This window comes from Macaca thibetana, chromosome 15 (assembly GCF_024542745.1).
Source record: "Macaca thibetana thibetana isolate TM-01 chromosome 15, ASM2454274v1, whole genome shotgun sequence".
Lineage (NCBI taxonomy): Eukaryota > Metazoa > Chordata > Mammalia > Primates > Cercopithecidae > Macaca > Macaca thibetana.
In genome coordinates, this window is record NC_065592.1 from 505,437 (window position 1) to 935,000 (window position 429,564).

At 54.8% G+C, this 429,564-nt stretch overlaps 4 protein-coding genes, 2 long non-coding RNA genes, 1 other non-coding gene and 1 pseudogene across 21 annotated transcripts; 3 read left to right on the top strand and 5 right to left on the bottom strand.

Annotated features, from left to right (window-relative positions):
* Positions 1–11,555: 11,555 nt before the first annotated feature.
* VAV2 (vav guanine nucleotide exchange factor 2) lies at positions 11,556–244,303 on the bottom strand. 4 transcript variants are annotated; one of them, XM_050759858.1, is made up of 29 exons: positions 244,006–244,303; positions 190,540–190,656; positions 113,000–113,058; positions 85,147–85,215; positions 62,679–62,781; positions 58,816–58,914; positions 56,967–57,035; positions 55,812–55,912; positions 46,991–47,090; positions 45,843–45,938; positions 44,749–44,817; positions 41,086–41,172; positions 38,347–38,432; positions 37,440–37,572; positions 36,344–36,358; positions 34,985–35,094; positions 33,584–33,685; positions 32,769–32,857; positions 29,849–29,865; positions 29,072–29,093; positions 27,910–28,037; positions 26,576–26,650; positions 25,208–25,260; positions 24,106–24,222; positions 21,066–21,153; positions 19,486–19,609; positions 18,540–18,626; positions 17,554–17,708; positions 11,556–13,787 (listed from the first exon to the last, which is right to left on the bottom strand). In XM_050759858.1, exons 1-29 carry the CDS (start codon positions 244,207–244,209, stop codon positions 13,740–13,742), a joined length of 2,622 nt encoding a protein of 873 aa, XP_050615815.1. In that variant the 5' UTR covers positions 244,210–244,303; the 3' UTR covers positions 11,556–13,739. The 4 variants fall into 4 exon arrangements, with proteins under 4 accessions (XP_050615815.1, XP_050615816.1, XP_050615817.1 ...); XM_050759859.1 differs by lacking the exon at positions 36,344–36,358 and having other exon boundaries at positions 244,006–244,263; XM_050759860.1 differs by lacking the exon at positions 18,540–18,626 and having other exon boundaries at positions 244,006–244,263.
* Positions 244,304–250,765: 6,462 nt separating this feature from the next.
* LOC126937148 (uncharacterized) lies at positions 250,766–270,429 on the bottom strand. 2 transcript variants are annotated; one of them, XR_007719645.1, is made up of 4 exons: positions 270,250–270,429; positions 259,537–259,941; positions 253,610–256,214; positions 250,766–252,744 (listed from the first exon to the last, which is right to left on the bottom strand). It is a non-coding gene; the product is annotated as an uncharacterized LOC126937148 (long non-coding RNA). The 2 variants fall into 2 exon arrangements; XR_007719646.1 differs by having other exon boundaries at positions 251,884–252,744; positions 253,610–253,707.
* Positions 270,430–271,083: 654 nt separating this feature from the next.
* Positions 271,084–273,853, top strand: BRD3OS (BRD3 opposite strand). 3 transcript variants are annotated; one of them, XM_050760497.1, is made up of 3 exons: positions 271,084–271,288; positions 271,588–271,833; positions 271,951–273,853. In XM_050760497.1, the coding sequence occupies exon 3, from the start codon at positions 272,512–272,514 to the stop codon at positions 272,764–272,766; it is 255 nt and encodes an 84-aa protein (XP_050616454.1). In that variant the 5' UTR covers positions 271,084–271,288; positions 271,588–271,833; positions 271,951–272,511; the 3' UTR covers positions 272,767–273,853. The 3 variants fall into 3 exon arrangements, with proteins under 3 accessions (XP_050616454.1, XP_050616456.1, XP_050616455.1); XM_050760499.1 differs by having other exon boundaries at positions 271,084–271,279; XM_050760498.1 differs by lacking the exon at positions 271,588–271,833.
* A 2,298-nt stretch (positions 273,854–276,151) lies between these two features.
* On the bottom strand, positions 276,152–299,126 carry BRD3 (bromodomain containing 3; the record flags this gene model as incomplete). The annotated part of the gene is made up of 11 exons (XM_050761606.1): positions 276,152–279,456; positions 280,436–280,564; positions 281,753–282,045; positions 285,792–286,027; positions 287,514–287,705; positions 290,981–291,109; positions 293,770–294,141; positions 296,053–296,267; positions 297,236–297,383; positions 297,984–298,121; positions 298,917–299,126. Coding segments are annotated over 11 exons (2,178 nt in total), but the record flags the coding sequence as incomplete, so codon positions are not given.
* A 24,232-nt stretch (positions 299,127–323,358) lies between these two features.
* Positions 323,359–324,823, top strand: LOC126937144 (ADP-ribosylation factor 4-like; annotated as a pseudogene).
* Positions 324,824–339,266: 14,443 nt separating this feature from the next.
* LOC126937153 (uncharacterized) lies at positions 339,267–383,222 on the bottom strand. Of its 6 annotated transcripts, XR_007719657.1 has the most exons (5): positions 372,748–374,155; positions 364,407–364,525; positions 363,440–363,558; positions 348,074–348,138; positions 339,267–339,624 (listed from the first exon to the last, which is right to left on the bottom strand). It is a non-coding gene; the product is annotated as an uncharacterized LOC126937153 (long non-coding RNA). The 6 variants fall into 6 exon arrangements; XR_007719654.1 differs by lacking the exon at positions 363,440–363,558; XR_007719656.1 differs by lacking the exons at positions 339,267–339,624; positions 348,074–348,138; positions 363,440–363,558 and adding exons at positions 354,924–357,395; positions 383,138–383,222 and having other exon boundaries at positions 372,748–372,864.
* Positions 383,159–411,197, top strand: WDR5 (WD repeat domain 5). Of its 4 annotated transcripts, none has more exons than XM_050760140.1 (14): positions 383,159–383,393; positions 387,654–387,775; positions 388,495–388,603; positions 389,553–389,626; positions 389,987–390,076; positions 390,372–390,461; positions 390,679–390,762; positions 397,659–397,714; positions 402,629–402,675; positions 405,775–405,850; positions 406,646–406,679; positions 406,997–407,071; positions 407,800–407,887; positions 409,178–411,197. In XM_050760140.1, the coding sequence occupies exons 1-14, from the start codon at positions 383,159–383,161 to the stop codon at positions 409,276–409,278; spliced, it is 1,281 nt and encodes a 426-aa protein (XP_050616097.1). In that variant the 3' UTR covers positions 409,279–411,197. The 4 variants fall into 4 exon arrangements, with proteins under 4 accessions (XP_050616097.1, XP_050616098.1, XP_050616100.1 ...); XM_050760141.1 differs by lacking the exon at positions 383,159–383,393 and adding an exon at positions 383,649–383,752; XM_050760143.1 differs by lacking the exon at positions 383,159–383,393 and adding an exon at positions 383,669–383,752 and having other exon boundaries at positions 387,634–387,775.
* Positions 411,198–416,241: 5,044 nt separating this feature from the next.
* LOC126938180 (U6atac minor spliceosomal RNA) lies at positions 416,242–416,367 on the bottom strand. The gene has a single exon (XR_007720004.1). It is a non-coding gene; the product is annotated as a U6atac minor spliceosomal RNA (small nuclear RNA).
* Positions 416,368–429,564: the final 13,197 nt, after the last annotated feature.

Consider the following 429,564-nt stretch of genomic DNA (forward strand, 5'->3'; position numbering starts at 1 on the left):
AGCACCCCTGTGACCACCACCACTATGACTGCACTGGGTCAGACCTGAAGCCAGTACAGCACTGGGTCTTGCCCAAGGCCTGCTATAAACTCCATGGCTATTGCCTATGTTCACTCAAGGCCCTGGAACTCTACAATCAGCAGGTGGCAAAGCCAGCTAGGCCTGTGTCTTTCCCTTCAGGGCGGCAAGGTCCCCTAGGCCTCAGGTGGGTCCAGAGGTACCATCTGGGAGTCAGGGACTAGCATTAAAAAAGTTTAGAAGTCTACTTGGTGTTCTATTGTGTTGTTGCTGAGCTTGCACTCAAACCACATGAAGTAGTCCTTCCCACTCTTCCCTCTCCTTTCCAAAGGCAGAGGAGCCTCACCCCATAGTCACCACCACCCCAGGCCGTGAGGACTACCAGCCAGTGTTCCCTTAAGACCCAAGGTCTCTTAAGTCAGCTCGTGGTGAATGCTAACTGGCCTGGGACTCACCATTCAGGGCAATGGGCTCTCCTCTGGCCCAGGGCACATCCAGAAATGCTGTCCAAGAGTCAAGTCCTGGAATTGAGCACTCCAATAGCCCACTTGGTGCTCTACCCCACTGTGGCCATGCTGGTACCAGAAGCCAGCAAGTCTCAGAGGCTTGCCCAAGGCCCTCAACATAGTACCTGGGTATTACTCCTGGTTATTCAGGGCCCAAGGGCTCTTCAGTTAGCAGGTGATTGAGAATGCTTCCAGGACTGGGTCCTTTACTTCAAAGTAGCAGGTTCCCTTCTGACCCAGGGTGTGTCTAGAAATGTCATCTGGGAACTTGGCCTGGAACAGGGGCCTCGTGACTCTGACCAGTGCCCTATCCTGCTGTGGCTGAGCTGGTATCTAAGATGCAAGACAAAGTCCTCCCCACTCTTCCTTGTCCTCTCCTCAAGTGGAAGAAAGGGGTCTCTTTTAGACCCACAAGCTGTGCAGCGTAGGGTTAGGGGAAGGCTGATGCCAGAACCCTCTTGGCTACCCCAGCTGGTGTCTCAGTATGTTGCATGCTCCTCTGCCCCTGCCCCACGAGTCCACCGTCTCTGGACCTAGTTCAGCACTGGGACTCACCTAAGAGTTGCAGTCCTTATGTTGAAGACCTAGATTACCTCTCAAGTGTACTTGCAGACACAAACCCCAGTGTGTCTTCAAATATTGCTTCTCATCCATTCTACTTTCTCATCCCTTTTACTTTCTTCTTCTGGAATTTGTCTACATTATATGTATGTTTGGAACGTCTCCTTCCATCTCCATCTTCATTAGTTTCATCTCTACATCGTCAGGGATGTCATGAGAACTATTTTCCAGTTCACTGATTCTTTCTTGTCTAATCTGAGGTTAAACCCATACATTGTGATATAAGTATCTATGGTACAAAAGGGCTGCTTGACCTGAGAGTTCACTGTGATGAACGGCGAGACACCAAGGGCCATTTTCCTTCTCTCAGAGAGACTGCTCCAAAATCCAGCTTCCCCCAGGATCAATAACTTCCTTCTTTTAGCAAAGGGAGGTACAAGTTCCCCTGCACTCCAAGGTCCTGGGGGGCTGGGCAGCACGCGTTTTTTGAAAACTCCCAGAAGCCACTGTAACTCAAGTCATTTCCGTGTTTCCTCCACCTGACAAGCCATTTTCTCATGCTTCCACTATAAGAAGGTAGTCACGGGGTGGGGGCAACAGCGTCTTTCTCTGGAATGCAAACCCACTGTGTGTCTAGCAGTGGCATTGGCCTTCCTGCGCGCCTTGTAAATGTCCCCCCAACTGCACCTCTTCCTTGGGTCACACCATATGATGTAGTGTCCATTCCAAATCCAATTTCCTGCCAGTTCCAACCCAGATTTTGCAGCACTTGAAGTTCTGCTTGATCTTTTCCCAACTGACTTGGTTATTTTCAGAGTTTCTTGCTCTTTACATGTATTTCCAGTCCCTTCTATTCTACGTTACACACAACTACTTTGTATTCTGCTTCTGTGGATCTGATTCTGCACCCCGTGGTTTTTGCTGCCTCTGTGCAATGCATCTTGTTTCCTTGTGTGATCTACGCTTTTTGACAGTTAATGTGTGTTTCTTAGAACATTACCCCTGGGGATTATTTGAGGCTGAAAGTGGATTTGCATTTCCTTTTTCCAGGCACCCAGGAGAGCCAAAATCCCTGTGTTCTACTTTAAACTCTTAGCTCCAGGTTTTTCAGAACCAAAGGAAGTGTAATTTCAGGCTGGAACCTTCTTAGGTGTCAAATCAGAGTTGCACATCGTATTACTGGTGTGTTGCAAAGTACCACACACTCCATAGCCGGAACAACAATTTGTTGTCTCATAGTTCTGGAGGCCAGAAGTCCAAGATACAAGCGTCGGCCGGGTTGGTTCCTTCCGGAGGCTCTAGGGGAGGATCTGTTCCATGCCGCTCCCCTAGTGCCTGGTGGTTGCTGGCAATCTTTGATGTTCCTTAGCTTGTAGATATGTCACCCCAACCTCTGTCCCCATCTTCACATGGTGTTCTCTCTGTGTGCAGGTCTTTGTGTCCAACTTTCCCCTTTCTACAAGGACCCCGGTCATACTGGATTGGAGTCCACCCTAATGACCTCATCTTAAATCGATTACATCGGTAAAGACCCTAGTCCCAAAGAAGGTCACATTCACAGGTATTGAGAGTTAAGAGTTTCAAGATGGCGGGGGCACAATGCAACCTGTAACACGTACTCTCAGGTTAGTTCTGTTTCCACCGTCAAGGTACAAGAGAGAGAATTTCCTCTGCAATCCCTTGGTGGTGGTGGTGGCAGCAGTGTGTGTATGCGGGTGGGTATGTTACTACTCTTCCTGACATTGGGGGTGAGGTCTGTTGGGGTCCCGGCTTTAAAGAGGGGCTTGCCTTGGGCAGGCCCTGGGTTTTGGCTCGCTCGCACGCTCAGCCAGGTGATAAAAGATTGGCCCTTAAGCTCTTTCAGTTGAGCAGACACCCATGAGGAGGGAGCCAGCCCGCCTGTCTGGATTCCTGCCTTTATGTCGGCATCTGTTTTTGTTTCTTTATCACCAGCTCATTGATGGAATTACAAATATGTTCCCAGTGTTTTTGTTGTCTTATCAGAAGGGTTGATCAGGATATGTACCCTACTGCAGAAGACAGAGTAATGATCCCCCCTCCCCACCAAAGATATCCATGTTCCAGACTATGTCACAGTCTAGAACCTGTCAATATGTTACCTTTCATGGCAAAAGAGACTTTGCAGGTGTGACTCAAGGAGACTGTCCTGGATAATCTGGGTGGGTGAATCTAATCATCTAAGTCCTGAAAAGTGGAGACCCCTTCCCAGCTGTAACCAGATGTGACTTTGGCAGAGGGGTCTGAGAGATGCCACTATGCTGCCTTTGAAGATGGAGCAGGGGGCCATGATTCAACAGATGCAGCAGTTTCTAGAAGCTGCAAAAGGGAAGAAAATGGTTTCCCCCTGGAGCCTCCAGGAAGGAACATAACTCTGCAGACACCTCCATTTTAGTCCAGTGACACCTAGGCTGGGCTTCTATGACCTACAGAACCATACAGCGATAGCAAGATAAAGGCACTCACACACTGTTGGAAGCAGAAGGCAAGCCTCTGGAGACAGCATGCATTGCTCCGTGTGTGGAAATTGTATCATCATTTATTTTTGTATCTTCCTCACCCTTCCTTTCGCTTGTCTTCATCCAACTTTCATTCATTATCTTTCTTGATGTTTGTATTTGTGCTGTGAAGTCTACTTACGCCTCCATCAGTTGATTTTCCAGGTAAAAGTCAAGAAATATCATTGAAGCCCGACAAACCGAGGAAAAGTGCCCCTGTCCTCCCTCACCCGCTCCTATGTCCCTTCCCCACTGTTTTTATCTCTTTTTGTCTCGTTTTCCTCTAATTTAGTCTTGAGGCCTCTCTCTGGAGAGGTCATATCCATGTCATCCACCTTCCAGGAGAGGCTGGACCCAGAGGAGAGTGAGGCTGGGGTGTGTGGCTCAGGTGGACACAGAGGAGGCAGCGGCACAGGACACATGCAATCAAAGCAGCGCGCTCCTTGCAGATCCAAAGAGAAAGGGCTGTGCCTCTCGGGGCTGATAATGGGGGATGGTCCAGGACACCCACGCTCCCACCAGTGAGGAGGGGAAGCAGAGAGGGAGAGAGGGAGAGAGGGAGGGGGAGAGAGAGAGAGAGACCATCCCATGACCAAAGCCTTTATTGGGGTCCAGGGTGTTACAGCTTTCCCACAAGGGTTCTAATTGGTGGGATAGGACAGGCAGCCTCAAGGTCTGTGGTCGCCGACTGTGACAGGCCATCACTGTGGCCTATTTGCACAGCCACACAGGGGGTGCCTCGGTCCGGCAGATTGTTCTGGCTGTCCCACAGCGAGGTGGTCACCAGGAGGCGGTGGCACAAGACAGATGTCTGGATTGAGACACTGAGGAACTGGGGGAGTGCTGCAGGTGCAGAACTATCAACTGTGTCCAGGCACAGTGGCTCACGCCTGTAACACCAACATTTTGGGAGGCCGAGGCGGGTGGATCACTTGAGGTCAGGAGTTCGGGACTAGCCTGGCCAACATGGCCAAACCCCATTATCTACTAAAAATACAAAAATTAGCTGGGTGTGGTGGCGGACGTCTGTAATCCCAGCCACTTGGGAGGCTGAGGCAGGAGAATCACTTAACCCACGAGGCGGAGGTTGCATTAAGCCAAGATTGTGCCACTGCACTCCAGCCTGGGCAACAGAGTGAGACTCTGTCTCAAAAACAGAAACAAAAACAACAATAAAAAAACTGTCAACTGTGTCGAGGGTGACCGAGCTCTGCTTCTGGTGTGAGAGAGTTAAACTTATATTCAAAATGGACATCAAAGCAACATACAGGTATAAGAACTCACTGTACTTCTTTACATTAGTGATTGCTTTCTGCAGGGCTTATCCTAGTTGCCTAGCAGCACCACCTCTTCCACCGTGTTTAAGACCTGTTTCTGTGCTTTCTCCAATTTCTTTCTTTCAAGTCTGGTATTGAAGACATGGGATGCTCAAATACACAGAGGAGGCTGCACAGGCTCATTCAAGAACCCTTAGAGCATCCAGAAGTAATTCACATGCTGTGAACCGGCTTTTCTTTTCCTCCTTTTCTTTTGACTTTTTTCTCCTTTTCTATTTGAAGTGTTTTATTTTCACAAGAGTCTTGCAGGGTAGAAGTAATCTAAATACCTATGTGTCTGGAAAACATAATCTTTTTTTATAAAAATAAATGTTCTGTATACTTTATTAAAGGCTAATTTCCAAAATTTTAAAATCTTCAGGTTATACTTCTTAAGCTATTCCAAGCTGTCTGTTTTTGAGGTTTTGGAGTGCTACTATAAGTTTGGAAAACTACTATGATGGCTGGGGGTGGTGGCTCATGCCTGTAATCCCAACACTTTTGGAGGCCAAGGCGTGCAGATCACGAGGTTAGGAGTTCAAGACCAGCCTGGCCAAGATGGTGAAACCCCGTCTCTACTAAAAATAAAAAAATTAGCTAGGTGTGGTGGCGGGTGCCTGTAATCCCAGCTACTTGGGAGGCTGAGGGAGGAGAATCACTTGAACCAGGGAGGCGGAAGCTGCAGTGAACTGAGATCGCACCACTGCACTCCGGCCTGGGTGACACAGCGAGACTCCATCTCAAAGAAAAAAAAGGAAACTATTATGACATATACTTTTCTAATCATTGTACATTTCCCAGACTAGATAAAAATGTCTGACAAAGTCCTCACTTTTAAGGAAATGCAAAAAACTTAGAAATCTCTTTTGTTTGATTAAAAAAAAAAAAAAAAAAAAAAAAGGACTTGTTTCCAGAGATTCCGATTCCACACTCTGCCCTAGTCCTTGGGCAGCTTCCCAGTCATCCAGCCGGAGTTTGCCCCTGGTCATTGTTCTAACAAGTTCTCCCCTGATCAACAGCCCGAGCCTTTTTTTTTGAGATGGAGTCTCACTCTGTCACCGAGGCTGGAGTACAGTGGCGTACTCTCAGTTCACTACAACCTCTGCCTCCTGGGTTCAAGCGTTTCTCCTGCCTCAGCCTTGGAGTAGCTGGGATTACAGGTGCCCACCACCACACCTAATTTTTGTATTTTTAATAGAGAAGGGGTTTCGCCATGTTGGTCAGGCTGGTCTCGAACTCCTGACCTCAAGTGCTGGGATTACAGGCGTGAGCCAACCCGCCAGGCAGCCCCTGAGTCTTTACATGCGGCAATGCCTTACTTGCTGCCTGACAAGTAACCAACTATTTGAGCATCAAATCCTTGGGTGTCTCTTGCCATGAAGACCTTGTGCGAATCGTTCATTGCCTTTTAGCGTTGAGTGTTAACTGGGGTAATGTCGAGTGTTACTGGGGTAATGTCTAAAGCAAACCTGATTGGTTTTTTGTGTTTTTTTTCTCTTAGGAGACTTGTCCTTTCTGCTTGGATGCCCAGCAGATTACTTTTTATCTTTGAACTCCAAGGTTAACCATTCTTGGTTCATTTGGCGTGGGGTATGGTGTGCCTTTTTATTCTGTTTCTGTCAACTTTAAAAAATGTTTTAAGCCGGGCGCGGTGGCTCAAGCCTGTAATCCCAGCACTTTGGGAGGCCGAGACGGGTGGATCACGAGGTCAGGAGATCGAGACCATCCTGGCTAACACTGTGAAACCCCGTCTCCACTAAAAAATACAAAAAACTTTGGCGGGCGCCTGTAGTCCCAGCTACTCGGGAGGCTGAATGGCGGGAACCCGGGAGGCGGAGCTTGCAGTGAGCCGAGATCTGGTCACTGCGCTCCAGCCTGGGCGACAGAGCAAGACTCCGTCTCAAAAAAAAAAATAAATAAATAAAAAATAAATAAATAAAAAATGTTTTAAAACATTTATCCTGCTCCATACTTTTGGCTTTGTTCTGCAAACACTCCCAGCTATCCACGTGTGTCAGTCGCCTCTGCACGACGGGGGTTCTCTGAGAGTTTACCTTTATGCAGGGGGTCCGGTGCTGGCGTCTGGCCTCGGGGGATCTGCAGCTGTGGCTCCCAATGCCAGGAGAGTGTTGGAAGCGGTTCCAGGCCCAGAGGGGCCAAGACCCTGGAGACTGCCCTGGGGTTAGCTCCCAGTATCTCCTCGGGCTTCGAGTTCTTTCTCTCTTGGAATAGGCCCTTCTTTCCAGCTCAGATACGCCTTATGCATGTTTTTTTTTCAAGGATTTCTGTGTTGGCAGTGGAGGGAGAGAGGCCTCCATGTCAGCTCAGCCTGATACGTCACTAGAAACTGGCTGAGACCTTGTTGGTCTTGTTCAATGTTGAATCTCAGGTAAGGAATCAATAAAAATTGACTGGATAAATGAGAGAATTTAGCACAAAATTCATTTTTTTGCAACACTTAATAGATAAAAGAAAACACTTAGGCTGGGTGTGATGGCTCACACCCATAATCTTGGCTTTTTGGGAGGCCGAGGTGAGAAAATCATTTGAGGCCAGGAGTTCAAGACCAGGCTGGGCAAAGCAGCAAGACCCCATCTCTACAAAAAATAAAAATTAGCTGGGCAGGGTGGCACGTGCCTGCAGTCTCAACTACTTGGGAGGCTGAGGCGGGAGGATTGCTTGAGTCCAGGACTGTGAGGCTGCAGTGAGCTAGGACTGGGCCACTGCACTCCAGCCTGGGTGACAGAGCGAGACTCCGTCTCCAAAAAAAAAAAAAAAAAAAAAAAGAAAAAGAAAGAAAAGAAAACAGCCAAAGTGGGTCAAGTAGGAATTGTATGAGTCCTGTAGAAAACTGCAACACATTCAGGGAAAGAGGGGGAGAGGGACAAGCACTGGGAGAGAGAAAAGGAGCAGAAAAAAAAAAACCAATCCAGAGCTTCCTCAATTCTGCCCCCACCCCTCCCCACTCCCCACATATCAGCTTCCCAGGGCCATGGCTTTTCCATTTGGTTTCCTCCCGGGCATCAAAAACGCACAGAGTGGGCCCTCGCTAGGACTGTGGAGTGAGTGGAAGTGAATCTTACTGCAAAGCCGTCATGGAGAACCTGCTGCAAACGTGACTCTGAGAAGGACTCTGAAGAGGTGAGGTGACACGAGGTCCTGAAGGTGGCCCCTAATCCAAGAGGACGGGGTCCCCAAGGAGAAGAGGGAGAGACCTCTGGGATGAGCGTGCAGAGGCCTCAGGAGGAACCAATGACCTCCCGCACCACATCTCCAACTTCCAGCCTCAGAACCGTGAGAGAGGAGATTTCAGTTGAGGCGGCCGGGTCTGGGGCCTGAGCCACACTGCTCACGGCAGCCTGAGCCAACCAGGACAGAGCGAGGGGAGGGACAGAACAAGGGGAGGAACAGAGCGAGGGGAGGGACAGAACAAGGGGAGGAACAGAGCGAGGGGAGGGACAGAACAAGGGGAGGAACAGAGCGAGGGGAGGGACAGAACAAGGGGAGGAATGGAGCGAGGGGAGGGGTGGAGCGAGGGGAGGGACGGAGGGAAGGCAGAGATGGAGGGAGGGCAGGGACGGAGGGAGGGGAGGGATGTGCTTGCCCAGAGCCCCCACGCCTGGTAGAAGAAAACACTCAGTAAACGGGAGCTATTTTATTTTCTCTCAGAATGCAAGGCCCCATCACTTCTCCCTCTCAGCCTTCTGATCACCAGCCTGGGACGCCCACTCCACGGTCAGCTGTCCAGGGGCCGCCCTGCACCCACACCTGCCTGCCACCCCCAGGGGGCCAGAAGCAGCAGGGAGGGCTGCGTGAGGAGGGTGGGGCCGGCTCAGGCAAGGGGTCCCTCCTGGGGACTCGGCTGTCATACCAGTGAATGGGGGCAAGGCCAGGACAGATGGGCATGGTCCAGCCTGCACGTCTGGGACAAGAAGGCTCAGCCCAAGGGAGAGGTTCCCGGTGTTGGAAGCTCCTGGAGAAGGGGGCATTTTCACCCCGCCCATCGGGTCTGCCTCCCAGCAGCCTCAGTGGGGGCGAAGGCTGGCCAGGGTCCAGTCTGCAGGAAGGATGGGAGACCCAGGGACCGGCCTGAGAAGCAGAAAGTCATTGCTTAGGAGCTGGGTGCTGCCCAAACAGAAACGTGCACTCTGGCATCAGACCGAGCTGCGCAGGGGTCACGTGTGGCCTTGGACGAGTCACTTCATGTATCGCAGCCTCAGTTTCCACCTCTAGAAAATGGGCTGTTTCCTGACCAGGCACTGGCCAGAGCTGTAAGGGGATTTCTGTTCTCTCTCATGGTCCTGTGGCAGGAGCTCCAGCAGCCACTGTGGACCATGAGGCGGCCACAAGGAGGGAAGGGCATGCTGAGGACGAGGGATCAGGGAGGAGGAGCCTCTGAGGATGGGGAATCAGGGAGGAGGAGCCTCTGAGGATGGGGGATCAGAAAGGAGGAGCCTCTGAGGACAGAGAATCAGGGAGGAGCCGCCTCTGAGCACGGGGGATCGGGGAGGAGGAGCCTCTGAGGATGGCGGATCAGGGAGGAGGAGCCTCTGAGGACGGGAGATAGAGAAGGAGGAGCCTCTGAGCACGGGGGATCGGGGAGGAGGAGCCTCTGAGGATGGGGGATCAGGAAAGAGGAGTCTCTGAGGACGGGGGATCAGGGAGGAGGAGCCTCTGAGGATGGGGGATCAGGGAGGAGGAGCCTCTGAGGACGGGGGATCAGGGAGGAGGAGCCTCTGAGCACGGGGGATCGGGGAGGAGGAGCCTCTGAGGATGGGGGATCAGGGAGGAGGAGCCTCTGAGGATGGGGGATCAGGGAGGAGGAGCCTCTGAGGATGGGGGATCAGGGAGGAGGAGCCTCTGAGGATGGGGGATCGGGAAGGAGGAGCCTCTGAGGATGGGGGATCGGGAAGGAGGAGCCTCTGAGGACGGGAGATAGAGAAGGAGGAGCCTCTGAGGATGGGGGATCAGGGAGGAGGAGCCTCTGAGGACGAGGGATCGGGAAGGAGGAGCCTCTGAGGACGAGGGATCGGGAAAGAGGAGTCTCTGAGGATGGGGGATCAGGGAGGAGGAGCCTCTGAGGACGGGGGATCAGGGAGGAGGAGCCTCTGAGGACGGGGGATCAGGAAGGAGCCTCTGAGGACGGGGAATCAGGAAAGAGGAGCCTCTGAGGACGGGGATCAGGGAGGAGGAGCCTCTGAGGACGAGGGATCGGGAAAGAGGAGCCTCTGAGGACGGGGAATCAGGGAGGAGGAGCCTCTGAGGATGGGGGATCAGGGAGGAGGAGCCTCTGAGGACGGGGAATCAGGGAGGAGGAGCCTCTGAGGATGGGGGATCAGGGAGGAGGAGCCTCTGAGGATGGGGGATCAGGGAGGAGGAGCCTCTGAGGATGAGGGATCAGGGAGGAGGAGCCTCTGAGGATGGGGGATCAGGGAGGAGGAGCCTCTGAGGATGGGGGATCAGGGAGGAGGAGCCTCTGAGGATGGGGGATCAGGAAGGAGGAGCCTCTGAGGACGGGAGATAGAGAAGGAGGAGCCTCTGAGGATGGGGGATCAGGGAGGAGGAGCCTCTGAGGACGAGGGATCGGGAAGGAGGAGCCTCTGAGGACGAGGGATCGGGAAGGAGGAGCCTCTGAGGACGAGGGATCGGGAAGGAGGAGCCTCTGAGGATGAGGGATCGGGAAAGAGGAGCCTCTGAGGATGGGGGATCAGGAAGGAGCCTCTGAGGACGGGGAATCAGGAAGGAGGAGCCTCTGAGGATGAGGGATCAGGGAGGAGCCTCTGAGGACGAGGAATCAGGAAGGAGGATCCCCCTGAGGCCGGGGGATCAGGGAGGGGGGAGCCAGGGTTCCTGCTGGCTCAGGGACCAGGGCAAGGCAAAGGAGCCTAGTGCTGCTGCCTCTGGACGGTCCTCCATGAGGGGAAGGAGAAATAAATCTCTCCTTTTCTATTTTGGTTTTCTCTATCATACACCACAGAACCCACCAAAATGGAGTTTTTTTGTTTTTTGTTTTTTTTTTACATTCAGGGTCTTGCTCTGTTGCCCAGGCTGGAGTGCAGTGGTGCAATCACAGCTCACTGCAGCTTCCACCTCCTGGGCTCAAGTGGTTCTCCCACCTCACCCTCCCGAGAATCTGGGACCAGAGATGTGCACCACCATGCCCAACTATTAAAAAAAAAAAGTGTCGTAGAGACAGTGTCTCGCTATGTTGCCCTGGCTGGTCTCAACTCCCTGGGCTCAAGCCATCTTCCCACCTCAGCTTCCCACCTCAGCCTCCCACCTAAGCCTACCAAGGTGCTAGAATGACAGATGTGTGCCACTGCACTGAGGCTATTTTTATCTTCAATATACGTGTAAAGAAACATGGGCTCAGGAGGTACCCAAGTGATGGGGCAGGAATTACAGTCCCGTTTGTATGCCCGATGCCACCTGGAGGATTCCAGGGCACCGCGTGGGAAACCCGTGGTGCTGTGCCAGCCGGGAGGTGGCCATGGCACCATTACCTCCTTCTCTCTCAGACCCTGCTGAGGTTGGGCCATGCTGAGATCCAAGCAACCCAGTCAGACAGACCCTGCTGGACTTAGGTGGAGGAATCCAGCCATTCCCTCCTCCCCTGGCATGAAAGGGCTGACCACTCCTGCAGAAAAGAACTCAGGTTTATTTGCAAGTAAAAACCATGGTCCGAAAAAAACCCATTGGCAAATGTACAGTTTTTGTCCATTTGGGGTTACCGCCAGCTCGGGGGGAGGGGGGCCCAGATCCCTGACCCACATGCATCGGGCTCCCACATGTTCACAGCTAATCTCAGGCCCCTGCAGTTTAGCCCCCCACAGAGGACACCCCATCTCCTGCTGAACACCAACAGACATCCCGGCTGCACCCAGCCCTCCAACCCTCCTGCCTTAGTGCAGTGCCAAAACCAAACCAAACCAAATACAAATCTCAAAACAAACACACACAAAACAAACAAATTCACAAAAAGTCAGGGCTCTAAATTATTTTTTCCCAGTGTCCTTTGTGATCATGATGACTTATTCATCAACAAACTAAAATATACATCATTTTCTTGCTATTATAAAATCTCTTATTATTCACAGATATATAACGGGAGATTTGGATGAAATAATTACAAACTTTTTTCCCCTTAAAAAACAAACAAGCCAAAAAAACACAACACAACAAAAACCCCAAAACCAAAAGACAAGACCTTTCTGACGACAGTAAACACAGGGGCTGCCGGCTTCCTCCCCTCCATCCTCGGCGCCTGCTGGGCCGTGGGGCGCCAAGTGCTGGGTGTACCCCGACACGCAGGCCCCAGGGTGCTCTCTCCCAGGCTGACTCTTCGCTTCCCCTGCCCTGCCTCCACCTCCCCTCATTTCCCAAGCCTTTGTGGAGGGCCACTCTCTCCTCCTGCCGCTCCCCATCCCCGTGACTCCTCCCACCTCTTCCCTACGCCCCAGAGGCATACGGCTCAGAGGCCACAAGGCCAAACTCAGAAGGAGCCCCCAGGTCCCCAGCGCCACCCACAGCAGAGATCAGCCTCCCCCACACCCAACCTGGGCCGGGCACCTCCCACAGGCTGTGCAGCTGGCCAGAGGGATAAGCGGCTATAGGAAGCCCAGGTCTCAACAGAGGCTTTGGCAAGGAGCTGGGAGGGAGACACGGCTGCCAGGTCCCATGCAACATCAGGGTAGAGAAACCAGGGTCTGGCTAACCCAGCCGGAGGTCAAAGGCCGGGAGTCGTGGCTGGGGGAGGTAATGGGGTAGAGCCACCCCCAAGAGCACTTACTTTGAGTTGCCCAAGGCCCAGTTTGAAGGCTGCAGGGACCCTTGGAAGGAAACCCTGCCAGGGGCTGGAACCAACCTCTCGTGCCAAGGCTGGGCAGACCCCTCAGGGACCACCCTGCAGGAGAGCAGAGGGGCCTCCTGGAGAAGGACCTGGCAGGGATCTAGAGAGGGGAAATCCCTGTTTTCTTCCCTGCCCCTTTCAGGGTTTTTACAAAAGATCTGCTGACCTGGCAGCAGGGCCATGGCCAGGCAGACACCATCCCAGGACTCCAGAAAGGGCCCCTCAGAGAGAGGGCAGGAAACAGTACCACTGACCAGGGAGCAGGGTTGGAATTTCACCATCCCAAAGGCCCCTCCCAAGAGAGGGGCCTGCCCTGTGGGGTCTGGGTGTGCCCCTGGCATGGAGGGGAGTGGGGGAGTCAGGGAAGTCTGGGGAGCCAGAGTGACTGCAGAGGGCCACTGCAGTGCTCTCTCCTCCTGCGCCCTAGCACAGTGGGGCAAGTGAGCCCACAGTGAACAGCCTGGCTCTGGTCCCATCTGCCTCCCGAGGCCTGACACCTCCCCCTGGGAGCAGCAGGAAAAGACAGGCAAGGCTGAGTCCAGGGGCTAAGCAGAGGGGCTGGGGGCAGGTCCCTTCTGCTGTCCCTAGCCCTTCCTGGGACAGCATCTGTTGTTCAAACCTAGGCTCCTGACCGCCATCTCAGTTGGACGGGGACAGGCAATGGGCTTCCGGCCTCGGCTGCTACCCAGAGCCTGGCTTGCAGTGCTGCTGGTGCCCCCTCCTCTGTGCTCTGGGTGGGGCGAGCCCAGGTTTCCTCTATGTACAATAGCATACCCAGTGATGGGTCGCCGAGGGCAGGCTGACAGTGACACGGTTCGAGTTTAGGATTCTCAACACCCTCCCCATCCCTGTGGGTGGTGGAAGACTGGGAGGTTGGTATTTCCCCTCTGAGTCACAGAGGAGCTAGAGACAGACTTCAGGGCTGGAGTGACTCTCCCAAGAAAATCTGTGCGTCTTCTCCACGTTCCTGCCGTCACTGGATGCCCTCCTCTTCTACGTACGTTGAAGGAAACCAGCCAATCTGAAAAAGATGGCAGGATCATGTCTGTGTGTGTGTGTGTGTGTGTGTGTAAGCAGGTGTGTGCATGTCTGTGTTGGGGTAGGGGCAAGTAGAGACTCAAGAAGATGGGGGGTCCTTTGGAAGTCCAGAGTTCTCAGCAAGGCCTGCAATTCAGAAGGACCTGGTGGAACCATTGCCCAGGAATAAAAGTAACCCAGAAAAGCACCACCCTTGGCCAATTTAAGATGTTCTGTCCACCCTCCACCTGCCAGTCAGAAAAAAAATAAATTCTCCAGAGGAAAAGAACATCACCCAGAACAGCGACAGTTTTTTTCTTAATACACAAGCTTGGCATTCAGTCAGGACCAAATGACAAAAACCAACAGAAAAAGCAGGCAGTAGAAATCAACCCACAGGTATTGAGGTCATCTGTCAGGGGAGATAAATAACTCTAATTTGTACATTTAAGAAAATGGATGAAAAGGCAGACAATTGTACCAGAGAACCTAAATCAGAAATCAAATAGAAGTCCTAGAACTGAAAAATATAATGAATGAAATGAAGAATCCAATAGAGGGATTTAGACAAAGCAGAAGAGAAGATGCATAAACTGTAAGATAGGTCACTAGAAAGTGACTAGATAGAAAACCAGAGAGAAAAAAGGACAAAAAAACATAAAATTGTGGGAATAATATGAGGCCATGGTAAAAAGTTCTAACATCCATGTGAATGAAGTCCAACAAGGAGAAAAGAGAGAAAATGGAGCAGACACGCTGTCTGCAGATACTATTCTGGCTGAGAAATTTCCAAAAGTGATGGACATCAAGCCACAGGTTCAAAAAAAAAAATCTCTGCAAATCCTAAGCAGAATAAATAAAGAGAAAATCACACCTAGGCATATTACAGTAAAACGAACTCAAAACTTCAAAATGAACTTCAAAAATGAACTCAAAACAACTCACAGAAAGGAACTAGGTCTCCTTGGAAAAATGACTGATTCCTGGGGGAGAATGAATAAGTACAAGAGAAAAGAAGTTCTCCTTACAGTAGAATGCCAACTAATATCTATAGATAGTAAAAAAAAAAAATCACTATTTCTTCAGCCATAATAGAAATAATAGAACAGATAAAATTCATCAAGGGAAGATAAAACTAGTACATGAAAGTTTGAAGAGGAACAGGATATTTACCTAACTTCAAAGTATTACCCTACAAATTTCTTGCTAATGACAGGCAACAGTTAACTTCACAGTAGAAGAACACAGCAAATATAATCTTAAACACATGATCAAAGTTAATGTCACAAATAATGAGACAAACTGGTATAATTCATCTCCTAACAGGACACTATGGCACTGAGAAAGTGCCAACGTCCCCATTGTGGTGTTCCCAGTGCAACCTCAATCTAATCATGAAGAAACATCAAACCCAAATTGAGAGATATACTATAAAAATAGTTGGCTGAAACTCTTCAAAAATGTACAAGTCATGTAAGGCAGAGAAAGGCTGAGGAATATTCTAGATTAAAGAGAGTTAAGGATCACAGCAGTTCATGATCCCGGATTGGATCCAGGACCAGGAGAAAGAGCTAGAGAAGACATGATTGGGATGACTGGTAAGATTTGAATAGGGACAGTGGATTAGATAATTGTATTATATCAAAGGGGAATGTCCTTGGTCTTAGGAAATACTTAGGGGTAAACGAATATGATTTCTGCAATTTACTCTCAAATGAGTTAGAGAGAAATAGACACACACACACACACACACACACACACACAGTGCAAATGATAAAGCAAACGGGGCAAAACATTCACAATTGGTAAATCTGGGCAGGTTACTCCCACTTTTAAGATGAAATTTTGAAATTTTATGTTTGAAATTTTGTTTCAAAATTATAAGTTACAAACATTTTACAATGTGAATATTTAAAAAGAAAGTGAAATAAGGATGTTTTTAGATTCAACAAAAACTGAGACTTCATTAATAGCAGATAAACTTTAAAAAATATGAAAGAGAGGGGATGTCAGCCAGCAGAGAAATGGTCTTGGGTGGAAATACAATAATGCAGGAGGAAATGGGGAGCCCTCGGCACGGTAAACACAGGGTAAATCTAAATGAGCACAACTGCCTAAAACAAAAACAATGTCTTCTAAGGTTTGAATATATATAGAATTAAGATACATGATAACACTTGCACAAAAGTTGGAAGGAAAATGGATACAATCAAAAGTTGCAAGGTCCTTCCTTGCATTGCCTGGGAAATAGTAAAAAAGTACTCATTTAAGGGAATCTCTGGTGTAAGGTTACCACTTAAGAAAAAAAGTGTGTAACTAACAAACCAATGTAGGGCAGGGGAAGTAGAATTAAAAATACATTAATTCAAAAGTAGGCAGGAGAGAAGAAAAGAGGAGTAGATGTGACAAATAGAAAATAAAGTTAGATTACTTATTTAAACCCAAATAGCTCAGTAATTACATTAAATGTAAATGGACTACATATGCCTATTAAAAGTCAAAGACTGTCAGATCAGACTGGCTTCCCCAACTATTTATAAGAGACCCATTTTAAATATAAGGAAAAAGACAAGTTTAAGTAGTATGAGAGAAAATAATGTGCCACACAAAGCACTAATCCCAAGAAAGCTGGTGTCACTACAACAGCAGATAAAGGAGATTACAGCAAGAATAAATGCCGGAGAAAAGAAGAGATGTTTCATAATGATAACAGGGTCAAATTGACAGGAATTATCCAGTAATACTCAAACTAGTTGTTCTAAACTTAATGCTGTATAGAAAATACCTGGATCTGGGAAAGGGCCCAGGTATGTGCTTATTATATTACAGCTCCAGACACTTTTAATGCCAATCACACAAGGACCACTTTGAAAACAAGTGGTCCCAGCCCTCTAGGTGGGCTACCTACGCCTCAGTAGCCTTGACACTTCTGCAAGGCAGTTGGGTAAAAACTGGATCAGACTTGAGGGCCTCCAAGGGGCAGACTGCCTGATAGGTGAAGGCAGAGCGGCTCCTGCCACTGGACAATGGAAGTGTCAGCACTGGGAGTCAAGGTTAACTGGCCCTCTGCAGCTCCATGCACTCGCCCTGTGCACCTGCAGCTCAAAGAGGAAGCTGGGCATTTTCTAATTGGTGGCACATGGAGCTCTGGTGCTTGGATGGATACGTACTGAGAGACATGGGCCAAAGCTAGAGGTAGAGATGGGGTGTTGGGATGAAGAGGCCATGGACTTATGCAGAATCTTAGGGTGCCCAGGGCACTCTTAAGCCCACCTGGCACTTGGGAAAGTGTGAAGGGATGGAGGTGGGTAGGGACACAGTGTGTCCCTACTGCCTCACCAGGGCATAGATGGGGCCTTAGAGAATGGCAGGAGGAGCCCAGAAAGGACACCGTGTCCTCCTCAGTCCTGTGACCTCCCTTCCTGCAAACAGAGCTTGGAGACTTATAAGTAATTTGAAGAGTGCAGCTGTGAGGGCAGCCCAGAATAAAAATGGAACAGGGTGGAGGGTCCTAGGAGCTTGGATCCAGATCAGACCTCTGTAGCCAATTCCTGGGCTATGAGACCTTGGGTTCGTGGTAAACATCTGGAGCCTCAGTTTCCCCTGTGAACGCCAGCCTTCTGGGCTGCTGTGAGGATGAAGGAGATTGCAGAGGGTGCCTGGGACAGGGCCAGGGGTGTGGACATAGCTGTGGTGCTAGTCTGCCTGAGTCTGACCAGGTGGGGGCTGCAGCGAGGCCAGCCCCGCACCCTCAGGGTAGGGCCACTCACCCGTCCGTTGGTCTCGCCCTTCCACCAGCCCTGGTCCCCGCCGATGCGGCTGTAGATCCTCACCACGTCACCCTCCCGCAGCGAAAGCTCTCTCATGTCTCGGGCAGCAAAGTTGTACCTGGCCACAGCCGTGCCGATGACGCGGGGCGTGAACACTGTTGAGGGAGACGGGCAGCATCACACAGCAGCAGTAGGGGCCCAACCAGGGATCGAGGAGGCCCTTGGGCCAAGCTGGGTCTCTCCCCTGGTGCCCAGAACCTTGCTCTGTACCCAGAGAGGAAGGATGTCAAGCATCCAGGCTCTGGAGGGACACACTGGCCTCCAATCCCAGGCCCTCTTGCCCCCTGGGTCTGGGGACACAGCACATCCAAGTTCCTGCAATGAGGATGCTCTTAGGGACACGAGCAGGTGCCCAGGCTTTGACCATCATCATTCCAGTGGTCCTCCAATTCCAGAGCCCAAATCCAACCAGCAACCCAGTGGAACCAGCTTGGCCCAGACACAGAATCCTGATAGACAGGTGTCAATGACCATGGCTGAGGGCGAAACACACACAGCTGCAGGGAAGGGACTTTGACTCTGGCAGCTGAAAGCCATGAGGTCAGGGCTGACTAAAACCCTCTCCTCCCTGCACCCAAGTCCCACAGCTCCTCCTCGTGGCCACCTGTTTTGTTACCAGAGGCAAAGCTCTTGATGAACAAGGAGGAATGACAGTGGCCGGGGCTGGGGAAGTGGCCATCAGGGTGGGCGTGTCCACAGGGGGTGAGTGGTGACAAGGGTGGGACCAAGCCTGACGTGTCCTCAGGTGCCTGCAGCAGCCTCTGCCCAGGCTCCCTAGCCCCTTCCTCCCCGCCACCCTGCGCCAGACTGCGGACAATTGTGGCCACGTCAGGCAGGGCTGTGGGGCCAGCGAGCAGCTCCATGCTGGGTCTCCCAAGGCAGCTGCCACAGGCCCGGTCCCCCCACGCCCTGGGGAGCAGCGGTACCTGACCAGAAGGGAGCGGAGGGGCCCTGAGAAGCAAAGCTGAGGCCCTGAGGACCGAGAAAAGAAAAGTTGTAGGAAGCACAGGAAGCTGCAAAGAGGCGAGAGAGAACGTGAGGCGGGCAGCAGGGCATCCATGCACAGTCACGGTGGGCACAGCTACAGGCTGGGGGGCATGGGGTGGGGCAGGCCCTTTGGCAGGAAAGGCCCTATAGGGGGCAAAGGAGGCAGCGTGGGTTGTCAAGCCCCACCCAGGCACAGGCACCGCTCGGCTACACCTGAGCTACCCTGGAGCCAATCTCTGCACCTGTGTCCTCGAGAGCAAATGGGGACCACCTCCTCGCATGCCCTCGTCTGGCACCCAGCAGGTGCTCATTAAGGCCAGCTGTTCCTTTCCTGTCCAGCTCGGCCTGTGTGGGACCCATGGCCCTGCAGGTCCCTGTGGGCTGGAGGATGTGGGATGACTCCGGACAGAGTCCTGAGCGGGAAGCCGCATGCTCTGGGCCTGCCTCTGCCCCTGATTCCATGTGGCCTTCCCTGTTCTGGGTTGAGGAGTCCAATCTGCAAACAGGCTGCCTCTCACAGAGGAGGCCTAGGAGCTGGGCACAGACAGGGATCTGGGAACGGGTGGGCCTGCCCTTTTCTCTCCCACCAGTGATAGCTCCATGCGCAGGGTCTCTGCCTTGACCTGGCCCCTCCAACCCCCGCTGGTCTCTGGATGAAGGAGCCAAGACAGAAGAGCAATTCTGGGCAGGTGCAGAGCCCCGCCTGTCACGTGGCCCAGGAGATGCCACACGATAGCATCTGTGACAGCTGGGGGCGCGGGCGGGGGGCTGGGGTGGGACTCCTAGCCTGGGTCTGTGAGGGCAGGATCTGGGTGCTGAGAAATGGGCTACGGCAGACCCCTCCAAGGAGTGCTGGTGTGCTGGCTGGGCTGGGGCGTTAGTTACCTGGGGACCGGCTGGAGGCCCTGGAGGCCGAGCGTTCCCGGGACTTGTAGGGGTACTTGAGTGTGGTGTCCAGCTGCTTGAAGCTCTCCTTGAGTGAGTGGCACTGGTAGTACTCCACCAACTCCTGCAGGGCATACACACTCACTGACAGCTGCTGCCACCTCCGGAAGTCCTCCCGCAGTGACCTGGCCTCCCTCTCCCACCTCCTGGTTCATGTGGGGGAGACGAGCTTCCTGGACTCCTCAGAACTCCCCACGTCCCCCCCAGCCCATGGTGGGTGGTCAGTACCTCGAAGGTACCAGCAACTCCCCCAAAAAATTTCTAGAGAAAATAATCTGCAAAAGATGCCAAAAGACAGACCAGCACGGGCGCTGACGGCCAACAGCTTTTATAATGGAAAAACGGAAACTCTGTATCCAGCACCTGGGGCAAGCTTCTAGAAATAACAGGATCTCCAAGTGACAGAGAGCCACGCGGCCATCCGTCAGGGAAAGATTCATTGATGGTCAATGTGTGTGGCCTTGAAAAGTCGACTAAAAATCAGCTGGGGTATTGCCAGCATTATTATGTATATAATGTAAAGCACACCTAAGCGGCGTGTAGAAAGGTCCTGAGGACTCACTGAGGTGAGAACACCGGTTTCCGCTTTTGTTTTTTCTGGAGGTGGGGATGGGATATTATGGAATTTTTTTTTTTTTTTTTGAGACGGAGTCTCACTCTGTCACCCAGGCTGAAGTGCGGTGGCGCGATCTCGGCTCACTGCAACCTCCGCCTCCCGGGTTCAAACAATTCTCGTGCCTCAGCTTCCCAAGTAGTGGGGACTACAGGCATGTGCCACCATGCCCGGCTAATTTTTGTATTTTTTGTAGACATGGGGTTTTGCCATGTTGGCCAGGTTGGTCTCGAACTCCTGACCTCAAATGATTCGCCCACCTCGGCCTCCCAAAGTGCTGGGATTACGGGCATGGGCCACTACGCCCAGACTGAGATTATGGATTTCTACTTGTCCTTGTGCTTTTCTGTGGCCATAGTGGGGAAGCTAAGAGCTTGGCGGCTCTAGTCAGGAGTTCTCAATATATACAACTTTTGCAATTAAGAAAAGAAAATGTAGGCATAACTTTAAAATCATTTCAAGAACTATGCCTCTAACTGCATTCCGGCTGGGACGGAGGGTGGGGGTGAGTCAGGGAAGGAGTTGTTTGAAGCCATACATGTATAATGGGGCTACCCAGCCAGGCCCCAGCTGGAAGCCCTACTGGGCGTCAGTTTCTGCTCTCGCAGGAGGATGGGCATGAGAGGAATCTGGGGATGCTGGTGGCCTGCCCTGCCCCCACCCCACCCCTGCACTGTCCACCAGGGTCAACCACCTTGCCCAGGCTTTGAGGGTCAGAAATCCCAATTCAGGAGGCTGTGACACAGCTCTAGCTGTCCTAGTGCCTTAAAAACCAGTTCCCTACATCTTTCCCACACTGGGAAGAATCAATCCTCATAGGAAACATGGCCACTTGCTCAGGGCCGGGAGGAAGTACCTGTCCCCTGTGGCTGGGGATAGGAGCCGGCTGGAGCCGCGAGTCACCTACCAGGAGGCTGTCGAATTTCTTGGCTTCTGTGATGTGGATCCAGTTGTCCTTCTCCACCACCTTGATGTGCTTCACTTCATCGTTGAACCTGGGCAAACACATGGCCCCGGTGGTCACTGCATGAGGGCCACATGTCCCCGGCCCCCTCGGCAGCCAGGCTTATTCTGTGTTTGCTGCAGCAAAGCCCCTCGTTCCCAGCTCCTAGGGCCACTCCCTGTCAGCCCTGTCCTACCCCAGCCCTTCGGGCCACCTGCCTGCCTGCCCTCCTTGCTCACTTGGGGCCCAGAATCCCTGGCTGCTCAACTCCCCGCCTCTCCTGGCCTCCAGCCCTACTGAGGCCTCCTATCCTGGGCTTCTGCTCATTTGCTTTTCGGCACCAGGAGCCTCTCCTCCTCCCTGTGGAGCAGCTGGGCCCAGCCCTGACATCTCCTGACATCCTTCCCTGCATGTCCACTTGGCCGGCCAGGCCTTGGGCCTGCTTCTCAAAGGTGCCAAGCACAAGCCTGTCTGGGCCTCGGCACCAGCTGCTGCCCCTGCCAGATGCTCACCTCCTTCCGTTCTCAAGGCCCCCTTACGTTCTCAGGCCTCAATTCAAACATGACCTTACAGAGCAGCCCCCAGACCCCTCCCCTGAATGCCACCCACCCCCTTGCCAGATACAGACATCACAAGAAAACTACAGCCCAATGTCCCTAATGACTGTGGAGGCAGAAATCCTTAGCAAGCAGTTGGCAAACCAAATTTCTCTCCCATACCGTCAGGCGGTGTTTAACCACAGAGACCTGTCCTGAGAGATGCAGGCAGGTGCTTCCATCACTGTACGAACGCCACGGAGTGCACTTATATAAGCCTGGACGGCAGAGCACTTATATAAGCCTGGACAGCCAGACCTAGGCTGGATGGCAGAGCCTACTGCATACCCCACATCTAGGCTGGATGGCAGAGCCTATTGCTCCCGGGCTACAGACCTACTGAATACCATAGGCAGTTGTAACATGAGGTCAGCATAGAAAAGGTATGGTTAAAACACAGTAGAAAAGATAAAAAACAGGATAGCCGTATGGGGTGCTTATCATGACTGGAGCTTGCAGGACTGGAAGTCGCTCTGGGTGAGTTGGAGAGTGGTGAGTGAATGTGAAGCCCTAGGACATTGCTGTGCACCACTGTAGACTTTATCAACGCTGGACACTGAGGCTACACTACATTTATTTTGAAAATGTTCTTTCTGGCCGGGCGCAGTGGCTCACGCCTGTAATCCCAGCACTTAGGGAGGCCGAGACAGGTGGATCACGAGGTCAGGAGATCGAGACCATCCTGGCTAACACGGTGAAACCCCATCTCTACTAAAAATACAAAAACTGCCGGGTGCAGTGGCGGGCGACTGTAGTCCCAGCTACATGGGAGGCTGAGGCAGGAGAATGGCGTGAACCCGGGAGGCGGAGCTTGCAGTGAGTGGAGATAGCGCCACTGCACTCCAGTCTGGGCGACAGAGTGAGACTCCGTCTCAATAAATAAATAAATAAATAAATAAATAAATAAATAAATGTTCTTTCTTCAATCATAAATTAACCTTAGCTTACTGTCACTCTTTTACTTTATAAACTTTCTAATTTTTGTTAACTTTTTGACTCTTGGGCAATAATACTTAGCTTAAAACACAAATATATTGTACAGCTGTACAAAAATATTTTATTTCTTTGTATCCTTATTCTATAAGCTTTCTTCTGTTTTTTTTCTTTGTTGTTGTTTTTACTCCTATGATAACAACGCCTTCTTCTGGAATGTCTACTGAAGGACTTGCCTGAGGCTGTTTTACAATTAAGTACTTTTTTAATGAGTAGAAGGAGTATGCTCTAAAATAAAACGTATTGTACAGTGAATCCATAAACCAGTAACAGAGTCAGGTATTACAATGATCACATACTATGTATGTGCAGAATTGTTTGTGCTATGCTTCTATATGACTGGCAGCACTGTAGGTTTGTTGACACCAGCATAACCACACTCACATGAGTAATGGGCTGAGCTGTGATGTTACCAGGCCATGGGAACTTTTCAGTTCCATTATAATCTTATGGGACCACTACTACATATGGGGTCCCTCACAGACTGGAATGTCATTATGTGGCCCATGACTGTATTTATCTACATAAACCAGACGCATAGCAAGGACTCCACACCACAACCAAGTGGGACATTCCAGGAATGCAAGGTTGGTTTAACATCTGGAAATCAGCTAATGTAATAAACAGTTGTTAAACAAATGGTGACCTGGCTGCCTGGTCCTCTGTGAGGCCTACATACAGCACCCATCTTGTTTCTCCCTGGATTTAATGTGTACCATGAGTGTGTGTGACCCACCTCCAGCTCCCAGTCGGCAAGGCCCATCTTAGCCTCCTGCAGGCCAGGCATACAGAAGGCTTTCTGAGAATTTTCTTTCAGGTGAGTAATGTCCCACCAGCTCAGTGCTTGGTGGGCTCCAGCCCATTAGGGTCTGTCTCTTGGAGAGTTAACTACAGCCCCAGGGAGAGGGCATAGGGCATAGGGCAAGAGGAGGCAGCTCCCAGGGAGAGGGCACAGGGCAAGAGGATGCCCAGACTGTGCCAAAGCTGTAAGGCAGCAGTAGTCACAGGAGATACCCTCCTAGGCCCCTGGCTGTCTCAGAGCAGCGTGACAGGTCCACTATCTCAACCTGTGGGGCTGCTGGGAAATCCCTGAGCTCACACAGCATTTCACCCACCCACTTGTACCTGAGCTTATCTTGTTCCTATAACCCAGAAATGTCCAACCTAGCCCACAGGGCAGCCAGGAGTGATGTAAACTTGGACCATCTGTGCATGCCACACAGGGTTTCACGCCCTGCCCAGCACACCTGTAGAGACCCCCGGGTCCTCCACACCACTTTCATCTCAATAATGTCCTCACTTGGGCAACAGATGACATGTCCACCCCAACCCCACAAGCTCAGGATGTGACAGTGGTCTCCACTTCAGAACGGCACTGGGGGATGGGTCTCCTCGAGCCCAGAGCCACCACTTACTTGATGCTTATTGCAAAGCGCTCAGCCTCAGCAGGCCGCTCCCTGATTAGGTAGGTCCCGCTGGCGTGGGACTTGAGCAGGTTGTCCGTCTGCTGCCTCTCCATGTTACCTGCAAACCTACAGGAGGGGGCCAGGAGGAAATGAGAGACACAGTGAGGACAGTGTCTGAGGGGCGCCAGCCCTCCATGCGTGGCAGGCCACATGAAGTACTCTGCAGTCCTCATCTGAGAGCTCACTTCCTAATGAACCCAAGAGAACAGGCTGGGTCCCTATGAGTGGGGCACCACTGTGGGTGGGGTCTGACATCTGACCCTGCCTACGGTGGGATACAGTGAGGCTCAGGACAGATCTTGAGAGGGGTAAAAGAGAGGGGTGACTGTGGCCGCCAGCCAGTCCAATGCGCTGTCTTCTGCTCTACAGACCTCAAGGGCCTGCCAGAGGAGTACAGAGTATTCAGTAGATCTAATTTCTTTCCTAGAATATATTTTCACTATTTCAAAAGCAGTAAAGGCATAACTGCTTATGTGGATTTTTTTGCTAACACCTTGGAGATTGCCAACATCTATGTCAGTTGAATTTTGAACAGATTTTGAAACGAAGCTCTTCCTGCCACCTGTACGTCTGGTGGGTAATGAAGCCCACCCTGGGAGGACAAGGCGAGCGCCCTCCCAGAACCTGCTGCCACGCTGTCAGGAGAGCTGGGACTTCTGTGATTCCAAACAGCCTCACTGTTCCCACCAAGCAACTGTATTAAGTCAGTAAGTGGATTACACCTGTGACTTTAAATATACCACTTTTACATAGTGCACATAAAATTTTAAAAGGGTTTCATTCCCTGAAATATCTGAGCCAGCTGAGCCGTTTTAGAGAGGGTTAACAGCCGCCTACAGGAGGGGGACTCCCCCAGGCTCCTGGCAAGTTATAGGCCAGGAGGGAGAAGGCATTTGGGAGCCACTGGGCTCAGTGCCCTGGAGACAGCAAGAGGCAGCCTGGGGCCTCCACCCTGCCGGGCCACTCACAGGCACCACCCAGACCCGGCGGGCATGCCCCCATAACAAAGAGGCCACCAGATGCCCACATACGCAGCCCACGATCCACTCACCAGGGGTATGCAGTGTAGTCGATCTCCCGGGACGGCGGCCGGCTGATGGGCGGCTGGTGGCAAAGCACAAGGGTGTTAACGTCCCCCCAGGGCCATCCACAGAGCAGGGCTCAGAGGGGGTCGCTGTCGGTGACCTAACCCCCAGGCCCAGCATTGGCTGCCTTGGATGGGACCGTCTGTGGACTTAGCCCCAGCGCTCCTGGCCTGGGAGGTGCCCAAGGGCAGTGGCCAGGACAAGCTCATCTCTGAGTAGATGCCCCACAGGTCTGATGGAACAGATGCCGGCATAGCCACCAGCTAACACTGACACGGTCCCCTGGGAGGGCAAGGACCGAATGTGTGGGGAGTTCTCAGCCAGTGGACGTGAGCACACCCAGAGCCAAAGCTCCCTGCTCCAGAGGTCCTGAAGCCCTGGGGTGGGGGTCTCGTGGTGGCCACACTCAGGTGGGTGCTGCCGCTCCAGTGAGCAGGTAGGGCTCCCTCCCTAGCTACAGCCCCCGACCCTGGCCTCACTGGGTCACAGGCTGGGCACAGTCTCAGAGACTACCTCTTCCCTCGCACCTTATTCACCATGCAGATGGGGTAACTGAGGCCTGGGGAAGGGAAGGGACCTGCCCCAGGCCACCTAGTGAGTTCGTGACCCTTGTCCTCCCCTGGTGCCTGGCACCCCTGGTCATCCAAAGCACGCTAAGTGCTGAGCACTTGCCCTTTCAGCAGAGGTGGCACACAGGCTGACAGGACCGGGGCTGGGGTGGGAGGCACCGGGGCTGCCACAGTGGGGTTGGGCAGCCACCCCCTGCACCTTCAGAGGTTTCACACTTTCACTTTGACCTGTCCTTTTGGGGGTGGAGGTGGGGTAACTCATTGTACTCAAGGCTGACTGCTGCCTTTCGTCACAGAGCCGAGAATTTGCTCCGTACCCCTCAGATGAAAGCAACACCATATTGCCTCTGTTTTAAATAGCATAAAGTCTAGCTTTGAATCATATGGTTGAGGGGAACTTTTTTTTTCTTCTAAGGCTGCGTAATAGTCCAAGAGAACTTATAGAGTCCCCGAAATCTGGTGAAAGGCAGCTGGCTGGTCTTCACCCCATCACGGCGGCTGCCGAGATGCCCGTTTTGGTGTCTCTAAAACCACAACGAGATGCCACCCGACGGGCTGAGCCCTTGTAAACACAGGAGAGCGTGCTGCCCCGCGGCCCCCACCCGTCTTCTCTCTGGGCTCCAGCTCCAGGAAGCAGCTCACAGCAGCCTAAATTTAGCAAGGACGTCCCGAATAAGCCAAAAATGTCCACGTGAGGAGACAGCTCCCAGAATCCTCAGCACCCAGGCCACCGTGCTCCGGAAGCTTCTGTGGGAAAGGACTCACCCTTCCATCCACAGGGCAGGGCTTCACAGATGAGCTGGGGAAATACCCTGACTTCCTGGTTTGCACCAGACGACCCTGGCAGAGGAAAGAGATGGTTAGGACCAGGGGGCCGAGCCTGGCCTATGGGAGTGTGGGGCCATGTAGATGGACTCAATCCCGGTCCTGGAGGGTGGGAAAGCCAACGTCTTCCTTCCCAACCTCAGCTGACCTGGGAGCCAGTGAAGGCAGGGAGGTGCCGGGCGTCCCACCCCAGACACGAGAGCGCTAAGGCCTGGCAAATAGGCAAAGCACCTCTGCCAGGCCCTGCAAGAAGCTGGCAGTCCCGTTCATACCCAGGGAGGGACACAGCAGGACTGAGACTCTGCACAGCACACGTGGCCTTTTGCGCCCTCTGAACCTCCTGTTATATGAATGTAGGGTCTGGCACAAGAAATTCATCACCAACTATGGACTGATAATGACCATGACAAAATGACCACAGCATCATTGTAACCTGAACATTAATACACGTTCGGCTCTAACGTCAGCTCCCACGGGAGGCTGCTTTGCTGGGCTAAATGCCATCAAGGTCCTGTGGTGCTCTGCTGACCTGCGGGTCTTGGGGCTCCCTTGAGCACTGGGGCTTGGTAGAGGGGCCCAGGAGCAGGTGTCTGAGTCCTTGGCTCAGACGCCCCAGTGCCAGCATGCTCAAAGACGTGGGGTCTCAGTGTGTCAGGAGGAAAGCAAATGCTCCCAGCACTCTTTACAGCCCAGCCATCGGCCGAAGGTGGGGATGAACACCCACAAAGGTCTCCACTCTGTAGGCCTTGGAAACAGAGCAGCACATTCCTGGCTCAAAACCATAAACCACATCACGATGACGCCATCTGTGCCCACCTGGGGAAAGAGCGAACCTGCCCGCTCACCCCACGATCGCGCAAAGGTTGCTGACCTGAACTGAGGTAGGGGTGGGGAGGAGGGTGGGCATGGTGTGGCCGGGGCAGAAGTCTGAGGAGGGCCTATGGGACACAACAGAGGCAGGAAGGACAGGGGCCAATGGAGAAAGGCTTGGGTGCCAGGGCAGGAGGGCCTCTCCCGGGAAGGGATGCTGCATCCCCTACCATGTGAAAGCAAACACCCGGGGAAAGACCAGGCTAAGGTTCCCAAGAACGCATGCCACATCGCAGAACGTGAGGCAGGAGAGGCCTCGCTAGTCACCCTGTGCCGCCTCCTCCCTGGTGATCTCTCAGCCCTCTGCCTCTGCCTGGGATATGCAGGACTTTATGTTTCTGCCCCAGGGAGCAGGCAGGAGCCAGAGCCGGGGACTCTCAACCCTCCCGGGTCCCAGGACCCACCTCCCACCACGGAGACTCAGGGTCACCCCTCAGCAGCTCAAGCACGTCGCCCGTCTGGAAGGTCAGCACAGGCTTCCCGGGAGGGGCTGGGTTGCCATGGTAATTCTGCATGGCCACCATCTTGGGACCTGCAAAGGACAGGACAGCTCACTCGGTGACTCAGCAGCTCGCTCGGTGACTGACTTGGCCCCGGCCCGCAGCCCACCCCATCACCGAGCTCGGCCTCCCTCCCCCAGCACACACAGCCCTGCGCCTGCATCTCCCCGCCCTAAATCCTTCCCATAAGCCTCGTGTCTTTTTGATAAATATCATAAGTAAATTATTCATGCAATAAACAGATTCAGGGGTCATCACGGAACAGCAACTTATTTTCAGATGGCACTTTGTGCTTTCTTCCAACACCCTTCAGATCTGTGGCCCCCAGGCAGCTGTGCGGGGCAGAAGACGAGGGATCCCTCGTGTCAGAGACGGGTGATGGGTCAGCAGGCCCAGCAGCTTGCCCAAGGCCACAGAGCTCACAGAGGAGCTCTGGGCCTGAAATGGGGATCCTGGCTGTGCCCCCGGGGAATCTGGAGGCTGCTCTTAGACAAGCCTTGCTCCGACCCAGCCCTGCCTGTAGCTCTCAAAGAGCCCACGTCTCTCCCAGCCCAGCTCCCGCCTGGTCCCAGCAGCAGCGGTGTTTTCCATCTTTTGTCTTCTGCTCATGAGGGTGAGGTTGTACTGAGCACTGCCTGGACTGCACTCAAGTTTGCAGATAACACGATGCTTTCTACGCTGTGTCTAAAAGCACGTTTCCATTAAGCAACCCACAGCAAGGCAGGAAGGGGATGGAGGACGTGGTGGGAAGACGGCCGCGCCTTTTGGTCTCAGGTCTCTGGCTGCAGCTCCGTGCCCCTCCCCGGCTAGAAGGCCCTTGCCCCTCTGCAGGCTGGGTCCTGTCCCCACAGCCTGTTGCTGCCTTATCAGAAACAGAGCCAACTCCCAAGGAGGTGCCACAGAGGCCAGAGAGGCAGGAGGGAGGGGCCCCAGGCGGCGGCATCCAGGAGCCTGGAGCAGCTGGTGGCTGGGCAGACCCGGCCATCCCCACACCTAGGCCCTGGCTCAGCTCCCAGGTGACGGCTGACATGGGTGACAGCACAGGGTCCAAGTCCAGATGACTCACCTGGTCCCGCTCCGGAGGCGTCCTGTGAGGACAAGGACAGAACACAGTGATGAGAGAAAGCTGCTCCTTGACTGTGGCCAATGCACTGACCCACCTCCCCTTTCCCTGTCCCCACTTGTTCCCAGATAGAGGGATCAAGGCAGGAGCAGGGGAGGAGAGGGACACTGTTCTCTATGTGACTCCCACCCTGGCAATATACTCCACCTCTGTGCACCTCCACTCCTGGAAGGTCTGTGCCCTTCCCTCTCCCTCTCCTTACCACGAGCCCCCACCTCCTCCAGGAAGCCTGCCCTGACCACCTGCTCTGAGCCTGGGCTTTGTGGTCTCCATCTAGGACACACAGTGCCAAATACAACAAAGTTTCCCTCCTCTATGAAGGCTGGTTCATGTGGACCTCATAGCTCGAGGGGTACATGAAGCCCCCAAAGTGACTCCATCCCCACATCAGCTAAAGAGAGGGCTCTGAGCCAACTGGGGGACTTGGGGACAGGAGGGCTGGCACGCAGGACCCAGAGCTGTACCCACAGCCGCGAGCAGCCAGTGGGCAAGGGAATGGGGGGGGCAGCTGGGATAGGAAGACATCGCTGGGGCCCCTAGGAGGACTCTACTGACACCCACCAAGGAAAGCAGAGGCCTCTTGTGACTGAAAGTGGCTCATCCAAGCCGGTGTGGCTCCAGGAGCGGTGAGAGGCAGACAATTGGGTATTTCTGGCTCTGGGCACACAGGGCTGTGGCGGGGGCGGGAGCAGAGGGAGGGGAAACAGTTTGTGGACTTACCAGATCTGCAGGAGAAGCTGGAAAGGAAGCAGGTCTGGTGTTAGAGGGGAGGCCACCGATGCCAAGGCCCCGTGTGGCTCTCACTCACACCGACCCGAGCCTCTGGGACAAGCTTAAGATGGTAAGTGAACCAAGCTACAAAGTGGTCTGTTTTGGACATGGATCATGGACACGCAGGTCCAAGCTCGCGGCTGTGAAAGCCTCTCGGTTACTTCTGGCAGCAAATTCTGAGCTCTGGCTTTAGGGGGCCCATGGGAGAACTCGGACCGGATAAGAGACCTGAGCCGGCGAAAAGGTTGTCCCGCCTGGGCCACCTCTTTTGAATGACGGCAGCTGCCTGGATCACTGGGTGGTACGTGGCATGCAATGGGGAGATTTCCACAATCGCTTAGTGATGCCTGCTGGGGCAAGCGATGAGGAGGCATCGGTAGGCATGCTACCTGCCACAATCGCTTAGTGATGCCTGCTGGGGCAAGTGATGAGGAGGCATCATGCTACCTGCCACAATCGCTTAGTGATGTCTGCTGGGGCAAGTGATGAGGAGGCATCGGTATGCATGTTACCTGCCACAATTGCTTAGTGATGCCTGCTGGGGCAAGTGATGAGGAGGCACTGGTATGCATGCTACCTGCTTACCGTCCTCAGCTCAGACACCCGGGTGCCAACATGCTCAAGGACACAAGACCTCAGCGTGTCAGGAGGAGAGCCAATGTTCCCAAGACCCTTTAGGGCCCAGCCATCTGGCAAGCTGGCTGCCACCCACCACCAGAGGAGGCAAGGAGCCCAACAGCTTACACACACGGCTGACATGACCTCCACCCCACCCAGCACTCACAGTGCAGACGGCCCTGGACAGACAGGCATCCACAGACACCAAAGAACAGGTTCCAGCTCAGTGGGCAGGGGTCGGGGGGCCAGCTGGACAGCAGCTATGACTGTGCCTGATGAAGGCTTCCCACAGGAAAGGCTCTCAGGAGAGGCCAGTATCTCTCCGGGACATCTCAGCCCCCATGGGCAGCAAACAGCTAAACCAGCCTGGGCAGAGCCCAGAGGTGAAAGCTACAATGGTCAAATTGGAACACTGCCCAGAGCCAAACCACAGAGCAAAGGTAGAAGCCTGGACCAGAGGGAAGGCAGCTTGGACATTCTTAAAGGAAAAATAGCTACAAGTGGCAAGGACAGTGTCTCCCGGCAGAGGGATGAGGAGGGGGACAAGGACACAGGCACTGGGGGAGTCCCAGGTCCCTGAGGATGGAGCTGGTGCCAGCCAGGGCACTGCCAGGACATGGGAGAATGCGGACGGCAACGCTGGCTTCCAAAAGACCTGCAGTTGCCTCTGTAGTGGAAACCTAACTACACATACTAGGAAAAACCGAAAACCATAGAGAGGTGGGGCGGGCGGGCGCGCACGTCCGCAGAAAGCAGGACAGTGCCCGGGGCCTCGTGGCAGCTGGCTTTGCCTGGGGATAGCAGGAGTAGTTTTTCTCTCCTCCTTTACACTTCTCTACATTTTCCAAATTTTCTATGGAAAATCAGTAATTAATAATCGGGGGCAAAACAGAAAAATCACAGAAAAAAGAAAACTTGGCAGGAAATATACCAAAATACCGCCTTTCATTATTTCTAAGCAAGTTCACGGGTGATGCTTTCTTTAAAATTTCATTTCTTTTTTTCTTTTTCTCCAAATTTTTGGTAAGTAAATGTATTACTTTTAGAATCAGAAAAAGAAAAAAAAAGGTTCTGAGTGGCTGCAGCCAGTCGTCTGGGAGAGGGACATGCGGCCACAAGAGGGCAGTATGGATGGACACAGCTGAAAAGCCGCGTTCAGGCCACAGGCTGCCTGCAGAATCCTCCGGTACTAACTCCAGGGGCTGCGGGATCCTGCACACAGCTGGGGGGCTGCATTGGGCCTGTGGTGGGGACAAGGGGGTCCGGGCTGACCTTCTGGCCCTCTCCCCGGGGTAGGGTACTGGGCTGGCACTCACAGTAAATGATAAATTAACTATTGATCTGAAGTCACAGCTCAAAATGTATTCCGGGCGCTGGCGTCTCCGGGTGACAAGCTGGCCTGACTTGTTTTTCTGTCTTAAAACACTTGCAGGAGGCCCAAGGAGACAAGACCCAGAGACTCGGCCTTCGGCCACGGGGGGCTCTTTGTTGAATGGAAGCTCCGCTAAGAAGTGTAGACAAATTGCCGAAAGTTTCAAGCCTCAGTTTCTGGGGCTGATGATGGAGGTGACATCCTGATGTCTGAAACTGCTCTGGAGAGAACCATCTCAGGCTTTGCACCACTGTCCAGCTGCCCGGAGCTGGGCACAACCCCAAATGTATGCCCCCCAACCCAAGATGTTTCAGGGGAGCCTCCAGGGTGCATCTCTGCCTCTGCCCACTGCCAGCCTGGCTCAACCCTCTCCCCTCCCTGAGCCTCAAGCTACCCTAGAGGGGCATGAACAGAAGGGAACCACTGTAAGTGCCATGTGTGTACACGTGCATGTGCGTGTGTGCCTGAACCATTTACTAACATGGCTACAGCTACTGATGGCCAGGCCTCACCCACCGGGAGAAGCCAGGGTGACTGGTGTTTCTGTGATGAGAAACCTCCATGCACCCATCGAGAATGTTCTGTGCCGGGTTTGGGGATGGAGATTCCAGAAGCTTCCTCCCAGAGCGGGGCAGGGGATGTAGGAGATGGGGAGGGGTCCTCGAGTACCCATTAGGAGAGAGGGGCTTGGAATGGAATTCATCCCGGCTGTGTCTACTGATAAGTGTGTGACGTGTGGCAGATGTCTGCCCCAGGGCACATAAGCACCAGTGTCCTCATCTGGTCCCTGCCCCATGGGAGATGGTGCCTGAGGCCCAGTACCCGGGTGGCAGAGGGCAGAAGTGAGTGGGCACAGTCAGGGACTCGGGGGGTACTCACTAAACTTGCAGGGAGGTATCACTTCCAGGCACTCCTTGTGTGCCCCGACGCCACACTTGGTGCACATGTATCCCTGGTAGAAGGTGCCCCTGCACAGGGGAGGGCGGGAGGTGAGGTTGAGGCTGGGGCCGGCTCCTCACGCCTCTCTGCCAAGGTCAAGGCCCTTGTTCCCACCCAGGCTCACCTGGCTGGCTCCCTCCCAGCACACACATCCCTCACAGCCCTGAGTATCCAGGACCCTCCTTTACCAGGCAGCCTGACACCTGCTTTCCCCTACTTACCCCAGCCTGCCTCCCCGCCCCACACAGCATCCCGGGCACCCAGGGACAATCGCCCCCTGGCTAGATCTGAAACTCCAAGGGCTTGGCTGGGCCTCTTTTTTTTTTTTTTTTTTTTTTTGAGACAGGGTCTCACTCTGTCACCCAGGCTGGAGCACAGTGGTGACATCGCAGCTCACTGGAGGCTCAATCTCCAGGGCTGAATCAGTTCTCCCACATCAGCCTCCTGAGTAGCTGGGGCCACAGGTGCAGGCCAACACCCCTGGCTGACTTTTGTATTTTTTGTACAGAGAGAGTTTTGCCATGTTGCCAGGCTGGTATTAAACTCCCGGGCTCAAGCGATTCGCCTGCCTCAGTCTCCCAAAGTGCTGGGACTTGAGCCACCATGCCTGGCACGGGCCTGACTCTTGTGGGATATACCCCCTTAACCCCTCAGGGCCTCCCACAGGGAACACAGGACAGATAGAACACTAAGCTCCCTTGGGGACCTGGGGTGGGCGTGGATCGAGGTGAGGGCTGAAGGAGGAGGTTTCCTACCTGAGGAACATTTTGCAGGCTTTGCAGTTGGTGGTCTTGTCAAACGTGTACATCTGGAAACTGTGGTGGTTGGCATTGGCTTTGTCCGGCTTGATGTTTGACCTGGCAGGAGGGAAAGAGAGCAGACGCTACACCCACCAGCTTCCCCGAGCCCCGTCATGTGGCCATCCTGGGAACTAGCTGGGCTCCAGACCAAGGCTGTGCAGAATCCGGGAGGGCCTGGACTCCAAGCCTGGCTCTGCCCCCGACACGGGGCAGACTCGGGACCCAGACTCCCTGCTGGTAGAAGGCTTTAACACTGCTGCACTGGCCTGACAGAACCTTCCAGGTGGCGGTGGTGGTCTAAGGTCCTGACTGGGATTGGATGTGGGCAGGTGTGGCCATTTGTTAAAACTCAGAAAACATAAGCTTAAGATTTGTTTGCCACATTGGATATAAGCTTGAAATTTCAGAGGCTAAACAAATATTGGGCCCCTTGAGGTACGTGTGCAATTCACTTTGACACAGACCCGCTGTTGGATGGCCAGGGGTGGGGTGGGGTGATGCGGACGGCGGCGGCGTGGTGAGAAGATGGCTATTCACCATCATGTTGCTTCAGCTTCCATGAACACTTGAACTTCTCCACAATAGGATGTTGGGAAGAAAATTACAGGCCAGGCATAGCAAGTGGCCGAAGAGGAGATGCCCCAGGCCTCCCCCACAGAGCCTGGGTGCAAACGACGTGGCTGCATCTATTCCCACGAGCCAGGCCCCGGCCCCGCTGTGTCCAGTGGTTCCCTTTCGATCCTCCCAAGAAGTCCGGAACACAGGCCTTCCCCTCTCCATTTCACCAGCGGAAACCGTCAGAGAGGCGAGCGCACCTGCCCGCAGAGCTCAAGCACAGACGACCCTGCCTGGCCCCCCAGGGTCCGTGTTCCCGGAACCCACTCATCACCTTTCTCTGTTTCACGTATCTAGGGGTACCTCTTGGATTTCATGGAAAAATAGTTCTGTGGCTTCAAAAACAGGTGTCAAGCCACCAGCCCGTAAGACCCTGAAGACTGGTGTCACCAGGTATCCTCTGGCATCATGGCCACTCCCAGCCGGTCACTGCTCTGTGGGCCAGGCGTGCCAGGCTCAGCCTCAGGGGTGGGATGGCTCATTCCAGCAGGACAGCGGAGCCTGCCTGGGACAGGCTGTGGCAGACGGAGAGCCCTCTCACTCTGGATCGATTGTTAAAGAGGATGCCACCGACGGAGGCTGGCGTCCCAGGGGTGATGGAGGTTGCTGTGTCCCTGACATTCCAACTTTGCCTCCCTCCACCCCTGGTCTGACAGGAGTCACAGACACAATCCACCTGGGCTTCCGCCCCCCCATACAACTGATCTGCACGGGACCTGGGGGCTGCCACCTGGAACTCACATGGCCATCTCAAACTGCTCCATCCACTTCCTCTTCATATCTTCTGTTTTGCAGAAAAACTGGAAACCTTGCTTTCCTTGAAGGTGAATTAGGTAGAAGCCGTAGGACCACTGCGGGAGAGAGGGGCCATGCTTGCCACGGACACGGCTTCAGACATCCTGGCACGTGCCCATGTGTACTCTTGCCTGCGCAGTATGTGCACGTGTGGGTGCCCGTGCCTGTGTGAACACGTTCTCACGTGTGTACCTGCACTCTTGCCCACGCTGTATGTGCACACGTGTCTCTGTATGCATGCATGCATAGCTGTGTGCTCGCATCCTCCCATGAGAATACATATGCGCTTGTGCCTTCACATGTGCATGCATACGAGTGTGCTGTGTGCATGGGTGTGCATCTGTGCCCGCACGCGTCTATGTGTGTGCTCCTGTGAGCATGTGTGCACACACACTTGTGTCTGTCCCTGTAGGTACACACATGCTTTAACAGGTATGATGCATGTGCACCCATGCTGTGTGTGCTCTCCTGTGGGTGCACACACATGTGCATGGGCAGATCTGCACACCTGCCTGTGCCCGTGTGCGAGGATGCTCCACCGAGCGGATATGTAGATGCATGTTCAGTGCGGGCAGGACCCCAAGGAGGATGAGCTCGGGGCCCCACCCAGGGCCCCTCCACGAGGCCTGACCACCCACTTTCACTTCCTAAATGTGATGCTAAAAAAACCTCACTTCTCTGAAGTAGAACAATAACAACAAAAAGGCAGGGAACAGCCATGGGCCTGGGGCTCCTTCTGCGAAGCCATCCCCCACTGAGCAACCCACAGCTACCCCCTTCCCTGCCTCCCCTTCGGCCACCCCACAGGCCTCGCCATCTCTCCGAGCTCTTGGACAAAGTGGTTCAGAAAAAAGAGTTTGGCAAATAGGAGCCCACTGGGTTAGAAAAGATGGCGGGAAAGAGGAAGGAAGGGAGGGATGGAGAGAGGAAGGGCGGAGCGGGATGGGAGGAGGAAAGACACAAGGAAAGAGAGAGGAAAAGGGGAGGAAGAGGGAGGGAGGAGGGAGAGAACACAGAAAAACAAAAAGGATGATGGAGAGCTGGAGAGAGACCGAGAAACCCCAGCCTCTGGCCCGAGCTCCAGCGACTGAGGGTCACGGGGTTTTCCTTTCACACTGTCTTCGTGGGTCTTTCATCATGAATACAAATCATTTCATCATCGGGAGAGGGAGAGGAGGACGGAGGACCAAGAAAACCAGGAGCCCAGGCCATCAGGCCTCTGGGTCCCCTGGCTCCGGGCAGAAGTGCCAGCACCAGGCTGGGATGATTGAGGCAGGTGGGAGGACCTGGGCGCTAGGTGCTTACCATTTTCCCGTGAGACTAGGAAGCATGAGGAGAGGAGAGGAAGGGGGAGATGGTCAGTGAGAGGCTCAGCCCGGCCCCGTGGTGAGTGCCACGGTGTGGGGGCGCCAGGAGCCCTGGCAGGTGGGACACCCTCCAGTGCCCAGGTTGGGGGTGGGGCGATCAGTGGGACAAGGACTTTCTTCCCCGAGTGTTGGCTGCTGGAGGCAGGGACTCGTGGGCCCGTTATTTGTCTTGGGTATCAGGGCAGGGAGGGTCACCCTCAACGGCTCATCCAGCCTGCACTCGCTGGGTCTGGACCAGGGCTACACTGCCAGCCCTGGACGCCAGGGCCCGGACTTTCAGAACATGGGCTCCTGACCCCCCGCCCCCCGCCCCACCAGGGCTGAACACGGTAGGTGCTCAAGTGCCATGGGCAAAAGCCTCAGCTGAAGCAGGACTGAACCAGAGAGCCAGGCAGCAATAGCCCTGTAGCCATGGTCCTGCCCCACAGCAGGTTTGGCCCCACCCCATAGCCCTGGCCCCACCCCCTGGCAGCCACAGGCCCACCTCTGCAGTCCTGGCCCCGCCCTAGCAGCCACAGGCCCCACCCCTGCAGCCCTGGCCCCGCCCCAGCAGCCACAGGCCCCGGTCAGCTACATGTAGAGTCTTGGACAAGTCACAGCCAGACCTACCCACAGCCCTCCTCCAAGCACTGCAGGGTGGGACGGGAGAGGAAAGCCTGCTTGCTACAAGGGACAACATGGGCTAGAGTCAGGCTGGTCAGATGGAAAGCCGAGGTTGAAAGCCCCACCCTCGCTAGAGGCCTTGGGCAGGCCTCTCCCCTCTGCTCCAGTCGCCTCACTGAAGTGGGAGTGGGATTCTGGTCTCGCTCACCCATCTGGGGGGCGCTGGGCCCGGCGAGGAGCAGGGGTCATGATGGCGAGGCAGTGACTCAGAGGGGAGGCTTCCTGCAGGGTGAGGACGCTCACCCCAACCCGCCCGGCCAGCATCAGCGGCTGACTTCGAGTCCCCTTCCCTTGGGGTCTGGAACCCAGTGCCTCTCTCCAGGCCACCCCCACGTTCCTGGGTAGTGGGGGGCGGACCCGGAAGGCCCCACCTTCTTGACGTCCTTGTTGTTCATGGGGTCATCGGTCATCTTGTGGAAAAGCAGCTCGATGATCTCCTTGAGCTCGTAGCTGTAACCCTTCCGCTTGCAGACGATGACCACCTTGTCAAACAGGAACAAGTACCTGGGCCAGGCAGCGCAGCGGGGCGTCAGCACCCCGGCACTGTGTGCTCTGCTCTGAGGAGGCAGCAGGAGCTGAGCCTGGGGCTCTGGCACGCGGCTCCCTCTCCAGGGGAGCCCTGCCCTCACCTGGCTCACCAGGCTAAATGCTGAGCCTTGGTCAGGTCTCGGCTGTTCCCACACTGCTTCTCCAGGAAGCTTTCCTTGGCTCCCTACCCTCGTGACTGAGGCTGAGCCACGAGCCCTTCAAGGGGCTGCTGCACCTGCCCCACGCGGGCCTCCCGTGCAGCACTGAGCCCTGACGGCCACTCCCAGTTGGTTCCGCACTGGACTGGGAGCCTCAAGAGGGCGGGACCCAGATCTGCTGTGACCCCTGCCCCAGCGCACAGTAGGTGCACAAGGAGGGCCCTGGACAAGCCTGGGCCACCGTGGGACTGGACGCTCTCTGGCAGTCATTTGGCAAAGAGCTCATCCAGCCACTCTAGACCTGTCTTGGGTCCCCGGAGGCGGAGCATTGGCAGTGAGAGGCCTGGCCCTCACCGACGGCTGCCCCAGCCCAGCCTGGTGCCCGCCACAGGCACGAAAGCCCCACTGCCGTGGTGCCCGCTCGCTGACGAGAAGGAAGGAAGCAATTAAAACTGAACAACACCAAGCCACCACCAGGCAGCTCTTTCCACAGGAAGGCCTGGCTTCCAGAGCCACTTAGGAGCGGCTCCCTGGCAGGGAGAGCCAGGCCCTGGCGGAATGCCACCCAGCCCACAGCACGCGCCCCGCTCACCTGTCCTGCTTGGTGTGGTTGACTATGGACCGGACTTTCAGTTCCCCGTCAATCTTTGGTCTTCCAAATTCCTCCAGTTTCACTTGCTGGGAAGAAGGAGAGGGGCCGTCAGCCGGGGCTGGAACAGGCCCAGTTCTCCTGACCACACGGGCAGGGCAGACTGTCGCGCACCGAAGGGAGCTCCCCACAGGCAGCAGAGGCGGGACAAAGGGAAACAGCCCCCCGTGGCTCCCAGCTGGTGCTCAGGATGGACGAGGGAGGGTGCAGAAAACTGGGAAGGGACGGGGCCTGGCAGCTTCTGTCCTTTCCCTGGCCAGCCCCGCCAAGGGGCTCCCTTCAGCTCTGGGGACAAAGGGCGATTGACGGCGCCGGTTCTGTTCACAAGCCGCCACTGTGTGGAGCCCCAAGCGGGACCCGGTCGGAAAAGCCAGACGCCCAAGCCCGAGAACCCACGTTCGGGAGAAAACAAACAGTGCCTATCTACTGCAGGGCGGGTGGGGCCGGGGTCCTGCCGAGGGTGAGGCTTTGACTCAGACCCGTGTGGTTCGCTGAGGTTTCATTTTCGTTGTCTGTCTGGTTTTGTCTCTGACTCTTCTGGTTCAGAGAGAGTTTTTCTTGACATGTTCCCTGCATGGCTTTCAAAGTGTCCATGCAGACAGGAAAAGGTGGAGGAAAATGCTCTGAGACGTGAACAGGGCCCTGCCTGGGAGGTGCTCGAGACACGGGCTCAGCGTTTCCTTCCAAGGTCTCAGCCCGAGGCTGCAAGGACAGCTTTGGTGCCACGTAGCCTCAGTCAACTTACTCCAGGCCTCCGATCTCAGCTCTCACCACCTTCCCTGTGGTGATGGGATTCGAAGCCAGGACCGGGTACAGGGACTGGCTCATGAGGACGCTCGGCGCCTGCTGGCCATGCTGTTTGATTCTTGTTGTTGTCGATGTTTTTGAGACAGTCCCACTCGGTCACCCAGGCTGGAGTGCAGTGGTGCAATCATGGCTCACTGCAACCTCTGCCTCCTGGGTTTCAGAGATTCTCCTGCCTCAGCCTCCCGAGTAGCTGGGATTACAGGCACCCGCCACCACGCCTGGCTAATTTTTGTACTTTTAGTAGAGACAGGGTTTTACCACGTTGGCTAGGCTGGTCTCAAACTCCTGACCTCAAGTGATGCACCCACCTCAGCCTCCCAGAGTGCTGGGATTACAGGCATGAGCCACCATGCCCGACTTGTTCTTGTTGTTTAATGAACAAGTATTGCTCCTATGTAAAAACTTAAAAAGCAAAACAAAATGAACTTTTCTCCTCACGTCCTGCTCACTGTACGCATTTGCAAATGCCTCGCGCAGGAGCTCACGGCAGCATGGACCCACAAGGTGCTGATGGCATGGGGTGTGGCCGTCCTCAGCCTCCTCTGCACCCACACACTTTAATTTATTTATTTTTTCTTTATTTTTTTTCTCTTTCTTGAGACGGAGTCTCACTCTGTCTCCCAGGCTGGAGTGCAGTGGCCGGATCTCGGCTCACTGCAAGCTCTGCCTCCCAGGTTCAGGCCATTCTCCTGCCTCAGCCTCCCGAGTAGCTGGGACTACAGGCGCCCGCCACCTCTCCCGGCTAGTTTTTTTTTTGTAACTTTAATTTATTTCTAAAATGAAAGATGAAGGGGGCAGTATCATAATGCCCTTCAGAAGCTTCTTTTTTTCTCTTTCATTGCCAATGTATCGCAGGTGCTCTTTTGTGCCGCGCGTTTGCCGAGGGCATTCTCTTCGTGCTGCTGGCACCAGGTGGGTGTGGCCTGGGCATCAGGGACCTTCCCCTGCCAGCTTCATGCGAGTGAAATCACCAGGGTGAAATGTTTGTGATTCACAACCAGGGGGTAATCCTGCCACCCAAAGGACCTTCTGGCAATGTCCAGAGGCATATTTGGTTGGCATCAGTTGAGGGGGTGGGGGTGCTACTGGCATCTGGTGGGTGGCAGCCAGGGACACGACTCCACATCCCGTAATGCACGGGGCAGCTCCCACGACCAAGAATGATCCGGCCCCAAACGCCAGCAATGCTGAGGCGGAGAATCCTGGGTGAGAACCGGCAGATCCTCGGGAAGTCCACTCTGGTCAGCACAGACCAGGGAATGTGCTTCCTGGGGTGGTGCATCCCCTCTCCCCAGGCAGGACGAGGTGACTGACTCAGCAGCCCAAGCCTGGCCTCTGCAGGGCCAGGCTATGGGGAGAGTCCCGGGAAGAGGTACCCCTGCCTGATGGAGTCCAAGGAGCAGAGGCGACTGCTGGCCCCACCAAGCCTAGGCCCAAACCCTGTCCATTGCCCCTGGAGGGGAGAGTCAAGGTGAGGGTGGGCCAGGGGTCCAGGGACCAGGGGGCGTCTCCTGCCCCTGGGAGCCACAGTTCTCCTCTTGGACTTGAAGGGATCTTCTGTCTAGGCTGCGGGGGAGAAAGGGGGCTGGGCAATGAATACAGTCCCTCCCCCACCCCTTCCCCATCCCCTCCCCTGCCCCCTAAGCACGGGCCGTCTTCAGTGCACAGGGCACTTGGGTTGGCCGTGGTGGGCAAGGGAGCATGGATGCTTGGGGGGTCTGAGATTGAACTCAGAAGCTGCCGGGCGCCACCCTCGCAACAGGCAGCCGTGGTGTGGCTGCCTGTGGAGCTCACTCAATACTGCAGCTGTGAACGTGACTTTATAGGTACCGTCCTCATCAACCTTCCCTAGCCTGAAGAGTCAGACCCACTCACCAAGTTTTCTATAGAACTCTGAAATTCGCTGATTTTCCTCAAGGTCTCCTTGTCCCGTTTAACTTCATTGATGTACATCGCTAAGTCCTTGAAAACAAGAGGCAGAGGGTGAGCAGGCTGTGCTGGGTGGGGGGTGTGTGTGTGTGAGTGTGGTGTGTGTGTGTGCACGTGTGTGAGAGCAAGCTGTGCGGGGTGGGTGGGGTGTGTGTGACTGTGTGTGTGTGCGAGCAAGCTGTGCGGGGTGTGTGTGATTGCGTGTGTGTGTGACTGTGTGTGTGTAAGCAGGCTGTACTGGTTGGGGTGTGTGTGTGTGACAGCGAGCTGTACTGGGTGGGGTGTGTGTGTGTGATTGTATGTGTGAGTGAGCTGTGCTGGGTGGGGGGTGTGTGTGACTGTGTGTGAGGGTGTGTATGTGTGAGCAAGCTGTGATGGATGGGGTGTGTGTGTGTGAGCATATGTGAGTGTGTGTGAGCGGACTGTACTGGGTGGGGTGTGTGTGAGCAGGTTGTGCTGGGTGGTGTGTGATTGTGTGTGTATGTGAGCAGGTTGTGCTGGGTGAGGTGTGTCTGACTGTGTGTGTGAGCAAGCAGTGCTGTGCAGGGTGTGTGTGAGCGTGTGTGTGCACACATGCACACACAGGCAGGAGCTCAACCCCCAGGGACCTCCCCCCACCCTGCATCCAGGCGCTGGGCGTTTCTGGACCTCCTTCCTCCATCCTGCCGGGGAGGCTGCCCTCGAGACAGGACAGCTGAAAAGCATCACCTCCACATGACAGATGAGGAAACTGAGGCAGGGAGGGGAACACACTGACCGAGAGCCACACCTCGTCGGTGACAATACCAAGAGCCCCAAACTCCTGGCTGGTGCTGCTTCTTTCTACCCCATCGTGTGGTCCCTCTTAAACATCCTAACAGAGGGAAGCAGCCCTGTGTGTCGGAGCCACATCAGACCACAGAAGAGCCACCTAGGCTTGGGCTGACCTAGGTCCCCGTTCTTGGGAAGCTTCCCCCTCCCCAGCCTCTCCAAGCCACGGCCTTCCTTTGGAGCCTGGACAGAATGAGGGGTCAGGAAGTCCCTCTCTCCATGGGTCTGGCCATCCCCAATCCAGCGCCTGTCTGCCGTGCTGCAATCCTCGTGTTGGCCACCAGGGAGCAGTGCCCACTTCAGTCCAGACACAAAACACAGTATCTGGACCTGGCGCGCGCGTGGGAACCCAAGGGAGCCGGCCACGTGGGCGGTCCTGGCCCTGCCCACCCAGAGCAGCGGGTAGAATTCCCCAAAATGCAAGTGACCAGCCAGAGCCAGAGCTAGAGCCAGAGCCAGGTCGTCAGCAGGTTCCCATCCCTCCCGCCCTTCCTCGTTCCTAGAAGACTTCACAGTCGGCTCCCACCCACCCCACAGCGGGGAGCTTCCTGGGGAGGCTGCAGCATGCTGTCTGAAAGCGGTGTTTTGTTTTCTTGTCCACTTTAAAATGAGGAATAAATTCCCAGAGACAAGGACCCCAGTGGCGAGTCGAGAGCTTAGAACCCCCCCACCATGCACAGCCAACCCCAACAGCAGAAACATTATAACTCTGACTACCGTGGCCCCTGCGTGCACCTGGCCCAATGCCTGGCACGAAATAGGAACAGATGGAAGTTGCCCGAATGAATGAGCAGGTGAGGGAAATGTCTGTACTTTGATACAGAGGCAGGATTGCAGTCAGCTCATGGAGCTCAGACCTAAAACCGCAATTCCCCTGGAGACAAACCTCAGGGCCACAGAGGCACGGCGGCCGACTCTCAAAGACACTGCCTTACAAGGAGTGAGCTCTCAGTCCCGAGGGGAAATCAAGCCCAGGTACGGTGACGACTCCCAGAGTGGCTGCATGAATGACTTCCTATATAAACTGGGAATCGATCCAAAGACTTCTAAAATCCCCCCCAGCCCTGAAGTCTCATGATGAGGTTCGGTGGCTCTCAGAAAGGCAGACGCACACCTGCCAGTCACAGAGTACTTTGTGCAGCACCGTGAGCTACACTCCTGGGAAACTGTCCCGTCGAGGGGCTCAGAGCCACCCGCCAGCCAGACACCGAGTGCTGAGAGTGTGAAATGCAAGACCACACTCAGGGCCCGGGTGCACGGCCCACTGCACCTGCTGTCACTGTCTGAGGCCCCGAGGACACATCCGTGCTGGCTCACACACCGTGGCTCACAGCAGACAGGCCAGAGCAGGTGCTGGAGAGGGGCGGCTTGCGGGCAGCAGAGCTGACACCAAGAAAGTTTTGTCAGCCCGTCACGGCAGGAAGCTTTCCTGGAGCACTCCTCAGGGTGCTCGCTGCCGGTGGAGCCGAGCAGCACAGGAGCTGAAGGTCTCTGGGACCACCTCCCGTGCCCACACATGAGTAGCCCACAGGATTGGGAATCAATTTCTCCCAGAGCACAAGCCCTGCTCAGAGAACCTCCTAGCACCGGCGGCCAAGCACTGGTCTCCACTCCCATCCTGGCCCAACAGCAGCTATAAATGGAGACAGATTACAGACCCGCCCCCGCCCAGGGGGAGCTCCTTAAATGAGGTACCTTGGAAAGGAAACGGGGCCCACAGCCCCAGGGGCTGCCCAGAGGGCAGGCGCCAGGTATCAGAGGGCAGGACTGCAGCCCTGAGGGGGGTTGGCAGAGGTGTCCCGTGCTCCCCACGAGGGAGATGCTGGGGGAGCCATCATCCCTCCATCCAGATCCGGCTGGAGGGGACCTACCCCATGCCGGGTGCCATGCCTGGCCTGGGGACACAGGTGACCGTGGCTGACACAGGCCTGGCTGGGAAGGGGCTGGCATGAACAACTGTGTCCAGGAGTAAGAGTGCCACCCACGGGGAAGCCAGTTCCCTGAGGATGGAACCCAGTCAGGGGCGATCCTCCCTGGAAAACGTCCTGTCCATGGCGAAGGCAGGATGAGCAGGACGCAGCCAGGTGACGACGAGGAGGGTGCACCTGAGACAACATGCGGACCCGGGGAAATGCAGGGCACGTGCAGGAGCCTGGGAGAGATCAAATCTGCCTGGAACTGTGGTGAACACAGCTGCAACATTGGGGGCAAGTATCCTGCAGGCCTGGAGTGCCAGAGTGAGGAGCCTATGCCTGCTTCATGGGCAGAGGGAGCCATGGAAGGTTTCGGAGCAAGGGAGTGACATCAGCTAAGCTCACTCGGACAAGGGGAGAAAGGGAGGCATGGCTGGCTTGGTGGGGGGTAGGGGAGTCCTTGAAACAGCCAGGAGTGAAGGAGCTCCCCAGGCAGGTAGCAGAGAGATGGCCCTGGGGTAGCATTTTAGAAGCAGAAGGCTCAGAGCTGAGAGTGAGAAGCACTGGGCCAGAAAGCCCAGAACGGAGGCGAGTGCCTGGGGGAAAGCAGGCGGGGGGAGGTTCAAGGGAGGTCTTGTTGGACACGTGAGGTTAGGACCCGGGACACCTGAGGGGGCACCTGACCTGCAGCGCCCTCCACCCGTCACCTCCACCTCCTGTGGGTCTCACCCCCTGCCCTGCCCCGCCCCAACTCCTGCTGTCCCAGGAAAATGTCTATAGTCACAATCGCGGCTTGTTAATGAGCCCAGTTCCAGTCCAAGACCACGCGGGCACGGTGTGCTAAGCCACGCGATGGCTTCTCCCCTGCCTCAGTTTACCCACTCACCTGCATAGCTTCCAGTGCTTCTTTGAGCTGCTGCCTCTCAGGCCGTTCCGCAGAATGGCTCAGAAGCTCCTGGAGCGGGGAGAAGAGTGTCATGTGTTACCACTCGGGGGTCCTGGCCTCTGCCCTGACCCCTACCCAGTGCAGGGGGTGAGCACAGAACAAAGTCCTCAGAGGAAATCCATCCCCACCTGCCAGCCCAGGCTGGGTTTGGCTGCCCACCACCAAAGGACAGAGAGTGACCCCTCCACAGGGGGACACCCCACTTCTTGGCAGGGCGCTCCCAGATCTTGTGGATAAAGGAAGGGAGTGACCGTGAGAAGGGACATGAAGGCAGCAAAAAGCAAGGCACTGAGGCAGCAGTTCACGGGAAAAGGCCTCACAAGGTGGCTGGCAGGAACCACCGCCTTCCCTCCCAGGTCCTTCTTTCCTGAAGCCCTTCCATTTCCATTTCTGCTGTGGCCACCAGGAAGCTCAGAGATCAACCACAGTAGCATTCTCTTTTTTTTTTTTTTTTTTTTTTTTTTTTTTTTTTTTTGAGACGGAGTCTCGCTCTGTCGCCCAGGCTGGAGTGCAGTGGCCGGATCTCAGCTCACTGTAAGCTCCGCCTCCCGGGTTCACGCCATTCTCCTGCCTCAGCCTCCTGAGTAGCTGGGACTACAGGCGCCCGCCACCACGCCCGGCTAGTTTTTTGTATTTTTTTTAGTAGAGATGGGGTTTCACCGTGTCAGCCAGGATGGTCTCTATCTCCTGACCTCGTGATCCGCCCGCCTCGGCCTCCCAAAGTGCTGGGATTACAGGCTTGAGCCACCGCGCCCAGCCCACAGTAGCTTTCTTATTCCTGGTGTGAGGACACAGTTCTGTCTCCTTCAGTTTTCTGACCTCAATAGTGACTTGAATCGTCTTCCCATGTATATTTACTGTGATAATCGTTCATCGCACGCATTGAACAGTGAGAATGAGCTAAGCACGAACTGATTTGTTTATATTCAACTTAATCTGTCTGTGGGCTGCATCCCACACCCCCTGGAAGCTGCCGGCCCTCATCTGACTCCAGCAGTGATGACCCCACAGGCACCCGGGGCCCAGAGCCTCACCTTCAAGAGCAGGTGGTATTTGAGCACCCTCTGCATGGGGACCACCAGCAGGTCTTGTAGTTTAAATTTTCCATCCTGGACCTTCAGCGTGCACTCCTGGGAGGGCGACAGGGTGATGGGAGAGCCCTCCCTGAGGAAAGCCTGAATCCACCCATCTGTACCCCCGCCCACAGAAAGGGGAGACCTAAGCCCAGAACTCGGGCCCAGACGTTTGGTTCTTCTCTAGCCAGGCTCCCAGAACCAGTCCATGCACCCGGTGTGTGCAGACGGATGGGCTTCACAACACGTGGGTGGGGGCGCGCCACCTCTCCCACCCTGCTGTGTCTGCACTGGCCAGACCGGGTCGCAGTGAGACACGTGCGATGCTACAGGAACCCTCCCGGGGCGCCTGCTGAGCCGGCCTGGATGTGGCTTTGACTCTTCCGCCAGGCCAGGTCCTTTGGAGAAGGGCAGCAGGGCATCCCCCGTTGACCAGCCCCTCTCTGGTCTGGCCTCTGGGAGATGCAAGGTGGAGCACCAGCTTGCACTGAGCTGTGGGGGCCACTCCCAGGAACCAGGGTGTTCCCCCATTCATTGTCTGGACTTGGGGGGCATCGGGCATCTCCACTGGGGGGCCACGCTGCCTCCACCACTGCTACAGCCAGAGAGCTCTACACCAGGCTCCACGCAGAAAACAGGGTGTACTGACCAGATGGAGCCTGGAAACTCCAGCTGGGAACAGGAGGGGCTGGGAGGGGCTCACGTGAGAAACTAGATGTTGATAGAGACTCGCCCTGGGCCTGGGGTGAGGATGCATGAGGGGTGGGTGGCCCCACGGTTCCCAGCAAATGTTACCCGGGGCTCCCTGAGGTCAGCAGAGGCCAGGGTCAGGGTCAGCCAGAGCCCCCAGCTGAGTTAGATTCAGTCCCAAGGCCCTTTCTCCATGGGGAGTCTCGCTGTGTCCTGGCCTGGGATGGTGACCTCCACCCGACCCCATCCCCAACCCAACACAATGCAAAAAAGAAAAATCTACAAAAAACCATTACATCACCACCCCCGTCACCACCTTCCCAACAAACGGGCAAGAGAGAGGCTGGTACCTAATGAGCTCCGGCCTGCAAGCTGCAACCTCAGGGCCAGGGCCAGGGCCAACGCCTGGCAGGACTTACCTCGACTTTCTGCCTGAAGTCCTCCCGGCTGGCCAGGAGCTGGTTCAGAGTGTTCTGGGCGTGCTCCATGTGGCTGCAGTACTCCCCGTAGATCAGGAGCCTGGACAGTGCACACACACGCACACACACACGGGTTTAATGAGCGGCTCGGGGCTGCAGTGAGCCCGTCCATTTTTCCCAGCAGGCTGTAGGTGCGCAACCAACAGTCCCCTCCGCTGACAGCTCCCTGCGCGTGGACATATTCGACGGCCAGGAGGCTGCTTTACCCTTCCTGAAATGCTACCGGGCCACAGGACCGCTGCCGGCATGCTGGGAGAGGGGGTGCCCCGCTCTTCCTGAGTCCCAGGTGGTTCTAGGTCAGGTCCCGGCTGGGGATGCAGGGTGGAGCTCTCAACACCCCATCCCACCCCCGAAAAAGGCCAACACTGGAGGAAAGAGAAGCCCCTGGCATCCCCCCAGGAAGGAAGACCCCAGGAGGGCTCAGACTCTTGCCCCTAGGCCCTGACCACCGAGGCCTGTGCTGGCTCAGGGCTCACCCTGGTGCTGTGCCAGGTGGGGAACCCCCAAGTGTCACCCTTGGTGCTTCTACATGGTCCCTGAATTCCACAAGCAGGGGACAACAGCAGTCAGTGACGGCCCCCTCCTCACCAGGGATGCAGGCAGTCATGTGGCCCCCGGACCTGGGAGGACCAGCCAAGTCCCAGGAGGATGCCCAGGAGGCCGGCCCTCGTGTCCTGCCCACCGCCTCCTCCTGGCCCCGGCATCGCTCTCTCCCGGCCACTCTGATTCCCACTTCAGTGCCTTGTGCTGGTCTCTCCAGCCACAGTACCTTCTCCCTTGCCCTGCACTGGATCCGCATCTCTACAGACTGGAACCCAGGGTTCCCGGCCTCTGGAGCCTCAGGGTCTTAGGTTACCAGCCTGAAATTTCATCTTTAAAACCCTGTCACCCCACCAACAGGGCAGTCCCGAAGAAGAAGAACCACGCCAGGTGACCATGTTGGTGACAACAAGGATGACAAGAGCCACCACTCGCCGAGGCAGCTGCTGCCAGCTGCTTTGCCGACAAGCCTGACGACCTCTTCTGCCCATTTGTAAAGATGGGTGTGATCAGCTCCACCCTTCAGGCAGGGCGACTGAGGCCTCCATGAACTTGCTAGGAGCTGACAGTCTGGCCTGCAAGGCTAGGCCGGACCCAGCGTCCTGGTGATGTGCTCTCTGGCAGGGCTGCGTCTTAGTGTCTGGAGGCTTCCCTGGCTCAGGAAGCCCAGTGCAGGCTCTCGGGACCAGGTCACCATGGCCTCTGGGCCATTTCTCTTTCCATCATGAGAGCTGCTTTGCTGTAGGGCACCCGGCCTGGGGCTGGGGGCAGGCAGCGGGGCCTGTAGCTTGGCTTTTGTGGAGGGCGGCCCTCAGGAAGAAGCATCCTGATCGTGGCATCTAGATGCAGGGACAGGTTTCCATCCATGTGGCTCTGCCATGTGGGCCCTAGACAGGCCCCACTCCCCACACCTCTGGGGTTTTGGACCATGCAATGCTCACTTTCTTTCCAACTCTGGCGTTCTGGGCTCATACAAACACAACAGTGGCTGGGAACACATTTTCTGCCCAGGGAGCACATCCCTTTGTTGCTGGCTCAGGCACACGGACAAGCATCTTGACACACTTCCCACTCCCAACAAATGCTCAAGAGGCTGTCCTCACCGCAGCCAGGGGCGACAGAGGCCCTGACACCCTCCGAGCGCTGCACGTGGGGCCCAGTGGCTGGTACCTCCTCAGGCCGCCCGAGAATCCTCCCTCACAAGCCTGCAGGGACATTTCTGGCATGCGAGGCTGACGGTCCACCACTCTGATAAAGGACCTGAATCTGCTCGAAGCTCACCTGGCCCAGCCACAGTCAAGCAAAGCACCCGTGGCCGGTCCCACAGGGCCCACATGTGGAGTCCGTACGGGTGTGTCCCGTGTCCACAGATCTGGGAGGTCTGCACGGAAGCATCACCATCATTGCAAAGGGCCTGCCTCCTGACTGGTGCCGGGGCCGTGTGTTGACCGGGAGCCACTTTAAATGGGAACCTGCCCCCTGGTTTCCACCTAAATGAGTCTGTTATTACACTGATGATCATTTTCATATAAAAGTTGGTGAAAACCTATCATCTCCGGAAGCAATCAAGAAAAAGGTTTTTCCCCTTTAAAAAAAAATGAACAAAAGTTTCAGAAGCCCCCGGTAGAGTAGGAGAAGGGAGAAGGAACAGAGGGACATTTAAGAGACCACCGGACAGCCTGAAAAGTGAGCCTACAAGACACTGAGCCCTAGCGGCTGCCTGCACCTGCCCCGCTCCAGATTGGTGTTTTCTCCACTCTAAGAGAATGATCAGAGCCAGGCACAGAAGACACGCCACACACACTGGGCATCACTTGGTGCCAGGACCTGAGCTGGAAGCTCTGGGACTGTGACTGTCGCCGTTCTACTCATGGGGACACTGAGGCTCAGAGAGGCCCGTAGCTGAGAAGGGACTCACACCAGCAGTCACTGACCCCAAAGCCCAGGTCCTTGGGCTGCACTCCTGCCTCCTGGCCGTGCCTCCCATCTGATGATGACACCAGCCCACAAGCACGGCAGGAGGTCCAGGGAGACCCGGAACCCGAAGGCCCCCCAGCCCACCCCTGTGGCCCCTTTGAAAAGTGCCCCTGACCTGGCCTAAGGACTCCAGGTGGGGAAACCAGGGCAGGTGATGAACTTTGAGGCTTTCAGAGCTTCCCAAGATCACCTAGAGGTGGGAGGGGGAGTCTGGGCTGGGGAGGCAGAAAGCCAGAGCCCCCATCGAGGGGTCCTCCCCGCATGGAGCCGTGTCTGCTGCTGCTGCTGCTGGGGCTGGGGCCACGCTCGGGCAGGAGGGATCACGTGACACCACACTGCCTGACTTCCCACCAGGCATGGGCTCAACTGGAAGCTCTGGGACTCTGACTGTTGCCATTCTACCCATGGGGACACTGAGGCTCAGAGAGGCCTGTGCTGAGAAGGGAATCACACCAGCAGTCACCAACCCCAAAGCCCAGGTGCTTGGGCTGCAGTGCCCTGCCTGCTGGCTGTGCACCACCGCAGATTCGGCTTCAAGCATTTCAGGTGAGCTGGGCGCAGTGACGGCCCCAGCCCCTCTCCATCAAGGGAAGTCTTCATGTGGGTGGAAAAAGCACCCAACTGAAGCCCAGTGGATAACATGCCTGGTACCAGCAGCTCTAGCGTGGCCGAACCAGCCTTGTGAGCTCCCCGTTTCAATTTCACACCAGGTCACCTGAGGTTTAGGCGGACGAGGGGCCGGGGTGCGGATCCCAGCCTTACTCTCCTTACACCATGCCCCACTGGGAACGCCCCCACCAGCCACAGCACCGCTGAGCCGGCAGCCTTCTCCATCTGGCAAACTTCTACTCATCCGTCAAAACCCTCCCTATCATTGCCCCTTCTGTGCCACCTTCTTCACCTCAACCCCTGCCCCAGCAGGGCCAGAGGGAAAAGCAAAGAGATAGGTCAAAGGGCAGCAGGTAGAGGGCTGTCCAAACTCAGTGGGAGCCCAAAGAGGAGGCTGCCCTGGGTGATCCCCGCCCCCCAGCTCTGAGCTCCTGCAGTGGGTCTCACTCCTCCCCATGTCCCAGCACCCAGCCTGGAGCCTGCCTGCACCAGGCACTCACACACGGCTGTGAGTGGCCACAGCCACAAGCCTGGACACAGGTCCTTCTATCCATTTGATAAAAGGATACAGGGGGTGGGAGTAGGGGGAACGGCAGACACTTGCAGCAAACAGGAGAAGGAGAACTACTCCTGGGGAAAGACACACAGACCTCCATGAAGAACCCAAAAGGGCCCTGGCCATGGGAAGTGCTTCACACCTGGGCTCACTGCATCCTCATAGAACCACTTTCAGGACAGGGGCCCTGAGGCTCAGACAGGTGACATGACTTCTGAGGTCGCCCAGCAAGAACAGATTCCAAAGCGAATGCACGTGGCTCCCAACCCTGGCCCTTAGGGCCCCAGGGTGAGGCCTCTGCAGAGAGACACTCTCTCCGTTGAATCCAGAAGGGCACTCAAGGGACCCGCGCCCTCTCTCACCCGACCCAGGTGCAGAGCAGATGCCAGCACCTGCACACCCCCAGCCCCACTGACCACGGGCAGCTGGCAATGGAGAGGGCCTCGGACCAGAACTCGGCTGCAGTGGGTCCACCAGAGCCTCACACTGTGACCTTATTTGGTCACGATACAGATGCAATCAAAGTAAGGACGCATGAGGCCATGCTGAAGGAAGGTGGCCCTAAATCCAACGACAGTGGCCTCAGAGAACGGCACAGAGACGTGGGGAGGCCATGCGGAGACGGGGACAGAGAACGAAGCAGCCACAGCCAGGAACGCCCGGGCCCCCAGCAGCTGCAGGACATAGGAAGGATCCCCCTGGAGCCTCTGCAGGAAGTACGACCCGGGCATATCTGGACTTTGGCTCAGTGAGACTAATTTAGGATTCTGGCCTCCAGAATGGAGTCATCTCTGTTATTTCAAGCCACCATATTTGCGGTCATTGTTACAGCCAAACCAGGTCACTCACAAGGACGCCTTCACCCTCCGTCCACACCACCAGGTCACTCACAAGGACGCCTTCACCCTCCGTCCACACCACCAGGTCACTCACATGGACGCCTTCACCCTCCGTCCACACCACCAGGTCACTCACAAGGACGCCTTCACCCTCCGTCCACACCACCAGGTCACTCACATGGACGCCTTCACCCTCCGTCCACACCACAGGATTCTGAACACCTGCCACATGCCAGGCAGCATGGGCCACAGAGTCCCCAGGGGGCACAGTTTGACTTCTCCCCGAAAAATGGAGAGAAAATGACGGTGACTCCAAGCCTATTGGAGGAAGTCAGTTAAGGAGGCAAAAGTTTACAGGCCTTAATTCTAACCACTTTTACTACTATTAAGAAAAAGGAGCCAAAACTTGGAAATAAGGCAGCACACGGGGGCACACATGCACGCACACACACACGTGTACACGTACACACACACAAGCACACACACGCACACACATGACTTCATGCATTCCTGGTCTGGCTGGAGCACCTCTCGGGGGCAGCCTCCTCTGGCTCCGGCTGACTCCTCCCCTACAGAAAGTTGTTCAGGCACAAATGATTTCTGTCCTGCCAGAGGACATGGCCCCAAAGGTCCCAGTGTGGTCACCTTGCCAGGCACAGCCCACCGTGTCCAGGGTCTTGTCCTACCTCCCCTCTCTGCTGACAAGCTGTATGAGTTGACAGACGCGTGGCCTCGTTCGTGAGTTGACAGACCCGTGGCCACAGCTCCGTAGGTATTTGTGTGAGGGTCATGGTTTTTAACTTTCTGAGTACGTTAAGCTCTGACCCCACTACACAGCGCACAAATGCCTCCTCCAGAGACCCCTGTCCTCTGCCCATTTTCCTTACGGTGTCACCTCTGCCTCCAGTCCACAAAGCTCCAACCTCTCAAGATGCCCAGGGACAGGCCAGCACGGGTTGAGGGCCACAGGCCATGGGCTCGGGTACGGACCAAGCATGCAGGAACAAGCGGGTCCATGGCTGAGCTGCCAGCTCTGGCCTCCGTTTCCCCATCTGGGAAGTGGGGGTTAGACAGAGCGGGAGCTAAGGCTTCTTGACTTCAGAGGTTCCCAAAGGCAGCCCTGCCAGAGGAGGTGGCCAAGCCAACCCCTACCGGGGGTTTTGAGGTGGACCATGGCCAGGGACTCTCCCCGCAGGCAGTACCCCGGAACCACCCAGCCTTGGACTTCGGGTAGGAACCATCCACAGCGCAGCCTCACTCGTTCCAGGATTCCGAGCGAAGTCTCGGTACACCAAAGCGCTCGCCTGTCTTGGATCCTTCATCTCCAAACGCACAGGGAAATCCCACGCCACCCCAGGGGAGGAGGGCATGGCCTTCATCTTGTTCTGTTCCGCGTTCCTCCCAAAAGTGCTTGTGCAAAGCTCCACAGAGAGCGCCTCTTGAAAGCCAGTCCGTGGCCTTCCGGCGGGGCTGCCAGCTCCCTGAGGCCGTTCCCTTTGTAGCTCTCCTGCCTCCACGTCCCCGTATGCCCCCACTCCCCCAGCATGACTCACCGCCTCACTCAAAGAAGCCACCAGAGGCTGGACTCCAGGCCCAGCCTGGCCAGCCCCAGCCACAGAGAAAAAACCACATGGCTCTGTCTTACATCCAGAGCTGCAGAATGCAAGCTCCTTCCCAAGGCCCAGTGTCCCTCGGGGTGGGCGATGCCCCTTTTTAGGCCTACAGGGAAAGGCTAAGAGGAGCTCCTGCCTTGTCTGAGGACCAAGGCTACATTCATAAAGGTATAACATCAAAAAGAGGGAGGTGACTGTCCCCTGCCACTCAGTGCTGGTCACGCCACACCGGGACGCTACTCCACCCTTCACCCCTGACGAGCTGCCAGACCCTGTCACAAAGCCCCTCAGCAGCTTCCTCGTGCCCTCGCTTTAAAAAAGAAACATTCTAAATCCTTGCCTTGGCCTGGAAGCCCCTGCAGGACCCTCCAGTCCTTCCCTAGAGAGCTGCCCCTTTCCTACTGGGCTCCTGCCTCTCACCTTCCCCCAAGCTTCTGCTCCCCCACCCGCCTCGCCCCACCCCTGCAGGACTGTGTTCAAGGGGACCCGTCCTCGGCTGCACAGCCCTCACGGGTCTCCTGGGCTCTCCAGCAACGCCACAGCGCCCCCGAGCCCCTCTGTCTTGTCTTGGTTCTCATCCCTCCCAGCCAGTGAGAGGCCAGTAGCTCTGTTCACTGCGTATCCTCGGTCCAGAGCTCAGTAGCCATACACAGCAGGCACCCTATAAAAGCTTCAGGACTCATCCAGCAAGCGAGAACCAGGACCTTGGGGCCGACTCCACAGTGAGAGGAACGGGGCAGAAAAGCTGGATGCTGGGATGGAACCACGATGACTTGGTGATGAGCTTTGATGAAACGCTGTGCCAGCCCCCTTCCCCAAACAGACCCTGACTGACGGGTCCGGCCACGAGCCTCGCTCCCAGGAACGAAGCCGCCTGTCCACAGAGCTCTTGGGCCGGGCCTGTGACTGGATGCGCTGCCCACACTGCAGTGGCACTCCAAGGCAGAGATGCCCGCTGTTCCTGGGCGGGAACCACGCATGCAAGGTCCTGCTGGTGGGACGGGGCCAGGGGTGTCACAGGGCAGCCTGACTGCGAAGGGAGGCTCCTGGGAGATGGCAGGCTATCCCCCCTGTCACTCCACCTCACAACCAGCCATTCCTGCTCCAGCACTTCAGCCTTGAATGGGCCTCGAAGTAAACCCCGCTTCATCTGTGGCTCCCTCCCTTCCTGGCCGAGGGACAGCACGAACAAGGCACTGAGAAGGTCCGCTGTACCCCACACCTGGTACACTGGGCCGACGGCCAGTGCGACCCGCCAGCCGGGCTCTATCGGCTCACCGGCAGGTGAAGGGAACACCTTGCTGGGGCAGGTGAGGGAGCTGTCCTCCCCCGACCCCTGCCCACTCTTACCCCTCCGGGGCTGGCCAGTGTGCTCACACCTGCTGGGCCTCGTCAGCTCTCCTGGTCACCTCTGCCACCTGACCACAAGCACTGCCTGCTCCCTCGCGTCTCTGGGAACCCCCGAAGCCATGGCCCCTGGAGAGCAGGCTCCGGGACCCTCCTCACTGCGGAGGGGGGAGCGCCTTTCCCGGAGCTACGGAGCACACGGGGAAGCACCTGCAGGATTTCCCAGGCAACGCGCCTGAGAATCCAGCCCTGGGCCTGTCCCCGGCTGCCCGGACAGGGAGGGGTGCGAGCTGTGCTGACGACCACCTGGCGGACGACGCAGGGGACCCTCCTAGAGATGAGGGAGGGATGGACCTGGGCACCCAATGCCTGGCCCAGGGCCGTGTGGTCAGATGCGCCTGTGGGGTCTTCTACAACTCCCCAGGCTCCACAGCAGACCCTTCCAAGAGTGGACCCCGGACATGGTATTTGTAACAAGCTCTCCAGAGGCTCTAGTGAGCAGCCAAGTTCAGGACGCATTAGCATAGACCCCTTCGGACACCTCCAAAGGATCTCCAAGGGACAGAGAGCTTGGCACTGTCCCCTGATGGGGCTCTCTCGAGACTTCCATGGCTGGAAACGCCATCTCCCCAGCCTCCGACAGCCTGGGCATCGGCTAAGCCCCAGAAACGCCACCTCCCCAGCCTCCGACAGCCTGGGCATCGGCTAAGCCCCAGAAATGCCATCTCCCCGGCCTCCAACAGCCTGGGCATCGTCTAAGCTTCACGTGCCACCTCCTTTCATCCTTGTCCGCATCCTAACTTTAAAGAACCACCCACAAAGGCACAGAAGGGAGAAGCAGGGGCCCAAGATCTCCACTGGGACAGCCAAGCCACTCGGATGGTGACCCCTCACAGCTAGTTAGAAACGTCCAGAATCCTGATCCTGCCCCTGCCGAGCTCCCACAGTATAGTAGGCTCCACGTCCTCTCCATCAACCAGGCTGCGGCTCAGGGTGGGCGGTATCCTCAACAAGGGAGGACGGGGTCCAGAGCTCCCACAGGACAGGAGCCTGGCTCTGCATCCTCTCCATCAACCAGGCTACGGCTCAGGCTGGCTCTGTACCATCTCCATCAACCAGGCTGCAGCTCGGGGTGGGTGGCATTCTCAACAAGGGAGGACGGTGTCCAAAGGGGGCAGCCCCTGTCTCGGGACACCCCAAAACCTGAGAGTTCCACTTGCATAAACTCTCCCGCAGACAGGGAGGGGCCGAGGAGCCCCAGAGGGCCAGCAGCCACTTACCTTTCCTTGAAATCGAGAAAAACCTTGGCCAGCGTGCTGCCCCCCACCATCATGGACACGTCGATGGCCCTCAGGAAGCTGTGATGCACCTTGATCAGGTCCTGGGTTGAAAAAGAGCCGTGAGTGCCTGGCCAGGCCCACCCAAGGCTAGACAGGAGTGCCACCCTTAAGGCACCCTTGTGGTTCTGTGGTTCCTGTCAAGGGGCTGAGGGGCCCAGGTGCTGGGCCTGCACCCCACATATCTGTGCATGCCAGGGTGTGGTTCCGGTAGAAGATTCTATGGCAATGGCGCACAGAAGAGCCAGTGCGTGTGGGAGGGAAGCCGCCCTCGGCCCGCATCAGCCCATCTGATACACAGCGGCCGACTCAGGGCAGGCTCTGCAGACAGAGTGGGGCGTCACAGGGCAGTACCCTTGTGTCCAGGCCACACCGCAGGACCCCCATCCCCACCCCAGGCCTCTTTCTGTCTGTGGTCCTCCATCCGGACCACAGCTCAAGGCCAGATGAACTCTGGGTCAGATGCACAGACTACAGGAAGCTCTGGGGTCCAAGCCAGCCTCATCCAGGGCAGAGTGACCAGAGCCCACCCTTGCAGCTAATGAGACGCCCAGGGAGGCAGGACACAGCCACCGCATGGGCTGCTGGCACCTGTGGCCACCAGGCCAGGAGGAAGGGCCAGGAGCAGCGTGTCCCCGGAGGAAGCCCACCCACGCGTGGCCGCCGGAGCCTGGTGCCAGCGCCCTGCTCTGCTAACCACGTCAGGGTGACTCTGCATGGGGAACTGCCTTTCTATGACTGCGTTCAGACACCCGCAGGGCGGGCGAGGGGGTCTGCTCAAAGGGGTGGACGGACACATTTCTCTCTGGCCGCTGACAAAAACGTCATTTACATTCTCAGGGTCATCCGTGCCTCCAGCCATGCACGTCAGTGCCGCCCTCACCTGCAGACAAGGGGAGCTCAGAAATCTGCTACCCTGGCTCCTAAATCCAAAGACCGTGGAGAGAGGGGTGGGGGCTCCTCCTTCCGGCCAGCACAAGCCACAGCGGAGCTGCAGGGGTGCAGCTCTCCAAGGCCCTGGGGACAGCAGCACATGTGTGGCCAGTGCCGAGTTAGAGCCCAGAGCCCGGCATGAGCGAGGGGGGCCAGGACCCTTACCTCCAGGTTAATGAAGACAGCCGCCATGTCCGCCGGGCTCAGCACCAGCCGCAGAGGGCTCATGTAGTTCTGGAAGAGAGAAGTCCACCACTGCCACCCCACTGCCGTCGCCCACCCTCTCAAGGTCACAGCTGCCGGGGGAGGGTCCCTGGGGCAGCTCCGAGGCAGGCACACTGGGGTGCTCCATGCTTACTGGGGTACACCTGCGTACTGGCCACATCGGGCTCCATTCTCTGGGGGTGAGTTCAGGGCAGGGAGGTGTGTGGGGGTAAAGGTTCTAATGCTCCCAGCATGACGGGGGCAGAGTCCTGTGATGGCCACTCATACACAGGGTGGACGTGGGCGCTATGGCTGGGGTTTTGGCTTGCGGTGAGGGGCTGAGACCCAGGAGGCAGGGCCATCACCCGCAGGGACTCTCTGGATGGACAGGGCCATGGTCCCCACCCAGCACTCAAACACTGAGCTTGTGCTCCTGAGCACGACCCCAAAACTGTCATCAAAAGGGACGCTCTCCATCTGGAGAAGTGCCAGCGGGGGTGCAGGCTGGGACCAGAGTCCTCCAGTCCCAGCCTCAGGCAGGATGTGAAGTGAAAACGAGGACGTGTGAGGCTGCTGACCCTGCTCTGGAGGCCTGGGGAGGCCCTGCCACCCTCTCCCCTCCTGCTCCCCGAGTGGCTCCTGGTCAGGGTGGCCAAGCAGCTCTGCAGGCATCCTCTGGGCCCAGCTGCGGGACCACTCCTTAGCCACCCCGTGATGCAGAGAGCATCATCCAAGCAAACACACCCAGGTGGCAGCCCCAGGCAGGGTGGAGACAGACCCCAAGAGCCCTCCTGCTTTCTGAGGCAGCACTCAGCCGTGGAGGGACGCAGAGGCCGGCAGGACCCCAGCAGAGGCTGACCTCAGAGCCAGGATTCTCGGAAGGGGCGGGACTCTGCCAGGGCATGAGCAGGGCTTCAAGGGAGCTGGAAGGACCTGGGCCAGGATGTACAGATGTGTGTGCATAAAGGCCGCTGGCCAAGGACCAGAGGGTGGGGCAGCAGATGGAGGGGGCCCAGATGGAGCAAGGCCAGCCTGGGTCCAAGGGGGCAGACCAGGTCTCCTGGCTGGAGGCACCACGGCCACCCTGGACCCCACACCACAACCGGAGGATAGAAAAGAGACTCCAGCTTAAAAACAAGGTTGGTTTTTCTCCCCAGTGAACACTAGCAGTTGGCAATGAAGACTCAGAAGTGCCAGGGAAATGTCCCAGAGCCAGGCCGATCAGGTGCCTACAGGAGGCCCGAGTCGGGTAGGGCAGGTGAAGGCCCATCCTCAGCCCTCTAGGAGCTCAGCAGGCCAGCGGGAGAGGACTCAGATGCACCAGAATGGAACAGCTGGGCAAGAAGCTTGGAGTCTGCAGCTCTGGTCACTAGCCCCGACCATGCCTTGTGCAGGACACTCCCAGCTCCCCATGGGAGCTGTCTTCCATTTTACAGAGGGAGAGGCTGAGGGGGGAAGAGGCTGGGGAGCAGCTCTAGGTGGGGTCGGGGGGAATACATGAGGAGCTAGCTCAATGCCTGCCTTAGAGCAATGTTCAGGAGCTGAAGCCGTAGTCCCACCCTGATTAGGCTCGGAGGAGGGGCAGGGACAGGCGCAGGCTGGGGCTTCAGGGGTTGCAGAGGAAAGGAGAGGGCACCCTCCTTTTGGGCAGGGGATACCTGGAGGCAGAGATGGGAGGGCCACCAGATCTCCTTCGCCTGTCAGAGAGGCCCTGTGGCCCTGCCTCCGGAATGCACTCCCAGGGGATGGGTGGCCCTGCAGTGACCACAGTGGCCGCCGCCGTTTTCCGGCAGCCACCGCCCGCCCTCACCTTCTCTATGTCCTCCAGGGTGCGGTAGTACTTGGCCTCGGTCTCCTGGATCTCCAGCAGGCAGCAGTTCCTTTTATCATCCTCAGTCATGCTCATTTTCTAGAAGAGGGAAGGGGGTGTCAGCAGGACCCCACGGCCCAGCCAGCCGCCACCTGCACGTCTGCGCCGTGACACCCGGACACCTCCGCACACGAGGACACCTCCTCGGGTTTGTCCACGAGGTCACTGAGTGTGCAGTGCTGCAGCCGGATGGGTGACAGAGAGGGCCAACCCCTTCGCATCCATTTTGCAGATGAAGAAACTGAGGCACGGGGAGGGGACATGACATGGGGACAGTGCCAAGGAAGGTGTGGAGGCAGAGGCTTCTACAATCCCAGGCTCCTACTCCTCTGATTCTGAATCTCAGTTCTTCGCCAGACTGGGGTGAGGGCCGCAGAAGCTATCCCCTCCCACACAGGAGCAGGAGTGAGTGGCTAAAGCACCTACTGCGTGCATAAGTCCTCCCTATACAGCAGACTGTGTGCTCAACTCCATGCAGACCACATCCACTGAGACATTGCACGTCTCAGTACCAGCCACCTGCAGGCTGGACTCTTCCCCAAGTGTCCACCGGTTTCTAGCCAGGAGGCCTGAGATGACCCCACCTCCACCAGCAGGGTCCCTGGGGCCTCCTCCAGAGCAGGGCCTGCTCCTACCTCTGGTGGAATGTGGCCGGGGCCGGACTGTTCAGAGGTTGCCTGGCCAGTGGTCCAGGGTGAGGTGACAGGTGGGGTCACTGTGGGGCAGTGGGGGATTTTCCCAACACTATCTTGAAGGTTCTGTTAGGCTGGGTGAACCACATCTGTCAGAAGGCTCTGGAGAAATGGTGCTGAGACCCACAGCACTTGTGTCAGCCCTAAGACCATCATCATCATCCAAGAAATCCCCAAGGGTCCCCAGGCTGCAGATCTCTAAGGCAACATGCAAGATGGGGTACAGGACCACGGGGGTGCTAAGGGTCTGTGATGCCTGAGGTCACGTGTGCCTGACCATGTCTCCCTGGGGGCAGGGTCCCGAGTTTTCTAGAGAGGTCTGAGACCTCCCTGAAAGGTCAAGAAGACGGCGCAGGCAGGACGTCCCCAACCTCCCCTTCCAGGCCACTCACCTGCATGTATCTAATCTGCAAGCGTGGAGAAAGAAACCAGAAACAGCGCCAGTTAGCAGGGCCCACACTGTCCTTGCAGCCTGGGCCTGGGACATCAGGAACACCACCCCACAACCAGCCAACAGACCCGAAGCCACATCACAGCCCCTCGTGCTGCCCAGCTGGGCAGGGTGACAGCTCAGGGGCCAGAGCCTCCACAGCAGACCCCCTACCCAGGCTCTGGAAGTGGCACCTGCCATCCTCTGGCTTTATCTTCCTTTGGGGAAGTCACCAACTCTATTACCTTCTACTGGGGCTGTTCAGAGAGCTCCAGACATGACAGGGAAGGACATGGAAGCAGCTATTTTATCTCAGAGGACCCTAGTAGGAAGCAGGAACTTCCCCTTGCCCCCCGCTCCTGCCTGGATAGACTGGACAGCTCGAGACCAGCGGGACCAGCGCTGGGCACGAGGACACTATGCAGTGCCTGACAGCAGGGTGCATTCCACACCAGACACAGGCAACACTGTTACCCAGCCTGGCAGGTTCTGTGGACACTCCATGTCCCTTCACATGTTTTCTCAAAGAAGTCTGAGACCTCTTCAGACCTCTTCAGAACCAGGGACAGCAGCGGGCTCCAGGGAGCACCCACTCTCGCCAGGCATGGATGGGGGTCTTGAGAGAGAGGGCCTGCGTGATCCAGGGCCAGGATCCCCCACACAACCAATGCACCCACCTGCTGAAGTTTACCCGCAGGATGCCCAGCTTTCAAACGACTTGGGGAGGGAACCGGCCTTGACCAGTCAGAGCTTATTCCCAAGTCCAGACGGCTCGCCGGCCACCTTGGGACCTCTCAGGCCAGCTCTGGGGAGGTGAGGGGAGCCCCCAGCAGCAGGGCCATGGCTCAGGCTTCCAGCCCTAACAGCTGCCCAGCCAGGCTCCCCAGGAAGGCAAACTGGAGGCCCTGCTGCCTCCACAAAGGGCCATCATCCCTGGGGGGAGACCCCCCGGTAATGGCGGGGAACAAAACTCAGCTCAAGACCCTTCAGGGACAAGCAGAGAAACCTGCTCTTAAGAGTCAGTTTGGGGGCTGTGAGGCCCCCAGCCCTGCACCTGCCTGTCTCTCCCAGCAGCATGCCAGCAGAGCGGGCAAGGCCTCCGGGCAAGGCCTCTTTAGGGATCTGTTTCCCTGGCTTTCTGCCTCTCTGCCACCAGCTGGTTCCTCCCACACTAAAAGAAAACACTGAGATCAGCTTTTTGAGAAACTTCCCATTTCTTCAGGGAAAGCCAGTGGCATCAAAAGCCTCCACGGTTGGCAAGTGGCATCTTGCCCACTCTCGGGAGCCTGGGGGTCCGAGGGCCTGTGACCTACCCCACCAGGTCCCTGTCTCCCCATTCCAGCTCTGCTGGATCCCCACCTTCCACACAGCAGCTGCTGGCAATAAACCCACGCAGAGGAAACTGGCATCTGAGAGATTATTCGCCACTGCCTGCAGGGAAATAAACATCCTCCACACATAAAAGACGCACAGCTGGCTAATTGGGCCAATATTGGTCTCATCACTCTCCACACAAAGGGGGAACATGATGCGTGCTTTAGACTGTGAGCCAAGTTACTATCTTAAGGCTCCCTGGGCAGGAAGGACTGAGGGTCCTGCAAACCATCAGAAGAAGAATCCCATGCCAACATGGGCGGGGGTCACGACAGTGGTGGTGTCACCTCTGGGGCACCTGACAACATCTCCATAGAGAGGAAGGGCACAGAGCGGACCAGGAGTCAGTGAGGGTTTCCAAGGATGCTCCTTGGAAGAGCCCCGAGGGGACTGGGAAGGACCAAGGGGTGCACTCTCTGGACGTCCCCCTGCAACCAGAGGAGCTCCCCCTTGGTGGCTCAGACATGGGGATGGCTCAGTATTGTGTTAAGCAAGGGCCAGGCTGCTCTGCAAGGGAAGGGAGCAGAGAGGAGAGGAGGGGAGAGAGAGAGGAGGGGAGGGGAGAGGAGGGGGGGGGAGGGGAGGAGGAGGGGAGGGGAGGGGAGAGGAGAGGAGGGGAAGGGAGGGGAGGGGAGGGAAGGGGATGGGAGGGGAGAGGAGGGAAGGGGAGGGGAGGGAAAGGGAGGGGAGGGGAGGGGAGGGAAGGGGGAGAGGAGGGGAGGGGAGGGGAGAGCAGGAGAGGGGACAGGACCGAAGGAGAAGGAAGGGGAGAAGAGAGAGGGGGGGGAGGGGAGGTGAGGAGTGGAGGGGATGGGAGGGAAGAGGAGGGGAGGGGAGGGAAAGGAAGGGGAGAGGAGAGGAGAGGAGGAGGGGAGGGGAGAGGAGGAAAGGGGAGGGGGAGAGGAGGAAAGGGGAGGGGAGAGGAGGAAACGGGAGGGGAGAGGAGGAAAGGGGAGGGGAGAGGAGGAAAGGGGAGGGAGGGGGAGAAGAGGGAAGGAGAAGGAAGGGGAGAGGAGGGGGAGGGGAGGGGAGGGGAGGGAGAAGGGGAAGGGGAAGGAAGGGAAGAGGAGAGGAGGGGAGGGGAGAAGAGGGAAGGGGAAGGAAGGGAAGAGGAGGGGAGGGAAGGGAGGGGGGGAGGGGGAGAGGAGGGGAGGGGAGGGGGGGAGGAGGGGAGGGGAAGGGGAGGTGAGAGGAGGGGAAAGGAGAGGAGAGGAGGGGAGGGGAGAGGAGAGGAGGGGCGGGGAGGGGAGGGGAGGGGAGGGGCGGGGAGGGGAGGGGAGGGGGGGGAGGAGCGGGGCAGGGCTCACCATGGGCTGCTGCACCTCCACCTTGATGATGTCCTCGTAGATGTCGTCCCCTCCATCCTCACACGGGACGCAGTCGTAGATGTCCTCCCCCAGGTCATGCTCACTGTACAGGAGGAGGCAGGTTAGAGGGGAGGGGAGGCTCCCACCACCCTGACTGGGGAGCCGCAGAGCATGAGGGTCCATGAGGGACGCAGGCAGCTGGGGCCACAGTGAGGTCACCTGCCCAGGGCCTCAGTCTACAAAGTGGGGTGGGCCCCACCTGCAGGGCTTCTGTGGGCGTGAACCGGGCAGCATAGGGAGCATCCCCCAGGGTTCTGCCTGCTGCCTCCACAACGTGCATTTTAGAGGGATCTGCCAGGACAAAGCCCCCACTTCTCCAGCCCTTTGGTAAATGCTGGGGACATAGGCCAGAGGTCCAGGGGCGGGACCCCTGCCCTCACCAGAATCTTCCCAACCCTACCTGACGGGAGTACCCAGCTCCTGCCTCCAGACCAGAAACCTCTCTCCCCCAGCCCAAGGCTGACCTGGAGCCCGGAGTGCTTCCAGCTCAGCCCTGGCTCTTCCAGTCCTTGGAGCCAAGGTGCAAAGGTTCCAGGTACATGGAGGGTGACCCGGAGTTTGTCATTTGCCTTCTGAAACCAGAGCCAAAGAAATTCCCACCAAAGTCTAATACGATAAAGCTTTGTTTTAGCTCACGGTCCTACTCCAACAAGTCACCCATCTGCCTGCAGGACTCAGTTCACGGGCTGCCTCCTCCAAGACACCCACCAGGATCGCCACTTGGCCTGTGATCTGGACTCTTGCGGGCGCCCGTGTACTAGATGCAGCTCCTTGGCTACATTTCCAGTGACTCTGTGAGTGGCAGCAGATGAGCCGGGCCCCTCTCCACACTGGGCTTCCTCAGCCCTCCTGACGCTCCACGCCTGACCTGCTGGGGCTCAGCAAGTCTCTCATTGAATCAGCACCCGAGCCAATCCAACCACCCCGTTCCCACAGGCCCCGCTGGGGGCTCACTGCACCTGGGGGCGGAGGGGCAGGAGCTATCCCAGGCCCAGACCGGTGGTGTATTCAGCCCTGCAAGCCCTCACCCCTGCACAAGGACGCATCTCACAGCCTGGGCTCAAAGTGGGCAGCAAAGTTCACTGCGGGAAGGACGGAAATAAATGCAGAGCACCCCCTTCCACTGCCACCATGACCGGCACGCAGGGAGGCGAGGCAGGGATGGAAGCCGGGGCAGGAACCATCCCTGTGGCACTCAGGAACAGGCTCCCCAGCCACGCCGTGTGCCATGGCCTCATCCCGAACCTGGCCTTTGAATATCAGCTGTCGCCTTTTAAGGCTTGGGTTGGGGAGGACCATTCAAGGTCTACTTGAGAGAGGGAGGGCACGTGTGCATTCGAGGAAGGCCCTCAGCACCTTCCCTGGAGGACATGCTGCAATGCACCTGCCACACGGCGTCCGTCTGTGGGCGAAGCATCTGTGCCTCTCTAGAGGGGAAGCTGGGGGCGAGCCCAGCTCCTGCCTTGTGGAGCCTCCCGCAGGCAGGCGGGCAAAGGAGGCGGAGGAAGCTGTCACTCCGGGTCCTTCATTTTCTGCACCACTATAGGTGTGAGTGAGGCGGCTGAAAGCCGGCCAGAGGAGCAAAGCTGGCAGAGGGCAGACGGCCCTGGGACAGACCGGGCTGATGGAACCCTCCAACCAGCATTCAAAGAGCCACGTACCCATGGGCAAGCCGCTCTGTGTGCCAGCACCTGGAGAAAAAGTTATTCTTTTGGGCCTCACAGAATCCTTGGAGGTAGACAGCACTGTGGCCATTGTGCAAATTAAAACAAACACACTGAGGTTAAACGGTCAGCAAGGGGCAGGGCTGTGGCACTCGCTCACTGTCCTCTCCTCTCCCTGCCCGCCCTCCACCGTGAGAGGTCCGCCTGGGGGTTGCTCAGCCGTGCAGAAGAACTGAAGCCAGGGTGAAGGCAGCCGTCAGACGGGCTGGGCCCACAATCTGGTGACAGACGCTGCCCTGGGAACAGACATGAAGGTGGGAAGGGTGTTTGTGAGCTCACAGGTTTTCTTACTAACCCATCTCAAAGGTCCGTCCCTGGCCAGGTCCAGCAACTGCCTTAGAAACTGTCACCTGTGATGACACAAATCACCTCCCCTCCTTTCCAGATGCTGTCCCCAAGGAAACAGCCCCCACTGCTCTGCCTGCCAGGCTACCAAGGACGCAGGCAAAAGTGACGGCACGGGTTGTTCTCAGCGGCTGCCAGCCACCCCACGTTCCCGTCACACGGCAGAGTGAGGCTGGCGGCAAAGCCTCTGTCGAGAACTCTTTGGAGGCGAGGCGAGACGGGGAAGCTTCCAGGCTGCTGAACGAGACAACTCAAGGGCAGATGAGGCCACTCAGACTGTCTAGAGACAGACGTCGGCTTTTCTCCAACAAGCCAGGTGGAAGGAGGGGGGTTGGCTGTTAAATGCTGCAAGAGCTGATGACATGGATCAAAAAAGGCTGCAAGCCGGACCTGGACAGGGGCCTGGAGGACATCCCGTGCAGGGATGGCAAATGGTCACACGGTGGGGCGTCCCAACAGAGCCCAGGGCTCCCACCAACCACTCAGGAGCCTGTTCATAAAGGACCCTGTGCCGCCTCCATCACGGGTCGACCAGAACTGGCTGCTGATGACATGCAACGTGTTTCCTCTCCCGCAGGAGCCCCAAGCTTGTCACGGTGCAGACGGGAAACCCAGCCTAGGCTGCTGCAGGTCTCTCGGATGTCATGGACACACATCCTTCGCTCGTGCCTCCCACCGCACTGGCCTAGCACTGCCATTTACTGAGTTCTCGATGACGTGCCTGGCTCTGACAAGGCCTGAGTGTATTCCGGGAAATACAGGATACAATCCACGATCCCGGGATGCAGGAGGCATGAGCTCCATCCCGAGCCCAAACATATTAAGGAGGGAGAGGACGGGGAAGGCTGGGATGATCAGAATCTTCCTGAACAGATGAGACTCGAAAGATGCTGCTTTGAAGCCCAGGTGGACCTAGAAAAGGGGTGTGAAAGGCAGAGTCCCCCGCCCACCTCCCTCTTCCCTGGCCCAGTCAGAACTGTCACTCTGGGCTCTAGGTACCAGTCCACATCTATGTAGCACCTGCTGCATCTCAAGCTTGGTAAGAAATGGCAAGCATAGGGTTTTCACAGTATTTTTGCTAAGCTTTTTAAGGATCAAAATACACCCATAGTGGTAACTTTCTGACAAGTGAATACACCTGGGTCACTCATGCCCTCCCACATCAGAGCACTTTCTTTTCATTTCATTTTTTTTGACACGGAGTCTGGCTCTGTAGCCCAGGCTGGAGTGCAGTGGCCGGATCTCAGCTCACTGCAAGCTCCGCCTCCCGGGTTCCCGCCATTCTCCTGCCTCAGCCTCCCGAGTAGCTGGGACTACAGGTGCTTACCACCTCGCCCAGCTAGTTTTTTGTATTTTTTTTAGTAGAGACGGGGTTTCACCGTGTTAGCCAGGATGGTCTCGATCTCCTGACCTCGTGATCCTCCCATCTCGGCCTCCCAAAGTGCTGGGATTACAGGCTTGAGCCACCGCGCCCGGCCAGAGAGCACTTTCATCTCACCGGAGCTCCTGCCCTTGCCCATCAATCTCTTTCCTGCCCCCAGCAACCACCCTTCTGACTGTTCTTCACCACAGACGAGCCTTGTCTGCAGTAGAATGTCAATGGCGTCGTGCACTAGTTTTCGTGCCTGGCTTCTTTCCCTCAACATCGGGTCTTTGAGACATCCATTCCGACTTGCCCACATCTGCAGCTCATTCCTGTTTACTGCCGAGTAATAATCCACGGCATGAATAACAACAGGTTACCCATTCTCCTTCTTGACGGACATTTGGGTTGCCTCCAAGTTGTTGGTTATTGTGAATAAAATCTGTTATATGAGCATTCAAGTTGTGTGTGTGTGTGCGCCTGTGCACGCATGTGTGGTGGGTGGGGGGGTTACCCAGGCTTTCTTTTCCTTTGGAAACTAAATTCCACTAGGAGTGGAACTGCTGGTCAACGAGAAGGTCTAGACTCAACCTCATAAGCAGCTGACAAATGTTTTTCTAAAGTGGGTGCATTCCACACCCCCAGCCAGCAGCGCTCACCAGCCCCAGCTGCTCCACATCCTGGTCAGCCTCTGCTGTTGCCAGTCTTTTTTTTTTTTTTTTTTTTTTTTTTTTTTTTTTTTTGAGACGGAGTCTCGCTCTGTTGCCCAGGCTGGAGTGCAGTGGCCGGATCTCAGCTCACTGCAAGCTCCGCCTCCCGGGTTTACGCCATTCTCCTGCCTCAGCCTCCCGAGTAGCTGGGACTACAGGCGCCCGCCACCTCGCCCGGCTAGTTTTTTTTGTATTTTAGTAGAGACGGGGTTTCACCGTGTTAGCCAGGATGGTCTCGATCTCCTGACCTCGTGATCCACCCGTCTCGGCCTCCCAAAGTGCTGGGATTACAGGCTTGAGCCACCGCGCCCGGCCTGTTGCCAGTCTTTTTCCATCCAGCCCCTGGAGTGCCTGTGGAGTGAAACAGAACTGTGGTTCTATTTGGCACTTTCCTGATGGCTAACGCTGCCGAAGGATCTTCTGTGTCCTTACTGTCTACCTTCCTTTGTGAAGCGTCTGTTCAAGACTTTTGTCCATTTCTAAAATTTGGTTGTCTGTCTTCTTACTGAATTCAGTGAGTTCTTTACATATTCTGGATACAGATATGTTTTGTGATTCTTCCCCCAGTCTCTAGCTCGGCTTTTCATTTTCTTAATGATATTCGAGCATTCACCTTTAATTTAATAAAACCTAATGTATCACATCTTTCTTCAGTCGCATCCTGGCTCTGTCCTGTGTCCGAAGAAATCCTCGCGTCTTGTCTAAGAAATCTTTGCTGTCTTTCAATCACGGTATATTTTCTTACAGGAGCTGCATAGTTTTAGCCATTATGTTTAGGTCTCTGATTCATCTCCAGTTAATTTGTGTGCGTGGTATGAAGTAGGGTTCACTTTTTTCCCACAGGAATATCCACATGTTCCAGAACAATTTCTCAAAACTTCGCTTTTTCGAGCAGGGCATGGTGGCTCATCCCTGTTCTCCCAGCTACTAAGGAGGCTGAGGAAGGAGGATTGCTTGAGTCCAGGAGTTTGAGGCTGCAGTAAGTTATGATCGTGGCACTGCACTCCAACCTGGGCAACAGAGTGAGACCCTGACTCTCAGAAAACAAACAAACAGGTCGGGCACGGTGGCTCAAGCCTGTAATCCCAGCACTTTGGGAGGCTGAGACAGGCGGATCACGAGGTCAGGAGATCGAGACCATCCTGGCTAACATGGTGAAACCCCGTCTCTACTAAAAAATACAAAAAACTAGCCGGGCGAGGTGGCGGGCACCTGTAGTCCCAGCTACTCAGGAGGCTGAGGCAGGAGAATGGCGTAAACCCGGGAGGCAGAGCTTGCAGTGAGCCGAGATCCGGCCACTGCACTCCAGCCTGGGCGACAGAGCGAGACTCTGTCTCAAAAAAAATAAATAAATAAAATAAAAAAAGAAAACAAACAAAAACCTTGCTATTGGATTGCCTGGATCTCTGTCAAAAACCAATTAGCCAAATAAGGGTGAGTCTATTTTGGAAAATCTACTCTATTCCATCAGTCTATTTGTCTATCACTACGCTAACACCTCCTTCTCGATAGGTTTCATAGAAACTCTTGAAACCAGTAATGTCAATCTCCTGACTCTGTTCTTCTACAAGACTGATTAAGCTATTCCAAGGCCCTCTGCATTTCCACGTAAACTGTACAACCGTCTTGTCAATTTTTTAAAAATGTCTGCTGGGATCATGACAGACACTGTACTGAGTCTACACTTTAATTTGGGGAGAACTGACATCTTAACGATAACACCTTGCAATCCACAAACATAGTATATACTTTATTTAAGTCTTCCTTAATTTCTCTCAGAGACGTTTTGTAGTATTACGACAGAGGCTTTGGAATTTAGAAAGTAGTGGGCCTTTTCTTTTTCAGCATTTATTCTGCTTCCTTCATTCTTCCTCTTCTGAGACTGAGACCGTGTTAGATGTCCTGACATCGTCCCACATGTCTCAGGCTCTGTCCCTTCTCTCCAGGCTTCCTTCCTCCCCGTTATTCAAAGTGTGTAATTTCCAGCCTGGCTTGGTGGCGCACGCCCGTAATCCCAGCAGTTTGGGAGGCTGAGATGGGACGATCACCTGAGGTCAGGAGTTTGAGGCCAGCCTAGCCAACGTGGTGAAACCCCATCTCTACTAAGAATACAAAACTTAGCTGGGTGTAGTGGTGAGCTCCTGTAATCCCAGCTACTTGGGAGACTGAGACAGGATAATTGCTTGAGCCTGGGAGAAGGGGCTTGCAGTGAGCCGAGATTGCACTACTGCACTCCAGCCTGGGAGACAAGAGCAAAACTCTGTTTCAAAAAAATAAAAAAATAGGCCAGGTGCGGTGGCTCATGCCTGTAATCCCAGCACTTCGGGAGGCCGAGGCGGGCGGATCATGATGTCAGGAGATCGAGACCATGGTGAAACCCCGTCTTTACTAAAAATACAAAATAATTAGCCAGCAAGGTGGGGGGCACCTGTAGTCCCAGCTACTGGGGAGGCTGAAGCAGGAGAATGGCGTGAACCCGAGAGGCGGAGCTTGCAGTGAGCCGAGATCGCACCATTGCACTCCAGCCTGGGTGACAGAGCGAGACTCCGTCTCAAAAAAATAATAATAAAATGAAATTTAAAAAATAAAATAAATAAAAAATAAAATAATAAAGTGCGTAATTTCCACTGGAGTATCTTCAAGTTAAACAACTCTTCCCTGTGCCGTGTGCAGCGATTGTTCATTTCAGATATTGTGCTTTTCAGTTTGAGAATTTCCATTTGCCAGTTTTCGGTAGTTTCTATTTCCCTGCTGAGGCTCCTCATCTGTTCATTCATTCATTGCACATTTTCCTCTAAGTCCTTGACCCTATTTATACCAGCTGCTGTGATGGGTGATTTTGTATGTGAATTTGACTGGGCTAAGGACTCCCCAGAGAGCTGGTGAAGCGTTATTTCTAGGTGTGTCTGTGAAGGGGTTTCCTGAAGAGATTGACATTTGAATCAGAAGACCAAGTAAAGATTCACCCTCACCAATGCGGATGGGTGTCATCCACTCCATTGAGGGCACAAGTAGAACAAAAAAGGCAGAGGGCGGCTGGGCGCGGTGGCTCACGTCTGTAATCTTAGCACTTTGGGAGGCCGAGGTGGGCAGATCTCGAGGTCAGGAGATCGAGACCACCCTGGCTAACACGGTGAAACCCCGTCTCCACTAAAAAAAATACAAAAAAATTAGCCAGGCGTGGTGGCAGGCACCTGTAATCCCAGCTACTCGGGAGGCTGAGGCAGGAGAATGACATGAATCCAGGAGGCAGAGCTTGCAGTGAGCCGAGATTGCGCCACTGCACTCTAGCCTGGGCAACAAAGCGAGACTCTGTCTCAAAAAAAAAAAAAAAAAAAAAGGGTGGAAGGTGACAAACTTGTTCTCTTCTGAAGTTGAGACATCTATCATTTCCTGCCCTCTGACATGGAAACTCCTCCTGGTTGTCAGATCTTCAGACTCCAGAACACACACCAGCTCCTGCCCACCCCATACCAGGACTCAGGCCTTTGGCCCTGGGCTGACACATCACTGGCTCCCTGGTTCTCTGACCTTTGGACTCAGACTTAAGTTTTCCTGGGTCTCCAGCTTGCAGGCAGCATATGGCGGGACTTTCTGGCCTCCGTAATTGCGAAAGCCAATTCCCATAATAAATCCCCTCAGCCATCTACAGAGATCCCACTGGTTATGCTTCTTGGAAGCCGCCAATTGCAACATCTGGGTCATCTGAAGGTTGGCTTCCATTGACTTTTCTTTTCTGAGCATGACTGACTTTCTCCTGTTTCTTGTGTTTGGTGATTTCTTTCTTGGACCTGAGATGCTATGAGCGATACTCAGCCTCCTGAGTAGCTGGGATTACAGGCACTCACCACGATGCCCAGTTGATTGTTTTATTTTTCACAGAGGATGGGGTTTCACCATGTTGGTCAGGCTGGTCTCAAACTCCCGGCCTCAAGCAATGCGCCCGCCTTGGCCTCCAAAAGTGCTGCGATTACAGGCATGAGCCACCGCGCCCAGCCACACCTGTGTTGTTTTCCTTTCTTTAATCCATGACTACGAGGAACATTCCTTCATACAGGCTCATTCTTCATGTACCACTTCCCATTAACCTCTTGTCATTTGCCCGGGGTACCGAGGTTAAAAGTGAGCAACCTTGGCCGGGCGCGGTGGCTCAAGCCTGTAATCCCAGCACTTTGGGAGGCCGAGACGGGCGGATCATGAGGTCAGGAGATCGAGACCATCCTGGCTAACACAGTGAAACCCCGTCTCTACTAAAAAATACAAAAAACTAGCCGGGCGAGGTGGCGGGCGCCTGTAGTCCCAGCTACTCTGGAGGCTGAGGCAGGAGAATGGCGCAAACCCGGGAGGCAGAGCTTGCAGTGAGCTGAGATCCAGCCACTGCACTCCAGCCCGGGCAACAGCGCGAGACTCCGTCTCAAAAAAAAAAAAAGTGAGCAACCTCACGCCTGTAATCCCAGCACTTTGGGAGGCCGAGGCAGGCGGATCACAAGGTCAGGAGATCCAGACCATCCTGGCTAACACGGTGAAACCCCGTCTCTATTTAAAAAAATACCAAAAAATGAGCTGGGTGTGGTGGCGGGCGCCTGTAGTCCCAGCTACTCGGGAGGCTGAGGCAGGAGAATGGCATGAACCCAGGAGGCGGAGCTTGCAGGAAGCCAAGATAGCACCACTGCACTCCAGCTTGGGTGACAAAGCAAGACTCTATTTCAAAAAAAAAAAAAAAAAGAGTGAGCAACCAAAAACACTAGAGGAGAAGCTGTATTTGGGAATCTTTGTCTGGGACAGAATCATCTTAAACATGCACACAACATCCCTTCTTTCCCTTCCATCCAATGTCAGTTATCCAAAGCCTGTTGATACTGGGGGTGTGGAACCTGGGGTCACCCAGTTCTGCCTGTCACACCCTTAGGCTTCCTTCCTACCAGGCCCTCCTTGTGGAGCCCAGAGCACTGGCCGTCAGCCTGGCTACACGGACGGCACTTCTCATTCGTCAAAAGTACTCTCCCAACCATCTGTATTCTGGTCAGTGAACACTGGGAGAGAGAGATTCCTGCGTGTCATTTGAAATTCTAAAACAGTGAAACTGAAATTTCATGACACACATATTCTAAATTATGAGAGAGGGAGAAATAAAGGGAACAGTAAGGAAGTGGTTTTTTTAAAAATAAAATTAGGAAAATAAAATCAAACGTATTTGATAAAAAAAGTTAATAATATATAAACTTAGTAATTAAGATAAAAACCTACCAGATTTAATGGGTTTAACCCATATTTCTCCTACGACCAATTCTGCATCAGAAACATGTTGGGTCCCTGGGACAGAGGGGACAATGGCCATCTGTCCCAATGACCTCACAGTCTAAGTGGGGAGACTGACCAGGCAGCAGCTGCATCTGAATCCTGACACCAGGAAATCTCCCAGGTACGGAACAGATCCTAGCGGCAGATGCTACTGGGGGGTAACAAGCTCTGCCCCCCAATAGCTCCTTTCCTTTGGCCATCACTGACGTGGAAATGTCACTGCTACCTGGCTTCTTGGCAAAGGTGCCATCTCCATAAACAAGTTTCTGGCACAGGGAGGTGACACATGACCAGTCTTAGTCACCTGGAAGGCAGGTTCACTTACATCATGACCAGCAGGCCCAGTGTATCTGAGGGCCACAGCTGCCCACTGGGAGGAAGAGGGAACCCTCAGGGTCTGGGTTGGGAGAGGGGTACACCATGAATGGGCCCTTCACATCCACTGAGGGCTTTGAAGTCTCCTAGGAGTATGGGACAGTGACAGGGGAGGGGGTCCCATTGTGCAAGGACCCTCACCTCGGCGTTCTCACTAGACACGAGCTTGACGAAGACTCAGCTAAGGCCCAGCACACGGAACCAGAGCCGGCCCCCCATGACCCTCCACGCAATCCCAGAGGAGGGACCGGGCTGTCGTGGCTTCTCTCTGGACCCAGCCCACTCTCCCACAGTCCTTGAAAAGCGCCCCAAAGGCCCTGCCACGTCTGCAAGTGGCTCCGGAATCTCCGTGGCACAATCACGTCACCTCCCGTAGCTGTGTGGCAGGTGGCCGTGTCACACACTGATCCTTTTCACATCAGTGTCTCGGCTAGAAAGAAGTGTGTGTGGAGCCTCCGTGTCATCAGAGGCTACAATTCGTGGAAAAACTCCACACCCACGCCACACCAGAGTCTGGCCACAGAGCTGGCCCGTCCTCATCACTTCGGAACGGGCGGGCCGCAGTGGGTCTCTTGTTGGCAGGAACTTGACTCTCGCTCCTGAGCCCCTGGAGGGGAGGCGGTGAGGCAAACTGGGGTTGTCTTTGTAGACCTTCCTGTTTCTAGCTGTGTCACTGTGGGCAGGATAACCTAAGCTTCAGTTCCCCCATCTGCAACGGGAGGGGGACAGTTGCAAGGATCAGCCATCACGTATAAGACCAGTAGAGGCTGAGCATACAGTAGGTGCTCAGTAAGTGGGAGCGTGGCCCATCACCCCAGAGGGTGGAAGGCGGCGCTCATTCAATGAGACGGCATTTAGCACAGGGGCCGGGGCTCAACACACAGAGTGGCCAGCATTAAAAATGACAGATTTTTTTTAAAACCTAGGAGACTAGAGAAAGTTGGACGGGGGGGTTGGTGCTGCTTTAATTTCTGCTCAGCTGTGTCACTTTCATGGGTTTCAGGGGTCATTCTTCTCTGTCCGGTGGCCCATGAGGAGGCCCGACATGGCCAGGCAGGAATGTGGAAGCCCAGATGTGAATGGACCTTCAAGGTCAGACCCGAGCCCAAGCCCAGCTCCCTCCACCCCGGGCCAGTTACCACCCCTCCTTCCTTCCTGCCCTGTCTCATCCTCTCGCTACCGCTGTTTTCTGGGAGTCAGCTGCGCTGACAGATGCTAAATCCCGACCATTATTTTTGTCCTCACAATAGCCTGAAATCTTCCAGCAGGGGCCCTGCGCACGGCTGCGGTCCTCCAGGGACAGCAAAACCTGCCACCTTCACCTTCTGCCCGAGACCCCGAGGCCCCAGCCCAACAGCCTCGCCCGCCTGCCCCGATTCTGTTACAGAAAGGCAGCTGCTGAGGCCGTCGCCCCCGCCGCCCACAGAAAATCAAAGAAAACCAACAAACTCTGCTTTCTGCCCCTGGTGAGCCTGTGTGTTTACGACGGACATAAAATAGTGCTGCTGACAGGCTCGGATGCGCCGCACTGGCCCCGGGCTGTCTGATGCCGCCAAGCAGGGTACCAAGCTGCTATTAGTGTGTTACTAGGAAACCAAGTCGGACATTTCCTGACCTTGGTCCACACCACAGGTGCTTCATCCCCAGGGGGCTGGAGTGGGGACAGCAGAGAAAGGGCGCATCAAGCCTCTGAAGAAGCCGGCTGGGAACTGGATGGTGTGCATGTAGGGAAGGACAGATGGACAGATAGACAGGCAGGCAAGAACCACTTTACACATCAGGGAGCTCGTTCTCACACACCCTGGCAGACCCTCACCATGACCCGTGAGGGAGGGAGGCCTTGCTTTTTCTACAGGTGGGGAAACCAGGACTCAAAGAGGGCATGGGAGTCACCCAGCTCGCCAAGCCATGTATGCGCACACCTGCACAGGCCTCGGCTACTGGATTCCCGGAAGGAGACCCGTCCACCGGACTGTCCCTCCTGGCCGTAACTCCCTCTTTTGGGGGGATTCTTTCTAAGCAGTAAAAGAGCCTCCCACCATCTAAAAATATTCAGGAACCAAAAAAGAACAGCCCCTGGGGCCAGGTCACAAGGACTGGGCCCAGGGGAATGTCCCGGGCCACAACACACGGTTTCAATTCCTCCTTTGCCATGTGAAGCATGCTGTGTGACCTCCGGCAAGTCACCTACCCTCTCTGAGCCTTAAATTGTGCAACTGCAAAATGGGTTGCTGGAGCACCAACCCTGAAGTGTTGTGAGGGCTGAGATGAAGCGGCAAAGTCCAGGGCCTGGCTCTCAGGGGACAGGAGCGGGGACTGTCGAACAGCGTATGGACTTATGGCTCAGATCCTCCAGTACAGGAATCATGAATGCTCTCGGGGCCTCATTACCCCCAGCCCTTCCTCCTACCACAGTGCACCAGGCCCAGGCCTAATTAGGTGTCCTCTCTGTGCTTCGCTCCCTCACAAATGACCCTTCTGGAGCGTTTATCTCGGCAGTGAGAAACAAAAGCAGGAAGTCAAGGGAAAGTTGGTGGCAGAGACTGTCCTGCTGTCCTTTCTAACTAAGCATCTGGTGAAGGTAAACTTCAATTCAGCCTGGTAGGGGTGGGGGCTACTTCTTAGAGAAGGTGACCTGTGGGCTGGGTTTTGTAGAATGAATAGGAGTTGGGCAGTCAATATAGGAGATACTATGTATGTGATGGGACTTCTACAGTAAAACCCAGCATGGGACGCTTGTTCATGTTAGAGCAGTATTTGTTAAGTGCCACTGTGTGTCAGTCAGGTCGATGCTGAGCACAGGGAATTAATGTCAAAAGGGAGAAGTCTTCCTCTTCCAGAAGAGTACCAGGAATGTGATTTAGGCGGGGAGGGACCTTCATCAGACACAACGCAGCCCCCTCGTTCGGGCTGCAGCCCAGCTGTCTACTCGTTCCTGGAAAACAGCAAGATGAATGTGTGTGTCTTTAAAGCCACCTCTTCTGTGCCAGTCCCCTCCCTCTACAGAGACCGCATTAAATGAGACCGGAGAGTTGGTGTGACCGAATCGGTCCTGAAAGCACTCGAGTTTAACGAGGTATTAAACATGAAAACCCCTGGAAGTCCCAGGCCATACCTGCTCTCACACACACGGGAATGTGGAGCGGGTGGGGTGGTCACGCGTGCCTGCTCTGTGTGCGTCAGAGGGCTCCCCTGCCACCTCCCACTGAGGAGGAACAAATGGCCTCTTCCTCAGTGCTGGGGGTGGGGGAGCAGGGTTGCGAGGTCACTGAACCCCCCAGCCACATGGCAGCAGGGCCTCTGCAGACAGCTGGGGCCCACTGTGGTGCCAGAGTACCAAGGGGCCAACAAGACGTCCGAGGGGGGCGGGGAGAGCCCCTGAAAGCACGGCGCTCTCGTCCCAACCAGCTGCAGCCTCCACAGCCAGCCCCACAGGGAAGTGCTGATGGCTCCGTTAACAGGGAAGGTGAGGACAGGGAGCCCCCGCCCAGCAGTCCCGCAGCCACCTCCTGACAGGGACCGGGCTTGTCTAGACCACAGGAGCGAGAAAGGCTGAACTGCGTACACAGGATCACCTCCGAGCCAGGCCCATTGGCCCTCAGTTCCCGAGAACAGACACAGAAAAGACCCAGACACTCCTAAAACCCCAGCCCAAAACAAGGCAGTGACTGGCCTGGCATAGGGGGCAAGAGCAGGTTTCCTAAATCACACTTTGGCAAATCCTATGCACTCTTTAAAATGAACACCTCCTCCAGGAAGCCTTCCTGCCCTCCTGGCTTGTCAGGGTCTGCCCCAGAGGCTGCTGCCTGAATAGCACACGTAGGAGGTAGAGGAGTCTCAAGAATGAGAAGTGCAGGGGCTCACAAGAGTCCCAGGTCCCAGGTCTGTGGGACAGGGGTCTTTTAGCCACCCCTGGGGTTAGGGAGGGGTGGTCTGACAATGACCCTCGGAGACACAGAGCTGGGCTCAAATTGCAGCTCTGCCCCCTAGTTCCGTGTGACCCTGACCAGGCGCCTGCCTCTCTCAGAGCCCAGTCTGCTTCCTGTCCAGGCAGAGGGTTCAGGGCCCCGCCTGCAGGGCTCAGTGAGACGTAACTGGAAGTGTCTTGACAGAGGCACCCTCCGGGGATGCTGGCTTCATTTACTCCATTCAACCAATCCCCACAGCCAGGCCTGGCCTCACAGTCACACCGAGCAGCAAGAGCCCTCGGCAGTATTTGAGGGAGCCACACGCTGCCAAGGAGAAGCCCGGGTGGGGCCAAGCGTGCAGTCTTAAAGGGTCTGTTGTGCAAATGAGGCACCACGGCCATCGGGGAGGCAGCTCCAAGCAGATGATGCCACAGTCCAGCCACGGGTGTCCTTGTCGATGAAGGACCTGGCGGGGCAAAGGCCTTTCTGTCCCAGCCGTCACCCGCCTTAAGAAACCCCACCTGTCTTCCATCCCTCCAGCCACCCCTCCATCCCCGCACAAGCCTCGGGCCACCAGGGAGGGACAGCAGGACACCTGTCAACACCTCCGCTGGGGCAGGGGGCTTCATTCCGGCCTCCTTCAGACCAGGGCAGGGTTTACGTGTGCCTGGGGCCGGGGGCTGTCTAACAGGGCTGGATTCATTTGCTTGTTTCTCCTGGGGCCGTTTTCGTGGCGTCTGCTTTCTTTTGGTTTTTTTTTTTTTTTTTTTTGAGACGGAGTCTCGCTCTGTCACCCAGGAGACAGTGGAGTGCAGTGGCCGGATCTCAGCTCACTGCAAGCTCCGCCTCTCGGGTTCACGCCATTCTCCTGCCTCAGCCTCCCGAGTAGCTGGGACTACAGGCGCCCGCCACCTCGCCCGGCTAGTTTTTTGTATTTTTTTTTAGTAGAGACGGGGTTTCACCGGGTTAGCCAGGATGATCTCGATCTCCTGCCGCCCGTCTCGGCCTCCCAAAGTGCTGGGATTACAGGCTGGAGCCACCGCGCCCGGCCAAGCGTGTGCTTTCAAACTTGTCTCCTTTGGAAAAACAATCCTCTGGGGTGGACATAAGGCATCCCAGACCCAGTCTGTCCCAGCTGAACTCGGGCTCCACACGCAGGTGTCCTCCACAACGTGGACCTCCCAGCATGAAGATGAACGTACGTGAGCTCAGGAGATGGTATCTAAACAAACCTCCTTTGGGAGAAGTGGGCAGGGTGAGGACAACGGCGGGGAGGGCGGGCCACAGAAGACAGTGATTTGTTCCTCACTCCTTGTCCCCCTGCAGACAAACGGCACAGCACAGAGTGGCCAAGGCCCCAGGGCAGGATCCAGTGGGAGAAGCGCGGCCTCTCCCCTCCCAGGTCACCACCAGCAGGCAGCTCCCGCTCACTCCCCACGTAGAAAGAAGACGTCCAAACCTCCTCGACACCAGAAACTCCTTCTACATTTTATGCATCCTAAAAAATTATCCCAACGATGCTAACATGACACATTTAAAGCTGCACAGTCATTTTATGATGCAATAAAGCATGCAGCTCTACATTCGCGGATAAATTACATTCCCTGCCGTGTCACCATCACATTTGTTTAAGCCTGAAAATCACTTCAGCTCCCAGGAAAGTGAAACCAGTGTCATGCAAAGCAGGCTCCTAAATCATAAAATTGTAGATTCGTCAAGCTCAGAGGGATTCACAGACCCTCCGGACGGACGCTTTCATTTCAGAGACCGGGAAACTGAGGCCCTGAGTGGCATTTAACCCGCCCAGAGCAGCAGCCCCTCGAAAGGAAAGGAAAGGCCAGGTAGACCTCGGGCCCTGGCGACTCGCCACACTAAAGCAGCCAGCAGCCCCGGCCTCACAACCACGCCCTCGCCCAGAGCCCCGGCCCCAGGATCTCCCTCCCCGCTGGCACTCAGGGGCCGTTCTCCCCTCAAGGATGCTCCTGCTCAGAGGCTCTCTGGGGAGAGGCCAGGAGGGCAAGTGGTTCCTGACAGAGCCTGGCTGTGTCTGGGATCACTCCCTCCTCATGCAGCCACTGGAGTGGTGGGGTGCCTTCCCACAGCAGCCTGTGAGGTCACAGGACCCCGTTCTGCAGACAAGGATGCTCCTGGTGAGGCATATTTACCAGCTGGCTGTCAAACATCTAGCAGCACACCCCAGGAAGAGGATCCAGGTCCAACCACCCCTCCCCCAGCCACACAGGATCAAGCAGTTGGCTAAATAAAGCTCGGTCTCATGTCCACGTCCTTCCTTTGGCCTCTCATCTGCCCCGAGTGAGAGCTTTCAGATTTCTCCCGTGTCCCTTCAATTCCCCTGAGAATTCTCAGGGGCTTCTGACCTGCTGGCACCACAGGAGTGAGGGCAGAGGCAGGCGGCCTGGCCCTGCTGGGGACTGGGGTGTGCAGCCTACTTCATTCACAGACAGGCAAGGGCCGCCCTGCCACAGTGGCACCAGTGTCCTCGCAAGACACACTCATCATGGCACTCTGTGGCACCCAATCCGGGTGCCCTTTCCAGATCCTCCTCCATCGAGACCCGGAAGCATTCCCAGGGCCCCCCACAGACTGCAGCGGACCACGCTCAGCCTCAGTGAACAGAAAATAGGAACCAGGAACAGCTGGCTGCAGTGCCAGGAGGGGGACAGAGGACCCCGGAACTCCAGGCCAGAGCAATCAGAGGGATGTTTCTCGAAGCTGGATGGAAGAAGCCACTGTGCCAGCTACCGCTGTGCCCACTGAGGCTGACCACTGAGTAGGATCATCGCCACCTACCACTGTGCCCACTGGAGCTGACCACTGAGCACGGGCATCGCCGGCACGCAGCCACCTTCCTGGACCCCCTGCAGCCAGCACAGGCTGACCCAAGGTGTCCTTCTACCGCGCGGAGAAGCACTGTCACTGCAGTGCCACCAGGTTGGGGTCACAGCAGGCATTTTGATGTGGGCCCTGTGCCTTCCTGGGGGAAGGGTGGTCCTCCCTGTGAGTCCCCGGGGAAATTCCAGAATTCCCATACCTTGCAAACACCAAGCCTTGTCCCACAATAGCACAATATCCCGGACTTGCGCTGGAACAACCCTCAGCTACGCCTCCAGATGGGGAGCCTCACCTTGCCCTCCAGCCTCGCCTTCCACACCCTGCCCAGCTCCTCGTGCTGGAATACTGCCCCGGTCTTCAGCAAGCTCCTCCTTGGGTGCCGAGGTCCGGCTGTCCCCTCTTCTGAGGAGCCTTCCTTTCTTTCTGACCTAGCACTCCGCCAGCCCCACTCTGCTCCCACAGCCAACCGTCTTGTGCCTGTCACTCTTCTGTGTACAAACCTGCCTCTGGACCCCAGGCTGGGAGCCCCCCAGTGCAGGCATCTAGCCCAGGGCCCCCAAGAGTGGGGCAGGAACGAGAAGGGAAGCATGGTGCCTGCCAAGGAAAAGCCATTATGCAAATGCAAGGTACTGATTATTAGAGCAATTTAAAAATAGGCCGTCCATTTGGGCTTATTTTGCTTGATAAAGCATTTTTAAGTGGCAATATTTTGTGTTAATTTTTTCAACCAGCTGCTCTTATTATTTGACTATGCATTATTCAAAGCTCTCAAAAGCAAGCTTAGAGCACTTGAGAAAGTAACTTCAGTGTTATACGTGCCCACGGAGGTGACTGGTTCCAGCTCCCAGAAAGATGTTCTAGATCCAAGATCCGTGCGACCCAGCATACAGCCACTGGCCACGTGCCATGTGTGGCTGTCCGGCTCACAACATTACAAGCTGCAGTGATCTGCGCCCAAGTGCAAGCTCCATGCCAGATCAGAGGACTCAGTGCAACAACCACAAAACATATGCTGCCCAAGGATGATCTGTGATACTGATCACAAGGTGACCCAGATAATATTTTGAATATGCTGGGTTAAATATAACATACATTTTTCTTTTCTTTTTTTTGAGAGACAAGGTCTTGCTCTGTCGCCCAGGCTGGAGTGCAGTGACAGGATCTATGTTGCCCAGGCTGGTCTCGAACTTCTGGCCTCAAGCAATCCCAAAGTGAACTGCTGGGATTACAAGTGTAAGCCACTATGCCCAGCCTATAAAATACATTCTTAAGATTAGTTTCATTTGTCCCTTCTTATTTTTTGACGTGGCTCCGCTGTAATCCCACCACACTGCGCTGAAACTGTCCTTCGGTTTCCATACTCCCCATGGGGCCTGGGTCTTGGGAGGCAGGAAACGTGTCTTCATCTTAAATGTGTTTCCAGCTCCTCGTCCCAAGACTGACACACAGAGAGTGTTTAGGAACCAGAGTGTTTAGGAACCAGCTGACGATGGAATGAACGATGACTGTGTGAATGAATGAAAGCATACAGGCACTCACACGGTGCCCGTCGCTGGTCTCCTAAAACCACATTTCCAGATTCCTTGGGAGACAGCTGCATCTGTGAGCCAGTGTTTGACTTTCCCCCAAACAGCTGCAGAATGTCTGGGGTCTGGGTAGCCAGGGGAGTCCTTTAGACATTCAAGGTGACCCTCATGTTGGGCATCTGGCTATGGGCCCAAAGCAAAGAACAGGTGCGTTCTGCTCCAAACATCCCTTCCCTCTCCTCACTCCTGTGCCTGGTGATATGGTCTGGCTGTGTCCCCACCCAAATCTCATCTTGAATTGTAGTTCCCATAATCCCCGTGTGTTGTAGGAGGGACCTGGTGGGAGGTCATGGAATCATGGAGGCGGTGACCCTCATATCCCTCATACTGTTCTCGTGATAGTGAGTGAGTTCTCACGAGATCTGATGGTTTTATAAGGGGCTTTCCCCTTTTTGCTCTGCACTTCTCCTTGCTGCTGCCATGTGAAGAAGGGCATGTCTGCTTCCCCTTTTGCCATGACTGTAAGTTTCCTGGGGCCTCCCCAGCCCTGTGGAACTGTGAGTCAACTAAACCTCTTTCCTTTCTAATTCAAGGAATCTTTCAACTATAATACTAATGCACCTGGCTTCTGATTAGACCATTTCCCCAGCTCTAGCCTTGAAAATTAACAATTACATTCTCTCCCCAAGTAGGATCCAAGTAAGAAATGGCATGCGTTTGTGTCTTGTAAATTGCCATAATGGCTAAATATCCACACCAAGTCCACAGAGAAAGTACAGGATATCTTACCTTTCAGTGAAAGAAGGAGGGGGAAAAACAACATAAAAAATTTATTAAACTCGAGCCGCCAGGACCAAATCGCAAGTTAAAGATTCAGATGCATTCCCCTTCCTTAGAACTGATGATTTACGTTTGCAATAACTGCAGTCATGAAGAGCTCACTGGATTAAGGAGGCTCGGTCTTAATGTCAGGGAATAACATTACTGGGCGATGCAAAGCCACATGTTCCCGGAGTTGCTTTTCTGGGTGAGAGGAATTCCACCTTGCATTTTGGTTCAAGAGATCAGTCACAATCAGGATGGGCAGAGAAAGATGGAAAATGGGCAACCCAGCCAGGTGCGGTGGCTCACGCCTGTAATCCCAGCACTTTGGGAGGCCGAGCCGGGTGGATCAACTGAGGTCAGGAGCCCAAGACCAGCCTGGCCAACATGGTGAAACCTTGTCTCTACTAAAAATAAAAAAATTAGCCGGGCGTGGTGGCGCACGCCTGTAATCCCAGCTACTCGGGAGGCTGAGGCAGGAGAATCATTTGAACCCAGGAGGTGGAGGTTGCAGTGAGCTGAGATCATGCCACTGCACTCCAGCCTGGGTGACAAGAACAAAACTGCATCTCAAAAAAAAAAAATATGAAAAAGTAAATGAGCAACCTGGGATCTAGCCTGACTCCCCAGGCAAAAATCCTCAGAATTGAATGTGCACTATAAACCAGTAGGGGCAGGCCTGGTCAGGCTCCTATGGAGTGGGCCACACAAGGCCGATGTGGTCCCCATCGTCCCGGAGCCCTCCTGTGCTGACTGTCCAGAAACACTGAGGATGTTTCTGGAAAGCACAGAACCCCAACCTCAGGCTGGTAAATTAGAAGAAACGGCAGGTCAGGAACTTGCCCTCACACCGGCCAGGAGCTCCCCAGGCTCTGGGGGGCTCAGGCTCTGTGTGGTGGGGGGTTAGGGTCAAATTGTGGCTCTGCCACTTACTAGCTGGATGACATGGGCCAGTGGTGTCCCCTCTCTGGGCCTCAGTTTCCTTATCTGTAAAATGAGGACAACCACAGAACAGACCTCATAGAGCAACTGCGAGTGGGGGATGCGAGGAAATGAAGCCCAGCAGTGCCCAGCCCCAAAAAAGCTCATAAGCACCGTCCACTGTTGCTGTCATTGTCATGTGGGTACAGGCGCCCTACCACGTGCAAAAGGCTTGCCCTGCTAGGGCTGGACCAGGAGAGGACAGGAAGAAGACACAGCGTCTGACCCTCTGATAGGCAGGGGACAGGCATTTAACTCCCTAATCACGGTGCACCCCTTGGGCAGCCCAGAGGCCCAACAGAGGCATGGGTGCTGAGGGGGCGCTGGCCAGGATGGCACACAAGAGGCTTCACACAGTGGGAGACACCTTGGCCCGGACGTGGCAGAGAAGGATTTCCAAGGCACGGAATGCCGGGAGGGGTACGGGGGGTATGGTTCCAACTCTATGGTTCCAACTCTGGGGTATGGTTCCAAGTAGGGTGGCTGCAGACTCTGCTGGGGGCTGGGGGCTTATCCTTCAGGGACTTCCCTCTGGCCATGCCACCAGCCAGAAGCCTTGCCCCATCTGAGCCTCAGTTTCCTCCCCCCCTTACAGGGTTGAGATGGACAGTCCCTCAGTCAGTCTCAGGAGCCTGCATGCTGCAGTGAGCAGTTTTGGGAATTTATTTTCTTTCTTTCTTTTCTTTCCTTTCTTTCCTTTCTCTTTCCTTTCTTTCCTTCTTTCTTTCTTCCTTTCTTTTTTTCCCCAGACGGAGTTTCACTCTTGTCGCCCAGGCTGGAGTGTGGTGGTGCGATCTTGGCTCACTGTAACCTCTGCCTCCTGAGTTCAAGCGATTCTCCTGCCTCAGCCTCCCAAGTAGCTGGGATTACAGGTGTCCACCACTACACCCGGCTAATTTTTGTATTTTTAGTATAGACAGGGTTTCACCATGTTAGCCAGACTGGTCTCCGACTCCTGACCTCAGGTGATCCGCCCGCCTCAGCCTCCCAAAAAAGTGCTGGGATTCTAGGACTGAGCAGCTTTTTTTTTTTTTGGAATTTTCGAAGTCTCCCTCAGATTCCTGAGGCTGGTCAGGGTGGACAGTGGCCTCCAGGTGGGCGCCCCAGGCCTGGCTGTGACCTGCGTGGCCCCTGTGCCCACCTCTCCCCTTCAGGATGCTCTACAACCTTCAGACCCACGTGGGGCCGACCGGATGTCTGGAGGAGCTCTGGGAGTCCGACCAGTGGGATTTCCCCAGGACCCCGTGGCCAGCCCAGCATCAAAGGGAAGGGCTGATGGCAGCTACTGCAGCTGGTGGGTGAGGAATTTCTTTCACAGAAGTGCATGAGACTGGGCCGCCAGCGTGGCGCTGCGTGATTTGGGGATGACTTGAATTGTGTCTATAGACAGGGATCATGCAGGAAGTATTTTCCTGGGCCCTGCAACCTGAAGACAGCTCTGGATGTGGGCTGAGCAGTAAGACAGGCAAAGCTCCAGCCTACACAGCAGGTGCGCAGTACACGCGGCTCCCCGCTTACTCCTCTCTTGGTTGCCATTCTCAGTCTGTGCGCCAAGATGAAGGGAGAGAGAAACCCTAAGAGTCTTCCCAGGAGAAACTGTGGTTGAGCTAAGAACACAGAAGCCGCTGTCAAACAGCTCCAGAGGCCCCCAGGCAGCAAGGAAGCCCGAAGGCACCATCTCCCGGTGGCCTGGGAGGACGGTGGATGAGCCAGGCTGTGAGCCCCCAGCAAGGACGCTAGGTCTCAGCCTGGGTCCCTCACCTGCAGGTGAGGCCCCTTCCTCCTACCCTCCTACCTCCCTCCTCCCGGAGCGGGTCACATGATCGCACCCTGGTCACAGATTCCCACGGGTCCCGGTGGGGCTGCAGCCCTGGTGCAGTGGCCAGGCTTGGGCAGTGCCTGGGTGGAGCAGAGGCCTCTCAGAGGGAGGAATGAGGTGGACACAGAGAAGAGCAGAGGCGGGTCCACTGAGGCAGGGCAGTGCCTGCTGGGCCACGTGTCAACCCTGAGCCCACATACTCCTGTGCCCTGAGCCTGGGCTCCAGGGGCCTCTGCTTCTGGTAGCACCGCTCCCTCCTCACGACACGGCATCCCAAGACCCGGCTTGGGGAGCATGGCCGGGCCGCCTTTTGAGCAGGCCCCCTCTCTGCCCCACAGCTTCGCAGAGACAAGCCCTCATGGAGGACCCTGCTAGGGCAACAGGCCAACACCTGGGCCAGCCATTAGACTGGCTTGGCAGCCTTCTAGAATGTACAAGGGGTGTGAAGATCTGCTCATCTCTCTCAGGCCTCTCAGATGCATGCCTTCCCACTCAGCATGGCAGCCCACGCCATGATCCATCATGAGGAGACACCCCGGTGGGAAGAGCCAGGGCCAGCTCTGCCTGCACTGTGGCTGCCATGTTTCCTGTTGACTCTCTGGACACCACCAGGAACCTCCCCGCCCCTCCCTCCTTCCCTCCTCCCCTCTTCCCATCCCTCTTCCCACCCCCCTGCCTTACTCCGCCAGCTCCTCCAGGCTGCGGTAGACGTCATCGTCATTCTCTGTGGTCTCCTCTGAGGGAAAAGGCCTGCGAAAGAGAAGGCGAGAGGGAGGTGAGCAGGTCCCGGCATTGCCGGCCAGTGGGACCCCAGCTGGACCCCACGGCAGAGCCCAGTGTGGCCCGGCCAGGAGCAAAGGGGCTCTTGTCCACTCTCTAGAAGGATACCGGGTGCGCGGACACTGATCGGAGTCACAGAACGAGCCAACTGGGCCGTAGGGCAAGAGGAGACCCATGCCCAGCTCGCCAGGGGGCAAGGAAAGTGTCACGTACACTCCGGGCTCTGGGTGTCTAGTGGGCAGATGAGAGGCCCAGGTCAGGGCTGCAGAAGGCGTTCATCTGCCCGGCGACCTGCCTTCCCCTTTACCCGCACTCCCTCTTCCGGGGGGGTTCGCAGTGGAGAGGAGGCTCCTCGTACACCTCCTGGTGGGCAGGTGGGAGGGCTGCCAGCTCAGTCCCCGCAGGAGAGGAAGCAGGAGGGGACTCCAGAAGGGAGGGGTGAGTTCTGAGGCACGGAGGGTAGGGGCTCACCCACCCCACCCACCAGCCCCTGGCTTGAGGTCAGGAAGAGAGTCCCGAAAATGAAAAGCCCTCGGAACCTTCTGCATGGATCTGCAGCCTCCCCTCCTACAAAGGGAGCAGGAGCCCCATGGGGACGCCCCAGAAGGAACGTGGCGCTGCTCCCCCTTCCCCCTCCGCCCCCAAGACGCCCCAACCCTGCTGCTTTTCTTTAGTTCAGGATGGTATATAAATATATATATATATACATAAACTTTAATCATCTGGGCTCTTCTTGCGTCTCATTTTTGTGGAACTCTCATGCATATGTATATAATTATAATGGCTTTTCTCCTGTTCATCTGTCTTATGTCAATTCAATTCATAAACCCGCCCAAGAACCTGGAGGGATGGAAGGAAGCGGTTTTCCTCCCGCAGGACCCAAAGCATCGCTCTGTTCCGTCCTCTGCAGACAGACAGATGGGTGTAGCCCCGAGTCTACAGGCCTCCCTGCACAAGGCGAGCCTGGGCCAGCACAGGCCAACCACTCAGAGCTGAAATGCCGGGCCAGCCTCGGGGAGGGGGCAGAGGCGGAGGGGAGGGAGGGATGGGATGGAGGAGAGGCAGGAGAGGCAGATCAAACACCCAGAAGAGGGGGCTGCAGCTGGTTCAAGGCTATGGGCCAAATCCACTCATCTCTACAGGAGACCTGAAAGACCCCTTAATTAAACCAAACATCCCCGTGTAGCCCCCGGGTGCGTGTTCTGGTAGGAAACCTGTCACTAAGGATGGGACGGGAGATCCCAGCCGGGGGGCTGCCTGGGCCCAGATGCCAGCTGGGATTGCTTCCTTGCCTGGGGTCAGGCTGACATTTGCTCAGCCCGAGATCCAGCAGGGACGCAGTCCATCCTGGCAGCCCTGCCCCGCCTGGAGGCTGGGGGCCTGTGTTCCTGCGGAAGGGGCAGGGGGGAGTCCACTGAGCTGTGAGCTGGAGGCCTGGGTCCTACCTGGCTCTGTCACAGACCTGCAGGGACTAGGTCTCAGATCGGAGGCCCCCAAGCCAGACCCACCAGGCCATTGGTCAGCGTGCCCCTGTGGCTTCCTGGTAAAAGCCCGTGTCCAAGGGGGCAGCACGGCCAGGCCTGACCTCTGCATGGGTGAGCTCGGCTCTCTGCTCCAGCCACTCTCCCTCCTTTCACCCACCACCATACAGCCGCATCCCCCAGAGGAGGTGCGTGTCTCGGGTCACGGGCAGAGCTGAGGCTGCCACGAGATCCTCCCCACCAGGGCTCCGTTGCTGACACAGCACCATTCACGGCCAAGAAGCCCCTCAAGGAATCCATCTCCTCCCGTGATATGCAGAGCCCCAGGCTGACACAGACCCCGTGCAACTGATGGGGGTGGGGCTGAGAAGCCACAACCTGGAGGGACTGGCCCACACGCGGGTGACCCCGGAAAGCACAGGAGCACGTGGGGGCCAGGAGCCAGGGAGGCTCTGCCAGGCTGAGATGTGGCTTCAGGACCCAGAGGTGGAGCCTTCTTTTCCTTCAGCATGAAACCCCGCTGCCAGGACCGGCCCTGGGCCATCCCCGCTCTCACGCCAGCCCCTCGCTTACGTCCAGCCATGCCTGTCTCTGACCTCATCAGTCATTTCTGCTTTTTCTAAATTTTCAGCGATGATGGGTATGACTTCATAATAAAGAAAAACAGAATCAAAACTCTCATTATGAAAATGTGTCCTCATCGTAAGTAAATATTTTAAACCCCACTCATCTCCTATAAAAGCATGTTATGTAAAAAATGACATCGTGGCAAAGTATGAACGTGCTTTCTCACGCAGAATGTAGAGAGGGAAGAGAAAATACCAAACTCCTGAGGTTGTGTTCTTGTTCAAATCTGATCACAGAGTGTGGGCGACAGTTTAGGGAAACGGGGCATCCCATTGAATCCTGGATTATCAACAGGACGGCCATTCGGGGACTGTACTTCCAGAACCCGCCCTGCTAAGCCAACCGAGAGATGCATTCACACTTCGAAGGAGACCCACCCTAACAGTGAGTGAGCACACACACCTGCCTCTCACTCTTCCTGCGCCCAGGCAGACATCACTCATCAATCAAAGCTCTCCTATCCCTGAAGCACAGCGTTCTTAACACAGGGCTCTACTCCTCCATCAGTCCTGGGACTCAGACAGAACCCACCTGCCCTGCCAGGAGAGCTGAGCCCGGGGGCAGCGAAGGAGAGGAAAAGCTTTGGAGCTGGGCTAACCCAGGTGTGAACCCTAGGCCCATCCCCTGCTCCCTGGGACCTTGGACAAGCTACTAAACCTCTCTGAGTGTCCGCCTTCTCCCCCCGGAAAATGGAAGTAATAGTGTCTTCTCAGAGGGCTGCTGGGAAGGGCAGCTGTAGGACGGCAGAATGCTCTGGACTTAGTGAGGTCCAACAACGGCAGCTGCGATTTAGTGTTTCTAGTATCATCCTCACTCAGGGCACTTTCCGCTGTCCAAGAAAACTGCCTTCTGAAGCCTCGTGAGGAAGCCCAACTCGCCATGATGATTTCGGATTCTTGTTTCCTAACACAGAAAGTGAGAGCCCACTAAAATAAGGCACAACAGTCATTTCAAAACCTTTTGTCGGCCAGGTGCAGGGGCTCACACCTGTAATCCCAGGACTCTGGGAGGCCCGAGGCGGGTGGATCGCTTGAGGTCTGGAGTTCGAGACCAACCTGACCAATATGGTGAAACCCCGTATCTACTAAAAATACAAAAAAATGAGCTGGGCGTGGTGGTGCGCACCTGTAATCCCAGCTACTCAGGAGGCTGCGGCAAGAGAATCACTTGAACCCGGGAGGCGGAGGTTGCAGTGAGCCGAGATTGCGCCACTTCACTCCAGCCTGGGTGACAGAGCGAGACTCCATCTCAAAAAAATAAATTTAAAAAAAAAAAAAGCCTTTTGTCTTTTAAAAAACCTGACCTTGAGCTGTGGTTGTTGTAAATTTTCCTTCCCTGCATTTCATTCGGTGTCTTGTTCAACCCCTCCTGTCATCTCCTCTACCTGCCCGACCCAGAGGAGATAAAGCAGGAATGTTAAAGTCCAAAGAATTATACTGCTGCCCGTAAAATCTTTACCACTTTTATTCTAAGATCCCTATTTGAGGCCACAAATCCCCTTGAGAATGGAGCTGCAAATCCAATTAATTTCTGCCACAGCCCAACAAAGGCTCTGCCAGGAGGGGAAGAGCAGGAGAGGGAGGCAGCCTGTCAGGGACCATGTGGGGCCTCAGCGCCCGGCCGCTGGGGCAGGAATACGAAGGAGACTAGAGGAGGTTTCACCAGGTCCCGGTCCCCTATCACTCCACTCCCCCTACACCCCTCACGCCCATGCTGATTCTGGCCCTTGCACCTGCTCTGCTCTCTGCCTTCAGTCCCCTGCCCTCCCACCATTCACCCAAGTGCTAACATCCTTCAGAGCTGAATCCAAGCCCTACTGCAGGTGGGAAGACTTGATCAGTCTCTCAGCCTGGGTCAGCCTCTGCCTAGCACAGTGCCTGGAGCTAGAAAGGCATGGATGAGTACATGGATGGATGGGTGGATGGGTGGATAGATGGGGGGGATGGATGGTTGGCTGGCTGGCTGAGTGGGTGCCTGGGTGTGTGGGTGGATGGTTGAGTGGATGGATGGATGAATGGATTGGTGGGTAAGTGGGTGGGTGGGTGGACAGATGGATGGATGGGTGGGTGGGTAAGTGGGTGGATGGATGGACGGATGGGTGGGTTGGTGGGTGGGTGGGTGAGTAGATGGATGAATGGATAGGTGGGTGAGTGGGTGGGTGGATGGATGGATGGATGGATGAATGGATGGATGGATGGATGGGTGAGTAGATGGATGAATGGATGGGTGGGTGGATGGATGAACGGATGGATGAACAGATGCATGAATGGATGGATGGGCAGGTGGTTGGATGAACTGATACATGGATGCATGGATGGAAGGATGGATGAGTAGCTAGATGGGTAAATGGCTGGGTTGGTGGGATGGGTGGATGAGTGATAGATGGGTGGGTGGGTAAGTAAGTGGGTGGAAAGACAGATAAATGGGTTGTTGGGTGGCTGGATTCATTAGTGCATGGATGGATGTCTGGGAGGACAGGTGGATGAGAGAGTAGTTGGACTTTGTGGGTTGATAGACAGATGGATGAGGAGACGGATGAACAAATGAGAGGGTTGGTGGGTGGGATTAGTGGGTGATGGATAAGTAGACAGAAGGGTGGGTGTCAGATATTCTCAGGCTGCTCTTTACCCCCTTGAAACGGCAGCGTCAAATTAGATCCAAGGAAGCATTTTATTTTATTTATTTTTATTTATTTATTTTGTTTTTGAGACGGAGTCTCACTCTGTCACCCAGGCTGGAGTGCAATGGTGTGATCTCGGCTCACTGCAAGCTCTACCTCCCGGGTTCACCCCATTCTCCTTCCTCAGCCTCCCGAGTAGCTGGGACTACAAGCACCCGCCACCATGCCTGGCTAATTTTTTGTATTTTTAGTAGAGATGGGGTTTCACCGTGTTAGTCAGTATGGTCTCGATCTCCTGGCCTCATGATCTGCCCGCCTCGGCCTCCCAGAGTGCTGGGATTACAGGCGTGAGCCACTGTGCCCGGCCCCTCTTTTTTTTTTTTTGATCAAGACGGAGTCTTACATTGTTGCCCAGGCTGGAGTGCAATGGCGTGATCTCGGCTCACTGCAACCTCCGCCTCCCGGGTTCAAGCGATTCTCCTGCCTCAGCCTCCCAAGTAGCTGGGATTACAGGTGCCCACTAGCATGCCTAGCTAATTTTTTGTATTTTTAGTAGAGATGGGGTTTCACTATGTTGTCCAGGTTGGTCTCAAACTCCTGACCTCATGATCCGCCTGCCTCGGCCTCCACAAGTGCTGGGTTTACAAGTGTGAGCCACTGCGCCCGGCCTATATGAAGAGGTATTTTCATGGAGAGCTTGTAAGAGATCACAGAGGTATTCAAGTCCCCCCTCAGTAGGGACTTTGTAACAGTGACCTTGATTAAACAGTGGAACACACATTTGCACAGAGAATGTCTGAGCAGAGTTTCTGGGGCCACATCCCAGTTGCAACTTAAAGCCCAGTGGGGGTGGGTCGGGTGGAGACTGTGGTCATTTTGCAACAAGGCCTAGCTCCACCCCCCAACTCCCCTCCCCACCCCCGAGGCCATCTTCAGGCACCAGCTGATTTTCCTTCCCGCACTTCCCCAGTGTCCCTTACCCACACCTTGCCCTGTGGTGTTGCCTTGCTCATTAAGAGCAGGGCATGAGAAGCAGACAAGGCCAACCCGAGCCTATCCAGAAGTTGTCCTGAGAGCAGTCATCCTGGTTCCCCAGGAGTGGCTGCATCCCTCTCCTCCCACCAGAGCCTTCCTGAGCCTGCATTTCCTCGCGCCTGGCTTCGGGAAGCGGAGTTTCCCACTGCGCCTCGGAGAGGACGAACCGGATGTCCGCACAGGAAGCAGAGAAGCCACAGTGCAGAGAAATCCCCAGCAGAGCCTGCCGTTGGGCAGCAGCCGCTCCTCCCAAACAACCCGTCCAATCCCACTCCCCAAGCTTCCTCAGCACCCACTCCCCACTCCTGCCCCTGAGCCACTGCTTGCTCAAGGAGCTCCCCCAGCCCCCAATAGGCCTCCCCAGTTAGCTCAATTCTGGGCAGGACAATCACAGTCCCAGTGCCACGGCCAGATAAGTCACCAGCCAGAGGACACAGACCGGGAAATAGAACACCCCACGGGGTGCCCAAATCCAAACCCCGAAGAAAGAGCGGAGGAAACATAGCTCCTGCTTCCAAAGAGCTCCTTCACTCCCCTCCTGTCCTTCCCCCGGGATTTACGGTACACCCGCGTGGGGCTGGCCTGGGTGGCCATTTGTCACCGATTCAGGGAGAAGGAGCAGCTTGAATCTCGCTTTGGGATAATAAATCAGGCTCCTATTCTTGCCTTCGGGACTTCTGTGAAAAGATGGCCTTTGCAGAGCACCACCTGTACCACTGTGCCTACAGCTGCCTGGTGGCCCCACAGTCTGGAGGGAGGGGCACACTGGACGCTCAGGGGTCTCCAGGCTGAGGGTAGCAAGCACAGGTCTGTGTCAGCGCAGACCCTCAGGATCTCAGCTAGAGGGAGGACAGCTTGGGTTCGCTTTCTTGGAAGGCCCTGAGGAGCCGGCAGCCAGATTTGCTTTTTAAGAGAAAGACCAGAGTAGCCAAAGAGAGGAATCTAAACACAGCTGCCCTCCTTCCCAGGCAGGTGGCAGGTGCCTAAGTTCTAGGGGATGAGCCGGACAGCTCACATCTTACTGTGCTTCCATGAGGACTGTGGGGCCTCACATGTGGGGTTCAATGGGGAACACGTCCCCTTGTTGGCGCTGATCTAAGATTCCACAACAGCAGCGGCTACAGGGAGAGAAGGCTGGGCCCCCACAACACCACTGCCCCAGGTTCTACTCAAGCGCTTCAAAACCAGCTTGGATGCAGCACTGGGCCTGCTGACCTCATCTGGCAGCGGCCTCCTCTGCATATTGAGCGGACTCCGGGGCTCCATCATGCAGGGTTCGTGGCCACTCCTGTACCCCTGGAGTCCCGGCCCTGTTTCCCTAGGGGCTACTGCCACCTCAGAGCAGGGAAGCCCCTCTTGCCTCTTACAGAGCGAATCCACCCAGCAGGTGTGCATCTCATCCTGGAGTGAGTGTCCACAGACAGCCCTGCCTGGGGCCAAGATGCAGCTCCCAGGCTCCGTCCCCAAACACCCGGAGATAACATCAGGGAGAAGCCACAGCACGGACCCCAGCACCTCAACTGTGCTCACTCAAGGGGAGACCTTGTGGGGAAAGCTAAGAGCAAGGCCTCTGCAGGTAATGGGTCTGGGTCCAAGCCCTGGCTCTGCCCGTCTCTGAGCCTCAGTTTCCCCAACTTCAGAATGGGGGCGGGTAGCAGCGATTGCTAAGACCAAGGGAGATGGTGCATAAGCCTCCTAGCAAGCATCCTGCATGTACTAGCGCGGGTCTCTCCCCTTCCGCTTTCCACCAGCTCAGCCTCTGAACCCACTCTGCCTCCAGAGCCAGCCGCAGTGGGACCAATTCCTGGGTCACAGTTGGAAAAGCGCCCGCTCGCCACAGATGGTCCACCCGGCCCTGCCATGGCTCAGGCAGGGCACCCCACCGAGCACTTCCTCCCACAGTACATCCGAACAAGAACGCAGCTCTAAATGAACGTTTGGATCCTGGAAGGGACTGAAGATTCCAGGAGGTACAGAAATCAGTGTTTGGCTCATCCAGCCGTCATGCACAGGGTCTGGGACACGGTTTTTGTTTCCCACACTCTGCTGACATCTCGGGTGAAGGATCCAAGGCTTGAGACAGTCCCTAATGCCTCCACTTGGCCGGTACAGAAAGAAAGTAGGACCCGACTAACAGAAGAAAAGTCCCCCGCACAGTGACTGCCAAGGACCGTGTGCACCAGCAGTGCATCAGGGAGGCTGTTCCACCTGACCCACCCTGGTGCTCCTCGCCCAGCCGGAGCCCTCCGAAAGAACAGGCAGAGCCTTGAGTTTCATCCTGGAGGGCGAGACCCACTCATGGCCCCAAGGGAGCGCCCTCGGCCTCTGAGGCCAGGTGTGACCAGCACTGACATCTACTGTCCGGGTTTGCCCGGGACAGGGATTTCTTAGGATGCGGGACTTTTGGTGCTTAAACTGGGACAAGTTGGCCGCTTTAGTCCTGCAGATGGCCGACAACAGTGTTTGCATTTATGTGCTGACACTACACTGGGGTGGGGGGGACGGCTGGCTAACCCTCAGTTTCCAATTCTGAAACCAGCTTCAGAATCAGGCTTTGGGAGGGCCAGGCGCCGGCCTGGCACTGGAACACCACCAGGTGCAGGGGCATCTCACCCAGGCGGAGGCCATGGTGAGGAGAAAGAGAACAGCGCAGGTTGGGGGGCCATGGGACCCCCACGCCCAGGGCATGGGAGCCGGGCCATAGCCCTTTTGGCACTGTGTGCCAGGGAAACAGCAGCCAGGCAAACTTGAAAGGCACATCAGGCAGCGCAGCCCGGAGGACCCGCCAGGCCCGTTTAATTATTGAGGGAGTCACCTGGGTGCTGCCTTCTAATTGGCAGGGAGGCCTTGAAACACCAGGGCTTCGCTTATTAGAAACGGTTCCCCTGCTAAACAGCTCCAACTGTCAAAACAAGCCCACAGATCACGTTTCTTTCCTCAGGGCGCCATCCCACCCAGCCCAGAAGGGCTATCACAATGGGAGGAGGCCAGGTCGAACCCAGCATCCCACCCATGGCCACACCCGGCTCGGGGATGAGCCTGACACACCCAGCATGAAGGCAGCACAGGGCCGAGGGGTGCAGGGAGCATGCAGAGACACCTCAGGGTGGCAGGGAGTCTGAACCTGGGGAAACCAGGAAGGGTTTCTCGCAGGAGGTGGCAACGGAGCTGGCGTGAAGAGTAAAGTCTAATTTTGAGTTCAGAGTTCTGACTTTGTTTGGGTTTTTTTGGTATTTTTTTTGTAGATATGGGGTCTTGCTATATTGTCCAGGCTGGTCTCAAACTCTTGGCCTCAAGCGATCCTCCCACCTTGGCCTCCCAGTGTTGGGATTACAGGTGTGAGGCACTGTACCTGGCCCAGAGTTCCAGCTTTGTTTAAGACAGGCTGGGGTAGGAGCCCTGGCCACAAACCTCCTAGCTAGGAGCTTACTAAGGGCCCTACATCCCCTGGCCTCAGCTCACTCACTGTAATATTCAGACAAGCCACCTGCCTCAGACGTGATATGTGAAGGAAAGAGGGGGAAGGTGATGATGGACATGGGCACCGTTTAGGGGCTGGAGGAGGCAGCCTGGGCAGAGGGTAGATGAAGACTCAAGTGCCAGGTGGGGCAGGAGTCTCATGGGGCTGGAGTTGAGAGTGACCAATGGGCTGGCCCGGTGTGGTTACCAGGATCTGAAACCAAAGTCGGGATGGAAGTAGGAGGGTCTCTCCCCCATGGGGTGGCAGGTTGGAAGGTGGGGGCACTGAGGCACGGCCACTGCCATAGCCCCGGCAGTGACCTTGACGTCTGCCATGGCAGGTCCAGCAAGGCAGGGGTGTGGCCAGCTCCAAGCTCACCAGGGGAGATGGTGAATACACCAGAGCCCTAGAAGAGAGACCCCACATGACCCCCAAATCCAGCTAGGCTGCTTCTGCCCTTGTTTCCAGAACCCCGGCAAGGCAGAGGAAGACACGGATCTCCCAGGCGGAAAGAAATGCTTGGTTCCCTGCCCATGCTACTTTGTCTGGGAGAGGAAGGGGCCTGGCGTGGCTGCTGATGACAGAGGAATGTGACTTCTCAGCAGCTGCAAAGCATAATATATATTTTTATTTTCCAATACGCTTCTCGTAAGGGAATCTCTGCTGGCACCGGTTTGGAAGGAAACGGCCAGTGGCCCACAGGGCGTCCTTCTGCGGCGAGCGCGCAGAGCTTCCAAAGCCACTCTGCCTTTTGCTCCATGCCAGGCCTCTTCCCAGGGGACACCTGCCCAGGCTTGGCAGGAAGCCCCCGGGACAAACACTTAGGATTTGTCCATCAGGGAATGGGGCTGAGGGAGGAGGCTCTGGGACAGGGGCGTTGCAGCCCACAGGCCGGCAGGGGCTTTCCAGGGCTGAGGCCTGCACCCCCAGGCCCCGACACGGCTGCTCCACCCAGCTGTGGGTCAGGCCTCCGTGCGTCTCACTTCTGCCAACCGAAAGCTACGGTACCCTCCCTGCAGACGCAGGACGGGGATCAGGACGCTTCCAAACTGGGCACTGATGGGCCAGAGCCCCAGCTGTCCCCCTGGCCTTGGCCTGAGGACCCTCGACCGAGCTCAGTCATGCTGGGCAGAGAAAGGTGGACAGAGTGACTGATGAGGACTATGGCAGGGGAACCCAGACACGACAGGTCTGATTCACGAGGAGGAAACAGGCAAGGCTTGGGTCTGCCCACGCTTCCAGACTCCAGGCCTGCAGGTCAACACTCTGTGCCCAAAGGTGCCCATGAGGGCCCCAGACAGCTCCTTGATTCCTCAGCAGCCCCTGATCAGGACAGCTCTGAGCTCCTCCTGTGAACATGGAACGCTCCGTCAGCTACTGGAAACACCGTTCCTTTTCTTCCCTCTCCCTGAACACAGCGGTTTCCTTCCTTGGGCCAGTGGGGGTCTGTTGCGGGAGGGCAGCACACAAATGGCATCCTGAGCTTCCCCCACTCTCACGTCTGGTGCAGTCGTCAGATCACACAAGCCAGGCTGGGCAGTTTTGAGTGGGTGGACATGGGCCACGGTGGCTTGTCTGCACGTATGTCCCACCCTGGCCAGAGGCGGAAGCGTGGACACACTGGCCCAGGCTGGGGACTGAATCCACAGCTGGATGGCAGGGGCTCTGGTCCGAGACCCAGGAGGAGAAGCCCACACGGCACGCCCAAGGCAACAAGCTTAAAATACAGACCTTCCTCCAGCAAACACTCGGAAGTGGGAGCTGCACGCAGGACCCCTACTTGGAGAGCTGGGCTGGGAGGGCCGGAGTGGGCGGCCACACTGGGGTTCTCTGCAACCACCAATCTGCTGTGTCACCTCAGGAGAGACCCCTCTCCTCTCTAGACTGCCAAGGGGGACTGGGCGACACAGCAGCTGAAGGCCCTCTTCCTCCTCCCCGCACTTCCTGCCGACTTGTCTGCTGGGAAATGAAGGGTCAGCTGGTGGCCAAGGCCTTGGCAGTCTCCCTAGTGAGAGGGGGCCTCGCGTTGGAGGATCGGCTGTGACAGGGACAGCAACCCCAGGGCCTGTCAAGGAGCAGCCACTACCCTTCCAGCCCCTGCCCATGGCAGGCATCACTAATCAATCACAGTGTACTCTCTGAGCCCAGCTGGGAGGGACACTGTGATGGATACACTCCAGGTGGCCGATGGATTTATCAGCCCTGGTGAGACAGTTAGGGATACCAGTCCCAGCATAGGGCAAGTTTCCGGGAGAGCCCTGGACAACCCTCCATTATGGCAGCAACTGCCCGAGGTGGGGCCAGTCTCAGGAGTCCCAGGATAGCCCGGTCAAGCTGCTCCACAGACACCAGCCTCTGTCCACTGGTGGAGTCTTGGAGCAGGGGTGGGGGCACACCTACCTAGCTGAAAGGGCACAGTGGGGCCCCAATCTTTCCTCTGCATTCACAGAGCAGGGAAAGGGAAGTCCTCACAGGACGGAAGCTGTGCTGATGCTCCCGACAGCACCACAACATGGAGTTCTGTCTCCATCCCAAAGAGGACACTGAGGCCCAGAGAGATGAAGGAAGCTGCCCAAGGAGGCCAGCCAGAAAGTGGCAGAGCTGGGCTGGGAGCCAGGACCTCACACCACCTGGCCATGTCTCAGACAGCAGCCCCGGGTCATCACAAGGGACAGACCACCCCAGAGGGCCTGGGTGTCACCCCTGGCACCTCCTGTCAGCATCTCCTGTTGGCTACCAGCCCCGCTCACGCTCTTCCTGCTACCTTGCCCCACGACCCTCCACCACTCCCACCTGGGTGTCCACAGCAGCCCCTCAGTGGCCCTGGCCTCCACTCTGGAGCCCCTCGAGGCCAGGCAGGGCCAGAGGAAGGCTCCGGACAATATCTCAGAGGCCGCTGCCCTGCTGGAACCCCCAGGGCTCCCCTCACATGCTGCTCCCTCCCCTGTCCAGTCCTGTCCCTGGCTGCCCTGGTCCCGGCCCCTCTCTATCCAGGGCCACCAAGCACAGTTCCCCAGGGCTTCTGCCTGGGCCTCCCTGCCCCAGAACTCCCCATGGCCGTCAGGGCCCAGCCAGGGCATGGCCTCCTCAGTGAGGCGCACAGACCACTGCATCCGAGGGCTCCCACCTCGCCCCATCCCTCCGCTGCCACCCTGAGACCATGTCCCCGGGAACTCTGGGCCTTGGGGGGGCTGCACACAGTAGGTGAACATGACTGGCTGATGGGCGGCAGGCACGAGAGGGTGCGACTTGTCCACCCCAGTGATCAGGTCACCAGGCCGCTGGGCAGGGGCTCCCAGCAAGCATGAGGAGGAGGACAGAGCCCAGCTCTCCCACAGTAACGCCGAGGGGATGGGCTTGGCTGGGCTCCTTTGCAGCAGAGAACAGGGCTTTGACCCCTGTGGGTGGTGCCAGCCCTGGGCCTGAAGGCGGCCCTGGGTGGGGTGGGGCTGGGCGAGGGCCAGCTGTCCAGGTTCCAACTACCCACCTTGGAGCCTCAGGCCTACGGCCTTAAGTTTCAATCAGAACTGGTCAAGCCTCACCTCTGCCTTCCTGGGATACCTGTTCCATCCAAACCCTCCTTGCTCCCAGAATGCCAGATCCCCAATCTGGAGCGACATACAGGGCTCCCTGTAGCTGCCCCCTCCCACCAAGTGGGTGCTCAGGGAAGGGAGGATCCAAGAACAAAATTCTCCAAATAGCAGAAAACCCATGACTCGGCAGCCATCAACCCTAGCTGGGACCTCGGGCCAAAGCCAGCACCACACGTCAGCGTGAGCAGCCTGGGAGGTGCTCAGCCCTGTGCCGCCTGGTCGCTGCTGCTATGATGGCGGGTGGACGGGGCAGCTCCAGAAGGGCCACCGTGACAAACGGGACACAGAATGGCTTGCCACACCTGTGCTGATCGCTAACAGGGAGGAAGAGAAGCAGGTCCCAGGAGTCCACTTCAACAGAGGTGGGTCTCTTCATGTAAAGATCCAAAGCAATGAAGATGAAACAAAACTGTATTTGAATTTTGATAAAAGTAAAGGGTAATTTGATAAAAGTAAAGGGTAAACCCAAAAGTCAGGATGGTGGCTACTTCCTGACGGGCGCTGGAGTGGCCGCAGCTCCTTTGTGTCCTAAGAGCTAGAAACTTCAAGCTTCTTGTCCTTGGGCAGACTGGCCAGCTTGTGAGTGTTCAAAGTAATTACAAGTTAAATCAATGCATCAATAAAGATAAGAGGGAAAGAGCGGAACAAAAGGCTGGAGAAAGCGACAAGAAAGGGCACCAGATGGCCGATCCCAGGGTTCCTTCCTCTCTTGTTGAAACGCTGCTAAGTGCTGCCTTCAAAACCAGGCCATGTGCTGGCGGGCACGGGCCCCCTGGGAATGTGCCTCGCATGGGGCCGGGCATTTTTGGGGAAAGAAAGCCATGAGCCGGGGGTGAGGCAGACAGCTCTGGGCTCAGGCAGGCTCCTGCGTCATTCAGGCTCCCCTGAAATCCTGGCCCCATCCCATGGCAGCCTGGCACTGGCTCTGCAGTCACCCAGGCCCGTGTTTAGGTTTATTTCCACAACACCCTGAATGCACGACCACAGGCTTATCAGCCTCAGTTTCCTCAGCTGTAAAAAGGGGACAATCAGTCCCTACTCTCAGGGATGAGCAGTGTCAAGTGGTGTGTGCCAGGCTGAACTCCTACAGCCAAATATCCTGGTTTCACCCCTGCGGGAAGGTGATCATCCTGCCCTGCCCCTGCCTCCAGGTGAGGTCCAAGGACTCAGTTTGACCAAAGAGATGTGGACGGAAGTGATCCATGAGACTCCGAGCAGCAGCTACAGCAGCCAGCACGGGAGCTGCCCTGTTTACTCCGCCCTGCCAAGACAATTCGCCCTGTTCCCACTGGACACTATCTGTCAGTCTAGCTCCAGGACAAACGGCAGGGAGCAGAGCACAGCCCGACCCCTGACCGCTATTGGCTAGTGCTGCGAGCGAGACACATTTGCAGCCATAAGTCACCAAGACTCGGGAGTTATCTGCTCCCGCTGCAGAACCTTCTTTCCATCCTGACACAAGCAGCCAGTGCCTGGGACACGATACACAAGGGCCACAGTGAGGCCACTGCAGGAGACATTCGGGGGACTGTCCTGTTATTACTAAAGACCCTGCTCCAGTGGCGAGAGGAGCTGACACAGGAGCAGAACACTCGGGGCTGCAGGGAGCATGAGGCTGCGGGGAGCACGGGGCCGCTGGGAGCATGAGGCTGCGGGGAGCACGGGGCCGCTGGGAGCATGAGGCTGCGGGGAGCACGGGGCCGCTGGGAGCATGAGGCTGCGGGGAGCACGGGGCCGCTGGGAGCATGGGGCTGCAGGACGCACAGCGGGCGGGAAGGGGCTCGCTTCCGACCCACTTCCCGGACCACAGTCTCCCAAGACACCACCAAGATGCCAAGACGTCATCTTCTGTTCCGGGACATTTTTAATGACCGCACGTCTCATCTGCTTATGTATAAATCCCACCACAAAACATGACGCGTCTTTTCTTCTCTGTCTCTGAAAACGAGCCGATAATGTGACCCAGCTGCCCAGGTAAATTTTTAATGGTGACAGTTGCTGAGGAGGCGGCCTTGGTCTATTTTGCTTGTTACAGAGTAAAACCATCTTCGCTCCCTAAAGGGAAGGACAGGAGTTGGAAAGGGCTTCAGCTCATGCCGATGACCAGGCACAGGACATTCATTCCTCCTGCCCCAAACACACCGTGTTATTATACTTGGGACAGGACACCGGGAAGGAGGGGGACACTGTCCCCGAAGGCTCACCCCTCATCCCTGCTACCTGGAGGGGGGCCCTTGAACCCCAAACCTCTCTCCCAGCTGCAAGCCTCCTCCTGGCCCAGGAGGTCTTGTGGATGCCAGGGCCACATTAAGAAGCACTGGTTAGCAGCCGGGCGCGGTGGCTCAAGCCTGTAATCCCAGCACTTTGGGAGGCCGAGACAGCGGATCATGAGGTCAGGAGATCGAGACCATCCTGGCTAACACGGTGAAACCCCGTCTCTACTAAAAAATACAAAAAAAACTAGCCGGGCGAGGTGGCGGGCGCCTGTAGTCCCAGCTACTCAGGAGGCTGAGGCAGGAGAATGGCGTGAACCCGGGAGGCGGAGCTTGCAGTGAGCTGAGATCCGGCCACTGCACTCCAGCCTGGGCGACAGAGCAAGACTCCGCCTCAAAAAAAAAAAAAAAAAAAAAAGAAGCCCTGGTTAGGCTCGTGAGGGTGCTGGTCCAGCCTCCAGGGAGTGCAGGCCTCCGCCCTACAGGCAGGCTAGGCTGAGGAGGAGGCGTGGCTGAGGGACCTGCTCCTGGACCCTGCATCCCAGAGCGGGCCGTGCAGCAAAACCCATGTCCCTGCTCTGTTTGTGTCCCGGGGCTGCGTAACCAAGAACCATCAAATGGGGGACTTAAAACAACAGAAACTTCTTCTTTCCAGTTCTCCCAGTTCTGGAGGCCGGAAGCCTGAGATCCAGGTGCTGCAGAGCTGCGCTCCCTCTGGAGGCACTGGGGGAGGGTCCCTCCTGCCTCTTCCAGCTCAGGTGGGCTCCACGTGTTCCCTGGCCTATGGCTACATCGCTCTAACCTCTGCCTCCCTCTTCACACGACCCTCTCCTCCTCTCCCTGTGTCTCTCCTCTGGGTGGTTCTTTTTTTTTTTTTTTTTTTTTTGAGGCGGAGTCTCGCTCTGTCGCCCAGGCTGGAGTGCAGTGGCCGGATCTCAGCTCACTGCAAGCTCCGCCTCCCGGGTTCACGCCATTCTCCTGCCTCAGCCTCCCGAGTAGCTGGGACTACAGGCGCCCGCCACCGCGCCCGGCTAGTTTTTTTTGTATTTTTAGTAGAGACGGGGTTTCACCGTGTTAGCCAGGATGGTCTCGATCTCCTGACCTCGTGATCCACCCGTCTCGGCCTCCCAAAGTGCTGGGATTACAGGCTTGAGCCACCGCGCCCGGCCTTGGGTGGTTCTTATAAGGACACTTGTCATTGGATTTAGGGCCCAACCAGATAATTCAGGATGATCTCATCTAGAGGTCCCTAATTTAATTACATTTTTGAAGACTCCTTTATCCAATACAGTCCCATTCACAAGTTCTGGAGGATATAGCTTTTGGGGGGCCACCATTCACCCCATATACCCCCTTCCCCCAGGCTTATCTGGGATCTACATGGAAAGCCAGGGGGCCCAGACGCACGGTCCTCAGGCCTTACTTTGAGAACCACTGCTTGGGGCTGCGCCTCACGGGCTGGGTCCCTCAGCACCAGCTCTGCCCATCGGGCCCACGTGGGCCTCCATTTGCAGACGAGGGAACAAGCTCAGGGCTAAGGAACCTGCTGAGGGTCACACCAACAGCAAGGATCCCAGCTGGGCCTCGAACCCGAGTCTCTCAACCTCAGGCCAGGCCTTTAACCCTGAGCCTCCGGGTCTGGAACCCACCACGCCCTGCCCTGCTCTGCCCTGACCCAGGTACGGCTGCAGTGTGTTCACCTGCACATGACCAGTGGCCCGGTGTCCACTCCCCACAGGACCAGGCACATCCCAAGGCTGGCCAGCTCCTGCTATGTCCCAGCGCCTGGCCCTGGGCCCAGCAGAACAAGGCACCAATAGAATGAGGAATGAATGAGGGAATAAGGGAACAAACGAATAAAGAAACAAATGGATGGCTATGGACTCCCTGGGCTGATTATCAACATCATGAGACCTCAGGAAAGTGATGCTCCCTGAGCCTCAGTTTCCCCATCTGTAATGGGAGGGAATGAAAGATCCTTCCGATGTGAATGTGCCAGGCTCTAGGAGCTGGACACCGGCTCTGAAATGTGAGCCAGCAGGGCCCCGTGAGTCCACTGGCGTCACCTGGAGACACCTGCCAGGTCCCAGGACTTGCCCTGAATCCCTTTGTTTTCCCATCTCACTGCCCTGATGTGCCTCAGCCCAGGAGGAAGCTCACACCCTTGGGCTCTTCCTCAAACAGAGGGTTCTCTCATCTTGACACAAGGGACATTCGTCCACGAGGACCAGCCAGTGGTGGGCAAGGTACCACCCTGCTGTCGACTGGCACACCTAGGATGTCCTCCCCCACCATAGTGCCATGAAGAACAATCCCAAATTCCAGGCACCTGAGCTGCCTGAGTAGGCGTAGGGCAGGTGTGATGCTCGGGAGCTGAAAACTGGAGCAGACGCACAACTGCTCACGTACATTTTCCTCCAGCATCTTCTAAAACGACTTTCACGGACAGTCATGCCCCTGGGGCTCTGCGGGCTTTAGGGGATTCCTGAGTTCTGCTGCAGATGGAGAGCCACATGCCCTCCACCGTGCACTCAGGAGACAACTTTGCTGCCATGTGCCACATGGAGAGTCTGCTCACACGGCCTCCTTTAATTCTTGCAGCCTTCCAGGTGAGTGCTGGGAGATCCCCATTTGCAGATGAGGAACCTGAGGCACAGAGTGGCAGCTCCTCCTCCTCCTGACTCTCAGCTTTTGGACCCACTGTGTGCCAGGCACTATACTGAGAACTTTACAGACATCATCTTCTGAATCCTCATAACCCAGTAACTCCAACCAACTGGTGAGGACCCTGAGGTTCAGGGGCAAGAAACTGATCCAGCATCTCATCACCACCCAAGTGAACCTAGTCAGCTCATTCATCCACCCACATCGTATTATTTGGTGCCTACTATGTGCTGGGGAGCAGATGGGTCCTAACCTTATTACTCTCGGCCAACAAAGGTTGCGGCCTTAATGATTCTAGAGTACCACACTGAGACCAATTCATGTGAAATAGGGCAGAGAGAAATGGACAGAAGGGTGGAAGGGTGGAAGGGTGGATGGGTGGGTGGGTGGGTGGGTGGGTGGATGGATGGATGGATAAATGAATGGATGAATAGAAGGGTGAATGAATGGATGGATGAGTGTATGGGTGGATGGATGGATGGGTGGGTGAATAAATGGATGGATGGATGGATGGATGGATGGATGGATGGATAAATGAATGGATGAATAGAAGGGTGAATGAATGGGTGGACGAGTGTATGGGTAGATGGATGGATGGGTGGGTGAATAAATGGATGGATGGATGGATGGACGCATGAATGGGTGGACAGATGGATGCATGGATGGATGGATGGATGCATGAATGGGTGGATAGATGGATGCATGGATGCATGGATGGATGCATAAATGGGTGGACAGATGGATGCATGGACAGATGGATGGATGCATGAATGGGTGGATAGATGGATGCATGGATGGATGGATGGATGGACGAGTGAATGGATGGATGGATGGATGGATACATGGATGGGTACATGGATGGATGGATGGGGGGTGTAAGGATGTATGGAAGGAAGGAAGGAGGGATAAATGAGTGAACGGATGGACTGATGAGTGGACAGATGGACAAACTGAAGAAGGGATGAGTGGATGGGTGGCTTGATGGGTTGTAGGGTGCTTGAATGATGGATGGGTGGGTAGATGTACGGATGTGTGGACAGATGGACAGACTGATGAATGGACTGGGAGATGGGTGGCGTGGTCTGTGCGTGGATGGGTGGTAGGGTACCTGGATGGGTGGATGGATGAAAGAATGGACAGGCAGATGGGTAGATATATACACGGATAGATGATGAATGAGTGGTAGATGGGTAGATAAGTGGGTAGATAGAAGAATAAAAAGAAGGAAGGAAAGAAGGCAGAACAGAAGGCGGGGAGTGGGGGGTGGATGGGAAGGAGGGAGTGAGACAAGAAAAGAAGTAATAATAAAATCCATTAGATGAGCCGGAGAAGTATTCTCAGTGGGCAAACTGGCAGCTCAGCAAGTTCATCTGACAATAGCTGTGATGATCTGGGAGCTGAGCAAAGAGAGAAACTCAGCTGCATTTTGTCTTTTAAAGACAGACACAGGCATATCCCTGCCCCACTGCAGAAGCTCAGGCTGGCTGTTCACACCCCCCTGCCAGGCTGCCAGCCCTGCTTCTCCTGACCGTCTCCAGCATGAGGGAGCTCATCTACACCAGCCACGCACTAAACAGCCAGTTACTGTATTTCTGAACAAATGTATCTCCTTCACACCATCATCCTCACGGTGGCAACCGCAGAGAGGACACACCAGTGTTCCTTAGCCCTGCCGCTCGGCTAGGGGTGCAGGGTGGGGGCACAGCCCCCGTTGACCCATTGGGCACCCCTCGCCATTTCTGCGCTGCACCTACACTCACCCCAGGTCGCACCGGCCAATGTGTGCCATGCACTTCCCAGGTGCCAGGCCCAGAGAGTCACCTGATTCTCCCACTCAGTCCTTATGAAAACCCCACACACAAGATGCCACAGTCACCCTATTCACAGACGACATCCCAGGTCTTGTAGGTGGCAAGACTGGATTCCAGCCGCCAGCCACTCAGCTGTCAGGTAAAAGCCGCGGCAGGCCCTGGACAGCGGGAATGGGTTCAAAGCCTTCTCTGTGGGGCCAGGTGCACACTTCTGGTGGCCAGTGGGCCAGGCTGTGGCTTTAGTACAGCCAAGGTCAGTGTCTGCTGCCTCTGCAGATGTGGCCTCCCTCTACCCCAGGGCCACTCATTCCTTCCCAACTGTGGGTCTCCAGTCAGCAAGCATGGGGAGAGGGTCCTCGGCCAAGAGAGGGTGGAAGGCTTGGTGCAGAGCTGCCCCCATGCTGAGCAGAACTGGACACTAGGCCAGGTCTAGTGCATGGAAAGGGAATCCGTCAGGCACTGGGGAGGCCCTGCCCCAGCGGCCTCTGCTGACATCACCCCTTGCTTGTCCCCTCTCTGCACTCTGAGTACCACCCACTGGCTGCAGCTCCCACAGGTGTGGCAGGTTCCATCTGACAAGCACCTAAAAGGCTGGAGCGGGGCAGGGGGCGGCCGAGCACAGTCTGCATCACCCTGCACTATGGCCAACCCACACATGCCACGGCCCTTTGCTACGCCAAAGCGCTTGCCCACCGACGGCCAGCTCTGTCACTAGCCTTGGCTGCCACATCAGCATTGGCATCCCTAAACCAAAGAAACCAAGCCAGGCCTGAGTGCCCTGGGCTCTCCCTCCCCGTGCCAACACTGCCCAGACAGGACAGCCGAGCACCCTCCCTTCACCCGTCCTCACCATGAGGAGCACCAGCCCTTGAGAACCTGCAACCAAGCCCCAGGGAGGATCCAAAACACTCTGGGTGCCTGCTGCTCCTGCTGGCATGATCCCTACATTCAGACTCAACTGCTGGAGATACTGGGATACAGAATGAGCAAGATCCAGGCCTGCCGGGAACTTCCAGTGCAGAGATACGTGTGGGCACATGAGCATATATACACACACATGTGCACACACACATACACCCATCTGCACATACACACACACTCCATGAACCTGCACACACACCCCCATCTGCACATGCACACACACCCCCCCATACACCTGCACACACACACACTCCATGCACCTGTACACACACACACACATCTGCACAGGCACACACACACCCATGTGCACCTGCACACACACCCCCACGTGCACGTGTACATACACACATGCACACACCCATACACACGCACCATCTAACACAGTTTGTTCTGCCTAAACTTGGAGGCCCCAGCCATGGCTGGACGGATGCAGAGGAGGAGAGTGGTGCGAATGAGGCAGTGACCGCACCAGGCCGGAGTGCTGGGCCTGCCCGGTGCTATTCTTCACTGAGTCGCCGCTGGCTTGTGCTGCTGACCAGGGCAATAAGGGCCTGGGGTGTGGAACAGGTGCCAGATTGATGGAGCAAGACAGCTGGTGACTCGAGCCTACCCTTCAGAGAGCTGGCTGCTGTGACCAGAAGCAGGCTGGAGGGGGCCGGACCCCAGCCTCGAAGCCCAGCAATCCAAAGGTGGCCTCTTCTGACCTCGCCTCTCCAGGAAGGAGTTTAATATCTTCCAATTACTCCCCTCCCACTCCCTATGCAGAGGAGGTTGAATCCATTATTGTAATGAAAGGAAAGAAAAAGAAAAAAAAGACTCTCCAATGAGGCCGGCCCAGGGACTCACATGTCATCCTGTCCCCTCACAGCAGACCCACTGAGGACAGGTGGCCAGGACGTTTCATGTCACCAGGTGGGACAATTAAACCCATCTTGCTGGCGGGATGAGCTGCTAAGCATATAATGACTGCCACCTCCCGTCCCCATCTCCTCTCAGCCCGATTACCTGGAATTAAGCGGGCAGCACCAGATGGGAAAAGGAACACCAGCTCGGATGGAAGAAAGCGCTGAGAGCCGGGGATGCTGTGCCCAAGAGAGAAGGCTACAGGAGCCACAGCAATGTCTTCAAACACAGCAAAGACTCCGGGGAGAAGAGGCCGGGACTCTCGGGGCAGGACAAGGCGTTGGCGTGCTTATCCTTCACCTCGGAAAACAGTGTGCACAGAGGGTAGCACATTCGTTCACGGAGGTGTGGGAGCTGCAGCGTCTGCCAAGGCCCACTCATGGAGCCTCTGGCTGAGATGTCTCACTTGAGAAGTATTTGGTACCTAGTAGGTGATTCGGGAAGGCAAAACCAGGTTTGGGAGTGGAAGTCAAGGATGCAGCCCTCACCACTGCACTGACTTTCTCATTATCTGGGCCACCCAGCAAGGAACGGGGTTCCAGTGCCCTCCCGGCCACTGCAGGAGCGGAGGCTGAAAGGAAAGAACTCAGCAAGAGGCTATCTCTGCAAGCTGCCTCTATATCCCGGGAGGGCACCCAGCCTCTCCCTACACGAGCCACATCGTAGGTCTGGTTGCTCAGTGCTCCAGGATAAAGCTCGCCACCAGCTCCCCCGCACATGGGAAGACCAAAAGGCGGGTCCTCAAAGCCGTAACAAAATGCGAACAAAACCGCTTACAGTTCCTAAGGTTTTGTTGTGCTTAGATTCGATACGGGTATGTCTGATATTCTAAGAATTCACTTCATATTGAAGCAGGAAGTTCCAGCTTACGTCCATTTCTCTCACTCCAACCTCAGCCTGACCCCTGTCCCCCGCCTTGCAGCCATCACAGCAATGCTATTCACAGGAGCCAAAAGGTGGAAACAGGCCAAAGGTTCATCACGTGATCAATGGATATGCAAACTATGGCCCAGCCACACAATGGAATGTTACACGGCCATAAAGAGCAATGACGCACTGACCGGCTACGGCTGAGTGAACCTCGAAAACAAGATGCAGAGTGGGAGAAGCCACGTGTGAAAGGCGCGCACGGTATGATTCCACGGACACAAAACAGCCAGAACAGGCAGACGGAAAGCAGGCTGGGGGCTGCCTGAGGCTGGGGAGGGCGGTGACTACTCACGGTGACCGGTTTCTTTCTGGGGTGTGAAGATTTTTGAAAGCAGATAGAGGCGGTGGTTGCACAATACTGTGAACGTACTAAAGGCCACTGAATTGCATGCTTTAAAAGGGTTACATTTATGGGATATGAATGTATTTGAATTTTTAAAAGTCAGAAGCAGAAGAGAGGGTGGCAGGGCTGGGCCAGCATGAGACAATCAAAGCCAGGAGCCCAGCTCAGCAAGGAGCCAGGGCTGAGCCCTCCATCCGGACTCCATGCTGGTATGTGCCCCCCACCGGGACCCCATGCTGGTATGTGCTCCCGACCAAGACCGCATGCTGGTATATGCCCAGACTCGCCACACAGCTGGGCCTTCAGACAGCCTCCCAGCCAATCCAGGGGCCTTTGCTGCAGCTCTAACAGGTCACCAGAGAGTTGGAGAGTTGGTGGCTTCAAGCAACACAGACTCTCACAGTTCAGGGCGTCAGAAATCTGAAGTGGGTTCTAGGGCCTGGCATCAAGGTATTGAGGGTCTGGTCCCTTTCAGGGGGCACCAGGGACAATGTGTCCCTTACCTTTTCCAGCTTCCGAAGTCGCCTGCATTCCTTGGCCCACAGCCCCATCACGCTAACTCCGCCTCTGCCATCACATCTCCTTCTTCTGACTCTGACCTTCCTGCCTCCTTCTTAAAATTATGTGTATTTACATCTGCGAAAACCCTTTTCCTTGTCACACTCTCAGGGTTTGGGGGTTAGGACATCCACCTAGCAGCTGTGGGCCTTCACCAAGGACCAGGTGCTGTGCTGTACGGTGCACAGACACACAGCAGCCACACGAGGCAGGGCCATGCTCCCAGCCTACAGAAGAAGAGACAAAGGTTCCAAGAGAATCCCTGCCCAAGGTTATTTGGCTGATGAAAGTTTCCTTCATGGGTCCTGACCTCATAGGCTGAGGACACCTTTTGGCTTCCTTCTCAGGCAGTCCTACCCTTCACCATCTCCTCCCTTCCAGCTGTTCAGAGCTGTGATGACCCCAAATTAGGACACCCCCAATCTGGAGGGTTAGCTCTGATCACAGCAAGATCCACATCCCCACATGCCTCGCTGGGTGCCTTCCACAAACCCCTCTCCTACTCTACAACCACAATCCTCCCCCTCGCCCCCCTTCCCCAACACGTTTGATCCCCTAGCCGGCACCAGGGCGGGATTCTTAGATTAAGTCTCCAATTCATCAGCCTCTGAGAAGTATAATTGGGGCTTTTATGGAAAATCAGCTCATTATGCAAAGTGCAAGGGTTGTGAAAATGATTTTTTTTGAAGGAGCACGTTGGGCTCCTATCCAGCCATGAAACGAGGGAGAGATTCTTCAGGGCTGTGGGCTTGATTTGCGGGTTTTCAAGAAGGAAAGGGTTGTGCTAAACTAGAACCTTTTGCTAATCACTAACACTACAAAACACTCGAAACGAAACACTTAGTGTCTTGTGAAGTGCTGGTGGCTGACCCCAGAAGGTTCAATTCCCCACGGAAATCTCAGCCCATCCAGAGCAAGGTGGGACACTGCTCAGACTCAGCCACCAAGTAGGGCTGCCTGGGAGGGTTGCCTGTCACCTGTCTCCCGAACTCTCGGGTGGGCATGTGAACCAGTGGAGGTCTGCGCTCAACCCCAAGGGCTGCAGAGGGGAAGGACCCAGGAAAAGTCCCAGAGTGGGGCTCAGAGGAGGGAGGGTGGAGGAGAAGGGCAGGAAAGTCAGGCCCCGGGGAAAAGGGCCTGCAGAGGTCTTCCTGCAAAGCCTTGCTCTGCACTCAGGAGGCCCGTTCCTTTGGCCTGCAAACACCTCCCCTTCGTCTCTCGCATCTGCCTGTCCTGTGTGCAGAAAGGGGTAACTCAGCGGACGTGGGGTGCTCAACCCCTCCACATGCCAAAGTAAAGACTGGCTCTTGCCCAGCTCCTAGGAGACGACCTCTAACCTCTAAGTCCTGGAGTGTCTGCCGGATAAGCCCTCCGGATAAGAGCGTCTTTGTACACCTGAGGCCTTGGGCCACACAGTGTACGCTCACGATGTGGTTTATGGCAGGGCTGTGGGCAACGCAGGATCAGCGTGGCCTCCGGAGGGGCTGGGGATGGAGTAACTAAGGTCGGTCTCACAGGCATGCCCAACCCCACCGACCACCAGTGAGGACCCCCACTCGGCTTGGGTGGGTTTCCGTGGCTGGCAATGTTCTGCGGCTGTTGCCACACGTGCCTACTGTCACACACCGTTGCCAGGAGAACTAAGCACTATGCAGAAAGCTCCATGGGGAGGGGACAAATGCAAACCCACGCCCGATTGTATCCTGGCTCCATCCCGGGGCCTTTTCCGTTTGCTGATTTGAGTCTAGACCTTTCTCCGCAGCCATAATGGCTTCTCCTGGTGAATCCAAGAACCCGAGGATGGTCTTGGGGACCCCACACACACCCTGCTACTGTCACTAGAGCATTTAGTGAGCCCTTCTCTGGGCCAGGCCCTGCGCCCTGGGATTTACAGGTCTCATCTCAATCAATCCGAGACACCCCCAGTGTTCATCCTCATCTTGTAGATGTTAAAAGGGAGGCTCGGGGAGATTTCTCCAGCACGAGGCCCACAGCTAACCAGGACACAGGCTTCAGAGCTGGGTCCACCGACACGCAGCCCTGGCTCATCACGCCTCCACTCAGGTCTCCCATGGGGCGGCAGCCTTCAGGGCTGGGGTCTGTGTTCCCAGTCCCAGGGGCCAGTGTGCCCACACGCTGCCTAGGCAGTTCCCCGACCTGAAAGGGAAGAGGGCAGGTTTCCCTCTACATCTGCCAGCCCCAGGGCCAGGGCCAGCAAGCAGGGCCAACCGACTGCTCCGCCCGTCCTGGGAGGAGCGGCATGAAGCACCAGCAGTGTCCTCTGGGGTTGGCTGGGTGGAGGGGCCAGAGAGGTGGGGGAGGGAGGGGATGGCCCAGAGGGAGGGTCCCCACCCCAGGCCTCAAAGGGCCTCCCCATTCATCAGACAGCAGGACAGACATGCAGGATAGGTGCAGGTCCAGCCCTTTCCACTGTCCTCACCATCCCCGAAGCCACCAGTGGGCTCCCGTTGCCACCTGTAAACTCCAAGGGAAACAGGCCCTCAGAGCTTCAGACGGAGCACCTCAGCCTTAGGAGGGCAGGGACATCCAGAGCCTGACACGGACACAGCTGTGACCCAGGACTGTGACCACGGACTGTCTGCAGCAGGAGAGGGGATATGGCTGTGGGCACCTGCGGCAGGACCGCGCCAATGCCAAGCCGGGCCACCTGCCTTCCCAGGAGCAGAATCAGGTAACTTGTCTGACGTGCGGGCTGCAGCACCAGGCCTCCAGTTTGGGAGAATGGCTAATGGATTTGCAGAAGAGATAAAAAGTCTAGTATTTTGTGCAGGAGCAATGAAAATGACTGATTTTTTTGTTGCTTGAATCTCTTTCCTGCCTAATAATATGTTTAAAAAACAAAACAAGGGCCGGGCGCGATGGCTCAAGCCTGTAATCCCAGCACTTTGGAAGGCCGAGACGGGCGGATCACGAGGTCAGGAGATCGAGACCATCCTGGCGAACATGGTGAAACCCCGTCTCTACTAAAAAATACAAAAAACTAGCCGGGCAAGGTGGCGGGTGCCTGTAGTCCCAGCTACTCGGGAGGCTGAGGCAGGAGAATGGCGTGAACCCGGGAGGCGGAGCTTACAGTGAGCTGAGATCCGGCCACTGCACTCCAGCTCGGGAGACAGAGCCAGACTCCGTCTCAAAAAAAAAAAAAAAAAAAAACAAGAAGAAACAGGCTGGGGAGTACAACCACGCCACTGACAGTTCTGTACGTCATGGGCTGGTGGAAGGAAGAAGCAGCCATCATTTCTGGAAACAAAAACAAACAGCACATAGTCTTTGTATCCAGAAATGATACTTTAAAAAAAAATTAAACGTGTTTTAAACGGTGCCTATTACAGACTTTGCACCAGTTGGAAAACAGCCTACGCACCTGGTGGAGGGACTGGGGGGTCCCAGAGGTGTTAGTTATCCTCCCGAAAGTACTCAGGGCGCTGGGCACCAGGGTTTTGACTGGTATTCTTTATGCCCCAAATGTGTCCTAAATATTCTTTTGTATGTGATTAATATGGAATTTTAAGAGTCTATCCTATATTTCACATTTTTGAAAAAACCTCAATTCAAAGGAATTTCCGAGTCCTCTGAGAATCCAACATTGGAAGTCCCTATGGTTTTAGGAACATTTAGCGCCGCCCAGGGCCTCTGTGAACCTGAGCAAATGGCCCCCACCAAGGGGCAACTGTGCCACCCAAATGCTCCAGCACCATCGTTCTGGGACCCCCCCCAGCCTGCAGGCACACACAGCGTCCCCCACGGATCACATCAGGATGAGGCCCCTTCCCAAAATCAGGGCACCCTCATGATGTCACCTGTGCCCAGATGTGACCCCATCCTCTCTGCTGTCAGGCCAGGCGCTCTCTGCCATCCCAGCCTCTCCTTCTCACTCTGCTGGCCCCTGTCCTCCCAAGGGTCTCCCAGACACACGTCCCCACCCTGTCAGGAACCCGGTCTCCCTGACCTCAATCTGTGGGTCAGAATCCACACTGACCAGTTCTTATCTGGGGCCATTCCCTCCTCTCACAGACGCCCAAGTGCCATCCAAGCGTCAGAAGCAGGAGGCAAGATCACAGGGGTCAGGGGACCCTCTGAGGCTGAACTCTGCAGTCCAAGCAGAACAAACGGAGAGTGGAGAAATTCCTTGGCTTGACTAGTCCAGATGCCCTGCACAGAGACCTGCAGCCCCTAAGCTAGGCAAGTCCACCCTGCTTCGGCCCCATCCCTGCAAACAGACCCCAGCTACCTCATTCTCGGCAGAGCCCCCGGTTCTGATGTGTGGAGAGTGCATTTAGGTAGGCAATGATCTGTGAAAGGATTAATTTACTGATCTTATTACCTAAATCGAAAGAGATTTTGCAGCCGTCAGTAACACGCTTGCAAGATTTCCCCGGTGTGAGCTAAAGCCTCCCTCCCCCGGCACCCCTTACTGCAGCCGCCAACAAGTTACTCGACGACACGCTGCAAATGCATGATAAAGACACAGGCAGAACGAGGGCATCTGCTTCCCACCCCAGTATCTGTGACAAGGCACGCCGGTGTCAACGGAGATGAAAGGACCTGGCCTTGGCAGCGCACTCCGGAGAGCTCACCTGATTCCTTTGTTCTGCGCAATGCTGTGCAGTGAGAGCCTCGACACCGCGGAGATGACCTGGGAGAGACAAGAAAAGACGCTCCTGTAATTTCACAAGAAACCAGAAAAGGCATCGCAGAACTGGGGACGGTGTTTTGCAGGACATCGAGAACTGTCAACTAAGCACATCACATCTGGGTAAGAAACACGGCTACAGTTTCAGAGATGGGGAAACGGGAGCCCGGAGAGGTCAAGTGACCCGCCCAAAGTCACCCAGCAGCCAGGACACCACGCACATGCAAATGTCCCAGGGTACTGCTTGCTTCCCTTCAAGCCCTCCCCTGCATGACATTTAACCAGATGCCTGGCTCCATGGAGGGCTCAGGACACAGAAGGGCAAGAGCTCCAGGTGCACGGCGGCATGACGGGATCTCTCCTTGTCTCCCCTGACCAGCAGATTGGTCAAGAGGAAGGTTTGGTGAGGAGCAGTAGCCGCTCCTCTTCCCTCTGCTGCCCCTAACCAGCCTGCCCTGTGATGTGGGCCTCCTATGGATAGGCAGGACCCACCCGTCTCCTGGCGTTGAAAGCCCCAACACAGCTACTCCACAGATCTCCAAAGGGACGGGTGGCAAGCAGGCCGGAGAGAGGGCAAGAGGCTCTGCAGATGAATATGGGGAACCTGGGGCAGAGGACAGGAGATGGCTGGCCCAGGGGCACAGGCTGTCACACACATGAGATGGCCAGGAAGCTGTCACAATTCACAGTGAATGGAGCTCCTGTGCGCGCGCCAGACTTAGGCCCTGAGGAGGGAGGTGCGGCCTTGATGTTGAAACTGCACCGAGTACGTGTGTGAGTCCATGTGGGTGCGCAAGTTCGCCCACGACGGCCACGTGCTGAATTCATAAACACCCTCCACTGGGTGCTGGCGTCAGAGGAACGGAGCCCAGAGGGCGCTCTGTGTGCCGCACACCGCACCAGGGAACCCCACGAGGCCATCCTGCGGTGCACATTTGCCAGACAGGAAAACCGAGGCTCAGTCACTTGGCCAAAGCCCCCCAGCCGGATATACCCCCCAGCCTTCCTTTCAGGCTGTTCCGCTTCCAGCAGCAATTTTCAAAAGCGGGAGAGGAAAGAAAATGAACCATAGAGACGGCAGGTTTGACCAATGAGCCAGCGGCTGCGTGCTGCCTTCCTGTAGGTGCTGGTGGTTAGGGGCCGGGGCTCAGGGAAGCTGGGGTCGTGGAAGGACAGGGCTCTTCTGTGCTTCCTCAGACAAGACTCAATGGGCCGATTATGCAGCCGGCCCAGCCGCACTCCCATGCTGATGCTATAAGGGCCCTTTCATAAATAATGAGGAACTTGGCTCTGAGAGTGTTTTTGGCTTTTAAGAGCTCTAAGCATTTAGGGAAAACAAAAATTAAAGCAATATTGCTGTATGTCCTTACAGTTATTTGGAAGAATGTTAGATCTCAAAGGGTCTGGCAACTACGGGGCACCCGAGCCCCCTCACACACCTCCCACGGCAGACGTGGCTAATCAACTCCTCCGAGGAGCTGGGCGCAGGCCCAGAGCCCTCCTCCATGGAGTCTAAGGAGGCACCAGCATGCGATCAGCGCTGACACACAAGAACATGTTTGTCAACCTGGAGTCAGCGCAAAGGCCCCAGGTCGGGTTGTACAGATGGAACCAGAGACAGAAAGGAGGCGTGGTGGGTGAGCCAGCCAAGGCCAGAACATGGGTCTCCTGCGTCCATGCTTCTGTGGCTCCTGTGGACAATTTCTACAGCTGCTATGACCACAGCAGCCTCAGCCCCGAGCTTGGGGCGCTTTGCCCCAGGATGAACATGTCGTGAGTGGCGTGTGAAGGGCTCTGGAGGGCCTGCAGCATTGATGGGCAGCTCCTTCCATGGGTTCAGCATGACCAGCTATGCTGGAGGACCCCTGTTCCTCCATCTGCCTGAATTTCAGGCTTCCTGGCTGGCACTGGGGACAGGGGGAAGCTCAGGGGCCCACCATGGGGGACCATACTCCAGTGACCCAAAACCCAGGGCAGGCGCTGCTGGAGCAGACACCGGACTGCTGAGATAGCCATGGGGTCAGATGGGGCAGAGGCGGCCCCATGTGAAACCCACCGGCCTGAAAGTTTGGGAGCAGAAGTACCTCCCTGCAGGAGGAGGGATGCCCCACAGTAGCGCCCCAGGGCAACTCTGGCTATGCCCGCCCCACTCCCAGGACAGAAAGCTGGTGTCCCCAGGGTCTGGCTCTCAGGCAATGATCAAACACCTCTTAGCCCACAGCCCCAGCCAACTCTTCCGATATCGCAAATGTCAAAGGATGACATTTTCCCTACTTTTATTACCTCGTCTGTTCCGAGTGCCGGTTAACAAATGAATGAAGACACACAGCCGTACTTCCCTTCCTCCTTCCTTCCCTCTCCTACAGACAGCCGCCAGGGCAGGAGGAAAGGAGTGTGTGTGCTGAGGACAAGGAACAGGGAGGAAGGACAAGGGGAAAGATGTGCTACTCGAAAGGACCAGGCCTGCTGGGGAGTCCACCTGCACCGCCAGCTCCCAAAGCTTCAGGCCTCTGTGCCATTCACCAATGTCCAGGCCTCACCGGGCCGTGCTCGGTGAGACTCACTGAGGAACGAGGTGGGGACTGGAGAGCTCAGAGGACAGGCTGGGTGGTTGAGTCCAGATCCTGGATGGCAGCCCTGGCTCCATCCCCACCCAACCATGTCATGTCTCAGGTTCTCAGACATCGGCAGCCCGTCAGCCTCCACACAGCCACAGTACAACCTTTTCAAGATGGTGCTTTAAAGGACAGACCCTAGGTCCTATCCCCCACCCCAGAGGCTCTGGGGCCTGGGAATCTGCATTTACAATTCAGGGCCCACATGGCTGGATATGCAGCCCACTGGGGCCCTCTGTCCCCTAGGGACTGGCCAGATGGGTAATGCCACAGACTGGGTCAAAGGCTGCGGGAAGCCAGGAGCATGTCCCAATTGTCCACTTGTGGATGCCTCACAGAGGCAGGGTCCCTGAAGCCCCTCCACACTGGGCAGGGAAGCAGAGGGACCAGGAAGGACACAGGGAAGGGGATGTGGTCTGTGAGCTCTTCCAGGGTAGGAACTAAGTTGGCTTTGCTGAATGATTTATCTCCAACATCTTCACATTGTAGGCCCTTCAGCTACAACTCCACCTGAGAAATCTTTAGATCATAGTGACCGTAAATGCAAAGCTCTATGCTGCAGTTTCAGCAGAGGACAGGAAGCCTCAGTGACCCCAGAGCCCAGGCACCGAAAACTCCACTTGACGGTTCCTTCCACAAAAACACTTCAGCATCTTTACTTTACTGCATCGAGTTTCCAAACTGAGGACAGAGGTGCTGTGCTCACAGTACTTGCAACTTAAACATCCACAGTCAAAACTCAAGACAGGGCCATGAAGAAAAAGGAAACGTAGACTGTGGATTCACTGTTGGACAATCACCCAATTTTGCATGGCCTTCTGGAAAGAACCCAGATGTCTAGCTATTCACATGTGACCTCAACCCAGTCTCCACTGCACCTCTGCACTTTCTCACTGCATCGTCTGCCTCACTTCTTTTTCACACCTCCTGTAACTTCATCCTTCTGTGCTGTATTCTTAGTGACTTCCTTGGTTCTGTCTTCTAATTCATTAATTCTCCCTTCGGCTCCACCTAGACTACTATTTAAGACACATATTGAGTTTTTCGTTTCAACAACCTCAGCTTTCATTTTGAGAATTTCTATTTAGTTATTTTCTCAAAGTCCATCTGTTCTTTTTGTCCTGCTTGTTTGCTCATCATTTTCTCTTCTTTTCTTTTGCATTCTGTTCCTTTTTTCCGAGAATAGAAACTCTCTCTCATCAATTGCATCTGCTAGCCCCCTCCCCCATGCTGATCTGTTCTTTTTCAGCACCAGCTGCCTAGTCTGGTAAACATACATATATTCACAGATCACATGTATTGTGTATAAACACACATATATATCGTTCTATGATGTAACTGCATCCTCAAAGGGAATTGTTTTCAATGGGTGGAGGGAGCCTCCAAGCTCTGAGAGGCATAACTGTGAGGCTCTCCTGGTTTCCCCCTGGCTTTCAGGCCCTACCTCGGGCCTGGTGCCAATGCAGGATGGATCCTGCCAGAGACTGTTTCCCTGCCCAGTCTGGGATGGTCAGCTGCTTCTCTGTGCCAGGGTACAGCTCTCTGGTCCCCACTGCATGGCCCTCTCGGCCTTCCTGGCTCAGCTCTCTGCACTGCGTCCATTCCATCTCCCTCACCTCTACCATGACACAACCCCAGCTATTGGGGCCCAGGCCCTAGGGTGGCCCTGGTTCCAGGCCTCCCAGGGGGTGGGTGGGGAGCCAAGCTGGCCTGGCTCCTCTTTCTGTCTTTGACATTCCTCTTGGTTTCTGACAATTGAGGATTTCTCTTTCTAGTTCTAAGCCTAGTAATCATGTTTTAGTTTGCATTATTTCATTTAAAGAGGGATTCTATGTGTTGAGGGGAGGGGAGGAGCCCATGCTCACGGGACCACTGTGTTTCGTAGCAATCCCTACACCTTCCACAGAGCAGGAACTCACAAAAACCTCCAAGCAAAACAGCCGTCAAATCCCCGTGAGCCTGGGGCCCATTGGTGGGAGTGAGGACACGTCTACTCAACGTCAGTCAGTGCGGGGCAACTACACTGCGATGATTTTAAAGAGGAGTCTGGTCGGGCGTGGTGGTTCACGTCTGTAATCCCAGCACTTTGGGAGGCCGAGGTGGGTGGATCACTTGAGGTTAGGAGTTCGAGACCGGCCTGGCCAGCCTGGTGAAACCCCATCTCTACTAAAAATACAAAAAAATTAGCCAGGCGTGGTGGTACATGCCTGTAGTCCCAGTTACCTGGGAGGCTGAGGCAGGAGAATGGCTTGAACCCAGGAGGCGGAGGTTCCAGAGGTTCCAGAGGGCCGAGATTGCGCCACTGCACTCCAACCTGGCCAACAGAGCAAGACTCCGTCTCAAAAAAAAAAAAAAGAAGAGCCTGCCAATTTTGCCATTATGATGATAGATGATGGGGTGGTGTTTGTTTAGCACACATCACAGGGTGGCAGCGTGGGGAAGTGACATGGAAGCGGGAACTCCGGGCCACACAGGTTGAGGTTCGAATGTCAGCTTCCCCCTTGGAGCTGGGGCAACTCTCAGCCTCCCTGAGCCTGTTTCCTCAACTATAAAACATGGTCCTAACAGAGGTCTCGTCACAAGGCTGCTGGGTCCTACAGGAGGACACACCCCTGGAGGGGATGCAACGCTGCCGGTGAGTGCCAAGTGAGGACAAGGCCATGGGTCCGCTGGTGGTCCCAGGACTCCCTGCAGAGTCAGAGCAGGCGTCCACCCACACAGAGGACCACGGGGTCCTCAGAGCAGGTCTGCAGTTGGGCAAGCCAAGGCCAGCATCAAGGCTCAACACCCAGTGCCCATCAGGCCTCCCTCCAGGAAGCCCATCTACCCAGACGGTGCATGCGCAACTCTAGCTTTCTTTTTCTGGCGCCTCAGAGAGATGGAAGCCAAAAAAGTGACTCAGTCACCCTGCGCTTGAGCCAGTGAAGCCACTGAGGGCCCCCAGGGTGGGGCTGCCTGGGGCCCTAGGGAAGGGCGCCATGTGCTCTGACAAGGTTTACGAGCTCCCGGCACCCTGCAGGCCCCTCTCTGACCCTCGTCAAGCCTCCAGGAGTACTGGTTTTGCTTAGGGCCTCTGGAGGGAATTCCCCTTTCCACGACTCTCTGGCAGGGCCAGCCATACCCTCCTGGCCACCACCTACAGACCCCAGTGCACCAGGTGAAGACGAGAGTAGCAGTGGCCAACAGTTTCCAGTGCCCCCCACGCCCTGTGCAGTGCTAGACCCGAGATGTCCCACCCAACTCTCGCCACCTGCAGCTGGAAAACACATGCACCTTCTCCCAGGAGAAGCAAGGCTCTGTCACATCCAGCGACCCATCCATGGTCCTCTAGCTGGACAGCCGAGGATGCTGAGAGCTGCCAGGAGAAATGGTCCAGTGTGGGGCGGTCCACCTGGCCCCAACCCAGCTGAGTGCTGGGCTCAGAGCAGCCTTTAGCATCATTTCCTAAACCAATGGAACTGAGCCACTCCTCCCACACCGCCTACAGAAATTGCTCAGACAGGGACCTGAGGTCTCAGGAAGACCTCCCAGCTGTTCCCAATCCAAGGCCCCAAATGCACCTCAGACAGACAGACCAGGAGACTTGGAGTGAGGCAGCCACTGGCTTCTCCATACGATTGTTAACTGTCTTGTTCCACGTTTAAAAGTCCTTTCGTCTTGAGGAAACTTCCCAAGGTGGCCACGGGCATCCTCACTGCCCTCCGTGCTTCTCGATCTGAAGTGACAGGCGGGTCCTGACTCAACCCGACTGCAGTGAGCTGCCCGGGGCATAGGTCTGTGCGGCAACACGAGGCACAACCTGCCCACAGCACAGCAGGTGCCACATCCCTGTGAGGTGGTGGGGTGCGGCAGGGAGAAGGAAGAGAAATGAGTCATCTGGCTCTGGCCAGGAGATGCTCTGCAAAGAGGGAAGAGCCCAGACCGCCCTGGGTTCAAATCCGCCCTTCCCAGGCACCGTGCTGAGGCTCCCTGAGGCTAGATTGACTTATCTGTGAGATGGGGATAATAGTGTCTCCCCGTGTGGCTGTAGGTGAATGAGACGGAGCCTGGCCCAAAGCAGGGACTCGCTCGCTCTCAGCTTGTGGAAAGGGGACTGCGCCCGATCAGGAAGGCCCACGGAGGGACTCACGGCTGCACTCCATCCTCCACTTGCTTGAATGAAGAAACGAAAACAGAGCAAAGTACTAGGCTCAGGGCCAGAAGCACGCATGTTTGTTATGACTTTAGAAGACACCCAGAACCCCCGAAGTGTCCCGCCATCTCCTGAGAATGCCGCTCTGGCCCGTCCTATCCCTGCAGCCTCACAGCTTCCCCTGGTACTTGGGATGTGAACCTGAGCACATGGTTCCTCCAGCCAAACCTCAGTCAAGACACTCAAGCCAGGCAATGGTGACCCAGAACCACCACCCGGGTGGATGCACATGTGCCTTACAAAGGGAAATCGAGCTGGGTGCAGTGGCTCATGCCTGTAATCCCAGCTACAGCCTCACTTGAGATGAGGAGTTCAAGACCAGCCTCGGCAACACGGTGAGTCCCTATCTATTTTTTTTTTTTTTGAGACAGAGTTTCATTCTTGTCACCCAGGCTGGAGTGCAATGGCACCATCTCCGCCCGCTGCAACCTCTGCCTCCCGGGCTCAAGCAATTCTCCTGCCTTAGCCTCCTGAGTAGCTGGGGATTACAGACAAGTATTGCCACACCTGACTAATCTTGTATTTTTACTAGAGATGGGGTGTCAGCATGTTGGCCAGGCTGGTCTAACCTCAGGTGATCCACCCACCTCGGCCTCCCAAAGTGCTAGGATTGCAGGCATAAGCTACCACACCCAGCCTCCATCTCTTAAACAACAACAACAACAACAACAAAGTCTTTAGGGCCAGGTGCAGTGGCTCACACATGCAGTCTCAGCACTTTAGGAGGCTGAGACAGGAAGATTGCTGGAATCCAGAAGTCGGAGGCCAGCCTAAGCAATACAACGAGACTCCATCTCTACAAAAACTAAAAAAATAAAAATAGCCAGACGTGGTGGCATGCACCTGTGGTCCTGGCTATTTGGGAGGCTGAGCTGGGAGGATCACTTAAGCCCAGGTGGTCGAAGCTGCAGTAAGCCAGCAGATCATGCCACTGCACTCCAGGCTGGGTGACACAGTGAAACCCTATCTCAAAAAATAAATAAAAATTAAAAGGAAATTGGAGCCCTGAGCCGTGCTGGTGACCACGTGATGATGAGCCATCCGCTGACCCAGCCTGCTCTCAGAGGCTCTGCTGATCAGAAGAGCTGTCTGGCCCGGACCCTCCTGCTGTCATTAGCAATCAGTAAGCAGGAACTGCACAGACCTGGCCCCAGCCGCAGGCCTTCCTTATCAGCCATTACCACGCATCTGGAAACACACACACAGAGGCAGCCCAACGGAGCCAAATGGCAAGATTATCAAACTCATTTAAATATGTTGCTCCGGGAACTCACCTATCTGCCTTGGAAATCTACAGCTCCTATTGCTGCATATTCAGAAGCAAATCATTATAAATTACTTTCTCTAGCTCAGCCTGTGTTATCCTTCATTTTTTTTTCTTTTTTCACGTGGAAAGCAAGGTCAGAAAAACTTGGGGTTCTTGCCTTCAGAATGACAAGCAACCATCGCGCAGTGATAATTACAAAACACGTGCAATCACAGCTTCACACTCAGGTTTTGCCACCAGGAGGAGGCTGGAAAAACAAAAGCAAGCAGGAAAGGCACTTCTCAGCCACTGCATTGGGCAATGGCAGGGCTGTGGGGCCCGACATCAATATTGGAAGTTTCTTCTTGGGAGCCGGCAGAGTGCAGAAAGAGAGGTGGGAGCCGCCCCAAGGCCCTGAGCGACAAAATGAAAAATGCCACTCACTCAGCCAGGCGACTGGCAGCAACTCTGAAGGGGAATGCGTGAAAGGAGGGTCTGGTTGTCCTTACAAAGACGATCAGGGCTCGAAAGTCATTTAGAAGGGAAGAAAAAGGTGAGAACGTCTTCTCTGTAAATAAATAGCTCAGAATTGGCCCACTCCTCCTGGAGCTTTCAACAAAATGATACCCAAATATACGCTTCCTTACTCTCAGTGGGTCTGGATCAACACCCTCAAATGCAGGAGTCTGAGAGAGAACCTGAGCCTTGGGGACCAGCAGCCCAAATCTTTGTGCCTTACACTCTGTGGGTGCTCCTTGTCTACAACATAGATGGGTAAGTGGGTGGATGGATAAGTGGGTGGGTGTGTGAACAGATGGATGGATGAGCAGATGAGTGGACAGGTGGGTGGGTGGGTGGAAAGACGGATGGATGGACGGATGGATGGATAAGGGTGTGTGGGTGGATAAGTGGGTGGGTGGGTGGGTAAATGGATGGAAGGATGCATGGATGGGCAGATGGGTGGACAGATGGGTGGGTGGATGGATAGATAAGTGGGTAGGTGGGTAGGTGGATGGATAAGTGTATGGGTGGGTGAACAGATGGATGGATGGATGGGCAGATGGGTAAACAGATGGGTGGGTGGGTGGGTGGATGGATGGATGGATGGATAACTGGGTGGGTGGGTGAACAGATGGATGGATGGATGGGCAGATGGGTAAACAGATGGGTGCGTAGGTGGGTGGATGGATGGATGGATGGATGGATGGATGGATGGATGGATGGATGGATGGATGGATAACTGGGTGGGTGGGTAAATGGATGGATGGATGGGCAGATGGGTGGACAGATGAGTGGGTGGGTGGATGGGTGGATAAATGGGTGGGTGGGTGGGTGGATGGGCAGATGGATGGATAGATGGATGGATGGATGGATAAGTGGGTGGGTGAACAGATGGATGGATGGATGGGCAGATGGATGGATAGATGAGTCGGTGGAAGAATGGATGGCTGGAGGGATGGATAAGTGGGTGCGTAGGTGGGTGGGTAGGTGGATGGATGGATAAGTGGGTGGGTAGGTGAATAGGTAGATGGATGGTTGGATGGACAGACAGATAGATAAGTGGGTGGGTGGGTGGATGGATAAGTGGGTGGGTGGATGGATGAATGGAGGGGCAGGTGGACAGATGGTAAGTGGGTGGGTGGGTGGATGGATGGATGGATGGATGAATAGATGGATGGATGGGTAGGCAGATGGATGGATGGATGGATGGATGGATGGATGGATGGATGGATGGACGGATGAACAGATGGTGGGTAGATGGATGCTGACTCAGAGGGATCCCTTTGCCCCAGTCCCTTCTGATGAAGTAAGGAGAGAAGAGAGAGAAGATGAGCCCCTGACGGCCAGCCTCATACCTATCTCCCTGAGTCCCTAATACACCCTTGACAATTTCTGTACAAATGTCCTCCCTCATGGTGGGGGTCACAACTACCCACCATGGAGGCACCACTGACCCTATTTTGCAACTGAGAAAACCCAAGTTCAGAGAGGTAACATGACTCGACCAAGGTCTCATTGCTGTGGAAGGCTGAAGCCTGAGTCTGACTCAAAGTCCAGCTCCTAACAGTAAGGTACCTAGGAGCCACCCCCTGCCCAGGAGCGGGGCCCAGCCCTGCCCCTTCTGAGCCCCCAGCAGGTGGTTCGGGGACAGACCCTCCAGCTAGATCATGGCTCCATGGGGTCCTTGCTCCACCCTTCCTCTGAGTGTCTGCTCCACTGGGAATGAAAGGCTGGGATTCTAGTCTGGAAGGTTCTCCCAGCTGGAATCACATCCAGGAATCTCAGGCACTGGCACAGAGGGCAGACCTGAAGATTCTTGTGAGCTCCTCAAGGGGGTGGCCGAGCAGACGCCCCCAGGGATGGCCCAGCTGTGAACAGGACACTGGCCAGGGCCAGATATGTGGGGAGACTGATCGTAGGTGAACCAGGGCCTCAGTGGCCTGGCCAATTCCAAGAGGGAAGAGAAGAAAGGGGCAGGGGCCAGCCCCAAAGAAAACTGCAAGCTCTGGCTTCCTCCCTGCATGCTCGGCTCCCGGCACCCACGTCCTCCATGTTTCCATGGCTGTGCTGGGTGGGTGATTGCGAGTGTAACTTCCCCTCTTCTCTGACATGGTGTGGCCAGGCTAGAGGAAAAGGGCTGATGGTGCCCTCACTCCACGCACCGTCCTTTCCCCACTGCAGTCAGCTACACTGGCCCAGCTGCCCCAACCAGCATGTCTCTCCTTGGCTTGAAGGGGACGGGGTCCTAGGCCCAGTTCCTGACACCTCCAGAGGAAATTCAAGGCCTGGAGCAGAGGCAGGAAGGCTGGCAGGGAAGCCCTGGGGGTCAACGTCGCTTTGTGCACCTTGGGACCCGGGGAAAAAAGAGGCTGGAGGGGAGAAGTAGGCCCAGATGGCCTCCTAGAGCACTGGAGGAGGCGTGCGCTGGTGGAGTATCCAGAGCAGCACGTCCTCTCCAACCATGGGGCTCTGGAAGCTTCTTGACTAAGAGAGAGTCTACCGCTCATGAAGAGGGGCAGACGAGTAGACAGAAAAGCACACAAGGGGGTGGCTCATGCCTGTAATCCTAGCACTTTGGGAGGCAGAGGCGGGCAGATCACTTGAAGCTAGTTCTAGACCAGCCTGGGCAACATGGTGAAACCCCATCTCTACTAAAAATACAAAAATTAGCCAGGCGTGGTGGTGTGCACCTGTAATCTCAGCTACTCGGGGGGCTGGGGCAGAAGAATCGCTTGAACCCAGGAGGCAGAGGTTGCAGCGAGCCAAGCTTGCGCCATTGTACTCTAGCCTAGGCGACAGAGGGAGGGGGCTGGGGGGTGGAGGACAGAGGAAGGAAGACAGGAAAATACACAACGGCAACCGGACTCACATGTTAGCTGAGTGCCTGCTCTGTGCTGGGCATGTGAGGGAAGCTACAATTTAATATGAGATCCCGAGCAAAACAGTACAGAGGCTCAGACCAGGACATTATGCCACAGCTGGGATCAAGTCCTAAGCCTGCCACGGATGATCTCAGCCACTCCTCTCTGGGCCTCGGTTCCCCTGTGTGTGGAATAAGGAAACCACAAGACATACAGATGGCAAGGGGCGTCCTGCCACACTCCCACTCCCACTGTGCTCACGGTGGAGTCACTAACCGGTCACCGTGACCCTGCTGAAGACACTGGCCTCTGCGGCTATCTTTGCAGAGTGCTCCGGGCAGACGCTGCCTATGAAAGTGATCAGCACCCAATAAGGGAGTGGCACTGCCCTGGGAAACACCTGCACCAATAGCCTCGGGTCCCCTGAGCGCTGACTGCCCACTGTCCCCAGTTCCTAATGCCAGCATGGAAGTCCTGTGTCCCAGGGCAAGCACAGACGAGGCATCAGGCGGCAGCTGCTCCCCACCAGGAAACTCTACAGGAATCAGTCGGGGGTCGGGGCTGTTGGGGGGAATTCCCCGTCCTTCGTGGGAGCAGCTTAGCAACCATCTGGTCCAAATTCTCCAAGTGTGAGATGGGAAACCTAAAACCCAGCTGGGGAGGTGCAAGAGCTTCACAAACCCACCCAGCAACTTCCAGGCAGAGCCCAGGCGAGAAGCAGGGGTTCCCGTTTGGAGCCTGAGGCTCTTCTGTCCCAGACACGGTGTCCTCCACGACAGCTAACCACCGTCTAGCCCTCCTGCCTGCCAGATCTTTCCCAGGTTTATTTCATTTTATTCCCTCGAAACCCCCACGAGACGGTTCTGTGGCTCTCCCGTTTCTGAGGAGGAGTCACCCGGGCTGGGGCAGACGGCTGGTGCCTCTGGCAGCAGAGCCCAGCTCTCCACGCCACCCTGCCCCGGAGGGCCGGCTATCCATCCTGGATTTGAAGCTGAGGGACAAACCACAGCCTCCAGGCATGAAAGCAAGGTTTCTGAGTGGGGCCCTGCAGCCTGCGAGGCCAGTGAACCTGTCCCGGCACGACTGGCTGGGTAGGCCGGGCCACTCACTGTCTGCGAATGCTGCTCACTCATTCCCAGAGAAACTCCCTGGCCCCTCCTGGACATCACTCAGCGCTGCTGTGGCTGCAGGAGCCAGGCAGAGACGGCGCCTCCCTCCCCTGTCCACCAGGAAAAAGGGGGGATAAAGGTGGGTTCCAGTGTGGAAGGCATCCCAGACCCGGGCTACAGACAAGCCGCATCAGTCCCTCTTTAATCGGAGGCAAGACCAGAGACCATGACACAGATCTGCTGCCCAGCGCGTGAGTTACTGCCTCCAAGGTACAAGAATTCCACAGGAAGCTCAAGGTACCCACCCAGACCTGAGGCCAACGCGGGGTTACAGGAGCAGCACCGCAAGGGCAGGAGGGAGGGGTTCTGGTCTCCCCCACCCCACCCCCCTCTCTACACGGATGTCTCGCCCCCTCCAAGAGCCTCCCACACTGCTTCTTCCTTGGACCCTTCCCTCTTCCCAGAGGTGGAGACAGTGAACCGAGGGGCTGGAACACAGGCGTCTACACAGGCGGATTCCCATGTGGGACCCCAGGATCCATCTTCCTCCCCAGCCCACCCTGCAGAAGAGCTGTCCAGGCAGGGAGTGGGGTGTGGAGGCCTCAGGGAGTCAACCACTCTGCACCACGTCCCAGCTGCAAGAGGCCTTGAGGGAAACAGGCATCCAGAATCCTCAGCTTACACACAGAGAAGACGGGTCTAGAAATGGATGCTTCTCGTCTAAGGCCCCGTAGCCAGTCCGGGCAGAGCAGGCCCAGAAAGAACCAGGGTGGGAATGAGGACAGTCACCATAAAAACAGAATCACAGGCCCTCCCGCTGCAGATCCCCAGGCTGAGCGCTTCACGGGATCACCTGCATTTCTTTCACAGCCAGCAAGCTCTGAACTCTCACGGTGCCGGGGTCACGTGTGTGCAAGCCAGGGCTCAGGAGGTCACTCAGGGTGGGTTAGGAACCCGGGTTCACAGGGCCAGAGCCGAGTGCTGAACCCACTGTGCCAAGGCCAGACCCAGGCCCCAGCCACTGCCTGGCCTGGCTTCGCAGAGCCAACTGCCCCCACCACACAGCCCAGCGCCACAGCCCTGGGTTCTATCCATAGCTGATCAGAATGGGCCGCCCTTCTGCCCACTAAGGAACTCATCACGCAGAGAGCAGGCCCTGAGCAGGCAGAGGGGGCCCCACAGACATAAGGCAGGCTCTGGGCAACCCAGAGTCCTCGTCTGGGCAGCTCGAAGTGAGGGTCGCCTGGAGGAGGCCCAGGCCTATGATAAAGTAGCACAGAAACAGGCAATCCCCTTCAAGGCACAGACTGCCCGGCACTGCAGGGCACGGCCGGGCTGACCCTGCCAGTCCCTTCAAAAGCTCAGCTCCCAACCACCCTGCGCCAGGAGCGAAACATCACAGGAAGACACACGAGGTCCCAGCTCTAGTCCCCTCTAGTACAAGAGGCTATAAAATGAATTGACGTTTATGATGGCGAATGCCATGGCGCCATCTTGCCCGGGCTAAGGGGTGCCCAGAGGGCAGGTAGGATATTATCTCCAGAGTGGCTGGGCAGTGATTCTAGAAGAGACCAGCACCTGACTCAGTAGCCAAGTATAGCAGACGCCTCCCGAACCCTCGGGCCTCACCCGACTGCCGGGGCCCAAACAGGGCAAAATGGCAGAGGAAGGGCACATTCACTCACTGCCCAACGGATACAGCCATCACCTCCTGCCCTCAGACATCAGTGCTCCTGGTTCTCAGGCCTTTGGGCTCAGACTGGGACTCAGGCCAACGGGGCCCTCGGGTCTCGGGCCTTCGGATCAGGACTGGAGCTACACCACCAGCCTTCCTGACCTGCAGCTTCACAGCAGCTGATTTCAGGACTTCTCAGCCCTCCGGATCGTATGAGCCAGTCCCTGGTATTAAATCTTCCTATCTATCCATATGCTATTGGCTCTGCTGCTCTGGAGAACCCTGACTAATACAATATTGGAAAGGAGCACACGTCTCCCCTGGGATGGCCCTATTCAGGCACGCCCTGCTCCCACTCCTACCCCACACCCAGCACCACTGACCGCAGCCAGCAGAGGTGCTGTGCAGACAAGAGTGCTAGGGCGACAAGGGACAGGGTGGGTGTGGAGCAAAGACAGTTCCCCTAAGGAAGGCAGGCCCGCTGGGACTGAGGGAGAGCAGCCAGTCAGCCAAAGCAAGGAGAACATGCAGGGGGAGGGCCCACACACAGGCCCGGACAGCGGCTGTGGCACACACAGGGGACCGGAGAGCAGAGGCCTGTCGGATACAGGGGCAAGGAGCTGGCCTCACCTAGGGCAGTGGGAGTACAGGGTCAGGCTGGTGTTTGAGAGATGGTTCCAGCTGCAAAGAGGAGACCGGGTGGAGGGAGGGCAGAACTGTGGGAGGGGGGCAGCCCCAAGGAGTCTTCTGACCAGGCCAGATGCAAGACGATGGCGGGAGGGCCCGGGCAGGAGGCCACAGGGATGGCCACAGCCAGAGAGGACACAGCCAGAACTGTTTAAGAGGCTGATCAAAGCCGCCTGGGTGCAGGGATGACGCAGGGAAGAGAGAAACCACCTCTGTCCTTTCTGCCAGGAGACACAGAAAGAGCTGGCCTGAAGAAGGGGGACAATGGGGGAGGCTGGCCCCCTGGGTCTGGATGCACAGTGGCCAGCTATGGAGGGAGGGGCAGGAGATGCCAGGGCTGGCGTCTGGGCCAGGCTGAGCTTCAACCCTTGGTGCGGCCTTGAGCAAGTTGCTGCCTGCCCCGAGTCTCCCTCCCCACCCACCTGGGGAAAGGGGAGGCTGAGAGGTATGTGGTTATCTGAGCCACCGCCACCCCGTTTCTGCTTCCCACAGAACCCCTGCCCGGCCTGCTAGACCCCCTTCTGCCACCTTCCTCTGGCCCCGGGATGCCCTGGCTGTACGAGGAGAGGCTCCCTCTGCCCTCAAACGGTTGCCAGCAGCTTTTCTTCCCAGCAGGTAACTGGCACCCTCCACACTCTGCACAACGATGCCACGACACAGCCCACAAAGCTGGGACCCACACCCCAAACACAGCTATCCACAGGCCAGGCGGACAAGCCTAAAATCAGCCACTGCCCACAAGCAGGGTGGGGGCCTCACACTGCCAGGAACCTTCTTGGAACAGCCAACGCTCGTGTTCTGGGTGACGCATTCGGCTCTGGGCTCAGAAGTTACCCCACTGCCTCCATGAATCCTCAGCCACCCAGTGAAGTCAGTGTTACTATGCCCCTTGTCAGATGATGAAACTGAGGGTCAGAGTGGTCACCTGCACACATCAGCTTGATGGTCTGATGCTGCATAGGAGAAAGCAGTGCCTTGTGCTCTTAAAGGGAAAGCACCCAGAAGGAACGGCCTCAGCCTCCCGACTGAGCCTCGCCCCAGAACGCCTCTCTCATTGCCTGGTCATCCACTGCACGTTCCCAGTCTGCTAATGGGGACAGGTGACAGCAGCCATCACCTGGAGGGGTTGATGAGTTTCCAGTGGCTTCACCGGCCTCCTTAATTAATGGCCATTTTAATGGGAAGGGGATCAACAACTGTATCTCAAGACTACGGCAATAACTTTCCAATATCTACCCTTATCTCTGAAACGATGACTTAGTAACACGGTTATTAAGTGCAAGCGTAACACGGGACACAGAGGTGCGTGAATCTCCTCTGCGACGTCAACTCCACACCTGCTCCTGCTCTGAACTCCCGCAGGAGTGCCTGGGAGGGCCTGGGAAAGCACTTGGCCCCCCAGCACCCCCCAGTATTTCTTCCCTAGGCTGTCTGATGGCAAAGGAGGGTGTGGGGCCCACCCAGGCCCTTAGGCTCAGCAGACAAAGGCCTCTTTGACCAGTCTCTTAGCTTAGGGCTGAGCTCAGCACTCTCCACCGGCCTACGTCTCACGGATGCTCCAGGTGTACCACAGGGTGGGCACCTCCGCTGACATGTGGCAGCCAGAGGAGGCTCAGGGGCCAGGGACAGGTTGCTGGCACCACCACGGCCATAGGAGCCACACAAGGAAGGCCTCGGGCAAACCACACGCACTACAGAGCCAACTGCTATCCAAGCACGATCGAGGCTGGGTGGGTGCTTCTGAAAGGATCTGACCAAACTGAGCACTAAGATTGTTCAGAGTCGGCCGGGCGCGGTGGCTCACGCCTGTAATCCCAGCACTTTGGGAGGCTGAGACGGGCGGATCACGAGGTCAGGAGATCGAGACCATCCTGGCTAACATGGTGAAACCCCGTCTCTACTAAAAATACAAAAAAAAAAATTAGCGGGGTGTAGTGGTCGGCGCCTGTAGTCCCAGCTACTCGGGACGCTGAGGCAGGAGAATGGTGTGAACCCGGGAGGCAGAGCTGGCAGTGAGCCGAGATCGCGACACTGTACTCCAGCCTAGGCAACTGAGCAAGACTCCGTCTCAAAAAAGAAAAAAAAAAAGATTGTTCAGAGTCTGGCCGATGCAGCTCCCCATCCATCGCCAGCCAGGGGGCCCATGGTAAGCGAGGCAGACTCTTGGGAGACAACACACCGCCCACGGCTGCTCGGCTGCCGTCACCATCATCACTGCTACCCCTCCTGCAGATGCAAGCCCCCACCTCCGCCACTGCCAAGTCCTCTGTGCACGTCTGTCACAGGACAGAGCTCAACCTTAGAGAGGCCATCCCTGCTGACCTCACCTGCCGCCCGTCTCAGGAGGAGGATTCCCAGGAAGTCACCACCGCAGGGGGATCCCCCAAGCAGCGGCCACCTCCCCGCCACCCACACCAGGGGGTCCCCATCCAGCTAGCAGGTTTCCAATGGGTGTGCAGAGCTGTGGGCAGTGGGGGCAGAGGCCAGGGACAGTGGCTGAGCACTGGGTGTGGAAGCACCTTCGGCCCAGGCAGCCTGGCCTTCCTTGCACATATGCAGGGCTCCTCCATGAGGGCAGACACCCTTTCCCCAGGGGCAGGTTGCCCCATTCGAGAGATCCACAAATCCAGCCTTTGACTCCATGGAGGAGGAGCATGGCGGGGCAGGAGCAAGGAGGTGTCTACTCAGGGTTCCCCCATTCCCCAGGCATCATCTGCCCCCATCCCAGGCGTCCTGTGACACAGCCTTCCAGAGGGGACCGGGCCAGGCTTGTGCTGCTGAACCTGGCTCTGGACCCTGTCTCCGCTGCAGACTCGCAGCAGCGCCGGAGCTCTCTGCGTCCCAGGCCCTCCTCTGTAACGAGGACCCTTAGGGGCTCTTGCTTCCTCACTCAGGTGTGCAACCCACTTTGAGCAGCTGCTGCGTCCCAAGCACTGTGCTAGGGTGACCTCTGGAGCTCCAAGGAACCAGGAGGGTGTGATCAACGCCGCAGGGTAAAGAACAGAGCAGCTGGGAAGCACGGAGTCCAGCAGGGCCCCTAACCAAGCAGAGCAAGGGGCAGGAGCTGCCCAGGAATCAGAGAGGGCCCCCTGGAGGAGGTGCTGTCACCCTGAGGCCTGCGAATGAGCAGGGGTTAGCTGGGTGATGGACAAGTGTGTGTCAGAGGCTCACCATATACGCGGGCAAGCCTCCTGTAAGAACGCATCGATCAGTAGGTGGCCCCAGGGCACTGCCACGGCCTTGAGTACCTGACATTACAGACCCACAGGGCAACCAAGTGCACATCTGAGTCCTCTGCCAAATGCAAATCTAAGCAACAAGCCGCACACACCAGGACAAACAGCATTGCTGGCTCAGATGAACCGAGAACCTGCTCTCCTTTCCAAAGCAGAACCGATCCGAGAATCCCTGTCGCCTCGCGAGCTGCAAGTCCGATCTGTGCAATACGAGCCCCTGTAGGAAAAAGGTCTAAAGTGATTTTTCCTCCCCTATGCTTTGTGTTTATGGAAACAGATGGAAACCGGCCGCAGACGAAGCTCCGGCGTCCAGATTTGCTTCCAAGCGGTTTTACCTTGATGACTGCTTAATCCTGGCCCATCAAGGGACTTCCCAAAACAGCCACTTTGTGGATTTTTCTTTTCCTGTCTAAGGGTAGGATTCAAAAATGCACGTTTCCCAGAATAGATTATCTAAGACCACGAGGGTGAGGACACAGATAAGAACAAGGCCATCTGGAAGTGGAGGAGAAAAAAGAGACGCTGGGTGGGGAAGACAGGCCAAGGAAGGACCCACCTAGACCCATCTGCGCTGTCTGCAGGAAAAAGGGCCAGGCATCCTTCCACCAGCCCCTTGCCCACCTGGCACTCACGAGCAGCCCCGGACACCAGGGTACAAGGTGTGTCCCCAAGAAGCTCTGTGTGCCCCACTGGAGAAAGAAGCCAGCAGGCAGCATAGGGAGGGAGAGTGGGCAGGAAGCAGCTGAGCTGAGAGGGAGCCACTGAACCAGGCAGGCGGTGAGGGACCTGTCAGCCAGGCTCAGGGACTCATGAGATGATAAAGGAGGGCATGGAAGGACAATGGCCTTACGGGCAGCCATGGGGAACTCCCAGGTCAGATAAGGCTGGATCTGACCAATGGTTTTATAAAAGATGCCTTTTATACAAAGCGAAGGGACAGCTTCTCCAGCAGAAATCTTGTATATAAAGAAGGGGTGGGTGCGGGAGGGCAGTGCCAATGCCACCGCCCAGGAGACCAAGAGATGGCCAGGTGAATGTGATGTGCGGTCCCTGATGAGTCTTGGGACCGAGGACATAAGGGGGAAACTGAGGAAGCCAGAGTCACTTCAGTTAGCGACAACTGGTCCACACTGATTCATTCATTGGAACCAAAGCACTAACTACTGTAAGGTGTGGATGGGGACCCGGGTGTGGAATACAATCTTCTTCTGCACTAGCTCCTCAATTTTGCTGAGTCTCAAACTGCTCTCAAATATCTAGGTAAAGTGGGGGCTGCCCCTTTGGCGGGTCAGGTGGGCAGCAGGTCAGCTTCTGCGGTCGGCCCTCCAGGACACTGGCCGTGGCTCAGGATGGAGGCAGGTGAGGCGCACGAGGATCCCTGGGCACAAGCCTAGGTGTCGCCTTCGGTGCCTACAGCACACCCCGCCACTGTCAGGTGCTCCCAGGGGCAGCAACACCCCACTCTCCACAGGGGCAGGTCCCAGCGAGGGGCCAGCAGCCCAGGGCTGGGAGCCACGGCTCACCCATGTCCCAGAGTGGCTGGGCAGGGAGACAGGCCCTGCAGGCACAGGGTCTGGGGTGGCGGAGCTAGGACTATCGCTCAGGCTGCTGGGCTTCCCACCCCACAGCCCAGAGGACTTGTCCCCAGAAAAGCTTCCTTGGAGCCATGGGCTCTAGACACAGAGAGATGTGGCCTCCCCTCAGGCACGATGCTATCCGCAGAGAGCAGAGCGCAGACGTGGGACAAGGCCCTCTGGAATGTGTCTGGGGTTGCCCCGCAAGTTTCCTCCCCATGAGACGGGGCTTGTGAACAGGACTGAGAAGGAGGAGCTGCCCAGATCTCCTGCATCCCATCACAGGGCCTGGGTGACGGGAGGGGAGGCCCTGCACGAAGGCTGCAAAGGAGGCTCCAAGCCGAGCTCTGACGGATTCCTAGGCAGCTCCAGCCTCCAGCAGAGGCAGCAGGTGGACACAAGGAAAACGGACAAGGCCCCGGGCCCCTGAACAGCATCCTGCAGCCTCCCCAGCCCACAGCCGGGAATATGAGGAAGGGGGAAGGTGCAGAGAAAGGGCTGAGATCCAGGCTGGGCCTAGCAAGCCAGCCACTGGAAACCGCCGAGGTCCCAGACGTCCTCGAGGGTGGCCTACAAGTGGTCGGGAGCTCTGAGAGGCTCTCTCATGTGTCTGATACCAAATGTATAATTTAATATTCTGTATTTTCAGCCCAGACAGAAATTAATTATTTAATGTCCTATCAAAACCAATTCCGTCCTTCATACTACTCTGGAAGCATGTGGGGGCGGAAGAGTTCAGTGACCCCAGCTGGCATCACGGCAATACCGGGGAGGGCGCAGATCAGACACGCCGCAAGTATGTGCTGAGAACCTGCCAGGGCGCCTGGCACAGGATCCCAGCATGACACCTCCTGCTTGGCAGGTGCCCAGGGGGTGTGCGGGGCTACAAAGGAGGGCATCAAGGTTTCAACCTAGTCTCCACTGGCTCTCCAGAGGGCTCCTCCCCCAAAAGATACGGTGCCAAAAACAAGAGAGGCAAGAGGCAGCCGTCCCAGACAGCTGTGTGGCTGGCCCCAGGCTGTACGGGACACAGTGGACAGATAGGCCCAGCCATGCCCTGCAGAGCTCTTGGAGATTTCAGGGCAGGAAGCAGACTGTCAATAAACAGAAAGCAAGGCAAAGAACACGCTGGGTCCAGACTGAACCCTGCAATGAAGGAGGTGAAGCACGCAGGCCCCCACGGGCACAGACCCTGTCTGCTCAGCCTTCACAGCCCCAAAGGGGCGGCCCCGCTGTGCCTGGCCTGAACCTGCTGCCGTCACAGCCAACCGACATCTGTACGGGGCTGGATAGCATCCCCTATGGTTCATGTCCTTCCCGGAACCTCAGAATGCCAACTTCTTTGGAAATACGATCACTGCGGATGTAATGAGTGAAGATGAGGTCACCCTGGAGTAAGGGGGGCCCTCAATCCACTGTGACAGGGCCCTTGAAAGAAGAGAAAAGACATGGGGAGAAAGGGGAGGCCATGTGAAGTCAGATGCTGCCCCCGGGACCTCTGGAAGGAGCATGGCCCTGCCGACAACACCCTGAGGTTGGAATTCTGGCCTCCAGGAGAGGGCAGAATAAATCCCCCTTGTTTTGCGGCACCAGGCCTGTGATACTTTGATATGGCAGATCGTGGACGCCAGAACAAGGACAGATGTCGCAAATGCAGTGCTCAGCCCTTCAAAGCAGAGAGGCTTAGGGATACAGATGCCCTAAGGTGACTCCCGGGGCCCCTGAACCCCTGCGGCAGAGGCAGCCAGCCACTGAGACAGGACCCCTGGGGAGTGGGGGGTGACAGCTGAGAGGCCCAGGAGGACAAGAGGGACTCTGCCATGCCAAGAAGTCAGGGATGGTGTGCTGTGACTGCAGGGACAGCGGTTCCACCTTCCCCAGAGGGCCCTGGCACCCCGGGTTCGGGATGTGAGCCCCACACCCACCCCATACCAGGCTTGGCCCCCTAATGGCCCGCTTTCCCAGGGAACAACCTCCCCAGGCTCCATCCCTGTGCCCCCACCCCCCGCTGCTCTCTCTGGATCCTTCCCTCCTAATTGGCATGGAAAGTCAAGTCCCTGAGCCTGCAAAAGGCTCGGATTTCCCCACACACCACTCCTGGAGCAGATGAGCCCTTCATCATTTGCTCATTTTACGTTCCCCTAATCATGCGAAGAGCCCTGGTAATTGACAACGATTCTCTGCACAAATGGTGGACCCACAGAGGAGCGAAGGCGCGGAGACCCATCCGCTGAGACAGCCTCCCCGTCGGGGTGTGCCAGGTGAATGTGGGGCCACAGGGGGCAGTCGGGACCGGGGAGAGGAACAGAGCCGAGTCAGCTGCTGACCTGCTGCAGAAGCTCAGGCACTTCAAAATTCATCGGAACGTGTTGAAACAATGAGGGGATAGAACAACCACTCACCCTGCAGACTCCCAAGTCATCCCCAGCCACGGCAGGCAGGAGGCCCAGCAGCAGGCAGGTTTCGGCTCGGCCGGAGCAAGCCCCCAGGCACTGGACCTGGGGAGGCTTCCGGTCACCCGTGCAATGCCACCAGCAGCTTCCTGCACGCCTCCTGTGACAGGGAGCTCACTATCCAAAGCAGCAGATGAGAAGCCTCCCCAGGATCCAGTGCCACTGTGAGGCTCTAGTATACCCCAAAACTCTCACTTGAGGTCCACAGGTGACTAGCAACTTTGCTTAAATTGATTCCAGTAGGCCAGGTGTGGTGGCTCACACCTGTAATCCCAGCACTTTGGGAAGCTGAGGTGGGCAGATCATGAGGTCAGGAGATCAAGACCATCCTGACCAACATGGTGAAACCCCGTCTCTACTAAAATACAAAAAATCAGCCGGGCATGGCGGCGCGCACCTGTAGTCCCAGCTACTTGGGAGGCTGAGGCAGGGGAATCGCCTGAACCCAGGAGGCGGAGATTGCAGTGAAGCAGAGGCTGCAGTGAGCCGAGATTGCGCCACTGCATTCCAGCCTGACAAGAGAGCGAGACTGTCTCAACAACTACAACAAAAAAAATTGATTCTAGCAACTCATGAGCAAAGAGAGGGAATCCAGAATAAATGGTAACCAAACCCCACGCACACACATGCAATGAAGCCGCCTAGATAAGCAACACGGGAGCACACCAAATGAACACGTGATCATTAATTACCCACCACCACCACTCGCCCTGCCTCTCGTTCCTATGCTGGTGCCAGCGCTGCTCCCTCCACCGGGATGCCCTTGCCCTGCCTCCCAGCTGGACCCCAGTCTTCTCCAAAGTACAACTCAAAGGGCGCTCATCAAAGCAGTGCTTCCTTAGGCACTTGGGTGCACACTGCAGTGGGCCGGCTGCCCTTCTCAACTCCCACCACACTTTGTCCATTGATGAGGGAGGCGGGTGCCAGCCTGGGGGGCGTGGTGGGAACCCCGTAAGCACTCAACAGATGCTGGCCCACCCAGGCCAGCCTCTCCACCCAGGCTGGTTCCTGGGTTGTTACTTTATGGAACATCACCAAGCTGTCCGCGTAGCACAGCTGCCTTTTTCTATATGCGTAAGATGCTTCAATAAGAAGTTTGCAAAAGGCCGGGTGCGGTGGCTCAAGCCTGTAATCCCAGCACTTTGGGAGGCCGAGACAGGCTGATCACAAGGTCAGGAGATCAAGACCATCCTAGCTAACATGGTGAAACCCCGTCTCTACTAAAAAAAATACAAAAAACTAGCCGGGCGAGGTGGTGGGCGCCTGTAGTCCCAGCTACTCGGGAGGCTGAGGCAGGAGAATGGCGTAAACCCAGGAGGCAGAGCTTGCAGTGAGCCGAGATCCGGCCACTGCACTCCAGCCTGGGCGACAGAGTGAGACTCTGTCTCAAAAACAAAAAAACAAACAAACAAAAAACCCTCTGGCTTTAAACATGTTTTAACTCCAAAGACTTTTAATTAGCTTTATTCACTCAAAACACACGGATAAGCTTGATGGCTCCATGAGAATGCTGGTATGGAGCAGAACCACACACCCAGGGAAGGAAGGACCACTGGGCAGGCAGCGCTATCACGGACCGCAGGTGCACACCAGCATCCCCTCCCACTCAGCCAGAGGGGCGCAGCACTGTCCACAACTCACACCCTCAGCCCCACTTCTAGCCTGATGACCCCACCTGAGCCAGCCACAGTGACAGGCGCAGCCTAGATCATTCCAAAGACTCCAAAGATAATTCCACAGGCTCCACTTCCAGGCGGACGACCCCATCTGAGCCAGCCACAGTGACAGACAGAGCCTAGGTAAGTTGGGCCCTTCCGGAGGGTTCTCTCCAGCAGACTGGAAAGCACAGCCAATATTCATCAAAATGCACGAATCGTCTCTGAACCAGTGACTTCATCTGCTCCACAGTGTCCTGCAATTGATTCTTGTGAACCTCTGAGCCTACTCAACCAAGGGCGGCCCAGCGAGGGGCACGCATGCAGCCCCCGCGGCTGTCTACTTGGTCCACGTCCAGCTGCAGTGGGAGCTCCTGCCCTGCCCAGCCACACTGTCTGCCTCTGCTTCTTCCCCACAAGTTCAAGGTTGGTGTGCTCAGGCATCCCTGCCCCATCGATGAGCAAACACGACCCAGCGACTTGTGTTTCTCAGAGCCCTCTCATTCCAAAACAAGTCTTGCTCCAAGGGCACAGCGGCGGCCAGTACTTCCCGACGGCCTGCCGCTGTGGACTCCGCAAGTGCCGTATTTATTAATAATTGTGCACTGCCAGGAGCGTGCAGTTGTCATTCAGATTTTACACAAGCAACGTGCTCAGGCTGCAGGTGAGATGTGACCCCAGGGTGGACCCCTCCCAAGGCATGGTGTTCTGCGGGGCCCCCGCCTCGAATTTCCATCTAACAGCTCTGAAACGACTGGACTCTGCATCTGGCCTCACCTGGTGATGCTCAGCTGCCCCAAGGTGGAGGTGGGCACACGCTCCATGCCATGTCCCTGACCTCGCAAACCCACCACGGTGCCGGCACAAAGCCTTCACAAAGCACTCACCCACTTACCCTTGGGCTGGAAGGAACCACAGGCCCATTTGGTGACAACCAAACTCAGGTGTTCCTGAGAACCAAAGTTCTCAGCTACCTACACAGCCACGATTAAGGGGACTGTGCTAGACAACCAAGTTTAAACTTGTTACAAATCCCAGAGAGAGAAGCACGTGGAGGAGACTGATCTGGTCCCATCTCCGTACTGACAGGTGGGGGGGCGGGAAGGCCCAGCCGGGCCCAGAGACACCCTGGGAGGCTGGAATGCAGCTCAGAAACCAGGGGTGAAGGGGCTGACGCAGGCGGGAAGGGAAAGACAGGAAGGAGCACCCATGTGGGGCCTAGGGTCCCAGGCAACCCCAAAGCTTCCTGCAGGTGGGAAGCCTCCGTCACGTGCAAGAAACTCCGCGAGATCAGCACATGAGGGCTGGGCCTTGTCTGATGCTGGCCTCAGCCTAGAGGCATCTGAGCAGCGGTCACAAAGCCTCCATCCTGAAGGAGGAGTCTCAGAGCCTGCCCCGTGCCTAACCCTGCCACAGGGAGGTCCATTATAATTCAGAAAGGCTACGTAACCTGCTGAAGGTTGCCCAGCTCCAAGGACTCAAACCCACGTCTGTCAGACACCAGTCTGAGCTCTGGCCAGGGTCCATCTCTAACCTCGTCCCAGACATGGAGAAGCCCCAGACTTGAGGCCACCACACACCTGAGCTCAGGCCCCGTGTCGGAGTCGGTGAGGCCCGCGTGCTTGCTCCTGTGTCTGGGGGATGCAAATCCCCAATCTCCTACTGGAGACAAGAAAACAAGACAGGCCCAGAGACAGCACTGAGCCCACTCGGCCCCGCTCCACAGGGCACCTGCACACATTATTTACCCCGCCGAGACCTTCCTCTTCTGCTGGCAACACCCACGTCCAGAACCCCCGTGGCTGCACACCGAGGGCCAGAGCTCTGTGACCAGCAGAGCAGGCGAATTCTGCCAGCGCAAAAGCCTGTGTTCATATCCGTACTCCAGGGCTCTGCCGGGCTCACGGCGCGCAGCGACCCGGCCTGGGGCAGGTGGGCAGGAAAAGGTGTACTCCACTCTTCCAAGATGCCCGGGAGGCCCAGGGGCTGAGGCTGCCCTTCAGGCAGGACTTTCCCAATCACACAGGGGAGGGAAGCCAGACAAGGCAGGTGCCAAGCCCCCCTCCCCAGCCCCCGCCCTCCTGTTCTCCCTCCGCCTTGGTGGTTCCCAGAGGGGTTCCCTGGGGCTCAGCCCAACTCAGAGGAGGGCCCAGGCAGCAGGCCCCACGCAGAAGTCGCACTTCCTTTGGGGCAGGGTGGGGCAGGGGCCATCCGCAGCCCACTCAGCAGGAAGGGCCTGTTCACACCCACGGACCTCCTGACTCGCCATGGAAACTAATTGCCTTGAAGCATAAAACTACCCCAGGATGGGGGTGGGGGAAGGGGCAGTGAGGCCCCCAGACCCCCTTGGATGGGAAACAAGACTGAACACAGCTGCTCCAAGCCCACCCACCTGCCACTCCAGGGATGCCCCAGAAGCTGGATTTTCAGAGGCGTGGACATCTGGCCCCGGGGAATTCACAGGGCCTAAGATCCTGCCCTAACTCTAAAAACAGCAAGGGCAGCCCCAGGGCCATGTGGATCCCGCCCCACCCCCCTACCCCACCCCACAAAATGTAACTTCTTAACCATTTTCAAACCGCACAAGTCAGCAGCACCGAACAGCACTCATACTGCGCAGCCATCACCACAGTCACACACACATTCCCCACACGCCTCCCTGGAGACACCACGGACTCCACTTACCCCCAGGAGAGACCCTCCCCGACCCCAGCACCCCAGGGACATCAGAGGCTGAGGGATGAGATCACAGCAGCCAGGACACAGACCAGAGGGCTGATGGCCAGCCAGACACCGCGATCGGCGAGGCCAGGAGCCACCCCTGCCCCTGTCCCTGCCTCTGCCTCCCATCCCACGCTCCCCACCCAGGGTCTGCTTCTGCATTTTCAGGGCTTCTCATCTTCAGTGCCCATTACATCCCCAGGAGAACCGGGGGTGGGTGGGATGAGCCCCCATTGCAAGATGAGGGAACTATGGCCCGAGGAGGGAAATCACTGCCCAAGGCCACACTGCAGGTGGAGGTGACAGAGCTGGACCGGCCCAGGGCTCTCCTGTGGCCCCGGCTGCCTCCACTTCTCCCGGGGACTTCCAGCTCCCCACCTGCCCAGGACAGGCCTCCGGATGCAGAGAGATGGAAGGTAAGGATCCCGCATGGCCAGCCTCCTCACCACCAGCCCCGAAGGAAAGACGAGGTGCGTTCACAGCGACCGTCCTCCACGCAGAGCAACGCAGCGTCCACGGGAGGCAGCCACTCCTTGCTGCTTCCCACCGGGAACCCCCAGTTCCCAAGCCTGAGCTCAGGCTGAAGGGGCAGACCCTGCCCAGGAGCACCCCTTGGATGAGCCTTGAGGGCCTTGTGCGAAGGGAAATAAGTCAGTCACAAAGGACAAATACCACGGGATTCCCCAAAGGAGGTCCCTGCAGGACTCCCTTACACGAGGCCGCTGGAGCCGGCAGACTCATGCAGACAGCAAGGAGAAGTGGGGAGCCAGGGGCCAGGGGAGGCGGGCTGAGCGCTGAACGGGGGCAGAGTGTCCGCCTGGGCGGACGGAGCAGTTTTGGAGATGGACGGTGGTGACGGCTGCACGGCAACGTGACTGTGTTCAGAGCCACCGACCTGTGCCCTGGAAAATGGTTAAGAAGCTACATATTATGTTCTGTGTGTTTTACCACAGTCAATAAAACAAAACAAAGCAGCAACTGCGTGTGGGGGCCACGCACACCTGGACCTTCCGGGCCGCCGGTTCTTTCAAACCGGAGGCCAAACAGGGCCAGGCGGGCCCAGACATGTCCGTCCCTACACCACCGGCCCCGGGTCATGGGGCCGTTTCCATAGAAACCACTGTGTCCAGGAGCCACGTGACTCTCAAGGACAGACGGACAGACGGACAGACGGACGCAGCTCTGGGAAGGGCTTTTCCATTTTCCACACCTCCAAGTCTCAGCCTCACCGTGGACACGATGAGACCCACGTCCCCCAAACAGGGTCAGAGCTAGACAAACACCAGACTCCACCCCAATTAGTATCACGAGCCTGAGCCGACTGATCTGTTCCAAAGGGCGTCATCCCAGCGGCTGGCTTCAAGATACTTAACATTTAATTTCCAGATCCAGGGAGGCTGCCATTAGCAAGATTAATTGTATGCACACACAATTTCATTTCCCCCACCGCAGAAAACAAAAGTGACACTTACCCCAATTACAGGACGCCGGGCCCTGGCGGACGGCCCATCATTCACAAGGAGACGACACGAACAGCATTGAAATGAAGTGCCCCTGCCGGGGGGGGGCTGGGACACCACGTCCCAGGGAAGCCTCACCTCTGAGGAGCTCTTTGCTGAGATCAGGGCGGCCTGAAGCAGGCCCAGCAGGGATCTGGAGCTGCGCTGAAAGGGGTCTCAGTGACACCTGCTCTTCTGCCCTCCGGGTGGGAAACCGAGGCCCAACAAACCACAGGCTAGGGGGTCGGATGTCGGGGGACCCCAGACAAGCCTCCCCACTCCCATGTCTTGGCCTGGGTTCCTCGTCCAGGAAATTAGAGTCATCACAGAGTTTCTCTTACAGGGAGTGCTGAAGAGTGGGGCTCAGGGGCACGAGCCTAGAACGTGCCTGCGCCTGTGTGGGAGAGAGCACGCCCACTCTGGGTGCTAGCTGCCGGCTTTCTAGACTGGCGTGACACCTCCTAAGAGCCTAGGAGTCAAGGGGGTGGGTGAAGGTGGCTACGGGCACGGTGATCTGTGGCCCTTGGTTCCCTTCTCTCCCCAGGGCCACCCTGACACCACTGGAAAGACTGAGGGATGCTTGGGAGGGAAAGGCACTGGGTCCAGGGCCTGGGGGAGCACACAGCTTTCCTTGGGACAGGTGCGGGCAGCCCACAGTCCCACAGCCAGGACCACCCCAGTCCCACACTGCAACCGCACAAACGCATCAAGCTAGCCGGCCCATCGGCACCTGCTTCTGCGGCGACCGAGTGCGTCATGAAATCCGACGAAACTCCCCAGGGCACCCAACGAGGCTCAGCTGTTTGTTCGTTAGACATTTCATTTACAAAAAAAAAAAAAAAAAAATTTCTTTCTTCTCTGTCCCCTGTTAAACCTAATCAGACTTTCCCGACGTGACGGTGTTTTACTCATGTTTCAACTGTTAATATCGATACAAGGCTGACGACTCCACGGCTTCCACGAAGAAAGAACTCCAGGCTGGAATACTAGTGTTTCCCATGAATAATACATGACCCCGCAGGGCCACTCCTGGGATGACCCCACAAATTACTGTCCCTGCAGTGGAAGGACCCGTCATCCTGGCTGGGAAAATTAGCTAGAAACTAACAGGATTCGGGCACAATCTGGGAGGCTGTGGTGCCAGGGTGTGGGAGGGTGACCCGCAGGGGCTGAGGCAGATCCCCAGGCAGGAGTGGCAGCCAGGGCACGGGCGGCATGTATCACGCCAGCCTGGCATGTCCGCAGGGCACAGAGCCCTCCTGCTTCTTTCCTGCTGCATGGAACGTGGACAAGATGGCAGGAGCTCAGCAGCTACCTTGAAGCACGAGGTGGAAGCCGCACGCTGGTGACGGCAGAGTGAGATATTCAGCATGCCTGAGCTGCTTGTGGGGACGATGGCACTGCCTGGGACGTGGGCACTATGGAGGAGCATCTCTCTTGCTACCTCACTGCCAGCCACCCATCCCTGCAAACTGGCAAGGACCTGCACCTTTCACACCTGATGAACAAAAATACTTTAAGGTCTTCTAATATCTATCTGGGCATTTTCTGGTCTGAAATGAGGAAGTTAAATGAAATAAGGTAGAGGAGTGAAAAAAGTAAAAAAGGCAAAGAGGATTTTCTCTCCAAAGCTCTTGCAAGGAAGCACCGGAACCCTCCTCAAGGTGCTCAGTAAGCAGAGGCACGGGGGACAAGGGTGCAGGGGGCTAACAGGGCCCGGCACTCATGCCACCCTTGGGAACACAGTCTCCAGCTCCAGCTTCTCCTCCCTCCCTCCCCCACCAACTCCCAGCAGGAGGGATTGGGGGGAGGATGGGGGGAGGATGGTTGGGAGGGATGAAGGGAAGGGATGGAGGGTGAGGGATGGGGGGATAGAGGGGGAGAGAGAGAGGGGAGGAATAGAAGGGGAGGGATGGAGGCGGAGGGATGAAGGGGAGGGATGAAAGGGAGGGATGGAGGGGGGATGGAGGGGGAGGGATGAAGAGGAGGGATGGAGGGGAGGCATGGAGGAGAGGCATGGAGGCGGAGGGATGGAGAGGGATGGAAGGAGAGGCATGGAGGGAAGGGATGCAGGGGAGGGAGGGAGGGGAGGGAGGGGAGGGAGGGATAGGAATGGAGGGGAGGAATGGAGGGAGAAGGAGGGGGAGGGATGGAGGGGGATGAAGGGGGAGGGATGGAAGGGGATGGAGGGGAGGGATGGAGGGGAGGGGAGGGAGAGGGATAGAGGGCAGGGATGGAGGGGGATGAAGGGAGAGGGATGGAAGGGGATGGAGGGGAGGGATGGAGGGGGAGGCATGGGATGGGGTTGGGAGAGGTGGGGATAGAGGGCATGGAGTGAGAATGGAGGAGAGGGGTAGAGGAAGTGGGTGAGTAGACCAAGGCAGTCGGGGGAGAGATGGAGACAGAGGGAGAGAGGAAAGGGAGATGGGGAGGATGAAGGAGAGGGACAAAGGACGGTATGCCAGGGGCTGTGGGGAGAGGAAAGGGATGAAAGAGGTGGGGTGGGGAAGAGGGGGAAGGAGAGGGATGGGAGTATAGGGTAGGGGGTGGAGGGGACCCAAGGGCAGGGTGGGGGATGAGGGAACAGAGGCCAGTGGTGCCGGGGAGGGGCAGAGGGGGATAAAGGGGAGATGCAGGGGAGGGGTAGAGGGGGATTAAAGGGAGATGCAGGGAAGGGGTAGAGGGGGATAAAGGGAGATGCAGGGGAGGGGTAGAGGGGGATAAAGGGAGATGCAGGGGAGGGGTAGAGGGGGATAAAGGGAGATGCAGGGGAGGGGTGGGGATCAGCAGGGGGCTGCTCAGGTGCCAGGGGGAACAGGTGGCCCGGGTTGGCTCCATGGGGCTGTGCTGCTTGGAAGTGAGGCCTCCTGGTGCCTCCGCGGGGCTGCAGGGCTTTGTGAGCCAGGAGTGTCCTTTGAACACAAACAGGCCTCTGTTTATTTTGGAAATGTGGTGGTTGAGGAGGTGGGGAGTGAAAGCCAACACTCGACACTGGTTAGAGCACCCTTACTGGTACATACACCTCTGTCTATAAGCACACTGGGGAGGAGATGGAATTAAGCCACCTGGCCAAGGTCATCCCAGGGGTCAGCAAAAATCAATCTGCATTGATCCCTGGGCCCCACGCAGGGCTCGGCCAAAGGGCAGCCGAGCACCTAACCTGCCTGGCCATCCCTCGTGGGTGTCTGTGCCTGAATTGGGCATAGAGTCCAGCAGGGACAACTGTCCTTAGGCTCCAACAAGGGACATGGGGGCACAAGGAGCCCGGGAGGGCAGGGCAGGCTGAGCTGCAGGGCTGGAGGGAGGAGAAGATTCACAGGCCAGAGATGCAAGAGGAGGGGCGAATCTGAGCCAGTCTTCAGCTCAGAGGCCACTGTAGACGAGAAAAGTGGACGTGGCCCAGCCTGGACAATAAAAAGCATTCCAGCTTCTTATAAGGGGAACAGAAAGAGCCAAGCAGCTTCTATCCATGGAGCTTGCCCAAGCCCACCCCCAGAATTATCATCAGCCTGATGTCTCACAAAAAGACTTCAAAGTGAGCCCAGGAACACCTCCTTCCTGGTCATGAGGCGCAGGTTTTGCTGAGCAGTGAAGGGCCCTGGCCCTTGGGCACACAGTAAGGCGAACTCAGCTGCCCATTCTGTCAGAGGACAGCACGGTCCAAGACCTAAGGCTCTGAGTCCGACGTGGGCACTTACCAGACAGCCTGAGTCCCACCTCCCCCACAGACTCCTCTCGCCACCCTCCCAAATCCACAGGCCTCTAAAGGTGGGAGCCTGACAGCCATGTCCCTTCAGGTTGTGGAGGGGTCACACAAAGGCCCCACAGCTGCAGGGTGGAGGGTGGAGAGGGCTGAAGAGGAAGGGAAGAAGGAGAAAGGAAGGGAGGAAAGAAGGTAGGAGGCTCGGGTGGCAGGGGCAGAGGCAACAGCAGCTGGGCCCCAGCTGGTCTTCGGTCCCACAGTCAGGCAGCGCCGTGGAGGGGCAGCATGGAGGAGAAGGCCCTAGTGACAACTCTGGGGTCCTCAGGCGGCAAAGGACCTGCCCCGCACATCCTCCTACCAGCGGCGAGCCCTCCCTCCCCGGCCTTCATAAAAGCAAAATCTAGACAAAGGAGCCAAGAGGGCCGACACCCACTCCGGCCAGCTCCAAAGGTCACCTTCAAGAAACGGGGTTCGCAGAAAGTCAACGGCGCCTGCAGAACAGGGGCGAGCGCCCAGCCCAGCCAAGGACAGGAGGAGCCCAAGCCTTCCTCCGTCGCCACGCGGTAGCTTTCACTGCATGGTGATCCTCGGAGGGTGGCGGGACAGCGATTCCACCCACAGCTGCGGTGACCGAGGCCCAGCGTTGCTGCAAGTGGCAGAGAAGCCAGAGTCCAACCACTGCCCCTGAAACCCACCGCACCTGACCCACACGGCAGCCACGAGGGTCAGGTGTCCACACGTACCGCACACACAGCTGAATGCTTTACAGGACCTCACGGACCCTCATAGCCCTCTGGAAAGTTCTGTTGTAATCTCCACCTTACATCTGCAGAAACTGAGGCTCGCAGAGAAAGAAGAGAGTAACAGGCCCAAGGCCACCCTGCCAAGCAGCACGACATCCACCCCACAGCCCACGGCTGAGAATCCATTCCCGACCCTCCGCCTCCACTGCCGGTCAGAATTCAGGGATGCTGGGTGGGTGAGGCCCCAGAGGCCACCTCGCTGGATCGCCCACAGTACCCACTGCCACCACCACGCCCGCTCTGAAGTGCATTGTGAGGGCTCCAGGGACCGTGGACACACAGGGTCTCACCCTTTCCCAAGGATGGAGGAACCGGGGCCCAGCCTGGCCAGGCATGGTGCCGGCCATCAACACCGGCTGCGGTTGATCACTAGGTCAGGAGATCGAGACCATCCTGGCTAACACGGTGAAACCCCGTCTCTACTAAAAAATACAAAAAAACTAGCCGGGCGAGGTGGCGGGCGCCTGTAGTCCCAGCTACTCAGGAGGCTGAGACAGGAGAATGGCCCGAACCCGGGAGGCGGAGCTTGCAGTGAGCTGAGATCCGGCCACTGCACTCCAGCCTGGGCGACAGAGCGAGACTCCGTCTCAAAAAAAAAAAAAAAAAAAAAAAAAAACACCGGCTGCGGCAAGGCCCAGACCTGGTGCAACTGACCCAAGGAGACCTAAGCTCCTTCAACAAAGGCCAGCGACAGGCGAGGCGGCTGGGCGCATCCATCCACGAAACCAACAGGAACGCCATGGCCATAGGGGCCACAGGGACCACAGGGCCCAGCAAAGGCAGAAACTGCCTTTAAGCCCTCTGAGCCCAAAGGAGAGGCCCCTAGAAACCTCCAGAACCCCCCGGTGACCCTGCACAAGGCAGCTGTTGGGAAATTTTGCCACAGTTGCCCTCTGTCCAGGGAGGCCTGAGGGCCCAGCAGGGTTCACAGGCTCCCAGGAGGAGGAGGGGCCAGCACTCTCCCCACTGTCTCAGGCAGATCCTTAACCCCAAGGGGACCACAAACCCCTCCAGGCATCTAAGGAAGGCCGTGGGCCTCTCCTCAGAACACACGGCACCCCCGGAGGCTCTGGATCCTGGCACCCACCCTGGACCCCCAGGGAAAGAAGCCGAGACCTGGAGCCCCCAAGGAGAAACAGCAGCCTGTCCCCCAGCAGGGCCTGCCATGACCCCAGGCAGGGTCCAGAGCTGAGCACTCTGCTAGCCTTCACCTGCCCTAGACCCTGGGGTAAAGGATGGGAGACAGCACAGGCGGAACACAGAGCCCTTGCCATCGGTGTCACCGCTGTTGACGCGGGAGGAAAGAGGAAGGGCAGGGGTCGATGTTCTGAAGATCACGTGGGGGCGTCAGGAGATGGCGTGGGACAAGGCGGCAAGAAAGAGGGAATTAAGCTCCAAGCCAAAGTGCCAAGGGCTGCCCGCAGGAGAATGAACATCAGCACAAGGGGCAGGGGAGGGGGACAGGGGGTCATCTCCTACAGTAAAGAATCAACAGGTGTTGAAAGCAGGGAATCAAGTGCTGGGCTCTGTGGAGATCCCTGAGGGCTCCAAAGGTGACCGCAGGAGAATTAAAGACACAGTTGCAGGTGCAGCTCCTGGGGGAGGCCTGGTGGGGCCGGGGTCGCGGAGGCAGGAGGTCACCATTCATTTCAAGCCCGTCTGTAACGTGACTCTTTCTGCCTTGTGCATCTATAATTACCTTGGCAAAAAAATAAACATTTAAATGAACAACTCGAATGTCCATCAACAGATGAATGGATGAAGAAATTGCAGTGGAGCCGCTATGGACTATCATTCCGACGTGAAAAGGAGAGAAGCTCTGATTCTTGCCGCAACGTGCCAGGGGGTGCCAGCCATGCACAGGGACAATCTATTGTGACGTTCCATTGAGAGGAAGTTTCCAGACCAGGCGAATCCACAGAAATTTGAATTAGTGGCTGCCAGGGGCTGGGGAAAGTTGGGGGGATGAGGAGTTACTGCTAATGGGTTCGGAGTTTCTTTTGGGGGGTAATGAAAATGTTTAAAAATTAATGGCGGATACATGGCCTTGTGAATACACTGAAAACCCCTGAACTGCACACTTCACACGGGTGAACCCCATCGTGTGTGAACTGCATCTCAGCGATGCTACTACTTTAAAAAGAGCGAGATCAGCTTTCTACACATTGGCAAAAAACTGTCTTGTAAGGCCAGAGTTGTCTGGTTCTCGGCCTTCTTAATTGGTGGCCACATTAAAATCTTTATTAACGTTAGTAGGCCGGGCCCGGTGACTTACGCCTATAATCCCGGCACTTTGGGAGCGCAAGGCATGTGGATCACTTGAGGTCAGGAGTTCACACCAGCCTGGCCAACACAGTGAAACCTCGCCTCTACTAAAAGTACAAAACTTAGATGGGCATGGTGGCGGGCACCTGTAATCCCAGCTACTCGGGAGGCTGAGACAGGAGAATCGCTTGCACCCGGGAGGCAGAGGTAGAAATGAGCCGAGATCACGCCATTGCACTCCAGCCTGGGCAACAGAGTGAGACTCCGTCTCAAAAATAAATAAATAAAAATAAAAAAGAATAAAATCTTTATAAACGTGAGGGCCGGGCGCAGTGGCTCAAGCGTGTAATCCCAGCACTTTGGGAGGCTGAGATGGGCGGATCACGAGGTCAGGAGATGGAGACCATCCTGGCTAACGCGGTGAAACCCCGTCTCTAGTAAAAAAAAATACAAAAAAACTAGCCGGGCGAGGTGGCGGGCACCTGTAGTCCCAGCTACTCTGGAGGCTGAGGCAGGAGAATGGCGTGAACCTGGGAGGCGGAGCTTGCAGTGAGCCGAGATCCGGCCACTGCACTCCAGCCTGGGCGACAGAGCGAGACTCCGTCTCAAAAAAACAAAAACAAAAACAAAAACAAAAAAAAACGTGAGAGCAGGTCTAAACGTGGGGATGACAGCCTGACAGCCACTCTCGCGGTGTTAGTTCTAGGCACCTCTCATCGTCGGCTCCACTAGGCAAAACTTTCAAACTGGTGTTAAGGTCACTCTCAGAAGGTAGTTGCTCATTTAATTGAATCTGTGACCACTTTATTCACACAGCCACACTGTAATTCCACTCTGGTTTGATTTCACAACTTCTACCAGCTGTGTCTAGAATTGCGTTTAGGAGGAAATGTTGATATTAATATAAATGACATTTTCTTTTCTTTCCTTTTGCTTAGAAACTTAGAAACTTTAAAAAAAAAAAATCCAACCAGGCCGGGCGCGGTGGCTCACGCCTGTAACCCCAGCACTTTGGGAGGCTGAGATGGGTGGATCACGAGGTCAGGAGATCGAGATCATCCTGGCTAACACGGTGAAACCCCGTCTCTACTAAAAATACAAAAAAAATTAGCCGGGCGAGGTGGCAGGCGCCTGTAGTCCCAGCTACTCTGGAGGCTGAGGCAGGAGAATGGCGTGAACCCAGGAGGCGCAGCTTGCAGTGAGCCGAGATGGCGCCACTGCACTCCAGCCTGGGCGACAGGGCGAGACTCTGTCTCAACAACAACAACAAAAAAGTCCAACCAAAACAAATGTTGGGCTTGTGAGAACGCGGCACTAGGAAGCGACTCGGGAGCCTATCAGCACATGCTGGTTATCGCTGAAGGATGCAGGAAAATGAGCTGACACTCGGGAAGAAAGCCACTCCTTTGAGCAGTAGCGAGAGACTAAGTCCCCCTCCTTCCGCCCAAGTGGCAGAGGCGTCCAGGTGGGTGCCAGCCTCAGCCTCTCACTGGGTCAGGAGCCCAGCACAGGGCACACCCAGGTGGGGAACCGGACATCTGGGCTCACCCCCGCCGCCCTGCTCTGCCCCTCTGTAACCCACCGTCTCGTCCGTCCCTCAAGACATCTTCCACCCTTGCCTCCCATCCATCACCTGTTACCCAGGTAGCTGGGCTGTGTCTCCTTGAATAAAACTGGGTCCCAGGAGGGCGAGGTCCTTCCTGTCTCCCCCAGCCCAGAGCTGAGCCCAGCTTCATCCCCGGTGGTCAAGCCAGAGAGCTGTGCTCTCTCCCCACCTCCGCAGCAACACGGGCCCACCTCTGGGTGACCACAAGGTGTGGCTCTAAGCTCTCAATTTCCAGATCGTCCCTGATTGCTCTTCTAGGCCTCGTTGCGTGAAGGCCAAATATGGAATTTCAAAGTCGCCTAAGGTCAAGATAATGCCAGACCATGACCATGCAGATGCCTGAAATGTCTGTATTTAATTAACGCTGGAGGCAAAAAGGTCACTGCTATTAATGGAGTGAACAAAAAACAACCTGCCCCCAGGCCTCTAGAACGTCTCCCTGCCAGGGAGGCGGCAGCCTCTGCCAAGTAAAACTCCTCTTCAGAAGTGTCCAGCACCCACCACCTGTAGAAACCCCAGGAAGGCACAGATAGCCAGTGGGCTTGCTGGGGGTTGGCAGCGGCCTCACAGGGCTTAGGGACACTCTGCCCAGCCAGACCACGCACAGGCTCCTACCAGGGAAGTCCACGATCACTTCCCCCCTTTGAAAATCCCAAATTCTTCCAACGTACTGCATCCGGGTACCCTGAGGCTGGGAGGGACCAGGGAGATGGGCCTGCCCCACGTCCTTCTCACAGAGAAGGAAACTGAGGCCAGGCAGACAGACTGACCTAGTGTCACCCAGGAGCCGGCAGGGTGGCCAGAGGGGCTCCAAGGCTGAGTCCAGCGTTCTCTCCATAATGCCAGACCCTCAACAGAAAGAGCCTTTTTAGGGCGGGAGTGGTGGTTCACCCCCATAATCCCAGCACTTTGGGAGGCTGAGGCGGGTGGATCACCTGACATCAGGAGTTCAAGACCAGCCTGGCCAATATAGCAAAACCTTCTCTCTACTAAAAAAAAAAAAAATATATATATATATATATATACACACACACACATACACACACACACACACACACACACACACACACAAATGAGCCGGGCTTGGTGGCAGGTGCCTGTAATCCCAGCTACTCAGGAGCCTGAGGCAGGAGAATTACTTGAACCCAGAAGGCAGAGGTTGCAGTGAGCCAAGATCGTGCCACTGTACTCCAGCCTAGACGACAGAGCGAGACTCTGCCTCAAAAAAATAAAAAATAAATTAAAAGATCATTTTTAATCCCCTCAACTGGTATTTAAAACCATCAGTTGAGTGGCAAGGTAGTTGGACTTTTTATGTGGTGCCCAGGGAAGCTTCTAGGCCTCATGAAGCCAGGCCCGAGCTGGTGCCGTGGCTCTCCCAACAGGTTCCCCTGGTCAGAGCCACCACAGGTCGTCTCAGATCCAGGGAGGACACGGACCCTGCCTCTGGATGGGAGGAATCACAGAGAGTGCGCGGGTATTTTCAGTCTGCCTCAGGGTCCTCATGACAAACGGGGAATAACAGTGTCTCCTCCAAGGCCCAGGAGGAGATGACCTAAGGAGACCCACGGGCAGTTGGGACTCCTCAGGCCGGGTACAGTGGTTCACGCCTGTAATCCCAGCACTTTGAGAGGCCAAAGTGGGTGGATCACTCGAGCCCAGGAGTTTGAGACCAGTCTGGGCAACATAGTGAGACCCCATCTCTACCAAAAATTTAATGTATTTTATTTATTTGTGAGATGGAGTCTCGCTGTTGCCCAGGCTGGAGCGCAGTAGCACAATCTCAGCTCACCGCAACCTCCGCCTCCTGGGTTCAAGCGATTCTCATGCCTCAGCCTCCCAAGTAGCAAGTAGCTGGGATTATAGGCGCCCACCACCACACCCAGCTAATGTTTGTATTTTTAGTAGAGACGGCATTTCACCATGTTGACTAGGCTGGTCTCAAACTGCTGACCTCAGGTGATCCGCCCACCTCGGCCTCCCAAAATGCTGGGATTACAGGCATGAGCCACCATGCCTGGCCTCTACCAAAAATTTAAAAATTAGCTGGGCATAGTGGCACATGCCTGTGGTCCCAGCTACTCGGAAGGCTAAGGCAGGAGGATCACTGGAACCCAGAGATGGAGGCAGCAGTGGGCCATGATAACACCACTGTACTCCAGCCTGGGTGACAGAGTAAGACCCTGTCTCAACAAAAAAAAGAAGGGAAGGAGGGAGGGAGGGGAGGGGAGGGAGGGGAGGGGAGGGGAGGGGAGGAGAGGGAGGGGAGGGGAGGGGAGGGGAGGGGAGGGGAGGGGGAGGGGAGGGGGAGGGGAGGGGAGGGGAGGGGAGGGGAGGGGAGGGGAGGGGAGGGGAGGGGAGGGGAGGGGAGGGGAGGGGAGGGGAGGGGAGGGGAGGGGAGGGGGAGGAGGGGAGGGGAGGGGAGGGAGGGGAGGGGAGAGGAGGGGAAGGAAAAAGAAAAGAAAAGAAAAGAAAAAAGAAAAACCATGGGTCAATTTGAGGAACATTTCATGAAAAAAGCCACTGCTGAGGCCCCATGGTAATACTGGGGCTCCAAAAACACCCCAACATGAAGGGCCTCCTGTCACTAGTTCCATTCTCCCCCAGAGCCGGCCACAGAAACCAGAATGCCTCTTCCCTCAAGCAGGTCTTAGAAACCAGAACCCCTTTCCCCTAAAGCCAGCCATCAAACCTAAAAATAACACTCTAACTGTCCCTCCGCCCTATCTGTGTAAAAACTGGCCGTAAAGAAATTCCCTGACCTACCTTGTTTAACTGTAGATCGTAAGACCCACCATTCCAGAGAGGATCCTGCCCCGCACTCAGAAAGAAGGAGCGTGGCTCAGAGAAGCCAGGTAGAATCCAGGCTCGTCTGCCTGCCCATGCTTTGTGGAACCTACACACAAAAATGAGCAATTTCCCCTATCTTTGGGACTTTATTTAGAAGGTTCCCCTGTATAAATGTTCAATCTTCTTGCCTTTTCTCCAATGAATCAATCCACCTCCTGTCTGCTTTTATTTATTTACTTACTTATTTATTTATTTATTTATTTATTTATTTATTTCTGAGACAGGGTCTTGCTCCATCGCCCAGGCTGGAGTGCAGTGGCAGGATCTCAACTCACTGCAACCTCCGCCTCCCAGGTTCATGCAATTCTCCTGTCTCAGCCTCCCCAGAGGAGCTGGGACTACAGGTACATGTCATCACGTCCGGCTAATTTTTGTATTTTTAGTAGAGACGGGGTTTCACCATTTTGGCCAGGCTGGTCTCCAACTCCTGACCTCAGGTGATCTGCCCTCCTCGGCCTCCCAAAGTGCTGGCATTATAAGCATGAACCACCGTGCCCAGCCCCTCCTGTGGGATTTTTCAGTGAACCTTTGAAGGGGCCAAGAGCCTTACCCCCCAACACTCTCAACTGATATTTAAAACCACGGCCCAGTTTTAGGAACATTTCATGTAAAAGCACCACTCCAGGGGCCCCGTGGTCACAGTGGTGACTGTTTATTAGGCATGTGCCACTCGACAGGCTGGCTACCCAGTCCCCATGGGTCTCCTCAGCTCGTCTCCTCCCCGGCCTCAGAAGAGGCATGGTGATTCCCTGTCTGTGACAGGGACCCTGATGCAGAGTAAAGATGGCTGCACACTCTCTGAGACGCCCCCGGTCAAGAGGCAGGGTCTGTGTCCTCCCCGGATCCAGGATGGCCTGTGATGGCTCTGACCAGGGGAGCCCGTCAGGACAGCCATGGCACCAGCTCGGGCCTGGCCTCATGAAGCTTCCGTGGGCGCCACATAAAAAAGTCCAACTACCTCGCCAGAGAGCCCACAAAGGGGGGCCGGCCCTGAGCCGCTGGGACCTCTCCCGCCCTCCAGCAAAGGCCCAGAGCTGCCCTGAGGGGCTCCTGCCAGCCCGGCCTGGTGACTCTGCCTAGGTCTGTAGGCACTGGGCTGGGCCCAGCCCTCCTGGGGTATTTATTTCCCCACTGTTCTGACACCAGGCCCTCCCGAGAGCACAGAGAGCCCCGCTGTCCCTGACTCGGGAACCCCAGCGCCCACTGCCAGAGTCTACCTTTTCCCAGGAGACAGGCTGATGGGGTCGGTGGCAATGTGCCGCCACCATCGAAGGGGACTTGGGGTGGGGAGGACAGCTGTGCCCCCGAGGCCAAAGGAAATGGGCTGACGTCCCTACCATGCACCTCCCGCTACCACATATCTCTGCCCGCCTTAGCGGTCTGTGTGTCAGGAGACTCTGTGGATGCTCGAAGCCCCTGTGTCCCGCAAGTCAGACCAGAACCTCCCATCCCCACCTCTCTGGGCCAAAAGTGACACAATTTCATCAGAACCATGGAGATCACAGACTTGGACCCAGGGAGACCCAATTTAAGGCCAGGCCCATCAGCTCCCCCTGCCATTGGCCTCCCTGATTCCCAACTTCGTTGTCTACACACCGGGATAGAAACGGGCACCTGCTTCGGACGGGTGAGGACCACGCAGAGCAATCCACACAACACGCACGGGGCCTGGGACACGTCAGGAGCCTCTGCTGCAGGACACAGGACACCCGGCCCCGCAAAGACAGAGCCCTCTGAATTTGACCAAACCTCCTCCATGCAGACACAGCTGTGGCCCCGGGGCTACCACATCCCCAGGTTTGAGGAGCCTAAAATGCGTCAGTACTGGAAGCAGGGAGATGTCCCACACTGAGATGTTTCTGTTTTCCCAGAGCTCCAGCAGAGAAACTGTTCACCCACAAACCACCTCCCTCCGTGATATCCAGAGGCCAGGGGTGCTGGGGTGCAGGCTGCGGAGAGGTTCCCACATTTGGTGCAGGGGAAGACACACAGCTGCTCAAAAGAAAAATAAGGGAGTGTTTCGGGTTGAACTGTGTCCCCTCAAAAAAGATACAGAGGGGTGCTAACCCCCAGGACCTCAGAATTTAACTTCACTTGTACAGAGACTTCGAAGAGAAATCAAGTTAAAATGTTGTCACTGGGGTGGGCCCTAATAGAATTATGACCAGTGTCCTTATAAAAAGAGGAAGTTTGCCAGGCACAGTGGCTCACGCCTGTAATCCCAGCACTTTGGGAGGCCAAGACAGGTGGATCACTTGAGGTCAGGAGTTCAAGACCAGCCTGGCCAACATGGTGAAACCCCATCTCTAGTAAAAATACAAAATCAGCCAGGCGTGGTGACGCACACCTGTAATCCCAGCTACTGAGGAGGCTGAGGCACGAGAATTGCTTGAACCCGGGAGACAGAGCTTGCAGTGAGCCGAGATGATGCCATTGCACTCCAGCCTGGGCAACAAGAGTAAAAGAAACCCCATTTCAAAAAAAAAGAGGTAGCTTGGACACAGAGACAGGCACAGAGGAAAGATGACGAGAATACAAAAAGAGAAGACGCCGTCTGCAAGTCAAGGAGAGTGCCCCAGGTCACAGTCTCCCTGTGCCCCAGAAGGCACCAGTCCCGCCGCCACCCTGATCTCGGACTTGCAGCCACATTTCGGTTCCAGTACATTTCGGTTGTTTCACTGGGCTCCCTCCCTCCCCGCCGCACTGTCCCTCAGGCCCCTTCCTCTACCCCACGCTGGGCGGTGCTCCCGGCTCAGGGTCCCATGCCCACCTGCACCAGGATTCCCTCTGTGAGGGTGTGCCAGGTCCACCCTGTCTCCTGGAGCCCCACATCGGACTCAAAGGGAGAGGTTTTGTATCACTTAGAAAATACGGGGGTGGGGGTTGCATATAAGTCCTGTCTGGGGTTCTCAGGACACAAAGTCAGACACAGCCTCAGCCAGCCTCGGGTCTGGTGGCTCATTTGGTTTTGAACCATAAAGAAATTTAGCAGGCTGGGTGCGGTGGCTCAAGCCTGTAATCCCAGCACTTTGGGAGGCCGAGACGGGCGGATCACAACGTCAGGAGATCGAGACCATCCTGGCTAACACGGTGAAACCCCGTCTCTACTAAAAAATACAAAAAACTAGCCGGGCGAGGTGGCGGGCGCCTGTAGTCCCAGCTACTCGGGAGGCGGAGGCAGGAGAATGGCGGGAACCCAGGAGGCGGAGCTTGCAGTGAGCTGAGATCCAGCCACTGCACTCCAGCCTGGGCGACAGCGCGAGACTCCGTCTCAAAAAAAAAAAAAAAAAAAGGAAATTTACCAAAGGTCTACCCCCGCTTCCAGGGCTCTGATCTCACAAGCATGGGCATCACTGAAAAACTGCGTCAGGGAAAACTCTCAACAGGGGGATGCTGGCGAGGGAAAAGGGGTCCCTGGAGGGCACACAAATCCACTTCGTCAGGTCCACACCGAGACCTGGATAGGGCTTGGGGAGGCAGAGACCCTGAGCCTGAAAGCCAGGGGAAGAGTCTGAAGAAACCCATTTCACACACCATAAGTAAAAAAGGGCAACTCTACAATAACGTGTTATTTTTATGTTTTTAAAAATCTAAACAAATGAGCAAATCAAATATTTAAGTAAACGTTTAACTACTTCATCTGTTCCTAAAAGCTTATAAAACCACGTTGAGCAAGAAACTTAAAATCCTCTTACTGGGAAAGGGGTGGAATCAGCTTGTATTTTGAGCTGCTTCCTATCCAGCATATTCTGTGTCCCAAACCACAAATGAGCGAATGGGGCTCCAGCCCGTGCCCTGGTGGGCCGGCCCCAGCCCAAGCGCCAGGCTCTCCCGGAGAGCTCGCATTCTAAAGGGAACCACTCTGCCACACGCAGCTTTGTTCTTCTGGAAGACCCCTCTAGAGAACTGAAGAGCAAATGCTTTTTCTAGACGCTCTAAGACATTAAAAAGGCAGAGAAGAATCCCAAGTCCTCCCTTTCAAAACCTCAATGCATCTAATATACCAATAAAAGCGACGATCAATGCCTCATTTTCTGAGTTCCTGTCCTTGAGGGTCCTGTGAAATTCAAACCAGGAAGCACCTGCAATCGCTCCCAGATGACCACGTGGAATTCGATGAGCGCCCAGGCTCACGATGGCAAATGCACTTGCAGTAAAGCAGCCCCTGCAACAAAGCACGCGCCCAGCCCAGCCCAAATGTGGGTACCGGGCACATGGGTACAGGCATGCAGGAGTGCAGGCATGCAGCACACCCTCTTGCGGTGAAGTCGGACGACATGCCCGCTCCTCCCAGGCCACGGCAACCGGCCATGGGGCTGTCAGGTGCCAGGTGTGCAGCCAGGGCTCCGTCCTACCCACAAGCTTCTCAATGCACCCCTTACGGTCCAAGCTGCTGAGTCAGTGCTCAGGACCCCATGAAGCTCACCTCCCCAAGAAGGCCCCAGATTATCGGGGTGTGGAGAGAAGCCCTCTCTGGGCCTCTAAGCACAAAATACTCTTTCACCTGAGTAAATGATGGTGTTTTTGGCCCTTGTTCAGCATCTAGGGCCATAGCACCAGCACTGCTGCACTGGGCAGTCAGACTTGGGGCCCTGGCAGGGAAGGGATGTAGGAAGCACTCAGGGCACCAGTGAAGGGAGAGGGTGCATCTTGTGGCTTGGGCAGTGCCACGGGCAGCACCACACATGGAGGCTTCTCCAAGGGCGGGGGCTCTGAGCAGCTGCCCTGTGCAAAGTCACTCACCAAGCCCTGGCCCACACTTCACAGCACCACAGCAAGAGCAGTGGCTTGGCCGGACGCGATGGCTCACGCCTGTAATCCCAGCACTTCAGAGGGCCAAGGCGGGTGGATGACCTGAGGTCAGGAGTTCGAGACCAGCCTGGCCAACACAGTGAAACCCCATCTCTACTAAAAAAAAAATACAAAAAATTAGCTGGGCATGGTGGCGGGCGCCTGTAGTCCCAGTTACTCGGGAGGCTGAGGCAGCAGAATGGCCTGAACCTGGGAGGCGGAGCTTGCAGTGAGCCAAGGTTGCGCCACTGCACTCCAGCCTGGGTGACACAGCGAGACTCCGTCTCAAAAAAAAAGAAGAACAGCAGCTCTGAGTCAGGGAGGGGCCTACCAAGGACATGATGTCATCCTGAGCCCAACATGCCCATCCCTCCTCCCCAGGTCCAGCGGCCTGGGCCCTGCCGCCTGCCATGGCCGTTCCTGCCAGCCTGGAGACTGAAGCAGCACAGAGGTGACCAGCACAGAGCTCCCCGTGACGTCTGGGGAGCTGATGGACAATGGGGCCTGAAGACCAGCCCTGGGGGATAGCCACATCTGTAGCGGGTCAGTGGGGCTACAGCGCGGATGAGGCTCCGGTAGCTGGGCGAGGTGACTCACACACCTGTAATCCCAGCACTTTGGAAGGCTAAGACAGGAGGATCACTTGAGCCCAGTAGTTCAAGACCAGCCTGGATAACATGGTGAAACTCCAACTCTACAAAAAAAAATACAAAAATTAGCTGGGCGTGGTGGTGTTGGTGTAGGTGTAGGTGGTGTCAGAAGGGTGGCGGCCCTCTCTTCTGACATGCGGAGCCCCGTGGCTCTACACTGGGGGCCTATTCAAGTCACTGCAGCTGGGACACTTTGGGGACCCTCGCCTCGTCCCATCCCTTCACAACAGACAGACATAGAGACCTGCAGGAGCAGGGACCCCTGGCCTACTACTGGGCCAAGTGAGCCCCTCCGTGAGTGATGGCCACTGTGCTGCTCGGCCCCCTCAGGCCTGCCTCAGTCTGGCTGGCCGGTGGCAAGGGGAGGGGCAAGAACCTGGTGTGGCTCTCCGGTGTCCACACTCCCTTGTCCATACCTCCTTCAGCCAAGGCCCCAAACATGTTGCCAAGAGCAGTGACGACACGGAGATGGCTGCCGGTGCCAGCCCACGCTGGGCACACGGATACACGGGCCCCAGCACCTCAAATGCATCCTCGCTCCCTACAGAACATTGAACCCAGCAAGCTCTGCCCTGCCCAGGCCAACCAGCGCACCAGGCCAGCTCAGAGCCCACAGGCCACACCAGAGGAAGGCCACTGCTCCCCCAGGCAGCTCCCGGATGCCAGTCACTCCATCCCATCACGGTTCGAGCCCAGGCCGATCCTGGCTGGGCACTTGTCCCTCATACAGAAGACAGAAGGAACCTCATAGGCACGCCACAGCTGAGCTTGGTGGCCTGGAGACAGGATGGGGAGAAGGCTCTTTAACCCAGCTGGTTCAGCAAACCCAAGAGACTAGCTCCTTGGCTGCCTAAATTTAAGCTCCACAAAGTTGGGGAGACCCCTGACAGCTGATTTAGGGGATGGGAGAAGGCCTCGCCAGAATCCAAACTGATTTATAGACTCTGGAGGGAAGGCTGACATTTCCTAGATCCACCGCCATCCTCGTAAATCAATTCCTGCTCTCCGCTCGGCTCGGGCCATGCCAGCCTTTATAAATAAATGCCAAGCCTAATGAGTTCTGAAACAGCCAGGCTGAAAGTAACAAAGAGAATGCCAGTCACTGGCAGTCCCAACTGCAGTGGCACAGACGGCACAGTGGGGAGGGCCGGGGGCGCCCCTCCCACCCAGCCCCCTTCCTTCTCTGCCATCCCCCAGAGAGTGGAGGGCGGGTCTGGGGGCACCCCTCCCACTATGACCCCTTCCTTCACTGTCTTCCCCCAGAGAGTGGAGGGAGGGCCTGGGGGCACCCCTCTCACTATGCCCCCTTCCTTCACTGGCCCCCCAAAGAGTGGAAGTGGGTGGATGCTAAAGTGAGGGGCAGCCCTCCCCTTTGAACTGGCACCACAGTCCTTGTGGCCTCTTAAAGCATAAGCTCCAAGGGGCCAGGAGATGGGCGGAGAGGGGGTGAGCCTGGACCCACAGCAAGAAAAGACAAAGGGAAAATGCCGCCCTAAAAACCGAGACTTTGTCCCCCAGCATCACCACACCCAAAGCTGAAACCCCTCCTGCAAGGCCGGTGGGCACCCCGTCCTTCCCCAGTGGGGGCCCTCGGTCACTCGACCTCACACCCTCTTCCCTGGAAATCTCCCCTCACCTCTCAGACCCTTCCCTGATGCCCCCAAGCCAGACAAGGACCCGACCCCCAACTGCAGTGACCACCCCAACCCCATAGCACCACCTGGTACACAAGGGCACCCTGCACCAAGCCCAGAGCTTCCTTGGAAGTCTGGAATCTTTGAACCTAACAGCCCAGGAAGACTTGGGGAGGTGAAGGCAGCAGGCTGCGGTGGACGTGTGCCCCCACTAAGGGAACCGCTGGGAGAGCGTCCCCACGCCCTTGCCAGCGCTGCACCTCTCTGAGACAGACGCAGCTACAAACCAGGCGCCAGGAGCAGGCCCCCTCGGGAGCGGACTTCTAACCGCTTGCCTGGTTTGGTTTTGCAGGCCCTGCAGTTCTGAAAACAACGTGCGGGGACCCAGGCACCCACAATCTGGTGAGGGCAAGGCCATCGTGGGCCCAGCGGGCATGCAGGCAGCTGCGCTTCCAGAATCTCCACACAGAACTCACACCTTCCACTAAATTGGGCAGGGACCCAGGAGGAATGATTGGGAATGAACGTGATCTGGTAAGAATATCGAACTCTAAAAGAAATGAACTTTAAGTTACAAAACTGCAAAGTAGGAACCCAACTCCAGGCACCCCCAGCAATCGCAAGGAAGGATGGATTTGGCTGGCCCAGCCACGCAGAGGAAGCATTTGATGAAGATGGTTATTGACTCATTCCGAGAAACTGTCTCCCGGTGGAGACAAATCTGGACACGGGGAGGTTGGGTTGGGTGTTTTGGTCTCATTGCCTCCTCGGAATGGGGTGAAGATGTGAGCTGCCTCCCCCAAGTCCCTGGTCTGGAAGCCACTCACAGAGCCGAGTTTGAGTCCTGGAGCTCAGCAGCAGGTTCAAAACTCAGTTCTCACACTGCGAACTGTGGGATCGACTAACAATCTCTGTCTGCCTCTGTTTCTCCATCTGCAAAATGGGTCAGGGTAGGTCAACTGCTGTAGCACACAAAGCCTGGATCTAAACACCATCCAGCTATGGGGCCCACCTCAGTGAGCCACACAGAGTGCTCAGAACAGTGCCTAGCACAAATCCATGCTCACTGCAGGTTTGCGAGGGTGGAAGGCTGTGCCATCCACAAGCCCAGCCAGCGGCTCTCTCTTCCTCCTGGTCACTTACAACATGAAGCCAGAGCTTGCAGACCAGATGGTCTGACTGGGCAAGGAGGGGGAGACAGCCTTACAGAAGATGACAGACACACGGTGTGTGAGGCCGGAGGAAACACCCTGCCCTGAATCTCCTCTCCTCTATTTGGAAACTGTGCCTGAGGATTGTATTAATATTTCCATTGATTAACATGCCCTCTTACATCCCAAAACACATGTATCAACTTCAGATTCTTTGTGTGTGCCAAGAGGAATGAGCCTGCCACTCACTCTCTCCCTCCTTCACTCAGCTGCTCACGGGGCAAGGACAGGGCTGCTGGCCTCCCAGCCTCCATCCTCCCCTGCGTCCTTACCAGCTATGCTAGCACTCCATCAGACAGCCCCCCACGAGCCACACGAGCTACATGAGGCCATGTGACTAGAATCTGGCCAGTAAAGAGGAATTAACACAGTGACTGGAGCTTCTGAAAAGTCGGCTTCAATGAATCAGCTTCCCCCACCCCAGCCCTCTCTATTGCTTAGAATGAAGAAGTGATGGCTGGAGCTCTTGCAGCCATTGTGAACCATGACCCCGAGGACGGAAGCTGGTGCTGAAGAGGCAGAACAAGAAGCTGGGTGCACCTGGGTCCCTGAGACTATGGCACCGTCACCCCTACCCTACACTGCCTACCTGCAACTCTCCAAGAGAGAACAAACCCTTGTGAGTTTTGGCTCCTGATGTACTGGGGTCAAGCCTATTCTAACTGGCGCAGGCTGTGAGTTCAGACCTTCCGGGTAGAGACGCCAGACTCAAGGGGGCACCATGTGGTGGGCTCTCTCACATAACCAGCACTGAGCCCACTTGACAGAGGAGGGGCCAAGGTTTAGGGAGTCACTTCCTCAGAGTCACATGGCTAGAAAATTGGGGACAGAAGGCCGGGTACGGTGGCGCATGCCTGTAACCCCAGCACTTTGGGAGGCCGAGGTAGGTGCATCACGAGGTCAGGAGATCGAGACCATCCTGGCCAACATGGTGAAACCACGTCTCTACTGAAAAAAAAAAAAAAAAAATACAAAAAATTAGCCAGGCGTGGTGGAGGGTGCCTGTAGTCCCAGCTACTCAGGAGGCTGAGGCAGGAGAATGGCGTGAACCCGGAAGGTGGAGCCTGCAGTGAGCCGAGGTCGCACCACTGCACTCCAGCCTAGGTGACAGTACGAGAGTCCAACTCAAAAAAAAGAAAAAGAAAAAGAAAATCGGGGACCGAAGTGCAGCCACAGCTGTCTGCACCAGTACAGAGGCAGGCACGGGAGTGTAACACAGTCCTGCAGAGGGCAAGCCCATCCCAACACACCGTTTGTCTATGGGTCATGGCAGTGATGGGACAGAGCCACAGACGAAGCTACAGCTGGGAGTGCCATGGTCTCCTGAGCACCCCAGCTCCTGGCGGAGGCTACACGTGCTGGGCACGCCACTTCTTGGGAGCACAGGTCTGATCTCTCCCGTTTCATGTTTACCGAAAGGAATGTATTCACGCATGCGCTGGGGACCGGAAGCACATTTTTAATAAAAACTAAAAAGGAAAGAGCCTGCCTCACTCATTAAGCAGGTCCCACCGGGAACGTCCGTTCCCCAGCCCTTCGCCCTGGAGCGTGCCGCCCAGGAGAACTTTCCATGAAGAGAGAAACGCCGTGTCGGTGCCGCGGACGCCTGGGCCACCAGCCACACGCAGCCTGCACACGTGAAATATGGATGGTGACACTAAGACCTTGAGGTTCAACTGTATTGAATTTACCAGCTCTATGGAGGAAAGATCCACAGGGATAAGCTGCATACGCTCCAGAACGTGTCACGTCCTTATTTTTACATATGTACGCATCCGTGACACTGTCAACACAGTCAAGACAGTGAACATATTCACCGGCCCCAAAATGTTTTCCACTGCCCACTGGTGACCCCCCACTGTATGGCCAGCGTCACTCCTGAGGCCTAAGCCAGGGTGGCAGGCACTTTAGCTGAGCATCGGGTAACTCGTCTTTCCTGCTCCCCCATCAACCTCCTGACTTCTGCATCAGGCACACATTAAAGACGCCACGTGCAAAAGTAAGTGCATTAAACAAGGTCCACCCGGGCCGAGAGGGCTGCTCGTCAGCACAGGCCTCCAGCAAGAGCCTCAAGGGTGCTGGTTACCAATCACACACCGAACGTCCACCAAACCCACTCTCAGGTGGCCCAGAGTCCCAGAGGTCAGGACTGCCCAGGCCAAGAAAGTAAGTCGGATTTTCTTTCTTTATTTCCAACTTTTATTTTAAGTTCCAGGGCACATGTGCAGGATGTGCAGGTTGGCTCCATAGGTAAACATGTGCCATGGTGGTTTGCTGCACAGATCAACCCATCACCTAGCTATTAGGCCTGGCATCCATTAGCTTTCCTTCCTGATCCCCTCTCTGCCCTCCGAAGACGCCTGATTTTCTTTTTTTTTTTTTTTTTTTTTTGAGACGGAGTCTCACTCTGTCGCCCAGGCTGGAGTGCAGTGGCTGGATCTCAGCTCACTGCAAGCTCCGCCTCCCGGGTTTACGCCATTCTCCTGCCTCAGCCTCCCGAGTAGCTGGGACTACAGGCGCCCACCACCTCACCCGGCTAGATTTTTGTATTTTTTAGTAGAGACGGGGTTTCACCGTGTTAGCCAGGATGGTCTCGATCTCCTGACGTTGTGATCCGCCCGTCTCGGCCTCCCAAAGTGCTGGGATTACAGGCTTGAGCCACCGCGCCCGGCCAACGCCTGATTTTCAAAGATGGGGTGTCAGCCGAGCTCAGGACAGCCACCAGCTCCTGCTGGTCAACTTGGGTAAGCTACGGCTACAGTCCTAGCCTCCAGCACACATGGGAGAAGGGCTGGCAACCAGGAGTGTTTTAGTACAAAACAGACAAACCAGAGACCTACGGCATCAGGACACCGTCACAGAAGGACCATCCAAGAAGGTGGGAAGGGCTTCCAGGCCTGGGAACACGAGGCCCACGCTGAACACGAGGCTGTGTCCAAATCCCCACAGTCCTCCCACACAAATGAGCCGGAGGCTTCCGGAGGACGGTGTGCCTAGATGACGGAACTAAGAAAGGAGTGACGCTTTTCCATTTGTACCCCAGCACGTCAGGATATATCAACACCCATATGTCACTGGTGCTGGGTCCGCGCATGGGAGCTGCAGTCAAATTCTGGGGGTGGGGGCACATGGGGAGAGGCTCCTGTACCTTTAATGTGTTGCTTCTCTACCCATTTCAATCGCGGAACACAAATTACATGTGTGATGCTGTTCTCCACGCGTGCATAGCAGTCCCGAGGTGCTCCCAAGCTGCCAGGCAGCCGTCCTCAGGGGCTGCAGTCACCGGTGGTTGACTATTAGGGGGGATAGTTGTGTTCTTTTATTTCTGCATTAAGCTAATAAGTACTTGTTCAGTCCCCTCTAAACTCACAGTTGTCCTGTGAGCCAGTGACCACTCGTTCCAGACATAGCTTCCATTCATCAGAATCAGGGCTCCTGATCCTGGTGACTTTAAGTAGGAAAATCCAACTTCAGCCAGAACAAGCCACGGCATGCCATTTGGAACCGGCTTTGGGAGGCAGGCATTGTCTCCTCTGAAGACCCAGCCTAACCCCGCACACTCAGGGCTATTCGCAGACCATGCAAACCTCACCTCACTTCCAAGACAAATGTCACCTTTGGGTGGAGCCCTTTGCCCCTCTTCCTCTCCAGGGAGCTGGCACTCTGCGAGGGGTGCCCCCAACACCCACCTCTGGTGAGACAATGTCCCAGAGCCCAGTGTTTTGGTGACTGGGCTGGAACGCCCCCTGTGCTCTCAGCTCACAGCTGGCACTGAAGGACAATAAAAACACGTATTCCCACCACACAGAGCAGGAGACGCAAAAGGTAAGACAGGAAGGTGGGGATGATCGCAGGCACCAGCCACCTGGCAGTCAGCACAGAAGGGACCTCACTTCACCAGCAAGAAGAAGAAACCAAAGCCCTTGTCAGGGGTGGTGCGCACTTTGCCGGTGCCCCACTCCGGATGCTTCTATGCCAGGGACACCAATCAGAATCCTCATGGGCAGTTTCTCCAAAAAGTGCAGAAATGACTGATCCTTTGCTCCATCTGCCCTGGTAAAAAACCGAAGGTGGAGCCTGCACAGGTGGATCATGGGAGGCGGGGGACCAGACACCCACACAGTAGGTGCACAATCGACACTCATCACGGAACCTGCCAGTTTTCTGAAGACCTACATGGAGCAAAGTCAGGGCAAACAGCAGGGCCACGGCTGAGAACATCCAACCCCACGGAGATGCTCAGACGCCAGGTCTGGGGCACCGTGCCCGGGTCAGTGAGCCCGGGGCCGGCTGTATGCTTGTGGGAGCTGACACTACCCCCTAGAAAAACTGGTGCCAACCTCATAGACAAGGCACACACGCGCACACTCCCACACAATGCACACATAATGCACACATGCACATGCGAACGATGTACATGTGCACACGATGCACACATGCACACGCACACATACACACTTGCAATGATGCACATGATATACATGTGCACACGTGCATGGAATGCACAAGAGGCACACATGCACACACACGATGCACATGTGCACACACAATGCACACACATGCACACGATGTACATGTACACGACACGCACATGCACACTCATACTATGCACACGTGCACACACACGCACACGTACACACTCACACGATGCACACATGATATACATGTACACACATGCATGAAATGCACATGATGCACCCATACACATATAATGCATATGCATACCAGATACACACTGCACACATAATGCACACGTGCACACACACACGATGTACATGTACACATGATGTACACATGCACACGCACACGTACACACTCACAATGATGCACACATGATATATATGTGCACACATGCACGGAATGCACACGAGGCACACATGCACACTCACACACGATGCACATGTGCACACACATGCACACGATGTACATGTACACATGACACGCACATGCACACTCACACGATGCACACGTGCACACACACATGCACACGTACACACTCACATGATGCACACGATATACATGTACACACATGGACAAAATGCACACGATGCACCCATATACACACAATGCATATGCATACCAGATACACACTGCACACATAATGCACACGTGCACACACACACGATGTACATGTACACACACGCACACGTACACACTCCCATGATGCACACATGATATACATGTGCACACATGCACGGAATGCACATGTGAGGCACCCATGCACACTCACACACAACGCACATGCACATAAGATACACATGTGCACACACGCACCTTCCCTTCTGAAGGAAGCCTGGCAGGAAACGGACACAGGCCATGGCTGCTCCCCCAGGGAGAATTGAGGGAAGGAGGGGCTTTGCTCAAACACTGCCTCTCTGCTCCTAGCCAGTGGGGTTATCCAAGGCTCCATGGAGGAGGCGGACAGGCGACACCGAGCTGGGCTTGGTCCCGCTCGATAAGAAGGAAGAAAGGCGCAAGATGAATTGCCAGCCGAGCCTGTGACTTGCGCTGAATGCTAACTGACAGTGATTCATTTGGAAAGTTTCTCTCCGCGGGATAAAGCCCTCTTTGTAGAAAGGGAAGGTGGTGGGCGCTAACGAGGGCCCAGGCGCACAGGCCCAGGACTAACAAAAGTGTCCACGTCACCGTCCCAGAGCCTGGCTCTCTGCCACCCTGGGAAGTGCTGGGACTCTTGCTGGGGAGCCAGGCACTTTGAGGATGTGGGGCTGGGTGAGTGGGGGTCTCACTGGCGATATGGATCGAGCAGGGGAGAGGAGGGTGAACAGAGGAAGGGAGAGAGAAGAGCCGGGAGTGCCTGGGTGTTGATTCCAGAAGCTGCACTGGAAGAAAGCGTTAGCTCGAGGCTCACCGCTGGGCCTCCAGGACCAGCACAACTTTGTCGGTTCCCCTGCAAAGCACACCCTGGATGCCTCCAGCCACGCTAAAAGCATTAAGCATCTTCTGAATGCAGACGTTAGGACCATTAGGACCATTTAGGTCAAGGGGTGGGAAGGAAGATGCTGGCATGGCAGAGCTGAGGAGAATGTCCCAGCTCTGCCATTGGCTGCGTGACCCGGAGTCAGTCACCCAACCCTCGCTAAGCCTCAGTGCCCTCGTCCATCAAACGTGAGGATTAAATGAGACACACATACAAAGAAGCCCAGAGCTTTGTGAACACTCAGCATGGACTAATAAGGATGAGGTTGCCACTCTCACAGGGTCCTGTCCCCTGTACATCCCACCACGGGCTTTCCTCTTTGTCTACTGCAAATCTCTTTGCACAAAAAGCCCACCCAGGAGGCCCCAGACCCACTCCCCACCCAGGGGCCTATGGACGGTCCAGTCCTAGAGCTCACTAAATCATCCCCCTTCCCTGAGGGGCCCTATCCCCGCCCTCCTCTTCCGGGGCCAAGTTCTTTATCTGTTCCTGATCGGAACCCATTTTCAGGAGAGGAGGTTTTGAAAAACTCAGCACTCCAAAGGCAATGGTGGAGCCTAATGGATTACCTACGCCAACAGCGACGAACTCTTAAGTCAAAGGAATGATTCTCTAATGGTGGAATGTCAAGCTGAATTTTTTTTTTTTTTTTTTTTGAGACGGAGCCTCGCTCTGTCGCCCAGGCTGGAGTGCAGTGGTGCGATCTCAGCTCACTGCAAGCTCCGCCTCCCGGGTTCACGCCATTCTCCTGCCTCAGCCTCCTGAGTAGCTGGGACTACAGGCACCCGCCACCAAGCCTGGCTAATTTTTTGCATTTTTAGTAGAGACGGGGTTTCACTGTGTTAGCCACGATGGTCTCGATCTCCTGACCTTGTGATCCGCCCGCCTCGGCCTCCCAAAGTGCTGGGATTACAGGCGTGAGCCATCGCGCCCGGCCTGAATATTTTTTATGATTTAACAGAGAGCTGGGAACCCACCATGAGAAAAACAGAAAACTCTTTTTTTTTTTTTTTTTTTTTGGCTAGAAGGGTTTTATTTGTTTATCATTTCTAGTAAAGACGCATAACCTCCAAAGGGAATACTTATGCCACTGAAAATGTCAACACAGCACAGAGGAGCCCTGCCCATCCCACACAGTCCACGCAGCTGGGACTCTGCCTGCCCCCTCTGGGCCTCAATCCCTGCCCCAGCCTGCCTGAGCGAGTGCCATCCTCCCCTTTATTGACGGGGAAACCTAGGCTTAGGGAGGAAAGCAACTGACCCAGGCCGGACATCAGGTTGAAGGACTGAGCTGGTTCCATCTGACACTGACCTATGCTGGGCCCCCAAGGACAGGACCGAACAAATCCCAGAGAGAGAACCCTGGGGACAGAAAAGGCTGGCTGGACCCACACCCTCCAGACGGAGACCGGGACAGTGGGAGAGAGAACTGACACAGCCTCCTGGAGACCCTGGTCCCCAGCCCTGGTCCCACCAGCCCCACTCTCCCGGCTGAACCCCCAGCCCCCTAGCCCCGGCCCATCGCTACTTCCACGAGCACAACTCCCAGATTCTCCTTCACTGACCTCCTTCCAAAGGACGTCAGCAATTTCTCATTTCCCTGCTTCACCAACTCCATTCTCCAAAGTGATTGAGACTCTAACACCATTAAACATGATTTAATTTGCTTTTCCTAATGATATGCCCACAGTATGAGGACAGCTCTCCTTTTCCACTTGAAAGGTATCTTGGGGTGGTTTCCTCCAGTGACATTAATAGGGAAACCATCGGAAATGCTAAAGAGGACCGGGTGCCTCCAGCTCGGCTAGAAACTATTTTTAAACAAAGGAGCGCAGTCTCAGCTGCGGCAGAAAAGCAAACCAGTCAGCAGGAAGGCGGCGTTGGCTCTGAGCCTTGTGCCTGCATTTCCCGCACTTCTATCTTCTGGTCCAGACCCGGGCTCAGCTGCTAGCCCTGGCTATCACCACCACCAGGAAACACTCAGAAACCCAGGCCAGAGGCGCTGGAAAGGCGGCAGGCACCTTCTCAGTGGCACCCATTGTAAGAGTCAGCCTGGAATCTCTGAGCCCCCACCAGTGCTGGGACAGTGCCAAGTCCTTTACAGCAGCTCATTCGTTCCTGCCTCACAACTCCATGTGACTGATACTGTTATGTCCATTTCATGGGTAAGAAAACCAAGGCCCACAGAGTCCTGTAGCATGCCCGAGGTCGCGCCTTTAATAAACACACAGGCAGACCTCAAATCCAGGCCCGTCTGAGTCCAAAGTCCCGTTCTCAATCCCTGAGATCCTAAGCTTCCCAAGGAGCGGCCGTCGTGGTTTTTTGTTTGTTTGTTTGTTTTGAGACAGAGTCTTGCTCTGTTGCCAGGCTGAAGTGCAATGGCAGGATCTCAGCTCACTGCAACCTCTGCCTCCCGGGTTCAAGCGATTCTCCGACCTCAGCCTCCCAAGTAGCTGGGATTACAGGCGTGTGCCACCACACCAGGCTAATTTTGTATTTTTAGTAGAGATGGGGTTTCACCATGTTGGCCAGGCTGGTCTTGAACTCCTGACCTCGTGATCTGCTCACCTCGGTCTCCCAAAGTGCTGGGACTACAGGCGTGAGCTACCACCCCTAGCCACTGGGCTGTGTTTTTAAAGACCTCCCCACCTCCCATCCTCACACTATCTTCACTGACCTAGCTCCGCCCTCTCCATCAGGCCTGGCTCTGCCCACAGCCTCTCCATGCACCGCCCTCACGGCCATGCCCTGGCATCTCTGACACTCCCCACTGACCACTGAAAGGTAAAATCACAACTGCCTGCTGTCCTGGAACCTTCTCTGGGGCTGGCACCTGAGTTTCACAGCAATCCTGCTAAGCTGGCACTTACGGGAAAATAGAGGCTCAGAAACACTGGAGACTCTTAGAGCCCCACCGGGCTTTGAAACCAGATCCTAGGAGCCACAGGCCACAATCTGCTTCACTGGGTGGGGCCTCTTCACTGGACCTGCCCGGAGGCACAGCCCTGGGTGAGGGGTTCCAGGAGCCCAGGTGTCCCGGCTCCCAGTCTAGGGCCTCGCTGTCCCCCGGGGCCAGGTCGGCTGGCAATTTCCAGGCCACGGGTTAAGGGCTGCCCACTCAGTAAGGGAAGCTGCCAAGACACCAGGTTTTTCCTGAACATTCCTCCCATCTTGGGAGAGAGAAAAGATGCTCAGCCACTTTTGCCACCAGCTCAGATATTTCAGTCTCAGATCAGAGACGAACGCAAGCCGGAAACAGCGCGCGCAGAGCGCGGGGCCCGATGGACGTGGCCAGTCTCAGAGGAGCAGCACAAACAGCACATTCTTGGCATCTGTGGGGCAGAGACATGAAAGATGGAAGGTCCCCAACCTCCCGGCTGCCCCCGCCGCCCCCGCCACCCCTGCCTCACCCACTGCCCCACCGCATGTCCCCCACGGAGCCCAGAGGCAGTTCTGCTGCACGTACAGTGGCAGGCCCAAGGCCGCTTTCCACGTTGCCCAGTCCTGTTCTGCCGGGCCCCAGGCGTCAGTCAGCACCTGTTCTTTGTGCTGAGCCGCGTGCCAGGAGGCCAGACAGGCCCAGGCAAGGGTCCCAGTGTCGACCGCATCCTCCAGCTGCACGGGGAACTGACAGGTACTCCCTCCTACTACACACCTAGAACCAGGCCTCGCTCACTCCTGCACGTGCAGCCGGCAGACAGCTCAGCACGTAAAGGGATCTGCCATCAGAGGCAGAGCCAAGAGCCTCCTTCTAGTCGGCCCCAGAAAGGCCTAGACGGAGGCCAGAGGCCAGGAGAGGGTGAGCCTGGGTTCTGCCTCCAGTCTACAGAGGGCCACGAAGCAGCCCTGGCCCTCACCAGGCCTCAGTGTCCCCACTGCACAGCAGGGGCTCAGGCTGCAGGACGGCTGAGAGTTCTTTTCGCCAGCCATGGGATCACCTATGCCTCTCCCTGCAGGCTGGGGCAATCCAGGGTGGCTTCACAGAGGAGGCGGTGCTGGGCTGGCCCAGAACCACGCCACTAGGTCACTCATCAAAAGCCCATGGTCATTGGGCAGATGTGTCCAGTGCCCCCTCCAGCTGCCCAGCTGGCCTGGGAGGCCTGAGCACTGAGGTCCATGAGGCCACATGGGGAAGCGTCACTGATACCAGCAGGGGAGGTGCCCCCTCCCCAGGTATCCCACCCTCTGAGCACCCTGCAGACTCGTCGAGGACCAGGTCCTGCCCGCCCTAGGCCTCATTACACAGAGGAGCCTTGGCTCAGCTGCTTGACTCAAGGCAGGGGGCGCTGCCTGTCACCATCGGCATTCCCTCCGCTGTCTCCCCATAGCAGGCCAGCGCCAGACAACATACTGGCCACCTACTGCTGCGGCTGCCTGATGACACAGGGCCGCACCTCCACTAGTGAAAGAGGCCCCAACCGAGGTCCCTGAAGGTCATGTTCCAGGAGTCTGCAAGCACCCTGAACATCCCCAAAAGTCTAACTCATACCTGTCTGCCCACCCCCTTCCCGGCTGGTCCTGAGTGCCCTCCGTGGGGGGCCCTGCCATCGTGCGGGATCAGAAACTCTAATTGGGGATATAGCTCATAATTAGTCTTTGATTAATTAAAAAATGAGAAACCCAATTACTTAACAAATGTCGTTGGTTTAATACGCATAATCTCCGAAGCTGTGCGGCCCTGAGAGCGGAAGGGAGGCTATTCAGAGGGGTCCTTGGAGGGGAGATGGCGGGGGATGCAGAGTCAGCCCACTTCCCTCCTCCTGCTGTCTCTGACACCTGAGAGTTCCCACCAGACGACAGCTCTTTGCGTGCAGGGCTGTGGGCTCTGCTCCCTTACCACTCCACCCCTGCACGTGGCCATGGCAGGAGCACCATGTTTGCTGAATGAATGAATGAATGAACGAATGAACACATGAGTGAATGAATGAATGAATGAACGAATGAACACATGAATGAATGAATGAATGAACACATGAGTGAATGAATGAATGAATGAACGAATGAACACATGAATGAATGAATGAATGAATGAATGAATGAATGAACGAATGAACACATGAGTGAATGAATGGCTTCTTCTTCAGAACACTGAAAGTCCAAAGGGAAAGTTGTGTCTAGGCCAGGTATGGTGGCTCACATCTGTCATCTCAGCACTTCGGGAGGCAGAGATGAGATGGAAGGACCGATTGGGGCCAGGAGACCAGCCTGGGCAACACAGCAAGACCCCATCTCTATTTTTTTAAAAAACGATAATAAAAAAGGAAAGAAAGTTGTGTCTCACTTGAAGAAACCCAGCTTCCCAGTGCCTCTCCCTGCAGCCTCTCCCTGTGCCTCTCCCTGCAGGCTGGGGAAAGAAACTCTAACTGGGGATATAGCTCATAGTCTTTGATTAAATCATGTCTCTCATAAGGGGTTAATATCCACAATATATAAAGAACTCCTACAACAAGCCCATATACGGCCCAGGCCCTGCTCCCCTGACCAAATGCTCTCAGCAGCCTCTGCGGCGCTGAGGGGCTCGACCACGCACAAGGACCCCTGGCCTGAGCAAGAACAAGAAATCAACTGCGGATGAACTTGAGTTTCAGCAGAGCCCCATCCGTCATGGAAATGAACCGTCATGGTGGTTCTAATCGGGCTGGATGAGAGTGTGGTTCTCATCGTGATGGGACTGGAAGCGAGGGTGGTTCTAATCCTGTTGGCGGGCAGTAGTCAGCCTGCCTGCTTTCCGGCCCTGGCAGGGCGAGCGGGCCAGCTAATGGCACACAGGTGTGCTTGGCTGGTGCAGACGCCTGCATGCAGGCATGGAATGGGCCCCACCTGGTGGACCCCAAGCCCCGTGCTGCAGGGGGGACCTGGCTCCCTCTGCTTTGTTTGCCCGGTGGCAGTGGGAAGCTTCTCCAGCCTAGTCTTGGGAGGCGGTGGGGCAGCACCCACCTGCTATGCCTGGCTGGGCTAGAAGAAGGAACCCCGCCCTGCAGAAATCCTCCCTCTGGCTCTGTCATAGCTGTGACCCCAGAGTGTCTAACTGCCTGGGCTTCACACACCCAGGAAGGGGCCTGACACCCACAGGGAAGCAGATGTGCCCAGTAGACCAAGCAGCCTGGCAGTGACAATGCCGGGGTGGGGGAATTTAAATGTAGGGACACAGGGCAGACAAGAACTGGGCTTGGCAGGGCAGCCCCTTCATGGTGAGCAGCTGAACTGGTCATTTGTGAGCATTTACCTTCCTACCCATCAGGTGATGGCTTGTGGCTGCCAACCCGCAGGTTCTGTATTACGAACCAAACATCTGTCCTCAGGTACATGGCTGAGTGACTTCTAACAAGGATTCCAAGGCCATTCAATGGGAAAGAATCATCGTTCCGACACACGGAGCTGGGAAAACTGGATACCTATATGTAAAAGAACGCAGGTGGATCCCTACCTTACACCATATACAAAAATTAAATTAAGGCAAAATGGATCAAAGACCTAAACATAAGAGCTAAAACTATAAAACTCGTAGACAAAAACATAGGGGAAAAGTTTCATGACATTGGATCTGGCAATGATTTATGGATATAACCCCAAAGCCCAGGCCACAAAAGTGAAAATAGACAAATGAGACTATATCAGATTTTAAAACTTCTGCCCAGCAAAAGAACTCATCCAGAGGGTGAAAGGCAATCTACTGAAGAGAAGCAACTATTTGTAAACCATGTCTCTCATAAGGGGTTAATATCCACAATATGTAAAGAACTCCTACAACTCAACAACAACAAAATCTGATTTTAAAATGGGCAAAAGACTTGAATAGATATTTCTCCAAAGATGATGTAAACCTGGTCAACGAGCATATGAAAAGATGCTCAACATCACTAATCATTAGGGTATACAAAGCAAAACCACAATGAGCTTCAGACCTACGCAGTAGGATGGCTATTACCAAACAAACAAAAAGACACGTGTTGGTGAGGATGTGGAGAAACGGGAGCCCCACTCACAGTTGGTGGGCATGGAAAATGGTGATGCCACTGCACAGAACAGTACGGAGGTTCCTCAAAAAATTAAACATAGAACTACTATGTGATATGATCCACCAATTCCACTTCTGGGTATATAGCCAAAAGAATTCAAAGCAATGCAGCCAATAGACACATGAAAAAATGCTCATCATCACTGGTCATGAGAGAAATGCAAATCAAAACCACAATGAGATACCATCTCACAGCAGTGGTGATCAGGAAACAATAGATGCTGGAGAGGATGTGGAGAAATAGGAAGATTTTTACACTGTTGGTGGGAGTGTAAATTGGTTCAACCATTGTGGAAGACAGTGTGGCGATTCCTCAAGGATCTAGAACTAGAAATACCATTTGACCCAGCCATCCCATTACTGGGTATATACCCAAAGGATTATAAATCATGCTACTATAAAGACACATGCACACGTATATTATTGCGGCACTATTCACAATAGCAAGGACTTGGAACCAACCCAAATGTCCATCAATGATAGACTGGATTAAGAAAATATGGCACATAGCAGGGCACAGTGGCTCACGCCTGTAATCCCAGCACTTTGAGAGGCCAAGGCGGGCAGATCACGAGGTCAGGATACCGAGACCATCCTGGCTAACACGGTGAAACCCTATCTCTACTAAAAATACAAACAAAATTAGCCAGGCATGGTGGCAGGCGCCTGTAGTCCCAGCTACTCGGGAGGCTGAGGCAGGAGAATGGCTAAGTAAACCCAGGAGGTGGAGCTTGCAGTGAGCCTAGATCACACCACTGCACTCCAGCCTGGGCAACAGAGCAAGACTCCATCTCAAAAAAAAAAAGAAAGAAAGAAAGAAAGAAAATATGGCACATATATACCATGGAATACTATGCAGCCATAAAAAAGGATGAGTTCATGTCCTTTGCAGGGACATGGATGAAGCTGGAAACCATCATTCTCAGCAAACTATTACAAAGACAGAAAACCAAACACCGCATGTTCTCACTCATGGGTGGGAACTGAACAATGAGAATACTTGGACACAGGGTGGGGAACATGACACACTGCGGCCTGTTGGCGGGTGGGGGGCTGGGGGAGGGATAGCATTAGGAGAAATACCTAATGTAAATAACGAGTTAATGGGTGCACCAAACCAACATGGCACATGTATACCTATGTATCAAACCTGCACGTTGTGCACATGTACCCTAAAACTTAAAAGTATAATAATAATAATAAAGAATTCAAAGCAAGTCTTGAAGGCATTATTTATTTTTATTTTTATTTTTTTGAGACAGCCTCGCTCTGTCACCCAGGCTGGAAGTGCAGTGGTGCTTCTCTGCTGGCTGCAACCTCCAGTTTCCGGGTTCAAGCCATCCTCCTGCCTTAGCCTCCCGAGTAGCTGGGGTAGACTACAGTTATGCGCCACCATAGCCAGCTAATTTTTGTATTTTCAGTAGAGATAGGGTTTTGCCACGTTGGCCAGGCTGGTCTCGAACTCCTGGCCTCAAGTGATCCACTGGTCTCAGCTTCCCAAAGTGCCGCGATTACAGGCTTGAGCCACCACCGCGCCCAGCCCTTATTATTTGTGTTACGTTAACAACAGCGCTAATCACAACGGCCCCCAGCCTCGCCTTACCCACGGCTCCAATCTGTACACTAAGCCTCCCGCGCTGCAGCAGGCCTGCCCCTGAGCTCGGACAAGAACACGTCCACTAGGAGGTTGGTCATCACCAGCTCTTCCCTCAAGAACAACAGCCTTCAGGGTCCAAGGAGCAATGTCACCTCCTGGGCTCCTGGTGGGGATGGTCTCCTGAGCCCTGGAAGGGAGGGGGACTGTGGGCAGAGGGCTCAGGACTAAATGACCATGAATATTCACAGAAGCCGAAGGTGAAAAGAGCCCAGGGTCCACCGACAGGTGCATGGATGAACAAGCTGTGCTCGATCCAAACAGTAAAACATGATTCAGCCACAAAAAGGAAGGAGCCACTGGCGGCTCTACAGAGCAGGTGAAAGCTGAAACTTCACGCTCAGTGCAAGAAGCCGACGCTACAGACCACATATTGTAGGATTCCATTTATATGAAATGTCCAGAACAGGCAAATCCATAGAAACAGAACATGCATTAGTAGTTACCAGGAACTGGTTTATGGGGCAGGAGGAAATGGGATTTTGTTTCAGGGTGAGGGAAAAATTCCAGAACAAGACAGGGGATGGTTGTACAACACTGCGAGTCTGTTTGATGCTGCTGAACTGCACACTTTAAAATGGCCACTTTTATGTGATGTTATTTTATCACAATAATTTTATCTCTCCTCCACCGCCGCCCCCCCCCCCACCGCCCCGGAGACAGGGTCTCGCTCCATTGCCCCGGCTGGAGTGCAGCGGCACAATCTTGGGTCACTGCAACCTCTCCCTCCCGGGCCCAAGCAATTCTCCTGCCTCAGCCTCCCATGTAGCTGGGATTACAGGTGGGCGCCACTACATCCCGCTAATTTTTTGTATTTTTAGTACAGACAGGGTTTCACCATGTTGCGCAGTCTTGTCTCAAACCCCTGAGCTCAGGCAATCCACCTGCCTTGGCTTCCCAAAGTGCTGGAATTACAGGCGTGAGCCACCGCACCTGGCCGCAATAATTTTTTTTAAAGATTGAGAATCAAAAGGATCACCCAGGGCTCCAGCCCCGAAGTCCCCAGGGCAGAGTGGCCAAGGAATCTGCATGCTTCTCCATAGCCCTTGCTGCTGGGGATGTGGGAAGCCCAGCAAGTTCACAGCCACACACTTTGTCATTCCAGAGCCGCTGCCTTCCCCAACCCTAAAGGCCTGACCCCCCTGCTGATGCCTGAGTCCCAGGCTGGCCACCCGCTCCTATCTACCTTCAAAAAACCAGTACTCCTGGAGAAAGGTCTTCCAGGGTGCCAAGAAATGATACTTTGTTCTAATTAATTATTTACACTTTGCTATTTTTTTTTTCTCCTTCTTGGTCTCACTTGGCTTTTTTACTGCAAACATCAAATTGTCAGGCTCCAACAGACACAATTAATGTCTTGGGGGCACTGGGAGGAACAATTAGCCAATTAAAACTTAATTAACTGTGGACATGGACCAAAAAAAAAAAAAAAAAAAAAGAAAAAAAGGAAAGCATGCACCAGTTGCACCAGGACCAGCTAAGAAAATGCGAGCTCTCAGCCAACGGGGTGGGGACTCACAGGAAAGAGAAGTCACAAAGACCCACCCAAGAGGTCATCCAGCCAGTCCAACCAAATGGATTGATTCCCAGATGGGGAAACGGAGGCCCAGGGAGGAGAGCAGTGACCAGTCCACTTACAATGAGGAACAATGGTAAAGCCTGAGCACACCTCCTCTGCTCCTGGCACCTCCTCAGGCGTGGGCTGCTGCCACCACAGCCACCCAGAGGCCCCTCTTCCCAGAGCCAAGTCCTAAGAGGGAAGGGAGACAACAGGTGTGCATCACTCCCCAGGGCGCCGCACCTTGCAGCCCAGCAGGTGCTAAGTTACTATCACTAATTCTAACAACCCAGTTTGCAGCTTTGTAGAACGTGGGTCTCCCTTCTGAAAACCCCAGGATAGCACCCCAAATCTCTCTGGTAGGGCTCCCTGGCACTGCCCTAGCTCCTGCCCCTCCCAGTCTCCTACTCCAAGCAGACCTCCCTTTTAAACCTGAGCAGACCAGGCCACCGCCACCAGCCTCTGGACCTTTGCACATGCTGCCCCTAAGCCCTCCCACACCACCACCTTCACCTGGTGAACTGCAGCTCAGATCTCGAACCCCAGCACCTCCTCCAGGAAGCCCTCCTTGACCAGCTCAACTGTCTAACATGCCTCTGCCCACCACGGTCCCTGTCACTCTGCACAGTCGGCAGTGGCCCCTGGCTCCCTGTCTTCCCAGGCTCCAATAATCTGAGGCTGCATGTCCTGGCACCAGCTGAGCTGAGCAGAGGACACAGAAGCAGAGAGGGCCACCTCCTGGCAACATCCCCACTGCGGAGGGATGGGGAGGCCCAGCACCAGCCCTGGCCACAACTATAGCAATTCCCCAAACCTCAGCCGTCTCAGAAAAATCAATGTAATTCTGTAGACACTAGGCAGCCTGTCACAGACACCCGTGGCACCTCTGCATGTGCCCACCCAGCATCCAGCCCTCGCTTTACTCAGGCTGAGTCCCCCCGACACATGCTTTTATCAGGACCTACCTTATCAGTGGTGGCAAGAACAAGGCAGGCTTCTGGAAAGCACCCTTCAGCTATTGTGCTCTCTCCCCTCTCTGGGGACATAAAACCTGAGACCAGTTAGCCCAGGAGTGGGAAACCCCTGGCACATGTACCCATGCCATCACACCACATCCATGGCAGACAACGCTAATCAATGGCTGAGCCTCGGGACCCTTCTCAACTGAGCCCTCCAGTCAGCCACTACCAATCGATCAGGATTAACCAAGTCTTCAATTAGGCTCCTACCTCTACTGATGTAGTAGGCACAGGGAAGAGATGGGAGGCCACCCATAGTCACAGAACACAGCAGAGGCTCAGCCCAGAGGCTCTTGTCCTGATTCCATGGGACAGTCTTTTCAACAAATGGGGCGGGGAAAACTGGATATCCACGTGCTGGGTGGCCCGTGGGGCCTGGCATTCGCTGAAACACTGTTCCTGAGGTCTTGGCCACACACCCACACCCAGCACCCCAACTCACCCCCTGCACCTCTGCCTTTCTGTCTGGAGTCGGCCCCACTCCAACCAGCCCCCAAATCCTTCCCTCTGCATTTATCCCTCTGGTTTCTATTCCTTCACCCCCGCTCCCAGCCTTCTATAAAAAGCCAACAGTAATGACCCTCAAGCAGGTACAAGTTCCCAACCTGGCACCGTATTTCCTGGCACAGGAGCAAGAATCCCTACCTCACACCACTGGCATGGAGATCAAGGGATCCACTCCTTGGCCAAGGCCACTCCCAGAGCTTGAACTCAGGTCTGGAAATCACAGCCTCCTAGGACCCTATGAGCAGGGTCGATGCAAAGACCCATAGGCTTCCTGGCCTGGCGTGCCAGGCTCAGCCACCTCACATGAAGCACAGTGGGCTGAGCCTGATCTCCAGGCACGTAGCTCATCAGACCTGTAGGGACTCGGCTACCAAAACTGACCCACCCTCCACCCTTGTCCAGTGTGAAGGTAATGATGGGCACGGCTCCCGCCTGGAAAAGGAAGCAGAGAAAAACCTTTCCCATCACCAGTTATAAAATGGCGAGTCAGTATCCGATGGGCTTACCGACTCCGTGTGTGTGTGTGTGTGTGTGTGTGTGTGTGCGTGTGCGTGCATGTGTGTGTCTGTGCCCACATGCAGCATATCTGGTTGTCAAGTTCATCGGAAAGTGGGTGGGTGAATAATGTCCTGAAATGACAACAGCTAGCATATAAAAGAGGAAACGTTTCTTTTTTTTTTTTTTTTTTTTTTGAGACGGAGTCTTGCTCTGTCACCCAGGCTGGAGTGCAGTGGCCCGATCTCAGCTCACTGCAAGCTCCTCCTCTCGGGTTCACGCCATTCTCCTGCCTCAGCCTCCTGAGTAGCTGGGACTACAGGCACCCGCCACTTCGCCCGGCTAGTTTTTTGTATTTTTTAGTAGAGACGGGGTTTCACCGTATTAGCCAGGATGGTCTCGATCTCCTGACCTCATGATCCGCCCGTCTCGGCCTCCCAAAGTGCTGGGATTACAGGCTTGAGCCACCGCGCCCGGCCTAAAAGAGGAAACGTTTTCTTTTTTTTTTTTTTTTTTTTTTTTTTTTTTTTTTTTTTTTTTTTTTTTGAGACGGAGTCTCACGCTGTTGCCCAGGCTGGAGTGCAGTGGCGCGATCTCGGCTCACTGCAAGCTCCGCCTCCCGGGTTCCCGCCATTCTCCTGCCTCAGCCTCCTGAGTAGCTGGGACTACAGGCGCCCGCCACCGTGCCCGGCTAATTTTTTGTATTTTTAGTAGAGACGGGGTTTCACTGTGGTCTCGATCTCCTGACCTTGTGATCCGCCCGCCTCGGCCTCCCAAAGTGCTGGGATTACAGGCTTGAGCCACCGCGCCCGGCCATGAGGAAACGTTTTCAAGCAGAAACTCAGAAGGCCTTTGCCAACAGCCCCTGCGCTGGGCTCTGCTGGGAGCCCGAGGCGGCTCCCCTCCCCAGCAAGGAGCGACTGCATTTTAATAAGTAATTAGTGCGGAGTGGATGCTGCTAAAAAGACCAGCGCGTCTCCCCACCAGCATTAAGGCAGGGAGTGCAAATGAACTCACTGCCGCATCAGCATCTGAGAGTCATCAGACCGACTGGCAGAAAGGCCTCGGGTGAGCACAAAGTCTTCTACACTCAGCAAATTAATGAACAAATACGAAGAGGAAATGAACAAACAGGTGGAGCCTCGGGGCCTGGGTGTGGAGATAAGGGGTGCTGGATCAATACCCCAAGGTCACTGATGCATTCTCCCCTGGCCACACAGGGCCTGGGGGACACATTCATCAACGCAGATGTAAAACGGAGAAATCAATGACACGGCCGAGACGGCATCTGTATATACTTGTCCAGCCCCAGACACAGGGCAGGTGGATGGCAGGTGTGGGGCAGGACGCACTGGCCGGGTGAGGCTGGTACTCCAGGCCACTGGAATGGCCATCAGATGCACCCCTGCCCACTGCCAGAGCCATCACTCACATGCTCAAACGCGGCTGGTACAATCACAGCACCACTCCCGAGAGCTTCCATAGGAGACCCGCCCCAAGCAGACACGCAGCGGCCCCATCTGGAATCTCCCTCCCACAGCGCTCGGCATGGGGGAGGCAAATCTTTAGACCCATTTTACAGATGACGAAAAACAGTTGCGAGACCTGAAGCAACCTGTGGGACAAACTGGGTCCTGATGACGGCCTGATCCTCAGCATCACAATCTGTCCCAGCCCTCAGTGGTGTCTCCACGGGTCGACTCACCTGGCCCCAGAAGCACCAGCAGTCTCCAACCTGAACCCTCAAGGTCAAGTCCGGACAGTGGTGGGTGGGTGTTTGTGGGCGGGAAGGGGTAATGCCAGGGGTTGTGGCAACAACCGGGGAGCGGATGAGAAGTCTGGGGTGACAAACTGGGGTCCCCCCTCATGCCAGCTCCCAGTGACTGTTGGGTGCTGGGGTGCTGGGGTGCTATGCTGACAGGTGGGAGGTACCAGGATGGATTCGAGGTACCTGCCCTGGCTCAGGGGGAGAGAGTGGCAGCACATGCCAGGCGCTTCCATGGGGACATGGGGACCCAAGGCTGATGGAAGAGGGTCCCAGGCAGAAGAGGAGGGGAACAGAGGTGGTGAGGGAGGGGTCTTAATCCAGCAAGGAGGAAGGGCCCCTTTGCCTGCACGCAAAAGCCAAGAGGCCTGTCAGCTGCTGACAAACCCAGGGCCAGAGGGACCGGGATGACGGCTGCTGCCTGTCCCTCATCTGCAGCAGGTGTACAGCCGACTCCCATCATCCTGGATGTAGTGATGTGGTCTGTCCCCACCACCAGTGGCCCCACGCCCAACTCAAAGGAGGCAAGTTTCCTCAGCTGTGACGGATCGATCGTTTCCAACTATGATTTTAGCCTCTTCAGAACCCTTTCTGTAAGCAAAATGTCAGCAAAATGCCATATAAAAAACAGGTAAAAGTGGAGCTGTTCTGATTCAGCAGGGCCCTGCCCTCCCTGCCTCCTCCCAGCCTCCTGAGAAGGCCCAGAGTGGTCTGAGATTCTCAGCTGAAGGGAACGATTCTGGGTCTGAACGTCAGGGTCTGAACTGACGCCGTCAGCACAGACACCGGTGGTCACTGCACTGAGTCCTCTAAAGACTGCTGGTCAGCGCCCTCCCCTCCAGGGTCAGACCTTTTACTTCATCTCCCCAGACAGCCCCACCAGCCTCCACTCTGCCTCCTGGCCTCCTCTCTGCCTCCCGGCATCCTCACTGCCTCCTGGCCTCTTCACTACCCTCCCTGCCTCCCTGCTGCCTCCTGGCCTCCACCCTGCCTCCTGGCATCCACAGTGGCTCCTGGCATTCTCACTGCCCTCCAGCATCCTCACGGCCTCTTGGCCTCTTTACTGCCGCCCGGCCTCCTCTCTGCCTCCCGACATCCTGGCTGTCTTCGTGCGCCTTCCATACAACCAATTGCGCTGCGTGCAAACAGTTGCCTCGGTAGTCGAAGAGAAGAGGGCACAGCTGAGCAGATAAAAACGGGGCCTCTGCCATCAGCAGGACCTGAGGATGCCCCAGCTCCACTGTGCTGCAGAGATCCATCTTCTCTGTGCCTGTTTCCTTCCTCACTTCTTAAGGTCCCTGCAGGGTGCAGGTGCTCGTGGACGCAAAGGTCCAGCAGCCACAAGTGATTATGTCCATGGAGGAGGGAGGGAGGGACAGCAGGAGAGGCCGGCACTCAGGTGACCGGTGGTGTGTGTCCAGCATCGCCAGCTGGCACTTGAGAATCCGTAAGCAGCCATGGAGCCGCCTCCAGACGGTGCTGAGAGCCAGTTTTAACTGCTTCAGAAGTCTCTGAGCCTCCCAAAATGTTTTAATGAATAATAAATAGGAGAATTAAGCCCGTTTATTGGAAGGTGCACACTGCTCTTCAACTCAAGCGAGAGAAGCGGCCTAGCGATTTCCTCTGGGAAGGTTCGTTCTGCCCCGAGTGAAGCTGGAGTGAAGTGCACTGCCCAGCCAGCGCCGCGGGTTCCTGGGGCTGGGCAGGGTGGCCTGGGCTGGGACACCAGAGAAGCAGCATCAGACTTCACTCCGAAACCTGTCCCTGCACAGGACAAGGCGCCATCAGGGCAGGCCCCGCTGGGCCAGAGCTGAGCAAGCGTCTGCAGGAGGGTGGGAAGGCACCAGCAACTCTGGGGAGAACCTTCCAGGCAGGGGGCAGCCAGAGAGCCCAGCGGCAGGAGAGGCTGAAGTAGCTCTACAGCAGCGAGGAGAAGCAGGGGACAGGGAGAAGCAGGGGACAGGGAGAAGCAGGGGACAGGGACCAGGGAGGACAGAGCTTTCCCTCTAACAACCAGAAGGCGCTGCGCCCAGGGGGCCTCAGAGCACCCCTCCTGCAGGCAGGGAGCACCCTGTGCTGCTCAGGAGAAGCATGTCCTTCCCTCTTCCCTCCTCCCCTCCTTTCTTCCCTCTCTTCTCCCTCCCTCCCGCCCGCCTGCCTTCCCTGCCCTCACCTCCTGAAAGAGTCCGTCCCTTTGTCCCCTGACCTAGGGTGCAAGTGCACACTGTCAATGGCGACTGTCCCCACAAAGGGAGACAGCCACAGCATCCTCATCACTCTCTGCTCCCCCTGCTCCGGCCCTACACAAACAGCTGCCTGTGACCCGGCGCCCAGGAGCCTCCGATCAACAGGGGAAGCGGGACTACTGTCCTCACGTCACCGGCGAGGACATCAGGCTCAGAGAAAGCCACGTGCCCACGGCCCCGCGAAGGAGCTGGATGGATCCCAATGACAATGCCATGACCAGGCACCTGGGGGAGGGACAGCAGCGAGGGTTGGAGGACCCAAGATATACCCACAGCCACGTGACCGTGCACCAGTTGCTTAGGTAGGGATAAGAGAGGCAACGCCACGGCGCATGGTAAACAGTGAGTGTGCTGCCAGGGTGCCTTCCTGCCCACCCGCAGGCCTGTGCTCAGCCCCCGCTCGCAATAAGGAGATCAGGGTCCCTACGGTCAGAATTATGATGATCTGCAGGATCCAGGGACCAGAATCTCAGAAGCAAGGCACAGAAACCCTGCAGCCTCACCGGAATCCTCCCTCCAAATGCCCAACCGGATTCCAAGCTGAGGCAAAACCCGCCAGAGCTGGTGGCCCATGGACTTCTCCACACTCCTCCCCAGCCAGGCAACTGGACAAACCACCCAGACACAGGGCACAGAGGAAAACAGGAAAGGATCTACGGGCCGCGGAGCAGGGCCCACGGCTCCCATCAGCAAGGACTGCGGACTCACTCTTCACGCTCGGCCATAACCCGGCCCCGAGCACGCCCACCCCGGGCAGCACAGGAAGCCGGACACAACTCATTGGAGCCAAAACCTCATCGCTTTAATGCAACCCTTTGAAAAAAATACCAAGAGAGGCAGCCAGAAGAGAAACACTTCCGGAATAAACTTGCTGGATCCTTTAGTTCCTACTGGAACTTGTGGGGTGAGTGAAGAGGAAGAAAATGCTCATAAAAATGACTAGGACCTGCTGTTCATTTTTTTCAGAGTCCTTTACAGCAACACCTCCAAGGGGACAGTCTCGAGCTTCATTTGACCCCTACAGAAACAAAGGCTCAACGAGACCAAGTATCTGCAGAGTCCAACTTGCGTCCAGGTCTGACTGAAGGGAAGCTTTGCTCTCGCCCGCCTCCTCCAGGGCCCGCCTGGCTCCACGGAGCCTAGATGAGAGGAGGCACCAGAAGGCAGGTGCAGTGGACCACCTGGCGGGTTTCCCAGGGCTCCAAAATCAGGAAGGTTTCCAAGCGTCCATCTGGCTGCTGCCCAGGTCTCCCCAGATGCCAGGGGCCAAGAGCAGAGGGAACCTGGCTGACTCAGGGTGGGTCCCCTCCCTGGATGGATGGACAGATGGGTGGATGGGTAGATGGATGGACAGATGAATGATGGATAGATGGTGAGTGTGTGGATGGATGGACGGATGGGAGGATGGATGGATGGATGGATGAATGATGGATGAATGATGGATGGTGAGTGGATGGATGGATGGATGATGGATGGATGGTGGATGGATGGATGGATGAATGATGGATGAATGGATGGGTGGATGGATGGATGGATGGGTGGATGGATGGGTGAATTGGTGGGTGGACGGATGGGTGGATGGATGGGTGAATTGGTGGGTGGATGGATGGGTGGATGGATGGGTGAATGGTGGATGGATGGATGGATGGATGGATGAATGGATGGATGGGTGAATTGGTGGGTGGATGGATGGGTGAATTGGTGGATGGATGGATGGGTGGATGGATGGGTGAATTGGTGGGTGGATGGATGGGTGGATGGATGGGTGAATTGGTGGATGAATGGATGGGTGGATGGATGGATGGATGGGTGGATGGATGGGTGAATTGGTGGGTGGATGCATGGGTGAATTGGTGGGTGGATGCATGGGTGGATGGATGGATGGATGAATGATGGATGGATGGATGACGGATGGATGGATGGATGGATGGGTAGATGGATGGATAGATGAATGATTGATGGATGATGGATAGATGAATGATGAATGATGGATGGATGGATGATGGATGGATGAATGGGTAGATGGATGGATGGATGAATGATGGACGGATGGATGGATGGATGATGGATAGATGGATGGATGGGTAGATGGATGGATAGATGAATGGTGGATGGATGGATGGATGGATGATGGATAGATGGATGGATGGATGGATGATGGATAGAGGATGGATGATGGATAGATGGATGGATGGATGGATGATGGATAGAGGATGGATGATGGATAGATGAAGGATGGATGCATGAATGATGGATAGATGAATGATGGATGGATGGATGAATGATGGATAGATGAATGATGGATGGATGGATGAATGATGGATAGATGAATGATGGATGGATGGGTGGATGGATGATGGATGGATGGATGGATGGATGGATGGATGGATGATGGATAGATGGATGGATGGATACATGGATGGAGGAGTGAATGAATGAATAAATGAATGGCTTTTGTCTTCCCAAGGAATGACTCTCACAACATGAGAGACTTGGGGAGCCGGGAGGCAGCTGTTTAGAAAATGAATGACAACAAACCAGACCCTAGACAAGACCTGAAACACCACAAACCTCCTTAATAGGGGAAATGGCATTTCCTAAACCAACCAGAGACACCAGCCAGCTGTGATGGTGAATTTTAGGTGTCAGCTTGACTGGATGAAGGAATACCTGGAGAACCAGGGAAGCACTGTTTCTGGGTGTGGCTGTGTGGGTGTTTCCAGAGGAGACGGGCGTGTGAGCATGTGAGGAGATGCCCTTCCTGTGGGCGGCACCATCCAAGCGGCTAGGGGCTGAGACAGAACAAAAAGCCAGAGAAAATGCTTCCTCTCCTGAAGCTGGGACTCTTTGCCTCCTGCCCTTGGACATCAGAAATCCAGGCTCCCCAGCCTTTGGTCTCTAAGACTTGCCCCACAGGTTCTCAGGCCTTTGGCCTTAGACTGAAGATCACACCATTGCTTCCCCGGTTCTGAGGCTTTGGGACTGGGGCCAAGCCCTGTCACCCCCATTCCTGGGTCTCCAGCTCACAGAAAGCCTGCTGGGGGCCCCTGGGCCTCCACAGTCCCAAGAGCCGATGCTCCCAGTCGGCCCCTCTTGTCTGCCTCTACCCAGCTGCTTCTCTCTGGTCTCAGGAGGATCCTGATGAATGCGCCAGCCCGTCCGTCAGGCTCCTGTCAGCCCTGAATGCTATGAATATAACTAGGAGTCGATCAACAAGAAGTAAGAGAGTTAGCTCTGCCCCTGGTAGCCCTGGAGTCCCCAGCCCCACACCCCTCAGTTACCCCTGACCAGCCCCACCCATCCCAGACAATAGTCAGTTCTGACTGCAGAGCCTTGTGCTCTGGGGAGAAACAGTTGCCATCCTGCTCCTGGGCAGGCCACGGGTGGGAGGAACGGGGGTGGGCGCATAGCCACCTCTTCGTGGTCTGAGGTTGCCGGAGGCCGCCAAGCTCATTTGGAATGGCCAGGGTGTCCCTACTGGGCTGAGCTCATGAACAACAAAAGATGAATCTGGACGTGTGGGAAACGCTCAGTAAATGCCCCGAATAAATGAAAGGGGCATTCGCTCTTCACCTCTGTGGTGAGAGGGACACATCAGGCCCGCCCCTCCACACCCGTTCCTTGAGGTCAACAAGCTGGGAGTCCGGGAGGCCAGAGACCAGCAGCCTTGGCAAGCCCCCTGCCTGCTCGGACCCTTCCTCCCCTCTGTCCACAGCAGGGGCTGGAACGAAATGCCCCGGCCCAGCAAGAGGTCCCCAGGAGTCTGAGCACCTGGGCAGACCAGGCCGCAGGGAGAAGCTGGGCTTTTGCTTGTGTTTTGTTTTTCCAGAGCACCTGTCCCGGAGAAGCCAGGAGGCACTGGCAGAGCAGAACTGTCAGGCTCCGGACTGTAGTGAGCGTCCCAGCACCCCAGCCTCCGCTGGCCCCAGGCCAGCCTCCACTTGGAAGTGCTGACCACAGCTTGACCATGGTAGGAAAAACATCCAGGGAAGGAAGAAAGCACTGCCACGGAGAACAGGGCTGGCGGGGCCGAGGCCAGGCCCACTCTGGAGGGCAAGTGTGGGCTCTGGCTCCATTGCTCCCAAGGGCACCAGCACCCAGCACACGGTCCCAGGGGGTCCAGTCCCCAGCCAGCTGTCCCTGACACACCACAGGCCACATTCACGCGGCCTCCAGGAGGCAAAGGGCGTGGCTCAGATGGGGAGACCAGAAGCAGCAAGGCCGCAGAGTGGCAGGGCTCCGGGGCACATGCAGTGCTGAGACCCTGCACACATGGCTTGACCCTCTCAAGCGACCTTTGAGGGTGGTCGTGTCACCGCCATTTTACAAATGGGACTTAGAGAGGCTGAATCACTTGGCCGAGGCCGCACCCTGGAGATGGCAGGGCTGGGACTCAAAGCCAGCCTGCTGGGGTCCAAGTCCACGTGCTCAGCCACCTGCTCTGTCGCCAAAAGGTGCGGTCATTGCGTCTTTTTTTTTTTTTTTAAGACAGTCTCACTCTGTCACTCAGGCTAAAGTGCAGTGGTATGATCTCTGCTCACTCCAACCTTCGCCTCCTGGGCTCAAGCAACTCTCCTGCCTCAGTCTCCCGAGTAGCTGGGATTACACACGCCCACCACCACACCGGCAGATTTTTGTATTTTTATTAGAGACAGGGTTTCACCATGTTGACCAGACTGGTTTCAAACTCCTAACTTCAAACGATCCGCCCACCTCAGCCTTCCAAAGTGCTGAGATTATAGGCGTGAGCCACCACGCCCGGCCCAGCCATTGCATCTTTACAAATAAAATAATGGAGAGAAAAACAGTAGGTGCTGCCATCTCTGTGTGGAAGTCTGGACTTGTTTCAAGCGACCAGTGGGGGCAGCAGCAGCAGCGACCTGTGCTTCACGAACACCTCCTGTGGGCCTCACCCGGGCTCCTCAGCTCAGCCCGGGGGTCTGCACGGTGACATCACCTTCATTCCCAGCACCCCACACCATGACTCATGGTCCAAACCCGCCGTCTACTCCCAGCTCCTCACAAGAAATGCCACAGCTTGGCCAGCACCACCAGTGACCGCCACGGTGAGACGTGGGGAGACCAGAGGCCGGCGCGAGAAGCCCCCTCCTCTACAGCCCTCAGAGCTGCAGCCGCCTCACTGGAAACCACGGACGATGACAAGGGCTGCCCATTTGCAAACTGCTTGGCCACATAGCTGGCGAGTTGAATAATGAGAGTTTAATCCAAATTTATGTACGTCTTACATCACTGCGTTCCGCCATAGCAAATTAAAAGCAAAATGAAATTATATACTGAATACGCTACATTTTAACTGTTGGCCAAGAAGTAGGTTTGGCCAGGGTTTTCCTGTATTTTTCTCTTTACGGTTATTATAAAAACCAGTTGCATGTATAAGTATGTGTGTACATGTGAGACCGTGTGTGTGTGAATGTGTGTGATATGTCTGTGCTGGGGGGCTGTCCATGGATGTCTGTGTGAATGTGCATGGGTGACCATACGCCTGTGAATGTAAGTTGTGTGTGTCTGGGTGTGGGTGTGAATATGGAAGACGGGTTCAAGTGTGTGTATGTGCGTTTGTGTGTGGTGTGTCCATGGGTGTCTGTGTGAATGTGTGTGTGTGAGACTGTAAGTCTGTGAATGAGTGTATGTGTGTATGTGAGCTGTGTGTGTCTGAGCCTGAGTGTGAACATGTGTGGGGTGGGTGCAAGAGTGTGTGTGTGTGTGTGTGTGTGTGTGTGTCCCCGCATGTGTGTGTGTGTTCTGAAGGTCCTTCTCTAAGTCCAGAACCATCAGCCTCTCCATTACCCAGGGCCCTGCAGGCAAATTCATCTCTGCTGTTTGCAAGGAAGGAGTGGGAGAGAGTTCCAAACCATTTCAAAACAAATCTGTAGTAATTGAGAAGCCACTTACAGGAAAGGAAACCAGCCCAGGCCATTCAAGCCTCCCTGACTCTAGGCCAGCAGGCAAGCCCTGGACAGCAGGACCCACGGGCCTCAGCAAGGCATCAAACTCCCAGGCACGTGCGTTGCTGCAGGGGGGCCTCCGTGAGTCATTTAAGAGAGACAAACTTCTAAGAAATGGATGATTACACAGAGGTGTGCTCATGAAGAGGTCCCCGGATCTCAGGTCTGGAGAATTCCAGGAGCGAGAAAGGAGAGCGCCAGGTCCAGTGGCTCTGGGAACGCCCTTGTTCTAGGTCCTGACCTGAGGCCGAGCAGCACTTCCATATGCTCCTCTTGTAACTGACTTCTCAGCACGCGCCACTGCAAACCCGAATTCCCTCTGCACCTCACAAATCATGCATTCACAGAGCATTTCCTTAGACACCAAGTCCCTGATAATGATGTGCAAATAAACCAGGCAGTAAATATCTTGTTATTTCCCATCGGCAGGTGGAAATCCACTCTCCCGGTGGTCCAGGAAGCAGTGTCTCCTAGAGGCAGCCCAACAGCAGGTGGGGGCCTGGGGCCTCCTCGGTCACTGTCAGCACCTCCGGCGCCCAGCCCCCGATCCACCAGGAAGCGATCGCGGCCCTGATCCCATCCATTTAAAAAGAGTAACCGTGGAGCTGCTGGGTTCTGGAAGGCAGCTGGCCCCTGAGTCCCTCTGTGCCCAGGCTCACCGGCGTCAGGCCTCTGAGCCCAAGCCAAGCCATCGCATCCCCTGTGACTTGCACATATATGCCCAGATGGCCTGAAGTAACTGAGCAATCGCAAAAGAAGTGAAAATGCCCTGCCCCTGCCTTAACTGATGACATTCCACCACAAAAGAAGTGAAAATGGCCGGTCCTTGCCTTAAGTGATGACATTACCTTGTGGAAGTCCTTCTCCTGGCTCATCCTGGCTCAGAAAACTCCCCCACTGAGCACCTTGTGACCCCCACTCCTGCCCGCCAGAGAACAAGCCCCTTTGACTGTAATTTTCCTTTAGCTACCCAAATCCTATAAAACGGCCCCACCCCTATCTCCCTTCGCTGACTCTCTTTTCGGACTCAGCCCGCCTGCACCCAGGTGATTAAAAAGCTTTATTGCTCACACAAAGCCTGTTTGGTGGTCTCTTCACACGGACGCACATGACAACCAAGAAGCCACCAATGAACTACAGCCTCCCGGGGACTTCGCACCTGCCAGCCTCAGGGTCCCGTCATGTGCATCAGCTGGGCTCCTGCAGGACTGGTGCCATGTGAGGCTTCCTGAGAACACAGGACACTTCCCGGGGTCACCACTGGAGAATCACCCCCTCTTTGCCCAACACCTGCCCGGAGTCAGAAACAGCTCTGCTCGTCCCGGGATAACCGAGAGAATCCATTCACAGAGCACATAGTAGACGCTTTCCCCACCTCATCTCCCCAACCCCTTAAGAGGTGGTGCTGACTTTGGCCCATTCTCAGAGGAAGAGTAGAGATTCGGGGCAGGAGGTAAATGTTCAGGGTCCTCTGGCTAGAACTGCAGGGCCAGGGTTGTCTGCACTCTGCTCTTGCCCCACCCGCCTGAATTCACCACGCCTGGCCTCACCCTGACTGGAGAGAGAAACGGGCCATCCCCCTGTCCCAGCCCTGACACACACAGATCTGGCTTCCACACCTTCCTGTTTGTAACACAACCTGCCGGCACCTCCCGGACACGAGGGTGCAGAAATCCACTGGCTCCGTGCTGGAGCCAATCAGGCTGCTCCACGGATCTGCCCCACCTGCCACTGAGCTGGCAAATTGGCCACCACTGGGGCTGGAGAAAGTGACTGCTCACCTTTCCAAAGTCTCGCACATCGAAGAGGTCAAAGGGGTCAAACAGCTCACTGTTCCTTAATCCAAATTTATCGTGGCAGACTTTCAGGAAGGTCCGTATGTTCTTCAAACACAGGAACTAGAGAGAGAAAACAAAGGGTAAGGAAAAACTTATTAAAACTGTAAGCTCTGTAAAAACCATAACGGCAACAGCAGTAAGCTCTGGCTTCCGTGCGCCAGCACATCCAAGCTCATTCCTGTTTTCTCAAGCAGGAAATGGGCTCAGAGAGACGACGAAACCCCCCATCCCAAGGCTGGGGGGTGGGAAGCCAGGCCTGGACAGAGGCAGACAGCCCAGCCCCACGTCCGAGTGTGTAACCACCACTGCCCCTGGCCTCCTCATCACACAGCTGCAAAACCCCCAAGGCCTTTGCATTCAGAAGACACGCCACTCCCCATAACGGTTGGTCAGGGCGGCAAGGCAGCACCCTCCATGCCATCCAACCCAGCCCTCCCAAGCGCACCCAGCACATGTCAAGGCCGACAGTCACGGCCGGAGCAGAATATGGCAGCCTTGAGTCAACAAGAATGGCTGGCGCATGCTCACTGGGCACGTGCACAGGCGTGCGCACACACACGAGGCTTCTGACAACACCAATACATCCTTCCTACTCGGGTGACAAAGCCAACAGCCAGGGGCCACCCCCAGGAAGCCACGGAGGACCCAGAGAGTGGCAGGTGCCAACCACAGTGGAAGGGTGGAGGGAGCACAAAAGCCAGAAATCCCAAATCAACGCGTGGGCCGTCTCCTCTCTGCCCACTGCCAACCAGTGAACTCTCGGCCCTCACCGCGCCTGACGTGCCACGGGGACGGCAGGCTTGGCGGGGCGGAAAGGCCATTTGCCCAGTCCTCGTGGAGAAATAGCTGGTAAGGAAACTTATAAGGCAGCAGGTGAGGTGGCCCGGGGGGGCAGGCTCTAGAGTCACTCAGGCCCAGGTTGGAATCCTGTCTGCTGATTCCAGCAAGGAGACCAGGGAGAATGGTTAGACCAGGCCTGGTTTCCCACCGCCACCTGCCTCACGGGGTTAATCACGTGCCCTGATGACCAGAGTGGGCAGTGGGGTGTGGGAGCCGTCAGCCCCCCAGTCCAGCTCTGCACAGGGATTCACAAGGGGAGGCCGTGGCACACACGGCCCAAGAAGAGCCCGGCTTTGTCATCCTCATCAATAAATGAGGGTACGGACAAACTACCCAGCTCCAAGAGAAGTTCAGAGAGCCTGCCCCTGCTCACTGGAAATTGAGAGGAATGGACAGATTTAGATACAGTGCAGGTCAGAATCAGAGCCTAAGAGCGTGAAGCAAGCAGCACTGAGAATGCCCTGGGAGCGCAGGGTCCCCCAGCCAGGACACACGCCCCTGCCGGCCCCTTCCTCCGCCTCACAGCAGGTAGTGCTCACCCCAGCCCCCGCTGCCTCAGGCCACTCCTCCCATCCTGGCAGGGGTCCGCGGCTGTTCATAGACAACAGACTCATTTGTTTTATCCTATAGTCCCTCTCTGTCCCTGTGTGTGTGTGTGTGTGTGTGTGTGTGTGTGTGTATGTGTGTTTCTGAACACTCGAGATTAACTGCAGTAATGATACTCCTTCATCCCTAAATACCTGAGTGTGTATTTCCTAAGAACAAGGACAGCTGGGCGCGGTGGCTCAAGCCTGTAATCCCAGCACTTTGGGAGGCCGAGACGGGCGGATCACAAGGTCAGGAGATTGAGACCATCCTGGCTAACACGGTGAAACCCCGTCTCTACTAAGAAATACAAAAAACTAGCCGGGCGAGGTGGCGGGCGCCTGTAGTCCCAGCTACTCGGGAGGCTAAGGCAGGAGAATGGTGTGAACCCGGGAGGCGGAGCTTGCAGTGAGCCGAGATCCGGCCACTGCACTCCAGCCTGGGCGACAGAGCGAGACTCTGTCTCAAAAAAAAAAAAAAAAAAAAAAAGAACAAGGACATCCTCTTCCATAATCACAGTACCTATGGCAAAACCAGGAAACTAACATGGACCCCACATGGTTATCTTATCTATAGACCTTACTTGCATTTCCTTAATACATAAAGGACAACCAAAATGTCCTTTATAGTTAAAAGAAAAAAAGACTGGCCCACGCTCCAATCTGGGATCACACACAGTGTACGCCGCCATGCCTCTTCAGTCTCCATTAATCTGGTACAATCTTCTCCAACAGGATTTTCTGGAATGATAGGAATGTTCTATCCATGTGCCGTCCAGTGGGGCAGCCACTAGATGCCTGTGCCCACTGAAAACTTGAAATGTGGCCAGTAAAGCCGGGTGCAGTGGCTCACACCTGTAACCTCAGCACTTTGGGAGGCCGAGGCAGGAGGATCACCTGAGGTCAGGAGTTCAAGACTAGCCTTCCCAACATGGTGAAACGTTGTCTCTACTAAAGATACAAAAATTACCCAGGCACAGTGGCACATGCCTGTAGTCCCAGCTACTCGGGAGGCTGCAGCAAGAGAATCGCTTGAACCCAGGACGCGGAGGTTGCAGTAAGCCGAGATCGCACCACTACACTCCAGCCTGGGTGACAGAGCGAGACTCTGTCTCAAAAAAAAAAAAGGTGGCTACTGAAAAACTGGATTGCTAATTTTAAATTAAATTTTAAAGCCACATGTGGCTAGTAACTGCTAGTTTACACAACGTGGATCTAAAACACTCCAAGATCTTTGTTTTTCACAACCTGTTAATTCTGAAGAATATAGACACGAAAGGACAAATCCTGTGTGATTCTTTTTTTTTTTTTTTTTGAGACGGAATTTCGCCCTTGTTGCCCAGGCTCGAGTCTAATGGCACGATCTCAGCTCACCACAACCTCTGCCTCCTGGGTTCAAGCAATTCTCCTGCCTGAGCCTCCTGAGTAGCTGGGATTACAGTTGTGTGCCACCAAGCCTGGCTAATTTTTGTATTTTTAGTAGAGATGGGGTTTCTCCATGTTGGTCAGGCTGGTCTCCAACTCTCGACCTCAGGTGATCCGCCTGCCTCGGCCTCCCAAAGTGCTGGGATTACAGGCATGAGCCACCGTGCCCGGCCATGGTTCCACTTTCATGAGGCCCCCGGAGTCGTCAGATCCACAGAGAGAGAAAGCAGAATGGCGGGTGCCCTCGAAGGGCTGGGCGACAGGGTGTTGTGGTTTTGTGGTGAACAGAGCTCTCGTTTGGGAAGATGAGAGAGTCATGTGGATGGTGGTGGTGGCGCTTGCCAACAAAGTGAATGTGTTTGATGCTACTGGACAGTGGCCTAGAGAAAAACTGGAGAAGATGCCGAGTTTTATGTTATGTGTATTTTACAATAAAAAGATTAATTAGAAGAGAGACAGAGAGACATGGAGACACAGACCCACGAGGAGGGCATGTGACGATGGGCCCCTCTCCTTAGCAGCTGGGAGTGACACAGCTGTGGGCCAGCCACACCAAGGGTGGCCACTGCCGACAGAAGCGGGAGAGGGCGTGGGGCGGGTTCTCCCCGGAGGCCTCAGAAGGAACTGTTGCTGCCGCTAACAACTGATTCAGGCTTCTGGTCTGCAGACCTAGGAACAAGAAGGTTCTGCCGCTTAAAGCCACCACGTCCATGGCGTTTGGTGAGGGCAGCGCCAGACACTGGAGTGGGAGCGGGCCTGCGCTGGGGAAGGGGCTGCACCCTCTCGCTCGTCTGTACTGCCGCGTGCGCTGCGGCTTCCAGCCCGGCAAGACTATTTTTTGCATATGGCTCGTCTGTAATTTCCACGAAGCATTTATTTTCATTCTTCCTCAGCCTCCCAAGTTTAGAGTTAATTACACAGATCCCAACCATAATCACAGCCGGCTAGGCCAGGCTTCCTTTCGGGCGCAGGATGGGGCCAGAGCACCCCTTTCCCGTGGGCCCAGCAATTGCTGTGCCTGGCCCGGCCCCACCCGTGGCCACTCTGGTCACCCTAACCTTTAAGAAGTTCTCCTGGTGCAGCTCTGGGCCCAACCCAGGGTGGTCTCTGCAAAACTGAGCCACACAGGCTGATGCAGATGGCAGGAACAGGGACCATATGGACAGGGATGACAGAGACCAGGACGAAGCCTGGGCACCACATCAGCCTCTACCTCGAGGGAAGCCGCACAGGGCCCGGCCTCCCTTCAGTGAGCATTTCCGGTGCTTTCTACAGTTCATCCCATTTTCCATGAAGGGAAACTGAGGCACAGAGCGTTAAGGACATGGGCACCTGATCAGAGGGCAGCAGCGCCAAGAATGAAGCCATGTCGGCATCGGCCAGGGCAAAGGCCCTCTGAGAGGACAGGTGTGTGAGCAGGCACCGGGTCCCTCCTGCCATCCCTGAGCCCCTTTCCTCAGTGGCCCGGTTTGCAAGGTCTGTGGTCGCTCTGGAGCCAATCAGAGCCTCAAGGTCCAGGTTCTAGATAGAGACCCCGACGGTTGGCAGGGACTGGACCCAGGGCTGAGGTTGCCGCAAGTGCGTCTTGGCCACAGGGGCCCACTGAGGACACAGGCCGAGGGACAGTAGGCAAGGGAGGCCCAGATGGTGGTCAGCGCCAGGTGAAAAGTCCCCTGTCCATGCTCAAGCTGTGGGGGCTGGCTTCAGCTGTCACTTGTGGCTGCAGGAGCAAGTGGCATTCTCTCTCATTGATCCAACCTGGCCTTCGGGACCACCCCCACAAAGGCAACCACTGCTTGCCCCAGCATCCTGGACTGTAAGTCCAGCTGAGCGGCCATAGCAAGGGTCTGTCCCCAGAAAACAAGCCCTGTGACAAGGGTCCCAGGGTTGAGTGGCCTCTCCCCCAGGCTGGCGGCTATGGGGTCCCCACTGTGTTTGCTTAGGGCACTCTGAGGGGGCATGGGCGACCCCACCTTCCACTCTCCACAGCCCCAGACTGCAGGGAGGGCTCCTGCCCCTGGGCCCCAAGAATCCCTTGTCCAGGCTCTGCCGCTGCAATGAGAGGCGGCGTGTACTGTGCCCTGGAAACGTCAGCCCCTTTCTCTCCAGCCCATTCATCGGCAGCCGCGGATCTAATCAGGCTGAAATCGGATTAGTGTGGCGACACAGGCTCCATGCCCAACCGCCCACCTCCCCAGGCTCAGCTGCACGGTCCTTCAGCTCTTGCAAGGCGCCAGGGCGGGGCGTCACAGACAGGAGAGGCAGGGCAGGGCCAGAGAGCCAAGACCCCAGAGCCAGGACCCAGGGTCTGAGCCACAGATGAGGCCCGGGGGCACCCTGGAGGGCAAGTTTCACTGGCCACGCTCACATGCTCACAGGACGGTCATGTCTCTTTAGGGTCTCTGAAACAATCTACTGTGATGGGGACATAATGGCAGGGACAGGCCTGTCTGCCCTGCAGAACCCACAGCAGCCCACCAAGAGCAGGGGCACCCTTCAGCCTATGTGAGCCCTTCCACTGCCCCTTACTGGCAACGGGTCACTGGCAGTGCTGGAGTGGGACACAGGACAGGCCTGCTCCGCCCTCCAGAGCTGGCATCTAGCTGGCATGCCCTAAGAGGGGTACAAAAGGGGAAACTAAGCCAGGGGAGGCAAATCCACTTGCCTGAGTCACACAGCCAGCAGGCCTCAGCTGCGGAGTTGCAGTTTGGACACAGGTGGCTTGGGCATCGACCCCTGGGTGATGGGGATGGAGTAATGGCAGAGCTTGACGATGACCACAGGCAAGGTGGACACCAACGTGCACCAACAGCCAACTCACTCACCACCTGCAGAGCCTGCGAGGTGTGCACGGGCCCACTGCACAGACAGACAACCAAGGCTCCAAGCAGTGAGCTCGTGAGTAGGCCCAGGATTCTGGGGCAAAAGGAGTGGCCAGGATGCGAAAGGGCAGCAGGCCCCTGCCTAAGGAGATGCGAGAAAGTCCTGTCTCGCCAAGGATGGCGGCACAAGGCCTGCATCTTCAAGGCAGGTGCCACACAGTCTCAGGAGCTGACTCCCCGCCCCCAGCTGGACCATGCAGGAGGAGGGTGGGGCCGGGTTGACCTTTATGGGAGGTGACCCTCGCTGCTCCCTCCTCCTAGGAGAGCTCAGGCAAGTCTCCTCATCTGCACAGTGAGGCTCTGGCACAGAGTTCCAGGTCCTCCCAGCCACGACTGGCTGCGCATCTCAGTGCGCTGACTCACAGCGATTACAGGCGCTCCACGGTCGCCAGGTTTTCCAGAAGGCCAGGCGCTCATCTGAGAGCTCCCTTGCGTCACTGCAGCAATTCCTAGTTTACAGATGAGGAAACTGAGGTTTCAGGAGGTCACCTGGACTGCCCAAGGTCACTAGCAAGGATGTAACCGAGCTAACAACAGATCTGGGATGGTTTGACCCCCAAGGCCAGACTGCTGGCCTTTATCCCATCTGTGGGTTTCTGGGCAGGGAAATCCCATTATTTTTTTCCTTTTTTAAGATGACAATAGTACTTCGAGGAAAACCCGGTCTGTTCAGAAGAGATGGGGAGGTGCTGAGTGTAGGAGCCCAGCCTTTGGGCTTGAGGGGCAGGCCCCACCCACAGAAACCAAGGCTTGGGAACGGGGCCAGAGAGGAGGAGGCTGAACTGGTTGATCGGCATACAACAACTAACTAGCACGCATGCGCCATTTCACAGCCCGCTAGCACTTTCACATCCACATTTGCTCCGTCCCCACAAAAAACTTGTATTTTGAGCCCCCGTTTGCAGATGTGGAAAAGGAGGCATCAGAAGGCAGGCGACCCGCAATCTGAACCCAGGCCCGGTCCCTCTCAGGATGCCCCCAGCCTCTGGCAGGCCCATTCCCGGGAAAGTCCCTTTGGCTGCCCCACCAGGAAGGTCAGGGGCCCGGGTGTCCTTAGTCCCAGGAGTGACACTCAGCTGGGGGTGGGGTCCCACGGGGAAAGCCCCAAGCTGGGGTCTCCAGATCACCTGGCCCAATCTTCCCCATCCATGTAGACTGCCACCAACAGACAGGGCTCCTCCCAGGCCTCTGGCTGGCATCCCTGAACCACCCACTCCTGTCCCGCACAGTCCCACCTCCCCCACCCGGCCTCTTGCACACAGCCACATTCCAGTGCAGACCCCACAGCAGGTGCTCCAGGTGGGGACAACCCAGGCTTGCTCCTCCTCAACAGCCACAGAGCTTCTCTGTACCTCAGTTTCTCAATCTGTAAAATGGGCAAGGAGAACCCTGCCCTCTGATTTCCACGATGCTGGAACTCTCACTCAAAATAAAAGGAATCTGTACTGAGGCCATCTCACTGGGGAAGTCCAGAAATCCCGTGAGACATTGGTCACTGGAAGAGCCAGCAGGGGGGTTGGGGGGGCACAGTTGGCTGGAGCTGAGGAGCAGCCACACCGCACAAGAACCTGGGCCCTGCATCACCATGGTCCCACCCTGGAGCTGTTAGCTCACCACCCCGCTGGCCTTTAGTTTGCAGCAGAGCTCCTCAAGGCAGGTGCCAGGGACTAGGGGAGGGACACAGGCCGACAAGGGACTTCTAGGGACCGGCCTCAGGCTCTTTGCTCATGGCCAGAGCAGCCCAGCCACCGGGAGGTGAAGACCCCCGGCCCATGTGCCCCTTGCTGCAAAAGGGAACCTGAGCACTACACCCCCCAAAGAAACAGGGCACCACAGCTTCTGGGCCTCAGGAGAACAGGCACTCTCTTTTCAAGCCCCCGGCTCTTTCTGAGCAAGTTGGGGTCTCCATGTGTGGCCTCCACGCCCTGCAGCAAAGGCTCCAGGAAGTACCTACAGACACAGTGCGATTTCTTGAAATACTTCAACAAGGGTTACTAACACTGCACTTAGCAGAGACCGACTGCACGCCCGGCTGCTCTGCTTCCGGCTGGAGTGGCACTGACTCCCTGGGGCCACTCTGCAGCGCCGTGCTCATCAGAAGCTCTGACTGGCAGCTGAGGATGTCTTTGATCAATAAAAAATGGGGAAACAAATTAATTTCCTGTTTTATTTATGCCAAGCTCATTCCAAAAGCCACTTAAAATAGCTTGATTACTATTCAACAGATGCAGCTTGACAGAACAGATCAAATTTGAGGCCCATCAGGTAGATAAACAGGTGACCCTGGGGTGACAGGCTGGCCAGGGGCTCAGGGGGACAGGAGTTGAGGCCATTTGCTCCCTCTGGGTCCCAAATACCCTGGACAATGCCTAGCCCATCGCAGGGGCTCAGTATCTGGTAGACGAACAAATGAACCAATGAATTAATGAATGAACAAATGAATGAATGTCTAGGAAGCACCCTTAGGTGCCCTCTGACTGCTGACACCTCTCAAAGGGCCCTGCTTTCCCATCAAGCAGCAGGGAGTCCACGAAGCCTTCCAAGGTGTCCGGGGTCCCCAAGGACAGTCACTGCTGCTTACGTGGCAACCCTCACTTCCAGAAGCATCTCTTTCAGAAACAAGCAAGCAGGTGGAACTTAGCGTCTGGCCTCGACGCCTTATTCCTGCACACATCAATGTCACCTACACAACTCTACACACCAGCCCACCAACGACCCATTAGCTGGTCAGATCCAATAACCATTCTAGCGGGATGGTGGTCCTTTATCGCCCATTTTACAGATGAGGAGACTGAGACTCAGGGAGGTCTGCATCTGCATTAAAACTGGTCTGTCGTCGGGGGCGGTGGCTCACACCTATAATCCTGGCACTTTGCGAGGCTGAGGCGGGTGGATCACCTGAGGTCGGGGAGTTTGAGACTAGCCTGACCAACATGGTGAAACCCCATCTCTACTAAAAATACAAAATTAGCTAGGTGTGGTGGTGCAGGCCTGTAATCCCAGCTACTCGGGAGGCTGAGGCAGGAGAATCGCTCGAACTCGGGAGGTGGAGGTTGCAGTGAGCCGAGATCGTGCCATTGCACTCCAGCCTGGGCAACAAGAATGAAACTCCGTCTCAAAAAAAAAAAAAAAACTGGTCTAACTTGACGGTCATCATCAACACTGAGAGGCTTCCCAGGCCACCACCAGGGCCCCTGCGCCGAGGTCTTTGTGTGTGAGTGTGAGAGACAGTCTCACCGCATCGACCAGGCTGGAGTGCAGTGACGTGATCTCAGCTCACTGCAACCTTCGCTTCCCAGGTTCAAGCGATTCTCCTACCTCAGCCTCCCAAGCAGCTGGGACTACAGGCCTGTGCTACCATGACGAGCAAATTTTTCTATTTTTAGTAGAGATGGGGTTTCCCCACGTTGGCCAGGCTGGTCTCAAACTCCTGGCCTCAAATGATCCACCTGCCTTGGCCTCCCAAAGTGCTGGGATTACAGGCAAGAGCAACTATGCCCAGACCGCACTGAGCCCTTAAAGAGACACTGCAGTGCAGGGCTCCCAAGGCAGATGTCCGAGGCCACTCCAGCTCATTCGCTGCTCCAGGCAGGGAAAGCACAGCTCAGCCAGGGATTGATTGAGGAGTGTCGCGAGTCGATTTTGTCTGGACGATTGAACATGAACACTTCCTTCGCTCGGGCCCATTTCCTCAACTGCGCACGCACCAGGGCCAAGGCACCAGGCCAGCAGGCTGAGTAATGAACCCGACCCGCCTTTGCCCATGCCCCAAAGTCCTCCAAGGACCCACCTCTGCTGCTGACGGTGGGTTTAAGTCAAGGTGGGAGGTATAAAGAGTGGCCCACATAATCAGGACTTCAAGGTCAGGGTCAAACCACAGGTTTTCTGTAAAGCTAGCAGGAAATTGCTTTTCTAGTATTTCTCTTTATAACCTTGCGTGCATGTCCCCCTTCGGCCCGGCTGCGGTGCCGAGCTGCTCCTCCTGCTGTGATCTGGAGGAGTGGCGTGGTGTTTTCTTTGTGCATATCAAGGTCTTCCAGGGGCCAGTCTTGCCCCAGGTCAGGGGCAGGCGCCTGGCAGAGAGAGGGGCAGGCCAGATTAGCAGGGCAGGCAGCCCGCATGCCCTCAGGAGTGGAGCTACCACCATCAAAAGCAGGCAGGATGAGCCATGGCTGCTACATTTGTCCACAGGAATGACAGAAATGGCTGCATCAACAGTGTCTCATTTCACTATTCTGTAAAGGCTTCCAGCATTCTGAGTCTCACTAACACTCAATGTGCTAAAACAACGTCAGGTGGCACTTCCACTTTCTCCGATAACAAACAGCCTCCGCTGAGTCCGTGCCTGGCACGGCACTAAGCCCTTGACAGTCCTCTCTGGTTCATCCTGCTAACGTGTTCATGAGCTGTCAGCTGTCAGCGCAATTGTCCCTGGTCTACAGGTGGAGAAATGGCTCAGGGACCACCCTGCTCGTCGGGCTAGTAAGGGCACGGCCCAGGTCTAATCCAGGTGGTCTGGTCCTGCCCCCATGGGAGCCCCACGGCATAGGCAAGGGGCAGCCTACTCTGCGGACAACCTGGGAGGAGGGACGGTCTGGGCTGGCTCAGGTGAAGGCAGAGCTAGCTGCAAACAGGCTCTGTCGGTGGGTGCCTCTCCATCCCTCTAACACCAGCGCTCCTGGGGGGAAACAAGCTCCTCTCTTACGCTGGGCCCTCCTGCTTCCCAGGGCACCCCCCGGGATGACTACCAAAACTCACAACGTACTACACCACCTCAGCACTGGTAGAGGAAGCCCTCCAAGTCAGACCCACAGAGGAAGCAAGCTTCCGGACCCCTGTCCTTCCGGACCCCTGCACACTTCCCCTCCTTCCCCCAGCACGCCCTGACCCAATTCCGGTGCCTTCCGTCGCCTTCCACGAGGTCTCCTGGCCACTCCCACTCCCAGCTTTCTGGCTTTGGTTCATCCAAGGCGGGCTGGGGGCCCTGGATGCTGGAGACACGTGGCTGACACTTGGCACCTGCTAGGGCTCTGAGCCTTTGACTATGCTGTTCCCGTGGCCCCAACACTGTTCCCTATCCCCACTTCCCGACCTCGTCTCTTTCCACCCAAGCCTAGTTCATGAAAGGAAGAAATGGCCTTTCTCCTCCACTGTACCTGCCCCCTCGCATGGCGGGTCACCTGCTCACCACACTCCAGGCAATGGTGCTGTGAGATGGGGAGTGGGCTTCCCAGAGAAGATGTCAGAGGACTCCGAGGACCCAGCCAGCTATCTCCAAAACAGGGCCCTGGATACGTGGATTCGAAATGTCTGCTACCAGAGCCCAGACCCCAAACTCCAACCTGCAGCACGCGGGCAGCCCTGGGTCCAGAATCCCAGGATCTTCCCAAAAAAGGGATGGGGCAAGGCTGCATCGTGGCTTAAGGCCAGGAGGTCCCAGTGAGGCAAAACACCTGCCCCCACCGCGGGCGTCTCCTGCTGGTTAGGGGCTTCACGCTCAGCTTTTCTCACGGTCCGCTCCTGTGCAGCCTGATTTCCAGTCAAGCTCTGCTGCAAACCTCAAGCACCCAGCCGGTGAGAACCAGCAAGGACCAGCAGCCAAGAAGTCCAGGAACCCCGCTGCTGGGGCTCCCACCCGCTGCCAGGGTCTGTCTGTCTGCAGCCCCTAAGCCACGGGGAGTGGGTTCTCAAAGGCTGAAAAGTCAAGATCTCAAGAAAAGAGAGACACTCTGGCTGCCCAGCAGCCCCGGGCACATGCACGCAGGGCCATGCCAAGCTGCCGAATTGCCCCTCTCCATCCCGACGGTCAAGTCCTTCCTCAGCAGCACTCGAGGGGAAACCCAGCAAGAAAAATCCATTCTGGAAAAGCCCTCATTTGGAAGTCTCAGTGGAGCAGGTGGACAGCCGGGAGGCTCCTTTTCAACTCTGCGCCCTCCTCCAGTCCACAGTCAGACACTGAATAGGTGGCACCTACTGCGTGCTAGGCCACAGCCCAGCTGTGCCTGTTCAGAGCCAGCAGCTGAGAGAGGTCTCGGCTTTCCACGCCTGCTCCCCCGAAGCCCTCCAAGGACCCACTTCTGCTGCTGACGGTGGGTTTAAGCCAAGGCGGGAGGTATAAAGAGTGGCCCACATAATCAGGACTTCAAGGTCAGGGTCAAACCAAAGGTTTTCTATAAAGCTAGCAGGAAATTGCTTTTCTAGTGTTTCTCTTTATAACCATCTTCCCTGAGCCGGCTTCCGAGTGCCGGAGGGTTCAAATCCTACTCTCCTGCCGCCTGGCTCTGAGCGATTAGCCCAGACGCACGCCTGCGCCTCGGCCCTCTGGGTCGCTCTCACAGGACCTCAGCCCCTCCTCTGTGCCGCAGCTCACAAGCTGTCTGTGAAACAGGCTCTTGTCTCTGCCGCCTCATTTTCTCCATTTCTTCCCTCTTCCGGAGAGTGGCCTCCAAGGTCAACAGCAGGGCACTCGCACGCTCTCGGGGGCACCCTCTCTCCGGCGCAGTTGGGCAATCCAACTCCAGACGGACCCACGCAGAGCGCGCGATTCTTCCCGTTCCCCCACCGCCCACTAAAATGAAAGCCAAATGGATCCCTTCGCAGCCAGCAGACATCGGATTATCGCTCTCCAATCTGAAGGAACGATTCTCGCTATTATGCCTTCCTGCTGGGCTAAAAATATTGAAGGAAAAATGCAACCGCAGCACCAGAGAGCTTCCCAAGCCCGAGGGTGAACATGAGCCTCCCCCTATGATTGGAAACCAAAGGCAGGCACGGCCCTTGGCTATGGAGGCAGCAAGGCAGGAGGCAGCCTCTTCCCCTGCCGAAGGCCACAAGCCAGCCACGCAACAGCAAAGTGTCAAAAACTCTTCTTAGCCAATTGCCAAACGGGCAACTATGGGGCCTGGAAGACAAGCGCTGGCGCCCAGCAGGGTCAGAGCAGGAGTGGGACAGGTGCTGTGGGGCTTTCACCCTGAGAGTCCCTCACGCCCACCATGTCCCCATTTGGAGCTCCTGCAGGTGCCTACAAAGCCCCACCCACCGGGGAGTGGCTGTCACCCGCCAGGCAACCCCAGCTGGACCCAATGCGGCACCTCCTCCCCAGCAGTCCCTGTGCTTCGTGAGGCCCATATGTGGGCGCTGGGACCGCTAGACTAGAACCCCTCTCGGCCTGGACCCCTGGGACCTGCCCTTCACCTCTCGGAGCCTCAGCTTCCTCACCTGTCAAGCAGAGGTGGCAGTCATACGCACAGCAGCTGACACCAGACCACAGCTGGGTCACTCACCTTGTGCTGGGGACAGGGTTTTTAGGCTGCTGGGCTCTGCTACAGGAACACGATCCCCTTAGCAGAGGCATTTTCCCCATTTTACAGACAAGCAGAGTGCGGCTTCAGGGAGTGTAGTTATCTGCCCAGAGTGTTAGGCAGCAGCTCAGGATGCTATAGCAAAATCCCATAGCCCGGGAAGCTTATAAATCACAGGGAAGGTTGCTTTCTTGCAGTTCCAGAGCCTGGAAGCCTAGTGCCAGCCAGTGTGGTCAGGTTCCAGTGGCTTCTCCTATGTACCCTTACACAGCAGACAGTAGAGAGAAGCAGTCCCTTTTGGTACTCTTAAAAGAGACCATCCTGGGCCGGGCGCGGTGGCTCAAGCCTGTAATCCCAGCACTTTGGGAGGCCGAGACGGGCGGATCACAAGGTCAGGAGATCGAGACCATCCTGGCTAACACAGTGAAACCCCGTCTCTACTAAAAAATACAAAAAACTAGCCGGGCGAGGTGGCGGGCGCCTGTAGTCCCAGCTACTCGGGAGGCTGAGGCAGGAGAATGGCAGGAACCCGGGAGGCGGAGCTTGCAGTGAGCTAAGATCCGGCCACTGCACTCCAGCCTGGATGACAAAGCGAGACTCCGTCTCAAAAAAAAAAAAAAAAAAAAAAAAAAAAAAAAAGAGACCATCCTATTCACGAAGGGTCCCCTCTTAATGATCTCATTTAAACCCAATTACCTCAAAAGGCCCCAGCTCCTAATAACATCACATTTTGGGGTAGCGTTTCAGCACAGGAATTTTGGGGAGACACAAACATTCAGTCCATAACAGCAAGTGTAATAGGTTGAATGGGTGGGTTCCAAAGAGGCAGGCCTGCATCCAGACCCTGAGAAGCCTATTTGTGACCATATTTGGAAAAACAGTCTTTGCAGGTAAAATTAAATTGATGCTCTCAAGGCTGGGTGCAGTGGCTCATGCTTATAGTCCCATCACTTTAGGAGGCCGAGGCAAGCAGATCATGAGGTCAGGAGTTCGAGACCAGCCTGACCAACGTGGTGAAACCCTGTCTCTACTAAAGATACAAAAAATTAGCCGGGCGTGGTGGCACACACCTGTAATCCTAGCTACTCGGCAGGCTGAGGCAGGAGAATTGCTTGAACCCGGGAGGTGGAGGTTGCAGTGAGCCGAGATCTCACCACTGCACTCCAGCCTGGGCAACAGAGCAAGACTCCATATCAAAAAAACAAAAAAACAAAAAGACAAAATAAACCTGAGGCTCTTGAGATAAGATGATCCCACATTACCCAGTGGGCCCTAAATCCAAGTGTCCCTAGAAGAGAAGACAGAAGACAAGAGGTCGTGTGACAACAGAGGCATAGATTGGGATGATGCGGCCACAAGCCAAGGAGTGCCTGGGGCCACCAGAATCTTGAAGAGGCAGGATGGATCCTCCCCTAGAGCCTGTGGAAGGAGCACAGCCCCACTGACACCTAGAACCTGGAGGGAGCACGGCCCCCGCTGACACCTAGAACCTGCAGAAGGAGCACAGCCTGGCAACATCTAGAACCTCTGGAGGCAGCACAGCCCCACCAACACCTAGAGGTTCCAGAGGGAGCACAGCTCTGCTGACACCTTGGTTTCAGACTTGTGGCCTCCAGAGCTGCTGCCGGAAAGCAGTGGTCTCCGGTTCTTTGTTGGGCAACTCTGGTGGCCAGCTGGTGGCAGGCAGTCCTGTGCCCTTGGCGTTGTGCCCCCCAAGCCTACCACAACAGGCACTTGGAATGGCTGTGGGATGAATGGGCACACAATGGAATGAATAGGGCTTGGATGAGAAACTGAGGCAGATGTTCTCCTGGTTTCTTCCGCCCTTTGTCCTCGTTCGTGCCAGCATGGGTTCCGCAATGCCCTGCACCCCCGGCTCAGAGTTGGGAGACCCTGGACCCTGGGCCTGGGCCTGGCACACTGGGGCCCTCTGAAAATGTGGGTTTGACCCGCAGGCCCAATTCAGGGCTCTTTGGGAAGCAAAGTCCCCGGAGGGACTCTGGGAGTCAGGAAGCACCTGTGTGGGACCTCAGACCCAGCTCCCTCTAAGCACCATGGGGCCCAGCTTCAGACACCCTTGAGTGGGGACAGGGGGCTGAGGCACAGGGTGGGGCACCTTTCCAGCAGGGAGATGCAGGTTCAAATCTTGAAGGACCCCCACACCCACCCTGGGAAACCCAGCTCCCACGACCCTGGCTCCAGGCTAACCACACGTCTCACGTTCCTGGGCCTACCTGTCCAACAGCTGCCTCCCTGTCTCCGCAGAAGGCACCTAGCCCGAGTACCCCAAAACCAAGACCTACATGCCTCCATCCCTAGGTGTCCTCCCTCTGCAGAAGCACCCACTACTTGCCAGAGGCTGCAGCCAGCACCTGACAGGCAGCGCCTACCACCACCCCTTGTACAGGCAGGTGGCCCCCACAGGTGGGACAACACAAGCACACGTGTGACATTCTGAAGATCCCAGCACCATAAACGTCAAGGGATATAAAACACCCTTCTCAGCCTGCCACAAACACGGCTGATGCCACCACCGAGAGCACCGCGCCTCTCAGCTGCTGGAGAGTCACTCGTGGTGAGCACCCACCATTTCGAGAAGATAGAGTCAACTGTTATGTTCTGTTACCATCCCAGTCGTTTCCAGGGATTTCTAGAAGCGGCGTGTGCCTGGTGTTAAGAGGCCGTCCCCACGGGCACACACCATAGCTAATGTCCCTCCGTCCATCTGTCCATCTGCCCACCAGCACCTGCTGAGGGCCTGTGGCCCCGCACACATGGCCCAGGCTGCCAAATCAGTTCTGTCACCGTGGGGCGGCAAGGCACACAGAGGAGCAAGTGCATGCGAGACGCCCACCAGGAGAGGTGCCTGCACTTCAGGGAGTTTTCTCGCCTGGTGCTGGAAAGGACCCAAAGTGCCCAGGGCCGCAGCAGCACATCGCAGGTGCACAGTGAAACTGAGTGAAATCCACGCGCGCCTGAAGGCTTCCGGAGGAGACATCCCAGGTCCAGCCATGGAAGACTGGGGGAAGCAGGAGCCGTGGCACTGCAGCAAAGCACTTACATGTGCCGCACACCTGCGGGGGCAGCGGGCGATGCTGCTGACACTCGAGTAGGGCAGGGTCCGTGATGTGCCTGTCCTCATGTGCATGCATGTGGGGTGCCCATGCACATACATGCGGGGGTATGCAGGTGCTTAGGGGTGTACAGGCGTGCATGCGTTCATGTGTGTGCACATGAATGTGTGCATGCTCGTGATGTGTGTATGTACCACTGTATGTATGTGTGGTGTGTGTGTCTGCATTATGATAAATAAAGCTAAGCAAAAATACATCTGCAGGAGGGCAAGGACTGAGATAAACCATTCTGAACTCCAAACAGGTGGAGAGTAAGATGTAAACAGATTTTTCCTGTTGTTTAAACGTACTTCGTTTTCATTATACTGCTGTTTGCGTGCAACGAATGCAAGTGTAGTGAGGTGAGGAAAAAGGAAGGCAGACACTCCTTCCTCCGGCTACCCCACAGACACCCACACCATGAGAAACTAGGGCGCCCCTGCAGATGGGAGGCAGTGGTGAGGTCGCCTCCAGGCTTGGCCGAGGGTGCAGGCAGGGCAGAACCTCACCAGGCCATTTCCAGCCAGACTTTGCTTCCTGTGGGGTGCTCCTGCCCCTTCAGGTCCTAACCCTTCCATCACTCAGGTTCTGGGGACCCCACAGGGAGCAACACAGCCATGCCACCCTCCACAAGGCCAGCCAGGGAGTGTGGCCCCATGCCCGACGCCAAGGCGAGGCTCCTGGCTGCTGAAGCTGAGTCAGAAGCATGGCCCCCACACTCCTCCTCGCTCCCCCCACGCTCTTCCCCACTCCCCCCTCCTCCCCACCCCCGTTTCTCCCCACTCCCCCCACACTCCTCCTCGCTCCCCCCACGCTCTTCCCCACTTCCCCCCTCCTCCCCCCACCCCCGCTTCTCCCCACTCCCCCCACACTCCTCCTCGCTCCCCCCACGCTCTTCCCCACTTCCCCCCTCCTCCCCACCCCCCGCTTCTCCCCACACTCCCCCCCCCACTCCTCCTCGCTCCCCCCACGCTCTTCCCCACTCCCCCCTCCCCACCCCCGTTTCTCCCCACTCCCCCCACACTCCTCCTCACTCCCCCCACGCTCTTCCCCACTTCCCCCCTCCTCCCCACCCCCGTTTCTCCCCCCCCCCACACTCCCCTCGCTCCCCCCCGCTCTTCCCCACTCCCCCCCCTCCCCCCCCCGTTTACTCCCCCCCTCCTCCCCACTCCCCGTACCACGCTCCCACTCCCCCAACGCTCCTCCTCAGTCCCCCCGCACCCCCCACACTCCTCCCCATTCCCCCCATGCTCCTCCACACTCCCCACAGTCCTCCTCACCCCCACACTCCTTCCCACTCCCCCTACTCCTCTCCACTCCTCCTCACTCCCCATGGTACACCCCACCCCCTTGCTTCTCCCCCCTCCCCCCATGCTCCTCCCCACTCCTCCCCACTCCCCCCCCACCACGCTCCTCCCCACTACCCCCCACTGCCCCCGCGCTGCTTACCACTCCCCCCAACGGCCCCCCACGCTCCTCCCCACTCCCCTCCACTTCCACTCCACTCCCACCCCTACTCCTCCCCACTGCTCCCCACGGCTCTAGCCTCCCCCAGCCTGAGGGAGCCCTCTAAACCCTCCAGCTCAGGCTGCTCAGTGAAGCTCAGTTCCTGCCTTTTCTGCTCAGCACAAGGGCACGGCCCCAGCTGGAGGCCCCTGCTCCGGGGCATCTCACTGCCCATCTGCTCCTTTCCTGCTTACTCACAAAGTGAAGACCTGGAGCGCACAGCGCCAAGAGGCACAAAGCACAGCTTCCTGGGTGACCTCGGGCAAGTCACTGACCCTCCTGGAGCCTCAGTTTCCCCAACCCAGTGGCTCTGAATGAATTCCCTGGATTCCTGAGGAGGAGGGAGCTTCCTCACTAGTTCACAGGCAGGAACTCAATGATCTCCAGAGGTGCCGTGATCCCCTCGTCCACCCAGCCTCCCCCTGGGCCCCGCGGCCCCTCCCCACCCTGTGACCCTCAGCCCAAGCCCCTGGGGCGGGTCTTTGGTTCTCAGGCGTGGGGTTGGGCCCAGAGGGTCTGCGGGGCTAGGGGAGGACGCGAGTCTGGGGTACTGTGTCCTTCTACCTTTCTGAGTTGTTTCTTCTTTTGCTTGGTTTTGTTTTGTTTTGTTTTTTACCAATGAGTAGACATTACTTTTAGAATTTCCTAAAAACTTATCTCAGCTTTGGTTTGGGTTTGGGAGGAGGGAGTCCTGTGAATGTATAAAAAGAACGCAGCCAGCTAGTTTCTGAGAAGTCAGAAAATGCGAAGATCCACTGAGACGCTGTGCTTTCTGGAAATTCCAGGCAAACCAGCACCAGGCCCCTCGGCTGGCTGGCGGGCAGAGCACCAGGGGGCGAGGGAGCAGGAGGGGGATTCCCTGCTGCCAGGCCAACAGCTGGGCCGGCCGAGGTCAGGAATGCTGCAGCTGCAGCCTCGCCTTCCTCCCCCACCCAGGCGGGAGCCCAGTGGGAGGGAGGCTGCCCCTGCCAGGGCCTGGGACAGAGCCCTCTGCGGGGGACAGGCCAGGCAGGAAATCCGGCCGTCCTCAAGGAGGAAAGCAGGGAGCTGAACTCCAGTCCTGGGCGCACCTGCTCGCAGTCACAAAAAGGGCAGACTGCAGCGCCCATCCAGCTGCCTAGCTCCCCGCCCAGCTCCCCGCCCAGCTCCCCGCCTTCCCCCCCGCCCAGCTCCCCGCCTTCCCCCCTCGCCCACCCACCTGCCTGGGGTGCCCAGGACTCTCTCCAACACCACCGGTGTCTCTCTGGTTCCTCACTCTGTGCAGGCCTACCCTCTGGTGCTCTCCTGGTTGGGATAACCGTCCCTGCTTTACCAGGTGGGGAAACTGAGGCTCGGCCTGACAGTTAGGGGCCTCCCCTGTCCCAGCTGCTGCAGGTCCAGTCTCACTTCACCAGGGAAGGATGTGTGCCCAGGACACTTCTCCCTGGGGTGAAACGGGTTTGTTTTTTCTCCCAGTATAGAAATAACCCCGCCTGGATGAGGGCAGGGAAGTAGAAGAACATGAAACCGACAAGAACTCCCATCCTAAAACGCCACTAACCACTGAGGGCGTTTTTCTGTTGTCTCTTGACTCTGGGTTTTTAGGGGTTTTTTGTCGTGTGTGTGGTGTTTTCTACATATTTGACTACTGGGAATAATACGGCATATTGAGTTTTGACACCCCCTCGCTGACAGCACAGGGGTCCCAGCTCCCTGCCTCCCCAGCTGCAGGGCAGGGCGAGGAGGGGAGGTCAAGGACAGGCAGTCCCTGGCAGGCCTGGTACCTTCCAGGACAAGAGGGACATCATCTCCGTGGGCAGAGTGGGAAACGAAGGAGTGCTGAGTTCCCTGCACCCGCTGTCACTGTCACAGCTGGCCCCTCCTCAGCCAGGACACCCTGCCCAGGCCACTCCAAGTGACTGTCACAACCCCAGAGCCTACGGCCAAGATGAGCTCCACCAAGTAAAAATGGTGGAGCCAACAAGGATGCCGCACAGCACTGTTCCATCACCACCTGCATTCATCCATTCATCCTTCATTCATTTATTCCTCAATCTTGTGACTGGTCCTATTTTGTGCCAAGCTCCAGGTACCAGGAAGAAAGCCCTGGGCCCTGCCCACGGGAAGAGACAGTCACAACCCAAGATTCCCAGGCCAGGCCTGCGAGGTGCTCCCCGCCCTGCCCCAGGTGTTATTTTTGGAGGAGGGGGTGGGGGCCTCCCAGGGAAGTGAGAGGTGCTGAGAAACTGAGCACAGGCCACTGCACAGGCCACCGCACCGGCCACAGCCCCAGGGGCCCAGGACCAGGGCAGGGATTGCAGCAGAGACAGCCCCAGATGATGGGGTTCCTGACCGAGCTCTCCTCCGTGCTGACAGCTACTGAAAATGGCAAATCCATAGGCACTAGAGATGGTCCCACTGCCACCAACAGTCCTCACCCCCAGGCTGCAGGAGAGATGCTCAGAACTTGCTTGGCCAAGCCCCTGGCTGCCACCTGGGACAGCTGCTGCATGGAAGCCACAAGAGGGGCACAGCTGGGAGGCACAGACCCAGGCCCTGCACTCTGACCCGCCCCACTCAGGCCTCTGCTCCAGGCTTACCCGACGGTGACCTCCCCAAGCTCCTGCCCGCTCTCTGCACCAGACTGCTCGCTCCCAGGGTGCCCACCCCTCAAACTGTTCCTCTCACCACCCCCTTCACACCCCATTCTGCTGCAGGCCTGAGCTTTCAGGGCAGGCTCTGACCCCTGCCCCTCCCTACCAGGGAGCCCAGGGCACAGAGGCACCAAGCGCTCTGTAAGCATCTGGACGGAAGAAAGAGTAAGCAGTGTAGGGGCTGGACTGTGCACCACGCTCCCCACCTTGTCCTGATTCCCAGAACTTCCAACCGTGACCGATTTAGGAAAAGGGTCTTTGCAGATGTAACTGAGGTAAGGACCTCAAGAAGAAGCCATCCCAGGTTAAGGTGGGCCCCGAATCCAATGACCAGCATCCTCTTAAGAGACAGAAGAGCAGACAGACATAGAGACGAAGCCCTGAGAAGACGAAGGCAGAGGCTGGCCAGCCAAGGAAGGCCTAGAGCCGAGGGAGGTGGAGGAGGCAGGAGGACCCTCCCCTAGTGCCTCCGGAGGGAGGGGCTGCGGCCCTGGCGTCCCTGAGAATTCGGACCTCTGGCCTCCGGAACTGGAGGAGAATGCGCGTTTGTTGTCTGAACCTCCTAAGTTTGTGGTCATTTGCTGTGGCAGCCACAAAGCACACGGTGAGAGCCGGGAACACCGGTGCCCCGAAACCTTACAACCGCCGGGCCCTCGTCTCTGAGGCATCCTCTTTGCCGTCACCCCTGCCCCAGGGCTACTGCTCATTGCTCCACTCTCTACTGAGAGAAAGAACTGCGAAAAAGCAGCAAACGAACCAAGCTGGGTCCAACAGCCCAGCAGATCCCTGCAAGACGACGCATTCCAACAGGCATCGCTGCAGGTGCACTGTGAGGTCAGGGCGCCCTCCGGGACCAAGCGGGGCCAGAAAGCTCTTATCCATGGGGGTTTTCATCATCTCTCAGTTTAAATTCTCAGTCTTCCTGCCTGCCCCGGCCTCCTGCTCCTTGGTCTCTGGCAAGGTCTCCACACCGGACAGAGGCCCAAGGGAGCTGGTGGACCCCACTGGAGCCTCACACCCTGCAGGCTGACCCTGAGTGCCGGCCACGGGAGCCTCTGACTCCCACATGCATGAGAGGTGTCATGAAAGTGGCTCCTTGAAGCCTCTCCCTCAAATCGTATCTCCGCTTAATAGCAACCACCAATTATTTCCCAAGCCAGGGGATCAAGGACTTATCTGCGGAGAAAACGGGAAGTTAAGTGCATCCTTTTCCTGTTCACCAGGAGTCAGTGAATGCCCCGCTGACTGGCACAGAAAAGGGAGGTACCCAGCATCCGGGCCAGGCTCTTTCCTCCCCCAGCCCCGACATGTGGCGCTTTGTCTGCCTGACTCTGTAACACCCCCTGCGGAACACAGGGGTCCCGAACCCAGAGAGAAGCTGCAGCCTCCCTGAGGGAAGAAGGACTCTCATCAGTAAAGCTCAGGGGCCACCTACGCCGCGCTGGCTGGTGCCAGGCTCCCCAGGGACAGAGCCAACAGGGCAGGAGCCCGTCATGGGAAGGGTGCTCGAGCCGGCCTTGGAGAAGCCCAGGAGGATGGTGAGCACAGAGGCAGGACAGGGCGACAGGACGTGCTTGGAAAGGAACGGTGACCACAGGCCCGCCTTGCAATGCGACGCCTACCTGGAAGGGCAGGTGAGGAAGCAGGCGCCTCCCCTGGCCCATACCTGGCACACATCACGGGTGGCCCTGAGCTCTCCAGGCGGGAGCTGCTGAGCGCTTTTAACTGACCCAACATGGACCAAGGCCACCTTGGCTTCATTCACCAAGCGGTCCCCAAAAAACGATCACCGCAGTCCAACAGAATGGTCAACCTTTTGATCTTGGAGGAGTGTCCAGTAAGAGTAGGGTCCCTCACTCTCAGAGCAGGCCTCCCAGGGACCCAGGCCAGGACTCGAGCCAGCCAATGAGGGCCGAAGCTTCGGCCTGTGACCAAGACGCCATGGACAGTGGAATGAGTAATGTGTGGTTTTGCACCCAGAAACCGGTCAGGCTTCTTCTGATGGGAACCAGGGTCGGGGAACACCAGCATCTGGGGCTGCAGACCACAGAGGGCCCTGGAATCCCCTTCTCCAACCCAGTCGGGTTTCAGTGACCCAAGGTCAGAGGCTTGGAGGGAGCCCTTTCCCACCCCCTACTCAACAGGAGCACAGCTGCTTCACCTCTCCGGGGTCTGACCTCACATACACCCATGGGGCTGGCTTGGGAGGCCCAGCCCAGGTGCTCCTGAATGTCAGCTGCCCACAGCCCCCAGAGCACGCATAAGCCTCAGCTGGTTTTACTTCCTATTGCAAACCCCTCATTGGTTTGCCTGCAAACTCCTGAGCCAGCTGCAGAAAAGACACAGGACAAAACCACGTCCCAGTGTCTCAGGGAGAAGACCCGGGCTTGCATGGCATATACCAGGGAGCCCGCAGGAACAGAGCGGCCCCTTGTTCTGGTGGCCACCCAGGCCTATGCTGGGAACAGGGAGACCCTCACCATGAGCCTCATCCACCCAGAGGGTGCCCCCACCCTGACTCCTCACCCCACGGCGGCTCCTTCCAGAACCCAGTATCATCCCGCACGCCAGGTGCTGGGGACCCTCTTCTTGAATGGTCCTCAGCCACCACCATCCCCACCTGGATGGCCTCATGGAAGCCAGAGGCTTGGCACTGACACAGCAAAGCCAGCTGGCTCAGCACTGGAGGTGGAGGGAACGAGCAGACAGAATCCCACAGGAGTTCCAACCCCACCCTACCCACCAGCTCCTCTATGGGACCCTCCTGGGCACAGAGGGGGATGAAGAAGGGGCAACAGGTAAGGATCTCAAGACGAGGCCACCCAGGATCAGGGTGGACCCCAGATTCAATGACCAGTGTCTTTTGAAGGCAGGAGGGAGATGTAGGGAAGCCCCAGCTTCTAGGAGGGCCTGGACTTGAGCTCCACACTCAAGTCGGCCAGCAGAGTCCGGCCATGCCCACAGGCAGCTCTCAGAGTGGCAGTCCCTGTCAGCTGGGGTAACCAAGGTAGGCTTTCAACCCAGAGGCAGAGGGGCGCTGCTGTCCCTGCAGAGAGGAGCTGGTGGGAGGAGCTGGGTCCTCCCTGCTCCCCTGGGTCTCAAGGGGTTGCTCATCCCCCAACCCGGGGCACCTGGGCTGCTGCGGGGGTCCTGCAGATCAGGGTACCCTGGGACACCCGCCCAGGCCCGGCTCCAGCTCTCCAAGCACAGTTAGCAGAAGCCCCGCCCCTGCCCCGCCCCCCGCAAAGCTCAGGACTCAAGGCTGTGAACACCAACATTTTAGTGATAATTTCATCAACATTAAGGGAATTGAAAGCACCATTTGATTTGAGCTCTACTGAGTCCATTAATTCATTGAATGTTTTTCTAGATATCATTGTTTGATTTTGTAGGTTTCAGGTTTCCCTTTTATGTTATTAAGAGTATCTTTTCTGCTTCAAAACCACATCGAGGGCTTGGCTCCATCCCTGCGTTTTCCCCAGACCTCTTACCTTCCTCCCTCCTGAGGTTCTTTCATGGCTGCTAAAAGTCTTCTTTTTCCAGAGCAAATTTTGCAAATCTCAATTTCGCCAAGAGATTTGACTTTTCATCCACTTTAGTCAATAACGTGATTGGCTACAGCTTTATTAACAGTCACTTTTATTTTGGACTGATTATTTCTACCAATAAGCATTTTAGAACTTAATAAAGGCAGTAATTATGTCTTGAAGCAAAGGCCCTTTGCACGGAAACCAGGATGGTGCCTGGCAGAACTCGGGATCGAAGCTACAAGAGCTTCCCCAGGACCCAGCACCAGGAGGCTCTGTGAAGACAGCTTTCCTCCAGTAAGTATCAATTAATGATCAATCAATCAGGGATCCCAGCCCTCAGCAGAGTCAGCAGCCCAGGGTTACTAGCACAGCCAGGAAGACCCAGGAAACACCACTGACCAGAACCAAGGGAGAGAGGGCACAGAGGCCACCAAGCGGGGAGGGCTGGGGGCACCCAGGGTGGTCAGAGATGGCGCAGCCCATCCTCATGAGCCGGCTCGCTAAGGGTGTGTGTCAACAGAGAGCCCACATGTGAGCTCCACACTCCAAGTCAGCCAGCAGGGTCCAGTCATACCCACAGGCAGCTCTCAGGGTAGCTGTCCCTGTGTTGGGAGTAACCAAGGTAGGCTTTCTACACAGCAGGGCTGTGGGCGTCCAATCACAAGGGCTTGATCTGGTCAACTCCGGAACTTCCAAGCACCAGAAAGACATTAAAACAAGAATATAAAATGCCATGTTGTAGCACATCCAAGGACTGTCCCATGTGAAACACGGCATGATTTTATGTATTGCCAGGGGATAAAACGCCAGTGAAACTGTGATTATGCCTCTGATTACAAGGCTTCCATGACCCACTCTGGCTTCAGAGATGTCAGCACGTGCATGGAAAACTATGTCATCTTGGAATCAATGAAATAAAGTACACAGAAAACCATTTAGGATAAGCAAGGATATGAGAAAAGCTGAGTCCTAATGGAAAGTATAGCACAGCCCAGTTCTGTAAATCAAACAGGGGTGCCCACAATTAAATGTAAATAGCTCTCCTCTAGGTAAGAAGACTAGCAAACTTTAAAAAAAAATTCATATATATATGAATAGGCCAGGCCCGTTGGCTCACGCCTGTAGTCCCAGCACTTTGGGAGTCCAAAGTGCAGATTGCGTGAACCCAGGAGTTCAAGATCAGCATGGGCAACATGGCAAAACCCTGTCTCTACAAAACATACAAAACTTGGCCAGGCATGGCAGCACATGCCTGTAGTCCCAGCTACTCAGGAGGCTGAGGCAGGAAAATGGCTTGAGCCTGGGAGGTCAAGGCTGCAGTGAGCCGTGATATATATATATATATACATGTAAATATATGTATATATATACATACGCACAAATACATGTATTTACATTTGTACAAATATATATACACACAAATACATGTATTTACATTTGCATAAATATATATACCTACACATATTTATGTATATATTATATATGATTTTGCATGTGTATGCTTTTTATAATGAATGTCATATATGTATAATGAAAAATACATTTTAGCACAACATAAAAAGAAAATTATAGGCCAATACCCTAATGAACATAGATGCAAAAATCATCCACAAAATCCTAGCAAACCAAACCCAACAACACAATATAAAGATCCCTTACCATGATCAAATAGGATTTATCCCAGGAATGCAAGGATGGCTCAACATACAGAAATCAATAAACATGATATATCACAGCAACAGAATGAAGGACAAAAACCATATGATCATCTCAACAGATACAGAAAAAGCATTTGATAAAATTCAATATCCCTCTGTGATAAAAACCCTCAAAAATCTAGGTACAGAAGGAGCACTCCTCCACACAATAAAGGTCATATATGAGAAACCTGTAGCTAACATTATACTGAATGGGGAGAACCTGAAAGCTTTTTCTCTAAAAACTGGAATAAAATAAGGATGCCTACTCTCACCAGTCTTATTCAACATAGTACTGAAAGTGCCAGCCAGAGCAATTAAGCACAGGAAAGAAATAGAGGGCCTCCAAATTGGAAAGGAGGAAGTCAAACTGTCCCTGTATGCAGACATGATCTTAGATATAGAAAACCCTAAAAGCTCCACCAAAAAAAACCCAGAACTGATAACTAATTCAGTAACATTGCAGGATACAAAATTAACATATAGAAACCAGTAGCATTTCCATATGCCAACAATGGACTCGCAGAATTTTAAAAATCAGGCCGGGCGCGGTGGCTCACGCCTGTAATCCCAACACTTTGGGAGGCCAAGGTGGGCGGATCACAAGGTCAGGAGATCGAGACCATCCTGGCCAACACGGTGAAACCCCATCTCTACTAAAAATACAAAAAATTAGCCAGGCCTGGTGGCAAACACCTGTAGTCCCAGCTACTTGGGAGGCTGAGGCAGAAGAATGGCATGAACTCGGGAGGCAGAGCTTACAGTGAGCCGAGATTGTGCCACTGCACTCCAGCCTGGGTGACAGAGCGAGAATCTGTCTCAATAAGAAAAAAAAGAGACGGGCGGATCATGAGGTCAGGAGATCGAGACCATCCTGGCTAACACGGTGAAACCCCGTCTCTACTAAAAATACAAGAAAATTAGCCGGGCGAGGTGGCGGGCGCCTGTAGTCCCAGCTACTCGGGAGGCTGAGGCAGGAGAATGGCGTGAACCCGGGGAGGGCGGAGCTTGCAGTGAGCCGAGATCGCGCCACTGCAGTCCAGCCTGGGGCACAGAGCAAGACTCCGTCTCAAAAAAAAAAAAAAAAAAGAAAAAAGAAAAAAAAGAAAAGTCAAGAAAGCAATACCATTTATAACAACTACAAAATAACTGAAATTTCTAGGAATAAATTTAACCAAGGAGGTGAAAGATCCCTACAAGGGAAACTGTAAAACACTGATTTTAAAAAATTCAAGCAGTCACCAAAAAATGAAAGACATCCCATGTTCATGCACTGGAAGAATTAATAATTTGAAAATGACCATACTACCAAAATATCTACAGATTAAATGCAATTCCAATCAAAATAACCAGTGAGATCCTTCACAGAAACAGAAAAAACAATCCTAAAATACATATCGAAAACACAGAAGACCCTGAAAAGCCGAAGCAATCCTGAGCAAAAACAACAAAGCTGGAGGCATCACACTACCTGACTTTAAAACATATTACAAAGCTATAGCAACAAAAACAGCATGATACTGGCATAAAAACAAACGCATACTTAGACCAATGGAACAAATAAAGAACCCAGAAATGAATCCACGCATTTACAGTCAACTCATTTTCAACAGAGGCACCAAGAACATTCAGTGGGGAAAGAACAATCTCTAATAAATGGTGATAGGTAAACTGGATATCCATATGCAGAAAAATGAAACTAGACCCCCATGTCTCCCCATATGCAAGAAACAAATCAAAAGTGATTACGGACTTACACATAAGACCCAAAACCATAAAACTACTGAAAGAAAACATTAGGGAAATGCTTCCGGACATTGGTCTGGGCAAATAATTTTTGGGTAAGACCTCAAAAGCAGACAGAACAAAACCAAAAATAGACAAATGGGATTACATCAAGCTAAAAACTTCCACACAACAAAGCAAACAATCAACAAAGTAAAGAGAAAACCTACAGGATAGGGGAACATATCTGCAAACTATTCATCCGACAAAGGATTAATAACCAGAATACATAAAGAACTCAGCCCAGCGAAGTGGTTCACGCCTATAATCCCAACACTTTTGAGAGGGCGAGGCGGGAAGATTGCTTGAGGCCAGGAGTTCAAGACTGGCCTGGGCAATATGGCAAGACCCCGTCACTACAAAACATACAAAAATTAGCCAAAGCATGGTGGCACGCACCTATTATGCCAGCTACTTGGGAGCTAAGGTGGGAGGATCACTTGAGCCTAAGAGGTAGAGGCTGCAGTGAGCTGTGATCATACCACTGCACTCCAGCCAGGTGACAGAGCAAGACCCTGCCTCAAAAAACATAAAAAATCTAAAACATAAAAAAAAAAAAAAAAAAAAAAAAAAAAGTCAACTTAATAACAGGGCTGAGCATGGTGGCTCATGCCTGTAATCCAAGCACTTTGGGAGGCCGAGGCAGGTAGATCACTTGAGGTCAGAAGTTTGAGACCAGCCTGGTCAACATGGTAAAACCCCGTCTCTACTAAAAATATAAACAATTAGCTGGGTGTGGTGGTACGCACCTGTAATCCCAGCTACTTGGGAGGCTGAGGCAGGAGAATCACTTGAACCCAGGAGGCAGAGGTTGCAGTGAGCCAAGATCGCACCACTGCACTCCAGCCTGGGCAACCGAGCAAGACTCTATCTCAAAAAAAAAAAAAGAAAAAAAGCAAATAGTAATAATAATAATAATAATAATCTTTTTTTTTTTTTTTTTTTTTTTTGAGACGGAGTCTCTGTCGCCCAGGCTGGAGTGCAGTGGCCGGATCTCAGCTCACTGCAAGCTCCGCCTCCTGGGTTTACACCATTCTCCTGCCTCAGCCTCCCGAGTAGCTGGGACTACAGGCGCCCGCCACCTCGCCCGGCTAGTTTTTTGTATTTTTTAGTAGAGACGGGGTTTCACCGTGTTAGCCAGGATGGTCTCGATCTCCTGACCTCGTGATCCGCCCGTCTCGGCCTCCCAAAGTGCTGGGATTACAGGCTTGAGCCACCGCGCCCGGCCAATAATCTGATTTTTAAATGGGCAAATAATCTGTTATTAACAATAAGACATTTCTCAAAAGACATACAAATGGCCAACGGGCATGTGAAAAAATGCTCAACATCACTAATCATCACAGGAATGCAAGTCAAAACCACGACGAGATACCATCTCACCCCAGTTATAATAGCTTTATCAATAAGAAACCAACAGACGCTGGCAAGGATGTGGAGAAAGGGGAACGCTAGTACACTGCTGGTCAGAATGTAGATTAATACAGCCACTACAGGAAACAGTGCAGAGTGTCCCCAAAAAACTAAAAACAGATCTGCCTGATCCAGCAATCCTACCATCAGGCATATAACCAAAAGAAAGGAAATCAATATTGATACATCTGCACTCCCATTTTTACCGTAGCACTATTCACAATCAACCTCAATATCTATCAGTGAATGAATGGATAAAGAAAATGTGACATATGTACACAATGGAATACTATTCAGCCATGAAAACGAATACAATCCTGTCATTGCAGCAACGTGGATGGAACGAGAAGTCATGTTAAGTGAAAAAAGCCAGACACAGAAAGCTAAATGTCATATAGGCCAGGTGCAGTGGTTCACACCTATAATCCCAGCACTTTGGGAGGCCTAGGCTGGTGGATCACTTGAGGCCAGGAGTTTGAGACCAGCCTGCCCAACGTGGTGAAACCCCATCTCTACTAAAAATACAAAAATTAGCCGGTTGTGGTGGCGGGCACCTGTAGTCCCAGCTACTCAGGAGGCTGAGGCAGAAGAATGGCCTGAACCTATGAGGTGGAGGTTGCAGTGAGCCAAGATCACACCACTGCACTCCAGCCTGGGCAACAGAGTGAGACTCCATCCCACACACACACACACACACACACACACACACACACACACACACAAGCTAAATATCGTATGATCTCTCTCTCATATGTGGAAGCTAAAAAAATTGATCTCATGGAGGGAGAGAGTGGAATGATGGACATCAGAGGCCGGGTGGGGCAACGGGAAGGTGAAGAGAGGCTGGTTAATGGGGGCAAACATGCAATCAGATAGGTGTGAGTCCTAGTGCTGAGAAGCACAGGACGAGGATTATAGTTAACAATAACTTATTGTATATTTCAAAAGAACTAGAAGAGAGGACGTGAAACGTTCCCAACACAAAGAAATGCCACATGTGTGAGATCATGGTCATCCTAATGACCCTCATTTCAGCATTACACATGGTGTACATGGATTAAAGTGTCACACATACCCCATAAACAACGGTGTATGTGTAACCAAGTGTCACACACACCCTATAAACAACATACAATTATTATGTACCAATTAAATAAATAAATAATACATTTTAAAAGGTCATGGTGGCGGGGGTGGGGGGAACCACCAAAAGGCAAGAGAGGCTCAGAGATGTAGCTGGCAAAGCTCTGGTGTCACTCATGTGCCGGGCAACATGAAGAGGAAGAGAAACGTGCTCAGGGTCAGTCCCACGGTCCTCAGGGTCCCTACCCCTGGGGTCATCCTGAGGGGCCTGGATGAAGCTACTGGTCGTCTAGAGAGCAAAGCCTACGCCACCCAGGCTCTGGGGCCGCCCGGGGCACATCCTCCGGCCACACACTGTCCCATCACAGAGCCTGACAGCCGGGAGTGAGAGCCACCCTCGGCCTCTGCCTCTCGTGCAGCTTCAGACCATGGCACTGTCCTCTGTCAGCCTTGGGCTCACACTGAGAACCGCTGCAAGGCTATTTCTATCTCAACAGAACCATCACGAGGCTATTTCCTGATTAAAGCTTTAACGGATCAATAGCAATAAGTGAGTCCCCCAAAAATCAATCTAAGGCAGTGCCCTTTTTTAAGAAAAACCAACTCTTTCCACAGGCAAAAACCACTTTAAAATAAGAGACAACCGTTTTGGGTTTTGAGGCAGTTTGACCGGGCGTCGGCGAAAGCCGTCTTGTTGCCCGAGATGAATCCCACATGCCGGGATTCACGCTTCCCCAGAAAGCTGGATTCCGCCGTGCCCGCCGGGCCTGCGCGTACAAGCATCTGCACCTGCTTCCCTCCTGCCGGATGAACTGCGGCTTCTCACGGTTGTGCTGCTCGCATGGTAGAGAATTCAAGGAACCGGGAAGGAGGGAGAATCTGGAATTCAGTCTGTACCAAAGTCGTCTCTCTCCACGGATCTGGCTATACCAGAGGCTGCTAAGTTTGGTCACTCCCAGGCTGGGGCTAGATCCACCAGGACCACTGACCTCCCACCTTCAAGTCCAGCAAACCTGGGCACCAACCAGCATCAGCGCCACTGAGAGGAGAGGCCCGAGGCCAACCAGGGAACCTCAGGGGCGGAGCTGAAACACCCCTAACCCTGCTCAGGGCAGATCTCAGGTGGGCCGCTGGGAGAGCCCAGACATCCCTGCAACCCTGGCCAATGGGGGACTTGAACCCCTAGGGCCAACTCCAGATGGGCCCCACTGCCCACCGCCCTGCTCAAGCCTGACCCCAGAGCACCTTCTTCATCACCCAAGTCCAGTCCGTCCCAAGCCCACCCACTCCTCCTGCGCTCCAGCGGGGCCATCCGTCTCTCTCCATTCCCACTTCTCTCCCCACCCCCCAGCCTGGACACCCCCATCTGCCTCTGCCGCAGCCTCTGGGGCTCCAGGCCTCCCCCTCCAGCGGTCCCTGTAGTACGGACACCGTGGAGCTTTCCAAAGCTAAATCTGAGCACACCACACCTGCGCCAACCCTGCCCAGGGCTCCCTAGCACCCCCAGGATGAAGCCGGCCCTGCCTCCCTGCAGCCCTCAAGGCAGTGGCTCAGAGTTCCTGCCACCCCTGTAGACATGCAGGGTGGTCTGCACCCCTGGCCTCAGCACCCGCTGCTCCTGCTGTCCTGCCCCTCCACCCTCCCTGCCCACTCAACAGCTCCCACAATGACCACACCCCTTCCACTCCCCTCAGACTCTGCAGGACTCCTTGAAGGACGGACCGGGTCTCAACCATCTCCCCCTCGCCCCAAGGGCCAATCACTCACAAATGCCAGGTCCTCAGCTCCCTGGGCACAGGAAAGCCTGGGGAAGGGCCCCACCCGACGACCCCACACAGCCAGCGACACGATAAAAACCCCCGCCCGCCATGTCTCGAAAATACAGACTCTGGCCGGGCGCGGTGGCTCAAGCCTGTAATCCCAGCACTTTGGGAGGCCGAGACGGGCGGATCACGAGGTCAGGAGATCGAGACCATCCTGGCTAACACGGTGAAACCCCGTCTCTACTAAAAAATACAAAAAACTAGCCGGGCGAGGTGGCGGGCGCCTGTAGTCCCAGCTACTCGGGAGGCTGAGGCAGGAGAATGGCGTAAACCCGGGAGGCGGAGCTTGCAGTGAGCCGAGATCGCGCCACTGCACTCCAGCCTGGATGACAAAGCGAGACTCCGTCTCAAAAAAAAAAAAAAAAAAAAAAAAAAAAAAAAAAAACACAGACTCGTAAAAAGGCAGTTTCCCAAGCAGAGGCTGGGGGACGGCCCCACATTCGGTGCTCGCTGGGAGCCAGGGACCTTGGCCCACGCAAGGCCACCGAGGCTCACGGGACCTCACCAGACCTCACCTGACCACCCCCGCAGCCCATGCTACAGAGGAGCCCACAGAGGCATGGCGGTGGCGATCACGAGGCTGTCCACGGCACACACGGCCTGTGGTTGGTGCGCCTGGGCCCTTTGACAGACATGTGGGGCTGCAGAAATGGGGGCGGCTCCTTCCCTGAGCCCAGCCTTGCTGGTCCAGCACCTCCAACTTCAGAGCCCAGCCCCAGCCTCCGGCCCAGGCACCAAAAAAAAAGCTGCCTCTCCTCAGGCCCAAAGGGGCAGGCAGCAGAAAGCCTCGGGCCTGTCACCTGCCCCACGGCCTCTCGTGTCAAATGGTCTCGTCCGTCCGCAGGGCAGCCCCTGACCTAGCAGGCCACTGCTCAATCACGATAAATGCAAACAGCTTCTGTACTCCTGCTTCAATCTATAGCCTGGCTCTCCCTGCTTAACAGATGTTTCGTTTAAGCAGCTAAATTACCACAAAACACACCCAAAGAGATGACAGGCCAATTTCTCCCAAGGTTCATTTGCATGAGAAGGGAATGGTGTGTGAAAATTCTATCTTTTCCATTTTTGAAAAAAAAACAAATATATTACAGGTGCAAGTCACAGTATCTCAGGAGCCCGCGACGCCTCCTGCGGGGATGGGGGACACCGAGGTCTGGACCGGGAAGCCCTGGGTTCCACGACCACCATCGCTCCCCCCGGCGAATTCAGGCAGAGTCTGTGTGCCCTCTGAGCCTCAGTCTCCAAAGCTTGCAGATGAAACAGTCGTAACTGCTGCTGCGAGGGGCTGTCAGGGGGCAGGGAAAGCCCTCTGGGGGCCAGGCCCACTCGGCCCCTCAGTGTTTAACTGATCATCATCTGGGTCGCCGCAGCAGCCCAGGAGCAGCTGCAAGCAGGCACCGTGGGACCGGTGACTCCACTGTACCCCAGGAACCCGAGAGGCGGCCACATGTTCTAGGCCAATGACTCTCTAGCCTACAAACCGTCCTGGCCAGACCCACGGCCCACCCACACACAGAGGGGCAGCCCAGCAGCCGGCCCACCCCTCCCAGGCCACCAGACAGCAATGCCAGAGAAAGGCTGGGGGGCCCCCACCACTCCACGGGGGAGGCGAGTCGTGACTGTGACACTGGCCTCCTGCCCAGGCCACCCATTTCACGCTGCAAAGGACAACCATGGCCAGCGTGTGGAGGCTGCCGACATGCTGGGCCAAGGCCGGTGCGGGAAGGAGCAGGGCGGGACGGGGGCCCCAGGAGCCGGTCCAGGGTGTGGTCTGAGCCAGTCATGAGTCCTCAGCTGTCAACAAAATCCACAGCCTGGGGCCACCCACAGCACCCGGGTCCTGACTCACGATGGGGAGGCAGCCAGGGCTTCCCCCAACAGAAAGGGCAACTCCTGGTCCAACGGCATCCCTACAGAGTGCACAGACCTCTGCAGGCAAAAAAGCCTCCTGGGACTGTGGATCCCCTTGGTCACTTCAAAGGGCAGGAAACAACCTTGAGAAAGTGGACAGCACGGCCCGGATTCACCAGAGACGCAGACAGGTGTCTTCCGCCCCAGGTCACACAGCGCAGATGCAGACCGAGCCCCGGTTCCTGTCCCCAAAAGCCATTCTGAATCACCCATAGCCACACACACCCACACACACATCGAAGTCCCGAGAATTCATGCTGCCAAGAAGTCGCCGCACAGATCAGCCACCCCATAAAACACACACATGACTGCTTCGAAAGGTGAGGTTTATGGCCCGGATTTATTGACTCGGTTATTCACTCCCAGATAAGGCATCTGTCCTCACGGGCACCCCCCTCGGCTCCCGCTAACTAAACAGTCAGGAATTGCTGGGTACCCGTCCGTCCGAGGCTTCTCTAAGAACATCTCCAGGCTGGCAGCCCAGGCGCCCCGATGCTGGGGTGGGGCAGGGCAGGGGTCGGGGAGGTTCCAGGAACACACTGCATCATTAGCTAATGTAGAAAGATGGAGATTCACCCAAAGAAAACAGCAGAAAACCCAAGTCATTATTAAAAGCAGACATCGTCCCTGCCGCTGGCTCCTGCAGACACATGTAGCCAAGGGGCGGCCCGCCTCCTGCAAGCCTGAGCCGCCCTGAGAAACATCTCCTTAAGAAACAGCAGAAGAGGGAATGTATCACCCAGAGCACGGAGCACAGACAGCTGGAGTTGTCCGCAGGGCCTCCCTCAAGAGTCATCACACGTGCAGATCCGAAAGCAGCGGCGGCTTTTGCTAGTCACTCCAGCGAGGGGGACCTGACTGCAGACACCTGCCCAAACCCTCCTCCCACCCACTCCTGGAGGTATCAGGCAGAAATGACGGCCGCATTCTACAGATGAGGCAACCAAGGCCCAGGCATCATGCAAGTGGCCCAAGATCTCATGTGCCCACTGGACCCATCTTCCTTCTTCACTTCACCTGAGTTAGGCACTGGCTACTCGCACGATGAGGGGTCTCTCACAAGTCCGTGGAGAAGCTCCCCATCACCACCTTGAAGATGCCAAGGGAAGAGTGGGAGGCGGAGGAGGCGGGCACTGCGGAAGCCGTTGCCTGGCTCACCAACCAGCCTCCCTCCTGCAGAGAGAAGGCAACAGTGAGGAATCCCCAGGGCGCCCTGCCTTGGTACCCTGAGTCAGCGGGCAGTGAAGACCCAGTGCCACGGAGGGCCCAAGGAAGGCCCATGGGCACAGGGGATCTGGACAAGCTCCCCTGTCTGCACACAGATGCAGAAACCTCAATGCCACCATCTGTCCAGCATCCGCCCCGCCTGGGTGAGCGCTTAGCACGCCTGCATCCTCACACCCACTCCGCGCAGGAAAACTGGTGCTGTACCATGAAACTCAGAGTTCAGAAATTTGTCAAAGTCCCACGACCACGAAAGAACAGGCTTCTGGTGTATATGGTAACATCAGCCGCCCTCCCATGCCCCCCGGGCGGGACTGGAGAGTTCTCCTGTCACCCCGGCATCCTTATGCCGCTGGCCTCTGGCCCTGACCCTGGACGTGGGCCCTCCCCGGACGGCCATCTGCAAAGGGCAGCGGTACAGAAGACCACCCCCAGAGAGGAAGACGACCCAAAGAAGCCAGGGCGGACGAGCTGACAGCGCCCAACCCACGCAAGCCCTACAGAGAAGGACGATGAGCTCACAATAGCACAACGCGCTCCCTGCCAATTCCAGTGATCAAAGTGGTGGGTGAGGAACCCCAGACACCCCGCACAAGGGTGACGCCCTTGCCCTTTGTCCCTGGGACACTGCCAGTGTGCGGCTGGTGAGACGCCTACCCACCCATCAACAGAAAGGACGCCTGCGTGTCCCTAAAGAGGAAGACGAAATGCGGGGCCCCCCCCAGGCCTTGGGATAAGCATCGAATTCCCACTCAGCTGACTGCTGGGAAAGAACCACCGGGCAGAAAAACAACACGGCAATTCAGGAGGGAAATGAGGATGCGGAAGCAGGATCCAGCAGGTCAGAGTCCTGACCTCAGATCACCAGGCCAGGAAGGTGGAGGCTGGGGTGTTGTGAACCTGTTCCAGAACGTTCCCTTCACGCTCACCTGGTGCACTCCGATCGCCGTGCAGGGCTCAGCTAAAAGGCCACTTCCTCCAGGAAGCCCCAGACCCTGCCCCACCCAGGCAGAAATGATGGTCCCATTCTACAGATGAGGCAGCCAAGGCCCAGGCATCATGCAAGTGGCCCAAGATCTCATGTGCCCACTGGACCCATCTTCCTTCTTCACTTCACCTGAGTTAGGCACTGGCTACTCGCACGATGAGGGGTCTCTCACAAGTCCGTGGAGAAGCTCCCCATCACCACCTTGAAGATGCCAAGGGAAGAGTGGGAGGCACTGGGTAAGCCTGTGGAAGGATGACCCCGGATGACCTGGGCCCAGCACCTCCTCACACTCCCTCTGCACTGCCCCTGCGGTATCTGCCTGTGTCCTCCTGGGCCGTGAGCAGGGCTGCCTGTCTGCCCAGAGCCAGGCACAGGCTAGGGGTAAGTAAACGCTTGCTGGGTAGGTGAATACCCAGGCCCACTGCAACTCCGGCTCCCTTGCACAAGGGCCTAGACAGGGAGGTGGCCCCAGAATGGCCCACAGTGCCCCTCCAACCTCCAGCCTCCCCTTAAGGCAGCCACTCGCCAGATGGGAGTGAACGTCCGGGGAGGTGACCAGGGCACAGGGCAGCAGTGGTCACATCGGCAGCGGCCTCCATGTGCTGCCTGCTTTTGTGCTAGGCTAAGAACACACCTGCACCCCGTGTCGGGTATGACCACTCCACATCCACCTGGAGGACAGGGAGTGCACCACCTCCCTACTGTGTAAATGGGTAAACTGAGGCTCAGAAAGGTGGAGCAAGTTGCCCAAGGGCAAACATGAGCAAGCTACAGTTTCCGGGCTGGACTTGGAAACAGCTCCCTTAACATGGTCCTCTTCCTCACTGGGCTATTCACCCACTCAGAAAATCCACACACTCCCTGTACCTTGTGCCCTGCGCCCAGCACTGCGCTGTGGACAGACAGGTCACACCCTGCGCCCAGCACTGCGCTGTGGACAGATAGATCACACCCTGCGCCCAGCACTGCGCCACAGACAGACAGGTCACGCCCTGCGCCCACCACTGCGTCACAGACAGACAGGTCACGCCCTGCACCCAGCACTGTGCCATGGACAGACAGGTCATGCCCTGCACCCAGCACTGCGCCCAGCACTGCGCCATGGACAGACAGGTCACGCCCTGCGCACTGCACTGTGCTGTGGACAGACAGGTCACACCCTGCGCCCAGCACTGCGCCACAGACAGACAGGTCACGCCCTGCGCCCACCACTGCGTCACAGACAGACAGGTCACGCCCTGCACCCAGCACTGTGCCATGGACAGACAGGTCATGCCCTGCACCCAGCACTGCGCCCAGCACTGTGCCATGGACAGACAGGTCACGCCCTGCGCACTGCACTGTGCTGTGGACAGACAGGTCACACCTTGCGCCCAGCACTGCACCGTGGACAGACAGGTCACACCTTGCGCCCAGCACTGCACCATGGACAGACAGGTCACGCCCTGCACCCAGCACTGCGCCCAGCACTGCACCGTGGACAGACAGGTCACGCCCTGCACCCAGCACTGCGCCCAGCACTGCACCGTGGACAGACAGGTCACGCCCTGCACCCAGCACTGCACCGTGGACAGACAGGTCACGCCCTGCACCCAGCACTGCGCCCAGCACTGCACCGTGGACAGACAGGTCACACCTTGCGCCCAGCACTGCACCATGGACAGACAGGTCACGCCCTGCACCCAGCACTGCGCCCAGCACTGCACCGTGGACAGACAGGTCACGCCCTGCACCCAGCACTGCGCCCAGCACTGCACCGTGGACAGACAGGTCACGCCCTGCACCCAGCACTGCGCCCAGCACTGCACCGTGGACAGACAGGTCAGCACACAAGGCTTCTGCTTCCAGGACTTCCAGACAGGACACTCACTTTTCTGACTGGCCCCCGAAGTCTTCCAAGAACCTCCAGGCTCTCAGGCCAACAGTTTCCCTCAAGGTCTGTACCTTGTGGTACTGTGGGGAGCAGGCCTCACCCACCCTCCTGCAAGGCGTTCGTTGTGATTCATGCCCCTGACAGAACCCAGCGTCTGTCATGGCCCAGAGCGGGTGTGATCCACCTCAAGGCCCTTTTTCCAGCCTTTTCCTGCTGACGCCAACCAAGGCAGGTGAAAGCACCAACAGACCGTTCCATAGAATGAAGGTAATGAAGGTCTCGTTTCATCAACTCCTACCCCGAGGCAGAACCCATCCCCTTACTAGGAGCGGCGGGCACCCCAACCTGCCCCAGCACCCCTCCATGTCCCTGGCCTCCCTCACCAGAAGCCAGGAGGGCTGGATACAAACCCACATCCTCGCTCAGCGCTCAGTGGGCCAAGCCTGTCGCCCACAGCGGCAACCTGCTGGGTCAATGTTATCTGCCTCTCTCCTTCCCTACCCGGCCTCCCACACTTGGCTCACCTCCCACCTCAGGGTCTGTTTCTGGGGGACGCAGCCTCAGAGCCTTACAAAACAGGATTAAATAAAACCTGTCAACCCTGGGCAAAGACTGTCACTCACATGAACCCCTCAACTCTGTCGCCCAGGCTGGAGTGCAGCGGCGGGATCTCCGCTCACTACAAGCTCCGCCTCTCCTGGCCTCACCCTCGATGGGGGAGGAGACAGTGAGAGCCTAGACTGGAGCCCGAGTAAGGAGATGGGCTCTGCCTCCGGGTGGGAGTTGATGAAATGAGACCTTCATTCCCCACAAGGGAGAGGCTATGTTAATTGTGGTAAAGTACACATAACACAAACCTTACTGTTAGTGACATTTAGTGTAATACATTCACAATACCATGAACCCTCCACACTATGGAGTTGCAGAACTTTTTCACGCCCCCAAACAGACCCCCAGGCCCGTGGGCACTCTCCCCAGCGCCTTCTCCTGGCAGCCGCGCCATCTGCGTTCTGTTCTGCGACAGGAGCTGCTATTCTGGACATTTTAAAGGAATCACACAGGACTTGTCTTTCAGGCCTGGCTTCCTCCCCTTAGCATCACGTTTTCCAGGTTCATCCACATATATCCCACTGCATGGATGGACTCCGAGTGAATGCCCCACTCATCCACTGAGGAAGTCATTATTTTTATCCCCATCCTACAGAGAAGGAAACTGAGGCTCCAGGAAGGTCAAGCTCAAAACACACAGTGTCAGCAGCTCCAGGACTCCAGCCCTAGGTCCTAACCACACTGCGCTGTGCCTGGACGCCCCAGGGATGAAGGGTGTGCCTCTCCTACAGCCAGGGACTCCGGCCAGAGGGGAGCGACAGTGCAGCGAGACTGAGGTGCCGGGAGTCGCGGAGCCCAGCCGGCCCAGCTCCAGGCCCAGGCCACGCCCAGCTGCCCTGCCCCAAGCCTGTCTCCTTCCAGCTCTGGAATGAAAACAGATAAAACCAAGAGGGATTTCAGGCAGAGTGAGGCCCCCCCAGCATCCCACGAGCACCTCCGGCATCCAATGGGTGCCTGGTGTCCGTCTGAGGAGCAGCCCAGCCGTTGTACATGGAACAGCTCAGATCTGAAGGGGATCTTGGCTTTCACCAAAATGACTGTGGGATCGTTTCTCTCTCCTGTCCCAGCAGAAAGATGAGCTGGGGCCTGGGGGAAGGAGGCACAGATGGCCCAGTCACAGGGGGCAGGAGGGTCTCAGGATGTGGCGCTCATGAGCATGAGGGACCAGAACCTTCCGCCACCCCAGGGGTCCTGGGACACAGAATGTTGCTAGACAAGGATTGCCTAGGCATCTTGTGCACCGGGGACACGTGGCAACGGCCCTGGGGCCAGTCACCCTCCATGCATGACAGCTGTCACTCACCCAGGCAAATGACATGACAGGCGGTCCATCTCCATCCATGACAGCTGTCACTCACCCAGCACCTCTCGTTCCTGACAACAGTCGGAGGTGGGACACTGGAGCTGCAGGCAAGTGTCCAGAGCTCACCCCTCAACACGCAGCCTGCAGCCCCTGCCGGACGCCAACCACAGACACACCGGAGGACAGAATAAGGCAGAAAAACCAAAACATAGGCCTCAAACCTGGGGGAGTAGCCAAGGTCAAGGGGGCAGTGCCTGAGTCAGGAAGGCCACACCAAGTCCAGGTGGCTCAGTGCCTCGGGCCTCTGCCCCTCAGCTGGCAAAGGGGATGGATTGTCCACCTGCCCTGGGGCACGCAGCTCCCACGCCCCCTGCCTCTGGAGATGTCCTACGTGTATGAGACAAACGTGACAATCCAAGAAATGTAGCTGAAAACTGGACGTGTGTCCAAACCCAGGGGCGGGGAGGTACACGGCATTCGAAGGTGAGGCCAGGAGAGGCAGGGCTGGGTAGGGCTGGAGAAACTGCCCTCCCTGGACCGCCGGCCAGAGGATGCTGGTCCCAGGGTCCCCTAGGAGGATCTCACTGCCACCTCCTCCACTGGGGGGTTGGGGGACCCCCTCCTACTCGAGCCACGGCAGAAAGGATCCCCCTGTGGAAGGATGACCCTGGAGGCAGCCAACACAGCATTTTTTAAAGTCCCTGACAACAGATGACAGACAGGCACCCCCTCCCCACCCCATGCAGATTTCCAAGAACACAGGGCTCGGAGGCCTTGAGGAAACTTGGAGACAGGCTCCTTAATCCCGGGAAGGCCACGGCCGACAAGCACCTGGTGGGGAACGGAAAGATACCGTGTTTTCGCGCTGCCTTTGAAACCAAAAGTACAAAACAAATCAACAGAAATATTGATGACTTCAAGGCCAAGCTGGCCCAGGGGGACAAGGAGTGGGTCTGTTAAAATGATTTTTCTTCATCCTTATACAAACTCTTTAAAGACTGACAAATGAGCCGGGCACGGTGGCTCACGCCTGTAATCCCAGCACTGTGGGAGGCCGAGGCGGGCGGATCACAAGGTCAGGAGATCGAAACCATCCCGGCTAACACAGTGAAACCCCGTCTCTACTAAAAATACAAAAAATTAGCCGGGCGCGGTGGCTCACGCCTGTAATCCCAGCACTGTGGGAGGCCGAGGCGGGCGGATCACAAGGTCAGGAGATCGAGACCATCCTGGCTAACACTTCAACCCTGTCTCTACTAAAAATACAAAAAATTAGCCGGGCGTGGTGGTGGGCACCTGTAGTCCCAGCTACTCGGGAGGCTGAGGCAGGACAATGGCGTAAACCCAGGAGGCGGAGCTTGCAGTGAGCCGAGATCGTGCCACTGCACTCCAGCCCGGGCGACAGAGCAAGACTCCGTCTTAAAAAAGAAAAAAAGACTGACAAATGAACCCCACAAAACAGAAACACGTGTTTCTAGCAGCATCAGGATTGCAAAACCTGCAGCTGCCACGCGCCGGGAGACCTAACTCAGGGGCACGGCCGCTCAGTCTGGCCCGAAATTCAAGCTCCCACTGCCCAGACCATCCCCTCCGCGGCCCTGTATTTGTTATTCTTGTTTATCTTTTGGATTCAGAAGGCAAACAGTGTCCGCAGTGCCAGGCAAAGAGTCCTTCAGAGCACAAAGCTTCAGGGGACCAAAAACCGGGCACCTGAGCATGGGGCTTGCCCCGGTGAAGAACGGGGCTCATCAGAGCTGATGGGGGCAGGGTGGGGGAGTTTGCTGGGTTTAGGGTCTCCTCCAGCCAGCTCCTGACCCCAGTGTCTGCAGGTCTGCAGGTCCCGGAGCACCCACCCCAGAGGTGTTAAGTGAGCACGTGGGGAGGGGCACCAAGGCTTCAGAAGAGCTTCTGTGCCAGGGGTGGGGGCGTCGGAGAGGTGAGCTCATGGCTCCACCCTGCAGGGGTGGGGGGACACGTCAGCCGAGCACTTCCCACTTGCCAGGCACCAGGCTGAGGGCCGCGTCCTCAGCCAACCCCTGGGAGGGGCTCCTAAAATAGCCCCTTTGACAGAGGAGGATACAGGGCCCAGAGAGGCGCCATGGGACAGCCACAAGGTGCCGAGGTAGGATCTGAAAGCGGGTGTCAGAGGCTCAACGCTGTGCCGTCTCCACCCTGGGAATGTGTCGGCCGCCCAATGCCCAAGCACACACGAGGCCAGGCTCGGAGATGGGTCCCCAGGCAGGGGCTGCATGAGGACAGCTGGGCTCCCAGGGCAGCAGGAAGGAGCGGACGCCGCAGCCGTCCGGAACTCGGACAAAGGATGTTGACAGGGCAGGAGGATGAGCCAATGGAGACTTCCTGCAGCAGAGACGCAGAGCCCGGAGCCATGGCCACCGGCGGGACAGGCAGCAGCCTGGCACTGACCCGGGCCCAGGCACGCCTCCGGCCATGTTCCAGAGCCCCACCACTGACCTGTGGCCCACGAGAACCTCCTGCTGTCAGCCTGCTGACTTTGTCAGGGCCTCACGCTCCCCAGCAGGCCCCAGCTGAACTCACTCAGCTGAAACAGCATTCGGGGAGCACAGGTGCTAGTGGTAAGGGGAAGGCGGCGCCAGCTGCACACACCACCGCCTTGCCACCTCGTCAGGGAGCCTGCCGGAGTCACCTGAAGGCGGCCCTGCCTCCTGCCTGCCTTCTCTCTCATCTGAAAGTACCATCTTCCTCTCTCAGTTCATCCTTATTCTGCCCCTTCCAAAAAGCCAGCAACACAAGCACAGGGCTTCTGCCTCTGCTGCCCAATGCCACAAGCTGGTGCGCGGCAAGCAGAGTGCAGTGGAGGACAGCTGGGCCGCCGGCCACCCGGGAGCAGGAGGAGCAGGAGGCCGGGAGCCGTGTGGCCAGAGGGCAGAGCCAGTCAGCCCTGGGGCCGTCTCTGGACTCAGGCACCTGGTTTTCTGTCTCCCAACCTCCCACCAACCCAACGGGCCATTTTGCTGGTGGAGGGGGGTGCTCCAGAGGCAAATGGTGCTCCAGAGGCAAGAGACCTGCACGGCCTGGCACGAGGCCTCGGCCCCCACACAGCTGTGTGATCTCAGACTGGCCCATCACCTGTCCCCTCCTTCATCCATTAACCGGGGCAGAGCGGCCCCCACCTGGTGCTGCGCAGGGTCTTCCGAGGACCAGGGGAGGTGCCAGTGCTGGTCCTGAAACCCGTCCAGAATAGAGAAAGGGCGTGTGTCAGGGCAGAGGGGCCCTGGCAACAAGATCTTTCCCCAGGACACTAGGGTGCTGCCCCCAACTCTGACACCACAGAGGTTGATCACCACCCAGCTGCCCCGCCAGCCGTGGGGCACGGCCACCTCTCTGGAACCTTCTATCACGCATCTCCCTGGGTCTCAGACTCATCACTGCTGCAGGGAAACACCATCCCCTGCAAGGCGGAGGGAAGGACACCAAGCAGGTGGCCCGGTGCCAGCCAGGTCGAGCTCTGCAGTGAGCGGCGGCCGCTGCCTTATGTGTCTAATCATCAGAGCTGCTGACATGCAGCGTCCTCTGTCCCAACTGCTGCTGGAACATGGATTTCAGAAACTGCAACACCCCTTCCAGCAATGATCCAGGATGAAGCAGTGCGGCGGCACCTGCAGCCTGTGGCCACACAGAACCCTCTCTGCGGAACAACCACCTGTCTCCAACCCTTAGCTACCAAGAGCCATCTACTTTTCAGAGCATCTCAAGTACCACCTCCTCCAGGAAGCTTTCCACCATCACCCTGCCCCCAGGGATCTAAATACCGCATTTGCTATGGACTGGCACAGCCTGCTGTTGACCCTGCCAACGGCAAAGCCTGCACGTGCCCCGCCTTCTACCCAGTCCAACCCAGGAGGCCCTGCGGGGAAGCAGGAGATGGGGTGAGGCCCCTTCTTCAGCGTCCCACGTCGCCGGCAGGTTCCTCCTCACCCATGGTCCTCATGTGACTATTAACAGCTCCCTTCCCCATCTCAGACTTAGGTGTGGCAGGACCATCTGGCTCACCTGATTCTGCTTGCCCCAGAATGCCTCCTTCTGCAGACAGGCGCTAGTGACCACGACCGCACCCCACTACACCAGTGCGGTGTCCAGGTGCCCCCAGCAGCGTGCCCAGGGCTTCAGCTTCCACTTGGCAGCCAGAGGGGAGGGGAGGAGAGGTGGGTGGTAAGGCAGCAGCCCCAGGAGGAGAGCCGCTCCCTCAGGCCGCCCGCTGCACCCAGCTCTGATGCTGAGGGAGGGCAGGCAGCGGGCGAGGGCCGGTGCCCTTCACTGGGAGTGAGCCGCCAGGCTCGGGGTGAGGGTGCCATGTCCTGAGGCTCAGTGGGGCCTGCCGTGGGGTAGAAACTGTGCTGGGTGCCAGGCACACACTTTGTGCATCAAATCTTTCCAAGAGTCTGCAAGGTGGCCACGGTCATCCCATTTCAGACAACGAGGCTGAGCTCGAGGGACACGGCCACCATTAAGATGCTAAGTGTGGCCGGGCGCGGTGGCTCAAGCCTGTAATCCCAGCACTTTGGGAGGCCGAGACGGGCAGATCACGAGGTCAGGAGATCGAGACCATCCTGGCTAACCCGGTGAAACCCCGTCTCTACTAAAAAATACAAAAAACTAGCCGGGCGCGGTGGCGGGCGCCTGTAGTCCCAGCTACTCCGGAGGCTGAGGCCGGAGAATGGCGTAAACCCAGGAGGCGGAGCTTGCAATGAGCTGGGATCTGGCCACTGCACTCCAGCCCCGGCGACAGAGCGAGACTCCGTCTCAAAAAAAAAAAAAAAAAAAAATGCTAAGTGTGGCCGAGCAGGCCAGTGTGGTCCCCACTGCCGCCCCTTCGGGCCACTCATCGTGTCTCCAAGCATTTCCAGTGATCTCTTTCTGGCAGTGTCATTCCAGACATGAGGAGCCCGGCCTCCATCAGGAAAATGGGGCTGAGAGCTAAGTCCCCTCTAGACTGCCCAAGGGTGGGGGCTGGGGTCATGGCGGCGCTCAGTCCGCTTCCCGGCACAAGGGCCTGGGAGAAAGCTCCGCTCTTACTGATCGCTTCCTGTTTGACCAGCCCCTGCCAAAAGCTTTAGATACAAATGGAACAGTAAACACAACAAACGGTGCGACTTAGAAGGGGAAAGTCCAGGAGACCAAGAGCCCTTGTCAGGGGGCCCGAGCAGGCCTGGGGGCAGGAAAGGTTTCCCAGGACAGGCCTCTAAGCAGACGGCAGCAGCGAGCCAGGCAAGAGGGTTCCCCTTCAAGGAACTGCAGGGGAAAGGCCCTGAACTGGGAGGCACAGGAAGGCAGTCAGCGTGCCTGAAGCTGGGGCACGGAAGGCCAGGGAGACTCGGTGGGGGTGACACCAGGCAGGGGGGGTGCCTCCAGGGTAGCAGCGCCAAACCATGGGTGGCTGCAGCACACGTGGCCGCAGACGAGGCTGGTGGGGCAGGAGGCCGAAAGAGGGGCACGTGGGACTGGGCACAGCAGACTCTAGCTAGCGGGGCAGGAGGCTGCAAGAGGGACACCTGGGATAGGGTGCGGCAGACCAGGCTGGCAGGGCAGGAGACGGCAAGAGGGGACCTAGGACAGGGTGTGGCAGACTCTGGCTGGCGGGGCGGGAGGCCGAAAGAGGGGACCTAGGACTGGGCGCGGCAGACTCTGGCTGGCGGGGCGGGAGGCCGAAAGAGGGGACCTAGGACTGGGCGCGGCAGACTCTGGCTGCCGCTTGGTTTTAGAGGGCCCGCCGCCTGGTTTTGGAGGGCCCACTGCCTGATTTTGTACATCCTGCAAGCCAAGAAAGGTTTTTATGTTTTTGTTGTGTTTTTTGTTTGTTTGTTTTTGAGATGGAGTCTTGCTTTGTCCCCCAGGCTGGAATGCAGTGGCGCAATCTCCGCTCACTGCAAGCTCTGCCTCCCGGGTTCATGCCATTCTCCTGCCTCAGCCTCCCGAGTAGCTGGGACTACAGGTGCCCGCCACCACGCCCGGCTAATTTTTTGTATTTTTTTTAGTAGAGACGGGGTTTCACCGTGTTAGCCAGGATGGTCTCGATCTCCTGACCTCGTGATGCGCTCGCCTTGGCCTCCCAAAGTGCTGGGATTACAGGCTTGAGCCACCGCGCCCTGCCAAGGTTTTTATGTTTTTCAATGGTTGAGCAGGTTGGTGGGGGAAGCATAAGAATAATATTTCATGATATGTGAAAATGATATACATTTCAAATTTCATTCTACAAAAATAAATTTCATGGGAGCATCGCCACACTCCTCCGTTTACAGACCACCCAGGGCTGCTGTCGTGCTGCAAGGGCAGACCTGCATAGTCGTGACAGAGACCGTCTGGCTCACAAAACCTAAAATATTTACCATCCAGCCCTGCACCGAAACATCTGCCGCCGCCTGCTCTAGGAGAGGGACAGCAATGGCTGGGCTGGGACACTGGGAGAGAAGAAGGTGACTCCAGAGGCAGTCAGGAGGGAGGCCTGCTGGGGCCTCAGCTGGGGGCTCAGGTCTGGGCATCTGCGTAAAGCCAGGCTCTTCCACACTGGCCCCACCGGATTGCCAACGCTGTCCCTGTCCTGGGAATCCCACCCCTCAAACTGGGAAGCCACAGCCCACAGACGTGGCCTGGACACAGGGACGAACATGTGTCCTCACAAGTCACCTCAAAAGAGGGCACCACGCTGCCCACCACCCAGGCCAGAACCCAGTGTCCTTCCAGGAAGGCCAGAAAGATTTCCTCCAGGGGGGAGACATCCTCATGACCTGGGCCTCAGAGCAAGAAAAGGCTCCACAGAGGCACGGGGGTGGGCCGGACGCTCACCCACGCCAGACCCCCAACAAGGTCCTGCCTCCAGAAGTCCACCGCCCTGAAGCCAGGGCCCCGACCCATCTCCAAGGCCCGGCCCAAACCGCAGGCAGACGCAGATCACTCTCACAGCAGCCTCCACGCCTCACACCCAGCATTCCTCCCGGTCTCATCCTGCCCCACACCAAAGCCAGGGTTTTTGCAATCACAACACTCGGCAGAAATCTCTTATCTTCGCCAATGTCAGGTTATGCCCTCCTTGCGGCCTGGGGTCCTTCCTGCTGACCCCAGGCCTGAGCCTGGGATCCTGCTCAACATAGCCTTCAAGTCCCACTCCCGGTGAGTCCCTGTCACTAACAGCCAGGGCTCCCACCCCACCCCACCCCACCCCACCCCATGCTCCCGGGCTCCTGCCCAGCGGGAATGCCAATGCTTGCAAGATGAAAGTTTCTCACCCTCATTTTCATTATTATCCCTCCAAGGAGCCTTTTCAGATATTTTTCCTAATCTCCCTCCCTGCATGAAATTTTAATACTGCAGAAGCACTGTTTCTGTGGGTTTTTTGTTTTGTTTTGTTTTATTGAGACGGAGTCTCGCTCTGTAGCCCAGGCTGGAATGCAGTGGCGCGATCTCAGCTCACTGCAACCTCCGCCTCCCAGGTTCAAGCGATCCTCCTGCCTCAGCCTCCCAAGTAGCTGGAATTACAAGTGTGCACCACCACACCCGGCTAATTTTTTGTATTGTTAGTAGAGATGGGGTTTCACCATGTTGGCCAGGCTGGTCTCAAACTCCTGACCTCAGGTGATCTGCCTGCCTCGGCCTCCCAAACTGCTGCGATTAACAGAGTAATTTAAACACAACATCACCCGCAATGGGGCACATCCAAGCCTCGTGCCAACTGCTAGGAGGAAGCAGGAAGGATGCAGCACGGAGGCTGAGCTAGGCCCCTATAGGTGCATGGCCTGACCCTGCTGATGGGGGAACATTCTATAACCAAAGGAGGCTGTAACCTTCCAAAAAGTCAAGGTCATGAACATCAAAGAAAGGCTGAGGAACGGGCCCAGGTTGACAGAGGGGGACACAGCCACTGGCAGCCCAGGGCCCTAAAGCTGTTCTATGCCGTGAAGGGCATTTGCTGGGACAATTGTGGAGAAGCAGACGGGTCACGGATTGCTGTTGTTGGCTGGATGGGGATGGCGGTGCTGTGGTTACAGAGGAGCATGACCTTGTTTGTGGGAAACGCACTGATGCTTTTGGGTTGCGGGGCATTGAGCCCCATACTTCCCCTCAAATGGTTCAAGTTACCTGTGCTGTACTTGTAACTTTCCTACGACTGAGATATTTTCAAATTTTTTTAGAAAATACAATCTATCCCCTGAAAAAGAAAAGGCGTCCCTGTCTGCCTCACAGCCAGCATTCCCTCCCCTGCTCCTGGCAGCCCTGTGTTTTGGACCCCGGCTACACCAGCCAGGCCCCTTCTGCTGCCACCGGGAGCCCTTCGGGTATTTCCCTGTCGCTTTCCAGTTACCGAGCTCCTCATCAACATCCACTGGGGCCCTTGCGCGACGAGAAGCCTCACGAGAGCGGGGACAGCCCCAGCCTGTTGTCCTCCCTCCCCTCACAGGCACAAAGCCCGCGTGGCATGTGGCAGGGTTTTATTATTATTTATTTATTTATTTATTGTTTAATTATATATATTTTATTTATTTATTTATTTATTATTCCTCTAATGAACGCACAAGGTTCTGAAGGACCCAGAGAGGAGCAAGCCCAGCCATGGCCCTGCCTTGGAAGGGCTCAGACCCAGAAGGGGGGCAGTCACACAAAGGTGCTCCAGACACACTCGGTCCCTCGTTAGGATCGAGGTCCCTCGTTACACTCTCCAGCTGTCCAGCTGCTGAGTGTTGCAGAACGAGCAGCAAGGGTACTGTGTAATGAAACAAAAAGCGGAGAGGACGAGGCCAGAGAGACCCCAGAACAGTGAAGGAGCGAGACGGAGGTTCGAAGCGCGTGCAGGACAGGGTGGGAAGAGGGTGAAACCCAAGGAGGCTGCCAAGGGGAGGCAGCCCCGATACCAGCGCTCCTACAGGAAGAACCAGGCTAGAAGGAGAGGTGGTCTTCCAGCAAGCGCACAGCTCATGATGGCACACATCAAAAAGGCCCTGGAGGGGGGTGCCAAAAACATTGCCAGGCTGGCGTGTCTGGGAAGAGGCAGGGAGCACAGGGAGTTGAGGCGGAGGTTGGGGACAGACTCTGGCAGGCCCGGGGCCAAGCCTTTGCGTGGTGTCCCGGCAATGGCTGCCTGATCTGTTTTACGGGGAAGAGGCTACCAGGGCGATGTGGGCAAGTCAGAGACTGTGCGGGTGGTGCCCTCAGGGTGCAATCTGCAGATGCTGGCACAGGCAACCTCGGGACCTCCCAACCGAAGCTGCTCCAGACATACCCAGTCTCTTGTTAGGGTCAGCAGATTGTGGCCATACCCAATTAGTTTAATTAAACCCATGGGGCTTCCAGGCACTTTGGATAAAAAATAAAATAAAATAGGCCGGGCGCGGTGGCTCAAGCCTGTAATCCCAGCACTTTGGGAGGCCGAGACGGGCGGATCACGAGGTCGGGAGATCGAGACCATCCTGGTTAACACGGTGAAACCCCGTCTCTACTAAAAAATACAAAAAACTAGCCGGGCGAGGTGGCGGGCGCCTGTAGTCCCAGCTACTCGGGAAGCTGAGGCAGGAGAATGGCGTAAACCCGGGAGGCGGAGCTTGCAGTGAGCTGAGATCCGGCCACTGCACTCCAGCCTGGGTGACAGAGCGAGACTCCGTCTCAAAAAAAAAATAAAATAAAATAAAATAAAATAAAATAAAATAAAGCAGACCCTGCCAGCTTCAGAAGAAATGACCAGGTGGGCAACTGGGATCTCTGTGACCACCTCCTAGCACCCGGTTCTGCGCACAGCAGATGCTGTATAAATGCACATTGCTATGATGATCCATTAGGGCAAATAACCCAGCCTAGATTAAACTCAAAGTGGGAGGGGCGCTCCAAGTCCTCTGAAAATAGGATGTCACCATGAGAGGCCAGGGGCAATTCTGGAAGGAGGGAACATTATAGAGGCCTCCAGGCTAGACGGCCCCATATGCCATGACTAGCAGGGAGGTGGGAGACACCCCAGCACGTGCCCTCGAGGGACCCTGCAACTCACTAGCCAGGGATCACAGGCACCCACCCCCCATCCCAGCCACCCCTTGAAAACAGACACACACCATGACAACCCAAGAACGAGGCCAGGGACATCTCTCAGAAAGTCCGCAAGACAGCAAGCCAGCTTAGGAAGGTCTGCAGTCATCATTTATTTAAACAGTCTTGGGAGGGAGACTGCAATCCCTATGTTGGTTTTGCCACTTACCGACCTGGGCAGGAGGGGTGGCGTGGTGAGGCGTCACTCAAGCTCTCTGAACCTTGATGGCCTCACCTATTAAACACAGGCGGCAACCCCCACCTAAGGTTGTGCTTAGGCCACAGCAGGGCAGGTAAGAAAGGGCAGATGTGATTTTTCTATGACCCAACCACCAAGGGTGGAGATGACCTCTTCCCCCTCCCATCCCCACCCCTTAAGAAATATCAGTTTCAGCCAGGCGCGGGGGCTCACGTCTGTAATCCCAGCACTTTGGGAGGCTGCGGTGAGCAGATCACGAGGTCACGAGTTCGAGATCAGCCTGGCCAACACAGTGAAACCCCATCTCTACTAAAAATACAAAAAATAGCTGGGCATGGGTGGGGCGCTGTGGTTCACGCCTGTAATCCCAACACTTTGGGAGGCCGAGGCGGGCGGATCACGAGGTCAGGAGTTCGAGATCTGTCTGGCCAACATAGTGAAACATTGTCTCTACTAAAAATACAAAAAATAGCTGGGTGTGGGCCAGGCACGGTGGCTCACGTCTGTAATCCCAACACTTTGGGAGCTGAGGCAGGTGGATCACGAGGTCAGGAGTTCGAGACCAGCCTGGCCAACATGGTGAAACCCCATCTCTACCAAAAATACAAAATTAGCTGAGTGAGGTGGCACATGCCTGTAATCCCAACACTTTGGGAAGCCGACGTGGGTGGATCACCTGAGGTCAGAAGTTCGAGACCAGCCTGACCAACATAGAGAAACCCCATCTCTACCAAAAACACAAAATTAGCTGAGTGAGGTGGCACATGCCTGTAATCCCAGCTACTCAGGAGGCTGACACAGAAGAATCACTTGAACCTGGGAGGCGGAGATTGTGGTGAGCTGAGATAGCGCCATTGCATTCCAGCCTGGGCAACAAGAGTGAAACTCCATCTCAAAAAAATATATATATATACAAAAAATTAGCCAAGCATGGTGGCAAGCGCCTGTAATCCCAGCTACTCAGGAGGCTGAAGCAGGAGAATTGCTTGAATCCGAGGTGGAGGTTGCAGTGAGCTGAGACTGCGCCACTGCACGCCTGCCTGGTCAACAGAGCGAGACTCCATTTCAAATAATAATAATAATAATAATAATAATAGCTGGGCATGGTGGCACGTGCCTGCAGTCCCAGCTACTCAGGAGGCTGAGGCAAGAGAATCACTTGAACCCAGGAGGTGGAGGTTGTAGTGAGCCGACATTGCACCGCTGCACTCCAGCCTGGGCGACAGAGCAAGACTTCATCTCCAAAAAGAAAAAAAAAAAAGTGAGTTTCCCAGATAACAACCACCAGCCATACAGAGAAATGAAGTCCTTCTCCCAGCTCCTGTGGGAGCCAGATGCAGTAAAGGGGTTTCTCCACGTGTGAACATACAGATGGGGCCGTCATAGCCAACGTGAGGGTTAAGGGAGCGCCTGCAGCCATCCCTGTGCAGGCAACAGCCGTACAAAGGCGGCCCACCCTCCACGGGACAGAGGAGTGGAGGGCAAGGTCAGCCTCAGCTACACGGGACCATACATGCCAGTGTCCAGGTGATGGTCATTTCATGGGCACTGTGCTAAGGGTGTGCCTTCTGTGCCTGCCCTTAGCAAATCCTCACAGCATGGCTAAGAGGGGACTGCTATGACTGTTCTCATGACACAGATGGGGAAACTGAGGCTCTGGAGGTCATTGCCTACCTGGGAGGGGACAGTGCCAGGATTCAATCAGAGCAGAGAGCCACACAGATACACACCCATGTGGTCCTCCTACCGCCCAGGCCCCTACACATCCTCCACCTACCCAGCAGCAGGGCACTTACGACACCCCTCCACCAGTCTGGCAGCAGGGCCCCTACACACCCCTTCACCGGCTGGGCAGCGGGACCCCCAGATGCCCCTCCACCGGCCCAGCAGCAAGGCTCAAGAGGCCTGTATCGGGGTTCATATTGCTGCCTGGCCAATGGCTCCAGAGACCCCAGGAAGTCTCTGGCTTGAACTTCCAGTGCAAAGGCTGAGCCAAGCCACCTGCCACAGCCAGGGCCCCCTCTTCTTCCCATCTTCCCAAACCACAGCTGGGGAGGGGCAGCCCGGAGACCCAGCAAGTCCACAACGCAAGGTTGGGTTCCTCCCAAGCCTCCTCTGTGCTGACCCAGCTGCCCTGCCTCTGCCCTGAGCCCCAGCCTGCAAGCAGCCGGAAATCCTGCCCGAGCAAGTCAGCCTGGGCAGCCCCTGGAACTCACATCAAAGGCAGCCGCCTCGGTTCAAGGCCCAGCCCTGCTCCCCCACAGCTATCCTTCTCCTCAGTTTCTCCAGCCATAAAATGGAGTCCAGACTTCCCAGTCCCCGTGGGGCTCTGAGAACAGATCTGGGGAAGCCCGCTGCTGCGGTGACCGCCACCTGCACCTGACCACTGACACCCTGCGGGAAGAAGGGCTGACTCCCAGGGAGGCTCCTGAGGGCTCCTACTAAGCCGGTCCAGGCGGTGCTGGGTAATAATTACCCAGTGGGAAGGCGGCCCCTTCCCCTCAGGGCTTGCCTTTGTCAGCGCCCCCCCAACCCAGCAGAGAAGGGCCCGGTCTCCTAGGAAACGCAGTCACCACCAAAGGGCAGAAGCCTCGGCAGCCCAGCCTGGAATCGCTAGTGACTCACTCTCCCTCCTTCCCAGGAACCACGTCCTAAGTCCCACTGGTGAATGATCCCTCTCCACATGGAGTTGCCACTGCGCGCCGTGACGGGCTGCTGAGCTGGCTGAAAGGTGGCGCCTCGTTGGTGCTGGTTGGACCCGGCTGGCACCCCCTCTGCCTCCCCCGACCTCTTCTAAGCTGCTCCCAGTAAGGATTCCGCGACCCCCGGAGAAGAGGATGGAAGCCTCCATTCTGCTTAAGTCTTAGCCAAGTTCCCTTTAAGAGGCCAAGAAAAGCAGCTCCATTCGGCGGGGCAGGCATTTTACTGCCTGGCCCCGCGGCCGCACGCGTGTCTCCGCCGCGACAAAGGCCACACTCAGCGCCCGAAGGAGGGGTGGGGGTGTTAGGAAAGCGATGGGGGCCAGGACCGGCGCCAAGTGGCCCTGGGAATCCTCGAGGCGGATCAACCCGGGCCCGGGTCCTGGAAGAGGCGGAGGCCGGCGAGGGGGCGGTGCCCGGGGCGAACCCAGCTCCCTCCGGCCCCGAGGACTCCCGCCCCGCGCCCCTCCCGGGCCCTCCAGCCGCGCCCCGGGCCGGCACAGCGACCGCGCCCGCTCTTCCACGGGCGTCCGGCCAGCAGGCGCGAGGCCCGAGGATGCGACCCACGACGCTTACACCCGGCTCGGCAGGCTCCCTGGGGACTGAGGGGCCACTCGCAGGGCCCCGCAGAGCAAGCGCAGCGCGGGAGCCTCCCCCATCCCAGGCGGCGCAGACCGCGGAACCGCCGCACCGGAGCAGTGGCCGGGGACTGGGGGGACGGCAGCGCGACCCAGGCTGGAGGGACTTTGGCCAACTTCGCGCCTCCTGAGGTCGCAGCTCGGAGGGCCGGGGCGCGCCCTCCCGTCGCCCGCCCGCGTCCCAGAGCACGGCCGCCCCAGCCAGGGCGCCTGGGCCGCCGCCGCTGCGACCTCCGCGTTCCGTCCGCGCGTCGGGCAGCGCGAACGCCGGAGCCCTGAGGCCCTCCCGCCGCGCCGGGCGCTCACCTGGGACATCTGCGGCCGGAAGTTGATGTCCTTGAGGTCGATGGAGCCGGGGGAGAGGTTGTGCAGCAGCTGGCACAGGAGGACCCCGTCGCGCAGCGCCTGCGCCAGGTCGAAGACCACGGCCGAGGGCCACACCACCCGGTGGTTGGGCGGCAGGACCTTGCAGTCGATGAGCCAGCGGCCGCACTGCCGCCACTGCTCCATGGCGCCCGCGGGCCCGACCGGCTCAGGGCAGCGCTTGAGCCAAAGTGCAGCGGCCGCGGGGCATCCCGCCCGCGCGCGCGGGGCTCAGGACCGGGGCGGGGCTTCGCGCGGGCTGCCCCAGGTCCCCCGCTGCGCCGCCGCGCGTCCCCTCCTCTTCCTCCTCCTCTTCCTAGGGCTCCTCTCTGGCCGCCGCTCCCGCCCACGTGCGGCCGCGGGGCGGGCAATGGGCAGCGCGCCGGATCTCCCCGCTTCACACACGCAAGTGCCCGCGGGCCCCGGGCCGGGCTCCACGCAGCCAGTCGCCGCAGCGCTCCCCCATTCGCGCCGCCGGACGCCGCATTCTGCGCTCCGGGCGCCCCGCGGCCGCCGCCGCTCCTGCCCCGCCCGAGACAAAGGCCCGGTGGGGTCGCTCGCTCCGCGCGTCCCGGGCCTGGGCCGTCCGCGTCGCCGCCGCTTTGTTCGCCCCGCCCGCAGTCCTCACGCCCGGCGCTGCGACTCAACAACTCCGCGGCTCTGCGGCTCCGGGGCGCTGGGGGCGCAGGGGGCGCGGCCACGGCCGGGCGGGGCAGGGGCGGGGCCGAAGCGCTCGTCTGGCACCTCCCCGCGTCCCAAGCACCGCCCCCGCCCCCGCCCCCCCACTTCCTGCCCCGTACCGCCCGCGAAAGTTGCGGTGGGCGGGGGTTGAGGCGAAGGCCCGGGTCCCGGCGACTTTCTCCGAGGGCGCTCGGACTTTGGGGAACCCTTCTCCATGGGGGAGCGACCTCGCCCTTGGAGTGATGGCCGGGCGTCCCTCCTGGGTGTCTTTGGGCCTCCGTGGAGGGCAGGAGGTGGTCCCTGTCGCGCTGGGCGCCCTTGCATGGCCGTTCGGAAATCTCAGACTCGGGAGGGGGCACCGGGCTGGGCCGAAGCTTCCTGAGCCCCCTTGGCCCATCAAGCCGCCCCAGCGGGATACCCGAGGCTGAGGCCGAAGGCGCACGGACCAGGACTCCCAGAGCCCTCTTCCTGTCCTCCGCCCTGGCCGGGGGCCCACAGGAAGACCCCCCGACGCTGCATAAAGGCCAGGATTCCCCAGCTTTGGGCCCAGAGTCCTGGCCACTCGCAGCTGCCCAGCGGGCAGTTCCTGGCGTCCAGGACGGAATGCGTGACAGAAGTGAGGGCAGGAAGGTGCTCTCCGGCCCAGGGTCGCAGCCGGCCCCCATGCTGATCCGCCCTGATCTCCCTTCTGGGCCCCACCCTGGGTGGTGGGGGCGCGTTCTGTCCAGCTGGCAACGTGTGACGGTGGGAGGGGCTTCAAGGACAAACAGATTCTGCAATTGAAATTATATGGATCCTGGCTCAGCTGCCAGGAACCGCGGGTGTTCACTGCTGATTCACTGGGGGACCCCGGGCAAGTCCAAGCCCTTCTCTGAGACTAGCTCAGCCCCGGAGGCTGGGGTGCAGTTTCTGAGGGCTCCCACCCTGGACTCCGGTGGAATCCTGGGCCTGTACGAGCTGGGGCAGCACTGGGCAGCCCCCGGACCCCTTACCCCTTGGCTTCCTTGTGCAGGGGCCGGAACAGGGGGATGCGAGGAGGGAGCCCAGAGAGGGTCCCCTGGGCCCAGGGCCTCCGATGGGGCTTCTGTCCTGGAAATTAGCCTCTGCAGAGAGTCAGATTCGCCCCTTCTCCACTTGAAGTGGAAGCAGGGGGTCCCCGCTTAGGGTCTGGCCTGCAGCGGTAAACTCAGGCCAGGTGACAGGTGAGCCGGCGGCTCCCGTCTCTTGCCCTTCCCCGAGGAAGCAGCAGTGGGCACCTTTAGGGCAAGGGGGAGAGCCTTGCTCACCGGAGGAAGATGGGGCAGCAGATTGGACCCATCAGCATCTCCCTGAGAAATCAGAAAGCCAGGAGTGAAACCTAAGCCGGCCCCTCCGGCCCCATCTGAGAGCCTGCGCTGATGCCTCCTCCTGCAAAGCCTCGACCCCTCGGCTCTAGAGTGGGGAGATACCGCTCCCGCCGGACTTGCTTGTGAAGAATGGACGGATAAATTATCCAGAGGCTTCCCACCGTGGTGGGACAGAAAGGGCTGAGAGAGGAATAACTACCCACTCTCCCAAGCCCTCGCCTGGAGCACGGGGCATTGATGCACTAAATGTCTCTTTCCCCAGATGGCTCCCTCAGCAAGAAGGGGGCCTCTGTCCTCACTGTCATTGGCCTACCTGCTCTGGCCAAGAGGACCGGCCAGGTCTAGGACCCAAGCAGCTGCCCGCCAATAATGCCATGGGTACCTGCTGCCCCCTGGTGGTGCTGTCACCACCAGGCACCTGGCTGCACCCAGGAGGGGCTGCACAGAAAATCTGGGGTTGACCCTGGAGAAGACCCAAGTCAGGAGACACAGACCTCACCACAGTGGCCCTGAGCCACTCAGGCCTCCCTGGTTTCCAGGTCCTGATCTGCATTATGGGGACATTCACCGGCCCTGTGCACCTCCCAGAATCCTTGGAGGCTCTGAGGGCAGGATGGATGTGATTCAATGAATAAAAGCTTGGTGGGGCTTTTACAGCAGCTCATGCCTGTAATCCCAGCACTTTGGGAGGCTCAGGCAGGCAGATGGATTGAGTCTAGGAGTTCAAGACCAGCCTGGGCAACACAGTGGGGCCCTGTCTCAAAAATAAAACAGAAGGTAAAGAAAACAGGGCAGGAGCTCCCTTTGTAATCTTTAGTGTGGGTGTAATGAGCAGGTTGAGATTGTGTGGACCCAAGGCACATGCTGGGAAGACTAATAGAGAGGACACTGTTCCAGAAAATCCTACTACCATCCAGTCTGCTTGGACTCAGGGCTGTTCGCCAGGACTGCCTGCTGCACACCTCCAGGGGGCGAGAGTCCCATCACACCTTGGAGATGGGCTCCAGGGGAAGCTGCTTACACAGACTGCCAGTGAGCAGCTGCCAGTCCAGCCGAGTAGATGAAACCAGGAAGTGAGAAGTGCCAGCACGGGCCACATACCCCAAGTATGGGGGAGGGTCACAGGTGGTGGAGGAGGGCACGAGGCAGGGCACCCCCAGGGAGGGGACAGCAAAGCTTCCAGGAGAAACTGAGGTTTGAGTTGACAACCAGGGATTGATCACGGTTGCAGTGACTAGGAGAGGGTGACATGGATGGAGGGACAAGCACGGGAGAACTACGTCTGCCTGGAGTGGGGCTTGGGCAGGAGTTGATTTTTAAACCACAAAGGAATTGACCGTCACCATGATCTCAGGCATTGAACAATAAACCGCAGTGTCCTCCTGAGCACCTGTCTCATCGTCCCCGGCAGCTATGCAGGCAGCAAGTCCCAGCAGTTCACCTTTGTGTTCTGTCCAGCATCTGCCTCCTCCTGGTCCACCCCCACCAAGCCCCAGGCCCCCTCTCCTTGGACCTGCTTCCACCCTTCCACCTGTCATCCGTAGCCAGCAAGGACCCAGTCAGCCCTCAGTGACACCCTGTCTCTCTTCCGCACAGATGGGCACCCTCTGGGCTCCCACCTCACTGAAGGTAAAATCTAGCAAATCACTGTAACTGTGTGTTTTGTTTGTTTGTTTGCTTGTTTTGAGATGAAGTCTCGCTCAGTCGCCCAGGCTGGAGTGCAGTGGTGCCATCTCGGCTCACTGCAACCTCCGCCTCCCAGGCTCACGCCATTCTCCTGCCTCAGCCTCCCGAGTTGCTGGGACTACAGGTACCTGCCATCATGCCTGGCTAATTTTTTTTTTTTTTTTTTTTTTTTTAGTAGAGATGGGGTTTCACCATGTTAGCCAGGATGGTCTCGATCTCCTGACCTCGTGATCCACCCGCCTCGGCCTCCCAAAGTGCTGGGATTACAGGCGTGAGCCACCGTGCCCAGCCGTAACTGTGATTTTTAAATGCAATATATTCTTTCACGGAAGCCACAGATGCGTTAATCTGATCCAAAAGCAGCTTATAAAAGGCAATGTAATCGAAGGCTGGACATGGTGGCCCATGCCTGTAATCCCAGCACTTTGGGAGGCTGAGGTGGGCGGATTCCTTGAGTCCAGGAGCTCAAGACCAGCCTGGGCAACATGGTGAAACGCTGTCTCCACCAAAATGCAAAAATTAGCCTGGCATGGTGGTGCACGCCTATAGTCCCAGCTACTTGGGAGGCTGAGGTGAGAGGATCACTTGAGCCCAGGAGGCAGAGGTTGCATCGAGTCGAGATCGTACCACTGCACTCCAGCGTGGGTGAGAGAGTGACACCCCATCTCAAAAAAATTTAAAAAATAAAAATAAAAGGCAATATAATCTTATTTATTGACTTGTGGTATATTTTAACACTATCGCTATGTGAACTAACCTTATACTACATAAGATTGCACTTACATCGCACATTGTCACTTTCAAGTCGTTATATTTTAACAGCATTTATAGTTGCAGTAACCAATCCTGTGTCTTGAATCTGAGTGGCTGGCCTAGGTGATAGTCACCTCCTTTAAGCCCCAAGCCACTCCATCACTTCTAGTCACTGTTACTGTATTGAGTGGTCCAACATAAAAACCAACTCGCCAAGCACATTGGTGAGCTGCCCAAGGTCACCCAGCAACACAGGAAAAAGCCAAGTCCAAACGCCAGGCCTTATTGATGCCTGTGTGTACCCCCAAATAGATGCTGCTGCTTAAAAGGCTTTCCATGCCTAGAACTTTCTGCTGTCCCTTGATGCACTGATTTGGGTGTGGAGGTGATGAGGGAGGGAAAATGATCTGATGTCTAGAACACACGGATACTGAGTCAGCAACAGAGCGCAGTGCTTGGAACCCACATGCACACACCCCCCACCATGGTACCGAAATGAGCCCTTAGTACAGGCAGGAGTAGCAGGGCTGAGGAACGGGAGCCAAAGGGTCCGAGTCTGACTTAAAGGAGGGAAGGGCAGCTGGAAGTGTCTCCACACATCCTGGAGGTCCTGGAATCCTGGTGACTCTTGGATCCTCGGGGTCCCAGAGAGGAGACCTTTGGAGGAATGAGTGGGTAAACAGGTGGCCGCCCTTGTGTGGGCAGCGTGGCTGGGCTTCTCCTCTGGCTTCTCTGCCCAGACAGTCACTCACACCATGAGTGATGCTCCACCTACCACTCAGCACGTCCTCCCTGTACCCAGGCCCTGAGCCAGGACCAGCCACACCCTAGGAGGTGAGGACTGTCATCCTACTGTGCTACAGATGAGGTCGGCTCACATAGCTTGAGTGACTCGGCCAAGGTTATGCAACTGGCAGAGTTCACATTCGAACTCAGGTCCACCTTCTCCCATGCCTCTAGCTGAGGTTTGCTTTTGTTTTCTGCTGACAAATAATGATTTCAATGGCAGTGGCACAAGACAATCTGAGTCCACAACCGGCCCCGCGCCCCCCTCCGGGGTTTCTGCAGAGCTGCCCTCATCAAATTGGTGTCCTCATTCGCTGGGCAGCCCCAGGGTCTGGACTGAACAGGAATACGTGTCCCTTAGCGTGTTACATGCCACAGTGGAAGCGCTTGAGAGTTTACCTCTCACTCAAGACTGTTTCTTTCCATACCGGCCTCCCCAGAGAACCACCATGCAGCCAGACTGGGCACTTTCTCAGTCCAGTTTTCCCCAACAAAACACCAAACCTGCTGCAGTCTCAGTACTTTTCATCAAAAGGTCCAAGACTCAGGGGACCCTTGTTCCACAGCCAGCATCCCAGGGATAGATTGAAGCTTCTTCAAAGGAGCTCCACCCAAGGTTGGAGTCTGTCCATCACCCCTCCACCTGTCCCTCCATCCATCCCATATCTTGTTATCCACTCTTCCATTCATCCATCTCTCAACCCATCCTTCCATCCATGCCACATTCCCCCACTCATCCCTCCATCCATCTCTCCTTCCATCCATCCCTCCCACATTCTTCCACCCATTCCTCCATCCATCCCTCCCACATTCCTCCGCCCATCCCTCCATCCATCCTTCCATCCATCCCACATCCCTCCGCCCATCCCTCCCTCCATCCATCCCACATCCCTCCACCCATCCCTCCCTCTATCCATTCCTCCCTCCATCCATCCCTCCCTCCATCCATCTCTCCCTCCACCAATCCCTCCACCCATCTCTCCTACATCCTTCCATCCCTCCCCATCTATCCCTCAACCCATCCTTCCATCCATTCTTCCACCTATCCCTCCCTCCATCCATCCCTCCCTCCATCCATCCCTCTACTCATCCTTCCACCCATCCCTCCACCCTTCCACCAACCCATTCCTCCACTCTTCCCTCCATCTATCCCTCCCTCCATCCATCCCTCCACCCATCCTTCCATTAATTCTTCCACCCATCCCTCCTATATCCCTCTATCCTTCTCCCATCCCTCAACCCATCTCTCCATCCATTACTCTCCCATCCGTCCCTCAACCCACCCCTCCATTCATCCCTTCCTCCATCTATCCCTCCACCCATTCTTCCAGCCATCCATTCCTCCAGCCATCCCTCCATCCATTCACCCATCCATCTCTCTATTCATCCCTCCATCCATTAAATTCATCCCTCCACCCCTCCCCCATCCATCCCTCCACTCATCCCTGTGTTCGTGCCTCTGTGTGTCCCTCTCACATCCCTCCACCCATCCTTCCATCCTCCATATAGAGAATACTGACTGAGCACTGGCTTTGTTCATGAGGAAGGGCAAGTGAATGTTTTGACTCTTCCCAAGACCACGGGATAAAGGAATTATTCTCATGTCCAAACCACATGAATGCACACATTGTGCAAATTCCATTTGTAGCTACATCATGCAAATTCAGCTGTCACAATTTCCTGGGAAATTATAGGTGTAGAAAAAGACCATCTGGCCCACCATCGAGTCAGAGTATGCCTGACTGAATTATTGGGTGGGGGCTTTTAGATTTTGTTTGAAAGGGCAAAATATAGATTTTTTTTACTTCTTGTTCAACTTTCAAAATTAAGTCAAATACCATAATCCATGGAACGTACCCTAACCTGAAATCTCTGAAATCTTACTGCCAAATGGCCATTGTTTGGACACCTTCTAGTGACTATTTAGGAGACCAGGGGAAGTTTTCGGTGAGCACTGCCTTGAGTCTTTGAGCTCATGAGTTCAGGGTCACCTAATCAAGGCTTTAAGGAAGGGTAGAACAGTCTTCCCTCTGTGAACGTGAATGGACTTCATGCACGTGTAGGCTGGAGGCTGGGCAGCGTGTTGGGTGGACTTGGGATCTCTGCCGGAGCCCTCTCATCACAGCCCAGCCGGCCAACCCAATGCTAGAGAGGAAGGCGAGGCCCAGTCCAGCTAGGAGGATGAGCCAAGCCCCACATGACCGGCTGTGAGTTATGGGCATGGGTTATGAGTTATGTGATGCGAGGGGGAGGCTGGGGAGCCTCCCCAATGTGTTCCTTGGCAGGCTCAGCCTGCCGAACTCTGGAAGCTTTGGCTCTTATTGAAAGGGAGGCAGCACACCCTGGTGTTAGGAAGACACGCCCAAGGGACACCGGGCTTTGAGCCTGCCCATGCCCTTAATGGAGTTCAATGCCACCCTGTCCTGGGCCCCTCCAGCTGTCCTCTAGCCACAGCACCTCCTGAGGGGCAGTAAGGACACTGCCAAGGAGACATGGCCACCCCTACCCTGCTAGACAGCACCCCTGCCAGACCACAGTTCACGTAATCCAACTCTGGGCCATTTCTGCCACCCCCAAAAGAGACCCCGTATCCCTTAGCTGCCCTCCTCAACCCTGCCCACCCTCAGCCATGGCAACCACTAAGCTGCTTCCTGTCTCTATGGATTTGCCTATTCGGGACAATTCATCTCAGTGAAATCAGCCAACGTGTGGCCTTTTGTGCCTGGCTTCTTCCCTCCAGCTCGATGCCAACTTCCCCATTCACCACGAACGTGCACCAGGAAGGACTTCATTCCTATTCATGGCTGACAAATAATTCATTGTAAGTGGAATCAACTTTAGTAATACACTGTATTTGACCCAGTATATTTGAAATATTATCATTTCAATACGTAATCAATGTAGAAACTTATTAGAGAGACGTTTGACCTTCTTTTTTCTCACCAAGTTTCAAAATCCAGCATGTGGTTTGCTCTGATAGCATATTTCAGTTTGAACCCTAAATTTTCATCAGATCCATTTGATATGTATTTAGGTTTCACAGAATTCACAGCTGAAAAAGTAGATTTGCATACCCGAATTGTTTCAGATAAACTTAGAAGTTTGCCAAAAATGGAATTGAGTATCAATTTTTAAATTAATTAAAATTATAGGCCAGGCATAGTGGCTCACACCTGTAATCTCAGCACTTTGGGAGGCTGAGGCAGGATTGCTTGAGGCCAGGAGTTTGAGCCCAGCATGGGCAACACAGTGAGACCCCATTTCTACAATTTTTTTGTTTTAAATTAGCCAAGCATGGTGGCACACACCTGTGGTCCCAGCTACTCAGGAGGCTGAGGGGGGAGGATCGTTTGAGCCCAGGAGGTCGAGGCTGCAGCAAGCAATGTTTATATCACTGCACTTTCACCTGGGAGACAGAGCAAGACCCTGTCTGAAAAAACAAAAAACAAATTAGATAAAGGTTCAGTTCCTCAGTCAGACAAGCCTCATTACAAGAGCTCAGAAGCCACACATGCCTGGTGGCCACTGATGTCTTGAACTTGGGCTTAGGTCTGCCTGCCTGAAGCCTGGCTCTGCCCACACCAGCATGACCTTCTGTCTCCTCTCCCATGAGTGGCCATATTGCAATCTGCCCCACCCGTGGCCATGGGGGTTCTGGGAGAGCAGGGATGTAAACAGTTCTGCACTGAGGCTGACCCCTATATCAATACAAGAACTCAAGGATCTCTACTCAAGAGACTCTTCTCCTCCATCAGCTCAGACCTGGGCCAGCTTTGCCTGTCTCTGGGAGACTCAACAAAAGGAGGTCTTGGAGGCTGCTCAGATGTACACACATACATGTGCACGTGCACGTGTGTATGCTGGGAACTGGGGAGAAAGTGTGGGGTGATACTTCCCCAAGAATTGGCCAAGCCTTTCTGGGCTCTTTTCTCCATCTGACCCCCATCCCCACCTGCAGGAAGAATGACCCCTTTAAATCTGATCATGTCCCCTGCTGCTCAAAGCCCACCTTTGTGTCTACATAAAACCTTGCACACCTGTATTTATAGCAGCATTGTTCAAAACAGCCAAAATGCTGAAACAACCCAAAAGTCCAACAAAACAAAACAAGAGGCCGGGCGCAGTGGCTCACGCCTATAATCCCAGCACTTTGGGAGGCCGAAGCGGGTGGATCACCTGAGGTCAGGAGTTCAAGACCAGCCTGGCCAACATGGTGAAACCCCATCTGTACTAAAAATACACACACACACACACAAACAAAACAATAATCATTAGCCAGGCATGGTGGCAGTCACCTGTAATCCTAGCTACTTGGGAGGCTGAGGCAGGAGAATTGCTTGAACCTGGGAGGCAGAGGTTGCAGTAAGCCGAGATCGCACCACTGTACTCCAGCCTGGCAACAAGAGTGAAAAGAAAGCAAACAAAAAACAAAACATAGATAAACATATGATGGAATGTTACTCAGCCTTAAAAACGAATGAAGTTTTCTGATCCATGCTACAACATGGATGCATTCGAAATTTTGTGTTCAGTGAAAGAAGCCAGACACAAAGGCTACACGTTGTATGATTCCATTTCTATGAAATGTCCAGAACAGGCAAATCCAGAGAGACAGAAAGTAGATTGTGAGGGGCTAGGGGGTGGGAGGGGCTGCCAGGAGGTGGGGATGGGGAGTAACTGCTCATGGGTACAAGGGTTGGGGAGTGATGAAAATGTTATAAAATTGATGGTGGCGATGGCTGCACAACTCTATGAATATACAAAGAACCGCTGAATTGTACACTGAATTGTATAGGTGGATTGTACAGTATGCGAATTATATTTCAATAAAGCTGCTTGCTATATTTCAAAACAAAACAACAATCTTGGGCCCCCCTGCCCTCTGAGCACATCCAGCCTCCTGGTCATGATTCTCCAGGCCCTCTGCACCCCTCACAGCCCTCTCTAATTTATGCCACTCTCTAGACCCACCCCAAATTCTACACTCCTCTTGCTCTTGAAATTCTCTTCACACCCAGCTGTGTCTGGCTTTGCCCAGCAGTGGGCCCATGGGAGGCTGGTCCCCCAGGAAATGTATATGTCTCCTAAAACACAGCTCAGCCATCTTTTCCCTCAGGGACCATCTCCTGGCCTCCCCAGTGCTCTCTGTACCTTGCTTAGAGGTCCTGCAATGTCTACCTGGGTGTGGGGTGGTCTCCTGTGGGCTTGGCCTGTGGGTTTACCTCCTTTGTGTCTTCCCAGCACCCAGAACAGGGTCTAGCATGTCTCTGGGCCACAGAGGCTGCCACCGTGGCCTCTTGCCTCCTGGGGAGGTCTCAGAGGTCCCGGAGGGCGCTGTGTTGTTTCTGAGCACAACTGGTGGGAGTTCAACCAGAATGAGTTCATTCTCCCATCCATCCATCCATCCACCTACCCATCCATCTACCCATCCACCCATCCATCCACCCATCCATCCATCCCTCTACCCATCTGCCCATCCATCATTCCATCCTCCCACCCATCCATCCACCCAGCCCTCCATCTATCCATCCACCCCCTACCCATCCACTCATCCATCCATCATCCATCCATTCATCCACCCATTTATCCACCCATCTACCCATCCACCCATGTGTCTATCCATCTACCCATCTATCCATCCACCATCCATCTGTACATCCATCCATCCATCCATCCATCCATCTGTACATTTATCCATCCATCCACCCTGTGCAAGGCCTGGGGAGATGCAGAGTCAGTCTAGGATTGTCACAGTGTCAGGAGGGAGGTGTCAGATGTGTCTGAGAAACAGAGGCTGCCGCCCTGGCCTCTTGTCTGCTAGGGAGGTCCCAGGGGTCCTAGAGGGTGCTGTGTTGTTTCTGAGCAGAGTTAGACACCTGCAGATGCCCTGAGCCCCCTCCTATCCCACTGCACACCCCGAGCTTCATGCTGATGGTGTGTGGCAATTGTGCTGAACCTGGCAGAGGTCCCCAAGGCAAGTGTCCTCCCAGGGTCCCCAGGCTCAGCCTGGCTCCAAAGGAGTGAGTTTTGCTGCTGGGGCCATGGTGAATTTCTTGGCTGCATCCTGTGGAAGAATTTGAAGGTCCAATTGCAGCTTCTGTGAGGCCCGGGGTGGGCTCAGGCTGGAGATGTTGATCTCAGACCCCAGTGGTGGCTGTGGCACATCCAGGATGGGAGGGGCCGGTAAGAATTGCCTCCTGAGACTGGAAACCCCTTGAGAAGAACCCCAAGGTCTGGCCTCCCCAGCCTCTCACACATGCTCGGGGCTGACTGTAGGAGAGCTGGGGGCTTCCCCAAGTGGGGGCTCCACCCAGTCACTCTGAGGTCCTGGGCAGGCCAGTCAAACCTCTGGCCTCTGGGTGAAATGGGCACAGCAGGTACCCAGGGCCCTGAGATGGCTGCATGCCCAGCGCTGAGGACAGCTGACCCAATCCCGGCTCAGGGCCCATACAGTCGCCTCCAGGGTCCTAGTTCGGAGCTCCATGCTCGCCTGCCATGACGCTAGGAAGTCCCTCCCATAGCCATCTCCACTTCCCTGAATGGTCCAAGCTCCCACGGGCTTAGGCTTACTCGGCAGAGGGTGGACCCACTTCTCTCAAACACCGGTGGGGCCGCCCAGGGTCTCAGCGCCCCTGCCACGAAGAGGGCGGGCAATGGGGAGGTGGATGTTCAGCCCCTGCATGTCATCTGCAGCCTGGACAGTTTCCCTCTGTGTCTGTCGCCAGGAACCTTTGGCCCAGAGTGCGGCCCAGCTGGCCTGGCTCCTCCCAGGCCCGGCTGCCTCAGACGTGAGCTTGGAGGTGGCCACTCTGAGACCTCTGCTCACACCCTCTCCACTGCCACCTGGACATGGGGCCGTCCCACGGCGACAGGCACATGCACCAAGACAGGCGTGTCCTCCTGCGGAACATTTAACTTGAGTCGCACCAGGCACTGCGTTATTATTTTTCCTCCCCCCACCCACGGTTTCCCTTCTCTGTCCCTGCAGAGCCAAAACACAGGTCACGGTTGTCATGATCTGTCCGCCTCGGCATCCCAGAGCGTCATGAACCCGGCCAGCTTTCTACCCAGGTGCTGATCACTGATGCTGTTATTGTGCTTGGAACAGGCCTTTGTCAATGGCCGCCATCCCCACATACCCACGCCCAACTGTGTCCCCGCCCTCCTGCTACCGTGGCCCGAGAGGGTCAAGCCGCGCTGTCAGCCGCGCCCCAGGAGGCAACTGCTGGCTTCGTGGCCCCACCGCCTCTTCTCCAGGTGGAATGGACCCTGCTATGCCCCAAGAGCCAGTGGCGTCCTGCCCCCTCCCCTCTCCTCCCACCACTTGGTGCCTGGAGGAACCCAAGGACGCTGACCCCTGCATGCTATTACGGGCTGGATCACCTTAAGGAACCCCATTGCCGAGGGCAGGTGGGCACTGAGAGTCCCTAGCACAAGGGAGCAATCATTAAAACCTTCCCCAGTGGAGAGCTGGGATGAGATGCCCATGGGAGGGAACATACTGGCGGGTGCGACGCCTCAGACTTTCGAGCAGTGGGGGTTCATCCTTAGACGAGTGGCCGTGGATGGCTGTTGCAGGGAGCCCTGAATGCACTGAGGAAAGCCAGCGAGCAGCTGAGGGCCATTCATCAGCCTTTCAGGGGAGGCAGGAAAGCCAGAGGACCTCTTTGGCAGCTTCTGTAAAGAGGCTTTCAGGCCGGGCGCGGTGGCTCACGCCTGTAATCCCAGCACTTTGGGAGGCCGAGACGGGTGGATCACGAGGTCAGGAGATCGAGACCATCCTGGCTAACACGGTGAAACCCCGTCTCCACTAAAAAATACAAAAAACTAGCCAGGCGAAGTGGCGGGCGCCTGTAGTCCCAGCTACTCGGGAGGCTGAGGCGGGAGAATGGCGTGAACCTGGGAGGCGGAGCTTGCAGTGAGCTGAGATCCGGCCACGGCACTCCAGCCTGGGCCACAGAGCAAGACTCCGTCTCAAAAAAAAAAAAAAAAAAAAAAAAAAAAAAAGAAGCTTTCAGCTCTGGTGGCTGCCAGAGAGAAAAAGCTGAGATCCGGCCCAGCCCGAGCTGAGGAGCTCCAGAGAAGAGCAGATGCACAAGCTTAGCAAGTCTTCTTGGTCAACAGCAGGACCCTGACTGGGACCCAGTGTGGCCACAGACTCAGGTCAGGGACACCTAAGGCAACACACCTGAAAGTCATACTCCTTACGACCCCTCTGAAACCTCTGGGCCTGGCCCAGTGTAGGGGCTCACACCTGTAATCCCAACACTTTGGGAAGCCAGGCGGGCAGATCACCTGAGGTCAGGAGTTTGAGACCAGCCTGGCCAACATGGTGAAACCCCGTCTCTACTAAAACTACCAAAAAAAAAAAAAATACCTGGGCGTGGTGGTGCCCGCCTGTAGTCCCAGCTACCTGGGAGACTGAGGCAGGAGAATCGCTTGAACCTGGGAGGCAGAAGTTGCAGTGAGCCAAGATGGACCACTGCACTCTAGCCTAGGTGATAGAGGGAGACTCTGTCTCAAAAAAAAAAGAAAAGAGAAAAAAAAAGAAACCTCTGAGCCTGTTAGAGGCTGGCCTGGGCCCCTTGCTGGAAGCTGCCCGAGGCCCCTTCCTAGATGCAGTGCCACAGGTCAGCTTCAGGCAGACAGCACCTTGGGCTATTGGTCTGTTCTCTAAACTAAAATTTAGGAATCATAGCTTTTCTTTTCTTTCTTTTTCTTTTTCTTTCTTTCTTTTTTTTTTTTTTTTTTTTTGAGACAGAGTCTTGCTCTGTTGCCCAGGCTGGAGTGCAGTAGCAGGATCTCAGCTCACTGCAACTTCTGCCTCCTGGGTTCAAGTGATTCTCCTGCCTCAGCCTCCCAAAGTGCTGGGATTACAGGCGTGAGTCACTGCGCCCGGGCTTTTTTTTTTTTTTTTTTAAGACAGGGACTCACTCTGTTGCCCAGGCTGGAGTGCAGTGGCATGATCACAACTCACTGCAGCCTTGGCCTCCTGGGCTCAAGCAATCCTCCTACCTCAGCCTCCCTAGTAGTTGGGACTACCGGCACACTCAGCTATTTTTTTAGGTTTTGTTTTTGGTTTTGGTACTTGGATTTTGTAGAGACAGGGTTTTGCCATGTTCCCAGGCTGGTCTTGAACTTCTGGGCTCAAGCCATATGCTCACCATGGCTTCCCAAAATGCTGGGATTACAGGCATGAGCCATGGCATCTGGACTTATTCTCATTCTTGAAGAGCTGTTTCAAAAGTATCCCACACCATAGACATGGCCATTGAATTCTTTTTGGGGCGCCATCTGGAACCCCAGAGACTTTCACTGGGCTCCTCCTCCCAGGGGACCCCAGGAGACCACCCTTCGTCCCATTCCCTGAGACAAGCAGTATCTTCGTTGCTTTTTGCCACAGCCTGGCCAGATAGACAATCCCAGATTCTCCCCATTTTTTTCTGCACCAATTTCTGCATTAGGGTTTGCGGTGGGTTGAATGGTGGACTCCCAAAATATACGTCCACATCACATCCCTGAAACCTGTTCGTGTGACCTTGTTTAGATAAAGGGTCCTTGCAGATGTAACTAACTAAGTATATCATCCCTGATTATCTGAGTAGGCCCTAAATCCAATGATGTGTCCTTGTTAGAGATAAACAGAGGAGAGACAGACAGAAGAGAGGGATGCTCAGTGACCACAGAGGCAGAGACTGGAGTGATGCCAAGGAAGGCCAAACATTGCTGGCAGCCTCCTGAAGCCAAGAGAGAGGCACGGAACAAAATACCCCCAGAGCCTCTGGAGTCGGGGGAGCCCTGCCAACCCCTTAATTCCAAGCTTTTGACTGCCAGAATGGGAGAATAAATATGTCACTGGAAGTCACCAAGTTTGTGACATTTTTTTTTTTTTTTTTGAGACGGAGTCTGGCTCTGTCGCCCAGGCTGGGGTGCAGTGGCTGGATCTCAGCTCACTGCAAGCTCCGCCTCCTGGGTTTACGCCATTCTCCTGCCTCAGCCTCCCGAGTAGCTGGGATTACAGGCGCCCGCCACCTTGCCCAGCTAGTTTTTTGTATTTTTTAGTAGAGACGGGGTTTCACCGTGTTAGCCAGGATGGTCTCGATCTCTTGACCTCGTGATCCACCCGTCTCGGCCTCCCAAAGTGCTGGGATTACAGGCTTGAGCCACCGCGCCCGGCCGACATTTGTTACGTAGCCCCAGAAAGCCAACACGGAGCTCTTACCTGCGAGTCAAAGGATCCAACCCCCTACGAACAGATGAGGAAAGAATATCAGTAGCTCATGGTATCTCTAGGAAGCTCACAAGCCCAGGCTTGGAAATGGGCAGGAGCCATGGAGCCTGGAGAGCAACAGGGAACACAAGCCAGTCCAGAAGCCCCTGCAAGCGTCCCGAGGCCAAGACAGCCGGATGGAGGCCACCACCCAGCCACAGAAACCAGACGGTGCTGCTGTTGCCACATACTACTTCTTAGAAAGGACTCACGAAAGGGCCAGGCGCAGGGGTGCACACCTGTTACCCAAGCACTTTGGGAGGCTGAGGCTCACTTGAGCTGAGGAGGTTGAGACTGCAGTGAGCTGTGATTGCACCACTGCACTCCAGCTTGGGTGACAGAACGAGACCCTGTCCCCTAAAAAAGAAAAGAAAAAAAGAAAGGAGTCACTCCGAATAGCACACATTCAAGAGGAGAAGGCTTAGGCTGCAATTTTTTTTTTTTTTTTTTTTTTTGAGATAGAGTCTCGCTCTGTTGCCCAGGCTGGAGTGCAGTGGTGCGATCTCAGCTCACTGCAACCTCTGCCTCCCAGGTTCAAGCAATCCTCCTACCTCAGCCTCCTGAGTAGCTGGGATTACAGGCGCCCGCCACCACACCCGGCTAATTTTTGTAATTTTAGTAGAGACGGGGTTTCACCGTGTTGGCCAGGCTGGTCTCAAACTCCTGACCTCAGTGATCCACCCACCTCGACCTCCCAAGCCACCACACCCAGCCTGTTTTGTATTTGTTTGGAGATAGGGTCTCACTCTGTCCCCCAGGCTGGAGTACGGTGGTGTCATCATAGCTCCCTGAAAACTTGACTCCCAGGCCTTGACCTCCAGGTGGTCCTCCTGCCTCAGCCTCCTGAGTAGCCAGGACTACAGGTGTGCAATACCGCCCTTGGCTTAGGCTGCAGTTTTGACGAGAGAAGTGTCAAGGCATTTGGCGTGTTTAAATCCAAAGCAGTCCATCCTCTAGCCATGAATTGTTTATATTCCTTGCACATGCAGAGTACACTCACTGCTCCCCGCAAAGCCGCATCTATCACGGCCTCCTGCTCTGGTGACGTAATGAGGTCCAGGTGCAAATGAGAGGCCTCAGTGCAGTTTACCGGTTACAGTTCCTCTCCATTGCGGACCGAAGACTAAGAGGCCGACTGTCTGCCCCACACCCAGTGACTACACACCCAGTGGACACAGGACAGGCTGCTGTAGACCCTCCAGTTCGAAGAGTGGGAATACAGGCCCAGGGGAGTGCACAGCAGCCCCCCAAGTCCATCTTTTCTCAAAGCCAGCGGGGCACTTTGCCACTTCCTTCGTGCAGGCTCCAGGAATGATTCCTCATGGCTCTTGGCACGAATTATTTTTCCTTCCTGTAACTGTGACACGGTGTCCCGCACAACATGGCGTCGAGTGGTATCGGAGGGCTGTGTTGTGTTTGTTGTTGAGCCTAACCTCATCCCTGCCTTAGAAGCTTGGAGGGAAAAGGTCTCTTTTCATTCCGTGCCTTCTCTATCCCATTGGGGCCAACCTGGCTGTGTTGATCCTAGTCCAATTCTCTCAAAATCTTTGTAGGAAGTGGGGTAAGTGACTGGGATCAATGAAAAAGCCATCAAGTTCACTGTTCCTAATGACCATCAGCCATTCTTTCTGAATCACTGTTCCTCAGGTGGAACAGTCATTCCTGTGAATTTCCTGAGCTGCCAAAAAAATTTTACTCTGACGATTTTTGCGCATTTTTAAATGTGCCTTTATGAAGGGGCAGAATTGGGAGTTCCTTGCTCCACAATTTTTGCTGAGAGCCTTGAGCAAGTCACGATTAACTTTTTAAAAACTGCTTTATTGGCCGGGCGCGGTGGCTCACGCCTGTAATCCCAGCACTTTGGGAAGCCGAGGTGGGTGGGTCACCTGAGGTCAGGAGTTCAAGACCAGCCTGGCCAGCAAATTTGCTGGGCGTACTGGCACGTGCCTGTAATCCCAGATACTCAGGAGGCCGAAGCAGGAGAATTGCTTGAATCTGGCAGGTGGAGGCTGCAGTGAGCCGAGATTGTGCCATTGCACTCCAACCTGGGCAACATAAAGGAAACTCAAAAGCAAAAACAAAAACAAAACAACAAACCAAAAACTGCCTTATTGAGATATAATTCACATACCATAAGATTCACTTATTTAAACTGTATAATCCAAAGCTTCCTAGTATATTCACAGACCTGTGCAACCATCACCCAATCGAAGTTTAGCAGATTTTCATCTGTCTAAAAGAAACCCCGTTCCTATTAGCCATGACTCTCCATTCTCCCCCACCCCACCCAACCCCAGCCTCTGGCAACCGCAAATCCACTGCCTGTCTCTCCGAATGTGCCTGCTCCAGACAGTTCACGGAAACGGAGTCATACAATCTACGTACTTTGTGTACACTGTTCTCAGGTTCACTGGTGTGTTCCAGCCCTTCACTTCTTCCTAATCCCTGGATAGTATTGCCTGCATGCATCCACACTGACTCTTGAGCAGTTGCAAATGTCTGGCTGGATGGTTCAGGATTTGGAAAGGAATGGATTGGGATCAAGGTGTCTGGCAGTTCTGGGACCAAGTACCAGATGGATGGCTGTGGGGACTGCTGTGCTGGGCCAGTGTCTCTGAGGCCAGTTCGCTTCAGAGGGGCTCAGATTTCCATAGCTGCCCCCTCTGCAGATACCATCAGCCTCTTTTCCTCCACCAAGGAATTCAAGGATGGTTCCTCTGATTTGGAAAATGACACTACCACCTGGCAACTTGGTGTCCTCATTCCACTGCATCAAAACACCGATAAGCAGGGCCAGGCACGGTGGCTCACGCCTATAATCCCAACACTTTGGGAGGCCAGGGCAGGAAGATTGCTTGAGTCCAGGAGTTCGAGACCAACCTGGGCAACATGGACAAACCCTGTCACTACAAAAACAAAATTAAATAAAAAATTGCTGGGTATGGTGGTGCACGCCTGCAGTCCCAGCTACTAGGGAGGCTGAGGCAGGAGGATCATCTGAGCCCAGGAGGTGGAAGCAGCAGTGAGTTGTGATTGAACCACTGTACTCCAGCCTGGGCAACAAAGCAAGACCCTGTCTCAAAAACAAAACAAAACCAAGAAGTATGTGTCTTTACCAGCTGGGATGATTGATGCCTAATGCCAAGTTCAAAGGGAGTCGCGGCTCTACACTGAGGCTCAGGATATGCGGGAGCCCAGGGGATTTTCTGACGTGTGTTTTAGCATTTCTACCCAACAGTAGAGGCCAGTAGAAAGCTACAGCAACTGAACACAAACATATAAAGGGCAGGGTAATCGCGGGTTCATGCCCCTGGGGAACGAAGGCGTAAGTCAGCCTGCTGGCTAAAGAACCCTCAGCAGCCGAGATGCTGCTGGCTGGTGCAGGAACCCTGGCAATGCCCACTGCATAATACACTGTGGCCTCAGGACTGTGATATGCTATGGTCTCGGGACTGGTTGCAGGAACAAGGTTTTTAACAGCTCCGTAGATTCCCTTACCTGTTAAGTGCATGTATGTTTGGATCTAGCTATTCCTTTTTTTTTTTAAGATGGGGTCAGGCCTGGCGCAGTGGCTCAAGCCTGTAATCCCAGCACTTTGGGAGGCCGAGACGGGCGGATCACGAGGTCAGGAGATCGAGACCATCCTGGCTAACACAGTGAAACCCCGTCTCTATTAAGAAATACAAAAAACTAGCCGGGCGAGGTGGCGGGCGCCTGTAGTCCCAGCTACTCGGGAGGCTGAGGCCGGAGAATGGCGTGAACCTGGGAGGCGGAGCTTGCAGTGAGCTGAGATCCGGCCACTGCACTCCAGCCTGGGTGACAGAGCGAGACTCCATCTCAAAAAAAAAAAAAAAAAAAAAAAGATGGGGTCTTGCTCCCCTCCCCCAAGCTGGAGTGCACTGGCGTGATCATGGCTCACTGCAGCCTCAAACTCCCAGGCTCAATGATCCGCCCACCTCAGCCTCCTGAGTAGCTGGGACCACAGGTGTGTGCCACAACACCTGGCTAATTTTGGTTTTTGGTAGAGATGGCACCATGTTACCCAAGCTGGTCTCAACCTCCTGGATTCAGGTGATGCACACGCCTTGGCCTCCCAAAGTGCTGGGATTATAGGTCTGAGCCACCACACCCAGTCGAAACCTATTCTTAAATTAAGAAAGTTTTTGTTCTTAAGATATCGGGACCGGGCACAGTGGCTCAATTCTGTAATCCCAGCACTTTGGGAGGCCGAGACGGGCGGATCACGAGGTCAGGAGATCGAGACCATCCTGGCTAACACAGTGAAACCCCGTCTCTACTAAAAAATACAAAAAACTAGCCGGGTGAGGTGGCGGGCGCCTGTAGTCCCAGCTACTCGGGAGGCTGAGGCAGGAGACTGGTGTGAACCCGGGAGGCGGAGCTTGCAGTGAGCTGAGATCCGGCCACTGTACTCTAGCCTGGGCGACAGAGCCAGACTCTGTCTCAAAAAAAAAAAAAAAAAAAAAAAAAGAGATATCGGGACATCGGCGTTTCCTAAAGTACTGGGTCTGTTTAGTTAGTAAGCATCATTAACTTGTTCCCTCAGCCATAAGAGTGCTTCACCTCCTGGGAATGTGACCCAGCAGGTCTCACTGTATTTTCCTCTCATTCAAGATGGAGTCACTCTGGTTTGGACACTTCTGGCAGCTCCATGGGGTCCCTCCTCTAAGCATCTAGGTTCTCATCATTCCAACCTCTTCCCTTTGTTCCTTATCCCTAGGGGCAGTGGTAGTCGCTTCCTGCAGGTGCTACCTTTACCTTTAGGATATTTTAGAGTTATTTTTTTCTTCTGAACTTAACAACTTTGTACTTAGCGAACAATTCCTTATATTTATTTCTCCCTGTTCAAATGATTGGTGTGGTTTCTCTCTTCCAAATAGACTCTGACTAATGTAAGTTCCATATCAATCATATGTATTGCAAATTTCTTCTCACGTTCTGTGGCTTTCTTTTTCACTCTTAAAAGGTATATTTTTAATAAGCTTTAAAAATCTTAGAAGAGTTTGTTTTACAGAAAAATTGCAAACATGGTACAGTATCCATATAGCCCCCAAACCAATTTTCTCTATTGTTGACATCTTACTTTGGTGTGGTCTGTGACAATTAATGAACCAATATTGATACATTATTAACTCAAGTGCATACTTTACTCAGATTTCTGTAGTTCGTATCTATCTTTTTAATTTAAATAGTGAGATTTAAATAGTGAGGTTTTCAATTCATAAACTTTCTCCATTTAAAGTTCTTGTGAAGTCCTGAATATTCCTAGGTATTTTTTTAATTTTTAATTTGTGTGGGTACATGGTAGATACATATACTTATGGAGTACATGAGATGTTTTGACGCAGGCAGGCAATGTGGAATAACCACACCATGGAGAATGGGGCATCCCTCCCCATTTCTAGGTATTTGATCTATTTTGAAATTATTGTAAATGGAATCTTTTTTTTTTTTTTTTTTTTTTTTGAGACAGAATTTTGCTCTTGTTGCCCAGGCTGGAGTACAATGGTGCAATCTTGGCTCACTGCAACCTCCTCCTCCTGGGTTCAAGCGATTCTCCTGCCTCAGCCTCCCAAGTAGCTGCAATTACAGGCATGCACCACCATGCTCAGCTAACTTTTTATATTTAGTAGAGATGGGGTTTCACCATGTTGGTCAGGCTGGTCTCGAACTGCCGACCTCAGGTGATTTGTCTGCCTTGGCCTCCCAAAGTACTGGGATTACAGGCATGAGCCACCACGCCTGGCCTGTAAATGGTATCTTTTAAAAATTTGTTTTCTGGCCGGGCGCGGTGGCTCACGCCTGTAATCCCAGCACTTTGGGAGGCCAAGGCGGGCGGATCACAAGGTCAGGAGATCGAGACCATCCTGGCTAACACTGTGAAACCCCGTCTCTACTAAAAATGCAAAAAATTAGCCGGGCGAGGCGGCAGGCGCCTGTAGTCCCAGCTACTCGGGAGGCTGAGGCAGGAGAATGGCGTGAACCCAGGAGGCAGAGCTTGCAGTGAGCCGAGATCGCGCCACTGCATTCCAGCCTGGGCGACTAAGCGAGACTCTGTCTCAAAAAAAAAAAAAAAATTTGTTTTCTGCTTTTTGCTGTCATTTAGAACAGTAGTTGATTCTGTAGATTAATTTTCCATCAAGCAACCTTGTGTCAACCTTGTTGATAAAAAAAAAAAAAAAGCTGTAAAATATTTTAAAAAGTTTATTCTGAGCCAATGAGTGACCATGGTCCAGAAAACAGTAATCATGTGAGCCACCGCACCCAGCCGATAATTCTTCTTCCAATGTGGCCTAGGGATGCCATAAGATTGGACCCCCCTGGCTGGGCGTGGTGGCTCATGCCTGTAATCCCAGCACTTTGGGAGGCCGAGGAGGGCAGATCACAGTCAGGAAATCAAGACCATCCTGGCTAACATGGTGAAACCCTGTCTCTACTAAAAAATTTTAAAAATTAGCTGGGTGTGGTGGCAGGCACCTGCAGTCCCAGCTACTCCGGAGGCTGAGGGAGGAGAATGGGGTGAACCCAGGAGGCAGAGCTTGCAGTGAGCTGAGATCGCGCCACTGCACTCCAGCCTGGGTGACAGAGACTCTGTATCAAAAAAAAAAAAAAAAAAAAGATTGGACCCCCGTGTATTAGACTCTCATTTAATTTCTCCTAAATCCAGGAAAGGCCTAGAAAGGAAAGGCCAGGCTCCTAATGGAGATGCTTTAGAGATGTAAATTTCCCCCACAGAAGACGGCTTTGCAGGGACATTCCAAAATAAGTCAAAGAAATATATTTGGGGGCTGGGCATGGTGGCTCACGCCTGTAATCCCAGCACTTTGGGAGGCTGAGGCTGGTGGATCACCTGAAGTCAGGAGTTCAGGATCAGCCTGACCAACATGGTGAAACCCCGTCTCTACTAAAAATACAAACATTAGCTGGGTGTGGAGGCATGCACCTGTAATCCCAGCTACTCGGGAGGCTGAGGCAGGGGAATTGCTTGAACCTGGGAGGTGGAGATTGCAGTGAGCCGAGATCATGCCACTGCACTCCAGCCTGGGTGACACAGCGAGACTCCATCTCAAAAAAAAAAAAAAGAAATACATTTTGGGGTAAAATATTTTCCTTTCCTTCAGGGTCTGCTATCTGTCATGTGATGCTATACAAGGGTCTGGTTAGAATTTAGTATCTTGTTGCCATAAAGAGTCTGTTTTGGCTGGGCGTGGTGGCTCACGCCTGTAATCCCAGTGCTTTGGGAGGCTGAGAAAGGTGGATCACTAGGTCAAGAGATTGAAACTATCCTGGCCAACATGGTGAAACCTCGTCTCTAGTAAAAATACAAAAATTAGCTGGGCATGGTGGTGGGCGCCTGTATTCCCAGCTACTCGGGAGGCTGAGGCAGGAGAATTGCTTGAACCCAGGAGGCAGAGGTTGCAGTGAGCCGAGGTCATGCCACTGCACTCTAGCCTGGCAATAGAGCATGACTCTGTCTCAAAAAACAAAACAAAACAAAAACTCTGTTTTGTCAATGTCACGACCTCTATTTTAATGATGCTGGTCAGTGGTGCCTAAATTCCAAAAGGGAGAGGGAAGAATGAGGCATGTCCAGCCTCCCTTCTTGTCACAGCCAGGAATGCTGTTTTTCAGGTTTCTCTGGGGTCCCCTTAGCCAAGAGGACGTCTGTTCAATCCATTGGGGGGGGCTTAGGATTTTATTTATTTGTTTTTTTTAATTTTTAAAGCCTTTTTTTTTTTTTTTTTTTTTGAGACAGAGTTTCACTCTTGTCGCCCAGGCTGGAGTGCAATGGCGTGATCTCAGCTCATTGCAAACTCCACCTCCCGGGTTCAAGCAATTCTCCTGTTCCAGCCTCCCAAGTAGCTGGGATTATAGGTGCCCACCACCACGCAGGCGGATGGATCACAAGGTCGGGAGTTTGAGACCAGCCTGACCAGCATGGTGGCACATGCCTGTGACCCTAGCTACTTGGGAGGCTGAGGCAAGAGAATTGCTTGAACCCAGGAGGTGGAGGTCGCAGTGAGCCGAGTCCAGTCTGGGCCACAGAGCGAGACTCCATCTCAAAAAAATCAAAACAAAACAAAACAAACAAACAAAACAACAACACAAAAACCCCAACTTTTTGTGTAAGAGCCAAAAATCAAAATCCAAAAAGTGAGGTTAGAAAATTGACTTACGCCGGGCGCGGTGGCTCAAGCCTGTAATCCCAGCACTTTGGGAGGCCGAGGCGGGCGGATCACAAGGTCAGGAGATCGAGACCACAAGTGAAACCCCGTCTCTACTAAAAATACAAAAAATTAGCCGGGCGCGGTGGCGGGCGCCTGTAGTCCTAGCTACTCAGGAGGCTGAGGCAGGAGAATGGCGTGAACCCAGGAGGCGGAGCTTGCCGTGAGCCGAGATCGCGCCACTGCACTCCAGCCTGGGCAACAGCGTGAGACTCCGTCTCAAAAAAAAAAAAAAAAAAGGAAAATTGACTTACCTCTAAGTTTTATGTATTGAGCTGAGTCAAAAACCAAAATCCAGAAAGTGAGGTTACAGAATTGACTTATCCTAAGTTTTATGTATTGAGCTATCAGCTATTTAGGTATTTGTGAACCGTCTTTGATTCAGAGGGTCTGAACACATTTTATCCCTCGAAACCAGCCCTTACAATCTCATGAGTTACCTCTTCTGCAATCGTCCCTGGGCCTAGAGGGAGGGTGCTTGATATCAAATCAGATTGGGGCCAATGGGATTTTAAGTCATTTTCAGACTCTGGAGATATCAGGTAGAAAGAGGGGGTAATCTTCGTTTTTTACTTAATTGTTGTAGCTATAAAATAGCTCAAAAGGAAGAACGGTTTTTTGACTCGGGAAAACAAAACATAAGTAATGTTTCGAACAGAAATATGAGTTCTATATAGTTTTGACAACAACAGGAAAAGGAAGCTTACAGGTAACTATTCAAATTATTTAGTTCAAGGCATAGAACAAATCATATTAACTCAGAGGCAAATTTTTTGTTTATTTTTTGAGATGGGGTCTCACTCTGTCACCCAAGCTGGAGTGCAATGGCACAATCTCAGCTCACTGCAGCCTCCGTCGCCTGGGTTCAAGAGATTCTCCTGCCTCAGTAGTAGCTGGGATTATGGACGCTTGCTGGGATTATGAGCGCTTGCCACCAAACTGGAGTAATTTTTTATATTTTTGGTAGAGACAGGGTTTCATCACGTTGGCCAGGCTGGTCTCGAACTCCTGACCTCAAGTGATCTGCCCGCCTAGGCCTCCCAAAGTGCTGGGATTACAGGTGTGAAAAACCACACCCCGACAGATAGAGGCAAAAGTGTTCAATGGGTCTTTGTATACACGCTTGTTCTTGTGTCTCTTGAAAGCAGTTTATCTTCAGTTGCTGTCTTTTCCCAGGTCGAAAGACTGAGAAATCACGTAAGATTTAAACGCTTTCAAATTTGTTGAAACTTATTTATGGTCCAGCACGCGATCAGTTTTGCTAAACGACCTGTGTAGGTACTTGTAAAGAAAGTGCGAGGCAGACACATCACAAGGTCGGGAGTTCGAGACTAGCCTGGCCAATATGGTGAAACCCTGTCTCTACTAAAAATACAAAAGTTAGCTGGGCATGGTGGCGGGCACCTGTAGTCTGAGGCAGGAGAATCGCTTGAACCTGGGGGGCGGAGGTTGCAGTGAGCTGAGATCGCACTACTGCACTCCAGCCTGGGTGACAGAGCAAGATTCCCTCTTAAAAAAAAAAAAAAAAAAAAAAGAATGTGCGTTCCACAACTGTGGGCTTAGTGCTCACACTAAGCATCCTCCTTGGATGTCTGCTATGCTCATTTTCTTTCTTTTCTTTTTTTTAGTGATGGGGTCTTGGTCTTTGGTCTCAGTTGGAGTGCAGTGGCATGATTATGGCTCACAGCAGCCTCGAACTCCTGGCTCAAGGGATCCTCCTGCCTCAGCCTCCCAAGTAGGTGGGACTCAGAGGTAAGCCACCACACCAGGCTCCATTATGCTAGTTTTGTTCATTGGCATTGGAGAAAACCATAAAATTAGGGGAAAGGGGTAGATACTAAGAGTGTTATTGGAGTATGATTGGAGGTGGAGTGAAAAAGGAAGTAGATCTTGCGTTCATGGGGCTGCTGAGGAGCCCAAATGAGCACTACAGAGGCCTGGCTTGGTTGGGTGAGATGGAGAAATTCAAGACCTATTTTTTTTTTTTTTTTTTTTGAGACGGAGTCTCGCTCTGTCACCCGGGCTGGAGTGCAGTGGCCGGATCTCAGCTCACTACAAGCTCCGCCTCCCGGGTTTACGCCATTCTCCTGCCTCAGCCTCCCGAGTAGCTGGGACTACAGGCGCCCGCCAACTCACCCGGCTAGTTTTTTGTATTTTTTAGTAGAGACGGGGTTTCACTGTGTTAGCCAGGATGGTCTCGATCTCCTGACCTCGTGATCCACCCGTCTCGGCCTCCCAAAGTGAAGACCTATTTTTGAGACAGTATGCCCAGACATTTAATTAATTAAAAACAATCGTATCCATTATTGGGAGTAAGAATGCTAATAGAAACAGTAACAGCAGTGGCAAAAGTAACTACACAAGCAGAATTGGAAAACCACCAAGATGGTAAGGCCATACAGTACAGCAGTGTCTTACTAACAGGGTTGTGGGCGTCCCCACTCCTCCTCTTCCTCCTCCTCCAGCTCCTCTTCCACGTCTTCCTCCAGCTCCTGCTCCTCTTTCTCTTCCAGTACCTCCTCAGCCCCTTCTCCTCTTCCAAACCCTCCTCCCTCCTCCGCTCCCAGCCCCTCCTCCTCCTCCAGCCCCTCCTCCTCCTCGCGCAGACCCTCCTCCTCCAGCCCCTCCTCCTCCAACCCTTCCTCCTCCTCGCGCAGACCCTCCTCCTCCAGCCCCTCCTCCTCCAAACCTCCTCCTCCTCGCGCAGACCCTCACCATCCAGCCCCTCCTCCTCCAACCCCTCCTCAAGCCCCTCCACCTCCAGCCCCTCCTCCTCCAGCCCCTCCTCCTCCAGCCCCTCCTCCTCCAGCCCCTCCTCCTCCAAACCTCCTCCTCCTCGCGCAGACCCTCACCATCCAGCCCCTCCTCCTCCAACCCCTCCTCAAGCCCCTCCACCTCCAGCCCCTCCTCCTCCAGCCCCTCCTCCTCCAACCCCTCCTCAAGCTCCTCCACCTCCAGCCCCTCCTCCTCCAGCCCCTCCTCCTCCAGCCCCTCCTCCTCCAGCCCCTCCTCCTCCAGCCCCTTCTCCTCCAGCTCTTCCTCCAACCCCTCCTCCTCCAGCCCCTCCTCCTCCAGCCCCTCCTCCTCCAGCCCTTCCTCCTCCAGCCCCTCCTTCTTCAGCCCCTTCTCCTCCAGCCCCTCCTCCTCCAGCCCCTCCTCCTCCAGCCCCTCCTCCTCCAGCCCCTTCTCCTTGTCCAGACCCTCACCATCCAGCCCCTCCTCCTCCAGCCCCACCTCCTCCTCTTCCAGTTCCTACTTGGGGCGGGCCCGGCCCGGCCTCCCGGAGCGATCGATGGCTCGGGCTCGTCGCACCCGCCTGCCCAGCCTCTGCGCTCGGCTCGCCAGGCCTGCGGCGCTACCATGGAGACACGGCCCCGCGGCCCCAGGCCCCGCCCTGGAAGCCCTGCAGCGCCTCGCCCCGCTGCCCGCGTCTCCGAGGCCCACGACACGCGGTGACTGGGGTGGGCGACGTGGGGGACCCGGGGATGCGGGCGGACGATAGGGGACTGGAGGATGGGGCGACCCAGAGCGCGTGGGGTCTGGGGCACGGGGATGGGGGCCGCGGGCCATGCGACTGGGGCCCCAGGGTGCGCGCAGGCGGGGGGGACGCGCAATGGGGGCTCGGGACGCTGAGGCTGACCCAGCGCGGGTATCCCAGGACGGGAGGTCCCTGACGCTGCGCAGCTGGGAGGGCGTTCGGGAGTGGGTTGCGATGCTTCCCTGTTCGTTTTCTCCTGACATCGTTTTTGTTTGGGTCCAGGGGCCTCCCGGGAGCTGGATGCTCGGAGCAGAAAGGCGGCCCTGGGGGCCCCTTCCGGTCCCGGGGCTGACGCCTGGCGGCGTCGCCGAGAACCCGCGCCCTTTCAAGCGCCGCTGGCTCCTGTTTCACAGATGGAGACCCTGAAGCCCCAACAAGCAGCCTCCCCAGCACCGCCCAGTGACTGAAAAAGCTGGCACTGGGCGCCCGTCTCACTCCCCACCCAGCTCCCAGGCTGCCCCACCCGACGTAAGTAGCTCGATCTAGGCCGCTGACCCCCAGACAGTTGATGCTGCGCTGTAGACTGCCGCCGCTGCCGGGGCGCTTGACTTCCCCTCGCCTGACTGCATGTTCGTTCCTTTGCAGCAGCATCTTTGGGGAGAGACGAGACCTGAACAGACGCTGGGGCCGGATCCCCAGGGTGGGTCAGAACAGCCGCTGCCCTGAAAGCCGGCTCGGACAGATGCGTGCAGGGCGTGCCACCGGAGCTCCTTGCAGCTTGCGTCTGGGGCCACCATGTCCCTTCCTCAGGGCGCTGGATCCATCTCTTCAAACTCAGTGGTCCAGGCCATGGTGGCAGAATCACCCCCCAGGGTGTGACGCCACGTCCTTATCAATTCCACACAGCTGCACCCGGAAGAGCTGTGGCTGGGCGCCGCTCTGACCTGTGTGCGGTCCCCTGAATGGGTCTCAGGTGTCTTCAGAATGGCGAGGCCGCCTCATTTCCTCGCCACACAACCCTCCTGAGGACGCTGCCTGCAAATGGGCTGAATTCCTAATTTCTACCATTCAGTTAAACGAGGGATCCTTAAACCCCAAAGCTGGGAAAGCTGTCCGTTAATTTAGTGCGAAGCCTGTGGCAGCTGTCCATTGTGGGCCATCTCAGAACAGCAGGATTCCCAGGAGTCCAGCAGGACAGGGGAGGGGATGAGTGGCCGCGTCCCCCTGGCAGAGAAGGCCTTGTCTGAAGGCTACGCCCGCCTCCGGTACAGGGACACCTCCTTGCTCATCTGGCAGCAGCAACAGCAGAAGTTGGAGTCTGTGCCTCCCGGGACATACCTGAGCAGGAGCCGAAGCATGTGGTACTCACAGTATGGAAATGAGGCCATCTTGGTCCGAGACAAAAACAAGCTCGAGGTCTCCAGGGACACAGGGCAGTCCAAGTTTTGCGCAATCATGTAATTCCCATGTGAGCACCTGAGCCCAGGACCACTCTTCGAGGAAAACAGACATGGGTTTCATTCAGTTGTCTTGATTTCTAATCCTTGCTGGAAGATTTTGAATAATGAATGTGAAGATCAAACCGTGGCGTAAGAACCCAAGCAGCACAGAATCTGCCCCCGAGTCCCTTAGCACAGCCGCGGTGTGACTGGTGCACAGGACACTTCCCCTCTAGAGTCCCCTCAGTTACTAGTCAGCTGTTTCGACATTCAAATTCTCCAGGTGCTGCTAGGGACAGCATAGGCCTGGGCACTGCTAGATGCTTGGTTTAACCAAGCCAAGAGTAACCCTCCCATCCCTGTTATAAACCACCTTTTCAAGTTTGTATAGGTTTTAAGTTTTTTGTTTTTAGCATAAATGGCGGAGTAGCAGCAGCATCTCACTGGGAGCTTTGTCGCACTTACATTTTGTTGTTTGCTTTTTGAGACAGGGTCTCACTCTGTTGCCCAGGCTGGACTGCAGTGGTACGATCACAGCTCACTGTAGGTTCGATCTCATGGGCTCAGGTGATCTTCCCAAACTCAGCTTCCCAGGTAGCTGTGGCTCCAGGCGAACTACTGTGTATAGAGACAGGGTTTCCCTATGTTGCCCAGGCTGGTCTTACACTCCTGGGCTCAAGCCTCCCATGGTGCTGGGATTACAGGCGTGGGCCACCGCACCAAGCCCGCATTTATATTTTGAGTTACCAAAATGATCGTCCTGTGTGAAGCATCATGGTAGCTTCCAAGCATTTGCGGCCCACCGGCCAGTGCCTCCAAAACACATTCAGGAAACCTGAGAGTTGTAAGTTGCACATGTGTGGCGTACAGTGATTTCCATGTAGTAACAGGGCTGAGCAAGGCAGGCTCTCCGTCAGACTTAAAGCATTCAGCCTCTGCCCCCAGGCCGCCACTGACGTGTTCACTGTCGCTGCCACAGCTGGCCACCTGTGTGTTCAGTCTCCATGAAGGATTCACCCTCTGCTCTGACATCTCCTTGGCTACACAAATGTGCAGGTGTCTCTTGTCAAAGCTAATTTTTCTTTTCTAAATAAACATCCTTTAATACACTGCTCCCCTTCCTCACGTTATTTTTATCCTTGTTCGTAATATGCTACTTGGCTTCCCATTTTTTATAGCAGTAATATCTAATTGATTGCTAAAAACTGCAATACAGAAAGGCATAAAGCAAAGCAAAAGTGCTCTCCCTGGGGAGAAGCTGGCTGGCAGCTGGGGGCGTGTCCCGTAGCTCCTCAGTGTGCGTACACGGTCACGTGATTCTGACGGCGTCCTCCTGTACCATGCCTCTTGTGTCTGCCATTTTCTTTCTTGCCCAACTGTACAGACTGGGCATTCACTTCATGCTTTTTTGTTTGTTTTTTTGAGACAGAGTCACTGTGTTGCCCAGGCTGGAGTGCAATGGTGCAATCTCAGCTCACTGCAACCTCTGCCTCCTGGGTTCAGGTGATTCTCCTGCCTCAGCCTCCTGAGTAGCTGGAATTACAGGTGCCTGCCACCACGCCCAGCTAATTTTTGTATTTTTAGTAGAGACAGGGTTTCACCATGTTGGCCAGGCTGGTTTCAACCTCCCAATCTCAGGTGATATGCCTGCCTCGGCCTCCCAAAGTACTGGGATTACAGGTGTGAGCCACCGCACCCGGCCCACTTCATGCTTTTAACCTCTGACTCGCAGCTCTCCCGTGAGTCCACAGATGGGCAGTGACAGCGTCGAAGTTGTCATCTGTGCAAACAGCATGTTCTGAATGTGCCTGTACTCGGTTCGTGCTTCTCTTTGCAGCTGTGCAAGTTCATTCGCAAACATCCTAGAAGTGGAACTGCTGGGTCAAAGTGCATTCCCCAAACGTCCTGCCAGAGGCCTGGTCGGCAGCAGCCTCCTGCACTGCCTGGGTCCTTTCTGAGAGATTCCTGGCTTGTTTGCAGCCTGCGGCTAGGAGGTTTGAAGTCAGACTTCCAGGATTGCAGAATGGAGCTGCAGAGTAAGCAAGCATGGGGCTGGAGGACCTGCCCCGCTAGCTGACACACCCACAGCAAGGCGGGCCTGCCAAGGAAGCACTACACATCCACTAGGTAGGGTTTGTCTACATCTTTTTAGTTCTTCAGTTTAAGTCCTGCCTGGGAAGAAAGCAAACTCCAGAGGCAAATCTGGAATGCCTGTGGGCCACCTTCTCACCACACCACAGACTCCCCCGAGGATGGGTTGTGGCGGGGTTGATGCCAAGCATAGGAGGCAGCGCTGACACGCAGAATGGGATCTGAGGTCATGTGCAGCACTGGGAGGATGTGTGCTCAAGGGCCAGTCTCTGCAGGGGTCAGGGCATGTGGGCCATGCACAAGCCAGCTGGCACTAAGCTGCTTAGGCTGCAGGAAGACACCATCTGCCTGGGGCGGACAAGGCCCCATGTCCATCCTCAAGGAGGCTGGTCTGGATAAGGGTCACAATCTGGCCAAGAGTGACACCGTGCCCCCTGACTCCATCTGGGGTCGAGTTGGACAGGTCCTCAGGCCTAGACGTGGGCCCAGCCAGAATCTTCTCCCCTGGAATGTCTCCTCCAGGCCTAGTTCCAGAGCTGTCATTCTTCAGTGAGCCGTGCTGCACGCCAGCCTCTGCAGTCTGGCAGTTAAACCTATGAAAATCTGCTTTTGGGATTTTATTTGCATGTCCCTTAGGACTGAGCGCATCACAGGAAGCCACTTCAGGATGGACTGAGGTGCAGAGGGAGGGGACAAGTGGCCAGGTCGACTAGAAGAGCACAGAACCTGGCCGTCTCGAAGAGGGCAGCTTGTTCCAGGGAACCAATGAACTGTCAGTAAAGGGGATCGTAGCTTCCTAGTGAGGCCAGAAATGATGCTGCCTTCATCCTGCCAGGGCACAGGACAAGGGCTACTTAATGGTTTGGTTATTATTTTTTTGGGAGATGTGGTCCAGGCTGGAGTGCAGTGATGCAATCACGGCTTTACTGCAGCCTCAAACTCCTAGCCTCAGGCCATCCTCCTGCCTCGGCCTCCCAAAGTGCTGAGATCACAGGCACGAGCCACTGCATTCTGCCTTTAAATGGTTTTGGGGGGCCCCTTTTGGATGCTTTGGGTGTTTTTGCCAAGAGTTACAGGATGTCAAGTGTGGGGAGCTCAGCACCCTCACTGTGGACCAGTGAAGGCTGTTCCAGACCAGGTGCTTCCAGACATTTCTAGGCTCCAGGAGAGAGGCTGGGAGCCCCCACACAAAGCACAGGAAAATGCAAAATAACAGTCCTTTTTTTTTTTTTTTTTTTTTTTTTTTTGCTTTTTATTATGAAAACAAAACAAATGCCCCAGGAGAAGGGTCCATGATTACCAGAAACATCAAAGAGTACTTTCTACCATTTTTATTCTGTTGTGTTGAGGCCAGCATTGCAATAAACAAGCTAAACTACTTACATTGGACTCATTTTCAGTAACTGACATTTACAGGAATATACTAGAAACGGCACTAAAAAGTTTAAGAAAAGTTACGGTAAACTTGCATGCACATCATACAGAAAAGTAACACTTTAACTATAAAAAGGAAAACCCTCCCGGAGGCCTTATGCCAGTGTTAAGAAACGGCGCTACTCTGGATGTGACCAATTCTGTATGTAGGTGTTACTCTTTCCCAAAAGACTGTCAGAGGCGTGAGTGCTGCAAAACAACAACAACAAAAACAAACACCAAAGAAAATGTGTCTTACAGTTTGTAAGCAAGATGACACCGCCCAACACAAAGAGGGGTCTGGAGTTCAGTTCACGCCCGAAGCCTGCCCCCTTGGCCTCCAGGGGTCACTCAGAGCATTCTCAAATCCAATTCCGACACACGACTTGTCACTGCTCCTCTCCCCTTGAAAAAAGCATGTTAGAAGCTGCCCTACAGGTCTCAGCAGCGGGACAATCTAATTGAATCACCGCAGCCTTCTAATACAGAAGACGTGGACGTGACTGTCACCCTCAGCCTGCCGGCGAGGGCGCTGAGGAAGTCATCAATCCTTCGAAACTCTGAAAAGAAACCAGTGTTGAAGTCTGGACAGAAAGCCTTAAAAAAGTGACAGCACCAATGCGGCTGCTCAGTGTACCCTCGGGTGGGCTGTCAGGGTCAGTGGCTTCTTTCTAGATGAAAGGAGCAGAGGCGAGCCAACGCCACCATCACAGAGAACCAGCCGAGAAGGAATGGCCCCACGACGCTCCTGCTGCGCTGCCCCACAGCCGGCTGCTCCCGACAGCTCACACAGGCGGCACGTGCCTCACTGCCCTGTGGCTGGAGGGACATTTCAGGGAGCGCCCCCCATCCCCAGGCACCCCCAGCTTAAGGTGTGCGCATCACCCAGCCCTGTGCTGGCAGCACGTTACCAACCAGCCTGCATGAAGACCTGTCCACTGTCGTGTGTGAATTCCTTAAATTCGGTTTAAATAGTCCATTAACAATCTGTTGAGAAAATACCTTTGAAAAACAAGGGTAACTTTAAAAAATGGAAACTTTCAAATCCATTTATATTTTTATTATAAACAAAACTTAATTAAAAGTTTAACAAACTGGCTGAAAACTCACCAAATGTCAGACTTACCAGCAATTTAAAAAGTAGTAACTGACCAGCATTTCCTCATCAGAGCCCCCTCTCCAGTAAGGGTGTACCTACATCTGTAAGGGCCAGTGGACTCTGAATCAATTTTATGTTGTTGTTTTTTTTAAATCACCATGTATTAGGATATTAATGATAGTCCCTCTACCATCCAGAAGTGCTGGCAGAAAGCACTGGCCACCATACAGGACAGACGACACCACGGCTCCATAGCCAGCGTCTGCCTGGAGGCTCCCCCACGCCCAGGTCCGGGAGAATGCCTGGTTTCAGTCATTTCCGGGCTAACTGTGACAACGCGTGAGCAGGGAGCACCGTGCAAGTCTCTGGGAGGGAATCCTCCTGGGGCCCAGAGACTCCTCTACCCCTGAGGAGGGCAGACAGGCTGGGGAGGGCCTGGCCAGGCCTCTGTAGGCTGGCATGGGGCAGGCATGCCCACCCACGAGCCCGGGAAGCTAACCCTGGCATTCCTGGCCGAAGCCGCCATGCTCATTGGTGGGCCAGTGTGGGGCATCCCCGCACTCAAAGGCCATATGGCAGCCTCTGGGAAAACAAAACCAAAACATAACCTTCTATTAAACTCTGTATATTATTATTTTTTACAATAGAAAGTTAAAAATCAAGACTTAGATTTACTATACATTTTTTCTCTCAGATTACAAAGTTTATATTATATAACTGGGGTTCCCTAAATCGATTTCTTTTAAAACAGTCTTAAAGAGACCAGAAGTGAATACAAAAGAACTAAACAAAATAAAAAATTAGAATGTGCTGTAGCTGAAAGCTGTCTATACCTGTAAGCCTCCAAGTTTCATACAAAAAAAAAAAAAAAAAACACAAAGAAAAAACCCAAAAAACCCAGCGAACCCAGGGGCGAGCGCGCGAACACAGATGTGGGTGAGCACCGCGCGGTGGCAGGAGTTAGCACCTGGAGACGACAGGCCGCCGCCAGACAGGACCCGGGCCCGGCACACCACTGACAAGGCCTGCATCTCTGCGATTGTGTGAATGCATTTCTTCTGCGGTTTTTTCTTATTTTTTTTTTTTTTAAAAATGACCAATGATGTTAATAAATAACTATTTATATACACAAAAGCTTGGGAAGTGGTTCCCAAGGGCGCAGCAGCAGCAGCAGCAGGGGCGGCGCTAGCCAGGCGGGGACTCACAGCGGGCTGGACTTCCGTAGAAAATTGCCGAACCTTACAAAAAAAGTCTCCTTTTTTTTTTTTTTTTTTTTTTTAAATCTTTTCTTCTTTTTTTTTTTTTAAAGTTGAGGTAAAAGCTTCAGTGTATGGAAACCTGCAGGCTGCACACACAGCCGCTCTGTTCCCTCCGAGGAGCTCCTGACATCACCACGATCGGAGAACGCACATCCCACCCGACCCCCACAAGGGCTCCACGCTCCGGGCTGGGGCTGTGACAACCCTTCGCTTAGGCCCAGCCTGGTCCCCACAAACAGGCACATCTGTCCTCAGCCCCTCCAGAAAGAGGTGGCCGCGTCAGACACGAGGGTCAGAGCTCAGGGCCCACATGACAAGGACGAACCAGCTTTCAAATACAGTACCCATGGCCGAGACATTTCCTTGGAAAAAATGCTTTCTCGAGCTGTCGACCAGGTTGGGTCTAAGCAAAGGGATTCCACCAGGTTCTTCGGTACGAATCTCACACAGTTTTCTGGGGTCATCGGGTTAGCATGTGAAGTTGTCATCTCCAAGTGACTGAATTCAGTGATGAAGAAGAGACTTTGTGCAGAGTTCACACCTTCTCATCAAGTCTAACGCACACACAAGATAGACCTCTGACCTATGAAAGCAAAAACTGGAAGATATCATAACACTGAATTAAGAAGCAGACCTGCACACCATGGAACGAAAGTAGTCTATGAACCACAGAGGGGCACGGCAGAGTCTCGGCGTGTGCGACATCCATTTGTCCTGTTCTGTCCGAAGCCAGTTCACTCTGAGTCGCTGCTGTCGGAGCTGGACCCGCTGGAGCTGCTGCTCCCAGACTCGGAGGAGCTGCTGCTGCTGAGCCTGGACGGGCCCCCTGAGGGTGCTGAGCCGGGTTTCTCTGTGGAGACATGGACAGGGAGATGCGCTCTGCACACCCGCTCCTTGACCTGCTTGGCGGCACGTCGTCCATGCCAGTGTGACACCACCACACCGCATGCCACGATCCACCCATTTCCTGGCCCAGTCGTTTGATCAGTATTTACTGAAATTAATCAGGTCAACAAGACTATCTGAATATACTTGAGACAGAAAAACTGAATACAGACTACTAACAGGAAACGATGGATGCGAGAAAGGCTGCCCATCAAAAATATCCGCCAGTCACATGGCCACCAGCAGCAACGACAGGAACACCAGCTGCTGGCGTTTCTGGAGCGCTTAGTCTGCCTGGGGCGTCCCAAGAGTGACTACAGGAGACAGACCCCTTCAGTGGGCAGGGTCATGGGCCCTGTCTCGACACTGGGCAAACCATGTCGCAAGGCCACGGCCCCCAGCTAGAACATGCTCCAGTCCAGACAGGACCATACTGTCCCCCGTATGTGTCCTGGAAGCCAGGGAAAGAGATGCGTGCTCTAACAGGGTCCAAAAACGGAGGCAAGGGCTCAAATGCTGGCTCCCCTGAACACAAGACCTGGCAATGCGCAGGGCATGGGGCTGGGCCTCCACCTCTGCTACCTCAGCCTGCTGTGAACTGCTGCCACTGCCAGGGAACAGTCAGAAAGCTCACTGCCTAGGGGCTGGGCTGCCCGGTCGAGCCCCACAAGAGCCCTCTCCTGGGGGGTCCTCTGTCTATGGTGCCCTGGAATGGGGTGTATCCACACACCCCCCACATTGCACACCTCCCTGCAGGGTTGGGGTGTGACCCCCGAGTGACAGACAAGGAAATCGCGGTTTCAGGAGCTCAAGAGCTCATCTAAGAACATGGAGCTCATCAGGTGAGCCACACTCAGAGGTGGGCCTGCTTGATGCTCAAACCCCTATTGCTGACAGCCCCCAACCCCCACCAAAGAGAGGTGGCATGGTGGCGCAGGCGGTACCTTTCCGGGCGGGTTTCTTGCTGCTGCTCAGCTGCCCGCTGACGTCCTGCAGACGCTTTTCCAGCTCCTTCTTCTTTTCCTGAGCTAGCTCCTCTTTCGACTTGGCTGCCTGTTTCTTCCCGCTTGCTGCTGTCGGGGAACAAATGGGCACTCAGACTGCAGAGGGGACCGATGGGGCAGGAGCCAGGGCTGCATCCAGGTGGCCAAGGCCCCAGCCCTGCACACTGGCATCCACACCAGCTGCCCAGCTTTCATGGGTCTGGGAGCTGACAGAGACACAGCTGTCACCAGGGCTTTAAGTGGCAGAAATGACTGGGTTGAGACAGACCCACCACCACCCGCATCTGCTGAGCCCTCAGAGTGTGCAAAGCCTGGATCCTAAGGTGACAGAGGCCATTCCTATGGTGCCAGCAGGTGCACAGGCAGAATGTGGTTTGGCCAGTGTCCCTCATGTGCAGGGCCAGAGCCTCTGATTCATGGACCTGCCTTACCAGGGCCGCTGCTCTCCACTGCCTGACACTCCTGAGTCACTCCCCCCAAGTCGACCCGGTGACCTGCTGTGGGTCAGACGCACCATGACCACACAGATATTCCAGCCAGGAAAAGGAGACTTGCTCTGAGAGCGAGCGAGGCCCATGCACACCCAAGAGGCCACATGCAAGTTCAAGTGAGCCCTGCACTCACTTGACAGCCTGTGGGGGCTGCCACAAGGGCCACCTCAGGTCTGCCCTCCCTCCTACTCTGCCAGACCTGCAGACCCCAGCAGTGATTTGTTCCTGCCACTGACTTCAGGGAAGCCTGGGCCGGTGCCCCACGGTCCGTCCTGTGAGGCCTCTGGACTTGTGACTCCAGTCAAAGACAGGGTGTCCCTGTTATAAGAGAAGCCGGTCTGTCCTGCAAGGGACCATGAGAGGTCACCTGCAGCCAAGGCCCCAAATGGAGGGAACCTCAGGAAGGCATGCAGTGAGGACCCTAACTGGGCCCTGAATGAATGGGGTTTGGGGCCGAAGTCCAGCCCCAGGGTCGCGCGTTCCCTGCACAAGGTTAAGGCCAAGGCACGCAGTGCTGCCCATGTCCCCGACAACAGGGCAAGAGGGCTCTGGCTGGGTGGGGCTCAGGCCTGGGTTCAGCCCCAAGCCCACTGGCCCTGGCTGAGCACAGATATCCTCAGGGCATCTGTGGTGGGACCAAGGAGCCAAGACAGTGTGACAGCCCTGTGCCCACGCTCGCTGCACAGGGTCTGTGAGGAGTGACAGGAGGGGCAGGCCAAGGAGGGAAGAGGAGATTCGAGCACCATGCTCCACCCAGGCAACTTACAGAACGGTTTCCTTTGCTTTTTCTGTAAACAAGACTTGACGTATCTCTCCAGTTCCCGCAAAGTGGTGGGTTTCAGAGTCTCAAAGTCAATTTCTATCTCGTCGGGGTTGGAGTCCCTGAGCGAGGGCTCCCGAGACTGGATGATGTGTACCACCCGGCCCAGCTTCTCCCCGGGCAGCCGGTTGATGTCCAGGCTAAGCTGGCGCTTTTCATCGTAGCTCATGGGCAGGCCTTCCTCCTCTTCCTCCGAGTCGTAGGAGGCAGATGCCTGCTTGCTGCCTTTCTTCAGCTGTCTGGGGCAGAAGACAGAGCAACGTGGCGTTGAGTCTCTGTCTACCTGCCCTGGGAGCCCACTGCACACACCCCTTCCTCCCAACAGCAGGCTGTTCTCTGGGACTAAGCTTTCTTCCCAAAGTGGTGCCCCAAGGCAGAAAATCCAAGGTTAGAAAAGTTGCTCCCAGCTGCCGGGTTTCCAGACCTTGGCCAGAAAACAATTACAGAGGTTAGTTCCTCTCCACACCCCATAGGCATCTCAAACTCCACAGGTCAAGAAATGATCTCTGTATTCAGGTAATCCAAAAGAAGGCAAAAAAGGGGGAACAAAGGAACAAAAAACACAGAGGAAAAAGAAAATAATAAAATGATACACCAAAATCCAAGTATATCAATAATTACGTGAAATATAAACTGTCTAAGGCCCGGTATGGTGGCTCACGCCTGTAATCCCAGTCCTTTGGGAGGCTGAGGCGGGCGGATCACGAGGTCAGTAGATTGAGACCATCTTGGCTAACAGGGTGAAACCTGGTCTCTACTAAAAATACAAAAAATTAGCCAGGAGAGGTGGCGCACGCCTGTAATCCCAGCTACATGGGAGGCTGAGGCAGGAGAATTGCTTGAACCAGGGAGGCAGAGGCTGCAGTGAGCCAAGATCTTGCCACTGCACTCTAGCCTGGGCAACAGAGCAAGACTCTGTCTCAAAAAAAAAAAGAAAAGAAAAAGAAAAAAAAGAAAGAAATATAAATGGTCTAAACACACCAACTAAAAGGAAGAGATACTCAGGTTGGATTAAAAAACGAGACCCAACTTACTAGTGTCTACACAAATGCCACTTTAAATATAATGTTCTAGGTAGGTTAAAAAGAAAAAAGTGAGGAAAAATATATACCATGCAAACATTAGTCAAAAGAAAGCTGGGGTGGCTATATTAATTTCAGACAAAGTAGACTTCAGAAAAAGGAATATTTTCAGGAAAAAAGGACAATGCAGGGACAGGCATGGTGGCTCACGCCTGTAATCCCAGCACTTTGGGAGGCCGAGGCGGGTGGATCACCTGAGGTCAGGAGTTTGAGACCAGCCTGGCCAACATGGCAAAACCCTGTCCTTACTAAGAAAGCAAAAATGAGCCAGCCATGGTGGCGGGCACCTGTAATCCCAGCTACTTGGGATGCTGAGGCAGGAGAATCACTTGAACCCGGGAGGCAGAGGTTGCATGAGCTGAGATCGTGCCACTGCACTCCAGCCTGGGCAACAGAGTGAGACCCCTTCTCAAAAAAATTTTTTAAATAAAAAATAAAAAAAAGGTTTCAAGTCAGTAATCTAATCTTCTACCTTGTAAAAAGAAGCCAAGTCTAAGCAAAAGGAAACAGTGAAGATGAGAAATAAATAAAAGTAAAAACATTTTTTTAAAAAATCAGTGAAATCTAATTATGTTTCTTTGAAAGATCAATAAAATTGGTAAGTCTCTATCCAGATTCACCAAGAAAAAAGACACAAACTACCAATATCAGGAATGAAAAAGACACACCACTACAGGTCCTACAGACAATAAAAGGATAATAGAGAAATACTAACCAATAAACTTATGTCCGTAAGTTTGACAATCTGAGCGGAATGGATTAATGCCTTCAAAGGCATAAACCTCTAAAACTCACTCAAGAAGAAACTGATAATCTAATAAGTCTATACCTATTAAAATAATTGAATTCATGATTAAAAACTTTCCCACAATCAAAACTCCAGGCTCAGATGGTTTTGCTAGTGAATCCTACCAAACATTTAAGTATTAATATCAATTCTATAAATTTACTCCAGAGAACAGAACAGGGGCAACACTTTTCAAATCTTTTTTTTTTTTTTTTTCTGAGGCCAAGTCTCACTCTGTCGCCCAGGTTAGAGTGCAGTGGCATGATCTTAGCTCACTGCAACCTCTGCCTCCTGGGTTCAAGCGATTCTCCTATCTCAGCCTCCCGAGTAGCTGGGATTACAGGGGCCCACCACTGTGCCTGGCTAATTTTTTCTATTTTTAGTAGAGACAGGGTTTTACCATGTCGGCCATGCTAGCCTCGAACTCCTGACCTCAGCTGATCCGCCTGCCTCAGCCTCCCAAATTTCTGGGATTACAGGTGTGAGCCACTGCACTCGGCCTTAAATCATTTTTTAATTGCCTCTAATCACTCAAATATTATATCCCAAGACTTTTTTTTTTTTTTTTTTAAAGAGATAAGAGTCCCACTGTGTTGCTCATGGTGGTCTCAAACTCCTGAGCTCAAGTGATCCTCCTGCCTTGGCCTCCCAAAGTGCTGGGATTACAGGTGGGAGCCACCACACCTGGCCCCAACTCATTTTTCAGGCCAGCATTATAATGATACTAAGACCAGACAAAGATAGTACAGGCTAGGTATCCCAAAACCAAAAATCCAAAATGCTCCAAAATCTGAAACTGTCTGAATCTTAACGTGACGCTCAAAGGAAATGCTCACTGGAGCATTTCAGATTTTCAGATTTGAGATGCTTCAGATTTGAGATGCTCAATGGGGAGTATAATGCAAAAATTCCACAATCTGAAAAAATCCAAAATCTGAAGCACTTTTTATTCTAGAAACACCCTTATTTTAGATAAAGGATACTCAACCTGTATAAGAAAAATGGATTTTTGCATCCCCCTCCAAAAAGGAAAGAGGGAGGGAGGGAGAAAAGAAGGGAAGGAAAGACCTACCCCGACCATTCCACTCACTGTCTCCATCAATGGCTGACCCAGCCGTCCAAGCGCAAACCCAGGACCCCCAGGCTCCTCTCCTCTCCCCTCCAAGCACCAGGACCTGGCCATGCCGCCTCCCAAATTATTCTACCTCCAGAGCCACACCAATTTATCTTGCCTGCACAACCACGATAACCTCCAAAGGGGTAGGTATCCTGTCTTCCATTCCAGATTCCCACTAAGCTCTTCTCCATAGCGGCTAGGATCCGACCATGCTGAGCTTAAATCCTAACTCCCCTTCATCTGCTTGGAAAGGAAGCGTGAACACCTCAAACGAAGCCGGCCGATCTCAGCAGCCTCAACTCACCTCTTTTCCCAACTTGTTTTTTTTCAGTGGTGCCAAATTTGCCCTCATTCCCAAAAGGAACACGTCCTGCTGCCTCTGCGGCTTTGTACCCACTGTTCCCTGTTGTTGGAACTCCCTCCCCAGCCCTCGGCTGCCAAGCTTGCTCCCACACAGCTGTTGCCTCCCGCCCCGGGAAGCCTCCCTTCTACCTGGCTGGCAGAGGAATCCTGGGCCTGAGCTCCTTCCCTACTAGCTCATATTGCTTTGTGGCTCCTGCGTGTCCCCAGCAGACACTCTTCAGGGTGGTGTCCAGCCACAGCACGGGCTCAAGGAGGCTGAATGCAGCTGTGCACGATTCCACCACCCCTGCTCCCTGCCTATGGGCAAGCCCAAAATGGGGCATTCAACTCCCCCAAGTCAAGATCCTTGGCCCAGACCAGGAAAACATCCCAAAAGCTTCAAGATGTGGAGACCAGGCCGTGGCAGCACTTCCATGCCCAGAATCCAGGCCTGCCCTGCAGACAGCTGAGCAGCACCACCTGAGCCCCCGGACTTCCTAGCATAGGTCTCATCAGGTCCTCAGTCTCCACGCCCTCATCACCCTGGTTTCCAGGTGGCCAAGGCACAAAGCCCCCAATCCCAGCACTGCTGCTACGTGAGCCCCCATAGCACACTGAGCGCCGGGCTCTTGCAGCCTGAGCAGGTCTGGAGCCCACCTGCCGGCCACGGTCGTGCTGTTGGCCTTCTTGGCAGGAGCCTTCTTCTGCTGGGCCTGCTTGGCAGGCGGAGCCACCTTGGCCTTCTTCTCTTCCTCGGCCTTCACCTTGTGCTTCTCCTTCTCCTTCTCCTTATCCTTCTTCTTCTTCTCCTTCTCCTTCTTCTCCTTCTTCTTCTTTGGTTTGTTTACGGGGGCCTGAGACAGGGCGGCCAGCTGCTCGTGCACGGCCTTCAGCTGGAAAAGAGCGGGCAGCTGAGCAGGCGTCGGGCACAGCCCACACCACTGGGGCTGCCTGGGGCCCTGGATGGGAGGGGGCTTGGGGCGATGTCGGAGTTGCCTCCGCTGGGCACGGAGGTGAACCAGGAGCACCCGGGCCCTGCTCTGCCCCTCACTCCCGTGACCCCTAGTGAGTCATGAGCCCTCTCCGCCTTGGCTTCCTCACCTGCAGTGGGGAAGAGATGCCTGGCCACAGGTTCAGCACTGCACAGGCAGCACAACAGGGCAGCTAAGGGCAGCTAACTTTTTTAAAAAAACTATTATACTTTAAGTTCTGGGATACATGTGCAGAACGTGCAGGTCTGTTACACAGGTATACACGTGTCACAGTGGTTTGCTGCAGCCATGAACCCGTCATCTACATTAGGTGGGCAGCTAACATTTTTATCACCACTGTTTAGATGAGGAAGGACTCTCTAGAAGTTTAAATGCCTGCACAAAGGAGATTTTCATCAGTAACTTCTGGGAAGCCATTTGATAACACGCAGGTCTCCGGGGTTAAAACAAACCACTGCCAGCAGCCAGCATTCATCCGGGGCCGCCCTGCAGCTGGCAGTGTGCCAAGCACCTCGCCCTCTCCACTGGAGCCACACCATGGGAGAGGAGAGGCACTGCCCAGGTGAGGACACAGCCTGTCCCTGCCTTTGGGTGGTCTGTGCAAGGAAGACAGTGGGTGGGTGGAGGAGCTGCCACCTCACAGACGTCTGCCCCGCTGTGTGTCCTTGCCACTTCAAAATCAAATGTCCTACCCAACTCTGGGGTCTGCAGGGCCATCGCTGTCCTTGCAGCCCTGATTCATGCTGTTCCCCTCCTGACTCGACAGCCCTGCTCTATTTTCTCTCAATCTGGGGCCCCAGAAATCATGCACCTGGCTGGCTGCCGGAGGTTTGGGGAAACAATTCACATCTTTCTCAATTCGACCTCGAGACAGCTCAGAGGGGGCGACATCTGTCCCATACTGCAAACGAGGAAAGCGAGGCAGAGAAGGGGGAGGAAGCACAGCCTGGCAGCTGGGCTGGGGCTGGGCAGCTGCACGGCAGGGCCCTCAGGACCCTGGAGCCCGCACCCCACCCCACTGCAAGTGACTGCTTGGAGCCCAGGCACTACTGCGGCCTCTGCAAGTGCCTCACAGGCCTTTCTCAAGCAGAGCAAGGCACACATAACCACACATGACCACTGAGCTCCCACCTGAGGCCCGCCAGGTCTCCAGAAACATCCCAGCCAGGAGTCAGCGCAGCCACCCATGTGTGCTGTGGGTTAGGCTCGCGCCACGCCAGAACAGACCCGGGGAGGGCACTCTGAGTACCTTTACGAGGAAGCACTGCGGCGGCTGCTGTGGGACACAGGGCAGAGGAGGGAACCATGCAAAGGGACAGAACTTGGGTTGCCGTGCCAGCAATCCCGCCTCAGCCCCTGAACCCTACCCAGGTATGCCAGTGCCCACCTGCTCCTGCAGCTCTGCCAGCCTGGTGGCCCGCTCCTCCTCTGAGTCCGAGCTGCCTGAATCCGAAGAGCTCTCCTCGCTGCTACGGCTGCTCTCAGCACCCTTGCTCACCACGGGGGCTGCGGGGGCAGGCAGTGCCGGCGCCTCCACGGGCTCATCCGGCATCTTGGCAAACCTCATCTCAAACACATCCTGTGGGAGAACAGAGGTTGCCCTGAAGACATGGACCCCCATGGGGCTGCCCCTTGGTGTGGGCCCTCAGGGTTCCTGAAGTGCCCCTGGGGCAGCACACACAGCTGTTACAAAGGTCGGGGCAGGAGGAGACAGGGTCCCGCCTGCCTGGGGGCTGTGATCGCTTCCAACTCGCCCTCCCTCCCTCCCCAGGCAATTCCTGGGGACAGGCCTGGGAGCAGGGGACACAGGAGCTGGCCCACAGCTCCCTTCACCAACTCCATGAGCCCTCTCTAGAAGATGCACGCATCCTTCTAGCCTGCTGGCCCGAAGCTCTCCGGGCTGCCCCTGCTGTGAAATGGGAGTGTCTTCCTTTGAGCTTGGACAGGGTCCTCCACAGCCACAGGAGTCCGAGTGTTGACCCCTTCCCATCTCTTCACCCCGGAACTGACTGGAGCATCACATCTCATGAAGGGTTAACTCCAAAAGTTGGTCCAAAAGGCCAAAGTCTAGTCCTATCAATATTTTATTTACAAAAAAATATAAAAATTAGCCACTCATGGCAGCACACGCCTGTGATCCTAGCTGCTCGGAAGGCTGTGATGGGTGGATTGCTTGAACCCAGGAGGTCGAGGCTGTAGCAAGCTGAAATCATGCCATTGCACTCCAGCCTGGGTGACAGAGTGAGACCTGTCTCAAATATAAATATATATATAAATATTTCATTTTATATACATATATATTTTACTATTTTTTTTTCTCTCGAGACAGAGTCTTGCTCTTTTGCCTAGGCTGGAGTGCAATGGCATGATCTCAGCTCACTGCATCTTCCACACCCTGGTTTCCAGTGATTCTCCTGCCTCAGCTTCCCAAGTAGCTGGGATCACAGGTGTGTGCCACCACTCCCAGCTAATTTTTTGTATTTTTAGTAGAGCCGGAGTTTCATCATGTTGGCCAGGCTATTCTCGAACTCCTGACCTTGTGATCTGTCTGGGCCTCCTAAAGTGCTGGGATTACAGGTGTGAGCCACCACGCCCAGCCTACTTTATTTTCTGTAAGGACAGGGTCCTGCTCTGTTCCCCAGGCTGGTCTTGAACCCCTGAGCTCAAGTGATCCTCCCACCCTGGCCTCCCAAGGTGCTGAGATTACAGGTGTGAGCCATCACACCCGAACTTCCTATCAAAATTGACTTTGGAAAGCCTTTGGACCAGGACCTAGGCCCTCAGTAGCCCCTCTCAGCAAACGCCCCCCTCCCTGGGGCAGCCCGGGCTCAGTGAAGACAGGGATGCACAGTGACGCGGAAATGAGAGCTTTCTTTGCCCAGCCCAGAAACCTGAATCCACACCATCTGCACACATGATGTGCCTCCACTGTTCAGGCTGGACCCAGCTCTGCAAAAGCCCACCCCAGGCTCTCATATCCCGGGCTCTCCTCTCAGATGTCCCCAGAGGCAACCCAACCCACAGCGCAGCGATCCAGGCCCCCATTCGGTTGACAATCTTGAAGGTCATTCAGGTCAGGTCATTTTGCTGTTGGGCTCTAACCCCACAGCTCAATTGATAAAATGGTACAATTGCTAAATAGTATTCAGTCATGGAAATCCATCAGCCTCAGGGTCTCACTCTGTTGCCCAGGCTGGAGTGCAGTGCAATCACAGCTCGCTGCAGTCTTAAATGCCTGGGCTCAGGTGATCCACCCATCTCACTCTCCTGAGTAGCTGGTACTAGGGACACACCACCACACGTGGCTCGTTTTGAAAATCTGTTTTAGAGACAGCTCATCTCAAACTCCTGGCCTCAAGTGATCCTCCCACCTCCGCCTCCCAAAGTGCTGGGATTACAGGCGTGAGCACCATGTCTATCCAACAGCACCTGTTGCAGGAGTAGGGGGGGCAGAGCTGCCGGCGTCCCTGCTTGGTCTGCAAGCCTGGGTTTCCATCCTCTACGCTCAGCTCCCTCGTTAAACTCAACCCAGCATTTACCAGGCTCCAGAAGACTGGGCTTTGCGAGGTCTTTTGGGTTCAAGACACAGTGAGCAAGGTCTCGGTATAAAACCGGGGTTCTGATGGCTTCCTCTGGATGTAATGGGACCTCCAGGACCACTCTGCCATCATCCCCCGCAGGACCCAGTGCAGAGAGAGGGTGGCAATGGCAGCAGTGCCTGGGAGAGGACCTTGGGCAGGCCCTGTGCACGGGAGGGTGGGAAAGGCAGCAGGACCCGCAGGGCGGGAACGAGTTTCTCTCTCTGCCCCTTTTATGGGTCCTGTGTCATCCGCAATAATACCACGGGCTGCTCGGGGATTTCAAAACAGTCTGTGCAAGGACTGTGAACATCTTACACAACATTCTGGGTCCCGTGAAAAGGAAAAGCACGCTGGAAGAGAACACGTACCCATAATTCTCCCCTTTCCTCCCAAAATCAAGTCCTTTGATTAAATAACATTTATGATAGGGGTGCTGTTATTGATAAAAGCAAACCACCTGCGATCACAATTAGAAAAGGTAAGAATAGATTCTGGCGCATCCACCCACACCAAAATATGTGTGCGGGACCTGGACTTTGGCAGAAAAATGTACATGCAGGCAGGAGCACGCACACAGGTCCACACACGCACACACATGCACGCACACAGGTCCACACACGCACACACGTGCACGCACACAGGTCCACACACGCACACACGTGCACGCACACAGGTCCACACACGCACAGATGTCCACACACAAACACAAATATCTCTGTGAGGTCTGTGCATGTTCACAAAGTCCCTGTGCTGAGAGCCAGACCAAGACACTCCTGTTTTCCCTTAAGACATCCCACTGCTTCCTGCATCTTCTCCAATCCGCCTTTTACTTCTGTTGTCAGAAAAGCAAAATGCTACACAAGCCACTGTCATCTAATTCATCCACCGGCTGCACTGTCAGGCTAGTGTCCAAGCCTCTCCTTGCCACAGAGACTTGCTGGAAACTACAGTCGGTGAAGCCACAGGAGAAAGGGCATCTGCCCTCCCACCTGGTACGTGCGCCAGCCCCCGGTGGGAAAGGCTCACTGCTGCGACACCCCCACGGAGTCCCAGCGGTCCCGCCTGCTCACCGGCTGCCCTGCCCCAGCGGCAGCTCCTGGAACCCAGCTCAGAGCCTGGCAGGACCTGGTTGGCACTCGGGAAAAATGTGTTGAGGGAATGAGGCTGAGGCCTTCCTCAGCTGGACAATTACCTGGGCACCCACCCCACACCGAGGCCAGGATGCCCACAGCGCCGAGCTGAGCCGCCCCACCTGTGCCCAACCTCGGGTTACCTGGAGCTTCCGGGCCATGGCCACCACCTCGTGGTCTGGGGGATTGTATTTGTAGCAATTCGAGAACATCAGCCGGACATCAGCAGCAAAGCCCTGTGCGTCTGGGTACTCTCGGCCATCCATCTTCCTCTGCAACACACAGCGACAGGGGTCAGTGAGCGTGGCCTGTGGCCTCAGGACTCTCTGCCACACCCCACGAGATGAACACCGGAGCAGCAGCCACTGCCAGCTCCAGGACAGTGCCTACCGGCCTGGCCAGCAGGACACCCCAGCTCTCCGGCACCTCATACAAGGAAGCTCTAAGTGAGGACATGAGAGGGTGACTCGATGGCTTGGCAGGGAGGGTCTGGGACTCCAGAGACAGATCTCCCGGTTGGAAGAAAAAGGCGCTCAACGAGAAATCCCGGGTTCCCGCGGGTGTCCCTTAGCCCCTTCCTTGTCCAGAGCGTCCCTTCACACAAAGTGGGTAAATCTTCACACGCCGACATGCCATCGGCAGCCCCAGGGCGGCGTGAGGCTGCGGCAAAGTCAGATTCCACCAACGACAGGGGCCTGCTCAGTCTACACAAGGAAATGTTATTTCTCCCTTGAGGAAGCCAGTAGCTGTTAGCCAGCTTGCGTCTTACAGAAGCACCCCGGTATCCCAGGGGCCTAGCTGGACCTAAGGGACTCCATGTTGTGTCCAGCGGCAGTTACTGAACCCCACAGCAGTGGAGGCAATGGGGGCGTGTGGGCCGACACCCACCCACGTCTACTCGGCCACACAGAGACCCTAGAGCAAAACCCACCGCGGGTCCCACCTGGCTTTGGCAAGCGGAGAACTGAGGCCAAGGCCTGGGCAGACAGTCCCAGGTGGCAGGGGTGAGGAGGGGCACACAGTCAGTCCCCAGAGCTGGGAGGTGCAGGTGGCTTGGCCAGGGAGCGGCCAGAGGCAGGACCGTCGACGGATGTTTCCAAGGTGGCCACTAGGAACACACCAGTTGGGGCAAAAAGAGGTCACACTGTGCCGGAGGGAGTGGGTTTCCCATCCCGGGACAGCTTCAAGGAGAGGGACCTTGTCGGGGACCTCGAGGGAGGACACACGCAAGGGCAGGGCGAATCTACCCCGACCGCTCCATGGGGTCCAGGCTGCATTCACCCAGGTGCCAGTGAGATGGAGGGGCTGGGTCCTAACCCGCAGAGGGCGCCCGCCAATTCACGGCCTGTACCCTGTGCACTCGGACATGAGACCCATCCAGAAAGAAGGGCTGGCAGAAAGAACCCGGGAGCACAGAGGGACCTGAAAGCCTCTGATGTTGGGAGAAAAGCTTGTTTTTCTGTTTTAGCATGTGCCGGGGCAAACCATCCCCAAAAGCTCCATCGGTAAAATCTACAGGTCCTGAGGCCTCTCTTGCTGATTCATGCCCCTTCCCCGCGGCGTCTGGGCCACACTCGCAGGCAGCAGGTGCTGCCACGGCACCTGGCTTCTCCTCACGCCAGGACAGACAGAGGTGGGAAGCTCCGAACAAAGCAGATCACAACTTTAAAGTGAACTGGTTTTCTAGAGCTTCTTTATTATGGTTTCAAGGGCAAATCAGACCCTTCGACCAAAACGGAATTAAGCTGAGCTTCGGTCTGGCACAAACGCTGGAACCCCCAATGATGTTCCAGAAATTCCTGTTACTGTGCTGTGGTATAGGCACACAAACCCTGGCCCTGGAGGCTGGAGCCGACGCTCCTGGCAGCTTCTGAGCCACGTGGCTCCGGCCCTCAGCTTCCCCACCCACGGCAGTGAAGCCAGGCAGCCGCGCTCATCGCTTTCGCCTGACTGTGCACCCGGCACTGGGGCCTGAGCCAGCCAGGTCTGTCCCGGCCGAGATCCAGTCAACCAGGGAAGAAAAGGCTTTCATCAGGGGATCCTGGTTCAGGGGGTGGAGAATAACTGCAACTGGCTTTCCAGGATGAAAACAAAAAACTGCCCAACAGGGCTCCCAACAGCTCTTCCCAGGGCCACCAGCAGTTGGCGGAGGAGGCTGCCCACACCTCCACCGCCTGCATGTCCCTGGGAGCTGGCTCAGAGCTCTCCCAGAGGGAGACCAGGTGCCAGCCAGAAGTTTGGAAAGGCGCTCAGGGAAGACCTGGTGGAGCTCACCCTGCCTTGGGGCGGCGTAGCTCAAATGCCACTCCCCACCCGCCCCGCCACCCCCCACCGGGACAGACTCACTCTGACCTGCTGCGAGGCACACAAGAGCCCAGGCAGAGGCTGCCGCCTCGAGAAGACGGGCATGGGGGAGGTCAGGCTCTCAGTCTCAGCTCTGCCACCCGCCCAGGGCCCGCTTCCGTCTGGTGAGGGGGTGGGGCTTGGAGGCACTTAAGGGACAGAAGCCAGGCCATCCCCACCGGCCACCTCACTCCGGTCTGCTGTGAGGCGCCTGTATCCAGGGCTTGAGGGAGGCAAAGTATAGCTTTAAAACTTGAGCCAACTGTGAGAGTGGCCCAGATCTAGGAGCCCCCTGACCTGATGATACAGAATGGGAGTTGGGAAGGAAATCAATTAAATCACCAAATGGGGTTGATGGGAATAAACAACAACAGAGCCACAGACTCCGGGACCCACGGGCAGGGCACACCTTTCTCGCTGGGCCCTGCCAGCCACAGCCAGGGCCGCAGGGGCCAGCCCGGAGGGTGCACTTCTCCAGCAGGCGAGACCCTGCTCCCCGAGAGCCCCCACTCAGCCGGCACAAGACATTAGCACCCACGGCAGATCCGCAGGACGTGGGCAGAGCAGGGCCTGCCGCACAGCCACGTACTTTCACAGTGCTGAGGTCCATCGGGTGCTTGATGATGTCGTGGTAGTCGTGCAGCTCCAGGGCCTCGGCGTCCACCGGCTTGTAGAAGGGCCAGGCGTAGGCCGCGTGCTTCTTGGACAGCATCTCCCTGAGGATGCTGTCGCAGTAGCGCAGGTGCTCTGACAGCTTGCCCTTCTTGCCTGCGTGCTGGGGCACCTCGCCGTCCTCCAGGTCCTTCTTGGGAGGCTTGATGGGGCGGCCACCACTCTCCCGCCGGGCCACCACTTTGGCCTGCTTGGGGTCTGACAACGGCGGGGGTGACTCACTCCGGCTGGCAGTGATGGCCGACGTCGTGGGAGTGGTTGTGTCTGCTTTCCGCTTCACGCCCTTTTTCTGCGACAGTGAAATAACCAGTGAGCCCCGGAAACCAGGCCGCCGCCCCGAAGATGCATGTCGCTGCAACCGCGTTTCTGGGGCACTGTCTGTCTGCCTGCCTGGCGCCGGGCTAAGCGGCCACATGCACGGCCCCACAGGAGAGGACACCAAGGCTCAGGGGCCATGTCACTGGCCCAAGGTCACACAGCTGGCAGTGGTAAGGCTGGGACTCTCCCTCAGGCTCAACTCTGAAACCCGCCCTCACCTGGGCATGGGGAGACCCCTCTCTCCCTTAGCCCCGAGGGCTCAGGGGTCCCGGGTGGGCTCGCCCCTCACACCCCAAGCCGTGTGAGGTGCTGCATGCAATTCACCAGACACCTAACAAGCACCCAGGCCAGGACCCGGGGACCTCGGCGTTGCAGAGACCTGGGAACTCCCTGCTTTTAGAGACCAGCAGGAAAGTTCCAGACAAGGGCCTGACAGCGGGGGCTCCGCAGACAAACACAAGTTTTGCGGGACAAGGAGGAGGCAGGAGAGCATTCCGGACACAGGGCAGGGGCAGCCCAACCAGGAGGCATGAAGCAGCCACAGCAGCTCTGGGAACAAGGGACTTCAGGGGGTGAGTGGGCGAGTCTGGACTCCATCCCGGCGGCAATGGGAGCCACTGAAGGCTATTTCAAGCAAGGAGAGGAGGGAGACGACCCACAGAGCCTTCCACGGGTGTGTCCTGGGGGCGGAGCCAGGCACCAGGCAGACACTCATGTTTAATGTCCAGGCCCCCTGGGGGTGTGCAGGTCTCTCTGGGCAGCCTGCAAGGGCCTCAGCACCCAGCACCCATGGGCATCACCTCAGCGTTCCGGGGCCAGGGCTCAGTGTGCACCCTGAGACCAGCTCAGCCGGCTTCTAATCTTAGCCCAGCGGGAGAGGAGCCAGCCCACGGCACCTGCCGTCTAGAGAGCCACCCACAGTCACTGCCCAGCCAAGCCGCCACCCTCGGACTGGCAGGGGCCGGAGCCGGCTATCCACAACACTTGACAGGCGCCCACGGGCTGCCAAGCGCCAGGCGCGTGCCGCAGAGGGCGGGTGGGAGCAGGGATGGACTCATCTGGCCGTGGCAAATGGGACATGCTCCAGAAACAGCCCCCGCTGGCGGAGGCGGCTGGGCCGGGGGCCACCCATAAGTGCAGGCAGTGAAGGCCACGGGGAGGGGAAGCAACGGAGGTGGCGTTTTACCTTGGGCGAGCCATTTAACCCCTTTGAGCGCCCGCTTCCTCATCTGTAAGATGGGGGAAATACTGTCTGCCCAGAGGGTTGCTGTGAGGATCAAATCGAAGAAGATAATACACATAAGTGCCTGGCACGGGCCCTGCCCAAAGCAGGAGACTCACCAGGCCTCGCTAGCCCCAAATCTTGCAGGGAGCACCCACTCCCTGCCGAGACCAACACGGCCCACTGTGAAAAGCTCCCAGCCAAGTGGGGCGCAGGATAGGCGGGTCCCCATGCTCCCATGTGGAGCCCACAGGCGGGGCCGGCTTGGGTGCCGGCACCTCACAATGCACCCAGGTGGGTACAGCTGGCACCACACTCCTGGCTGTGAGCAGGGGAGGACTGGGACCCCCCGACCTTTGCTTCTCTCCCACACCTTCCCCACCTTGACCGAGCCCTTGGCTAGGGCTTCTGGCCAGAGAAGCTGGGGTTCAAGTTCAGCCAGGCCCTCCCTTACCAGCTGTGTGACCTTCAGCTCCCCAGGCCTAGGTCTCCTCATCTGCGTCAGGAACAACGGCCTGACCTCCCAGGGCGCGGAGAGAGCCACTCCCAGGAGCCGGCACTCAGGGAAAGACGGGAGCCCCCCGCCCGCCGCTCCTGCCCTGACCTCAGGAACCCTGGCTGGGCTCGGACGCCCCAGCCGTCCGGACTCAGGGTGCTCACCTTGACGACAGGCGGCGTAGGAGGGACCACAGGGACGATGGGTGTGGCAGGAGGAGGTGGGGCGGCAGCTGGGGGGACTGGGACCGACGTGACGTTTGCAGTGATGGTTGGTACAGGGGTGGCAGCGATGACAGGCGTCTGGGAGACAGTGGGGGGCACGCTCTGAAAGGGGGTCGCTGGGGAGACAGAGGACACGGCCGCCACTTGCTGCGTACCTTCAAGACAAGGAAGCGACATTTGGCATGCCGGGCTCTACTAGTATTTCCAGAAGCTTCCAGTGCCACCCCTCCAGCCAGAACATGGGGGCCAGCTCTGTGCTGCCAAAACCCCCAGCCAGAAGAGCCCTCCATGCTGAGATGCCCCCGACCCTGCATCTTGGGGGCAGGACTGCTCTGGCTCATCTTGGCTGAGGGCTCCCCGCATGAAGGGGAGACCCCCGCCACAGACCATAGGAGGCAGAACAAGGAAGCCAGGGCAGTCCCATGGCCTGGCAGTCAAGGGCCACCCTGGAGTCACAGAAAGCTGGTACCGAACTCGGTTCCCTCAGTAACTAGCTGAGTGACCAAGGCTGTGGCCGTACTTAAGCCCCCAGCTTCTCCCATCTGCAACACGGGACAGCACACGGCACTGACCATCCCGCTCGGTCAGCCTTTCCATCTGGACACGCCTGCGGGCCGGGTTTCCAGGCCAGGTGGGATCCCAGGGCTCACAGCACTAATCACCACCGTGCTCCCCAACAAGGAGAGGCGGTCTTACTTGACCAGGGAGCCAGGCAGGTGACAGTGACTCTCAGGTCACAGAGAATAAAATGAGTGCTGAAGAGACAAAGTCCTAGGAGGGGCACAGGCCCCAGGCGTCATGGAAGAAGTGACTTCAGGGCTGGAGCTGGAAGGGGGAGCAGGATTTGGAAGGTGAAGAGCAGGGACAGGCGATCCTCCCAGACCATGAGCTCCTCCCCAGAGTGGGCTCAAAAGCAGCTCCAGCATTAATATCTTCTGTATCCCTGGGCTAGCTGCCCCTCCAACATCACCCACAGGCCACACTCAGCCAAGACCCAGCACCCATGAGCTCTTCACGACAGACGGGAAACAGCTCAGATGGCTAAGGGACTCGCGTCCCAGTCCATCCATCGGTGGGCCGCTGCACAGAGGCCCCGCCCCTTGCCCACCCTGGCTCCCTGTACCTGCGCTCTGGACTCCCGCAGACGGCTTCCGGCCTTTGCCCTTTGGAGCAGGGGGTAATAATTCAACTTCCTCTTGGGGCATCTGGGCCACTTTTTGTAGAAAAATTTTCTCTAAGGCTTGGGCCATTAGCACAATGTCATCTGTGGGCTGAAGACACAGAGAGTCCAGATCAGGAAAGGAGCTGTGTGCTTGCAAAGGACATTATTAGTTGTAGCTAAAAAAAATACTTAAAATTTAACATTTGGCAGCACAGGAGAGAACTAAATGAATATATATAACATATACACACATACGTATACATATATACATATACATTTTTTTTTTTTTCCAGACGAAATCTTGCTCTGTCACCCAGGCTGGAGTGTAGTGGCACGATTTCGGCTCACTGCAACCTCCACCTCCCAGGTTTAACTGATTCTCCTGCCTTAGCCTTCCAAGTAGCTGGGATTACAGGTGCCACCACACCCGGCTAATTTTTTTGTATTTTTAGTAGAGATGGGGTTTCATCATGTTGCACAGGTTGATCTCAAACTCCTGAGCTCAAGAGATCCGCCCACCTCGGCCTCCCAAAGTGCTGGGATTACAGGTGTGAGCCATGGCACCCGGCCAGGTGATGTGCTTTGAACCTGCCCAAGAGCTGCTGCAAAGCGCCCAGGTCCACCTGGCACTGGCAAGAATGGCCAGGGGATCCGCGCCACACAGCACCCGAATCCTGACTGCAAGCGGCATTCTGGGCCGGCGTCTTACCTTGTTATAAATGTAACAATTTGTAAACATGGTGTTGAAGTCCTGCATACACTCGCTTGCACTCCAATAATAATTATTTTCTAGTCTCTTCTTAATAGTCCCCATATCCATTGGGTTTTTTATTATTTTATGATAATCCTAGGAAAGAGATTTTCAGAGGCATTACCGAAAGATTCTACATAATTATTTTCGCAATTCCCAAGAGGATACAGCCTGGCCTTCCCAAGTGGACTGAGGACTGGGGCTGGCCCAGAGGCACTTTCTGAGGTGGGCACTTGGCCAGCTCCAAACTCCTGCCTAACCTCTCTCCGGACCCCAAGCATGTGCAGAGGGGAGCCCACAGGGCTAGGGCAGACCCCAGGACAGGTCTACATACTGGAGATGGGGCCAAACCTTCCGGGGTCTAAACCTGCAGGTGACCAGGGCCTCGCAGAGCCTAGAGCCCAGGCCACCAAGCACCAGCCCAGGGCTTCCTCTGCAATGCTCAGGGTTTGTCTATTTGGGCCCAGGTCAAAAACGAGCATGCAGCTGAGGGCACCATCATCCGGAAGGCAGGCCTCAACATCTCTGCCTCTAACTCCAAGTGGGCTCGCCAAGCTGGCAGATGGGCCATCCTGCAGGAGCCAGTGAGGCAGAAGAAGGCCCCAGTGAACCTCGACTCCTAAGCCCCATCACCGTCCACCTGCTTTCCTCCCAGACGCGCGTGGCTTCTCCCTATTTCCTGCACCCGGGGCAGCCGCCCTCGACTCTCCCACGCCCACGTGACCGCTGTGTGCCTTCGTGCTGTGGGCTTCCTGAGGCACAGGCTGTCCCCAGCTTAGCAGCACCTTCCTAAGGCCAGAATGGCAGTCTTTCCAGGAGTGGGGGCAGCACGAGGGGGACAGAGGACAGCAGCAGCAGAACGTGGCTCTTGGGGAGGCAGCAGCTACGCACCGGCAGGTTCAGTTTGATTGCGTCCACGGGCTGGTAGAAGGGCCAGGCGAACTGGTGTTTCCAGAGCGTCTTCACCACCACATTCTGCATGTACTGCAGCTGGTTGGTCTTGCGGCCGGGCTTGCTGGGGTTGGAGACCTCCGGGGGCGGTGGGTTCACAGGCCCCGGGGCTGCCGGGATCCCCGCGGGGGCAACGGTCGTGGTGGTGGTTCACAGGCCCCGGGGCTGCCGGGATCCCCGCGGGGGCAACGGTCGTGGTGGTGGACATCCTCTGGCAGCTCGCTCACTTTCTGTCACAGCAGCGGCTTGGAGAGGCCCTGGCTGCTTCTACACTCCCCGAGGAGGCGCGACGTCCCATTTCCGGGCCCAACCAGGCGACAACTGCAGTGAGGACGCACAACAGAGAGGCAGGCCAGTCACCTTGGGGACCCCCACCTCTCCCAGCCACGGCAGGCTCTGGAGGGCACCTGTCAAGCCCCAGCAGGGCCTGCTCCACTCACTCACCCCCGTTGCCCAGCCACCCAGGTGAGTGGCTGTCGGGAAAGCTGCTCAAGCCAAGCGCCACCAGCTCAGGACGACTCTCCAACCACTGCTCTCAGGCCCGGGAGGGAAGGCCTGGGCGGTGGAGGGAGCTCAGGCACATGCCATTTGCTCCCAGGTGGGCGCTTGGGGCACACGCTGGGAGGCAGGTGTGCCAAGGGACTCAGCCACTGGCAGCCTTCTGCCCACCAACCAACCACTCGTGGGGGCCGACTAGTTGCTACTGGGCTCTGACAGCTTGGCCACGACAATGTTCTGAAGAGTGACCCATGCGTGGACAGCCACGATGTGGGCCCAATACAGCCACGGGAAGTGGGGCCGGCACAACACAGACGTTTGCAGACCCAAACACGGTGCGGGGAGGTGGCACCCCCGAGCGAGGCCAAGCAGTGAGGTTCTATCGTAACCAGGAGAACAAAAGCCCAGGTTTGTGATGGCAGCGTGGTTGTGACCCGGCCTGACTCTCGGCCAATCAGAGAGGTGGGAGCAGCGGCTCAGACCCTGCCGACCTCCACACCCCAGCTGACCACGGGGAGCTCTGTACATGCAAGATGCTGGGGCTTCCCTGGCCCCGACTGGCTGGCCACAGGCAGGGCTGGCAGGAAGAGGCCACCGCCACCCTGCGTGTCCCAGGTGGGCACAGACAGTCGAGAGCACCCACAGGAACGCTGCAGAGTGGAGAATGTATGCAGGCCTCCAACCATGGCCAGGGCCCTGCGGTGTAGCCCCAGGTCTACCTGTAAAGGTGTGGGGCAGACGTGAAGAGCTCTAACCCAGCGCCTGGGACTTCAACTTCAGCCTCGTCCCTTGCTGCCATTTGAGCCTTTCCTGCGCTCGTATAACTGACAGACAGGTCAGGGCTGCAGGCTCCCCTCGGAGCCCAGGCAGCAGCTCTGCCATGGGAGGAGCCGGCTCCGGCCCCAGAACCAGCCACTTGTAGATGCTCGGGGCAGACAGTCAAGACTAGGGGAAGTCTGTGAGCTGGCTGACATCTGGTTGATCTCCTGAAATCTGCCCCGGTTGGCAGTTACACCCCAGCAATGGGCAAATGCTGCAAACCGGGAGCCCCTCCCCAAGCTGGATGTTCAATGTTGTCAGCACCCTGCATGGCAACCTCACTTCCTCCCACCCCACCCCAGAGTGGAAAGGGCTTCAAAGCTACATGCAACACAGCTCACCCACCAAGCATGCCTGCACGAGAGAACGTGTCTCAACTCCAGGAGCATCCACCTGTGCCAAGGTCTCATCCAGGGAAGCCCCTCATACCCAACCTCTTCCACACCCTCCTGGGGTGAGCGGGTGCCTCCATGCCCCTCCATCTCACCAAGCCGCTGCTCACAGCCCCAGGCCGCAACCCTGGTGGGGAGGGCAGCTGCGCCGGTTTCTGTGTCTTCACCCCAGTCACAGAGCTGCTGTGCTGGGCACAAACCTGGGGTCCCCCAAACGCCTCTCTTCCTGCTGCCCCAGGCCAGAGGGTGGCGGCACTGCCCCTCACTACCACCACTTGCTAGGATTTCCATGAAGCCCTCCCAGCAGGGCTCCCTGCTCTGCCCCGCAAGGACCGCCTAGCCCGTACCGCAGGGCGATCCTGTTAAAACCAAGTCCGATCAGGTCACTGGTCTGCTCAAAACCTCCCAGGAGCTCCATGTGACTCAGAGTGAAAGTGAGTCCAGCCCCACCCTGGCTGGTGGGGCCCGGGGCGACCCAGAGTGACTGAGTCCTGAGACCCGCATCCTGTCTCCTGTGACTTGCAGCCCTCCCTCAATGCCTGGACAGCAGCAGGCTCTTGCCCTCCCAACGTCTCCAGGTACCTCCCAGAACACCCGTTCTGCTGGGCCCCAGGCAGCACAGACGCTGGGGCCAGCCACACGACCTGGTCCTTCCACTTCCCCACGAGGCTCCTGAGGGTGGAGGAGTCAGGCACAGAGAGAGCTCACGCCAGTGACGGGCACCAAGCACCACACGCAGCTCCGCTGAGACTGCCGGGCAGCACCGACAGAAGGCCCAGGCTGTGCTGCTGCCGCCTCCCAGGGCCCAGATGTCGGCTCCCAGGTGTCAGTCATGGGAGGAAATTCCCAGTAGCCACTACTGCTGCTGCACAGGCCCAGGGGCCAGGAAATGGGGCTGAAACTGACCTTTGGGGGTGTGGGAGTGGTCATGGGACAAACGAAGGCTCCCCGGCTGCAGGCCAGCTTCCTCCAAGCATGAGGATAGACGGTCACAGCTCAACGTGGGGGCCTGCTTCTGCTGCCATTGGGACACAACGCCTGGCCAGACGAGGCCCTTCCAGCCACCTACTTCCAGCCACCCGCCCACTGTTCCAAACCAGAGGCTGAGTAGGAGCCCAGCTCCGGCCATGGACACCGGAGTGCAGGGCTCGTCCTGGGTGGGGAAGGCAGCCCCGCCCAGCCATGGACTGTGAGCTTGAGCAAGGCAGAGGGAGGGGCGCCCTGGGCTCTGGTTGGCACAAGCCCACCAGCCACTGCAGAGCCGCCCGAGGCCCAGCCCAGGAGCCCTCCTGGTGCTGCCAGGGAAATCCCGGCCAATGTGGTTAAAGCTCTAGGGCTGCGCCTGGTGCCAGCATGTGCTCACTGAATGCCAGTGGTCACTACAGGCCCTGAGGGTGCAGCTCGCCTCCAGCTCTGCTACCTGGCAGAAACACACCGACCCCAACAAGACCTGGAAGCTGAGGGGTGCAGTGTAAAAAACCCCTGGCACACACTGGCAGGCGACTGCCCCACACCTGGTGGCGAGGTATGGTGACCTCACCTCACCTCTCCTGGAACACCAACCTGCCCTCTGAGACACCGACCCCACACACACTCAGATTTTTGCAAAAACTTGAGGACAACACGATGCCATGACAAGTGGCCCTGCCTCCCCAACAAGCCCTCAGCACAGAAGCAGAGCCCCCAGGCAGCCTGGCACCGGCCAGTGGGAGGGGCGGGGAGGGAGGGCAGCCAGAGGGCAAAGGAGTGGCATCCCCTTCAAGCCCTCTCCGCTACCAGGTACCGAGACCCACCACCTGGTAAGGACCACGCCGGGCAAGACGAGACCAGAAGACGAGTCAGGTGAGAGCCCAGGGTGACCCTCCCTGTGGGAGAGTGTTCGACTCCCAGAGTCCTGCGGGGAGGGACCGCTGAGACGGGCTCAGTGCCTCAGGTCCCCGTCCGCAGCACGTTCACACCACATCATCCCCTCTGGGGCTGAAGGCCAGTCCCGTCCACAGACGCCTTCCCTCCAAGTGCAGTGGGTGAACAGACAAAAACCTCAGCCAGCGCCTAGCTCTGCCACCCTCAGTGTCTCCACTGTCCAGACAGAGAAGATGAAGAAACCCGAAGGCATCTGTGTGAGGGAGCCCCACACGGACGCTGGAAAGAACCAGGGCGACCTGCAGACCGCCTTGAAAGACCTCCCCTGAGGCGGTGGAAAGGAGATGAGGCAAAGAGCTTCCCGACCAGAGCCCACGCACCTTCCACGTCTGTGCGGGGAGCTCGGGGCCCCATCCTGAGATGTGAAAGGCAACTGAGGCTTCCACAAAGAAATTACGATGAAACAGACACCGGCCAGGCCAGCTGAAAATCAGTGAGGGACTAAGGTACAAATCGACGTGGAGGTTCCAACAAGAGAAGGACGGTGGTGGGATCACCCTACCCCAGCTTCTGAGCACCCCAGAGGACGCACAAGCAGGACAGCCAGGTGCTTTCACACCACGCTCACCCCACCTCCGCCCTCTGGCCCAGATGTCGGCGGCTCCTCTGCAGGGTGAGGTGGGGTGGGAGCAGACAGCGGAGAAAACACCACAAACAGCACAGGTGGTCGGCCAGGGCCACAAACCCTTCAGCTCACTGATGCCGAGACCCCCGCAACCCCCACAACAAACCTGCAAGGTCAGAATGATTGCGCACATGTACAGACGACTAAGCTGAGGCCCCTTCCTCCTTCACCTCCAGAGTGTTACCTCCGGAGTGCCACCTGAGCGCCGAGGCTTTGGGACACGAAGCACTCAGCAGTGGGCAGTGGAGGCACAGCCTAGGATCAAGACCCTGGGCTTCCTACCCCAGGCTCCTCAGCCTGCAGGCGGCCACACAGCAAGAGGACACTGGGCAGTTACGGAACGAGGCGCTCCTGCTTCCCCCACCCCCAACAGCCAGCAAGGACACAAAGGCAGCCCAGGGCAGGACCAGCCGCCAGCCACAAGGCCCCTCCAGAACCCAAGGTTCAGTGGAGACTCCGAAAGGGCTGACTACAGGGCCCCCACGGGGTCCACACACCAGCCACAGAGGCCATGCAGAAAGGCGGTAGGGGGCCACTACGGGGTCCACACACCAGCCACAGAGGCCCTGCGAGGGAGGCATGGAGCACCTGGCTGTTGGCACACCAGGATCCACGGCCCGGCTCTCCAGCCCCGGCTGACCTCGCTGTGGAGTGAAGAGATGGTTTGTGTGGAGAGCTCAGTAAGGCCGTCATCTGCCGTGCTTCCCACCATAGCCCATGGGCAGGCATGAAAGTCATGCCCCCCACAGGCCACAGCTTCACTCACGCAAGGACATTCTGGGGGCTGGGACGTCCTAGCCAGCGGCTAGAACTGGGTGTGACCATGGACCCCCTTGGCTGGGGAGAAAAGGAGGTGCCCCTAGATCCCAAGTCACCTGGGGCCGCAGCAAAGGGAGGAGGACCTTGCATCACTCCAGGGTGCCACGTGGACGAACAGAGGTAACACTGGGAGCGTGGCCGGCAGTGTTGGACGTTCAGAACACATCTGCCCAAAACAAACATGGTCTTTACTTCTCCCAGCTCCCAGAAACAAAGTAAACAGAAGGATCATGTCTGGATGCCAGGGACCAGCCCCTCACTGTTACATCCCTATCCCCCCAGGCCGGAGTCTGACCACTCCGTGTCACCTGCCTCTACTCCTGTCGTGACTGTCAACTTTCTGGACTTCAGAAAGTCAAACCTGCTAGGGGAGCCTTTCCCGAAGGGCTGGAGGTGTCTCTCCTACACGCACCCCTACCCCAGGGTCTGAGATGACATCACAAATCAAACCCGGTCTTCTGCAGATACACAGGTTCAAACTACGGGCAGCCTTGCATCAGCTGTAAAGGGTTCAGTCCCTCGCTCAGCCCACTGTGTCACCAAGAGGGAGGGTGGGCGGGTGGCCAAAGAGGGCTCCGTTTTACAGTCCAGGAAGGAGTGGCCTGGGCCCCACGGCTGGTGTAGGCAGTGGCACCGGGTGTGAAGCAAAGCTGGGCACTGGAGGCTGTGTGCCTTGGGCTGGTGTGCTGGCAGAGCCTGCTGGAGGAGCCAAGGGGCACTGATTCAACACTGGCTGTATTTCTGGAACCAGAGTTAGTATCGAGGGTGCGGTGGCATTGTAGTTATAACCTTTCAAAAGTCCTCATCTTTCAGAGATTTGGACTGAAAGTTCTATGAATTACACGTGTCTGGAATTTGCTTCATGATAACATGAGGGGTGAAAATGAGTGGAGTCTGGAAGAAACGGGCCAGCCCAGAGCTGCCCCTGCCCGCGGAAGCTTGTCAGAGGGAAGAGGGCGCACCTCCCTTCTCCCCAGGCCCCCAGCACCCTGTTCCTCAACACACACACTGCATGCTGTGTCCTCACAGCAACTGTGGGGTCCAGGGTTCTGCCTTGCACCCACTCTCCACCTTCATGGGATGGGGAGGAAGCTGAGGAGACTCCCGTGAGGAAGTGGGGCAGGGGTGGGGCAGATGGACTCAGGTGGAGTGAGTTGGGCTGGAGGAAGGCAGCAGTGCCAGAGACCCCAGTGCCTTAAAGTCTAGACACATGAAACCTTTGTGTTGCTATCCCCCCTTCACCCCTCGTACCTGCCCTGCGGGAATGTGCAGCAGAAGAGGGTGTGGTCTCCTGGGGGTAAACTCTTGCTCCTCTTCTCGGGGAGCGGGGGCCCACGCCAGGGCTCACAGGGACCCTGGACACTGGCGGGGCTGGAAGCCAGTGTGCTAGAACGTGAACCTGAAGGGTCTGTGAGCATGTATAGGAGCTCAACCAGGCCTGCCAGCTAAAGGGTGGGAGACAGGGCAGGGGAACTAATTTTACCACTCAGTCCTCCTGTGGTGAGGGGCTCCCACACAGCCTGCTGGCAGCTGCTTCGCTCTGAGGGGCTCTTTGCCGTGTGGGCAAGGCCCCCTCAGGAAGGCAGCCCGGCCATTAGCTGCCTGTCACAGCAGCAGTCTCATCCTCAGCAAACACACTCCGTCCCTGGGACCTTGGCAGGGAAGCTGTGGGTCCTTTGGGGACAGGCCTGGGGAGCCAGATGTGCTACTGCTGCTCTCCCCCGGGCACCACAGGACAGGGATGGAGCTCCATCTCCCAAAGGAGGCGGCGGAGGCTCAGAGATCCTCCCTGGGGCCCACCTCCCTCCCCGGGTCTCCCACTCAGCTGCTCACGAAGCCCATGCTATAGAGCCCACAGGCGCTGCCTGCCCGGCCCAGCAGAGAGAGAGGCAGAGGCCACCCCTGCCAGTCGGGTGAAAGTCGGAGTGAGCAGACAGCCTGCCTTAGACACAAGAGGATCTGAAACTGCCCAGAGAGGAAACTCAGACAAACCACAAAAGTCCTCGAACGCCAAGCAAAAAACTCAGCAGTGAGCGGGTCTGGTGAGATCCTCAAGGACCCAGGCCATGCACAGTGGCTCAGGCCTGTGATCCAAGCACCTTGGGAGAGACAGGAGGATCCCCTGAAGCCAGGAGTTCAAAACCAGCCTGGGCAACATAGTCAGTCTCTGATTCTATGAAAATTTTAAAAAATTAGCCAGGCCTGGTGGTGCACCTAGAATCCCAGCTACTCAGGAGGCTGAGGTTGGGAGGATCACTTGAGCCTGGGAGCTTGAGGACACAGTCAGCTGTGATCGCACTGCTGCACTCCAGCCTGGATGTCAGAGCAAGCCCCTGACACACACACACACAGGCTCCCCGAACACCGACTAGCCCCCTCCCTGGGTCCCACTCATGCCCTATCCAGGAGGGGCTCTGTGCTGGACATGGAAGGGATGTTGGTGAGGTGGCCCGAGTCCTACCTATCCTCACCGTTGCTGTGTGGCCCCAGGCAGGCACACCTCTGGCCCAGAAGCTGTGGGTGCTCCCCCGAACCCCTCCCAAGGTCCCTGGATTCCGCCTTCCTCTCCATAGGGCACAGGAGGACCTGAATGAAAAGCAGAAATTCAGCCCCTTTTAGGCTGGCCCAGCTGAGAATTTATCAGAAAAGATGCTGAGTCCTGGACCGTTTCAGGGCTGTGGACAAGCGGGGAAGGAATGCAAATCTGTAAAGTTGCCACCAAAGAAAACACCCAGAAAAGCCGGCAGCAGCCTCCCTGACCCCTCCCGCCATTCCATGGCCCTCCTGGGGGGCAGGGACCTAGAGGGGCAGGAGCGGGCACACCACCTGGCCCGCACAGCAGCACAGCCTTCAGGCACTCCACAGAGGGAGGACAGAGGGGTGCCGTCCCCAACGCCACACCCTGGGGCAGACCAGCCAAGGGGCAGCGGCTGGACCATGGGGGCATCTCCAGCCTGGTTTGACCCCAGAACACAAAGCCCTTGTTTGGGGTCCAGGAAGGAGGAGTCCCAGCTTTCGGCAAACAGGCAGGGCTGGGAGGACGGCTTACCAAGGCCACTGCAGCTATAGCATGGGTCGGGAGGAGCGGTGGCAGGGAGGGACAGGCTACACAGCTCTGCAGAGGCTCAGCCAGGCCTGCCAGCTAAAGGGTGGAAGACAGGAGCACTGGAACCAGGGGTGGGGGTGCTGGAGGAAGCTAGGGGAGGCCTTTCCCAGGGGCTCCCATTCCCCAGGGGTCTCCAGCCCTGGGATTTCCATAGCCCTGGGCCTCTGTACCCTGAGGGTCCCCATGTCCCTGACTGGGTGGCCCCCACTGCGGCACTCCAGCCCGTCTCCTGGACTCTGTCCTGCATCAGTGGGGGTCAGATGAGCCCCATCTTCCATAGGTGGAGGGGACGCTCAGAGGTTAAGGGGCACAAGCTCACCCAGGCAGAGAAGGCCAGAGCCAGCTTGAACAAAGCTGGACATCCACGCCAGACTCACCGCCAGCACCCCACGGCCCCAGAATTCTCGGGATAATGCTGGGAGTGGTGCTGTGATTGGCTGTGGCAGGAGGGAGCTGAGACTGTGAGAAAGGACCCCAGCCTGCCACCCCCACACCCAAAACTAACCCGGCCAACAGAGCACCTGTCCCCAGGCGGCCAAAGGGGCCTCCCTGGCCCACGTGGTGACCAGCGGCCACCCTGGGGCCACCCTCCAGGACTCGGGAAACTGGATCTGTCCGGGCAGGGCTGCCTTCAGTGACAGACGGAGCCAACTGCTTCCTTCTGTGGAGCTAGGGGAGAAGTCGGGGGTTGGGGGCCCCCTGTCACCCTGGAGGAGCCCTGGGGATGGCAGCTGGGCATCATGGGCCCCACCCGAGCAGGCACAGCCAGCCCTGGCGCCTACTCCCCAGGGGACTCTGCCCAGTGCCGTGAGCCCCCCATGCACAGTGCACCTGCTCTCCCACAGCTGCCTGGCCGCCTGTCTACAGACCCAGCCCTGTCCCCGGGCGCTTCAGCAGACTGGTTGGGCTGTCCTGGGGCATGGCCCCAGACGTACTGCGCAGGTTGCAGCTGCCAGCAGCGCCTCTCCCGTGACTGTCCCCTGTACCCCACAGTTCTCCCCACTCTGCATCCCCCAAGTGCCTTCCAGACCTAAGACCTCATACGCCTCCTGCTTTCTGAACCAGGGCCTGTGCTTCTCCATAGCCTGACGGCCCTGGGAGAGTGGCTTCCCAGAAGGTTTCCCTTCCTGCCATGACGCCCCACAGCCTTCTGGCCACACCCTATCACCTCTTCCAAGCTCTGTCCCCACCCGCCTCTCTACCCCTGTGGGACCCTCATGAGGGATGTAAGGAGGCCTGACCCTCCTCTGCACACGGTGGGAACGAGGAAGCCAGCCCCACAGACACGGGTCAGGCCCTCCCAACCCCAGGCCACTGCCACGTAGTCAGGGTCTCCCACAGGGCTGGGAAGGGCAGGAGAGCCACGACTCAGGCAGGGGACTCTCTTCAGAGGGGCAGTGAGTGAGGACAGCACCTGGCCCTTTACAGGGAAGGGGACACCATGCTCTCAGAGGGACACAGCCTCAGGGTCAGGCCCTGGAACTCCGCCGACCGTGCACTTCTTAAAACAAAGCTGCGGCGGGCCCACCCAGCACCCATCTGTCTGCTTCATCTCCTCTTGGCCGGCCTGCTGAGAACCAAACGCACAAAACACCCCAGCCAGGGAGTCAGGCCTGGCCTTACCGCTCTCCCACCCAGCCATGCCAAGCCAGGACAAGGGGCCAGCAGGGCCGCAGCTCTCAGACCATCCCCTTGGTTATCTCATCCATGTTCTCTGCCCGCGCCCAACCACAAACGCGGAGGACTGCAGGGCGCCCCCAGGTCTGTTGCCGGGACAGAGTGGAAGCAGAGCTAAGAGCAGAGCGTGGGCGTGCAGCACATCTGTCCGTAAGTCCACAGCCCACAGAGCCACCGTGCTTGACCCTTGCCTCCTACCCCAGCAAGGGCCTGGTCAGTGCACCCAGGGCTCCGTCCTATGGTGTGGGCAGATGGGGGTGGGTGGCACCGTGGACCCGCAGGCTCACACAGGTGCCCCTTTGCACATTTTGCTCCCTGTAGGATTGTCAGGCCAGGGCTGCAGGGACGCATGGCACAGGGAGGGCATCCCCTCAGCCGCTTATGGTAGATTCGTCTTCCTTCTGCCACATGACAGGTTATAGCTACAACCCTCAACACTCCTGCAGGGGCCAGGCACCCCGCACAGATGTATCTCTGCCTCATCTCGGTCAGTGCTCACACAGAGGCTAAGGACGTCCCGCCCCCGAGCCCCACAGCTCCCAGGTACCGACTTGGAGCCCCAGGTCCTCACAGGTGCACCGAGGGCACTCCCTCTGCCCCAGACTCCAGGCCCAATCAGCAGCCGCCTCTGCAGATCACACCCGAGTCCACTGGGCGCTCTGGGAAATGCTGCAGCTGGTTAACAAGCCACACTCAGAAAGACCCAGCCGGCAACTTTTGAACATCACCGCACCCTCAGCAGGACACTTTTCCAAGTGGCTGGAGAAGTTGTCCCCACAACACCTTGTTAACTTCTGACGAACTCAGTACCTTGGGGGCCTGCAGCAAGGAGGGGGGCGGGGGCATGTTCCAAGCCCCATCTTCCCAACACAAGGCTCCGAAGGCCCCGCGAGGAGGCAGCCTGCGAACTGACTCTCAGGGAACAGCCACAGGCTGGTGCCAGACGCAGACAGCCAACAGCACAGACACAACAGGGTCCGAGCCTCCAGTCACACACACAGGTCCTGTCTCCACTGGGAGCTCAATCAGCCGTGGCCAGAAGACTCACAATTTAAACCATCAACAGGTGAATGGCCCAAAATGTGACACTTTCTCTTTAAAAGAGCTCTCGGGCACGGTGGCTCACACCTATAATCTCAGCACTTCGGGAGGCTCAGATGGGTGGATTACCTGAGGTCAGGAGTTCAAGACCGGCATGGCCAACATGGCGAAACTCCATCTTTACCAAAAAATAAAAATAAAAATAGCCAGGTGTGGTGGCGGGCACCTGCAATCCCAGCTACTTGGGAGGCTGAGGCAGGGAGAATTGCTTGAACCCAGGAGGTGGAGGTTGCAGTGAGGGGAAATCATGCCATTACACACCAGCCTGGGCAACAGAATGAGACTCTGTCTCAAAATAAATAAATAAATGAGCTCTTAAGGATCTTCGCCGAGCATGGTAGCTCATGCTTGTAATCCCAGCACTTCAGGAGGCTGAGGTGGGTGGGTCACTTACGGCCAGGAGTTTGAGACCAACCTGGCCAACATGGTGAAACTCCATTTCTACTAAAAATACAAACAAACAAATAAGCAAGCCCTCAAGCACCTCAGATGGCAGGAGTCCAGGAACCGGAGCAGGGAGGCCCGGGCACAGGGGCCCATGATTTCACAGAAAGGAGAGGACAGAAAGCCCTATGCTCCACCACCAGCTGGGCACCTCTACAAGGTGGCAGTACCAATAAAAACACAGGAGCAAGGCCATTCTTGGCAAATGCTGACCCAAATGTACCTGGCGCCCCATCATGCTTTGCCACCTGTACATCTCTTCTGCTCCAACAAGGGGGTGGAGCCACAGGGGTCAGGAAGGCCCCAGGCAGACCAACAAGTTCCAAAACCTTCTTATGGCAAGAAGCCTTGCATTCTGCCTTGATTCATCCAGTTACCTTTTAGCTTCAACCAGATACTGGCTTCGTGATATAAGGGACCTGCCAGCCAGGCGCGGTAGCGCATGCCTGTAATCCCAGCACTTTGGGAGGCCGAGGCAGGTGGATCACGAGGTAAGGAGCTTGAGACCAGCCTGACTAATGTAGTGAAACCCCGTCTCTACTAAAAATACAAAAAAAATAGCGGTGCATGGTGGCAGACGCCTGTAATTCCAGCTACTTGGGAGGCTGAAGCAGGAGAACCGCTAGAACCCGAGAGGTGGGGGTTGCAGTGAACTGAGATCGTGCCACTGCACTCCAGCCTGGGTGACAACACGAGACTCCATCTCAAGGCGGAAAAAAAAAAAAAAGGCACCTGCCTGGGACAGGAACCCCGTCAGGTCAGTTATACCTTGATGATTGGGTCAAGGAAGCAAGAGCAGGATCCTCTGACCAACTGCTTCAACTGCTTTGAAAACCAAGAGACCTGCAGCATGACTTCAGGCACACCCCCACCTCCCAGGCAGCAATGCCGGCAAAGGTAGGCTCCGGCTCCCCACACCCCGCCCCAGTACCCTGTGTATCCACCGTAAAACATGGCTCTTCCCATGGAGAACTGGGCCGACGAGCGGCTGGACAGACACAGCACAGCTGTTGGTTTTGTGCCAATCACCCTACTTGGGAAACCCGGAGCCACCATGCCTCAGAGAAAGTGGTGGCACTTCCTGGTGGCATCAGGAATGGGACGAGGCCATCACCGCCCACCTGGTGCACAGGGTTCCTGCTGCTGGCACCTCCAGAGCCTGGAGGAAGAGGGCAGAGGAAGGGACCGCAGGCTGCAGCAGGCCTGGCTGCTCCGCTTTGCACACCCCCACTTTCACTTTCTGGGTATGACTACTTCAGAGTGGAGGGCACGGAGTGTTTGCAAGTCCCGTCCTTCATTCAAAGCTCACTCACTTCCGACGCAGGCGCGAGTTATCAAAGGAAAGTAATTACTCTGCTTTCTAAAAACAAAACAAAAATAAAAACGCAGTGACTGCCCACCCGGAGAAAGCTTTTGAAATCCCTCCTCCCCGGATGTCCCAGCGGCAGGGCTCAGGCTGGAGCTGCTCCCACAGTCTTTCCAGGCACCCGGTGCCCTGCTGAGGCACCCGGCCTCCGAGGCTACCGGTAAGGTCAGAAAGAAACGTCCCGGCTCGCTGTCCCGTCACAGCGAGTGCCTTATCTTTCTTGATCAGTAACGACCAGCACACATCAAGGCCTCAACAGAGAAAACGGCAAACACAGACCTTTATTTGCAAATGAGAGGCTGCATCAGGGCTGCCAGGGAAGGACCCGGGAGGGAGGTGTCCCTAACCCCTAAGGCCAGCCCCTTGCAGGGATTTAGACCTTCCTTAGACCCCGTTGGAAGCCAGTAACAAACTACTTTCCGCAGAAAAATGCCACACAACTTTGCATAGATTTCAGAATCTCCCCGGGTCCACTGCATGGACCCAGGAAGAAACCCTCCATTTTAAAGTAAAGAGTAGGCCGGGCGCGGTGGCTCAAGCCTGTAATCCCAGCACTTTGGGAGGCCGAGATGGGCGGATCACGAGGTCAGGAGATCGAGACCATGCTGGCTAACACGGTGAAACCCCGTCTCTACTAAAAAATACAAAAAATTAGCCGGGCGAGGTGGCGGGCGCCTGTAGTCCCAGCTACTTGGGAGGCTGAGGCAGGAGAATGGCGTGAACCCAGCAGGCGGAGCTTGCAGTGAGCTGAGATCCGGCCACTGCACTCCAGCCTGGGTGACAGAGCGAGACTCCATCTCAAAAAAAAAAAAAAAAAGTAAAGTAAAGAGTAAGGGGAAAAGGCTACAAAAGAGCAGGGAAAGAGAAAATTCTTTTCCTCTTCTGTTTCTTCTCACAGGGGAGGGCGGGGGAGGACGGAACACACGAAGCTGTCTCTTGCAGTTCCAGTCCAATTACTCTGCCCACCAATGCACTACAGTCTCCCCTCCTGGTTAACTTTTGTAGACAATGGCCAAGTTTAATCTAAGGAGGAGAAACCCCAGCTATATATTTCTGAGCAGAAAGCTTTCAACCAAAATTAAGGATCGCAACCATTCAAGGACTGGGTCCAATGGAGGAACTCACACGATGGACGCCAGGTCCCTGCCCCCGGTGGGTCTCGGCGGGCCGAGTTCTGGGACGCCCGCCTTCGAGGGAAAGGAGGCCGCGCGAAGCCCCCATCCCGGCCCTGCCCCCATACGAGCAACCGGTGGAATGAGACTTGCCGCACGCCCCAGCTTTATTCACAGGGAGCCCACCAGGGCCATGTGGGTGTACAAGGTTCGGGGTGCGCATTTCTCCCCGGATGGGCTTGTATCACGCTGTCACTCCGGCGGCCCCCAAAAGTGGGAAGGAGGGGAAGCACCCCCGACCCTCCCGCTCCAACTCGCCCTCGCCCGGATTAAGCTATTTTCAGGCTGATTTCAAAACGGGAACTGGGTCTCCCCCTGGTTTGGGTGCAATAATCCGACAACTCAGGGGGGCTCAAAGTCAGCTCTGGGCCCGTAACTCTGGGAGGAGGCCGCGCAGAGCCCAGGCCCGAGCCCAGCCTTGCCCCCCGCCCCGGCAGCGGCGCGCGGCGACCGTCCCCAGGCGCGGGCCCCAGCAACGGCTCTGGAGAGAGGCCGGCGGGACAGGCGCGGGGAAAGTGGCGCCGCGGAGCGCACGGCCGCAGGCCGGGGCCGCCGCGCGCACCTTCCCCCTCCGCGTCCTCCCTGGGTTCCCCCCTTCGAAAGATGGCGGGCGGAGGAAAGGGGGAAAAAAATCCCTTCCGTGAGGGAGGGCGCGCGGAGGCCGGGCTGGCGCGGGGCGCGCGGGCCGCGCCAACTCCGGGCTGCGCGCCCCGGCCGCAGCGACGCCCCCGAGTCCGGGACGGAGGCGGCCAGGCGGGAGCGGGCGGAGGGGAGCGGAGTCCGCGCCGCCGCCGCCGCCGCCGCTACCGCCGCCGCGACCCCGGGCGGCCGCCGCGCTTTGTTGCATCGTGGCCGCGCACAAAGGCGGCGGCAGCGGCGGCCCCGGGCTCCCGGTTCCCCCGGACGCGCTGGCGGCCTGCGCGGGGCGCTCGGGCCGCGCTCCCCGGCCCGGCCCGACCCGCCGCCGCCCGCGCCGCCCGCCGCCCCGCGCGCGCAAGGAAGCAAGAGAAAGGCGTACTTGGCCTCGCGGCTCCAGCGGCCGTCCCCTCCCGGCCCGCGCGGCCGGCTCCTCTTTGGCTCGCCGGCCCCGGCAGCATAATAGACGCGCCGGAGCCGAGCAGGGCTCATGCGCTACGCCGCGGCGCCTGGCGGGAGTCGTAGTCCGCGGCCGGGCCCGCGCCGGGGCCGCCCAGGGGAGGCCGCAGAGCGCGGACTACATGTCCCGGCCCCGCCGGCGCCGCGCCCCGCCCCGCGCGCCCCCGCCCGCCCCGCCGACCCGGCCGAGAGCGGGCCTGGCCCGGGGGGCGCGCGGGGGCGGGGCCCGACCCCCGCCCGGCAGGGCAGCAACGGTGGGACCCCGTGGGCCGTTCCCCGCCCGGGCCCGCGCGGCTCTCCCCACCCCGTGTCGGGGACGGCGCCTGGCGGCGGATTTTCCGGTACCCCAGGACGGCGTGGAAGAAGCGGGAATGCAGCCAGCACCGCGGCCCCCGCCAGGGCACCCCGGGGCCCACGGGAGTCACCCTCGAACCCCGGCCGCGCACGGGCGGGGCGGCGCGCACCTGCCGGGAGCCCGTGTTTGTAAACAAACCGCGCGCCTAATTAGCCTGTCGGGAGCGCGCGCGCGGGGCGGGGCGTCGGCGCGCGCCGGCAGGTCGGCCCCGCCCGGGGAGGAGCCGCGCTCAGCCGCGCCCTCCGTGTCCCCATCTCCCCAACCCCTGACTTGCTGGGGCGCGGGCGCCCACGTTCGCTGTGGCTGGAGAGGGCGCCAAGTCCCCAGAGCTGGCGAAGAGTTAGGGGTGTTCCCAGCTCTGCCTGGGGACATTCTCGCCCCAAGCCCCAGTTTCCCCATCTGCCCAGTGAGGGGCAGCAACTAGATACCAGGTTCCCAGGCTGAGATTCTGGGAGAGGGCCACCCCGGCCCTTTTTCTGTATCTTGAAAGGTTCAGCCCGTGGACGCGTTTTGTATCTTGTTTTGGGTGATGACCACTTGCGTTTACACATAAATCAATTTCGTTTGTTTGTTTGAGAAGTAGTTTCGCTCTCGTCACCCAGGCTGGAGTGCTGTAGTGCAGTGGCTCGATCTCGGCTCACTGCAACGTCCACTTCCCGGGTCCAAGCGATTCTCTTGGCTCAGCCTCCCGAGTAGCTGAGATTACAGGCACCCGCCACCACGCCCGGCTAATTTTTATATTTTTTAAGTAGAAACGGGGTTTCACCATGTTGGCCAGGCTGGTCTCAAACTCCTGACCTCAGATGATCCACCCACCTCACCCTCCCAAAGTGCTGGGATTACAAGCGTGAGCCACTGCACCAGGCCACATAAATCAATTTTAATCCAGCTGTAACTTAAGGTGGTTACACGTTGTGTATATTGACCCCAATAAAAAAGTCAAAAACAAAACAAGATTCCTCAGTGCCTGCTGAACCTGCCAACTGCAAGGTCGAGTTTCTTTGTGTGGGCTGTACCCACCCCAAGCTCTTGGGGTCCCCAGGTGTATTCCAAGTTGAGCAGCAGCTCCACTGCCTGGAATGCACACATCTATGCAATATTCACAAAGTGAGTGCCAGCATAGAGACAATTCAACCCCATGCACACCCAGAAGGCAGGTGTTCTGTTCCAGGCTGACAGGCTCAGTGAGGCAAAGGGTCCTGCCCAAGGTCATGAAGCCAATTTGCAGGAAGGCTGAGACCCCAAAGCCCTGGGGTCTTAGGATGAGTTTGCAGGAGAAGCCAGCACCTTTCCTAGCCCTGCCCCTCTGTTTCTGCTGGGAGCCCAGGACCTTCTTACACCCCAGGACTCTAGGACAAGGTTCCAGCCATGACTTTCTGGTTGGCAAAATGGACAAAGTGCAGTCCTCAAGCACAGGAAGGTTGGCGAGGGGGAATGTGGGAGGTGAGGATCTGCAGGCAGGTCCCTTAGAACTACCATCTTGGGCCGGGCGCAGTGGCTCAAGCCTGTAATCCCAGAACTTCAGGAGGCCAAGACGGGTGGATCACGAGGTCAGGAGATCGAGACCATCCTGGCTAACACGGTGAAACCCCGTCTCTACTAAAAAATACAAAAAAAAAAAAAAAACTAGCCGGGCGAGGTGGCGGGCGCCTGTAGTCCCAGCTACTCGGGAAGCTGAGGCAGGAGAATGGCATGAACCCGGGAGGCGGAGCTTGCAGTGAGCTGAGATCCGGCCACTGCGTTCCAGCCTGGGCGACAGAGCAAGACTCCGTCTCAAAAAAAAAAAAAAAAAGAACTACCATCCTGGTTGTGTCCCCAAAGCCCCAGTGTAGTTCCTCAAACTACAGGCTTCTGTGTTAGCCACCTTGGAGGCTGCAGCCCATTCCTGCTGTCTGCATCTCATCTCCTTGGGTATCTTGAGCACTCTGGCCACCAGGATGGCCACTCACCACCTACACAGACCCCACTGCACTCCTTCCGAGGCCAGAAAAGCCTTTCCACCTGGTCTTGACCTCAAGGAGCCCAGATGCATGCGCACAGCAGGCTGCCCTGACCAGCCAGCATGTCTGAGGCTGCTGACCAAATGCCCCCAACCCTGATGGGCCTCCCACTGCCCTAAGATGACCCCCAGGAGTATGGCAGGAACCCAGGCCCTCCCTGGGCACTGGCTCAGATGGAAGAATCAAGGTCCCCCTTCTTTCCCTTCCCACTGCCCACCCACTCATGAGTGGCCTGGATGGTTCCATGGAGCCAGCGTTCCTGAGGCTGGAGAAGTCTCTAGGAAGCAGAATCTGTAAGGGAACAGGACAGAAACTCTCATGTGAGCATCTCAGCCCCTGTGCTACTATCTCTGAGGACTAGTTTAGGGGCCACAGTGGCAAACAGCTGAAAGTCAGCAAGGCTGCCATTGAGAAGGGATTTGGGGTGGCTCTGTGGTCCCCTCCAGCCCCCAACCAGCCCATCATCCTCTCCCTTCCTAGCCTCAGGCTCTTGGAGTTTCACCCTCTGGTACTGCTGAGTTTCCCAAGTGAAGCCACTTAATCTCCCCGACCCAGGTTTCCTCCCCTGTCACAGGAGGATAAAAATAGAACCTGATCTCGCAGCTCTGGGAAGGGAGCGGGGCATGTGCAAAGGCTGGGACTGTGATCGGGAGCAGGCCGCTGCCTTTGCCTCCTTGGCCATCACTCACCTCTCTACCTTGACGTTTTACTTCCTGAGCCTCCCTGTGGACCCTCTCACAGCTCCGTGACAGCAGAGCACCTTGTCCATGAGATATCCCTAAACATCCTTCAACGGTATCTGGTACCTAGTGGGTGCTCAATACATAGTTGTTGAATGAATAAATGTTCTCTTCCGCACCTCTGTCCTGCCCTCCAGCCTCTATTTGCAAACCTCAGTGTAGCCCAGGATCTACCAGTGAAACAGCCACGTGCTCACAACTAAAGGAGGCCCCAGAGCCAGGCTCCAGCCAATACAGGAGCCAGGGCCTCAGCTGCCTCCTCCTCCTTCACCCATAATGCCCCCTAAGGCAGCAGTCTCCAGCCTTTCTGGCACCAGGGACCATGGAAGACCATTTTTCCATGGATGACTGGGGACGGATAATGGTTTTGGAATCAAACTGTTCCATCTCAGATCATCAGGCATTAGATTCTCATAAACAGCACGCAACCTAGATTCCTCGCACGCGCAGTTCACAGTACAGTTTGTGCTCCTGTGAGAATCTAATGCCGTTGCTGATCTAACAGGAGCCAGAGCTCAGGTGGGAATGCTCGCTCGCAACTGCTCACCTCCTGCTGTGCGGCCCTGTTCCTAACAGGCCACGGACCAGTAACAGTCCAAGGCCCAGGGGTTGGGGATCCTGCCTTAAGGCACAGAGCAGTTACATTATGGCACTAAAATTTATACATCAGTTTCTTGAAAGTTTCATTATCATGTGTCTTTCCCCAGGATGGATCAGCTCTCAGCACAACTTTTTAAGAAAATGAATTTCTGGCCAGGCGCGGTGGCTCAAGCCTGTAATCCCAGCACTTTGGGAGGCCGAGACGGGCGGATCACTAGGTCAGGAGTTCGAGACCATCCTGGCTAACACAGTGAAACCCCATCTCTACTAAAAAATACAAAAAAAAATAGCTGGGCGAGGTGGCAGGCGCCTGTTGTCCCAGCTACCCGGGAGGCTGAGGCAGGAGAATGGCGTAAACCTGAGAGGCGGAGCTTGCAGTGAGCTGAGATCCGGCCACTGCACTCCAGCCTCGGCGACAGAGCTAGACTTAGTCTCAAAAAAAAAAAAAAAAGAAAATGAATTTCTGTCTCCACCAAGCAGAGGCTGGGCTACAGAGAACTCTGGAGGGTGGAGAAGCAGAGGTTTTTAATTATGCAATAATTAGTGCCTACTATGTGCCAGGCCCTGTGTCAACAGCCTTATGTACACCATTTTATTGAATCCCGGAACAGTTCGATGACGTAGGGATGATTATGTCTACTTTACAGGTGAAAATGGAGGCACAGTGAGGTTAAATTACTAGCCTGAGCCATGAACCCAAACGTGGCTTCGTATTTCATTTACAAAATATATTTCAGAAGACTGCACCTTGGTAGGGGAAGGTGAGGCATTAACTCAAGGAAGTAAATGCCCAGATCTAAGTTCATTAAACTTCTCTTAGAAAAGGGTGGGGTGGCTGGGCACAGTGTCTCATACCTGTAATCCCAGCACTTTGGGAGGCCAAGGCGGGCAGATCACCTGAGGTCGGGAGTTTGAGACCAGCCTGACCAACATGGAGAAACCCCGTCTCTCCTAAAAATACAAAATTAGCCGGGCGTGGTGGTGCACGCCTGTAATCCCAGCTACTCGGGAGGCTGAGGCAGGAGAATCACTTGAACCCGGGAGGCGGAGGTTATGGTGAGCCGAGATTGTGCCATTGCACTCCAGCCTGGGCAATAAGAGCGAAACTCTGTCTCAAAAAAATAAAAAGAAAAGAAAAGAAAAGAAAAAAAAGAAAGAAGGGAAGGGAAGGGAAGGGGAGGGGAGGGGAGGGAAGGAAAAGGGTGGGGAGCCCCACGGAAGGGAGGGAACTTGGAGTTGAGCCCTTCTCACTTTCCTGTTCTTCTCGTCCACAACATGGAAAATTGTTTGCACAAAAATAATAGTAAAGTCCTTAAAGACATGGAGTGCAAAGGTCTCTGGTATAACCTGGGAGCTCAGGTGAACAGGGAGAGAGACTTGTGCTGCACCTGCATAAATTGGTTGCAGAAAGACAGTCAAAAGGAGGCAGGCAGGACAAGAAGACAGGTGGGCCGGGCCCAGGGGCTTCCACCTGCAATCCCACACTTTGGGAGGCTGAGGTAGGGGATTGCTTGAGCCCCGTAGTTGGAGGCCAACCTGGGCAACAAAGTGAGTGCCAGTATCTATGAAAAATCAAAAATTTAGCCGGGTATGGTGGTGCACACCTGTGGTCCCAGCTACACCGGAGGCCGAGGCAGGAGGGTCGCTGGAGCCCGAGGAGCTTGAGGCTGCAGTGAACCGTGTTTGCGTCACTGCACTCCAGTGCATGGGCGGCACAGTGAGACCCCTGTCTGGAAAAAAAAAAGAAAAAAAAAAAGACAGGACAGGTGACCCCCACTGAGTCTTAGTCTTCACATCTGTAAGATGGGTACAACAAATACCTACCTCTGCTAGGCACAGTGGCTCATGCCTGTAATCCGAGGTGGGCAGATCATGAGGTCAGGAGTTTGAGACCAGCCTAGCCAACACGGTGAAACCCCATTACTACTAAAAATACAAAAATTAGCCAGGCATGGCGGTGCACACCTGTAATCCCAGTTACTCAGGAGGTTGAGTCAGGAGAATTGCTTGAACCTGGGAGGCAGAGGTTGCAGTGAGCTGAGATCACACCACTGCACTCTAACCTGGGTGACAGAGCATGACTCTATCTCGGAAAACAAGCTTAGACAAAACTGAAGAAAGAGTTAGTTCCTTGAAAGATAGATCTGAGGAAATCAGCTAGAATGCAGCTTAGAGAAACAGAGATGAAAAGCACAAAAATTGGAAAATTCAGTTGAGAAACAGGAAAGGGATGGTTATACAAAGTTAGTTCAGAAAAGTCACCAAATGAATGACAGCAATTACACTTAGATGGCAGCAACAATCCCTGGTGAGGGGGGAGGATCTGATTTCCAGAGTTGCTACATCATAATATTTGAAATGTCCAGTTTTCAACAGAAAAGCTACAAGGCATGCAAAGAAGCAAAGAAAGTGTGGCTCATACACAGGGACAAAAAAAAGGAATTAATAGGAAGTCATCCTTAGGAAGCCCAAGCATTGGACTTACTACACAAAGACTTTGAATCGGGCCGGGCGCGGTGGCTCAAGCCTGTAATCCCAGCACTTTGGGAGGCCGAGACGGGCGGATCACGAGGTCAGGAGATCGAGACCATTCTGGCTAACACGGTGAAACCCCGTCTCTACTAAAAATACAAAAAACTAGCCGGGTGAGGTGGCGGGCGCCTGTAGTCCCAGCTACTTGGGAGGCTGAGGCAGGAGAATGGCGTAAACCCGGGAGGCGGAGCTTGCAGTGAGCTGAGATCTGGCCACTGCACTCCAGCCTGGGCGACAGAGCGAGACTCCGTCTCAAAAAAAAAAAAAAAAAGACTTTGAATCGACTCTTAAATATGCTCAAGAGCTAAAGAAAACCATGTACGAAGAGCCAAAGGAAACTATGAGCATGATATCTCACCAAATAGAAAAGAGAAATAAAGAGAAATTATAAAAAGGAATCAAATAGGCCTGGCGCAGTGGCTCACGCCTGTAATCTCAGCACTTTGGGAAGCCGAGGCGGCCGGATCACGAGGTCAGGAGATCGAGGCCATCCTGGCTAACACGGTGAAACCCCGTCTCTACTAGAAATCCAAAAAAATTAGCCGGGCGTGGTGGCGGGCACCTGTAGTCCCAATTACTCAGGAGGCTAAGGCAGGAGAATGGCGTCAACCCAGGAGATGGAGCTTGCAGTGAGCAGAGATCGCGCCACTGCACTCCAGCCTGGGTGACAGAAGGAGACACTATCTCAAAAAAAAAAAAAAAAAAAAAAAGGAACCAAATAGAAAGATTAGAGTTGAAAAGAACAATAACTGAAATTAAAAATTCCATCGACAGCCGTAACACCCTGAATGAACCCAATCTCATCTGAAATTAAAAATTCACTAGAGAAATTTCATTGCATATTTGAGAAGACAGAAAAAATAATCAGCAAACATAAAGATAAGTCAATTGAAATTATGCCATTGGAGGAAAAGAAAGGAAAAAAGAATAAAGAAAAAAAAATTAACAAAGCCTTAAAGCTGTGGGACACTATCAAGCATACCACTATATGTACAATGGGAGTCAGAGAGGAATACGAGAGAAAGAGTAAGGAGGAAAGATCATTTCAGTAAATAATGGCCCAAAATTTCCCAAATTTTTGGTGAAAGATATGAATCTACATATCCGAGAAACTCAAAAAAGTTTTTTCAAGGTGAGATAAACTCAAACAGATCCATATCAAGCTACACTATCATCAAACAGTTAAAGACAAGAAGGTGGGGGCTTGGTGTCTCACACCTGTAATCCCAGGACTTTGGAAGGCTGAGGTGGGTGGATCACCTAAGATCAGGATTTTGAAAGCAGCCTGACCAACATGGTGAAACCCTGTCTCTACTAAAAATACAAAACTTAGCCGGGCATAGTTGTGGGTGCCTGTAGTCTCAGCTACTCAGGAGGCTGAGGCAGAAGAATTGCTTGAACCCAGGAGGCAGAGGTTGCAGTGAGCCAACATTGCACCACCACACTCCAGCAGCCTGGGCAACAGAATAAGACTGTGTCTCAAAAAAAAAAAAAAAAAAAGACAAGAAAATCCTGAAAGTAGGGAGAGAAGCAACTCATATACAAGGGATCCTCAATAAAGTTAACAGTGGACTTCTCATCAAAAACCACAAAGGCCAAAAGGTAGTGGGATGATATATGCAAAGTGCTAAAAGAAACAAAAAAACTTGTCAACCAAAAATTGTATAACTTGCAAAACAATTTCTCAAGAAAAAAGGAGAAATTAAGACGTTCCCAGATAAACAAAAACCAAGATAGCTTACTTCTAGTAGACTTGCCATTTAAGAAATGCTAAAGGGAGTCAGGCTGGAATAAATGAACACTAGACAGTAACTTGAATCCATGTAAAGAGATAAAGAATAGGCCAGGTGCAGTGGCTCATGCCTGTAATCCCAGCATTTTGGGAGGCCAAGGCGGGCAGATCCCAAGATCAGGAGTTCGAGACTAGCCTGGCCAACGTGGTGAAACTCTGTCTCTACTAAAAATACAAAAATTAGTCTGGCATAGTGGCGTACACCTGTAATCCCAGCTACTCAGGAGGCTGAGGCAGGAGAATCGCTTGAATGCGGAGGTTGCAGTGAACCAAGATCGCACCACTGTACTCCAGCCTGGGTGACAAAGTGAGACCCCGGTCTCAAAAAAAAAAAAAAAGACATAAAGAATACCAATAAAGGTAATTACATATGCAAATGTAAAAGTCACCATTAATAATACATTTTTGGTTTAGTAACTCTTCTTTCCCTTTCAAATGAACTGCATAATTCTAAATATATGTCAGTGCACACAATGTATATGTATGTAATTTTTAATTAGAACAAGATGAGGGATAAGCCAATATAAAAGCAAAGTTTTTGGATACTGTTAAAATTAATCGGAATTCTGTTATGAATTAAGATGTTAATTGTAATCCCTAGGGCAAATAATTTTTAAAAAACAAAATATATATTTAAAGAGAAGGAAATCAGAATGGTACACCGCCAAGTACCTAACACAAAAGCAGCAGTGGAGGGGGTGGGCATGGTGGCTCGTGCCTGTAATCCCAGCACTTTGGGAGGCCAAGGCGGGAGGATCACCTGAGGTCAGAAGTTCGAGACCAGCCTGGCCAACATAGTGAAACTTTGTCTCTACTAAAAATACAAAAATCAGCCAGGCGTGGTGGTGGGCACCTGTAATCCTACCTAACTCGGGAGGCTGAGGCAGGAGAATCTCTTGAACTAGGGAGGCAGAGGTTGCAGTGAGCGGAGATCATGCCACTGCACTCCTGCCTGGGCGACAGAGTGAGACCCTCTGTCTAGAAAAAAAAAAAAAAAAAAAAAAAAAAAAGGCAGTGGACGAACAGGGGTATAAAAAAAGTTAAGGTATTTGGGAGTCGCTGTGGTCACCGTGTGACGTGGTGCAGTCTTAGCCTAAAGGTTAGAGCTGGAGCTGCCTTGCCAGTCACCCAGAAGGTCCTCTCCCTGAGAATTCCTGTCCCGGAGCTTCATTGGCACAGCAGCCAGTGAGATGTTCCTGCCTCCCTCTTTCTTCCTTCACTCTTTCTCTTCTCTCTTGTCCAGTTTGCCTGCAAGTGCGTAAGGAGAAAGCAGGGGGCTGCCCCAAACTCCTTCCGCCTCTGCTCATTGCAAGTGGCACTACCACCATGGGCCTCACCATCTCCTCCCTCTTTTCCTGCTTCTTTGGCAAGAAGTAAATGCACATTTTGCTGTTTGGATTGGATGTTGCTGGTAAGATGACCATTCTGTATAAACTGAAGTTAGGAGAGATAGTCATCACCATTCCTACTACTGTTTTTTGTTTGTTTGTTTTTTGTTTTTGAGATGGAATCTCGCTTCATCAGTGGCCCAGGCTGGAGTGCAGTGGCGCAATCGTGGCTCATTGCAACCTCCGCTTCCCGGGTTCAAGTGATTGTCCTGCCTCAGCCTCCCCAGCAGCTGGGGATTACAGGCGTCTGCCACCACACTGGGCTAATTTTTATATATTTAGTAGAGACAGAGTTTCACCATGTTGGCCAGGATGGTCTCAAACTTCTTTTTTTTTTTTTTTTGAAACGGAGTCTCGCTCTGTCGCCCAGGCTGGAGTGCAGTGGCCGCATCTCAGCTCACTGCAAGCTCCGCCTCCCGGGTTCACGCCATTCTCCTGCCTCAGCCTCCCGAGTAGCTGGGACTACAGGCGCCCGCCACCTCGCCCGGCTAGTTTTTTGTATTTTTTAGTAGAGACGGGGTTTCAACGTGTTAGCCAGGATAGTCTCGATCTCCTGACCTCGTGATCCACCCGTCTCGGCCTCCCAAAGTGCTGGGATTACAGGCTTGAGCCACCGCGCCCGGCCGGTCTCAAACTTCTGACCTCAAGTGATTCCCCCGCCTCGGCCTCCCAAAGTGCTGGGATTACAGGCGTGAGCCACCACGCCCAGCCTCCTACCACTGGTTTTAATGTGGAAACAGTAGAGTATAAGAACATTTGTTCACAGTATGGGATGTTAGTGGTCAAGATAGAATTAGACCTCTCTCGAAGCATTACTTCCAGAATACTCAGGGTCTTGCTTTTGTAGGTAGATAGTAATGATCGTGGAAGAATTCAGAAAGTAGCAGATGAGCTGCAGAAAATGCTTCTGGTAGATGACTTGAGAGATGCAGTGCTGCTGCTTTTTGCAAATGAACAGGATTTGCCAAATGCTATGGCCATCAGCAAAATGATAGATAAACTAGGTCTTCAGTCTCTTCGTAACCGAACATGGTATGTTCAAGCCACTTGTGCAACACAAGGAACTGGTCTGTATGAGGGACTTGACGGACTGTCAAATGAACTTTCAAAACGTTAAATGAAACTGGATATCTAACCAAGGACATGTTTGATAAAATTGGTCTAGGCTTCTTACAACAAAATTAGTTTGTATCTTGGTTATTAAACAGTATCTGGGACTGGTTTGGGGAGAACTTATTTTGTTGCCAGTTACTGTTTACCAAGTATAATGTTGCTATTTAGCAATGTGTTTGGTTTTAAAGAAATTCTCCTTGGGAAAAAAAGTATCCTCTTTTAATTTTACTTCCCCTAAGTCTAAATGTCTGGACATAGCTATTGTGAAACCTTTAAATAAATCAATTTTGAATGTTAAAAAAGGGATATTTAGAAAACAAATAGAAAAATAACAGAAGTAAATACTTCTGCATAAATAATTATATTAAATCTAAATGAATTAAATTCTCCAAGTAAAAGGCAGAGACTGACAGAATGGATTTTTTTAAAAACCAGGATCTAACTATATGCTGTGTATATGTAAGATACTCACTTTACAGTCAAACAATAAAATAGGTTAAAAGTACAAAAAAAGATGATATTTTATGTGAACAGTAACTAAATGAGAGCTGACCTGGCTATACTCATATTAGACAGAATAGACTTTAAGACAAAAATTGTTATAAGAAACAAAGACATTATATAATACTAAAATGCTCAATGAATTAAAAATATATAACAATTATAAACATCCCTGCACATAACAACAAAGCTCCAACACATATGAGCAAAAAGTGACAGAATTGAAGTGAGAAACATTAGTCCAACAATAAGAGTTGGAGACTTTAACACTCCATTTTCTCTTTTTTTTTTTTTTTTTTTTTTTTTGGGACGGAGTCTCGCTCTGTCGCCCAGGCTGGAGTGTAGTGGCAGGATCTCGGCTCACTGCAAGCTCCACCTCCCGGGTTCACGCCATTCTCCTGCCTCAGCCTCCCGAGTAACTGGGACTACAGACGCCTGTCACCATGCCCTGATACATTTTTGTTTTGTATTTTTAGTAGAGATGGGTTTCACCATCTTAACCAGGATGGTCTCGATCTCCTGACCTTGTGATCTGCCCGCCTTGGCCTCCCAAAGTGCTTGGATTACAGGTGTGAGCCACCGCGCCTGGCCACCATTTTCTCTTCTTTTCCTTTCTCTACTTTTCTTTTCTTTTCTTTCCTGACAGAGTCACTGTTGCCCAGGCTGGAGGATCTTGGCTCACTGAAACCTCTGCCTTCTAGGCTCAAGTGATCCTCCCATCTCAGTCTCCCAAGTAGCTGGGACTACAGGTGCATACTACCACGCCTGACTAATTTTTGTGTGTATGTTTTTTGTAGAGATGGGTTTTGCCATGTTGCCGAGAATGGTCTCCAACTCTTAGGCTCAAGCAGTCCACCTGCCTTGGCCTCTGAAAGTACTGGGATTACAAGCATGAGCCAATGTGCATAGCCAACACCCTACTTTCTTTTGTTGTTGTTGTTGTTTTGAGATGCTTGCTTTGTCACCCAGGCTGGAGTGCAATGGCACATCTCGTCTCACTGCAACCTCCACCTCTTGGGTCCCAACAATTCTTCTGCCTCAGCCCCCTGAGTATCTGGGACGATACCCATGTGTCAACACACCTGATTAATTTTTGTATTTTTAGTAGAGACAGGGTTTCACCATGTTGGCCAGGCTGGTCTTGAACTCCTGACCTCAAGTGATCCACCTGCCTCAGCCTCCCAAAGTGCTGGGATTACAGGCATAAGCCACTGTGCCTGGCCAGCCTCCAAAATCTATATGTTGAAGTCTTAATAACCCTCAGTACCTCAGAATGTGACTGCATTTGGAGACAGTGCCTCTAAAGAAGTCATTAAGTTAAAATAAGATCATTAAGGTGGGCCATAATCTAATATGACATGTGTCCTTATAAGAAGAAAAATATCTAGACACAGACATGCACAGAAGTGAAGATATAGGAAGAAGATGGCTGTCTACAAGCCAAGGAGATAGGTCTCATAAGAAACCAATCCTAGGCTGAGCACAGTGGCTCATACATGTAATCCCAGTACTTTAGGAAGTTGAGGCAGGAGAAGTGCTAAGGCTAGGAGTTCATGATCAGCCTGGGCTATAAATTAGACCCTGTCTCTACAAAAAAAGTTTAAAAATTAACCAGTCATAGTAGGACACGTCCGTAGTCCCAACTACTTGGGATACTGAGGTGGGAGGATCACTTGAGCCCAGGAGTTCAAGGATGCAGTGAGCCTTGATTGCAGCATTGTGCTCCAGCCTGAGTGACAGAGAGAGATGGAAGGAAGGAAGGGAGGAAGGGAGGAAGAGAGTCCCTGCACACGCTCTCTTGCCTGCTGCCATGTAAGATGTGCTGTTGTTCTTCCTTTGCCTTCTGCCATGATTTTGAGGCCTCCCCAGCCACGTGGAATTGTGAGTGTATTAAACCTCTTTCCTTTATAAATTACCCAGTCACAGGTATGTCTTTATTACCAGCGTGAGAATAGACTAATACAATGTGGTACTGGCACAAGCATAGACATACAGATCAATGAAACAGAATTGACAGTCCAGAAATAAACCATATATCTTATCTGTGGTCAATTGATTTTTGACAAGGGCACCAAGACTATTCAATGGGGAAAAAATAGTCTTTTCAACAAACGGTGCTCTGGTAACTGTATATTCACGTGCAAAAGAATGAAATTGAAGCTGGGCGCAGTGGTGCATACCTGTAATCCCAGCACTTTGGGAGGCCGAGGCGGGTGGATCATTAGAGGTCAGGAGTTCTAGACAGTTCGGCCAACATGGTGAAACCCTGTTTCTACTAAAAATACAAAAATTAGCTGGGCATGGTGGTGTATGCCTGTAATCCCAGCTACTTGGGAGGCTGAGCCAGGAGAACTGCTTAGAGCCTGAGAGGCAGAGGTTGTGGTGAGCCAAGATCGTGCCACTGCACTCTAGTCTGGGTGACAGAGTGAGACCCTCTCTCAAAAAAAAAAAAAAAAAAAAAAAAAAAAAGAATGAAGTTGGGCCGGGTGAGGTGGCTCATGCCTGTAAGCTTAGCACTTTAGGAGGCTAAGATGGGAGGATTGCTTGAGTCCAGGAATTTGAGAACAACCTGGGCAACATGGTAAGACCCCCATCTCTATCAAAAAAAGTTTTTTCAAAAAGAATGAATGTGGACCCTTATCTCACCCCATATATAAAAATTAACTCAAAATGGATCAAAGACCTACATATAACAGTGAAAGCCAGGCCGGGCGTGGTGGCTCACACCTGTAATCCTAGCACTTTGGATGTCTGAGGCGGGTGTATCATGAGGTCAGGAGTTCAAGACCAGCTTGTCCAATATGGTGAAACCCCATCTCTACTAAAAATAAAAACATTAGCCGAGTGTGGTGGCGGCACCTGTAATCTCAGCTACTTGGGAGGCTGAGGCAGGAGAATCACTTGAACCTGGGAGGTGGAGGTTGCAGTGAGCCCAGATTGTGCCACTGCACTCCAGCCTGGGTGACAGAGCAAGACTCTATCTCAAAAAAAAAAAAAAAAAAAAAAAAAGTGAAAGCCATAAAACTCTTGGAAGAAAACATAGAGGTAAATCTATAAGACCTTGGATTTAGGCCGGGCGCGGTGGCTCAAGCCTGTAATCCCAGCACTTTGGGAGGCCGAGACGGGCGGATCACGAGGTCAGGAGATCAAGACCATACTGGCTAACACAGTGAAACCCCATCTCTACTAAAAAATATAAAAAAAAAACTAGCCGGGCGAGGTGGCGGGCGTCTGTAGTCCCAGCTACTCGGGAGGCTGAGGCAGGAGAATGGCATAGACCCGGGAGGCGGAGCTTGCAGTGAGCTGAGATCCGGCCACTGCACTCCAGCCTGGGCGACAGAGCGAGACTCCGTCTCCAAAAAAAAAAAAAAAAAAAAAAAAAAAAAGACCTTGGATTTGACAAAGGATTCCTTGGTAGTAAAGTAAAAGTTCAAGCAACAAATGAAAAAATTGACACATTTGACTTCATCAAAGTTAAAAACTTTTGTGCATCATATCAAGAAAGTGAAAAGACAACCCAAAGAATAGGAGAACACATCAACAAATCATATGTTTGATAATGACATAGTATCCATAATATATAAAGAACTTATACAACTCAACAGCAAAAAAATACATGAAAAGATGCTCAACACCATGAGTCATCAATGATGTGCAAAATCAAAGCCACAGTGAGATTCCACTTAACACCCAGTAGGATGGCTGTAATTTTTGCAAAAAGAAAAATAAATGTTGGCAAGGATGTGAAATAATTAGAGCCCTCATGTATTGCTGGGGAAATGTAAAATGGTACAGTCACTGTGGAAAACAGCTTGGCAGTTTCTGAAAAAGTTAAACATGGAATTATCATATGATCCAGCAATTCCATTCCTAGGTATATACCCAAAACAACCGAAAACACGTGCTCAAAAAAAAAAAAGAAAACTTGTACAGAAATGTTCATAGCAGCATTGTTCATAATAGTCAAAAGGCAGGAAAAAAACAAATGTCTATCAGCCAATGAATGGATAAACAAAATGTGGCATATTCTTTTTTTTTTTTTTTTTTTGAGACGGAGCCTCGCTCTGTCGCCCAGGCTGGAGTGCAGTGGCCGGATCTCACCTTACTGCAAGCTCCGCCTCCCGGGTTTACGCCATTCTCCTGCCTCAGCCTCCCGAGTAGCTGGGACTACAGGCACCCGCCACCTCGCCCGGCTAGTTTTTTGTATTTTTTTAGTAGAGACGGGGTTTCACTGTGTTAGCCAGGATGGTCTCGATCTCCTGACCTCATGATCCGCCCGTCTCGGCCTCCCAAAGTGCTGGGATTACAGGCCTGAGCCACCGCGCCCGGACATGTGGCATATTCTTATACAACAGAATATTAGTCATAAAAAGGAATGATACATGTTACAGCATGGATGAATCTTAAATATATTAGGGGCTACAGGAAAGAAGCCAAAAACAAAAGACCACATCTTGATCCCATTTATATGAAATGTCCACAAAAGGCAAATCCATAGAGAGAGAAGGTGGATTAATGATGGCTCACATCTGTAATCTCACGATTTTGGGAGGCCAAGGCAGGAGGATCAGTTGAGCCCAGGAGTTAGAGACCAGCCTGGACAACATAGTGAGATGCTATTTATCAAAAAAAAAAAAAAAAAAATCGGCCGGGCGCGGTGGCTCAAGCCTGTAATCCCAGCACTTTGGGAGGCCGAGACGGGCGGATCATGAGGTCAGGAGATCCAGACCATCTTGGCTAACACAGTGAAACCCCGTCTCTATTAAAAAATACAAAAAACTAGCCAGGCGAGGTGGCGGGCGCCTGTAGTCCCAGCTACTCAGGAGGCTGAGGCAGGAGAATGGCGCAAACCCGGGAGGAGGAGCTTGCAGTGAGCTGAGATCCGGCCACTGCACTCCAGCCCGGGCGGCAGAGCGAGACTCCGTCTCAAAAAAAAAAAAAAAAAAAAAAAATTAGCCAGGCATAGTGGTTCATGCCTGTGGTCCCAGCTACTGAGGAGTCTGAGGTGGGAGGATTGTTTGAGCCTGGGAGGTTGCCAGGGGCTGGGGAGGAGACAAATGGGAGTGAGTGTTAATGGGTATTGGGCTTCTGTTTAGGGTGAAGAAAATGTGCTGGAATTAGGCAGAGGTGATGATTGCACAACATTGCAAATATGCTGGAAGTCATTAAATTATACACTTTAAAATGGTTAAAATGGCAAATTTTATGTTATTTGAATTTTACATCCATAGTAAGATTTTTTTTTTTTTTTTTTTTTTTTTTTTTTTTTTTTTGAGACGGAGTCTTGCTCTGTCACCCAGGCTGGAGTGCAGTGGCCGGATCTCAGCTCACTGCAAGCTCCGCCTCCCAGGTTTACGCCATTCTCCTGCCTCAGCCTCCCGAGTAGCTGGGACTACAGGCGCCCGCCACCTCGCCCGGCTATTTTTTTGTATTTTTTAGTAGAGACGGGGTTTCACCGTGTTAGCCGGGATCGTCTCTCGATCTCCTGACCTCGTGATCCGCCCGTCTCGGCCTCCCAAAGTGCTGGGATTACAGGCTTGAGCCACCGCGCCCGGCCCATAGTAAGATTTTTTAAATTTATTTTATTTTTAGAGACAGGGTCTCACTCTGTCACCCAGGTTGAAGCACAGTGGTACTTCCATGGCTCACTACAGTCTCGACTTCCCAGACTCAAGCAATCTTCCAACATCACTCTCTTGAGTAGCTGGGACCACAGGAATCCACCACCATGCCTGATTTAACTTTTTTTTTTTTTTTTGAGAGACAGGGTCTCACTATGTTGCCCAGGCTGGTCTCTAACTCCTGGGCTTGAGTGATTCTCCTGCTTTGGCTCCCCAAAGTGCTGGGATCACAGATGTGAGCTGCTACACCCGGTCCAATAATAATAATTTTTAAAAGCCGTTGGCTCACCCTCATTCTCATGGCTGGTTGTCTAGAAGAATGCAGAAGAGAAGGAGATGGCTGCACCCTTGGGAGACGCCACCAATCCAAAGCTCTTCAGAAACAGTGGGGCCCTGGAAAGGTTAGCAGTGGGGAAGTGGAAAGAGGCTAAAACACAGAGAACAACCAGTGGAAAAGAATGCATCACCTACAAAAGAATGGCAATAGAGCCGGGCAAGGTGGCTCACGCCTGTAATCTCAGCACTTTGGGAGGCCGAGGCGGGCGGATCACAAGGTCAGGAGATCAAGACCATCCTGGCTAACATGGTGAAACCCCATCTCTACTAAAAGTACAAAAAATTAGCCTGGCGTGGTGGTGGGTGCCTGCAGTCCCAGCTACTCGGGAGGCTGAGGCAGGAGAATGGTGTGAACCTGGGAGGCGGAGCTTGCAGTGAGCCGAGATCGTGCCATTGCACTCCAGCCTGGGCAACAGAGTGAGACTCTGTCTCAAAAAAAAAAAAAAAAAAAAGGAGAGGGGATAGAATAGCAGCAAGGCTGTCCGTAGCAGAAAGGGAAGCCAGAGAGAAAATAACTATTCACCTAGAATCCTCTAAATAGTGACACTACTGTTCATGCAGAAGGGCAAAATTAAAGACTTTTTCTCAAACTGCCATGACAACCCTTGACAGAAACTGACCTCACTCTGAGGCCCACTCAAATGGACACTTCAATAAACAGATGTTGAACCCTGAGAAGGAATCATAAGCGAGGAAATCAGACCGTATGGGTAATTGCAGATGAGCTTGGAGTGCAGATACCACATATGGTAGGTGGAGACTTCAGGTTGACCCCAAATGCCCATGCACCCCCTTTCTCAGTCATCGAGTCCCTGATTTCTACTGGATGGAGGCCTGCCCAGATAAAGACCACCTTTTTCAGCTTCCCTGGCAGCTGGGAATGGCCAACAGGGTAGGAGTAGACTTGGTGCTTGTATCTCTGGGAATGATCCTTCATTCTCTCCTCCCCTAATACTGCTGTAATTGGGCCGGAGGACCATGCTATAGTTTGAAGGTGTCCCCTAGAAGTTCACATGTTGGAAACTTGCAACAGTATTTAGTGGTGGGGCCTCTAAGAGGCGAGTAAGTTCCGCCCTCTTGAATGGATTAATGCCAATATCACTGGAATGGGTTTGTTTTCACAAGAATGGGCTCCTGATAAAAGGATAAATTTGGCCCCCAATTTCTCTCTGTCTTGTGTACTTGGCTTGCCCTGCATGGTATAAATGCAGCAAGAAGGCCCTCACCAGGTGCCTGTGCCATGCTCTTGGACTTCACCACCTCCGGAACCATGAGCCAAATACATTTCTGTTCATTAAAATTATTCAGTTTGTGGCATTCTGTTATAGCAGCAGAAAACAGACTAATACAGGCCATTATCTTGGACATAATGCTATTGCTCCTCTATCTTTAGAAGAGGAGAAACCCCTGCCCAACTTGCCCTGGCTCCTTCCCCACGGGCTTGCTTTCTTTTCTTTTTTTCTTTTTTCTTTTTTCAGGGTCCTGCTCTGCCACTCAGCGTGGAGTGCAGTGGTGTGATTATGGCTCACTGCAGCCTCACCCTCCCAGGCTCAAGCAATCTTCCTGCTTCAGCCCCCCAAGTAGCTGGGACTACAGGTACATGCCACCACACCATCTCTTTAAAGCAAATCCCCATCTCTTTTTTTTTTTTTTTTTAATTCTTTTTTTTTGAGACGGAGTCTCGCTCTGTCACCAGGCTGGAGTGCAGTGGCCGGATCTCGGCTCACAGCAAGCTCCGCCTCCCGGGTTCACGCCATTCTCCTGCCTTAGCCTCCCGAGTAACTGGGACTACAGGCGCCCGCCACCTCGCCCGGCTAGTTTTTTGTATTTTTTAGTAGAGATGGGGTTTCACCATGTTAGCCAGGATGGTCTCGATCTCCTGACCTCGTGATCCACCCGTCTCGGCCTCCCAAAGTGCTGGGATTACAGGCTTGAGCCACCGCGCCCGGCCCCCATCTCTTAAAAAAAAAAAAAAATCCGCAAAGTTCCAAAAAACAAACCTCGAATTTGTGCACTGAATCCACACAAGTAAAGTGATGTTATAGGCATTGTACTAGGTATTTTAAGTAATCTAGAAATGATTTAAACTACATTTAAACCAGGTGGTGAGGAAAAGTGGCTCATGTCTGTAACCCCAGCACTTCGGGAGGCCCAGGCAGGAGGATCGCTTGAGTCCAGGAGTTTGAGGCCGCATAGAAAGGGCAACATAGAAAGACCCTGTCTCTACAAAAAAATGAACAAAATTAGCTGGGCATGGTGGCACTTGCCTGTGGTCCCAGCTACTTAGAAGGCTGAGAAGGGAGGATTGCTTGAGCCCAGGAGGTTGAGGCTGCAGTGAGCCAAGTTTTTGCCACTCCTCTCCAGCCTGGGCAATAGAGCAAGACCCCATCTCAAAATGTTTTTAAAAGTATCTGGCCGGGCACAGTGGCTCACACCTGTAATCCCAGCACTTTGGGAAGCCGAGGCAGGCAGATCAACTGTCGGGAGTTTGAGACCAGCCTGACGAACATGGAGAAACTCTGTCTCTACTAAAAATACAAAATTAACCAGGCATAGTGGCACATGCCTGTAATCCCAGCTACTCAGGAGGCTGAGGCAGGAGAATCGCTTGAACCCAGGAGGCGGAGGTTTTGGTGAGCTGAGATTGTGCCATTGCACTCCAGCCTGGGCAACAAGAGCGAAACTCCGACTCAAAAAAAAATAAAAATAAATAAAAATAAAAAGTATATGGAAGGATGTGTACAGGTTCTGTGCAAGTAGCATGCTACTTTTTTTTTTGAGATGGAGCCTCGCTGTGTCTCCCGAGCTGGAGTGCAGTGGCGCGATCTCGGCTCACTGCAAGCTCCGCCTCCCGGGTTCACACCATTCTCCTGCCTCAGCCTCCCGAGCAGCTGGGACTACAGGCGCCCGCTGCCACGCCCGGCTAGTTTTTTGCATTTTTTAGTAGAGACAGGGTTTCACCGTGTTAGCCAGGATGGTCTCGATCTCCTGACCTCGTGATCCTCCCGTCTCAGCCTCCCAAAGTGCTGGGATTACAGGTGTGAGCCACCGCGCCCGGCCTAGCATGCTACTTCACATCAGGGACTGGAGCCTCTGCAGATTTTGGTATCCATGGGGTCCTTGAACCAGTCCTCTGCAGGTGCTGAGGGCCAGCTACTCATGCAGCTGGGAAGGGCATGAGTCTTGGTGTTCGACAGATCGGGGCTTGAGTTCTAGCTTTGCCCCTTGTTGTGTGACCTTCAGTAAGTTATTTCACCTCTGTGAGCCTCAGTTTCCTCCTGCGTGAAGTGAAGATTATAATGGAACTCATGGTATAAGAGTTCCAGGGGATAAGGAGATGGTGTCTATGTGGCGAAGTGGAGCAGCACGGCCAGGGCCACCCAGGTCACAGTGCTGAGAGGCGAGCAGAGGCACAGGAGGACTGTGAGCATCAGGCCTGATGGCCCAGGGAGTCCCGGCAGTGGTGATGTGTGAAGGACAGACCTTTGGGGCTCCCTGCCTTGGGCATGAGCCCTCTGCCCTCAAAGGCCTCATTAGGAGCTAGTGTCACCCTTGACTTCCCCCAGCCCCACTCCCCACATCCAGTTGGCCACCCTGTCCTGTGGTTTGTACCTCCTAAATATCCCTCCAGTGTTTTCCTGTGTATCTGCAGTGGCCTCTGAGCTTCCACAGAGTAGCAGGAGGGGACGTGTCATTGCTGCTGACAGCGTACCACAGCTGCACAATGTCCCCAGCCTGGCCTGCAGTTCCCGCATGCTCCAGTCTGCCCACTGGCCTGCCCACCCTGTCTGGGCTGCTCTGACCCCTTCCAGATCCTCAGACGTGCCAAGCTTCGTCCTGCCACAGGGCCCTGGTGTAGCCTGTTCTCTCTGCTTGGAACACTCTCTTCTCTTCTGCCCTGCTCCTCCTGGCTTCTGCTGCTCACTCTCCCTGGCTCCCTTCAGGGAAGCCTGCCCTGGCCGCACCCCACCCTTTTGAGCTCTCATGTGCACAGCCGCACCCCGCCCATGGCAGGACTCACCCCGCTGCGTATCTGTGGTCACAGGCACGAGGTTTTGACCGCATCTCATTTGCCTTGGCTCCGGGGCTGCAGCTCTGCAGCTCTGCAGCTTTCTCAGCGCCGTGTGTCCCCAGTGCTTGTAACCGATGATGAGCTCAACACAAGAGGCTTCAGGCACAGCCCTTGCCAGGCAGCGAAGGGGAGCATGAGGAGCAGGTGAGGTCACTAGACTGGCACACGGGCTCATTTCAGGAGACTCTTGAAGCTCTTCGAATCGGCACTTTAAATCTAGGTCGAATAGTACATCAATACCTTCTCTTAAGAAGGGAAAGACAGCCGGGCGCAATGGTCACGCCTGTAATCCCAGCACTTTGGGAGGCCGAGACAGGCGGATTACAAGGTCAGGAATTTGAGACCAGCCTGGCTAACATGGTGAAACCCCACCTCTACTAAAAATAAAAAAATTAGCCGGGCGTGGTGGTGGGTGCCTGTAGTTCCAGCTACTTGGGAGGCTGAGGCAGGAGAATCGCTTGAACCGGGGAGGCAGAGGTTGCAGTGAGCCAAGATCGCGCCATTGCACTCTAGCCTGGGTGACAAGAGTGAGACTCCATCTCAAAATAAATAAATTTTTTTTTTTTTTTTTGAGACGGAGTCTGGCTCTGTCGCCCAGGCTGGAGTGCAGTGGCGCGATCTCGGCTCACTGCAAGCTCCGCCTCCCGGGTTCATGCCATTCTCCTGCCTCAGCCTCCCGAGTAGCTGGGACTACAGGCGCCCACCACCACGCCCGGCTAATTTTTTTGTATTTTTAGTAGAGACGGGGTTTCACCGTGGTCTCGATCTCCTGACCTTGTGATCCGCCCGCCTCGGCCTCCCAAAGTGCTGGGATTACAGGCGTGAGCCACCGCGCCCGGCCAATAAATTTATTTTAAGAAATAAAAGAAGGGAAAGACATTGTTGCTCATGTCCCGGCGCTCCCGTGGGGCGTGTCTGCACTTTTGGGGATGGGGAGAGTGATGCTGAATTGAAGTTTCTCTGAAATAAGTCAGGGAGTGGGAATGAGACTGTGTGTGTGTGTGTGTGAGAGAGAGAGAGAGAGAGAGAGAGAGAGATAGGATCCAAAGAGAGAGAGAGAGGCAGAAGATTCTGTCTTCCTAAGAGCCTTGGGACAGAACGGGAACTAGGTGTCAGGAGAGAGAAGGTGAAAGGGGAGGCGCAGTCCTGCCAGCCGCCTCTCGTCCCTGGGGCCTCTGTTCCTATTCCTCCCTGTATGCTCTCGCCTGCAAGTGAGGCACAGCACATCTAAGACCAGACAGCCCTTCCCTGCTCCAGCCCTGGACTACCTTGGATTCAACATGGTGGTTCCTGTCCCACCTTATGTGAGGAAAACACAGGTTAGAGGAGACATGTGTGGATAGGTGTCAGCCAGGAAACAGAGACACACACTGGTGCCAATGCCCGTGGGCATAACCACTCGGCTCCCTGGCCTTGTGCCCATAGGTACGAGGTTGTGCATACACCACCAGGGTGTCCACAGAGGCCAGGAAGTTGCAGGTTAAGACGGGGGTCAGAAAGTGGAGACTGTACACAATCATGGTGACCCCTAGAACTTTGCCAGGCTGAGGTGACACTGCAGAATGAGTTGCAGCCCTCCTGGTCTTCCTAGGTGCCCGGCCTTTTTGGGCCCCACTTGTGCCCAAGGCCGTTCAGGATAGTGACACCAGCTGTAGCCAATAAAGAATGGACGATGGATATCTGCCCAAGAGTGTCACTATGCCGTGATGAGCCAAGGCCCCAAAAGACACCCTCCTGGCCTAAGATCATGTTTCTACTCACTTTTAAAAACCTTTTATTTTAGAATGATTTGATATTTGTAGAAAAGTTACAAAGACAGTACAGAAAGTTCCTCTAGACGCCCCCCGACCCAGTTCCCCCACTGTTAACTTCTTACATCACCACGGCACACTTGTCATTACTGAGAAACCAATGCTGAAGCAGGCAGTGTGATGCTTCCAGCTTTATTTTTAATTTCTCCAGGTTGCTTTGGCTATTCAGAGATTTTTGTGGCTCCCTGTGAATTTGAGAACTTTTTTTCTATTTCTATGAAAACTGCCGTCGGAATTTTAATAGGGATTGCGTTGAATCTGTAGATCATTTTGGGTAGTATTGTCCATTTTAACAATATTAATTCATCCAATCCATGAACATAGGATATCTTTCCATTTATTCGTGTCTTCAACTTTTTCATCACTTTCTTTTTGTTTTGTTTTGTTTGATTTTGAGATGCAGTTTCACTCTTGTTGCCCAGGCTGGAATGCAGTGGTGTCATCTCAGCTCACTGCAACCTCTGCCTCCTGGGTTCAAATGATTCTCCTGACTCAGCCTCCCCAGTAGCTGGGATTACAGGTTTCCACCACCATACTCAGCTAATTTTTTGTATCTTTAGTAGAGATGGGGTTTCACCATGTTAGCCAGGCTGGTCTCAAACTCCTGACCTCAGGTGATCCACCCACCTCAGCCTTCCAAAGTGCCGGGATTACAGGCGTGAGGCATCAGGCCCGACTTCATCAATGTTTTATAGTTTCCAGTATACAGGTCTTTCATCTCTTTGGTTAAATTGATTCCTAAGTACTTTATTATTTTGGATGCCTTTATAAATGGTATTTTTTTTTTTTTTGCTTTCCTTTTCAGCTGTCTCATTATTAATATAAAGAAATAGAACTGATTTTTTTTTTTTTTTTTTTTTTTTTTTGAGACGGAGTCTCGCTCTGCTGCCCAGGCTGGAGTGCAGTGGCGCTATCTCGGCTCACTGCAAGCTCCACCTCCCGGGTTTACGCCATTCTCCTGCCTCAGCCTCCCGAGTAGCTGGGACTACAGGCGCCCGCCACCTCGCCCGGCTAATTTTTTTGTATTTTTAGTAGAGACGGGGTTTCATTGTGTCAGCCAGGATGGTCTCGATCTCCTGACCTCGTGATCCGCCCGTCTCGGCCTCCCAAAGTGCTGGGATTACAGGCTTGAGCCACCACGCCCGGCCAGATTTTTTTTTTTTTAAGAGAGAGAGACAGGGTCTTGCTGTGTGGCCCAACCTGGTCTCAAACTGGCCTTAAGCAATCCTCCTGCCTCAGCCTCCCAAAGTGCTGGGATTACAGGTGCAAGCCACTATGCCCAGCCAGAACTGATTTTTGTATGCTGATTTTGAATCCTGTGAATTTATTCTGAATTTGTTTGCTAGTTCAACTAACAATTGTTTTGTGGAGTCTTCAGGGTTTTCTACTAATAGACTCATGTCATAGCAAACAGAGATAATTTTACTTCTTCCTTTCTAATTGAGATTGCTTTTATTTATTTTTTCTTGTCTGATTCCTCTTGCTAGTACTTCCAGAGCTATGTTGAATAGAAGAGACAAGAGTGAGCATATTGTCTTGTTCCTGACTTTAAAGCAAAAGCTTTCAGTTTAGCTGAAAGTTAGCTGTTTTGGTTTAACTGTTGGCTTTTCATAAATGGCCTTTATTATATTGAGGGAATTTCCTTGTATATCTAAACTGTTGAAAGTTTTTATCAAGAAAGGATGTTGAGGCTGGGTGTGCTGGCTCATGCCTGTAATCCCAGCACTTTCGGGGGCCAAGGCGGCTGGATCCCTTGAGCCCAGGAGCTCAAGACCAGCCTGGGCAACATGGTGAAAACCCATCTCTACAAAAAATACAAAAATTAGCCAGGTGTGGGCCGGGCGCGGTGGCTCAAGCCTGTAATCCCAGCACTTTGGGAGGCCGAGGCGGGTGGATCACGAGGTCAGGAGATCGAGACTATCCTGGCTAACATGGTGAAACCCCGTCTCTACTAAAAATACAAAAAACTAGCCGGGCATGGTGGCGGGCGCCTGTAGTCTCAGCTACTTGGGAGGCTGAGGCGGGAGAATGGCGTGAACCCGGGAGGCGGAGCTTGCAGTGAGCCGAGATCGCGCCACTGCACTCCAGCCTGGGAGACACAGCGAGACTCCGTCTCAAAAAAAAAAAAAAAAAAAATTAGCCAGGTGTGGTGACACATGCCTGTAGTCTCTGCTACTTGAGAGGCTGAGGCGGGAGGATTGCTTTAGCATGGGAGGCAGAGGCTGCAGCGAGTCATAATTGTGCCATAGCCCTCCAGCCTGGGTAACAGAGTGGCCCTATCTAAAAAAAAAAATATATATATATATATATATATATATAGAGAGAGAGAGAGAGAGAGAGAATATATAGAGTATATATATACTATACTGTATAAACACTATAGTGTATTTACTATATACTATTATTTACTATATACCATACATACTACATACACTATAGTGTACTTACTATATATAGTATACTAAAGCTATAGTGATCAAAGTAGGATGGTCCAGACACATAGACCAGTGGAAAGTCAGCCCAGAAATAAACCCAAGCAGATACAGTCAACTAATTTTCAATAAGGGTGCCAAGAGAACTGTATTAGTCTGTTCACACACTGCTATCATGTGCAAGAACCTGAGACAGGGTAATTTCTAAACAGGCGTAATCGGCTCACGGTTCTGCGGGCTGTACAGGCTTCTGCTTCTGGGAATACCTCAGGAAACTTACAATCATGGCTGAGGTGAAGGAGAAGCAGTCACGTCTACCTGGCAGGAGGAGGAAGAGAGAGTGAAGGGAGAGGCACTACACACTTTCAAACAACCAGATCTCGTGAGAACTCTATCACAAGACAGCACTGGGGGGACGGTGCTAAACCATTAGAAACACTCCCCCATGATCTGATCACCTCCCGCCAGCCCCCACCTCCAACAATGGGGATTACCATTCAACATGGGATTTGGGTGAGGACCAGAGCCAAGCCATATGAAGGACACAATGGGGAAAATACAGTCTCTTCAATAAATGATGTTGAGAAAACTGGATATCCATGTGCAAGAGAATGCAATTAAGCCCTTATCTTACACCATACAAAACATCAACTCAAAGTGAATTAAAGACCTAAATGTAAGACCTGAAACCATAAAACTCCTAGAAGAAAACAGGGGGAAGGCTCCTTGTCATTGGCTTTGGCAATGACTTTTTAGATATCACACCAACATACCAAAAGCTCAGGCAACAAAAGCATAAAATAAACAAATAGGACTACATAAAACCAAAAAGCTTCTCACAGCAAAGGTAATAACTGACAAAATGAAAAGGCAAACCATGCATCTGATAAGGGATTAATTATCCAAAATACATAAGGAACTCATATAACTCAATAGCAAAAACATCCCACAAATAACCTAATTAAAAACGGGCAAAGAACCTGCATAGACATTTTTCAAAGAAGACAAAAATTGCCAATGGGTGTTTAATTGTGACATTTAACAGACATCCTTGCGGCTTAAGATGACGCTTTCAAAATGAATTCTCTCCTAATGATTACTTGAGCCCTGCCAATCAATGGGAGAATCAGCAGAAACTGTAAGATCTTATCTGGAATTGACATTTTCTATAGTAATTTTGTTCCGGTTTATTTAAAAATTTTCCTTCTGTTTCACTGGAAAGGACAAGTGATGCTCAGTTTTGTTTGTTTGTTTGTTTGTTTTGTTTTGTTTTGTTTTTTTTGAGACAGAGTCTCGCACTGTCACCCAGGCTGGAGTGCAGTGGCACAATCTTGGTTCATGGCAAGCTCCACCTTCTGGGTTCATGCCATTCTCCTGCCTCAGCCTCCCGAGTAGCTGGGACTACAGGTGCCCGCCACCATGCCTGGCTAAATTTTTTGTGTGTTTTTAGTAGAGACGGGGTTTCACCGTCTTGGCCAGGATGGTCTTGATCTCCTGATCTTGTGATCTGCCCACCTCGGCCTCCCCAAAGTGCTGGGATTACAGGCATGAGCCACCGCGCCCGGCTGATGCTCAGTTTTAAATGTGCAGTGGTGTACACATGTAATCCCAGTTACTTAGGAGGCTGAGGGGGCCAGGAATTCAAGATCGGTTTGGGCAATATAGCAAGGCCTTACCTCTAAAAACATTATTTTAAAGGCTGGGAGTGGTGGTTCACACCTGTTATCCCAGCACTTTGGGAATCCAAGGCAGGAAGATTGTTTGAGTCTAGGAGTTTAAGACCAGCCTGGGCAACATAGTGAGACCCCATCTCTGCAAAAAAATAAATGTAAAAAACTAACCAGGTATGATGGTATGAGCCTGTAGTCCCAGCTACTCAGGAGGCTGAGGTTGGGAGGATCGCTTGAGCCCAGGAGCTCAAGGCTGCAGCGAGCCATGATCATGCTGCTGCACTCCAGCCTTGGTGACAAAGTGAGACCCAATATCTAAATTAAAAAGGAAAAAGTGTACAAGTTGCTTTGTTACAATAAAACTAAAAGTGTACACGCACACACAATGGCCAACCAGTCTATGAAAAGGTGCCCAACATCACCAATGACGACAGAAATGCAAATGCCAGGGACTGAATATTTGTGTTTCCCCAGAATTCCTAGGTTGAAACCCAATCCCCAAGACAATGGCATTAAGAAGTAGGGCCAGCTGGGCACGGTGGCTCACGCCTGTAGTCCCAGCACTTTGGGAGGCCAAGGTGGGCGGATCTCGAGGTCAGGAGTTTGAGACCAGCCTGGCCAACATGGTGAAATCCCATCTTACCTAAAAATACAAAAATTAGCCAGGCGTGGTGGTGCGCACCTGTAATCCCAGCTGCTCGTGAGGCTGAGGCAGGGGAATTGTGGAAACCTGGGAAGTGGAGGTTGCAGTGAGCCAAGATAGCGCCATTGCACTCCAGCCTGGGTGACAAAGAGAGACTCCAAACCACTTGCCCCAAAAAAGTAGGGCCTTTGGGGGTGATCAGATCATAAGGACTCTGCCCTCTTAAAGGGGATTAATGCCCTTGTAAGAGAGGCCTGAGAGAGCTTGTTCACCCCTTTCACCACATGAGAGCACATAGAAGGTGCCATCTGAGGAATGGACCCTTTGCAGATCCTGAGTTAGCTGGTGCCTTGATCTTGGACTGCCCAGCCTCCAGAACTGTAAGCACTAACTTTCTGTTGCTTATAAAGTACCCAGTCTAAGATATTTTGTAATAGCAGTCCGAACTGACCATGGCAGCAAATTAAAACCACAATGAGATATCACTTCACACATGTTAGGATGGCTGTTATCAAAAGACAAGAGATAAATATGAGCAAGGGTGTGGTGAAAGGTACACTTGTACACTGTTGATGGGTATGTAAATTGGTACCGTCATTATGGAAAACAGTATGAAGGTCCTTCAAAAAACCAAAGGTAGAACCACCATATGATCCAGCAATCTCTCTTCTGGGAATATAGCCAAAGGAGATGAAATATAAGCACTTCATAGAGATACCTGCACTCCCATGTTCACTGCAGCACTATTCACAATAGCCAAGGCATGGAATCCACCTAAGTGTCCACTGACAAGAGGTCTAGATAAGGAAATTGTGGTCTATACATACAATGGAATATTTCCAGCTTTATAAAGGAGATTCTGGCTGGACACGGTGGCTCACACCTGTAATCCCAGCACTTTGGGAGGCCAAGGCAGGCAGATCACCTGAGGCCAGGAGTTCGAGACCAGCCTGGCCAACATGAGAAAACCCTGTCTCCACTAAATATACAAAAAATTAGCTGGGAGCAGTGTCGGGCATCTGTAATCTCAGCTATTCAGGAGGCTGAGGCAGAAGAATCGCTTGAATCCAGGAGGCAGAGGTTGCAGTGAGCTGAGATCACGCCATTGCACTCCAAACTGGGCAACAAGAGTGAAACTCTGACTCAAAAAAAAAAAAAAAGGAGATCCTGCCTGTTGTGACAACATAGATACGTAGGTGAACCTACCTGAAGACATTATGCTAAGTGAAGTGAGCCAAACCTATGTTTGGAAAAGTACTGCATGATCTCATGTATATATGAAATTTTTTGGCGGGAGGGGAGGGATGGAGTCTCACTCTGTTGCCCAGGTTGGAGTGCAGTGCAGTAGTGGTATCTCAGTTAACTGCAACCTCCACCTCCCCTCCCGGGTTCAAGTGATTCTCCTGCCTCAGCCTCCTGAGTAGCTGGGATTACAGGTGCTCGCCACCATGCCTGGGTAATTTTTGTATTTTACTAGAGATGGGTTTTTACTATGTTGACCAGCCTGGTCTCGAACTCCTGACCTCAAGTGATCCACCCGCCTCAGCCTCCCAAAGTGCTGGGATTACAGGAATGAGCCACGGCGCCTGCCCAAAATATTTTTTTAAAGTGTTAAATATGGCCGGGCGCAGTGGTTCATGCCTGTAATCCCAGCACTTTGGGAGGCCGAGGCGGGCGGATCACGAGGTCAGGAGATTGAGACCATCCTGGCTAACACGGTGAAACCCTGTCTCCACTAAAAATGCAAAAAAAAAAAATTAGCCGGGCGTGGTGGCGGGCGCCTGTAGTCCCAGTTACTCCGGAGGCTGAGGCAGGAGAATGGAGTGAACGCGGGAGGTGGAGCTTGCAGTGAGCCGAGGCTGCGCCACTGCACTCCAGGCTGGGTGACAGAACAAGACTCTGTCTCAAAAAAAAAAAAAAAAAAAAAGTGTCAAAACATAGAAACAGTAGAACAGTGGTTACAGGGGTTTGTGGGTGGGGGAGATTGAGATGGAGGCCAAAGGGTACAAAGTTAAAGTTACGTAGGATGAATAAGTCTAAAGATCTAAAGTCCAGCGTGAAGACTATAGGCATCAATAATACTGTATTTTAACTGCAAATTTACTGAGAGTAGATTTTAGGGGCTCTCAACACGCACACAGAGGGGCAACACTGCGAGATGATGGATGTGCTCATTTGTTTGACTGTCATAACCATTTCACGTTACATTCTGCACATTATTATTGTGATTACAAACAGGGTCGCACTTGTTACCCAGACTAGAGTGCAGTGGTGTGATTATAGCTCACTGCAGCCCCAAACTCCTGGGCTCAAGCAATCCTCCTGTCTCAGCTCCCCAAAGCTCTAGGATTACAAATGTAAGTCACTGTGCCCAGTCTGCCCTTTAAACAATCTATATTTAAGTATTAATTATGGCCGGGTGCGGTGGCTCATGCCTGTAATCCCAGCACTTTGGGAGGACATGTCAGGTGGATCACTTGAGGTCAAGAGTTTGAGACCATCCTGGTCAACATGGCAAAACCCCGTCTACTAAAAATACAAAATTAGTTGGGTATGGTGGCATACACCTATAATCCCAGCTACTTGGGAGGCTGAGGCAGGAGAATCACTTGAACGTGGGAGGCAGAGGTTACAGTGAGCTGAGATCATGCCATTGCGCTCCAGCCTGGGTGACAAGAGCAAAACTCTGTCTCAAAAAAACTCCCAAAGTATTCCTTAAAAAGTACATTAGGTATATATTAAATAGCATATATTTAATAATAAAAAAAGAAACTGACATGGATATATTGCTATTTTTTTTTCTAGACAGGGTCTTCCTCCGTCACCCAGGCTGGCGTGCAGTGGTGCAATCAAAGCTCACTGCAGCCTTGAACTCCTGGCCCCAAGCGATCCTCCTGCCTCAGCCTCTCAAAGTACTGGGATTACAGGAGTGCAGCACCACACCCGGCTGGTACATTGCTATTAATCAAACTCAGGTTACATTTGGATTTCACCAGTCTGCCTGCCACTGCCCTTTTTCTGTTCAGAATCCAACCTAGGGCACTGCTTTGCACTGAGGTATGAGTTCCTTCCCATCTCTGACAGTTTATCAGCCTTTTCTTGCTGTTTATGACCGAGACAGGTTTGAGAAGCGCTGGTGAGGTATTCTGCAGAATGCCCCCCGCCACCTGGGGCTGTCTGAGGTTTGCTCCTGATCAGTCTAGAGAGAAGACCGTGAAGCCAAATGCCCTCTGCTCACGTTCATCACAGCAGGGACCCATGCAGCCCACGAGACCTCATTGCCTGGGGTCACACCCGCCAGGCACCTGCACTGTGACTTGCTGTTCCCCACTCCATACTCTGTTATTTGGGAGAGAGAAGAGAGGCACTAAGTACATTGCACTCTCATGGGGCAAAGGTTTTAGCTCCACCTCCTGGAGGGGGACAGGACTACATGTCACTTGGGATTCTTCTGTTCTTCTCTAAGCAAGATCTGTCTCTCCACCATTTATTCAATCACTATGAATTGATGTATATTTATGTCATACTTTAGGTCATAATCCCATGCTACGCTATTTATTTTGTTGTTCTAATCATCCCAGCTTCGGCCACTGGGTGCTTTTTCCAGGTTGGCCCCGTGTCCCTCTGACCTAACCCGTCCTTTTGTTTCTTGAGCAATTCCCTACTTTCTGTCATTACTTAATGCTCCAGGCTTGCAACAAAAGATGTCACTCCAACCGGGCGCGATGGCTTACACCTATAATCCCAGCACTTTGGGAGGTAGAGGCGGACGGATCACTTGAGGCCAGGAGTTCGAGACCAGCCTGGCCAACATGGCAAAACCCTGTCTCCACTAAAAATACAAAGAACTAGCCAGGTGTTGGAGCACATGCTTGTAATCCCAGGTACTCAGAAGGCTGAGGCACAAGAATTGCTTGAACCCAGGAGATGGAGGTTCCAGTGAGCCAAGATTGTGCCACTGCGCTCCACACTCCAGCCCGGGAGGCAGAGCGACACTCTGTCTAAAAAAAAAAAAAAAAAAGATATCAGTCCAATTCCCCAGCTGATTCACTTAGTCTTCTGGCAAGTTTTTGTTAAGCACCTGCTGCATACCCACTGCTGTAAAAGCACTGGGAACATAGTCGGTGTTCATAAAGCCTTCCTCCAACCATATCTTCAAGCAACAGCTCAAGCCCGTGCTCTGTCCCCACCAGGCTTAGGGGATTCTGCAGAACATGGCAAATGAGACGCTTGCCCTTGTAGAACATGCACTCAAGTGGTGCAGAGAGACCTAAATTCATAATGACAGCAGCAGCTGTGTGCCGTGAACCCTGCTGAGGCTACCAAGGGGGCCAGTGGGGAGAGCTTGGAGCCCTTTGTGGCAGGCAGAAGTGGTAAACCTGGGCTCTACCCTAAATGTTTGGAGCGAGCTGCTTCTGCAATCCTCCCAGTGACTGCGTGGCGCTAGACAAGGCACCTTTCCAGAACCTTCTCTCATTTCACGGGGGCCAGAATGGGACCAGGCCATCTATCTCCACATCATGAGGATGGAGAAACAGAGGCTGTGTTCAGGACCCCAGAGCCCAGGGCCCTCGGCTAAGATGCTCTCCCCCTGGCAGGGTCCAGCACTCCAGACTGGAAATCAGAGAGGACAACATCCCAGATGCAGGGACCAGCACTGACCAGGAGTTCACAGCAAGGCCGTCCCTGCTCCTAGACGCACTGTTATATGTAAATGCTTGCTCCCCGGTGCCATGAAGAAATAGCCCTTGAACATAAATGTAATGCTCTCAGCAAGGCCTTTTGTACTTTCTGCCGAAAGGGTGCTCATCACAGGTGGAACAGTGGTGAGAGCACATCCGAACAAAGGAGGGAAGCAATTTTTATTCCTTAGGCAGTTTGTCCCTGCTACTATGTCCTGTCTCCATTGGCTGGAACCAGACCTTACAATCTAAACTAAAACCCGATTGGCTAACAGTTTAAAACTTTTCCAAACAGGTAAAAGTAATGGAAGGATAAAGGAAAAGAGGAAGTTGTTTATGAAAGGACCTAGAAAAGTAATAACATTTCCAAAAAGGAAGGGGTATAGGCTGTGAGCTGGGACATGCCTGTGAGCACGTCCAGCACTCATATTTTGGTTAAAGTACAAGGACATAGAATGTACTACGTGCCTGTGAGCACGTCTAGCATAAATCTAGTCTTTAAAAGAAACTATTATTTCTAACACTTATGATTTATTTTTAACAAGAAGGGAAGCTTTGAAGAGGAACTTTTACTTTCTACACACTTCATCCCAAATTTGACCCTGGCTCGTGTTTAGAGCAGGGCAGTCAGTAGAGCCTGCCTTGCGGTTTGACTTAAAGATGAAGCGGGAGTAGACCTGGTGTGGGGGCATCCCGGGCTCTGGTACACAGTAGGTACACAGTGGGTGTGCTCCGGCCTGGTGATGTCTCTGGACACTGAGGTGGAGGGACCCTGCACACCAGTCTGGCATAGGAAATTGCCCAGGTACAGGATGGCAAAGCTGGCAGACAGACGTACCAGCCTCCCTGCCTGCCCAGCAGCTGTCGGCCTGCAGGCACCACCAATCTCTAGTGCCTGAGCAGGCAGCAGGGACTGGTCAGCAAAGCCATGCGCAAGGGAAGCTGGTGATGTGTGCAAGGTGGGCAGGTGGCCAGGCCTCGGTGCCTGGGGAGGAAAGGCGCACAGGGAGCCTGGGATTGGTGTTGGGTAAGAAGCCGACACTCTGAATGGAGGATGGTGGAGCCTCAGGCATTAGGAGCGCTGCCTCCCTCTTCACTGAGCCAAGGAGATGGGGAAAGGAGGGGAAAGAGAGGAATGTATGCACTTCTTCATTGATCACTGGGGAAATGGAGGCAAAGAGGGCTGTGGGCGGGCCTCAGGACCTATGGGAACCCCAACAGTCTGGCTCAGTTGGTAGCTGCATGTGTGCAGACGGCGTTAGCGCATACCACAAACGCACAGAGGGACGGGCTGAGTTGAAGAGGGTGCATTTTCTTCCTCCTGTCCTGGAGTTGTAGCCAGGGCTCATATCCCTTGGTCCCTGGACTCCGTTCCCTCTAGGTTTCTTTTCTTCCCAGTTGCCTACCTCTGGTATTCGTTGTTACTTACAGAATCTTTAGGACCAAAGGGCTGAGCACGGGGCCAAGCATCTGGTAAGCAACAAGTCACTGGCTCTGCCCCTTCCGCTTTTGACAGGGTGTACCCGGGGTGGAGAGAGGGTGATCCTAGACCCGCTGTCACCTGTGGGGCTGTTCACTGCATGAGGGCAAAGAATGAGTTGGTCCCACTGCTCACAGTTTATCTCTGCCACTTGGCACAGGGCATGGTACAAAGCAAGCCCTTGACAAGTGCTTGTTGGATGCATGAATATACCACGGCCTAGATCTTCATCTTGGAGAGATTTTGGAATGTGCTAGAACCAACAATTCTCTGAGACAGGAAAACCCCTTACCATCAGCAGGATGTTCTGACGTTGGTCATCTTTTCACAGCTTCCTCCGGCCCCACTAGGCAGCAGCTGAGTGGAAGAGAGCAATGAAGACATTTTTTTTTTTTTTTTTTTTTTTTGAGATGGAGTCTCACTTTGTCGCCCAGGCTGGAGTGCACTGGCCCAATCTCAGCTTGCTGCAGGCTCCACCTCCCAGGTTCATGCCATTCTCCTGCCTCAGCCTCCCAAGTAGATGGGACTACAGGTGCCCACCACCATGCCTGGCTAATTTTTTTGTATTTTTAGTAGAGACGGGGTTTCACCATGTTAGCCATGGTGAACCAAGGATGGTCGCGATCTCCTGACCTCGTGATCTGCCTGCCTCAGCCTCCCAAAGTGCTGGGATTACAGGTGTGAGCTCCCGCACCCGGCCAATGGAGATATCTTGAGTCCACACCAGAGGGGTTGGACTTGGATCCCAGTTCAGCACCATATCTCTCTGTCCCTTAGTTTCCTCTTCTTTCAAATGGTGATGATACCTTGTTGGAAGATTAAACAAGGTCATGTGGGTAAAATATCACCTCAGTGTCTATGTATATTACAGTCAGCATTGAATCTGGGATCAGTCTCACCCAGACTGCATTTTGGCCACCTAATGTCCTGTTAATCCATCCATCCACCATCCATCCATCCATCCAGCATCCATTCATCTACCATCCATACAGCATCCATCCATCCATCCATCCATCTGTCCATTCATCCATCCATCTGTCCATTCATCCATCCATCCATCCATCCAGAATCCATCCACTACCATCCATCCATCCATCCAGCGTCCTTCCATCCAGCATCCATCCAGCCAGCCAGCATCCATCAACCATCCATCCACCACCATCCATCCATCCTTCCAGCATCCATCTATCCATCTATCCAGCATCCATCCATCCACCATCCATCCATCCATCCATCCATCCATCCATCCATCCATCATCCATCCATCCACCCACCACCATCCATCCATCCATCCATCCATCATCCATCCATCCATCCACCTACCACCATCCATCCATCCATCCATCCAGCATCCATCCATCCATCCAGCATCTATCCATCTATCCAGCATCCATCCATCCCGTCAGCCAGCCACCATCCACCATTCATCAGCCATCCATCCATCCAGCATCCATCCATCCATCCATCCATCACCATCCATCCATCCATCCATCCACCACCATCCATCCATCCATCCATCCATCCATCCATCCATCCACCCACCCACCCACCCACCACCATCCATCCACCATCCATCCATCCATCCATCACCATCCATCCATCCATCCAACCAGCATGGATGAATAGTGATTCATCCATTTATCTATCCATGCGTGTATCATCCATTCACCATCCATCCAACATTGATTGACACATGCAGGCATTTATTGGGATGTTCATTAAGTCTACAGCCCATTTTTACATGTATCTTTCTTAAGCCAACTTGAGGTATACTCCCCTCCCTTGTTCAACATGAACGAGCACCCACAGCTAACACCATACTGAAATTTAAAGCCTTTTCTCTAAGATCTGGAAAAAGACAAGGAGCCCACTTTCATCACTTTTTTTTTTTTTTTTTAGATGGAGTCTCACTCTGTCACCCAGGCTGGAGTACAATGGTGCAATCTTGGCTCACTGCAACCTCTACCTGCCGGGTTCAAGTGATTCTCCTGCCTCAGCCTCCTGAGTAGCTGGGACTACAGGTGCCCATCACCACGCCCAGCTAACTTTTTTGTATTTTTAGTAGAGACAGGAAATTCACCATGTTGGCCAGGATGGTCTTGATCTTTTGACCTCATGAACCACCCACCTCGGCCTCCCAAAGTGCATGGATTACAGGCGTGAGCCACCGCGCCCAGCATAATCTCATCACTATACAACATAAAACTGGAAGTCCTGGCCAAAGCAAGGAGGCAAGAGAAAGAAATAAAAGGCATCCGAATTGGAAAGGAAGAAATCAAATTAGCCTTATTTACAGATCACATGATCTTATACTTAGAAGAACCTAAAGACTCCACCAAAAAAACTGTTAGCACTGAGAAATCAATTCAGTAAAGTTGCAGGGTATAAAAATAACATACAAAACCCAGGTAGCATTTATGTATATATCAACAGCAACAATCTGAAAAAGAAATCAAGAAAGCAATCTCATTTATACCAGCTGCAAAGAACATATAATACCTTGAAGAAAATTAAACCAAAGAAGTGAAAGATCTCTACAAGGAAACTATAAAATGCTGATGAAATAAATTGACAAAGACACACACAAAAATGGGAAGATATCTCATGCTCATTGATTGGAAGAATTAATGTTGTTAAAATGACAATTCTACTCAAAGCAATGTACAGATTTAATGAAATCCTTCAAAATACCAATGACATTCTTCCCAGAATTAGAAAAAACAATCCTAAAATTCATATGAAACCATAGAAGACCTTGAATAGCCAAAGCAATCCTGAGCAAAGGGAGAACAAAGCTGGGCCGGGCATGGTGGCTCATACCTGTAATCCCAGCACTTTAGGAGACCGAGGCAGGTGGAATACCTGAGGTCAGGAGTTCGAGATCAGCCTGGCCAACAGTAGAAACCCCGTCTCTACTAAAAATACAAAAATTAGCTGGGTGTGGTGACGCGAGCCTGTAATCCCGGCTACTTAGGATGTTGAGGCATGAGAATTGCTTGAATCCAGGAGGCGGAGGTTGCAGTGAGCCAAGACGGTGCTATTGCACTCCAGCCTGCGTGACAGAGCGAGACTTCGTCTCAAAAAAAAATTTTGAGACGGAGTCTCGCTCTGTCACCCAGGCTGGAGTGCAGTGGCCGGATCTCAGTTCACTGCAAGCTCCGCCTCCCAGGTTCACGCCATTCTCCTGCCTCAGCCTCCTGAGTAGCTGGAACTACAGGCGCCCGCCACCACGCCCGGCTAGTTTTTTGTATTTTTTAGTAGAGACGGGGTTTCACCGTGTTAGCCAGGATGGTCTTGATCTTGTGACCTCGTGATCCGCCCGTCTCGGCCTCTCAAAGTGCTGGGATTACAGGCTTGAGCCACCACGCCCGGCCATCAAAAAAAAAAATTTTTAAAAAAGCATATACTACCTGGCTTCAAAACATACTACAAAGTGGCCAGGCACTGTGGCTCATGCCTGTAATCCCAGCAATTTGGGAGGCTGAGGTGTCTGGATCACCTGAGGTCAGGAGTTTGAGACCAACCTGGCCAACATGGTGAAAACCCGTCTGTAGTAAAAATACCAAAAAATTAGCCAGGCGTGTTGGTGTGCACCTGTAATCCCAGCTACTACTAGGGAGACTGAGGCAGGAGAATTGCTTGAACCTGGGAGGTGGAGGTTGCTGTGAGCTGAGATTGCACCACTGCGCTCCAGCCTCAGTGAGAGAACAAGACCCTGTCTCAAGAAAAACATTATAAAACATACTACAAAGCTATAGTAACCAAAATAACAGAGTATTGGCATAAAAACAGGTACATAGACCAATGGAACAAAACAGAGAACCCAGAAATAAATCCACACGTTTACAGCCAAATCATTTTCAACAAAGTTCTCAAGAACATACAATGGGGAAAGGACAATCTCTTCAATAAATGGAGCTGAGAAAACTGGATAACCACATGCAAAAGAATGAAACTAGATCCCATCTCTCACCATACACAAAAATCAACTCTAGTAGATTAAATAATTAAATGTGGCCAGGCGCAGTGACTCACACCTGTAATCCCAGCACTTTGGGAGGCTGAGGCAGGCGGATCATGAGGTCAGGAGATCAAGACCATCCTGGCGAACACAGTGAAACCCTGCTTCTGCTAAAAATACAAAAAAATTAGCCGGGCATGGTGGTGGGCGCCTGCAGTCCCAGGACTTTGGGAGGCCGAGGTGGGTGGATCACTTGAGGTCAAGAGTTCCACACCAGCCTGGCCAACATAGTGAAATCCCATCACTACTAAAAATACAAAAAAAATTAGCCAGGCGAGGTGGCGGGCGCCTGTAGTCCCAGCTACTGGGGAGGCTGAGGCAGGAGAATGGCGTGAACCCGGGAGGCAGAGCTTGCAGTGAGCTGAGATTGCACCACTGCACTCCAGCCTGGGCGACAGAGCGAGACTCCGTCTCAAAAAAAAAAAAAAAAAAAAAAAAAAAAAGACTTAAATGTAAGACCAGAAACTAGGAAACTACTTGAAGAAAACATTTGGAAAATGCTTCCAGATGTCAGTCTGGGCAAAGATTTTTTGGGTAAGACCTCAAAAGCATAGGCAACAAATGCTAAAATAGACAAATGGGATTACGACAAACTAGAAAGCTTGACACAGCAAAGGAAATAACAATAGTAAAGAGGCAACCTATGGATTAGGAGAAAACATTTGCAAACTATCCATCAGACAAGGGATTATTATCCAGAATATATGAATATATAAGGAGCTCAAACAACTCAATAGAAGAAAAACACAAATTATTCGATTTTAAAATGGGCAAAGATCTGAATAGACACTTCTCTAAAAAAGACAAACAAATGGCCAACAGGCACATAAAAAAAAAATGCTCAATATCACTAATCAAGGAAGAAATGCAAATAAAAACCACAATGAGATAGCATCTTACCCCAGTTAAAATGGATTTTACCAAAAAGGCAGGGAAGAACAAATGCTGGCAAGGATGCAGAGAATGGGGAACCCTCATACACTCTTGGGGGGTTTGTAAACCTGCACAGCCACCATAGAAAACTACATAAAGGTTCCTCAAAAAACTAAAAATGAACTACCATATGATCCTGCAATCCCACTGCTCGGTCTATATCCAAAAGAAAGGAAATCAATTTATCAAAGGGATATCTGTACTCTCATGTTTAGTGCAGCACTAGTCACAAGAGCCAAAATATGGAACCAACCTAAGTGCTGGTCAATGGATAAACGAATAAAGAAAAGGTGTATATGGGCCGGGCGTGGTGGCTCACGCCTGTAATCCCAGCACTTTGGGAGGCTGAGGTGGGCGGATCACCTGAGGTCAGGAGTTTGAGACCAGCCTGGCCAACATGGTGAAACCCCATCTCTACTAAAAATACAAAAATTAGGCCGGGCGCGGTGGCTCAAGCCTGTAATCCCAGCACTTTGGGAGGCCGAGACGGGCAGATCACGAGGTCAGGAGATCGAGACCATCCTGGGTAACACAGTGAAACCCCGTCTCTACTAAAAATACAAAAACTTAGCCGGGCGAGGTGGCAGGCGCCTGTAGTCCCAGCTACTCGGGAGGCTGAGGCAGGAGAATGGCGTGAACCCGGGAGGCAGAGCTTGCAGTGAGCTGAGATCCGGCCACTGCACTCCAGCCTGGGTGACAGAGCGAGACTCCGTCTCAAAAAAAAAAAAAAAAAAAAAAAAAAAAAAAATTAGCCAGGCGTGGTGGTGTGTGCCTGCAATCCCAGCTACTACTAGGAAGGCTGAGGCAGGAGAATTGCTTGAACCCGGGAAGAGGAGGTTGCTATGAGCCAAGATCTTGCCAGTGCCGTCCAGCCTGGGCAACAGAGCAAGACTTCATCTTAATTTAAACAAAAAAAAAGAAAGAAAAAGAAAAAGAAAATGTGTATATATTACACAATGGAATATTATTCAACCATAAAAACAATGCAGTCCTATCATTTGCAGCAATATGGATGAAACTGGAGTCCTTGTGTTAAGTGAAGTAAGCCAAGCACAGAAAGTCAAACATCCCGTGTTCTCCCTCCTATGTGGGAGCTACAAAGTGAGTTACATGAAGACAGACAGTAGATTGGTGGTTACCTGCAGCCAAGAAGGGTAGGGAGGAGGGGGATATGAAGAGAGGTTAATTAATGGGTACAAATATACAGTTTGATATGAAGAAATAGGACCTAGTGTTTGAGAGTTCAGCAGGGTGACTATCGTCTACAATAATCTATTATATATTTTGAAATAGGTAAAAGAGAATAATTCAAATATTTCTAGCATAAAATACAAATATTTAAGGTGACAGATATTTTAATTACACTGATATGATCAATGTGGTCATATCATGATATGCATCAATATATGAATATATCAAATTCATACACATTTATGTCAACATGTGAATGTGTTAAATTATCATATGTACCCTGAAAATATGTACATCTATTATGTATTAAGAATAATAGGCCAGGCACGGTGGCTCACACCTGTAATCCCTAGACTTTGGGAAGCCGAGACGGGCGGATCACCTGAGGTCAGGAGTTCGAGACCATCCTGGCCAACATGGTGAAACCCCGTCTCTACTAAAAATACAAAAAAGTTAGCTGGGCGTGGTGACAGGTGCCTGCAGTCCCAGCTACTTGGGAGGCTGAGGCAAGAGAATCCCTTGAACCCGGGAGGCAGTGGTTGTGGTAAGCTGAGATCACACCACTGCACTCCAACCTGGGTGACAGAGCTAGATGCAGTCTCAAATAAATAAATAAGAAAAATAAATTTTAAGGAAGATGAACCAGCAACATTTTTGGAAGACTACTTGGTGTTTATCAAATTTAAATGACTTCTGGGAAGCTGGACTACAGACACACTTCACCTTATTTCTCCTGCTAAATACAACTTTAAAAACTGACCACTGTATGTAAAACAAACATAAGAAGACTATGACAGGCAGAGAGAAGACAGCTAGCCTCACAGAATAATAACGAAAATGTCCAAGTTTCAGCTGAAAACTACCCAAGGAGTCCTCAAGGGCAGTGCACTCCCTGCAGTTGGTTTGTTTGTTTTTGCCTCCGGCCTGGGATGAAAAAGCCAGAAACTCAGACATGAACAATGGCCACAGACACAAAAGCTCCCCCAAGGCCGGGCGCCATGGCTCACGCCTGTAATCCCAGCACTTTGGGAGGCCGAGGCAGGCGGATCACGAGGTCAGGAGATCAAGACCATCCTGGCTAACACGGTGAAACCCCGTCTCTACTAAAAATTAGCCGGGCGTGGTGGCGGGCGCTTGTAGTCCCAGCTACTCGGGAGGCTGAGGCAGGAGAATGGTGTGAACCCGGGAGGCGGAGCTTGCAGTGAGCCGAGATCGCGCCACCGCACTCCAGCCTGGGTGACAGAGCGAGACTCCGTCTCAAAAAGAAAAAAAAAAAAAGCTCCCCCAAAGCCTGTCCTCTCTAGCCAAGGGACCAGAAAAGGGACAGCCTGGCAAGACTGAAAACTTCTAGACGACAGCCCCTCTGCCACCGCCAAACACCACACAAAGAACTGTGACCTCACCAGCCCAGACCAGCGAAGGCCGACTGGCAAGATAAGGCTTCCGCCTTCACCCCCACCCAGCAACACACAAACACTGTGGGGTGGGGTCGGAGAAGGACAGTTAGGGAGTCAGGACTTTCATCCCTGCTGGGCAGTAACCAGGCTGCTGTCCCACCGCAGCATCCTTGGAGGCCCTTCTAGCCAGGGAGGTATCCCTGGAGCCTACAAGGAAGCCAAGACTCCTACCCCTCAGCAGCAGCAGAGAGCATCCCGCTCAGCTGGGGGCTGGATTCTGCCTCCACTTGGCAGAATGCACCTGTGCCCCTCCTACCTCTCCCCTGCCAGAGAAGTATCAGGAAGCCAGATAAAACGGTTTAAATAAGAGCTATAGCCTCAGGCTAATCACTTGAGGTCAGGAGTTCGAGACTAGCCTGGCCAATATGGTGAAATCCCGGGTCTACTAAAAATACAAAAATTAGCTGAGTGTGGTGACGCGCGCCTGTAATCCCAGCTACTTGGGAGGCTGAGGCAGGAGAATCGCTTGAACCCAGGAGGCGGAGGTTGCCGTGAGCCAAGATTGCACCACTGCACTCCAGTCTGGGCGACACAGCAAGACTCCATCTCAAACAACAACAAAAAACAGTAAGAGCCACAGCCTCATAGCGTAATAACGAAAATGTCCAGGTTTCAGCTGAAAACAACTCATCATCCCTAGAGCCAGGGAGATCTCAAACTGAATGAAAAGAGACAACTGATAGATGCCAACATTGATATGACAGAGACTTTGGAATTATTTCACAGAGATTTGAAAGTAGCCATCGCAAAAAGGCTCCGATAGGCAACTATGGACAATTGAAACAAATGAAAAATAGTTTCAGCAAAGAAAGGGAATATATAAAGAAGAATCAAATGGAAATTTTAGGATTGAAAAACACAGTAACAGCCGGGCGCGGTGGCTCACCCCTGTCATCCCAGCACTTTGGGAGGCTGAAGCAGGCAGATCATGAGGTCAGGAGTTCGAGACCAGCCTGGCCAACATGGTGAAACCCTGACTCTACTAAAAATACAAAAATTAGCCCAGCATTGTGGTGTGTGCCTGTAATCCCAGCTACTGGGGAGGCTGAGGCAGGAGAATCATTTGAACCCGGGAGGTGGAGGTTGCAGTGAGCCGAGATTGCACAACTGCACTTCAGCCTGGGTGACAGAGCAAGACTCCATCAAAAAAAAAAAAAAGAAAGAAAGAAAGAAGGAAAGGAAGGAAGGAAAGAAGGAAGGAAGGAAGGAAAGAAGGAAGGAAGGAAGGAAAACACAATACCTAAATTTAAAACTCAGTGGGTGGAGACTCAACAGCAGAACGGAGGGGACAGAGGAAAGAATAGTAAACTGGAAGATAGAATAATAGAAATTACTCAATTTGGCTGGGCGCAGTGGCTCACGCCTGTAATCCCAGCACTTTGGGAGGCTGAGGTGTGCAAATCACCTGAGGTCAGAAGTTTGAGACCAGCCTGGACAACATGGCGAAACTTCATCTCTACTAAAACTACAAAAATTAGCTGGGTGTGGTGGCAAACACCTGTAATCCCAGCTAGTCAGGAGGCTGAGGCAGGAGAATTGCTTGAACCTGGGAGGTGGAGGTTGCAGTGAGCTGAGATCAAGTCATTGCACTCCAGCCTGGGCAACAAGAGCGAAACTCCGTCTCAAAAAAAAAAGAAAGAAAGAAAGACAGAAATTACCCGATTTGAACAACAGGGAGAAAATAGACCGGAAAAAGCAAAATAACAGCCTCGGGGACCTGTGGAACAATAACAAAAGCTCTATCATTCCTGACAGTATAGTCCCAGGAGAGGAGAGAGGGCAGGGCACAGATGCATACAAAGAAACCATGGTTGGAAACTCCCCAGATTGGGGAAAAGACATAAACTGACCTAGAAATTCAAGAAGCTGACTGTGATGGTGAATGTTAAGCCTCAACTTGATTGAAGGATGCAAAGTATTGTTCCTGGGAGCGTCTGTGAGGGGACTGCCAAAGGAGATTCACATTTGAGTCTTTGAGTCGGTGGACTGGGAGAGGCAGACCCTCCCTCAATCTGGGTGAGCAACAAACAATCCGCTGTCAGCATAAAAGCAGGCATGGGAAGAGCAGACTTGCTGAGACTTCCGGCCTCCATCTTTTTCTTGCACTGGATGCTTCCTGCCCTCGAACATTGGACTCCGAGTTCTTCAGCTTTTGGACTCTCGGACCTACACCAGTGGTTTGCCGGGGGCTCTTGGGCCTTTGGCCACAAACTGAAAGCTGCACTGTCGGCTTCCCTGCTTGTGAGGTTTTGAGACTCAAAACCTCAGCCAAGACTGGCTTCCTGGCTCCTCAGCTTGCAGATGGCCTATCGTGGGACTTCAACTTGTGATGGTGTGAGTCTGTTCTCCTAATCAACTCCCTTCATACATTCATCTATTACTTCTGTCCTTTTAGAGAACCCTGACTAATACATGGAGGGAAACTAAAATAGGTTAAACTTTAAAAAAACAAAAACAAAAAAACCCACACCAGCTGGGCGCGGTGGCTCATGCCTGTAATCCCAGCACTTTGAAAGGCTGAGGCGGGCGGATCAAGAGGTCAGGAGTTTGAGACCAGCCTGACCAAAATGGTGAAACCTCGTCTCCACTACAAATACAAAATTAGTCGGGTGTGGTGGTGCACACCTGTAGTCCGAGCTGCTCAGGAGGCCGAGGCAGGAGAATCACTTGAACCTGGGAGGCGGAGGTTGCAGTGAACCAACATTACACAACTGCACTCTAGTCTGGGCAACAGAGTGAGACTCTGTCTCAAAAAACCAAACCAACACAAAACAGAAAAACACACACCAAGAAATGACGTCATAATAAAACTACCAAAATCTGGCTGGGCTGAGCACAGGGGCTCACACCGGTAATCCTAGCACTTTGGGAGTCTGAGGGAGGCAGATCACCTGAAGTCAGTAGTTCGAGACCAGCCTGACCAACATGGAGAAACCCCATTTCTACCAAAAATACCAAAATTAGTCAGCCGTGGTGGCGCATGCCTGTCATCTCAGCTACTAGGGAGGCTGAGGCTGGAGAATTGCTTGAACCCAGGAGGTGGAGGTTGCAGTGAGCTAGATTGCACTACCGCTGTCCAGCCTGGGCAATAAGAGCATAACTCCTTCTCAAAAAACAAACAAAAACAACTGGCTGGGCACAGTGGCCCATGTTTGTAATCCTAGCACTTCGGGTTCCTAGCACTTCCTAGCACTTGGAGGACGGCTTGAGGTCAGAAGTTCAAGACCAGCCTGGGCAACATAGTGAGACTCAATGTCTACAAAAAAATTAAAAATTAACCTGGTATGTGGTGTGTGCCTATATTCCCAGCTGCCGGGAAGGCTGGGGAAGGAGGATTGCTTGGACCCAGGAGTTTGAGATTGCAGTGAGCTATGATCGCACCACTGCACTCCAGCCTGGGTGACAGAGTAAGACCTTGTCAATAAAAATTAAATTAAATGAAAAAAATTTTAAAAACTACCAAAAACTAAAGACAAAGAAAAAAAATTTTTTTGTTCTTTTAAAGACAGGGTCTTACTATGTTGACCAGGCTGGTCTCAAATTCCTGGCCTCCAGCAATCTCCCTGCCTCAGTCTCCCAAAATGCTGGGATTACAGGTGTGAGCCACTATGCTCAGCTACAGAAAAAAAAAAAATTTGAAAACAGTGACAAAGAAATAACCCTTATTAAAAAATATTGAGGCCGGGCGCGGTGCCTCAAGCCTGTAATCCCAGCACTTTGGGAGGCCGAGACGGGCGGATCACGAGGTCAGGAGATCGAGACCATCCTGGCTGACACAGTGAAACCCCGTCTCTACTAAAAAATACAAAAAAACTAGCCAGGCGAGGTGGCGGGCGCCTGTAGTCCCAGCTACTCGGGAGGCTGAGGCAGGAGAATGGCGTGAACCCGGGAGGCGGAGCTTGCAGTGAGCCAAGATCACGCCACTGCACTCCAGCCTGGGCGGCAGAGCGAGACTCTGTCTAAAAAAAAAAAAAAAAAAAAAAAAAATATTGAAAAAAACTGAATGATAACAGATACCTCATCAGAAACCATGGAGGCTGGAGGAAAGTGGAACAACATTTCAAATAACATTATTTTTATTTAATTTAATTTATTTATTTAGAGACAGAGTCTCATTTTGTTGCCCAGGCTGAGGTGCACTGGCACATTCTTGGCTCATTGTCACCTCCACCTTCCAAGTTCAAGTGATTATCATGCCTCAGCTACCTGAGTAGCTGGGACTACAGGTGTGCGCCACCATACCTGGCCAATTTTTGTATTTTTAGTAGAGACGGGGTTTCACCTTGTTGACCAGGCTGCCAGACTGGTCTCAAACTCCTGATCCTAGGTGATCTGCCCGCCTTAGCCTCCCGAAGTGCTGGGATTACAGGCAGGAGCCACCGTGCCTGGTTTTTGTTTTTGTTTTTTTTTTTTGGAGATGGAGTCTGGCTCTGTTGCCAGGCTGGAGTATAGCTGCTTGATCATAGGTCACTGTAACTTTGACCTTCCAGGCTCAAGTGATCTTCCCACTTCAGCCTCCCAAGTATCTTGGAAAACAGCTACTTAGCCATACCTTGTTAATTTTTATTTATTTATTTATTTATTTATTTTTTTTTTTTTTTTTTTTTTGAGACGGAGTCTCACTGTCGCCCAGGCTGGAGTGCAGTGGCACGATCTCGGCTCACTGCAAGCTCCGCCTCCTGGACTCATGCCATTCTCCCGCCTCAGCCTCCCGAGTAGCTGGGACCACAGGCGCCCGCCACCACGCCCGACTAATTTTTTGTATTTTTAGTAGAGACGGGGTTTCACCGTGTTAACCAGGATGGTCTCAATCTCCTGACCTTGTGATCCGCCTGCCCCGGCCTCCCAAAGTGCTGGGATTACAGGCGTGAGTCATCGCACCCGGCCAATTTTTATTTTTAATTCTGTTTGAAGAGATGAGGTTTTACTATGTTGCCCAGGCTTGTCTTGAACTCCTGGGCTCAAGTGATCCTCCTGCCTTGGTCTCTCAAAGTTCTGGGATTACAGGCATGAACTGCCATACCTGGCAGAGCAATATTTTTAAAGTCCTGAAAAAGAAAGGAACTCTCAACCCAGAAATGGTCAATCCAGCAAAAATATTTTTCAGGAAGGATGAAGGAAGAGCAAAGAAATTGTAAATATCTAGGTAAATAGATATTTCTGTCTAAATTCTTTAAAATGTGTATGATGGTTGAAAGAAAAATACTATTACATTGTGTAGTGGGATTTTTTTAAATGTATTTAGATCTAATACCTAGGACAATTACAATATAAAAGCAAGAGGGTAAAGAGACAATATGGTGGTGAGGTTTCTACATGCCACTGGAAGTGGTAAATATTAATTTGACATAGATTATGATACCAATTTAGGTATCCACCTATTTTAGGCTGGGTGCTGTGGCTCACACCTGTAATCCCAGTGCTTTGGGAGGTTGAGGCAGGTGGATCAGTGAGGCCAGGAGTTCGAGACTAGCCTGGCCAGTCTGGCCTATCTCTACTAAAAATATAAAAATTAGCTGGGAGTGGCTGGGCACAATGGCTCACGCCTGTAATCCCAGCACTTTGGGAGGCCGAGGCAGGCGGATCACAAGGTCAGGAGATCGAGACCATCCTGGCTAACACGGTGAAACCCCGTCTCTACTAAAAAAAATACAAAAAACTAGCCGGGCGAGGTGGCGGGCGCCTGTAGTCCCAGCTACTCAGGAGGCTGAGGCAGGAGGATGGCATAAACCCGGGAGGCGGAGCTTACAGTGAGCTGAGATCCGGCCACTGCAATCCAGCCTGGGTAACAGAGTGAGACTCCGTCTCAAAAAAAAAAAAAAAAAAAAAAAAAAAAAAGAAAATGAATAATATAATGGTAGACTGAAATCCAAACATACAATAATTACATTAAATGTAAATAGCCTACACATACCAAAAAAAACCCCAAAAGATAAATAGATTAAAATCTATGATCCAATTATAGCTGCCTCTAAGAAACTTATATCAAATATTATACACGTTGGTTAAAAACAAAAGGATAGAAAATAATATACTATAAATATAAATAGTATATTTATAGTATATCCTTCTGCTTCCTTTGGTTTTATCTTTCCTTTCCTTTTCTAGCTTCTTCAGGAGGAAGCTTATATTATGGATCTGAGACCATTCTTCTGTTCTCATATAAACACTTAATGCTATAAAATTCCCTCTAAACCACGCTTTAGCTGCACCTCACATATTTTGATATGTTGTATTTTCATTGTTGTTACATGTGTTCTGATTTTCTTTGAGACTTCTTTGATTTCTAGGTTATTTAGAAGTGTGTTGTTTAATGTCCAAGTATTTAGGGAGTTTATATAGTATATTATTTTTATATAGTATATTATTTATATAGTATATTATTTATACTATAAAAAAAAAGAAAATAATAAAGGAATACCATGAACAACTCTGTACACACAAATTCAACAATTTCAATGAAATGGATCAATTCCTGAAAAGCACATAATTTAACCCAAACTCACCCAAGAAGAAATAGATAATTGCAACAGTCCTGAATCTATTAAAAAGGATTGAAACTTTAGTTTACAATTTTATGTTTTTTTTTTTGTTTTTTTTTTGAGACAGTCTCTCGCTCAGTCACCCAGGCTGGAGTGCAGTGGCCGGATCTCAGCTCACTGCAAGCTCCGCCTCCCGGGTTCACACCATTCTCCTGCCTCAGCCTCCCAAGTAGCTGGTACAATTTTATGAAAGAGAGAACTGTAGGCCTAGTTCCATTAGAAATTATACTCAATATTTGGGCTGGGCGCAGTGGCTCATGCCTGTAATTCCTACACTTTGGGAGGCCGAGGCAGGTGGATCATCTGAGTTCGGGAGTTCGAGACCAGCCTGGCCAACATAGGGAAACCCTGTCTCTACTAAAAATTCAAAATTAGCTGGGTGTGGTGGCGCGCACCTGTAATCCCAGCTACTTGGGAGGCTGAGGCAGGGGAATTGCTTGAACCGGGAGGCGGAGGTTGCAGTGAGCCGAGATCACGCCACAGAACTACTACATAATCTCTTCCAGAAAATAGAAGAGGAGGAAATCCCAACTCATTTTATAAGATGAGCATTAACCTGATACAAAACTTGACAAAGACAGTACAAGAAAACTATAGACCCACATGTCTCATGAACATACATGCAAAAATCCTCAATATAATATTAGCTCATCAACTCTAGCAATACAAAAAAAGATTAATACATTACAACCAAGTGGGATTTTTTCCTTTGAATTCAAGGCTGGTTTAACATTTGAAAATCAATTAATAGGCCGGGCGTGGTGGCTCAAGCCTGTAATCCCAGCACTTTGGGAGGCCGAGACGGGCGGATCATGAGGTCAGGAGATCGAAACCATCCTGGCTAACACGGTGAAACCCCGTCTCTACTAAAAAATACAAAAAACTAGCCGGGCGTGGTGGCGGGCGCCTGTAGTCCCAGCTACTTGGGAGGCTGAGGCAGGAGAATGGCGTAAACCCGGGAGGCGGAGCTTGCAGTGAGCTGAGATCCGGCCACTGCACTCCAGCCTGGGTGACAGAGCAAGACTCCGTCTCAAAAAAAAAAAAAAAAAAAAAAAAAAGAAAATCAATTAATATAATCCAGCTTACTAACAGAATAAAAAAGAAAAGCCATGTAATCATAGCAATTGATGAAGAAAAAGCGTTTGACAAATTCAACACCTGTTAATGACAAAAACCATTTAAAACTGGGAATGTAAAGAAACTTCCTTACTGTAACCAAGTGCGTCGGCCAAAACCCTATAGCCAGCTTCCTATCAAATAGTCAAAACTGATGCTTTCCTCCCAAGACCTGGAATAAGGCAAGGTGGTCCACTCTTGCTGGAAGTTTCTTGCAATAAGGTAAGAAAAAGAATTACGTGGCCAGTCGCAGTGGCTCACTTCTGTAATCCCAGCACCTTGGGAGGCTGAGGTGGGCAGATCACTTGAGGTCAGGAGTTTGACACCAGCTTGGCCAACGTGGTGAAACCCTGTCTCTACTAAAAATACAAAAATTAGCCAGGTGTGGTGGTGCGTACCTGTAATCCCAGCTACTTGGGAGACTGAAGCAGGAGAGTTTCTTGAACCCAGGAGGCAGAGTTTGCAGTGAGCTGAGATCGTGCCACTGCACTCCAGCCTGGGTGACAAGAGCAAAACTCTATTAAAAAAAAAAAAAAAAAAGACAGTAAGAAAAAAAGAAAAAGAATTAAGCAGCATCTTTTAAAAGAACCAAGTTTTGGCTTGACTTGGTGGCTCATGCCCATAATGCCAGCAATTTGAGAGCCTGGGGTAGGTATATCACTTGAGACCAGGAGTTCAAGACCAGCCTGGGCAACACTGGGAAACCCCATGTCTACAAAACAATACAAAAACTTAGCCAGGTGTGGTGGCATTTGCCTGTAGCTCCAGCTACTCAGGAGGCTGAGCTGGGAGGATTACCTGAGCCAGGGAGGTCGAGGCTGCAGTGAGCCATGATCATATCACTACACTCCAGCCTGGGTGATAGAATGAGACCCTGTCTCAAAAAAAAAAAAAAAAAAAAGTGGCCGAGCGTGGTGGCTCACGCTTGTAATCCCAGCACTTTGGGAGGCCGAGGTGGGCGGATCACGAGGTCAGGAGATCGAGATCATCCTGGCTAACATGGTGAAGCCCCATCTCTACTAAAAATCACAAAAAATTAGCCAGGCGTGGTGGCGGGCGCCTGTACTCCCAGCTACTCAGGAGGCTGAGGCAGGAGAATGGCTTGAACCCGGGATGCGGAGCTTGCAGTGAGCCAAGATTGCGCCACTGCACTCCAGCCTGGGCAACAGAGCGAGACTCCGCCTCAAAAAAAAAAAAAAAAAAAAAAGAGGCCGGGCCTGGTGGCTCACACCTGTAACCTCAGCACTTTGGGAGGCTGAGGTGGGCGGATCACCTGAAGTTGGGAGTTCGAGACCAGCCTGACCAACATGGAGAAACCCCGTCTCCACTAAAAATACAAAATTAGCTGGGCGTGGTGGCACATACCTGTAATCCTGGCTGCTTGGGAGGCTGAGGCAGGAGAATTGCTTGAATCCAGGAGGTGGAGGTTGCGGTGAGCTGAGATCATGCCATTGAACTCCAGCCTGGGCAACAAGAGCAAAACTCTGTCTCAAAAACAAACAAAAAGAATATAAATAAAAAAAGAATCAACTTTTAGTTTCATCGATTTTCTTTATTGTTTTCCTATTTTCTATTTTATTTATCTCTGCTGTACTGTTTATTATTTTTTTCTTCTGCTTGTCATGGGTTTAGTTTGTTCTTCTTTTTCTGGTTCCTAAAGGTAGACTGTTGATTTGACATCTTTCTTCTTTCTAAATGTTAAGTGATTACAGCTATAAATTTCCCTCTTAGCGCTGTTTTTACTGTATCTGAGGTTTTGGTGTGTTGCGTTTTTGCATCCATTTCTCTGAAGGCTTTTTCTGATTTCTCATGTTATTTCTTCTTTGACCCATTGGTTAGTTAATTGTGTTGTGTTTATCACATACGTGTGAATTTTTCCATTTTCCTTCTGCTGTTGATTTCTGGTTTCATTTTATTGTGATTTCAATGTTTTTAAATTTTAGAATTGTTTTGTGGCCTTTCCTAGAGAATGTTCCATGCACATTTGAGAAAAATATGTATTTTTGCCTGAAGCTATCGTTGGATGGAGTGTTCTCTTTATGTCTTTTAGGTCCAACTGGCTGATAATGTTATTCACATTCTCTATTGCATTATTGATTTTCTGTCTTATTTTTCTTTTTTCTTCTTTTTTTGTTTTTTTTGTTTTGCTTTCGTTTTTATTTAAAAGTCTCATTTTGTCATCCAGGCTGGAGTGCAGTGGTGTGATCATGGCTCACTGCACCCTCGACCTCCCCAGGTTCAGATGATCCTCCCACCTCAACCCCTGAGTAGCTGGGACTACAGGGATGCACCAACATGCCCAGTTAATTTTTGTATTTTTTGTAGAGATAGGGTTTCTCCATATTACCCAGGCTGGTCTTGAACTGCTGGGCTCAAGCAATCTGCCCACCTCGGCCTCCCAAACTCCTGGGATTATAGGCATGAGCCACCATGCCTGGCCCTGTCTGATTTTTCTATTCATTATTTAAAGTGTGGTAATGAAGTCTCCTAGTGTTATTGTAGAGCTATTTCTCCCTTCAATTCTGTTGATATTTTGGAGCTCTGATTTTTGATGCATTTATATTTATAATTCTTTTTTTTTTTTTTTTTTTTTTTTTTTTTGAGACGGAGTCTGGCTCTGTCGCCCAGTCTGGAGTGCAGTGGCCGGATCTCAGCTCACTGCAAGCTCCACCTCCCGGGTTTACGACATTCTCCTGCCTCAGCCTCCCGAGTAGCTGGGACTACAGGCGCCCGCCACGTCGCCCGGCTAGTTTTTTGTATTTTTTTTTAGTAGAGACGGGGTTTCAATGTGTTAGCCAGGATGGTCTCGATCTCCTGACCTCGTGATCCGCCCATCTCGGCCTCCCAAAGTGCTGGGATTACAGGCTTGAGCCACCCTGCCCGGCCTATATTTATAATTCTTATATTTTCTTGGCGGAATTGACCTTTTTGTAATATGTCCTTCTTTGTCTCTTGCAATAATTAAAGTCTATTTTGTCTGATATTAGTATAGCCACGTCTGTTCTCTTCCAGTTACTACTTTGCAAGAAATATCTTTTGCCATACTTTAATTTCTTTTTTTTTTTTGGAGACGGAGTCTCGCTCTGTCGCCAGGCTGGATCGCCACTGCAGGCCGGATCTCAGCTCACTGCCAGCTCCGCCTCCCAGGTTTACGCCATTCTCCTGCCTCAGCCTCCCGAGTAGCTGGGACTATAGGCGCCCGCCACCTCGCCCGGCTGGTTTTTTTGTATTTTTTAGTAGAGACGGGGTTTCACCGTGTTGGCCAGGATGGTCTAGATCTCCTGACCTCGTGATCCGCCCGTCTCGGCCTCCCAAAGTGCTGGGATTACAGGCTTGAGCCACGGCGCCCGGCCATACTTTTATTTTCAACACATGTGTATGCTTAGATCTACAGTGAATCTCTTTCAATTGATTTTTGACAAAAGTATAAAGGCAATTCAATAGAAGATAGTCTTTTCAACAAATGGTGTCTGTATTAGTTTGTTCTCATGCTGCTAATAAAGACATACCTGGCTGGGCATGGTGGCTCATGCCTGTAATCCCAGCACTTTGGGAGGCCGAGACGGGCGGATCACGAGGTCAGGAGACCGAGACCATCCTGGCTAACACGGTAAAACCCCGTCTCTACTAAAAAATACAAAAAACTAGCCGGGCGAAGTGGCTTTTTAGTAGTAAAAATACAAAAAATTAGCCAGGCATGGTAGCGGGTGCCTGTGGTCCCCGCTACTCGGGAGGCTGAGGCAGCAGAATGGCGTGAACCCAGGAGGCGGAGCTTGCAGTGAGCTGAGATCGCCCCACTGCACTCCAGCCTGGGGAACAGAGTGAGACTCTGTCAAAAAAAAAAAAAAAAAAAAAAAAAAAAGACATACCTGAGATTAGGTAATTTATAAAGGAAACAGGTTTAATTGACTCATAGTTCCACATGGCTGGGGAGGCCTCACAATCATGGCGGAAGGCAAATGAGGAGCAATGTCAGGTCTTACACAGCGGCAGGCAAGAGAGCTTGTGCAGGGGAACTCCCATTTATAAAACCATCACATCTCACGAGACTTACTACCATGAGAACAGTATGGGGGAAACGACTCCATGGTTCAATGATCTCTGCCTGGTCCCACCTTTGACACGTGGGAATCATCACAAGTCAAGGTGACATTTGGGTGGGGACACCCATATCAGTGTTGTGACAACTGCATATTTATTATGCAAAAAATTAACCAACCTCTTTTTTTTTTTTTTTTTTTTTTTTTTTTTTTTTTTTGAGATGGAGTCTCGCTCTGTCGCCCAGGCTGGAGCGCAGTGACGCGATCCTGGCTCACTGCAAGTTCCCCCGCCTCCCGGGTTCACGCCATTCCCCTGCCTCAGCCTCCCCAGAAGCTGGGACTACAGGCGCCCGCCACCTCGCCTGGCTAATTTTGTTGTATTTTTAGTAGAGACGGGGTTTCACCGTGTTCGTCAGGATGGTCTTGATCTCCTGACCTCGTGATCCGCCCATCTCAGCCTCCCAAAGTGCTGGGATTACAGGCTTGAGCCACCGCGCCCGGCCAAAATTAACCAACTTTATGTCAGGACCTGTGAATGTAAAGAAAAAAAAAAAATCAGCCGGGCGCGGTGGCTCAAGTCTGTAATCCCAGCACTTTGGGAGGCTGAGATGGGCAGATCATGAGGTCAGGAGATTGAGACCATCAGGGTTAACACGGTGAAACTCCAGCTCTACTAAAAAAATACAAAAAAACTAGCCGGGCGAGGTAGCGGGCGCCTGTGGTCCCAGCTACTCGGGAGGCTGAGGCAGGAGAATGGCGGGAACCTGGGAGGCGGAGCTTACAGTGAGCCGAGATCGCGCCACTGCACTCCAGCCTGGGTGACAGAGCGAGACTCCATCTTAAAAAAAAAGAAAAATAAATAACCTTAACCTGTATCTCATACCTGATACAAAAATTAACTCAAATTGTATCATAGATCTAAATGTAACATGTAAAACTTAGAATTTTTATAAGAAAACACAAAAGAAAATTATTGTGACTATGGAATAGGCAGAGTTCTTTTTTTTTTTTTTTTTTTTTGAGACGGAGTCTTGCTCTGTAGCCCGGGCTGGAGTGCAGTGGCCCGATCTCAGCTCACTGCAAGCTCCGCCTCTCGGGTTCACGCCATTCTCCTGCCTCAGCCTCCGGAGTAGCTGGGACTACAGGCGCCCGCCACCTCGCCCGGCTAGTTTTTTTTTTTTTTGTATTTTTAGTAGAGACGGGGTTTCACGGTGTTAGCCAGGATGGTCTCGATCTCCTGACCTCGTGATCCGCCCGTCTCGGCCTCCCAAAGTGCTGGGATTACAGGCTTGAGCCACCGCGCCCGGCCCAGAGTTCTTTGATGTGATACCAAAATCACAATCCATAAAAGAAAAACAAATTGGCCGGGTGCAGTAGCTCAGCCTGTAATCTCAGCACTTTGGGAGGCCATGGCAGGCAGATCACCTGAAGTCGGGAGTTTGAGACCAGCCTGACCAACATGAAAAAACTCCATCTCTACTAAAAATACAAAATTAGCTGGGCGTGGTGGCGCATGCCTGTAATCCTGGCTACTTGGGAAGCTGAGGCAGAAAAATTGCTTGAACCTGGGAGGTGGAGGCTGTGGTGAGCAGAGATCGTGCTGTTGCACTCCAGCCTGGGCAACAAGAGCAAAACTCTGTCTCAAAAAAAAGAAAAAAGAAAAAAAATTGATAAATTGGACTTGATCAAAATGTAAAAATCTTTGCCCTATAAAAGATACTGTTGGCCGGGTGCAGTGGTTCATGCCTGTAAACCGAGCACTTTGGGAGGCTGAGGTGGGCAGTTCACTTGAGGTCAGGAGTTCAAAACCAGACTGGCCAATGTGGTAAAACCCCGTCTCTACTAAAAATACAAAAATTAGCTGGGTGTGATGGTGCATGCCTGTAATCTCAGCTACCTGGGAGGCTGAGGCAGGAGAATTGCTTGATCTGGGCGGCAGAGGTTGGAGTGAGTTGAGATGGAGCCACTGCACTCCAGCCTGGGCAACAGAGGGAGACTCCGTTTCAAAAAAAAAAAAAAGCAAAAAGTTTGAACATACACTTTACCAAGGAAGATACAGAGGTGGAAATAAGACAACATCATAAGTCAAGAGAGAAATGGAAATGAAAATCACAATGAGATACCCAAAAACACTGGAAGCAGGGGATCCAACAGATGCTGATTTTACCTATTGTCTTAGTCCGTCTGTGTAGCTAGAACAGAGTACCTGAGACTGGGCCACTTATAAAGAAAAAAGATTGATTTTGCTCATGCTTCTGGTGGCTGGAAAGTTCCACTTCCGGCATCTGCATCTAGTAAAGGCCTCAGCTGGCGTCCACTTATAGCGGAGATGAAGGGGCGCCAGCATGTGAAGAGATCACATGGGAAAGCAGAAGCAAGGTGGAGGGGTTCACTTAACACCCAGCTCTCCCAGCAACTAAGAGAGTAAGAACTCACTCACCCACCGAGGGAGGGCACTAGCCTCTTCATGGGGGACCTGCCCCCATGACCCAAACGCCCCTCGCCAGGTCCCCCTCTAACTCTGGGGATCGAATTTCAACGACAAACATCCAGACTATAGCACCTATGTCAGCAGCATGATGCACAACAGCCGGAAGGTGGAAACAACTCAATTGTCCATCAGCAGATTAATGGATGAAAAAATAAAGAAATGCTGAAGGCTGGGTGCAGTGGCTGTGCCCGTAATCCCAGCATTTGGGGAGGCTGAGGCAGGCGGGTCACCTGGGGTGAGTTTGAGACCAGCCTGGCCAACATGGTAAAATCCCATCTCAGGCACAAAATACAAAAATTAGCCAGGTGTGGTGGCACATGCCTGTAATCCCAGCTATTCAGGAGGCTGAGGCAGGAGAATCGCTTGAACCCAGGATAGGGAGGTTGCAGTGAGCCGAGATGGTGCCACTGCACTCCAGTCTGGGCCACAGAGTGACTCTGTCTCAAAACAAAACAAACAAAGATAAAAAATAAATAAATTAAAAATAGGCTGGGTGTGGTGGCTCACACCTGTAATTCCAGCACTTTGGAAGGCTGAGGCTGGTGGATCACTTGAGGTCAGGAGTTCGAGACCAGCCTGGCCAACATGGTGAAACCCCATCTCTACTAAAAATACAAAAATTAGCTGGGCATGGTGGCACGCGCCTGTAGTCCCAGCTCCTTGGGAGAGTGAGGCAGGAGAATCACTTGACCTGGGAGGTGGAGGTTGCAGTGAGCCAGGATGGCACCACTGCACTCCAGCCTGGGGGACAGAGCGAGACTCTGTCTCAAAAAAAATAAATAAATAAAAAATAAAAGTAATAAAAATAAAGTTTTATACACATACGTTGCAGCATTATTCAGTCATCAAAAGGAATGAAATTTTGAATCATGCTACGATTCTGAACCTTGGATGAACCTTGGAGACATGATACTAAGGGAAATAAGCCCGGTACAAAAAGTCAAATATTGTGTAGTTCCACTTATGTAAAGCATTTAGAACAGGCAAATTCATAGAGACTGAAAGTGTAATAGAGATGATCGGGGCTGGGGGAAGGGGAAAATAGGAAGTTAGTATTTAGTGTATACGGAGTTTCTGTTTGGGATGATGAAAGTGTCCTGGAAGGCCGGGCACAGTGGCTCATACCTGTAATCTCAGCACTTTGGGAGGCTGAGGCGGGCGGATCACCTGAGGTCAGGAGTTCAAGACCAGTCTGACCAACATGGAGAAACTCCGTCTCTACTAAAAATACAAAATTAGTCAGGCATGGTGGCACATGCCTGTAGTCCCAGCTACTCGGGAGACTGAGGCAGGAGAATCACTTGAACCTGGGAGGCGGAGGTTGCAGTGAGCTGAGATTGCACCACTGCACTCCAGCCTGGGCAACAGAGTAAGACTCTGTCTCAAAAAAAAAAAAAAAAAAAAAATTAGCCAGGCTTGGTGGCGGGCGCCTCTAATCCCAGCTACTCGGGAGGCTGAGGCAGGAGAATTGCTTGAACACGGAAGGCAGAGGTTGCAGTGAGCTGAGATCGCACCATTGCACTCCAACCTGGGCTACAGAAACAAACAAACAAACAAAAAACAAACAAAAAAACAAAACCAAAAAAAACTGAAACATGCAACATGAAAGATGAATGTCAAGGGCATTGTGCTGAATGAAGGAAGCCAGTCTCAAAAGATTACATATTGCATAACTCCATTTATGTCATTCTGGAGAAAACGACACTGGAGGGAGGTAGAGTAGATTAGTGATAGCCAGGGGTTGGGGACACAGGGTGGTCTGACTTCCAAGGGGCAGCAGGGTGGGGTTGGAGGTTTGAACTCTCCTATAGTCCTGATCATGGTGGTGGTCCACAAATCTACACATGTGTAAAACATAGAAATGTATAATTCCATCCAATTTAATGTTTACAATTTATTTATTTAAGAAAAAAATGTGGGCCGGGCGCGGTGGCTCAAGCCTGTAATCCCAGCACTTTGGGAGGCCGAGACGGGCGGATCACGAGGTCAGGAGATCGAGACCATCCTGGCTAACACGGTGAAACCCCGTCTCTACTAAAAAATACAAAAAAAACTAGCCGGGCGAGGTGGCGGGCGCCTGTGGTCCCAGCTACTCGGGAGGCTGAGGCAGGAGAATGGCGTGAACCCGGGAGGCGGAGCTTGCAGTGAGCCGAGATCGCGCCACTGCACTCCAGCCTGGGTGACAGAGCCAGACTCCGTCTCAAAAAAAAAAAAAAAAAAGAAAAAAATGTTTTGTCAAGAACTGTACCTGGCTGGGCACATTGGCTCACACCTGTAATTGTGACACCTTGGGATGCCGAGGTGGGAGGAATGTTTGAGTCCAAGAGTTCAAGACCAGATTGGGCAGCATAGGGAGAGCCCTGTCTCTACTAAAAATAAAAAAATTAGGCTGGGCGCGGTGGCTCAAGCCTGTAATCCCAGCACTTTGGGAGGCCGAGATGGGCTCGAGGTCAGGAGATGGAGACCATCCTGGCTAACACAGTGAAACCCTGTCTCTACTAAAAAATACAAAAAACTAGCCGGGCGAGGTGGCGGGCGCCTGTAGTCCCAGCTACTCGGGAGGCTGAGGCAGAAGAATGGCGTAAACCCGGGAGGCGGAGCTTGCAGTGAGCCGAGATCCGGCCACTGCACTCCAGCCTAGGCGACAGAGCGAGACTCCGTCTCAAAAAAAAAAAAAAAAAAAAAAAAAAAAAAAAATTAGCTGGGTGTGGTGACATGCACCTGTGGTCCCAGCTACTCAGGAGGCTGAGGCAGGGGAATTGCTCGAGCCTGGGGGGTTGAGGCTACAGCAAACTATGATCACACCACCACACTCTAGCTAGGATGAGACTTTGTCTCAAACAATAAAAAATAGGCTGGGCACAGTGGCTCGCGCCTGTAATCCCAGCACTTTGGGAGGCCGAGGTGGGTGGATCATGAGGTCATGGGTTTGAGACCAGCCTGAGCAACATGGTGAAACCCCGTCTCTACTAAACATACAAAAATTAGCCAGGTGTGGTGGCAGGCACCTGTAATCCCAGCTACTCAGGAGGCTGAGGCAGGAGAATTGCTTAAACCTGGGAAGCAGAGGTTGCAGTGAGCCAAGATCGCACCACTGCATTCCAGCCTGGGCAACAGAGCAAGACCCCGTCTCAAATAAATAAATAAATAAATAATAACAAAATAAAAACTGTACCTTTGGCTGGGCAATGGTGGCTCACACCTGTAATCCCAGCATTTTGGGAGGCCAACGTGGGTGGGTCACCTGGGGTGAGTTCGAGACCAGCCTGGCCAACATGATGAAATCCCATCTCTACTAAAAATACAAAAAATTAGCTGGGCGTCATGGTGGGCACCTGTAAAAAAATTAGCTGGGCGTCGTGTCAGGCACCCAGCTACTCAGGAGGCTGAGGCAGGAGAATTGCTTGAACCCGGGAGGCGGAGGTTGCGGCGAGCCAAGATCGTACCACTGCACTCCAACCTGGGCAACAAGAGGGAAACTCTGTGTTAAACGAAACAAAACAAAACAAAATTGTACCTTTGAGTGCTCGCCGGGGTCTAGTCCCCTTATTGCATAAGAATCCTTAAAACCCCAGACGGGTTGGACTTCCCATTTTACAGCAAAGGAAACTGAGGTGTAGGGAGGTGCCTAGGTGTGTCTGTCTCCAAGTTAAACACATGTTTAACCACTGCGCAGTTCAGAGCCTCGTAAACATCTGGCTCCATGAGGATGGACTTGCATCCAGGTCACATTGGGCTGGGCCCAGAGCAGTTTCTCCAAGTGTGGCCAGGAGCGCACAGGTGGCTGGTTAGAACTACTGATTCCGGTCGGGTGTGGTGGCTCCCACCTGTAATCCCAGCACTTTGGGAGGCCGAGGTGGGTGGATCACGAGGTCAAGAGATGGAGACCATCTTGGCTAACATGGTGAACTCCGCCTACAACTAAAAATACAAAAATTAGCTGGGTGTGGTGGTGTGTGCCTGTAGTCCCAGCTACTTGGGAGGCCGAGGCAGGAGAATCGCTTGAACCAGGGAGTCGGAGGTTGCAGTGAGTCCAGGTCATGCCACTGCACTCCAGAGGAAGTGACAGAGTGAGACTCCATCTCAAAAAAAAAAAAAAAAAAGAACCACAGATTTCTGGGCTCCTCCCCAGACCCACCAGGGGCTGGGCAGCCTGCATTCCACCAGCTCTCCAGGTCACTCTGTTGCATCCTGAAGACTGATAGGCACTTTGTCTAAGTGAGGAGCCTGGAAATGTGGCCCAGCCTGTCTGCAGTGACTTTCACAAGGGTTCCCTCTGCTGCTGTCCTTCACCACTTCCCGCCGGTCCTGCTCTCACCCGACTGGCCTAAAGCTCATGGCGTCTCTGCCCCTCACAAACAGCCCTGCGGGGCAGGACCCTGCCCACACCACCCGCCTCGTTCAGGGTGAAAGGCAGAACCTGCAGGACGTGCACCCAGGCCCCTCCGAGACCCAGCCAGCCTTTGGGCACCAGGGTCCAAGTTAGGGTCCATCCTTCTAGACTTCTACCCCAAAGGGATGTTTTTAAATTTTATTTTATCATTTTTTTTTTGAGACAGAGTCTCGCTCTGTTGCCCAGGCTGGAGTGCAGTGGCGCGATCTCGGCTCACTGCAAGCTCCGCCTCCCGGGTTCACACATTCTCCTGCCTCAGTCGACGGAGTACCTGGGACTTCAGGCGCCTGCCACCACTCCTGGCTAATTTTTTGTATTTTTAGTAGAGATGAGGTTTCACCGTGTTAGCCAGGATGGTCTCGATCTCCTGACCTTGTGATCCGCCTGCCTCGGCCTCCCAAAGTACTGGGATTACAGGCGTGAGCCACCGTGCCCAGCCAGGATGGTTTCTTTCATCCTTGGGCCTCCTCGGCCTTCCCTAGCTTGGCACGAGGCAAAGGCCTCCAAGTCGGCCCAGTGTGGGTGGCTGGTCTCTGTGCCAGCTCAGCTGTCTCCTGGCCTCACTCCAAGGAGGGCTGTGAGCGTCCCCCACCCACGTCGTCTGCATCGTTCGCTCACCCTTCCCTGTAGCTTGCTGGGTGGGGGTGGGGGTCGGCCCTACCCATACCCACCTCTCTGGCTGGATCTCCCCTGTGCCTCCAGCCTCACCCCACTGCCCCTACACCCTGGCCTTTGCTGACACAGCCCGCCCTCACCCCAGAGGCCTGCGTGGTGCCTGCAGGGCAGCCTGGCTTTTCCAGCGCCTCTGGTTGAACGCAACCTAGGAAGGGTCCCTTGATTTTCCACCAACTCGTCAGCATGGCCTCCCATTCTCCAGAATCTGACACTGCGTCCTACAACTGTCACCTGAGGGTCTGGCTCCCCCAGATGGAGCCCTGAGTGCAGGGACCAGGTGGGCCCACTTCAGACCCATGGCACCTGGCAGTACCTATATGCACACCGCTCCAGGGATGTGGGTAACGAGGTGAGGGCCGGGAACTGGGTTGATGGGAGAGATTTGTATCGGTCTAGCAGCCCTGTGTATCACTCTTCTATTGTGGAAGATGAAGGAGGTTTGTTATTTCTTTCATTGCAAAGGCAAGACATCTGCCTGAAGAGTATCGGTGCTCCTCAGGGAGAACTGAGAGACCCCTCTGGTCCTTCCTACTTTCTTTTGTGTGTCTGTGTGTGTGAGACAGAGTCTCGCTCTGTCACCCAGGCTGCAATGCAGTGGCATGATCTCAGCTCACTGCAACCTCCACCTCCCAGGTTCAAACAAGTCTCCTGCCTCAGCCTCCTAAGTAGTTGGGAGTACAGGCACCTGCCACCACGCCCAGCTATTTTTTGCATTTTTAGTAGAGACAGGGTTTTGCCATGTTGGCCAGGCTGGTCTCGAACTCCTGACCTCAGGTGATCCGCCTGCCTTGGCCTCCCAAAGTGCTGGGATTACAAGCGTGTGCCACTGCGCCTGGACTCAGTCCTTCCTACTTTCACTCCTTGTGGGCTTCCGCACCCTCCAGAACCTGCCTTCCTCCCCACATCTGGCTTTGTTTTACAAAACTGGTCATTCTGTATCCATTCTCCCATTGCTTGTTTCTTCCTCTTAACAACATGTCACTGCCGTTGCTCTGTGGTAGGACTTCCCAAGCTGCCTTATCCTTTTGGCAGCCATGGACTGTTCCAGAATCTGGATGTCCCATGGCGTATTTACCTATTCCTCTACAGATGAACATTTGTCTCCAATGAGTTCATCATTATAAATACTGCTGCCACAGACATCCTGGGGCAGCCTCGGGCCCCTCTGCAGGTGTCTCTGAAGGAAAGATTCCTGGGAGGAAACTCACAAAGAGTTGTACGTTCTAAATGTGCACTGGGGCCAGTGCTGTAATCCCAGAACTTTAGGAGGCTGACGTGGGAGGATAACTTGAGGCCAGGAGTTTGAGACCAGCCTGGGCAACATAGTAAAACCCCATCTCTACAAAAAATTTAAAAAGTTAGCCGGGCATGGTGGTGCACACCTGTACTTCCAGCTTCTCAGGCAACTGAGGCAGGAGGATCGCTTGCGCCCCAGGAGATAGAGGCTGCAGTGAGGTGTGACCACGCCACTGCACTCCAGCTTGGGCAATAGAGTGAGACTTTGTCTCCAATAAACAAACCAACAGGCACTTGGGGTCCATCTTTTATTTCCGTCTTAGATACCACGGTTGTGATTTAAATGACCTCCATGCGCTGATAGTCCCTGCCTCTCTGGTTTCCGACAGCTTTAACATGAGACCCCAAGACAAGGAAATCAATGTCTGAGGTCAGAACTACCCAGGACCAGCCACACCCCATGGACTGTACCTCCTCTGCCTGAATTCGAGCCTGCCCACCCTTCCCATAGCCCACCGTGCTGAGATCAGCTCCATGTGCCTGCCTGCCTCTAGCCGCTGGAACGTGGTGGAGTGACTGCTCCCTGCCTCCAAGGCTGTCCCCAAGCTCTGTGGCCACTGAAAGACAGCTGGGAGTAAGGCCCAGGCTGACTGCCTTGGAAAAGCCTCGTCCACCGCATTCGTGGAGATGCTCAGGCCTTAGCTGGTTTTTGGGGGAGTTAAAGACCGCAGAGGTACAGGGCAGGGGTGGGCAGACGGAGGGGCTGCGAGCATACTTGGGCGAGCCAGGAAGGAAGGGAGCTGCTGGGAGCCGGAGCCCAGGCCAAGGCCTCCACCTGAGCCCGAGCCTCTCCTCTGTTTCAGCTTTCCTATTTTAGGCAGCTGCTCCCCGCCTAGGGAATTCTCCTCAAGCTTGCAGGAAACCCAGCAGGGCAGGCCCTGCATCTGCGGCTTCTTACTCTCTTCCTCAGCTCCCGCCCCCAGGGCCGGGCCTTCAGTGCCTGGGGCTGGCGAGCGCCGCCCCCATCAAGGCTGGTATACTCTCCTAATACCAGGTCACCCCTTTCCTTAGGTTACTTACCCCCTGTGGAGACTGTGCTGCCTCTTAACCAACTCAGGGAGCGCTTCTATTTTGTCCCAAAGAAACACTTCATCACTGTGAAATCCCGGAAACAATGGGAATGGGCAGTGGGGTTAAGATGCAGCCAGGGGCGCAGGAGGGAAGGAACTGGGAGCAGGTGTCCAGGTGTCGGCGTGGAGGGCGGGCCACAGAGCTGCTGTGGGGACAGCCGCTTAGGGATGATGCCCACACTTGCAAGAGGGCCGGTATGACTCCCAGGAAGACATGGAGCTTATGGAGGTCTGCAGAGCAGGGTCAAGCCCCAGCCTGTATGTACTTGCTGTGTGACACTGGGCAAGTCATTGAGTCTCTCTGGGCCCCTCATTTTCCTCATCTACCAGAGCGTGGAGGTCTTTTAAATCATTTTCCTCATCTGTAAAGATCAGAACAGCTCCCACGTTTGGGACTGAATGAGATGGTATCTAAAGTCCTTAGGTGGGCCGGGTGTGGTGGCTCACACCTGTAATCCCAGCACTTTGGGAGGCCAAGGTGGGCAGATCACCTGAGGTCAGGAGTTCAAGACCAGCCTGGGCAACATGGTGAAACCCTCTCTCTACTAAAAATACAAAAATTAGTGGGGCGAGGTGGTACAGGCCTGTAATCCCAGCTACTCGGGAGACTGAGGCAGGAGAATCTCTTGAACCCAGGAGACGGAACCGAGATCACACCTCTGCACTCCAGCCTGGGCAACACAGCGAGACTCTGTCTCAAAAATAAAAATAAAAATAAAAATAGGCCAGGAACAGTGGCTCATGCCTGTAATCCCAGCACTTTGAGAGGCTGAGGCGGGCGGATCACGAGGTCAGGAGATCAAGACCATCCTGGCTAACACGGTGAAACCCCGTCTCCACTAAAAATACAAAAAAAAAAAAAAAAAAAAAAAATTAGCCAGGCGTGGTGGCGGTGCCTGTAGTCCCAGCTACTCGGGAGGCTGAGGCGGCAGAATGGCATAAACCCGGGAGGCGGAGCTTGCAGTGAGCTGAGATCCGGCCACTGCACTCCAGCCTGGGCGACAGAGCGAGACTCTGTCTCAAAAATAAAAAAATAAAAAATAAATAAAAATAAATGACGTCCTTATGCGGGTGAAAGGCACACAGTAGGCGCTCAGGAAGAACAGCTGTGGTGGTTTTTAATAACTCGGACAGATGGAAATAGTTTGGTATGTCGGGGAAGCACGGGTGGAGTACTACTGGCAGCCGGATACAGAGCCCTTAAAAAATGACTCCTACAAACCACCACTGCACTAGCCACACTCCTCCCACCCGGCCCTGCCAAACAAAACTAAACAAATTAAAGCCTTTGAAAAATCCCCTTGGTTGTTTGGGCCTCTGATTTCCACCTGGCCTGTCCCAGGAGCTGTGTCTTTCACAGTGGTCTTTGCCAGGACTCTCTGTAACCAGTGGGATTATGCTGCCGCCACCACTGCTGCAGAGAACCCGAGGTGGGGAGGGGAATTTGCAGACTGCACCAGGTGCAGCCTGGCTTTGGAAACAAGGGCCGCATTCCTAGAATTCTCGCTGGGAGACCCGCCCAGCTTGGCCTGACCCACCCAGACTGATGCCTGCATCGCTTCTGGGCAGGCGCGGCTGAGCTCCCAGCACCACCTGGGGGAAGAGGGGGGCCATCCCCAGGGACACCCTGGCCTGGAGTGGGGTGGAGGGTGGGGCAGGCAGACGGTCGTAGGGACTTTTAAGCAAGTTTAACATAGGTTTAAATCCCAACAGGAAGCGGAAGGGAACATGCTACGATTCATTCATTGTGAGGGTCTTTATTAAGCACCTGCCATGCGTCCCTCCTGACAGGCACCGAGATGGACAGGGTGTCCCTCTCTCGTGAGCCCACAGTAGTGAGGGAGGTGGACAAGGGAGTGGCCCCTGGTGAGGGCCAGGAGGCTGGCAAGGATGGAGGGGCCTGAAGGAAGGGACAACTCGGGTGACCAACCATCCGGGTCTCTTTGGGATTGAGGGGCTGCCAGGGGCAGGGACTCCGGTTCTGGAACTGGGGCTGTGCCAGTCAAAGTGGAGTGTCATCACTGGAGACAGGGGCAATCTAGAGGGGTCACCTTAGAGGGTGGCCAGGGGAGGGGACGTGATGAACGGAGAACGAGGTTAGTGGGAAGGAGAACGGAGGGGAAGGAGAGAATCTGACACAGGGAAGAAACCGCACAGTCCTTGTCAAGAACAAGATGGGCTCCTCCGTCTACCCTGCTGTTTCTGTACCGGGAAGCTAAGGCCGGGGGAAGAAGAGAAGGACAGTGGTACCGTGAGGACCGGAAGTGGCTTTCTGGATACCTGGGTGGAGAGTGGCCAATCAACATAAAGCTGTCAGGCGAAGGGTTGACAGTGGCCAATCAGCGTAAAGCTGTCAGGTGAAGGGTTGAGAGTGGCCAATCAGCATAAAGTTGTCAGGTGAAGGGTTGAGAGTGGCCAATCAGCATAAAGCTGTCAGGTGAAGCTTTGAGAGTAGCCAATCAGCATAAAGCTGTCAGGTGAAGCGTTGAGAGTAGCCAATCAGCATAAAGCTGTCAGGTGAAGGCCCACATGGCCCTGGTGGGTCCACGGGGAGATCCTGGGGATGGGGAGATGGTAACATGAATCCCCCAACTGGCTGCCCTGGCATAGTTACCAGGGGAAAAGGAATTTAACATAAAATCCCACTGACCTGGGCTGGCAGGCAGCCTTAGCATTTCCAGGCAGCAGCAACAGCCCCCTGCACCGTGGCCAGGTCGAGGTGGCCCACCAGCCTGGAAATCTGGTCAGCAGCTCCGGGAAACCCTGGGTCCTGGGCATTCCTCCATCCCTCAGCTTCCACCACCCTCCCAAATCAACTGCCATTGGAATCTGCTGCCCCCCAAAGCTCTGGGCTGGCCATGAAAGAGCCAGTGCTCCCGGGCTGCCTGCTTTGAGGACACCAGCACTCCTGCCATGGGCCGTTCGTCCATCGCTGCTGGTGGCCCTCCCTCTCAGAGTTCGGCCCCGAGGAAATACTAGTCACTCGGTGACAACACGGTTCTTCGAAAGCCCCAAGTCCTAAAAGAGGCTGGTGTTCTGCATTTCGGCCCTGCTGCAACCTCAGAGCCCTGCCGCCTGCTCCTGATCCCACAGGCGCCGTCTCTGAAGAGGCCACTCTCGGAAGCACTGAGAGTGGACTGGCGTGCGTGTGGGTCCTGCCTAGAACCAGGGCTCACTTCCCTGGTTGTGCCTACTAGCTGTGCGTCCTTGGGCAGCTTCTCAACCTCTCGGAGCCTTGGTTTCCTCATTGTAAAAAGGAGATAATAAAGGCATCATGTCACAGGCTTGTTGGGAGGGTGCAAGGAGGTACTAAATGTAACAAACTGAACACAGAGTTGGGTACACAAGTGCTCCTCAGTGCTACATGTCACCCCCACCCTCCTGGGCCAAGTGTCCAGAGTGCTGTGATGAGGGTCAGACTCAATTCAGCCAGACCCAGGGGACACTGACCCAGGAATTACAATGGAAGATGTTTTCACTGTGGAGGAGCTGGGGGTCGGAAGACTCATCAGGTTTAGGGAGGCCCAAGTGGACACTGGATGGTCGGGGTTGCCCTGGGGAGGAGAGCCTGGTGGAGGGACCCGGGTCAGTGAGGAGAGTGGCCAGCAGGCCTGGACTGCAGGGCTGATCAGAGGTCCTTGAGTGCGGGTGGGGAGAAACCTTCTAGAAATGTTTGTATTTATTTATTTAGGAGAGCGAGTCTCGCTCTGTTGCCAGGCTGGAGTGCAGTGGTGCGATTTTAGCTCACTTCAACCTCCACCTCCTGGGTTCAAGCGATTCTCCTGCCTCAGCCTCCCGAGTAGCTGGGACTACAGGCGCAAGTCACCATGCCTGGCTAATTGTTTGGTATTTTCAGTAGAGACGGGGTTTCACCATGTTGGCCAGGATAGTCTCGATCTCTTGTACTTGTGATGGGCCCGCCTTGGCTTCTCAAAGTGCTGGGATTACAGGCATGAGCCACTGTGCCTGGCTGAAATGTTGTATTGATAAAAATTGTTTAGAGAAGGCCGGGCGTAGTGGCTTGCGCCTGTAATCCCAGCACTTTGGGAGGCCAAGGCGGGTGGAGCACCTGAGGTTAGGAGTTCGAGACCAGCTTGACCAACGTGGTGAAACCCCATCTCTACTGAAAATACAAAATTAGCCGGGCGTGACGGCGCATGCCTGTAATCCCAGCCACTCGGGAAGCTGAGGCAGGAGAATCGCTTGAACCTGGGAGGGGGAGGTTGCAGTGATCACCCCAGTGCACTCCAGCCTGGGCAACAAGAGCAAAACTCTGTCTCAAAAAAAAAAAAAAAAAAAAAAAAAAAAAAAAAAGGAAAATCCTCTAACCCCGTTCAGTAATTTTTGCAATCCAGCCCTGCAGTCATAGCTAAAATTCTGAAACCATATAACGCCGGCAAGGAAGAGAATTTAACAAAGGCAAGTAATTTGCTTTACTAAGTTTTAAATCCTCTTATAACCTACCAAACTGTTGTCAGGCTCAGGAAAAAATATCGCAGGTGAAAACAGAAGAGAAAATAAGAATCACAGAAAAGGAACAAACATGTTGGATATTTGTTTTTCAGAACATTAACTAGGCTTTGGCCACCAGGAGTGACTTAGTAAATGGAACTGTTTCTCTGAACAATTTTTTTTTTTTTTTTTTTTTTGAGACGGAGTTTTGCTTTTGTTGCCCAGGCTGGAGTGCAGTGGCACGATCTTGGCTCAGTGCAACCTCCGCCTCCTGGGTTCAAGCGATTCTCCTGCCTCACCCTCAGGTGATCCACCTGCCTCAGCCTCAGACTCAGGTGATCCCGACCTCAGGTGATCCACTCCCCTCAGCCTCCCAAAGTACTGGGATTACAGGCGTGAGCCACCGCGCCAGGTGGGATTATCTCGTTTTTACTAGAAGGCTCTATCTCCTGGGGGTGGGATGGGGTGGTGAGATCAATTCACCTGGAAGTGGAAGCTGGGAACCTGGTTTGAGTTCTGATAGTTCTGGGGTCCAGCCCCTTATCTTGCTTCGCCTGGAGGGCTGAAGGACTGGAAATACTTTTGTTTTGGGGCTGGAACGCGGGCTGCAGTTTGGGAGGCGGCGGTAGTTTGGAAGAGGAGGCGGGGTCTGGTAAGCACTTTACCCGAATTGGGCAGTGGGAATTTGGGAATTGAGGACAATGGGAAGCTGGTTCTGAGTTTTAAACTGGGGAGTGACAGATCAGAGCTGGATTTTTAGGAGTTTCTCTGTCTGCAGGTTTAAAAAAGACCCGGGTGGGAGGTAGGGCTGGGGTGAGGAGGGAGAGAAGTGGACGATCTGAGAGCTGAGGCGGGGTGGAAGGGAGAGCAGCCTGTCAGGGGCTCGGGATTCCGGCCCAGGCGGCCAGAGACAGAGATGAGCTTCTTTCTCCGAACTGGGTTTGCTAACCTGTGACTGTCACTACTCCATGCTCCAGGGCACCTGGCCCAAGGGATCAAGCCTTTTGGGCACACAGATCCACCTGGAGCCCTGAAGGACCAGACAGGGACCTCGCCTTCTCTGTGTCCTTCCTGGGAAGGGGACTCCAGACCAACTGCCAGTCTTCCGGTTCCACCTCTCTGACAACCGCTCACCTCACCCTCCTTGGCATCTTTATTTCAAACGCTCTGTCCTTTTGTTTGCACGGGTTCCTGTGTCACATTCTGTGTTCCCATTTTTAATTGGAGAATAAGGGACTGCGTTATTCTACCCACAGGCCTAGCTGAGGGGATAGGGAGGCCGTGCCTACCTCCAAGGCTCTACGAAGTGAAGCAGGCGAGAATGTGCAGTCGTCGAGGCCAGAGGACCGGGCCTCAGCTTCTCCTTAAGACCCTGAGTCCTCCTCTGGGGACCACCCCGTTGTACCTGGAGGAGAAAATGCCCGCCCAGGAGGGAAGGGTTGGCCCCCAGAGAGCCCGCTGCGAAGTGAGTTTGCGCACTGCGGAGTGACTCCAGCGCGGCTCTGCCAGTCCGCGGGGCTGGCGGGGAGCAGGTTCGTGCACCGCGGGCTCTGCATGCAGAGGCGGGAAGCGCCCGCAGCCCGGCAGCCGGCCCCGCGGGAAGGCGCAGCCCGGGCTTCCGAACCCTGTGAACGAACGCGCAGGTTCCTGGTCTTCCAAATGGGCAGGAGTCGTCCTACCCGCCTGGGGTGGGAGGCCACATGGGGGCACTGCGCCCGGGAGCGGTCCCGGGTGTTTTCCAAATGCCCACTGCTGCTCTCATCCGTACCAGCGATGATCAAGAAGGGGCCTGGTCGCCCGGGGAGGTGCCCCTGTCCGACTTGACTCCGGGGACAACGCCGGGCGACGCCATCTGCGCAGGTCCCGGAGGGCCGCTTGTGTCTGTGTGCAGGGCGTGCTGTCTGTGGAAACGCGAGGGCACACTAGCACTTTCCTGTATGTATCATTATACTTCAATTTTTAGGAAGTACATTAGGAGGGCCTGCACCAGCCAAATTCGGGGATTAAAGCTTTTAAGCGGGAAGCACGCGCCCCGTGCTGTCCCTTTAAAGCGTTGGGCCGGCCCGAGGCATTCTGGCCGCTGCCGCTGCCCGTAGCGCTCCTCCGAGAGGCCGGCTTTGTGAGCTCGCCCCGCCCCCCGGACACCGCCCCCCTCCCCTCGCGCACGCGCACTGCGCCCCCGCCGCCTGGCGCCCGCCCGAGCTGCCGCCTCGTCGAGCTGAGTCCGCGCTCCCGCCCAGGCGGCGGCCGACGCGACGCCCCGAGCGCCCGGCCCCGCCGCCGCGGCCCGGCAGGTAAGCGGGTAGCCGCCCGGCCCGGGGAGCGCAAGGCGGGCAGCGGGGCGGCGCCAGGAGCCGCCAAACCACCCCCGGCCGCCGCACGTGTTCCCCGCCGGGCCTCGGGCCAGGCCCAGCCCCGGGCGCTGCTCCAGCTGCAGCGGCCCCGCCCGGGACCCCCGCCCTGGCCCCTAGGTGGACGGCTGCGCGCGTAGGCCCCTCCACCCCGTCCGCCCCCACTCGCGCCCCCACCTCCGCTTCCCCGGCGGGCCACTGACAAGGCCAGAGCGCCGGCACTGGGGCCTCTTTCCCGCAGGCGGCGTACCGGCCTCACATCGCCCCTCTTCCTCCTCTGCCCCTTCAAGGAAGGACCCCAGACCCACCAAGCCACTCAGTCCCTGGACGTGGTGCGCTTCCCCTCCTCGTAGAAACGCCCCCAGCCCGCTCCCGCCGCTCACCCCAACCCGAGGCAGCCAGGCTGCAGTTCGCTAGGTGGGGTCCTGGGGTGCGGGTCCTCGGTCCTAAACGGGGGGCCCACCGTGCCTCCTCGCGCGGGGCCGCAGACCTGTCCTGGCCGATCTGCGAGAGCCATTTTGAGCGGTTACGTTCCGGGACCAAACTGAGGTCGGCCTGTTATTTATCGCTAACGACACTCCCTGCTGTCTCGCTTGCAAGTTTCCACTCACCCAGGTCCGTTTACCCATCTCTTCAAATGCTAGTTTAATCTGTGACCTGGGCAGGTGCTGTGCTAGCCGGTGGGGAAGACAGGTAAGCGAAGGACCCAGGCGGAAGCCTGTCCAGGATCTCAGAGAGGTAGAGCCGGGTTCCCACCTGTGTTGGGCTGGCCACCTGGCTGGTGTTGAAGATGCAGATTAATTCTTGTCTTTGCACACAGTGTGCTCTCCTGACTGCACGCCGCAGGCAGGTTCCTGGGCTGGATCTCAGGGACTGAGGGACTCAGGCATCAGCCTGTGGCATGCAGTCCAGGAGGCCATACTGAGATTTGGTTGCTGGGCTTCAGGTGGTCAGGCTTACCTGGATGAAAAGCAGTGGCTGCTAGGTGGAGCCAGGCAGCAGCTAGTCTAGAGGTCACCTCCTCATCACCGTGCCTGTAACCTCGGTCCCCCCCCTTTCCTCAGTTTCAAGTCTCCAACCTTCCTGTTCCCTCAAAATGATTGTTCCACAGGGACACCTGGTTGGTCATGAAAATGCCAAGCCTTGGCCCAGCGCGGTGGCTCACGCCTGTAGTCCTAGCACTTTGGGAGGCTGAGGCGGGCGGATTTTCTGAGGTCAGGAGTTCGAGATCAGCCTGGGCAACATGGCGAAACCCTGTCTCTACTAAAAATACAAAAAAGTAGCAGGGTGTAGTGGTACGCACCTGTAATTCCAGCTACACAGGAGGCTGAGGCACAAGAATTACTTGAACCCGGAAGGTGGAGGTTGTAGTGAGCCGATATCGTTCCGCTGGACTCTTTGGACTCTGTCTTTTTTTTTTTTTTTTTTTTTTTTTTTTGAGGCGGAGTCTCGCTCTGTCGCCCAGGCTGGGGTGCAGTGGCCGGATCTCAGCTCACTGCAAGCTCCGCCTCCCGGGTTCACGCCATTCTCCTGCCTCAGCCTCCCGAGTAGCTGGGACTACAGGCGTCTGCCAGCTCGCCCGGCTAGTTTTTTTGTATTTTGTAGTAGAGACGGGGTTTCACCGTGTTAGCCAGGATGGTCTCGATCTCCTGACCTCGTGATCCGCCCGTCTCGGCCTCCCAAAGTGCTGGGATTACAGGCTTGAGCCACCGCGCCCGGCCCTGGACTCTGTCTTTAAAAAAAAAAAAAAAAAAAAAAAAAAAAAATGCCAAGCCTAGATGCCACTACTGAGGTAGAAACTTGGCAGGTGTGTTGGGTCAGTAAATTGCATCTCTCCCCCTACCACCACCACCACGGAATTTTTCACTCTTTGGCCCAGGCTGGAGTGCAGTGGTGCAATCTTGGTTCACTGCTATCTCTGCCTTCCAATTTCAAGCGATTCTTCTGCCTCAGCCTTCCCAAGTAGCTGGGATTACAGGGACCTGCCACCACACCGGCTAATTTTTGTATTTTTAGTTGGGACGGGGTTTCTCCATGTTGGCCAGGCTGGTCTTTATCTCCTGGCCTCAGGATCTGCCCGCCTCCTGCCTTGGCCTCCCAAAGTGCTGAGATTACAGGCGTCAGTCACCACACCCTGCCACTGTATTCTTAAAAGTCAGGTTAAGGTTGTTTTGTTTGTTTCTTTTAAATGTTAATGGTTTTTGAGCCCAAAGGGTTGGGCAGGTTGGGCTTGAGCTGGGAGGGGCTGGGCACCTTTTTTGTAAGACCGCCTACCTGTTGTTCCTCACGTGAGGGTGTTTCCAGGTGTCTACCCTCACCTAGGTGAGTTGATGCTGACGGGAGCTGCTCGGCCCTCCGAGCTGCCTGTTTCACCTTCTGTTCCTCTGGTGTTCCACTTGGGTAGGGCATGGCCACACTTCACTCAGCTTTTGCCCTGGCCTCGCTGTCTCACGCTAGGACCTTTGCAGTGGACTTTGCAGCTTTTTGCTTGGATTTCCTTAGTTCCTCTCTCTCCTTGTATTTGTCCAGCCTGCCAAGGAAAAGGCAGCAGTTGGGTTAAACTGGCATGGCCAGGTTGCACTGATGACAAGCACCACGTAGCTGGCATTTACTGAGGACAGGTTTTGTACTGGCACTTCGTCCCCTGGGCAGTGCTACAGGGCCTGCCCCTCCCCTCCCCCACTCTTGTACAGTACTCGGCCCTAGATGCAGCGCAATGCGTCTTTGCGCAGGGAATCTTTGCTGCAGGTGAAATGGAGCGGTGGCCACACCTGTTCTCTGCAAAGTGGGTGTTGTAATTTCTCTGCCTTCCTCTTGGATGAAGACTTTGAGACGTGCTTTTTGATGCCTTCCATTTCGCGTTAGTGTTACAAGCAGCCTGTGCAAGATTTCAGTTGAAAGCTCCAAGCTAGAATTTCCAGTGTGTAAACTCATTAGATGGATGGTAGCGCTAGCTTCCAGGATTCCGATGGCCAGTGGTATTTGCAAGCGTGTCTCAGTGGCTTTCCCTTTTAATAACGCCGTCCCTCCTTTCTGAGTAACCTGTTGTGCTTTTATGAGATGTATTCAAGTAATGAATCTATTCCCGTGGTAGAGGAAGCTAGCTGCTTACTGTACAGATTTGGGGTCATTTTCACTGTCAAGGTGAAACCCATTGAACTGCAGTCTTTTTTCGTTCCCCTGCAGTGTGAGTCTTGCTCGTAGAATATCGTTGGTGGACTTGCGGCTGCTTTTTCAGAAGGCAGGACGTGGAAGTTCCAGCAGGCAGAGCATGCACGCGCCTGCAGCCTGTGCATGGAGGCGCTGGAGCCCACCCATGAGGCGTAGACCACTGGGTGCCTGCGCCTGTGTTTTCAAACATGTCTGTGAACGTGATTGCATCACTTGGGGCGCATTTTAGGATTTGGATGTGCTGCCAAACTTCTACACTCTGAAGCTCAGTCATCTGCCATTTGGCGTGTTAGCTTTCTGTCAGGAAACCCTTGGCCGTTCTTTTTTTAATGTGTCCAGGACTCTGAAGAAAATTGCATTTTGTTTGCACAAACTGCTGCAATCCTGCAGACTTCTGGATGACAAAATAAGAAGCGCCCTTGAGGGTGAGGTGTTTCAGTGTGATCACAAAAGGGGCAAGCGCAGGGGTGTCAGCGGAGCAGCTGGAAAGTATTAGCAACGACTTAGGGTCATTAATAGGGTCCTCGATTTGGAATGGTTTGTTTGCTGCAGGGCTCAATATGGTACTCACATGTTTTTCTTTTCGTCCTTTTTCCTGGAAATCCATTTTTAAAAATATGGTTTGTTTCTTGGCTTCCTGTTCTGCATCTCAGCAGACTACCTCTGTCACCAGGTCCCTCCGTCCACGTTCCTTGTGCGGCCAGCGTCAGAGCCATGGCAACGGAGGAGAAGAAGCCCGAGACCGAGGCTGCCAGAGCACAGCCAACCCCTTCGTCATCCGCCACTCAGAGCAAGGTGCGTGCCCAGGGGCTCCTTGGGCGCCTTCCGGGGGCAAATATGCTTAGAGATTCTTGGAAACATTTCAAGCTCATAAGCCTTGTCTTCTCTACTCAGTTAAATGTCACTGCTAATTTTGATTTACTGACCACATACCTAATGAGTGCTTGTTACCTGCTGTGCCAGGAATCCCCAGTCTGTCACCTGGAGGAGGGAACAGATTCTCGGTCCTGATTGTGAGAGTCTCTAGGACCCAGAAAAAATCTCTCCATAGTTGCCCCCACCCCGGCTGCGATGAGGCACAGGCAGATCTGCAAGCCCTCCTGTAGACCTTTAGCAAAGGGAGCAGGGCCTCGGGTGTGTGTGGGGTGGGGGCAGTGGGATGCTGGACCAAGGCTGGAGCTGGTGGGGGCCTCCTGTGTTGTAGCAGGATCAGAGGTGGGCTTGAGGTGGGGTGATACATTGAGGGGGCCTCAGATGTTTCTGGCTCGGCTGGTGCTGTTGGTACTGAGTTTGGGGACTACAGAAGAGGTCTTGTGGGGAAGTAGTGGGCTCAGATTCAGATGTGTTCCACTTGAAAGGTGACGTCCACATAGGGATTGGTGGAAGGCACTGGGCATGTGGATTTGGAGCTCTAAAGATCTGAGCTGAAATTAAATGGTGGAGTCACAATCCAAACTGGTCACGAGTGGAACGCACAGTGGTGGTAACTTTTCGCTAACTGGTCTCTCCCGCAGCCTACACCCGTGAAGCCAAACTATGCTCTAAAGTTCACCCTTGCTGGCCACACCAAAGCAGTGTCCTCTGTGAAATTCAGCCCGAATGGAGAGTGGCTGGCAAGTTCATGTACGTAGCACTGAGGTCCTTAGCTGCTGGGAAAGGCGGTCTGAGCTGCAGACAACAAACCGGGTGGGGGTGGCTGGCTTCCTCACCTGCCGCTGGGGGGCTGTAGCAGGTGGGCGTGTCTCCTCCTAGAACTGTGACCTTAGTGCCGATTGAAATTGCCCGTGGGGGCTGGGCGTGGTGGCTCACACCTGTAATCTCAGCCCTTTGGGAGGCTGAGGCGGGTGGATCACAGGGTCAGGAGTTTGAGAGCAGCCTGGCCAATGTGGTGAAACCCCGTCTCTACTAAAAATACAAAAAAAAATTAGCCAGGCATGGTGGCACATGCCTGTAGTCCCAGCTTTTGGGAGGCTGAGGCAGGAGAATCACTTGAACCTGGAAGGTGGAGGTTGCGGTGAGCCGACATCATGCCACTCCACTCCAGCCTGGGTGACAGAGCGAGACTCCGTCTCAAAAAAACGAAAAAAGAGGCCGGGCGCGGTGGCTCACGCCTGTAATCCCAGCACTTTGGGAGGCCGAGGCGGGCGGATCACAAGGTCAGGAGATCGAGACCACGGTGAAACCCCGTCTCTACTAAAAAAATACAAAAAATTAGCCGGGCGCGGTTGTGGGCGCCTGTAGTCCCAGCTACTCGGGAGGCTGAGGCAGGAAAAAACGGGAGGCGGAGCTTGCAGTGAGCCGAGATCGCGCCACTCCACTCCAGCCTGGGTGACAGAGCGAGACTCCGTCTCAAAAAAACGAAAAAAGAAATAGAAGAAGTTGCCCGTGGACCCTTGGAGGGAGGGGAAGGGGACTGGTCCTCTCGGGGATGTGGCCGTGCGGAATGGGTTCTGAGCCATGTGGTTCATGCTGATCATCTGGGGCTCATGTGGCAAAAGCCCAGACTTTGGATTCTGGATGACTGGACAACTGTGTCTTGCTCTTAGCCTCAGATCCTTTTGTTTTCTTTCAGCCGCTGATAAACTCATTAAAATTTGGGGCGCGTATGATGGGAAATTTGAGAAAACCATATCTGGCCACAAGCTGGTAGGTTTCAGCCCCGTGCGGTAATGTTGACTGTTGAACAGGGTGGCCCCTAGTGATCAAGGGGTCAGGGCTGCTTTGAGAGCTGTGGGTTCAGGTTTAAATTTCCACGTTGTTTTTTTAGAGTTATTTGCATCTTGAACTTTTAACGCAAATACATTTGACTTCCCACGGAGGAGTGTCTGTGAGGCTGGCAGAGCTGCGGAAAGCCTGCTGTTTTCCTCCAGGGCCGCCTGTCTTTTGTAAGGTTAAGGCTAGTGAGAAGATTTCCTGAGGGCAATGGGGATGTTTGGGATTTTGACCTTTTGCTAACCGGTCCTACTTTGTCCTGGCAAGTTACTGACCCTGTTTTTTCTCCCCAAGGGAATATCCGATGTAGCCTGGTCGTCAGATTCTAACCTTCTTGTTTCCGCCTCAGATGACAAAACCTTGAAGATATGGGACGTGAGCTCGGTAAGCAACACTCAGCGCTCCTCTCCAGGGGAGACCGGCAGCGGGGCACAGGGCGGGTGGTGGGGACTGGGTGGACTGCTCGGTAAGCAGCACTCAGTGCTCCTCTCCAGGGAAGACTGGCTGCAGGGGCACGGGGCGGGGGCGGGTGGGGGAGGTCGAGTTGACTTCGGGGAACAGCCAGTTGCTGGCGGGGCATCAGGCATGCTCTGAGCTGTCAGGCATTGATGAACGTGATCCGACACTTATGTTTGGGGAAATAAGCACTGGAGTAATACTACTAATACTCTTGTTTTAGGGGAAGTGTTTGAAAACCCTGAAGGGACACAGTAATTATGTCTTTTGCTGTAACTTCAATCCCCAGTCCAACCTTATTGTCTCAGGATCCGTGAGTGTGGCCGGGGTGTCTTCCCTGGGGGAGGTGGTGTTGGATGTTGGGAAGGCTGTTGAACTTGCTTGTAGCCACTGTGGAGAAGGCAGGTGGGGCCCGAGTCCTTTCTGTGCTGTTTGTGGGGAGGATGGACTGGTGGCAGGTCTTGGGTTCCGGGGAGGTTTGCTCCTTCTCCTTCCTGTAGAATCACTGTCATTTCTTCTTTTGTGTTCAGTTTGATGAAAGTGTGAGGATATGGGATGTGAAAACAGGGAAGTGCCTCAAGACTTTGCCAGCTCACTCGGATCCAGTCTCGGCCGTAAGTCCTGCTGACACAGACGGGGTGGTGTCCGGCACTATGTGCCTCTGATGCTGGATGTGGCCAGCTGTCTCCCCGAGGGGCGTAAGCCTGGACGTTGCCTGTGCCTATCTGATTCCTGCTGTCATGCCACAGTCTAGAGCAATCAGGTTGGAGGCTGGGACCTGAGAGATGAGTCCTGTGTGCAGTAGAGGGATGGCAAGGGGGTGGTGAGGTGTCAGTGGGGTGCCCTGTGGTGAGCACCAAGGGGCCTTTCGTGCAGGCTGGATGGGGGATGGGCAGTGGCCACAGGCGTTCAGAGGGTAGTGTCCCCTGAACTGATGCATGGGACAGGAAGGGCGGCCAGGCTGAGAAGGGTGCTGGGAGTGGGAGTGTAGGTGAAGTGTGAGTTTTGAGTGGAGTTAGCTCTGGGCGGGGATGGCCCAGTCCTGGTGGGAACAGTTGGAAGCTGGAGCTCTCTGGAGAACAGGCTTTGCAAAGGAACACATCCTGCCATTCTGCTGTTGCTGTATCACTGTGCAAAACAAATGACCGAGAGGCCGAGCATGGTGGCTCACACCTGTAATCTTAGCACTTTAGGAGGCCGAGGTGGGTGGATCACTTGAGGTCAGAAGTTTGAGACCAGCCCGACCAACATGGTGAAACCCCGTCTCTACTAAAACTATGAAAATTAGCTGGGCGTGGTAGTGAGCGCCTGTAATCCCAGCTCCTGGGGAGACTGAGGCAGGAGACTCGCTTGAACCTGGGAGGCAGAGGTTGCAGTGAGCCGAGATCGTGCCACTGCACTCCAGCCTGGGCAACAAGAGCGAAACTCCGTCTAAAAAGAAGAAAACAAGAACAAATGGCCGAGAGTTAAAGTGTATGCGGTATCACAAACCGCTCCATTTCAGAGTGGCCAGAAGGTTCTTCTGTTAACAAAGTGCATGAGGCAGTTTCTCAGCGAAGCCTGCCCTTTGTTGAGAAGCGGAAGGAAAGGTGGATGCAGCGTTTGTGCCATGCTGCCCGCCAGTGTGGCATTCATTTTCTGTTGTCTTGGTGGTGAATGGGTTTAAGCATTTTTACCCTTGCAAGGCTTTGCCCGAGTGAGATGGCAGGCGAAGCCCTGGTACTGGCTGGATGGGTAGTGTGTCAGGCCAGGGCGGGGTGCGGTGTCTGAGCCCCGCACATAACCGGGCCACAAGGCCCTCGCAGGCCCAGTGTCACCGCTGCAGGGAGGCTGTTTGCTGTGGGAATGTCATCATGTGGCCCTGTGCTTGTGGCTGTGTGCTCGTGGGCCCAGCCCCTTGGTGCCAGTCCCCTGCCCTTCAGGGCACCTTGGGTCACAGTCAGCAGAACTGACTTTCAGACTGGGCTGACAAATGAACACTTGTGAAGTAACCTGAGAAAGGGGTTCGCTGGTGGCCTTTGAGTTGGAAGAAAGAATTCCATGAGCATCCTAGAGGCCAAAGATAGTGCAGGTGGGACTCGCAGGTGATAGGCAGGATTTTAAAAGTCTTTTTCCTACAAAAGTAGTTTGCTCATAAAAAGACAAAAACAAAAACAGGTTGGGTGCCATGGCTCCCACCTGTAATTCCAGCACTTTGGGTGGCTGAGACAGGAGGATCCCGTGAGACCAGGGGTTTGAGACCAGCCTGGACAACAGAGTGAGACCCTGTCTCTATACAAAAAGCAAAAAATTAGCCAGACGTGGTGGTGTGCACGTGTGGTCCCAGCTACTTGGGAGGACAGGGTGGGAGGATTGCTTGGGCTCAGGAGTTTGAGGCTCTGGTGAGCAAGATGGTACCACTGCACTCCAGCCTGGGTGACAGAGTGGGACCCCATGTCTTAAAAAAAAAAAAAAAACTACAAAGGTGAGCAAATGTAGGAAGTAGAAAATGAATTCCCTGAGTCACCCCTGGGGTCAGCTGCTGGGAGGTGGAGTCGGTCCCTCTGTGGTCTTCTACTTTGCTGTTTTAGGTGCGTCTTTTCCAGCGTAGCTCACTGCTGTCCTTTAAGTAACTGGTACTGCACCACAGCTGCTGCTCTGTAGCCGTCTCCACTGCAGAGAGGTTTGTGGGGGCTTTGTTTTTTCTTTTTTTTTTTTTTTTTTTGAGATGGAGTCTCACTCTGTTGCCCAGGCTGGAGTGCAGTGGTGCGATCTTGGCTCACCGCAACCTCTGCCTCCTGGGTTCAAGTGATTCTCCTGCCTCAGCCTCCCGAATAGCTGGGATTACAGGTGCCCACTACCACGACTGACTAATTTTTGTTTTTGTTTTTTTTTTTTTTTTTTTTTTTTTGAGACGGAGTCTCGCTCTGTCGCCCAGGCTGGAGTGCAGTGGCGCGATCTCGGCTCACTGCAAGCTCCGCCTCCCGGGTTCACGCCATTCTCCTGCCTCAGCCTCCCGAGTAGCTGGGACTACAGGCGCCCACAACCGCGCCCGGCTAGTTTTTTGTATTTTTAGTAGAGACGGGGTTTCACCGTGGTCTCGATCTCCTGACCTTGGGATCCGCCCGCCTCGGCCTCCCAAAGTGCTGGGATTACAGGCGTGAGCCACCGCGCCCGGCCTTTTTTTTTTTTTTTTTTTTTTTTTTTTTTTGAGACGGAGTCTCACTCTGTCGCCCAGGCTGGAGTGCAGTGGCCGGATCTCAGCTCACTGCAAGCTCCGCCTCCCGGGTTTACGCCGTTCTCCTGCCTCAGCCTCCCAAGTAACTGGGACTACAGGCGCCCGCCATCTCTCCCGACTAGTTTTTTGTATTTTTTAGTAGAGACGGGGTTTCACCGTGTTCGCCAGGATGGTCTCGATCTCCTGACCTCGTGATCCACCCGTCTTGGCCTCCCAAAGTGCTGGGATTACAGGCTTGAGCCACCGCGCCCGGCAATTTTTGTATTTTTAGTAGAGACAGGGTTTCACCATGTTGGCCAGGCTGGTCTCGATCTCCTGACCTCAAGTGATCCACCCGCCTGGTCCTCCCAAAGTGCTAGGATTACAGGCAGGAGCCACCGTGTCTGTCCTGGGGCACCTTTGATGTCTGCGCACATCTATACTCTTGGACTGCTGGTGTGGGCCTGCTGTGTGAGCAGGGACTGTGCCAGTCCTCTCAGTGGGTGCTTATGTGTAATTCTCACTTGAACAAAAAGGAGTGCAGCGAACATCCTGTTTGCATCTGTGGCAGTTTGTGAAGGATGACTTTGGAGGGGAAATGCAGTAGTCAGGATATGTGTTTAGCTTTTTGACAGGTACATTTTGGAGCTTTAGAGACTTTGAGGCACGTGGCCCCCTGCTTACTGCCTCCCATCCCTGTCCCATCTCTGGCCAGGGTTTGCCCTCTCTGGCCAGGGCTCCTCAGCTGAGGGCCGCTGCCAACCGCCGTCAGCCACAGCCCTCGCGCCCTCGTTGCACCTGGGACCTGTGTTTTTCCTGCCCTGGAGCTTCTGCTACTGCTTGTCTGCCCAGGTGGACTCCACAGAGCCCTTGGAGTGCTCCTTGGCTAGGGGCCTTGCCATCCCCTGCTGGGTTCTGGCTGATTTCCTTATCTATTTCCTTTTTGTTTTAATACTTATTTTTTTATTTATTGAGACGGAGTCTCGCTCTATTGCCCAGGCTGGAGTGCAGTGGCATGATCTTGGCTCCACCTTCCGGGTTCACGCCATTCTCCTGCCTCAGCCTCCCGAGTAGCTGGGACTACAGGCGTCCCCCACCGCGCCTGGCTAATTTTTTTTGTAGTTTTTATAGAGACAGGGTGTCACTGTGTTAGCCGGGATGGTCTTGATCTCCTGACCTCGTGATTTGCCCGCCTCGGCCTCCCTAAGTGCTGGGTCTTTTTTTTTTTTTTCTTTTTGGGCACGGGGTCTCACTCTGTTGCCCAGGCTGGAGTGCAGTGGCGTGATCTTGGCTCACTGCCTCCTCCACCTCCTGGGTTCAAGTGATTCTCCTGCCTCAGCTCCCCTGAGTAGCTGGTACTACAGGTTCATGCCACGCCTGGTTAAGTTTTGTATTTTTTTGTAGAGCCAGAGTTTCACCATGTTGGCCAGGCTGGTCTCGAACTCCTGGCCTCAAGTGTTCCGCCCACCTCGATTTCCCAAAGTGCTGGAATTACAGGCGTGAGCCACCGTGTCCGGCCTCTCTTATCTACTTCCTAGCACTGAACTCTTCTGGCAGCCTTCTGCTAGAATGCAGGGGATGGGCTGTATTGCCCCTTGCACCTGAATGTGGATGGAATGGCAGAGCTGGGCCATGTTTGCCAGTGGGTAGTATTGGAATGTGGTTAAGAAGCTGAACAAAGCAAAGCATGGAGTTGGCCTTGTGAGTTTTGGGGACTTGTTTTGTCTTATTACCATCCATCGTAATGGTCTCAAGAAAAGACTTTTTTTTTTTTTTTTTGAGACGGAGTCTCGCTCTATTACCCAGGCTGGACTGCAGTGGCCGGATCTCAGCTCACTGCAACCTCCGCCTCCCGGGTTTACACCATTCTCCTGCCTCAGCCTCCCGAAGAAAAGACTTTTTTTGCACATTAAAGGCAGGGACAAATGTGGTTAGATGGATCCCTGTGAGTTAGAAAAGTACTTTGAGAGGCTGCCAGCCAGATGGTTATGATTAGGCACCTGGCACCGTGAGAGCACCCTGTCAGAGCGGAAACAGGTACTCACCCCTCTCGGTCTGCTGGAGAACATCTAGGGCCGCAGCACCCAGCACGCCCAGCATGGAGGCTGCCAGCCGCATGATGGCCCAGAGCTCAGGCCTGTGTGAGGTACCTGCAGATTTCAGAGACCTGGCACAAAAAAAAAGTGTCTTGTAATAACTTTGTGTTGATTGCGTTGAAATAATATTTTAGATACATTGGGTTACACGTTATCAAAGTAATTTCACTTGTCTTTTTTTTTTTTTGAGACGGAGTCTCGCCCTGTCGCCCAGGCTGGAGTGCAGTGGCCGGATCTCAGCTCACTGCAAGCTCCGCCTCCCAGGTTTATGCCATTCTCCTGCCTCAGCCTCCCGAGTAGCTGGGACTACAGGCGCCCGCCACCTCGCCTGGCTAGATTATTTTTGTATTTTTTTTAGTAGAGACGGGGTTTCACCGTGTTAGCCAGGATGGTCTCCATCTCCTGACCTCGTGATCCGCCCATCTCGGCCTCCCAAAGTGCTGGGATTACAGGCGTGAGCCACTGCGCCCGGCCCACTTGTCTTTTAAGCTTTTCTAATGTAGCTTCTAGAACAATTACAATGACACATGTGGCTGGCAGGCTCTCGCAGAGTCTGGCCTAGTGCTTCTCCGGGCGTGCAGCAGCAGGCAGCATGCCCCCGGGACCTGTTCGAAATTTACGTTCTTGGACTCTCCCACCTGGACTGGTCAAATCCGAAGCCCTGGGGATGGGGCCTTGCAGTCTGCCGTAGCAACTCACAGGTGCCTTTGATACGTGTGGATTTGCCTCTGGGGACACATGGCAATGTCTGGAGACATTTTTGGTTGTCACAACTATAGGCATCTAGTGAGCAAAAGAAAAGGTTGCCACTGCACAGAGGCAGCACCACCCCTTCCCCCCTGGAAGAGTCTGGTTTAAAATGTCAATAGTGCCAAGGCTGGGAAACTCCAGTCTGGACAGTAGAAGCAGACAACCTCAGTCCCATACCCAAATCATTAAACCATGGCTTCCTTGTGTGACTTGACTTCGCCCAGGAAATGTATCAGCACCGATAGCCTGAGACAATGCAGTTTCCAAAGGTGCTGTTTGCTTGTGAGAAGGCTTATCCTTGGCTGGGTGCAGTGGCTCATGCCTGTACTCCTAGCACTTTAGAAGACCAAGGTGGGAGGATCATGTGAGCTCAGGAGTTCAAGACCAGTCTGGGCAAGATAGGGAGACCCTGTTTCTCTTATTAAGAAAAGAAAAAAAGGGCCGGGCGCGGTGGCTCACGCCTGTAATCCCAGCACATTGGGAGGCTGAGGCGGGCGGATCACGAGGTCAGGAGATTGAGACCATCCTGGCTAACATGGTGAAACCCCATCTCTACTAAAAATGCAAAAAATTAGCCGGGCGTGGCGGCGGGCGCCTGTAGTCCCAGCTACTTGGGAGGCTAAGGCAGGAGAATGCCGTGAACTCGGGAGGCAGAGCTTGCAGTGAGCCGAGATCGCGCCACTGCACTCCAGCCTGGGTGACTGAGCGAGACTCCGTATAAAAAAAAAAAAAAAAAGAAAAGAAAAAAAAAAAGAGGTGGGCGCGGTGGCTCACGCCTGTAATCCCAGCAGTTTGGGAGGCCGAGGCGGGTGGATCACTTGAGGTCAAGAGTTCAAGACCAGGCTGGCCAACATGATAAAACCCAGTCTCTACTAAAAAAAAAAAAAAAAAACAAAAATTAGCTGGGCGTGGTGGCGTGTGCCTGTAATCCCAGCTACTCAGGAGGCTGAGGCACGGGAATCACTTGAACCCGGGAGGCGGAGGTTGCAGTGAGCTGAGATCGTGCTCCAGCCTGGGTGACAGAGGGAGACTCTTTCTGAAAACAAACAAAAATGGGCCGGGCGCGGTGGCTCAAGCCTGTAATCCCAGCACTTTGGGAGGCCGAGACGGGTGGATCACGAGGTCAGGAGATCGAGACCATCCTGGCTAACACGGTGAAACCCCGTCTCTACTAAAAAATACAAAAAACTAGCCGGGCGAGGTGGCGGGCTCCTGTAGTCCCAGCTACTCGGGAGGCTGAGGCAGGAGAATGGCGTGAACCCGGGAGGCGGAGCTTGCAGTGAGCTGAGATCCAGCCACTGTACTCCAGCCTGGGCGGCAGAACGAGACTCCGTCTCAAAAAAAAAAAAAAAAAAAAGATACCTCAATTTTTGTTTTTGTTTTTTTTTTCTCGCGATCAGGTAAGAAGCAGTCGTGTCCATGACTTGAAAGTAAGTTTTTGTCTCTTCTCCCTCTCCTTAATTCTTAGGTTCATTTTAATCGTGATGGATCCTTGATAGTTTCAAGTAGCTATGATGGTCTCTGGTAAGTGAAAATATTTTACTTCATTAAGCAATGAGTACTTTACTAAGGGCCAGCCCTTGCACCGTTCCTGCATCTGGGGGTACAGCAGTGACGACAGACCCAAGTCCTTAACTTCCGAAGCTTCTCTGCTGGCCACACTGCAGACGTGTTCACAGATATGCAGTGCAGTTTCGGGGTTGGCAGCACAGGTGGCGAGGCGGCGTGCCTGGGAAGATGCCCTTGCTGTTAGGGTGGGTCAGGGAGGGCCTCCTCCATCAGACTTCAGCTCCGTGTAGACGCTGACGTGTGCTGTTCACACACTCGTGGAAAATGGGTGTTTGGACCCCTTGAGGTGAAAGCTGTGCTGCTTTGGGGGGATGTTGAGTGTGCCACCATGCCCGTGAGGACGCGTCACCATGCCGGGCAGGCGAGCCCGAGCAGATGGCAGTGTGGAGAAGGGCAGGAGGAAGAGTGACGGTCTCCTGCGGAAAGCCCATCTAGGTCTCAGCAGACGTTTGTAGTGCTGGGACTTGGTAATCTGTGTCCAGCACTCCTCGGGAGACACAAGGGCAGTGGAGAAGTAGAGTTAACTCAGCGAAATGTCTGATGGGAGCGAGTGCGGGGAGTGGAGTGTTTGGGTTGTGTTTTGGGTGTGGGGCGGACAGCATCATAACTTGTTCAGATTGGTCTCTAGGGAGGAGGGGGACAGGGGCAGCCACCGGCGGAATTGAAGATCTTACTAGGACTTCCTGCAGGGAGCCCTCAGGTGGACACGCACACTTGAAATCTCTTTCCTGGTCTGACTACCCAGTGACTGTTGGCATGGGGATCCCCGTCTGTAGTCGCCAGGCATGACCCCCCGTCGGTTTTGAGTAGACGGGTGTGGTGGGAGAGGGTCGTAGTCGAGTTGCACCCGACCACCGGCCCGGCCTCCCATGGGCTCTGCAGCACACACTTCCGGGCCATCGCCTCGCGAGGTTCAAGATGCAGTTGCAGCACTGTGATGGCATTTGGGGCTGAGGTCACTGGAAAGTGCTGTGGCAAAAATTAGGTCATCTGGAGCCCAACATTGGCCAGTAGTGTCCACGGTTAAAGCCATTGTTTACACTTGACCATTTACCAGCTTATTATAAAGGATACAGTTCAGGAACAGCCAGAGGGAAGGGGTGCACAGGGTGAGCTATGGGGGAGCGTGGAGCTGCCAGGGCCTTTGGTGCCACCATCCCGGCACCTCTGTGTGTGTGTCACCAACAGAAGTGAGCACGGGACAGTCTCAGAATTACTCATGGACTTGGCTCTAAGAACTTTCTAAAGAAATCAGAAAAAGTACACCAAGGAAATGAGGAGGGAAATGGAAAACAAATGAGACCATTGATGATATAAGGTGTGTTCTTCGATGAGGCTGGTAATGAAAACCTTTTAAGCCCCATAATGGGAAAAGCAAAATAAGCAAGATTTTTAACTAGGAAGTGGGTGGAAGCACTGCAGGGGGAGGAAGCGGTAGTCAGAAGACTCTCATCCAGGCTGAGCAGTGCCTCGGCTCCAGCAGTGAGCTCGCTACAGCTCCTAAAGGGGCCCCGGGCATGGCACCTCGAGGGACCAGTCACCGCTGAAGAGACTGGAAAAGGGGATCGAAGGCCTAAAGAGAACATCATTCCCTGTGACTTTATACCTGAATCCAGTTAAATAGCAGACAGACCACAGATGGGAGGGAGCTCCCTGGTTCATTTTCTTGGATTTAGCATGACCTTGCTACCTGAGCCTTGATTGCTGGTCCCAGAGGAAAACCACAGAGGGCAACTCACTGGTGAATGTTGATGCCAGGATTCCAGAGGAAGTAGCAGCCTCCTGAGCCTACCGTGCCCAGAAAGGAATTCCCACAGCCAAGTAATGCAACATTATTGAATAATGAAAGGATTATCACGTAAACATCAGGACAAGTAATTCAACATTCGTTATTGGATAATGAAAGGATTATCAAGTAAACATCAGGAAACCTATGATCTAATTCTGCCGACAGATTAAAGGCGTTAAATGTCCCTGTGATTAATCAGTAGAGGTCAGAAAGGCGCCTGATTGATGATACCCAGCAGCCAACCCTTCAGCGAGATGGAGCAGTATTGTTGACTACTTACTGGTAACTAATAATTTTCACGTGTGGTGACACGCTAAAACTATTTCTGTGAAAATCCGAAGTGGGACAGGTGTGAATGTTTCCCGTGTTACTCAGCACTGTTAGGAGTTTCTAGTTAGTGTAAGAAAATGAAAAAAAAGTCCTATGAAAGTTGAAGAGAGATATACATCTTTGTAGATATGTTTGCGTGTTTTCAAATATTTAAATGCCACCAACACTGCTTTTCAAATACCCATTTAACCCTGTGACGTGGGTACTGTCAGCCTTGCTTTTCAGCCAGGGACACGTACCACGGTCTCTCAGTTGGTCAGCGCAGGACCCAGACCCCGTGTCAGCTCTGGAGTCTGGGCCTGGAACCCCCAGCCCTGCTGGCTGTGTGGTGTGATCTCGCGTTTGGTGCCATCAGTGCTTGAAAATTGACTTTTTTTTTTTTTTTTTTTTTTTTTTTGAGACGGAGTCTTGCTCTGTTGCCCAGGCCGGAGTGCAGTGGCGAGATCTCAGCTCACTGCAAGCTCCACCTCCCGGGTTTATGCCATTCTCCTGCCTCAGCCTCCCGAGTAGCTGGGACTACAGGCGCCCGCCACCTCACCCGGCTAGTTTTTTTTTTGTATTTTTTAGTAGAGACGGGGTTTCACCGTTTTAGCCAGGATGGTCTTGATCTCCTGACCTCGTGATCCGCCCATCTCGGCCTCCCAAAGTGCTGGGATTACAGGCGTGAGCCACCGCGCCCGGCCGAAAATTGACTGTTTTTCTCTTTACTAGGAATTGCCAGCTAGAAGAAGGGAAAAATGTTTCCATTTTAACTGTGACAAAAATGCTAAGATGTTTAGGAATGTGGCTAGCAAGAAGGAGCAGGACCTATGCCGGAAATGAGAAACGGAACTGAAAGGACACACGGGGGTCAGGTCTTGAGGGTTAGGAGATGAGGCGGCTCCGGAGAGGCCCTGCTGCAGTGATTGCGGAGCGAGAGGATGTGAATTTAAGATCCATGGGGCAGCAGGATGGAGCTGTTGCTGAGAGAATTGAGAAGATGCAGAGATGGGAGGAGAGTTGCTGCTTCTGGGTTTTAAAACCCTGGGTGAGGCCGGGCGCGGTGGCTCAAGCCTGTAATCCCAGCACTTTGGGAGGCCGAGGCGGGCGGATCACAAGGTCAGGAGATCGAGACCACGGTGAAACCCCGTCTCTACTAAAAATACAAAAAATTAGCCGGGCGTGGTGGCGGCGCCTGTAGTCCCAGCTACTCGGGAGGCTGAGGCAGGAGAATGGCGGGAATCCGGGAGGCGGAGCTTGCAGTGAGCCGAGATCGCGCCACTGCACTCCAGCCTGGGCCACAGAGCGAGACTCCGTCTCAAAAAAAAAAAAAAAAAAAAAAAAAACCCTGGGTGAAGTGACTGAGGTCCAGTGTGGTCTCGTCCCTGGATTATCGAAGTGTGGGCAGAACAGGAGGTGGGTGTTCAGAGCAGAGAGCTCCCGGGGCCTTCCCAGAGGCGGCTTCTCCATGGTGAGAGATGGGAGGGGCCGTGCGTGGCGGCCATAGGGGTCTCATGCTTGGGAATGGCTTGTCCACGTCTGCCCTGAGCCTGTGCTCTGCTGCTGGCATCTGTGCAGTAGAATTGTGGGTGCTAACACAGTGGGCTCTGCTTACAGAATGCGTCTGTATTGGCGGAAATCACAGAAACCCCGAAACTGGAATAATGTAAATGCCTGGCTCATCCCTTCTGGGAATAGTCCAGAAGACTGCTTACGATACTCTTACATTTTTATTTTGAAAGAAGCCCTCTCATTCCTTGTATGTGTTTGCGTGAGCGTGGGCAGATGCCTGCGAGAAGCACTGGGCTGCCGCTGTCCCTCTCCTTGGCCAGGGAGAGTGGAGAGAGCAACAGGCTTGCCCCTCTGTGTTGGGGGTAAACCACAGCTTATATAGGAGAGATCCAGGGGTACCCCACACATGGTCTGCGCGTGTGTAGCGTGTGTGGACCGTTGATGTTTGTATGGACAGTGTTTAGTCTTTGTCCCTAGAATACAAGAGAATGATTATTAAACGGGTGAAGCATAACTTTTTTTTTTTTTTTTTTTTTTTTTTTTTTTTTGAGACGGAGTCTGGCTCTGTCACCCAGGCTGGAGTGCAGTGGCGCGATCTCGGCTCACTGCAAGCTCCGCCTCCCGGGTTTACGCCATTCTCCTGCCTCAGCCTCCCGAGTAGCTGGGACTACAGGCGCCTGCCACCTCGCCCGGCTAGTTTTTTGTATTTTTTAGTAGAGACGGGGTTTCACCGTGTTAGCCAGGATGGTCTCGATCTCCTGACCTCGTGATCCGCCCGTCTCGGCCTCCCAAAGTGCTGGGATTACAGGCTTGAGCCACCGCGCCCGGCTGAAGCATAACTTTTAAAAAAAGGATAGGAAAGGCTGAGTGGGGTGGCTCACGCCTGTAATCCCAGCACTTTGGGAGGCTGAGGCGGGTGGATCACGAGGTCAGGGGATCGAGACCATCCTGGCTGACATGGTGACACCCCATCTCTATTAAGAATACAAAAAAATTAGCCTGGCATGGTGGCGGGCGCCTGTAGTCCCAGCTACTCGGGAGGCTGAGGCAGGAGAATCGTTGTGAACCCAGGAGGCGGAGCTTGCAGTGAGCCAAGATTGTTCCACTGCACTCCAGCCTGGATGACAGAGCGAAACTCTGTCTCAAAAAAAAAATGTCTGGGGAAGCATGCTAGTCCTAAAACTTAGATCTGATTCCCAGCAGCCTGCGTGAGGTCGTAACTTGTCTGCTTACACTTTTTTGTTCTCTTTGCTTTGAAGTCGCATCTGGGACACCGCCTCAGGCCAGTGCCTGAAGACGCTCATCGGTGAGTGTGGCTCTCTGCGTGGAGGCTGGGTCTGGGGAGGGCCTCCCCTGCTGGGTCCCTGCCCCTGTTCTTCACCAGCTCCTCCTTCCTTCTCTGTCCTGGGTCTGCCCCTGTAGGAGGAGCCTTCCTCCTTGTCCGACCGTTCTGCCAGCTCCTCCTGACCACCCGCTGGCTCTGTTGCTCCTTCTGGTGAAGTTTTCCTGCCGTGGCCTTTCTTCTCTTGGGCCAGTTTGGGGCTCCTCGGCCTGTGCTGTCGGGCCTCACTCGGTCCTCTGCTCACTAGCGTCCTCTGGGCACCCCCATCGCCTCCTGGCTTCGGGCCCCTGCTGTCGCGCCAGCCTCTTGGATCATTCCTTGAGTAGACAGGATGAGCACCTGCCTATCTGCTGGGGGTGCTGCCGAGGTGGATGGAGGTGCGCTGGGGGCGTGGAGAACAGGCCCGAGGTCTTCACGCCTCGGCAGGAGGAGAGGAAGGAGGGTCGTGGCGTGGCCTGGGTGGGCAGGCCAGGTGCCGGGCAGGGTGCAGGTGCCGGGCAGGGTGCGGCCTGAGGGTCTGTGGCGGCCCGGGGTTCGCAGCCGCCCCGTGCAGAGCCTGCAGAAGGGAGCGGAAGGGCTTTCATCTGGGGAGTGTAAAGAAGCCTAGGTTAGACGTGCGGGATGGGGCACACCTTAAAGAGGGAGCTGGGGGCGGACCCCCTGTGTGGGGAGGCACCCCGTTTGCGCTCTTCTTCCCCCTAGTCTGTCGTAGCCTGCTGGCCCAGCTGACACCAAGCCCCACAGACTGGGAGGCTTTCAGTGGGAGGAATGTGTTTCCCCGCAGTCCAGGAGGCTGCAGTCAGGATCGAGGAGGCCTCTTGGCTTATAGGTGCTGCCTTACCCTGGCTTCACACTGGTGTCCCTGGTGCCTCCGTGTGTCCAACTGTCCTCTCGTATGGACACCACCTGGGGCCTCATTTTCACTCTGTTGCCTCTTTGAAGGCCTCGTCTCCAGTACGCTCACCTCTGAGACTCTGGAGGCCTGGGCTTCAGCATGGGTCTCCTTGCCACAGCAGTCTATGTAGCTTCCTGCCTTGTGGGGCCAGCCTTTTGCCATGCATCCCTCCTGAGCGAGATCACACCGTCCTTGGTGTCCCCTGAACGGGCCCCCTGTGCTCAGCTGTGTGTGCCACTGTTGTGTGAGCGCACGTAACCCTCACGGCCACCTGCGAGGAGGGATGGTGTTCTCCCCCTGCAGAGAGGCCCCTTCACTAGCCCAAAGCTCCACAGCAAGCAGGTGCAGGGACCGGGATTCCAGCCTGGGCACAGGTGGTTTTGGGCGCCCCTGAGCCCAGGGTGGGGACAGGGGTCGCTGCGTAGCAGTTTTTCCGTCGGCAGCTCCTCAGGTCTAGTGAGTTAGGCCTTTCTGGACTTCACTGAGACAGGTCGGCTGATGCGTTCCTTCTCCGTGAGCTCTGCCCAGGCAGCCTGGGTTAGGCATGCAGACACATTTGCCCTTAGCTGTGTTAGGGGAGCCTGGCCCCCGGCCCTCACGGTGGCCTCAGCCTGCCTGGCCGTGTGATGTGGGGTGCCCCTGAGGGAGGGCCTGCGTGGCCTCACAGAGTCTCCCGTGCCTTTTCAGTGTGTGTGACCGGGCTGAGGGAGCGGAGACGCCAGGTGCCTGGCGAGGCCAGGCGTCCCCGTGGTGGTAATGCCAAGGGCCGCGTCCTTCCCGGTGCTCGGGACACACCAGCGCGTGCACATGCTCGTTGGTGGCGGGGGGGGGGGTCCCTGATGGGGCCTGGGGTGGGAACTGCACCAGGATACACCTTCCTTGAGATTCCCCCCTCCTCACTCGGGCGAGGGGAAACGCCTTCCTCCGGTTGTGAGGGTTGTGGGGTTGTCACGTCCTGAAAACTCTGACCTGTACATGGACAGCTTCTGGGAGCCTTGACTCTTTCAGCTGTGTGAGAAAAAGTGGCTCTACTCTGCCCCCAGGGCTGCAGGGTCCAGCTGATAGGCCTGGGCCTTAGCTGTGGGTGTGACAACAAGCAGATGGGTTGTGTGGGCGTGAATGCCCCTTGCGTCGATAAATTCTTAAAAGGAGAATTTCCGGCCGGGCGCGGTGGCTCAAGCCTGTAATCCCAGCACTTTGGGAGGCCGAGACGGGCGGATCACGAGGTCAGGAGATCGAGACCATCCTGGCTAACACGGTGAAACCCCATCTCTACTAAAAAATACAAAAAACTGGCCGGGCGCGGTGGCTCACGCCTGTAATCCCAGCACTTTGGGAGGCCGAGGCGGGCGGATCACAAGGTCAGGAGATCGAGACCACGGTGAAACCCCGTCTCTACTAAAAATTACAAAAAATTAGCCGGGCGCGGTTGTGGGCGCCTGTAGTCCCAGCTACTCGGGAGGCTGAGGCAGGAGAATGGCGTGAACCCGGGAGGCGGAGCTTGCAGTGAGCCGAGATCGCGCCACTGCACTCCAGCCTGGGCTGGGCGACAGAGCGAGACTCCGTCTCAAAAAAAAAAAAAAAAAAAAAAAAACAAAAAACTAGCCGGGCGAGGTGGTGGGCGCCTGTAGTCCCAGCTACTCGGGAGGCTGAGGCAGGAGAATGGTCTAAACCCGGGAGGCGGAGCTTGCAGTGAGCTGAGATCCGGCCACTGCACCCCAGCCTGGCCGACAGAGCAAGACTCTGTCTCAAAAAAAAAAAAAAAAAAAAAAAAAGGAGGATTTCCAAGGTGACTTCCCCAGCTCTTTTTGCTGCTGGTGGAGTCGTCCCTCCGTTGAGTTGGGCATTCGCCAACCTCATCCCTCCCCTGTGAGGCAGGTGATTCCTGAGAATGGCCACTGCCCGGTGCCAGAGGAGGCCTGTATTCCTAAAGTCCTGGTGTCAAGGGGCCCCCGGGGCCATGGGCTTGAGGTGTCAAGAACCTGCTCACGGCTGGTGTGCGTGGCTAGGCCACCCTTCGGGGCACCAGGGGGTGGTGGTGCTGGCACTGGTGGTGGTGGCCGACCTCACTCAGATGTCGCACGTGGGGGACGGGGAGCGGGTCCCACCTCCTGTCCCTGCCCAGCTGTCAGCGCCCGCCCCGTGTCACCTGTCTGTTTTTATTGCAGATGACGACAACCCCCCGGTGTCTTTCGTGAAGTTCTCCCCGAACGGCAAATACATCCTGGCCGCCACGCTGGACAAGTGAGTACTGCGTGGGACCGTGGGGGCGGGCGTGTGGCCTCCCCAGCCAGAGACACCTGCTCGCCAGCGTGAGCCTTCGGAGAGCATGTCGTGGGCTTAGCACGGGACCCAGGCTCCTGCTGGAGCTTTGGCTTCTGGGCAGTGGCCTGTTAGGTCAGAGGGCAGGCCCCTGCCCATCCCTTCCCGAGGCTGAACCTCAGGTCCGACTAAAGGAGGATTTAGGGTCGGTTTTCTGGTTGAGTGACTGTGGCCGGGGCAGGCCTAGCCATCCCGCATGAAGGAGTAGGTGGTCCGGGGTCCTCCAAGGCCCTTTCTGGTTCTGACCTCTGAGGACCTTGGTTTTACCTCTCACAAAGCCGCTGCCCTCCCGGACTGTTCTCTAAGCTCCAGCTTTCCCACGCATGCGGCCTCAGCCCTGTGGGTCCAAGTCTGGGCCCCGATCCTCTGAGGGCTGTGTGATTGGGTGGTAAAACCTGTTCTGGATGTTTCCAGAACCAAGAGGACTTCCTCACCCTTTTGAGGATGACCTGAGTCAGGGACGATAACACCCGTCAGCTTCCTGTTAAAGTCTCTCTTGGAACTGCAAATACTTGCGGCTCTCACACTGTGGCTCCCCAACGCCAAGTCACTGGACTCTGAGCCTGAGGGGCCCTCACCCTGACGGGGAAGGGGGTTGCATCCCCGCTGGCTTTTGCACCTGGCGCTGATGGTGGCCGTGACGTAGTGGCTGCAGAGTTGGGCGTGGGGACAGGACGCCTCCGGCCGTGCCGCCTCACGCCTCTCTCTGTCTTGCAGCACTCTGAAGCTCTGGGACTACAGCAAGGGCAAGGTGAGCTCCCGCAGGCTCGGGCCCCCGTTGTGCGCCGTCCCTGGGTCATGGCCTCTGGTGGGGACAGAGTGGCCCCGCTGATGACAAAGGAGAGGAGCTCAGAGAACCATTTCCACGGGTTTGGTGCAGATTCCTGAAAAACCTGGGTATTCGTAGGGTGGCAGTCTGCAAGTTAAATCTTCGATTGTGTGGGTTTTGTACTTGTACTTTTCAGAAGTAAGTGTAGTCAGTGGTGAAACGCCTTGCTTAGAACGTAGAATGATACAAAATCAAGGGGATCCATGACTCTGTGACCAGCCTGTCCCCTCCTGTTTCAGTGCCTGAAGACGTACACTGGCCACAAGAATGAGAAATACTGCATATTTGCTAATTTCTCTGTTACTGGCGGGAAGGTGAGTCTTATGACCTTGAAGCGTCTCACGCGTTCCCAGCTTACTCTCCCGAGAGGTCACCCCTGTTACAGGTTGCTTTACACTCAGACGCTTTTCTGTGCCCACACAATGAATTTCCATTTCAACCAAAGTGCGCTGCGCCAGGCACCGGGGACACCTTGTCCCGTCTGTTTCTAGGTCCAGCTCCTTAATGGAGGCAGGCAGCCTGTTGCCGGGCTCTGCTGGCAGTGCTTGGCCGATGCCTTCCGAGGGGGTTGGGACCCCACAGGTGGAGCTCCGCGGCTCAGGGTGTCCCTGGGTGGGTGCGCTGGCTCCGAGGCTGTCCACCCGCCCCAGCAGGGAGGGGAGTGTTTTCCCGCCCACCCACACTGGTCTCGATGCTGCTTAGACCGGGGTGACTCTCGGGCAGCATGTGTATGACACACAGACTCAGGAAAGGGGGACCTGAGAAGCATCTTCCAGCCTGGAAGCCTCTCCTGGGGCAGGCAGGTGCCTGGCTTCTTTGAGCGAGGCCCGTGCTGGGGTAGAGCAGGCGGGGCTGTGCGCACTGGGGGAGGAAGCCTCAGGCCTGGCTGGAGGGCAGGCACGGCTTTTTGGTTGAGTTCAGCCAGGCAGCCACCAGCGGGGTGGGCGTGGGGCGGGGCATAACTGGAGATTCTGCCCCTTCCACATACACGAGCGCTGACCTGCTTTTCCTTGCCCTGTTTTCCCTGCTTGTTGTTACTTAGTGGATTGTGTCTGGCTCAGAGGATAACCTTGTTTACATCTGGAACCTTCAGACGAAAGAGATTGTACAGAAACTACAAGGCCACACAGGTGAGGGCCTGTGCTCCCGCAGCCACGGCTGCCTGTTGATGTGAGGACAGTTCCTGTAGGTGAAGCGTAGTCTGCCCGTAGGGTGCCGTCGTCTTCCCCTTCCCACCTCAGCCCTCCGCTGGCCCCATTGAGGAGCTGCTGCTAAGAGCTCTTGCCCAAGGCATGGAGCTGGTCACTGTGCTGCCGACTCGGACCCAGGGCTCCTGTCTTGAACCCTGTTTCTTCCTGTTCTGCCGGGTATTCTGGTCCGGAAGGTGTGTGTGGCTGTGGGACTTTAGGTGGGTGTAGCGTGTCCCACTTCACGGCGAGCTCCGTTTCCTGGGCCGGGGACAGTGAGGTCATTGCTGCCCCATCCTGGAGGCTCTGGCTCCTTTCGATTACCTGTTCCCTCTCCCAGAGAGACCCCTGCTGCATGCAGGCCTAGTGGGCTCCACAGCGGTGCTGGTTCCCAAGCGACCTGGGGTTGCCCCTCCCTGGGTCCTGGCTGCCCTCTGCAGCCACCACTGCTTCCTCACCCTCTGGCCCTGCATTTCCATGTCTCATGGGGCCAATGAGAGCATGGGGGGGCAAGCCCTTGTGGAAACTGGGGGAGGTGCTGCTTCTCCCTCTGCTCGAGCAGCTTCACCCAGCCTGGGGTCAGCACTCATGTTCCGCGGCGGGCCTGGGCCTTCCTCCGGGTCCTCACCGGTGTTCTGGGGTTTCTTTGGTTTATGTAGAAGTTGTAAACTGTGATTTGATGTGGCCGACCTTGCACCAGCCTGTTAGATCTGACCGCCCTGCTCGGGTGGTGGACTTGTCCTCCCTGTGACAGAGCCAGCCCCGTGGAGCGCTCTGAGGCTCAGCATTGGTGGGAGGTGGCGGGAGTGGGCAGCTCAGGGTCCGAATAAAAGAGGGACATTGTCGATAAAGGACTGAGGACCGTGAGGGGTCTGACTGGGGTCCTTGTGCGTGCTGGCCTCTGAGCCAGTCCTGCTGCCACGCTCCTCCCTGTGGGTGCCGAGCTGCTGCTAGTAGGGGCATGCGGGGCTCCTGGTCTGCAGGCAGGGCTGACACTCCCTGTGGCCTCCTGCCCCTGCCCCCCAACCGGCTGTGTCGCCCTGGTACCAGCTGCTGTCCCCTCGCTCCCCTCCCCTGGGCTCCCTGTGTCGAGGGTGGGCAGCAGCTGCTTGTCCTGAGACCTCCCGGGTGGTGTGCAGGAGCTACCAGCGTTTCTGGGGAGAGGTGGAGCTCAGTCTGGGATGGCGCCCAGGGCACAGGGATGGCTGTTTCTGACTGTGTCTTTGTTTTCAGATGTTGTGATCTCAACAGCCTGTCACCCAACAGAAAACATCATTGCCTCTGCTGCGCTAGAAAATGACAAAACAATTAAACTGTGGAAGAGTGACTGCTAAGTCCCTTCGCGCCTGCCCGCGAGGGACTGTCGGGACGTTGACCCGGATTGGCAAGAAACATGGTGTCTTGGAGGTGGTCCCCAGGGTCTGCGCCTGGGGGTCAGGACAGGGCCTGATTCGAGCCGCCTCTTTGAAGATGATTTGGCCGAGCGGAAGGTGTGGACCACCGGAAAGTTCTAAAAGTTGCTGGTGACATTTCTTGCCAATTCTAACACTGTCTAGGGAAGAGTTCCTAGTCTATTGTGTTCAAACAGAGTCAACAAAAGTTTTTAATTTTTTATTACAAAAGGGTGAAGTTCAATTTAACATGCGTTGTGTTTTTTCAGTAAACGTTCTGTATCTTTTTGATATTCCATGACCCAGTGCACGCCATCACCGCCACCGTGGCCCCGCCAGCTGGCCTCCCCTTTGGCCTCGGGCCCTGACTCCTCCATTCCCGCCAGTAGCCGTTGCTAGTGTGTTTTTGTCTTTCTGGAAAGCAGCATTGTGTGGTTGTTTTCCGTGTAAAGAGCCGTTTGTGTCTCGGGAGCTTGTGGTCCACACGTCGACAGCACAGTCATTGCGCACGACGCTCCTGTTTGTCTCAGTGTCCCTGCAACAAGCAGCACCACAGACTGTAATAAAAGGTGGGGTTTTGTGAATGGTTGTGGCAAGTGAGTCCTTGTGAAGCTCGTCTCCATGTGGCTTTCTTGGAGAAAGGCTCCCCTGGGGCAAGAGGGCGGAAGGTTTCTTCGGAAAGGTGGTGCTGAGGCTGGCTGCGCCTGCTCTCTGAAGCCGCCGCCTTCTCTAGGTTCACTGTTCAGTGTTGCTGGGGGAGGAGCGGGGGTGGGGAGGTTCTTAGTTGCGAAGGAGCCAAGCTCCTGATGGGCTCCCGTTGGGATGTGGAGGATGCCTGTGGCATGGGAACGCTCCCTGAGCCCTTCACTCCAGGTCAGATGCCAGTGGGACTGATGCGCCCTATGAGGGCTGCAGGGTCAGCGCTGCCCTTCGGCATCCTCGAGGGGTTGGGTGCTAAGCGCAAGCCTCACTGTCCTTGCCGGAACCCTCACTCGCCCGCCCACCCCTCTGTGCTCCTGGCGGTGCGGCTTCCTGGTGCTCACCTGCACAGCAGTTTACAGTGGAGGCCAAGCTGGCACCTCTGGGGAGCGAGGCTGAAACCTGAGCTCCGTGGAGACCGTTGTGGTGAGGGCTGCCACACAGGGCGGAGCAGGGTGGCCGAGGGCACGGGCGCCTGGGTCTGTCCCACGGGGCAGCGCTTTGGGGTGGTGTAGGCTGTGATGCTCTGGGAAGCCCGCTTGGGTCCTGGGTCTACAGAGGGCCCTGGCCCCGGAGCCCAGCCAACTCTTCCTCTCTCAGGGCCTGGAGTCCTGGGGGAGCCCAGCCGGCTCTGCCTCTCAGGGCCTGGAGTCCTGGGTGAATCCTGCAGGTTTTTGGTTGCACTGGCCCAGGGAGGAAGCGGGGGTTGTCAGGTGGGCTCTCCTGGGGGTCCTGCAGTGGCAGAGGTGAGGAGGGGATTATCCGAGGCATCTGGAGATGTATGTCCTGTGGTTTCCCTTGCCCGTCTGTTTCTGATGAGGTGTACGGATGAGTGACCTGCGCTAAGAAGTGAGTTACCACAGTGAAAATGGGTTGGTTTTTGTCTTCGACGCTCAGGGTCTGGGCGCCTCACATTTGCAGTCTGTTGTGACAGACACGGGAAGCTCCGTGTGCCAGCCTGCGGCTGCCCTGCTGTGGGGGTCCTGGGGGCGGCGAGCCTCCTTCAGTCTTGTTCTGGGGAGGATGGCCCACTCCGGGGAGGGGGTGTGCTGTGCTGAGCGCTGTATCCCTGAATATAGTTTATTTTTTCTACATTTGAATTCTGTTGTAGATTTATGTAAAAATACATTCTTTTTGAAAATAAAAATTTTCATGTCTTCTAATTTTGTCCTGTGAGAATTTCTTAACTTCAAACGTAGCTGTCTCTGTGGGGTGGGAGGGCGGCCGCCCTGGGGCTTTGTCCCTGGTGGTGGGGGTAGTGTCTGGTGTGCCAGTGTGCCCCACAGGACAGCCCTGGGTTTTTACGGTAACCGTAGGAAAGTCATCTCTTTGTGCTAATTATTCTATGTATTTTGTATTGATTTTTCCACTCTTAGGTATATATCTGTGTGCTAATTACTGACAGTGTTAGGCAGGTAGGCACAGATGAGGAGAGGTCCTCCAAAGTCCTGCTGCCACCACCGTGCTGGGGAGTATCTTCCACGGTATGCCTTACAAACTAACAGGAGCTTTCAGATGTGAAGAGCGTGGCGCCCCCAGGTTCCTTCCTGTCCTTGCTGCAGGAACTTCCTTGTTCATGGGCTCCTTCTGTTATTTTAGTACAAATCCCAGACATTCTACCATGTAAGCGGTGAACGTGTGGTGTCTCAAAATAATTCTCCAGAAGCATTATTACCACAATGCCATTTTCATACCAAAAAAGTTCTCCAACCCTCTGCCTTTTTTTTTTTTTTTTTTTTTTTTTTTTTTTGAGATGGGGTCTTGCTCTGTTGCCCAGGCTGGAATACAGTGATGTGATCATGACTCAATGCAGCCTCAACCTCTTGGACACGAGTGATCCTCCCACCTCAGCCTCCCAAGTAGCTGGGACCACAGACACATGATACCATGCCTGTCTTAATTCTTTTATTTTTGAGACAGGGTTTAAACTCGCCCGGGCTGGAGTGCAGTGGTGCCATCTCAGCTCACTGCAATCCCATATCTCGGGTTCAAGCGATTCTTGTGCCTCAGCCTTCTGAGTAGCTGGGATTACAGGCCCAGCTATTTTGTGTATTTTTAGTAAGAGTCGGGGTTTTGCCATGTTGGCCAGGCAGGCCAGCGAATTTTTTAATTTTAATTTTGCAGAGATAGGGTCTCACTATGGTACCTAGGCTGGTCTCAAACTACTGGCCTCCAGTGATGCACTTCTGCCTCCCAAAGTGCTGGGACTGCAAGCGTGAGCCACTGTACCCAGCCCCCCTAAAATTCTTTAATTGAATATCTGATGTTCAGATTTCCCGTTGTCTTAGTATGTTTAAAGAAAGTGTTCCCGTATCTGCACACATTCACGCATATACACACGTCACATGCACGTGTACACATGTATATATGCATGTAGGGCACACCTGTACATGGGTGCACACAAGTACGTTTGTGCAGCGAACGACAGCATGTGTATGTGTATGCAGATGTACCTGCAAGGTATGTGTGCATAGGGTATGTGCACATGCGCAAATGCATGTATGTGCTTGTATACGTGTATGCCTGTGTATGGAATCGGGAGCCAGACAAGGTCTTTACCTGCATCTGGTTAGTTTACCTTAAGCCTTTTTTTTTTGGAGACATCTTGCTCTGTTGCCCAGGCTGGAGTACAGTGGCATAACCTCAGCTCACTGCAACCTCCACCTCCCAGGTTTAGGTGATTCTCCTGCCTCAGCCTCCTGAGTAGCTGGGATTACAGGCACCCACCCACCCACCACGCCCGGATAATTTTTGTATTTTTAGCAGAGATGGGGTTTCACCATGTTGCCAGACTGGTCTTGAACTCCTGACCTCAAGTGCTTTGCCTGCCTTGGCCTCCCAAAGTTCTGGGATTACAGGCATGAGCCAGCGAGCCCGCCCCTCAAGTCTTTTTAAATCGTCAGGTCCTCCCTCTTTTCTGTACCATGTATCCGTTGAAACCAGGTCGTTTATCTTGAGGCCTCCTGGTCTGGTTTTGCTGAGTGCGTCTCCGTGGGGCCGTTCAGCATCTTCCGGTCTCCTGTGTTCCCTGTAACCTGGCAGTGGGGGCAGCAGCAGGCCACACTCCATGCTTGATTCAGGACACGGCGGGTGGCCGTGGGTGCGTGTTCAAACAGCTGACTCATCAGGAGATTGGTGTTATTTGATAAACATCTTTCCAGTCGTTACTCGAGTTCTATGTTTAAAAACCTACAGGAGTTTGTGCCCAGGACAGACGTGACGGATGGAGACACATGCACAGATCAGGGGAACGCTCTCACCCCGCTTGCCGTTCTCACTCTCTGGGGTGCCTTTCTGGTGGTTTCCATCTATGGGAACCATGCACAGGTGGGGTCCATCTGTGTCATTTAGGAAAACAAGCTGCGTGTCACATCCTGGCACATCCTGCTCTTCAGCCCATGAAGGAAGCTCTCAAAACACTGCGGTGGGGTAAGGTGTTGGCCGTGTGGATTCACCGACCCAGCAAGGAGCTACCTTAGGGTCAAGGATGAGTTCTGAGAAATAGGAGAAAAGAGTCAGTGAAGAGGAGAATCAGGTATGGTTACCCAGAGGACGGGCAGAGGATGCTGAATCCCAGTAGAGTGATGCCCGCTCCTGGGCTATGGACTGAGATGGCATTTCACGCCCTCATGGGAGACCCTGACCCTCACCACCAAGCCGGACGGGTGCGGGGGAGCAGGGGTGCAGGTACTGTTAAAGGCGAGATCCACTTGGCAAAGATTTTTTTTTTTTTTTTTTTTTGAGACGGAGTCTCGCTCTGTCGCCCAGGCTGGAGTGCATGGCGCCATCTCGGCTCACTGCAAGCTCCGCCTCCCGGGTTCACGCCATTCTCCTGCCTCAGCCTCCCGAGTAGCTGGGACTACAGGCGCCCACAACCGCGCCCGGCTAATTTTTTGTATTTTTAGTAGAGACGGGGTTTCACCGTGGTCTCGATCTCCTGACCTTGTGATCCGCCCGCCTCGGCCTCCCAAAGTGCTGGGATTACAGGCGTGAGCCACCACACCCGGCCGGCAAAGATTTTACATAACTCGACTAATGAGGGGGGTCTGTAAGACGTTACAACCGCTTGAAAGTACCACACTTACGCAGGCAAACGAATGCTGAGACAAATTGCAAATAGATTCAAAACTGGCAAAAGGTCAAAATCCACAGTAATAATCGCATCCCACTGGGCAGGCACATTCAGCTTCCCACAGTTTCGAGCTGTGAACAGTGAAGAGCAAAGACTCCTTAGGTCGAGTGGAGGGTGTTTTCCTTATGCCTATTTCAAGGTCTCTCTCAGTTTTTCCTGATTGTCAACTCTTAGGTCAAAAGCTTGGTGAGCGCCGGCTGCGGTGGCTCACGCCTGTAATCCCAGCACTTTGGGAGGCCGAGGCGGGCGGATCACGAGGTCACAAGATCGAGACCATCCTGGCTAAACGGTGAAACTCCGTCTCTACTAAAAATACGAAAAATTAGCCGGGCATGGTGGCGGGCGCCTCGTAGTCCCAGCTACTCGAAAGGCTGTGGCAGGAGAATCGCTTGAACCCGGGAGGCAGAGGTTGCAGTGAGCCGAGATCTGACCACTGCACTCCAGCCTGGACGACAGAGCGAGACTCCGTCTCAAAACAAAAATAAAAAAAGCTTGGTGAGCAGGAGGGAGGGTTCCCATAAGGCCTTTTGGGGAGGGAAATACCAGAATATAGGGTGACCCCAAGGGTAGGGGCTGCAACAGATGAAGGTCGCTTGGCAGCTTCACTGTCGGGGTGCAGGGGATGGGGTGGGCCTGGGTTTCCAGCCTCCAGGCTGAGCCCTCCCTTGGATCGGCCCACCCCCTCCTAAGGGATGCGGACCAGGCTGTGGCTTTAATGTGGCTGGTGTGCTGACCGCGCAGGCTGAGCCCTGGAGCGGCGCGCACTTGGCCTGCCTGTTCTCCGCATCCCAAGCCTCAGTGCCGGGCCCTCCAGTTCCCGGGGCCGGCGCCTCCGGCAGCCTTGGCTGTCTCAGCAGGTGGCACCGCGTCCTTCCCCGGAGGGGAACTGACACCCTGCAGTTACCCCTGACCCTGCCCTCCACGGCTGTTGGCACATCTTCTCCAGAACCCAGGGCTCTCAGCCCCTCCATATGGCCCGCATCCGGCCTCCGGCCTCGCCCCGCCGCAGCCCCGAAGGTCTTCCCGCTGCCATCCTTGCCCGCTGGGCTGTTCTCAGCGTGATCGCCGGAGGGATGTCCTTTGAGCTCATTCAGTCCCGTCCCTACCCTGCAGGAGGTTCTCCAAGGTCTCGCCCTTGCTGAGGGTCGAAGCTCAGGTCCTTGCACAGGTCCGTGGGGCCCCGGGCCAAACGGGTCATCCCCTGACCCCTCTCCTAGCCCCTGGCTCCCCTCCAGCCCCGGGGCCTTGCGGAGCCCTCCCTGCATCTCAGGGCTCCGAGGTCCTCGCGCCTCCTTGGATCTGGACTTGGGTGTGGACCTCCTCGTCCGCCCTACTCGCTGGAGCCGGTCTCCACGGGGCTGGGGGCGGAGGCCCTGGAATGGCCGGGAACGCGCTCTGGGCGGGCAGCGGCTTCGCTCGGTAGCTGCTGTAACTCCGTGCCGTGCCCAGTGCTTAGTTTTCTGTGAATGAATCAATGTTAAGCGGAAACTTCCATCAGACTTTGAACGAGGCCCCGAACGTTTGCGATGCTGGGGACGCGCCCGTCAACCCGCCGAGCCGCCCTGTGCTTGAGGCTGCGACCGGGCCGCCCGCGGGAGACGGGCCCTGCCGGGTGTCGGGACGCGAACACGACCCAGTGCCAAGAAGGGGCGGTGAAGAAGAAGGGAAAAGCCCCACGCAGCGGCGGGACGGCGCACCCGTGCACACGCGCATCCCCAGCCCGCGTCCCGGGGAAAGAAGACGAAAGAAGATAAAACAAAAAATGCGCCGGGCTTTGCAGTGGCTCACGCCTGTAATCCCTGCACGTTGGGAGGCCGAGGGCGGGCGGATCACCTGAGGTCAGGAGTTCAAGACCAGCCTTGGCCAACATGGCGGAAACCCCGTCTCTACTAAAAATACAAAAAATTAGTCGGGCGTGGTGGCGCGCGCCTGTAATCCCAGCTACTCGGGAGGCTGAGGCAGGAGAATCGCTTGAATCCAGGAGGTGCAGGTTGTAGTGAGCCGAGATCGCGCCATTGCACTCCAGTCTGGGCGATAGCGTTAAGACTCCGTCCGAAGAAAAACAAAAAAACCACAAAAAACGATGGTTAGATGCCACGAAGTAGGTGGCAATGCCTTAACCGTATGCGTGTTGTCAGGCCCGAGGGCCTCTTCCATCCTTGTCAAGGGGAGTGCTAACCTTCTCTCCTTTCATACAACACGCCCAGCCTCCCGTGAGGCTCCATATTTAAGGGCCAAAAATCCATTCACCTTTCGGTGAGGGCGACTTGTTATTCGCTATCTATGGAGGTACATTTACAGAAATGTCAGGGTCCAGTGTGAAACCACAACTGTTCGCATTCAATCGTCTTTATTAGTTTGAACGTGTAAGAAATAAATCTACCATTTTTCGTGCCTTAATATATTCATAAAAGCAGCCAATTAGAAGCTGAGGGGAACAAACGGAAGTCCCGAGCGTCCTTCAGAGAAGTAGATTCCCCCGGAAACAAAACAGGGCGGGCGCGCACCTCCTGCGGCGACACGCCCAGCAGACGGCGGAAGGCGGGAAGGAACAGTCTACGGAAGTGAAAGGTTGGTAACGAATCAGAGAACAAGGATCGGAAGATCCGCTCCACGGACTTCCGGACGCGGCCCTGCCAGGGGAACAGCGGGTGCTCTGAACGCTATGGGGCGCTTGACGCCGCTGCGCATGCGCCGCGCCCCCTCCGCCACGTTCTCGCAAGCCCTGCGCGGTCTTGGGTGGAGAGTTCGAGCCTTAGCATGGCCGAGTGCCCTGGAGCCGGTTTCGGCTCTGGCGTTCGCACATGCCCTCGGGCTCCAGGTTACAACGTCAGTATTGGCGCTTCGGCGCGGTCCGGTCCTGTTCTCGTCCTCCGTTGCGTGGCCCCCCGGGCGGTTCTGGCGCCCCGCAGGCCGGGCCCCTCCCATCGCCTCGGTGGGCAGGGCCCTGCGAGGCTCGGGGACCGGGAACACGCGGCCTTCCTGACAAGGAGCCCGAGGGTCTGCACGGTCTGGGGCACCACCCGGCCTGGCGAGGATCATCGCTGTGGCGCGATGCACATGCGTCCTCAACACCTCTGCACATTCATGCACGTGTGCATACATGGTGCACACACGTCCTTACACGTATGTACATGTGCATGTCTACACGCGCACGTCTACACGTGCACATGTCTGCACACGCACACGTCTGCACACGAGTCACACTTGCAAGTGCACGCATGCATTGTGGACACACGTTTACACACCGGAAGATGTGTGTACACATGCAGACATATGTGCCTGCGCACATGGATGTGTGCACAAACAAGCACAGAGGTCCTCAGTGGCCCACTCCTGGTGGCCGTGTGCTGTGGGCTGTGAATGGCCATACTCATTTCTCAGAGCTTTTGGGATGTGTGTGTTTCCAGTTGCGCATATTAATTAGAAAAACCAAAACTGAATTTGTAAGTTAAGGCAGGTTCTTAAGTTTCCTTAACTTCCTCACCCTGGAGACCTGGTGGACTGGGCTGGGCACTGCTGCAGGAGGCCAGCCCTGAGTCAGGTTTTCTCTAGAAGGTTCAGGGCAAGCCCTGGATTACAAATAGGAAACCAAGTGCATGAGGAAGGCACTGCTCACCCTGCAAAGATGGTCAAGGTGTGGGGCGGGGAGCAGCAGCCTTGAGGTCAGAGCCAGGACCTTGGGGGCTGGGAGTGGTGTGCCTGGCTGGTGATCTTTGGCAGCAGGAGGCCTGGTGTCACCCTGGGGCCCAGACTGTGAAGGACGGGTGGCTTTGGGGCTCTGTAAGTTCCAGGGGGCCCAAGCATCTGTCCAGCCGGCGTTCTGTGCACTGCCCACCTGCCTGTATTGTCACGAGGATGGGGTTTGCTAAGATGCAGATTCTTGTCTCTTCCCTAGTCTGAGTCCGGGGTCTGTGGTCAGGCCCGGGAATCTGTATTCACTGAGGCCCTTTGGGTCCTGCCTGATATCATAGCAGCCTGTCTTTACTTTGGGTGGAGGTTGGAGGTCTGCACGTCACCCAGGAGACTTACAGTGGTGACCCAAGAAGAGGGAAGATGGCAAGAGGGTCTTTGCAGGGTTGGGAGGACCAGGCTGGAAGGACCTGGGAGGCCACAGCACCGACTTGGACTCGGTGCAGAACTCGCGGAAGCAGCCTGCGCTGCACGGATGTAGGCTGCTTTGCCCCACGTCTGCTGGTGTCTCTGAACTCCGGCTCTGACAGACGCCGCCTCTCCTGCTGACCGCTGCATCCCAAGATGTGTGCACCGCTTGCACACAGGGTGTCCCAAAGTGTTTGTTGAACAAAGGCATGATCAGTATTGGTATTGCCCCGAGACTCATGCCCTCAGCCCTGATTCGGGCACATGCTCATGTCAACCGCTGGAAGTCCCTCTGGGGCCCACAAATGTGTCTGGACCAGAGGAAAAGTCAGCCCAGCTCCAAGTGCCTGGCGTCTGCGGTGGAAAGGTGGACGGGGCAACCAGAGTGATCACCCTCGGGGAGTCCGCTTTGCACTCCACTCGAGTCACCAGGAATATAACTCATTGGATCCTAAGTCTCGCTTTCCGAGGGCCGTTCTTAGAGTCCCCCGTATGAAATCAGGCTACAGCCAGAGAAAGTTCCAGAAATAAGAAAAGGTGAGATCGCCTACTGACCCTCCCATTTTGAGCACATGGAGACTGAGGGAGGGGAGAAACTTGCTCAAGGGCACTACACAATTTTTTTTTGAGACAGAGTCTCAAAGCTGGAGAATTCCTCTAACCAGGAGGAATTTGAACGCTTATCCTGAATAGTGGAAAATGAACGTCTCATGGAGCTAGGGTCTACCACCACCTGGAGATCCACAGTCAGACGTGGCATAGGGGATGCCCTCCCAGATCCTGCTCTGTCTCCCAGACTGGAGTGCACTGGTGCCACCTCGGCTCACTGCAACCTCCGTCTCCCGGATTCAAGCGATTCTCTGGCCTTAGCCTCCTGAGTAGCTGGGATTACAGGTGCACGCCTCCACACCCAGCTAATTTTGTATTTTTAGTAGAGATGGGGCTTCACCATGTTGGCCAGGTTGGTCTCAAACTCCTGACTTCAGGTGATCCACCTGCCTCAGTCTCCCAAAGTGCTGGGATCACAGGCATGAGCCAATGTGCCCAGCCCACCCCAGAAGTTATTGCTAGAGTGGTGGGGTAGGGACCCGGCCCCCAGCTCCCAGTGTTGGACATGGGCAGGGCAGGCGTGGGTTCCCTTCCAGCCCTGGCAAAGCCCTGGGCCATGCGTGCTTTTCCCCTCAAGTGTCAAGGCAGGCAGGGCTACTGCATAGTATACAAGATGCCCCATTGAGATGGAATCTCAGCCAAATGAGTCATGTTTTACTGTAAGCACATCGCAAATATTTCATGGGACACACTTATACTAAAACTTATTCATTGTTTATCTGAGCCTCAAAGGTAATGGCGTGCCCTGTATCTTTATTTGCTAAATTTGGCAGCCCTAGTAACGGGAGCTGGAGGGCTTTTGTTATTTGCCCTCAAGCAGCATTTCCTGGCATTGGCTTCAGTGACCAGTTGTCTCTTGAAATGTCCCATGGGTAAAAGGGAAGAAAACTGGGAAATACTGTGTTAAACTTGCACAATTCCTTTTTTTTTTTTTTCTTTAAAGAAAAGCCTAGCCAGGTGTGGTGGCTCACACCTGTAATCCCAGCACTTTGGGAGGCCAAGCAGGGCGGATCACAAGGTCAGGAGTTCGAGACTAGCCTGGCCAATGTGGTAAAACCCCATTTCTACTAAAAATACAAAAATTAGCCGGGTGTGGTGGTGGGCACCTATAATCCCAGCTACTCGGGAGGCTGAGGCAGGAGAATTGCTTGAACCCAGGAGGGAGGTTGCAGTGAGCTGAGATCATGCCGCTGCACTCCAGCCTGGGCAACAGAGTAAGACTCTGTCTCAAAAAAAAAAAAAAAAAAAAAAAAAGAGAAAAAATAAAAGAGAAAAAAACCTATTAGCGAACAGTAGGGCTTATGAAAATGAGGCCGGGGATGTGTCACTTACTCAACGGTCTTGGCTGGTGAGGTTGCGTTCTTTTTTTTTTTTTTTTTTTTTTTTTTTTTTTGGAGATGGAGTCTCGCTCTGTTGCTGAGGGTGGAGTGCAGTGGTGCGATCTTGGCTTGCTGCAACCTCTGCCTCCCAGGTTCAAGCAATTCTCGTGCCTCAGCCTCCAGAGTAGCTGGGATTACAGGCATGTGCCACCATGCCCAGCTAATTGTTTGGGTTTTTTTTTTTGTAGAGACGGGATTTCACCATGTTGGCCAGGTTGGTCTCGAACTCCTGACCTCGATTGATCCGCCCGCCTCGGCCTCCCAGAGTGCTGGGATTCCAGGCGTGAGCCACTGCGCTTGGCCCTGTACTCTTATTTCCAGGCTCACATGGCTTTGGGGAGCCTGCGTTTTCCAGAATGCTGATGACATTTCTGCTCCAGATCTGGGGAAGTGTTGGTGAGTCAGTACTCGGCAGGACAGAAGGCTGGGGACAGTTTGGGCCCCCACAGGTGGCCGTTCTCCCTGCACAGAAACCCGGCCATGTGGTTGGCTGAGGCTGCCTGCTCTTTCTCCAGGCACCCACAAAGAAGGAAGGACGAAGCAAGGGTGGAGTGAGTGCAGGGAGAAACGCTCCTCCCGGCCGCCGGCAGCATCCTGGGGAGTTAGCGATGTGGTGGCGGGATCACAGCTGTCTTTACAGGGAATGTCCCCTGGAGACACATCTTACTGACAGCATCTGTGGGCTGCCTGGGGTGGGGTGAGGCAGGAATGGGGTCGCCTGGCCCCTGCCCTGCCCACCTCTCACTCACCTCCACCCACCTGCTGGCTGGTCCCAGAGGCCTTCCTAGGTTCCTGGGAGGCTCTCCGCTGGGAGCCGGGGAAGTATCAGAGCCAAGGCGACATTCCCAGGAATAGCCAGAGGCCCCAAGGACCCATTGCCTCTCGGAACGGAAGGCCTCGGTGACCCAGGACCCTCCTGGGGCCATCACAAGTCTTTGAGTAACCACTGGGGCCCATAGGGTCAGCTTCAAGGCCACTCCTAATGGCCACCACGCTGACCAGCAGCCTTTCGAATGGGTTGGTCCTTTGGAACTGCCCCTGGCTGGTGGGTGTCCCTACCTGCCAGCCCCCGTCCTGCTGGTCTTGGCCTGGGTGGTGGGTTGGCCCCAGGATGGGGTGTTCCTCCTATCCCTGCCTCTGCTTTGATCACCTTTTTTTTTTTTAAGACAGTCTCTGTCACTCAGGCTGGAGTGCAGTGGCGCCATCTTGACCCACTGCGACCTCCTGAGTTCAAACAATTCTCCTGCCTCAGCCTCCCGAGTAGCTGGGATGACAGGTGCCCGCCACCACTCCTGGCTAATTTTTGTGTTTTAGTAGAGACGGAGTTTCACCATGTTGCCCAGGGTGGTCTTGAACTCTAGAGCTTAGGCGATCCGCCTGCCTCAGCCTCCCAAAGTGCTGGGATGACAGGCGTGAGCCACAGCGCCTGGCTGCTTTGATCAGTTTGGGAGCAGTATTCCAGTGTCAGGCTGCTGTGCTCGGAGGCTTGGGTGTCTGCCCAAGTGTCTGCCCCAGCCAGTCGCCCCTCTTAGGGTGGAGCACCCTTTTAGGGCGCAGGGCTGGGCAGTTCCAGCAGCGTCCACCAGGGGGCGGGGCCGCACCGCACCAACCTGCGTCCTGGCCAGGGCTCCCTGCTCTCACCACAGCCCTCTCCGCCCAGCTTCTCTGGGCTTAGGCAAGGCCCCTAACTGTTCTGTGCCTCAGTGTCTTCCCGTTGAAGGGACTGATCTGCAGAGTGCCCGCTCTGGGGTTGGGCTCATGGTGAGGGCTCGGTGGCAGTCAGCCCTGTCCTGTTTACCCCATGGAGAAACTGAGGCTGGAGTGTCCACAGGACATGTAAAGTGACACCCTCAGGTGCAGCTGGCAGCAGGGCCCCAGGAGATGCTGGGAGGTGCCTAGATTTGTGGGGTTCTTGGTGTGCACCCAGCACGCAGCAGTTCCAGTTGCAGTCCGGACTCTCTCTGGCATTGTGTTTTTGAGGTCATGTTTTCTGTGTGATACACAGAATACCTGCTCACTATAGCGGCATTTAAAGCCACACTGAGCCGGGCGTGGTGGCTCATGCCTGTAGTTTCAACTACTCAGGAGGCTGAGACTGGAGGATCACTTGACTCCAGGAGTTCAAGACCAGCCAGGGCAACACAGCAAGACCCCATCTGTACAAAAAATGTAAAAATTACCCAGGCGTGGTGACACGCACCTGTGGCCCCAGCTACTCAGGAGGCTGAGGTGGGAGGACTGCTTGAACTTGGGAGGTCGAAGCTGCAGTGAGCTGTGATTATGCCACTGCACTCCAGCCTGGGCGACAGAGTGAGACCGCATCTCTAAAAACAAACAACAAACTACACGACATGGAGAAACAGTACAATAGAAACTAAAAGGAGCCCTAACCTCGCCAGTCAGCACGTGACGGGCACCACTGGCGTTTCTATGGAGGAGAGTCGTTGGCATTCCTATGGGTTTCTGTTTCCCATTGGGTCCAGAGTGTGGAGCAGCTCAGGGAGGCCCTGGAGGGCAAGGGAAGGACGCAGCATGCGTTTTTGTGTGTTTGAAGGTTTTCTGGGAGTGGAAGACTCTGTCAGTGATGTGCAGGGGGAGCGGGAGGGTCCAGATAAGGCTCTTCCGGTGCTGTGTATCGATGGCCCAGAGGGTTTAAAATGGGATGTTTCCCCGCGTGCAGATGCCTTCTCCGTCACGTCCTGGGTTCCTGAGGACGAGGCACTTTGCCCGAAGTACACAGTTACCGTGGTTTCTTTTTGCCGCCCCACCCCCTGCCCCCAGCGCTATTAAGAAATGGATGTTGGCCTTGAAGTAGATGGTGTCTTAGGAAGGAGAAAATGCATTTCCCTTCCCAGTGCCTGTGGTGACCTCTGGGCAGAGTGGTAACCGCCCTGCCTGGCAGGCCCAGGACTCCCTGGGTCTCTCCGACTCTGCAGGGATGCCCCCCATGGCCTCCCGGTCAAGCCTGCTCAAGGGGCTGCCGTCCCCTGCTTCTGCAGAGAGGGTGATGACCGTCTAGGGGGAGAAGGCCTCTTCTCAGGGCTCAAGGGCCTCTATTAATAAAGTGACTGCTGACCCCGGACGTACAGGAGGGAGGAGGGGACGGAACGTTCCCAGGGTTGGCGTTTGGCCGGAGACCCTTCTTGCCTGACCCAGCTGGCCTCCGGAGCACTCCAGTTCTGCCCTGGGCCCCGAGGCTCCGATGGGCCGGAAGCTCTGCATGGACCAAGCTCTGGGGCTCCCCTTCCTCAGGGACGTAAATATCCCTGGACTGGCTCCCTGTGAGCATCCCGAGGGCCTGAAAAAAGAAGGGATGGAGCCTCGGGCCTACGGGACCAGGCGGCATTCAGACACAGGCCGTCCACCCTCCAGGAACTGGCTCACAGCCGTTCTGGAAACTTCTCAGGCTGCCCACGGTCCGGCTCTGCCTCTAGATCCCAGAGGCAGCCTGCAAGAGGGCTCTTGCTGTAATTCTCTCTCGTTCAGTTGTTCCCACGGGTGTTTGTGGATATGGGCTGAGGACAGGTGAGAGGACAAGTCCTCTCCATCGTCAGAAGCCCAGCCTGTGCCGCAGAGACAGGAGGATGTGGTGCAGGCCAGTGAGCCCAGCTTGTGTGTCTCGGTTTAGCCACTCACAGACCCCCGCGCAGTTCTCTGGGGCTGAGGTCCTCGGTACCCCAGGAGGGGAGGCAGGCCATTTTAACAAGTCATTCTGAGGACAGCAAGGCTGGCGAGAGGTGGCCATTGCTGTTGCCTGGACAGACAGGTGAGAAACCCAGGGCACAGAGAGGCCACCTGCCGGCCCCAGGCCACACAGGGGGTGTGGAATGACTTTGGGATAACTCCACACACACCAGGGCAGCCCCTACTTAGGAGAACTTTGCAGCAACCCTGAGTGCGGGTTTTAAGCAGAAATGGAGGCCAGGCTTTGGGGATGGGTGGCACCAAGAGGAAGGGGCTTTTCTGGTCTGAGAGGCCGAGTGGGGCCGGGGTCTTCAGGAGGGAGGCCAGGGCCTGCACGGTCATCGCTGTGCCAAGGAAGAAGGCACTCCAGGCGGGGACCTGGCCTAGGCAGAGGCCCCGGGAGGGCTGCTGGTGAGGCTGGGGGTTGGGGCTGGAGTAGGAGGTTGAACCTTCTTGGGATTGGCCCAAAAGATGTCACAGCACCAAAGTGTGGGCCAGCCTCAGGGTTCCCTCCAGGTGACATTTCAGTGCCCCAGCAGACGCCACCTGGGAGACTTGGTGGCCCCGGGAGGCCCTAGTGCACACTGGCTGGGAGAGGCTGCCTGTTCTCCCCGCGGTAAGGCCGACAGGCTGGGCGAGTCCCGTGGGCCTGGGGTCGCTTTGGTGGGTGCCCTCCCCTGCCTGGGCATTTGGGCCGTCCCAGAGGCTGCAGGGATTTAACTCAGGGGTGGGTGCTGGTCCCCGTGGTTGGAGCCCTGAGACCCTCTGGCCAGAGGAAGAACCCAGCATTCCCGGCACCCACGAGAGGACCGGAATAGCCGGTCTTGAATCACACCCACAGCCTTCAAGCCCCTTTCCTGCCTCCTGCGTCCCGTGCCTGCCTCCCATGCCCCACGCCCCGCACCTGCCTCCCTCGCCCCTCGCCTGCCTCCCGCGCCCCTCGCCTGCCTCCCGCGCCCCTTGCCTACCTCCCGCGCCCCTTGCCTACCTCCCACGCCCCACACCCCACGCCCTGCGCCTGCCTTCTGCGCCCCTCGCCTGCCTCCCGTGCCCCTCGCCTGCCTTCCGCGCCCGCCTTCCGCGCCCCGCGCCTGCCTTCCGCGCCCCTTGCCTACCTCCCACGCCCCACGCCCCCGTGCCGTGAGCCTGCCTTCCACGCTCCTCGCCTGCCTCCCGCACCCCTCGCCTGCCTCCCACGCCCCACGCCCCGCCCCTGCGCCTGCCTCCCACGCCCCTCGCCTGCCTCCCGCGCCCCTCGCCTGCCTTCGCGCCCTGCACCTGCCTTCCACGCCCCTCGCCTGCCTCCCACGCCCCACGCCCCGCCCCTGCGCCTGCCTTCCACGCCCCTCGCCTGCCTCCCGCGCCCCTCGCCTGCCTCCCACGCCCTTCGCCTGCCTTCACGCCCTGCACCTGCCTCCCATGCCCTGTACCTGCCTCCTACGCTCCTCGCCTGCCTCCCACGCACTGCACCTGTGCACCACGCCGTGAGCTCTGGGGCTGGGGAGCCCTGGGGAGGCTAAAGCACTTACAGAAGCTTCCCTGGGGCACCAGAGTTCGGTGAGGCTGAAAATAAGTTAGTTTAAAAAATGCCGCCAGACAGAGCACGCGGAGGCACTGGTGGTGCCAGCTTTGTCCTCTCTCGGGCCTGCCAGTCAAGACCCCTGCCTTCTGAGTGCCCGCTGCGCATGGGCTGGAACCAGGTGTCCACGTACATGATGTCTGGCCCCTGGGGGCTGCGCATTGCTTCCTCTTTGGGACTGAAGAGAAAGCCGAAGTTCAGAGAGGACCCCCAGCTAGTAGGGAAGAGAGAAGGAATTTGAAGGCAGCTCTGTGTGACTGCAGAGCTCAGGCTAGCCCCTGCTGTCTATCAGAGAAGAGGGGTGCTGACTGATGTCTGCGGGGAGCCACAGCCCCCTCATCCCCATGGCTGAAGATGTTTGGGAAATTCTGTTCGCATCTCTCCCGGGAAACTCTGAGAAGTCCTGCATGCAATAAATCTGCAGCTCCTTTTGCCCAGCCAGTGCTCCCCAAACTTCTGCCACCACGGAGCACCACCCATAACCCCTGACCCCTGGTCTAGGGCTCTGCAGACACAAGCTTTGGAAAAGCGCTGCCCTTTAGAGAGCTGGGGGCAGGACATGAGCTTGTGGGAGTGGGAGGCAGACTCATAGCTCTCCTCTGCCCGCGGGGGTCCATCCCAGACAGGGAGTGGATGGTCCCTGGAGGTCTGGTATGGAACTGGGCTGCTGTGAGTGGTTGCAGTCAGGCTGTCTAGACGCCCTGGTACCCCAGGGCCACCCATTCCCTTCTCTGCTTCTGTTTTCTCCACTGTAAATGACCACAGAAGCCGTGGCTGCTTGGTAGGGCTGTTGGGGGATGCCAGTGCCTGGTGCAGGGAGGCCCTTGACCATTGGCAGCTGTCGGGGGCTCAGGCTTGCTGGTCTGAGAGGTCTGAGTAGGGCGGGATCCTTAGGGAAGGGAGGTCTCCTTGCTGGAGGGGGGGTGTCCTGCCCTGCACTAGGCCCTGGTGAGAAGGCCGTTCCCAACAGGCACGTGGCCCGGCCCTGTTGGAGCTTTGGGCTGGCGGGGTGGAAGACCAGCTCTAAGCAGATGATTTCTGGATTTGAGCCATGCGGGTTCTGGGAGCTGGGGAAACTCATTTAGGGGTGGTCAGAGCTCATTCCAGAGGAAACAGCATGGAGGATGAGTTGGAGTTTGCCAGGGAAGACGGGAAGGAGAGGGCTCTGGTAAGAAGAGACAGCCCTGCAAAGGCCCTGGGGCCGGGAAGAGCAGCCCCTCCCCAAGGACAGCAGGGAGGGGGTGGAGCCCAGGAGGGGGCGGGGCCAGGGAGGAGGAAGGTGATGGGGTCAAATTTCACAGGACCCAGCTTCCTCCCTGCCCTGAGAGGTAGTTTGGGCAGAGGTGGGCAGCATGGAGGAGGTGGCCCAGGGAGTCCCTGTGGTTGTCCAGGTGGAGTGTGGGACTGGCCTGCCCTGGTGGGGACATACTTGCTCCAGGCACCCAGCAGCCCTTACCCAGCCCATCCGTCTGGCCCTGGGCCCCCAGGTGCTGCCTTCTGGAGGGTGCTGTATCTGGGCCTTGCCCTGGGGAGGTGGCCAGCCCAGATCCTCTGCAAACAGCTCGTCCCTCCCAGCTGCCCCCATCCCCTGATGGTCCCCACTGTAGGAGACGCTGCCTTGGAGAGGGGCAGGAAATGCCGCTGTGTTGGAAATATGGGGGTGCTGGTCTGGAGGTGCACGCTGGATGGCCCTGCCCACGCAGGGTCTGTCACGGTGCCGGGTTCTGAGAGGCTGGGGGCGCCCAGGGTGGGCTTAAGGACCCTGCCTGGTGGGTGACAGAGCAGGAGGCGCTCTAAGAGCTATCCTTGGTGAGGGAGGCATGGAGGTCACTGGAGGGGGCTCCTGTTAGCCCTTCCTGCTGTGAGGGGCGCGGAGTCCACTTGGGGGCAGCTCTGTCCCGGCTCCCACCTGGAGGCAGGGCAGGCACTTTGCCCAAGATCATAGGAGGGTCGGGGTGGGTGTGGTCTTTCAGGCCACGGGCCTGGGCCCCAACAGTGAGGACACTACCCAGAGGCTCCAGGCATTCCCTGGCTCGTGGCCACATCGTTCCCATCTCTACCTGTGTCTTCACACAAGCCTCCTCTTCCCCCATGTCGCTCCGCTACTGCCTATGTCTCTCCTCCTCCCCCGTGTCTCTCCTCTCTCCCCCGTGTCTCTCCCCCGTGTCTCTCCCCCGTGTCTCTCCTCCTCCCCCGTGTCTCTCCTCTCCCCCCCCATGTCCCTCCTCTCCCCCCCGTGTCTCTCCCCCGTGTCTCTCCCCCGTGTCTCTCCCCCGTGTCTCTCCCCCGTGTCTCTCCCCCGTGTCTCTCCCCCGTGTCTCTCTCTCCCCCGTGTCTCTCCCCCGTGTCTCTCCCCCGTGTCCTCCTCCCCCGTGTCTCTCCCCCGTGTCTCTCCCCCTCCCCCCCCCTCTCTCCCCCGTGTCTCTCTCCCCCCCCCCCCCGTGTCTCTCCCCCGTGTCTCTTCTCTCCCCCCGTGTCTCTCCTCCCCCCGTGTCTCTCCCCCCGTGTCTCTCCCCCTCCCCCGTGTCCTCCCCCGTGTCTCTCTCCCCTCCCCCGTGTCTCTCCCCCGTGTCTCTCCCCCGTGTCTCTCCCCCTCCCCCGTGTCTCTCCCCCGTGTCTCTCCCCCGTGTCTCTCTCCCCCTCCTCCCCCTCCCCCTGTCTCTCCCCCGTGTCTCTCTCCCCCCGTGTCTCTTCTCTCCCCCGTGTCTCTCCTCCCCCCGTGTCTCTCCCTCCCCCCCGTGTCTCTCCTCTCCCCCCCGTGTCTCCCTCCTCTCCCCCCCCATGTCCCTCCTCTCCCCCCATGTCCCCCTCCTCTCCCCCCGTGTCTCTCCTCTCCCCCCGTGTCTCTCCCCCTCCCCCGTGTCCCCCCCCCCCCGTGTCTCTCCCCCGTGTCCTCTCTCCCCCGTGTCTCTTCTCTCCCCCGTGTCTCTTCTCTCCCCCGTGTCTCTCCTCCCCCCGTGTCTCTCCTCTCCCCCCGTGTCTCTCCCTCCCCCCGTGTCTCTCCCCCCCCCGTGTCTCTCCTCTCCCCCCGTGTCTCTCTCCCCTCCCCCCGTGTCTCTCTCCCTCTCCCCCCGTGTCTCCCCTCCCCCCCCCCCCCCTCCTCCCCCCCATGTCCCCTCCCCCCCGTGTCTCTCCTCTCCCCCCCGTGTCTCTCCTCTCCCCCCCCCGTGTCTCTCCTCCCCCCCCCCCCCTCCTCTCCCCCCATGTCCCCTCCTCTCCCCCCGTGTCTCTCCTCTCCCCCCCCCCCCCGTGTCTCTCCCCCCTGGTGTCCCTCCTCCCTCCCCCCCCCCTTGTCTCTCCTCTCCCCCCCATGTCCCCCTCTCCCCCCATGTCTCTCCCCCCCCCGTGTCTCTCCTCCCCCCCCGTGTCTCTCCTCTCCCCCCGTGTCTCTCCTCTCCCCCACCATGTCCCTCCCCCCCCCCCATGTCCCTCCTCTCCCCCCTTGTCTCTCCTCTCCCCCCGTGTCTCTCCTCTCCCCCCCATGTCCCCCCTCTCCCCCCCATGTCCCTCCCTCCCCCCGTGTCTCCCCCCCCCCGTGTCTCTCCTCTCCCCCCGTGTCTCTCCTCTCCCCCCGTCTCTCTCCCCTCCCCCCTTGTCTCTCCTCTCCCCCCTCTCTCCCTCTCCCCCCTTGTCTCTCCTCTCCCCCCCTCTCCTCCCCTCCCCCCCTCTCTCCTCTCCCCCCGTGTCTCTCCTCTCCCCCCGTGTCTCTCTCCCCCCCATGTCCCTCCTCTCCCCCCCCCTCCTCTCCCCCCGTGTCTCTCCTCTCCCCCCGTGTCTCTCTCCTCTCCCCCCGTGTCCCTCCTCCCCCCCACCCCCTCCCTCCCCCCGTGTCCCCCTCCTCTCCCCCCCCCCCCTCCCCTCCCCCTCTCCCCCCGTGTCTCTCCTCCCCCCCCCCTCTCCCCTCCCCCCCCCTCTCCTCCCCCCCCCGTGTCTCTCCTCTCCCCCCTGGTGTCCTCCTCTCCCCCCTCCCCCCTCTCCTCTCCCCCCCATGTCCCCCCCCTCCCCCCATGTCTCTCCCCCCCCCCCGTCCTCCCCTCTCCCCCCCG

What these genes read in the sequence shown, in the direction of transcription:
- VAV2 (XM_050759858.1), bottom strand. Translation starts at nt 244,209, where the DNA reads ATGGAGCAGTGGCGGCAGTGCGGCCGCTGGCTCATCGACTGCAAGGTC. An exon ending in CCCTGGAGGACATAGAGAAG is followed by an intron (nt 57,036 to 58,815) that starts GTGAGGGCGGGC and finishes TCTCTCTTCCAG; the next exon opens with AACTACATGAGCCCTCTGCG. An exon ending in CCTGCCCTGTGGATGGAAGG is followed by an intron (nt 25,261 to 26,575) that starts GTGAGTCCTTTC and finishes CTTTGCCACCAG; the next exon opens with CCGCCCATCAGCCGGCCGCC.
- BRD3OS (XM_050760497.1), top strand. Translation starts at nt 272,512, where the DNA reads ATGAGTGGCCGCGTCCCCCTGGCAGAGAAGGCCTTGTCTGAAGGCTAC.
- WDR5 (XM_050760140.1), top strand. Translation starts at nt 383,159, where the DNA reads ATGGGGGCACTGCGCCCGGGAGCGGTCCCGGGTGTTTTCCAAATGCCC. An exon ending in AGAGTGGCTGGCAAGTTCAT is followed by an intron (nt 388,604 to 389,552) that starts GTACGTAGCACT and finishes GTTTTCTTTCAG; the next exon opens with CCGCTGATAAACTCATTAAA. An exon ending in CTGGCCGCCACGCTGGACAA is followed by an intron (nt 405,851 to 406,645) that starts GTGAGTACTGCG and finishes TCTGTCTTGCAG; the next exon opens with CACTCTGAAGCTCTGGGACT.